Source organism: Antechinus flavipes, chromosome 4 (assembly GCF_016432865.1).
Source record: "Antechinus flavipes isolate AdamAnt ecotype Samford, QLD, Australia chromosome 4, AdamAnt_v2, whole genome shotgun sequence".
Classification (NCBI taxonomy): Eukaryota; Metazoa; Chordata; class Mammalia; order Dasyuromorphia; family Dasyuridae; genus Antechinus; species Antechinus flavipes.
In genome coordinates this window covers 179,354,133-179,930,848 of record NC_067401.1, presented here as the reverse complement: position 1 = coordinate 179,930,848, position 576,716 = coordinate 179,354,133, and the positions used below count along the sequence as shown (strand labels likewise).

Genomic DNA, 576,716 nt, shown 5'->3' with positions numbered 1-576,716 from the left:
TATCAAATATAAAGTGGAGTAATTTGAGAGCCCAGTGTCTGCCCTCTATAAAGAAAGGCATTGAGAGGAGCCTCCTCCAAACTAAGGAGAATGAAGGAGTTAGAGTTAATCAAGACTTGAGTTAGCAGCTACCAATGAGCTTAGAAGTAATGAGTTTATTCTGGGAATGGCATCCTGTTCCATGGATTTGAAACAAAGCAAGGGAGCTGATGAAAAGTGCTTGCATTACATTTCCTATATAATATTGTTCAAACTGCTAATAATAAGACAGTATAATTTAATAATGCTCAACAAAAATTAATTATGTTGGTTTTCCATTGATTAGCTCATGTGTTGAAAGCTAGTACAAATCCTATAAAGCTAACCCTATAAATGTCAGGTATATAGGAAAAACATCAAACCAGGGTACTGTCAACTGGACCAAATCAGCCTCTAACTTGTAGATGTCCAGAGCCAAATAAAGCAGGCTAGGCATCAGAGAGTCAGGAATCAAATAAGTTTTTAATGTCAAAGTGAGGGAAACAGTTTACAAAAAAGGGCCACGTGCTGGGACCCTGCCCTTAATTGGGCACAATGTTGCTTAATATTATATTGACATTTCCCCCTTTTGGTCTGAAGGAGGTCTGAAAAAACTACTACCCTTCTGGCCAATAAAGGTATAATTCCAAGAGACTACAAGAGGCAGTTGGACCACAGGACAAGACTCAGGGTTCAATAAGTCTTGGTTAGCCATTGTTTGCTTGCAAGCAAAAAAGGGGAGGCACAAGAAGGAATCCAAGTTTTAGTTGTTGGGTACATAACAAAAGGGAAGAGAATAATATCCTGCACCCTCATCCAAAATCTTAGGACAGCTGTCTCACTTGGATGTCAGTTTCTTCTGGGTCCATATTAGATGAACGTTGACGCTTTCTTCAGAATATCCAGGAGTATATACCCACAAGTTTGGCAGATGTGGGAATAATCTGAAGGACCTGGTAGGGATCTATTTGGTTCAGACACCATTTAATAAAAAAAGCTGGAGAGATCTTTACAAGCAAAGCAAAGTTTATTATACATTCAAGAGAGAATCATTGTCCCAACCATGGAGGGTCAACACTTTTAATCCCTAACGCTAATACCCCCTCCCACCACTGACCCTCATCCTTATTGGCTGAGGATCTTACATTTTAAATGCAGGAACTACCCAAGAAATTGAACTTGACCAATAAGTATCTAGTTGCCCATATTTGACTGAAATAGGGAGGATAACAAGAAGAAGGGGACTTAAATATGCCCTTAGGAGAATAGCAGGGAGAGGCTTAAATATGCCCTTAAGGGGATAGCAGGGAGGAGACACTTTAAGTATGCCCTTGATTTAATGCTTAAAGTCCTTCAGGCCTACTCAAACTTTGAAATAGATGAAGCCTTACTCGATTTTCACAACTGTCTTGAAAGATCTCACCTCATCTTGTTCAGATCCTTGGAGAAAACTTGCATTAATCTTTGAATCTGACTTTCTAGTCAGCATACCATAGGTTCTTAGTTAAGAGTCTAGAGAGGTAGCTAGGTGGCTCAGTGGATAGAGTACCAGCTCTGAAGTCAGGAGGATTTGAATTCAAATCTGACCTCAGATATTTAACACTTCCTATCTGTGTGACCCTGGGCAAGTCACTTAACTCCAATTGCCTCAGCAAAAAAAAAAAAAAAGTCTCAAGGAAGCACATAAAGATGATGCCATTTCCCAGACATACAGGGTTAGGTTCAAACAACGCAATAAAGTTTTTACTCATAATTCCTATAATTGCATAATTATGTTAAGTCAGATACAGATCAAACTACTTAGCAGTTTCATAAGGGACTAGTTCTAAAAAAGGAGATTTATATGTTACTAAGATAACCAAGAAAATTTAAATATAAACCATGCAAAGCAATACAATAATCATCACCAATGTTAACTAACATTAAGTCTCCTTGTATCCTAGGAACTCATTTTCAATGTCCATTTAATCAGCACATTTTGAATTCCAAATGTCTTGTGTAGTCATTTGATCCTTAGATATCTTTTCTTGGACAATATGCTTATTCTCATGACAGCTCTAAAAGGGACTCTGATTTTCTGGTTCCAAATCAAAAGGTTCCGAAATAATTCTCACTTAATACATCCAATTACTTAGATTTGAATGCCCAACCATAAAATGAACTTGTGGGTATATATTCCTGGATATTCTGAAGATATATATATATCTTTTCTCTAATATATATATGTTGTGAGCTTTTTCTTCTCAAAAAGCAGCCAGGTGATAAAAGTTCAGATCTTTTATTATCCCAATATAGCCCGGTTAGCTTAGAGGCCTATCTCTCTGCTTGGTTCCAAGAGCTCTCTCCGAATGTCACCAAATCCAAAGGTCTGGTCCTACAGCCTCTGCCTCTGCTTTCTTCAGCCTCCAGCCAGCTCCAACTCTTCATGTCATTCCGCTGAAATCTCGACTTGTAGCGTCTTCACTCTCCAGAACCTCTTCGACTGGCCCATTGGCCTATTTATGCTCCTTCCATAGAGAGGGATTATGGGTAGTTCTACTTAGTACCTTGTTTCAGGTTCTGGCCAAAACAACTTCTTGTAAGATTAGATCAAATCTAATTACTTAGCAGTTAGTAAGGATTCCAACATCTCCCCCTTTCTTTTGTTTTAAAACATAGGGGGTTTCTGAGGGGGTACACATAAATCCATCAATATGGGCCAGAACTTTGTAACAGATATACATGGTATACATAAATCCATCAATATGGGAGGCATTATACATAATTTACAAAAGCACACAGCAATATAACACAGGCTAGTGGTAATGTAACAAATAACATGAATCAACATGAAAATTTAACTACTGCAAAAGTCTCATCAACAATCTTTCATCTCAAGAAATCCAATGATTCTTGCAATTGCTTAAAATACATAAGCACATAGTAATATAACACAGGCTAGTAGTAATGTAACAACATAAATCGACCTGAAAATTTACAAATGTCCATAAGTCCTAGAAATAGTCCATAAGGAATCCATTGTTCATTAGTTCATGCGCCAGGAATCTAATAATTCCTGTAAGCTCTAAAGTACTGCAAAAAGTCTCATCAACAATTTTTCATCTCAGGGAATCCAGTGATTCTTGCTGGTTTTTCAGGAACTGAAAGCTGAAGATTTTAAAGTTCTTTTGACAGTCTCATTGTTAGCCATCTGATTGCTTTTCCACCTGTGGAAATATAAGCAGATCCTCTTCCCCAAGCAGTTAACCTATCTAATTCTCTTCTGTTTACCACTTTTGGGATTTCTCCTCATCATCTGGTAATTACATTGGAGCTGTTTGCATTGGATATTGTCTTATTGTCTTAAAAGGCCTGTATTCTTCCCAACTGTAATCCTGATTGCTTTTCTGTTGGTTGATGACATCAGAGTTCTGAATTTCTAAAGTCTCTCTGGGTGTAACCTCAGCTGCTATCATGCCCCACCTGTCCTTTGATTGATACTTTGGAGCTGGGCCCTGCCTCTCATTCCTTTGGGTCAATATACATTTAGAGGCCCAGTGAAAGCCTCGGTTACATTTTGGACATGGGGTTTTGGGTTTTCTCTCACCCTGTCTTCTCACTCTATCTCCATATCTACAATGAGCTCTCAAATGTCCAATTTTTCCGCACTGAAAACATCGACGAGTTTCTCTAGAATTCCTCTGCCAAGAAGGACCTTGTCTTTTCATGTTCATCATAGTCTGGGCATAATAAGCATTTGTGCCCACTGTGGCACAGCATCTTATGATTTCTTCTAAAGAAGCATTTTTGTCTAGCCCCCATATAATTCTCTTGCAAATCTCATTGGCATTTTCCTTAGCCAAATGTCTAGTCATTATTTCTGTTGCTGCATTGTCTCCAATGGTTCTTATTACAACTGTTTGTAAACGTCCCACAAAATCTGCAAAAGGTTCATTGGGACCTTGCTCTATTTTTGTGAAAGCATTATTTCCATCTTTCTGTCCAGGGAGAGAATTCCAAGCTTTTATTGCAGCCTTAGAAATTTGCTCATATACTGTTATGGGATAATAAATCTGTTCTGAGCTCTCTGCATACTGACCTTCACCAGCTAGTTGGTCAAAAGCAACTTGTACAATAGCTCCTGTTTGCCTATTGTGTTGGGCTTGAATCCTACATAATTCATGAAACTCCGAAAGCCACAATAAATTTTGTCCCGGTTCTAGACAAGTTTTAGCGATGGATTTCCAGTCATTCGGGGTTAAGATTTCATAAGACAAATTATCCAGTAACATCTTCACATAAGATGACGTAGCCCCATAAAGAGTGCAACCCTTTTTCAAATCTTTAATTTTTCCCAAATTAAAAGGAGTGTATTTTCTCTCTTTTTGACCTGAGGATTTGAGCTCTTCAATCACAGGATATGCATTTATAAAATCAGATATACCTTCTCCTTCATTTTTTGCTTTAATTAATGCTTTTTCTAATCTTGTCAAATTCTGCTTTACAGGAGAAGCTAACTGTGTTTCTGTCTCTCTCCCTCCCCCTTGTTCCACACATGAAGGGTTAATTGCAGGGGGAGGGTCATGAGATGTGGAATCATCTAATTCCTCCTGCTGTGAAGTATCACACTCAGAATTGTAATTAACTCCATTCTCATCTGATTCGTCCTCCTTTTCACCCAGTAAAGTTGGTACTTCTTCCTCCTGTACTTTCCTTTTCATCATTCTATCACTTAAATAACTTCTTATAGCCAATTGTATTACATTATATGTATTAATTATTGAGTTAGGCCCATTTTTATCATAGAATTGACAAAGATCCTCTCCAACCAATTTCCATTCATTTAAATCTAATTCCTTATCAAGAGAGAAACAAGGACATATGTCCTTTACAGTTTGTAAAAGTTCAGTGATTTGCTGTAAACTTATAATTAAACCTTGGCTTTCCATAACTTTGACAATGCTCTCTAAACATTTTCCTTGAACAGAAACAGGCTGTTTTCTAAATATCTGTCCCATCTTAGCTGAAATTCTACTTTAACTCTTCTAACAAAATTTCTTTGTTGCACTCACCCTAATTTCTGGGTTGAAGTCTTTTCCACTGGATCAGGATCAGAGGCTTTTCCACTTGAATGAGGATCGGAGCTTTTCCACTTGAATCAGGATCGGAGCTTTTCCACTGAAATCCACTGAGGGGTCTGTTTGTCCCACGTTCAGGGCGCCAAAATGTTGTGAGCTTTTTCTTCTCAAAAAGCAGCCAGGTGATAAAAGTTCAGATCTTTTATTATCCCAATATAGCCCGGTTAACTTAGAGGCCTATCTCTCTGCTTGGTTCTAAGAGCTCTCTCCGAATGTCACCAAATCCAAAGGTCTGGTCCTACAGCCTCTGCCTCTGCTTTCTTCAGCCTCCAGCCAGCTCCAACTCTTCATGTCATTCCGCTGAAATCTCGACTTGTAGCGTCTTCACTCTCCAGAACCTCTTCAACTGGCCCATTGGCCTATTTATGCTCCTTCCAGAGAGAGGGATTATGGGTAGTTCTACTTAGTACCTTGTTTCAGGTTCTGGCCAAAACAACTTCTTGTAAGATTAGATCAACTCTAATTACTTAGCAGTTAGTAAGGATTCCAACATATATATATATATATACATATATATATATATATATTAGAGAAAAGTTTATTCCTGTTGCTTTTCTCAAAATCTACTAGTCCATTTATTTAGAAAGCTTTTAGTATATAACTTTTGCATTATATCTTTGTCATATTATTTTGTTTAATCATTTCCCTCTTAAGATGATTTTATCTTTATATTATAATTTGATCACAAATATGAGTTAAAATTATAAAATGTTTATACTTGTATCTTATTATAGTAAATCAGAGTTGTTTTAGCATCAATTTATTACTTAATAGATTTAGTATTGTATTTACAAGACTGCTTGATTATAGAGATACTTTGTATTTGAATCCTTTCTTATTGGATGCTGCAATTACTTTCTCCTTGATCTGGGAGTTCTGGAATTTGACTATAAAATTCTTAGGAGTTTTCATTTGGGGAATCTCTTTCAGGAGATATTCAGGGGATTCTTTCAATTCCTATTTTACCCTCTGGTTCTAGAATAGCAGAATACTTTTTCTTGATAATTTCCTGAATGATAATGTCTAAGTTCTTTTTCGATCATGACTCTCAAGTAGACCAGTAATTTTAAAATGACTTTTCCTGGATCTATTTTCCAGATCAGTTATTTTTTCATTGAGATAGTTCACATTGTTTTCTTTTTTCCCCTATTTTTTCATTCATTTAGGTTTGTTTTATTGTTCCTTGTTTATTTTTCATAAAGTCAGTAGCTTCCATTTGCTCAATTCTAATTTTCAAAGGATTATTTTCCTCAGTGAGCTTTTATGCCACCTTTCCCATTTGGCTAGTTTTGTTTTTTAAGGCATTCTTCTCATTGAATTCTCCTCATTAAATTTTTGTATTTTTTTTTTTTTTTGCACCATTCTCAATTCTCTTCCCAATTTTTCCTCTATTTCTCTTACTTGATTTTCTAAATCCTTTTGGAGCTCTTCCATAGCCAAAGACCAATTCTGATTTTTCTTGAAGGCTTTGGATGTGGGAGAGTTTGCTTTGTTATCATTTTCTGAGTGTGTGTTTTAATCTTCCATTTCATCATAGTAACTTTCTATGGTCAGAATCTTTTTTTGTTGTCTGCTCTTTTTCCCAGACTCGGCTTTTAACTTTGTTAAAATAAGGCTCTTTTCAGGACCAGGAAATCATTATATACTTCAACAACAATACTATAGGATGACTAATTCTGATGGACGTGGCTGTCTTCAACAATGAGATGAATCAAATCAGTTCCATTTGTTCAATAATGAAGAGAATCAGCTACACCCAGTGAAAGAACTATGGAAAATGAGTGTGAACCACAACATAGCATTTCCACTCCCTCTCTTTCAGTCCACTTGCATTTTTGATTTCCTTCTCATTATTTTTACCTTATTTCTAAGTCCAATTTTTCTTGTGCAGCAAAATAACTATATGTATATATATATATATATACATATATTGCATTTAACATATACTTTAACATGTTTAACATGTATTGTTCTACCTGCCATCTAGGGGAGAGGTGGGGAGAAGTAAGGGAAAAGTTGGAACAGAAGGTTTTGCAAGGGTCAGTGCTGAAAAATTACCCATTCATATATCTTGTAAATAAAAAGCTATAATAAAAAAAATAAAAATAGGGCTCTTTTTCCAAGATTGAATATGATGCCCAAAGCTGTTTTCAGAGATCCTTCTGTGGATCTGACTATAAGCACTCCATTCTGCTCTGAAGAGTGTGTCTGCTCCATTGTGGCTCTAAGTTTAGTGTGCTAAAGCAATAGCACCTTCCTTGGTGCTAAAGAGAATTCCAGTGAACTGAGGCCTCCAGAAGCTGCTACCCGCACCCTCCTGATTTGTTGGTTTTTAAAGGTCCTCTCAGTCTACTGACAAAATCTTTGCTGCTGACCTTCCAAATCATCTTTAATGTCTCTGGACTGAGAGGTCTAGAAACTGACAGTACTGCTGCTGATTCAGAGGCCTCAAAACCTTTTCCTCCTTTGCTGGCACTAGGGCTAAGGTTGGGGTTTGCACCCTGGTGTAATAGATCTTTCCTGCTTGCCTCCTAAGTTGTCTCCAGCTGAAGAATGTTCCACAATATCTTTTTTGTGTGTTCTTGATGTGGTTAGGGAACCAAAATGATGTGGTTAGTGGCAGTGCAGAGAGTTATGGGAATCCCTTTTTGGTCGGTGCAGGTTCAAGGAGAAAGAATTCACAAACCCGAAATATTAGACTGGCAAAAGGAAGTTTATTTTTGGCACTGCAGAAGTCAGGTTTTGCTAGGAAGACTGACTTCTGAGTGACAAAGTCCTGGCAGAGAGATAAATGAGACCACTTAAGTTTGAGCTAAGTAGGGAGTGATCGTGGGCCAATCTTAATGAAACCACTTAACTGCCCCAAAGGGTGGGTCCCTGTCAGGAGAGTTTCAGGGCTCATCCCAAAAGTCAAGGACAGTTTCAAAGTTCACCCCCAGCATTCTGATGCGCTAAAATTTGTTTAAATTATGTTTAAATTGTTTAAATTTTGTGTTAAATTTAAGTCATTACTTAAAGGAATTTGGAGCAATTTAGGGGAGATCTCAGCGAGTCCCTGTCTTTGCCATTTTGGCTCCTGGAAGTTCAATAGTTTATTTATTTATTTATTTTTTTAAAGATTTTCAAGCATAAGTACCCTTTGGAAAGGAAACTAGGAGTTTAAAAAGGAAGCATATATGCAGAAATAAGGAAACTATTATTTTTGACAATAAAATTTTGACAACAAGGTTACCATATAATAAAAATGCCAAAGGTTCTAAGATTTCTTCAGACTGAGCCAGGAACCAATGATTGTCCTAAATATAGCCTATTTTTTAATCTGCCTCTTTAAGCAGGTGTCAGTTCCACTAGACTAATGTGGGAAAGAAATTGTGCCTACCATGATAATTGTATGAATATGTGTGTGTGTGTGTGTGTGTGTATGTGTGTGTGTGTATAGGATTTAACATATATTTCTAGCATGTTTAACATATATTGAACTATTTGCCATCTAAGGGGGGACATGGGGCGAGGGAGAGAAATTGGAACACAGGATTTTGCAAGGGCTAATGTTGAATAGTCCACTGTTTTGAAAAATAAAAAGCTTTAATAAAAAAATAGATAAATAAATGATTAAAAAAAAGAAAGAAAAATTGTGCCTACTAGGTTCCTCAGCAATCTTGGAATCTTAAGAGTCTCCCCTATCAAACATTAATATTCTGTCTTTATTGACTAAACCCTGCAGCCTATTTCTTTGACCTCTAAAGACTACTGTTTCTGGGGAGATGTTTTCCCCAAACATATAACACATTTTGTCCATTTCCTCCACAGTGCTTAGTTTTGTTCTGGAGAAGTCCAGTCTCTAAGGAGTAAAGTTGTAGTACTTTTCTCAGACTTTGGTTCTTTATATCTTAATTCTTGAGCCATGGGGAAATAATTTAAAGTTCAGGTTTTGATTCAAAAAGAGTATCCTTAAATAGGATAATAGAAAGTTACATACTTAATATGTAGTGAGAATAAGTTTTAGCACTTCAGTAAAATAGTAAGAATAAGTTGGTCAATTTCATATAACTGATATTGATGAGGATAAGTTCTATTACTTTAATAATATGGTTTGCAAAATTATTTTCATTTTCTTTTAAACTCCATTTTGTGATTAAGCTGTCTTTAGGAAGTTATTTTTTACCAGTAAGATAAGCATTTGAATAGTGTCTACATTCTTTTAAAATGTGCCATGATGTATGTAAAGCCTCCAATAAGATATGTAATCAAAAAGTATCGTAAACAACTTTATTAGTAATTTTGATGTAATTGAAGTAAACCACCAATCAAAAGATATGATGAACAACTTTAATTAAAGTATAACATCCCTTCCCCTTGTTCAAACCCAATGCAATTCATCAGTCTGTTCCCAAATAGAGATTAAGGCTGATTCCTGGTCTCTCATCCTTACTCTCCCGGGGAGAGAAATTTTCCATCAGGTATCCTTATTATCAACTTGTTACACTAGAGTTTTGGGGGGAACTTTCCCTTTTATGAAATCTAGGACTCTCACTTTTGGATGAATTGAATTACCTTGCTCACAATGAAAGAGTTCCTTCACTCTGTATTGTTTGATATATATTCTCCTGTGGTGTTCTCTTCTTTTTTATAATATATTGGTTCTCTCTGGGAGCAGGTTTCTTGGGGAGGTTTTCTGGAGGCAGCCTTAGTATCAGTTCAGATCAATAATTACCCCAGATGCAGCCAGGTGTTAAAAGTTCAGATCTTTTATTGCTTCCTTCAAAATATCCTGGTTAGTTTTCTTGGTGGCCTATCTCTCTGCTTGGTTCCAAGAGCTCCCTCCGAATGTCTCCAAATCCAAATGTTTGTCCTTCAGCCTCCACCCAGCACAAAGGCGGAAAATTGAATGACTCTCTCTTGTCCCCAAGAGAGGGCTTCTGGCTCTCAATCTCCCAGAGTGCTCTGTGTCTGTCCCAGAGTGCTCCTCTCCGACTCCTGGCAATGTTCTGAAGTGACTCTGACTGACTCACTGAAGCTCTTTTTATGCTTGGTATAAAAGGTTGACTCCTTCTCCGAGAGTGGGATTATGGGTTTCTGACTTGTGAATCTCCCCAAAGTATGAACTCCAATGAGTACTTAAATACATTAATGAGTTAGAGGATTTGCTAAGTACCATGCTAAATTAGGCAACTGACTTATCACTTTGTAAGGATTCGCTCTAAGATGTGAACCAATAAGCATTGTACCAATTCCATTGAGTTAACACTAGGATTCTAACATCTCCCTTGAGTTATCACCTTGTTTTAAGTTGAGCTAACACTAGGATTCTAACATTCTCCTATGTATACTTGCATTTCTTTTTTGCTATGATTTTCATAAATGAGTCTCTTTGATATATTTTTATGTATGTTCACTTGCCAGGAATGGCTGAGATTCATAAGGCTATTGTTGCTCTTGTTCAGTCATGTCTGTTTCTATGAGACCCCATTTGGGGTTTTCTTGGCAAAGAAACTGCAGTGGTTTGCCATTTCTTTCTCCAACTCATTCTGTAGATTAAAAATTAAGGTAAATAGAGTTAAGTGACTTGCCCAGGGTTACACTGCGCAGGGTTACATTTTTACACAGATAATAAGTATCTGAAGGTGGATTTTAATTCAGATGCTACTAGCAGTGAAAATTATTTAATTTCATTCAGATTGTTAGAGAAATTTTAGTAGTAAGAATATATTAAAGAGGTTCAATTTGGAATTTGATTAGAATTACATGTAATAAATATATTTCATTAGTTTACTTCAAAATACCATGTAAATATTTTTTCAGAAAGAAAAACTGAATTAATTAAAAGAAATTTGAAGGTATTAATTTATGCTCAATATAATCTACTTTAAATAATAGAAAATCTAGTATATCTGATATTGAAAAACAAATGCTTCTTTCAAGTAAATATATATTGTTTGGACATGTGGAGAGGAACAGATATGGTGAGAAGGTTGCTGTGTTTCTGGTTTGTTGTCTTTTTTTTTTTGGTCAAAGTTAATGCTAAGATTTTTTGGATTGAAAAACACAGAACAAGAACAGTTACTATGGAGTTGATGTAATATAAGGAGGAAAATCGTAAGAAAGTACTTCATGAGTTTAAGTCACCAAGCTCAGATGAAGATATTAAAAGAAATGAAATGTGCTAATTGCTGAATTCCTATAAGTGATTTTCAAAAAATCACTATAACTCAGTGTCAGATATGCCATGGAAATAAAAGATATTTCTTCCAAATCCACCAGTACTGGTGTGGAATTTGGGAATTGTGGGATTTTGTTTGGAGAATTTTGGGAGAAAGGTACTAGAAAGGGGACAGAGTTTAAATCATATAGCCACCTCCATTTCAGTGTCATATGAGGATATTCTGAGTATCTAAGATTTCTGCTTTCCAAAAAAGGTTCTTCTATGCTAGTAAGAATAATGATTGGTGAAGCAATTATTTGGCAAAGATGCTACTCTGATAATTAAACTATTAATTACTCCTATATCTAGTTTTCCTTCTCAAGAAGAGTAAAAAATCTAAGAAAAATAGCTTTTTTTTCCTGCCCTTTTTGTCAGAAGTACTTGACTTTGACCATCATAAACCCAACGAAATTATTCTCTGTCACACTTTTGCTTTGCTCAGTGGTATTGTTTCTTGGGAAATATACAAATGTAGCATGGGTGTGCCATTATATGGTTCAAAGGGAGGCAGATTAGATATCTCTAGCCTCTTCTCCCTGCACTCTTCTCCAAGGGAGATTTTAATTCCTGACAGAAGAGAAAGCAGGTGCATTTTTGTTTTCCTTCTTAGGTTTTTTTTTTTTTTTTTTTTTTTTTTACCTTTTTTCTAGATCCAATCTTTCTTGAGCAGCAAGATAACTATATAAATATATATGCATATATTGTATTTAACATATACTTTAACATATTTAACATATATTGGACTACCTTCTATATAGGGGAGGGGTGGGGAAGAGGGGAAAAGTTGGAACAGAATGTTTCACAAGGGTCAGTGTTGAAAAAAACTACCCATGCATATGTTTTGTAAATAAAACACTATAACAAATAAATAAAGAGAGACAGACAGAGAGAGAGAGAGAGAGAGAGAGAGAGAGAGAGAGAGCGCGCAGAGGTCACTTGGATGCCTTCAGAAAGAGGGGGTATTGGACTAGGATTAATCTAACTGCTTCCTTAAATATTGTTAATTTAGGACAGGTTTTCTTAATTTTTTTCGATTCACAACCCCTTTTCATCCAAGAAATTTTTACATAACCCTGGATATATAGGTATATGAGTAAATCTAAACATTTACTAATAATAAATCATAATTTTGTGATCTCCTCATTCAGTTACATGACTCCATTTGGAGTTACAAGTAACAGTTTAAGCTTTTATCTAGGGAATGAGGTTTTCAGATTATTCTAACTTCTGATTACTATTCATTTTGGTGGAGAAGCAGGATTCCCAAGTTCAAAATCCAAAACTTGAGCCCTCTCCCATGGAATACAAGTTCCATAATGAACATAGTGAAAAGCAAAGAAACCCATTTAACCTTCTAGAAAGAAAGAAAACCTAGAGAAAGTAAACATATGAGTAGATCAGACAAAAGATACCAAACTGTGTGTGTATATATATATATATTTCCCCCCCCCTTTTTGAACCAGTTCAGATGAGAATGATTTAAATACTTAAAAGCATTGCTCACTCTTCCTTGTAAAAACCCTTCTTTGAATATCTTTTATATGAAATAATTTCCCCCATAATTCTTCTCCCTTACCTTTTATGCTGGTACATCTTTCTTTCTTATCCTCCCATTTTTAATTTGATACTATTCCACTATGATAGATTCACTAAATGGGATGATCAACTGTGATAGACTTGGTTCCTCTCAATAATTCAGCAATGCAAGACAAGTCCAATAAACTTTGGATAGAAAATACCATCCACACACATAGAGAGAGTATGAAGACTGAATGTAGATCAAGGCATACAATTTTCACCCTTTTTTCTGTTTTTGTTTTTGTTTTTTTTTTTCTCATGGTTTTTTCTTTTTGTTTGATTTTTCTCTCATATAGAAATATGTAAAAAAAAAAAAAGAATGTACATGGATAATCTAAAAAAAATTAGATTCACACAATTCCCTCTATTAAATAGAATCGTTCTTTCCTTTCCTTTTTTTTTTTTTTTTTAATAACTTTTTATTGATAGAACGCATGCCAGGGTAATTTTTTACAGCATTATCCCTTGCATTCACTTCTGTTCCAATTTTTCCCCTCCCTCCCTCCACCCATTCCCCCAGATGGCAAGCAGTCCTTTACATGTTGAATGGGTTGCAGTATATCCTAGATACAATATATGTGTGCAGAACCGAACAGTTTTCTTGTTGCACAGGGAGAATTGAATTCAGAAGGTATAAATAATCCGGGAAGAAAAACAAAAATGCAAGCAGTTTATATTCATTTCCCAGTGTTCTTTCTCTGGGTGTAGCTGCTTCTGTCCATCTTTGATCAATTAAGGCTCTCTTTATCAAAGAGATCCACTTCCATCAGAATACATCCTCAAACAGTATCATTGTTGAGGTATATAATGATCTCCTGGTTCTGCTCATTTCACTCAGCAGTAGTTCATGTAAGTCTCGCCAGTCCTCTCTGTATTCATCCTGCTGGTCATTCCTTACAGAACAATAATATTCCATAACATTCATATACCACAATTTACTCAACCATTCTCCAATTGATGGACATCCTTTCATTTTCCAGCTTCTAGCCACTACAAACAGGGCTGCCACAAACATTTTGGCACATACAGGTCCCTTTCCTTTCTTTAGTATCTCTTTGGGGTATAAGCCCAGTAGAAACACTGCTGGATCAAAGGATAATGCACAGTTTGATAACTTTTTGAGCATAGTTCCAAATTGCTCTCCAGAATGGCTGGATGTGTTCACAATTCCACCAACAATGTATCAGTGTGCCTGTTTCCCACATCCCCTCCAACATTCCCCATTATCTTTCCCTGTCATTCTAGCCAATCTGACAGGTGTGTAGTGGTATCTCAGAGTTGTCTTAATTTGCATTTCTCTGATTAATAATGATTTGGAGCATATTTTCACATGTCTATCAATAGTTTCAATTTCTTCGTCTGAGAATTGTCTGTTCATATCCTTTGACCATTCATCAATTGGAGAATGGTTTGATTTCTTATAGATTAGAGTCAATTCTCTATATATTTTGGAAATGAGGCCTTTATCAGAACCTTTGATTGTAAAAATATTTTCCCAGTTTATTGTTTCCTTTCTAATCTTGTTTGCATTTGTTTTGTTTGTACAAAAACTTTTCAATTTGATATAATCAAAATTTTCTATGTTGTGGTCAATAGTGACCTCTAGTTCTTCTTTGGTCATAAATTCCTCCCTCTTCCACAGGTCTGCGAGGTAAACTATCCTATGCTCTTCCAATTTATTTATCATCTCATTCTTTATGCCTAGGTTATGAACCCATTTTGACCTCATCTTGGTGTACGGTGTTAAGTGTGGGTCAATGCCTAGTTTCTGCCATACTAATTTCCAATTTTCCCAGCAATTTTTGTCAAATAATGTGTTCTTATCCCCAAAACTGGAGTCTTTGGGTTTGTCAAACACTAGATTATTAAAGTTATTGGCGGTTTTGTCCTTTGAACCTAATCTATTCCATTGATCAACTAGTCTATTTCTAAGCCAATGCCAGATGGTTTTAGTAACTGTTGCTTTATAATATAATTTTAGATCGGGTACAGCTAGGCCACCTTCATTTGATTTTTTTTTCATTAATTCCCTTGAAATTCTTGACCTTTTGTTTTTCCATATGAACTTTGTTGTTATTTTTCCTAGGTCATCAAAATAGTTTTTGGGAGTCTGATTGGTATAGTGCTAAATAAATAGATTAGTTTAGGTAGTATTGTCATCTTTATTATATTTGCTCACCCAATCCAAGAGCATTTAATATTTGTCCATTTGGTTAGATTAGACTTAATTTGTATGGAAAGTGTTTTGTAGTTTTGCTCATAAAGTTTCTGATTTTCTCTTGGCAGATAGATTCCGAAATATTTTATACAATCAGTAGTTACTTTAAATGGAATTTCTTTTTGTAACTCTAACTGTTGGGTTTTGTTAGTGATATATAAGAATGCTGATGACTTATGTGGGTTTATTTTGTATGCTGCAACTTTGCTGAAGGTGTGGATTATTTCTAATAACTTTTTAGTAGAGTCTCTGGGGTTCTCTAAGTATACCATCATATCGTCAGCAAAGAGTGATAATTTGGTTTCATCATTGCCTATTCTTATTCCTTTAATCTCTTTCTCAACTCTTATTGCCAAAGCTAGCATTTCTAATACAATATTAAATAGTAACGGTGATAGTGGGCAACCTTGTTTCACTCCTGATCTTATTGGGAATGGTTGCAGTTTGTCCCCATTACATATGATGCTTACTGTTGGTTTTAAATAGATGCTACTGATTATTTTAAGGAAAAGTCCATTTATTCCTATACTCTCAAGAGTTTTTATTAGGAATGGATGTTGGATTTTATCAAATGCTTTTTCTGCATCTATTGAGATGATCATATGGTTTTTGTTAATTTGATTGTTAATATGGCCAATTATACTGATAGTTTTCCTAATATTGAACCATCCCTTCCTTCCTGGTATAAATCCTACTTGATCATGGTGTATTATCCTGGGGATGATTTTCTGTAATCTTTTTGCTAATATCTTATTTAAGATTTTAGCATCAATATTCATTAGGGAAATTGGTCTATAATTTTCTTTCTCTGTTTTCAACCTACCTGGTTTAGGTATCAGTACCATGTCTGTGTCATAAAAGGAATTTGGTAGGACTCCTTCATTCCCTATTTTTTCAAATAGTTTATAAAGCATTGGGGCTAATTGTTCTTTGAACATTTGGTAGAATTCACATGTAAATCCATCTGGTCCCAGGATTTTTTTTTAGGGAGTTGATTAATAGCTTGTTCCATTTCTTTTTCTGAAATGGGACTATTTAAGCAATTTACTTCCTCCTCTGATAATCTGGGAAGCCTATATTTTTGGAGATACTCATCCATTTCACTTAGGTTATCAAATTTATTAGCATAAAGTTGGGCAAAGTAACCCCTTATTATTTCTTTAATTTCCTCTTCCTTGGTGGAAAGTTCTCCCTTTTCATTTTTAAGACTACTAATTTGATTTTCCTCTCTCCTTTTTCTAATCAGATTTACCAAAAGTTTATCAATTTAATTGGTTTTTTCATAAAACCAACTCTTAGTTTTGTTTATTAGTTCAATAGTTTTTTTTTTTACTTTCTATATTATTAATTTCTCCTTTTAATTTTAGAATTTCAAGTTTAGTAATTGATTGGGGGTTTTTAATTTGGTCTTTTTCTAGCTTTTTAAGTTGCAGCCCAATTCATTGATCTTCTTTTTCTCTATTTTATTCAAGTAAGCCTCTAAGGATATAAAATTTCCCCTTATTATTGCTTTGGCTGCATCCCATAAATTTTGGTATGATGTCTCACCATTGTCATTATCTTGTGTGAAATTATTAATTGTGTCTATAATTTGCTGTTTCACCCAATCATTCTTTAAGATGAGATTATTTAGTTTCCAATTACTTTTTAGTCTATTTACACCTAACTTTTTGTTGAATGTAGTTTTTATTGCATTGTGATCTGAAAAGAAAGCATTTACTATTTCTGCCTTTTGGCATTTAATTTTGAGGTTTTTATGTCCTAATATATGGTCAATTTTTGTGTAGGTTCCATGAACTGCTGAGAAGAAAGTATACTCCTTTCTGTCACCATTCAGTTTTCTTCAGAGATCTATCATACCTAATTTTTCTAATATTCTATTTACCTGTTTAATTTCTTTCTTATTTGTTTTGTGATTTGATTTATCTAAATCTGAGAGTGCAAGATTGAGATCTCCCACTATTATAGTTTTGCTGTCTATTTCTTCTTGCAGCTCTCTTAACTTCTCCTTTAGGAAGTTAGATGCTATGCCATTTGGTGCATATATGTTTAATACTGATATTGCTTCATTGTCTATAGTACCCTTAAGCAAGATATAGTTTCTTTCCTTATCTCTTTTAATTAGATCAATTTTTGCTTTTGCTTGATCTGAGATAAGGATGGCTGCCCCTGCTTTTTTGACTTCACCTGAAGCATAATAGATTCTGCTCCAGCCTTTTACCTGTACTCTATATGTATCTCCCTATTTTAAATGTGTTTCCTGTAAACAACATATTGTAGGGTTCTGACTTTTGATTCAGTCTGCTATCCGCCTCCTCTTTATGGGAGAGTTCATCCCATTCACATTTACGGTTAAAATGACTAATTCTATATTTCCTGCCATGCTAATATCCCCAGATTATACTTTTCTTTTTCTTGCCCTCCTTCCCTTCTTCCCTAGTATTAAACTTATTGGTCCCACTTGCATCACGCAGCTCTCCCTCTTTAGTATCTCTTCCTCCTCCCTTTGAATCCCTTCCCCTTTCTTGTACCCTTCCCTTATTACTCTTTTTCTCTTTTCCCTTTTCCTCTCCCACTTTTTAATGAAGTGAGAGAAGAATGTCTGTAAAACAAATAAGTCAATTATTTCCTCTTTGAGCCAATTCTGTTGAGAGTAGGATTCACACAATGTTCCTCCCCCTCTCTAAGTTCCCTCAGATATGATAGGTTTCCTTTGCCTCATCGTCACATGTAGTTTCCTTCTTTTTATCTCCCCTTTTCCCTTTTTCTGACACCATCCCCTTTCCATTTCTACTTCCCTTTTTTATGTTATATTGGTAAAATCAAATTATACATATGATTTTTATGTATATCTGCAATAGAAATACAGATCTCAGGAGTTCCTTTTACCTTTTTCTACTTCTCTTGAGTCCTGTTGTTGGAGATCAAATTTTTTGTTTAAGTCTGGTTTTTTCCTTAGAAACAAATGGAATTCCTCTATTTCATTAAATGTCCACCTTCTTCCATAGAAAAAAATACTCAGCTTAGCTGGATAGTTTATTCTTGGCTGCATTCCAAGCTCTTTTGCCTTTCGGAATATCTGATTCCAGGCCCTTCGATCTTTTAATGTTGAGGCAGCCAAATCTTCCATGACACTTATTGTGTGGCATCTCGGTATTTGAACTGTTTTTAAAACAGTTATAACAGTTAAAACAACTGCTTATAAAATTTTTTCTTTAATCTGAAAATTCTGGAGTTTGGCCACAATATTCCTTGGAGTCTTTATTTTAGGGTCTTTTTCAGAAGATGTTCGATGAATTCTTTCAACGCCTATTTTACCTCCCGGTTCTATTTCTTCTGGGCAGTTCTCTTTGATGATTCCCTGTAAAATAGTATCTAGGCTCTTTTTTTCATCATAATTTTCGGGTAGTCCAATGATCCTCAGGTTATCTCTCCTAGATCTATTTTCCAGGTCTGTTGTTTTTCCAAGTAAATACTTGACATTTTTTTTCCAATCTTTCATTTTTTTTGGTTTTGCTTGACTGATTCTTGATTTCTCAATGAATCAGTCATTTCTATTTGTTCAGTTCTGATTTTTAGTGAGTTATTTTCTTCATTAGCTTTTTTTACTTCTTTTTGTATATGTCCATTTGAGTTGTTTTGCTCTATGGAATTTTTTTCCATTTCACTAATTTTTTTTCTTAGTGAGTTATTTTCTTTTTCCAATTTACAAATTCTGTTTCCCTGCACTTCTTGGGAGTTTTTTACCTTTTCCAATTCACATTTCAGTTCTTTTTCCACTTTATCAAATTTTTCTTTTAGTGAGTTATATGCCTTTTCTGTATTCTCTTGCACAGCTTCTCTTTCCTTTCCCCATTTCTCTTCTAGTTCTCTTTGAAGGTTTTTAATAGTCTCTTCTAGGAGAGCTTTTTGTATTGGGGACCAATAATTGTCTGGAGACTGTCTGCTATTAGTTTCTTCAGGGTTGAAAAGCTGTTCCCTTTCTGTATAGAAATTATCAATTGTTCTTTTGATTTTTTTACTCATTTTGTTAAAGCCTTTAGGATCTGCCTTCAGAGCCAGAAGGTTACCAGCTTTCTCCCAGAGCAGTGAAAGGTGTATGGATGGTTAGCTTTCCTGCCAGCCGGCTACAAAAAGCAGCGAGGTACTGGAGTGCTCTGGGAAAGGGTTCCCTACCGGAAAGTAACTCAGGCCTGCAGGGCCAAGCTGGGAAAGTGCCCTGCAAAGAACCCCTGCTGTGTGAGCCAAAGCCTGCCCTGGGGCTGTGGGTATTAACAGTTAAGCAGTGAATGGATTTGTAGGGACCAGAAGTGTGTGCCTCGGAAGCACAGTCTTCTGGGGAAGTTCTATTGCCCCAGGCCGAGCCTCCCACTGTGCGTATTAGAGGCTGCCCATGTTGTGCCCCCCTGCCGTACAGATTTGTAACTGCCCCCGGCAAAAGCCCCTGAACTACAGAATGTGGCTGCAGGACTGCATTAAAGCCTGCCTGAGTCACTTCCGGGTCTGAGTATCCACAGCCAGATCTCAATAGGCTCTGGCATTTTTTAGAGTAAGCTCTGTTTTAGGCTTTAATTTGTCTGCCAGTTTACTGCTTTCTAGTCAAGGCAGAGCAGTTAGCCTATAGCAGAATTATCTCTATAATTTCTCTAGCCACAGAGATCACTCCCGCCCCTGGTCTGCTCAGGATGCTAGTCTCTTGCTGCCTATGCTAGTCTGTTCCTGGTCCCTCAGGACAAACCTTTCCTGGCAATCTTCCGGATTGACTTCACCTGGTAAGTTGTAGTGCTTCTAATCTTCATGAATTTAAGCAGTGAAGAACTATTTTTGAGGCTGAATTAAATAGTTGGTTATGAGGGGAATGAGAGGAGCTTAGAAAGTCATGTGTGCCTTCTCTGCCATCTTGGCTCTGCCCCCAAAAGTCCGAATCATTCTTTCCTAATGAGCACATAGGGATTACATATATCATTTTCCCAAATAAAAATCTAACTAGTTCTTTCTAGCTGTGTGACCCTTAACAAGCAAGTCACTTAACCCCAGTAGCCTCAGGAAAAAAAAATCCAATTAGTTTAATCTTATTAAATTTTGATTTCTCACTCTTGTTTCTCTGTTAATACTTCTCTTGAATTTTGTGTTTGAATGCCACATTTTACATTTAGCCCCAGTCTTTTCATCAGGAATGTATGAAAGTCCTCTATTTTATTAAATATCCATTCCCCCCAGGTAGTATATTCTTGATTTTAATCCTATATCCTTTGCTTACCAAAATATAATATTCCAAGTCCTCCATTCCTTTGTTATGGCAGCTGCTAAATCTTAAGTGATTTTGTCTATGTCACCACAGTATTTGATTTCTTTCTGGATATTAGCATTTCCTATTTCATGTGGGTACTCTGAAATTTGACTGTAATCTTCTGGGGAATTTTCATTTTGGAATATCTTTCAGGAAATGCTTAGTAGATTTTTCTATTTCTACTATGCTTTCTGGACAGTTATATCTGCCCAGAAGATATCTGAGCAGTTTTCCTTTACAATTTCTTGAAATAAGATGTCTGGGTACTTTTTTTGATCATGGTTTTCAGGTAGTACAATAATTTTTAAATGATTTTTTCTTCATCTATTTTCTAGATAATTTGTTTTTCCCATATTTCATATTTTCTTCTTTTGACTTTTTTATTTTATTTGTCTCCTGGAGTCATTAGCTTCCTGGTTTACTTGACTACAGAATTGTAGCCAATTGTGATTTAAAAAAATTTTTTTTTAATTATAACTTTTTATTGACAGTACATATGTGTGGATAAATTTTTACAACATTATCCCTTGCACTCACTTCTGTTCCAACTTTTCACTTCCCTTCTTCCACCCCCTCCCCTAGATGGCAGGCAGTTTTATACATGTTAAATATGTTATAATATATCCTAGATACAATATATGTGTGCAGAACCAAACAGTTCTCTTGTTGCACAGGAAGAATTGGATTCAGAAGGTAAAAATAATCTGAGAAGAAATACAAAAATGCAAAGAGTTCACACTCATTTCCCAGTGTTCCTTCTCTGGGTGTAGCTGATTCTGTCCATTGTTGATCAATTGGAACTGAGTTAGGTCTTCTCTTTGTTGAAGATATCCACTTCCATCAGAATACATCCTCATACAGTATTGTTGTTGAAGTATATAATGATCTCCTAGTTCTGTTCATTTCACTCAGCATCAGTTCATGTAAGTCTTTCCAAGCCTCTCTGTATTCATCCTGCTGGCCATTTCTTACAGAACAATAATATTTCATAACATTCATATACCATAATTTACCCAACCATTCTCCAATTGATGGGCATCCATTCATTTTGCAGTTTCTAGCCACTACAAACAGGGTTGCCACAAACATTTTGGCACATGCAGGTCCTTTTCCCTTCTTTAGTATCTCTTTGGGATATAAGCCCAGTAGTAACACTGCTGGATCAAAGGGTATGTACAGTTGATAACTTTTTGGGCATAATCCCAGAGTGCTCTCCAGAATGGTTGGATCCATTCACAACTATACCAACAATGCATCAGTATCCCAGTTTTCTCACATCCCCTCCAATATTCATCATTATTTTTACCTGTCATCTTAGCCAATCTGACAGGTGTGTAGTGGTATCTCAGAGTTGTCTTAATTTGCATTTCTCTGATCAATAGTGATTTGGAATACTTTTTCATATGAGTGGAAATACCGTGTTTCCCCGATAATAAAACACTGTCTTATTAATTTTTTTGGACAGAAAAACACCAGAGGGCTTATTTTCAGGGGAGGGCTTATTTTAATGAACATTGACAGCAATTTTAATAAACAGGTAAATGTAAACAAAAAAAAGTACCTTTATTCAATAATGATCATGTCATCTTCTTCAACAACATCGTCATAAGTGTCCATATTCCGTCCTGGATGTCTTGTGCTTCTATTTCCTTCAGAAGAAGTGGACCCAATCTGTCATGTCCAGCAATATAGCTCTCTTTAAATGAACATGTCTTGTCCAGTAGTGCCTTGGCGACACAGCTGTCAGTAATTTTATCCCATGACTTCTTCACCAAAGTCACGACTTCTTGCAGACAGGGTTTCACAAAGTTTCCACGCTGATTTCTTTCCATTCTATTTTCATAGTCATTGACTTCCATGTGCAAATGGTCCTTGAATGGCTTGTTTATTGCAATATCAAGGGTCTGGAGATAGGCAGTCATTCCTGCAGGAATCATTACTTGATCTATTCTTCTCTCTGCAAGGAAGTTCTTCATTTCTTTAGCGCTGTGAATGCTGGCGGAATCCTAGATTATCAGATCTCTTTGGTGACCTCACATAACAAGTGGCAGCATTAAATCAACCCACTTTCTTATAACGGCTTGTGTACACCAGGCTTTTTTGGTTTCAAGAACGTAAATGCCTGATACACATTCAATCTTATCTTTCTTGCCCTTACTGATGATTAGAGGTGTGGCTTTCTTTCCATCCAAACGAATTGCCAAAACACAGGTGACCTGTGCAGACAGAATAATAAAATTATGACCATCAGTCCTTCTTTTCACTCCATCATGCCCCTTAATAATGTTTTAACCCCATCATGCTCCCTGAGTGCTCCTTCTATCCTCCATGATGCCCCCTGAGTTCTTCTTTTATTCTCCATCATGCCCCCTGAATTCTTCTTTTATCCTCCATCATGCCCCCTCAGTCCCACTTACATACTGGGTTTTTATGTTGTCCTGCCTCAGCTCTCCTCCGTGGCACTGCTATCAATGGCGCCAGCAACCAATCACAGGATGACGTGCTCACTGTTGCAGCTCTGATTGGATGCAGCTCGGAGCGTGGTGTGCGTTTCACCCGGGGGGGGCGGGGAGGGAGGGGGAATGGTGCATACAGAGGGTACCGTAATGTAGCATGTAGTGCAGAGGATCACCTTCACTACAGTAGCAATCTCAATAGGGCTTATTTTTGGGGGAGGGCTTATTTTAGAGGAATCTTACACAGTAAGGGGAAGGCTTATTTTCGGGATAGGTCTTATTATCGGGAAAACACGGTAGTTTCTGTTTCATCATCTGAAAATTGTCTTTTCATATCCTTTGACCATTTATTAGTTGGAGAAGGGCTTGATTTCTTATAAATGAGAGTCAATTCTCTATATATTTTGGAAATGAGTCCTTTATCAGAACCTTTAACTGTAAAAATGTTTTCTGAGTTTGTTGCTTTCCTTCTAATCTTGTTTGCGTTTGTTTGGTTTGTACAAAAGCTTTGTAATTTGATATAATCAAAATTTTCTATTTTGTGATTAATAATGATCTCTATTTCATCTTTGGTCACAAATTCCTTCCTCCTCCATAAGTCTGAGAGGTAATCTATCCTATGTTCCTCTAATTTATTTATAATCTTGCTTTTATGCCTAAATCATGGACCTATTTTGATCTTATCTTGGTGTACGATGTTAAGTGTGGGTTCATGACTAATTTCTGCCATACTAATTTCCAGTTTTCCCAGCAGTTTTTGTCAAATAATGAATTCTTATCCCAAAAGTTGGGATCTTTGGGTTTGTCAAACAATAGATTGCTATAGTTATTGACTATTTTGTCCTGTGAACCTAACCTATTCCACTGATCAACTAATTTATTTCTTAGCCAATAACAAACGGTTTTGGTGACTGCTGCTTTATAATATAGTTTTAGATCAGGTACAACTAGGCCACCCTCATTTGATTTTTATTTTCATTAATTCCCTTGAAATTCTTGACCTTTTGTTCTTCCATATGAATTTAGTTGTTATTTTTTCTAGGTCATTAAAATAATTTCTTGGAAGTCTGATTGGTATAGCACTAAACAAATAGATTAGTTTAGGTGGTATTGTCATCTTTATTATATTTGCTTGGGCCTATTCAAGAGCACTTAATATTTTCCCAATTATTTAAATCTGACTTTATTTGTGTGGAAAGTGTTTTCTAATTTTGCTCATATAATTCCTGACTTTCCTTTGGTAGATAAATTCCCAAATATTTTATGCTATCAACAGTTATTTTGAATGGAATTTCTCTTTGTATCTCTTCCTGTTGGATTTTGTTGGTGCTGTATAAAAATGCTGAGGATTTATGTGGATTTATTTTTTATCCTGCAACTTTGCTAAAGTTGTGAATTATTTCTAATAGCTTTTTAGTATAATCTCTGGGGTTCTCTAAGTTTATCATCATATCATCTTCAAAGAGTGATAATTTGGTTTCCTCATTGCCTATTCTAATTACTTTAATTTACTTCTCAACTCTTATTGCTGAGGCTAGTGTTTCTAATACAATATTGAATAATAATGGTGATAATGTGCAACCTTGTTTCACTCCTGATCTTACCGGGAATGAGTCCAGTTTAATCTCTATTACATATGATGCTTACTGATGGTTTTTAATATATGCTCCTGATTATTTTAAGGAAAAGTCCATTTATTCCTGTACTCTCAAGTGTTTTTATTAGGAATGGATGTTGGATTTTATTAAATGCTTTTTCTGCATCTATTGAGATGATCATATGGTTTTTGCTAATTTGATTATTGATATAGTCAGTTATGCTAATAGTTTTCCTAATGTTGAATCCAGTGCTGCATTCCTGGTATAAAACCTGCTTGGTCATAGTGTATTATCCCGGGGAATGATTTTCTGTAATCTTTTGCTGCTAATATATTTTTTTAAGATTTTAGCATCAATATTCATTAGGGAGATTGATCTATAATTTTCTTTCTCTGTTTTCAAGCTACCTGGTTTAGGTATCAGTACCATGTCTGTGTCATAAAAGGAATTTGGTAGGACTCCTTCAATCCCTATTTTTTCAAATAGTTTATATAGCACTGGAGTTAATTGTTCTTTAAATGTTTGGTAAAATTCACATATAAATCCATCTGTCCTGGGGATTTTTTCTTAGGGAGTTGATTAATAGCTTGTTCTATTTCTTTTTCTAAGATGGGACTGTGTAAACCAATTTACTTCCTCTGTTAATTTGGGCAAGCTATACTTTTGAAGGTATTTTTCCATTTCATTTAAGTTATCGAATTTCTTGGCATAAAGTTGGGCAAAGTAACTCCTAATTATTGCTCTAATTTCCTCTTCGTTAGTGGCAAGTTCTCCCTTTTCATTTTTAAGACTAACAATTTGATTTTCCTCTTTCCTTTTTCTGATCAAGGGGTTTATCTATTTTGTTGATTTTTTAATAGAACCAACTCTTAGTTTTATTAATTAATTCAATAGTTTTTTTTTTTTTTTACTTTCAATTTTATTAATCTCTCCTTTTATTTTTAGAATTTCAAGTTTAGTATTTGACTGGGTGTTGGAATCTTTACAAAGTGTAAAGTCATTAGAGTTGATAGAGACAATAATTATCTAATTTATCATGGTTCAGTATGATTGATCTGATCCTACAAGGAGATGTTATGGACTAGAAGAAACAAAGTACTAAGTAGAACTGATAGACAATAATGCTTGTGTTCACCAGCAAGAAGTATTCTTCTGAATCCAATTCTCCCTGTGCAACAAGAGAACTGTTTGGTTCTCCAAACCTATATTGTATCTAGGATATATTGCAATATATCTAACATATATAGGACTGCTTGTCATCTAGGGGAGGGGGTGGAAGGAGGAAGGGGAAAAATTGGAACAGAAGCGAGTGCACGGGATAATGTTGTAAAAAAATTACCCTGGCATGGATTCTGTCAATATAAAGTTATTATAAAATAAAATAAAATATTAAAAAAAAAGCAAGAAGTATTTAATTATTCATTGGAATTCACAAGTATGAAAAATTCACAAAGTTAACTGTGTAACTTTGTGAATTCTCACCTCCCTTCAAGCTCTTAGGGCCAGAGAGCACTCTGGGAAGAAACCCATAATCCCACTCTCTCATATCCCACAATCCCTGTCTCAGAGAAGGAGCATAAATAGAGCTTTAGTGAGCCAATCAAGGGAGTTCAGGTGAAAAGATTCAGAGTGGAGGAGCATCAGTTCAGAAGAAGCCATAAGTTAGAGTTGAGCTAGAGCCAGGAGTTAACTTTGGAACATTCCCAGGGGTCGGAGAGGAGGACTCTGGGAGGAAGCCCACAAGTCCTCTCTCAAAGGCAAGAGAGATTCATTCCATTTTCCACCTGGCTGGCTGGAGGCTGAAGGACAAACTTTTGGATTTGGAGACATTCGGAGGGAGCTCTTGGAACCAAGCAGAGACATAGGCCTCTAAGCTAACCAGGCTATTTTGGAGGAAGCAATAAAAGATCTGAACTTTTATCAGCTGACTGTATTTGGGTGATTATTACTTTTGACTGAAACTAAGGCTGCCTCCAGAAAACCTCCCCAAGAAACCTGCTTTCTCCCAGAGAGAACTATTATTATTAAAGAAAAACACTACAACTAGGGGCTTTTAATTTGTTCCTTTTCTAGCATTTTTAGTTGCAAGCCCAATTTATTGACCTTCTCTTTCTTTATTTTATGCAAGTAGTCCTCTAGAAATATAAAATTTCCCCTTATTACTGCTTTTGGTGTATCCCACACATTTTGGTATGACGTCTCATTATTGTCATTTTCTTGGGTGAAGTTATTAATTATATCTATGGTTTGCTGTTTCACCTAATCATTCTTTAGTATGAGATTACTTAGATTCCAATTATTTTTTTGGTCTGTTTTCTCTTGGCTTTTTATTGAATGTAATTTTCATTGCATTGTGGTCTGAAAAGGATACATTTATTATTTCGGCCTTATTTCATTTGAATTTGAGATTTTTATGTCCTAATATATGGTCAATTTTTGTATTCGTTCCATGAACTACTGAGAAGAAAGTGTACTCCTTTCTTTCTCCATTTAGTTTTCTCCAAAGATCTATCACATCTAACTTTTCTAGTATTCTATTTACCTCTTTGACATCTTTCTTATTTATTTTGTGGTTTGATTTCTCTAATTCTGAGAGTGCAAGGTTGAGATCTCCCACTATTATAGTTTTGCTGTCTATTTCTTCTTGCAGCTCTCTTAATTTCTCTTTGCCATCTTGTTAACCCTTCCTTTTGCTTTTCTCCTTTCCTTTCCCTTTACTCCCTTCCCCAGTATTAAACTTGTGAGCACCACTTGCTTCTCACAGCCCTCCCTTTTTAGTATCCTTCCCTCCACCTTAGAGTTCCTCCCCCTATCTTACTCCTTTTCCTCACAATTTCTGTATTTCCTTCCTCTTAGCTTACTCCTTCCCTTTTCACTTTTCTCCTCCCACTTTTCAATGAGATGGAAGAAGTTTCACCATAAATCGAATATGTTTAATATTTTTCTCTTTAAGCCAATTCTGATGGCAGTAAGATACACACTATATTCACTCCCCTCTATTCTTTCTCTCAGATATAATAGGTTTCCTTTGCCTCTTTGTGAGATGTAATACACCCACTTTACCCTTTTTTTGGTACAATTTCCTTTCCACCTCTAGTTTCTAGAACAAATTATACATGTGTTCTTTATATATCTTTATAGCAGAAATACAATTCCCAAGGTTTCTTTTTACTTTTTAGTTTTCTCTTGAGTTCTATATTTTGAGATCAAACTTTTTGTTTAGTTCTGTTTTTTTTTTTTATCAGAAATAGATGAAATTCACTTATTTTGTTGAATGTCCATCTTCTTCCCTGGGGAAAAAAAATGCTTATTTTGGCTGGGTAAGTTATTTTTGACTGCATACCTGTAGAGGGCTGGAACTATGGAATCAATGCACTGAAGTCAGGACTGCTAAGCACTTGAGGCTAACTACTGATTGGACAATACTCTATGGGCATAAAATGTTTGTGACAGCCCTGTTTGTAGTGGCTAGAAGATGGAAAATGAATGGATGCCCATCAATTGGAGAATGGTTGATAAATTGTGGTATATGAACGTTATGGAATATTATTGTTCTGTAAGAAATGACCAACAGGATGAATACAGAGAGGATTGGCGAGACTTACATGAACTGATGCTAAGTGAATTGAGCAGAACCAGGAGATCATTATATACCTCAACAACGATACTTTTTGAGGATGTATTCTGATGGAAGTGGATCTCTTCGACAAAGAGATCTAACTCAGTTTCAATTGATCAAGGATGGACAGAAGCAGCTATACCCAAAGAAAAAACACTGGGAAATGAATATAAACTGCTTGCATTTTTGTTTTTCTTCCTGGGTTATTTATACCTTCTGAATCCAATTCTCCCTGTGCAACAAGAGAACTGTTCAGTTCTGCACACATATATTGTATCTAGGATATGCTGTAATCTATTTAACATGTAAAGGACTGCTTTCCATCTGGGGGAGGGGTTGGAGGGAGGGAGGGCAAAAATTGGAACAGAAGTGAGTGCAAGGGATAATGCTGTAAAAAATTACCCTGGCATGGGTTCTGTCAATAAAAAGTTATTTAAAAAAAAAAGAAAAGAAAAAAAGAACAAAAAAAGAAAAAAAGAAAAAAAAAATACTCTATGGGCATATGTTTGGAAAATGGTCCTTTCCAGTATCCATGCTGGCTCAATGATTGGTGTATAGAGGATTGTAGGAGGGACTAGGGAGTGGGGTAAAACTAGCCAGGGACACACTCTCAGGGTAGATGAGGGAGAAGATGGTGGCAGAGATTCTCTTCCATCCCCTTCACTTCTACCTCTAAAGACCAAGAATAAAGATAGACTTTTGCTTATCCTGACTCCGGCTGATTATGGGGTGTCCTGGGTGCTAGCACAGTCGTTACACATACCAAGTTCCTTTACCCTTTGGAATATCATATTCCAGGCCCTTTGATCCTTTAATGTAGCTGCTGCTAGATCCTTAGAAATTCTTATTGTGGCTTCTCTATATTTGAATTGATTTTTTCTAGCAGCTTGCAGTATTTTTTCCTTCATCTGATAGTTCTGGAATTTAGCCTCTATATTCCTTGGAGTTTTGATTTTAGGGTCCCTTTCAATAGATGATTCATGAATTCTTTCAATGTCTATTTTACCCTCTGTTTCTATAACATCTGGGCAGTTCTCTTTGATAATTTCCTGGAGAATAGTGTCCAGGCTCTTTTATTCATCATATTTTTCAAGAAGTCCAATAATTCTCAGATTATCTCTCATAAATTTTCTAGAACTGTTGTTTTTCCAAGAAGGCATTTCACATTTTTTTCCATTGTTTCATTTTTTTGGTTTTGCTTAACTGATTCTTGGTGTTGCCTTGAGTCATTCAATTCCATTTGTTCAATTCTGATTTTTAATGAGTTATTTTCTTCACTCACTTTTTTTATATCTTTTTATAATTGTCCAATTGAGTTTTTAAGTGAGTTGTTTTGTTCTATGGAATTTTTTTCCATTTTGCCAATTTTATTTCTTAAAGAGCTCTTTCCTTTTTCCAACTCACTAATTCTGTTTTTCAAGAATTTGATTTCTTTATCCACTCTATCTTTAAATGAGTGGGATGACTTAGCTAGACTCTCTTGCCAAGCTTTCCTTTCCTTTTCCCATTTTTCTTCTAGTTAGTAATGTTGTTTTAAAGAACAATTTTGAGCCACAATCATTTTGAGTATTATAAAGCACCTATATGCTATCTGTATTGAGAAAGAACTGACAAATAGAAGTATTGAATAATAATACATATACATATAATAATATGAATAATAATACATATTCCTATTTGTATCTAATGGTTTCCATCTTGGGGGAAAGGAAGAGAAAAAAAAAGGAAAAAAAAATTTACATGATAACTTTGTTGTATATTTGTAGGGAATAGGAAGTTGTACACCACATGGGAGATTTGCAGTTTTATGTGCAATCTCATTTTAATTTGAACTGTTATGGAAATGCTCCATCAATTGAAAAAAAATTTTAAAGGCATAATATGGTGCAAAAATGTTTGTGGTAGCCCTTTTTGTAGTGGCTAGAAATTGGAAACTATATGGATGCCCATCAATTGGAGAATGGCTAAATAAATATAGTATATGAATGATATGGAATATTATTGTTCTATAAGAAACGACCAACAGGATGATTTCAGAGAGGCCTGGAGAGATTTACATTAATTGATGCTAATTGAAATGAGCAGAACCAAGAGATCATTATACAGGGCAACAAGAAGACTATGATGATCAGTTCTGATGGACATGACTCTTCAACAACTGTAGTGTTCTTGAAAGGTTTTCTGGAGATCTTTGGGCAGTCTTCCTTTCAGCATATTAATCACCACAGAATAGCCAGTTGTTAAAATCCAAAAGTCTTTATTGTCTCCTTCATGGGTTATCTTTCTCCTGGCCTTCAAAAGGGAGTTGGTTTCAGTGGAGAAAATGCAGGAGGACAGGCCAGCCACCACAAGGCTGATGAAGATGGAAATGAATCTCTCTCTTTGGCTTGGAGAGCCTGAGCTCCTGCCTGCAATCCACTTGTTTTCCCTGGCATTGACAGGCCTTGGTCTCAGTGGGAGAAGTGCAGGATGCCAGGTCAGCCACAGTGCTGATGAAGATGGCATAAATCTGTCTCTGTATCCCCCTGGTTTTTATGCTCTATTCTATGTATAAACCAATCTTTATATCACTAGGAAACCGTTATTTGTTGTAAAATTAAATCAATGATACTGAACTTAGAGAACTATTAATCACCATGCTAAACTAGATAGCCATTGTGCTCATCAATTCCACTTAGTTAGCACCTTGTAAGAATCTTTGTTGTAAGTACAAGAGTTCTGGCCCATAACAATGAGATGATTCAAATCAATTCCAATTGTTCAATAATGAAGAAAGCCATATATACCCATCGAGAGGCCTGTGGGAACTGAGTATGGACCACAAAATAGCATTTTCACTCTTTTTATTGATGTTTGCTTGCATTTTGTTTTCCTTCTCAGTTTTTTTTTTCTTTTCTAGATACGATTTTTCTTGTGCAACAAGATAACTGTATAAATATGTATACATATATTGGATTTAACATATATTTTAATGTATTAAACATGTATTGGACTACCTGACATCTAGGGAAAGGGAAGTGGGGAGCAATGAAAAATTTGGAAGAGAAAGATTTGCGAGGGTCAATGTTGAAAAATTACTCATGCATATGTTGTAAATAAAAAGCTAAATTAAAAAAAAAAGAAAAACAAATATTAAAGAACATTGATCAAACATAAAAAAAATAAAAGGCACAATATGCTTGTGCAATTTCATTGATTGAATTTCTTTGCAGAAATTGACTTTAAGAAGTACCATTAGTCCAAGGACTAGCGACCTTCACTGGAATATCTTTACTTAGTAATGGGAGAAATTCCGGTGGAAGGGTAAAGCTGGAAGGTTCTTTGACCCTTCCCATCAAGCACTACCCACAGTACCAACCCCCCTCCTCTCCCATCCCCCTCTTCGCCCATCCTTTCCCTAAGCCTGCGCGCTCCGCCCCCTACCCCTCCCTTCTCAAAGTTGCTCTAGTGGGCTGGGCCTGGATACTCGGCGATAAAAATGGAGGAGCTGTTGAAGAGGGAACTGCAGAGCTCCACGGCCAAGGCCACTGGCCACTCCGGGGGCGGCTGCATTAGCCAGGGCCAGAGTTACGACACCGACCGTGGCCGGGTATTTGTAAAAGTGAATCACAAATCCGAGGTCAGAGCCGGAGGGCGACTCTCCCCTCTGCCTCCTTTCTTTTACTTCTTGGGGTAAGGGGGCTTGGGCGGGAGCGGTGGGCAGTGTTGGGCTGCGGGAGGAGGGCCTGGCTGAGGCTGGCGGGGCGGGCTCCTTTGCCAACTTGGGTCCCCACTGTGCTTGCAGCCCCCGTCTCCTCCACCAAAGCGGCTGGTGGCGCGGTCCATCCGGGTTCCCAAGAGGCCTTTGCGTGGATCCCTTTTTGGGCCGTGCCTGCCAAGGAACGATGGCCACTCTTGGGGGAGTACTCCTGACTGGACTAAGGAACTTGTCTAGGCACATCCCTCAGCCCTTTTTATTGGTCCTTTGGTTTCTGACCCTTCCTGTTTGCGTCTCATCCCATTCTTTCCCATCCCACTCCGCCTTTCCTTGTGGTATGGATAATTTAATCAGTGATTCTCACGTTGCAGAATCGGGGAGAGGGAAACTCAACAAAAACTTATTCCTGCCCAAAAGCAATCTAAATGCAGTTTTGAAGGGCAACTTGTGATCCACTAAAGGAAGAAAAGGAGGGGAGGAAGAATGGGACTTGAGAAGAGGAAAAAAGTACTTCTCTTTACTTTTTATTTCCTTTTTCTATTATCTCTTTTTATCCTCATCTCTTTCTCCTTTCCGATCTATTCCCTTCTTCTTTCATTGTATTAAATTTCTATAGAATTATTACACTTATTTTCGTGGCAAGCTACTTTTTTGCAATACTATATATGTGTGTGTATATATATATTCTGAAGAAATTGGGGTTAAGTGACTTGCCCAAGGTCATACAGCTAGGAAGTAGTAAGTGTCTGACATTTGAACTCAGGTCCTCCTGACTTCAGGGTTGGTACTCTATCCATGGCGCCATCTAGCTGTCCTTCAATACAATAGTTTTAAGCGTATTTTTTGCTTAACATGCTAGAACAAATTCAATCCTGCTTATTAACTCTGTCATTTCTTCTTTCTACTCTCTTCTGTGTATTTTTAAAATAATTCCCAATACTGTATTACATTGTGGAGAAATGCACATTAACAGGACAGGCCATGACAAAGAGTTGTCAACTTTTAATGTTTTCTAAAGATTTAAATATATAACTTGACAGTAGTTTTCCTTGCAGATTGTTCAAGCAAGAGCTGACAGGGCAAACTTAATGATGTGGATGTATAGAGATTGGGCCTGGAATTAGAAAGATCTGTTTTCAGATTTGGCCTAAAATACTAACTGGATAGGTCACTTAATCTGTTTGCCTTAGTTTCTTCAACTGTAAAATGGGGATTATAACAGCATTTACCTAACTTAAATAATGAGATCATTATTGACATAATGATTATGTCAATTCTTATTCCCTTCTTCCCCCATTTCTCTGATGATGGGAAATTGCCACATAGTAAACACTATGTAATTGTTAGCTGCTAATAATGATAATAATTACAATTATAATTATTCTGCTATTTTTGTAATATTAAGAGTTCTGATAGCCTTTAATTTGCTTTCTAATTCCTCATCTACTTTAGGATTTAATTCTTGATCTTAATTTAAATAGTGAAGCATATAGGACATTTTCTATGGTTAATATGAAGGTTGTTTTACCAAACTTTTTGAATCATTTCTTTGCAGAAACCAAGGGGAAACATGATGTTTTTGCCATGGAGAGCAGAGTTTTCTAGTTTTAAAAATATGTATTTCATAAAATACATTATTTAATATACCACACTTGAAAGCTGCCTATCTTGTCTAGCTCTGTCCTTAAGTAAGACAAAAATTTCTTGGATTGAGTTTCACAGATCATAATTGGACTTTAATATTTAAAAATATTGTAGTAAGCATCTCTTATAGTTTTGTAAGTACAGTCTCTTAGTACATGCATGCAGAGAATCTAGAAGAACTCAGCTGTTAAGCGTTCCTACTTTTTAGGAAAAAATTCAGTTATGTTTTATCTTATAATTTTTACAAGTTGACCAGAAGGTACATGAATGGACCAGATAACTTAAGAAAGTATCATCTAGTCAAAATACAGAGCTGACTCAATGACTCCTTAAGCCCTAAATACTCGTTAGTTTGATGTTTGTTTCTTTTTAAAAAAAAAATTATTATAGCTTTTTATTTACAAACATATGAATGGGTAACCTTTACAAAACCTTCTGTTGCAACTTTTCCCCTCTTTCCCCCAGCCCCTCTCCTAGATGACAGGTAGTCCAATACGTGTTAAATATGTTAAATTATATGTTAGATATGATGTTTGTTTCTTTGACACATTCCTCAACCCATCTTTGCAAAGTCTAATCTTATTTTTAAAAAAGGCATTTTATAAGATCTATCACTAACTCATCACTCTAAAACATTTAGAATATATATTTTTGCAAATATAGTTTTTGAGACAGGTGAAACTATTTAACTCTCACCTTTCTTTAAATTACATGTGGCATTAGCATTATTTAAGAATCCTTATCCTATTAATTTGATTTATATTTATTGTTACATTATTGTACTTTCCCATGAATGTTTTAAGAGTTTTTCTTTTTCTCCTATATTGTCTTTATTCCAGGTCGATTCTAACTTTTTTTGTTTTCATCTTTTTCAAGTCTGTATTTTTACCTTTATTGGCAGTATTTCTGGATTACTGATAACATTTTAGAATTGAATCTCTTATTGATAAGAACACCTCCACATCTGCTGTTTCTTAGTGTTTTTCTTCATTTACATATCCATTTTCTTTCATTTTTATTTTTGAAGTATAAGCTTACTTTTTTAATCCTTTGATAGATATTTTCAGACTTGGTACTTTGAGTCAGACATTGTGTTAATCCTTGGAGATATAAATAATAGTCTCTCTTATTTTTTTTTAATGAGGGAGATGACACAGGGAGAGAGTGGCTGGGGAAATTAGTTTTGGTCTGGAAAGTAGCAATTCTGATGAACAGCATAATAAATAAGTAGTTAATTGACATATCCTTTCTATAAGCTGTGGTGGTAATTAGAGGATTAAAGCTCTCTCAGCAAGAGATGTAAGGCTGGTGGGAGGCAGAAGCAAAAGCACTCTGGAAAATGGCAGAAATGAAGCTGAGGAAGCCTATTGCTCAAGAGTGTATAGTTAGATACTTTAGATCATATATGTTTTTTAAGAGGCATTTGAAACAATATAAAATGAATAAATATAGTGGCTGTAGGCCAGATAAGAGGGGACTTTTGGTTATATTGATTGTGTATTCTTCACTGGTGGCAGATTTTAAAGTATTTCTTAAACCATAACTTACTTGGTTACTTCTACCTCCATCTTGGGCAGAGATCAAAATGGGTTTTCTTTCCATTAATTATCTTTTTGTTAAATACAATATGTGTATACATGTCCATACAGTTATTTTGCTGTACAAAAAGAATCGGACTTTAAAATAGTGTACAATTAACCTGTGAAGAAAATAAAAAATGCAGGTGGACAAAAATAGAGGGATTGGGAATTCTATGAAGTGGTTCATACACATTTCCCAGAGTTCTTTTGCTGGGTGTAGATGGTTCAATTCATTACTGCTCTATCGGAACTGATTTGGTTCATCTCATTGTTGAAGAGGGCCATGTTCCATCAGAATTGATCATCATATTGTATTATTGTTGAAGTATATAATGATCTCCTGGTCCTGCTCATTTCACTCAGCATCAATTCATGTAAGTCTCTCCAGGCCTTTCTGAAATCATCCTGCTGGTCATATCTTACAGAACAATAATATTCCATAATATTCATATACCACAATTTATTCAGCCATTTTCCAATTGATGAGCATCCACTCAGCTTCCAGTTTCGGGCCTACAAAGAGGGCTGTCACTAACATTCTTGCATAATGTAAAATTTCTTAAGTGAAAAGGAGTTACAAATATAAAAAGTTCAAGAAGCTCTGAGTCATAGAACAAGTCATTGAGCCTCATTGGGACCCAGTTTCCTTAGTAATATGAGAATTAGAATAGAGGATGACCTCTGAGGTTCCTTTCAGTTGTAGACCTAGGAACCTGTAAACTATGCCTTAAGTAATCACACAAGCTAGTTCTCTCAATATCATGGGACATAAACTTGCCCGTGTCTGGGGACTTAAAATTCTTCAAAGGCAATTATGTTTCCTCTTTTAATCTCCCTATCTATGTTGGATTCCATTTGCCTAGATATGTGTTCTGTTTGTCTGTATTCTGTTGAGGCAGCTAGCTGGCACAGTGGATAAAGAGCTGGGCCTGGATTCAGTAAGACCTGAGCTGTATGATTTGGGCAAGTCAGTTTCTTCTCCAACTTTAAAAAGGGTATATTAATAGCAACTATCCCTCAGAGTTGTTGGGAGGATCAAAAGATGTAATATTTATAAAGTGCTTAGTACAGTGTCTGGCACATAGCAGGCACTATGCAAGTGGTAGTTTTGTTATTATCATTATTATTACTAGTAGTGGTAGTATGTCCTCATCTTTTTTGGCAAAGAAAAAAGAATTTGGCTCAAAGCTATGATACTGAGAAAGGCAAAAATATAAATACATCAGTGCCTCTCCTCAGTCACTCACTATTTGTTAAGCTCTCACTATGTGCCAACACTATAGTAAGTGCTGGGAATAGAAAGAAAAGCACAAAACAGGATCTCACCCTCAAGAATTTAAAAATCTAAGAAAGAAGACTGTTAGAGTTCAAATGTTGGAGTTAGTTCTTCTCAAAGGCACAGCCGGTTTAGAGGCTTGGAGCCCTTCGGATGTCTCCAAATCCAAAGGTTCTGTCCTTCAGCCTCTGCCTCTGCTTTCTTCTGCCTCCAACCAAGACAGAGATGGAAGGTCTCTCTTATCTCCTTCAGAATTTGTTGGGAGGATCAAAAGATGTAATATTTATAAAGTGCTTAGTACAGTGTCTGGCACATAGCAGGCACTATGCAAGTGGTAGTTTTGTTATTATCATTATTATTACTAGTAGTGGTAGTATGTCCTCATCTTTTTTGGCAAAGAAAAAAGAATTTGGCTCAAAGCTATGATACTGAGAAAGGCAAAAATATAAATACATCAGTGCCTCTCCTCAGTCACTCACTATTTGTTAAGCTCTCACTATGTGCCAACACTATAGTAAGTGCTGGGAATAGAAAGAAAAGCACAAAACAGGATCTCACCCTCAAGAATTTAAAAATCTAAGAAAGAAGACTGTTAGAGTTCAAATGTTGGAGTTAGTTCTTCTCAAAGGCACAGCCGGTTTAGAGGCTTGGAGCCCTTCGGATGTCTCCAAATCCAAAGGTTCTGTCCTTCAGCCTCTGCCTCTGCTTTCTTCTGCCTCCAACCAAGACAGAGATGGAAGGTCTCTCTTATCTCCTTCAGAATTTGTTGGGAGGATCAAAAGATGTAATATTTATAAAGTGCTTAGTACAGTGTCTGGCACATAGCAGGCACTATGCAAGTGGTAGTTTTGTTATTATCATTATTATTACTAGTAGTGGTAGTATGTCCTCATCTTTTTTGGCAAAGAAAAAAGAATTTGGCTCAAAGCTATGATACTGAGAAAGGCAAAAATATAAATACATCAGTGCCTCTCCTCAGTCACTCACTATTTGTTGAGCTCTCACTATGTGCCAACACTATAGTAAGTGCTGGGAATAGAAAGAAAAGCACAAAACAGGATCTCACCCTCAAGAATTTAAAAATCTAAGAAAGAAGACTGTTAGAGTTCAAATGTTGGAGTTAGTTCTTCTCAAAGGCACAGCCGGTTTAGAGGCTTGGAGCCCTTCGGATGTCTCCAAATCCAAAGGTTCTGTCCTTCAGCCTCTGCCTCTGCTTTCTTCTGCCTCCAACCAAGACAGAGATGGAAGGTCTCTCTTATCTCCTTCTGGGGAGCCCAGCCACCAACTTGCCGCGGAGAAAGGGCTTCTGGCGTAGCTCCACTGAAGTCCGTCAAAAGTGTTCTCTGCAGCAGAGTCGTTCCTCTTGAGTCCAGCGCGATCAGCCAGCCAAGAGGAAAAAAGTGTATTCTGGAATGGCTGTCTCACCTTATATGTGAACCTTCTGAAAGAATGGGATTATGGGTTTTCTCCCATAGTACTCTCTGGCCCAAAGAGCTTTAAGGTGTGGACTCTCTTGAAGTTAGAAAGTGTACTTTGTGAAGCTAGCATACTTCTGGACTCCAATGAGTAAAGGTGGGAACACAAGCCTTGTCTTGATTAGTTCTACTTAATACCTTGTTTCAGGTTCTGGCCAAAACAACTTCTTGTAAGATTAGATCAACTCTAATTACTTAGCAGTTAGTAAGGATTCCAACAGAAGACAACATGTAAATGACGATGTGCAGTTGTACAAGCTATATAAAGGAAAAATTAGAAATAATCAATGGAAAAAAGGCACTCGATTTGGGAAGGAGATTGAAAAAGGGTTCCTATAAAAGATGGGATTTTACCTTGGACTCCTGAAGCTAATAAGGAGCCATGGGAGTATAAGGAGTATGGGAGTGATATGGCCAGATCTGTGCTTTAGGAAAATCACTTTTGGCAACTGAGTGGAAAATAATTGTGGGGAAAGAGCTGTGACAGGGAGATCCAACCATGCAGCAATGTGGGCCTGCACTAGGATGGTCACAATGTCAAAGGAGAAAACAAAGCAATAGAATAGATAATGTGAAGGGGAAATTGATAGACTTTAAAAACAGATTGGATATAGAAAATGTAAGGATGGCTGTACCCTTGAGGAATAGATAAATTAGGAAGTGGCAAGGGATTAAGGAATCAGAATTTATTACTTCTAGATGTGAGGTACTACTCTGTACCATCTTGCCAACAATTATGTTAATTTTTTGAGAAAGAGTTTAATAAATTGGATAAAAAGAAGGAAACTTTAGATGCCAACAAAAGTGAGAAGGTCTGTAATTATATTAGAGCCAAGAAAAATCAACAACACTTAATGACATGAATATGCCTATGGTATACTAAAATAGAACAAGATGTTAGAGTACATGAATCTGTATTATAAAATGGAAGATAAAATAAAAAGGCAAAGTTGCATCACCTTTGTGTGTTTGGTAAACAATTGCAAAGAATAAAAGTATTATAGTGGAGTATCATTTAATTGTATGGATTGAAGATTGCAACCAAAAATGCATTCCTCTGCCAAGAGGAACCATTTATACAAAAGCTTCAAATTAACTGAAGGCAGTAAAAGAAAATGGAAATAAATCCCATAAAGGAGAAACTTTTAGAACAAATGCTGATTGGTTCAATTGCTTTAAAAATTGAGTTCAGTTGCCTTAGTCAGTTATAGATAAGCATAAAACAACTAACTACATACATGTCCTGATGTTTAAGGAAAATAAAATTTTTTAAAAGGTGAATATACTGATCAACACATTTTTAATGTGGATCAAACAAACTTATTCTGGGAAAGAATGCCTTCCAGAACTTACTTTTCTAAGAAAGAAAAAAAAAAACATTGAATTTAAAATGTCTATACTAGTATAGAAAAGAATTAGAGAATGAAGAATTAGAAAATGAATTGTTTCTCTTAAGTGAAATGAATAAGAAAAGTGTGTAAACATGGAAAAAAGAGTTAAAAGAACCACTGGTCTGAAATGGACATAGGAGGGTTGAACATATACACAGATTTCGATGTAGGAACACACAAAATTGAGCAGGGAAACAGGTGACATTAGAGAACAGGGATCAAAAGGGAGGATAATATGGGTAGGGCACAATCACAGACAAAATAAACTTTATGATCCTGAAAGTAGGGAAGGGGAAAGGACAGAGAAGTAAAATGAAAAGAAAGAACTGGATACTTCAAAAGTATCTATTTTGGTGAATGGCTGGATAAATTGTGGTATGTGGATAAAATGGAATATTATTGTATCATAAATGACAAAAGATTTCAGAAAATCCTAGGAAGCAAGAATTGATACATTATGAAGTATGTAGAATCAGAAAAATAATTATACAATAAAAAATTATAAAGAAGAATAACATTGAAAAATTTAAAGCCTTTGATGAAAACAGTAACTAACCACGTTACCAGGGTGACTGTGAGGAAGCATGATACTAACAAAGAGTTGATAAACTCAAGAGTGTGAAAGGAGACTTGAGACAACCACTATGTGGATTTAGGTTTTTTTAAATAGTGTTGATTTGTCATAAAGTTTTTTCTTTTTTCTATTAGGGAAGAGGATTTTAGGAATGGTAATGCTGCAATCGTACTCACCAATTTAAAAAGGAGAAAAAGCCATGAAACTTTTTTTTTTAATGTACAGAGAACAAGTAGTTCAGAAATTAGTGTAGATTAGTAAAATAATTTTGAAAGCAATGGGTGAAATTTATTATATGCTTTTTAAAAAAGCAAACAGAAGTAGAGATTCACTTTTTTATGTTAGTCTCTTTATTATGTTTTACTTTGATAAAGGAACTGCTCTTTTTTCATATTTAATATTGTTTTTATTATGACATTTGTTCATTTTAGGGCTAGTGTGATGACTGTGTATTTTAAAATCAGCTGGAGTCAGGAATTCAAGTTAAGGGAAAATCTTCAATCTTTATTCTTTTTGAGGTGAAGGGGGATTGTGATAACAATATGGGCAGCTGCGACAGGACCCAGCCAGCAGAGGTGAAGAGGGATCGCAATAGCAATGTGAGCAGCTGCGACAAGACACCAGTCTGCAGTCTCTTTCCTCTTTTCTCTCTGCCCCTCTGCCTCCACCCACCAAAATCGCCATTTCCTATACAACACATCAGGACTTGCACAAAGAGTGGGCGGGGGCCATTCTTTCTCCAAGCATATATATTAATAGAGTGTGGTCCAATTACTATTTAGCTCACATACTTGGGACCCTCAGTGCATCAACTTGAGCTTCAGTTCATTATATCTCCCACTTTCTTTTGTTTTAGAACACAGGTGGTCATGCCATCCCTGACTCCTCAGGGAGGTCAGAGCCCCCAAGGGGAGGTGATCACACCCTTCCTGACTTCTCAGGAAAGGAGTTGAAAGCACCGGAAAGGAGGTGAAAGCAACGAAAAGGAGGTGATCACGACCCCCCCCCCCCCGACTTCTCAGAAAGGGAGGTGAAAGCACTAAAAAGGAGATGATCACGCCCTTCCTGACATCTCAGGAAGGAAGATGAAAAACACCAAAGGGAAGTGGGGGTTGCTAGCAGGTTTCTGGGCTGAAGGGTCTTACTATGCACAAACCCATCAGCATGGGAGGTATTACACAAGCACATAGCAGTAACGCAGAGGCTATTAGTGATGACCCTCCCCTCAGTCAGTGCAGACTCAATGTGGTATAACAAACATGAATTGTACATGTAAGTAGCAGTATAACAAACAATATAAATCAACATGGTGTTGTAAAAGATTGCCAGAAGTCCTAGAAGGAGGGTATATAAACAGCAATCACACATATGCCTTCTTCAGCAGCCAAGAGATAATCCAAAACCAATCTATTGTCCATTGCTTCACATTCAGGAAATCCAATGAACCCCCCAAGTTTTTGAAGTCCTGCAAAAGTCTTTTTATGTGTTAGGGAATCCAATGATTCCAGTAGATTTTGAAGTCTTGTAACAGTCTTATCATTTTTCAGAAAATCCAGTGATTCCTGAGGGCTTTCAAGTCTTATGTCTCAGAAAATCCAATAATTCCTGAGGGTTTTCAAGTCCTACAACAATCTTATGTCCTAGAGAATCCAATGATTCCTGAGGGTTTTGAAGTCCAACAATTTTTGATGTCCATGAGTCAAACGCCATAAATGCCACGCTCTTGATTGTGAGCACAATCAACATCAGAACCACCCAATATTTCTTGTCTCTTCTCCCCGTCTCTCTGCGATGGATAAGGCAAATACAGCTTGTTGGCACCCATCTGATTCCTTCTCCACTTGTAGAGATACAAGCAAGCCCTCTCCCCCAAGCAATTAGCTTATCTGGTTCCTTCCATTCACTACTTTCTGGGTCTCTCCACATCACCTGGCGATTATCTAAAGATAGTGGAGCTGTTTGCACTGGACAGTGCCCTTCCAGTGGGTTATAAAACCTGTCTGCCGGAGCCAGTCTTTGTCAAAAATCAAGAAGTTAATAGTATAAAGGGTTAGATTTAGAAGTTCTCTAGGGTTACCTGTGGCTCCCCCTTTCTTTTGTTTTTGGAGGAGTGTCTTAATGTCTCTGTTTCTCCTTTCTACTATTGCCTGTCCTTGAGGATTAAAAGGTATGCCAGTGGTGTGTAAAATCTTATACTGTATACAAAAGTGTGCAAAATGTTTGGAGGTATATGCAGGACCATTGTCTGTTTTTATTGCTTGTGGCACACTCATAATGGCAAATGCTTGTGTGAGGAATTCAGTGACCACTCGGGCTGTCTCTTTTGCTGCTGGTATTGCAAAAGTGAATCCTGAAAAGGTGTCTACCACAACGTGGATAAAAGACAGATGACCAAAAGATTTATAATGGGTCACATCCATTTGCCAGATTTCATTGGGTCTCAAACCACGAGGGTTCTTCGTAGGAGCATGGAAAAGAAGGCAAGCCATACAGGCTTTTACTATGTTCCTAGCTTCCTCTCTTGTTATTCCAATTGTAAATGTAAAGCTCGAGCAGCCTGATGATATTTAAAATGAGATGCCTGGACTTCTTGGAATAAAGGAGTATCGACCAACATAGTTAGAAGGCTATCTGCCTTTGGATTACCATCAAAAATAAATCTTACCTGGATGCTTTCTCACTTGCTCTTGAAGTTTCTTAAAAAGCTGATATATATTAGAGGCTCCAAATTTTATTTGGGCTGTGGCAATTCTTTGTACCACACCTACTGAGTAGGCTGAATCAGATATTATATTTATGTCTCCTAGATAATAAGTAAGAGCTAGAATGATCACATATAATTCTTTCTGCTGTGTGGACTGAAAAGGAGTTCTGACTACTCTCTTTGTATTTAAGTCATGAGGGTGTACAGCACAAATATTATGTTTGGATGCATCTGAAAAGATAGTTGGTCCTTTAAGAGGAACTTTAGAAACTTTTTCTTCAAGAATCCATCCCCAATTATATAATAGTCTGGTTATTTCTAGGAGACCCATGTGTAAAATTTGGAGCCATGGCTAATAAAATTTGCTACTCTGGGATGGTCTCAAAGCATACATTAATTTGTGTATTGGTATAAAAGGTATATATCTTGTCAGGTCTTGTCCCAAATAATTGTACTGCTTGTTTAATAGCCTTTAATAAAATTCTAGCCACAAACACTGGGTAAGGAGTAAGGCTTTGTTCTGATTGTGCTGGGAGGTTCACCCACTCTATCACACTGTCTCCTTGATGAAGGACTCTTGTGGGTGCCTCTTGTGTGGCAAAAACTGATATTTCCAAGGGTTTTTGAGTGACTCTTTCAAAAGCCAGTTTCAGTTTACCAGAATGTCTTTTATCTACATATAAATTCACCAAGATTATATTATATATCTAGCTTTCCAGAGCCCATCCAACATTTATTTTTTCTGTTTTTAATATTTTCTTATTTACTTAATTGAAGGTAAAACTTCAGAATTGTTTAATTCCTGAAAAATGCCAGTTCAACTTTTCTCAAAGCCTCTTGAGCTGCTTTGTAAGCTGGTGAGGTGAATTTAAAAGCACCATCTCCCCTTAAAATGTCATATAATGGTTGTAACTGATAGGTAGTCAAGCCTAACACTGGTCGCATCCATTGGATATCTCCTATCAATTTCTGAAAATCATTTAAGGTATTTAGCTTCTCTGTTCTTAAGGACAATTTTTTGTACTGTAAGCACCTTAGGGTATACTTCATATCCTAAATATTGAAAAGGAGTATGTCTTTGAATTTTTTCTGCAGCTATGTACAATTTGTAATTCCTTAGTGTTTCTATGATCTTTTGTTAGACATGCTTCTAACATTTGTTCCTCAGGTGCACATCCCAATATATCATCCATATAATGTAATAGCATAACTTTTAGAAATGCTTTTCTTACTGGAGCAAGAGCAGCAGCAACATACATTTGACACATAGTGGGGCTGTTTTTCATTCCCTGTGGCAAAACTGTCCATTCATATCTTTTATAAGGCTCAGCTAAGTTAACACTGGACACTGAAAAGGCAAATCTTTTCATATCTTCCTTATCCAGAGGGATAGAATAGAAACAGTCCTTAATATCAATGACCCAAAGAGGCCATTGTTTAGGCAATTGAGAAGGAGTTGGAAGTCCAGGCTGAGGAGTTCCCATAGTTTCCATCTGTTCATTCACCTTTCTTAAATCAGTCAACACCCTCCATTTTCCAGATTTCTTTTTTACAACAAACACTGGGGACTTCCAAAGACTTAGAGAGAAGGTTGTAAGTGCCCTTGGTCAAGCTGCTCCTGTACTATATCTAATAAGGCCTGAATTTTATCGCTACCTAAGAGCTACTGTTCTATCCACACTGGTCTATCAGTTTTCCATTGGATAGGAACGGTGAAAATGTTGGCAGGCCTTCAACAGCAGCCCTACTTAAAAAACTGAAGTACTCATTTTTAATCCTAATTGCTGTAAAACGCCTCTTCCCCACAGATTTATGGGGATTTTTTCAACTATAAAAGGAGTAAAAACAACTGTTTTGCCTTCAGAAGTTCATCTCAGGGGCAGCACTAACTTCAGCTGCTATTGATTCTCCTACATCAGACTATTACAGTCTAGGAGCATTTTTCAGGAATTAAAACAATTCTGAAGTTTTACCTTCAATTAAGTAAATAAGAAAATATTAAAAACAGAAAGAATAAATGTTGGATGGGCTCTGGAAAGCTAGATATATAATATAATCTTGGTGAATTTATATGTAGATAAAAGACATTCTGATAAACTGAAACCAGGTTTGAAATGTGGCTAAACTAATTTTAAAATGTGATACAGAAGTAGAACTATTAGCTATTTACACAGAGAAGGTAAAGTTTTAAAAAATAATAATATGCTTCAATTGAGAATGTTTGAACAAACTGGTATATAAATGTAATAAGATGTTATTACATGATAAAAGTGATCAATATGTGAAAGCATATGAACATATGTGGAATGAAGTAGATCAATGTGAACAATTTACATGATGCCCATTATATGGAGATAAAAGGAGAATTTAAAAAACCCAAACCCAGAATTTAGACCAATATAGTGACCAATGTTGACTATAAAGAACTGATGATGATAGGGAGAGCTAGGTGGCTCAGTGGATAAGAGCACCAGCCCTGAAATTAGGAAGACTTAAGTTCAAATCTGGCTCAGATATTTATCACTTCTATCTGTGTGACCCTGGGCAAGTCACTTAACCGCAGTTGCTGCAGCAAAAAAAAAAAAAAAAATTGTGAAGAACTGATGATTATTCATTTCATATCTCAAAAGCTAATCATCTTATAACTTTTTCATGAATATAAAGACATGGTGAACCATAGATTCAGAGTTAAGTCAGTCTTGTCAGATATAGGCAATGTGTAGATATGTGTGGTTTAATTGACTCTTATTTTGTTATTCTCACATCTAATTTCTTTTTAGAGGAATCACAATCCAACTCTTTTGGAAATGCTCTTTTAAATTCACAAAATTAAAAAAAAATTAAAGAAAAAAAAAACTGCAAAGTGAGTTTTAGTACCATGGGATCTTTAAAAAGGAATATTTTTGAATATTTGGGCATAATGTAATTCTTTTAAAGAATAGAAGGCTTTCAGGCATTCTTGATGAAAAGATCAAACTTTATACAGAATAGAAACTCTGAAATTAAAACAAGAGACAAGCAAAATTTGAAAACACATTTGAACATTTGGGAGAGATTTTTGACAATCAAGTTCATATTATTAAAAATTTCTACTGTCTGTAAGAATCACAAAGACAAATGTCATATCTAGAATTTTTTTTGTAAAGTTTTGATGGTTTTAAGAAGAGAAAGGGAAAAATATGCACTAAATATTATTTACAAGGTAACATTATTTACTGTTTATATATATGCTATTGGCCATACATAGTGTGTATGTTTAAGCCTTCTTTCCCTTAAAAGAGGCAAATCACATTGTTATAATAAAAATAGTTTAAAATATGCTACATAAGCAATCACATGAGCACCTTGAAACTGTAAATGGCAATTTTATCTGTCTCACTTTGGACTTTGAATATATAGAGAATTTTTAAAGTGTTACTTGCACTGCATTTTTGGGTACAACTGTGCCATAAAAATAATCTATTTTGTTAAAGCTACTTGACATTTTGAATCCATACACAAAGCAGATTTCTTAATTTTACAGTATTTGAAGGTTTATTTGGGGACAAGCTGTCTTTGCTTATTCAGTTATCAAAACAGGTCATTTTTGGTTTGAAATGTTCTTTTTTTTAGAAAATATTTATTATACATCAGAGTTTGTAGGTTTTTGTTTCTACCCACCCTCTCCCCAGTTTTGACATTTCTTATTTCTTCCCCTTCTCATTCTTTTCCTGACAGGCCAAAAAAATGTTTGAAGGTGAAATGGCAAGTTTATTAGCTATCCTAGAAACAAATACTGTGAAAGTACCCAAACCCATGAAAGTGATTGATGTGCCAGGAGGTGGGAATCTACTAGTGATGGAGCATTTGGACATGAGATATTTAAACAGGTAAGTCTTAGGCATATTTTTCTCCTGAAGTTTGCATATTTTTTCCTTGTTTATTTCTGACACTTTTTGTACTCTGAGAAGATGCTTTTGAATGAATATCATATTAAAAAAATATGGCATCATAGCACAATGTGCTTTCCTACAGAATCTATTCTACCTTTAGTATTTTGTCATCATACTATGTGGAATAATAATGAAAAGATAAACAGATAGGAAGTATTTCAAATTAAAACCCTTGAGGATGATCAGTGCTAAGAATCGCAGAGGAAAGATGGAAATTTCAAAAAATGATGGCCCTTCTCTACTAAAGTGGTATTAATTCTGTGTTAATATATTTATTTATGCTTTATTTTTGTATTATGCTTTAAAATCTTAAGGGTAGATTTATTTACAGGTAACTTTGTTAGCTCTTTCTTTCTTTTTTTTTTTTTTTTTGGTAGACAAATTGATTTCTTTTAATTTTGTAGTCATGCTGCAAAGCTTGGATCTCTGTTAGCTGATCTACACCTTCATAACAAGAATCATGGTGAAACTCTCCAGAAAGAAGAAAAAACCATTGGTATGGTAAAATGGTTTATATATGTCTCTACACACACACACACATACACACACACACACACACACACCCCTCTCTATATACTGAAAGTAACTGAAGCAGTAGAACCAAAAGAAGCAAAAGTTGGGATTTATACTGAATTTTGAAAAGTAGCCGTTTGGACAAAGCAAAGTCAAAAGAGCCAAAGAATGCCAAATAGAGTTGGTATATAGATAGTTGTTAGGAATGAATTATATAACTTCATTAGTTACAGATAGATAGATGCTTAAATATACATAATTGTGGGAATGCCTAAGGCAGAGGTACTAAATATTTTTTTTTTTTGGATCCCTTTGGTAATCTGTTAAAACCTATAAATATCTTATCAGAATAATTTTTTTTTTTTTTTTGCCTACATCCTTAAAAGAAATCTAAATTTCAGCCTGAGGTTATTTAAAGAGGTAATTTTTTTTCCCTATCCAAATTTACAGATTTATTGAAATCTTATAGGGATTTCTTGGAGGTCTGTGTATTCACAAATAACCTTAGTACTAAGGTTATCTAAGATAATCTATATCCTGTAGAACTTCTTGGTATCTAGAAGTGAGCATAATGCAAATTCATTTTGGCATTATACCTATTGAGGAGTTCTGTTAATCAATATTCTGCAATTCTAAAAATGTTTTTTAAGCCTTAAAATAAAGTTTTATACATTCCTTATAATTACCCTAATATAGTGGTGATTGAAGTGAATAATTGTTACTCTTTATAAAGTAAGATTCTGAAGTACATTAATAAATTTACTTTTACTTTTTTTGTTTACATTGGTATAAATTTATGTTATATAATATGATGTATTTTCATATGTTTCTATATTTTGAAATGTGAGATTGAATTGAATAATACTGATAAACCATATAGGGTAATTGACTCCTAAGCTGTTAATGAACTATTAACTAAAATACTTAATTCCTTGACTGTGCATAATAACAATATATTCTAAAAGGCCAAGCAAATTATAGATCCTTATACTTCTTGCATTACCTATACTGTAATTCTTCCAAAATATTTGAAGCTGTGACTGAAGTGCATAATCTTGGCTCTTTCAGAAGAAAGTATTCTGAGCTGGTTATCAGCAAATGTATTTTTTATATTGGTTATGAAATTAATTTTAGCTCCTTAATGAATTGACTTCTTTTCTTTTTCTACCCTTCTAAAGCTCCTCTTTGCTCCCTTTCTGTTACCATCAGCAAATCATATTTTCAGTTACTCCTTTTGGAACCAGGATTATCTTCCTGATGTTCTCTTGGTGAAATTCCCTCTAACTGTTGGTGTTGGTTGAAACTAGATCCCTTATTTATCTCTAGATAAGAAAACAAGGTGAAGAAGAAGACATTCAAATCATTTGTGAAAGTGACTAAGCAACTGGAAGCTGTTTATTCCATGGGTGGGAGCCAGGGCCTCTCTGAGGAAGGTAACTGGTGGTTTTTTGTTCTTTTGCTTGCAAAGGGAAAGGAGGAGGGCAGGCAGAACTTCAGTTTGTGGACCAATTTGGGTTTGATGTGGTAACCTGCTGTGGATATCTCCCTCAGGTAAGTGACACAGAAGGTTGTTTCGATTTAATTGATCACCTCTGGCTAATAGATTCATATGGATAAAGTTACTTTTTTGGTAAAACTTTAAATGCAAAACTTACTATATTGTCTTTTATTTGTCAAGTATTTTAAAAAAAAGATACTAAATATATATGCTTTACATTCAAGGACATATGCAGAGTAAGAAATAATGTGTTACATGTAACACATCACTTCAGGATGGCTAAGAATTAAACATTCTTTTAAAGATTAAAAAATTTAACCTAGATTTTTTTTTCTTTAAAAGTTTTTCTCATTCTGAATTTAAACACCAAAATAATATTTTTACATATAAAGTAAATAAAAAAAAGAATTGTATATGAAAATGTGAATCTCTCTTATGTGCTGCTTGTTTTACTTTTAAGTATGTAACAAATTAAACATTTAGTTTTCATAGCTGGCCTGTTTTCTTTCCCTGATACCCTTTCTTTTGTTCCCTTCTATGCATTCTTTAAAAAATTGCTTCTATGATTCTGTTTTCTTTCTTTTCTTTTTCTTTTGTTAATCCTTATGTTAGTCTTCCTGTGGTGAAAGCAATATTTTTTCCTTCCTATCATTCTTTCTCTTTGCTTCTAATCCTATGCAAATTAGGTTTATTTTCCTTTAATAAATATTGAAACCATCTAGGGAAGTTGAATGACTCAGGGGACTAAGAGCTCAGTCTGTTGACATCACTTCTTAGTACAAAACAGAAACAATAAGCGGTTCCAGAATGCTTGGTTGATGGGCCACTGTGGGCAATACAGAGGCAGGATAGCTTTACTCAGGTGTTCTTGATAAATATTTTTGTTAAATAGCTTTCTCTTGCTAAGGCTTAGTAAGTCTCCTTTTGTTAATGATTAAAAGACCTCTAAGTTTCTCATTTCACTTTAATATTGAACATAGACTATTTTTTAAATAGTATTTTATTTTTCCAAATGCAAACAAAGATTTTTTTAACATTTACTTTTGCAAAATTTTGTGTTCCAAATAAGCAAACAAACAACAGCAGCAGCAAAGATGAAAATACTATGCTTTGATCCACATTCAGCAAGTCTTTTGGAATTGTCTTGAATCACTTCATTATTGATCATCACTTAATCTTATAGAACAACAATATTCCATCACATCCATATACCATAATTTATTCAGCCATTCCCCAACTGATGGATATTTACTCAATTTCCAATTTCTTGCCACTACAAAAATGGCTGCTATAATCATTTTTGCACATGTGGGTCCTTTTCCCTCCTTTAAGATCTCTTTGGGACATAGGCCCAGTAGAAACACTGCTGGATCAAAGGGTATGCAGTTTGATAGCCCTTTGGGCATATGAACATAGATGAAGAACTGTCTTGAATCAGGCTAAATCCAAAAGTCAGGCTTACCCCAAAACATATGATTCCCTAAATTGTATTAAAACAAATAAACAAAAACCAAATAACCTTTGTTATCTGCTCATTTTCCTAACCTATTACTCAATTTTTAATTTTTTGTTAAAGTAGGCCTCTGTTTCCAGGGTGAAGAGAGCACTATTCCAAGCTGCTTTCCAGGATCCTTCTAAAGATCTGATCACAAGCACTCTTTTCTGCCCTGGTCTATTAGGTGTCCTACCTACTGTAGCTGTAAAGATCTAGTGTGTTAAGGCAACAGAGTCTAGTTTAGCTGGTGCTGGGGCCAGAGCCAGGGCCAGGGCTAAGGCCACACGGCTTGCACTGGGACTGTGCACTAGGCTCCCATCCTGATTCCACAGACTTTCCTGCTGATCTTCTAAGCTGTCTTTGACTGGAAAATATTCTACTTTGTCTTTTGGGTGTTCTGATGCTCTAAAATTTGTCATTATTTAAAGGAATTTGGAACTGTTTTGTGGAGAGGCTGTCTGAGCTCCTGCCTTTACTCTGCTGTCTTGGCTCTTTCTCATATCTTGGCTCTTTGCAACAATGTTATTACATAGTCAAAATGAATTTCCATATTGCCCATATTTGAGAATGTATGTCTTATTGAGTACCTTGAACCCATCACCTTTCAGGTGCTCTGAAATTGTGATTCATCTTTGCTTTCATCAGAATTCTTAAATCTTTCAGAATTGTTTTTTTTTTCTAATCAGATTAATAAATGAAAAAGTGAGATATTGTATCCTCTGAAACTTTTTTAGTCAGTTGTGTGACTATAAATATTAAGTCTTCTTTAGAAAATGTCTGTTGCTTTCACTTATTATACCTTCATCCATAATACCTTTATAATATACATATACATATTATTTTCATACAGAATTTTTAGGGATGGGAAAGTAGTCATGAGTGGGTAGATTGCTGCTATTTTATCAGTTTCTTAAGGACACTTTTCCAAGATTGAGATCGGATCTTTTAATAATTTTAAAATGCCTTTAACATGGCACTTGTGTCTATATTTGGTCTTGTGTAGCTATTTTTCTCATCTTTATTTTCTTTAGTGTCATTTTTATTTGGGGCCAAACATAGTGGCTTAATTGTCACTGATGGAGAAAAAAGTTTCAATTTATCTTGACAGGTATTTTCATGTTTGTTGTCCTTATAGTTTTTAGTCTTAAATATTCTTGGTTTAATCTAATTTGAACAGTTTTATTGCCAAGCTTTTTATTAACTTATTTTTATCTCTATTTCATCCCATTTTATAGATAATACTTTTATACATCTTTTTCTGTAAGATTTTGCAAATGAGTTTATATTTTAAACTGGCATTGCCATTTTTATGTACTTGGCAAGGAATCAAATATTTGCTGACTGAAGTAGTTTCTTTTCTCTTCTTATTTCTTTGTTCTGGTGTTGATTTATAGCAGTTAAGTTTCCTTAGTAAATAATGATAATTTATATCTGTTTCTTTTTATCCATTTTCTACTTTAGCTTTTGATGTTTTAGTAGTATATTATATTTTCTCATTTTATTCTCCTCCTTTGGTATTTAGTTTGATCTTTGCTCTAACAAATCAACTATGTGATAGATATGTGGATAGCTGATTGGGAAATAACTCAAATTAGTAATTATATATCTTCTCTCTGTTAAGATACCATTTAACTTTTTGTGGTGTGTGGCACTCTGCTTGAAGAAAAATTAATGATCTGTAGTTGTAATGTTTTTGTGTGGAATATAAAACCTGAGCATCTTTCTTTTCTTATTCATAAGCCATATTTTTCAGAGGGTTTTTTTTTGACCATGCTCCCCAATTTTTACTTGTACATTAAAGTCATCAAAAGAAAAGATTGAATTTAAAGATCTTAATAGGTCTTTCATAGAATTCTTCTCTTCCATCTCATTTTCTTCACAAATACTAAATTGCAGTTATGTCCACAGATAAAAAGCTTTATGCCAAATCCAGAATTCTTGATTTTAAAAAATAAATAGGAATAGCTTTCCACAGTAAGTCAAAATTTGAAGCATTCCCATTAAAAACAGTGTGCCTACTATCTCCTCTTCTATTTTTCAAAATATTGTCATTTACAATAAATCAGGGAGAAAAATTAGAGGCTAATATTGGAAATCAAAAGGCCAAAGTATTATTTGACATTTCGGCATTAGGAGATTTTTTTCCATGATCCCACAGTCACTTTATGTTAGAGATAGCACTAGAATCTAGGTTTTTCTGACTCTGTCCACAATCATGCTGCCCTTTTTATTGTTGTTGTTTTTTTTAATTTAATAGTATTATTTTTCCAAATACATGCAAAGATGGTTTTCAACATTCACCTTTGCAAAACTTGTGTTCCAAATTTTTCTCCTTCTCTTCACCAATCCCTTCTCCCCAAAACAGGAAGCAATCTGATACAGGTTAAACAAGTGCAATTCTTCTAAACATATTTTCATATTTGTCATGCCACACGAGAAAAATCAGATTAAAAAGGAAAAAAAAAAAAGAGGATTAAAAAAAAAAACCAAGCAAACAACAGCCAAAAAAAAAAAAAAAAGTGAATCTACTATGCTTTGCTCCACTTTGATTCTCCATAGAGGTCTCTGTATGTGGATGGCATTTTCCATCCCATTTCTATTGGAATTGCTTTGAATCACCTCATTGTTGAAGAGTCAAGTTTATCACAGTTGATCATCACATAATCTTGTTATTGTGTATAATATTCTCTTGGTTTTGCTCACTTCATTTAGCATCAGTTCATGTAAGTCTTTCTGGGTTTTTCTGAAATCAGCCTGCTCCTCATTTCTTATAGAACAATAATATTCCATTATATTCACATGCCTTAACTTATTCAGCCATTCCCCAACTGATTGCTCCTTTTATTGTAATACTGATAAAAATAGGCCAAAATGGTGGAGGGAAGCCAGAAAAATGCTTAACCTTTTCCAGTTTCTCTTAAAATCACATGAAACCAAGCCTTTGAACAGAATCTATGGGGTAAGTCCTACAAAGGCAGTGGCAGAAAGCATCTAGAGAGGAGTACTTTGGAAGCTTTAATTGCATGAGTAATACAGAGAAAAGAGAGAACCCAGATCATTATGAAGGTCATAATGAAGCTTTCTTTTTGGGACATAACTATTTTACATTTCACCCAATGCAAAATAAGCTCTTTATGGTGCTTGTCATTCAGTCATTTTCATTTATGTCCAACTCTTTGTGACCACATTTGGGACTTAAAAAAAAAATTTAAATACAAATAAGAAAAAACACAGTAGGAAAAAAAAGACAGAAAAATAAAATAAAATAAATAAAACATTGTCATGTGCCCAGCAGAACATCAGGGAGGATTCAAAATATATAATAATAAATTTCCATTTAACCAAAAAAAATAATAATAGAAGAACTAAAATGTTTATACTCTTTTCCTAAGGATTCCACTATTAGGCAGAAGAGATCAGTCATAAACAAAGGTCTTTCCAAATTGAATTTTAATCATGAACTGTTCCTATAATTGCACAATGCAATGAGTTCTAAATCCGTCTAATTATATAATTGTCCAGTCCATATTTCTCCAGCTTTTTCCCTAAAATATTTTATGAAATGTTTTCTAAAATTTGAATAAACTTTTTTCTAGCACACTTGGTAGTATCATTTTAGTAACATTTTTCCTTCTCTTTCTAAAACTTCATTTTCCTAAATTACATGTAAAAACAATTTTAACATTCTTTTTTTCTTCAAATTTTGAATTCCAAATTCTCTCCTTTTCTTCCCTCCTCCTCTCATTGAGAAGGCAAACAATGTGATATAGGTTATACATGTGTAGCCATGCAAAACATATTTCCATTTAAGTCATGCTATGAAAGAAAACACAGACCAAAAACCCTGAGAAAAACAAATAAAATAAAGAAAAAGTGTCTTTCATATGTCACTAGCAGTGGCTTAGCAATCATATTTGCCAGTTCTTTCATTAACTGAGAATAGAGTTTATCTGATGACTTTAACAAGGCTTCAAATAGATATTCTATCACTATCTCTTTATTTTCCTTGAACATCAACTCCTTAGCAGCCATTTTTATTGTCATTTCCAGGACAAAGTTATTCTCCTTAGAATAAAAACCAAGCAAGTTGAAATCAAGAGATTCTGCCTTTTTTTCCGTTGTTGCCATCATCCCATCCACCCTGAAGTAGTTGCTATATCCCTTCTTTAATTTTCCTCCTTAACTCAATATCATCTTTTTTTCACGTTTTAATTTTCTTTATCATTAAAAAAAAACCAACTCATGTCCTTTTTATTTATTTTTTAACTTTGTGCCTTCAATACCTTCATGACAATTTTCTATTCCTCAATCAGGAAAACACTCTTTACCCTGTCATGCACACATTTAGCACCCCTACTGATAGGTTTTTTTGTTTATATCTTAAGAACATTAAGTCTCACTGCACGAATACCTCAGAGTCTTCCTGAGCATATACCACAAACTGAATTTGGTGCTTTTCCAACTTTAAAAAGATAAACAATTCTGTTACCTGGGATTCAGGCCAGCTGAGTTTTGTTGGAAGCTATATTGTAAGACAATCTATGGTGATATGTCAAATGCTGACCCATTTTAAATTTCTGTTTTAATTTAATTTAAATTTTAAAAACCAATTTAACTTAAAATTTAAATTAATTAATTCTATAAATAAATGTAATTTAATTAATTAATTAAATTAATTAAACAGAATTTAAAATTCTGTTTCTTAGGTCTGTCACCAGAAAGGGGAGGGAAAAGCTCTTCAATATCTCTTTTAAAAAATTAAGATTAGCGTCCCTTGCTGATCTATGTGCATTCTTACCTTAGCACTAATTCTTGATAATATCTTTAAAGAATCATGCATTCCCATATTCATTATGTTGTTTGCCCTTACTCCTATTTTCTGTACCTTTTTTTACTTTTTACATCTTTTATTTTCCCTAGATTTCTACCCCTCTCCCCCAGGGCCATCATGTAACAAATAATATTTTTTAAATACAAAGAAAAAGAAGAGGAAACAATTAGAACAACCTATCAATGCATGAAAAAAATCAAAGAAGTTGTACAATGTTCAATATCCATGGACCCTCCCTAGCCATTTGCAAATTGATAGGCATCTACTTTTCTAATTCTTTACAATCAAAAATGGTGCTACAATTATTGTTCTACTGTCTTTTAATATCTAAGTAGGATAATGAATTATCTCTGTATTTGCATTATTTTAGGTAATTCTCACCTTTCTTCCTCCCTGGAAATATTTCCCTTTGTTTCCTCAAAATTCATTCTTGGGAATTTCCTATTTCTCTTAGGCTGATATCTATGAGGTAGTACCTATCTTTCCTCTGAACTCTTTGAAATCGGATTTCCCAAAATCCAAGGCACATGTCATAATTATACTCCTGCTTTAGGAGCATAATACCATAACTGTACAAATATGCAATATTATATAATGACTTTCAGAGTGTAAGAGCATAAGAAGAGACAAGATGCTGTATAAAGTAAGAGAAAGAAAAGATTACTAAGTTGATAGCATTGGGAAGACTCCTTGGATTATGCCTCCTCACTGGACCCCTAGTTCCTTATCTTTAAAAAATAAGCAGATTATACTAGATGATTGACAAGGGCTCTCCCACCTGTGATATTCTGTGGCTTCTATGTCTGCTTTAGACAGAACTCTCCAGAAGTAGTAAACTATAAAATATATTGAATTTTTCAGTATTGCCAAATTATACTTAATATTTTGTGCTTTGGTTCTGCTAGTCACTATTAAAACTAATTTTTGCTCTTTTTTTCCCCCTCCTTTTAATTTTAATCTTATAGGTGAATGACTGGCAGAAAGACTGGGTAACATTCTATACCAGGCACCGAATTCAACCACAGATAGACATGGTAGAGAAGGAGTCTGGGGACAGAGATGCAAGAGAACTTTGGTCTCAGCTACAAGTAAGACTTATGCACAAATTCTTAGTGCTGCCATTTTACACAAACATATTCTCTGACAGTACCGGAGTTGAGATAGTTGTTTCCTTAACATAGAAAAAGAAATAAATCAAGTTTGCTTTTTGTGTCTGTGTTTCTCCAGAGTAAATGTTTAGTAAAAATCTGACCTGATAGTTCTTTGCTAGAATCTCAAACTTGAGTGTTTTTCCACCCATTTGAGTAACACATAATAACTTGGTTTGAATGTTGTAAAATGCTTTTTAGAATAAAATCAATTTGCAATCCATAGCTCCTTTGGGAAAATTCAGCTTAACTTCTCTATAACTAGAGCTGCTTAGAATTCTCCATCACTGGAAATGTTCAGAGGCTGAACGACATCCTATTAGGGATATCATAGAAAGAATTTATGCTTTAACCAAAAATCACCAAGGTTCCTTCCAAGTCTGAGATTATATTATTACTTTAATTACTGAAACTGAAAAGATGGTAATCACCAACATATTCTTTTTCTCCTCTTTTTCTTTAGTTGAAAATACCTGGCATGTTCCAAGGCTTAGAAATTGTACCTGCTTTACTCCATGGAGATCTTTGGGGAGGAAATGTTGCAGAGGATCAGTCTGGGCCAATTATTTTTGATCCAGCTTCTTTTTATGGCCACTCAGAGTTTGAGCTTGCCATAGCTGGAATGTTTGGGGGCTTTGGTAGCTCTTTTTACTCAGCTTACCACAGCAAAATCCCTAAAGCTCCAGGGTTTGAGAAGCGACTTCAGCTTTATCAACTTTTTCACTACTTAAATCATTGGAATCATTTTGGATCAGGGTATAGAGGATCTTCCCTGAATGTAATGAGAAACCTCATAAAATGAATGCTTTTTCTTTTTGTGTTCTGATCTCAGCTCACTCTGGTGATTCAAACATAGTATTATTTCTCTAAGGAAGTATGTAACATTATAGTCAACATCTAGAGTCTAGGATTTCTCTTGTACCTGCCCTCTCTTCCCTGAACACTATCATATCCCCAAAGGTATTGGGTTTTGTTTTTTGTTTTTAATTTTTTTCCTGAATTAGAGTAGCTCAATATTGAGCTTCTTAATCCAGAACTCACAAACCCTTATAGTAGCTTATTTACAAGCCATGAAACATACCTCACAGCTTAGAGAAAATTTTATTTTAAAGTTGAATTTTACTAAATGTTAAATAAAGGAAACTAGATTAAGCTATGCTACAAAATAAAGAAACTGTGAAGAAATGGATGACAGCATTTAGCCATCATGTTATCAGAATAAAAAAAGGAGAAGATAGTAATCAAGTTTATTTGAAGTGTGAATAAGAAAGTTAATACAAAATGCCCTTATTTCTTTCTTGATTACTTTAAACACATTCCTTTTAGTTTTATTTAAGTTTTATTTAAGGAATAAACCCTTCTTGAAATGTGAAGGTTTTCTATCCTTGGCTAGCTATATAGAATATAAGAAGTAGTCAGTTCTGCTTTTTGATTGGTATAGCCTACATCTGGAAATGAAAGCCATTAATTAGAAACTTTTCAACATTCAGGATCACTGAATCTAATAAAAAGAGGTAGAGCAGCCACTTATGTTTTGTAATAATAGTGTTCTGTTTTTTCCCTCAGAAGAATCTAGAATCTACTGACCCAAGAACTATTTTTCAAATATAAGAAATCAAGTGTTTCTGGTTTGATGGCAGAAATATAGGTTCATTAATTGAGGAGTATAAAACATTTGGTAGATGGAATTGTGTTTCTTAGGCTACTTACAGATCTGAAATGTTATCATAATGGAATTGCTGAGTTGGGTCTAGATTTTACCATGCACAAGGGGACTTCCAGATTATTTAGACACATTTCTTTTTTTCTGTTGCTTCTTTTGCTGTGTGTCCTGTACAATAACATTAAATGAACTTTTATGTAATTGTAGCTAAGTGGAGTAATTTATTTGCTTTTTAAAAATTTACTCCATCTAATTCTACCATTTTCCTAAGCTTGGTCAGTTATCTTATTTTCATAGAATATTAAACCAAATTGTGAACTTGCTTCCTTTACTAAGTATTTCAACAATATGGTAATTTTAATGAATGGTGTTGATGCTTATCACCCTTTTAACATGGGAATTTTGACAGGGCAATTACTATGCTGCTTGTCTTATGATTTGACTAAATAACAGTTGTAATGTTCTTGTATAGCAATAAAATAGACAAAGCTTATTTTTAAAAATCAATTTTGGTCTTGTTACTTTCTTGTTCATATTATTTGTAATTGTTTTATTAAAATTTTAATTTACATATTTTTTAAAATATCACTTTCATTTACAAATGAAATCCCTTGTAAGAAAGGGGGCGGGAGGGAATGGGAAAAAACTCAATCAGAAAACTCCCAAAAATAGTGCAGAAAGGCAAGAAATGAGAGTTAATAAGAGTAATACAGAGTAGGTAATGAGGAAACCAAATTATCATTCTGCAGATGTTATGATGATATATCTAGAGAAGCCCAGAGATTCTACTAAAAAGCTATTAAAAATAATCCATAACTTTAGCAAAGTTGCAGGATACAAAATAAATCTACATAAATCATCATCATTTTTATATATCACTAACAAAACCTAACAGCAAGAGATACAAAGAAAATCTTCATTTAAAATAACTATCAATAGTATAAAATATTTGGGAATCTATCTACCAAACAAAACCAATGCAGACAAGATTAGAAGGGAAGCAATACATTTGGAAAACATTTTTACAGTTAAAGGTTCTGATAAAGGCCTCATTTCCAAAATATATAGAGAATTGATTCAACTTTATAAGAAATCAAGCCATCCTCCAATGGTTAAAGGATATGAACAGACAATTTTTGGATAACTATTTCTACTCATATGAAAAGATGTTCCAAATCATTATTAATCAGAGAAATGCAAATCAAGACAACTCTGAGATACCACTAGACACTTCTCAGATGGGCTAAGATGACAGGAAAAGATAATGTTGAATGTTGAAGGAGATGTGGGAAAACTGGAACACTGATGCATTGTTGGTGGAGTTGTGAATGGATCCAACCATTCTGGAGAGCAATTTGGAGCTATATTCAAAAAGTTATCAAGCTGTGCATACCCTTTGGTCCAGCAGTGTTACTGGGCTTATATCCCAAAGACATATTAAAGAAGGAAAAGGAATATTTTTGTGCAAAAATGTTTGTGGCTAGAAACTGGAAATTGAATGGGTACCTATCAATTGGAAAATGGCTAAGTAAATTGTGGTATATGAAGGTTATGGAATATTATTGATCTCTAAGAAATAATCAGTAGGATGAATACAGAGAGGCTTGGAGAGACTTACATGAACTGATGCTAAGTGAAATGAGCAGAAGCAGAAGATCATTATATGTAGAGGGCAGGAACTCTGAAAAGGTATACTTAAAAACTCACTATGATTGATGTAATCTTACAACAAGATATTAACTCAGTGGAATTGATGAGATAATGGTTTCCTAGTGATATAATGATTGGCTTATACTCAATATGATGAATTGATGTAATTGTAATAAGAGTATTTAAGAGGTCAGAGTCAGATCGAAGTCAGAGACTGAGATATGCAGAATGTAGACTGGCTGACTGAGATTGCTAACGCAGACTGGGAGACTGAAGGAGACAATAAAGACCTTGGATTTTATTCCTGACTATTCTCGTGGTGATTATTCTGCTGAGACCAAAGCCCAGTTTTAAGGACCTCGAGAAAGCTAGCCAGAACATTACATTTTGGCGTCCAAATGTGGACATTAGGATTTACACTTAGCAGTTCGACTGACACGAACATGAGTTCAGTGGAGAAGTCCCCATGACCTAGAAATAGGGTGAATACAAAAATAGACAAGCAGGAAACTTTGGTAAAGGATAAATTAGTCACTTTAGCTTTTCAGGTGAAATGGGGCAAATACTAAGAAAAGAACCTTCCCCACCCCAAGGGAAATGTGTAGAAAGCATAGTTAGGTTAATAAAATGGCAAGGTTTTTTTTTTTTTTAATTATAACTTTTTATTAACAGAACCCATGCCTGGGTAATTTTTTACAACATTATCTCTTCTTTTTTTTTTTTTTTAGGGAAATATGTTTTTAATGAACAAAAGCAAATAAAAGGAAATTCAGAATACAGACCAGCAGGTCAGCTTTAGAAATAACTTTTTTTAAAATACCATTGAATTTCTTAAACTTTCTTTTTTAATATGTACTTTTTTTTTTTTAATTTTATTTTATTTAATAATAACTTTGTATTGACAGAATCCATGCCAGGATAATTTTTACACGACATTATCCCTTGCAATCACTTATGTTTCGTTTTTTCCCCTCCCTCCCTCCTCCCCCCCCACCCCCCCAGGATGGCAAGCAGTCCTAGATATGTTAAATATGTTGCAGTATATCTAGATACAATACATATTTGCAGAACCGAACAGCTCTCTTGTTGCACAGGGAGAATTGGATTCAGAAGGTAAAAATAACTCGGGAAGAAAATCAAAAATGCAAATAGTTCACATTCATTTCCCAGTATTCCTTCTTTGGGTGTAGCTGTTTCTGTCCATCATTTATCCATTGAAACTCAATTAAGTCTCTTTGTCATAGAAATCCACTTCCATCAGAATACATCCTCATACAATATCGTTGTCGAAGTGTATAATGATCTCCTGGTTCTGCTCATCTCACTCAGCATCAGTCCATGTAGGTCTCTCCAAGCCTCTCTGTATTCATCCTGCTGGTCATTCCTTACAGAGCAATAATATTCCATAACATTCATATACCACAATTTACCCAGCCATTCTCCAATTGATGGGCATCCATTCATTTTCCAGTTTCTAGCCACTACAAACAGGGCTGCTACAAACATTTTGGCGCATACAGGTCCCCTTCCCTTTTTTAGTATCTCTTTGGGGTATAAGCCCAATAGAAACACTGCTGGATCAAAGGGTATGCACAGTTTGATAACTTTTTGGGCATAATTCCAGATCGCTCTCCAGAATGGCTGGATTCGTTCACAACTCCACCAACAATGCATCAGTGTCCCCGTTTTCCCGCATCCCCTCCAACATTCATCATTATTTTTTCCTGTCATCTTAGCCAATCTGACAGGTGTGTAGTGATATCTCAGAGTTGTCTTAATACAACATTATCTCTTGCACTTACTTCTGTTCTGACTTTTCCCCTCCCTCCCTTCATCCCTTCCCCCGAGATGGCAAGCAGTTTAAATATGTCACAGTATATCCTAGATACAATATATGTATGCAGAACTGAACAATTCTCTTGTTGCACAGGAAGAATTGGATTCAGAAGGTAAAAATAACCCGGGAAGAAAAACAAAAATGCAAACATTTCCCAGTATTCTTTCTTTGGGTGTAGCAGCTTCTGTCCATCATTGATCAATTGAAACTGAGTTAAATCTTCTCTTTGTAGTCATCCTGCCATCTGGGGGAGAGGGTAGGAGGAAGGAGGGGAAAAATTGGAACAAAAGGTTTGGCAATTGTCAATGCTATAAAATTACCCATGCATATAACTTGTAAATAAAAAGCTATTAAAATTTAAAAAAAATCTCTTTGTCAAAGAAATCCACTTCCATCAGAATACATCCTCACATGATATTGTTGTTGAAGTATATAATCATCTCCTGGTTCTGCTCATTTCACTTAGCATCAGTTCATGTAAGTCTCTCCAAGCTTCTCTGTATTCATCTTGCTGGTCATTTCTTACAGAGCAATAATATTCCATAACATTCATATACCACAATTTATTCAGCCATTCTCCAATTGATGGGCATCCACTCAGTTTCCAGTTTCTAGCCACTACAAATAGGACTGCCACAAACATTTTGGCATATGCAGGTCTCTTTCCCTTCTTTAGTATCTCTTTGGGATATAAATCCAGTAGTAGCACTGCTGGATCAAAGGATATGCACAGTTTGATAAATTTTTGGGCATAATTCCAGATTGCTCTCCAGAATTGTTGGATTCGTTCACAACTCCACCAACAATGCATCAGTGTCCCAGTTTTCCCTCATCCCCTCCAACATTTATCATTATTTTTTCCTGGCATCTTAGAATGGCAAGGTTCGATTGTAACTTGGGAACATATCATTGGACTCTTAGATACATTAGAAGACACTCCTAATTGGTTCTCTAAGGAAGAAAAATTAGAGCCAGATAAGTGGAAACTAGTGGGAGAGCAACTAATTGAATATTACAACAATAATGGTCCTGATTCAATTCCTGAAAAAACATTCTATATATACAATTGACTTTAAAGAATCCCACTTTATTCCGGACTACTCTCATAGTGATTATTCTGCTGAGACCAAGGTCCAGTTCAGAGGACCGCCAGAAAACTAGCTCGGACATTACAATTATACATGGCAACAACAGAATTATATGATGATCAATTCTGATGGATGTGGTTCTCTTGAACAATGAGATAATTCAAACTGGGTCCAATTGTTTAATAATGAAGAGAGTCAGCTACACTCAGAAAGAGAGCGAGCTATGGGAAATGAGTGTGGACCACAATGTAGCATTTCCACCCTTTCTGTTATGGTTTGCTTGCATTTTTGTTTTCCTTCTCGGGTTTTTTTTCTTTCTTTCTAGATCCAATTTTTCTTGTGCAGCAAGATAATTGTATAAATATGTATACACATATTGGATTTAACATATGCTTTATCATATTCAACATGTATTTGACTAACTGCCTTTTAGGGAAGGGGCTGGAGGGAAGGAGGGGAAAAGTTGAACAGAAGGTTTTGCAAGGGTCAATGTTGAAAAATTACCCATGCATTAAGTTTTGTAAATAAAAAGCTGTAATTAAAAAAAAGCCAAACTGCTTTTACTATCATATCTCAAGTAACAAAGTTCACTGAATTGAGAGAACGTATTTTCTTTATTTCCCTCTCCCTCTTCTTTCCAATTTTCCTTCTTTCTTCCTTTTCTCTCTTCCTCCTCTTCTCTACATGTCCCTGCTGTAGTCAGGGAGTGGGGGAAGGGAGAAGAAAGAGAAAGAGACTCTCTTTACTCTATGCACTATCTTCCTGTGGAGGCCTTAATTTAGTTGAATTAGCTTCCAAATTACATACACACAAAGTTTATTTATCTCAACATTGGTATTGTATGTTGGTCACATCCAAAAACCTATATAAAGTTACCAAATATGAAGCAATCAAATCCAATAAAGAAGTAAACACTCATATAGCATTTATTTTATGCTAAGCACTTTTGAAGTCTTGAAATGACCAATTGCCACTCCTCAATCATTGCTCTCAAAAAATAGATAGCTTTATTTCTGTAGCCCTCAGCTTGGCCAGAGCTGGGGTCCACAGGAAAAAGTCAGGCTTTTTTTTTTTTTTCTTCTAAGGTCGTAATCAAGAGTGTTAAGAAATCTTTCCCAGGGTTCTAACTTCAGCATAAAAATTTTTCTTCTTGCTGGCTGCATTTTAAATCTTTCCAGATAATAAAATCTAGCTCACAGAACAAACATGACACAGGCATTTTGCTCAAATACTCAAACACAGACACAGACAAAAATTACATGGAAGAGGACCATCCCTTCCCCACACAAAACAATATCTCATCAAGTGCACTTTCTGGTGGGATTTTAAATTTTTGCTCTTAAAATTTGGGTTTGGACTGCTCTTTCCCCTTTCCTTCTAGGGAAACCAGCTCCAATCTCATGGCTTGAGATACTGTAATAAACAGAGCCTCTTGACTCGGATTCCCAATCCTGGAGAGGTCATTCCCATTCAGCAGTCATCCAGAGTGCATTTGTTCTGTACCATTTATCAGGACTTCCTTCTGGCTTAGTAGGTGCCATCCTTTAATCTTGGATCACCAATCCTTGATAATCCTAGAGTCCCCTTCAGCCTAAGGACAGCCCAAGGGCACAGGCGGTGTTTTTCTAGGGAGAGCAGCTTCAGAGATTTCTGGTCCAATCTCTGGACTGCTTTTTCTCCTTTACCTCTGGATTATGTGCACACAAGTTACCTGTCGACTTTCCTCAGGCTTCTGCTTCTGTTTGCCATCTGAGTGCTTTTCTTCAGGCCCACATTTCACAGAGAGTGAGAAAACCCAACTCTGGTGTCTGCCTTGAATCAGAACTTCCTCCATCTCTCTGGGAAGTCACAGATCCTGGATGAGCTCTCATAAACTGTGTGGTATGGGTGCTAGACCCCCTTACCCAAATTGAATATACAGAAGCATCTTCAGATATAAACAGAAAGCATTTATTTTATCCTTGCAAGGAGAGGTCCAAAGTTACCAACTGACCAGGTCAACATGGGGTTTGGCCCTGGGCCGGAAAAAGGAAAGGCTGGAAACAGGAAGTGAATTAGATAGCAAAAGACTTTGATTCATTGGATGGATTGAAAAGGAAGTAACCAGTGACCAGTAGTCAGTAATTCTATCTACTTCCTGTGGGTCATATAATTTCCTGAAACTTAGGCCTAAGATCTGACGCTCTATATCTTATAGACTTTTTGAGAACTTTTCATCTGATCCCATTCACTACACTTAAACAGACAGAAGTGGAAAATACATTTTACCCCCATATTTTTAGTTCTATGTCTAGCTACCCAATGAACAAAGTAGTTCCTAGTGTGACACCCTCCCCTTTAGATGAGGAGCAGGGAAAAAAATTTTAGCAACTTAACTTTTGTCAAGAAGAAGGCCAAGACTGTATCCCAAAAAGATCATAAAAAAGAAAAGAATCCACATGTGCAAAAATGTTTATAATGTTTATAGCAGCACTTTTTGTAGTGGCAAGGAACAGAAAATAAATGGATGCCCATCAGTTGGGGAATAACTGAAAAAGTTATGTTATATGAATGTTGTGGAGTATTATTGTTCTATAAGGAATGATCAGCAGGATGATTTCAGAAGTGCTTGGAGAGACTTACATGAACTGATGCTAAATGAAGTAAGTAGAACCAAGGGAACATTGTACATAGCAACAAGAATATATGATGATCAATTCTGATGGATGTGGCTCTTTTCAATATTGAAGGTGATTCAGGCTGGTACTAATGGTTTTGTAATGAAGAGAGCCATCTACACTAAGAGAGAGAACTGGGGGGACGGAGTGTAGACTATAACATAGTATTTTCATTTTTTTTTTTTTGTGGTGGTTTGTTTGAATTTTGTTTTCTTTCTCATTTTTTTCCCTTTTTGTTCTGATTTTTATTGTGCAGTGTGATAATTTGACAATATGTATAGAAGAATGCACATGTTTAACAAGTATTACTTGCTATCTAGAGGAGGAAGTAGAGGGGAGAAAGAATACAAAGTTTTGCAAGGATAAATACTAAAAACTATGCATGTTTTGGAAAAAAGAAAAGAAGAAGAAAATAGCCAAGGGTTTGAGCACCAAAATGATGGGGTCAAGATAGCAATATTAGGAAATAAATATGTGAAAAATTCACAATGACCATTCTTTCTGGCAAAAGACAGGTTTATTTCAAGGAAGAGGTTACCAGACAAATGAAGAAATACAATAGATACTAGGAATGGTAAGTATGAAATAGAGTTGGGAGAACTTTCTCTGGCTAACCAAGATTTAGCCAGAGTAAGGAGAAAAACACCATTAGAGGGAAGGTGTCATGAAGAGGGAAAGAGAGTAACCTAGTGGGCTTAGTCCTGAAAAGGATTTAGCAAAGTTCTTTATCATATGCAGATCTTTTATATACTTGGTGATTCCAGGTGCAATGGCATGGAATGCTCCTCAAAGACCAAGTCCCAGACCTATCTAAAAATATGCTAATCAAGAGAGTTTGGGGCAAGTAACTAACTAATATATTTCCTCATCCTTTTCTAACCCCTCAAATTTGGCTAATACTTTTTAAAAAAAAAACTTTCCTCTTCATATAAGTCTTCTTCCTTTTCCTTTCCTTCCTCAGGTAAGTCTATTAATCTTTACACTAATACCCTTACACAGAGTATTATACAGCATCCTACTGCTATTAACATCCAGTAACTATTTTTAAAGTGGGTTAGATGGAGATTGCCATTCTATTCCATTTTCCAAACTATGACTCTAGCCACCAAGTTGACAGGTTTTAATCTCTGAATTCTCTTTTAGCTCTTCTGACAAGGCAGTCTGTCTTTGAGGAACTTTAGTAATAGTTCTGTCTGAAGCAGGATTAGGAATAAAATTATAATATCTGCCCCTAGTCATCTCACATACCTCTACTTTTTCCGCTGCCTAAAGCCATTTTATTTTCCCATGCCATTCTGCTAATAACATCTAACTGTCTTGCTATTCTGTTTATTGTACCTCTGGTGTAATTTATCCTAATTGCATTTTTTTAAGTAACTTACCAAAATAGGAATGACTCAAATCCAGAGGCAACCTGATTTCTAATCTTGAATTTATCAGGTACTCATCTGGGTTTATGTCTTCCTAATTTGGTCATACTTTCTTTTTCAAATGCCAGGGTAAGAGAAAGCCAATTGAACTAATGCACAAGTGTCCTCTCACTTTGCAGGCAAAGTAGGTCTGAGAATGATGCCTCCACAACACCAGCAAAGGTTTGCTTATCCCAGAGAAATTACCAGAGCTATCCCTAGTTGCATTCCAGATTTGAGTATATGCCACTACTGTCCCAAGACTTTGAAATTCTTCTCTCTTTTGTGAGAGGCAAACTGAGTGATTTCCAGAGCCAAGATGAGAGGCTGATTTAGCCATGGTGTTCCCCTTCTTCACAAAATGAAATATAGGCCATTCTCCCCAGAGATATTATTTTGGAATAGAAGAATCATGCACTTGAATACACTCTCATGTTTCTCCATGCCCAAGGGGAACAATATTATCTGGGTGGTAGGATAACCAGTAGTAACACAGTATTTTACCCATTTTACCCAGACATTCTACCTGTTTTTATTTCCATTGTTTGCCTCAAATCTTCAGCTTTTATTACCTTCATTACCTTAAGGTAATTTTGGTGACCACCAGTGAGAGTTTCTTTTTAAAAATTAATTTATTTTATTTAAAAAACAGAGTAAGAAAAAAAGAAAAGGAATATAAAACAAAAGAAAATGTTGTCATATGCCGAGCACATCAAAGAGGATTCAAAATATATAACAATAACAAAGAAATTATATTCAAGAGTGTCCATCTTTTCTTTACTTCCTTGTAAGTTGTTCTTTTTTTCTCTGCTGAGAACCTTTTTAATTGTATTCTTTCCCCCTCCATTCATCTTCCCTATCTCCCTCAAGCAGGCTATTGTTAGGAAAGGATAGATTTATATATACATACATATACATATGCAGACACACACCCCTTCCCCTCACACTTACATGCGCTCGCATAGGTGTGCATGCGCGCACACGCACAGGCACACACACACTTTCCTATCCAGGCTGAGTCTTTGCTTTAATTCTTTAACTTGCCTTGCTATTATTTAACCTCCCCCCACCCATGGATCCCTTCCTTGTCTTCTTCCTGCACCCTTTGCTTTCCTCTCCACCCATCTTTGCCATCCCTTATTTCTTTATGGATTTTGGGGGATGCTATCTATCCTTCTTGGTGCACACACACATGTAGTGTCTATTTAACCCATTCCTGTAATCTTTTTGCTAATATTTTATTTAAGATTTTAGCATCAATATTCATTAGGGAGATTGGTCTATAATTTTCTTTCTCTGTTTTCAGCCTACCTGGTTTAGGTATCAGTACCATGTCTGTGTCTATTTAACCCATTCCTGATGTGAGCAGTTTTTCAGAACTCTGAGCCCTCCTGCCCAATGCCTCTGTCTGTTTTTCCTCTGCATCTCATTTTTATTGTATAATTACTATTTTTACCTTAACTCTACTCCAATCTTTCTTTTGAGCTACCCTGTTCTTAATGTCAGTTTTAAAGATATGCTATACATTTCTCATGTAAAAAAACATAAAGAATTTGACCATGCTAAGTTCTTTGAAACTGATCATTGATATTGGCTCTTATATGTTAAATTTTCTATTGAGTTCAGGTTTGGTTGATAGAAAGTCCTGAAAATCTTCAAGTTCATTGAATGTCCATTTTTAAAATTCAATATTATGGATAGTGGGGCAGCTAGATGGTGCAGTGAATAGAGCTTCAGCCCTGAAGTCAGGAGGACCTGAGTTCAAATATGGCCTCAGACACTTAAACACTTCCTAGCTGTGTGACCCTGGGCAAGTCATTTAACCTCACTTGCCTCAGGAAAAAAAATTATGGATAATTTTGCTGGATATGATATTTTTGACCATAGGTCCAGTTCTTTTGATTTTTGGTAGATATGATTCCAGGACCTGTGGTCTTTTCTTGTGGCTGCTAAGTCCTGTGCAATTCTAATTGTATCTCCAGCATATTTGAATTGTTTTTTCTTGTTTCTTGAAAATTTTTTTCTTTAATCTGGGGTCTTAGAAATTTGTCAATAATATTCCTATGTATTTGCCATAAAGGATCTCTTTGTGGTGGTGATGGGTGGATCTTTCCTATTTTGCCGCATGTTCCATCACTCCAGACATTTTTTTTTTTTTTTTTTATTTCTTGCACTATTATGTCAAGGTTCTTTTTTTGGTCACAACTTTCAGGTAGTCCAATTATTTTTATATTTTCACTTTTTTGATGGGTTTTCCATATCTATTGTTTTTCATATGTTTCACATTCTGTTCTATTTTTTCATTCTTTATATTTTATTTTATTATTTCTTGGTCTTTTATAGCTTCAGTGGCTTCCCCTTATCTAATTCTAATTTTCAAAGAGTTATTTTTGTCTTTAAGATTCTATAACTCCTTTTCTAGTTGGATAATTTTCCCCCCCATAATCTTTTTGTTTTTCTTGGATGTTTTGCTTTGTTTTGTTTTAGTTTTAGTTTTACCTCAATTTCTCTCATTTGATTTTAAAATTTTATTTTGATTTCTTCTATAGATTCTCTCTAGGCAGGATGCAATTTAACCTTATTCTTTGGGGATAGAAGGAGCTTATTTTACTTCATTGTTCTCCTTTGAAGATGAACCCTGGCCTTCCCTATTTCCATAGTAAGTTTCTATGTTTAGGTATCATCTTTGTTCATTTTTTTTTTTTTTAATGAGATGGAATTGGGAGATGGTGCCTCTGACTTCACTTCAGCTCTCCCCTCTGACCTGGAACTTTTTTATTAGAAATCAAAAGCTCTATTCTCCTGCAAGTGCCCACATCCAGCAGCTTCCCTGCCTCACTGCTTCTGTAATCACTGGGTATGCTGATTCTTTCTCCCCCAGGGCTGTGTCTCTATACACATTTGGGCCTGGTGTCACGAATCAGCAGGGGTTCACTCAGTCTTCCCAGACTCCCACATGCAGTTCATGAAATGAAAGTTTCTATATGCTCCAAATCATTATTAATCAGAGAAATGCAAATTAAGACAACTCTGAGATACCACTACACACCTGTCAGATTGGCTAGAGTGACAGGGAAAGATAATGTGGAATGTTGGAGGGGATATGGGAAAATAGGGACACTGATACATTGTTGATGGAATTGTGAACACATCCAGCCATTCTGGAGAGCAATTTGGAACTATGCTCAAAAAGTTATCAAACTGTGCATACTCTTTGATCCAGCAGTGATTCTACTGGGCTTATACCCCAAAGAGATATTAAAGAAGAGAAAGGGACCTGTATGTGCCAAAGTGTTTGTGGCAGCCCTGTTTGTAGTGGCTAGAAGCTGGAAAATGAATGAATGCCCATCAATTGGAGAATGGTTGAGTAAATTGTGGGTATGAGTGAATTGTTCTGTAAGGAATGACCAGCAGGATGAATACAGAGAGGACTGGCAAGACTTACATGAACTGGTGCTAAGTGAAATGAGCAGAATCAGGAGATCATTATATACCTCAACAATGATACTGTTTGAGGATGTATTCTGTTGGAAGTGGATCTCTTCGATAAAGAGAGCTAATTCAGTTTCAATTGATCAAGAATGGACAGAAGCAGCTACACCCAATGAAAGAACACTGGGAGATGAATATAAACTGCTTGCATTTTTGTTTTTCTTCCCGGGTTATTTATACCTTCTGAATCCAATTCTCCCTGTGCAACAAGAAAACTGTTTGGTTCTGCACACATATATTGTATCTAGGATATACTGTAACCTATTCAACATGTAAAGGACTGCTTGCCATCTGGGGGAGGGGGTGGAGGGAGGGAGGGGAAAAATCGGAACAGAAGTGAGTGCAAGGAATAATGCTGTAAAAAATTACCCTGGCATGGGTTCTATCAATAAAAAGTTATTAAAAAAAATAAAAGAAGTGAAAGTTTCTGTGGTTCTTGCTGTGGTTCCAGATAACCCAGTTAGCCTCACGGGTCCCCACTTATGGAGCTAGCCTGGAGGTGTTTGCAGTTCATTCTGGTTAATTCTCAGCCTAGAGTCTTCTGATCTTCTGGAGGAAGATCCTCTTTTTCCCCAAGCCTCTTTCTTGATTTTTCACCAGTCTATGTTCACCCTGAGGGGCAAATTTGTTTTGTGGGGGAAATTTGGAGAGCTTGAAATTTACTGACCTCTTCCCACTATCTTCCCGGAATTTTCCTCCTGCATTTAAAAATTTTTCTCAATCTGGTGGGATCTTTATGAAGGTAATCTTATTTTTCAGTGGCCACTATCTTTGAGACATTCAGCCCATATTTACAATCCATCCTTTATACTGTGTTGGTTCACCAAAAATCATCCCAGGACAGACAAGGTATATTGTATTGTATATTGTATACAGATTCTGTATACAGATTCTGGACATAGATATTTATTTTCCTGTTAAGGGTCTCGGCCCTAACTTTGAGTGGAACAGGCCTTATGTGACCAGCACTGCCTGTCCACCTGAAATGATGAAGATTTTGAGCAATGAGGGGTGAGAGCCAGGGTGGTGTAAGACTCCATTTATTACAAAAACTGCAGGTCCTTTTATCAGCTTGGTGCTTGTTTGTAGTTACTACTTTATACATAATCACATCCTAGCCTATAGTAGATACATGATTCTCTACAGGAAGCTACACATAGATATGTTGTGTGAATTCCTTTCCTAATAAGGATATTTAAGGTACTCCCCTTTAAGGTCCAGCACATCTTTCCTGGGAACTGCCATGTTGCTTCTTAGGGTGGGACCCCCTTCCTCCCAGTGCCAACTTGTTTACCTTTACAAGGCTACCCTCAAGATTACCTGAGCCATGCCCTATGGGTGGAATTTTTGAACATTGATAACATACTGGATGGAAGTTAATATAGACCTAAAGATCATAGATAATCAGCATAGGGTTACTACAACTACTAACATAATTGCTCCTTCAGTGATTCCAAGTTGTTTCAAGTAACCCCATTGGTCAGCTTGCTGAAAGAATGAGATGATTTTGTTGGCATGTACTACTGAACAAGGTATCTGCTATTGCTCTTACAGATGTGTCCCCTAGAAACATGACCCTGTCTCTTAGTGGAGTGCACCAACCCACTGAGTCTGTTCTGATTTCATAGTACTCCCACTTATCCCTTGTCCAAAGTCCCCTTATTACTTTTTGGATGCATAATGGTAGTCCCTTGGTAAGTCCTGTGAAATTAAATGTCTTGTTGAACATCATTGTGTGTCATCCAAGTCCCATTCAAAACCTCCCTCTTTATACATGTGTGACAGGTTACCATACAGAATACATTTTGGCATAGTCTCTATCCATGTGAGTGATTTTAACCAAGGTGGGGATGGGATGAAAGCCCATCTGTGTGTCTGTTTGACAGTTCTGGATGTCAAGGTGGGAACTGTTGCTGTTATTATTATCAGGATGTTGCTGAATATTCTGATGACAGTCTTCATTTTGTGTGGTGAAAGTTTTGATCAGTTCCGATAGGTGCTTTTTTCTCTTCTTCAACTGTTTCTTTTCTTGTGACGTCTTTCCCGTCTTGCAGCACACAAATTCTCTTCACTGGAACCCACTTTTCTCCTTTTCCTGTGGAACTACAAATAAACCCTTTTCCCCGGGTTATCACCGTATGTGGCCCATGCCATTGTTTTTCATGATCTCTCCACATGACTCTCGCTCCTGTAATGGAGCTCTTTTCTTTTATCTTTATTTTTCACTTTCAAATTTAGTAATTGGTATTTCATGGCTGGAGATAGGCCTTTGTCATCAAATTTCAAGTAATTTATTGTATGGATTGCTCTTTGCAATTTGTGGATCCATGAATTCCCCCTTTTTGTTTTTCTAGGTAGGTCTTGAGAGTTCGGTTATTTCGTTCAATAATGGCCTATCCTGTTGGATTAGGGGGATCCCTGTTATATGTTTAATTTGGTATTCAACACAGAATTGTTAAAAAGATTTGGAAATATAGGCGGAGCCATTATTTGTTTTTAATATCAGGGGAATGCCATGATTTGCAAAACAACCCATCAAGTGGGTAGTAACATGTTTAAATGATTCTCTGGTTTGTGCTGAGGCCATTAAAAATCTGGAGAAGGTGTCTACACATAATTGAATATATTTGTTCTTACCAAATGAATTGTAATGAGTAATATCCATGTACCAAATGTCATTAGAAATGTCTCCTTTTGGGTTGCTGACCATAACTTTCTGTGGTGGTAGAAAAGGGACACAGTTTGTGCATTGTTTTACTATCTGTCTGGCCTGTTCTTTTGAGACTCCATATAATTACCTCAATGATTTTGCAGAGAGGTGGTATCTATTATGGGCTTGTGCAGTTGATATATTTTCAATACTTCAATCTGGTGTGTCTAGTTGATATGTTTGTAATGCCTGGTCTGCTATATTATTTCCTTCCGCTATTGGACCAGGAAGTATGAGACCTGACATGACAAATATAAAAACAAGACCGTCTTTCTCTGATAGTATTTTGTGCTTGTTGGTTACAACTGTGTTATATTGTTGGTAACAATTGTGTTATATTGTCTTGCTTATCTGCAATATATGCTGCCTCTAGTCAAGGGATGAGACCTGCCACATAAGCACTGTCTGTAATAATGTTAGAAGGCTCATCAATTCCTAAAGCCATGATAACTGCCCACAATTCATTCTGTTGGGTTGATGTGAAGCAGGTTTGAAATTTGTATAATTTTGACCTGTAGAGAATATACATTGTGGCCCTATTATCTGTAGCATTAGTAAAAATGTTTATCTCTGTGACTGGCACTATTTAGCGGTCCAAATCCAGGGCCATTCAGTCCATTGTCGCTTAAACCTCAAAATATTTCCCTTTTATAAATTCAAATTTGCAATAATTTGCCATTAAACTGATGTTTGTATGCATTCCTGAATTTGATCATTAATATAAGGAAGGTACATGATGTCAGGATCCTGTCCTGTTAATTGAACTGTCCTTTTCCATAATTTTCTTATGGTCATGGCTATTAAAGTATGATAACTAGTGTATGACCTATTTTTAATTTTAGCAAGGTGGACCCATTCTAAAATTCCTTCCTCTTGGTGAATAATCCCTGTGGGTAAATTCTGGTAGTAAGAATTGTTCCTAGAACTGGCTTTCCCTTCACTATCCTTGTAGTAAATTGTCCTATCAGCTCCTTTTCTATAATGGACATACATTACACTGCTTCAGGGATCCATGTCCTTCTTGAATTCAATTCACTGGGCCCTTTCAATAAGTCATATAGGGATTGCAATTGATCAGAAGGAATCCCTATTTTATTCCTTATCTACTGTATCTCATCTATGAATCTATGAATTCATTTAATGTGTTAATTTTGCTGATGTCTATTTTAGAAGATTTCAATTGTATGGTTTTATAAGAAATAATATGGTCTAAATACTGTATAGGTAATTGTCTTTGTATTTTTTCAGGACCTATTTTTAAACCATGGCATTCAAGTTCTTTCTGTACTTCACTTAATACTCATTCTAGGGTATCTATGTGATCATAAACAGCAAGGATATTATCCATGTAATGGATGATTTGCACTTTGGGGTATTTTTCCCTAATGGGTTTTAATATTTTGTCTACATAACATTGACAAATGGTTGGGCTGTTTTTTATACCCTGTGACAACACTTTCCATTGATATCTTTTGGTCGGTTCCTGCAGATTAATGCTAGGAACTGAGAATGCAAACCTGTGCCTATCCTTTTTATGAAGGAGAATGCTGAAAAAACAGGCTTTAATGTCTATCACCCACAAATGGCAATTTTGGGCTATCATGTTTGGAGAAAGTAAGCCTGGTTGTAAAGTTCCCATAGCAACAAGACTTGCATTAACCTTTCTAAGATCTGTCAGCATTTTCCATTTTCCTGATTTCTTTTTTATCACAAAAACTGGAGAATTCCATGCACTGAATGATTCTTTTATGTGTCCCTGACCAAATTATTCTTGCACTAAGACTTCTAAAGCCGACAATTTTTCATTGTTTAGGGTCCACTGGTCCACCCAAATGGGTTCATCTGATATCCATGTTAATTTTGGTGGTGAAATGTCGGCCCATCCAGAGGGCCCCACGTAAAATCCATGGTTAGCTTAAGCCCTATTTGTTGTAAAATATCCCTTCCCCATAAATGTATAGGAAGTCCAGGCACTAAATGAAGCCAAATTGTTCCCCTTTTTCCTTAAAATTCCCACTTTAGGGGGCACTATGATTCAAGTGTTTGTTGAACTCCTCCAACTCCATAAATGGTTTTGGATCCCCCTACTGGCCATTGAGGGTCCCAGTCCTTTTCAGTAATAGTTGTTGTATCAGCATCTGAATCAACTAGACTCTCTAACCATCTGTTTTCTATCCTTGTGGTGTTCTTTTCTTTTGTATTATATATATGATCGTTCTCTGTGAGAACAGGTTTCTTGGAGAGGTTTTCTGGAAGCAGCCTTAGTATCAGTTCAGATCAATAATCACCCCAAATGCAGCCAGGTGTTAAAAGTTCAGATCTTTTATTGCTTCCTCCAAAATAGCCCGGTTAGTTTTCTTGGTGGCCTATCTCTCTGCTTGGTTCCAAGAGCTCCCTCCGAATGTCTCCAAATCCAAAGGTTTGTCCTTCAGCCTCCAGCCAGCACAAAGGTGGAAAATGGAATGAATCTGACTCCACCTCAGAGAGTAGGCTTGTGGACTTCCTCCCAGAGTGCTCCCCTCTCAATCTTTTCAACTAAACCAATTAACCTGAAGCTCTAAGAGCTTCTTTATATATGATCTCCCAAAGGTTGACTCCTCTGAGGGAGGGATTAAGGGAGGTGTGAATTCACAAGGTTACAAAGTTAACTTTGTGAATCTCCCATATTTGTGAACTCCAATGAGTACTTAAATACATTAGCAAGCTAGAGAATTTGCTAAGTACCATGCTAAATTAGGCAACTGACTTATCATTTTGTAAGGATTCTAACATATCCTCACTTATATCATTGATTTTTCCCTTCTTATTGGCTGAATCCAATATGCTATTTCTCTGGGATTTTCCTGATTTAGGTATAATAGGGTAGCTATTGGTTGTCCCTGTCCTATGTTACTCTCCTCATTAGTGGTATTAATCATTGGGATTCTAGTAATGAGTTGATGGGGGTAATAAAGATGTGTAATTGGATTCATTCCTGTATATTGATTGTGAGGGGCAGATAAAAGTATCCCTATTCTTCCCTCTGGTATTATGATAGGTTCCAATATTGGTACCATAACTGTGGCTAATGGACCAGCGTAGTAATATCCTGCACATTTCAGTAATTGAGTTTGTCATCCCTCTGATCCACTAGTCTCTGATATTGCTGTCTCTTAGTTCTGATCTTTACATTGGGCTTGTTCTCCCATTCTCTCTGAATTAGTTTGAATCCCCCACTCCTTTGGGCTGGGGCTGGAGTATTGCCCGTAGTCATGTTTAAACAATCCTCTCTTCTGATTTCTGCATTCAGAAGCCCAGTGACCCATTCTATTACACTTTGGGCAGGGGATAGGTACATGGTTTTGCCCTCTGCTCCCGGAAACCATCTTCTCCACTCTTTCTAAACTTGCACTCCTTTTTGAAATGTCCTGATTTTCCACAATTATAGCAGTTTCTCTGTGGCTTGGTTCTCTGATTTTGGCTTTTAAATTGAGCATAAGCTTCTGCCTTCAGGTTGTCCATCTGGGGCAAAATCCCCCAATCCAAATAATTGGACATAATATTGGGTTGTATTCTGGGCATTGCTAGGGTTGTGCTTGCTTGCCACTTTCTACATTCCTCAGATAACAGGCTTAGAAATGTAATATATTCTTCAGGTTTCAGGATAGCTTGAAAAACTAACTTCCAGTCGTTTGTAGTGAGTACAAAGGTTGCTAGATCTTTTAGGCGTAGTTTAATATAGGGTGAATTAAGGCCGTATTCTTCAATTGCCTTTTTCAATTATTTAATAGCATTAAGTGATCCTGAAGTGTGACTGCGCTTAGAGGTCCCCCATTGACAGCAGTCTCCAGAACTGGGAAATAAATTAACCCAATTTCTTCTAGTGTGTCATGCATGATCTGTATCGATTTGTAATCCTTTATCATTCTTTGTAGTGAAGACATTTCACCGCTAGGTGTCGCTCTCTCCCTACTTTTAAATTCTTGGTTTGTTCTGACTTTTTCCTCATCTCCCGAGCTTATATCATCACTAGGTGACGCTCGCTTCTTACTTTTAAACTCGATTTACGACCCTCTGTTCCTAACTTGTCAGGCAATCTGGATCTTGTGTCCTAGGAACTTTATCAGCTTCCTCAGCTTCTTTGTGCTTATCTCCCCCTTTATTTTGTTACTGTCCTAGAGCTCCGGCACGGCTGCTTTTCTTTCGCATCTTTTTTCTGCAGACTCACTAGCCAATAGTGCTAATTTTCTTTTGATTTTAACTATCTCTGATTCAACTTCCATTTGTTTTTCTTTGGCTCTTCGTTTCTCTAATTCCTTTTCTAAGTTCGAACAATGTATATTTGTCTCTAATTCCTCTAGATTTTCCTGAAATTCCTCTGTAATTTGAGCATTTTCTGACCACTGTCTAGGCTGATTCCCTTCTTCAGCCTGGAATGCACTCTTAATGATATTGTACAGAAACAAAGTGCTATCTTCTAGTATTCCAGGATTAGTTGATTGAAATTCAGTTAATTGCTCTCCCACTAAAATCCAGGATTGTAGTGAGACCTGTGATCTCTCAACAATCCATGGACATAGCTTCTGAATTATTTCAATAAACTCCTTCATATTCTTAACATGCATTATCACTTCTAGATCCTTTGCTTTTGTATAGATTATTCTGGTGTAATCTTTCTGTTCTAACTTATCTAATGAGATTTTTTGCCCCATGATAGAAAGATACCCATCTCACCTGTTATAATTAATTTATGCAGGGTCATTCACATGCAGATTGACCTCTTTATCTCTCAGGAGTTGAGCAAGCTATCTTCCTTGACATCAATCAATCAAGGGCACTCCTGAGGAGACCAAAGCCACACCTCTCACATCTTTAGTAAGCTTCACATGTGCCTGCTGCAACTGCCCTTCTCATGGGTTGATTGGTGGCTGTCTGCTTGGGGGGTCCCAGCCACATTTGGGCACCAGATTGTTAGGGGTCTCAGCCCTAACTCTGAGTGGAACAGGCCTTATGTGACCAGCACTGCCTGTTTACCTGAAATGGCGAAGACGTGAGCAATGAGGGGCAAGAGCCAGAGTGGTGTAAGACTCTGTTTATTAAAAAGACTGCAGATCCTTTTATCAGCTTGGTGCTTGTTTCTAGTTACTACTTTATACATAATCACATCCTAGACTATAGTAGATACATGATACTCTACAAAAGCTACATGTAGATATGTTGTGTGTATTCCTTTCCTAATAAGGATATTCAAGGTACTCCCCTGTAAGGTCCGGCACACTTCTCCTGGGAATTGCCATGTTGCTCCTTAGGGTGGGACCCCCTTCCTCCCAGTGCCATCTTGTTCACCCTTACAAGCTATCCTCAGATTACCTAAGCCGTGCCCTGTGCTATGTCCAAGGCTGGCAGGGGGTTGGCAGGCCCTCTTACATTTTCCTGACAGCTATCTTTGATGATCTAAATTTGCATGATCTATGATCTGACAGGAATCTATTTGAATTATTAACTATTTCGAATTAGTTACATTGATTATTATTTTTGCCGGGATCCAGGCCACAACTATTAGTGCCAATATCCTTAGTCTTAATGTCATCTTTATTATCTTAATGTCATTCTTATCACAAAAATATTCCCAATATTTTCAATAGAGTTACAAAAAGTGTGGATTCTGCATGACAAAAGTATTTTTCCCTTCAATATTCTATAAAGGGAATATTTTCCTCCTTCTGGGTTGAGGTTCTCCCACAAACAACAATGAGAGAGAATTACCATCAATATTACCAACAATTTAATTCCCAATTTCTTCTTGGAGATGTCAGGTCCAAACCATCCATATTCTTTATAGGTAGTCCAGCACTTCTCAGTTGGTTCAGTGCTTAAGAGTAGCTTACTACTCAGGCTGTAATTTAGCTTTTCTCCAAGATTTGTTCAATCTCCCGGATGTATAATGTGTACAGCAAATTCCAGTGGTGGACTTGCTGTCTGGTCCAGCAACCCCCTTTTCCTAAGAACGGAGAAAGAAGATGACAATATTAGTGCATAATAATCCTTCAAAAATGTGTCTTTAGTTTCCACTGTTGGAATGTCCCCAGTTTCCCCCAAGTAATGTAGACCAAAGTGCATTAAATAAAGCAGATTCTTTGGTCATTTAATCAATTAAATTCCTTTGGCTTCAAATAAGTTTCCCTTCTGGTGTCCACTCACATGGACTATATTAATTTCATTTGGTAGTAATAAACTTGTGAGCACTTTCTTCACCAGTTCTCCATGGACCAATCCTTTCCTCCTCTGATTAGACTATTTCTCCCTCCTTCCTTAGCACTATCCTCAGAAACGTTATCCTGAATCCACCTTACATTACCTTCTTTCAGCCAAACCATTGAATTTATTTGTTTCTCATTCTCTTCAGTGAGGTCAGCCATAGTAACTATACTTGTTTGACCAATATTCCTATTTTCAGATCCAACTGTACTATTAAATCCCTTTCTAGCAAATTGCTTCCCATCTTTGGGGATATAAATTTAAGGACAAGAGGTTCAAATCTTTCCACTTTAACCCTTGTCAGAAAAATTTACCCTTAAGCCTCTGATCTTTGTTGGACCTAATAATTCTAATCTGTCTTCTGCTTAGTATCTAGTACAGATTGTATCTTTTCCACATTCTCCCTGAGAGGCTATCCAAAGGAATATCCACAGGTGTTTCCTTGCTTCTCCTTATTTGCCTCTGAATTCCTATTATTTATCTTATTTATTTGTCTGAGACTTTTCAGACCTCTGTAAGATGCCTCAACTACCAGAGTAATACTTAATAGGCTATTTTCTTATCCATGGCTTGTGCACAGAATTGCCTGGTTGCTATGGCGCCTACTTCCTCTTTCTCTTCAATATTTATTTATCAATAGTCTCACCAGTGTGGTCCTAGAATCCCAAACATTCTGTGAGTGGGGATGTCCATAATTGACCCACCAGACTAATGTTATCAATGTCCACTCCTCACTTAGGATGTCTGGATCTTGAACGAGCCTCTGTCTGTAAGAAACAAATGCCTTTCCAAAAACTTCACTGACACATTGATGAATCCTGGAAAAAAATTTTATTTACAGTCTTGCAAGAGCCGTTATCTAAGCTAGTAGGAATGTGTGCCATACAATTGTGATGTAATACTAGGTTTTGAGAAATGATGAGCAGGATACTCACAGAAAAATATGGTAAGATTTACATGAGTTGATACAAAATGAAATGTACTATGTACAAAATAACAGCAATATTGTAATATGATCAACTGTGACAACTTTTCTCAGCAAAATAATGATATAAGACAACTTCTCTGTGGGAAAAAATGATGCTTAACTCCTTAGAACTTTATCAGTATTAGAAATTATAGTTATTCATTGATTGAGGACATGGGTGTGAGTTAATTATGATGGGATGATATCCAAAAAAAAGTTATGAGATGAGAAAGAGAGATACATTGAGAGAAAGTGAAGAGATAGAGTAGGGCTATCTCACACATTTGTCCTTCATTCTCAAAGAGGACCATGCTGTTAGGGAAGTTATGCTATGACATGCAAGTTAATTGGATTTAAGTGAGCCATGAAAGAGTTTTTATAGTGGAGGAAAAGATTGGAGTGACAGGCAATGCTTGAATCTTACTCTCTTCAGAATTGGCTCAAAGGCACACATAGAAATCTACCTTACTGGACAGGGAAGTAGGAGGGAGATGGGGAATAAAAAGGGGAAGATTGGCAGAGGAGAGGGGAATTAGGGGAGGTAGGGGTAAAAAGCAAAATATTTGGGGTAGTACAGAGTAAAAAGAGAGAGATAAATAAGAGAAAAATAGAATGGAGGGAAATATATAGTGATTGTAATGTGCATGTGAATGGGATGGACTCACTTATAGAACAGAAGCAGAGTAGATTAAAAATCAGAATTTAATATGTTCTTTGCAAGAAATACACTTGAAGCAGAGAGACATGCATAGAATAAAGGTAAGGTACTAGAGCAAAATCTATTATTCATCAGCTGAAGTAAAAAAAAAAAAAAAAAAAAACAAGGTTAGCACTCAATCTCAGACAAAGGAAAGACAAAAATAGTTCTAATGAAAAGATTTAAGCAGGGAAACTATATTTTGCTAAAAAGGATCCATGGACAATGAAATAATATCAATATGAAACATATATGCACCAAATGATATAGCATCTAAATTCTTTTTTAATTTTCAAAACTTTAATCCAACATCTAACTCTTTTTTTGACAATATTTTTTATTTTATTTTTAAAATACATACAAAGATTCACCTTTGCAAAAGCTTGTGTTCCAAATTTTTCTGCTTCCCTTCCACTAACTCCCATCTCCTAGTTAGCAAAAAAAACCCAAATATAGTGTCCAGATTCTTAAAGGAAAAGGAAAGTTCCTCAGTTACATGAGGAACTTGACAATAAAACAAAATTTGCTCATTCTTTTCTTAAGTTTCATCCTTCCTGGCTTTTCTGCTGCACTGATCCCATTGATGATTCTCTTTTTTAGGGTACTCTCTCCTCTGTAGGTTTTCATGGGTGCATCACTGGCCAAATTCAATATTTGATTTTTCATTATGTTAGTAGTTGTATGATAAATACTTCTCCTGGTGCATTCCTCTTTCTCTCCTTTTAATTTTATTAGTTTTATCCTCCTAATAAAAATGTATATTTTTTCACAAAAAATTTTTATATGCAATTGGAAAAAAAAATAGAATTTTTTTTAAAAGAAAAGAAATTACCAATCCTACATTGATTTATGTTTGTACCTTACTGCCTTTTTTCTCCCTCCCTTCATTTTCCCTCTTGCTAGGGAAAACCCTTAGACCAGAGTCAAAAATTGTATTGTCTCTAGAGTAGTCATGAGTCAGTTTCTGTGAAAGTAGAGTTTAGAAGAGTATCTACATTCTCTATTGAAATGTCAGACTCCCTGAAGTTAACTGAACTTAAGCAAACCTTGAATGCAAATAAAAGTCAAGGATGAATACAAGTCACCAGCCCTATGGCCTCAACTGAATAGTGCTTGGCTAGCTACTGTGCTAGACTTGTCTTCTAGGTTTGTGCCTCCAAATCTAAGAACTTTCGTGTTTAGCACTATTTCAAAGTTTACCTCCCAATTATCTCAATGTTATGAGCTCCCAATGTATACCTCCAATCTGGACTTCTGTTCCTTCCTCTATGCTAACCTATGATTTGATCATTGAAAATTCACTTTAATTTGTCTCATCTCAGGCCCACCATAGCTTTTTTTTTTTTCTTTTTTTGGTATTTCAATGCTATAATGTCCCTCATTACAATTATATAATGAGAAAAGTACTCAGAGAAATATTTCTATTCCTGAAAAGGACATGATTAATCAATTTCCCTGTGACTATCATGTATCTTTGTTTCTTGCTTTGTTGTACAAAACTCTTCCCTGGACCATAACTCTCCTATATATGTTGTCTTTCTAATTAGAATGTAAAGTCTTGAGACCTTCAAGCTCATTGGTATTTGATTTCCCAAATGTAAAATACCACCTGACAGAAAAAGATAATGATAAATATTGGAGGAAATGTGGGAAAACTGGGACACTAATATGTTTTTGGTGGCGTTGTGAAATGATCTAATTCTGGAGAGCAATTTGGAACTCTGTCCAAAGAACTATAAAATCCAGCAGTGCCTCTACTGCATCTGTATCCCCAAAAAATCAAAAAATAGGGAAAAGGACACACATGTGCAAAAATATTTATAGTAGCTCTTCTTGTGGTGACAAAGAATTAGAAAATTGTAAGGATCCATTAGAGAGGTCTGGCAAGCATAGTTAGGATATAACACAGGCTTATGGCCTGGAGATCCCTGGACATGATTGGCTATAAGTACATAGGGACAATCTTCGTGGGTGGTATTTCCAGCCACCGTGGGAACCCTGAACACCCTGAAATCACTTCAGAAAAAGGAAGTGTCTCCATCTTTGATTGGCTGTGCCTGTGACCTCATGGACCGATATAAGCTTAGTGGGGGAGGAGCCCGACCCTTTTCACCTGGAGCTCTGCCAAGGAGAAGGAGCTAAGAGAGTGCAAGAGGTCTTAGAGTAGGATGTAAACCACATGAATAAACTTCTTAAGCTTGTCTGCATAAACTCTCAGGTGCTTTGTTGTGCTTAAACTGCATCCATATGAGATAGCAGCCAGAGGATTTCTGAAGGCCTCAGGAAGAGGTAAGCTTGATGTTAATATTTACCAGAGATTTCTCTGAAGCCCTGGCAATTAGGAGAGACTGGCAATAGCAAATGCAATTATAGCATGTTGCAGAAAATAAGTATATGTCTATCAATTGGGGAATGGCTGAATATTATGGTATATGAAAGTAATGGAATATTATTATTCTACAAAAAATGATGAACAAGCTGATTTTAGAAAGGTCTGGAAGGATTTACATGAATTGGTGCTAAGTGAAACAAGCAGAACCAGGCAAATGTTGTATATAGCGTTAAATAAATAGATTAGTTTAGGGAGTATTATCATCTTTATTATATTTGCTCGGCCTATCCAAGAGCACTTAATATTTTTCCAATTATATAAGTCTGATTTATTTGTGTGGAAAGTTTTTTGTAATTTTACTCATATAATTCCTGACTTCCTTTTGGTAGATAGATTCCCAAATATTTTATGTTGTCGACAGTTATTTTGAATGGAATTTCTTTTCTTGCTGTTGGATTTTGTTGGTGATGTATAAAAATGCTGAGGATTTATGGGGATTTATTTTGTATCCTGCCACTTTGCTAAAGTTATAAATTATTTCTAATAGCTTTTTAGTAGAATCTCTGGGGTTCTCTAAGTATACCATCATATCATCTGCAAAGAATGATAATTTGGTTTCCTCATTGCCTACTCTAATTCCTTTAATCTCTTTCTTGACTCTTATTGCCAAGGCTAGTGTTTCTAGTACAATATTGAATAATAATGGTGATAGTGGACAACCTTGCTTCACTCCAGATCTTACTGGGAAAGATTCCAGTTTTTCCCCATTGCATATGATGCTTACTGACAGTTTTAAATATATGCTCCTGACTATTTTAAGGAAAAGTCCATTTATTCCTATGCTCTCAAGTGTTTTTATTAGGAATGGATGTTGGATTTTATCAAATGCTTTTTCTGCATCTATTGAGATGATCATATGGTTTTTGTTAGTTTGGTTATTGATATAGTCGATTATGCTTAAGTTTTCCTAATATTGAACCAGCCCTGCATTCCTGGTATAAATCTTACTTGGTCATAGTGTATTATCGTGGGAATGATTTTCTGTAATCTTTTTGCTAATATTTTATTTAAGATTTTAGCATCAATATTCATTAGGGAGATTGGTCTATAATTTTCTTTCTCTCTTTTCAGCCTACCTGGTTTAAGTATCAGTACCATGTCTGTGTCATAAAAGGAGTTTGGTAGGACTCCTTCAATCCCTATTTTTTTCAAATAGTTTATATAGCATTGGAGTTAATTGTTCTTTAAATGTTTGATAGAATTCACATGTAAATCCATCTGGTCCTGGGGATTTTTTCTTAGGGAGTTGGTTAATAGCTTGTTCTATTTCTTGTTCTAAGATGGGACTGTTTAGGATATTTACTTCTTCCTCTGTTAATCTGGGCAAGCTATATTTTTGAAGGTATTCTTCCATTTCATTTAAGTTGTTGAATTTATTGGCATAAAGTTGGGCAAAGTAATTCCTAATTATTGCTCTAATTTCCTCTTTGTTAGTGGTGAGTTCTCCCTTTTCATTTTTAAGACTGACAATTTGATTTTCCTCTTTCCTTTTTTAAATCAGATTTACTAAGGGTTTGTCTATTTTGTTGGTTTTTTCATTGAACCAACTCTTAGTTTTATTAATTAATTCAATAGTTTTTTTACTTTCAATTTTATTGATCTCTCCTTTTATTTTTAGAATTTCAAGTTTAGCGTTTGACTGGGGGTTTTTAATTTGTTCCTTTTCTAGCATTTTTAGTTGCAAGCCCAATTCATTGACCTTCTCTTTCTCTATTTTATGCAAGTAGGCCTCTAGAGATATGAAATTTCCCCTTATTACCACTTTGGCTGCATCCCATACATTTTGATATGATGTCTCATTATTGTCGTTTTCTTGGGTGAAGTTATTAATTATGTCTATGATTTGCTGTTTCACCCAATCATTCTTTAGTATGAGATTATTTAGTTTCCAATTATTTTTTGGTCTGCTTTCCCATGGCTTTTTGTTGAATGTAATTTTCATTGCATCGTGGTCTGAAAAGGATGTATTTACTATTTCTGCCTTACTGCATTTGAGTTTGAGGTTTTTATGTTCTAATATATGGCCAATTTTTGTATAAGTTCCATGAACTGCTGAAAAGAAAGCATACTCCTTTCTGTCTCCATTTCATTTTCTCCAGAGATCTACCATATCTAACTTTTCTAGTATTCTATTTACCTCTTTGACTTCTTTCTTATTTATTTTGTGGTTTGATTTATCTAATTCTGAGAGTGCAAGGTTGAGATCTCCCACTATTATAGTTTTGCTGTTTGTTTCTTCTTGCAGCTCTCTTAATTTCTCTTTTAAGAATTTAGATGCTCATATGTAATGGGGACAAATTGCAACCATTCCCAGTAAGATCAGGAGTGAAACAAGGTTGCCCACTATCACCGTTACTATTTAATATTGAATTAGAAATGCTAGCTTTGGCAATAAGAGTTGAGAAAGAGATTAAAGGAATAAGAATAGGCAATGAGGAAACCAAATTATCACTCTTTGCTGATAATGATGGTATACTTAGAGAAACCCAGAGACTCTACTAAAAAGTTATTAGAAACAATCCACACCTTCTGCAAAGTAGCAGGATACAAAATAAACCCACATAAGTCATCAGCATTCTTATATATCACTAACAAAACCCAATAATTAGAGTTACACAAAGAAATTCCATTTAAAGTAACTACTGATTGCATAAAATATTTAGGAATCTATCTGCCAAGGGAAAATCAGAAACTTTATGAGCAAAACTACAAAACACTTTCCACACAAATTAAGTCTGATCTAACCAACTGGAAAAATATTAAATGCTCTTGGATTGGGCGAGCAAATATAATAAAGGTGACAATAGTACCTAAATTAATCTATTTATTTAGCGCTATACCAATCAGACTCCCAAAAAACTACTTTGATAAACTAGAAAAAATAACAACAAAATTCATATGGAAAAACAAAAAGTCAAGAATTTCAAGGGAATTAATGAAAAAAAAAAAAAAAAACCAAATGAAGGTGGCCTAGCTGTACCAGATCTAAAATTATATTATAAAGCAGCAGTTACTAAAACCATCTGGTATTGGTTAAGAAATAGACTAGTTGATCAATGGAATAGGTTAGGTTCAAAGGACAAAACCGCCAATAACTTTAATAATATAGTGTTTGACAAACCCAAAGACCCCAGTTTCTGGGATAAGAACGCATTATTTGACAAAAATTGCTGGGAAAATTGGAAATTAGTATGGCAGAAACTAGGCATTGACCCACACTTAACACCGTACACCAAGATAAGGTCAAAATGGGTTCATGACCTAGGCATAAAGAATGAGATTATAAATAAATTGGAAGAGTATAGGATAGTTTACCTCTCAGACCTGTGGAAGAGGGAGGAATTTGTGACCAAAGAAGAACTAGAGATCACTATTGACCACAACGTAGAAAATTTTGATTATATCAAATTGAAAAGTTTTTGTACAAACAAAACAAATGCAGACAAGATTAGAAGGGAAACAATAAACTGGGAAAACATTTTTTACAATCAAAGGTTCTGATAAAGGCCTCATTTCCAAAATATATAGAGAATTGACTCTAATTTATAAGAACTCAAACCATTCTCCAGTTGATAAATGGTCAAAGGATATGAACAGACAATACTCAGATGAAGAAATTGAAACTATTTATAGACATATGAAAATATGCTCCAAATCATTATTAATCAGAGAAATGCAAATTAAGACAACTCTGAGATACCACTACACACCTGTCAGATTGGCTAGAGTGACAGGGAAAGATAATGTGGAATGTTCGAGGGGATGTGGGAAAACAGGGGCACTGATACATTGTTGATGGAATTGTGAACACATCCAGCCATTCTGGAGAGGAATTTGGAACTATGCTCAAAAAGTTATCAAACTGTGCATACCCTTTGATCCAGCAGTGTTTCTACTGGGCTTATACCCCAAAGAGATACTAAATAAGGGAAAGGGACATGTATTGCCAAAATGTTTGTGGCAGCCCTGTTTGTAGTGGCTAGAAGCTGGAAAATGAATGGATGCCCATCAGTTGGAGAATGGTTGAGTAAATTGTGGGCATGCGTGAATTGTTCTGTAAGGAATGACCAGCAGGATGAATACAGAGAGGACTGGCGAGACTTACATGAACTGATGCTAAGTGAAATGAGCAGAACCAGGAGATCATTATATACCTCAACAATGATACTGTTTGAGGATGTATTCTGTTGGAAGTGGATCTCTTCGATAAAGAGAGCTAATTCAGTTTCAATTGATCAAGGATGGACAGAAGCAGCTACACCCAATGAAAGAACACTGGGAAATGAATATAAACTGCTTGCATTTTTGTTTTTCTTCCCGGGTTATTTATACCTTCTGAATCCAATTCTCCCTGTGCAACAAGAAAACTGTTCGGTTCTGCACACATATATTGTATCTAGGATATACTGTAACCTATTCAACATGTAAAGGACTGCTTGCCATTGGGGGGGGGGGGCAGGGGGAGAAAGGGAGGGGAAAAATCGGAACAGAAGTGAATGCAAGGGATAATGCTGTAAAAAATTACCCTGGCATGGGTTCTATCAATAAAAAGTTATTAAAAAAAAAAAAGAATTTAGATACTACACCATTTGGTGCATATATGTTTAATATTGATATTGCTTCATTATCTATGCTACCCTTTAGCAAGATATAGTGCCCTTCCTTATCTCTTTTAATTAGATCAATTTTTGCTTTTGCTTCATCTGAGATCAGGATGGCTACCCCTGCTTTTTTGACTTCACCTGAAGCATAGTAGATTGTGCTCTAATCTTTTACCTTGTAAGGACTAATGTTGAAAAATTGTCCATGAATATATTTTGAAAAAAGAAGCTTTAATAAAAAAAGAATTTCAGCTATTAACAATCATAGCAAATGTTGCTCCAAGTAACTAATAACAAAAGAAATGTAAATCAAAACTCTTTACCTCATAGTAAGAAAATTGGCAATGATGAGGGGTTGTAAAAAGACAGACATGATAATACACTTGAAGCACACCTTATAGGATATCCCCAGAGGTGTGCAGACTTGAGGACTGACTGTCAAATTTTCAGCATGAACTTTTACACCTCAAAACTTGCTTTTTAATTTTGCAGATTTAAGAATATGATGGAGAATCTTAAATAAGATATTAGCAAAAAGACTACAGAAAATCATCCCCAGGATAATACATCATGATCAAGTAGGATTTATACCAGGAATGCAGGGCTGGTTCAATATTAGGAAAACTGTCAATATAATTGGCCATATTAATAATCAAATTAACAAAAACCATATGATCATCTCAATAGATGCAGAAAAAGCATTTGATAAAATCCAACATCCATTCCTATTAAAAACTCTTGAGAGTATAGGAATAAATGGACTTTTCCTTAAAATAATCAGTAGCATCTATTTAAAACCAGCAGTAAGCATTATATGTTACGGGGACAAACTGCAACCATTCCCAATAAGATCAGGAGTAAAACAAGGTTGCCCACTATCACCGTTACTATTTAATATTGTATTAGAAATGCTAGCTTTGGCAATAAGAGTTGAGAAAGAGATTAAAGGAATAAGAATAGGCAATGAGGAAACCAAATTATCACTCTTTGCTGAAGATATGATGGTATACTTAGAAAACCCCAGAGATTCTACCAAAAAGTTATTAGAAACAATCTACACCTTCAGCAAAGTTGCAGGATATAAAATAAACCCACATAAGTCATCAGCATTCTTATATATCACTAACAAAACCCAACAGTTAGAGATACAAAAAGAAATTCCATTTAAAGTAACTACTGATTGTATAAAATATTTAGGAATCTATCTGCCAAGGGAAAATCAGAAACTTTATGAGCAAAACTACAAAACACTTTCCACACAAATTAAGTCTGATCTAACCAACTGGAAAAATATTAAATGCTCTTGGATTGGGCGAGCAAATATAATAAAGATGACAATACTACCTAAATTAATCTACTTATTTAGCGCTATACCAATCAGACTCCCAAAAAACTACTTTGATGAATTAGAAAAAATAACAACAAAGTTCATATGGAAAAATTTTTTACAGCATTATCCCTTGCATTCATTTCTGTTCCGATTTTTCCCCTCCCTCCCTCCACCCCTTTACCCCAGATGGCAAGAGTCCTTTACATGTTGAATGGGTTGCAGTATATCCTGGATACAATATATGTGTGCAGAACCAAACAGTTTTCTTGTTGCACAGGGAGAATTAAATTCAGAAGGTATAAATAACCCGGGAGGAAAAACATAAATGCAAGCAGTTTATATTCATTTCCAGTGTTCTTTCTCTGGGTGTAGCTGCTTCTGTCCATCTTTGCTCAATTAAGGCTCTCTTTATCAAAGAGATTCATCCTGCTGGTCGTTCCTTACAGAACAATAATATTCCATAACGTTCATATACCACAATTTACTCAACCATTCTCCAATTGATGGACATCCTTTCATTTTCCAGCTTCTAGCCACTACAAACAGGGCTGCCACAAACATTTTGGCACATACAGGTCCCTTTCCTTTCTTTAGTATCTCTTTTGGGTATAAGCCCAGTAGAAATACTGCTGGATCAAAGGGTATGCACAGCTTGATAACTTTTTGAGCATAGTTCCAAATTGCTCTCCAGAATGGCTGGATGTGTTCACAATTCCACCAACAATGTATCAGTGTCCCTGTTTTCCCACATCCCTTCCAACATTCCCCATTATCTTTCCCTGTCATTCTAGACAATCTGACAGGTGTGTAGTGGTATCTCAGAGTTGTCTTAATTTGCATTTCTCTGATTAATAATGATTTGGAGCATATTTTCATATGTCTATAAATAGTTTCAATTTCTTCGTCTGAGAATTGTCTGTTCATATCCTTTGACCATTTATCAATTGGAGAATGGTTTGATTTCTTATAGATTAGGGTCAGTTCTCTATATATTTTGGAAATGAGGCCTTTATCAGAACCTTTGATTGTAAAAATGTTTTCCCAGTTTATTGTTTCCCTTCTAATCTTGTTTGCATTTGTTTTGTTTGTACAAAAACTTTTCAATTTGATATAATCAAAATTTTCTACGTTGTGGTCAATAGTGATCTCTAGTTCTTCTTTGGTCATAAATTCTTCCCTCTTCCACAGGTCTGACAGGTAAACTATCCTATGCTCTTCCAATTTATTTATAATCTCATTCTTTATGCCTAGGTCATGAACCCATTTTGACCTTATCTTGGTGTACGGTGTTAAGTGTGGGTCAATGCCTAGTTTCTGCCATACTGATTTCCAATTTTCCCAGCAATTTTTGTCAAATAATGCATTCTTATCCCAGAAACTGGTGTCTTTGGGTTTGTCAAACACTATATTATTAAAGTTATTGGCTGTTTTGTCCTTTGAATCTAACTTATTCCATTGATCAACTAGTCTATTTCTTAGCCAATACCAGATGGTTTTAGTAACTGCTGCTTTATAATATAATTTTAGATCTGGTACAGCTAGGCCACCTTCATTTGATTTTTTTTTTTCATTAATTCCCTTGAAATTCTTGACCTTTTGTTTTTCCATATGAACTTTGTTGTTATTTTTTCTAATTCATCAATGTAGTTTTTTGGGAGTCTGATTGGTATAGCACTAAATAAGTAGATTAATTTAGGTAGTATTGTCATCTTTATTATATTTGCTCGCCAAATCCAAGAGCATTTAATATTTTTCCAGTTGGTTAGATCAGACTTAATTTGTGTGGAAAGTGTTTTGTAGTTTTGCTCATAAAGTTTCTGATTTTCCCTTGGCAGATAGATTCCTAAATATTTTATACAATCAGTAGTTACTTTAAATGGAATTTCTTTTTGTATCTCTAACTGTTGGGTTTTGTTAGTGATATATAAGAATGCTGATGACTTATGTGGGTTTATTTTATATCCTGCAACTTTGCTGAAGGTGTAGATTGTTTCTAATAACTTTTTGGTAGAATCTCTGGGGTTTTCTAAGTATACCATCATATCATCAGCAAAGAGTGATAATTTGGTTTCCTCATTGCCTATTCTTATTCCTTTAATCTCTTTCTCAACTCTTATTGCCAAAGCTAGCATTTCTAATACAATATTAAATAGTAACGGTGATAGTGGGCAACCTTGTTTTACTCCTGATCTTATTGGGAATGGTTGCAGTTTGTCCCCGTAACATATAATGCTTACTGCTGGTTTTAAATAGATGCTACTGATTATTTTAAGGAAAAGTCCATTTATTCCTATACTCTCAAGAGTTTTTAATAGGAATGGATGTTGGATTTTATCAAATGCTTTTTTTGCCTCTATTGAGATGATCATATGGTTTTTGTTAATTTGATTATTAATATGGCCAATTATATTGACAGTTTTCCTAATATTGAACCAGCCCTGCATTCCTGGTATAAATCTTACTTGATCATGATGTATTATCCTGGGGATGATTTTCTGTAGTCTTTTTGCTAATATCTTATTTAAGATTTTAGCATCAATATTCATTAAGGAGATTGGTCTATAATTTTCTTTCTCTGTTTTCAACCTACCTGGTTTAGGTATCAGTACCATGTCTGTGTCATAAAAGGAGTTTGGTAGGACTCCTTCATTCCCTATTTTTTCAAATAGTTTATAAAGCATTGGGGCTAATTGTTCTTTGAATGTTTGGTAGAATTCACATGTAAATCCATCTGGTCCTGGGGATTTTTTTTTAGGGAGTTGATTAATAGCTTGTTCTATTTCTTTTTTCTGAAATGGGACTATTTAAGCAATTTACTTCCTCCTTTGATAATCTGGGAAGCCTATATTTTTGGAAGTAGTCATCCATTTCACTTAGGTTGTCAAATTTATTGGCATAAAGTTGGGCAAAGTAACCCCTTATTATTTCTTTAATTTCCTCTTCATCAGTGGTAAATTCTCCTTTTTCATTTTTAAGACTGCCAATTTGATTTCCCTCTCTCCTTTTTCTAATCAGATTTATCAAAGGTTTATCAATTTTATTGGTTTTTTCATAAAACCAACTCTTAGCTTTATTTATTAGTTCAATAGTTTTTTTTTACTTTCTATATTATTAATTTCTCCTTTTAATTTTAGAATTTCAAGTTTAGTAATTGATTGGGGGTTTTTAATTTGGTCTTTTTCTAACTTTTTAAGTTCCAGGCCCAATTCATTGATCTTCTCTTTTTCTATTTTATTCAAGTAAGCCTCTAAGGATATAAAATTTCCCCTTATTACTGCTTTGGCTGCATCCCATAAATTTTGATATGATGTCTCATTGTTGTCATTATCTTGAGTGAAATTATTAATTGTGTGTATAATTTGCTGTTTCACCCAATCATTCTTTAAGATGAGATTATTTAGTTTCCAATTACTTTTTGGTCTATTTAGACCTAACTTTTTGTTAAATGTAGTTTTTATTGCGTTGTGATCTGAAAAATAAGCATTTACTATTTCTGCCTTCCTGCATTTAATTTTGAGGTCTTTATGTCCTAATATATGGTCAATTTTTGTGTAGGTTCCATGAACTGCTGAGAAGAAAGTATACTCCTTTCTGTTACCATTCAGTTTTCTCCAGAGATCTATCATACCTAATTTTTCTAATATTCTATTTACCTTTTTAATTTCTTTCTTATTTGTTTTGTGATTTGATTTATCTAAATCTGAGAGTGCAAGATTGAGATCTCCCACTATTATAGTTTTGCTGTCTATTTCTTCTCGCAACTCTCTTAGCTTCTCTTTAAGGAAGTTAGATGCAATACCACTTTGGTGCATATATGTTTACTACTGATATTGCTTCATTCTCTATAGTACCCTTAAGCAAGATATAGTTTCCTTCCTTATCTCTTTTAATTAGATCAATCTTTGCTTTTGCTTGATCTGAGATAAGGATAGCTACCCCTGCTTTTTTTACTTCACCTGAAGCACAATAGTTTCTGCTCCAGCCTTTTACCTTTAGTCTATATATATCTCCCTGTTTTAAATGTGTTTCCTGTAAACAACAGATTATAGGGTTCTGACTTTTGATCCAGTCTGCTATCCACCTCCTCTTTATGGGAGAGTTCATCCCATTCACATTTGCAGTTAAAACAACCAATTCTGCATTTCCTGCCATCCTAATATCCCCAGATTATACTTTTCTTTTTCTTGCCCTCCTTCCCTTCTTCCCTATTGGTCCCACTAACGTCGCACAGCTCTTCCTCTTTAGTATCCCTCCCTCCTCCCTTGGAATCCCTTCCCCTTTCTTGTACCCTTCCCTTATTACTCTTTTTCCTTCTCCCTTTTCCTCTCCCACTTTTTAATGTAGTGAGAGAAGAATCTGTGTAAAACAAATATGTCAATTGTTTCCTCTTTGAGCCAACTCTGATGAGAGTAGGATTCACACAATGTTCCTCTCCCTCTCTAAGTTCCCTCATATATGATAGGTTTCCTCTGCCTCATTGTCGCATATAGTTTCTCTCTTTTTATCTCCCTTCTTCCCTTTTTCTGGCACTATCCCCTTTCCATTTCTACTTCCCTTTTTTATGTTATATCGGTAAAATCAAATTATACATATGATTTTTATGTATATTCACAACAGAAATACAGTTCTCAAGAGTTCCTTTTACCTTTTTCTACTTCTCTTGATTCCTGTTGTTGAAGATCAAATTTTTTGTTTAAGTCTGGTTTTTTCCTTAGAAACAGATGGAATTCCTCTATTTCATTAAATATCCATCTTCTTCCATGGGAAAAAATACTCAGCTTAGCTGGATAGTTTATTCTTGGCTGCATTCCAAGTTCTTTTGCCTTTCAGAATGTCTGATTCCAGGCCCTTTGATCCTTTAATGTTGAGGCAGCCAGATCTTGCGTGACCCTTATTGTGGCATCTCGTTATTTGAACTGTTTTTTCCTGGCTGCTTGTAAAATTTTTTCTTTAGTCTGGAAATTCTGAAGTTTGGCCACAATATTCCTTGGAGTCTTTATTTTAGGGTCTTTTTCAGAAGGTGTTCGATGAATTCTTTCAACGCCTATTTTCCCTTCTGGTTCTATTACTTCTGGGCAGTTCTCTTTGATGATTTCCTGTAAAATAGTATCTAGGCTCTTTTTTTCATCATAATTTTCGGGTAGTCCGATGATCCTCAGGTTATCTCTCCTAGATCTATTTTCCAGATCTGTTGTTTTTCCCAGTAAATATTTGACATTTTTTTCCAATCTTTCATTTTTTTGGTTTTGCTTGACTGATTCTTGATGTCTCAATGAATCAGTCATTTCTATTTGTTCAGTTATAATTTTTAGTGAGTTATTTTCCTCATTAGCTTTTTTTACTTCTTTTTGTATATGTCCAATTGAGTTGTTTTGCTCTATGGAATTTTTTTCCATTTCACTAATTTTTTTTTTTAGTGAGTCATTTTCTTTTTCCAATTCGCAAACTCTGTTTTTTACCTTTTCCAATTCACATTTCAGGAAGTTGTTTTCTTTTTCCACTTTATCAAATTTTTCTTTTAATGAATTATGTGCCTTTTCTGTACTCTTTTGCATAGCTTCTCTTTCCTTTCCCCATTTTTCTTCTAGCTCTCTTTTAAGGTTTTAAATAGTCTCTTCTAAGAGAGCCTTTTGTATTGGAGACCAACAATTGTCTGGAGACTGTCTGCTATTAGTCTCTTCAGGGTTGAAAAGCTGTTCTCTTTCTGGGTAGAAACTATCAATCGTTCTTTTGATTTTTTTACTCATTTTGTTAAAGCCTGTAAGGTCTGCCTTCAGAGCCAGGAGGTTACCAGCTTCCTCTGCAGAGCAGTGAAAGGTATATGGACAGGGTAGCTGTCCTGCCAGCTGTCTACAAAAAGCAGCGAGGTACTGGAGTGCTCTGGGAAAGAGTTCCCCACCCGGGAGTAACTCAGGCCTGCAAGGCCGGGCTGGGAAAGTGCCCTGCAAAGAACCCCCGCTGTGTGAGATTAGGACTGCCCTGGGGCTAGACACTTAGCAGTGAGAGTTTCACTTCCCCAGCCAAACCCTGCCCTGGGGCTGTGGGTATTAGCAGCTGAGCAGTGAATGGATTTGCAGGGACAGGAAGTGTCTGCCCAAGGAAGCACAGTCTGCTGGGGAAGTTCTATTGCCCCAGGCCGAGCCCTCCACACTGCCGATTATAGCTGCCCAGGCTGTGCCCCACTGTTGTGCAGATTAGTAACTGCCCCTGCAAAAGCCCCGAACTGCCAGATGTGGCCACAGGGCTGTGGTAAAGTCTGCCTGAGTCACTTCCGGGTTTGAGGGGTTACAGCCAGATCTCGTTAGGTTCTGGTGTTTTTTAGAGGACCCTCTGTTTTAGGCTTTAACTTCTCTGCCAGTTTAATGCTTTGTAATCAAGGCAGAGCAGTCAGCCTATAGCAGAGTGGTCCCTATAACTTCTCTAGCCACAGAGATCACCCCCGCCCCTGCTCTGCTCAGGACGCTAGCCTCTCGCTGCCTGTGCTAGTCTGTTCCTGGCCCCTCAGGACAAACCTTTCCTGGCCAGCTTCCGGATCGGCTGGTAAGTTGTAGTGCTTCTTATCTTCATGAATTTAAGCAGTGAAGAGTTATTTTTGAGGCTGGATTAAATATTTGGTTATGAGGGTAATGAGAGGAGCTTAGAGTGTCGTGTGTGCCTGCTCCGCCATCTTGGCTCCGCCCCAGAAGTCCTTAATGAAGTGTTAACAGAATTTTACTGTTTTGGTCTCTAAACTGAATAGCTGGGGCTACACAAATTAGGCTAGAGTCAGATTTTAGAGCTCAAGTAGGATTAATTACTTTTAGACTGAGAAACACAGTTTGCAAACTGAAACTTGTTCTGGAAAGAACTTCACTTTTGTAAGAAAGGTAAAGATTTTATATGTAAATCATAAATGAGAAGAGAGAGGGAAGGTGGATTATAATGCAATCCTTTTCAAGTTTGATTGATTTACCATGACAAGCACCTGAATAGGCAATTCTTTGATTGTTTCATATCTTAAAGGTCTTGACTAACTCTTCCCCAGGTCAAAGAACTAGAGTTCTGTGAAAGGAAAAATTTGCTGTAGTTCTTGATTCTCATCACTTATTGTATATATCTACAATATGGCTCATGAGTGTAGCCATTATCAGAATGATTGATAATTTTAAGCTGTGTTGTGAGTCTTCTGACTCCTAAGCCAGAAAAGGTCTTTCTGAGAAATCAAAATAATTAATATATTCATTACACATATCAACTACAAGAAAGGGAGAGAGTGATAGAAAGGAAGGCATAGGCATATTGAGAAAGGGCATGGTCAGAAGCAAAATACATTTGAGGAAGAATAGGATGAAAGGAGAAAGAGAATAGAATAAAGAGGAAGGAAAATACAGTTAGTAATAGTAATTATAAAAATAATTTTAAAGCAAGTTACTCTGATGGATGCCTCACATCTCAAAACATATAGGGAACTGAGTCAAATTTATAAAAAAAATAAGAGCCATTTTCCAATTGATAACTGATCAAAAGATATGAATAGTGTTCAGATGAACTAATCAAGCTATTTATAGCCATATCAAAATACTCTGACTCATTGTTGATTGGATAATTGCAAATTGAAACACAAGGAAAATGACAAATGTTGGAGGGAATTTTGGGTGATAATGAGACTTTAATGCATTGTTGGTAGAAGTGTGAAATTATTTAATTATTCTGTAGAGCAATTTGAAACTATCCCTCAAGGACTATAAAATCATTCATATTCTTTGACCTAATAATACTTAGGCATGTATACCAAAAGAGATTAAAAAAAAAGGATAACAACCTATATGTACAAAAATATTTATAACAACTCTTTTCTCAGGGCAAAGAATTGGAAATTGAGGGGATGCCCATATAAAATGTGGCATGTAATTATTATGGAATATTATTGTTTTATAAGAAATGATGATCAGAAAGCTCTCCAAAAAACCTGAAAAGTCCCCCATGAACTCAAGTAGTTAAATGTACTGTGCATAAAGGAAAAGCAATGTTGTGGGCTGATCAGATGCGAATGACTTTGCTATTCTCAATGATCCAATGACAACTCTAAAGGATTTATAATAAAAAATGCAATCCATCCATAGAGAAAGAACTGATTGTGTCTGAATACAGATTGAAGCATACTTTAAAAAAAAATTTATTTTTCTTGAAAGTTAGTTTTCTTTTTTTTGGGGGGGGGAGTGAGAGGGAGATCTATATTTTCTTTTGTAATGTGACTTTTATGGAAATGTTTTGCATAATTTCAAATGTGTCTTCTAAATACAAGGTAGAGAGAGGAAGGAAGAGAATCTGGAACTCAAAATTTTAAAAACAAATGTAAAAACTATTTTACAGGTAACTTGGAAAAATAAAATATTAAATTAAATGTTCCAAAAAGGCAGGAGTGAAGGCAAAAATCTGTAAGTAAAGAGTTATGTAAAAAGGATCATGGCAAGAATCTGGTAACACCTTGCTAACAATTTAATGAAATATTTTTTAATGAGACTGTATTCCAACATGGGAGGGTAAGTGAGAAGAAAGAGGGGAATTGAGGGACAGAGAGGAATATGTGATGTACTGAGGCCAGATCAATGGTTAGCAATGAGGAAAAGGTAATCTCTATGGTGTTTGAAAGAAAAGAGGCTTGAGAAGTAAATAAAGAGGAGGAAAGAACTAAAAGCAAAGAGAAAGGCAGGATTCCTTTGGCTGTTAGAGGAGACTGATGAAGGCTCCTATGGAAGAGCAATAATTTATGGAAGCAGATGGAAACCTTTAAACTTGATGAGGCTTCTGGATTCTGGTACTTGAGAAGTCTATTTGTCTTATAGTGGGACAGGCAGAGTTGGAACTCCAAAGGGCAATTAGGACCTGGGGGAGTGGGAGAACATTGGCACAAGGAGGAGATTTTGAGGCAAATATGAAAAAAACATAATTGGGAAAATATGGATCACTGATGGACTGCATAATTAGGGACATGGTGTGGGAAGAACTTTACTCTTGGTAGTCCACTATTTGATACCTACAATAACTGACATTGTTCTGAGAGTGAGGCATAATGGAATAAGAGAATCTATAGAGCCAATCACACAAGACAGTGGCAGAAAACACTTAGAAGAGAAAACACTTAGAAGGTTGGATGGATACCTTTGAAATTTTAGTTTCATGAGGACAAAGAAATACCAGATCATTATAGGCATCATAATTCAGGGACTAACATGTAGAATAGATTGAAAAAGAGGATAAGTAATGAATAGAATGAAACATCATTTTTTGGAAAAGGGACCCAAAAATGAAATTTTAAAAAATCACTAATGATTAGGAGTAGTTGAAGGAGAAAAGAGGAAGTAGAAAATCTACTTGACTAAATGAAAGTTTTAAAAAAGTGCAGGTTATTGGGGGAAGAATTATATGCTCAGATAAGAGCAACAGCAACAACTAATAAGCAAAATCCCAATAGGAAAGGGTTAACAAATAAGAAAAGAGGATCAGAGGTGAGGAGAAAAAAGCCTAAAGGAACAAAGCCACTTTAAAAAGAGATTAAAGTATATTGTTGGTGGAGTTGTGAACTGATCCAACTATTCTGGAGAGCAATTTGGAATTATGCCCAAAGGGCTGCGCATACCCTTTGATCCAGCAGTGTCTCTACAAGGTCTGTATCCCAAAGAGGTCATAGAAAAGGAAAAAGTATAAAAACGTATGTAGCAGCCCTTTTTGTAAGAGGTAAGGAATTGGAAAATGAATGGATGCTCATTACTTGGGGAATAATTGAATAAATTACGGTATATAAATATAATGGAACATTACTGTCCTAAAAGAAATAATCAGCTGACTAATTTCAAAAGGCCCGGAGAGACTTACATGAACTGATGCTAAGTGAAGTGAGGAGAATCAAGAGAACATTGCACATAGCAACAACAAGATTATGTGATGATCAACTGTGATGGATTTGACTCTTTTCAGCAATGAAGTGATTCAGGCCAATTCCAATAGACTTGTGATGGAGAGAGTCGTCTACATCCAGAGAGAAGACTATGGGAACTGAATACAGATCACAACATAATTTTTTTTTGTTGTTGTTGTTTGCTTGCTTACTTTTTTCTCATTTTTTCCCTTTTTCATCTGATTTTTCTTGTGCAGCCTGATAAATGTTTGGAAGAATTGTACATGTTTAATCTATATTGGATTGCTTGCTGTGTAGGGAAGAGAGGTGGGGGGAAGGGAGAGAGAAAAATTTAGAACACAAGGTTTTCACAAGGGTGAATGTTGAAAATTATATTTGCATGTATTTTGAAAAATAAAAAACCTATTTTAAAAAAGTGATTAAAGTACATAATATTGTATTTTCAACAGAATAGGGGGAAAATCATAACCTGAAAAAAACCTCTATGTTAGAGACAGAGAAAAATATAAATCTTATTCATAGTTTTAAATGTGAATGGGATGGATAGTCCATTCAAACAAAAAAGAGTGAGGTATTGTACTAGAAAAAAAAAATCCTTCAATATATTGCTTACAAGCAACTCAATTAAAAAACAAAGACATACCAAAAAAAAGGGGATGGATAATCAAAAGAAGGAAATCATTAGCTTTAAGGGAAATCAGGAAAAGCTTCTTTTAAAAAAATTACTATAATTTAATTTAATTTTTATTACATTTTGAATTCCAAGCTATCTTTCTTTCTTCTTCCCCAACCCACCAACATACATACAACACACACATGTATATATATATTTCCTTCCATTCTATTTTTCCTCACTGTTTTATTCTTCTCTCCCTCTTTTTTTACCCTATCCCTTCAGATGTTTCATTTACTTCTGCTTATTGCCTCCCTAATCTGCATCCCATGTAAAAGTTCCTCCCTTAACCTCTACTTCTGTGTTCTTATTTCTTTTTCTTTTCTTTTTAAAATTTTAATAGCTTTTTATTTACAAGTTATATGCATGAGTAATTTTACAGCATTGACAATTGCCAAACCTTTTGTTACAATTTTTCCCCTCTTTCCTCCCATCCCCTCCCCTAGATGTCAGGATGACCAATACGTGTTAAATATGTTAAAGTATAAATTAAATACAAAATAAGTATACATGTCCAAACTGTTATTTTGCTGTACACAAAGGATCAGACTCTGAAATAGTGTACAATTAGCCTGTGAAGGAAATAAAAAATTTGGGCAGACAACAATAGAGGGATTGGGAATTCTATGTAATGGTTCTTAGTCATCTCCCAGAGTTCTTTTACTGGGTGTAGCTGGTTCACTTCATTACTGCTCCATTAGAACTGATTTGGTTCATCTCATTGCTGAAGATGGCCAGGTCTATCAGTACTGATCATCATATAGTATTGTTGTTGAAGTATATAATGACCTCCTGGTCCTGCTCATTTCACTCAGCATCAGTTCATGTAAGTCTCTCCAGGCCTTTCTGAAATTATCCTGTTGGTCATTTCTTACTGAACAATAATATTCCATAACATTCATATACCACAATTTATTCAGCCATTCTCCAGTTGATGGGAATCCACTCAGTTTCCAGTTTCTGGCCACTACAAAGAGGGCTGCCACAAACATTCGTGCACATACAGGTCCCTTTCCCTTCTTTAAGATCTCTTTGGGATATAAGCCCAGTAGAAACACTGCTGGGTCAAAGGATATGCACAGTTTGATAACTTTTTGTATGCTCTTATTTCTTAATCTATGTATCCTTCTAAGGGTTGCTCCCATATCTTGTGCCCTAGCCTTCTTATTTTTTATTCTCCCACTCTTCTAAGAGTTCCCCCTTATTCTGTCTACCATTCTCCTATTTCTCTGTAAGTTAAAAAGACTTCTTGATGTATATTTTATTTTCTCTTTAACTCAGTTCTGATGTTCCAGCTAATGTTCTAATACTACCAGCCCTTCATCTTTTCTACCCTACACTGCAATTGTTTTTCCATTCATACCTCATTTGTATGAGAGAAATATTCTATTTTACTTCTTCCTACCCTACTTTATTTTTTGGGATCAACCCATTATGATCACCTTTCCCCTAGCCCTATTTATTTATGCCCTTTCAAACTCTTCTTTGTAAAGATAAAATTCTTAAGAGTTACACATGTTTTCCAAAATAAGACATAAACAGTCTGACCTCATTAAATCCTTTATAATAGTCTTTCATGTTTATCTTCTTGTGTTTCTTCTGATTATTGTGGGTCAAACTTTGTATTCAATTCTAGTTTTTTCCTCAATAATACATGAAAATCTTTTAATTCATCAAAAATCTTTTTTTCCCTTGCAGGATTACATTTCGTTTTTCTGGGTAGAGTTATTCTTGGTTGCAAATCCAGATTCTCTCTCTCTCTCTTTCTTTCTCTCTCTCCCTCTTTTTCTCTCTTTCTCTCTCTCTCTTTCTCTTTCTCTTTTTTTATTAAAGCTTTTTATTTTCAAAACATATTCATGGATTATATTTCAACATTGACCCTTACAAAATCTTGTGTTCCAAATTTTTTCTCCTTCCCCCCCAGATGGCAAGTAATCCAATATATATTAAACATGTTAAAATATGTTAAATCCAACATACTCACACATATTTATAAAATAATCTTGCTGTAAAAGAATAACCATATCAATAAGGAAAAAAATGAGAAAGAAAACTAAATGCAAGTAAATAACAATAAAAAGAGTCAAAATGTGATATTGTGATCCACACTCAGTTCCCACAGTCCTCTTTATGGGTTTAGATGGCTCTCTTCATCACAAGATCATTGGAACTGGCCTCTATCATCTCATTGTTGGAAAGAGTCACATCCATAATAATTGATCATTATATAATCTTGTTGTTGCTGTGTATAATGATCTGTTGGAGTCCAGCTCCTGTAGTGAGATGAAGGATGTGACAACATCCTGGGGCCAGGTGGAGAAGTCCTGTTTATGGACTCTTCAAAGTTTATTGATCAGAGAGACAAATATATATGCCTCAAATGCTCATAAGTTTGATGCAAAGTACACTCTTTTAAAATTCCTATAGCCTAACAAAATCTATATGACGTAAATGATTAAACCCCTTAAGCCCCAGATCTTGGTTACTTAGACAGAGATGCAAATAGTTGAGATACTCATCAGAGTAAAGTTTATTATACCATTGTCTCAGATATCTTTCTCCCAAATACCTTTAGTCTCCTTGTGGACATTCCTTCCTGTTCTAAATTCAAAGATTTAGCTTTTAATCCAAAGAGTAGTGTTTGCATTTTGCTTCAGTCACTAGGTTATTAGTTTATTAAATTGACAAGTAGTCTCTGCTTTTTCAATAAGGGAGTTTTGGTGGGCCAAGTTTACAGTAAGATTCAAAACCTGGAATGGAGTCTTACCTCCTGGCCCTCTACAATGATCTCCTGGTTCTGCTCATTTCACTTAGCATCAGTTCATGAAAGTCTCTCCAATCCTGTTGATCTTTTCTTATAGAACAAAAATATTGCATAACATTCATATATCATAACGTATTCAAACATTCTCCAACTGATGGGTATCCATTCAGTTTCCAGTTTCTTGCCACTACAAAAAGCGCTGCCACAATCATTTTTGCACATGTGGGTCCTTTTCCTTCCTTTAAGATCTCTTTGGTTTATAAGCCTAGTAGAAACACTGCAGGATTAAAGGGTATGGACAGTTTGATAACTTTTTGAGCATAATTCCAAATTGTTCTCCAGAATGCTGGATCCATTCACAATTCCATCAACAATGTATTCCATCAACTTTTCCCATGTTCCCTCCAACATAGGTCATTATCTTTTCCTGTCTTCTTAGCCAATCTGAGAGGTGTGTGGTGGTATCTCAGAGTTGTCTTAATTTGTATTTCTCTGATCAATAGTGATTTAGAGCATCTTTTCATATGACTAGAAATGGGCAAACCCAGGTTATTTACTTTTTATGATATCAAGTTCTATGCCCTTTGGTCTTTTAATGTAGAATTTGCTAAATTTTGTGTTATCTTGACTATTTTCTCCTTGACCTGGATACTTTGTAACTTAACTATAATGTTCCTATAAATTTTCATCTTGGATCTATTTGAGGTATTGATTGTTAGTTTTTTTCAATTTCTATTTTACTTTCTAATTCTAAAACTTTGGGGTAATTTTTCTTAATAATATCTTGAAGTATAGTGTGCAGATTCTTTTTGATCATACTTTTAGGCTTCTTCTCTATCTGTCTTCTAAGTCAGTTGTTCTTATAATGAGTTCACATTCTCTTCAATTTTTTCATTCTTTTGGTTTTATTTTATTATTTCTTGGTGTCTAGGGCAGTTGGTAGCTTCCCCTTGCCTAATTTTAATTTTTAAGGTATTATTTTGTTCCATAAGTTTTTGAATCTCTTTATCCAGTTGGCTGAATTTCTTTTTATAATTTTCTTGCATTACTCTTTTTTCCTCTAATTTTTTAAATGAACCTCTCATATTTGATTTTCAAAGCTCTTTTAAAGTTTTCCGGGAACTCTTTTTAGGCTTTTGACCATTTTTCTTTTTCTTTTTTTGGTAGCTTTAGAAATAGCTTTTTTTTTTTTTTTTAATTTCATCATCTTCTTCTGAGTTTGAAAAACAATCTTTAGCACCATAATAACTATCTACAGTTCCCTTTTGCTTGCTAATCTTTTTAGAGGCTTTTTTCTTGGGTGCTAACTTTATTTTAGAATTGAGCTTTTAGTCCCCAAGTGTGAAGGATAATCTCTTAGTCCTCAGGTTTTTCATGCCCTTGTTTTCTTAATTCTATAAGGGAGCCTTTGATCTCTTGGTTTTCCAATGTTCTATAAATCAAAGCCAGATATGGTTGCTTATTTTTTAGCTCATGCCTTGGCCTATGAGTGTTCCTCTGTGCCTCTGAGTTGAGATCAGGCCCCAAAACAATGCTGTCACTTCAAATGCTCTTACTCTCTGGGGTTCCTTCCATGTCTACAAGCTTCAGTTCATCCCTCTGCTTTGGAGCTAAAACCAGGGACTCTGATTTTTTTTTAATAAGTGGCCACAGTCAGCAGGGTCCCTGCCCTTCTCTGACTGCACTCACCAGCATGTATTACTTCTCCTCACTCACAGCAATAGCCTGGGACCAAATGTAGTCAGTGCACTTAGAACCTGTGTCCAGTGCCTGCCAGCTGAGTGTTCTGTGATCTTCTTCTCATCAACTACCTGACCTCAACATCGTTCTTGGGGCAAAAAGTCCTGAAGCTGAGGTTGCTAACATAGGTGCTCAAGGACTTGTTGTTTGTTGATTCTATGGCATCTGCTTAGAAGTATCTACCTTTCAATTAGGCCAGAAGACTATCCTGGGAAGTCAGGTTCTTTTCTAACTCTTGCCAAGTTGTTTTACCCTGACTATTCAACACCTGTACTCAGACAATGAGCACTTTAGTCTCGGGAACTGTTACTCAAAATTGATAATCAGTGAACAGAATTTGGAACCTGGAGTGAGGAAGAGCTGAGTTCAGATCTGTCTTCAGACTTGCTAACAGTGTGACCCCGGGCAAGTCACTGACTCTGTCTGTCTCAGTTTCCTCATTTGTAAAATGAGAATAATAATAGCATCCATTTTCAAGGTTGTTTTAAACATAAAATGAGATATTTATAAAGTGCTCTGAAAAATTAAAAGTGATATATAAGTCCTCTTTTAATTATTATAAAGATAACTAGGTGGCATAGTAGATGGAATAATGGATATAGATTAAGAAAAACCTAAATTCAAATCCTGTCACAGGAAAAATGAGAGAAGGAAACAACCATTTATTAAACACCTACTGTGTGCCAGAGATTGTGCTAAGCACTTTACAAATATCTTATTCCATCCTTATAACAATTCTGTTTGATAGCTGATATTATTATGCCTATTTTATAGAAGAGAAAACAGATAAGTTAAATGACTCGTCCAAGGTCACATAACTAATTAATGTCTATGGCTTTTTGAACTCAGGTTTTCCTGACTCCCGGTTCACTCTACCACCTATTCACAGATATTAAACTTGCGCTGTGAACTAGAGAAAGTCACTTAATTTTTGTCTGCCTCAGTTTCTTCAACTGTGAAATGGGAATAATAATAGCTTCTACCTCTCAGGATTGTTGTGTAGAAAAAAAGGGATAATATTGTTAAGTGTTGTAGAAGTGATCTATTATTATTATTACTACCAATAAAAATTAGTATATGTAGAGTAAACAATGGTGGCTTTATTTTGATTTTTTTTCCTTTAGTTTTCACATATTTGCTTTAGTATGTCTAATGAAACAACAGTAGATTAAATCTGGATTAATTGATGTTGCTTAAGGAATTAGTCAGTTAAGCATTTATTGAATGTCCCCTATGTAACTAGCACTGTTCAGTGAATTAAATTTCTTTATTAACTGAAAAATAAGCAGGACTTAATATATCTTCTTGCCTCCATAGTCACAATAATTTATTGATTATTATCATAATAATTGTCCTGGAAATAATCTTTTAATAATGCTGGGGGATTTAGAATCAATATGAAGCATTACTGTAATTTTGTACATTTTAATTTTCCTAATTAGATTTTAAACTTGAAGAGGACAGAAATAATGTCTTATGATAATGTAGAAAGAAAGAATAGCCTAGTGTCATAAAAAAAATTCAATATGAAATCAGATAACTTGGATTGGAGACTCAGCTTTGAAGCTTATTGTGTAATTATTGTCAATTCACTTTACCTTTCTTGATAATTGATAATTTATAATCTCTGAGGCTCACTAAGGATCTAAATCTTATTTACCTCCTGCTTCTTTTTTGCATATGTAAAATATGTATACTAGTCATTGGTGTACTTGTAAATACTTAACTTTTTAAAAAAAAATTCTGTTTATTTAAAAAACAGAATAGAAAAAGGGAAAAAAAGAAAAGGAAAATAAAACAAAGCAAAACAAAACGGAACATTGTCATGTACTCAGCAGAACAAATATAAAACAATAAATTTGCATTGAAAGGATGTATAATAGTAGAAGAAATTATATTCATGAATGCCCATCTTTTCTTTGCTTCCTTGTAGGTTGTCCTTTTGTTCTCTGCTGTGCATTTTTTTAGTTTATTCTTTTTTTCCCCTTTCATCCTTCCCATTTGCCCCACAAAAGCTATAGTTAAGCACAGATATATTTAAAAGGTATATGAATACATTCATACCCACACCCATATCCAAACCTACACTCATATATACACAACCCCCATCCACCCACACAGATGTATACATATACATATACATTCACACCCATCCACAGACCCATATATATATATATATACACATATACATATATATACACATATGTATAAACACACATAGAGTGACATGTATATATATCTACATATACTCAGACACACACATACATTTACTCATATATAAACATTCATCTAAAACAATATTAATATGGCTGACATATCATTATATTTCTCTCCTGATTGAATTTTAATGTTTGACTTTGTCTAAGATCAATGATTATTAGCCACATTTTTCCTAATAAATTTGACTCTTGATTTTTGTTGTAATGTTTGTGTATACCTCTTCTTTCCTTAGCCTGCTAACTCTTCTATTTCAATTCTGCTCCTTAATTTGACCCTTGTTTTCTTCCCCCACTCTTTGTTTTCTTCTCTGCCCATCCTTCCCCCCTTATTTCTTTATAGATTTTGGAGGGTTCTATACCCTTCATGGCATATATGTAGCTCATTTAACCCATTCCCAATGTGAGTAGGTTTTCAGAACTATGAGGCCCTTCTCCCCCTCTAATGCTTCTGTGTCTATTTTTTCTTTGCATCTCATTAGTATCAATCTTTCTTTTGGCTATCCAATTACTGATGTCAATCTTAAACATATAGTATATACATTTCCATGTAAAAAGCATAAACAATTTGACTATGTTAAGTTCCTTGAAATTAATCTTGGATATTGGCTCTCATATGTTAAATTTTCTATTGAGTTCACGTTTGATTGAAAGTTCTGAAAATCTGCAAGTTCACTGAGTGTGAACTTTTTTTTTTTTTTTTTTTGAATATTATGGATAATTTTGCTGGACATGATATTTTTGACCACAGGCCTCGTTCTTTTGATCAAAGGTATACATATGATTCCAGGATCTGTGGTGTTTTATTGTGACTGCTGATAAGTCCTATATAATTCTAATTGTAGCTCCAGCATATTTGAATTTTTTTCTTGTTTCTTGCAAAATTTTCCCTTTGATTTGAGAGTTTTAAATTTGGCAACAATATCCCTATGTGTTTTCCAAAAAGAATCTTTTTAAGGTGGTTATGGGTAGATTTTTTTCTATTTTCACTTTCCCCTCATGTTCTATTACTCTAGTATAATTTTTTTGGATTATTTCTTGCATTGTTGTAACAAAGTTCTATTTTTTTTTTTTTTTTTTGGTCCCAGCCTTCAGGTAGTGCAATTATTCTTATATTTTCTCTTTTTGATTTGTTTTCTAGATGTGTTGTTTTTCTTATGTTTCATATTCTGTTCTATTTTTTCATTCTTTATATTCTGTTTTGTTATTTCTTAGTCTTTTATTGCTTCACTGGCTCATCCAATTTAATTTTCTTTTCTTTTTTCTTTTTATTGCTGAGGCAATTGGGGTTAAGTAACTTGCCCAGGATCACACAGCTAGGAAATGTTAAGTGTCTGAGGTCATATTTGAACTCAGGTCCTCCTGACTCCAGGGCTGGTGCTCTATCTATTGTGCCATCCCTTTTTTTTTTTTTTTTTTAATTTTTTATTTAATAATTACATTATATTGACACTCGTTTCTGTTCCGATTTTTTTCCCCCTCCCTCCCTCCACCCCCTCCCCTAGATGGCAAGCAGTCCTTTATATGTTGGATATGTTGCAGTATATCCTAGATACAATATATGTTTGCAGAACCGAACAGTTCTCTTGTTGCGTAGGGAGAATTGGATTCAGAAGGTATAAATAATCTGGGAAGAAAAACAAAAATGCAGATAGTTTACATTCGTTTCCCAGTGTTCTTTCTTTGGGTGTAGCTGCTTTTGTCCGTCATTTATCAATTGAAACTCAGGTCTCTTTGTCAAAGAAATCCACTTCCATCAAAATATGTCCTCATACAATATCGTTGTCGAAGTGTATAATGATCTCCTGGTTCTGCTCATTTCACTTAGCATCAGTTCATGTAAGTCTCGCCAGTCCTCTCTGTATTCATCCTGCTGGTCATTTCTTACAGAACAATAATATTCCATAACATTCATATACCACAATTTACCCAGCCATTCTCCAATTGATGGGCATCCATTCATTTTCCAGTTTCTAGCCACTACAAACAGGGCTGCTACAAACATTTTGGCACATACAGGTCCCTTTCCCTTCTTTAGTATTTCTTTGGGATATAAGCCCAATAGAAACACTGCTGGATCAAAGGGTATGCACAATTTGATAATTTTTTGGGCATAATTCCAGATTGCTCTCCAGAATGGTTGGATTCATTCACAACTCCACCAACAATGCATTAGTGTCCCAGTTTTCCCGCATCCCCTCCAACATTCATCATTATTTTTTCCTGTCATCTTAGCCAATCTGACAGGTGTGTAGTGGTATCTCAGAGTTGTCTTAATTTGCATTTCTCTGATCAATAATGATTTGGAACACTCTTTCATATGAGTGGTAATAGTTTCAATCTCATCCTCTGAAAATTGTCTGTTCATATCCTTTGACCATTTATCAATTGGAGAATGGCTTGATTTCTTATAAATTTGATTCAGTTCTCTATATATTTTGGAAATGAGGCCTTTATCAGAACCTTTAACTGTGAAAATGTTTTCCCAGTTTGTTGCTTCCCTTCTAATCTTGTTTGCAATAGTTTTATTTGTACAAAAGCTTTTTAATTTGATGTAATCGAAATTTTCTATTCTGTGATCAGTAATGGTCTCTAGTTCATCTTTGGTCACAAATTTCTTTCTCCTCCACAAGTCTGAGAGATAAACTATTCTATGTTCCTCTAATTTATTTATAGTCTCGTTCTTTATGCCTAGGTCATAGACCCATTTTGATCTTATCTTGGTATATGGTGTTAAGTGTGGGTCCATGCCTAATTTCTGCCATACTAATTTCCAATTATCCCAGCAGTTTTTATCAAATAATGAATTCTTTTCCCAGAAGTTAGGGGCTTTGGGTTTGTCAAACACTAGATTGCTATAATTGACTATTCTGTCTTGTGAGCCTAGCTTTTTCCACTGATCCACTAATCTATTTCTTAGCCAATACCAAATGGTTTTGGTGACTGCTGCTTTATAATATAATTTTAGATCAGGTACAGCTAGGCCACCTTCATTTGATTTTTTTTTCATTAATTCCCTTGAGATTCTCGACTTTTTATTGTTCCATATGAATTTTGTTGTTATTTTTTCTAGATCAATAAAATATTTTCTTGGAAGTCTGATTGGTATAGCACTAAATAAATAGATTAGTTTAGGGAGTATTGTCATCTTTATTATGTTCGCTCGGCCGATCCAGGAGCACTTAATATTTTTCCAATTATTTAAGTCTGACTTTATTTGTGTGGAGACTTTTTTATAATTTTGCTCATATAATTCCTGACTTTCCTTTGGTAGATAGATTCCCAAATATTTTATGGTATCAACAGTTATTCTGAATGGAATTTCTCTTTGTATCTCTTGCTGTTGGGTTTTGTTGGTGATGTATAAAAATGCTGAGGATTTATGGGGATTTATTTTGTAGCCAGCTACTTTGCTAAAATTATGAATTATTTCCAATAGCTTTTTGGTAGAATCTCTGGGGTTCTCTAGGTATACCATCATATCATCTGCAAAGAGTGATAGTTTGGTTTCCTCATTGCCTACTCTAATTCCTTTTATATCTTTCTCGACTCTTATTGCCGAGGCTAGTGTTTCTAATACGATATTAAATAATAATGGTGATAGTGGGCAGCCTTGCTTCACTCCAGATCTTACTGGGAAAGGTTCCAGTTTTTCCCCATTGCATATGATGCTTACTGATGGTTTTAAATATATGCTCCTGACTATTTTAAGGAAAAGTCCATTTATTCCTATGCTCTCAAGTGTTTTTATTAGGAATGGATGTTGGATTTTATCAAATGCTTTTTCTGCATCTATTGAGATGATCATGTGGTTTTTGTTTGTTTGGTTATTGATATAGTCAATTATGCTAATAGTTTTCCTAATATTGAACCAGCCCTGCATTCCTGGTATAAATCCTACTTGGTCATAGTGTGTTATCCTGGTGACAATTTTCTGTAATCTTTTTGCTAATATTTTATTTAAGATTTTAGCATCAATATTCATTAGGGAGATTGGTCTATAATTTTCTTTCTCTGTTTTCAGCCTACCTGGTTTAGGTATCAGTACCATATCTGTGTCATAAAAGGAGTTTGGTAGGACTCCTTCAATCCCTATTTTTTCAAATAGTTTATATAACATTGGAGTTAATTGTTCTTTAAATGTTTGGTAGAATTCACATGTAAATCCATCTGGTCCTGGGGATTTTTTCTTAGGGAGTTGATTGATAGTTTGTTCTATTTCTTTTTCTGAGATGGGACTGTTTAGGATATTTACTTCTTCCTCTGTTAGTTTGGGCAAGCTGTATTTTTGGAGGTATTTTTCTATTTCATTTAAGTTGTCGAATTTATTGGCATAAAGTTGGGCAAAGTAACTCCTAATTATTGCTCTAATTTCCTCTTCGTTAGTGGTGAGTTCTCCCTTTTCATTTTTAAGACTAACAATTTGATTTTCCTCTTTCCTTTTTTTAATCAGATTTACTAAGGGTTTGTCTATTTTGTTGGTTTTTTCATAGAACCAACTCTTAGTTTTATTAATCAATTCAATAGTTTTTTTACTTTCAATTTTATTGATCTCACCTTTTACTTTTAGAATTTCAAGTTTAGTGTTTGACTGGGGGTTTTTAATTTGTTCCTTTTCTAGCATTTTTAATTGCAAACCCAATTCATTGACCTTCTCTTTCTCTATTTTATACAAATAGGCCTCTAGAGATATGAAATTTCCCCTTATTACCGCTTTGGCTGCATCCCATACATTTTGGTATGATGTCTCATTATTATCGTTTTCTTGGGTGAAGTTATTAATTATGTCTATGATTTGCTGTTTCACCCAATCATTCTTTAGTATGAGATTATTTAGTTTCCAATTATTTTTTGGTCTACTTCCCCCTGCTTTTTTGTTGAATGTAATTTTCATTGCATCGTGGTCTGAAAAGGATGCATTTACTATTTCTGCCTTACTACATTTGAGTTTGAGGTTTTTATGTCCTAATATATGGTCAATTTTTGTATAGGTTCCATGAACTGCTGAAAAGAAAGTGTATTCCTTTCTGTCTCCATTACATTTTCTCCAGAGATCTATCATATCTAACTTTTCTAGTATTCTATTTACCTCTTTGACTTCTTTCTTATTTATTTTGTGGTTTGATTTATCTAATTCTGAGAGTGCAAGGTTAAGATCTCCCACTATTATAGTTTTACTGTCTATTTCTTCTTGCAGCTCTCTTAGTTTCTCTTTTAAGAATTTAGATGCTACCCCACTTGGTGCATATATGTTTAATATAGATAGTGCTTCATTATCCATGCTACCCTTTAGCAAGATATAGTGTCCTTCCTTATCTCTTTTAATTAGGTCAATTTTTGCTTTAGCTTGATCTGAGATCAGGATGGCTACCCCTGCTTTTTTGACTTCACCTGAAGCATAGTAGATTTTGCTCCAACCTTTTACCTTTAACCTGCATGTATCTCCCCGCTTCAGGTGTGTTTCCTGTAAACAACATATTGTAGGATTCTGGCTTTTAATCCATTCTGCTAACCGCTTCCTCTTTATGGGGGAGTTTACCCCATTCACGTTTATGGTTAGAATGACCAATTCTGTATTACTTGCCATCTTGTTAACCCCGGTTTATGCTTTCCTCCCTTCTTTCCCCTTTCCCCCCCTTCCAAGTATTAAGCTTGTGAGCACCCTTGCTTCTCACAGCCCTCCCTTTTTAGTGTCCCTCCCCCCGCCTTAGAGTTCCTCCCCCTATCTTACCCCTTTCCCTCCCAGTTCCCGTATTCCCTTCCGCTTAGCTTATTCCTTCCCTTTCCACTTTTCCCTTCTCACTTTTCAATGAGATGGGAGAAGTTTCACCATAGATTGAATATGTCTTAAGATTTTTCACTTAAAGCCAATTCTGAAGGCAGTAAGATACCCACTATATTCATCCCCCTCCATTCTTTCTCTCAGATATAATAGGTTTCCTATGCCTCTTCATGAGATGTACTACCCCCACTTTACCCTTTTTCTGGTACAATGTCCTTTCCACATCAATTTCTAGAACAAGGTATACATGTATTCTTTATACATCTATATAGTCAAAATATAGTTCCCAAGATTAATCTTTACCTTTTTAGATTTCTCTTGAGTTCTATATTTGTAGATCAAACTTTTTGTTAAGTTCTGGTTTTTTCATCAGAAATAGATGAAATTCGCTTACTTCGTTGAATGTCCATCTTCTTCCCTGGAAAAAGATGCTCATTCTCGCTGGGTAAGTTATTTTTGGTTGCATACCAAGTTCCTTAGCCTTTCGGAATATCATATTCCAGGCCCTTCGATCTTTTAATGTGGATGCTGCCAGATCCTGGGTGATCCTTATTGTGGCTCCTTGATACTTGAATTGGGTTTTTCTAGCTGCTTGCAATATTTTTTCTTTCATCTGAGGGTTCTGGCATTTGGCCACTATATTCCTTTTTTTAGGTGTTTTGATTTTAGGATCCCTTTCAGTGGGTGATCGATGAATCCTTTCAATGTTTATTTTTTCCTCTGTTCCTATGACTTCTGGGCAGTTCTCTTTGATAATTTCCTGGAAGACAGTGTCCAGGCTCTTTTTTCATCATGTTTTTCTGGGAGTCCAATGATTCTCAGATTGTCTCTCCTGGATCTGTTTTCCAGGTCTGTTGTCTTCCCCAGAAGGTATTTCACATTTTTCTCCATTGTTTGATTTTTTTGGATTTGCTTGACTGATTCTTCTTGTCTCCTCGAGTCATTCAATTCCACTTATTCAATTCTGATTTTCAGTGAAGTATTCTCTTCACTCACTTTTTTAAAATCTTTCTCTAATTGTCCCATTGAGTTCTTTTGTTCTGTGGAATTTTTTTCCATTTCGCCAATTTTGTTTTTTAGAGAGCTGTTTTCTGTTTCCAGTTCACTAATCCTATTTTTCAAGGATTTTACCTCTTTATCCACTCTCTCTTTAACTGACTTCTCCAGGCTCTTTTGCCAAGCCTCCCTCTCCTTTTGCCAAGCCTCACTCTGCTTTCCCCATTTTTCTTCTAGCTCCCTTGTGAGAGCCTTTTTAATCACTTCTATGAGGTTCATCTGTGCTGAGGAACAGACAATCTCCTCCTTTGGGGAATCACCTGGGGACTGCCTGTTTTTAGTCTCCTCAGGATTTAGAGTCTGCTCTCTATCTGTGTAGAAGCTGTCAAGGGTTAAAGTCCTCTTCAGCTTCTTGCTCATTCTGTCTATTAATCAGAGACAAACTACCAAAGAAAAACAGAAAAAACTGGAGTCTTTCTTTGGGGGGGGGCTGGGTGTGTTATCGAGCTTCCTCTACAGACTGCAGGGGGCAGCAGTGAGGCACTAGCAGGACTGTGCTGCGCCTGCGCTCTGAGATCCCAGAGCGTGCTGAGTCACTGAGGGGGGGGAAGGGGGGGGCGGCCAGGTCCTGAGAGACTCCAGCTGTTTGGGGTTGTATTCTTCAGCCCCGGTGTTTTTAGCTTCTCTGCTGGGCTGTTGACTTGCTGCCGGAGGAAAGTATCCAAACCTGTAGCGAAGCTCTCCCCGCAGAAACGGCTACGATCACTCTCCACCCCCTCTCCAGTCTGCTCCCGTGCTCTCACTGCTGCTGCCCGCCGCCTGCGCCCGATCTAAAACCGTCCCAGCCCTCCAGTAAAGACAGACCTTTCTTGGCGGATCTCAAGGATGGCTTCTCTTGGTAACTATTTGTGGGTTTTTTTCAGTCAAGCATTGATTCAGAGGCTTGTAATGAAGTGGATAGTGAGAGAAAGCGCGGAGCTTATGCAACTGTGAGCCTCCTCTCCGCCATCTTAACCGGAAGTCCTGTGCCATCCCTTGATTCTAATTTTCATCTTTCTAGTTGGCCAACTTTTTTTTTTCATAATCTTGTTTTTCTTGGTTGATGGTTTGTTTTGTTTTGTTTGTTTTGTTTTAGTTTTTCCTCATTGTCTCTTGTTTGACTTTAAATTTTTTTTTTTTTTTGATTTCTTCTATAAATTATTTCTGGGCAGAAGGGGTAGAAACAACTTTTTTCCTTCAGTCTCTTCCTGGGAAGATGAACCCTGATCTTCCCTATGTTTATAGTAAGTTTCTATGGTTGGGTTCTTTGTTCCTTGCCAATTCATTTTTTTTTAAATGGGAGGTATTAGTGTAAGCAACTCTAATCGTGGGGTTGGGAGACAGTACCTCTGCCTTCCTTCAGACCTGCAACCCCAAAACAAGTACTCCACCTTCCTGCAAGTGTCCATAGTCAGCAGCTTCCCTGCCCCATTGCTTTTGCACTCACCAGATGTGCTGGTTCCTTCTCCCTCAAGGTCATATCTCAGCAGCACAGTTGGGCCTGGCATTCCTAATCAACAGAGATTCACTCAGTTTTCTGAGACTTAAACCTCCAATTCCTCATACTCCAGAGGAAACAGTGAAAGTTTCTGTGGTTCCAGTCAAACATATCTAGCCCCAGGAGTTTCCCACTTGAGGTTTCTGTATACCTAGTCTGGAGGTGTTTACTGTTCATACTGGTTAATTCTGGCCCTGGGGTCTTTCTTCAGATCTCCTTGGGTTGTACTAGGAGAAACCCTGTTTTGCCTCAAGTCTTTTTGATTTTTCATCAGTCTGTTTGCCCTGAGATACAAATTTATTCCCTTTATGGGAGAAATCTGGAAAGTGTCAAATTAGTAATCTGCTCCCACCATCTTCCTAGAATCTTTCTTTTCAATCAAGTATTTGAGGTACTACATAATCTGACTCCAACTGACCATAATTCACTGATGAGGTTCAGCTCCCCTCAATTCCGGTTAGGGAACCAAAAATGATGAGGTTTAGTGCAGGTCAGGGAGTTGTGGGAACCCCCCTCTGGCAAGCCCAGGTCCTTCACAAATGAATTTACAAACCCAAAAAGTTAGACTGACAAAAGAAATTTATTATTAGAACTGAGAAGTGGCAAGTTCCTGAGAGAGAAGTAAAGATATAGCAGAGACATCCCTACAGAAAGGTAAATAAGGTCCTTTTAGGGAAATAGATGAGAGAGATAAAGATGGAGTAATGCTGAAAAGAGAATGTCTTTTCAGCAGGCAGAGGGCCGCAACTCTGCTAAGGAGAGAGAAGTTTCTTGGCATGATTCCCGCTTTTGGCCCTCTGCAAGGAATTGAGCTGAAGGAAGCCTGTTATATGGTAGCTTTTGGTGGGAGATGGGAGCAGTTTTAGTTAAATTTAGAATAGAGAATTTTCGAATTGAATGAGTCCCTGGACTAATCTCCAACTCAATAGAGTTGGATAGAAATCTTCATCTCTAGCTCAGGCTAAGTAGAAGTGGTCCTGGACTCAACTAGTACCAACCAGATAGCAAAATGAAACCACTTTATCTTGATTCCTTGGGGCAGGTCTCTTAGGGGAGAGCTTCTCTAAGGGAATTTCCCAAACTCTCCCCCCAAAGTCTGAGAGAGAGAATGAGAGAGAGTTTAGTGGCTCCCCTTGTCAATATTGCTATTTCCCCTTCCATATTTTATGTTAGTCAAATTGGACAACTAGAAATTTCCCAATCTTCCTGCCTTCATGTATTATATATTTGCCTTACTTCACATTTAAAATAGATTCCCTGTTGAAGTACTTCTTTTACATCAATATCCAACTCAGATACCATTCTTCAACTATACCCTCATTGTTATTTTGACTATAATTATTTTTGCCAATATTTATTTTTTAATTATTTTGAGACTCTGAACTAGGGTGATGACTGTATTAGGAAGGGACATATAAGAGAGATATTGATGAATTAGAGTGAACAGAACTTAATAATCAATTGGAGGAAGGAGTGTATTTATTTATTTTCTTTATATTTATCCTGTATATATATACACTTACTTGTGCTGTTTTCCACTTCAGAAAGTAGCAATTGTTTTATTCTTTGCGTTTGGGTTCCCAGTACCTAACAAGGAGGTACATAAGAGGTTTCAAATAAAAGTTCATAGATTAATTTATTACTCTTCAATTTCTTCCTTTATTCATCTCCCACAAGTAGTTATGGTTTTGAGATTATACAGATTTGGATTCATTCTGTTCTTTCTCTCTGTGACTCACTGCCCTTACCTTGAAGTAATACTCTAGACAAATCTCTTCAACAAAGCTTAGGGTCATATTCATGTCTAAAGTTTCTCTAGAATGTAAATAGGATCTTTTCTAAAATGATACTCAGATATAGAAGAGTAGCTTTTGACTTCTATCACCCTTTCATGAGAAAAAAAAACTACCTAAAGGTACATATTTACAAATCTAGAAACATAAAACATCTCAAAAAGTCCATTTACCAGGCAGCTAGCTGGTGCAGTAGATAAAGCACCAGTCCTTAAGTTAGGAGCACCTGAGTTCAAATTTGGCCTTAGACACTTAACACTTCTTGGCTGTGTGACCCTGGACAAGTCACTTAATCCCAATTGCCTCAGGGGGAAAAAAGTCCATTTATCTCATTATACCCAAGGAAGGTAAAAATGTTTAGGGGGACTGTTAAATTGAAACATTAACATTCAATGTATTATGTGAGTAACTCCATATACATATATATGTATATCCAGATCTCTGGCTAGCCAGATTTATCTTTAGTCCTTCAGTTATAGCATGATTTTGGTTGGATTAATTTTCTTAGAGAATTGTTATTACAGTAATCATCTCTCCTTGGGCAGCCGGCACCTGACACAGGAATTCCCAACTCTGACATATTATCAATAAATCTGAAAATAGCCATTCCTTGGATTGCTCTCTGTTAATCTATACTCATGAAATAAAAAGAAAGGCTGAAGAATGAAACTGGGTACCTTAGTTTACCTAGGTAAGCATATGTTCCTTCTATCATTTGCTTGTAATTACCATTGCTCCTGGGATGAGAGTGAGAAAATTTCTTTCCTGTACTATAAATTTCCATTCATTCAAGTCCAAGGGAAAGTACCTGCAGATTAGCTCCTACAAAAAGATCCTAAAACAGATGTAAGTACATTTTCAAACCTCGAAAAAACTAGGAGGTGCAGTAGATATCATTTTGGACCTGGAATCAGGAAGAACTGAGTTCAAACACTGCCTCTGGGCAAGTAATTTGATTTCTGTCAGCTTCAGTTTTTTTGGGTTGTGGTGAGGCTCAGTTAGTCAATAAATATTTATTAAGCACCTAGTTTGTGCTAAATTTACTATGGTACTAAAAGTATTGTGCTAAATGATGGGGATACAAAAATGAAAAAAAAAAACACTTCCCTTGTCTTCAAGGAATTCACAACATAATGGGATAAAACAATATATAAAAGGAAGCTGAAAAGGAAGAAGCAAAAGTAGTTGACACCAAAGCATGATAGATTCCAAAGGAGTGCAATCCGATGGAAAATGAAGAAATAGTTGACTGGGAACCATCTTTATTTTTTTTTATTTTTTTAATAAAAGCCTTTTATTTTCAAAATACATGCAAGGATAGTTTTCAACATTCACACTTGCAAAACTTAGTATTCCAAATTTTTTCTCCCTCACTTCTCTCCACCTCCCTCTCCTAGATAGCAAGTAATACAATATACATTAAATATGTGTAATTCTTTTAAACATATTTCCACATCTATTAGGCTGCACAAGAAAATCAGATCAAAAAGAAAAAAAATAAGAAAAAAAAGCAAGCAAGAAATAACAAAAAAAGTGAAAATGCTATGATATGATCCACATTAAGTCCCTATAGTCCTTTCTTTGGATGCAGATGGGTCTTTCTATCACAAGTCCATTGGAATTAGCCTGAATCACCTTACTGTTGAAAAGAGCCACATTCATCACAATTGATCACCACAAAATTTTGTTGCTATGTACAGTGTTCTCTTGGTTCTATTCTCTTCACTTAGCATCAATTTATGTAAGTCCAGGCCTTTCTGAAATCATCCTGCTAATCATTTCTTATAGAATAATAATATTCCATTACATTCATATACCATAACTTATTCAGTCATTCCCCAACTGATGGGCATACATTCAGTTTTCAGTTCCTTGCCATTACAAAAACAGCTGCTACAAACATTTTTGCACATGTGGGTCATTTTCTCTTTTTTATGATCTCTTTGGGATATAGACTAGGAGAAGCACTGAACGATCAAAGGATATGCACAATTTGGTTTTTTTTTTTTTTTTTTTTTTTTGTATGTGTGTGTGTGTTTTTCTTTTTTGAGTTTTGTATTTTTTCTTTCTTTCTTTTTTTTAAATAACTTTTTATTGACAGAACCCATACCAGTGTAATTTTTTACAACATTATCCCTTGCACTCACTTCTGTTCTGATTTTTTCCCCTCCCTTCCTCCTCACTTCCCTAGATGGCAAGCAGTCCTATACATGTTAAATATGTCACAGTATATCTTAGATACAGAAGGTAGAAATAACCCGGGAAGAAAAACCAAAATGCAAACAGTTTACATTCATTTCCCAGTGTTCTTTCTTTGGGTGTAGCTGCTTTTGTCCATCATTGATCAATTGAAGGATATGCACAATTTGATAGGCAGAATTCCAAATTGCTCTCCAGAACAGTTGGATCAGTTCAGAACTCTGTCAACAATGTAGTAATGTGAGAACCATCTTTAAATAAAAACTTTAGGAGGAACCTTTTGCTCAAATAAGGTGATAAAATGTAAAATGCTTTGTGGATTATAAAGTACTATATTTTTTTTATTAAAGCTTTTTATTTTCAAAACATATTCATGGATAATATTTCAACATTGACTGTTACAAAACCTTGTGTTCCAAAATTTCCCCTTTTCCCCACAGATGGCAAGTAATCTGACATATGTTAAACATGTTAAAATATATATTAAATCCAACATATGTATATATTTATACAATAATTTTGCTGCACAAGAAAAATCATATCAAAAAGGGAACAAAATGAGAAAGAAAACAAAATGCAAACAACAACAAAAAGAATGAAAATGCTATGTTGTGATCCACACTCAGTTCCCATAGTCCTCTCTCTGAGTATAAATGGCCCTCTGTATCACAAGATCATTGAAAATGGCTTCAATTATGTCATTGTTGGAAAGAGTCATTTTGATCAGAATTGATCATTGTATAATCTTCTTGTTGCCATATATGATGATCTCCTGGTTCTTCTCTAAATAGTAGTTGTTATTAGTGTTTTTATTATACACAACTGAGAGGGAGAGTCTCCTCCATAAGAGTTTGTCCTCCATGATGCTCAGTGGCCAATAATCTTTGATGCAAAATCCCACACACAGGGACTTGGAAGCAGTAAAGGCTATGTCCTACTGTGTTATTCCATCAAAACATACTTTTTTTTTTTTTTATCAAGGAAGCAGAAGTCATGTCCTGCACTATGGGTGATGCCCTTTTTGTGATAAATGTCCATTCCTGTAAATCTCATCAAGTATATCAGAGGACTTAATTGATCAGGCATTCCACTGATTAACCTTTCTCTGCCCTAAAGCAACCTTGCAATTCTATTCTGGTACCATAAGTTATTTTCCAAGTCAATTATAGCTCTAAATGATGATTTTAGTGGGTTAGGCATATGAATGTATTGTTTTTGCTTTTAGGAGAGGGAGGGAGAAATGAGAAGGAGGAGGAGGAGAAAGAGGAAGAAGAAGAGGAGGAGAAGGAGAACAACAACAACAACAAAAAGGAGAGAGAGAGAGAGAGAAAGAGAAAAAAAAAGAGAGAGAGAGAAAGATTCTCTAATTTTTTAAACAGTGGGTCGAGAATTGGGACTTTAGTCCTAAACTAGGATAAGTCATTTCCATAGCTGCCCTCTGCATATTTTGAACCACTGGACACGACATACATGTCTGGGTCAACTATAGAAGTTTATGGAAAATAAAACTAGTCATGTTATACAATTCAAAGCAGAATAAAGAATTTTTGAAATAGGTACTAATTGCACCTAGCTATCAGGACAGGGAATAGGAATAGCCTGTTTTGTGAATAGCCACTATCCCATCTAAAGTGATCTATACTGCTGTACTATGCTCTTTGCATGTCAGACCTCATCTTGCTTTCTTGTTTCCATCTTAGGCTTTTCTTCAAATTGCTATGGTGTTTCAGTGGAAAGGTTGCTTTTCTTTTTTTCCCTTTTTCCATGATTTTATTTGCTTGAAAATTTGCTGTAGTTTTGAATATATCTATTGATATATTCTTTTCTGGAATGTGCTGTAGTCAAATGTCCACATTTTATCCTTTTGTATGCTCATTTTGGACAGCTAGGTAGCACAGCAGATAGAGTGCTGGAAGACTCTGGAGGTCAGGAAGACCCATCTTCCTGAGTTCAAATTTAGCCTCAAGTTCTAACTAACTTTGTGACCCTAGGCAAATCACTTAACAATGTTTGCCACAGTTTTCTCATCTATAAAATGAGCTAGAGAAGGAAATGGCAAATCAAATGCACATTTTTGCTCAATTGCCAGGGAGATAGAGTGAACATGATTTCTTCATACTCTTATAACATGAGAAAACTCTGGCTGACTTAAAAAAAAATTTCCCCAGTTACATGTAAAAAACATTTTTTGGTTATATATGTACATTCATTATTTAAAATATATTTTCTAATGAATCATGTTGGCAGAGAAAAATCCAAACAAAAGGAAAAAACCACAAGAGGGAAAAAAAAAGAAGAAAAAGAAAAAAAAAATGAAATAGCATGTGCTGATTTACATTCAATCTTCATAGTTCTCTCTCTGGATGCTGATGGTATTTTCCATCCAAAGTTTATTGGGATTGTCCTGGATCATAGCACTGTTGAGAAGAACTAAGTCTGTCATAGTTGATCATCGAACAATTTTGTTATTATTGTATACAATGTTTTCCTAGTTCTGCTTGTTTCGCTTAGCATCAATTTATGTAAATCTTTTTAGATTTTTCTAAAATCAGCCTGTTCATCATTTTTTATAGAACAATAATATTCCATTACTTTCATATATCATAACTTATTCAGTCATTTCCCAATTAATGGGCATCTATTCATTTTCTAATTCTTTGCCACCACAAAAAGAACTGCTACAAACATTTTTGCACATATGAATTCTTTTCCCTCTTTTATGATTTCTTGGGGATACAACTCAATAGTGGCACTGTTGGATCAAAGGATACACAAAGTTTTATAATCCTTTGGGCAGAGTTCCAAATTGCTCTTCAGAAGGTTAGATCATTTCACAATTTCACCAACAATGCATTAGTGTCTTCTGGCTGACTTAAATTTTTAACTCTGGGAACTAAACTTTCTTTCTTTCAAATGCATCATTTGGCAGAAGACTCAAATTCTAGACCAAGGTTTATTATTAAGTAGCAGTATAATTCTAGGCAAATTATTTCCTTTTTCTGTGAATCAGCTTTATCATTTGTCGAGTGGTTAAGGATTGGATTATTTTTAAGGTCCTCTGACGTTCTATGGAGCTAGTAGATAGGAAGCAAGGCTAAGAAAAAGGAGTTTCTCTGGCCCATAACTGTCCCATGACGACTGAAAAGGTACATTGAAACTTCAGCTCTGCAAACGGCATATAATGGAGGGAAAACACACACACACACACACACACACACACACACACACACACACACACACACACACACACACACATATATATGTTAAAAGTTGCCTAATGGAGGAGTACAAAATTTCAAGTACAAACTAGGAATTGTATGGGAGGAGATGCACAAAAATGATTTTGACACAGATGCTTCTTATAAATAACTGCTTCGTGGACAGAAAAAAAGGGTGGATTCCCTCTCACAGCATGCTACGCCCACAAATCTCTGATCTCTTTTGTCTCCTTGCGCGTTCCGTAGCGGAACTGAGGTCGGCTTCTGAATTCGGAAGTGAATGATTTGCAAAGTCTTACTGCCCGGCCCCGCGAGTGCAAGTTGAAGAGAACCAACTAAGGACGAAACCCGCAGATTTGTCTCTCTGCTTTACGGTGTGCTGGCTGGAGGAGAGGGGCGAGAGAGAGCGAGATGAGAGACGAATGGGAAGAAGGAGGGAGCAAATGCTGCTCTGTTTTGAAAGCATTGGGCTAGGGCTGGTTCCTCGTGTAGTGTCTGTAGAGTCAGTTCTAGTAATGCCTCTTCCCTACTTAAGTCTCCATCCCCTCCTGTGTCCTGGCAGGGACGCTGCCTGTAGTATCTTTGGGGTCATGGTTGTGTGTGTGGGTGGAGTAGGGAGGGGTGAGGCAGGGTCGTGTGCCAGAATATACCTGGTATTGATTCACAAGTGCCTTTTTTTTTTTTTTTTTTTTTTTTTTAAATTCTAGTGTGCTGACAACTTTTCCCGGTTTTCCAATCTCCTTCCTTCCCACCTCAGCCCCAATGCCTTTAAATGATTTGAGTGGAGATGGTACCGAGCAAGAAGATGGGGTAAACATGGAATCTGATGTGATTGCCATTACTAATGTATTGGAGACGTTCAGTGAAAGCCAGGAAACAAAAGGACTAATTGATAACCTGAAACATGTGTATGGTGATTTGGTAACTCGTGAGGTTACAATTGAAAAGTTTATAGGTAAGTGCCCTTTGGTAACTCCATTTTGTGATAGCTTTTATGATCTCTTCCAGAGAGGTAATGGTAACAAAACTGATCAACTGCAATTTGAAAAGTTTTTGTTGTACTTAAGTGGTAGTTATTAATGGAGGTAACTTGATGCAGTGCTACAGTGTGGGATTTGGAAATAAAAGACTTGAGTTCACTTCAATCACTTAATCTCTCTGGGCTACATTTCTTCTTCTGTAAAATGAAGATTTGTTCTTTAGGTACCCTTCCACTTCTAAATTTATAATTTTTTATGTCTGTTTTTATGATCAACGTTATGACCTGGATGCCTATGATAATTCCATTTGCTACCATTTGATCTGAAGTTGTTTAAATAATGGAGGGACACAACGGGAAAAAGGGTCAGATCCCATTTTGATTTTAAGACTTATACCTTCAGTAGCATGTAATAGAGAGAAGAGAATAAATGCTAGCTTGCATTTTGTAGAACTCAGATTTAAATGGGCATAGTAGAAATGGGATAGTGGAGGTGGGTAAACAGTGTCTCCAATTATGGAGTGTATCTTGTTCCACAAATCACACATGAAAATTGTTTTCATTACTTTACAGCCAGATTCTTTGTATGTTATGGCTGGTTTTTAAGCGTTCATGCCATATGAGCCCTTTGATTTCAGAGTGGAGATGAATGGGGCAGGAGACTCATAGGGTGTGAAAAGAGCTCCAGTTTATTATACCATACAGACTTGTTGATATACATTTTTGCAAGCTTGATCAGTGCCATGGACAATAGGCAATCCCCAATTACCATTTCAGAGAAGCAACTCATGGGCATTGAGTATGTATGGCATCTACTAATGAGAGTGATGAGGGTATGAGTTGATGAGGTTAGGCAGGAATGGGTGAGGTTCCTTCTCTCAGAGAGAAAGAATTTGCTAACCCCACAGGCTATGGTAAAAAAGGCTTAATTGTTAAAGAAATACCAAGAGGGATTCTCTTGGAGGGCATATCATTCTCAAGGCAGAATTGATCTGCAAAGAGTCATTTTTTGAAGACCCATTTTATGTATGCAGCTGGGGAAGTTTGATAATTCTTAATTGAATGTGAAATCTTGCCTGGGGCTGTGACTTCGGAGAAGAAAACTTACCTTGCTCTGAGAGGATGGGAGACCATTTGGGTTTGTAGATCAAAGGGAACATGGTTTTTTTGTGATTTACAGCGCTCACTTAGGTCATACAGAGTTCATTCTTGTCAGGAGAGCCAAGCCAGCAATTCAGCAGCTTGCTCACAGGTGAGAGGCCCTATTCAGGCATCTCTGTTCACATATCCACTGGCTGTAACCCTCAACTTACACTTGTTTCCACAATGACAAATCAATGCTACTTGCTCAACAAGGGCAGTTCTGCAGTGAGGCAGAAAATTTATTGTTCATCAAAGGTCAAGGTGGCCTTGGTACTCTCTCTCAGTAGAATTCCATATTTTTGCATCAGTGTAGTCTTATGTTGTTCTAATTAGAATAATGAATATTTAAGCTAGAAGGAACTTCATGTAGATAAATCCCTTCATTTTACAGATGAAACTGATAAGAGTGAACTCTTTATGACCTGAGTGAGCCCTGTAAAATTATATAAAATCTCAAAAAAAAATGTCCTCTTTGTTCTACAAAGCCAAATGGTCTCGTATCCTCTTAGAACAAGATAAGCTTTCTTGGGGAAAGTCACAACCCCAGGCAAGATTTCACATTTACTTGAGACTTCCCTTAGACTCATACATAAAATGGGTCTTCCAAAAATGACTTTTTGCAGATCACTTCTTCCTTGAGAATGATAGGCGGGCCAAGAGAATCCCTCTTGGTGTTTCTTTAACAATAAAGCTTTTTTTTTAACCATAGCCTCTGAGTTTAAAGCAAATTCCTTCCCTAAGAACTCAAGCTTTGGAGAGAAGGAACCCCATTCATTTTTGCATAACCTCTTAATCGGCTATCCTCATCAAAACCAAGGCCTAAAGAACTGAAATGACATGTCTAACATCTCATAGTAAGTGGTAGAATGAGGATTTGAACCTCTCCTAATTTTCTTTGCCCTTAAAGCTGAGGTGCACTTTGCTCTGTTTGGGAAATGCTGAATTTGAGATACTGATTCAACATTTGGTGGAAATGTTTAGCAACTAGTTGGGAATATGGTAAGCATTTAGGACTTGATGAATAGTTTTGGGAATTAATTGTATATAGAAAAAAATGGAATTCATGGGATCAGTTTAGAGAGAGTAAAAAAAGAGAAGTTTCAGAGAGAGAGAAACAGAGGGATGACTGTCCAAAAATAAGACTGAGAATTGGTCTGATTGATTAAAGAATTAGAAGAGTGCGGTGTCACTGAAGTCCAGAGAAATAGAAAATAGGAAAGAGTGAACCATATTGTGAAAAGCATCACAAGAAGAAGAGGAGGAGGAGGAGGAGGAAAAGGCTGTTTCATTTAGATACTGAGAACATTGGTAATTTTTTTTTTTAACCTATCTTCAGATTTATTTATTTAATTTTTTACATATAGGTGTTTTTTCTTTTTCTTTTTCTTTTTTTTATTAAAGTTTTTTTATTTTCAATGTATATATATGGGTATTTTTCAACATTCACTCTTACAAAATCCTGTGTTCTAATTTTTTCCCTTTCTTCCCCTCCAATCAGCAAGTGATCCAATATGTCTTAAACATGCACAATTCTTCTATATATATTTCCACAAATATGCTGCACAGGACAAATCAGAATCAAAACAAAAAGGAAACAAAATGAGAAAGAAAACAAAATGCAAGCAAACAACAAAAAGTCCTCTCTCTGGGTATAAGTGGCTTTCTTCATCACAAAACCATTGCAACTGGCTTGAAGAACCTCATTGTTGACAAGAGCCAGAACTTTGGTAATCTTTCAGAAAACAATACTAGGTAATTATAGGGGACTGGAAGCCAGATTATAAGTAGTTGAAAAGGGAATAAGCATATATGTAACCTCTTTTAGGATTTTGATTGTGAAAAGAAGGAGAGATACAGAACTATGGCTTCAGGAGTGGTAGAGTAAGTTGTAGGTTTTATAAGGAAGAAGGAAGGGAGAAAGCTGGCTGTGTATAGGTAGCAGGGAAAGAACCAATAGATAGATGGAAATTAAAGGTTACAGATTGGGTGAGAATGTTGAAAGGAGAAAGCCTCTATACATTTCCCTTATACTTTTTCTGTTTTATAGAAAAGAGGATTATGAGAGAGGAATATAATCAGCACAAATACTCTATGCTTCATGCAATCAACTTGCCTCTCTTCTACCCCTTATTCAGGATCTAGTCATAGATCTTTCCTTTTTCCTCCCTCCTTCCCTCTTTTATCTCCCCTCTTTCTCTTCCTTTCTCCCTCTCTCCTTCTTTCCTTCCTCCCTTTTTCCCTTCTTTCCTTCCTTCCTCTTTCCCTTCTTTCCTCCCTCCCTCTTTTTTTTTTTTTTTAATAGCTTTTTATTTACAGATTATATGCATGGGTAATTTTACAGCATTGACAATTGCCAAACCTTTTGTTCCAATTTTTCCCCTCCTCCCCATCCCCTCCCCTAGATGGCAGGATGACCAGTAGTTATTAAATATATTAAAGTATAAATTAGATACGCAATAAGTTTACATGACCAAACCATTATTTTGCTGTACAAAAAGAATCGGGCTCTGAAATATTGTACAATTAACCTGTGAAGGAAATCCAAAATGCAGGCAGGCAAAAATATAGGGATTGGGAATTCAATGTAATGGTTCTTAATCATCTCTCAGAATTCTTTCGCTGGGTGTAGCTGGTTCAGTTCATTACTGTTCCATTGGAACTGATTTGGTTCATCTCATTGCTGAAGATGGCCAGGTCCATCAGAATTGATCATCGTATAGTATTGTTGAAGAATATAATGATCTCCTGGCCCTATTCGTTTCACTCAGCATCAGTTATCAGTTCATGTAAGTCTCTCCAGGCCTTTCTGAAATCATCCTGTTGGTCATGTCTTACCAAACAATAATATTCCATAATATTCATATACCATAATTTATTCAACCACTCTCCAATTGATGGGCATCTACTCAGTTTCCAGTTTCTGGCCACTACAAAAAGGGCTGCCACAAACATTCGTGCACATACAGGTCCTTCTTTATGATCTCTTTGGGATATAAGCCCAGTAGTAACACTTCTGGATCAAAGGGTATGCATAGTTTGATAACTTTTTGAGCATAGTTCCAAATTGCTCTCCAGAATGGTTGGATATATTCACAATTTCACCAACAATGTATTAGTGTCCCTGTTTTCCCACATCCCCTCCAATATTCCGCATTATCTTTCCCTGTCATTCTAGCCAGTCTGACAAGTATGTAGTGGTATCTCAGAGTTATCTTAATTTGCATTTCTCTGATTAATAATGACTTCGTCCCTCCTTTTGTTCCTTCCCTTCTTCCTTCCTTTCCTTCTTCCCTTTTTCCCTCCCTCCTTCCTTCCTTCCTACTTTTCTTCCTTTCTTCCCTCCCTTCCTCCCTCCTTCCTTCCTTCTTTCCTTTACTCTTTCCCTCCCTCTCTCCTTCCCACCCTCCTTCCCTCACTTCTTCCGTCCTCCCTTTTGTATGTGAAGTCATTAATTCTTATATTATCTTAGAATTCCACTTTTAGCTTTTATGCTTTTTTGTTGAAGTCTTAAATTCAACTTCCAGTTGTCATTTAAAAAATTAAAAAAAATTCTGTCATCTCTATATGTCTTTTTGTTCCATACGAGCCTTTTTGTTTCTCCTAGATGTTATAGTTTTATTAGAATATTCCAAGTTGAATACATTGTAGAATGTGATGTTTATTTTTATTTTTTCATACATTCTTAGATATTTGTATTTATTCATTGTAATGTCCGATCTAGCTCTCTGGAGGGTCTTAGGATCAGTCAGAGTCAGGATCAAAGTCCTTGGTTTTTAGGTGTTAGAATCTTAGTGTTAACTCAGTGGAATTGATACAATGCTTGTGTTCACATCTTTAGAGGGCTCATATAAGCAAGAAGTATTTAAGTATTTATTGGAGTTCACACTTTTGGGAGATTCACAAGTCAGTATTCAGTATGAGATTTACAAGCCAGAAACCCATAATCCCACTCTCAGATCCCATAATCCCACTTTCTCGGAGGAAGAGTCAACCTTTGAGAGATCATATATATAGAAGCTCTTAGAGCTTCAAGTCAGTTCACTTCGGAACATTGCCAGGGGTTGGAGAGGAGCACTCTGGGAGGAAACCTATAATCCCATTCTCGGATCCCACAAGCCCTCTCTCAGAGGCAAGACAGATTCATTCCAACTTTCATCTTGGTGCTGGCTGGAGACAATTGGAGTTGAGCTAGAGGAATCAGGTCCAGTCCATTTTCCACTTTTGTGCTGGCTGGAGGCTGAAGGATAAAGCTTTGGATTTGGAGACATTTGGAAAGAGCTCTTGGACCCAAGCAGAGATAGGCCACCAAGAAAACTAACCGGGCTATTTTGGAGGAAGCAATTAAAGATCTGAACTTTTATCACCTGGCTGCATTTTGAAGTGATTATTACTTTTAACTGAAACTAAGGCTGCCTCCAGAAAACCTCCCCGAGAAACCTGCTCCCAGAGAGAACCATTATTATATTTTAAAGAAGAAAAACACCACATTTAGGAGGAGAAGTGAAGGAGGCAGGCAAGCTGCCATGTGGCTGGTCAAAAATGGATCCTGGACTCTGGAATCTAGAACCTGCAGTCTTCCTTGTAGAACATGTTTCGGCAGAGAGACTCTGACTCTCTCCCTCAGCTCTCCAATCCTTCCCTACATTTACCTCACTACAACAGATTCAGTAGGTGCCAATCCTGAGGAGAGCCATCACATTACCATATCATCTAAGGATATGTTTATAGAACCGTTATGTCACATAGAGTAGCTTTAAGTACTCTGCTATTCTGGATTCAAGTACACCTCTACAATTCATATACATTTAAAGAAATAGGTTCCAGATCTTTCTTTATTTCCCTTATTAACACCTAGGAAGATGGTTTAGAGGTTTCTATTTTTGTATTTTTATTTCTTTTTGGAGGTTTTGCTTACTTTTACTTTATGGTCAGTTTTGGGAGACTTTTTAAAAAAAGCAATTTCTTTAGATTCCTTAATGGGGCTTTTTTCTTTTGAATAGGTTTCCTTTCTGAAGAATTCTTTCTTATTCCTTCTTGTTTTTATTGTTGTCGTATTTTATTTGGCACATTTGTTACTGTTGTTCAGGGATAAAGAGGTTCTAGATTTATTCATGACAATTAGCCCAGTTATTTTGCTGGAATCGTTTCCATCTGGTTTGCAAATTCTGTGATTCTTTGAAGTATATAATTTTGAGGGTGAGATAGTAGGTAGATTAGTGGTTCTGTAGTTAGAAGACCTGAGTTCAAATCCTACCTTTGCCATTTATTGTACTTGTGACCATGGATGAATAACTCGATTTCCCTAGGCCTCAGATTCCTCATTTATAATTATGTAATTTTAACCTTTCCATCCCCATTTCAATGAAAATGCATTTACTAATTAAGGGTATTCGTGACCTCACAAAGGATAATGTTGACTATATTAGTCCTGAGAGTACAAAAAACTCTGACCTTATATATTTTATTTTTGATTATCATCTTTGTTTATTTTAGACATGGCTTAATTTTTCTTTTAGGTTGCCTACACATCAGTTCTAATTTGGTTAATTAAAGGATATTAAATGTATCAATTACCATAGTTCAGTTCAACAAACTTTAAATGTACTTGTTTATGTGTAAGGCTTAGAACATAATCTTCGATTTAATTATACAAGTTAAGAAATGAGCATTTTTCTCCCTTTTTAATAAGTATTTTATTTTTTCAAATACAAGTAAAGATAATTTTCAACATTCATTTTTGTAAAACTTTGTGTTCTAAATTTTTCTTCCCCCTTCCTTAACCTCCCTTTTCTCCAAGACATCAAGCAATCTGATATAGGTTAAATATGTGCAATTCTTTTAAACATATTTCCATATTTGTCATGTTGTGCAAGAAAAATCAGACCAAAAGAGGGGGGAAAAAACATGATAAAGAAAAAACAAACAAACAAAAAGGTGAAAATACTATGCTTCAATCCACATACAGTCTCCATAGTTTTCTCTCTGAATGCGAATTGTATTTTCCATCTCAAGTCTTTTGGAATTGTTTTGGATCATTATATAGCTGAGAAGAGTTAAGTCTATCAGAATTGATCATCACACATAATTTTGCTGTTACTTTGTACAATGTTCTGGTTCTGCTTTCTTCACTTAGCATCAGTTCATGTAAATCTTTCCTGGTTTTTCTGAAATCAGCCTGTTCATCTTATTTTGAGCCATTTTCCATCTCATGGGCATCCACCCAATTTCTAGTTCCTTGCTACTACAAAAAGAACTGCTATAAACATTTTTTGCACTTATGGGTCCTTTTCCCTTTTTTGTTATCTTTTAGTAAGACTGCTGGATCAAATGATATGCACAGTTTTATAGCCTTTGGGCATAGCTCCAAATGTAAGATGATTGGATCATTTCTCAACTCCACCAGTGTATTGTTCCAGTTTTCTCACATCCCTTTCAACATTTAATTATTTTTTCCTTTCATCTTAGCCTATCTGAGAAGTGTGAGATGGTACCTCACTCAGAGTTGCCTTAATTTGCATTTCTCTAGTCAATAGTGATTTAGAGCTTTTTTTTTTTTTTTTTTTTTTTTGATTTAGAGAATTTTTAATGAGGACATTTTAAAGAAATATGTTACAGGTTGGGAAAAGTTTTGAGTTATTCATTTCATCAACAGAGAATATTGAATATTGAACTTTTTGCAAATTAATTTGGATTTTCACTTAGTTTAATTGAAAACTTTTGTTTGTTTTCCCTTCATTTGAATTGCCTTTATTTTTCAAGTGATAATGGACAAGTACCAGGAACAGCCTCATTTGTTGGATCCACATCTAGGTAAGAATTTTAAATGTTTGTTTTGAAATGTGCCATAATCCTAGAGAAAGAACTCTATTTTTATATGTGTTAGTATTTATTTGATTTCATTTTCAGTAGAGTTTGGGAACAAAAACTGAAAGCAAATTGATGAGTAAATGATTGTTTTTAGCTAAGTCATGATAGTTTTGTAGCAGTGTTTATAATTGGATTTGTAATTAATAGCACAAGTGGCTAAACTGTTGGCATCGCAGTTGATGAAAGTTGGGTTCAAATCTATCCCCTATAATGATAGAAAAAGTCATTAATGAGTTTTATTTTCCTTATCTATAAAATAGAAATAATGTTCCTTGTAATATCCACAACGGGATTGTTGTGGGACTTCAATGAGAGATGATGTAGTTAAACCACTGTGCAAACTTTAAAGTGCCATAAATATTTTTGATCTTATACAACTAATTCTGTAGTATATATCTTTTGCATACATTTTGTGTATATATGTAGTAATTTAATTCTCATTTGTTTCCTCTTATGATTAGATTGAGATGAACTTTGCTTTTATGAACCACCACTTTAACTCTTGTGCAATATCTAGAAAGAATACACACTTATACAAACACGTGTACATACATGATCATAAGACCTCATAAATTGATTTTTTAATTCCTAATTCATGCTTTGATATTTTGACTTTATTTTCTCTCCTAGAATGGATGTTGAATTTATTGTTGGATATTGTGAGGGATAGTAATTCTCCTCCTGCTCTTGTACATCTGGCTTTTAAATTTCTTTACATCATTACAAAGGTAAAAATTGACTTAATAGAATATATAATTGGTTTAAAATTTCCTGTCTTTAAACATTTTACTTTATTAAGGAAAATAGTTACTAAAGCATTTGTAATTTTCATTGGCCTTTTATATTCATTATTTTGATTAGATTTTATGGTGGGTCTAGAATGACCTATTGTATGCAAATTCTCTTTTATGTAATATAATGATATATACATAAATACAATGAAACAGTGTTCAAATGGGAATTTTGAAGATGGGGAGGTTGAGATAATTCAAGAGTGTTTTCTTGGAATTAGAGCCTTGATGGAAAAGTATAAACAAAATAAAATTGCTACAGAATAATAGATTACAATTTTACTTTGCTGTAGGCAAATACAATGAATTTACATAAAATATAATTGGGGAAATGATTAATTGCTTGATAAAAAGGTTCATAATGGTGTTATTTTCAATAGCAAATTCTCTTATTTAGTTTATAGTTTAGTTGAGGGGATATTTGATTGGCACAAGTAAACGTAACAGTACAGATGTGATAAATACATAAGAGAAATACAAGCAAAGTGATTCAGGGAAACCACTTAGGAGACTATTATAATATCTGAACTTATGTTAAATTGATGATAGTAATGTACTTTGTTGATCATATTATTGTTTATTAGTAGAGCTGATTAATATTTTATATTTCATTGAACAAAATTTGTGTGTTGCTTGATACTTATTTTCTGAATTGCATATTTTTAGAAAAAAGATACTTTGTTGTAATCTATGTGGTAATTTGGTGAGTTGTCTCATACTGTACTATATTATATTGTAACATGATGAGATATATTGAATTCTGCCTACTGGGGACTTACAAATTGATTTGTGATATATCCTGAGAATAGTTACCATTGTCTCAACTTTTAAATAAGTATAACTTTTATTTCCTAGGTTCGAGGATATAAAATCTTCCTTGCTTTGTTCCCTCATGAAGTAGCTGATGTGCAGCCTGTTATAGATATGTTTACAAATCAGAATCCTAAAGACCATGAAGTGAGTATGCTTAGTATTGTTGAAACAGTGTAAAATGATCAAGGCTTATCAAGTGGTGACAAAGGAAAACTATGTTGAAAGATACAAAACACATAGCCAAAACATATTATAAATTACTATTTTCATTCTCTCACTTGATGATGACTTACTCTGTTCGCTAAAGTTTAGGCTATCTCTTAATTTTAAAATTAAAATCTATCTTTTTCATGCTTTGTGGTCAGAGGTTTTTTTCTTTTTTTGGTCTCTAACATTGTTCCCTTGCTATTCCTATTCAGACTTTTAGTAAGTTGTTATTTTCTATATCTTTTTAAAAGATACAGAACTTCTTATGTTTTGGGAATTCTTTTTTTTTTATTTTTCAACATTGTCCTTTGTACTCACTTCTGTTCCAACTTTACCCCCTCCCTCTTTCTGCTCCCTCCCCTAGACGGGCAGATAGCCTCATACATATTAAACATGTTAAAGTATATCTTAAATACAACATATGTGTACAGATCCATACAGTTCTCTTGTTGCACAAGAAAAATCAGATTCAGAAGGTAAAAAATAACCCGGGAAGAAAAACAAAAATGCAAGTAGTCCACATTCATTTCTCAATGTTCTTTCTCTGGGTGTAGCTGATTCTGTCCATCATTGATCAGTTGGAACTGAATTGGATCTTATTGTCGAAGATATCCACTTCCATCAGAATATATCCTCATACAGTATTGTTGTTGAAGTATATAATGATCTCCTGATTCTGCTCATTTCATTTAGCATCAGTTCATGTAAATCTCTCCAAGCCTCTCTATATTCATTCTGCTGGTAATTTTTTATAGAACAATAATATTCCATAACATTTATATGCCACAATTTACCCAACCATTTTCCAGTTGATGGGCATCCATTCAATTTCCAGTTTCTAGGCACTACAGAAAGGGCTGCCACAAACATTTTGGCACATACAGGTCCTTTTCCTTTCTTTAATATCTCTTTGGGATATAAGCCCAGTAGTAACACTGCTGAATCAAAGGGTATGCACAATTTGATAACTTTTTGAGCATAGTTCCAAATTGTTCTCCAAAATGGTTGGATCTGTTCATAACTCTACCAACAATGAATCAATGTCTGTTTTGGGAAGTCTTTAAGATTTTAATTCTCTAAGATTTAATTCTTTGAGAAATAACCTTTTTTCTGATTATAAAGCCTTTTTTTTTTTTTTTTAACTTTATGGTCTAACATTTTAATCTAATTTAGAACATTAGATTAAAATGTTAGACCATACTTTTGGGAAGAAATATTATTAAATAGCATGTATGACACAGCATTTGAAACTTGTGTCTGCAACTGCTACTTTTCTTTTTTTCCCCAAGATCTGTTTGCTTTTTATCATTCTTCTCTCCATTTCTTTTTTCTATTTCCTTTTCTTCTTGATTTTGAAAGTCCTGGTCTTGTTTCCCTTTGCTACTTTACTTTGATTTTTAAAAAAAATTGTTCTTGGAAGTGCTGTTCCTCTATGATCTTCATTTGGTAGATTTTCCCTGTGTTTTTCCTTTTTACTAATAATCTAGGTTAGGGGGTCAGGCTCCTTAAATGCTATAAGCTCCAGACATTAAAAGTTACTACTTTTATCCTGAATTTTTCCCTCCTGTCAATATAATTCTACTAGTATAGGAATCTGGATGAGACAGAGAGATGAAAGCCTAAGATCAGGATGACTATGATTGCTGATGTCTTTTTCGTTAGTATTTTCCCTTACACACTGATTTTATCTTTGGGATTTTGACATTAACTGATATTATCATATATCATATTTGGTTCATTTGGGGGGGGTGTTAATTTCTCTAAAATTATTTTTTATAATTTTCCCTTAGTATGCCTGTTGATTTCAGAATTAGAAAAAAAATTTAAAAAAAGAAAGAAAGAAAGAAAAAAGGGCTTGAAATCATTCAGTACTCTCTTATGGGACAGCTAGGTGGTATATCGGTTAGAGGGCCAGACCTGTAATCAAGAAGACCTGGTTCAAATGTGAACTTAAACACTTACTATCCATGAGCATGTCACTTACATCCTGTTTAGCTCGGTTTTCTGTAAAATGAATTGCAGGAGGATATGGCAAACTATTCTAGTATCTTTTGCCAAGAAAATGGGATCACATGATTGAAACGACTGAATAACAACAAAGAACATTATAACTCTCTCTAGTTGATAGTGGCTATTGGATTAACAGATTTACAAAAATCAAAAACATAGATTTTTCAGAATCACAAAGAGACCATAAGAGGTCATTTAGGATTTGTACCCTTATTTTACAAATGAGGGAACTGAGGGACCTCAGTTAGTGATAGAATATAAAGGTCTCTTTTCTGTCTTTCCCATTATGAATATTTGTAATATTTTCAATACAAATAGGTATCTTTTGTAGTTGAGAATGTGAAATAAATATCTCTGTTGCATCTTTCTATTGGATTGGGAAGGGTCATCAATTTTAGGTTGACCTTCCCCCTTTGGCTTGATAATAGCTGAGGATTGTCAGAAGTCAACATTAGGAAAATTTTTAAGCAATCAGGATATTAGAAAGAGGAGTAAGAGTAAAAGTTGTGGAGATACTATGGAAAATTGGGATGAAAATGAAGAGGGAGGTATATGTCAGAGTGGCTAGAGTGTTAGATCCTTGGAGTCAGTAAAACTAAATTGAAATCTTAGTTTTAGACAATTCTCAGTTACCTTATCTATAAAATGGAGATTGTATGAAATATTGTCATAATTTGCATTTCTTGATCATGTTTTGGGGCATTTTTTCTTCGTAATGTCCAATCTACTTTTTCAGAATTATTTCATAATTTATTTTAGTAGCTGCTTGATAACCATACTAAAAATACTATGGTTTTGCTTTTTAATTTTAATTACTTGTTAACTATTTTCTGTTTAAATAAGTAGTCATATCTTGTATTTTTTTATTCTGTCTTAGACTTGGGAAACCCGATATGTGCTTTTGCTGTGGCTTTCTGTAACTTGCCTGATTCCTTTTGATCTTTCACGTCTTGATGGAAATCTTATTTCTGAATATGGCGAGGCTCGTACATCTACAATGGATCGTATACTTCATATAGCAGAAGTAAATATTTTATTTTTAATAATTGATTCTTCTTTTGAATTTAAGGTGTTTTATTTAGCATGAAGTAAAACTATGCGATGACCTACACATAATCTCTTTTTCTCTAGACTTAAGCTACTTTGTTTCTCAATATAAGGAAAACTTCATCGAGAGCAATTTTATTATTTGTGCAATGGTATAGCTAAGTTGAATTTACCTTTGTATTAATTTGCAAACTAATCTGTGAAGATTAATCCTGTAATCAGGATCTGATCATTTAGCCAAAAAATTAGTAGTGGTAACTATTTCAGAAGTAATTTTTAAATTATTTAGATAGTATGACATTGTGGGTAGAGGGTTGGCCTTGGGATTTAAATTTTGCCATATGACTCTAAACGAGTCATTCAACTTTTTAATTGCCCTAGATAACTCTCTATAGAAGGAGTGTTGCCCCATTTCTGTGAATTATAGATGATTTGCATTAGTTAAAGAAGTTAGAAACTTTACTTATGAATGTTCAGATCCTTTCTATTCTTTAAAGATATTTAAATGAACTCATTAAAAAATGTAAAAAAAAATAAATTGAATTTTTTTTTTTTTGAAAATTTAGTTTTAATACTGCATGCTTGCTAACAAACACTCAGTATTTTTAGGGAAGGTGAAAAATATTTTTTTGGTGGGTAACAGCAGAGAAGAGATAAATATCCTTTAACTTTGTTGACATGGTACTAATATTGACTGATGTTTAATTAGAGTTTTGTTGTTTCTTAAACTTTCCCCTTCAATTTTGTTTATATTGTTATGATTATTGTTTGTATGTTATTCTTTTTTGGATCTGATTTCTCCAATCTCTGTCTATTCATGCATCTCTTTCCAGGGCTTTATATGTTAATCCTTAGTTGTGCAGCAGTATTTAGTTACATTCATACCTGATGATTTCTTCTGTCATTTCCCAGTCATTAGGACATTTTCTTTTTTTGTTACAAAAATAATAATGCTGTCTTCAATTTTTCTGCACATGAGGATTTCTTCTTGTTACCAATACCCTCCTTGGATCCAGTAATGAAGTCTCTAGGCAAAGGCTATAAGCAGTTTAATAGTATTTTAATAATCTTTCATATATTTTTCATAATAATATTGCTAACCTAATTTCATATCTCTTCATAATGATTAAAGGAATTAAAGGAGTTCAGAACTTTACCATCCAGTGAATGTTAACTTATCTCCCGATAGCCCTGCCAAAAATGAGAATATAAATAACCTTTTATAAAAGACTTCTCAAGTACTCTGAAGTATAAGCTTTCATATAAATAATTGATACAGATTGATAGAAGTAAACTATTACAATTTAAAAATACCAATTGTTCTTAAACTTAGAGAGAGATTGGGTATTGATATAGAATCAGTAATGGGGAAATATATGAGACTCCTGTTTCAGATAATTCTTAGTTGTGTGGCCCTGTACAAGTCAATTAATCTTTTTCAGTTTTAGTTTTTTTCTGTAATATAGAGATAATAGGACCTACCTTATGGAATTATTGTGAGGCTCAAATGAGATAAGATATGTGAAATAAAATGTAGCTATATTTAGCTATTGTTTTATATGGTAGTGGGTATTTGCCTATGCCTATTTACAGGGATTGAAAGTAAAGGTTACCTGAGGGATGGTGATGAGCCTCAGTCTTTTTTTTTTTTTTTTTTTTTTTAAATAATTTTTTATTGATAGAACGCATGCCAGGGTAATTTTTACAGCATTATCCCTTGCATTCATTTCTGTTCCGATTTTATCCCTTCCTCCCTCCACCCCTTCCCCAAGATGGCAAGAGTCCTTTACATGTTGAATGGGTTGCAGTATATCCTAGATACAATATATGTGTGCAGAACCAAACAGTTTTCTTGTTGCACAGGGAGAATTGGATTCAGAAGGTATAAATAACCCGGGAGGAAAAACATAAATCCAAGCAGTTTATATTCATTTCCAGTGTTCTTTCTCTGGGTGTAGCTGCTTCTGTCCATCTTTGATCAATTAAGGCTCTCTTTATCGAAGAGGTCCACTTCCATCAGAATACATCCTCAAACAGTATCGTTGTTGAGGTATATAATGATCTCCTGGTTCTGCTCATTTCACTCAGCATCAGTTCATGTAAGTCTCGCCAGTCCTCTCTGTATTCATCCTGCTGGTCGTTCCTTACAGAACAATAATATTCCATAATGTTCATATACCACAATTTACTCAACCATTAACCAATTGATGGACATCCTTTCATTTTCCAGCTTCTAGCCACTACAAACAGGGCTGCCACAAACATTTTGGCACATACAGGTCCCTTTCCTTTCTTTAGTATCTCTTTGGGGTATAAGCCCAGTAGAAACACTGCTGGATCAAAGGGTATGCACAGCTTGATAACTTTTTGAGCATAGTTCCAAATTGCTCTCCAGAATGGCTGGATGTGTTCACAATTCCACCAACAATGTATCAGTGTCCCTGTTTTCCCACATCCCCTCCAACATTCCCCATTATCTTTCCCTGTCATTGTAGCCAATCTGACAGGTGTGTAGTGGTATCGATGAGCCTCAGTCTTGCTGTGGCATATTACCCTAACCAAAAATTTGTGTATCTTTTGGAAGTTGGAAGCCTGCTTCTTAGTGCTTAGTTATTTAGAAGGGCTGATAAATATATTTTGACACAAAGGATTAGAGTTAAATTGTTTGAACATTTTTCATTTATCATAAATATTGTGTGGCTGTTTCCTACTTTTGCCCAAATGATTGTTGATAAAGCATTTCTTTCATTTTCTAGTCCTACCTGGTTGTCAGTGATAAGGCTCGAGATGCGGCTGCTGTCCTTATTTCCAAGTAAGTTAGCCTCACTATTATTTGTATTCTCAGTTGATATATACACACTATATGTCAAAGACATGTGATTTCTTTTCTGTGGGAGCTTCCTCTATAGAACTCACTGTATCTCCTCTAGTTCCAGAGAGTTCCCTGAGACCTAGAAAAATTAAATGATTTACTGGTGGGTAAATGTCAGAGGAAGGATTTGAATCTAGATTCAGTATTCTATTTACTATTCCATACTACTTCATCTGTGTACTGTATCAAATAGTAAAGGCTCATTTATTTAAAGTGAACCTGAAGAACTGCTCTTTAGAGTAGTCTATTCATCAGATGACTTGATTATTTTTGACATAGTGCTCTTAGTTGAAATTGTCAAATCAAATAAATGTCTGACTCTGACTTCAGCATTTTTCTCCCCAAAAAAGAGAGTATTATGCTCCTGTACCTCTTAAAGATCCACAGTACTATTGGGGTGTGCCAGCTTTATAAATACATTTACCTTTTAGAGGAATGCATTTTTTACAAAAAAAACTCAAATGAGTGAGTGCTCATTCATTGTAGAGGAATAAGCCTGTGAATGGAATACATAATGAAATAGTGCCATCTGGTGGGGAGAAAACATGTAGCTGTATATATTTCTTGTAAAAAAAAATTACAGAACAGCTAAATGGCACAATGGATAGAGCACCAGTTCTCAAGTCAGGAGGACCTGAGTTCAAAACTGACCTTAGACACTTCCTAGTTGTGTGATCCTGGACAAATCATTAACCCCAGTTATCTCAGCAAAAGAAAAATAAATTAAAAAAAAGAAAAGAAAGAAAAAAAATTACAAATATAGGCAGACTTTGTTATTGGTGAAAAACTATTTCTCTAATTTTGTAGACATATGATGACAAAGAAAGAAAGTTCCCCCTGCAATGCTGTGTAGAGCTAATTTGTATTTTTTTATTTAAAGTTTTAAAAATTAGCTTAAACTTAGTAATTACTAATAAAAACTAAAGTTCATATGCACAGAAAAACCAACATGACAGTAACTGTTATTTATAGTTTGTTAAACTTAACATGGTAAAAGAAATGTTCTTTTTGGTTTTATATCTCTTTCTGAACTCTTTCTCTTCTTCTGCTTATTGTTCCTATTCATTTTTATATAGTAGATAGATGTGTGTATATTGTTAATTCAGATCTTTATTTTTTTTGCTTCTTTTAATTTTAAAAAGTATTTTTCCATTACATTTAAGAAAGTTTAATGTTTACTTTTTAAAATATTTAAAATATTGTGAATCAGCCTAGCTTGATTCACAAATTGTAGGATTACAGAATTTTAGACTTGGTATGGTTTTTTAAGATCATCTAATCTAGGGCTCAACTTACTGGGTACCAGGTTACATATAATAGAAATTTCATTTTCATACTTGGTATTTTTGTCATAATCTCCTCAAATTATAGAAGTGAATATAATTGTTAACATATAAGTAAATATAATTAAGTTCCTTAACAATAGGGACTGTTATATTTTTTGACTTTTTATTCTTTATGCCTAGTACCATGTTAGGTAGAGAGCAAGCAACTAATAGATGCTTGTTGATTGATTAATCAGTTCATTTTTGTGCTTTACTATCATGATATCTTGAAAAGAAGGTCACATCACTCTATTTACTTTGATTCACTTTGGGAGCTTCTTGAATTTTTTAACTGCTAGTATACTTATCCTGCCTAAGACTGTGCTTTTGAAATAGAGATAAACTTGAAAGATAGGAAGGGCAGTTAGCCTAGTCATTTTTACTTCTTCTGGATCAGCATATATGAGATACCTTGGTTGGATATGCTTAGCTCATGATTTTTGAGCCTTTCCAGAAAAAAGATCCTTTGAAAAAATTCTTGTTGGTCTAATTTGATTAAAGATTGAGAACAAGTGCTTCACACCCTGGACATAGCTAGCATTCTTCCCTTGTTATTCCCTTTCATTTTTCCTTGAACTTTGAAAATTCACTTGGTAAATTGGGTGCTTACTCCTAGGTTTCAAAGCAAAATTTTAAAGTCCTAATCTAGCCCATTTTTGTTACTGACATTTGATATACAAATTCATTAAGCATTTATGAATTGCTTCTTATGTACTAGTCTGTAATGGAGAATATAAAAACAGAATGAAAATAGTACTAGATCCAGTGAGCTTACATTTTAAGGTGGAATTATACACCATGAAAAACTGAAACCCAACAAAGTCCCTCAAATTAATTACACAATTAATTTTGGACAAAGTCAGGTTTAGAACTTTGTTCTTTTGATGTCTGATCTGATGCTTTTGTTACTGTATCAGATTTTTGTGTTTTCTGGACTCTTGTTTGTGTTCCCAAATGATCATTTTTGATCCCAGAAGACTTGTATCCCAGCACTGCCATGTAGTAGCTGCAAGGTTTAAAGTTAGTCATTTAACTTCTTTGGATCTTAATGTTTTTTCATCTTTAAAGTAGTAATTTTACTAAGTGATCTTTCAGATACCTTTTAGAGCTAAATCTGTGATTCTTAGAGTCTCTTTTTTTTAATCCTTTAAGTATGAAGAATTAAAAAATTTCTTCCTAATACTAGTATTAAACCTCATATGAATTGTACTCAATATTTGGTTTCTTGTGGTATTATATTATTTTCAAGGTGTTTAGATTAAACTATGAGTTGTGACCCCATATGGGTTCATATAACTGGATGTAGGAGTTGTAAAAATTTGGCAACAGTGAAAGTGAATGCTCTGTATTCTACCATGTCAAATATTCTGCCAAGATTTAATTCTTTATGTAAAAATAAATAAGCACATCTATCTTATTAGTATGCAAATTTGCTTTTTTCTTTGATAAATGGTAAAATTATATGTATTCCAAAAGAATTGTTTTAAAATAAATTTCTTTATGATTTATTATTGGTAAATGTTTGATTTGCATATTCTTTTACATACTTGGGGTTGCATAAAAATTTCTTTGATGAAAAGAGATTATAAGTGGAACAATTTTAAGAATCTTGGATTAAATATTAATTAGAAAGAGGTAGAAAGTTGATTCCTCTGGTGACTGATAACTTAAAATGTTGTATTCCTTGACAGGTTTATTACCCGTCCTGATGTCAAACAGAAGAAAATGGCAGACTTCTTGGATTGGACTCTTTCCACATTGTCGAAATCTTCCTTCCAGACTATGGAGGGGACTATTATAATGGATGGCATGTTGCAAGCTCTGGTAATTAATTTTTTCATACTGCAAAACAGTTTTACCAATTGTTTTTAATTTTGAAACTATAGGGTGCTCTATATTGGCCTCATTTATTTGTATTGTTTGAATATAAGATGTTCAAATTATTTGAACAATCTGACTAGACATAGCAATCACTATTTTAAAAAATAATAAATTAAAAGAAGATTTAATATTAAAAGTTTATCAATTGTGATTTCTAGTCTATCATTCAGATTATATTTTAGATACTTATAGTGTTGGGTTATTATTCTGGTAACAGTTAATGTTGTCTAGCTGTAAAAAATGTAGAAGATTGAGAGTATGCTAAATCTGAACTGAACTTATATAGCCAAATGTCAGCTCCTTGTTTTTCTTTGAATTTTAATTCCAATTTTCTGATTATCTTAGATTCTAGATATGTAGGAATTAGCTATATTTCCAAGTTCCAGGGCATGCTTCATTGTAAAAATGCATTGTTAATTTAATTGAAACAAGTTCCTTATAATTCTGTGAGATAATTTTAAAACTCTGCTTAAGGAAGACATCTTTTATTCTCTTTACATTGGAGGATGGGAAGAAAAGAATACTGTTGAAACTTGCTCTTTTCAGTTCTTTGACCTATCATCAAAGTGACAGTTAATCTTCAGTTTCATAGGGTTGTTTATTTCAAAAGCATTTATTAATAAAAGGATTATTAAGCATATATCCACTGTGTACCATGTACTGTGTCAAGTCCTAGAGATACAAAGAAGGAAAAAAAAACAGTCACTGCATTCAAAAAGCTTACAATGTATTAGGGAAAAACCACATACTCATAGATAAATAAACGCAAAAGATATATAAAGGAAATATAATGTGATATGAAGAGGGGATAATGGTTACAACTAGGATGAGAGAAGGCATAGCAGTTGGTACTCAAGATAAAGTGAAAGAAATCAGGGAGTCAATTCAAAGGTATTGCATTGGGAGTTTGAATAGACAGTTGGAAGAGATCTTAGCAGTAATTGAGCCCAATATTCTCATATTATTGATGAGGAAATTGAGATTCAGAAAATAATCAGACCAAGACCACACAAGAAATAAATAGCAAAAGTAGCATTTTAATCCAGATCCTCTAATTCCAAATCCAGTACCTTTTTCATTTTGCCAAATGCCTCTTCAAATAGTAGGTAAAATTAGTGTGTAAAAAAGAATAAGATGATCTCTAGAAAATGAGATTAGATACCATGCCGTAACTCAAATTTACATTTTATATGATTAGATATTACAGGAAATAATTGTTAGGTTGACACTTTTTTGTGTGTTTATAATACATTGGCAAGTATGCCACACTTTGCACCAGAGACAAAAAAGCAATATATTTTATCTTGATAGTTCTGATTCCAGCTTGATCTAGGAAGTCATTCAGGAGAATAAGCCTTTTAGAAATGCCATGCCATCCCTTCCACTTACAATATTATCTTCAGTTGCTGACTAATTGCCACTGACGAGTAGTTAAGCCCAAGATCCCTGAGAATAGGAGTTCCCTCCAGAATGCCAGCTTGCCTTTTAGCCTGACTTCATCAATTGTAGTTCAGGGAAGTAACCCTTCTGGAGGTTCAGTGGGTAGTGAAGATGTAGAAGAGAAGTTTCTTATCATCAGAGTCCTTGGTCCAGTTAAATGATTCAAAATTAAAAGCTGATATGGTTTTATTAAGGAAATAAGACAAAATATATTTACTTTAGTGCTTCACCTTGATGATCACTGGACTTTACCATCTCACTTGTAGCTGAATCTTTATTTATTTTCTCTCCTATTAGAGTATAAACTCCTTTAAAGCAGAGATTATTTTACAGTTTAGTATATAGCCCTAATACTTTATATATAGTAGATTCTATAAATGCTTTTCATCCATCCTTCCATCCATCCATCTATTCATTCAGTACCAGAAATTCTGACTAGCATATTTTCTCTGTACAATACAGTATGGTTCACTAGAAAATTTAGTAAAGTTCATATTTTTCAATTTTGAAGTATGTTCTAATAGACAATACCTACTCTAAAAATCTAATTTAATACTTTCTTAAAATAACTTCATTTGGTAGGATACAGTATGACCCTTCAGTAAATTATTTTACTTGTATAGACCTTAGTTTTATAAAATATCCCCATAAGATACTATTTAGAGATCTTTAGTGTACCAGTGTCTATTAAGACTTGAAATCCTTAAACATATTATATAAATTAATGTGAAGATAGCATTTTAATTTGAACCTTCATCTTCAACAGTGACCACATGTGACATTTTCCAGATAACTTGGGAAGAATTTTCCCCTCAGCTTTTAGAAAATAAATCAAACTCCTTTCAGTTTCCAAAAAGCATCCAACCCTCAAAACTGTTTATTTGAGATAGATATAGGCATCATTATTAATGTCTTCTTTTTGGATCTCTGTATTATCCACTAACTCACCAGCCTCAGACAAATATGGTTAAACAGAACAAAATATTGCTTATTTGCTTTTTTGATTAGAGTCCTGAAGTCTTTTAAAATTATCTTTTATACTATTTTGATCATTGTTGAAATTGTTCTTCTGGCTCTGCTCATTTTGCTTTGCATCAATTCATAAAAATCTTCATAAGTCTTCCTGAGTCCATATTTATTATTACTTCATGTTAGTATTCCCAGTTACATGGTTATGTCATAATTTGTTCTACTATTCCTCCAATTAAATAGATACTTTATTTCCAGCTTTACTATAACAAAAAGTGCTGCAATAAATATTTTTGCACATATTGGTTTTTTCTCTTTGTCTTTGGCCCTTCTTGGGTTATATTCCTTATATCCCAAAGTCAAAAAAAAATGTATATTCAATTTTTTTTTTTTTTTTGCTTTCCAGCATGGTTGGATCAGTTGACAGCATAGTAGGTACTTAGTCTTACACCAACACTTTCAATTTTATTTTTCCCTTTTTTAGTCATCTTTGCCAGTGTCTAGAAAATCAGATTTGTCTTACTTTATTTTTCTCCTATTATTAACGATTTGGAGTCTTTTCACATGATTTTTGATAGCTTGCATTCCATTTTTGGGGAGCGGAGAGAGAGGGATGCATCAACTTTATTGAAAGAAAAATACATATTAAAAAAAATGTACAGTGAAATTATTTTAAAACCTTGAAAAAACTTGAGGGAATTTACTCTCCTCCCCCACCCAACTGCAGGGTGATTTCTTTCTGGATATTGCTTATCTTTTAGCTTTTTTTCCAATAAAGATCTAGAAAAACCTATTTTAGAGTAAGATGTTCTTTGTTCTTAATCTTTGCCTCTTTCTCAGTAGTGTCATTGGTTTCCATTTTAGGGCTCTGCATCCCATCCATGCAAAGCTACTGCATTTGTTCTTACCTATATTTTTGTTTTTTGGAGTGTGCAAAGAATAAATAATTTCTTCAGATTTGGTTTCTTCCTAGGACTCTTTTGAATGCTTCCTTATTATTGAATGTCCATCTTTTTTCATGCATTTAATCATACATTTTCATTTTTGTTGTTGTATTTTTTGGTTTTAATTTCCCAAATATATACATAGTTTTTTCAACATTCACCCTTGTAAAACCTTGTATTCTAAATTTTTTCTCCTTCCCTTTTCCTCATCCCCTCTCTTAGAAACAAGTAATTCAATATATATTAAATATGTATAATTCTTCTAAACATATTTCCACAATTATCATGCAGCATAAGAAAAATGAGGGGAAAAAAGGGGAAAAAAATGAGAAAGAAAACAAAAGTCAAGCAAACAGTGACAAAAAAGGTGAAAATACTATGTCGTGCTTTTCATTTATTCCCCACAGTCCTCTCTCTGGATGCAGATAGCTCTCTCCATCACAAGTCTATTGTAATTGGCCTGAATCACTTCACTATTGCAAAGAGCCACATCCATTAGAATTAATCATTATATAATCTTTTTGTTGCAATGTTCTCTTGGTTCTACTCACTTCACTTAGCATCATTTCATGGAAGTCTCTTCATATCTTTCTGAAATCATCCTGCTGGTCCTCTCTTATAGAACAATAATATTCCATATCATTCATATATCATAAGTTATTCAGCCATTCCTGAACTGGTGAGCATCCAGTTTCTAATCTCTTGCCTCTACAGAAAGGACTGCTACAAACATTTTTGTTTATGTGAGTCCTTTTCCCTTTTTTATGATCTCTTTTTGACCATAAATTTTTAAAGTAGTTAATCTTGGATTGCATTTTGAAGTCCCTTGCTTTTCAAAACACATTCCATTCCTTCTTCGGTTTTCTGGTGGGTACAGAATAGTATTGTGTGTGTGTTTTTTAAAATATACTTTTCTTTATATTTGAGGGCCATTCTCTTGGTTATGTGTAAAATTTATTTTTCTATGGAATTTTAAAATTTGATCACTATGTATCTTGAAATTTGCATCCTTTCATTTTTTTTTTTTTTTCTGGAGATGATCTATAGATTCTTTTGATTATCACTTTGTTTTCTATGTTCAGTACTTCTAGGCAGTTTTCTTGTAATTATTTCATGCATTATAGTATTTAAGTTTTTTGACTTGTGTTCTTCTAAGAGATCTATAATCCCAGATTGTCTCTACATAACCTGAGCAGTATGTTTTGCTTTTGTAGATAACAGGTTTCCTTTTAACATTACGGCTTTTTGCTTTTCTTTTTCCAGAGTATCCTTCATTTCTATATATATGTATTCCTACTCAGTTATCCTCTTGTTTGTTTAGTGATATTTGCCACTGAAGATTCAAGTTTTGCTTTATCAGTTATTTTTGCTGTGTAGATCATAAATTCTGTTTTTACAATTCTTATTTCTCTTTTAAACCATTCTGGAACAGTATGACAAAATCCATAGAGTCTTATCTCATCACATCTCGTCATTTTCCTTTGTTTTGCAGTTTTACTTAATAGATGATTGAATTTGTTTACTAGATATGGAAGCAATATCTTCTTTCCTCCTCCCCCTCACATTTCCTACTACTTTGTTTCCCCTTTTGTTTTATATGCTCATTCAAGGTCTGAGTTTTCTTTCTGGGATCTTGGTAATTTAGCCTTTTTGTGTGGTGTTCTTCTTTTTTATTATATATGATGGTTTTCTCTGGGAGCAGGTTTCTCGGGGGAGGTTTCTGGAGGCAGCCTTAGTTTCAGTTCAGAATAATAATCACTCCAAATATAACCAGCTGATAAAATCCAAATGTTTATTTCTTATCTCTTTCCTTGGTTCCGAGAGCTCTCGTTGCTAATCTTTTGCCTCTGCCAGCTTTGGCTTTTCTTCTTCCAAATATCTCCAGCCAGCACCAAGGTGAAAGTTGGAATGAATCTGACTCCACTTCTGATAGTGGGCTTGTTCTGAACTGACTCTGACTTACTGAAGCTCTATTTATGCTGGGTGTAAAAGGTTGACTCCTCCTCCTAGCGAGTGGGATTGTGGGTTTCTTCCCAGAGTGCTCTTTGGCCCTAAGAGCTTCTTGCTTATATGAGCTCTCTAACCCAGGAAGAAAAACAAAAATGCAAACAGTTTACATTCATTTCAAAAGGGGAAATTTTTTGAAAGAAAAAAGATGGCGTGAGATTGCTTGAGTTGGTAGAGTGATTAGTCTTGTGGAAAAAGAGATAATGGCAGAAGACATTTCAGTGATATACAGGGAATAGGAGAGGAGAAGAGGGAGCTCATGGAGAATTGCCCCCATTTTTTCAGTAAAATATGAAGCAAGATTCTCAGATGAGAGTGTGAGGGGAAGAGGAGCCATGGGAAGTTTTGGGAGGGAGAAAAAGGTTTGGAAGAACTGCTGTGGAGATTTAAGCAGTGAGTTGATGAAGAAGGTATAGTAGAATTATTTAGCAGCAGAGAGGGCCCAATTAAGATTGCATAACTTAAATTTGTAGTGTACCCCATCAGCTCTTGTAAAATAGTGAAGGCAGCAAATGATAGGCATAATCTGTGACTGAATCTGAGCAAGATGTATTTGGCAAAATGATAAAGAGGGTTATATGGAGTTGAATGGCATAGGGATGAATTAAGGAATCGGAGGTCATAACGTAGACTAAGCAGGGTTTGTAAGGGAAAGCAGAAGAAGAGGTGGAAAACCAATAGATGATGATCAGATAAAGGGATTTTAGAATTCTTGAAAATGGAGGATGCTGTATTTGTAGATAATGGCAAGATCAAGAGTATGATCTTGTGTGTGGCCAAGATGAATCAAAGAGTAGTTCATGGAAAGTAAGTATGTGGAGAAACTGAGTGGTAGGTGTTTGAGGCAGAGTCAGCATGTTTATTGAAATCTAGTGTGAAGGCAGAAGTTAAAAAGTAGAGGAAAATTGTGAGGTACTGAACTTGTTGAGAAAAGAAATGAAATGATCTAGAGATATACAGAAGATAGCTACCAGGATTTTGATTGGGTAATAGAGTGACCCTCAAAGGAAGAGAAATTACTGAGTGATGGAGGTGAGGGAGAATCTTGGAGGTCGCAAATTGGGGTGCAACTCCTCTACCTCAGATCTGTGAGCTTGAGGAAATGAGTTAAAGTTCTAATCAGTATTGGAAAGATTGTCCAGAGAAGCTTTGTCATTAGCAGGGAACCAAATTTCAGAATAAATAGTGGGATGAATGGGAAAGGAGAAGATTTAGGATGAAGGGAAGTTTGTTGCCGTTAGAATAGACATTTTGGAGGGTGCTGTAGAAGGGATGAGTGGTGTTTGGTTGAAACTTAGGAATGAAAAGTTTGAGTAGGATAGGAATAAGGATTCAGTTTTTGGGGTACAGAAGTGGTTTTTGGATGATGACCTAAAGGGGGTCAGAATCACTGGCATGTGGGGCATATGACAATGTTCATCCTTGAGTGGAGGATATTACAGTCCTCTTCAAAGGCACCTCAGAGAAGCATTGGGCAAGAGATGAAAGGCACAAGATCTGATGACCAGGTGAGAAATCCCATTTCATTACTCCTGTTCCTTTTGAAGGTGAGATTAAGCCAGAAGAAGACCTGCTGCCCACGGATTGTTTTTCCTTCTCCCTTAGTGGACCAGCACAGCAGGAAATCAAAAGCCTGAGGTCAAAAAGAAGGTTATTCCTCTTTACATCAGAGCTTCTCTATATTAAAGTTGGGAAATCAAGCTGAAATAGGAGGTGGCAGTTGTCTTTTGCTGGCATAAATAAAAGTTGATCCTTCCTGGCACTTTGCCATCTTCCTTCTGGGGACTTCCATTAAAAAATGGAAGTTCTGAGTCAGAGAGAATGGTTTGGCTGCTCTTCTCACCTGAGGCTGGAAATCTGGTAGTATGGCAAATAGTATTAGACTCATATTGCAGGGCAAAGTCCCTTTGGACTGTACCTCTTCCCTTAGAGGAAATACACAACAGCTATGGAAGGTAAGTAAAAAGATAAACTAGAAGGAAAGAGGAAAGTCTGACTTCCTTTTGGCAACAAAATTCTGATTTAGAGTTACAGTCTTTATGTTTCTATAATTCTACAAACCTCCTTTGCATTTTTTTAGTCATTTACATTTTTGAGTGTGTTTGTTTAATGATCCTAGAATCATTAATTAATGAAGCCTAGAAATAGGCTTTTCACAGAATTTAAATGTGACAGATGTCCTTCCCTCTAACTGTTGACTACAAATTATAGAAAACACCTAAAAAAAATGCCATATGAACATACAACCAGAGTTTGTAAGATCTTATATTTTTATGATATTTGTCATACTAAGTGCTAATTTGTAACTAGGTTTGTGGATTAAATCTTTAAAAAGGAAATCTGTGTGCATTTCAACAAACCCTGAAATTACATTGCCACCAGATGGCAGTGGTGCTCTGTCCACATGTCCCAAACTATAAGGCATGTGCTTTGTCTTAATTTCATTGGAGGCTAAGGGTTTTCGTTTTTTTAGAGATTTATAAATGTGGGCTTTTTGCTGCTTATTTTGTTATTAACAGTAGTTCTTTTGAAATAGCTGAAAGGAAATGCCTAAGGTAGAGTTTATTCCCTTTCTTGTATTAACTATATTAACTTATTTGAGACAATTTCATGTGCAGATTTCAATTAGAATTTTGTTTTTTAAGTCACTCTCCTTATCCTAATGAAGATTTGAAAGTCTGGTTATGTCAGCTTGGTTTGTTTTCCTGGTTTTTCTTTGGGGGTTGTCATTTTATTTTCTTTAGTGTTCTTTTCTATTTTTTTTTTTTTTTCTCATCACAGTTTTCTTTATCACTCATCTCAGAAATCTTAGCTTTAGAAACTTTTCTGTTTGACATTTAAAGCCCATGGCTATTGGGCTGTATCCATCTTTTCCTGATATATTGTATGTCATTTTTTTTTCATCCAGTCTGTTTTAGGCAAACTTGCCAGTTTACTGTTCTCTAGACTCATTATTCTATCTCTTCCTCCTATTCTCTCTCCCTCCTTCCCTCTCTCTACCCCCCCAAGCTCTCTTTTGTTTTTCCTCCTCATCTCTGACTCTTAGAATTTTTGCTTCATTCAAAGTTCAATTCTTTGCTCCCTCTGCCTTTGTCCTGGTTGTCAGTGTCTAAAATGTTTTGTCATTCTCACTAGAATTTAAGTCTATAGAGGGCGAATATGCATGGAATGCATGGAATAAATCTATTGCATGGAATGGGAAGTTAATCATTATGATTAGTGATTGCATTAATCATTATTTTGAATTGTTGATTGCAATGGAAAGCAGAAATTCCATCATAGGATGGTGCTGTTGAATGTAGTACCTTTCTTGGAACAAGGCCTGAAAGCAGCTCCTTTTGTCCTTAGAAGAAAACTTTGCACTTTATTTTCTGTATTTGCTATTATTTAATGTTTAGTATCTCCATTACCATCAGCTTTTGAGTTTTTTAAATTTGGCACTAGATATAGCTAAAAGGAATATTATTTAGTTTACTAAGGCTTATTTATGGGCCAGGTTCAAGGACTCCAATTTACAAACTTTCTTACCCACAATAGAACATCATAATAAATTAAGTTTAAAGCTTTAGAATCAGTTTCATTAATCTTCTGCTCCTTCTCTTTAAATTTACTTAGCAGTCTTAGATTTTGACTTAGGTTTGATAAAGGATAAAGATTATGTAGTGGATGGGAGAGAGGACAGTGTGTTAATGAAGAAAGATGGAGGACATATTGACTAAATTGTAGGGAAAGAAAATAAGATTATAGTACTAAGAGAAAGTAGTTTGATTAACCTCTACAAGATAGGTATGAATAAGAACTTTGAGTTGTTCATTCATAGCTTATTTGCTCCAAAAGATGGAACACAGATTTTCTAATAATAATTAGAATTTATTCCTTCTAACTCTTTCTTTAGCGAAAAGATGAGTAGATAGACTTGTAGGGGAAATCTATGGAAAGTACTTATTGAGTGTATATTGTTTACACATTGCATTTAGGTAAAATTTAAGCTAAAGAAACAGAGTTTCTTTTGAAGATTTTCCTATGCAGATAGTTATTTATTCTTTGTGCTTTCTTTTAAACATATTTCCTTGCCACTTCCATGTACATTGTCAGTAGCCAAAGATATTAGTCTGGCTACTTTGTCAGTAGGATAGTTCAAACTGCTCAGCCTGGTAATACTCATAGCTGTCTATAGAGTGATATAAACCTGTTTTTTGGTTTGTTTGGTTTTTAATTAAATCTTTTTATTTTCAAAACATATGCATGCATAATTTTTCAACATTGACTCTTATAAAAACCTCGGGTTCCAAATTTTCCCCTCTTTCTCCTCACCCCCTCCTTTAGATGGCAAGTAATCTAATATATATTAAACATATTAAAAATATGTTAAATCTAATATATACATATATACATACATATATATTTATACAATTATCTTGCTGCACAAAAATAATCAGATCAAAAAGGAAAAAAATGAGAAAGAAAACAAAATGCAAGCAAACAACAATACAAAGTGTGTGAAAATGCTATGTTGTTGTCCATACTCAGTTCCCACAGTCCTCTCTCTGTGTGTAGATCATTGAAACTAGCCTCTATCATCTCATTGTTGAAAAGATGATCAGAATTGATCATTATATAATCTTCTGTTGATATGTACCATGATTTCCTGGTTCTGCTCATTTCACTTAGTATCAGTTCATGTTAAGTCTCTCCAAGCCTCTCTCAAATAATTCTGCTGATTGTTTCTTATATAACAATACTATTCTATAGCATTCATATCCCATAACTTATTCAGCCATTTTCAAACTAATGGACATACATTCATTTTCTAGTTCCTTGCCACTACAAAAAGGGCTGCTACAAACATTTTTGCACATGTGGTTCCTTTTCCCTTTTTTTTAGGTTCTCTTTGAGATACTCTTTGAGAGTAGAGGCACTGCTGAATCAAAGGGTATGCACAGTTTGTTAATTTTGAGCACAGTTCCAAAGTTCCAAATTGCTCTTTAAGATGGCTGGATCCATTTGCACAGTTTTATCCACAATGTATTAGTGTCCCAGTTTTCTCACAATCCCTCCAACATTCGTCGTCATCTTTTCCTGTCATCTTAGCCAATCTGATAGGTGTGTAGTGCTACCTCAAAGTTGTCTTAATTTGCATTCTCTGATCAATAGTGATTTAGAGCACCTTTTCATCATATGACTAGAAATGGTTTTAATTTCATTATCTGAAAAATGTCTGCTCATATCCTTTGACTTTGTATCATTTGGAGAATGGCTTGAATTCTTAATAAATTTGAGTCAGTTCTCTCTATATTTTTAGAAATGAGGCCTTTATCAGAATGCTTAAATGTAAAAATGTTTTCCCAATTTATTGTTTCCCTTCTAATGTTGTATGCATTAGTTTTGTGTAAACCTGTTTTCAAACTTACATCTTTCCTTGGCTCAGCCCATTATTCTAACCAGGCTGGTTTGTTCACCATTCAGTTTATTTCCAATCTCTCTTGATTCTATTCCTTTTCATTTTATCTTATCTTATCCAGAAGTTTCCAAACCCTTACAATTTCCTTTTCTTCTCCACCACATTAAGGAATAATGCTGTTTCTTCTCTGTACTATGTCATTGTCAGTATTTCATGCTTTTAGCTATTTCAAGGAACCTGTTCTGTTAACTGCAAAATATTATATAAAATTAAATTGTGGTTGTAAGCTTTTAGAAGGCAAGAGAGATTTTTAAAAATTTCTATATATTTTCCACTCTAGTCTAGAAGCAAGTAGATGGAACAGTGGATGGAATGCTGGACCTGGAGTTAAGAAGACCTAAGTCTAACTCTGACCGTAGACATTTACTAGCTGTATGATTGTGGACAAGTCATTTACTTCACCTATCTCCCATTGTTATTGTTAAAATTAAATGAGATAATATTTGTAAAGTGCTTCTCATAGTAACTGGCATAAAATTAGTACCATGCTTATTTCTTCTGTTTTCTTCTTTATTCATGCATATGTTTTCATTTGACAAATATTTGTGATTTTTACTTAGTCCACCTGTCATGTCTTTTTCCATTTCTTTAAAAAAAATCTGAGTAGTTTCTAGAGATTTGACTAATAATTATGCTTTTTAGTAACACTCTTTTTATACTTCTTCTGTGCAGTGAAGTCTGCACAAGAACAAGATTTCACCTTGTAAGTTAGTGTAGGTTTGAAAACAGAAAAGTAATTTGAGCTAGTATAGTGTTATTGATCACTCTAATTTCTTCCTGAAAAAGGAAATAGAGATTATTCTTCCTGACCTTCAATCTCCCCTATAGCTTTTCAGTATTCTGATCATTATAGATGTATTTGTATAGAATTTAAATCCACTATCTTATATCTTTTTGACATTCTGGGAAAATGCAAAAACTCATTTCAGTATTCCTCTTAAAGCACAAGATTTAAATACTTTCCTACCTCTAAGGCACTTGGAAGAGTTTGTGATTCAGTAATTCAGCTTGTTCTCACTCATTTTTAAGAGCCTCAAATGATCATAGAAGAAAATAATTGAAAATCTGTCTATAGAAGAAAAGTTGTGAATTTATGGTATGTGTACTGTACAGTGGTATACAATACACTTCATTGTTGGTAATTCATGGGCCTGCTGCTGAAGATGTAGGTAATGTTTGCTTCCACCTAGAATTTCAGGGATGTGTGTTAGATCAGAGTTCTTAAACTTTGTCCACTCAGTCCCTTGTCACCTGAGAAATTTTTATGTGACCCTATCTTGAATGTGAACCAAAGTGTTTCTGGAAGTGTTTGGGCATGCCCAATGCAAAGTGCACATGTTGAGTGTTAAGAACCAATGCTGTAGTGAAGGCATAATGAAGTCCAGTGATGCAGTATGGGCAAGCATTGCCAGAAAACCCTTGGATTCCTTATGCATTTGATTAATTTTTGGTTGTTGCATTCAGAAATCTTTTACTGCTGCTAAATTTTTTGCATCTTCAGTTTGGTGACCCTGTGTGAGATTGTAATCTGTAATATAAGAAGCTTTGTGTTGGGTGACTGACTACAAGGTAGAGAAGATTGTACAAGCCTCTCCCTTGGCAAACACAGATCTATGAGATTTAGTATTGGTGAAGTTTTTCGCTCAGTTCTATTGACAGATGTGGGCACTATGGCTTAGAGAGATGATAAAGGTTATAACTAATGGAGCTGACATTTGAATTCATAATTTTTTACAACAGTGATTGTTTTTGATGATATAGAACGAAGGTCTTTTCTAAGTTGAATCAGGTGATACCTGAGTAGAAGTTATGAATGTCTAATGTATAATTGCATTATTGAGCATCCACAAAATGAGTATGGTGTACTTTTCTAGAATTACCAGAATTTCGAGTATCAGGGATCAGAATTGGCAGTTTTTATTTCCCTTAGGCCACGAAATGCTATTCTTGTTATGAAAATGAGAAATCTCATGCTAGTAATGCAAATGTTTTTCTTTCCTAGGGACTGCTGTTTTGTCTTTTGACTATTCTTTTACTCAATTCTAATCCAGGACTACTCTTAAATGATTCACAACCATACACTGTTTTTGATTCTTTAATATTCTTCCTGGAGTAGTGTATTCTAAAGTAGCTCTAGGGCAGTAGTTTTCTTTTCTTTTCTTTTTTTATGTTATTAAGTAAGGTGTGGTCTTTATGCTTTGGTATCTTAGAGTTAGAAAAGATTTCATGAGATCATTTGATATAGCTCTTTATCTTTGTATATAAGATCTATCTTCTGTTTAAATATGGAGAATCATGTGCTTTATATTTTATAGCTCTTTTTGTTGTTATTGTTCTACTGAACGCTTTTAAGATAAATCTTGGGGCCCAAGATTTGAAACTTATTGATTATAACATAACTTCAGATTTGGTGTTTGACAACTGTATAATGCAGTCTCCTGAAGGTGATGAAGTCTAGTGTCAAGCTACACAGACAGAGCCAGTGTAAATTTTGGGGTCCTTGTGCCATCTTGTTTCACGATAGTCATGGATTGACTTACTGTCCTGCTAGTCACTTATATTGATAATAGTTGAGATGTCCTAGTTCTTTTAGAGAGTGAAACTACTCAAGATTTGGGGAAAGACTTTCTGGCAGGCAGTCTTCATGCCTTGAGTTTGTATGGGAGAACTGTTTTTTTTTTTTTTTTTTTTCCCTGAGGATTTCCATTAATTGACACAACTCTCATAAGAGTCTAAAAAAAAATAATCCTTCCAATTCCTTTGGGATAACCTTTGCTTGATGGTTTTTAGAATGTAGTAGCTCCTTTTTATGGAGAAATAATACTGTCTCTGAGCACTGAGCAGAGTGCTTTAAATAGGGTTTGGCAAAAACACATTAGAACTATCTGGATAGATTTGTCTTTGGCCAGGATGAGCAGTTGTTTGATGAAGCTGATTGAGCTTTGTGAAGGGAATGAATGGAACCACTGTGAAGCAATTTAGCCACAACATCAGGTTGTGTAGATGATCAGCAATCTGACTACTCTAAGAGATTTGAGGATTTTCAAGTGTTCTTTTAAAATAAATCCTTTTTTAAAAAAGCCAAAACAAATTTTAAAAATGTAAATAATCCTAAGCTTATAAACATTCTCATAGTTAAACAAAAGATATTTGGCTGTATTTTAAACCCTCTTTCATTAACTACTTCATTTAAAGGAGGAGGAAGTACTGTTCAATATAATAAGCAGTGTAATTCTGACTCCCTTCAGAACTCATGAACAGAGTTTCATCATCATTACCATAGACTTGTCCGATCTGGAAAAGCTAAGTGTTGAATGTACCACTGTGCATGATGAAACCTGCAGGTGTATTTTACATTAGGGTTTTGTCATTTTCCTTTGATTCACTTGGCTTTGGTTTTATTCACCTGTTCATTAGTGTGGGTTAAACAAAACAGGTGAATGTTTAACAAGTAGCATCGAAACTGGGATTTAATTTTTATTTTCCTTGAAGCTCATTTCTGCGTGCTACATTCAGATGATGTTTTATTTTCTCTTTTTGAGGGAGGGAAACAAATATTCAGCAGCTTTAATTTCATTGAATGTCCTTTCTTTGTTGACTTTTTTCCTATTTAAAAATCTTTATTATGAACCTAATAAAACCAATATATTTTAGTATCTAAAGAACATAAGAGGGAATGTGAAATTTACCAATATACTACTGTACTTAAAAAAAATTGTTAAATTTAACATATTAGAAACAAAATTTTACTGCTTGTTAGTGCTTCCTAATTTATTTCTGTTCTGTGTATTGTTTTAATGTTTCATTTGATGCTCTTCATTTTTGTTACAGTTACTACCAATCAGCTAACCCTCCCACTCAAGTAAAAGTCCTTTGTGATAACTAGTTAGATATACATAAAATCAAATGAAACAACAGATTGACTTTGCAATGTAAACCTTGTTCTTCATCTGTAGTTAGTTTCCTGTCTGTCAAGAGATGGGTAGCATGCTTCATTGTTAATCTTAAAAAGTTAGGCTTTGGTCACTGAATTGATCAGAGAACTGAATTCTGAAGATTTTCAGAGTTGTTATATTTTACATTATTATAGTCATCATATAAATTATTGTCCTGGTTCTATTCAGTTCACTCAATGTGAATTGTATTATATCATAGACATTTTAAAATATACTATTACAGTAACCTTTTCTTTCCTATTTTTGGACTTCTGCTTTTTATTGTAAGGTTTTTAATATCCTAATTTTTGTAAAGGTGCCATGTATATTTGAGAAATATTCTCATTCATAGGTCTATAGTGCTAATATTAAGCTTGATACAATTGGTTTCTGCTCTTTTGACCCTCTTTTTTCTCCTTCGATTTAAATTATAGTTCTTATCTTTTTTCTTTCCTTTTAAATTGTTTCCGTAATTCCCCATCCAAAGTTGCAGTTAAATTCTTCTTTCTTTATTCTCTGTTCTCCCCTATTTCTTTTTGATTTAAATATGTTTTCTTCATTCAACTCTATGTATGTTACTCTCTTTTGACTAGTTTAGCTAAAACTAAGCCTCTTCTTTGTTGTTTGTTCCCTTGACACTTCTGTGTCCTTGTTTGTATATTATATATATTAAACCATTATATACCATTATATAAGGTCTTTCTCTTCATTCCCTAGCTTATAGCTTCCCCTTCTCCCATTCCTTCCTTTTTCTCATATTGTTATTGTTTGTCTTTCCTGTTGTAAGAGGACTCTGACATGAACACGATGTCATCACTAATTAGATTCAAATGAGGCAGGGCTGTTCAAAAACATCAACTTCACCCTTTCCTCTGCAGCTGTCTAGGTCCAGTGGCAAGATGTAGATGAAGATGACTGGAGATGGCTGCAGTGGGAGGCCCTGGGCTTTTTGAGCTAAGCTCTTTTCCAGGTCTCAATTTATTTGAGGTAATACCCATTAAAAGATTAAAGTAGGTAAGAAATGAGGCAAAGAATGGCCTTTTACCTAGCCAAAAAAAGAAAAAATAATCTGGGAGGAGAAAAACCTCTGGGTTTCCGGCCAAAATAGAAACGATTGCTTTGTGCATTCATTCAGAGCCATAAGAAGCCAGTGATCATGTGAGGCTTAGGTTGGCCAGCTATTGGCCTATGTTGGCAAATCTATGAGAAGCCAGAGTGACTTGGGTTTAAGGCATGATCCTTTTTTCCCCCTTTCACTTAATCGTAATTTTTTTTTTCCAATTAAGTTCTACCCAACTCCCTTATCTCCCCCTTCCCCAAGATCATAGGCAATCTAATATAGATTATATACATACAATCATTTCAAACATATTTCCATACGAATCATATTATGAAAGAAAAATTAGAACAAAAAAGTCCAAAAGGTGAAAATAATATGCTTCAATATTCAATCTCTATAATTCCTTTTCTGAATGTGGATGGCATTTTCTATCCAGGTCTATTGGAATTGTCTTGGATCACTGCATTACTGAGAGGAGTTAAATCTGTCATAGTTGATGATCACATAATCTTGTTATTACAGTGTTCTCCTGGTTCTGCTTATTTCATTCAATATCAGTTCACATAAGTCTATTTAGGCTTTTTGGAAATCAGCCTGCTCATCATTTCTTATGAACAATAATATTCCATTACATTCATATGCCATACATTATTCAGCCATTCCTCAATTGATGGATATCCACTTCATTTTCCAATTCCTTGTTACCACAAAAAAGAACTTAGGCATGAACCTTAAAAAAAGAAATCTAGCCTAGAAATGTAAACCCCAAGATATTTTGTAAGATTTCAGCAGTCAAAATTTATATTTTGGGCAGAGCACCTGTGGATAAGGGTATGATTCCTTATGTACACAGAGGGAGAAGAGAGAAGGAGGGAAGGAAGGCAAGAGGAGGGGAGGGAAAAGTAAGGAATGAGAGGAAGAAAAAGGTAGGAGCTGCATTGCTTAACTGGAACTGGCCTATTGGGTCCCCCAGTTGGACAATTGCTACTATTTACAGATTGTTGTTTATCCTTAAGTATTGAAAAGAACTATGATATCAGGAAGGTCATGACTTGCAAGTGAATTGGATTTAAGCGAGACAAAGTTGTGCAAAATCACCAACCTCACTCTCTCCTCTGGAACCATCTTGGTCTAGGATTAAGGTATAGTTCAGGATAATTGGAGATGGCCCTGGATGTAGTGGGAGACCTTGAACTTTTTAACCTAAGTCTTTCCCAGATCTCATTTTGTCTGAGGCAATGCCCATTTAGTGATTAAGACTAGGTTAAAAAATGAGACAAAGAATGGCTTTTTTCTTTTCTTCTTTTTTTTATTTTATAATAACTTTATATTGACAGAATCCATGCCAGGGTAATTTTTTTTTTACAACATTATCCCTTGCACTCGCTTCTGTTCCGAGTTTTCCCCTCCCTCCCTTCACCCCCTCCCCTAGATGGCAAGCAGTCCTATATATGTTAGATATGTTGCAGTATATCCTAGATACAATATATGTGTGCAGAACCGAGCAGTTCTCTTGTTGCACAGGGAGAATTGGATTCAGAAGGTAAAAATAACTCGGAAAGAAAAACAAAAATGCAAATAGTTCACATTCGTTTCCCAGTGTTCTTTCTTTGGGTGTAGCTGCTTCTGTCCATCATTTATCAATTGAAATTGAGTCTTTGTCAAAGAAATCCACTTCCATCAGAATACATCCTCATACAATATCGTTGTGGAAGTGTAAAGTGATCTCCTGGTTCTGCTCATTTCACTTAGTATCAGTTCATGTAAGTCTCGCCAGTCCTCTCTGTATTCATCCTGCTGGTCATTTCTTACAGAACAATAATATTCCATAACATTCATATACCACAATTTACCCAGCCATTCTCCAATTGATGGGCATCCAAAGAATGGCTTTTTTCACCTGGTCAAAAAATTGCCATTAATATTATCAAAACATGAAGCCACTTCCAGTTAAGTTTTTCTTGGTTTTATGCCTATATTTTTGAATATCATGTTTCAAACTCTTCACTGAATAGCTGCTACATTTTATGTGATCCTGACTGTGGCACCTCTGAACTTGAACTCTTTTTTTCTGACTGCTTGCAGTATTTTTTTTCTTTGAACTGAAGGCTTTGGATTTTTATTATGATTTTTCTTGGAATTTTTCATTTTGGAATATGACCCAGATATTCATTCTGTTTTTACTTGGTCATCTTGTTCTAAGAAATCTAGCCTTTTTAGCCTTTTTTTCTGTTATGATTTCTTAAAATATAATGTCCAGGTTTTTTGTTTTTTTTTGCAATGCTCTTTTTTTACTCTTTTTTTTTTGAGGATTAGGGTGTATATTTATAGTTCATAAATTTCTTCCATTAAAACAACAACAGACTTAATACATATAAAACAGCCGAAATAATTGACATGTTGGCCATTTTCAGAAATCTATTATCTCTATTTTTATTTTGAATCTCCTACTTTCCCTGTTGAGAGGATGCTATGACATGCTTGGTGCTTTTTGGAATCTTGCTTGTCACTGCATTTGTCAAAATTTTTAAATCTTTAAAAATTATTTGCTTTTATAATATGGTAGCCATTTAAATTATTCTCCTGATTTTACTAATTTCACTTATACAGTTCACATAAGTCAAATTTCTCTGAAGCCATTCTTATAACTTCTTATGATGCAGTCATATTACCATAGTTTTGTTGAGCAATTATCTGATTTAGAGCTGGTCTCCATTTCCTTCCTTCAGTTTCCAGTTCTTTCTTTGAGTAATGTTATTGATATGAATCTTTGGAATGTTGGTGGTAAAAGAGATAGATGGCTGGACTTGTAGTCAGGAAAAACTGAGTTCAAAAGTGACCTTACGACACAAGGTATGTAATGAAGCAAATCACTTAATCTTTGTCTGCCTCAGTTTCTTCATCTGTAAAATGGGAATAATTAATAGCATCCTTCAGGATTTTGAGAATAAAATATTTCTAAATTTTAAAATGTTACATAAACATTTTTTATTATTTGTATCTTTTTTCCCTCTGAGGCAATTGGGGTTAAGTGTCACACAGCCAGGAAGTGTTAAGTGTCTGAGGTCAAATTTAAGGTCCTCCTGACTGACACTCTAACCACTACACCAACTAGCTGCCCATATTTGTATCTTTTTTTTTTTTTTTTTGATCTCTGTATTATAGAATTAGTAGTTAGTATAATCATTGTGGAAGCGCAATTGAGTAATTTTTTTTGGAGATCTTTTATATATCCAAGATATACATTCTAGGGTATATTTGAATATGGCTTTTTTATTTTATGTAATCAAAACTGCCTGTTTTATCTTATGGGAATCTTGCTAACTTTTGATCAGTCATGAAACTCTTTTTCTCTGTAGTTATGAAGATTATCTCCTTCCCAGCTTCTCTTGTTTTGTTAAAAAATTCTTAATTGCTTTTAAAAATGACTCGATGAATTCATAGTTCCACCAGAAGCTACCCCCAAAATAGTTACTACAAAAATTGTCATTTGTTGATTTTTAAATCATTTTTGTAAGTTTTATGATTTAAAAAAAATTGATTTCTCTTAATTGTTATTTGAAGCATTTTATTTTCATATTGCTGTTTGGGTTTCTTTGAGAACTATCTTTTCATTAAATCTTTTAATGATTTATTTGTTGGGGGATGAGTCTTATCATCATATATTTTATCAGTTCCTTAACATTTTGAATATAAAACCTTTTGAAGAGAGACTTAGTGTAAAGATTTTCCCCACTTAACTATTTTCCTTCTAGTTTTAATGTATTGATTTTGTTTTTAAAAGTTTATCTAGATTGCTAGTGAATATTGCTGATTTTTTGTTTGGTATTGAAATCTCCTAACCATAGTTATCAAAGGTATCTCCTTCCTTGCTCCTCTGATTTGTTAATGAATTAACATTTCATATTTGTTATAATGTTTATCATGGTGTATGTTGCAGTGATTAACTTTTTCATTTTAAAACTGTACCACATCATTTTGATGATTACTACTTTGTAATATCTATACTACTAGGTCCTTTCTTGAGATTCTAGGCCTTTAATTCATCCAAATCAGTTTTTTTTTTTTTTGTTGTTGTTGTTGTTTCTCTGTTCTATAAGGCATACTTTATTAGTTTGGTGGTTGTTTAGTATTTTTCAGTTGAGTCTGATTATATTAATCCTTTTGTGGTTCTCTTGGCAAAGATACTAGAGTAGTTTGCTGCTTCTTTGTCCAGCTTACATAATATCTGAGGTTAGATTTGAATTCAAGAAGTTGAGTCTTCTAACTCCAGGCCTGGCATTCTATCCACTGTATCATCTAGCTTTTAGTTTGGTATGGCATTGAATAAGGAGATTAATTATATTTTGTCATTTTTATTATAGTGGCATGATCTGCTCATGAGAGCAGTTATTTAGTTCTGTCATTCTTATAAAGATTGGATCCTTGTAGTTGGATCCTCATTCTCTTTATTCATTGTTGATCACTCTCTACTTCTTGATACTCTTTTTTTCTTTAGGTTTCTGGGTTACCATTCTGTCCTATCTCTCCTACTTATCTTCTAGCTCCTTCTCAGACTCATTTATCAGAATCCTTATTCAAATCACATTTTCTAACGAGGTGTCCCCTGGGCTCCGGCCCTCTTCTCTTTGCTCTCTATACTATTTCACTTAGTGTTTTCATGCAGCTCCCATGGATTTCATTACTATTTCTATGTTGACAATTCTCAGATTTACCTATCCTGTCCTAATCTCTCTGCTGACCTCTGGTCTCTTTTAGACATTTCAATATATCCAGTATATTTCAATAAAATCAAGATGCCCAAAATTGAACTCATTATCTTTTCCCCAAAACTTTCTTTCAGTGCCATCCTTTCATCTCTCAGGTTCCAAACCTAGGTGTTTTCCTCAACTCCTCATTGTATTCCCCATAACCACTGTGTGACCAAGACCTGTAGATTTCAACTTTTTAGAGTCTCTCAAATATGCCTTCTTCTTTCCTGTGACCTCTCTATCAGGTAAAGGCCCTTATCATCTGACTTCTGTATTATTGCAGTATTCTGCTAAAGAGTCTGCCTGTCTCAAGTCTTTTGTCATTTCTATACATCTACTATTTAGCTACCAAAGGGGTTTTCCCTAAAGCATAGGTTCAAATTTGTCATACATGCCACTTCCCTTCCCTTCACTCAATAAACTCTTTTGTATCAAAAAAAAAAATAAATAAAAAAAATAAAAAAAAATGTGCTGTTTGGCCTTCTAAATCCTTCATAACATAGCTTTCTCCTGTTTTTCCAGTCTTCTTATGTTTTCCTCCCCGACACATACTCTTTGATCCAGTGACTCTTACCTCCTTACTATTCCATGACTCTTTTCTTGGCACCTTTTTTTTTTTAATCGTAGCAAGTTTTTTTTTTTTTTTTAAATGCACATTACTTTATGAATCATGTTGGGAGAGAAAAATCAGAGCAAAAAAGAAAAATCATGGGAGAGATAAAAAAAAACAGAAAAAAGAAATGAACATAGCATATGTTGATTTGCATTCAGTCTTCATCCTTCATTTTCTGGATGCAGATGGTATTTTTTGTCCAGAGTCTTTTGGGATTACTTTAGATCACTGAATTACTGAGAAGAACCAAGTCTTTCATAATTGATCATTACACATTCTTGCTGTTATTGTGTACATTGTATTCCTGGTTCTGCTTGTTTTAGCATCAGTTCATATAAATCTTTCCAGGCCTTTCTATAATCAGCTTGTTTCTCATTTTTTATAGAACAATAATATTCCATTACTTTTGTGTACCACTACTTGTTCAGCCATTCCCTAATTTAAATGGGCATCCACTCATTTTCCAATTCTTTGCTACCACAAAAAGAGCTGCTACAAACATTTTTGCACGTGTGTCCTTTTTCCCTCCTTTATGATTTCCTTAGAATACAGACCCAATAATGGCACTGCTGCATTAAAGGTATGTACAATTTTAGAACCCTTTAGCCATAGTTCCATACGGCTCTTTACAGTGGGTGGATCATTTCACATCTCCACAACCAATGCATTAGTGTCCCAGTTTTCCCATATCTCCTCCAACATTTATCATTATCTTTTCCTTCCATGTTAACCAATCTGAAAAGTTTGAGGTGGTACCTCAAGAGTTGTTTTATTTTTCACTTCTCTAATCAATAGTGATTTAGAACATTTTTTCATATAACTATAGATGGCTTTAATTTCATCATTTGAAAATTGTCTATTCATATCCTTTGATCATTTGCCACTTGGGGAACTTGACATTTCTTTTTTGACTGATTCCCATGTCTAGAATGTTCTCCCTCCTCATTTTCACCTACTGGCTTCCTTGGCTATTTTTAAGTCTCAGCAGAAAATCCTGTTTTCTACAGGAAACTTTTCCCAACCTTCCTTTATTTTAATGCTCTCCTTTTAAATATTATTTTCTATTTATCTTTTATATAGCTTGTTTGTACACATTTGTTTGTTTATTGTCTTCCTCACTAGATTGTCTTTGGCCTCTTAGTATTTAATTTAGTGCCTGCCATATAGTAAAGAGCTTTATACTTACTGACCGACTGGATCTATATAATTCCTGTATGTCTGTCTGAATAGGTGTAATTGTATAGTTTATATTTTAGTTATTTTTACCTTTTTTACCCCCTTGAGGCAATTGGAGTTAAATGACTTGCCCAAAGTCACACAGCTAGGAAGTGTTTTAAGTGTCTGAGGTCAGATTTGAACTCAGATCCTCCTGACTTTAAGGCTCATTCTCTATCCACTGCATCAACTAGCTGCCCCTCTTTAGTTATTTTTAAATGGAATTTCTCTTTCTACTTTGTTTTGTGGAGTTTTGGTGCTGATAAACAGAGAAATAATAGTATTTTACTTTGATATCTTTCAACTTTGCTGAAGTTATTATTTCAGTAAATTTTTAATTGTATACTTAGGATTCTTTAAATAACAATAATCTTACTATATCAAATAGTTGTGTGAATTTTGGATATACTTGCTTTACCTCTCATACCAATGGCAAGGTCTCTAGCACTTTTTCCTTTAGGTACAATGCTGGTTCTGAGCTTTGGTTAGATACTTTTTTATCATATTAGTGAAGGAGCCCTTTATTCTTATACTTTGTAGTGTTTTTTTTTTTTAAACAGAAATCATAATTGTAGATTTTCTATCTGCATTTCTTGTAAATTTAACATATTTTTATATTTATATGTATATTTACATGTAAATTATAATATTTTTAATATGTTGCTATAACTTCTTTGTTAATACTTTATTTTATATTTTTGAATCAATTTCCATCAGGGAAAGTGGGCAGTAATTTTCTTTTCTTTCTTTATCTTTTCCAGGTTTCACTATCAAGGTTATATTTGAATAATGTAGCAGGGTTTTGTTCTTTAGGAATTCATTCGTTGTTTTAAAAATTTCTTTAACTGAGATTGGGTTATTCAAATTCTCTCTTATTCTATTATCCTTGATATTTTATAGTTCTATAAGCAGTCATCCATGTCATTTATTATTTTTAATGCCATTTAGTTGGGCAGGAGAGTTTCTAATTTATTTATTATGAATTCTCATTTTTCATTTTTTATAAAGGCAAATTGATTTTCCTTTTACTTAAAATAAATAAAATACTTTACTAATTTATTTTATTAGATTTTTTCACTTGCATTAACTTTTTTATTTTCAGAATTTTTTTTGTTGTTTTTTTAAGTTTCTTATGTAGTTTTTATAGTTGCACATTAATTAATTTTTCTCTTTATCTTTTTTATTGGTTTAAGTATTTAAAGATATACATTTTCCCTAAGGACTATTTTGGCTCTCCAAAGTTTTATTAGGTTGTATTATTGTTGACATATTTTGATAAAATTATTTCTTTTTCAGTGATTTGTTCTTTCATCCTCTAATTTAGTAGGATTAGTTTTGATTTCCATTTAAGTTTGAATCTTTTTTTTGGTGTCCCTAGAATTTTCATTGTATAAGGGCTATGATTTACTTCCATTTTTCTCCATTTGTTTATGGGGTTCTTATACCCTACCACATGGTCATTTTTTGTGAAAGTGCCATGCATAACTGAGAAATTTGTATTCTTTAAATTAACATTCAATAATTATCAGAAATCCATCATACCTACCTTTTCTAAAATTCTGTTCAAGTCCCTAATTACTTTCTTGTTTTTTTTATTTTTTAATTTTTTATTATTTTTTTTCCCTAGTCTGAAAAGAGTACATTGAGGCTCCAAGTTTTTATAATTTTGCTATCTATTGTGCTCTGCAATTTCATTAATTTTTCTTTTAAAGAACTTAGGTGCTATATAATTTGGTCTATGTATCAAGTTTATGTTAAAACTGTATTATTTCATTGTCTTTGGTGCCTTTAAGCATAATATATTTTAAATATAATGTCTGTTTTTACTTTTGCCTTGTAGAGGATGCTAGGTAGCACTTTGAATTGAAGAATGAACCTGAAGCCAGAAACACCTAAATTCAAATCTAGCCTCTAAATTCAAATCTACTTACTGTCCCTGTGACCATGGTCAAGTTATCTAATCTCTGTTTGCTTCATTTTACTCAACTGTAAAATGGGGATAACATCTAACTCTCAAGGTTGTTGTGAAGACTAAAGGAGATATTATTTGTAAAGCAATTAACACAGTGATTAGCATATAAAAAGCACTAAATAAATATTAACTGTTATTATTACTGTTGTCTTTACTCAGAATATTTCTTCAAAGTGTTCAATGCCTTATATTTATCTGTAGTTTCAGTTAAAATCCAGGATTTTGGTGCGGGGTCAGTCTCTTTTCTCTTCTGTATTCTTGGATGGGATGGTTAAGTACTGTTTAGTTTTAGCTTTGCTTTGCTGGAAATTCTCCTGATGCCTTCTACTTTCTTTGATATGTATTCACTTAGTACACTGGCAGATTTTAATGTCCCTCATCTTTATTCTACAATTGGCTGTCCCTTATCATGATACTAAGCAGTTACTTTTTCTGGGGTCTTCCTTGATTGTGATACTGGCTGGTCTCTCTCTCTTCCTGAGAGCTCATTTGATTGTGGCAGTATAGTTTTCTGTCTTTTGTTAAGGTTCCTCAATTAGAATGTTGAATGTGCTTCCCTTTCCTCCCAAGTACTTACTGAGTCAAGATCAAGGTTCCTTCCCTCAATGAGGCTTACCTGATCAGTGTGCTATGGACTTTTGTCCTCTCTTGGATTCCTAGATTGGAGTATGGATGTAGATTTCTGGTCTGTTTACTGTGCTTGTGCTGGCTTCTCTGACAGACCTCTTTTTCTGTAGCTTTTGGCTCATTTTGTGTTGTTAATGATATTTCTTTTTTGCCTTTCTTGGTCATGGTTCAATTTGGTACTCTTTCTAGATTACTGCTAGATTGAAAAAAAATGTGTTCTTATGTAACCAATTGTGCTACCATCTCAACTGGAAAGCTTCATGTTACCTTTTTAAGGTATTTTTCAGCCTGTTTCTTCCTGTATGAAGAAAGAGTTAATATAAATTATAGAAATTTGTAAAATAAAAGAGATCAATTAAAAATTGAAATATATAATTATTAGAATATGATTCATTCTTAAATCAGATATTGATTTTTTTTTTTTTTTTGGCTCAGATTTCAAGGGAAAAAGCATTTGTCTATAGTCAAGGATCTTCTCTTTCTGGTAGGAAACGATCATAGTTACCCGATGTAGCTAGGTAGTACAGATGTTGGAGCAATAGTACTGGAGTCAGGAAGACCCGAAATTAAATACAGATACTTTTTAACTGTGTGACTCTGGTTTAATCGCTTAACTCCATGTCTCCCTCAGTTTCCTCATCTGTAAAATAGAAGTATAACAGTCTCTACTTCATAGGGTTGTCGTGATGATTAAATGAGATAATATTTGTAAAATATTTAGTATAATGCATGATATATTGTAGTTGCTTAATAAATGCTTATTCCTTTCCTTCTCTCCCCTTGCAGTTGTAATTCACACTTTAGCAAAATATGATTGGTTGGATTTTGGTGAGAAATAGATGTTACTTTAGATAAGAATTGATACATTTCCATTTTAAAAGAGGATTTTAGTACTTTTTACTTGATGTGTCTAAATGAAAAATTACACTTATCTCTTTATTAATAGATCTTGAAGAACTTGTACAAGTAGGAATATGTGTTACCAGAAGCTAATTGCTTGGGACTAGCTATTCTAGCTAGTCATATATACCCTTTTGTGTTAGATAAGGGAGAAATTATCTGTATTACAAGTCATGAATTCTGTTGCTCATCTTGCTCTTTGACCTAAGGCAGAGGTTAAGTGTTTTGCTCTATTTTCCCCATCTATAAAATGAAAATAATAAACCTTCTCTGCTTCACAAGAGTGGTGTGAAGATTAATTAGTATGTGTAAAATTCTTTGAAGATGAAAAGAAATATATGTTGTTATATTATCCTAAACATCCCACATATAGGCTATGATTTTGTGAAGTTTCTTTTGAACCTACCATTACATCTGGGGTTTAGTTTGGCTGGAAGACAAATTGTCCTTTGTCAGGTATAAGACCTTAGCTAGGGGAAGGCATTTGTTTAGAGAAAAGTTACATGACTAGAATCACTTTGATATTTGCATATATTTGTTATATGTATGCAAAATATACACATATATATGATTTTATACCATTCATGTAAAATAGTTTTTGTAATTATAGTGGCTCATTTTCTTTATCAATTTAGATAGACTCTTTGAGCTACTCAGGATGATAATGTTATAATTTTGTCTATCTCAGCATTTTACAGCAAGCAGGTAGTGTTCACTAGTCTTGTTTTAACATGCTCTGTGCATTACAACACTTAATTCCATTGATGGGCTTGGCTTTTACACCTGTTTATATTAATATAGCCTAACCAACAGGTGTGCATTAACAGGTAGTATAACTTAGAATCATAAAATTTTAGAACTAGAAGGAATCTTAGACAACATTCTTTTACTTCTTTAATTTCAAACACACTGACACATATTTTAAATACTAAATTCAGTTAGCAAAGTGTGATAGAAGGAATAGAGAAATTTAGATTAACAACTAGATTCCCACAGTGATTTTCTTCTTGATTGTTTAAACTGCAAAATGAGAATAACACTTATCTTGAAGAGGTTTTGAAGATTAATTATGACCTTCAAAAATTGCTTAAGTACTGTGATTAGTTTTAAAGTGAAGATTACCTAATTCAGACTTAGACCTCAGGGGCTTTTTTAAAGAAAACATTAAAAAAAACCAGGTACAGGGACAAGGAACACTTTTTGTTTCAACTTTTGAACATTACAACTAAACTGCTATAATGTAATACACACCTTTCTCTCTACTCCTGATGTGTAGGTAGTGTCTCTTCTGGTCTTGATTTGTTAGTGCTTTAAGGTAGCCACAAACAAGCAACTCCTGCTTGGCAGCAGGGTAAACTTGTTTAGCTGCTGGGAAACCAGGTCAGCCCATAATTTACAAAGCTTAGAGAACATGCCCTAGAAAAGTGAAGCTGATTTGCACATTTCAGGAAGACCAAGCTTGGGTGATAGAGCAGACATTTGGAAGGTGTGGTAGTTTTAGGTGATTACTAAGATATTAATTTTCTTTGCACCCTATACCATATTATTTTCTACAACAACAAAACTAGGTGACCATCATTTATCATTCATTCAACCATTATTTATTGTCGATTAAATGTGTAGACACTATGCTAGAATTTCCTAGTTTTATATATAAGGAAACTGAGGTCCAAGAGAAATTGTGACCTCCTTCAGGTTACATAAATAATGCATAACAGAACTAGGTTTCCTGATTCCACTTCCTGTGATCTTTAAATTATGATGTTTCTATTTAGATTGATTTCTTTCTTACATTAGCAGCACAGTGTCTATAGTACTTGGGATGGTGCTTGGCATATTATAGGCACTTAATAAATGTTTATTTACCCACTTCTGCTTGGTAAATTGAGACGTTGTGATAATTAATTTTCTTGATAAATTTTATTTTATACAACAGACATTTCCCTGAGGAAAGTAATGCAGTGTAATACTGTGATTGTAATTTGCTACTATATGATGATCACTCTTTTCCCAGTAATATTGTATTAGAAAATGGACATCATTATCTTTATGAGTACAAACAAGCATTTTTTTAAAAATCTAATTTTTCCTTCATATTTTAAAAAATGTCTTTTCATTTTTTCACTTTTTAGTCCCATTTATCTTCAAATGCATCATTCTCTCTGGCTTTCTTTTCATCTCTGTACAGATTTGTGTCAATTTTTGTGATTCAGCTGGAAAATTTTCAAGAGAGATTGTTCTGCCAAGATGTAATATTTAAGGAAACAAAAAAGAGGACTTGATCTTCTGAACCTTAAAAAATAAATAAACAATAGTGTGTTAGCTCTTAGCTATTAAACTTGGACAAGAGCCTGACCTCATTGCTCATCTTTCTTTCTGCCCATGTGGGTGGGAGATGCTACAGAGTTGAGGCATGAGTTTCTGTGTTCTGTCTCATTCTATGAGTGATTATAGTGATTAAATGTTGCTTCTTTTAAAAGATGTGAATAAAAGAAATGCCACTTTCTTTGTCTGCGAGTTTGTCATCGCTTAGAATTGGAATTGCAGAATCATGGAGCTTGAGAAGGATTGCGATAGCAATGTGGGCAGACAGGAAGCCAGCTAGCAGAGGGGGATTGGAGGTGAAGGATGGTCAATGTGAGCAGCTGTGACAAGATGCCAGCCAGCATTCTCTCTTTTCCGCTTCCCTTTCCACTCCCCTGCCTCCACCAAAATTGTCATTTCCTATACAACACATCAGGACTTGCACAAAGAGTGGGCGGGGGCCATTCTTTCTCCAAGCTTATATATTAATAGAGTATGGTCCAATTACTATTTAACCTCACGTGCTTGGGACCTCAGTGCATCAACTCGAGCCTCAGCCCATTATAGAAGTCATCTGATCTCTGTTTAAAGATCTCCAAAGAGAAAGAACCTGCTACATTTCCAGGCAGTCCATTCTATTTTTGTATAGCTCTAAAGGCAGTGAGATAGCCCAATAGACAGAGCTCTATTCCACTGGAGAAAGAAATGAGAAATAACTACAGTATCTTTGCCAAGAAAAACATATGGACAGTATTGGTGTGCCATCTTCCGTAGGGTCATAAAACACACATACTAAATATATAACTGAATGAACAGTAAAAATTGTTAGGAAATTTTTCCTGATACTTTGCCTTAATTTGTTTCTTTGCAGTTTCCATGTATTACTCCTGGCTCTGCTTTCTGTTAGTCCAAAGAGACCAAATCTAATTATACTTCCATATAACAACTGTAGCCAGATATAATACTTAATATTTATTCCCTGTGCCATCTTATTCAATTCAGCCCAGTGTTCTAGACTAAGCTCCTTTTGGATCTCAACTCTATGTTAGCTATTTCTTCTCATTTTGTTATCTATAAATTTGATGAGCCTGCTTTCATTTTTAAAGTAATTGATTAAAAAAATTTTGAGCAGTCTAGCATCCTTTTTCTTTTAGGGTAGCTGAAAAATATATTTTTTTCTTTTTTTGAAAAGAAATTTGTTTTGAACAGAAACATTAAAAAAAGCATTATTTTCATATATGTAGCAGAACATAAAAAGAATATTCTCTTTGAAATGATAAATCTGTATTATACCACTTGCTTTAAAAGTATATATGAAAATATAGACATATATTGATACACACAAATATATATACACTTTGTTATTTTCAAAATAATCCTGTTTATATGTACTTTCTTCTGAACTTTCTTCTGTTCACTTTTCTGCATTAAAAAATATATATATTTCAGTGGTCCTTGTTTTTTGGTCATTATTGTTTTTACCTCCTCCCCAGTTAAGTGAAAGAGGGAAAAAAGCATGTGTAATACATAAACATAGTCAGGGATCCAAATAGTGGTCATTCCTCAAAATGTATGTTTCTTTTTGTATTTTACATATATTCTTTTTTTCCCCCTCCAGGAGGCAGGTAAAATGCTTTATAAAGGTCTCAGGGCATAGTATTAGCCATCTTATTTATCTGAGTTCTTATGTATAAATATAGTTCTCTGCATAAATTGTTATGTTGGTTCTACCCATTTCTCGGTGTGCCAATTCATACTATTTAGAATTCTCTGAAATTCTTTTTTGCTATTTCTCATGGGACAGTAATATTCCATTACCTTAATAATTCCACAATGGCATGACCTCCAATTCCCCTTGAATTTTAGTTCTTTATTTTCTTTTTAATACCAATTAAGTTTGTTTAGCCTGTGGCTATTCCTTCCTTTATTATCCCTATTATAATTGCTCCCGTCCCTCCTTTTTTTTTTTTTTTCTTTTTTTGGATTTGCTAGATTTCTGCTTCACACTGTGTATAAATGTGTGTGTCCAAACCTTGATATTGCTCCTTCTGCTCTCAGTGGGTTTATGCTCAGCTTTGTAAAAGGATAACATAAATAATTAGAAGATAAGTAAAATAGGAAAAAAATAAACTCAAAAGTTTTGGAGGGAAAAAAAAGGAAAGTCCTTCTCCATACCCCCCACCTCCCAGGGCGGGGGGAGGAGGGGGAGAGAGGTGTCTCTTCTTTGCAGTTGATCGGGACTTATTTTTTATTCTTACAGGAATTTTTGTTCTAATGATTTAGATTTAGCTCCTGAATAGCAAGAGCTAGGCTCTCTGACTCCTGCTTGAGTAGAATGGTTGTTTTTACTTTTTTTCCATTATCTGAGTACTTTGCTAACTTCCACATGGGCATAAAGTTGACTTTTTTTTTTTTTCTGAGGCAATTGGGGTTAAGTTGGCTTTCCCAGGGTCACAACAGCTGGGACGTGTTAAGTGTCTGAGATCAGATTGGAATTCAGGTCCTCCTGAAATAGTGATAGTGCTCTATCCACTGCGCTACCTTGCTGCCCCTAAGTTGATTATTTTTTAAACATGAATTGTATATAGTATAGACAACAGACAAACCAATAATAACATTGGAAGTTACATTATTAGAATCCAGAGGGATTGAGCAAGTGAAAACTCAAAATGTGGATAAATGCATTATATTCATAGATATTGAACTTGTCACCGAAGATATGAATGAATGGATTAGAAATTGAAAGAAAGAAAACTGGAAAATGACACAAAATATAGATACTCTGCAGAGAGAACTGCATTATATAAGTTTGGATTATTATATTATATAATTATGTATAGCATGTAGATATTGAGTACAGGTATGTTTCTGCTCATTCAAAGGTCAAAAGCAAAAATTATTCAGCAAAGGAACTGAAAAAGCAAGAAGACTCATACAGTTTTTGTAGATGTTATATTTGGCCTAAGGCAGTACTATCTGTTTAATTCTGCCATGCAATCTCTTTTTTGAAGTCATTCTTTTAATTTTATTTGATTTGTTTCTTTATATTTCATAAAACTATTAGTTATCACTACCCAGTTCTAATTTTTAAGGAATTATTTTCTTTTGTACCTGCTTTTCATTTCTGCCAGTTCTACTTGTTAAAGACTTGTTTTTTCAGTGAATTTTTGGACATTTTTTCCCCCATTTTTCAATGTATCTTCTTCCCCCCCCGCCATATTTTAATACATCTTTACTAAGTTGTTGACTTTTTTTTTCCATGATTCTCTTGCATTACTTATTTCTTTCCTCAATTTTTCTTCTACTTCTCTTATTAAGTTTTTAAAATCCTTTTTGAGCTTTTCTAGGTTTTTTTTTTTTTTTTTTTTTTTTTTTTGCATTTCAGATTAACTCACATTTTTCTTTGAGGCTTCACATATGTGTTTCTCTTCCTAGTTTGTGTTTTGATCTTTCCAATCACCATAGTAACTTTTTATGGTCAGGTTCCTCTGCTTTTTTTTTTTTTTTAAACTCATTTTCCAACTTTTTTCTAGACCTTTAATTTTATTAATTTAATTTTTTTTATTATAACTTTTTATTTACAAGATATATGCATGGGTAATTTTTCAGCATTGACAATGGAAAAATCTTTTGTTCCAGTTTTTCCCCTCCTTCCACCTCTCCAAAATGGCAGGTTGATCAATACATGGTTGAACAATACATATGTTAAAGTATATGTTAAATACAATATATGTATATATATCCCTACAGTTATTTTGCTGCACAAGAAGAAATGGACTTTGAAATAATGTACAATTATTTCACAATTATTATTGTGAAGGAAATTAAAAGTGCAGGTGGACACAGAGGGAGTGGAAATGCTATGTGGTGGTTTACACTCATTTCTCAAGAGTTCTTTAGTTGGGTGTAGCTGGTTCTATTCATTATTGAACAAATGGAACTGATTTGGTTCATCTCATTGTTCAAGAGAGCCACTTCTATCAGAATTGATCATCATATAATATTGTTGTTGGAGTATATAATGACCTCCTGGTCCTGCTCATTTCACTCAGCATCAGTTCATGTAAGTCTCTCCAGGCCTTTCTGAAATCATCCTGTTGGTCATTTCTTACTGAACAATAATATTCCATAACATTCATATACCACAATTTATTCAGCTATTCTCTAATTGATGGGGATCCACTCAGTTCCCAGTTTCTGACCACTACAAAGAGGGCTGCCACAAACATTCTTGCACATACAGGTCCCTTTCCCTTCTTTAAGATCTCTTTGGGATATAAGCCCAGTAGTAACACTGCTAAATCAAAGGGTATGCACAGTTTGATAATTTTTTGAGCATAGTTCCAAATTGCTCTCTAGAATGGTTGGATCCTTTGACAGTTCCACCAACAATGTATCAGTGTCCCAGTTTTCCCACATCCCTTCCAACATTCAGCATTATCTTTTCTTGTCATCCTAGCCAATCTGACAGATGTGTAGTGGTATCTCAGAGGAGTCTTAATTTGCATTTCTCTGATTAATAATGATTTGGAGCATCTTTTCATATGGCTAGAAATAGTTTCAATTTTTTCATTTGAAAATTGTCTGTTCATATTCTTTGACCATTTATCAATTGGAGAATGGCTTGATTTCTTATAAATTAGAGTCAGTTCTCTGTATATTTTGGAAATGAGGCCTTTATCAGAACCTTTGACTGTAAAAATATTTTCCCAGTTTATTGTTTCCTTTTAATCTTGTTTGCATTAGTTTTGTTTGTACAAAAACTTTTCAATTTGATATAATCAAAATTTTCTATTTTGTTCTCAGTATTCTCAGTGTTCTCTAGTTCTTTGTTTACAAATTCCTTCCTCCTCCACAGGTCTAAGAGGTAAACTATCCTATGTTCCTCTAATTTATTTATAATCTCATTTTTTATTCCTAGATCATGAACCCATTTTGACCTTATCTTGGTGTACGGTGTTAAGTGTGGGTCAATGTCTAGTTTCTGCCATACTAATTTCCAATTTTCCCAGCAGTTTTTGTCAAACAGTGAATTTTTTTTTATTAAATTTTTATTTAATAATTACTTTATATTGACAGAATCCATGCCAGGGTATTTTTTTTTTTTTTACAACATTATCCTTTGCACTCGTTTCTGTTCCAATTTTTTTCCCCTCCCCTAGATGGCAAGCAGTCCTTTATATATTGGATATGTTGCAGTATATCCTAGATACAAAATATGTTTGCAGAACCGAACAGTTCTCTTGTTGCATAGGGAGAATTGGATTCAGAAGGTATAAATAACCCGGGAAGAAAAACAAAAATGCAGATAGTTCACATTCGTTTCCCAGTGTTCTTTCTTTGGGTGTAGCTGCTTTTGTCCGTCATTTATCAATTGAAACTCAGTTAGGTCTCTTTGTCAAAGAAATCCACTTCCATCAAAATATGTCCTCATACAATATCGTTGTCGAAGTGTATAATGATCTCCTGGTTCTGCTCATTTCACTTAGCATCAGTTCATGTAAGTCTCGCCAGTCCTCTCTGTATTCATCCTGCTGGTCATTTCTTACAGAACAATAATATTCCATAACATTCATATACTACAATTTACCCAGCCATTCTCTAATTGATGGGCATCCATTCATTTTCCAGTTTCTAGCCACTACAAATAGGGCTGCTACAAACATTTTGGCACATACAGGTCCCTTTCCCTTCTTTAGTATTTCTTTGGGATATAAGCCCAATAGAAGCACTGCTGGATCAAAGGGTATGCACAATTTGATAATTTTTTGGGCATAATTCCAGATTGCTCTCCAGAATGGTTGGATTCGTTCACAACTCCACCAACAATGCATTAGTGTCCCAGTTTTCCCGCATCCCCTCCAACATTCACCATTATTTTTTCCTGTCATTTTAGCCAATCTGACAGGTATGTAGTGGTATCTCAGAGTTGTCTTAATTTGCATTTCTCTGATCAATAGTGGTTTGGAACACTCTTTCATATGAGTGGTAATAGTTTCAATTTCATCCTCTGAAAATTGTCTGTTCATATCCTTTGACCATTTATCAATTGGAGAATGGCTTGATTTCTTATAAATTTGAGTCAGTTCTCTCTATATTTTGGAAATGAGGCCTTTATCAGAACCTTTAACTGTGAAGATGTTTTCCCAGTTTGTTGCTTCCCTTGTAATCTCAAACAGTGAATTCTTATCGCAAAAGCTGGTGACCTTTAATTTTATTTTAAAGTTAGGCTCTCTCCTAGAGTGGAGAGGGTGCTGCTGAAGCTTCTTGTTCCATTGGCAGGGCCCTCTCCATTGGGCTGCTGTGCTGCTTGTTCTCTGGCTTGTTCTATCTGGGCATGGGGCTTTGTCACTAACATTATGCAGGGACCACAGGGTCTTACTACTGACCTGCTTTACCAAGCATGGAACACTTAGCCACTATTTTACTTTGTAGGGAGGCGAGGTTCAGGGCCTTACTGTTGGCCTGCTGTACTGAGGGCCAGGCTCTATCCTGTGTAACCTAGCATTTGGCCTGCTGTGTTGGAGGAATTGAGGTTTGAGGCCTTGCTGCTGGCCTGCTGGCATAGCCCACTGCTGACTTGCCTAACTGGACTATGCTCTTCTTTTACCCAAGTAAGACAGACCTTAACTAACTTTCTAAGTTGTCTTGGACTACAAAATTGCTTCACCCCATTGTTTTGGTAGTTTTGCCACTCTAGAACTAATTTTGAGGTGTTATTTTATAGTTGTTTAGTAGTGAATTTGGAAGGATTCAAGTGAGTTTCTGCTTTAATATGCTGTTTTGGCTCCACCTTCATGTGCATAGTTTAGGGAATTTATGTATTTTCTAGAAAGCCTGGCCCATTTCTTCACAGCTCCCATTCTTTCTCAATTTTTTACATTATTTCTCTTGCAATTCTTTTTTCACCTTTTTTCTCTTGAGATTCTTCAACTTTTCTACCTTCATTTGGATTTTTATTATTTTTAAAGTTCTTTAACTTTATATACTCTATATTCTACAGCTTTTTAGTAGTGTCATTGGTATGGCATTGAATAAGTAAATTAATTTGTTAGTATTGTCATTTTTATGACATATTCATGAGCAATTAATATTTCTTTAGTTAACTTAGATCTGTCATCAATGAATGATTTGTAACTGTATTCACAAAATATTTGTTGGTAAGTAGACTTTCAAATATTATATACTTCAGGTACTATAAATAAAATTTCTCCTTTTTTTTCTTATCATATTAAAGAAATATCCATTAATTCCCATGTTAGTGTGTTTGTGTATGTTTTTACAAAGTTTAATGTATTCTATGAAAAGCTTTTTTTAATTTATTGATAAAATCATATGATTTTAGTGATTCTTGTTATAATATGGTTAAAGTATTCTTAGTACTGAACTTATCCTTTATTCTTTGCATAAATCCAATTTAGTCATATTTTTTGACATTTGGCTGTAGCCCCTGCTAGAATATTATTTAAAATTTTAGCAACAATATTTTTTGGGGATATTAATCTGTATCTTTCTCAGTTTTATCTTTTCTTGATTTAGATACCAAGACTATATTTTTATCATTTTAATAATTTGGCAGCTCTTTTCCCCACTTCTCTCAATTTGGCAAAATTTGTGTATAAGAATCCATTGTTCTTTTAGTATTTGAGGACTTCTTTTATAAATCCATCTCATTCCAGGTTTTTAATTTGGAGGTTTATTTATGCCTTGTTCAAATCAGTTAAAACTGATCCTCATGACATAGATTTAAGGCCCTCCACCATCCTGATTGGTTTCTTATAGAGAATCGTCGGTTTATTAGTGCCCTTCTTAAACCAGTTAGTTAAATTAGTGCCAACTTGTTAAAATCCAAAACATAAGACAATACTCCCCATAAGGTATGATGAGAACAGTAAGACTATCATTTCCTTAGTTCTTAAAAATGTGTGCCTCATAATGCAGTCCAAGATTGCGTTAGCCTTTTTTGGGAAAGCTCTTTCTATACGATTAAGTCCCAGATCCTGAAAAAGACCTGGAGACTGGCATCATACTTTTTTTGATCCAAATCAAATATAGTGCTCTCTAGATATCTGTCGGATTTAGCTTAGCTTAACCTTGAGTAGTGCCCTTGTAAACAAAGTGAAGGACATTTGGATGGGGGACATATGTAGCTGCTGGAGTTAACTAGTATGCTTGAAGTTTTCCTTCAATAAATCATTGACATTGCTATATCAATTCCCAGTTATCAGGTATAACAGTCAATCATTAAACATTTATTAAGTCCTTCTATTATATGCTGGATACTTTGCTAAGCTTTTAGTTTACAAAAAGAGATGTATATGATCGAGAAGTCAAGCAAAAACAAGATGAGCAGAATACCCCAAGTCAAACCAAATCAACAGGCATTTATTAAGCATTTACTATGTGCCAGGCACTATTCTAAATTGTTGGGAATGTAAATGCAAGTCAAAAGAATGGCATTTCCTAACCTCAGGGAGCTTACTTTTTGTTGGGGGGGGGGGGGCAGGGAAGGGAGGAGGCACAGCACATTAAAGGGAGCCTAAAAGTAAAAGCAGAGACAGAAGGAGGAGGAGAAGCATGAAGGAATAAGCATGGCTAGTCTGGGCTCTTTTCCAAAAAAGATGTTCCGAGAGGAATTCACCAATCAGAGAAGTCAGCAACAGGGGCAAAAGGATATTCCGAATGAGAAAGTTGTTTGAGTTGAAGTATCTTTCAAAGTGAGAAGACTCCTGGAACATGATGAAACATCTGGATCTGGATGTTTGTTTACAAGAGCAGGATTATGCTATAACTTCTAGGACTGGGTTATTGAGACATGTGACTACTTGAAAGTTTATGTAAAATACATAAGTGAAATAATCTTTTTATCTTGTTATAAAGTTTTGGTATTAAATTTATCACTTTAGGCTTTTTTAATGTACATTTATTAATAAATAGGTACTATTTAAAATAATATATTCTATTTGTACTATTTACATAAGTGATCTTAGGACTATAGGTATTTATAGAACTATATCTATTTTTTGGTCATAGATTAAACATGTAATATTAGTTAAGAAAACATGTGACTGTTAATATTATAAAAGAAAATATTGATGACTCATTCATTTTCTTTTTCTTGAGCCTAGCTAGTTCTGTTTTCAAGATCAGGTTTCATGTGATGAAAATCTAGAAATTTACTAAATTTTAGTTTTATAACCTGTGTAATGAATAATGTGTAAGAGAAAATTAACTTTTCCTAGGTAGTCTTTTTAGATTTAGAAATAATTACATTTTCCTTTCTCTCCTGACATAGTAGTATAAAAACCAGCATGACAGGCTCAACTGTAAAACATTCTCTTTATTCTTGCTTGTGAAATTTGTGCAATGGGAAGTAGGTGTGGGAGGATAGAAAATGGTTATGATATGTTCCATCATTAATATATTGAGAATCATGTCCAGACATATTCAGGTAGAGAACACTTTCCCTCTTCCTTTCTACTAATCTAACAACTTGATTTCATTCAAAAGAATCATCAAAAGGATTCATCAAAAAGAAATTTATTCTGATCATCTTTTTAACATTAACAAAATCAAATGTAAAGATCAAATTTTTAGAATATTGTTATTGTCTTAGATATGGAAAACTGTTAAAGGACAGGGATATCTTATATGTTCTCTGTAAAATAACACTAACAGAAACAGCTAACATCACTTCTTTGAGCTCCTATCAATCTCTGATTGAATAATATTCTTGTGTCATTTTGGAGAGTATATGTTACAGTACTGAAAATGTGATTACAGCTCATCCCCAAAAGGACAGATCTCAGTTATCATTTACCTGACCACAATGCCTTTGCTTTTTTCAGTCTCATGTTGTTGTTTTGGACAAATCACTTAAGCTTTTTGGGTTTCAGTTTGTCTTTTGAAAATTGAGAGATATTCTCATGTCCCTTTTACTTCTAAATCTGCGATCCTAAAAGAAAGATTGAAAAAGAAAGATATGAATGAAGAGAATGTTAATGTTTATTCCATTTGTTGTGTGAATTTTTGCTGATTTTTTTTTTTTTCTTGCAAACTAGATTCCAGTTGATTAGGTAAAAAGCTAGACTCTAGACTCTTTTTTCCTTTAAGTATTCCAATGTATTTTTCTTATGATGAATTTTAAAAGATCCAATCGGTGGCAGTAGATGACATTCCCTTTAAAGCTTATAATTGCCATTTTAAAATTAGTCTAAGTTGTTATGGAGTCACATGAGTCACTTTTTCCTAGAGTCTAAGGAAATTTTCCCTAAACAGTTGCCACCAAGGGTTTGAGAGGACTGTTTTTTACAGATGGTTTATGTTGTATCTGTCAGTATGCTGACTAGAACCTCTCATGAGTTGTTTGAAGGATCACTCTTTGGACTAAAGAAGCTCCTTAAATGTAGCACATCATAGGATGCATTAAGTAGTGCATCTGATTTATACATTTATACATTGTGTTTTCTTATATTCCATCTCTCCCTTACTCCCTGCCTAAACTTCCAAAACTCTCTATATCTTCACTGTTTCTTTATCTCTTTGTTATTATTTGTTAATTCTTCTCCCTTGATCTTCTCCCTACTCCTACCCATAGGAGCTTTCCCTATGGATCATTCCTTATTTTTTTCTTATTTTTAATATTTCCCTAATCCTTTCCCCCTGATCTTTTGGTTCCTTAACTGCTACCTATAAAAATGTTTGGGTTTCCCACTACCATCTCTTCAAAATCCTAGGAAGAATCATTAACATTTGCTGTCTTTATTTACTACCCTACTTCTTGATCACATACCATATTACTTCTGAACCAACCATTGTATTTGAACTTTTTTTGTGGAAGGTTACTTGAGAGCTATATCCAAGGCCATTTTTTCAATCTGTAAATTCTTCTTAAACAGCATCAATTATTGCATTATTGGTAAAATATTTAACTTGAAATGACTAAAATGGAAGGAGAGTTGGTGCATAACCTGACACTGACTACTACTTTTCTCTAGGTATTTTTTTCTTCCTTGACTTGAGTGACTCTGCTTTTCTGGTTCTTCTCTTTACTTATCTATCTATCCTGCTCATTGTCCTTTGTAGTTCATTATCTGTCTTCCTCCACTAAGTGTGGCTATTGTCCACAGCTCTGTCCTGAAGTGTCTTTTTTTCTCTTCTCTTCTCTTCTCTTCTCTTCTCTTCTCTTCTCTTCTCTTCTCTTCTCTTCTCTTTCTTCTCTTCTCTTCTCTTCTCTTCTTTCTTTCTTTCTTTCTTTCTTTCTTTCTTTCTTTCTTTCTTTCTTTTCTTTTTTCTTTCTTTCTTTCTTTCTTTCTTTCTTTCTTCTTTCTTTCTTTCTTTCTTTCTTTCTTTCTTTCTCTTTTTCTTTCTTTCTCTTTTTCTTTTCTTTTTTTTTTAACATATTTTCCCTCTTGGCAAACTCATTGGCTTCTGTGATTTTAGTGATCAAATCTATACTAATTAGTCACTTATTTCCAATTCCTTGTTGGACATTATTGCCTAGAGTTCTTGTGAGTTCATCCTAATCATGTCCCACACTGAACTTATCATTCCTCCCTAAAACTTTCCCCTTTTTAAAAATTTCCAATTTCTCTTAGTAACTACCTCTTTTTCAGTCATTCATGCTTATTATCTTAAAGTCCTTCTCCATCCCATCAGCTAATCAATGGTCACTGATCTTCCACTGCATCTCTTCCTTTCAGCCTCTTCTTTCCAGCCATAAAACCTTTTCCTACTTGTTTCAGCTATTTTATTAGTTTTCAATTTTCTCTCCTTTCTAAAGCATTCTCCACATAGCTACCAAAATTGTCTACTTTATTAAAGCACAGTTCTTGCCACCTCAATTCTTGTTTAAAGCTCTATTTCCTTGTTTCTTCCAAGGTATCACATAGGTAGTAAATAAAACTGAAAAGAGGGCACACATGGCAAGATAGCATTATATCTGAAAAAATCTGCATGTTTTAGATGAATGCAAGCTCAGTTTATTGTAACAAGATAATCTAATGAAGTTTGAGATAGCATTTAAAGAGTTTTAGTATTCTAGATGGAGAAGGTAGTAATCTTGTTGTATTTGTCCTGCACAGACCATATCTTTAGTGTTATGCTTTGTTTTGGTAACCATGTTTCAGAAAAGCTGAAAAGTAACTAGCATCTTGAAAGGCTTGAGATCATGAAATTTGAGGATCTATCAAAGAAACTAAAGGTATTTAGCTTTCAGAAGAGAAGACTTAACAAGTCATAATAATAGCTGATCTTCATGTAGAAAAGGAATTTGTCATTTTTTCTTGGTACGAGGTCAGAAATAGGAAAAGTAATAAAAAGTTCTGAGAATCCTATTTGAGCTCAATTTAAGGAAAAACTTAAAAAGCTTTTCAAAAGTGGAATGGACTTTCTTAATGGTACATTCTCCGCTCACTTGAAGTGTTCAAGCAAAGATTTAATGAACATTTGTCAGGATCTTGTAGAAGAGATTTCTTTTTAGATATGTTTTAGGCTAGGTGATCTTTGAGACATTTGCTGACTTTGAGAGTCTCAGGATTGTTGGAGAATTAAGTGAGAAAACATTTGTAAATTACTTAGCACAATACCTGGAATATAACAGATGCTATAGAAATGTTTATTTCCTTTTCTTCCCATGTTATATTATCCTCTGTAAACTATACTTCATTCCTAGAATATTATCTGTCAGAGACTTAGTGCTTCTTTCATATTTAGCTTAGGTACCATCTCTTTATTGATGGTATCAATAAATCATTCCTTGACTTTCCATTAGCATTCTCTCCTTTCTCAAATTACTTTATATTGACTTATCTAGTTAGTTATATGTTGTTTCCTCTAGGTGGAACAAAATTTCCTTGAAGACAGCATTGCATTATTATTATTTTTTTAAATCCCCTTTGCCTAATGACTTACATTATTGAATTGTGATTAAAAGATAATTTCAAAGTTGATTCTCCAACTCCCTTTAAACTTTATTATATGTCATTCCCTTTTGCAGGCAAAAAAGAAAGCTCTTAGTCTCATCTTTGCCTATAATTTTTTTTTTTAATTTTGGTCTCACTTCAGTTTACAATTCAGGTGCTTGGAAGGAAGAAGTAATATAATGATTTGGATTGAGAGTGAAGGGACCTGGCTCTAATAACAACTCATTGGGTGACTTGGGTCGAAGTACTTTGCCTTGTAGTTCATTTTCTTGTCTGTAAAATGAGAGAATCAAAATTGATAATCTCTAAGATATCCCTTCTAAAAGTTTATAAATCTTATTTTAACTAAGGCTTATAATATTTAAGGATACTCAATGTTTTATAAAATATAAATACCTTTAAAAATTATATCTATTCCCTTAACCATCATAAGGGGAATTCTTTCCTTTATTCACTCTATGTTTCAACCAAATTGACTTACTTGCTATTCTGTGCATATAGTATTCTATCTCAAATCACTGTATCTTTGGTGAGGGTACTCTCCCATATTTAGAATATATTCTCTCTATAACACTGCCTTGTGTAATTCCTACTTTCTCTAAAAGCTTAGTTCATGGTACACTTAAAAAATGAGAACTTTAAAAATTTGCTCAGTTGCTAGCACCTCCCTCTCTCAAAATTATTTTGTATTTGTTAAGCAGAGCTATGTGCTTGGTTCTGTGGTTTTTAATATGGTGTTTTCAGCAATGTTGTCAGTTGCTTTCTTTTTTATTTTTTTTATTAAAGATTTTTATTTATAAAACATATGCTTGGATAATTTTTCAACATTAAACCTTGCAAAACCTTTTGTTCCAAATTTTCCCCTCCTTCCCTCCACCCTCTCCCCTAGCTGGCAGGTAGTCCAATACATGTTAAATATGTTAAAATATATGTTAAATCCAATATATGTTTACATATTTACACAGTTATCTTGTTGCACAAGAAAAATCAGATCAAGAAGGAAGGAAAAAAAACTGAGAAAGAAAACAAATGCAAGCAAACAACAACAGAGACAGTAGAAATGCTATGTTGTGGTCCACACCAGGAATCCAATAATTCCTGTAAGCTCTGAAGTACTGCAATAGTCTCAACAATTTTTCATTTCAAGGAATCCAATGATTCTTGCTGGTTTTTCAAGAACTAAAACAGTCTCATCTTGTGTTAGAAAATCCAATGATTCCTGAAGATTTTAAAAGTTCTTTTAACAGTCTCATTGTCAGCCATGCTCTTTCAGTGTCAGATGTTTCTTAAATCTTCTCCTTTGTTTTGAGGTTTTTCTCTTTTTCTGTTTCTCTCTGATGGACAAGGCGAGTGTGACTCATTGGCATTCATCTGATTCCTTCTCCACCTGTAGAGATACAAGCAAACGCTCTTCCTCAAGCAGTTAACCTATCTGGTCCCTTCCATTCACCACTTTCTGGATCTCTCCACGTCATCTGGCGATTATCTAAAGATAGTGGAGCTGCTCGCACTGGACACTGCTCTTCTGGTGGGTTATAAAACCTGTCTGCTGGAGCCAGTGCATCTTTAACAAAGATTAAAAAATTAATGGTATAGAGAACTAAATTTAGAAGTTCTCTAGGGTTACTCGTGGCTCCCCCTTTCTTTTGTTTTTGGAGGAGTGTCTTAATGTCTTTGTTTCTTCTTTCTAATGGCCTGACCTTGAGGATTAAAGGGTGGTTCTCTTCGTCACTGAACAAGTGGCACTGGTTTGAATCATCTCATTATTGAAGAGAGCCATATCCATCAGAATTGATTGTCATATAGTCTTGTTGCTGTGTAAGTTTGTTCAGGCTTCTCTGAAATCGTCTTGGTTGTCGTTTCTTACAGAATGATATTCCATAACATTCATAAACTATAATTTATTCAGCCATTCTCCAATTGATGGGCATCCACTCAATTTCTAGTTTCTTGCCGCTACAAAAAGGGCTGCCACAAACATTTTTGCACATGTGGGTTCCTTTCCCTCTTTTAAGATCTCTTTGGGATATAATCCCAGTAGAAACACTGTTGGATCAAAGGGTGTGCACAGTTTGATAACTTTTTGAGCATAGTTCCAAATTGCTCTCTAGAATGGTTGGATCCTTTGATAATTCCACCAACAATGTATCAGTGTCCCAGTTTTGCCACATTCCCTCCAACATTTGTCATTATCTTTTCCTGTCATCTTAGCCAATCTGACAGTTGTGTAGTGGTATCTCAGAGTTGTTTTAATTTGCATTTCTTTGGCCAATAGTGATTTGGAATACCTTTTCATATGACTACAAGTAGTTTCAGTTTCTTCATCTGAAATTTGTTCATTTCCTTTGACCATTGATCAATTGGAGAATGGTTTGAAGTATTATACATTTGAGTGAATTCTCTCTGTATTTTAGAAATGAGGCCTTTATCAGAAACTTTGACTGTAAAAATGTTTTCCCAGTTTATTGCTTCCCTTCTAATCTTGTCTGCATTATTTTTGTTTGTACAAAAACTTTAAAACTTAATATAATCAAAGTTATCTATTTTGTGATCAGTAATGATCTCTAGTTCTTCTTTGGTCATAGATTCCTTCCTCCTCCACAGATCTCAAAAGTAAAAAGTAAAGTAAAGTCTTATGTTCTTCTAATTTATTTATAATATCATTCTTTATGTCTAGATCATGAACCCATTTCGACCTCATCTTGTTATAATAGGGTGTTAAAGTGTGAGTCAATGTCTAGTTTCTGTATTGTCAGTTGCTTTCAATCAGGATAAAATCAGCATCAGTTATTGCACTAGTGGCAAATTATTTGATATGACTAAAATGAAAGAAGAGTTGGTACGGCTCCCTCCCCCCCCCCTTCCCCCGCCAGGCAATAGGGATTAAGTGACTTGCCTAGAGTCACACAGCTAGGAAATGTTAAGTATCTGAGACCACATTTGAACTCAGATCTTACTGACTTCAGGGCTGGTGCTCTATCCACTGCACTATCTAGCTGACTCCCAGATGTCCCCCACAACTTTTTTTAAAATCACAGATTGTATATTCATTGTAGCCATTGAGGTTAAGATGCAAAAATATAGATTGATTCTCTTCCTCTTGTGCTAATTTTGGGCTGATACATTAAGAAAACAGAGATTTTTTTATAGCCAACACAGCCCCATTGAGATATGGAACCATTGATTATAGCAAATAGAGAAATTTTGAATGCTGTTTCTAAGTCACTTACCTTGGCAGTATATTATCTAGAGCTATAAACTTAGATGATGAAGTTGATTTGATGATTCCAAAGAAAAGTGTGGGAAATAAGAGTTAGTAGGTTGTCTAACAAATTGTAGTCTATATTCATTGTTGTATGCTTGTGAACCCTGGACACTGTACCTGTACTGTGCTAGGAAACTACATTACTTCTATTTCAGTTGTCTTAGGAAGATTTTGAAGATCACCTGTCAAGAGAAAGTATTGTGTCCTGCTTTCTAGAGCCCCCAAGTTGGGGTGACAAAACGTACCATGCTTTCTAGAGTCCCCCACGCTGGGGTGATTAAAATACTATGCTTTAAGCAGAAGAAGCAATACAAGTATACTCGCAAGGTCTCTCCAAAGAACTTTGAAATTGATTGTGAAACATGAGAGAATTTGGCATAGGGCTGCCCAGCATAGCATGCCCCAATCAAAGACAGTGCTATGCTCTATGAGCACAGCAAGATTGCAGTAGCTCAAAAGAAACTGGACAGTGAGTTTGGCAAAAATGAGTTTTATATTGATACTGTCAACCATGTATCAAGATAAGCAATTGAGTACATGTTCTTGATTATCTATGAATTAGAGGACTAAGGAGGAAATTACCTTTTAGGTGTATGGATAGGGAAAGAATTCAAGACTAAAGTGATAAGGAAGGATCATACAAAATAAAATTTTGATTTTGCAAAATTAATGTTTTCAAAATACAATTTTGATGTGATAAGATTAATATTTTTTCATTAACAATTCTAATGCTATTAAAACGAGAAAGGAAACAGGTAACTGGAAGAAAAAATTTGTAGTTTCTTAGATAAAGATCTCATTTCCAAGATATATAAGGAATTGATTCAAATTCATAAGACTAAGCATCTTAATGTTCAAATGATTTTATAAGCAGTTTACTTTCTTTTGTTTTGTATGTGTGTGAGAGAGAATTAGAGTTAAGTGATTTGCCCAGGGTCATACAACTAATCAGTGTCTGAGACTGGGATTTGAATTTAGGCTTTTTTGATCCCAGGGATGATGCTCTATCCACTGTGCCACTTAGCTGCTCCCATAGACAGTTTTCAAAGGAAGAAATCCATACTATCAACAAGAATACTTTTTAAAATGCCGTAAATGAGAAATAGAGAAATACAAATTAAAGCAACTTCCATCTTACATCTTTCATACTGGCACAGGTGACAAAAGAGAAAAATAACAAATATTGGAAGGGCTGTGGAAAATAAGTACACCAATATGCCTTTGATAGAGCTATTCTAGCCTTTTTGAAAGCAATTTGTAACCATGTCCAGGCTCTATCAATTTTCTCTGGAGAGGGATAGCATCTTTCATTTTAAGTCTTATAGAATTGTCTTGGATCATTGTAATCCTGAGAGTAGCTAAATTATTCATAGTAGATCATCATACAATATTGCTGTTAGTGTGAATAATGTTTTCCTAGTTCTGCTCATTTTATTGTATCAGTTCATATAAGTCTTTCTATGTTTTTTGGGAACATCCTGCTCATCATTCCTTAAAGCACAATAATATTCCATCACAATTATATACAACAACTTGTTCAGCCAGAAAGGTCCTTTGGTTCTTGCCTGGCACCACCTTCATTTTAATGATCAATTTTCAGTTCTCTGGCAGAAAGGAGAAAAGCCTCATGTTCTTTTCTGTGGGGTAGTGGGGCAGTAAAGTTTTTACTTTCCCCTGTTTCATATTTTTTTTTCTTGCCTCACTGTGTGATACTTATTAATGGTGTTTACATCAGTAAGAGAAATGGAGAAATAATCCCCACAAAGAAGAAAACTCAGAAATCAGGAAGATATTCATATTAAGAATTTATTTGGCTGATTTATTCAACTAGGCTCTGTACTTATTCAAATTAATTTGCCTTTTGTTTATCTTTGCTTTCTTATAGAAAGCAAGCTTTTTAAAGATTCCCTTTCAAATCATTTGTTCTTACTTCTTGCAACATAGAGGACTGTTTTCTTGATAAGCTTTTTAGGATCAGAATTTTGCAATGGCTAAAAATAGATCTTGCTGTAATTTAAAGTTTAAAACTATATTTTCAATAATTACAAAAGCATTTTTTTCCCTCTTGTAGGCACAGGTATTTAAGCATGGAACACGGGAAAGCTGTTTACCCTATGGTAAGTAATATTTTTATAGTTTTGTAATTAATATGGTTGAGTGGATTTTATAACATCATAGAAATGAATTGTCTTTTTGGCTATTTTGACTTAATTACTTTTAAATTAATTTTTGATTGTGCCTTTCATTTTGAGAATTGCATAGGTGTTTTGAAATTTTATTTCTTATATTACTACTAGTTAGAATCCTAGTGATAACCCAGTGGAGCTGTTATGGGCCAGAACTTGAAACAAGTTGATAACTCAAGGGAGATGTTAGAATCCTAGTGTTAACTCAATGGAATTGATACAATGGTTATTGGTTCACACCTTAGAGCAAATCCTTACAAAGTGATGTCAGTTGCCTAATTTAGCATGGTACTTAGCAAAATCTCTAATGCACTAATGTATTTAAATACTCATTGTAGTTTACAAGTATGAGAGATTCACAAAGTTAATTTTGTAACTTTGTGAATTCACACCTCCCTTAATCCTTCCCTCAGAGGAGGAATCAACCTTTAGGAGATCATATATAAAGAATCTCTTAGAGCTTCAGGTGAGTTAGTTCGGAAGATTGATAGAGAGGAGGGCATTCTGGGACAGACACAGAGCACTCTGGGAGATTGAATGCCCTCTTTCAGAGGCAAGACTGATTTCATTCTGACTTTCATCTTGGTGCTGGCTGGAGATATTTGGAAGAAGAGAAGCTGAAGCTGTCAGAGCACTCTGGGAGGAAACCCACAAATCCACACTCGGAGGCAGAGACAGATTCATTCCATTTTCCACCTTTGTGTTGGCTGGAGGCTGATGGACAAACCTTTGGATTTGGAGACATTCAGAGGGAGCTCTTGGAACTAAGCAGAGAGATAGGCCACCAAGAAAACTAACTGGGCTATTTTGGAGGAAGCAATAAAAGATCTGAACTTTTAACACCTGGATGCATTTGGAGTGATTATTACTCTTAACCGAAACTAAGGCTGCCTCCAGAAACCTCCCCAAGAAACCTGCACAGAGAGAACCATCATATATTATATAAAAAGAAGACGAATACCACACTACTAAAATTTTTTTCCCCTCATTTCATCTGGTAATTTTATTAAATCACTAGCAACATAGTAATTTTGATATTGTTCATGCTCAAATTACTTTGCTTCTTTTTAAAAAAAATACATTTTTTATCATCTACAAAATCAGTATTTTTTTACATCTTTCAATCCCCACAATTGGAAAAAAAAAGAAAAACAAAATTCTTGTAACAAATATGCAGAGTCAAACAGCCCATATCCAAAAATCATATGACACATTCTGTACTTTTCAATAATTGGTTTGTTTCTTGGAACATGGAGAGTTGTGTAAGGTCCATCTCAAGGTTTTATTCCTCTCCTCATTATTCCCTTCTTGCTCTAGACTTCTTCATCTTCCAACTTTGGACTTCATACATTTGTAGTATCCTGTGCTCCTTTAGTCTTTCTCTCTGATTGGTTGGCTCCTGAGAGAACCTCATTTTAAGAAAGAAATCTAGGACTGCCATATCTTTATTCTTCTTCAGGCTGCACTCCCAACTCTCCCAGCTTTGTAATGCTCCCCATTCTAAGTACCTTTATCTCCTTTCTGACCCTCATTTTCAGCTTTTTTTTTTTTTTTTTAAATGTTATCTTCTTTCACAAAGCTCCTTGAGGATAGAAATTTTCTTTCAGTTTGTATTTTGTGGAGACCTAGTTAACACCCTGGATGCTAACTCTGGAATCAGCTGGAGTAAGAATAAGCAAAAGTCCTTGATAATCTTAATACTAATTGTTCACCTTCCTGTCTGCCTATAGAAAGATCCAGTGCCTGTTCTTTAACCACTATATATCTGCTTTTGTATTTCTCTAATATAGTTATCTTGTGTATAACTTTCCTAATAGACTGTTTGCTCCATTAGGGGAGGAAACATAACTTTTTTTTTTTTTTTTAAATAACTTTTTATTGATAGAACGCATGCCAGGGTAATTTTTTACAGCATTCTCCCTTGCATTCACTTCTGTTCCGATTTTTCCCCTCCCTCCTTCCACCCCCTCCCCCAGATGGCAAGCAGTCCTTTACATGAAACATAACTTGTTATAACTTCATGTCTCCCTGCAATTTACCCAAGTAGATGTTTAAACTATATTCCTGCTGTGATATTATAAGTGAAGAATATTACTATTTTCATTTCCATTCAACAAACATTTGTCAAGTATCTACAATGTGAAAGATACTAGGGATACAAAATAAAAAATGAAATAGCCCCTGTCTTAGGGAGTTTACATTGTAATAGTAAACTTCTTTTAATTCAGTCTGCCTTCAGCAGTATATTAGATTTGTGGGAAAAAAATTATAGAGCAGTATAAAAACAGTGTACTTTTTTTCCTTCTTCTATAGCTGTTATTTCATCATTGTAGATAGGAATCAACAAATTATAGTCTAAATAAAAATAGCCTGGATTTTCTAATAGTTTTGCCATAACTTTTTCTTCATAATGTTCTGCAGAGTATTAAATTAACAATAATTAAATGTTTTATTTCAGACCATATTTTCTTTGGATATTCAAGAAAGAGAACAATTGGTATCAGATTATCAAGAGAAAGTTTTGTGGAGGATGTGAGATTTGAGTCTTGAAGAATCAGTGGGATTTGGATAGATAGAAAAAAGGGGAGAGGATTCTAATCAGAACATATAGTAAGACCAGAGCTCTTGTGCAGAGAATAGGTGTAATATAAAGTTCATGTTAGATAGTAATTTAAAAAAATGTGGGTCATTGGGCCAATTCACTTTGGCAGTTCAGTTGAATTGACATACATAGGGAAACTAATTTAAACTTACACCATTATATGACAATTGTGAAAATGTAAACAAAATCTTTAAAGGCTATATAGAAATTTATCATATTTTAAGTAAAGATTATTTGGAAATTCACATAACCAGTGATTTCTGTCAAATATTTATAACTATGTACTCTGTCTTGCAGCATCCACTGTGCTTGAATGTCTTGATAACTGCAGGCTGTCAGAGAGTAATCATACTCTTCTCCGAAAACTTGGTGTGAAGCTTGTTCAGCGACTTGGATTGACTTTTCTCAAACCCAAGTTGGCAAAGTGGAGGTTAGTTGACAAGCTATGAACTTTTTCTTTTCTCAGTTTTAATTTGTTTGACCACAAAAAACCAAATATATCACATGTAGCAATGGTAGAATGTCTTGCATAATATATTTCAAAGATTGATCAGTTTGTTTTTTATTTTTCATATAAAGATTAATTCAGTTGAATAATAATTTTAATAAATAGTATCTATTCTCTGAAAATTACTGTTGGGTATTTGAGATAGAGAAAGCAACATTTTTTTTTTTTGAAAACTCATTTTATTGAAAAATTTTACTCAAGAGGTGAAGAAAATACTAACAAATATTCAGATTAGAATAGACTTTGAATAGGAAGTGGCTCTTGAACTCAGTCCAGAAGGAAGCTATGGATTCTGAGAAACATAAGTAAAAGAGTACCTTTCAATCACGGAGGACAGCTTGTGTAGTGGAATGAAGATTGGAGATAACATGTTTGAGTCTAGGGAGCAATAAGTAGATCAGTTTAGCTGGAATTTAGAGTATAAGAGAGGAAGTACTATGAGATAAGTCTGAAAATATGGATAAGGGACTACTGATTTGTTTAAATGGTAGATTGTTTAAATCTCAGAAGCAGTAGGGAACACCTAAATTTTGAGAAAGGGAATGAGATTGTCATATTATAATTTTCATGTGAAGAATGGAAGTAGGGAGAACAATTAAAAGGCAGTAATCCAGGTAAAAGAACTGATGAAGGCTTGAAGCAGAATAATGACTTTATGAATAGAGAACAAGGTACAGAAAAAACATGTTAGGAACTATTTAGAATATTTGAACTCCTCAAAGATGAAGGCTATAGTGGATGTGATAGACTGAAAGAACAGGAGAAGGTAGAGAAACTTGTGGTTACAATGAAGATGAAGAAGGTAGGTTTTTGAGGAGTGAGGTAGAGGTAGAAATGGAAGCACAGTTATTATAAGAAAGAAATTTCAGAATTCATGGTCATGGAAGCTTCCTTAGAAGCAGGAATCTAACAGTCCCCCTGGGATGACTGAGGTGGCATGAAAAATAAGGTCACAGAACATGAAGTAAGAGATTGAATGTAAACAGAAATCCCTGTTATGAAAGCAAGAAATTGGGCTAGGGAGGAACATTGTGAGACAAATTGTCAATTTCTTGAAAAAACATGGGGGAATATTAAGGACTGTAATGAAGATTTGGTTATGGTAATATAGATAGTATAAATCTTAGTGATGGCAAAGATGTTATCTAGAGGTAGAAGTGAGGACCATTCCTTGTCACCTAGCACTTGAAAAGTGTTTCTAAAGATGAATGATTCAGGAAAAATGAAAGGAAGAGACCTGATAATATCAGAAAAAATAAAATTGATTATATTTTAATAGACAGAAAATGACTTATTACTGATATGGGAGTTATTCCTGAATCACTGTTTGTATTCAGGCAATATTGCCTGAATACAAACAGATAAGTGATTTCTTAGAGAAAGATCAAAATTCAAGTTAGAAAAAAGGATAATGATAAGAAAATGTAGGCAACTGAAAGAGTATAGTCATATAATCTTGTTTGTAAAATCTTATGGAGAAAGCACTGAGAGATTGATTCCTAAGTTATCTGAAAGAATGGAAGATATCAATGATGTGGGAGCAAGCATAGATTTTTACCCAGAACACTCTAAAACATGAGCAACTACTGATTTAAAACAAATTTTTGTGAGGATTATCTGTGAACAGGTATCAAAAGCATTTATGATAATGGTATTTGTAGATAACAGTAGTGTTCATATTTTGGTTGTCATAGTTGGCTAAAATATGTAGAAAATACCAGATTCCTCTGTACTTACTTCTTTTGTTGCATTTTTTAAAAAGCAAAACCTTATGTTGTCTCCTTATTCTCAATTTGGAAAAAAACTACACAAAATCTTGTAAACATACAGAGTCAAGCAAAACAAGCATTCACATTGACCATGCCAGGAAATATATATATCCCATTTTATATACTGAGTCTACTATTTCTCTATTAAGAATTAGACAGCTTGATTCTCTGTAGTAATGGTTGACTACTGTTTTAATCAAATATTTTAAATCCGTGAAAATAGTTTGTTTTTACAATGTTGCTGTTGTTTAAATTGTTTTTCTGGTTCTGTTCATGTTGTTCTGTATCAATTCATAAAAATATTCCCAGGTTTCCCACAAACCATCCCTTGTCCTCATTTATTACAATATATTAACAACAATTATTTCATTAAATTCACGTCATATTTTGTTCAATATACCCTAACTGATGGACAGTTTCTTAGTTCTTTGCCACTGCTATGAATATTTTTGTTCATAGAAGTCCTTTCTCTCTTTTTTTGGTCTCTTTAGAGTATAACCTAATAGGGGTAGTATCGCTGAACCAAAAGGTAATGAGTTTTGAAGTTACTTACCAAAAAGGCTATACCAGTTAGGTTCTATCTCTATCAGCAGATATTTCTATTTAATTACAATCCCTTGAACATTGTTTTTTGTCATGCCAGAATAAGTGATGGATATAAGGTAGAATCTCAGAATTACTTTAATTTGCAGTTTTCTAATTACTAGTGATTCTCAGCATCTTTCTTGACTGTTGATAGCTTATTTTTCTTCCTTTGAAAGTTTCTACCTCATATCTCATTTATTATTTAGGGAATGGCTCTTAAATTTTAATAGGCTTTTATTAGTTTTAATATAGTTTATAAGTTATAATAAGTTCCATATATGTATTAGAAAATGAGTATGTATTAGAAATGACATTTTTGCTAGAAAAATTTGATGTAGATTTCTTCCTCATTAATATGTTGTTTCCTTTCTAATTTTAGCAACATTAATTTTGCTAGTGCTAAAAACTTTTAATTTTTATGTAATATAAATGTTTGGTTTTGTCTTCTATGGTCCTTCTTTATCTCTTGTTTGGGTAAGAACTCTTCCCTTAACTTGGCTCTTTTTAACAATGAGGTTATTCAGAATTTCAATAGACTTGTGATTGAGAGAGTACTTGTTGATTAACAGCAATCTGCAACAGATGGTACAAATGGACAGTGAATTGGACACAAAATTAGAGAATAGAAATTACTTTCCTTCAGGAAAAAGGAAAATGTTTTTAAAAGACCCTCAACTTCTTCCAGAAACAAAGACATTGTTTTACTAAAAACTGTTCTTTGAGTGGTTTATGTACATGTAGCATAACATCAGAGGAATTAAAAATGGATACTAGTAAGAGAGCATTTTGAAAAGACAAACTCATGCCTTTCCATTGTCTTTTCAAGCAGTTCTCAAGTTTAATTCAAGTAAATTCAAGAAGATGGAAGTAATGAGAAAGAAACAGATTTAAGCTGAATGAAAAGCTCTTATTTTTGGAGCAGGCATTGGAGAGAGCACAGTTTAAAGATGGACATTTTTAGAGTAGTATGATGAGGTTGCATTATGGGCGATATGAATAAAGGAACCAGTGAAACCATGAAAAGGGTTTGAATTCAGTTAGGAATTTAGAATTACTGACAAGTACTGTGTTAATTATTGGGAATAAATATAAATAATCTAATATATACAAACATAGTATGTATATACTAGGTATATGAACCTGGGGAAGTCACTTAACATCTATTTGCCTCAATTTTATCAACTGTAAAATGGATAAATGCTTATCTCCTAGGTTTGTTGGAAGGATCAAATGAGATAATAATTGTAAAGTACTTAGCATAGCACCTAGTAGATAGTAAACATCATGTAAATGTTAGTTGTTAGTGGGGATATCATTAACTTCCCTATTTCTTACCAAGTATCAAATTGTTTTGATGATTACAGTTTTGTAGTATAGTTTGAGATCTGGTAATTTCTCATGTTTTTTAATTGGTTCTTTTGGATAGTCTTGATCTTTGGTTCTTCCAGTTGAATTTTGTTATTATTTTTTCTAACTCTATAAAGTAATTCTTCATTAGTTTATGACACCAAGTAAGTTAATTTATATTGATTTAGTCTGAGTAATTAATAATTCTCCAATTATTCAGATCTGTTTTTATTTGTGTGTTTTGTAATTGTGTTTATATAGATCTTTTGTATATCTAGGCAGACAGACTCCCAAATATATTATGCAATCTATAGACATTTTAAATGGAATTTCTTTTTCTTTTTCTTCCTGGTGGATTTTATAGGTAAGGTACAGAAATGTTGGTGATCTGAGTTTGTTTATTTTATATTTATTGAAATTTTTAATTGTTTTGATTAGTTTTTTATTTGACTCTGTGATTTTTTAAGTAAAATAATCATGTTTGACCACAAGTGATCATTTCCCACCCCCTTTGCTTATATTAATTTCTTCAGTTTCTTTTTTTCTTTCTTTTAAAAAAATTGTTATAGATCGAATGTTTCGTTATCTTTCACAGTTTGTAGGGAAAAATTAAATTTATTCTATAAGGAACAAATTTATTATTCCTTTTTTGTATGAAAATAATGATACTGAATTTTATTGTTTAGGCATATTTAAATATGACCTCATGGGACATAGCATACCAAGCCCTTTTATACCCCACTGTTTCTTGACGTTTATTCAAGTTCATTTTCATTGTTTCCATGATATTATCTATTCATTTCATCTTCTTTTTTTCTTTTTGCTGAGGCAGTTGGGGTTAAGTGACTTGCCCAGGGTTACATGGCTAGGAAGTATTAAGTGTTTGAAGCCAGATTTGAAGCTCTTAGCTGCCCCCTTTTTTCCTTCAATATTTCTGAATGTCTTTTCCAAAAAGTCCTGTCTTCTCATATTATGAGAATTCTTTAACTATTGACTGACTTGCTGTTAAAAGTAATGAGTTTGGTTTTAGACTGAGTTAAAGATGCCTGTATGACATCAAATTCTTTTACATTCTTTCCCCATATTAGTTCATTTTTCATTCAGTTTTCAAAGGGCTTTTCCTAAAGCAAAAATCTGACCCTACCACAATTCTCCCTCTCCCTTCCATCCTCAATAAGTAAATTTCAGAGGCTTCAGGATCAAAACTATTCATAATCTATCATCTTCCATACTGTACACAAATCTACCACCTTTCTAGACTTCTTAAATACTGACTCCATTTCCTCTTCTTCCTACCCCACTTCTAACCACTGACTGCTGCTCTGTGTACTCTTCCATCTAATGATACCTTTTTGCTGTTTCTCAAAGAAACAGCATCTTTTGGCTTTAAACATATTCATTGGCTGTTCCTTAATGTCTTGAATACTCTTCTGGCTCACCTTTGTTCCTTGGCTTCTCTAGCTTCTTTCTATTCTCAATTAAAATTTTTCTTCCTATTAGGAAATCTTTCTTGATTCCCTTTTATTTATTACAATAAATAAAATATATTTATTATATCCCTATTTATTTTTTTTCTTTATTAATTATTTCTGTTTATCCAGTTTAACTTTTTTTTTCCTTCTTTTTTTTGGTAAATGTGTCTATTAGATTGTAAACTCCTTGAAGGCAAGGGCTACATACAGATTAATTGTTTTTCATCATGAGATATCTTTTATTTTCTTCTGTTTCAGTTTTGTGCCTTTTTCCCCTTTCTTCCGTGTTTGTTGTTTCATGGAGTCATTAATTTCTATTTAGTTCATTTCAATTTTCAGGGAGGCTCTAGTCATTTTCTGTTGTTTTCCCTCATGTCAGGAATGTTGTCCTTCTTCTCTGGCTACTGATGTCCCTGGCCTCCTTTAATTCCCAACTAAAATTCCACTTTTTTTTTTTTAATAGCTTTTTATTTACAAGTTATATGCATGGGTAATTTTACAGCATTGACAATTGCCAAATGTTGGAATCCTTACAAACTGCTAACTAATTAGAGTTGATCTAATCTTACAAGAAGATGTTTTGGGCAGAACCTGAAACAAGGTACTAAGTAGAACTAATAGTACAATGCTTGTGTTTGCACCTTTACTCATTGGAGTTCACAAGTATGCTAGCTTCACAAAGTAAACTTTGTAACTTAGTGAGTTCACACCTCCCTTAAAGCTCTTTGGGCCAGAGAGCACTATGGGAGAAAACCCATAATCCCATTCTCTCAGAAGATTCACATATAAGGCCAATGAAGAGAGAGCTATTCCAGAATATATTTTCCACTTGGCTGGCTGGTCGCAGAAGAGAGTTCAGCTGGACTGGAGAGGAGCAACTCTGGTGCAGACAGAGAGCACTTTGACAGATTTCAGCGGAATTATGCCAGAAGCCCTCTCTCCGAGGCAAGGCAGAATATTTTCCACTTGGCTGGCTGGTGGCAGAAGAAGAGTTTTCAGAGGAAGAAGCTACGAGTCGAGAGTTCAGTGGACAACCAGATTCATCTTCATCTCACACCACTGTGGTAGGTGGCTGGGCTCCTGCATGCCCCCCACTGAGACCAAGCTGGTCTCACCAGAAAGCTAGCCGAGCCCCAAGTGAAGGAAACAAGAGATTCATTCCATCTCTGTGCTGGTTGGAGGCTGAAGAAAGCAGAGGCAGAGGTTGAAGGACAAAACCTTTGGATTTGGCGACCATGGAGGGAGCTCTTGGAACCAAGCAGAGAGATGGACCTCTAAGCTAACCGGGCTATATTGGAGATAATAAAAGATCTGAACTTTTATCACCTGGTTGCATTTGGGAAGAAGATCACCACATTTTGGCGCCCAACGTGGGGCTCTTACATTTGAACTCTTACAGCCAAACCTTTTGTTCCAATTTTTCCCCTCCTTCGCTCCACCTCCTCTCCTAGATGGCAGGATGACAGTAGATGTTAAATATATTAAAGTATAAATTAAATACAAAATAAGTATACTTGACCAAACCATTAAAATTCCACTTTCTATAGGAAGTTTTCTGTAACCCCTCTTAATTGCTTTTTAAAATTATTTCCTATTTATCCTAGCTACAGCTTGTTTTGCATATATTTATTTACATGTTTTCTGCTTCATTAGGGCCAATGAAATTTAATCTTCCTGGCTCTTCCATAAACAAGATAGTCCATCTCTCAGCTCTGGGTATTTTCTCTGGCTGCCCCCTGGAGCAGTACACTTCTTCCATTCTACATTGATCTGCCTGGCTTCTTTTAAGTCCATATAAAAATTCCATCCTTTATTGGAAAACTTCTCAAACCCCTATTTAATTTTAGATAGGATTATTTAAGTATCCTAATTTTTGTTAACTAAGGTAATTAAAATTTAAAAAAATCCATCTATTTGATTTATTAGATTGTCAGTTTTATTGGCATATAGTTGCATAATTTTTTGCATATTGTCTCCCATAGTAGAGTGTAACTCCTTGAGGTCAAGAATTGATTTTTGTCTTTCTTTGTATCCCAGTGCTTTGCTTAGTGCTTAACATGTTGTAAGTACCTAATTAATGTTTATTGATGGTCTGAATTCTTTTCTCTGGTTTATGGATTCTGTGGCTCATAATGCTTATGTTACTTAACCTCATAGAGATAACATTTTATAAATTGTAAAGATGTATATGTGTGAGTAATTATTGTTGTGGGTATATGTGGTGTTCTTCTTCTTTAAAATATAATATAATGGTTTTCTCTGGGAGCAGGTTTCTTGGGGAGGTTTTCTGGAGGCAGCCTTAGTTTCAGTTAAAAGTAATAATCACCCAAAATGCAGCCAGCTGGTAAAAATGCAAACGTTTATTTTCTCCTTCCAAAAAAGCCAGGTTAGTTGAGGCCTATCTCTCTGCTTGGTTCCAAGAGCTCTTGCAGTTGTCCTTTGCCTCTGCTTTCTTCAGCCTCCATCTAACACAAAGGTGGAAGATGGAATGAATCTGTCTTGCCTCTGAGAGAGGGCTTCTCTCTGAACTCACTTGATGCTCCCCTCAATCTTTTCAGCTGAACTAATTTGACTGGCTCACTGAAGCTCTATTTATGCTCCTTCTCCAAGAGTGGGATTGTGGGATCCGAGAGTGGGATTATGGGTTTCCTCCCAGAGTGCTCTCTGGCCCTAAGAGCTTCTTGCTTATATGAGCTCTCTAAAGGTGTGAACACAAGCATTGTTTCTATCAGTTTCACTTAGTACCTTGTTTCTTCTGGCCCATAACATCTCCTTGTAAGATCAGATCAATCATACTGAACCATGCTAAATTAGATAATTATTGTCTCTATCAACTCTAATGACTTTACACTTTGTAAGGATTCCAACAGGTATGTTTTAAAGATAAAGGATAATTACAATATTGAGAATATGTTCAATCATTAAGTTTCTCAAGTTTTCAGTAGTAACTCTTAACTTTGAAGTTATATTTATTTTTTGTTTAGATATCAACGTGGTTGTCGATCTTTAACTGCTAATCTGCAGCTTTCTACCCTGGATGAAGAGAGGCAGATCCCTCAGGTTTTGGCTTCTGACAATGATGAAGACTATGATGTTCCTGAGGAGGTTGAAAATGTCATAGGTGTGTTGCAGCTAGATTGATGTTTTCCATTTACTGTTCAAACCATTTCTTATGTTCTGAATATTTATTTGAAGTTTTAATTAGTTTGAGTGAATAGGACCAAGCATACTTGTCAATTGATTATTATTCATTAATAATCCTTTATTTGTTCAGTATATATAAGTACTTAGTATATATGAAAGAGTAGAAAATAAGCTATCCTGTTAAGGAATTTATGGCAAAAAGTGTAATTGTCAGGGGATTTCATAGAAAACTAGAGCTCAGTAATTTTTGATATTGTTGAGGCTTCATGGAAGGATTGAAGGTTAGGTTGGATTTCAGTAGGTGAAGGAGGATGCCTTCCAGGTAATAGGAACAATATGAACAGTATTACATAAAAGGTAAAATATAACTGTGGTGGAGACAGGAATCAATGAGAACCCTGACCTAAATGAAATACAGGTCAACAGGTCGACAAACAGTTATCTCTTATATGTCAAATACTCTGATAAACACTGGAGATACAATGAAAGGCAAGAAAACAATTCTTGATCTCAAATTTCACAATAAAAATCAACCACCAAGAAAATAAGAAAACCATAGAAAAGCTTCAGCATGATGAGAAATATTATAGCTTTAATAGGCCTTGAGACATGAAAAAATAATTACTCAGATAAGGGATTCCATAATGCTCCCAGAAATGAACTACTGAAAGAATATATATTATAAAAAAAAGAAGAAATGAGGGAAAAAAAAGTTTTAAGATTATTATGCAGTTTAATAATGTGGAAATATCCATGGAGAACATAAATAAAAGTGGATAACAAACCAAATTAATTCATTGGTAAACTGAATAGTGAAAATAGCAGAGAAACTGATAAAATAAACTAAAAAAGACACAACTGACAGAATTCTAAGAATAAAAATAATGGCTCTAGAAGTCAGCATGCATTTAGTAAGCATGTAATATATTCCAGACACTATGTTATGTGTTGGGATTAAAAGATAAACAGTCTCTAAACTAAATAAATTTATTATCAGGGAGACAACATTAATATGTATTGTTATTTATATAGACAAAATATACATAAAAAGCACAGATACTGTATTTTTAAAAGTTACAAAACATAGTTTTGTGTAAAGAGAGAACTAGTAGAGGGAGAATTGGTAAAGGCTTTTGTGGAGAAGGTAATGCTTGAACTGATTATTAAAGTAAGCGAGGCATACTGAAAAGAGATACAGGCAAGGAAGGAGAACATTTTAGGTACTGGGAACAGTTGATTTAAAATGCATACCTGTATTACTCTTCTGGTTAGACTTTCTATTTCAAATCATTTCCCTATCTAGGGTATTCTCTACTTAATTGCCTAAGTGCTTTTCTTAAAAATAGGCTCCTTTTGTGTCAGTCAATTCAATCAATTACTTCCATTATTAAATACTAAACTCCTGACTTTTTACAGATTTTTCAGACTGGTTACATTTTATTACCTTTACAGCTTTCTTAAGTTTCCTCCCTTCCATATAAACTATCATCCCTTTCATTGCAGGTTATTCCTTTTCACTGGCTAACTCCATACCTAGATTACTCCTTATTTTTACTACTTAGTTTCCCTGTCTTATCTGAAATCTTAATTTTTAGGAAGATGGCAGAATAGAAGGAAGAAGTATAGCCAAGATTTCCCCACCAAACCTTATTCTCAAAAGTCTATAAAATGCACTAAAAAAAAGTAATAACAAGTCATTTTACAGCCCAAGTTTAGGGACACAGACTGATCTACAGTGAGACCTGGTCTGAAGTACCCTGAGCATGAAGTGTTATAGTTGCCAGGGACTGAAAGATAGCTGAGATTGTCCACCAGGACATGAAGAATCTGGGTAAGATGAGATCCTGGGGGATCCTGGAGCTGTATTCAGGAATAGCATATAGGAACTTGTGTTCCTCATCTTCATCCTCATCCACTACTTGGCTTACAGGAGAACTGGATAAAGGTAAATCTGTAAATGGGTGGTAGTGGGCAGAAATAATCACTAGCAAGTTCTGACTTTGTGCCAATCAAAGAATAAGTTCTGAAACAAACAGGAGCTGTGTGGCTCTGATCTCAGAAATAAGAACTCAGTTCTTTCCTCTAGCTTCATTGTGAAAACTAGGGCAGGAGCCAAACTCAAGAGGAATCTGCAGCTTAATCTCTGAATTTGGAGAGCTTTCCAGCAGGCTAATGGAGATTTAGTTTAGTAGTAGTTAGATGCAACTCTCAAATGAGGAGACAAGCTGACATACAGAAAGCTAGGTCAGGAACTTGCAGAATTCAGACCAGGAGGATAGGGAACAGATTACCTTGGGAGTGTTGAAAGCATATAGATAGCCATTTTAATCAGTGAAAACAACAAAAAGATATAAGGAGTTAGAAACTTAGGCTAGATATTTCCCTTCGAAGTCAGCATTAACATAAAATCCAAAGTCAACATTAGGCTAGAATAATGAATAAAAAGAAATAGACTCAAACTATAAAGAGTTATTATGGATATCAATAATAATGTTGATAAAAGAAGTGCAAGATTGAAGCCCAGAAGGAAATGACTTGAAAACATTCACAAGTAAAGCCTCAAAGAAAAATTCATTTCTGACACAAAGCCAAAAGATAAGACTTTTTTAAATAGTTAGATTTGATAGATCACTAGAGAATACTGAATGAAATTGAAAAGATTAAATGTTTGATTTAATTCTTGTCTTCTCCTTATAAAACTTGAAATCCTATTTCATTGAATGATCATATTTTGCCTTGATGTATTATGTTTAATTTTGTCAGATAAGTGATTCTTGGTTGTGTCCTAGCTTCTTTGCTTTTGAAATATCATGTTCCATATCCTCTGATTTTTAAATTTTGCAACTGTCAAATCCTATGTAATCCTGATTATAGTTCCCTGGTATTTTAATTGTTTTTTTTCTGGCCATTTGAAATATTTTTTCCTTGATCTGAGAGCTCTGAAATTTGGTATAATGTTCCTTGGAGTTTTAATTTTGGGATCCATTTCCTTCGATGATCAGTGGATTCTTTCAATGCTTATTTTGCCCTCTGATTCCAGTATCAGGACAGTTTTCCTTGACAATTTTTTGAAAGGTGTTGTCCAGGTCTTTCTTTTGATTATGGCTTTTAGGTAGTCCAGTGATTCTTAAATTATCTTTCCTGAATCTATTTTCCAGTTCATTTGTTCTTCCCTTGAGGTATTTTACACTTTCTTTTATTTTTCCATTCTTTTGAATTTATATCATTTTTGGTGTGTAGCAATCATTATCTTCCACTTGACCAATTCTAGCTTTTATTTTTTATAATAGCCTTTTATTTTCAAAATATATGCAAAGATAGTTTTCAGCATTCATCCTTGCAAAACTTTTGTGTTCCAAATTTTTCTTCCTCCCTTACTCCAATATATGTTAAACATGCAGTTTTTCTGCACATACTTCCACAATTATCATGCTGCATCAGAAAAATCATATCAAAAAGGAAAAAAACAAACAACAAAAACAAATATGGTGAAAATACCATGTTGTGATCTACATTCAGTTCCCATAGTGTTCTTTCTGGATGCAGAAGACTCTTTATCACAAGTCTATTGGAATCACCAATTGGCCTTAAACACCTCATTGTTGAAAAGAGCCATGTCCATCAGAGTTGATCATTACATAATCTTGTTTCTGTGTACAATGTTCTCTTGATTTTTCCTCACTTCACTTGGTATCAATTTATGTCAGTCATTCCATGCTTTTTTGAGATCAGCCTGCTTGTCATTTCTCATAGAACAATAATATTTTATAGCATTCATATACCATAATTTATTCAGCCATTCCTCAATGTGGCATCTATTCAACTTCCAGTTGCTTTCCACTACAAAAAGGGTTGCTACAAACATTTTTGCACATGTGGATCCTTTTCCTATTTTATGTTCTCTTTGGGATATAGACCCAATAGAGATATTGCTGAATCAAAATTTGCACAGTTTGATAGCTCTTTGGATATATAGTGTTCTCCAAAATGGTTACATCAGTTCACATCTCTACCAGCAATGTGTTAGTGTCCCAGTTTTTTCACATCCCCTCTAACATTTATCATTATCTTTTCCTGTCATCTTAGCCAATCTGAGAGGTGTGTAGTAGTACCTCAGAGTTATCTTAATTTGTATTTCTCTGATCAATTGTAATTTAAAGTATTTTTTCATATGGCTAGAAATTGCTTTAATTTCATCATCTGAAAATTGTTCATATCCTTTGCCCATTTATCAGTTGGAGAGTGGCTTGTATTCTTATAAATTTGAGTTAGTTCTCTCTATATAGAGATGAAAGTCTTTATCAGAATCCTTGGATGTAAATTTTTTTCCCCAGTGTTCTGCTTTCTTTCTAATCTTGACTGCATTGGTTTTGTTTGTACAAAACTTTTTAAATTTAATACCCATTTTGCATTCCATAATCTTGTCTAGCTCTTCTTTGATCTTAAATTCCTTCCTTCTCTACAGATTTGAGACATAGGCTATTCCTTGTTCTCCTAATTTGCTTATAGTATCATCTTTTCTATCTAAATCATGACCTCATTTTGACCTTATCTTGGTATAGGGTGTTTGATGTTGATCATTGCCTAGTTTCTGCCATACTATTTTACAGTTCTAAATTTTAAGTAGAGTTGTTTTCCTCAATTAGCTTTTGTACTTTCTTTTCTGTTGACTAATTGTACTTTTTATTTATTTATTTTTTAATAATAGCTTTTCATTTTCTTTCTTTTTTTTAAATAGCTTTTTATTTACAAATTATATGTATGGGTAATTTTACAGCATTGACAATTGCCAAACCTTTTGTTCTAATTTTTCCCCTCCTTCCCCCAACCCCCTCCCCAGATGGCAGGATGACCAGTAGATGTTAAATATATTAAAATGTAAATTAGATACACAATAAGTACACATGACCAACCATTATTTTGCTGTACAAAAAGAATCGGACTCTGAAATGTTGTACAATTAGCCTGTGAAGGAAATCCAAAATGCAGGCAGGCAAAAATATAGTGATTGGGAATTCAATGTAATGGTTCTTAGTCATCTCCCAGAGTTCTTTCACTGGGCGTTAGCTTTTCATTTTCAAAATACATATATAGTTTTTAATATTCACTCTTACAAAACCTTATGTTCCAAATTTCTTCCTTCCTTCTACCCATATTATATATTTCCACAATTATCATACTGCACACAAAAAAAAATCAGATCCAAAAGGAAAAAAAAAAATGAGAAAGAAAGAAAAAAAAGGCAAGCAAACAACAAGAAGAATGGTGAAAATACCATGTTGTGATCCACATTCAGTCCCTATAGTCCTGTTTTTGGATGCAGATGACTCTCTCCTTTCCAAGTTTGTTGGAATTGGACTGAATTACCTCATTATTGAAAAGAGTCATGTCCATCAGAATTGATCATCACATAATCTTCTTGTTGTTATGTATAATGTTCTTTTGGTTCTACTCACTTCTTCTAGCATCACTTTGTATAAGTCTCTCTAGGCTTTTCTGAAATCATTCTGCTGATATAGAATAATATTCCATAACATTCATATATTATAACTTATTCAGCCATTCTGATGGACTAGGTTTCTAGTTCCTTGCCTCTACAAAAAGGGCTGCTACCTAATTTTACTTTTTAACCAGTTGTTTTCATCAGTGGTCTTTTGTGTCTTCTTTTCCATTTGGCCATTTCTACTTTTTAAACAGTTGTTTTCTTCTTTCCAAGGTGTTGACATTTTTTTAATAATACTGTTTCATCACTCTCATTTCTTTCCCCAATTTTTCTTTTAACTCTCTTATGTGCTTTTAAAGTTCCTTTTAAAGTTCTTCTATGAGTTCTTTTTGAGCTGAGATCATTTTCTATTTTTTTTTTCAGGTTTTGCCCATAAGTGTTTTAACATTGTTGACCTCTTCTGAGTTTGTATCTTGGTCTTCCCTAACTTCCTGTGGTCAGAATCTTTTTTTTTTTTTTTTTTTTTTTTTTTTTTTGCCAATCTATTTTGGCATTTTCCCTTTCTTTTAAATTTGTGCTCTGTTCCCCAGGTGAAAGGGACTCTATTTCAGGTTTCTTGTGTATGCCAGAGGCTGCCGGTCCCAGCTTTTACCTGATGATACATTGCTGTTGTCCTGAAGCCCCTGGAGGTCCCTTGTTTTTGGTGCTGTGCTAAGGGGATTGAGTGGTGACTGGCTCTGCTAGAGGCCATTGGGGTCTGGCAGTTTACCTGAGACAAAGCTGGTATTCTTAGGGGTGGTGTCCAGTATATGTTGAGCTGCATTTCCCCAGGGATACACTGAAGCATGTGGTGGTCTGACTCCTAAAAGTTTCCTGTTTGCCCTAGGCATGTAGAGGGTTCTCGTTTTGGCATTTGACTACCCTACCACACTGAAGTTCAAGATACACCACTGGCTTACTGGGATAGGCATATTGCTGTCTTGCTGGAATGCTTCCTGTCTTGGACTTCATTCCATTTCACTTGAGTGAGACAATTTTCCTTCCTGTCTTCCAGGTTTCTTGGGCTCAAAGATTTCACCTCATATTTTTGCTGGCTCTGTTGTTCTAGGATTTGTTTTGCAGTGCTATTTTATGTCTTTTTGGAGGTGAATATGGAAGAGTTATAATGCTTTACTGCTTACTTCAACCATCTTGACTCCTGGAAATTTCCTTCTTGTTAACTTGTACATTCTGTAGACATTCAAATGCATTAAGCTGCTAGAATCCATTATCTAGGCAAACCTGCTTGAGTTTGTTTTAGGTTACAAAGATATTTAAAAAGTATAATTTATTCACTGTGCAGCTAATTGTGTTTAGGATGGATTTTGGCTTTGGCTTGGATTTGAAACATGAGCTTTAGTTGATTACTCATCATTTCCACAGGGGTAAAACACTTCACTGTAAATAAAACTTTGTAAAATCCCTTAAAAATAATTTTTAAAATATCTGTTAACATATAACATGAAATTCATTTAAAAACCAAACAGATTTGGGATGCTTCTGAATTTCTTGCATCATGGATTTAGAAACATTGCTTTTGTTAAACTCAAAAATAGATGGTTCCTCTTTTTAAAATAAAAGTGCAGATTCTTCAAAGACCCTGTTAAAAAAAACTTGTAATGTAACTGAATATTTAAAAATCTTATTTTTATAAGAAAACAAAGAATTTCGTTGTTTGGAACAAAAGTAAATAATTCTTATCTTGTGTTCTCTCTATAGAGCAGCTATTGGTTGGATTGAAAGACAAAGATACAGTTGTCCGATGGTCTGCAGCAAAAGGGTATGTTTCTTGTGATTTACCTGAAATCACTAGATGAATCTTGTAATTTTCACAGACCTTTCCAAAATATAAAACTTTTTTTGATGAATTTTTATATTAATTGGATGATAACTAAACCATTTTACTATCTCAACTAGTATTTGACAACTTTAATAATTAGATTAAAGATAAAGAGAGTTGTTTACCTATTTAGAGTCAGTGATTAAAATTTTTATTTTAAAGTTGTAAGTTTCTAGTAATAAAACTTCTAAAATTGAAACTATGTCTAGGCAGAACTCAAGATCTGTATACAAAGTTTTCTTAAGTGCTTTCTCAACTTTCCTTATAACTTTCTTCTCTTCCTTTATGGCATGTACATTTCTTCACTTGGTTTCCTAGTGCCTTAAGTCTACTTACTAATTTATGGTGCCTGATGGTATTTCATTCAGGCCTTACTTTTTCAAGCAATGGTCACTGGTTTGAACATATAATTATGTACTGTCAAAATTAGCACTAAGTTAGTTGTCATCGTGAAAAGGATCTGAGGATCAACTTAAACAAAGGTTAATTAGTATTACCTGGGAAATTGGATATATGCCATTTTCATTTTATTTTTTTAAATCTAAAGAACAAATCTGTAATTGTAAATTATTATATATGAATGAGAAATCAATAGGAAAGACACTCTTTTCTTAGGGGGGGCTTCCTGATGCTCTTCAAACCACTTCATATATTGATACCTTAAAAAATATTGGACAAACCTGTTCTCTTCAGTTGCAGTAGTGTCCTAACAGATACATGCCCAGTTGGATAAAAATGCATGATGCACTTAGGCCTAGTATTGACATGTGCTACTGACATCCCTGCTTTCCTCCTTCATAGCTGTGAGACTATAGTGTCATATATGTAGAGCTGCAAGGGATCTTAGGAATGGATCTAGAGTCTTACTTGTTTCTTGTCATTGGTTAGGAGGCCCACTCTAAGTTATGCCATTTGCTTGCACATCAAATGTTTAATTGATGATGCTGCAACAAATCACATTTCAACAAACTCTAAAAGTACAGTCTTGTATTGTTTGATTTGATGATGCAGTTATATAGCCATACATGAAACAATGACCTTTCATAGTGATAAATGAAGCCATGTCTAAGTGGAATAAAAAAATGGAGACCAAAAGCTTCTGTTCAGAAATAACTATTGTGGTTTTGACCAAGATGAAAGAAATGATCAAAACTTACCTTGAGAAAACTGTTATAAATGCTGTGGTCAGAGTACCAGCATACTTCAGTATTCCTAATATCAGTTCACAAATGATGCTAAAACTCCCTGGTATATGTGTGCTCCAAATCATCAAGAGCAAACTACTTTTTGCTATTGTTTATAGTAGTTTAGACAACAAGGTTGATGCCAAAAGAAATGTATTGATCTTCAACATTAGAAATGACATTTTTCATACCTCTATTACCTTTGAAAATGACATATTTGAAGTTGAGTCCATACCTGGAAACACCCAGTTCAGTGATAAGTACACAGTCATTTCATTGCAGAGTTCAAGTGAAAGTACAAGAAGGAAATTAGTGATAAGAAGTCTATGCATTATCTGCACTCTGCTTGTGAAGCACACTCTTTTTCAGTCCCTAGGCCAGTCAGTATTGAGATTACCTCTATGAAGCTATACTCTGTAACCTGTGCTTATTTTGATGAGCTGAATCTGGACTTCCTCCTTGGTTAAAGACCATGAATTCTATTTTGTAATGCAAAACTAGATTAATTCTTTTCACATCTTCACTTATGGGAGACTTCTTTAAGGAGGTAAAACAATTCTGATGAAGTTGTTGCTTATGGTACTGCTATCTGCACTGCCAAATTAAGAAATTTGAGAAAGTTTAGGACTTGCTGCTAGTCAATGTCACTTCTCTTTCCCTGGGTATTAAAACTGTTGGTGGAGTTATTACAGCTCTGATCAAATGGAGTACCAACATCCCTACTAAGCAGACTGACTTTTGTCACCTATTCAGACAACCAATCTCCTCACTTTGTTTAGGTTAGAGAACAATAACAAATGATAACCTGCTTAGCAAGTTTGAGTTCATAGAAATTCCCCTTGCCTGCTGGGTGTCTTTTTTACTGAAGTAGCATTTGACATTGATGCAAATGCATCTTTAGTGTATTTATTACGGATAAATGAATAGGCAAGGAGAATAAAATTATAGTCACCAGTGACAAAAGTTGCTTAAGCAGTGAAAACAATGAGTATATAGTCCAGGAAGCTGAAGAATACATGGCTGAAGGTAAGAAGCAGAGACACAAGATATCTTCCAAGAACTTATTTGAATCTTACACTTTCACAATGAGTTATTCAGATGAGGATGAGAAACTGAACTGCAAGGCAAAATTGGTAATGAAGACAAACAGAACCTTGAAAAATGTAACAAAATAATATAAATAGATAAGAATCTTGGAAGGAAGAATATGAGCAGCAGCAGAAAGAAGTAGAGGTCATTACTAAGCTGTACCAGAATTAGGGGCCTGGTACATTCCTAGGTGGTGAAACAGCAGAGGTGGTTGACTGAATGTTCTAGGAGAGAGCATTTAACACAACTTTATAAAAATTGAAGGATGAAATTTGTAGCCAAGGCAGAGGCAGTTTAACAGTAGCATTTTAGCTACTTTGTAAATCTGAACTACAAAGAAAGAGAAGTGAAAACTATTGCAGTTTTTCAGTATTGTAAACAAGTGGGAATTCTGGGAACAAAGTTGTTATAATTTGTATCTTTTGTATTGATAGATTTTAGAATGCCATGTAGTATTTTTTGAAATTTGGGCAAAAAAACTCCCCACAAACATATTATTTAGTCAGGGTGAAATTTTTCATTGATGGTGTTTCATAGTAAGCCTTTCGAAGGACATCATAGATTATAATTGTGTGTGTGTATGTATGTGTGTGTATCTATATGTGTGTGTGTGTTTATTTATTTGTGTATGTTTGTATTTTTTTTTTTTCTTGTACAGAATTGGGAGAATAACCGGAAGGCTACCAAAAGAATTAGCAGATGATGTTGTTGGTTCAGTATTAGACTGTTTCAGGTATGTGAAGAAATCAAAGTGAAATTATTTTCTCTTTTGAAATCATTCTTGTAATATATTTGATTCTCTTCCCTGTGGTGTTTAGGTTCTGTTACCTGATGTACTCTTTTAAAAAATTAATTTAATTTTATATTTATGATGTGCCTTCTCCTGTTGCTTCCCCTTCCCCAGTTTGCAAAACCAAGAAAAACAAAACCCCTGTTACAAACTAGTGTGACCAGCAAAAAAAATTCTTGCAATGAACATGTCTATAAAAATCTAGTTCATTCTGTATTTTAAGTTCATCATCTCTATCAAGACATGGGTAATATTTCATCTGGAATTTTGGTTGGTCATTGTGTTAATCAGAATTTCCAGACCTCTTAAAGTTTCTTGTCTTTACAGTACTATTGGTATCATACACATTTTTCTCTTGGTTCTGCCTGCTTCATTCTGCATCATTTTATATGTCTTCCTAAGCTCATTGAAAACATTCCCTTCATTGTATCTTATAACACAATATTATTCCATCACTTCATTTATCATAACTAGTTCAGCTATTCCCCACTGATGGACATTTCCTCAGTTTCTGATTCTTTACTGCATGGAAAAAAAATTGCTATCAATATTTTTGTACATGTGGGTTGTTTCCCTCATTCTTTGGTTTTCTTTGAGGGTATAATTCTATTAGCAAAATTGCTGGATCAAAGTATGAACAATTTAATAGCTTTTTGGCTATTTTGTATTGTCTTCATTATCTGATAGAGGCCAGATGGGTAGATTTTTCAGATTATAATGTAAACCCTATAAGAATAAGAATAAGTAACATATTTATAGAATACTTTAAGCTTTGTTGTAATCTAAATAATATAACATTATTACCCTCATTTTACAGATGAGGAGCCTATAAATCATGTTAATTCACATCTAGTAAATGTGTGAGTCCATCATTTTTTTTTTAAGGGAATTATTTTTAATTATAGCTTTTTATTTACAAGTTATATGCATGAGTAATTTTACAGCATTGACAATTGCCAAACCTTTTGTTCCAATTTTTCCCCTCCTTCTCCCTTATCCCCTCCCCCAATGGCAGGTTGACCAATACATGCTAAATGTTAAAGTATGAATTAAATACAATATTAGTATACACCATCATTCTTTCTTATACCATGCTTCCTCACATAGAATTTATAGTTGAACAATAGGAGCATAAAATAATTTCATGTTTTTGTAATGCTTTAAAATGCTTTAAAAAAATCAAAGGAATTAAAATGAATGATAGTACTTCATTTTGAGTGTCTTCAAAGATAGAATGCTGATTGGAATGAGCTTTTAAACATAAAATATACACTGGCTTCAGTTTAATAGACATTTGTTTTATTTGCAGGTCGCTGTTAATATGTTAGCCTTTCCTTTTCTGAAATTGTGGTTCAAAACCTGATAAGTTCATGTGAACTTAAGTTTAATGAATTGTTGTATAGTAGTTTTTAGATAATGTTGGAGCATTTAGAATGGATGCCCATCAATTGGAGAATGGTTGGGTAAATTGTGGTATATGAATGTTATGGAATATTATTGTTCTGTAAGAAATGATCAGCAGGATGACTACAGAGAAGCTTGGAGAGACTTACATGGACTGATGCTAAGTGAAATGAGCAGAACCAGGAGATCATTATATATCTCAACAATGATACTGTATGAGGATGTATTCTGATGGAAGTGGATTTCTTTGACAAAGAGAAGATCTAACTCAGTTTCATTTGATCAAGGATGGACAGAAGCAGCTACATCCAAAGAAAGAACACTGGGAAATGAATGTAAACTGTTTACATTTTTGTTTTTCTTCCCGGGTAATTTTTACCTTCTGAATCCAATTCTCCCTGTGCAACAAGAGAACTGTTCGGTTCTGCACACATATATTGTATCTAGGATATACTGTAACCTATTTAACATGTATAGGACTGCTTGCCATCTGGGGGAGGGGGTGGAAGGAGAGAGGGGAAAAGTCGGAACAGAAGTGAGTGCAAGGGATAATGCTGTTAAAAAAATTACCCTGGCATGAGTTCTGTCAATAAAAAGTTATTTTTAAAAAAAAAAAGTTATAATTATTAAAAAAAATTTTTTTAAATTGGAGCATTTATAGAGATTTCTGTATGTTTGTGAGACAAATTGTCATAGAGTTGAGAAACTTATAGAATACTGTCTATGATAGCATGTTTTTTTTTTTTTTTCTTTTTTCCTTAAATCTCAATTTTGTTACAGATTTTTGGGGAGGGAAATGATGAGTGATTTTTTTTTTTCCCTACATAATGGATTTTTTTTTCCTGAATAAAATATCTTTTGTAGTTGTGGTAGCAGACAAGTTTGAGTTCAGATGTAATTTAGTTTCAGCTATTCCAGTTTTAACTTGTGCTACTTTTAGAATTGTAATAGTGAATGGTCATTGCATCTTGTGGAAAACTGTGTTGTCACCATGTTAGGATGCTTAAATACTTGTTAGTCAAAAAAGACAGTATGAATAAAGCAAAGTAATGTGTTCTTAAATATATTTCCTCTTGGACTTAGCCTCAAGCATGCCCACTGACAGTTTAAGGATTGCATTAACAATATGTCAAATATTGGTTGCCCTTCTCAGGAGAACGCCAAACCTATGGTAGATATATCCTGTTACAAAATATATTGCAATACATTCATGAAAGACAAACTCTTTTGGGAGTATTGTCTTGTGGGCACTTAGATTTAATTGGTTAACAATGAAATTAGTTTTGGTTATCTTTCACTATTTGTAAAGAAAATTGAATTTATTGACTAAGGAACGAATTTGTTGTTCCTTTTATATATGAAAATAATGATAGTGATTTATCAATTGTTATTATTGTTCAGTCTTGTCTGACTGTTTGTGACCCTAAGCTCCATATTATTCCAGGCTCTTCCATCCTCCATGATCTTTCAAAGTTCTGAAGAAAGTTCAAATTCATATTTATTGTTTCCATAATATTATCTATCCATCTTATTCTCTGCCATTCTACTTTTGTCTTCCTTCCCAATATCAGGGTCTTTTCATATGAATCCAGTCTTCTCATGTTGTGGTCAAAATATTTAAGCTTTAGCTTTTAATATTTGACCTTCTGGTGAATAGCTTGAATTAATTTCTTTAAGTATTGATTGAGTTGACCTCTTTGTTGAACAAAAAACTCTAAAAAGTCTTCTTTAGCACCACAATTCAAAAGGGTCAGTTCTATTGGTTTTATCACCAGATGCATTTATAGCTGAGCTTCCTTTTGGCTTTGGCCCAGTTGCCTCATTAGTACTAGAGCTACTTATAATTAATTGTCCTTTGCTCTTCCTCAGTAACATAATGAATACCTCCCAATCTCAGGGTCTCAACTTCCTATGACAGGTTTTCTTATTTTAGTGCTGCCCATGGGCTTTTCTTATCAGAGATGTTGCAGTGGTTTGCCATTTCCTTCTTAAGTAGGCTATGCCTTTTTTTACTAATGGGGTGAAAAATTATTTGATTTATCCATATTTTTTTCTTTCAAAGTATACTCCCTTGGCGTATATTTTTCAGGGCTCACTGTTGTCTATTGACTATTGTAATAAGTTTAGCCTTCTCAGGCTAGTTTTATAAATTATTTTTGAGACTAAAATGAAGTGAGCCACTTACAGACAGTTAATATATATATATAATATATATATATATATATATATATATATATATATATATATATATATATAGCCATAGCAAGGGAAAGATATTGTAAAGATTGATATTGGGAGGATTCTGGGAAGATGGTAGAGTAGGTCGGTAAATTTCAAGCTCTCCAGATTTCCCCCACAAACAGAAAAAATTTGTCCCTCAGAGTGAACATAGATTGGTGAAAAATCAAGAAAACTTGGGGCAGAATAGGGGTCCTCCAAAAAAACAATCTGAAGAAAGATTAATCAGTGTGTAGTGCAAATACCCCCAGGCTAGTTCTATAGAAACAGTAAGAGGGGACCACTGAAGCTAGCTGGGTTTGGCTAGAGCCTCAGCAGGAATCACAGAAATTTTCACCTCCAAGACTGTGTGTGTACAGTCAAAAGTCTCCAGGAAGACTGAGGGAACCTCTGCTAATCAGGATAACTAGGTCTAACATTGCTACAGAGATATGCTCCTGGGTAAGAAGGAACCAGCATACCTGGTGAGTACAGAGGCAAGTGGGACAGAGATGCTGATGGTTGTGATTACTTGTAGGAAGGTGGAGCTTTTGGTTTGAAGTTCTAGGTCAGAGGGAGAGCTGATGTGAAGGCAGAGAGGCACCATCCCCCATCTCCACAATTAGAGATGCGTACACTAATACTCATTTAAACAAAAAAAAAAAAAAGAACTTGCAAAGAAGAAAGAACCCAACCGTAGTAACTGTATTTATTTATTTATTTATATTGAATAATAACTTTATATTGACAGAATCCATGCCAGGGTAATTTTTTTTTACAACATTATCCCTTGCACTCGTTTCTGTTCCGATTTTTCCCCTCCCTCCCTCCACCCCCTCCCCTTGATGGCAAGCAGTTTTATATATGTTAGATATGTTGCAGTATATCCTAGATACAATATATGTTTGCAGAACCGAACAGTTCTCTTGTTGTACAGGGAGAATTGGATTCAGAAGGTAAAAATAACCCAGGAAGAAAAACGAAGATGCATATAGTTCACATTCGTTTCCCAGTGTTCTTTCTTTGGGTATAGCTGCTTCTGTCCATCATTTATCAATTGAAACTCAATTAGGTCTCTTTGTCAAAGAAGTCCACTTCCATCAGAATACATCCTCATACAATATCGTTGTCGAAGTGTATAATGATCTCCTGGTTCTGCTCATTTCACTTAGTTCATGTAAGTCTCGCCAAGCCTCTCTGTATTCATCCTGCTCCAACCATAGTAACTTAATATAGGAATAGGGTAAATCAGGGTTCATCTTCAGAAAGGGACACTGAAAAGTAAAAAAAAAAGTTTTTTCTACCCCAAAGAATACTATTAAATGGCTGCCTGATCAGAGAGAATTTATAAAAGAACTCAAAAACAAATTTAAAAATGAAAAGAGACATTGAATAAAAACTAAAAAGAAAAATAAAAACCATCTAAGAAAAACAAGATTCTGGAAAACACCTTAACCAACTAGGAAAGAAGATGCAGTCTTAAAGACAAAAATAACTCTTTGAAAATTAGAATTGTGCAAGGAGAAGCCAGTGAAGCTATAAAAGACCAAGAAATAACAAAACAGAATATAGAGAATGAAAAAACAGAATGTGAACTATCTCATAAGAAAAGCAACAGATCTGAAGAACAGATCACAAAGAGAAAATATAAGAATAATTGGACTACCTGAAAGCTGTGACCAAAAAAAAAACCTTGACACAAAAATGCAAGAAGTAATCAAGAAAATTGTCTTGGAGTGATACAACATGAGGAGAAAGTAAAAATAGGAAAAATCCACCTATCACCACCTCTAAGAGATCCTTTGTTTAGAAGGATTTAGAAACCACCAGATTAAAGAGAAAATTTTGCAAGAAACAAGAAAAAAACAGTTTATGCTGGAGCTGCAATTAGAATTGTACAGGACTTCTCAGCAACTCTGATAAAAGACTGCAAATCCTGGCAGTTAAAAGAATTGGGCCTGTAGCCAAAAATAGTGTATCCAGCAAAATTATCCATAATATTGAATGAAAAAAAAAAGACATTCAAATAACTTGCAGATTTTCAGGACTTTCTTTCAACCAAACCTGTGAACTCAATAGAAAATTTAACATATAAGAGCCAATATCAAAGATTGATTTCAAGGAACTTCATTAACATGGACATATTGTTTATGTTTTTTACATGGAAATGTAAACTAGATGTTTAAGATTGAAATCAGAAATTGTATAGCTCAAAAGAATGATTGTTGACACTGTTGAGAATGATCTTACTTTAAAATGTAGAACTGTTTAGGAAAAGATAAATATAGTAATTATATTGTAGAAATGAAGTGCAGAAGAAGAACTGACATAGAGGCATTATTTTCTTTCCCTCTACCTCCAATCAGAAAATGAGCAATTTGATATAGGTTATATATGTTCAGTCTCACAAAACATACTTCCCCATTAGTCATTAGTTTTTTCAAAAGAAAACACAGATACCCCCCTCCCCCCCAATTAAAAAAAAATTAGTTTTTTTTTTTTTTTTTAAAGTATGCTTTTATTTGCATTCAGACTTCTTCCGTTCTTTTTCTGGAAATGCATGGCATTTTCCATCATTAAGCCCTTTGTCTTTTCATTGTTGCTGAGGACTACTAAATCATTTACAATTGATCATTATATAATATTGTTGTTACAATGTACAGTGTTCCCCTGTACTTGCTCACTTCATTTTGCATCAGTTCATGTAAGTCTTAATAGGTTTTCCTGAAAAAATTCTACTTATCATTTCTTATAGTACAGTAGTATTCTATCAATCATATACCACAACTTGTTTGGTCATTCCCCAATTGATGAGAATTCCCTTGAGTTTTCAGTTCTTTGCTACAACAAAAAAGAGCTACTATAAATATTCTTGTACAAAGAGGTCCTTTTCCTCTCCCTGCCCCTCATCTCTTTGAGATACTTGATCTAGGAATGATTTTATTGAGTCTTAGTTTTATATTCCTTTAGTCATAGTTCCAACTTGTTTTCCATAATGATTAGATCAGTTCACAACTCAACCAGTTGTACATTAGTGTCCTAATTTTCTCACATTTCCTCCAACATTTATCATTTTATGTTTCTGTTATATTAACCAGTCTGATAGGTATGAGGTGGTATAGTAGAGTTGTTTTAATTTGCATTTCTGTAATTAGTAGTGATTTAGAGCAATTTTTGATGTGACTATGGATTTGATTTCTTCAAATGAAAACTGCTTATTCTTATCCTTTGACTATCAGTTAAGGAATAATTCATGTTCTTATAAATTTGGCTCAGTTGTCTATATATTTGAGAACTCTCAACTTTATCAAAGGAACTTGCTGTAAACAGTTTCCCCCCAGTTTTCTGCTTTCCTTTTAATCTTGGTTCATTGGTTTTTATTTGTGTAAAAACGTTTTTAGTTTAATGTAATTAAAATGATCCATTTCATATTCTGTAATTCTTTCCATCTCTTATTTGGTCACATATTCCTTCCTTATCCATATGTGTAACAGGTCAACTATTCTGTGTTCCCCAAATTTGCTTATGACATTATTTTTTATGTCTAAATCATGTTTTGTTAGAGCCTTGTTTAGAAATGCATAAATAGACTTAAATCTTTAAACTTTTAAAATTTAAAGATTTTAAAAATTTAAAGATTTTTTTTTAATGTTTATTAAGCCATCATCTGCTTTTCTGAAAGACTGTCCATCTCTCATAGATATGTCCTCAGGGGCCAAGCAGAATAAGTTTTTTCTTTACTTTTAAAAATTGTGAATTTAGTTGACAAGAAACCTGCATCTTGAGATTAAAAAGAACAGGGAAGATGATTGTGTAAGACATTGAAAGTATCTTGCATCAGTTTTTAAAAATTATTATTATTATAGCTTTTTATTGTCAAAACATATGCATGGGTAATTTTGCAACATTGATCCTTGCAAAAACTTGTTTCAATTTTTCCCCTCCTTCCCTCCACCCCTTCTCCTAGATAGCAGGTGGTCCCATACCTGTTAAATATGTTAAAGTATATATTAAATACAGTATATGTATACATATTTATACAGTTGTCTTGCTACACAAGAGAAATCAGATTTAGAAAGAAGGGAAAAATAACCTGGGAAGAAAAACAAAAATACAAACAAACAATAACAGAAAGAGTATAAATGCTATGTTGTGGTCCATACTCATTTCTACTTCCATCAGAATTGATTCTTATATAGTATTGTTGTTGAAGTGTATAATGATTTCCTAGTTCTGCTCATTTACATCAGTTCATGTAAGTCTCACCAGGCTTCTCTGTATTCATCCTGCTGGTGTTTGTTTGTTTGTTTGTTTCTTTCTTTCTGTCTTCCTTCCTTCCTTCCTTCCTTCCTTCCTTCCTTCCTTCCTTCCTTCCTTCCTTCCTTCCTTTCCTTCCTTCCTTCCTTCCTTCCTTCCTTCCTTCCTTTCTTCCTTTCCTTCCTTCCTTCCTTCCTTCCTTCCTTCCTTCCTTCCTTCCTTCCTTCCTTCCTTCCTTCCTTCCTTCCTTCCTTCCTTCCTTTGTTTCTTTCTTTGTTTCTTCCTTTGTTTCTTTCTTTGTTTCTTTCTTTGTTTCTTTTCTTTCTTTCTTTCTTTCTTTCTTTCTTTCTTTCTTTCTTTCTTTCTTTCTTTCTTTCTTTCTTTCTTTCTTTCTTTCTTTTTCTTTCTTTCTTTCTTTCTTTCTTTCTTTCTTTCTTTCTTTCTTTCTTTCTTTCTTTCTTTCTTTCTTTCTTTCTTTCTTTCTTTCTTTCTTTCTTTCTTTCTTTCTTTCTAGCTTTTTATTGAAAAGATATATGTATGGGTCTTTATTGTCAAAACATATGCATGGGTAATTTTTTAGCATTGACCCTTGCAAAACCTTCTGTTCCAATTTTTCCCTTACTTCCTCCCACCCCCTCCTCCAGATAGCAGGTAGACCAATACATGTTAAATATGTTAAAGTATATGTTAAATGCAATATATGTATACATATCCATACAGTTATTTTGCTGCACAAGAAGAATCGGATTTTGAAATAAGGTAAAATTAACCTGAGAAGGAAATCAAAAATGCAAGGAGATAAAAATGGAGGGATTGGAAATGCTATGTAGTGGTTCACACTCATTTCCCAGTATTCTTTCGCTGGATTGTAGCTGGTTCTATTCATTATTGAACAAATAGAACTGATTTGGTTCATCTCATTGTTGAAGAGAGCAACGTTCATCAGAATTGATCATCACATAGTATTGTTGTTGAAATATATAATGATCTCCTGGTCCTGCTCTTTTCACTCAGCATCAGTTCATGTAAATCTCTCCAGGCCTTTCTGAAATCTTCCTGCTGGTCATTTCTTACTGAACAATAATATTCCATAACATTCATATACCACAATTTATTCAGCCATTCTCCAATTGATGGCATCCACTCAATTTCCAGTTTCTAGCCACTACTAAGAGGGCTGCCACAAACATTTTTGCACATACAGGTCCCCTTCCCTTCTTTAAAATTTCTTGGGGATATAAGCCCAGTAGTAACACTGCAGGATCAAAGGGTATGCACAGTTTGATAATTTCTTGAGCATAGCTCCAAATTGCTCTCTAAAATGGTTGGATCCTTTGACAGTTCCACCAACAATGTATCAGTTTCCCAGTTTTCCCACATCCCCTCCAACATTCAGCATTACCTTTTCCTGTCATCCTAGACAATCTGAGAGGTGTGTAGTGGTATCTCAGAGTTGTCTTAATTTGCATTTCTCTGATTAATAATGACTTGGAGCATCTTTTCATATGGCTAGAAATAGTTTCAATTTCTTCATCTGAGAATTGTCTGTTCATATCCTTTGACCATTTATCAATTGGAGAATGGCTTGATTTCTTTTTTTTTTTTTTAAATAACTTTTTATTGACAGAACCCATGCCAGGGTAATTTTTTACAACATTATCCCTTGCACTCACTTCTGTTCTGATTTTTCCCCTCCCTCCCTTCATCCCTTCCCCCAGATGGCAAGCAGTCCTATACATGTTAAATAGGTTACAGTACATTCTAGATACAATATATATGTGCAGAATCGAACAGTTCTCTTGTTGCACAGGGAGAATTGGATTCAGAAGATATAAATAACCCGGGAAGAAAAACAAAAATGCAAACAGTTTATATTCATTTCCCAATGTTCTTTCTTTGGGTGTAGCTGCTTCTGTCCATCCTTGATCAAATGAAACTGAGTTAGATCTTCTCTTTGTCAAAGAAATCCACTTCCATCAGAATATATCCTCATACAGTATCGTTGTTGAGATATATAATGATCTCCTGGTTCTGCTCATTTCACTTAGCATCAGTTCATCCAAGTTTCGCCAGTCCTCTCTGTATTCATCCTGCTGGTCATTTCTTACAGAACAATAATATTCCATAACATTCATATACCACAATTTACTCTCCAATTGATGGGCATCCATTCATTTTCCAGTTTCTAGCCACTACAAACAGGGCTGCCACAAACATTTTGGCACATACAAGTCCCTTTCCCTTCTTTAGTATCTCTTTGGGATATAAGCCCTGTTGGATCAAAGGGTATGCACAGTTTGATAACTTTTTGAGCATAGTTCCATATTGCTCTCTAGAATAGTTGGATGTGTTCACAATTCCACTAACAATGTATCAGTGTCCCCATTTTTCCACATCCCCTCCAACATTTTGCATTATCTTTCCCTGTCATTCTATCCAATCTGACAAGTGTGTAGTGGTATCCTAGAGTTGTCTTAATTTGCATTTCTCTGATTAATAATGACTTGGAGCATCTTTTCATGTGGCTATAAATAGTTTTAATTTCTTTGTCTGAGAATTGTCTGTTCATATCCTTTGACCATTTATAAATTGGAGAATGGCTTGATTTCTTATAAATTATAGTCAATTCTCTATATATTTTGGAAATGAGGCCTTTATCAAAACCTTTGACTGTAAAAATGTTTTCCCAGTTTATTGTTTCCCTTCTAATCTTATCTGCATTAGTTTTGTTTGTACAAAAACTTTTCAGTTTGATATAATCAAAATTTTCTATGTTGTGATCAATAGTGATCTCTAGTTCTTCTTTGGTCATAAATTCCTTCCTCTTCCACAAGTCTGAGTGGTCAACTATCCTATGTTCTTCTAATTTATTTTAATCTCATCCTTTATGTTTAGATCATGAACCCATTTTGACCGTATCTTGTTGTATGGTGTTAAGTGTGGGTCAATGTCTAGTTTCTGCCATACTAATTTCCAATTTTCCCAGCAGTTTTTATCAAACATTGAATTCTTATCCCAAAAGCTGTGGTCTTTGGGTTTGTCAAACACTGGATTATTAAAGTTATTGATTATTTTGTCCTGTGAACTTAAACTATTCTACTGATCAACTAGTCTGTTTCTTAGCCAATATCAAATGGTTTTGGTGACTGCTGCTTTATAATATAGTTTTAGATCTTGTACAGCTAGGCTACCTTCATTTTATTTTTCTTTCATTAGTTCCCTTGAAAGTCTTGACCTTTTGTTCTTCCAGGTGAATTTTGTTGTTACTTTTTCTAGGTCATTAAAATAGTTTTTTGGCAGGAATTATATGAACAAAATTATAAAAAAGTCTCCACACAAATAAAGTCAGACTTAAATAATTGGAAAAATATTAAGTGCTCTTGGATCGGCCGAGCGAACATAATAAAGATGACAATACTCCCTAAACTAATCTATTTATTTAGTGCTATACCAATCAGACTTCCAAGAAAATATTTTAATGATCTGGAAAAAATAACAAAATTCATATGGAACAATAAAAAGTCGAGAATCTCAAGGGAATTAATGAAAAAAAAAATCAAATGAAGGTGGCCTAGCTGTACCTGATCTAAAATTATATTATAAAGCAGCAGTCATCAAAACCATTTGGTATTGGCTAAGAAATAGATTAGTGGATCAGTGGAAAAGGTTAGGTTCACAAGACAGAATAGCCAACTATAGCAATCTAGTGTTTGACAAACCCAAAGACCCTAACTTCTGGGATAAGAATTCATTATTTGATAAAAACTGCTGGGATAATTGGAAATTAGTATGGCAGAAATTAGGCATGGACCCACATTTAACACCATATACCAAGATAAGATCAAAATGGATCCATGACCTAGGCATAAAGAACGAGATTATAAATAAATTAGAGGAACATAGGATAGTTTATCTCTCAGACTTGTGGAGGAGAAAGAAATTTGTGACCAAAGATGAACTAGAGACTATTATTGATCACAAGATAAAAAATTTTGATTACATCAAATTAAAAAGCCTTTGTACAAATAAAACTAATGCAAACAAGATTAGAAGGGAAGCAACAAACTGGGAAAACATTTTCACAGTTAAAGGTTCTGATAAAGGCCTCATTTCCAATATATATAGAGAACTGACTCAAATTTATAAGAAATCAAGCCATTCTCCAATTGATAAATGGTCAAAGGATATGAACAGACAATTTTCAGAGGATGAAATTGAAACTATTACCACTCCTATGAAAGAGTGTTCCAAATCATTATTGATCAGAGAAATGCAAATTAAGACAACTCTGAGATACCACTACACACCTGTCAGATTGGCTAAGATGACAGGAAAAAATAATGATGAATGTTGGAGGGGATGCGGGAAAACTGGGACACTGATGCATTACTGGTGGAGTTGTGAACGAATCCAACCATTCTGGAGAGCAATCTGGAATTATGCCCAAAAAGTTATCAAATTGTGCATACCCTTTGATCCAGCAGTGTTTCTATTGGGCTTATATCCCAAAGAAATACTAAAGAAGGGAAAGGGACCTGTAACTGAGTTTCAATTGATAAATGATGGACAGAAGCAGCTACACCCAAAGAAAGAACACTGGGAAACGAATGTGAACTATCTGCATTTTTGTTTTTCTTCCCGGGTTATTTAGACCTTCTGAATCCAATTCTCCCTGTGCAACAAGAGAACTGTTCGGTTCTGCAAACATATATTGTATCTAGGATATACTGCAACATATCTAACATATATAAAACTGCTTGCCATCTAGGGGAGGGAGTGGAGGGAGGGAGGGGAAAAATCGGAACAGAAATGAGTGCAAGGGATAATGTTGTAAAAAAAATTACCCTGGCAGGGATTCTGTCAATATAAAGTAATTATTAAATAAAAATTTAAAAAAATAGTTTTTTGGGAGTCTGATTGGTATAGCAATAAATAAATGATTAATTTAGGTAATACTGTCATCTTCATTATATTCACTCAACCTATCCAAGGTCCACTTATCCAAGAGCACTTAATATTTTTCCAGTTGGTTAGACATGACGTTATTTGTGTGGAAAGTGTTTTATAGTTTTGCTCATATAATTCCTGATTTTCCCTTTCTAAGCAGATATTTAACATTTTTTCTATTTTTTCATTTTTTTTTTTGGTTTTGCTTGACTGATTCTTGATGTATCAACGAATCATTCATTTCTATTTGTTCAGTTCTGATTTTTAATGAGTTATTTTCTTCATTAGCTTTTTTTACTTCTATTTGTATGTGTCTAATTGAGTTTTTAAATGAGTTTTTTTGCTCTATAGAATTTTTTTCCATTTCACTTTTTTTAAACTGAGTTATTTTCTTTTTCTAATTCACAAATCCTTTTTTCCTAGGAGTTCTTTATCTTTTTCAATTCACAAATTCTGTTTCCCTGGGAGTTCTTTACTTTTTTCAATTCACATTCCAGGAAGTTGTTTTCTTTTTCCACTTTATCAAATTTTTCTTTTAATGAATTATGTGTCTTTTCTATACTCTTTTGTAGAGCTTCTCTTTCCTTTCCCCATTTTTCTTCTAGCTTTCTTTTTAGATAATTTATAATTTCTTTTAGGAGAGCTTTGTGTGAAGGGGATCAGTCCATATTTCCCTTTGGGCTTTTGTCTGGAGACTGTCTATTAGTCTCCTCGGGGTTGGAAACCTGCTCTCTTTCTGTATAGAAGCTATCAATAGTTAGAGTTCACTTGGTTTTTTTAACTCATTTTTTTTTTTTTTAACCCTTAGGATCTGCTTCAGGGTAAGGAGGTTACCAGCTTCCCTTTATAGAACTAGTATAGATAGATGGACAGTAGATGTCCTACAGGTGGGCTGCAAAGAGTGGCCAGGCTGCAAAGAGAGGCCGAGATGCGGAAGTGCCCTGTAAAGAGCCCTGCAGCGGAAGTTTCACTGCCCTGGGACACTGTGCTGTGGGAGTTCCGCTGTCCCAGGCATAACCCTTCTCCCAGGATCCCTCCTTCCGCCTAGTCCCCCATACAGAAGTTTGGCTGCCCTGAGCAAAAGCCCTGAGCTGCAGAATATGGCTGTATAACTGTCCTGTGGTCCTTACTGAGTCACTTCCGGTTGTGGATGGTTGTGGCCAGGTCCTGTTAAATTCTGTTGTTTTTTGGAGTACACTCTACCTTTGGCGTTTGTGTAACTTCTCTGCTAATCTACTGCTTTGCAACCAAAGCAGAGCAGCCAACCTGTGGTAGAGTCCCCTCTGCAAATTCTCCACCCATGGAGAAGGCTCTTGCCTCTGGTCCACTCAGTGTGCTAGTCTTCATATTCTGCCTCCCTACCTATGCTGGCCTCCCCCGGCCCTATCAGGACAAACCTTTTCTGGTGATCTTCCAGATTATCTTTGGCTGGTAATTTGTTGTATTCGTGGAATTTTACCAATCAAGCACTATTTCAGAGACTGAATTTGGTAATTAGTAGTGAAGGTTGAAGGGGAGCTTAGAATGAAGCCTGTGTCCTCTCTGCCATCTTGGCTCCATCCTGCATCATTTTAAAAAATTTTTTTTCTCTATAGCAAGTTTAGCAAAGTGATAACGCTATTGTTTTATCTGTTTTCTTCCATGTTCCTTTTTTTCCTGTGCATATAAAAATGATTTTTATCTCTCTCTTAACCCTCAAATCTTCCTCTCTACTGCCACCTGAGTAGAAGTGTACCCTCTCTTGCAAAATGTGTATACTAAAAAAATAAACACATCAATACAATGACCATATGTGAAAACTCATGTCTGATTCCACATCTCTACATTATCTCTTCTTTCCTAAGACTTGAGAGTTTATCATTGTAAGTATTTGGAAGTTATAATTGGTCTTCCATCAGAGTTCTTTTGACCTTTCAAAGTTATTTCCCCTGATTTTATTATTATTATTATCATACAAGTTGTTTTCCTGGTCCTCCATATTTCATTTTTCATTAGTTCACCAGTTTCATCAGTTCAAGTCTTTTTATATTTCTCTTATCACATTCTTCTTCTAGCTCAATTCTATTATATTCATATACTACACTTTTTGTGGCTATTCTTCAGTTGACAGGTACCAATTTTGGTAACAGTTCTTTGCTACAACAAAAAGTACAGCTATAATCCTTGCATGTATAATTGATTTAACAAAGCAAGCCAATTGAATTAAAATACATTTATCAAATATAAGAACAAAGTTCATGGACTGAAGGAGAAAAATTCCTAATCTAATTCCTTTTTCCATGTGATATTTCTGCAAGTATTTTACGATGATTTTCCTTTCTTACCTTCCCTTTCCAAAGTCTTGCCTTCTCTGAGCTAAAAGCTCTTATGTGATATGATCTCATCTTCACTGTTCTGTCTGCCCATTTATGGATGCTTTTCCATTGTTAATGTATTTCTTAAAATATGGTATACTTATAATTGGATATACCTCTTTAGATGTGGTCTGACTGATTACTTACTCTGTTTCTAACTAACTAACACTAACTCTATCCTTAATAAATTCTAGAATTTGTTCAAATTCTCTTTGTTAGCCAGTGGGCATCCAACCTTCCTGCCCCCCAAATACACTTACCCATATACTATATGCCATTATACAAAGGGTTTTGCAATACTTGCTATTCTTTTTTTTTTTTTTTTTTTTTTTTTTTGCTGAGGCAATTGGAGTTAAGTGATTTGCCTAGGGTCACAGAGCTAGAAAATGTTAAAATGTCTGAGGCCAAATTTGAACTCAGGTCCGCTTGACTTGAAGGCTGGTACTCTATTTGCTGCGCCATCGAGCTGCCCTACTAGTTGCTATTCTTAAAATTCTGTAGTCAACTTCTTTGTGTTATATTTGGAACATGATAATTATATGTGTATCACTTAATTTTAGGTTATTTTTGCGTTTCATACTCATAGAAACAAATGTAACCCAAGGGACAGTCTGACTTATTTGAGAAAAATTCCTGTCCTTAATATTGAATTCTCAGAAGGTCTTGTAAATTTGTTAAAGAAAAAAGCCCCCTTCCTTCAAAAGGAATAACAGACAACAACAAAAACAGAAACAAAACAAATATGTTTTAAGTAGTAATTAGATTTTTTATTATTATTATAGCTTTTTATTGACCTTCCCTCCCTCCACCCGTCTCCTAGATGGCAGGCAGTTTCATACATGTTAAACATGTTAAAGTATATCTTAGATACAATATATGTGTGCAGATCTGTACAGTTCTCTTGTTATATAAGAAAAATTGGATTCAGAAGGTAAAAATAACCTGGGAAGAAAAACAAAAATGCAAGTAGTCCACATTCATTTCCCAGTGTTCCTTTTCTGGATGTAGCTGATTCTGTCCATCATTGATCAATTGGAATTGAATTGAATCTTCTCTTTGTTGAAGATATCCACTTCCATCAGAATATATCCTTATACAGTATTGTTGTTGAAGTGTATAATGATCTCACTTAGCATCAGTTCATATAAATCTCTCCAAGCCTCTCTGAATTCATCCTGCTGGTCATTTCTTACAGAACAATAATATTCCATAATATTTATATACCACAATTTACCCAACCATTCTCCAATTGATGGGCATCCATTCAATTTCCAGTTTCTAGCTAAGTAGTAATTAACTTTTGAGAATGCCATATAAAAGATAGAATCCAAAATACCTAAGGTTAAACTCATGTATTGTTTGTTGTTAGTTTTCAGGAGACTGATAATGCTTGGCATGGTGGATGTCTGGCTTTAGCAGAATTAGGCAGAAGAGGATTGTTATTACCTTCTCGACTCACAGATGGTAAGTAGTGCAAGCTTATTAACATAATTTTGTAATTTTGTAGTATGTTGGCATTCCAGTCTGTTTTTTAGTATTCTGTTAACTGCTATGAATTAGCCTATTCTAATCTCTATTGTGATTTCAACATTGTTTTATATTAATATGGTAATATCAAAATAGAAATAACATATGATTTCTTTGGGGTTCTAGAAAATAGTCTTTATCCTAATTGGTTTTTTAATTTGAAGGAAAACTATTTTATCAAAGTTGTCTTGCCTAGAGAAGTTTTAGGAATAGCTAGAAGTTTTATTAATACTTCTTGATTTTTGATAGCACAGACATTTCCCAAAATAATCTTTCCCCTTGGACCCTCCCTTTCTTGTAATCATGAAAAACAGATAAACAAAACCAAATTGCAAAGTGAATATATCTGACAAATGTATGTAAGTAAATACTCTACATTGGAGAGAAGTTTTAATTTCCTCAATACTGGGCTGGTGGCAGTGATCTTGTTTCAAATACAGATATCACAGAAAAACCAGGACCTGTTGAACGAAAAGGAGTCCTATTTCTCTAATCTAAATATAATTTATGCATCAATGAATGGGAGAACTTACCACGACAGAATGGAGCACTCACCTCTAACCTCAGAGGGTCTGCTGACCATAATTTGCCTTTCTTGGGAGAGAGAGAATGAAAAGAGTAACCTGCTCAGGCACAGAAGAGAGGCAATATCATATATGGAAAATTTCTACCTCTCACAGTACTACTTCTGATAATGCAATCTATGCCAATGGAGCCTGTTATTTAGTTGCATTATCTTTTTTTAGTACAAGTATTTCTTCTCTTCATAAGGAAAATATTTTATCAGGAATTGCAAGTTTTAGTGATGAATGGTTTCAGGTTTTGCTATGGAAGTAAACTGGATAGGGCTGTGAAGACCCCCTTCTCCCCCGACACCCCCCCCTTTTATTTTATTCTTAGAAAAGATTCCCTCCTCCCCCCTCAGCATACAATATAGACTTATACTGCAGTTGATCTCTGATTTCATTGATGTGGGAACTCTGACAAATGATAAAGATTGTAGCCTAATTTTTTTTATTTTAGTTTTTCACTGAAATTTTCTTTCTATATGTCCTATGTAGGTGGTCTGTTCAATGTATTAGAGACTATCTTAAGTTTTCATGATATTATGTGGGCATTCTTGCAGCATTTGGGCTATGTGTCTGTTATTTCATACTCATCATATGATTCATCTTTTCTAATTTTTGCATGTAACTTATCATTGGAATGATGCTATAGCTTATTTTATATTGCTCTTCCCATGATTTGCAACCATATAGCTTCACCAGAAGAAGATTCAATTCTTCATGAGTTCAATTGTGATCTGTATGTAAATGATGCCTGAATCTATCTATCTCTCATCTTTTTCCCTATAAGTCTACCCCATATGCCACTACTTTACTAAACTAATATTCCTTGAATCTTTTGGGGCTTCTCTTTTCAATCCTTTTAGAATTTTTGTCTTTCTTTGAACCCTTGCCAGATTTTCTATTTTCCTCTTAAATGTTTAGCTTACACATTATGTTTGATGGAATGTTTGGGAGGGAAGAGTAACACCTCTAGTATGAAGTCTTTTTTTTTTTTTTTAAATTTTTTATTTAATAATTACTTTATATTGACACTCGTTTCTGTTCCGATTTTTTTTTTCCCCTCCCTCCCTCCACCCCCTCCCCTAGATGGCAAGCAGTCCTTTATATGTTGGATATGTTGCAGTATATCCTAGATACAATATATGTTTGCAGAACCGAACAGTTCTCTTGTTGCTTAGGGAGAATTGGATTCAGAAGGTATAAATAACCCGGGAAGAAAAACAAAAATGCAGATAGTTTACATTCGTTTCCCAGTGTTCTTTCTTTGGGTGTAGCTGCTTTTGTCCGTCATTTATCAATTGAAACTCAGGTCTCTTTGTCAAAGAAATCCACTTCCATCAAAATATGTCCTCATACAACATCGTTGTCGAAGTGTATAATGATCTCCTGGTTCTGCTCATTTCACTTAGCATCAGTTCATGTAAGTCTCGCCAGTCCTCTCTGTATTCATCCTGCTGGTCATTTCTTACAGAACAATAATATTCCATAACATTCATATACCACAATTTACCCAGCCATTCTCCAATTGATGGGCATCCATTCATTTTCCAGTTTCTAGCCACTACAAACAGGGCTGCTACAAACATTTTGGCACATACAGGTCCCTTTCCCTTCTTTAGTATTTCTTTGGGATATAAGCCCAATAGAAACACTGCTGGATCAAAGGGTATGCACAATTTGATAATTTTTTGGGCATAATTCCAGATTGCTCTCCAGAATGGTTGGATTCGTTCACAACTCCACCAACAATGCATCAGTGTCCCAGTTTTCCCGCATCCCCTCCAACATTCATCATTATTTTTTCCTGTCATCTTAGCCAATCTGACAGGTGTGTAGTGGTATCTCAGAGTTGTCTTAATTTGCATTTCTCTGATCAATAATGATATGGAACACTCTTTCATATGAGTGGTAATAGTTTCAATCTCATCCTCTGAAAATTGTCTGTTCATATCCTTTGACCATTTATCAATTGGAGAATGGCTTGATTTCTTATAAATTTGAGTCAGTTCTCTATATATTTTGGAAATGAGGCCTTTATCAGAACCTTTAACTGTGAAAATGTTTTCCCAGTTTGTTGCTTCCCTTCTAATCTTGTTTGCATTAGTTTTATTTGTACAAAGGCTTTTTAATTTGATGTAATCGAAATTTTCTATTCTGTGATCAATAATGGTCTCTAGTTCATCTTTGGTCACAAATTTCTTTCTCCTCCACAAGTCTGAGAGATAAACTATTCTATGTTCCTCTAATTTATTTATAATCTCGTTCTTTATGCCTAGGTCATAGACCCATTTTGATCTTATCTTGGTATATGGTGTTAAGTGTGGGTCCATGCCTAATTTCTGCCATACTAATTTCCAATTATCCCAGCAGTTTTTATCAAATAATGAATTCTTTTCCCAGAAGTTAGGGGCTTTGGGTTTGTCAAACACTAGATTGCTATAATTGACTATTCTGTCTTGTGAGCCTAGCCTTTTCCACTGATCCACTAATCTATTTCTTAGCCAATACCAAATGGTTTTGGTGACTGCTGCTTTATAATATAATTTTAGATCAGGTACAGCTAGGCCACCTTCATTTGATTTTTTTTTCATTAATTCCCTTGAGATTCTCGACTTTTTATTGTTCCATATGAATTTTGTTGTTATTTTTTCTAGATCAATAAAATATTTTCTTGGAAGTCTGATTGGTATAGCACTAAATAAATAGATTAGTTTAGGGAGTATTGTCATCTTTATTATGTTCGCTCGGCCGATCCAAGAGCACTTAATATTTTTCCAATTATTTAAGTCTGACTTTATTTGTGTGGAGACTTTTTTATAATTTTGCTCATATAGTTCCTGACTTTCCTTTGGTAGATAGATTCCCAAATATTTTATGGTATCAACAGTTATTCTGAATGGAATTTCTCTTTGTATCTCTTGCTGTTGGGTTTTGTTGGTGATGTATAAAAATGCTGAGGATTTATGGGGATTTATTTTGTAGCCAGCTACTTTGCTAAAATTATGAATTATTTCCAATAGCTTTTTGGTAGAATCTCTGGGGTTCTCTAGGTATACCATCATATCATCTGCAAAGAGTGATAGTTTGGTTTCCTCATTGCCTACTCTAATTCCTTTTATATCTTTCTCGACTCTTATTGCCGAGGCTAGTGTTTCTAATACGATATTAAATAATAATGGTGATAGTGGGCAACCTTGCTTCACTCCAGATCTTACTGGGAAAGGTTCCAGTTTTTCCCCATTGCATATGATGCTTACTGATGGTTTTAAATATATGCTCCTGACTATTTTAAGGAAAAGTCCATTTATTCCTATGCTCTCAAGTGTTTTTATTAGGAATGGATGTTGGATTTTATCAAATGCTTTTTCTGCATCTATTGAGATGATCATGTGGTTTTTGTTTGTTTGGTTATTGATATAGTCAATTATGCTAATAGTTTTCCTAATATTGAACCAGCCCTGCATTCCTGGTATAAATCCTACTTGGTCATAGTGTATTATCCTGGTGACAGTTTTCTGTAATCTTTTTGCTAACATTTTATTTAAGATTTTAGCATCAATATTCATTAGGGAGATTGGTCTATAATTTTCTTTCTCTGTTTTCAGCCTACCTGGTTTAGGTATCAGTACCATGTCTGTGTCATAAAAGGAGTTTGGTAGGACTCCTTCAATCCCTATTTTTTCAAATAGTTTATATAACATTGGAGTTAGTTGTTCTTTAAATGTTTGGTAGAATTCACATGTAAATCCATCTGGTCCTGGGGATTTTTTCTTAGGGAGTTGATTGATAGTTTGTTCTATTTCTTTTTCTGAGATGGGACTGTTTAGGATATTTACTTCTTCCTCTGTTAGTTTGGGCAAGCTGTATTTTTGGAGGTATTTTTCTATTTCATTTAAGTTGTCGAATTTATTGGCATAAAGTTGGGCAAAGTAACTCCTAATTATTGCTCTAATTTCCTCTTCGTTGGTGGTGAGTTCTCCCTTTTCATTTTTAAGACTAACAATTTGATTTTCCTCTTTCCTTTTTTTAATCAGATTTACTAAGGGTTTGTCTATTTTGTTGGTTTTTTCATAGAACCAACTCTTAGTTTTATTAATCAATTCAATAGTTTTTTTACTTTCAATTTTATTGATCTCACCTTTTATTTTTAGAATTTCAAGTTTAGTGTTTGACTGGGGGTTTTTAATTTGTTCCTTTTCTAGCATTTTTAATTGCAAACCCAATTCATTGACCTTCTCTTTCTCTATTTTATACAAATAGGCCTCTAGAGATATGAAATTTCCCCTTATTACCGCTTTGGCTGCATCCCATACATTTTGGTATGATGTCTCATTATTATCGTTTTCTTGGGTGAAGTTATTAAGTATGTCTATGATTTGCTGTCTCACCCAATCATTCTTTAGTATGAGATTATTTAGTTTCCAATTATTTTTTGGTCTACTTCCCCCTGCTTTTTTGTTGAATGTAATTTTCATTGCATCGTGGTCTGAAAAGGATGCATTTACTATTTCTGCCTTACTACATTTGAGTTTGAGGTTTTTATGTCCTAATATATGGTCAATTTTTGTATAGGTTCCATGAACTGCTGAAAAGAAAGTGTATTCCTTTCTGTCTCCATTACATTTTCTCCAGAGATCTATCATATCTAACTTTTCTAGTATTCTATTTACCTCTTTGACTTCTTTCTTATTTATTTTGTGGTTTGATTTATCTAATTCTGAGAGTGCAAGGTTAAGATCTCCCACTATTATAGTTTTACTGTCTATTTCTTCTTGCAGCTCTCTTAGTTTCTCTTTTAAGAATTTAGATGCTACCCCACTTGGTGCATATATGTTTAATATAGATAGTGCTTCATTATCCATGCTACCCTTTAGCAAGATATAGTGTCCTTCCTTATCTCTTTTAATTAGATCAATTTTTGCTTTAGCTTGATCTGAGATCAGGATGGCTACCCCTGCTTTTTTGACTTCACCTGAAGCATAGTAGATTTTGCTCCAACCTTTTACCTTTAACCTGCATGTATCTCCCCGCTTCAGGTGTGTTTCCTGTAAACAACATATTGTAGGATTCTGGCTTTTAATCCATTCTGCTAACCGCTTCCTCTTTATGGGGGAGTTTACTCCGTTCACGTTTATGGTTAGAATGACCAATTCTGTATTACTTGCCATCTTGTTAACCCCGGTTTATGCTTTCCTCCCTTCTTTCCCCTTTCCCCCCCTTCCCAGTATTAAGCTTGTGAGCACCCCTTGCTTCTCACAGCCCTCCCTTTTTAGTATCCCTCCCCCGGCCTTAGAGTTCCTCCCCCTATCTTACCCCTTTCCCTCCCAGTTCCCGTATTCCCTTCCCCTTAGCTTATTCCTTCCCTTTTCACTTTTCCCTTCTCACTTTTCAATGAGATGGGAGAAGTTTCACCATAGATTGAATATGTCTTAAGATTTTTCACTTAAAGCCAATTCTGAAGGCAGTAATAGTATGAAGTCTTGATGAACATTTTTACCGCTCTTCATTTACCTTTAGGGCCCATTTTCATCTAACTCTCACCTGTGGCTCCAAGAATCCATAGCTTATCCAGTGGCCACACCCTGGTAAACCACCTCAGTCAACAGGCTAATCATAACTGGTTGAGAATAACTGATAAGTCTCAGATCTGTTGGTGAATTAGGAGGATATCTACCCCAAACAAGAAGTGTTCCCCTTGGCAGAATAGGTAGATAACAATTTGTTCTAACAACTTCAAAGGCTGCTGAAGCAGCCACTATGGAGTGCTTAAAATTTGGTCAGACATTGAAGATATCAAGGTCATCCCCTGCATCTTGGGTCATCATCATTGTCTTGATTTTTTTGTGTTGCCACATGATTTCATTGGCTCTGGAAGAAAGAGTAGGATTGATGACGTTGCACAACTTTGCTTCCATTAAATCCAGTTTGTCTGCTGCTATCCCATGTCAAGATTCCCTTTTCTGTTTATTCCTGTTTTTAGATGTAGAGTTAGGTGGACCCTTTATGCAACTTTTTTGTACTTTTTAAAATAAAATTTGGGGATGGAAAAAAGATAAAGAATAATGAAAGGAAAGGGTATGCTTGCTATCAGGTCAAACAATGAGATTGAAGATATGGATAGAATGGAATGAGCATGTGTTTTTTGGATCATCCAGTATAGAGTGAAGGGAACAATAGAAAATAAGGTTGGATAGATACAACAGAGAACAATCCTTGAAAATCAAGCAGAGAGTCATTGTAGGTTCTTGAGCTGGAGAGTGATAATTTAATGATGGTTGTAGTAGATAAATCTAGCAGTAGTAAAGGAAAAGGCATAAGGAGTAGGGAGAAAGAAGAATGGGAATAAGGAAAAGCTTAAAGTCAAGGAATTGTAATAATCTTGGCCTGAGGTAAAGATATAGATAATCTTGATATCACTTGGATTGGCAAAGAAGGGAAAATATGAAAAAGGTAAACTGACACAGGAGTTATTAACTGACTAGAAATGAATTTTGAAAGAGAAAAGGTGGAATCATTTTTGAGTTTAGTTTTTGAAGCTGGCTTTTGGAGAAAGTGAATGTCATTGATTGACATGAGAAGTTGGTAATCTAGATCTTGGGGATAGGAAGACAATAGGTGTCTGACAAAAAAAGAAGTTGATTGCTTAGATTTTGGGGAAAAGAAGGTCATGAGTTTTGAATGCTGTATTTGAAATTATGCTGGGAACTCCACAAGAGATTGTCTAATCGGCAGTGGTGGATACATAGCTAAACTTTATAGGGTAAGACTGAATAACTTATTGATTTTGGTAGTCATTGGTGTTAATACTGGAAGCTTTTAGAATGAAGGGTTTTCTGAAGAAGAGTATTTTTAATAGTATTTTATTTTTTCCAATTATATGAAAAGACAATTTTTTTACATTCACTTAAAAAAATTGAATTCTAGATTTTTCTCTTTTCTTCTTCTCACCCCTCTCTAAAAAGGTGAGGATTTAAAGTAGGTTGTGTATGTGCAATTGTAAAAACATTTCCATATTAGTCATATTTTGAAAGAAGAAATAGAGGGGCAGCTAGTTGGTGTAGTGGATAGAGCACCAGTCCTAAAGTCAGGAGGATCTGAGTTCAAATCTGGCCTTAGACACAAAACATTTCCTGGCTTTGTGATTCTGGGCAAGTCCCCTGGGGTTAAGTCCCAATTGCCTCAGCCTCTGCAAAAAAAAAAAAAAAAAAAAAGGAAAGAAAAGAAAGAAAGAAGAAATGAACTAAAAGGAAAAAACCTAGAAAAAGATAAAGTGAAAATAGTATTCTGCATTCAGACTCCATCATTTTTTTCTCTGGATATAGATAGCATTTTCCATCATGAGGCCTTTGAAATTGTCTAGAGTCATTGTATTGCATTAGTTCACATAGTTTGAAAGAAAGTAAGAAGGATAGTAGAGACTTTTTCTTTTGGAGGACCAAATCTAGAGACAGCCTACATAGTCATAATTGAGGGGGGAAAAGAGAATATAAGGATTTAGAATATCTTGAAAAACACCACTAAAATGTTTCCATTGTTTGAGTAATGAATTTCTGAATGGATAAATAAATCAATTATTAAAAAGAAAAAAGTTTATTCAACAAGATGATATGTTGTAAAATTTAGTTCTAGTTATTCAAGTGAAATGAAAATCTGTGTTCTCTTACTGAAAAAATAACAGGAATTGGTAAAGTGGGTAAATAGTCCAAGCAATAAAAAAAATGTTTCTTATATTTATTATTTGTATTACAGTTATGACCATGTTTATTCCTACATTTTATCATGTAGCTTCAATTACAAATATATTTTCTGTAAGTAACTTACAGATTAATTCAAATTATACTAAGTTGTATGGAAATTAACACCTGAAAAAATGTTAAAAACAGTTTAAATGTAGATAATCAGAAAAGTGTTTGAAAATATACTGGAGATAAGAAGTTAAATCCATTGTCAATCAAACAACTGTGTAAGTAAAAGTAAGAAGTAATAATAAACAACAGCCTATTATTGTTTTTTGAGTGAGAGAGATGTATGCTAGAAATGTTAAAAAGTTAATTAGGAACTTACCTGGCCAGCACATTAGTTCTATTAAAGTTAACTTGAAGACTTTTTATGAACATATTGTTGCTTGAAATCATATGGATATTGCTTATGGAGGCATTGATAAAATGAAAGGTATAGAATGAGTTGTGTACTCAGTTATAATTCAAGTTAGAATGTGTAAGTGCATAAGAGAAGTTGAGTAGTATCTCATGAGAAATTCAAAGGAAAGGTCATGTCGGGTTTTTTTTTTTTTTTTTTTGGTTATTAGAGAAGGCATAAGAGATATGTTACCTGAGGTAGGACAGAGATTTGTTTAACTAGCTAGTTAGTATATTACATAGGTTGGAAAACTTGGTGCCAATAAGACCCAAGTCTTACTCAGACTTACTCAGAAGGTTCACTTTCTGCCTGAGACACTTAGTAGTTGTGTGACTATGGGCCAGTACCTTCACATTTTTGTTCTTGTTTCCCCATGCAAAATGGAGATAACATTTAGCACATAGGGTTGTTTGGTTGAATTAACATATATAAAGTGATTTGCAAACATTATGGTGATATATAAAGATGAATTACCATCACCATCATTACCATCATCATCATTGGCTACAAATTGTGTATTATATACATGAAGATGAAAATTTGAATGAGTAGCTTGGTTCCTCTGAAGCATAATATATTTGAGCAAAATTTAAATAGAAAGACAGATATTATTGATTTGAACATTATATTCTTTTACTTAATTACTTGGATAAAGTCTCCTTAGGAGACTTGGATACTATATCTAGAGTCATAAAGAAATTTTTTTCTTTGATATACTTTTGTACTATTAATTGAATGAGAGGTGTCTTATACCTTAAAAGGGTGAGAATTTGATCCGAGTTCCATGTGATACTAAGAGCAGTATTAATAACTTATGATTTTATGCTTGCTTTATTTCTTTTTCTTGGTATTTGGTCTTTGAGAGCATGTGACAAGTTTTTCTTGGAGACTATTAGTTATTGTTCATAGCCTAAAATATAATAAAATACTTTCATGATGCATATGGAATAGACATCCTTCTGAGAGTAAAAAAACCATCTTTGTGGGAAAAGGATACATGTATGATCATAAATTTTTTTAAAATAACTTTTTATTGACAGAACCCATGCCAGGGTAATTTTTTTTTTTTTTACAACATTATCCCTTGCACTCACTTCTGTTCTGATTTTTCCCCTCTCTCCCTCCATCCCCTCCCTCAGATGGCAAGCAGTCCTATACATACTAAATATGTCACAGTATATCTTATATACAGAAAGTAGAAATAACCCGGGAAGAAAAACAAAAGTGCAAACAGTTTACATTATTTCCCAGTGTTCTTTCTTTGGGTGTAGCTACTTCTGTCCATCATTGATCAAATGAAACTGAGTTAGATCACTTTATCAAAGAAATCTACTTCCATCAGAATACATCCTCATACAGTATCATTGTTGAAGTATATAATAATCTCCTGGTTCTGCTCATTTCACTTAACATCAGTTCATGCAAGTCTCTCCAGGCCTCTCTGTATTCATCCTGCTGGTCATTTCTTACAGAACAATAATATTCCATAACATTCATATACCACAATTTACCCAACCATTCTCCAATTGATGGGCATCCATTGTATGATCATAAATTATACTTTTTCCTGAAACCTGTTTGATATTAGAAAAAGAGAGCCCTAGAAACTAGTCATTGACCCACACTTAACACCGTACACCAAGATAAGTCAAAATGGGTTCATGACCTAGGCATAAAGAATGAGATTATAAATAAATTAGAGAAACACAAGATAGTTTACCTCTCAGACCTGTGGAAGAGGAAGGGATTTATGATGAAAGAAGAGCTAGAGATCATTACTGATAACAAAATGGAAAATTTTGATTATATCAAATTGAAAAGTTTTTATACAAACAAAACTAATATAGACAAGATTAGAAGGGAAGCAATAAACCATAAAGACATTTTTACAGTCAAAGGTTCTGATAAAATACATAGAGAATTGACTCTAATTTATAAGAAATCAAGCCATTCCCCAATTGATAAATGGTCAAAGGATATGAACAGACAATTCTCAGATGAAGAAATTGAAACTATTTCTAGCCATATTAAAAGATGCTCCAAGTCCTTATTAATTAGAGAAATGTAAATTAAGATAACCCTGAGATACCACTCACATCTGTTAGACGGGCTAGAATGACAGGGAAAGATAAGCAGAATGTTGGATGGGATGTGGGGATGTGGGAAAACAGGGACATTAATACATTGTTGGTGAAACTGTCAAAAGATCCAACATTCTAGAGAGCAATTTGGAACTATGCTCAAAAAGTTATCAAATTGTGCATACGCTTTGATCCAGCACTATTACTACTGAGTTTATATCCCAAAGGGATCTTAAAGAAGGGAAAGGGACCTGTATGTACAAGAATGTTTGTGGCAGCCCTCTTTGTAGTGGCCAGAAACTGGAAACTGAGTGGATCCCCATCAATTGGAGAATGGCTGAATAAATTGTGGTATATGAATATTATGGAATATTATTGTTCAGTAAGAAATGACCAACAGGATGATTTCAGAAAGGCCTGGAGAGACTTACACGAACTGATGCTGAGTGAAAGGAGCAGGACCAGGAGATCATTGTATTGTTGCTGTATTCAGCAACAATAATATATGATGATCAATTTTTATGGAACTGGCCATCTTCAGCAATGAGATAAACCAAATCAGTTCCAATGGAGCAGTAATGAACTGAACCAGCTACACCCAGTGAAAGAACTCTGGGAGATGACTAAGAACCATTACATTGAATTCCCAATCCCTATATTTTTGCTGGCCTGCATTTTTTTTTTTTTAATTTCCTTCACAGGCTAATTGTACAATATTTCAGAATCTGATTCTTTTTGTACAGCAAAATAATGGTTTGGACATGTAAACTTATTTTGTATTTAATTTATACCTTTATATATTTAACATGTACTGGTCATACTGCCATCTAGGGGAGGGGGTGGGGGGAAGGAGGGGAAAAATTGGAACAAAAGGTTGGCAATTGTCAATACTGTAAAATATGTATGGCTATACATATAACTTGTAAATAAAAAGCTATAATAAAAAAAAAAGAGAGAAAAAAAAAGAAAAGAAAAAGAGAGCCCAGATATACCAATACTAAGCAACATTATTTTGAATTATAGCAGGATAGGTTTTGACTTAAGTTGATCCTTATCTGAAAGCCAGGATCAAGCAGTTTCCTAGATTTTGTCCAAATTGGTTTTTATTAAACAATTTCATTTGTTTTAGTTTCCCAAAAAGCACAAAATTTATTTTCTAGTCTTTAACTTGTTCAAATTGTGATATAAATCTTTCCTTTTTTAACCAGATTTTCAGTATGTGTTATAGAAAAATTATAAAACACAATATGGAAATTTATATTGTTTCTACAATTTTATGCATTCTTAAGCATAATACATGGATTTATTTGAAAAATATTAGAAATCAAACAATTCTAAATGTAGAAAACAAGAATTGAAAAGGTTGCAAAATTCATTGACTTCACTCAACCAAATAAGTCTCATAAACGCATGTTTCACATTTACTGAAGTAATGATATTTTTTCATTCAATACCACCAATAGTATTTTTTCACTATTGAAAAGAAAATTTTTATATAAATATCTTTTTGATGTCTATGGATTATTTTCAACAATAACAACTCATAATTTTCACATTCATAACAAAAGCTTTTAATTTCTGAAAATATGTATTCATACATACATATGATTTATATATACACACACATATAGGCTCTTGCTCTTCAATAAAATTATATTTTATTTGTAAAACAGCTAATGGTAAATATATTCAAGAATTTAAGGAGATCCTTGTTATACAAATAGAAAGTTCTTTCTAATGCAGGAAACATTTTTGTAATAAAAGCAAATGTAAAAGTTTTCTTGCCACGTAACTTATACCAAAAGCATTATTCTTTAATCTCTTGCATTTCCAATGGCCTTGCTATTAATGCAAAAGTTTGCTTATCAGAATCTTAGGCATATGCATAAGAAATCTGGATCATTCAAAATATTTATTATAAATTTATAAACACCTTTGGTATAAACACTTAATATATACAGATTGCTGCTTTCCACAGAACAAAAAAATGAAAAAAACAAAACAAAACAAAACACATAGTAACAGTTGACCCAAAAGAAAATTTGTTTAAAAATTGCTAATATGAGTCATGTGGACCAGGGGATACATTTTGTGATCTGAAAGCAAATATGAAAATTAAGTGTTAAGATATCCGTGTTCTCTTTCTTAGAGTGAACACTCTTGCAGTGTCATTTGGTTTTGCCTTTTTAGTTCCTTGGTGAGATTTTCCTGTTTCTTTTTGACTTGTCCTCTTTTGTCCTTTTGATTTAGGATTACATTCAATATCCAGAATTTTTTTAGAACTGAAGGTAGGTGCATCTTGTTGAAAAGTACAATCCTGAGCATTTTGCTCTTCAGTTTCTACCTTTATTTTTCCAGGACTGTATGCAGCTAATTGGCAGAGAGCAACAGCTGCTGTTTGTTTCTGTTCATCACTGTTGTCAATCATTCTTAAATCTTGTGCTTCCCCATTATTTGCTGTGAATGAAATGTCATCTTGATGGATATTTTGTGGGTGATTCTTTATATAGTTTTCTGCTTTAGAACTTTCAATTTTCTGTGTAGAAGCAGTTTCAGCATCTTGTGATAGACTGTGGAATGAAGGTTTCAGGTTCAAAGTATTGCAGGTATCCTTCACTGAGAGATTTAAAGGCATGTCTTGTAGCTTCATAATGTTTTGAGTTTCTACATGAGTCATGTTTTTGTATATATGTTCATGTGTAGTTTCCTTTTTATTTCCAGATTTCTTAGAAAGATTAAGTGGAGCTATTCCTGAGTCTTTCTCTGTGTTAGAAGGGTCCTCATTTGTGTGAGAAGTACTTTCTTCCTGATGTTGCACATCTTCATCAGTAACATTAATACTGAAAGAAACAGAAATAATAAACACATTAAATTTTATTTCTTGTAGAAAAATAAAACTCATAGAGTTCAATGTTTTCAAAGTACATTTTACCAGGCATGGTCCTTTGACCATCCTTTGATCTACTGAATTAAAAACAATTTATTTGATAAAAAGTTTTTTTTCCTATTTTGATTTTCTTTATATTATGGATTTTAAAATAAAGTACTATGGCCATTTCCCTAGCTTGGTCTTTCAAGATATTTTTAAAATTCCAGTCTTTCTGGTATTACAAAATTTTAATGAATTATATATTGGATAATTAGACACAATAAAGCTTGGGTGAGGCAGAGAGGAAGTTCTGTTTGGGATTGAGCTTGAAGTTTTAGAAGTTAGATTTACAGAGACCATCTTACCTTCTTGTAGAGTCAACTCTATTTAACTGTGGTTCAGGGTATTCTGTACTTTTTCTCACAAGTTTGAAGGCTGTGCCATTTTCTTCAAGTTGGTTTAGTTTTCCAAATGGGCCAGGGGATGATTTACTTGAAAGGTCAAATAGTCCTTCACATGTATAGCTTGTCTGAGTGAAGTTGGTGGGACTTGGCCTTCCTGGAGACCCTGTAGCTGCACTTCCTGCACGGGGGCTCATCTTGGCTCCATCTCTATCATTTGGTTCATCTTTGGAAGAATCTTGGCTTTGGAGAACTAAACTTTCTTTGTTATAATCTATGGCTTTTTTGTGGGAGTTCCAGGAGTTTAATCTGGATGGATTTGAAGATGGATAGATCAAATTAGTTTCTTCAAGTACGTGAGAACTTTGCTCTCTGGTAATGCTAGCAACATGTGGAAGTTTAAGGCCATAGGAAGAGAATGCAGACTCTGGCCTATAGAATCCATATGGTATGGGAAGACTGGATTGATACTGTTGGAAAAATTTGTAGGGCTCATATGTTGATGGTGATGGACTCAAATGTTTAGGGATTGATCCTGGGTGGGAAAGAAAATGTCTCTGGTCTTGAGTACTATAGACGGACAACAAAGTATTTTCACACTCTACTGAATTACCTGCAAGTAAATAAGGTGAATAGACAGTAGCCAGTCCATGCTCTGTGTAAAAATGAGGTGGATATTCTGGAATAGGTGGTTGTATATAAGGAGAAATGGATCCAAAACCTTTTGTGGATGGAATTTTATGTGAAAACTCTGGGAGAAAAGAACCAGCTTTCCATGGATGATTAGGTGCATGGAATGCAGATTTAGTATGAAAAGAATTTTTGGTAATTGGGTCAGGCATTGCCAGCATTTCAGATACTTTATCACTTTCTGATCCTTTAAGTCTGTGTTCTACTGGTACAAAAGCTGAAGATCTGGCACCACTTTCTAAAATAGGCTGTATAGAAATTGCACTTTCTGTAGCTGAACCAAGAGGTATTGCTTTCTTCTGAACTGGAGGATTTTGTCCTGATGATTTACTTGTCACACAGTTTCGTAATTCTAAATTTTCCTTCGCTTCTTCCTTGGCAAAGCTGTGCTGAAGTTTAGAATCAAGATTTGTTTGTCCATTGGTGATCGATTTGGAAGTAGTTGGCTTAACTAAAGAATCTATGTGATGTGTTTGTTTAGGCTCTAAGGAATTGGACTTGGGACATTTGGGAACTCGATCTTGCTCTGATACTAATGTAATGGAGTTTTTACAGAGGCCATACTTCATATGATTAAAAAGATGTGATTTTTCATTGCAAGTAAAGGGACATTGAAAACACTTATATTTAAATGGCTTTCCTGGAGGTCTTGGGATATAATGAGGTTTCTTTGGTTTTCGTTCTTTGAGAAGACTCATTTTCTTTCTTAAGTGTTCAGGGTCTGTTTTTTATAGTCTATTCACAACTTAATTCTTTAGAGTCAAACTTTGATTTTGACTTATTTTAGAAGCCTGTGTTCACTTTTTAAAGAATTTTCACTTGAAACTGATTCCACAATGTTAGGATCTGGAGGAATGGCCACGTTTTCAATTGGTATACATGAACTGTAACAGAAAAATGAATTTATAAATAACATGATAGGTGATCCAATGAGAAATTAATATTTTTCTACCTAAGATTGAATAGTTAAAATGAAAGACATTTACTACATATCTGAAGATATAGGAAACTGTGCATTTTAAAATTTCTTATGCTTTTAAATGAATGCTATTGTAAGATCAATTCAAAAAGTTTAAATTATTGATTTATCTTCTAAAGTTAAATGTCACCTTCAAGCTGAGTTTATATCCATGGTTTATTTCTCTCTTCTCCAGATTTTGTGCTCCTTCTCCTATCTCACCTTTCCCTTCCCCATCCCCAAGTTGGTAAGAACAAGATTGCTTCTAGGACCAAAAAGAGCATGATATATTCAATGCATTTACAAGTTGTAACTTTTATTCTGTAGGCTCTTAGCTATGGGAATTTGTGGAGAGAGTAATACTTTTAGAGTCAGGGAGATCTTAGTTCAAGTTTTACCTCTGACACATAATAGCTTTGGGATTCTGGGCAAATTACTTAATCTCTGAGTATCCTAGGAGAGTCTCTAAAGGCCATAAATTATGGAGTGTTTTGCAGCAAATAGGTATTAATATTTATACAGATATAGGTATATGTTTTTTCACATTCAGCTTTTTAAAAAGTTGTGCTTAGCCCAATACCTGGCACATAATAGGCACTTAATAAATGCTAGATAGTTTGACATTAAAATAAGAGAAAACAAGTATAATTAGAGCATTCATTTAGTTTTTTTTTTATCATTTAAATTATTTGAATTTCATTAGTATTGCTAAAATCTATATGTGGCTTTAAAAAAAGACAAAAATTTAACTTCATAAAATTGCAGTGTCAGAATTAAAAATACCTTAGCTACGACTTAATCCAACTCATAATCAAAAAATAATTCTTTTTTACAGTACATCTTAATTGATTGCATTCAGACCAAAACAATGAAAAGAGTTTTTAAGAAATCATCTTTAGTACCGATGATGTAACTTTAAAGAGTAATCTTTTCTTATTTGGCTATCAGAGTATTTTACAAATATTCCTATATGTATCCAATTATTGCTTCTGCTTTACTGAAGAGGAAACTGAGAAATTGTTTGCTCAAGGCTATGAATTAAAGCTCTTGGATCATTTCTTAGCATGCTAGTTAATTGGGCCCCATTTTGAGACCTTATATGTTAAAAGGCACTTAAAATAGATATTAAATATTTTTATTGTGTGATAATGTGTGTGTGAGATAATGTGTGTGATAATGATTATATCACAGTATAGAAACAGCCCTTTATCTTTTAATTAGGCCTAAGATTGATTTAAGTTTAAGGAGGAATCAGTGATGGTAGTGGCTATCTCTGTAAAGTTCACCATCATCTACTTTTATGTTTGAATTGTTCCTACTGCTAGTAAGTTGCAATTGTGCCTGGAAAGAGCCCAGTTCTAGACCTGACTTCTGATCACATATCTTGCCTCCCTTTACCCTATATACGTAGTCAGACAGGGTGGATGTAGGTATGGGTCTCTGGGGTATGGATGTTTGTGAGATAAATGGAGAGAGAGAGAGAGAATGAATGAATGTGGTTGGAGAGGAAGAGAAAGACAGTGAGAGTTGTTTTTTATTTGAATATCTTAAATTTATTGTTTCTTAAATGTTTTGTACATAGTTCTCTTTTTTAAAAAAATCTATCTAATCTCATCTGTTAGTAACTATATATTTATTAAGACCTGGTTAAAGTAGAAAAAAACTTTTCATTTAAGAATCTTGACATTTAATGTGTAGATTTCTTTCTAATGGTGATAATAAAATCTTTTGTTTGAAAAAGAAATACTATGTTCTTTTATTATTGCAAGTTAAGTTTCTGATACTTAGGGACTACTTTTGTGGAGGATATTTGATTTATAGAATAGTGGACTCAGATATAACGAGATTATTTCACTTTCCCAACACTTTTTAGTGAATGAATACTAGCATTGGAAGTCCCTAGTATTGAAAGTAGCACCAATTTGCACGTCTGTTTTTATCTCTCCTTTTTCTCTACCATAGATCTCCCTTCCATTCCCTAAATGTTTTTGCATATTTTTGTTGCCTTCTCTTTCTTCCTTTACCCTGTAATAAAAGTTACAAGACAATAAAAACTTAAAACACAGAATTAATAAAGGATAAATTTTGTCAATAATTTCAGTGTTTTCACCTATCTATTGTTGAAAGAAAATAATATGGTATAAAAGTTATTTTCTATCCAAATTAATTTTGTATTGTGGGGCAGATAGAACCTGACATAAAAAAAGCATATTCTGTTTGCCTGGTTTCAGGAAGCCAGAGAAGTGGATACATTTTCTAGTCTGATGCTTGGTGAGATAGATAAGTCAGGAACTTGTACTGGCATGTCTCATTATGTTCACTGATTCTGAAGGCGTGAGAACTACTTCAAGTCAGGTTCCCATGATTGTATAGGATGTGTTATGGCAAAGATCTGAAAACTGATGATTTCATCACTGACTAGAAGCATCATGATCGAAATGATGACTGTTGCAAAACATTTATCAATTGTGGGTCGGAAATCATAACTATGCTAGTTGTGAAAGTAAATATAATAAGTTGAACTTTCTTAGGAGAACTTTTAAAACATTTAACAGTAACACAAAACAAACAACAGAATTTATGAATTTTTTTCTATCTTCAAATACCTATTGTTTTGTTATCTCTAAAAGAGGAACTATTAGCGATTTCATATTGCTGATTTTTTTTCAAAGGCCTTTGAGCTTTTACATTCACAGTTGTTATTTGATAGCATTTTTTCAACTATTTTATCTTAGGTAAGCAACCATACAAGACATTAATGTTTTTATTCAAAGGAATAAACTAGAGAATTCTTAACTTTATAAAGAAGTATTTTTGTCACTAAATTTGAAAGTATCATATGTTTTAATTTGAAAGTCCTACTTTTGAGTTCTTTGCTAAGTTATTACTGGCTTATGAAAATCTGCAAATAATTATAAGTGGACAAAAGATATATAGTAGTGATTGCCTTCATGAGAGTATTATGGGACTTAATTGTTCAGGATAAAGCTATTGATGAATTTAGAAGTCAATTAGTATAAATTACTTTAGGTAAACTGCTGACAGATTAAAATATTGAACAAAACTGCTTCCAATTTAGCTATACTATGTGATTCATGTTGCAAGTTTAAATAGTGAAACACAGCTGTTAAAAACATATTAGTGACCTGGAGTTCTCCTAATTATGAATTTATTCATGCACAAAATTTGTATTCTACCCATAAAATGTAATAATACTTTTATCTATATGGATAATCCTGGAAAAACACATTTCAAGGCAGCTCTGTGATTTATACGATTTATAGGTTTAACTATATAGGTTAAGATTTGTAGATTTTAATGAAATTAAACCTGCTGCATGCATTCTGAGTGATTTGTATTTATAAGTGAGATAAAAGTCTTGTAATAAATTCATTCTGGTCAGTTTATATCTGTTACATTTTGTACTTTCTTGAAAATTTAGTATTTAATTTCAAAGGATAATAAGGTTGCTAAATAAACCTTTGTTAATGTGATTGATTATAATAATACTGAATTCAAGAATGAAGATCTTTTGATATATTAGTTTGCTAAATAATATACATTTCTATTTTAAGCCATGTAAATCTGGAATTTTGTCATATAATTACTAAGATGAAAAAATGAAGTATAGTTTCCTTGACTATTGGTTATTCAGAGGGAAATATAATGCTTAATCTGCCCAGGAGAGAGGCCTGAAAGAAATTATTTTTGCAAATCATTTTTTAAGCTCTTGCTTTCTATCACTTCCCATTTCTCCAATCCTACCAGGTTAAGTGGTCTATATAAGATCAGTTTTTGATCCTTCTTTATCCACTTGTCCTTAATCAAAACACAGTACTTACTTCCTAACAAATTGTGAAAGTGAATAAGTAAACTTGAACTTTCTTAGGAGAGTTTTTCAGAGATGTAGCACTAAACGGGCCCACAGAATCCATTTAGTCCATTTTAGATGATGAAATTTCTTCATTTTACAGATAAGGAAACAGGTCCAGGGAGATTAAATCCCTGGACTAAGATTATAAGAAGTAGAAATAAGATTTGAGGCCCCATGGTCTGTCTCCTAAGCTACTGCTTTCTATGAGTTCCTTTAAGTCAAGTTTAAAAAAAAAAAGGCTGATTTTTCTAGTGCTTTCCCCCTCTTCCCTTTGTCTTTCTTAAACATAGTCTAATATTTTTCTAAGTCTCCTTGGTTTTATTTCCTGTTCTTCCCATATTTATCCTTGCTCCTTTACCTAACACTTAGTAAAATACTTTTTGTCCAAAATGAGTTTATATTTTTTTAAAAAAGATTTTATAGTGCTCATAGAAAATTTGCAGATTAACTTATTTGCTCATTTGTTTTCATTATTTTGGATTTGTTGCTTATAACAATAGAAGACAAAATTTATAGAGTAAAATTTTAGAATATATTTGTATTTTCCATTACAATATATTTTATAAATGAAACTGACATTTTTTATTATGCTTATGCATTCTTCCATGGTTGAGAGATTTAAGAGGTAGTGCACTAATGCCATAATGTCAACAGAAAAATTAAAGAAAAAATTAAGTTTTGAGTTGTTAACAGAAAGTATTGATGATTTTTTTTTAAAGTATTTGAGATATACATCAGAAATATTAGTGATTAATAAAAGGAATAGGGACATAATGGGGGGAAATATAGAGGTCACTATGATTTGATTATTGGATTTAAAGATATTAGTGTGTAATCTAAAATAATATTTAACTTTTAAGTTCATTTTTCTGTCTGCACAGTTATTTGAAGCAAATATCATCTAACTTGACATTCTAAATTTCTGTATGTTGCAGGAAATTTATTTGTATTTTATATGAGTCCATCTTCATATACAAATCTACAAAAGTCTGCATTTTTGTGGGTGATTTTCAGTTGGCCACAGGGTTTTATTTATCTTGGTCTTAAAACATTAAATTGCTGATACAATATCTTCTTGTAGCTGAATTCCTGAATATTAAAAGCTATAATTCATTTCCATATTTAGAATGACTGTGAGTTGATAGTTATGTTTAAAAAGTTTCTGAACTCTAATGAAAGACAAGTGAAAGAACTGGTACAAATGAATTTTGCTAAGACATAATAGAAGTAATTGTAGTTTTAACTTTAGAAGACATTTCGTGACAGTATATGTAACTATTTTTGTCATACTTTTTGACCTATGCACTAAAACAATTCTGTAATATTCTTTATGGTGATGTCCAGCTGTCTGACGAGGTGTACTTATCAGGGCAGAGCAATTTGAAGGGCATGCTGTAATTAAAATATTGTGATGTGGCATTATTGCATAACTCAAGGACATGCCATTGTCGCCTACAGTTGTGGGTGTGTTGCAAGAGCGAGATTCGTGAGTTTTATTCCAACTGAATTTTTCCAGTGATTAACTTGATGTTCTCTTTCAAACTATTAGTTCTTTAAGCATTTTAGCACATTTACTAGACTGTGAATTGGGGGAAAAGAAGATATATTCTAAGAAACTACTTCCAAATAATTCTTTAATCAATTCATAATAGTATTATGTCTAATCAGAGTTAGCTCTTAACAGTTATTATTTTATTAATGTTTTCATGGTAGACTATAGAAGTTAATCTACTTCACATATCTGCCTTTTAACTTAAAACTAAATCGAAAGGCCTTGTTAGTATTATGCCTAATCATATTTTAATAACTGTAAATAAATACCTGGGCTTAAAAGAAATTCAATTAAGTTTCCAAATAGTAACCTCTCATGAATTTGCTTTTGGGATGCTGTTCATGTAAAGAAAAAAAACCTTATTTGTGCCATTTTGGTCCTCAGATAAATGACAACTTAGCCTTCTGAAATAAATGACATTTAAATTAAAATTAGAAACCAGATGTTCTCAATCTTCAGTTGTCTGTGTTAAAATTCATTATAAATTGTTTCTTAAGTAGTGAAAAAGCAAGTAGTATGAAACATCTGTATATAATTTTCATTTCTCAAATTTAAGTTATGAACAGGTCATTCTACTATCAGAATAAAGTCTCAGTCTAGTTAAATCACTTATAATAATAGTTTCAGTCCAAGGAGTGCACCTGCTGGAAACTGTGAGATTAGAGTAGAGCAAAGCAGGGTTGAACAGCTTGTTCATTTTAGTTATTCATTTTAGCTAGATATATTCAGAAATCTCAAAAGGCAGTTTTAAAAGAAAGCTTATATTTAAAAAATAACACCAAGTACTTACCAGAAATGTAGTCGTGCTAAAATGTGAGAGTATTAATTTCCTTAGCAGTTCAGTTCTAGTTGTCAGTGCTCAGAAGGAAGTACCTGTTCTCACTCTGATTGCTAGGTGAAACTGAAGGAGGCTGTTTCAGTGGGAGGGATTTAAAGTGTAGGAGTTGAGCCCTCCGGGTGTAGAGATGCACCTGATATTATTCCTGCCTGAAGCTACAATTCATGTGTTTGCATCTACTGTTCAGCATTACCTCAGCACCTGATCTATCAAACAAAACTTGTCACTTTTGTGCCCTACACTAAGCAAACTGCTTTAGTTTCTTGAACAGGAATCAGTGCTACCCAGAAGTAAAATATATATATAATATATATATATTTTGTTTGAAAAGTTTGAAAGCTCCATTAAATAGATTTAAAATGGACATAGAATGGTATTTTTGTGAATAATCTAAGCTATGAAACTTTTTCTTAAAAAAGTTCTGTGGTATCAAGTATAAGAAAATATTTAAATAAGTTATGTCTGCATGAAATCAAACATTGATAGTGGTTTCTATGAATATTTGTGGATTATCTAATTTTTTCTCACCTTATTTTAGAACTATAAGAGATCTTACAGATCATCTAGTTTAAACCTCTCCTTTTAAAAATCAGAAAACTGAAGTCTGCAGAGTGAAGAGGTCACAATCAAATCACAGTCAGGATTTGATTCTAGTTCCTCTTACTCCTAAACTGGCACTGTTTTTACTGAGGATTGCTTGCTGTCTCATTCTTCTCCTATCCCTCTTTTGCTTTTTATTTTTTACCATGTTTTCATGATAGTCTTTGTTGATGATACTTTTCTGTAATGAAGCAGGACAAAACTCATTTTAGGAACATTTGCAACAAGAACTTGCCAAAGCATGTTCATAATGAATTCTTATTCAAATTCTACAGGGAAGTATTTTCTGTGTAGAAAATTGATGATTATATCCTCATATTCCCTTTTTATACAATTTAATTTTGTTTCTGTTGAGAAAACTTAAAATACAGACAGGCTCTTTTGGTTTATAGCCTCCTTATTATTTATTCCCTAATTATCAGCTAACATAACTATACTGTAACAACTTTTTGAGATCACAGAAATTACCTCAAATTCTCTTTTTAGTTAACATTATAGTAGTGGAAATATGGAAGAAGAAGAGGGTTTTTTGGGTGGAGGTTCATTTTTAATCTACATCTAATTTTGGGTTAGGTCAGTGATTCATCAGTTAGATTTGCAGAGCAACAATGTTAGAGAAATGTCGTGAAAAAGAAGTTGATTTTTTTCTTTAGGGTTCAATTTTTTTTTTTAATGAGATTTATTTCCTTTTGACTCAAATAGGAATTATCTTTAAGAAGAATCTTTTAATATATTGCTATTTTAGATTAACTGAAACTTTTCCACACTTTTATAATGAACCTCTTTCCTTAAGCCTGTTTCTGTATCAATTTGGTGCTTCCTGTTAGTATTAAATAGTAGTCATAAATTAAATTACTCTTGTATAGGGTGGCACGTTTGTTCAAAACTGCTTTTTGGGTGCAGAACTACTTTTTCCTCTGGCAGTTCCAGAGCTCTGGCATCTTTTAGCATATTGAATGTAGATACTACAGTGAAAGGGGATGATATTATAAAATATTACTACCATGAAGATGAATGAGTAAATGAAAAAAAAAACATTTATTATGTTATTGCTGTATGCCAAGGACTGTACTAATTTAACTAGAAATTTAACTAGAAAAGCAAAAACAGTCTCTGGTTTCAAGAAACTCATGTTCTAATTGGGAAGATATAATAGGAGAATTTTGCTGTAAGCCAAGAATGGGTGGTCCTTTGGATGGGGTGGCTACTTACGTTGTAATGCATCTAAATGCATATCCATTTTTGATTTTGAACCATTAGACAATGTCCAAGGGCTTCAGTGACAAGAACTTCCTTACCATGGTTGCCAAGGAGGAAGGTAATAATACTCACAAAACACTTGTTTAGGTAATGTTTTTCTGTTGGTAATGTAACACCTAAACAAGTGCTCTGTGAGGGAAATAAAGCAGGTTACAGATAGAAAATTGGAAGGTTAAATGAATTGCCTATGGTCACATAGTTAATGGGATTCAAACTGGATTTTAAAGATAGGTTTTATGACTCCGAGTCACAATCATTTAGTGCCTTTCATCTGAGGGTAAGACTAAAGAACCTGCTTGGAGTAGAGGATTTATAAGCATAAAACCTGAAATTCAGCATGTTTTAAGTTGCAAGAAGACTATTTTATGTCACATTAAAGAGTAGGATATATTATAATCCTAATTCAACTTTACTGATTCCAGAACTTCATGACTGTGTAAAAATATTTGAACCTCCTTTTTTTTGGGGGGGGGGATGGCCTCATTTCTTCTATCTACAAAATGGGTGTAATCATATTTTCTTTTAGTAATACTTTGTGAAGATGAAGGGAAGGGGAGGATAAGATATGGAAAGGGAATAAGCATTTGCATAGTGCATATGATGTGCCAGATACCTTGCTGAGCACTTTGCAAATACTAAATCAGTAGATCCTCACAAGAACCCTGTGAAGCAGGTACTGCCAAATATCATCCTTATTTTATAGTTGAGGAAATTGAGGCAATGATAAAGTGACTTGTTAAAGGTCACACAGCAAGTGTCTGAAGGCAGATTTGAACAAAGGTCTTCCTGATTCTAGACCCTAACTATACTGTATCCATGATATAAATGGTCTACTTGGAATGTATTTATTTATGGTGTTTTTCTGTGTTTGGTTCAGAAATGTATGATTTTGTTAGACAGTGAGTTGGGAAGTGAGGTTAGGCAGTTCAAAGGAGGGAAAAGACAATTGTAATTTTCTTGAAAATCCAGAGAATCAGAATTTAATTTTTTGATATTTTTTATATTACATTTCTTGATGATTAGTGTCATAGAATCTCTTCCTTTTTTCTAGTCCACATTAATGAGATGACTTTTTTCCTTGTCAAAGCCATCCCCTTTACATATATATTCCTGATCCCATCCCTGAATGTATTATCTAGACAATTGTACCCTTGATCATACTTTTCTCTATTCTTCAAACTCCCTCTATTTGCTGGGTCCTTCCTTATGTCCTTCAAAAAAAAAATTCACAATCTCCTTAAATTATCATATTAGATCTTTCTTTTTCTCAAATTCTTAGCAACAATGTCTTTACTCTTCCATTCACCCCATAATTCTTTGCAATCTGCTTTTCATTTCATCACATGACTGAGCCTATCTTCTCTAGTTACTATAATCTCACAACTTCTGCTCTACCCCACCCAACACTTCCTCACCTATCTTGTTGCATCTGCCACTGTTCACTGTGCTTTCCTCTCTGGGTTTTTGTAATACTATCTTTTTATTTTCTATTTGCCTGTAATTTCTCAATCATTTTGGTGGTTCATCATTTATATATTTACTAACTATGGATACAATACAAGCCACTCTAATTTTTATAGAGTGGCTCCCTATTGAGGCTTTTCTCTAGGACATATTTAAAAGGGAATTATTACTAAAGTTTCAACACTCTTAAATGGCATGTTGAAAGGAAGTATAATTCAATAAAATGATGGACTTGTCAGGAAGACTTGGATTCATATTTTGTGGGATCATGGATAATTTATTTAACCTCTTAGAGCATTAGCCTCTTTAAGACTACATATTGCTTACATTTCAACATGTATTTCCATGGCTGCCTTTAAAGAACTAGTACTTATATGTTTATCAAGTGCAAACTGAACATATGAACAGTGAGCTGGGCCCAAAATTTAACAGGTAGAAAAGAGTAGACTGGATTGCTTTTGGGACATTGTATATAGCACTTTTATTGGCTCCCAGGGTCTCCATAAAAGAAACCCATATATTCAATATTAACTTTTAACTTTCTTTATACATGGCAGTGAGACACTGAATATTACTTCTAAGAAACTGAAGATGAGTATCACATAGAAGGCAATAGGTATGAATAAACTGCAACACAAAGAACAACAAAAGTAAAGATGTCATCAAGGAATTTTATGATAGAAAGAGAAGATGGGAAATGGTCGTGTAGCAAAAGTGAAGGAAGACAGATAAACAAGTAGCCTCCTGAGGTGTGGAGAAATTGAGAAAAGCTTCTAGCATGTTGCATAGACCCCTGTGGCAAACTTTTCTAGGAACACAGAAAAAAATTCTATAGTATAGGCAAACTGTATGCAGTATGCATCCTTAGAGGGAACTCCCAAATTAGTGAGATAAGTGATCCATTTGAGGATTCAAGTACTTACCCAATTGGATTGGTAAGCCCATCAGGACAAAGACTATATTTTGCCTGTTTTTGGATCTCTAGTGTTTATCAAAGTATTTGGGACATAGTAGGTGCTTAGAGAAATGTTTATTGATTGATTGATTAGTTTGTAAAGTTCATTCAAAACTCAAAAATGCTATATAAAATTAGTTATAATGATGATGAAGTTTCTTAATGAACTTTATTCTAGGCCTTGTAAAAATTTGTTATATGTTAAAATTTGTCTCCTTGTTGAATGGCATTATATGTATATGTGGAACATTGGTTAGATGTTTTACAGCTTAAGAACAAAGCAAGATTTATAGAAGTTTGGCCACTTGAATTGTAAATAATAAAGTAATAGTATTGATTTTGTGTCTCTTTCTTATTTGTTGTAAGCTTGAGGAAAGGGTTTTTGTCCCGAAAAGCTACATGATACCATGTGCAATTTGTTGCATATGATGGGAATTGAATAAATATTGATTTTACAAATAAGTAAGTTAATAGAGCTAACATGAGAAAAGGGAAGAAGCATAGAGCCTTCCTCATAGTTCAGGCATTGTATCTCATTCTTGCCTTGTAGCACCTTGTAGCAGGCTTTATGATCTTGATTATCCTGCCTTTTGTTATGTTCTTTACTGACTTGGATCTGGCATCCATGGTAACACTGTTTCCCCAATTAAATAAAAATAAAATGTTTGAATAATGATTAAGGGTAGGGTTTTTTTTTTCTTAAATATCTTCCCCTTTTGATTTCATTTATCTATTGGGAAGTATCTGTAATATTCTTCTCTAAAATGTAATCTTGTCTGGGAGCAGGTTTCTTGGGGGTTCTGGGGAGCAGCCTTCCTTTCAGCTCAATAATCACAAGTGCAGCCAGGGATGAAAGTCCAAATTTTTTGTCTCTTTCAAAGTCTTGTCTCTTTTACTTGGGGCTCTGCTAGTTTTTCTAGAGGTCTTCGGGATCTTGGTTTCAGTGTTCTCCACAGGACAGCCTGCCGCCACTTCTCTGTCTTCCTTAGTTCTCGACTGACTGGATCTCCCAGACTGAATTCTGGTTGAGGCTCCTAATTTATATATGCTCTCTTAAAGGTGTGAATTTTGTAGAATTATAGTAAGTACTAAGTACATGTTAGTTAGAGAACTGTTAAGTACCATGCTAAATAATCGTTGTCTCTACCAATTCTACTGATTTAGCACCTTGTTTCAAGTTCTGGACCATAACAAATATCCATTCTGGATAGGTCTTTTTCTGTCCTAAAAGGTTCATTTTTTTCTTTGAGGTTAAAGTTTTGACAATTGTTTTCGTATTCCTTCACTCCAAAAGCTACTTTAATTTGGGTTAGGCCTTGAAAGTGTTGAATTTGAATTAAAAAAAAAAAAAAACAGCTTTTGGTACTGCTCCATGGAATAGCCCCTAAGACCATTTTTAGTACTATTTTGCCACTCAGCACAATTTTTACTTTTATTGTTGTTCTTTTCCTTCCTCTTTCAAGCCATTAATAGGATTTTGAGGTATAGTTGAGATAGATAGGTGAATAGAAAGTTTGGGATAATGAGATTAAAACTGGGTTTTTGCTATTTTTAAAATTGTCCTCAAGGAATTTGGATGAAAATATAGGTAAGCTGCTAATAATATGGCCCTGCGGAGGCCACTCTCCCTCATCTCATTGCCTTGTTTATTTTTTATATATTTTTTCTGTGTATATGTTGACTCCCTCATAGAGTGTATAAGCATCTTGAGGACAGTTACTGTTTTGTTTTCTCCTTTATATCCTGAGGATTTAGCTCAGTGGCTGGCACATAGTTATCTCTCTGTTGCCACTAGGATGAAATAGAGAGTTCTCTGTTTCACATTTAAAGCCCTTCACTTTCTGTCCCCAACATACTTTTAGAGATGTGATATGTATTAGTTCCCTTTATACCTTCTTTGATCTAACCAAACTATATTGCTGTTCTTTATACATGGCACTCTTTCTCAATCTTTTTTGCTGTCTCCCCTTGCTTTGAATGCATTTTTCACTGGAATGAACTTCATTTGTGCCTCAGAATTTCTCCTTTTTTTTCAAAGCTCTCCTCAAGTGCCACCTTATAAATGAAACTTTTCTTGAGTCCCCTGTAATATTCTCTCTAAAATGTAATATTCTTTATTGAGGTTTTCTTGGGGTCACTGGAAGCAGTATTTGTTTCATTTCAGTAATCATCACAAGTACAACTAGGGATTAAGGTCCAAATCTTTTATTGTCTCTTTCCAAGTCTTGTCTCCTTGGCTTGGGGCTTGGCTAGTTTTTCTGGAGGCTTTCCGGATCTTGGTTTTAGTGGAGAAGTGAAAGAGGACAGCCTGCTACCACTCTGGTCTTCCCTCGTTCTGATTCTGGCTGAGTTTTTCTAAGCTTATATGCTCTCTTATCAAACTTATGAATCTTGTAGAACTATAGTAAGTACTGAGTACTTACTATAGTTAAATAACCATTATAACCATATAAATAACCATTGTCTCTATCAATTCCACCGATTTAGCACCTTGTTTCAAGTTCTGGTCCATAACAGTCCCCTAGTCACTAATGTCTTATTCTATGATTCTATATCATATTTATTTTTCATATACTTAAATTCTTCTCTCTGCCTTCCTGTTGGTCTGTCTCTGTTTCTATCTCTGTCTCCCTATTTCTCTCTTCCCCCTCTCTCTCCCCCTTTTTTCCCCACCCCATCTCACTGTCTCCCTCTAATCTCCTTAAAGTCACTTTAGTCTTTATCTCTCTAGTGCCCAACAAAATGTTTACCACAAATGAAGTGTCTTAATACTTGTTGACTGAGAATCATTCTGTATGAAGGCTGTAGTCTCTCTGCCATTCTTGGGAATTAGAACCATTGTATTCTTTTTTCCTGTGTGTGTGTGTGTGTGTGTATGTGTGTGTGTACACATGTAATAACTTGCAGGTGTGCGATCATGTCAGTGGAGATTATTGAGCTCTTTCTTTTCTTTTTTCTTTTTCTTTTTTGCTGAGGCAGTTGGGGTTAACTGACTTGTCCAGGGTCACACAGCTAGGAAGTATTAAGTGTCTGAGGGGAGATTTGAACTCATGTCCCCCTGACTTTAGGTCTAGTGCTCTATCCAATATTGAGCTCTTTCTAAGAAAGTTATTTCTTAGATGAATGTCAAATATAATGATATATTTAGGAAAAACCCTTGGCATAGAAGTTCACATGCCAATCCATCCTGTCATCTAACGCTTTATCTTAGGGAATATATTTGATTTCCAAATGTTGGTAAAATTTTGAAATGTGCATTTTAGTTTGGAGCACCAAATGGAGTCTTTTATTGGATAAAAATGGATAATAGTAAGTAGTAGAATGAGTTTGTTAGCAGCCTTTCTACCATAAGACAAAGATATGAGAAGTTTAAAATCTTGTAAAGGAATACTTGGATGTAAAATAGGAAAAATATCTATTTTCATGTGATCAGCAAATAGATGATTTTATCTGGGATTGTCATTTTGTTATAACTGATATTACTCCATGTTTATTTTTGTCCTTTCTTATTTTGGGGAAATCAATGACTAAATGTGTCAATTAGAAATATCAGGATAAAATTAAAAAATATATGTTTAAAGGAAAGAAATGTATGAGACTATCAATATCAACTGACCTAGAAAACAGGTCAGAGAAAGAAAATCCAGGAATCATTGAGTCTCTAAATGTCTCTAAATTTGTGCATCTCCCATTTTTTTTTTTTTTTTTGAGTTGCTATAGTTTTGTTTCACTCATTAAGCACAGTGCCACCTGGAAAGGTAAATACATTTGAGGAACTGGAAGAGTCTCTATATATGATGATAAAGGGCTTATAATGTAACAGAGAAAGAAAAATCAAATATCTTTTAGGGAAAAAAAAAACATTTTAGGGAAATGAATGAATAAGAGGGAGAATTTTTTTTCATAATTGTATATTCAAGAAGAGGAATGGAAAAAGAGGTAGAGAATACTCATAAACCTCTCATCAGAATGGTATAAAAGAGAGTTTAACATAAAATTGCACATAAAAAAAGAAATGTGATGAATTCAAATAATAGAGAGAGGGAGAGAAAGACTTAATAATGAGTATGGGTAAAAATAATGAGTTTTTAAAAAATCCCAAACCAAACCTCTTCATCTTAGATGTTGGCTCCTCCTTAACAGGTAATCTGATTGAAAGCAAAGAGAGGAGGGACAATTGAATGAATATAAGCATAACATCCTACATCACAAGTGTGTGCATTTCTTTCTTTTTTATAACTATCATTTTCCTCTTAGAGAGAAGGAGGATTGAAGAGAGGAAACTATGTAAGAATAATTCGAAGCAAACAAATGTGAATAGAGTGAACTCATAAAATGCAAAAGGATAATAATCTATTTTAAAAAACCAACAAGCCAACAATATGTTGTTTATAAAAAATACTTAAAATTTACATTTTCACAAAAAGTTAAAATAAGCATCTGGAACAAAATATATTATGTCTCAGGTGAATTCAGAATAATAGATGTAGAGACTGTGATCTCCAACAAGGCAGTGGTAAAACATAGTTAAAAGAGATAAATAGTAAAACTGCGTGGTGATGCAAAGGCACCATAGAAAGTGAAATTTATCAATATTTAATGTATACATCTAGTGAAATGGTAAATAACAGAAAAGTTATTTATCATTTCACTAAGTACATATATTAAGCGTTGATATTATTTTTTATTCAAATAGAATTTTTAAAAAGTTATGTATTAGAAATTATTAATGTTACTGAATGGAAATCCAAAGGGATTCTCTCTGTATGTCTATTTCTCTCTTTCTGTGTCTGTCTCTCTCAGTCTTCTTTTCTCTCTCTCTCCCCTTTTCTTCCCCTCTTTGAAGAAATTAAGCATAGAGGGCAATATTCAAAACCTTGTACTTCCTCCACATGTAATACTCACTTTATTTTTGATTTACCTATATTTTAAAACAAAAGCTGTTTTATTTTGTCACAGTGAATCTTAATGTAGTCATGTTACCTTTATTCTTTGTATTATTAATTTCTTATGTGTATGGCTTTTCAAACATTGACACAGCCCTGAATTCCTGACAGAAATCAAATTTAATAATCAGTATGTAATATTTTAAATATTTTAAAATTATTTCATTGGAATATTTAATTCAATATAAATCATGTAGCTAAATTATAGGCCTTTTCAATAAGATCCTGGGTATGATTTTCCCTACTTGGCAACAAAGAAGAGACTTGATTGACTTGGGAGTGGGGCAAGGCTCAAACTATGCCTCCCTTGATTCAGCTTCCTGGTAGCCTCTGGCTGTATTGATGTGGTTTCTTGGTCACTTATATGCATAAAAAGGAACCACCCATGTGTCTGCCCTTTAGACTTAGTGTATGCCCTGAGACCAAGGCAATAACTGAAGGCAAAATGTGGCTATAAGGAAATTTCTTCAACATGTTAAAATTGTTGCCATTTTTTTTTTTTTTACTACTTTCCCACTTTTGCCAGTTTTTATATTTCATCAGGCTCCACTATTCCTTATTGCTTTAAATTTTAGGATGGTTTATTTCAGTGAAGATGTGTGTAGCAGAATCAACAGGAGAATCCCAGTTTACTTGAATTTCAGGTTTGCTTGTGAAAGTACATTATTAAAATTTCTCTTGATGACACCACCAGATGAGCTATCTAGTTTAGTTAGGTGTGTCAAATATAGCATCCTGGAACTTTCTATGCTTTCTTACTATGATTAGTGTGAGAAGAAATATATTTTCATTACACCTACTCCTTATAATTCCTTATGGATTTAAAATCATTGCAGTTACTATGAAATGATTTTTTGATGTTTGTAATAAATGTTAACAATTTAAGTATGGTTGCTTTTACTGTTACATAGAAACATTCTCTTAGTTCAGGGATTGGTGACAATTGGCTTTGGGAAAGGAGATAGAGTGAGGCAGCAATTTGGTTTTAGGAGATTGAATCTATTTATAGGATTGCTGGTTGTTTTGGCAAGATTACATTCTACAAACATTTTTGGTGTCCACTTTGCTGCTTTTAAAGTTGTTTTGCAAAATTTGAACTTTGACTTCAGAAAGATATATTTCTAAAACTCTTTGAAATAATGCCCTTTTCCAGATATTGTATAGAGAATTAATATTTGTTTAGAAGTACATTCAAATCATTCAATGATACATAACTATATATTTCACATTTTTTTCTAAGCATGAACATAAATTGACTTTATTTTTGTTTTTGAAGGCCATGAGAAATTTCTGATTGGTTGTCATCTACTTTATTTAAAAAAAATCTTTGAATGATAAAAGTCAGAGAAGAAAAAGAAACTGAAACCCAGAGAAAGGAAAACAGTTGACTAAGGTTGCACAAGTAATAAATAGCAAAGCCAGAAGTAGAACACAGGCCTTTTTACTTTTAATCTAGTGTTCTTCCTTTTAATATATAGTTCTTAATTCGTGAAATTGTGGAAGTCTTCATTTAATTCTTTGAGTATTTAGCTACTAGATTTTGAATATAACAGACATAAGCCTCTTTATCATATTAGGTTTTATTTTTAATCTAATATCTTTTCTATTTTTTTTCAATGTTATGGTAGAGATTTCTTTTGTGCATGATTGGACTAGATGATCAGTCAAATCTTTTCCAACCCTCAAGATATATAATTTTGTGGTTTTAGTAGTTTCTTTTTCCATTTAATGGGATAAAAAACTACTTGAGTGGTATATTGTGCAACATTGGTGTAGCTCAGAAATTGTATTACGTGATCTAATGGAGGAACATGTCTTGATCTAATGGTAGGTGGATCTGGGTCCAATTTTTTGACAAAGATTTTTTTAACCATTTTAAAAAAATTGGGCATTTTAAACATTGGGGGGGTGGTGGCATGATTCTAAATTGCTTTTTTGAATGATTGTATTAATTCATAATTCAGTCATCAATGCATTATTATTATGTTCATCCTTCTATAACAATTTCAACATTGTCTGTTGTCTGTAAATTTGTAAGTTGTAAGGTAAAACCTGAAGATTGTTTTGATTTGTATTCATCTTCTTAGTGAGGCCACTTTATATATACATTTTACTTATTCAAAAGCTTCTCAATTTCATTTAATCAAAATTATCTTTTATTTTCCATATTGTTTATATCTCTTGTTTAGGTAAGAATTCATTTTTACTTATAACTGTGCAATGTATATGATCTACTTCTCTCAATACAAATCCTATTTCAGCAGTTTCTAAGTGTGGGGCTCTAGGCAAGTTGTATAACATCTATCTACCTCAGTTTCTTTATCTTTAAAGAGGAGAGATGACAATAGCACCTGCTTTCCAGGATTATTGTGATTAAGGTACTATTTTAATGTTCTTTGCAAATCTTAAAACACAATAAAATTCTAGCTGTTACCATTTGATAGCATGATTAGAAGTTCTGATTTTTTTTTAAATTAACCAAATAATACATTTTGTTGCACCTTCTCATTTTTAATACAAATCTTTTTTTTAGGGTTTTGTTTTTCTATCCATTGCTGCTATCTTTTGTTTTATTAGTTTGTTTAATTCCATTCATCTTTAAGGTTTTATTTTAGCTTCATATTTTTCTTAATTTGTGTAATGTTTTCTTTCTCAATTAGGATTTTTGGGGGTTCTCTGTCCTCTTTTAACTCAGTACTATATCCATGTAATTAGTTTTATTTAATTTTTTTTAATGCATCCCTGTTGTATCTTTTTTCCTTATTGTCCTTTGTCTTAAGTTTATGTGTTGTATAAGTATAATCTGTTGGCTTCTCTTTTCTTTTTTTGAAGTTAATTGCCATTGTGAATTACATTTTTAAATTTAGGTAATTATTTTTCTTACAAGTCATAAATTAAGTTTTTATTTTCAGATTTCTTTTAGTCAATCAGCAAACATTTTTTGTGGCCAGTCACTGTGCTAATGACTTGTGCTAGTATTTGTAATATAAAGAAAGACAAAGGACAATTTCTACTTTCAGGATGCTTATAGTCCACTAACAGTATTGAAAAGAAGATATACACAAAATAAATTGGAAATAATTAACAGAAGGAAGTCACTAGAATTAGATAGCATCAAGGAAGACTTCCTATAGAAAATAGGACTTGAAGTATGTCAGGGAAGTCATAGAAGGAGGGAAGGAAATCAGCATTTGTAAGGCAACTACTATATGATAAGCACTGTTCTAAGTATGTTACAAGTATTATCCCATTTGAGGAAAGCATTCTAGAAATGGGGGGAGGGGCAGCCAGTGAAAATGCTTGGAATCTTGTTTAAGGAGTAGAAAGAATACAAGCTTTATTGGTACATGGAAGAGAGGAAGATAGAAGAATATTAGAAGGGAGTGGGGTAGGCTATGAAAGGCTTTGGACACCATACAGCATTTTATATTTAATCCTGAGGTTGATAGGGAATCACTGGAGTTTATTAAGTAACTGGGTAACATATAAAATCTGGCTTTTGCAAGATGACTTTGACAACTGATATGGAGGATGGAATGGAAGGGCAGATGGGCCAACAAGCAGACTATTGCAGTAGACCAAGTGTAAGATGGAGAGGGTTTTCAAGATGTTGTCAATATCAGAGGATAGAAAGGAACATATGCAAATGAAGTTATATAAGTAAAGTCAGCAGACTTAGACAACAGATTTGATATGGGAAGTAAGAAAAAATGAGGAACTGAAGATGTGAGGCTGGATAGATGTTGAAGGTGGCAGTACACTCAGCAATAATAGGGAAATCAGGAAGACGGGTAGGTTTTGGGAAAAGAATGAGTTCAGCTTTGGACATGTGGTTTAAGATGCTTAGGGATATCCACTTTGAGATAAACAAAAAATAATTGGAAGTAGGACACTAGGTCAGGAGAGAAACTGGGGCTATATAAGGATTTTGAGATCCATCAGCATAGAGATGAGAATTGAATCCATGGGAACTGGTAAAATCACCAAGTGAAATTACATAGAGGGAGCAGAGAAGTAGATCCAGGACAGAGCTCATTGGGAAATCTCCATGGTTAATGAGAATGACCTGGATGAAGATTCAGCAAAGCAGACTAAGAAGGAGTGTTTAGATAAATAGGATAGAAACTAGGAGAATCTAAAACTTAAAAAGAAGAGAGTGTCAAGGAAAGAGAGTTATTGATAGCATCCAAGCCTACAAGCCGTATGAGAATTGAGAAAATGCCAAAAGAGATTGTTAGTAAAGAGAACAATTTCATTTAAATAATAAAGTCAGAAGCTAGAATGTAGAAAATTAAGAAAAGAGTGAGAGGAAAGGAAGTTGGAAGCACCTATTATTCTATTTGGGGAATTTTGTACTGTGGTTCCATGATCTCTGAAGAATCCATGAAGTTCTTTGTTTCATTAAGTATTGTTTCAGTTTCTTTTTTCTTGCAATATTTATTTATGTAGCTTTGCAGTTTTTTTTTTTTTAACATGTTTTGATACATTGGAACATAACAATTAGGATGTCTTCTATTTTAATTTTAGTGTTTATTTTTTTCTTCTTGGTCCCTTTGACTTCACTCTTTTCAATGGTATTCTTTCAGGGCTAGATTGGGGAGTTGCTTTTTCATTTATCTTTGTTACTGCCACAACTACCTTTTAGGGGAGGATTGCAGCTTGATTGCAGTTCTATCTAATCCAATACAGTTATGCACATTGGCCTTCTACCTCAGTTTCTTTTCTTCATTAGTAATCTGGGTATCCCGAATCAACATTTTCCATATTTTGTAGAGTTGGATATTCCAGTGTCTGCTTCCCTAGGTTCTCTCAACTAAAGGCTGCTTCATATAGGTGAAGGGCTCTTCCTAACTGTTATTTCCTCCCCTTTATCTTCTTTATATAATTCAGCAGAACTGATATTCTCTGCTTTTTGTAAGAGATTGTTGGAGAAAGAGCAATGGTGTGTGCCATCAGAATCTGTGAAGCAGCTAGAAAATCCCAGAGTACCCAAATAGAACATATTGACTTTTGGGAAAGTGCTACATGCTACTGAATTGGAATTCTTTATGGTTAATTCATAGAACTGCCATTGTGCTCTGCTTTCTTTTATTCCTATAGATTCATTTGTAATTGTCCTACCTCTGACACATAAATATCCTTCTTGTTTTTGCTTTTTTTTCCCCCTTGGAGAATTAATGGGATTTGGAGAAAATGTCTATTCCTTGTTCATTGCAGTTTTTATCCTTTGCTCCTGTTATCTCTTTAGAAGTTGGTAATTTCAGAAAAATAGAGGTTAAAACCCCATAGTATTAAGACTAAATTCATCCTGTTACATATTATTTACTTGATATATCATTGCTGTTCTAATGCACAGACTTCAAAGGGAGAAATTAAGAGTATTTTGGATATTGAATATGGTGTTGAAAATGACATTTTAGATCTGACCAGATAAGAATGATAGAGATACTTTATTTTTAACCAAATTAGTTGAATCATTACTATTTGGGGGCACTCTTCTTTGTAAAAATTATTGTGAACTATAAGACTGATAAAATCTAAATAAATAAAAATTTAATAAGCATCTATTATGTGATAGGTACTATGCTAAGCACTAAGGAAAAGAAAACAAAAATAACTCCTCAAAATTCTTAAAACAAAATCATCTCCTAATTTAAGAAGTAGAGTTTAATGGAGGAGACAGCATACAAACACCACATACAAACAATATAAATTCAAGGTCAAATGGAGATAGGCACATAGCAGTAGGGTAAATTGGGATGGTACTATTGGGTAGAAAGTGTAGTGTTCTCTTCTTTTTTAAAATATATGATGGTTCTCTGGGAGCAGGTTTCTTGGGGAGGTTTTCTGGGGGCAGCCTTCGTTTCAGTTTAGAGTAATAATCACCTCAAATACAGCCAGGAATTAAAATCCAATCTTTTATTGTCTCTTCCAAAATATACCAGTTAGTTTTCTTAGAGGCCTATCTCCCTCCTTGGTTCCAAGAGCTCTTGCAGCTTGTCCTTTGTGGCTTCCAGCTCCCTCTGAATCTTGATTCTCTGACTGACACTCTCAGAGCTTCTTATATATGACCTCTTAAAGGTGTGAATCCAATGGTTGACTCCTCCTCTGAGAGAGTGGGATTGTGGGTTTCTGACTTGTGAATCTCCGGAACTTGTGAACTCCGTTGTGTGAGCTAATGTGTGAACTCTCAAAGGTGTGAACTCTAATGTGCGAATTCTCCCAAAGGTGTAAATCCTAAGCACACAAGCATTGTTTCCATCAATTCTAATGAGTTAACACCTTGTGTCAAGTTCTGGCCCATAACAAGAAAGTATTTGAAAAACCAAGATGCTTTCAAAATAATAAATCATTATGGTCAATGTGTTGGCAGTATAAATAATAAGATTCACAGAATTTTAGATCTGGAGAGGTCTTTAGAATTTATGCACTCCAGTCTTATTTTACAAATGAGAAGTCCTTGATAGCATTTTATTATGACATCTCCAGTATTGACACAGGTTAGAGATTGCTGGATCTAAAAACTGGATTTTTACTGATTTCCATTATTCATTTGCTAAAACTTTTTGCCATTAATCCAAGGTGAGCTTTCATATATTCTTATGTGAGCTTCATCAATAAAGCTTATTTTAAACTTTATTTGTAGTTTTCATGTAAAGCAAGTACAGTCATCACACTCATTTTCCATATGGAAAAACCCCAAATAGAAAAGGTTGTGACTTACCTAGATTCATGTAAGTTGCAAGGGTCTGAGGCAAGATTGGTACCTTAGTCTTTCTTGCTTCAAGTTCAAGGATCTATCTATCATGCTGTACCTCCTCTTGCTTACATTTCCACAAAAACTGTTTGTAGTTTATAATTTATTAAAAGATGTGTCCCAGACCAGCCCCCTTTGTTATGTATATCCCTTTGATTATTGTTTTTAAATTTCTGTAGCATAGATATATAAGGAGACAAGCCCTTGAGTAGTATGGGCATGTGACATTTTGTTATCTGTGCTGAGCATCTGGTCTGATTCTAGAAGTAGCTTTTCCTATATTTCTGTGGTGGTGGAGTTTCTTAACTTGGGGTCTCTGAACTTGTCATTTTAATATTTTGAAAACTATATTACAATATAATTGATTTCTTCTGTAAGCTTATATATCTTATTTTATTCTGTTTAAAAGAATATTTTGAGAATGGGTCCAATGTTTCTCAACAAATATTTATTAACAGCTTGCTTGGCCACTGTTCCCATCATTTCCTGGCAAATGGAGGGAGAACAAATGGAAGTACTGCTAGATTTTATATTCTTTAGCTCAAAGATCATTGCAGTTGGTGTTTGTAGCCATGAAATGAAAAGATGCATGTTTCTTGGAAGGACAGCTATGGCTAGATTTACATCTGGACAGCATACTGAAAAGCAGATACATCACCTTGTCAATAAAAGTCTGTATAGTCAAAGTTAGGGTTTTTCCAGTAGCAATATTTAGTTGTGAGAACTGAACTATAAGAAAAGCTGAGCACCACAGAATTGATGATTTTGAATTGTAATTCTCATGAAGACTTTTGACAATCCCTTGGATGGCAAGGGGATCAAATCAGTTAATACTTAAAGAAATTGATTTAGACTATTCAGTGGAAGGTTAAATGCAGAAGCTGAAATCTAGATATTTTAGCCACATAATGAGAAGACAGGATTCATCTGAAAAGACCTTGATGTTGAATAAGATTGAAGGCAAAAGGAAAAGGGGATGGCAGAAGATGAGATGGATAGTGTCATGGAAACCATGAATGTGAACTTGGACAGACTTTAAAAGATAGTGAAGGATAGAAGGATAGAAGATAGCACTGGTGTGCTGGTGTGGTGTGCTATAGTCCATGGGTCATGAAGAGTTCATCCCTACTCAACAGCAGCAGCAATAACAACAGCAACATGCTAAACTGTGCTAAATGATGGCAATACAAAGAAAGGAAAAAGGCAGTCTCTGTCTTAGAGGAGCTCACAGTCTATTGGAGAGACAATTTGCAAACTATCTATAAACTATCTGTTTTAAGTTGTAAATAGACTGGAAAGGTGTTTGGAGAAGAGGAGGGCTAGATTATAAAGCTTTGAAAGTCAAATACAAATTTTATATTTGATCCTAGAGGTGATAGTGTTCCCCAGAAGACATATGACACAAAAAAGTGAATAGCACTTGCTCTGTGATATACAATGAGTGAGTATTGTATAAGATATGAATTTTCCATCTTTTAATTATTAGGAGAAAAAGAAATTTATAAGTCAAAGTCTTTTGAAGGATCTCAAAAATGGGTGACAGACAAAAAGAAAAAAAAATTCCTAATAGCTTGGTTAAAAATAAGTGGCAAACTTATTATTAATAATAACAATACTTTTGTTACTATAACTGCTACCACTTAATTAGCTTTGTGACCTTGAGCAAGTTAGTGAGTTTACTGTGCCTTAGTTGCCTCATCTATAAAGTGGGGACAATAATAACTTACCTGCCTGAAGGCAGTGACTGAGTAATAGAATCTCTTGAGGTCCTTTCTAGCTGCAAGATTTATGATTCTGTGATCTGAGGAACTTAAAGCACTGTAAATATTACTTTATGGCAAGTGGGAGTATTTGTATTTTATAGAAGGAGAAACAGAAAAACAGAAAGACACAGACTAAGGCAGTATCTTGCTTAAGGTTACATGATGAGTCAGGGTCAAAACTGGTCCCACAGCTTCCTATTCAAGCTTCTAATACGACAGATAGTTGTTTTTGCTCTCTCAAATTGCTTTATGTAGGTCACTGTCTTTTTCTGTAGGTGTTTGATATGCCTCATGTATAGCATTAAGTACTGTATGAAATGAGTAACTGCTGCATAGGCTGTCAATTCTGAACTCAAATTGAATATTCTCAGCTTTATTGAGAAAAAACAGTTTCATAGGAATGATTTTGGGTCTGGATTTTTGATTATGTTTAGAATGAGGGGTTGATGAGGAGCTTGTGGCTAAGTAACTATATATCTGAAAAAGATTTTTTTTGGGGGGGTACTAGATCTCAATCGCAAGCAGAAAATGTTGGTTTATATGGAAGCCAATAAAAAGCTGATGTACTCTGATTATATTGAGAGACATTATAATAGAGAATTGATAATCCTTTTGTATTTTGTCTTGCTCAAATGTATACCAAGTTCAGTTTTAGACACCACAATTTAAGGAAGGGGATTGATAACTGAGAACATTCAAAGGGGTATTAGTTGCTGAAATCAAGTTATTTTTAGAGGATGAAAATATGGATGCAAAAACAATTTAGGAGCATTTGATTGCTTTCTTCAAGTATATAAAAGGTTGTTACATGCTAAAGTGATTAGATTTAATCTGCTTGCCCCCCACAGGGCAGAATTAAGAACAGTGGATGATTTCTGGTTAATGTAAGGAAAAATCATGATAACTTATTTACTGGAAAAGGCAGGAAGATTGTATTCCTGTTAGAAGATTTAGGAATTATTAAAATGTTTAATGAAAAGTTGTGTTGGTCCTGTACGGTATTTCTCTTTATAAATTATTTCTTCAGGAAGACAATGGTTATTTAACATCAGTACAGTCTTAGTTTATTTTTCATATGATGGAAAAAACTACTATTCAAGTGGTGCAGAAAATAATATGAAAGTCTGAGGAAGGAGGACATTTATTACTGAGTTTATTTTGTTTGGATATGCAGTGACTTAGTCCAAGGTACTTTTGCATGGCAGCCTTTTGCAAGAAATATACTTTCATTCAATCTGTATGGTGGTATAGTTTAATCTAAGGCTTCTACCTCACTATAGAAATTAAATATATATATATATATATATTTTTTTTTTCTTTCTGTTGTTTTATTTTGTTCCATTTAGCACTGCATGTTAGTTTCCAGAAAGAATTCCTTATAGTTGAATTTTTGGAAAATGGATTCAAGTGAGAGTTTTTGAGGCATATATTTAGATGAAGTTTTAATGGCATCTATGTATTCTGTATTCTCAAGGACCTATACTTGCTTTGTTTTTTTACTTTGATAATTGATTAGCATCTATAAGTTGTCTTTGATATTCTTTTAAACATTATAATAAAAAGTAAATAATATCATCTTTGGATTACTAATACTTTGGTTGTTATGTGATATAAATTACACATACATTTATTCCAATATAATATATGTAGCAGCTCTGATTTATTTATGTGTCAAGAGTAGTTTAGGATATCTTAGAATATGTGATAAAATGGAATCAGTTGAAGTAATATATTTGTAAAGTTATTCTAGAATTTTTAATAAATGAATTAATTAATGAGATAAGCAGTCTTTATAGAATCTTAGAAAAATAGATTTAGAATTAGAAGAAACTTTATAAATCCTCTAACTTAAATCCTTCATTTTATCTGTATAAATCTACAGAGAGGTTAAGTTTACTCTAAACACACATTTAGTAAGTGTCACTTAGTTCTGAGTTCAGATATATTATTCCTTTTATGGGTCCACCTAATGCCTTCTAAAACCATAAATGACTAAAGGTAACTTCTAACTAATGTACTTAATAAACATTTTGTATGACCATTTTGAATGACTTTTTTTCATTTTTTTACTTTTTGCCTTGTATTCCTACTTTACTTTCTGATTCTTCACTGTCACCTGCTTAAGAACTTTATAGCTGTCTTTATTTCTTCTGATCCTCTGCTTATTTTTCTTGCTGCCTTTATTGACTTACTATGTGTGAGAACATAATTGGTTTTTGTTGATATCCTTGTCCTTTGTTGTGTGATTCCTAAGATACAACTTGTGCTAGAGAGGCAAAAAAAAAAAAAAAAAAAAAAAAAAAAATAGTCCTTCTCTTCAAGGAGTTTAAATCAGATCAATGAATACATAATAATGTCAATTCTTTTTCTCTACCTTATTCCAAAAACTAACCGTATATGTAATTGAAATAATTTTTTTCCTCGCTAGTCTTTAGTAATCTTTCTAATAAAGTCAGGGTGGGTAAAGCAAGGATATCCATTTTGACGACTGCAATTTTTTTTTTTTTGGTAGTTGTAGAAATGCTTGATTAAGAATAATGCAGAAAAAATAAATTTAAAAGGTACATAGATGAAGAGCATTAAAAAATTCCAACTTTTTTTTGGTCTTACTCAGCAAACCCTGAGGTTTCCATTAAAAATTTAATTGAAACAATAATTTCAGAAAAGCAGCAGGAATATGATACAAATTCACACAAATCATTAACCTTTCTGTAGTTTATCAACAAAACCATAATAGGAAGAGAAAGAAAGAAAAATTTCCTTCAAAATAACTTAAGAATGCAAAAAAAAAATGTTTGGGAGGCTACCATATGAGAATTATATGAATAAAACCACAGTACGCTATAAAACTCAAGACACATTTGACAAATAGGAAAAATATAATTTGTTCATACTTACACTTATTTAGTATACTTACTTATTTACTTATTACTTACTGTACTTATTTAGTGCTATATAAATCAGATTACCAGTAATTACTTCACAGATCCTAAAAATATAAGCAACCACAATAAATCTGGAGGAACAGAGTTCAAGAATTTTGTGTAATGATGGAAAAAAAATTAAGAGATTTGTTTTGTTATTTGATTGTATTTTATTCTAAGAAGTAATATATTAAAAATTATGCTTCAGAGCAATCATCACTCTTCAGAGCACATTACAGAACAATCAAAACTATTTGATACTGGTTAAAAAAAATAGTGATCCGTGAAATACACAAATATTGAAGCCTAGTGTTCAGTCATGTCAAAAAATTCCTCAAAAACTGATGGGAAAATTAGAAAACAACTGACATACAAATTTCCAGTTGGATACATTTAGATATAAAAGAGATATACCAAAGAGACCCCAAATTTGGGGAAGGAAGCAGATGCCTTTTGTTTGGATGGCCAGGAAGAGAATTCAACATCATGTTGAAAAGGCAATTTATTAAATGTGTTTGCTATGTGTCAGACTGTTTATTAAGTACAAATATACAAATTTTAAAGTACATGTGAAAAGAAAGAGAGTCCCAGGTCTCAAGGACTTTGCATCCTAACAGGAAAAGAAGCATATAATAGGGAGTTGAAATATAAACCTTGGGAGTAGTTGGGGAATGAGGAAATAAAGGAAGCTTCACCACAGAAGTCTAGGGAATCAGGAGTAGAGTTAGGAGAAAAGTAAAGAAGTGAGCATGGGGTTAACCTAGGCACTTTCTCAAAAAGTTAATTTTATGAGTAATTAGTTATAGAATGGGGCAAAAGGGGAGGAGAGATTTTTCATGGGGAAAATGCTGTTGGTGGATGAAGAAAAGAGTATAGAGTCAAAATGGATCCTGAAGAGAAGTGAACATGATAAATTTATAGAAGATGAATGAGAGAATTTTGATTACTCAGAAATGTAAAAGCTTTTGCACTATATAATTGATGTTGTTAATATTGGAAGGGAAATTAATAACTGGGAGAAAAAAGTCTTTGCAAAGAGTTTATCTGATAATGTTCTGATATCTAAAATATGTAGGGAAATGGAGTGTAATATATATATAAGAACAAGAGGTTTTTCTCCGGATAAATGATAAAGCCATATAAACAGATAGTTTTCCAAGGAAAAATACAGGCTATTATTTAACTATATGAAAAATATGATCCAGTCACATTCACGAGAGCATTAGTGATGACTAAAGAATAATGACAGTTGTTTTAAAGGCTTTAAGAAAATAGTCACACCAGTGCATTGTTGGTGTTACTGTGAATTGATCCAGTCATTTTGGAAGGCAGTAGGATACTCAAAATTACCAACTGTCTATATACATTGTCTTAGTGATACCAATACTAGGCTTCTGCCACAAAGAGTTAAAAGAAAGAAGGAAAGTTTTTCTTTTGCACATTTAAAGTAAGGGGGGAAATAATATTATTTATCAACTTATGTAATAAGAAAAACTACTAAATCGAACAAATCTCAAATGCAATTCAAATAATCATGTTGACCTGCACATAGCTCTCTGAGTTATCCAGAATGTTCCACATACATTATTTCATGTGATCTTCACAACTCTGCATTAGATACTGTAGATATTTTTGCTTTACAAAGCTCAAATCTGAAACTTTTAGAAGTTGAGACTTGTCATTGACCATACAGTTCATCAGAGTTAGGATTTGAATCGTAGGATTATTTGATTACAAGTTCGATGCTTTTTCTGTTGTATTCTACTACTTCTCAACTGAAAAATGACTCATCAGTAACAATTACTTAATGGGAAAAATTAGCTGAGCCATCACTTTTAAAGATTGTAGAATCTTACAAATTCATTTATAAAATCTTTTACTTTCCTCTAACTTTTTTTTTTTTTTTTTTGACTTTTGGTCTTTTGATGTTTAATTGTTTACCTTGTCTTAATCACTGAATGGCCATTACTTCAGACAAACTAAGGCCTGGGAAAGACCTTAGCTAATAATGGCCAAGTGTCCCATTGCATCTGGGGCCAACTCTGGTTGTTCTGATCTATATCTTTTCACTGGACCCCAGAAGACTCAGGAAGAGAGTTATTAGACTGATGACTTTGCATAGCTCTCCCTCATTTAAATGCAGTTCACTTGCAAGTCATAGCATCACCTTCCTGATGTTATTTGATAATAAGGACAAACAACTATAATACATTTTCAGGATAATTTGGATATCGAATTAGAGGAATGTATGTTTCCTGGAATTTCATATTCTTGTCTTTTCCTTGCTGCTATAGTTAGAATACTGCTGAAGCATTTAAAGGAGTGACAACCTAATTCCAGCACGGATTTAGAATAAAAGAGGTGAATTTAGAAGATTAGAGCTTGCTTTGTCTCTGTCTTGCTTGGTGTTTAATAATAACCTTTTGAAACCTTTCTTTTTGATAATCAGGTTTTAGGTTACTACTGAAGTAGATAGGTTGGACTGGGTTTTATTTTATGAATTTTGGTGCCAGGATTAATCTTAATGAGGTACTTGTGAGGTACTAGATGCTCCCTTGCTTTTAGTGGAGCAGCTTGTTGGGTACAGGTGATCATTCATGCCTAGTAGCCAACAGATTTGAAGAGTGTATAGTAAATATGTAATTTCAAGATTTCTTTAAAAAAAAGATAATACAAAATCTGTGATTACATAATAAAGTACCTCTGACTTTATAACTTGTTAAGTTCAAAACCATATGCAGTTTTCTCTTTACCTTCTTTTCAAAGTTATCTATAAATATCTATATTTGTATACTTCTCCCAAAAGAGAATATAGAAAATAATGAGTTCATGACTTTTTGTTTAAGGTAAAATATAACATTTTGGCAGGAAAATATTTGGGCCAGTTAAGCATTTACAGAGCAAATTAGGTTATATTTTTGGGAAAAGAAAAAAATCTAGAGACAATAAGTAGATCAGCTTTTTATATATTTCCTGTTTTCCTATAAGTTTGGGCGTTGTATTTTGTCCAATGCTTTTCCTGCTTTTTTTGAAATAATTATATGATTTCTGTTAGTTTGGTTATTGATATGGTCAATTATGCTGATAGGTTTTCTGATATTGAACCGACCCCTGCATTCCTGGTAAAAAATTCCACTTAGTTATAGTGTATTATCTTGTGATAACTTAATTATAAGTTTGGATAATGGAATTACTCTGAACACTCTGGAACTGAGTTTCAATTTTTTACCTGTATAACTTTATTGAATATACTGTATTTTCTCTTATTTTTCCTTCATTTGCTTTTCTGAATTTATCTCAGTATTGTATTATAGACTATAGATAGTGTGATTTTATTTTTTAAAAAAAGTTGAGTTTGAAATTGGGAGACATGAATTTTTGAATCCTCATGCTTTTTCTGTTACTATTGGTATGCTGTTCGATAATTTTTCATGCCTACCTCTTCTTATTTCTGTTTGGAATAAGATACTAGAGTAGTTTGCTATTTCCTTCCCTAGCTCATTTGATAGATGAAGAACTGAGGCAAACGGTGACTTGCCTAAGATCACACAGCTAGTGGGGTGACCGAGATCAAAATGAGTCTTCCTGACTTCAGGCCCAGCACTCTATCCACTGCGCCACCTAGCTTCTCTCTACCATAGTTATAATTTGAGGCAAATTACTTTGTGTTCCTTTTCAACAGGTTCTTCATCTTTTTAACAGTCTAGTTTTGAAAAAATTAGATCTATATAAGATCTTTTAGATTCCTCAGAGACCTAGAATAGCATAGAAGTTTCAGAATAACTCTTTTCTGATTCATTTGAAGGCTGTTTTTTTTTTTTTTTTCTCTTCCATGAGACAGCACAGTTTATTAAATTAATTATATGGTATTTTTTAAAAAGTATATTTAAATTAGAATTCTAGACTTCAAATTGCCAAAAGGAAGTGTCCTAGGGGGTCTTGGTTTATTTGACATACTTTTGTACTAGAACTTATTCCTGTAGAGCATGGGGACTTTGAACAAAAACATGTTTAATCTATATTGGATTGATTGCTGTCTAGGGGAGGGAGAAGAAGGAAAGGGAAGGAAAAAAGTTGGAGCATTAAGGTTTTGCAAAGGCAAAGTTGAAAACTGTCTTTGCAGATATTTGGAAAAATAAAAAGCTATTATATGAAAAAAACATATTAGGTGAGTATTTCTTTCTTGCAACTTTCCCCATCTTCATCATTACCTATAAATGAAGATTTTCCTGAACATTGTTTCAATTTTAGCCACAGTATTTTAGATTTGGAAGATTATTAAGAGATCAGCTAATCTGAATTCTTGAGATTGTCTGTAAAGGAGCTGACTTGTGCAAAATTTCACAGCCAGTCAGCAGCAGAGCTGAAAGTAGAAATCATATATACTGAATCTGAGCTCAGTACTTTACATGGCACTATCTTCTATGTAGTGACTGTTAAGATTTCTATTATTATTGAAGTTAGGGGAAAATAAGTAAGCTGCCTTAATTCTTCAAATTATACTTTTCTCTGTACTTTTCATGAACTTGATTATGAAGTGGAAGAGCCGAGAAACATTTTTATTTTATGTGTTCTTCTAAGTACTGGTGCTGTGTTAAATGTGTTTCATTTGAAAAGAAGGGGATTCTCTTTTTCATAACAGTTATGTAATCACAGAATAAAATAATTTATGTTACAAAAGGTTTTAAATCCAAGTGGAAAGGATGCTAGACTCTTGTTTCCTTTATACTTCATTGGAATATGTGAACTAGAGTATAAGTGCACATACTACTAGGGAGAATAACTCATAGACGGCTTCATATGACTGTTTATTATCCTAACTTGTACTTCTAGTTCTTTCTTATGGTAAACTATCATTGTAAGCTAGTTTTTAATGAAGATTCAATAAATGCTTCTTGTTTTACATACTAATTCATCCTATAGTTTAGAAAAATTCTAAGAATATCAAAGAAAAATTCAAGAACCCATTTCATAGGAAAATGTTTTTATATCACTCTTAACCTTTTTTCCCTCCTCTTAATCATATTCAAAAAACCAAAATTTCATATTGTAATCTGTATTTCACAGATTTATTACAAGCTAATAGGCTTGTGTTTCTGTATTAAAATTGTTATCAGTCATGGTAATTTTTTTTTTTTTTTTAGGGTTGCTCAATTTCTTTATGAATATGCTTTTAAAAAAATATTTTATAATAACTTTATATTGACAGAATCCATGTCAGGGTAATTTTTTTACAACATTATCCCTTGCACTCACTTCTGTTCCGATTTTTCCCCTCCCTCCCTCCACCCCCTCTCCTAGATGGCAAGCAGTCCTATATATGTTAGATATGTTGCAGTATATCCTAGATACAATATATGTTTGCAGAACCAAACAGTTCTCTTGTTGCACAGGGAGAATTGGATTCAGAAGGTAAAAATAACCCAGGAAGAAAAACAAAAATGCAAATAGTTCACATTTGTTTCCCAGTGTTCTTTCTTTGGGTGTAGCTGCTTCTGTCCATCATTGATCAATTGAAACTGAGTTAGGTCTCTTTGTCAAAGAAATCCACTTCTATCAGAATACATCCTCATACAATATCATTGTCAAAGTATATAATGATCTCCTGGTTCTGCTCATTTCACTTAGCATCAGTTCATGTAAGTCTTGCCAGTCCTCTCTGTATTCATCCTGCTGGTCATTTCTTACAGAACAATAATATTCCATAACATTCATTTACCACAATTTACCCAGCCATTCTCCAATTGATGGGCATCCATTCATTTTCCAGTTTCTAGCCACTACAAACAGGGCTGCTACAAACATTTTGGCACATACAGGTCCCTTTCCCTTCTTTAGTATTTCTTTGGGATATAAGCCCAATAGAAACACTGCTGGATCAAAGGGTATGCACAATTTGATAACTTTTTGGGCATAATTCCAGATTGCTCTCCAGAATGGTTGGATTCGTTCACAACTCCACCAACAATGCATCAGTGTCCCAGTTTTCCCGCATCCCCTCCAACATTCATCATTATTTTTTCCTGTCATCTTAGCCAATCTGACAGGTGTGCCGTGGTATTTCAGAGTTGTCTTAATTTGCTTTATAATATAATTTTAGATCAGGTACAGCTAGGCCACCTTCATTTGATTTTTTTTTCATTAATTCCCTTGAGATTCTCGACTTTTTATTGTTCCATATGAATTTTGTTGTTATTTTTTTCTAGATCATTAAAATATTTTCTTGGAAGTCTGATTGGTATAGCACTAAATAAATAGATTAGTTTAGGGAGTATTGTCATCTTTATTATATTCGCTTAGCCTATCCAAGAGCACTTAATATTTTTCCAGTTATTTAAGTCTGACTTTATTTGTGTGGAAACTTTTTTGTAATTTTGCTCATATAATTCCTGACTTTCCTTTGGTAGATAGATTCCCAAATATTTTATGCTATCAACAGTTATTTTGAATGGAATTTCTCTTTGTATCTCTTGCTGTTGGATTTTGTTGGTGATGTATAAAAATGCTGAGGATTTATGGAGATTTATTTTGTATCTGGCTACTTTGCTAAAATTATGAATTATTTCTAATAGCTTTTTTAGTAGAATCTCTGGGGTTCTCTAGGTATACCATCATATCACCTGCAAAGAGTGATAGTTTGGTTTCCTCATTGCCTACTCTAATTCCTTTAATCTCTTTCTCGACTCTTATTGCAGAGGCTAGTGTTTCTAATACGATATTAAATAATAATGGTGATAGTGGGCAACCTTGCTTCACTCCAGATCTTACTGGGAAAGGTTCCAATTTTTCCCCATTGCATATGATGCTTACTGATGGTTTTAAATATATGCTCCTGACTATTTTAAGGAAAAGTCCATTTATTTCTATGCTCTCAAGTGTTTTTATTAGGAATGGATGTTGGATTTTATCAAATGCTTTTTCTGCATCTATTGAGATGATTATATGGCTTTTGTTTGTTTGGTGATTGATATAGTCAGTTATGCTAATAGTTTTCCTAATATTGAACCAGTCCTGCATTCCTGGTATAAATCCTACTTGGTCATAGTGTATTATCCTAGGGATGATTTTCTGTAATCTTTTTGTTAATATTTTATTTAAGATTTTAGCATCAATCTTCATTAGGGAGATTGGTCTATAATTTTCTTTCTCTGTTTTCAACCTACCTGGTTTAAGTATCAGTACCATGTCTGTGTCATAAAAGGAGTTTGGTAGGACTCTTTCAATCCCTATTTTTTCAAACCATTTAGTTAGCATTGGAGTTAATTGTTCTTTAAATGTTTGATAGAATTCACATGTAAATCCATCTGGTCCTGGGGATTTTTTCTTAGGGAGTTGGTTGATAGTTTGTTCTATTTCTTTTTCTGAGATGGGACTGTTTAGGATATTTACTTCTTCCTCTGTTAGTTTGGGCAAGCTATATTTTTGGAGGTATTCTTCTATTTCATTTAAGTTGTCGAATTTATTGGCATAAAGTTGGGCAAAGTAACTCCTAATTATTGCTCTAATTTCCTCTTCATTAGTGGCGAGTTCTCCCTTTTCATTTTTAAGACTAACAATTTGATTTTCCTCTTTCCTTTTTTAAATCAGATTTACTAAAGGTTTATCTATTTTGTTGGTTTTTTCATAGAACCAACTCTTAGTTTTATTAATTAATTCAATAGTTTTTTTTTACTTTCAATTTTATTGATCTCTCCTTTTATTTTTGGAATTTCAAGTTTAGTGTTTGACTGGGGGTTTTTAATTTGTTGCTTTTCTAGCATTTTTAGTTGCAAGCCCAATTCATTGACCTTCTCTTTCTCTATTTTATACAAATAGGCCTCTAGAGATATGAAATTTCCCATTATTACCGCTTTGGCTGCATCCCATACATTTTGATGTGATGTCTCATTCTTATCGTTTTCTTGGGTGAAATTAATCTATGATTTATTATTATATCTATGATTTGCTGTTTCACCCAATCATTCTTTAGTATGAGATTATTTAGTTTCCAATTATTTTTTGGTCTGCTCTCCCCTGGCTTTTTGTTGAATGTAATTTTCATTGCATCGTGGTCTGAAAAGGATGCATTTACTATTTCTGCCTTACTGCATTTGAATTTGAGCTTTTTATGTCCTAATATATGGTCAATTTTTATATAGGTTCCATGAACTGTTGAAAAGAAAGTGTACTCCTTTCTGTCTCCATTACATTTTCTCCAGAGATCTATCATATCTAATTTTTCTAGTATTCTATTTACCTCTTTGACTTCTTTCTTATTTATTTTGGGGTTTGATTTATCTAATTCTGAGAGTGCAAGGTTGAGATCTCCCACTATTATAGTTTTGCTGTCTATTTCTTCTTGCAGCTCTCTTAATTTCTCTTTTAAGAATTTAGATGCTACACCACTTGGTGCATATATGTTTAATATAGATACTGCTTCATTATCCATTCTACCCTTTAGCAAGATATAGTGCCCTTCCTTATCTCTTTTAATTAGATCAATTTTTGCTTTAGCTTGATCTGAGATCAGGATGACTACCCCTGCTTTTTTGACTTCACCTGAAGCATAGTAGATTTTGCTTCAACCTTTTACCTTTAACCTGCATGTATCTCCCCGCTTCAGATGTGTTTCCTGTAAACAACATATTGTAGGATTCTGGCTTTTAATCCATTCTGCTAACCGCTTCTTCTTTATGGGGGCGTTTACCCCGTTCACATTTATGGTTAAAATGACCAGTTCTGTATTACTTGCCATCTTGTTAACCCCTGTTTATGCTTTTCTCCCTTCTTTCCCCTTTACCCCACCCTTTCCAGTATTAAGCTTGTGAGCATCACTTGCTTCTCACAGCCCTTCCTTTTTAGTATCTCTCCCCCTGTCTTAGAGTTCCTCCCCCTATCTTACCCCTTTCCCTCCCAGTTTCTGTATTCCCTTCCGCTTAGCTTATTCCTTCCCTTTTCACTTTTCCCTTCTCACTTTTCAATGAGGTGGGAGAAGTTTCATCATAAATTGAATATGTCTAAGATTTTTCTCTTAAACCCAATTCTGAAGGCAGTAAGATACCCACTATATTCATCCCCCTCCATTCTTTCTCTCAGATATAATAGGTTTCCTTTGCCTCTTCATGAGATGTAGTACCCCCACTTTACCCTTTTTCTGGTATAATGTCCTTTTCACATCTAGTTTCTAGAACAAGGTATACATGTATTCTTTATACATCTTTATAGCCGAAATATAGTTTCCAAGATTAATCTTTACCTTTTTAGATTTCTCTTGAGTTCTATATTTGTAGATCAAACTTTTTGTTAAGTTCTGGCTTTTTCATCAAAAATAGGTGAAATTCGTTTACTTTGTTGAATGTCCATCTTCTTCCCTGGAAAAAGATACTCATTCTAGCTGGGTAAGTTATTTTTGGTTACATACAAAGTTCCTTAGCCTTTTGGAATATTATATTCCAGGCCCTTCGATCCTTTAATGTGGATACTGCTAGATCCTGGGTGATCCTTATTGTGACTCCTCTATATTTGAATTGGGTTTTTCTAGCTGCTTGCAGTATTTTTTCCTTCGTCTGAGGGTTCTGGCATTTGGCCACTGTATTTCTTGGTGTTTTGATTTTAGGATCCCTTTTAGTAGGTGATCGATGAATTCTTTCAATGTCTATTTTACCCTCTGTTTCTATGACTTCTGGGCAGTTCTCATTGATAATTTCCTGGAAAATAGTGTCCAGGCTCTTTTTTTCATCATACTTTTCTGGGAGTCCAATAATTCTCAGATTGTCTTTCCTGAATCTGTTTTCCAGGTCTGTTGTTTTCCCAAGAAGGTATTTCACGTTCTTTTCCGTTGTTTGATTTTTTTGGATTTGCTGGACTGAGTCTTCTTGTCTCCTCGAGTCATTCAATTCCATTTGTTTGAACCTGATTTTCAATGAAGTATTTTCTTCACTCACTTTTTAAATATCTTTTTCTAATTGTCCAATTGAGTTCTTTTGTTCTATGGAATTTTTTTCCATTTCGCCAATTTTGTTTTTCAGAGAGCTATTTTCTGTTTCCAGTTCACTAATCCTATTTTTCAAGGATTTTATTTATTTATCCACTCTGTCTTTAAATGAGTGGCATGACTTCTCCAGACTCTCTTGCCAAGCCTCCCTCTCCTTTTCTCATTTTTCTTCTAGCTCTCTTGTGAGAGCCTTTTTAATTTCTTCTATGAGGTTCATCTGTGCTGAGGAACAGATGATCTCCTTTGGGGATTCACCTGGAGACAGTCTGATTTTAGTGTCCTCAGGGTTTAGGGTCTGCTTTCTCTCCATATAGAAGCTGTCAAGGGTTAAAGTCCTTTTCAATTTTTTGCTCATTTTGTCAGAGAAGTATCAAAGACAAACTAGCAAAAAGAAAAAAAGAAAAAACCCCTAAATGGAGTCTTCTTTTTTGGGGGGAGGGGCTGGATGATGTTACTGAGCTTCCTCTACAGACTGCGGGGCAGCAGCGAGGCACTAGCAGGACTGTGCTGCACCTGTGCTCTGAGACTCCGAGAGTGCTGAGACACTGTGGGGGAGGGGTGTCCAGGTCCCGAGAGACTCCAGCTGTTTAGGGTTGTATTCTTCACCCCCAGTGTTTTTAGCTTCTCTGCTGGGCTGCTGGCTTGCTGCCAGGGCAAAGTATCCAATTCTGTAGCAAAGCTCCCCCCGCAGAGATGGCTGAGATCACACCTCACCCCCTCTCCAGTCTGCTTGGCTATGAGCTGCCTCCCGGGCTCTCGCTGCTGCTGCTGCCTGCCCTCAGCCTGTGCCCGATTGAAAACCGTCCCCCACCCTTGAGGAAAAACAGACCTTTCATGGCGAATTTCAAGGATGTCTTCTCTTGGTAACTATTTGTGGGGTTTTTTTCAGTCAAGCATTAATTCAGAGGCTTGTAATGAAATGGATTCTGAGAGAAAAATGGGGAGCTTACACAGCTGTGTGCCTCCTCTCCACCATCTTGGCCGGAAGTCCTATGGTATGTCTTATAAAGAGTTACAAAGTATGTACAAAACCTTGCCCTCAGTGTCAGGGAGCTTATTTTGAATAGCTATTAAGGGACAAACATTTAAATGTGAGAATAAAAGTTAAAGACACCGCTAATTTGTTTATTTATTCAACACATATTTATTATTAACAGGATATAGTACAGTCTGATTTTTGTTCTAGTAAAAAGCCCTTTCTTGGTGGTTATTTAGTGTAAACTTTATCCCACTTACAGTGGGGAACCATACAAAGTTTTTAATGAGAATGATAAAAGTGTGGATTTTTTTTTTTTTTTAAATAGAGTGGGCAACAAAGCAGAGCACCAGATCTGACTTCAAATCCAGCCTCAGACAGTTTTAGTGTAGGCAAGTTATTTAACTCTGATTGCCCTTTCCCCCACTACACCCACTCTTAAAAAAAAAAAAAAGAAAGAAAGAAAGAAAGATAAAAAAATGTATTGGGAAGAAGAATAGATTGGAAGTAGGGAAATGAATATTCTTACATAATTTTATGGATATGAATTGATAAGGTCTGGTTTATGGTAGTTGGAACTGAAAGAGTACAGATTCCAGAAAAAGTTACAATATAAAAACTGTGAATACTTATTAAATAATTAGATATGAGGGAAAGAAAAGATTGAGTTGTGATTGTAATTTTGAACCTGGGGTAAAATATTAAATAAATAAAAGTAGAATAAAAAAATTAAAAAATAAACTAAAAAAAAGTCTTGTTGCAAAACAAAACATAGATTTCCTCCAGCTGTGAAGGGGATTCTAGTTTCAGAGAGATGGACAAGATGACTGATGAAGCTTCTTCCCATCTAGGATTTAATGTTCTATGTTCTAAGATTCCTTACAGCTCTATGAAATAGTATCAAAGTGTTTTTTTTTTTTTTTTTTGTTCTGGTGTTCTATATTCTGTGTGAACTCTTCTAAGATCTAAAATTTTGTGTTCTATAACTTTTTTTAAAATTTATGTGAATTCCTTCAAAATTAGGATACAAAAGGGGACCTGATCTTAGTTGAATGTATATAGAACAAGACAAAATAATAAGAAACTGAATGAATCCTATTCTTAATGTGCCAGGAAGGAGTTTGGATGATGACAATTTAATGTAGAGTTTGCCACATTTTCAGTAATAATTATAGCAGATATTCAGACAGTTTTAAATTGCAGAATTACAGTCTCAGCTTTGGAAGGGATCTCAAATCTTCACCAAATGAAAACTTCTTTCTGGTATACCTGGTTAAAAAAAAAAAGAAAATGTATAGAACTTGGCCCTAATATCAAGTTTAAAGTAAAAAAGTAGGCTGTAAGAATAAACAGCAATACCAAAAAAGAGTATTCTGCCATAAAGACTCTTATAGCAATAGGAAAACTAAAAACAGAAACCTAAATGAAGAGAATGACTAAAAAATTTATAAGCAAAAGCCTCAAGGAAAAGCACAACTTGTATCCAGCTTCATCTGGAGTTCCTAGAAGAGATGAAGCAATTTAAAAGAAGTTTAAAGTATTTTTATAAACAAAATGAGAATACTAGAGGAAAACAGTGGAAATGAGAGCAATGGAACAAAGAATTGAAAAGGAATTTACTGCTTGATTTCAAAAGGTATAGCACTTTGCCAAACAAAGCAATATGTCTTAAAAGAAAATTGTCCAGATCATAGATGAAACTTCCAGGAACAATACAGCCAAAATTCAGAACTTCTAGGTCAAAGAAAAAATGTCACAAGCAGCCAGGAAGAAGGAATTCAGGTGTCCTAGTCAGAATCACAGATGATTTAGCAGCAACTACTTTAAAGGAAGGAAGAACTTGGAAAATGATGTTTCAAAAGAAAAAGGGCATAGATTTATCTTACCTAATAAAACAAGTATAACTGAGCAGAGAAAAAATGGATCCCTAATTAGAGATTTTCTACAAACATTCTTGTTGAAAAGACTAGAGTTGTATAGAAGAGTACAAACACAAGAGGTAAGACAAATATAAAAAGAAAATAGATGCAGTGTTTTGGACAATATTAAGCATATGAGATCTTGCTGAATTATTTTAATTCTTACTAAATAGCTTACATAAATAAGATCTGTATTGATAAGTTGGAGAGTGACCATTGGAGAGTAACCAGAATGGTGAAAGGATTTCATTGTATGTAATATCAATATTTATTGAAAAAACTTAACTGTTTCTTCAAGTTTAGTTTAAAGAAATGAAGAACTGAACTGTGGACATCCACATGGTGGTAGGCATAATAAGTATCTTCAGTTCAAATATTTGAAATGCTAGTTTGTGGAGGAGTTTTGAATTTGTTCTCTTTGTTCTCTGGAGGCACATTTAGGATCAGTGAGTAGAAGTTATAAAGAGGTGAATTTAATTGTTTGGGGTTTTTATTGGTGGGGGACGAGGAAGGGGCAGAAGAGTCAGCTAGATGGTTCAAGAGATAGAGGGCCAGGTTCAGAATCAGGAAGACTTGAGTTCAAGTCCAATTTTAGACGTTAACTGTGTGGTCTTGGACAAATTACTTAATCCTATTTGCCTTAATTTCTTATCTGTCAAATGATCTGGAGAAAGAAATGCCCATCCACTCCACTGTCTTTGTTAAGAAAATTTTAAATGGAATCACAATTAAAATGACTGAACAACAACAACAAATTTAGTTTCTGCCTCGGAGAAACTTCTTACGAATTAGAAGTGTCTAATAATTAATGGGCTGCTTCAAAAGCTGATGGAGGCCTCCACATTAGAAGACTTAAAGCAGAAACTGGATAGTCATTTGTCATGAATGTTATACTGGGAATTCCTTTTATCAATGGATTGAACTAGATGAATTAGAACACTCAAATTCTGTGGTTTTGTGAATTTGGGATCTTTGGTGCTGAATTGCGGGGGTTTTTTTTAATCTCATGCAAAAATATTTTCATATTAGACATTTTGCAAAGAAAAATCCCATGAAAAAAATTTTTAAATGAAAAAAACAAGCTTTATCAGTTCATTCTTTAAATGGGTATAGCATTTTTCATCTTAAGTCTTTTGTAATTGTCTTGGATCATTGAAGTGATGTCTTTTATAATGATTATATATAAGTGAGTCTTTTATAATTGATGATCATTACTTTATTGCCATTACTTGTGTACAGTAATCTCCTGGTTCTGTTCACTTCATTTTGCATCAGTTCAAGTGAGTTTTCTTGAAAATTATCCTCATTATTTCTTAAAGCAAAACAATATTCCATCACATGCACATGCCAAAACTTTCTCCAGCCATTCTCCAACTGATAGGCATCTTATCAATTTTTAATTCATTATCACTAAAGAAAGAGTTGATAAAAGTATTTATATATATATATGAGTCATTTTCTATTTTCTATTTTTCTTTTCTTTTTATTTTAGAATGCAGATTGATTAGCAGAATTGTTGGGTCAAAGGATATGCATAATTTTATGCCCTTTTGGGCGTACTTCCAAATTGTTTACTAGAGTGGTTAGACCAGTTTACACCTCCATGATTAGTATATTAGTGTGCCTATTGTTCCACATCCTACTGAGCATTTGTCATTTTTTTTTCCTGTCGTATTAGCCAATCTGATATGTGTAAGGTGATATCTCCATGTTGCTTTAATTTTCTAATATTGATGATTTAGAACATTTAAGAAATGATTATTAATATTTTTTTCATCTTCTGAAATTCTCCAGAAAACCTCCCCAAGAAACCTGCTCCCAGAGAACCATCATATATTAGATAAAAGAAGAGAACACCACAAGGCCCAAGTTCCAGATTCTATTTCTAGGACAAAGATGACCCCTATTATTGGCAACTACAAGGAATAAGAGACTATTCCTGGGTAAAGATAAGAACAAACACAAGGAAAGCAGTGACCATATCTGTCCTAAAAGCACACTACTTTGAAAACTTACTTACTGAAACCATTTGTCAACTGGGGAATTAGGTCCTATTATGTATTTGTATATATCTGAGAAACGAGATCTTTATCAGAGAAACTTTGTAAATTCCACCTCTTCTCCTCCCCAGATTCTTTCTTTTCTTTTGATTTTGGCTGCAATTGATTTTGTTTGGGCAAATTCCCTATAATTAAAATTATCCATTTTATCTCCTGTGATCCTCTTTCCCTCTTGTTTGGTCATAATTTTTTCTTTTATCCAAAGAGTTGATAAAAGTATTTATATATATATATGAGTCATTTTCTATTTTCTATTTTTCTTTTCTTTTATTTTAGAATGCAGATTGATTAGCAGAATTGTTGGGTCAAAGGATATGCATAATTTTATGCCCTTTTGGGCGTACTTCCAAATTGTTTACTAGAGTGGTTAGACCAGTTTACACCTCCATGATTAGTATATTAGTGTGCCTATTGTTCCACATCCTACTGAGCATTTGTCATTTTTTTTTCCTGTCGTATTAGCCAATCTGATATGTGTAAGGTGATATCTCCATGTTGCTTTAATTTTCTAATATTGATGATTTAGAACATTTAAGAAATGATTATTAATATTTTTTTCATCTTCTGAAATTCTCCAGAAAACCTCCCCAAGAAACCTGCTCCCAGAGAACCATCATATATTAGATAAAAGAAGAGAACACCACAAGGCCCAAGTTCCAGATTCTATTTCTAGGACAAAGATGACCCCTATTATTGGCAACTACAAGGAATAAGAGACTATTCCTGGGTAAAGATAAGAACAAACACAAGGAAAGCAGTGACCATATCTGTCCTAAAAGCACACTACTTTGAAAACTTACTTACTGAAACCATTTGTCAACTGGGGAATTAGGTCCTATTATGTATTTGTATATATCTGAGAAACGAGATCTTTATCAGAGAAACTTTGTAAATTCCACCTCTTCTCCTCCCCAGATTCTTTCTTTTCTTTTGATTTTGGCTGCAATTGATTTTGTTTGGGCAAATTCCCTATAATTAAAATTATCCATTTTATCTCCTGTGATCCTCTTTCCCTCTTGTTTGGTCATAATTTTTTCTTTTATCCATAGATTTGACAGGCAATTTTTTCTCTATGTTCCCCTGAATTGCTTATATCATTCTTTATGTCTGTCATGTTCCCATACTGATCTTATCTTATGTAATTTGAGATGTAGTTCTGCACCTAGTTTATATTAGATTGCTTTCCATTTTCCCTAGCAATTTTTGTCTATAGATAGGATCTGTATTACTGTGGTTATTCTAAACTCTCTGCTCCTTTATAATTGTATCTGTTAAATATTATGTTATTCTGACTTGTTGCCTCCATGATATTTGATGTTTTTTCCTCCTTAACCCAGAAATATCATTATAATATCCTGGGAGTTTTTCTTCTGTGGGTTTCTTTTAGGAATTTATTGTTAAATTATTTAAATTTTCATGTCTAGGCTCTTTTAAAAAAATTATTGCTCTCAAGTAGTCTAATAATTCTTAAATTAACTCTCTTTGATACCTTTTGTACATCATTTGTTTTTCCAATGAAATATTTCACATTTTCTTTTATTTTTTTTCCTTCCTTTAACTTTGTTTTTTGTTTCTTATGGCTCCTGGAATCATTGACTTCCACTTAACTGGAGTTTTGATTTTTAAAGAGTTATTTTCTTCAGTGAGGTTTTTGTACTTTTAAAAATCAAAATATTTATTCTCTTTTCATAATTTTCTTTTCACAATTTTTCCTCTCTCTCTCTTACTTGATTTAAAAAAATTTTTTTATTGCTTTTTAAAATTTTTCTCTGAATTTTTATTCAACTTGTGTTTTCTCTGCAGCCCTCCTCCCCCCATTTATTTGTTTTTCCCTTTCTGAGTTTGCTTCTTGAGCTTCCCTATCACATAAAAGCCATTTATGGTCAGGTTATTTTTGTTGCGGTTGTTGCTCATTTTTCCAGCCTACTTTTTTATTTTGAATTTTATTTTAGAGATGGGTTCTGTTCATTTCTAAAGGTGAGTTGAGGGGGTCTCACCATTCTGTTTCAGGTTTTTTTCACCCTGTTGTTTTCACAGCCAGTTCAGCTGGCCGGTAAGTTTTCAGTAAGTAAGTTTTCAAAGTAGTGTGCTTTTAGGACAGATATGGTCACTGTTTTCCTTCTATTTGTTCTTATCTTTACCCAGGAATAGTCTCTTATTCCTTGTAGTTGCCAATAATAGGGGTCATCTTTGTCCTAGAAATAGAATCTGGAACTTGGGCCTTGTGGTGTTCTCTTCTTTTATCTAATATATGATGGTTCTCTGGGAGCAGGTTTCTTGGGGAGGTTTTCTGGAGGCAGCCTTAGTTTCAGTTCAGAGTAATAATCACTCCAAATACAGCCAGGTGTTAAAAGTTCAGATCTTTTATTGCTTCCTCCAAAATAGCCCGGTTAGTTTTCTTAGAGGCCTATCTCTCTGCTTGGTTTTAAGAGCTCCCTCTGAATGTCTCCAAATCCAGAGGTTTGTCCTTCAGCCTCCAGGCAGCACAAAGATGGAAAATGGAAAATATTAACTGGTGGGAATTATGTTGCCTTGATAGCATATAGATTTTAATAAAGGTTTTGTAATAACTAGTAGAGAAAGTATTAAGGTTAGGGTGGGCTGTACATTTTTGCTCTCTTTATTTTTTAAAATAAATTCTAAGATATTTCTTTACCTTTGATGACAGCTCTTTCAGAAACCTTCTATAATAATCCAGTCTAGTCATTTTTTCTATCTTCATTCCTTTTAGTACCATTTTATTGTGGCACTAATTACACTGATTATAAATCTAGGATCCTGATATTAGGGGCTATTGTTATTACTATTATTATTATCACTATTATTATTATAATAAACTTTTTACCATTTGGAACCTACTATCAGAATCCTGGATTTAACAGGATGATAAAAATATACATACTCTTACACATATACATTTTTGTGTGTTATCTGTATACATATACAAAGACCTTTCTTTAAAAAAAAAAAAAAAAAAAAACCAAATCATCTTATTTTCTTTTTTGTTGTTACATGTGCCTAAGTTGACAGCACTTTGTTGGAACTCTTGCTGGTCTTTTTTTTTTTTTTTAAATTATTTTTTATCTGCCTCTGCTTTGTGAGGTTATACTGTATTCATTATCATTCTTCTTAAGATTTTACAAATGGGTTTTATGATCTAAACTGGTTTTGCTGCCATCTGCCTCCCATTGTCAAGAAATTCATGTTTCCTTACTAATATACTTTTTGTGCTCCTTTGACCTTTCTGTGGCAATAGAGTTACGTCTATTCACTTTCTGTAGAAAATTATTATAGATTATATTGATAGTTTCTGAAGTTGATTTTCAAATTTTATTGCTAATTGCTTTTTAAAAAAGCAATTCAGGATTGAGTTTTAATAAATTTACCATATCTTTTCAAATTACTTTAAAAAATTAATACTGATGTTTGAATTGGTCATATAATGGTACTTATTAGGCATAAGTATCATATCAATCACAATTTTATTCTGTTAAAAATGTAATTTATTTGATTATTTTTCAAAATGTGTGTGTGTGTTTGTTATGTTTGCTTCTCAGTTCTTTTCTTAAAGAAAGTGTTCATAATATAAAAGGGATTTGGTTTTTATATAGTTCTCAATTCTCTAGCCACTCCCATTCCTTTTTATTGAGTCATGCTTTCCCATATATTTTTCACCATCTTAACCAATTCCTACCTTTTCATTGAAGTTACCAATTATAATGGAATGTATTAAAAAGCATTTATAAGTGTTATGTGCAAAATACTATGCTGAACACTAAGGATGCAATTAGAAATTATATATATGTGCAAATATATACATATTTATGACATCTATGTTTATATCCATATTTAACATCAATATATTTACATATCTAATTAACTACATTAAATTTATGTATCTATGTATACATGCAGCGTGTATGTATGTGTGTGTGTGTGTGTGTGTGTGTGTGTGTGTTTAATTTTGCTCACTTTGAATTTTATAATTCTTTTCCCTCACTTCTCTTCCCTAGTTGTCCCTGTGATATTGAAAGCACTAACATATGATGAAAAACGAGGCGCTTGCAGTGTGGGTTCCAATGTGAGAGATGCTGCATGTTATGTTTGTTGGGCTTTTGCTCGTGCCTATGAGCCTGAGGAATTGAAACCTTTTGTTAATATGATTTCAAGGTAAGGCATATTTTGTGCAATTTTACAGATCAAAGATTTACTCTTTTTCATTGATATTTATGAATCTTGCTTGATATCTTTTACTCACTTAGCTTGTTATTGACTTAAAGTGGGCAAGTGAATAAATTTATTTTAGGAAATATCAATTCATCAGTAGACTTTTTATAGCAATAACATATCGGCATATCTTATCCAATGTTGTCATCATCTTGGGCAGTGCCTGCATGTTCTTTTTTGGAGCAATACTGTCCCAGTTAGACATACCCACACATAAAGATAATCCCTTATCCTTTAAATTAGTACTTAATTAATAAGCATATCAATTAAAATAAACTTTCTTTTTCATTTACAGATCACTTATTGATAATTAACTTGGTTAATTGAATTTTAATTATATCAAAAAATAGGAAAGCGTTTTAAAAGTAAAATATCATATAATCTCCCTTTCTTTTCTTGAAGGTAAAGTTTTCTTTTACTTAACACATTTTTTAAAATTAAAAGTTAAAGAATCTTGAATGTAACTTGATTCTAGTTCCCTGATACCCATGATAGGCTTTATTTGTTTCTTTTTTTAATATTTTTTTAAAACTTCATTTATAAAAAAAAAGTGGTTTACTCAAAGTAACAAAATAGTCAGAGACAAAAAAATTAGTGTGATATAAGATGTATTATTTTTCCCTTTAGCACTTCCTTGATTCTTACCATGAAAGATTGGCATAGCACAAAATACATGTTCTTGTGCTTTTTTAAAAATTGAAAATTGTTTAGAATATTTACAAATAGATACCAATTCTGTTCATTATTAATAATTGTATAGTTTTTCAGGCTTCATTTTTTCATCTACAAAATGAAGTGGTTATACTGTATTCAAAGTATATTTTAGCTCTTAATCTTGTGATTACTTTGAGTTTTTTTGCTTTTTTCTTTTTAGAGGGAGATGAGTTAGGGTAGTAATGAAATTACTCAAAAGTAATCATATACTGATTTAATACCCCGCCACTTAATCTTATTTTATTTTTTCCAATTACATTTAAAGATAGTTTTCAAAATTCACTTTTGTAAGATTAATATTTTGAGTTCCAAAATCTTTTTTTTCTCCTTTCTTTCCCTCTCCCCTCCACAGACAGCAAGCAATCTGATATAAGTTCTATATGTGCAATCATTTTAAACATTTTTCCATATTAGTCCTATTATGAAAGAAAAATCAAAAAGAAAAAATGCCATAAGAAAGAAAAAATAACATCAAAAAGATGAAACTAATATGCTTCAATCCTCATTCAGTTTTCATAGTTCTTTCTCTGGATGCAGATGACATTTTTCATCCCAAGTATATTAGAATTGTATTAATTCTAATTAGAATTTACTGTATTTCTGAAAAGAACTAAGTATATTAATTATCATATAATCTTGCTGTCACTGCTCTACAGTATTCTCCTGGTTCTATTCACTTCACTCAGCGCTCAGCATCAGTTCATATAAGTCTTTCCAGACTTTTTTGAAATCATCCTGCTTACACTGGTGTAGTCTCATAGTTTGAAGGTCTAATGCTTGACCTACAAGCTATTATCTCTCAGTTGATGTTTTACATTTGAGAATTTTCTTTCTATTTCTGTATATCAGGTGTACCTTTATTTTGGTTTAGGAGAAAAATAAGCTAGTTTCTATGTCTCTAGTTTATGGTTGACCAACCTGTTTTTAGTAAAAACTTTTTGATCATTCACAAAATGTGCATATTTACTTACAAATTATAAATGTATTACATGATCCTTATTTCAGTTTATTTTTTAAAATAATTTTTATTTTTTTTATTGTTTGGAATTTGAAAAACATATATAAGCATCAATTTTCCCATGTTCCAAGAACAGAAACATGAGCATATATCCAAAATCATGAATCTCTATTGCTATCACTTTTTAAAAGAGAATCAGTAATGTATGGACACATTTCTTTCAAAGATGATTTTGCTAGTGTGTATATCCCTCTCACCTTTCTTTTATTCTCTTTTGTGATTTTTGTAAAAGAAAAAAAGTCTTCAGTGAATCTCTCTCTTTCTTTTCTATCAGTCTTACCAATCTTCTTTTATTTTCTATAGTCATCTCCCCTCCATTGAAATAAAATTTAAAAAATAGTTGTAACAAATATATGTATTCAAACAAAAGAATTCCATAAATAGTCATGTCAGATAATGTATATATCATTTTGAACCTGGGTCCATCATTCGTTTTGCAGAGCATTTATAATCATGCTTTGTCATTGCATTGATTAGCATTCTTACATCTTTAAATAGGTTTTTCTTTACATTGTTGTAGTTATTGTATAAATTGTTCTCATGATTCTACTGACTTCATTTTATATCAGTTCATAGTCTTCCAAAGTTCCTTTAATCATTTCTTGTAGCATGGTAATATTATATTATGTTATCAAATATGAAATACTGTTTCAGAGCCCTTTACAATCTAGCTCTTTTCCACTTCTCTTACTTATATGCTCTTCTCTCTACTCAGATAGCTGCTTCCTTTCTCCTCCTCACCTGCTGTCGTTTTTTGGTTCTTTCTGCCTCAATTGTCTCCTTTCCATTCCATCCTCAACTGCTAAAGTGATTTTTTTTAAAGTACAGATCTGACTATGTGATGTTAGAGTTCAAATGTTGGAGTTTGTTCTTCTCAAAGCACAGCCGGTTTAGAGGCTTGGAGCCCTTCGGATGTCTCCAAATCCAAAGGTTCTGTCCTTCAGCCTCTGCCTCTGCTTTCTTCTGCCTCCAACCAAGACAGAGATGGAAGGTCTCTCTTATCTCCTTCTGGGGAGCCCAGCCACCAACTTGCCGCGGAGAGAGGGCTTCTGGCGTAGCTCCACTGAAATCCGTCAAAGTGTTCTCTGCACCAGAGTCGTTCCTCTCGAGTCCAGCGTGATCAGCCAGCCAAGAGGAAAAAATGTATTCTGCCATAGATCCCTCTTCGCTGGCCTTTTATCTGCCTCTTCTGAGAGAATGGGATTATGGGTTTTCTCCCATAGTGCTCTCTGGCCCAATGAGCTTTAAGGGAGGTGTAGAAAGTGTACTTTGTGAAGCTAGCATACTTGTGGACTCCAGTGAGTAAAGGTGTGAACACAAGCCTTGTCTTAATTAGTTCTACTTAGTACCTTGTTTCAGGTTCTGGCCAAAACAACTTCTTGTAAGATTAGATCAACTCTAATTACTTAGCAGTTAGTAAGGATTCCAACAATGTGACTTTACTACTTATAATTTCCAGGATAAAATACAGAATTTAAAAGCCTTCACTTACTTTCCCCTCTTACTACTTTTGCAGTGACCTTTCTCTTTAGTCTTTTTCTTTTACTCAGTGCCCCAGTGATAATGTCCTTAAGACAATAATCTTAAGATTAGAAGGGAAGCAATAAACTGGGAAAACATTTTTACAGTTAGAAGTTCTGATAAAGGCCTCATTTCCAAAATATATAGAGAATTGGCTCTAATTTATAAGACATCAAGTCATTCTCCAGTTGATAAATGATCAAAGGATATGAACAGACAATTTTCAGATGATAAAATTGAAACTATTTCTACCCATATGAAAAGATATTCCAAATTATTATTGATCAGAGAAATGCAAATCAAGACAATTCTGAGATACTAGACACATCTCAGATTGGGTAAGATGACAGGAAAACATAATGATGAATGTTGGAGGAGATGTGGGAAAAATGGGACACTGATGCATTGTTGGTGGAGTTGTGAACAGATCCAACCATTCTGGATAGCAATTTGGAACTATATTCAAAAAATTATCAAACTGTGCATACCCTTTGATCCAGAAGTACTACTACTGGGCTTATATCCCAAAGAGATATTAAAGAAGGAAAAGGGACCTGTGTATGCAAAAATGTTTGTGGCAGCTCTTTTCATAGGAGCTAGAAACTGGAAATTGAATGGATGCCCATCAGTTGGAGAATGACCGAGTAAATTGTGGCATATGAATATTATTGTTCTAAAAGAAATGACCAGTAGGATGAATACAGAGAGGCTTGGAGAGACTTACATGAACTGATGCTAAATGAAATGAGCAGAACCAGAAGATTATTATACACTTGAACAATACCACATGAGGATCAGTTCTAATGGAAGTGCCTAATTTCGGCAATGAGTTGATCAGCGATGAACAGAACCAGCTACACCCAGCGAAAGAATGAGTGTGGACTACAACACAGCATTTGCACTCTTTTTTTGTTGTTGCTTACATTTTTGTTTTTTTCCCAGGTTATTTTTACTTTCTTTCTAAATCCAATCTTTCTTGTGCAACAAGATAATTATATAAATATGTATACATATGTTGTATTTAACATATACCTTAACATGTTTAACTGGTATGGGACTGCCTGCCATCTAGGGAAGGGAGTGGAGGGAAGGAGGGAAAAAGTTGGAACAGAAGTTTTTGCAAGGGTCAATGGTGAAAAATTACCCATGCATATGTTTTGTCAATAAAACACTATAATAATAATAATAATAATAATAAATAAAGCCCATAATCTAGGGGGGGAAAAAGAAACAATAGTCTTAATTCTCACTGGCTATTCATGATAATTGAATGTTCTGCCTTTCACTTTTGCCTCCTGGCATTTCTTGAAGATTAAACTCAAATGCCGGCTTCTCTATAAGATGTTGCCTGATTCTTATTGTTTTACTTATGTGATTATAATAATTTTTAAGTGTTTTTGTTGTATTATAATATAATACTTTTTTATTGTATATATCTTGGATTTACTCCTTCTCATCCCACTCTTTCTCTTTTAGAATGTGAGTTCCTTAATAGGAGGGACAATGTTTTTGCTTTTTTCTATATCCCCAACATTTAATGCATTTCTTTGTTAGGTCAGGTTTATTTTTAAATTGCTTACAGGAGTGCCCTGAGGAAGTGATAGCTATATTAATAGTGCAGTAATGTGTTGGTAGCACCTTCAGCAGTTGTCATTTTTTACCAATTTGATAAATATGAAGAGGAACCTCACCATTCTTTTGATTTTTTTTCTTATTGATTTGGAACAGTTTTTTCTCATAAGGTTGATGATAGGTTGGAGTTCTTTCCTTGAGAAGTGTCTTATTTACCTTATCTTTTACAACAATTTTTCAAGTCTTATCCATTGTACTTAAATAAAGTCTCTCAAATCTGTTTTCTTTCTCTTTACATAGCTAGCACCTTGGACTGTTAAAATAGTTTTGCAATTGTTTGTCTGCTTTCTCTTCTGTCTTCAATTCATCTGCTTTAATGAATTTTCTAATTTGTACACTTGACAATGTCATTTTTCAGTTCAGATTCTGATAGCTCTTTATTGATCTTAAAATCTATTATTATTTAATCTTTGTCTAATTTTTGGACACAGGGATTGTTAAATTTCTAGATTTTCTAAATATCTATGAATATAGTTGCATATGTACAATCTCTTTTTTGATCAATAAAATTTTGCAATCATTAGTCTGGATTATTATTAATTATCCCTCTAGAGTGATTTTGATGATGATTTCTTTAGATTAGTAGTTTGGCAAGGAGACATCAAAGAAAAAGATAAGAAGCAATTGATTAGTAGGAAGTGACTGGATGGAGGGAGAAGAATGGAGTATTTACCAGATTTTCCTTCCTCCAGTCCCATCAATATCAATAACTGAGTCTTCCTTTAATTTTGTTTGTCTTGACTAAAATAAGATCCTGTAATTATCAGTAGTTACTGTATTCACTTTTTGTATATGTGTATATATGCATTTGCAGAAAGCAGCAGAGGGAGAAAGGAAGGTGTGGTGCTGTTATGTAGAAAAAAGAAAATGTAGATGTAAATATGGTTGTTTTTGCCAATTTTACTACTATGTATGTTTGTTCTTCAGATTATTTGGATGTTAACTTGAAAGTTGAGAAACTTGAAAATGGCAGTTCCTTTTTTAAAATAAAAAAAATCCCATAGATGATTTTTGCTTTGAAATTTCAAACCAAAAATAACATTTCTACATACATAGAAGAACACAAAAAGATTATAGTTATATTTCATATCAATTGACTTTTAAAAAACCTATATAATAGAATCATATTTCTTTCAAAATTGCCTTGCTTTTCTGTATTCCCTTTTGATTCTCCTTGCCTTTTTAGTGGAATCACTGGTGCTATTTACTTCATTCTCTTCATAACCTCACCACCAGTGCTAAAGACTGAGAGAATGGGGGGAAAAAAACCCAAAATTCTTATGAGAAATATTATTATAAAGCATAATTAATATACATAATATCTATGTTTAATATCTCATTTTTACACTTTTACTCCATTGATTTTTTTTTTTTTTGTCAAGTGGTATGCAACATATTTCATCATAGGATTGTCTGGAGTATGGCTAAGTAATTACCTCTGTCAGAATTCTTATAATATGTTTTTGTCCTTTTTTTACTGTCCTTTTAAAATGTTATTCTATTTACTCTGCATCAGTTCATATTCCTCAGGATTCTCTGAAATTCTTTTTTCATAATTTTAATGGTATAATAATATTTATTTAAATTCATATAAAATAACTTGTTTACTCATTCCCCCATTTATTGGCATATACTTTTTTTTTTTTACATTTTCTTTTTCATCTTTTAAACTTGACTTGCAAATCAAATTATTTATTTCATTTTGAAGCTCTTCCCTGTATAATCCTCCTTTTAAATTCATTCTCTCCATACTTCTTGTGTCCCTGTTTTGAATTTGTTTTATTTGGACAACAAACTCTATGTGTATATTTGTGTATGTTTAATTTGTAAGTCTTTAATTATCATGATTTGGTTTTTTAAAAATATGGTTATAATATGGAATTTTTCCCTTGGCAATTGCCCGTTCTTACCTTTTAATCAGTTTTTTCTTGTGAAATGTTTCTTAGAATTCTTATAAATTTTACTGAATTTAGAAAAAACAGTCAACTTAGTCCTGTTTTCCATTGTTTTAATTAAATAGGTATTTGATTTTGTCAAAAGCATTTTTGCATCAATTGATTACTATTACCCCATTACTATATGTGGTTTTTATTATTTATATTATTTATATGGTTTATTATATTTTAATATTCCTTAGAATAAGCCATCCTTGCATTTCTGATATATATATTTAACCAGATCATGTTATACAATGTTTCAAATATATTATTGTAAAATATTTTTTACATATTTAAAATTCTTGAGTGAATATTCATTAGAGATATAGGTCTGCAGTTTTCTTTCTCTTCTTTCTCTCCCCCAAGTTTAGATATAAAATTATATATCTTTTTACTGAAGAGTTTGAAAAGATCCCTTATGTGATACTGGAATTGATTATTCTTTGATTGTTTGAAATCATTGATTTGTAAAACCATCTGGTTGTGGAATTTTTTTCTCGGGGTTAATTTATGGTTTGTTCAATTTATTTTTTCTGATATTTTATGTGTGTGTGTATGTACACACACATACACACACACACACACACACACACACACACCGTATAACCCAGAGAAAAATACAAAATGTAACTATAAAACGTAGGCACATTACATATCTACTCCCAAGATAAATGCAATATAAAACACCTCAGTTTTTCTTCTTATGAAACTTTTTTTATGCTTTGAAGACATTTGATTCTTTTCCCCGAATAGAATTAATCTTCACATAGTTCTTTCCAATTGAAAAAATATGTTTACTTTCCCATGAATAATGGAAAAATAGAAAGGGGATTGATTATGAATGGCATTAAAAGTCAAATAGGCAAAAAAGTCAAATAAAAGATCAAATAGTATTTGATCCTTAAATTTACTAAATGGGATGACTTAAGAAGATTATTTTGGTATTCTATTGTAGAAAGAAAGTTGATTTGTGTAGAAAGAACCTTGAGGTTGGGAGATCAGGCAGAGAGAGAGAGAGAGAGAGAGAGAGAAAGAAAAAAAGATATATATATATATATATATATATATATATATATATATAAACAAACAAAGGAACAGCTTGGTTATAAACCTGCATAACTGGGATGATAGTGATTCCCTAGGGGAATAATGAAGAAGTAAAGGGGAAACAGCTAGGAGGTGTAGTGTATAGAGTACTAGGCCTGGAGTGACTTCAAAATCTGGCCTAAGACACTCAAACAAATCATTTAACTCTATTTGCCTTCCTTCCTCAGGGAAATGGCAAATCACTCTATTATCTGCTAAGAGAAAGCCAAAAATGGGGCCCTTGAAGAGTCAGACATGACTGAATTTACTCAACAACAACAATAGAAAGCATAGAAAAGAAAGTGAGCTCTTTTTGGACATATTAAATATAAGATAACTTCAGGATGTCCAGTTTTAGATATCTAATAAGCAGAAGTAAATGACAGACTGGATGGAGAACAAAAAAAAGAAGCCAATACAAGAGACAGATAGGTAGATATCTAAGGTAGATAGATAGATAGATAAATAGATAGATTTTGTAGATTAGAAGGAGAAGAGAAGGATAGAGCATTGGGAATACCCAGAATTAATGTGCCAGTAAACAAAAATGTGTTCTCTTATGTGAAAAGCATTGTGCTAGTATTGGAGTTTAAAAAAAAAAAAAGGCCAAAGATAACCTAGAGGAACTCACAATTTAAGGGGAGGGGATAATTTGCAAACAATTATGTGCAAGTAAGTTATATATAGGATAAGTTGGAAATAATTAACAGAAAGAATTAAGAGGGATCAGGAAAGGCTTCTTGTAGAAGGTAGGATTTCAGCTGGGAATTGAAGAAAGCCAGGGAAATCAAGAGATAGAAGTGAAGAGGGAGAGCGTTCCAGGCATGAGGGTAGTTAGAGAACATGTTGAGAGTTGAGAGATGTTGGTTCTTGTTTGAGAACATCAAGGAGGCCAGTTTTACTGGATTCCAGAGTATATTGAGGTATAACATACAAAAAGACTTTTAGATAGAATGTGGGTCTGTAACTTTCTGACTCTGACCTTATGTTTCAGTCCTAACTCCAGATAAAAGTATTAAGAAAAGTCTGAAGTTTTTATTCAGTTCTTTATTAATGTAGAGAATAAAATTTGCATTTAGTAGCTATTAAAATTTTTTTCTATTTAGCAGCTATATTTTTTCCTTGCCATTGATTCTGGTCATCTATTGCTATTCATTCTTTGTAGGTGTATTTATGCATGCGTGGGGACTATTAGTATTCTGTCCCTCCTCAAAATACTTTATTTTTAATTATTTATGTGCATATTTATATTTGGAAAATGATTTTCCCTAGAGGGAACTCCATACATTAATGAAGTTTCAGATCTAAAAAATTATTATTTTTTTTAACACTAATAAAGTAGTTTTCCAAGATTGTCATTTTAAGTGCTTTTGTGATCTTTTCATAAAATCCATATTTTTCTAAATTTATATTTTATTGAACAAGTTTAACTGGTTTTTTTTTCCTTAAACATATTTTATTTTTAAATTAGTGAATATTTATTTTCTCTTCTTTCCACTTCCTCATTCCTCTAGAGAAAAAAGGAAGAAAAAAAATCCTTTGTAGTTAATTAATTAAACAAAATAAAACCCCATATTAATCATGTCCAAAAATGTATCTCATTTTTAGTTTATTACTTCTTAGCCACGAGATGAATAGCATCTGTCCTCTGGAATGCTTATTACATTGATTAGACTCTCAAATATTTCTGGTTTTTTGTAAATGTTGTTGGTGTAGTATCTATATCTTTTTTCTTCTGAGGGATTATAATCAGTTTTACTGGGTAGGTGATTCTTGGTTGTAATAATAGCTTCTTTGTCCTCCAGACTATCATGTTCTAAGGCCTCTGATTCTTGGATGTAGAAACTACTAAATTTTGTGTTATTCTGACTGTGGTTCCATAATGCTTGAATTATTTCTTTTTTAAATCCTTTTTCCCCCACTTAATATTATCTTATTTTTTTCTCAATTACATGTAAAAATAATTTTCAACATGCATTTTTCTATGGTTTTGAGTTGTAAATTTTTCTTTCTCCCTTTTTCTTTCCTGCCTCACCATGATAGCAAACAGTCTGATAGAGGATATGTGTTTAACATATACACACACATATTCATTTTACACATATTTCCACATTAGTCATATTGTGAAAGGAAAATCAGAACAAGAGGAGAAAAACCATGAGAAAGAAGAAACAATAAAGTGATAAAGTTGTATAGATGTTTCAGTCCGCATTCAGACATCATAGTTATTTCTCTGGATGTGCAACTCATTTTCCATCTTGAATCTTTAGGAATTGCCTTGGTTCATTGTATTGCTCAGAAGAGCTAAGTTTATCATAGTTGATCACTACATAATGTTGCTGTTATTGTGTACAATGTTCTTCTGGCTCTGCTCACTTCATTCAGCATCAATTCATGTTTAAGTCTTCCCAGACTTTTTGAAATCCATCTACTCATCATTTCTTATGGAACAATAGTATTTCATTACATTCTTATACCACAACTTTTTCAGCCATTACCCAATTGGACATCCCTTCAATTTCCAATTGAATTGTTTTGGGGTTTGTTTGTTTGTATTGTTAACTTTCTGACTGCTTCCAATATTTCCTCCTTGATCCGAGTTTTATTTTTTAAGGTGTTCTTCTTATTGACTTTTTGCATCTCCTTTACCATTTGGCATAGTATGTTTTTTAAGGAATTGTTTTTTGTTTTTTTCCTGAGGCAGTTGGGGTTAAGTGATTTGCCCAGGGTCACACAGTTAGGAAGTATTAAGCATCTAAAGGTGGATTTGAACTCAGGTCCTCCTGACTTCAGGGGTGGCACTCTATTCACTGTACCATCTAGTTGCCCCAGTGTTTTTTGGTGTAATGTTTGCGGGGTATGATATGTATCCTTTATCAAGCTATTGGCTCTTTTTTTCATGATTTTGTGGCACCACACTCATTTTTTCTTTTTAGTTTTTCCTCTATCTCTCTTGATTTTCAGAATCTTTTTTTAGCTTTTCCGTAGTCTGAAACCAATTCATATTTTTCTTGGAGGCTTTAGATGTAAGAGCTTTGACTTTATTATCATCTTTTGAGTATGTGTTTTGATCTTCCTTGTCATTGTAGTAACTTTCTATGATCACAGTTTTATTTTGTATGTTCATTTTTCCAGTCTATTTCTTGATTTTTAACTCTTAGTGTAAGTAGGTCCTACTTTTAGGGTAGAAAGAAATATACTGTCCTATATTTCAGGGGCTTTGTACAGTTGTTTTCAGAGATCCTTCTAGAGGTCTGCAAAATTCCAATTCTTCTAAAGTGATGTGATCTAAGGAGGAGTGTTTACTACTCTCGTGCCTTGTGCTATATAATCTGTGAGTAATCACAAGTACTATTTTGTGTCTTGGAATCATAAGCACTATCTCTACTCCATTGTGGCCCCAAAATTTGGTGGGCTAATGCTCCTCCTTGTCCTGAGATTGCTACCTAGGACTGTGATCCAGATCTGAGTAGGCACAAAGCAACAGTCTTGCCTCAGGGCTAGCAAAGAGACCTCTGTAATTTACTTCTGAACTGTGATCTAATAAGCCTGGAAGTAATTTCTGCCACTGGTGATTCAGAGTCCCAAGGGCCTGCTCCTGGTTTTCTGGTGTCAGGGCTGTGTTGATGTGGCCTGCCCTGGACTGTGCTCTACTCTCAACCTAGTGTGATAGAGCTTTCCTGTTGACTTTATAAGTTGTCCAGAACTGAGAGGTCTGGAAACTGCTACAGCTGCCATTGATTCAGTTGCTCTGAGACCTGCTTCTTTCTGGTTTGCTGGGACCAGGTCTGCGCTGGTATTCCATTCTCAGTCTCATGGAACAGACCTTTCCTGCCAAACTTCTAAATTGTCTTGGGCTGGAAAACTGTTTTATTCTGTCGTTTTTGTGGATTCTGCAGGTCTAAAATTTGTTTAGAGTCATTATTTAAAGGAATTTAGGGGAGAACTTGGGAGAGCCCCTGACTTTACTCTGCCATCTTGGTTCTGCCCTTCATTACCTCTTTTAATTTAAAATCACATTTCTCAGTTATATTACTGCTATACTTCTACTGTTACTACTGCTATACAAGAAACTAAAAACAATTTTATTTATTTAATTTTCTGTAACACTTATTTTCTAGTTAGTTAAGAGATTTGAAATTTAGCACTGAATTTAATATTGTTGTGCCTTTTGATACCTTTCCTTCAGGTTTGTTTCTTTGTATAGAACATTGCTACCTAAATCATAGTGAATTGTAGATTTGTTCAGCTATTGATTTCTACTTGATGGCTCCCATCACACACACCCCCCCTTTCACTCCCCCCTCCCCCCCCCCCCCCCCCCCCCCACAGACACACACACCCTCCCTTAGTTAAATCCATGAGATCTTTTATAGAATTATCCATTTTAGTCTACATCATGCTCCTAAGTAAGCAAGGAGTCCCTTCAGGTTACATTGTGGTCTTTGGGTGGAGTAGTATGTGTAAGTTTATCCTGTCACACCCTGTGTAGGCAGTTTATAATTTGAGAACTGAAATTCTTGACCTGTCACTGACACATTTTGTATTTAAGAACTAGCATTCACAAGTTTCTCTGTTTAGTCAAGGGAAAAAACCATGGATATGTAGGGAGTAGACAGTAGAATTCAAGTGCCTTAAAAGTTTCTAGAAATGCATGAGATCTTTCGGAACAAAATAATGTGAATGGAGAATTGAGATTGTGCTATATAAAAACAAATTATACTTTGGGTCCTTTGATCTATATGGATATTAAACTTTCTTGATTTCTGTAAGCATTCCTATTTTATTGCTTATTACTGAGAAGGGAGGGAAGGAGCCCAGTGTGGTTTGTTGGTCTGAATCAAAATTTCATTCTTAGGAAATCTCTTCTTTGGAAACTCTAGTAACTTGTTTTAGAAGTAATTTTGGGAACTAGGGAGAGAGTAAGGGCTTGGTCATAGTCACATAATCATGGTTAGAATAAAGTCTTGAATCCAGTCTTTTTTGACTTTCACTCTTTTTTCCATACAACAATTTACACTGAAATTGTCAACCTCTCAAAATGCAGATTAAATTCAGTTTTGTCTATACATTGAGACTTAGTATCATTATTTCCTGTTAATACAAATGATGTCAGAAATCATTGTTATATATGTAATATATATGTTTGCTTCACATACATGTTTTTCTTTGAAGTTTCTTTAGACATTTTATTTATGTTCCTATTTCATGAATCACTACAAATGCCCTTTGTCGAAGTGCATTTTTTTTCTAGTCTAGTTTAACAGGTTTCTTAAGGAGGTTCACTTGTAATTCTCCCACATTTATCTAGATTCCAAATCCATATTTTGCTGGCTGTGATAAAATAATGGGGACAAATTTTTGCAAATGAATAATTTAAGCTAATTAACACAGTTAATCCAAATTAAATAAAAAGACAATATAGATTAATATAAATCATAGAGGATGGTGCTGGCTTGTACCTGCCATTCCTTCTATACCTTTTCTTTTGATCATCAGATTTGGTGTATTTTTCAAAGGAAAATCTTCTTTGTTTATAATACTTTATACATTTTTAATTACCAACTTTTAGATACAGTAAATAAGGTGGTGAATGACAAAGTTCTGTTAAGTGTAGTTCTTTCCAGTATTTAGAAACTTTGCAGTATTTATAGGGTCTCTGAAAAAAAACAAACCAAAAAAGTAACACTTAAATTTTGTTCACAAAATGAGACGAAAACAGCTGACAGAATCCAAGTAGAAGGTAATAATAAAGTGGCAAAAAACATTATGAAATAATTTATTGAGAAACTTTTCTCATATCATAGAGAATATGAGGTAGCTAGCTACTGGCAGCCAAATTTTAAAATATTTGTTCTTACATCAACAACAAATGAAACTAATTTACATCCTTCAGATTTGCTTAATGGTTTTTTTTTTTTTTTTTTTTTTAAGGATTTAGTTCAGTTGCTTCCAAAGATGTTGCCAAAGCAATCTGAGTAAATACTCTTTCATAAAACAATTATAAGTGTTTTCACTTATACAATATCCTGTTGAAGTACATTGGATGAATTGATAAGATTCTTAAAGTTCATAATTTATGCTTTATTTAAAACATTTTTTTTTTTTTTGCTTACCTCCCAGTCAGAGAAGGTAAATGGAAAAATAAATGTACTGATTGAGATAGAAATGTGAATGTCTTGAAATTGAAAGTGGAGTTTAACACAGAGACAATGAAACATTTAACGTTTAAATATTTTTGTGCAAAGCAGTTTTGAATTATTTTAAAAAACGATTGTGACAGTAGCCCTGAACCATTTGCAGTGTGCAGAGAAAAATGCACTTTTCTAAATAGTTATTGCTAAACAATGCTATAGTTATTTCTTGATAAATAGATTTCATCACCTGAAACTGTTTTGTAATCTTAGTTCATTTTGACTTCACTGTAAGCATCATGAAGTAAGTGTTTAGTGAATGACTCTGCTTTGGTATCTGCCCCTCCTAGTGAGAGGTGAATGCTGACTCTCATGTTTTACTACTTCTTAGCCTAGCTCCTTATTAAAGCAGTACATGCAGAGTTGTGGGAGTGCATGTAGCTTCACCTTCCCTGGGGTGGTAGGTGTTTGTGGTGAGAAGAAAAAAATGGATATTGCTTCAACTGATACTTCTTTCTTTAGGGCAAGTTTGTTCTGAGGAATAAGAAAATATGAAGTATTGCTCAGAGCTATATTTTGTTCTCTGTTTCTTTATATTACAACTTCCATGAATGAAAATATAAGCCTTTTTCTTTATGCGAAAATTCAATAGGTATTTTTTGACCTAAAGTGTCTGTGTTCCCAAATGATTTTAATTCTATCACAGGGTATAACATTAAAGAGATGGAATTTTAATCTATTTTGATTTTGTAATTTTAATCCATTAGATTTTTTTTTCTTTTTCACAATAGTATTTACTCCATAAGACATAAAACATGACTAAAGTTGTAAATGAGTCTTAACTTTTTTTTTCTCTGTAGTTTTTCAAGTGGTTGATAAATGAAGATATTGAATGAATTAAAGTTGTTGAGGGAAGTGATAGAACAATTGAAGTTAATATTGAAATTGGGAAATTTTTATTTAAAACTAGGAATAATGTATTTAGCATTATTAAGTTTCAAAAGTACTATAATAATTGAATCAAAAAATGGATATATGGGAGCATATAGCAGTTTCAGTTCTTATTAAAATCAGGTAAAGTGAGTTTCTAACAAGTCAAGACATGTACCTTCCACTTGACTTTAACACAAACTATTCCTCTGTGTTAGGAAAGTCTGGTGAAGTATCACATAAATCTCTACAGTGAAAGCAAATTCTAAGCCTTAAACACGTTTCAGCTTATGCAGAGGTTGGTTTCTTGGCTTGTTTGTAGTATCACTATTAATGGTCCCTCCTTTCAAATGCAGAATGAAAATGAATGACTCATTTTTAGATTAGGTTTTTAAATTTTCATAATAAAATGAAAAATAGAAATATATTGTTGAAAAAGACATTAAAATGGACATATTGAAATCAATCAAAATTTTGAGATTTGTTAGTTTTTATATAGCATTATGTATTTAGATGTAATTCAATGTACTTGAGTTTGATGATAATAAAAAGCAATTTTTTAGAAGCTGTGTGCCTAAAGCAACTATCATTGCTAAATTTCTAGTGACAAACTTAATTTTGTTCTAAAATATGAAATTTAAATTTAAGCCTATATTTGTTTTTAAAATAAATAGCTTTGGAGACCAGCCATTGTTTTACATGGAAACACCACTGATTCCTCCTCTTAGCTGGCTTGAAGGTACAGAATTAGGATAAAACTGTCCATTTGGGTAATGGCTATTTTGTTATTTTTTTTTCTTTAACATGGCAAAATTTGGAACTTTAACATTGTAACATTTAGTAATAGAGATAAAGCGATAAAAAATTTCAATAAAAATCAACTTAGATCAAGTAATTTGGACAGTATATTTTTGAGTATGAGAGTTCACACATTATCTCTGCTAAAATCAACCAAAAAACCCTTTTCTCTTAATTTTCAAAGTGAAGTTAATTTCTACTGGACTTATATTGAATCTTCTTCTAATACTTTCTATACATTTATATATGTAGTCATATATAGTTTTGTTATAAATCATTTCTGTTGGACTTTACTCATAGAACTCTTATAAGTTTTACATGGATGTAAGATATTAATTTGAGAGACTAAATTAGAAATAGACTTCATGAATACCAGTCCTATACTTTATCTAGGATAACTTCTCTTTTCTGACACTTTCACCACATTGGTACTGTCCCATAGCACTTGCCTGGACCATTGCATTAGCTTGCTAGTTGATATATCTGCCTTAAATCTCTCTACATACTAGTTAGGTCCACCCCTTTTTCTTCTCTTAAATTATTGTTCATTTGTGTTCATTTCTTCCTAATACCATTTTGGTGTTTTCTTGACAAAGGTACTAGGGTAGTTTTCCATTTCCTTTTCCAAGTCACTTTATAGATGAGGACATGGAAGCAAACAGAGTTAAATGTTTTGGCCAGGGTCACACAACTAGTGTCTGAGGACAGATTTGAACTCAGGAAGATGAGTTTTCTTAACACCAGATCTAGCATTCCCTAAAAGGAGACATATCTGTTCTTAGACTTAGGACCTGAAACCTAGTTCCCTGCTTCCCTATCGCAGCTTTCTGATCATCTAAGAGTCCTAGTCACATACTCTGCAGTTGGCAAAGATTACAATGCCAAAAGTCAGTATTGCAAGGCTTGTGGGATTATAGGGACATTAAGGCATTGTTACTGGAGCTATGAATTGGTACAACCAATTTGCAAGGCAGTTTAGAATTATGCAAATAAATAAACTAAAATGTTCCATGCCCATTGACCCAGAAATTTTATTTTACTGGATTTATACCCTAAGAACTTATCAATAATAATAATAATAATAGTCAATTAACATTTCAAACACCCATGTATATTGCATTGTGCTTATTAGCTCTGGGAATACAAAGAAAGGCAGAAAATAATCCCTGATCTAGAAGAGCTTATAATATGCAAACAGGTATGTGCAAACAAGTTACATATCGGATAAATAAGAATCAACAGAGAGAAAGCATTAGATTTAAGAAAGATTAGAAAAGGCTTGTTTTAGAGGGTAAGATTTTAGCTAGGACTTGAAGGAAGTCAGGAAGAAAAGAGTATTCCAGGAATGGATGACAGCCAGTGAAAATGTCCATAGTTGAAAGAGTATCTTGTTCCAGGAACAGCAAAGAGACAAATTTAAATAGAAAGAATGAATCCCTTTCCTCAAGAAGCTTATAATTGAACATGAGAAGACTGCATACTAAAGAAAACTAAGAAGTGGGTAGGGATACAGGAAGAAATTCCCTATATGGTAGAAGAAATGCAAAATTAGTTGAAGAGTCAAAGAAATTCAAAATGAGCAGGTAAGAATTTGGAGATATAAAGATAACTGTCCTTTCTTTTCTCCTTAAATGGAAGTTGAGGACTTTATGGATTCATCCTCCAATTAGAGGGATTGAGTTTACTGAAGCTGATTTGATCTTATAAGGTACTGAGATTTCATAATGATGAGTTTGGAGAGGGATAGAATATGATGGGAAAGACAGAGAAATGCAAAAATAAAATGAATACAGTCTGAGACATCAAAGTTCTAAATGAGTGCAGCTGTGTAGGAAATAAGACAATCTTTAAGGTCATTCCAAGGAAGCCATTGATAAGACGACATCAAAATATTTATAGTACTCTGCTCTCAAGACAAAAGTTTTGCAATAGAATCAGGGATATAAGGATTATGAATTGAATACGTCTGGAGGTAAGTTTATACATATAGCACATTTATACATCTTGGTATTTAAGTCCCATAAAAGGAGAAGGAAAAGGAACTATTTGGGAAGGCATAAATTGAAGAATGAAGTACTTTGCTTTTTGTATTTATAGCAGCTAGGCATTGCAATAGATAGAACACTGGGCCTGGAAGTAGGAAGTTATAAGTTCAAATGTGGCCTTTGATACTTACTAGTTGTGTAACCTTGGACAAGTCACTTAACTGTATTTGCTTCAATTTCCTCAATTGTAAAATGGCATGGAGAAGAAAATGAGAAACCACCCTAGTATCTTTGCCAAGAAAACCTCAAATATCTGTCTGTCTTAGTTTCCTCAACTGAAAAATGAAAATAATAATACTGCTACCTTTTTAAGGGTTGATGTGAGGATAAAATGTAAAACTTTTATTACATGTATTTATAATATTTATATTATATAAACTATTTATATTAGTTATTATCTGATAATAACTAACCTTTAGGATACTCCTTTTCCCCCACAATGAACTCAGTTCTTGGCTTACACTTTTTCTTTTTCCCAAATCCTGATCTTGTATTGTAGCACGTACTGTACCAACAGGTACTGTCTTTAACTGATTCCAGAAGACAAGAGGAGTGGCAAAAACGTTGAGTGCTGAGCAAATTTTTCCCATGAGGACTACATCTCCAGTCCATAGCCTAACCATTCCTCCTCATCCAATTCCCCAAAGGGATAAGTGGGGCTTCTAGTTTTGAGAAACCTAGCCCTGCCAGGTTCTTCCTTTCTTGACCTAACTCAGTTTTTGAAAGGAAATTTGACCTTTATCTCCCCCATTCCACACTATCCAAACTTCTTGGAGGATGGAGTGTGTGTGTGTGTGTGTGTGTGTGTGTGTGTGTATACACCAATAATGTGGTGGTTACAGTCATGTCCTGGGGTTCAAGGCTGCCAGGAGTCCTGGGTCCTTCATTATCATTGCAGCAGTCTCCATTTGGACTCCCATGGGTGCTGTTCTTGCTATCCTGCTCCTCCCTCTGCTTAGCATGCTAATCACTTCTTGTCCTTTGCAGTACTACTGTTTTGGGAACTGGAAGACTATATGATGTAGCCATGTTGTTCTGCAGGAACTGCCCTACAACTTGTCTGCTCCACAACTTCAGCATTGTGGACTCCAACCTGACAATCCTGTGCACCTCTTTTTGCATGGGAGTTGCCCATAACTGAGAACAATACCAGTAATGGTGAAACTGGGGAGTTTATCTGGTCATTCTCACATCCCTACTACTCAATCAAGACAACAATCAAGTGCTATGAGTGCTAAACAAGTGTCAAGTGCTGATACCTCCTGAGAACTTTGCTTCATATTTTATAAAAAAATATTGAGGCAATCTACTGATAGTTCTATCATCTTTTTTCTTTCTCCCTCTGTTCTATTCTCTCTCTCTTCTTCCTCTCCACTTTTCCTTCTCTTCTGCTTTCTTATCTCTTTTCACCGAAGTGATTTTCCTCTGACTTCTTAGCTTGTATGTCTTGCTTTGTGTGCTTCCTCACAATAGGAATTTAGGCCACTACTATTTCCATTTTCATAAAGCCACTCCACATCCTACTCCCAGTCTGATCTCCCAGGATCAGATGTAGATCTATCCTGTAGAGATGTAGGATGTAGAGAACCCCTATGCAGAAGTGTTATGAGTTCAAATGTGTTGGAGTTCTTGTTCTTCTCAAAACACAGGGCTTAGAGGCTTAGAGCCCTCCGAATATCTCCAAATCCAAAGGTTCTGTCCTTCAGCCTCTGCCTCTGCTTTCTTCAGCCTCCAACCAACACAGAGATGGAATGTCTCTCTTGTCTCCTTCTGGGGAGCCCAGCCACCAACTACAGTGGTGTGAGATGAAGATGAATCTGGTTGTCCACTGAACTCTCACTCGTAGCTTTATCCTCTGAAAGCTCTTCGTCCGCCACCAGCCAGCCAAGTGGAAAAAATGTATTCTGCCATAGATCCCTCATCGCTGGCCTTTTATCTGACTCTTCTGAGAGAATGGGATTATGGGTTTTCTCCCATAGTGCTCTCTGGCCCAACGAGCTTTAAGGGAGGTGTGGACTCCCTTGAAGTTAGAAAGTGTACTTTGTGAAGCTAGCATACTTGTGGACTCCAATGAGTAAAGGTGTGAACACAAGCCTTGTATTAATTAGTTCTACTTAGTACCTTGTTTCAGGTTCTGGCCAAAATCTTCTTGTAAGATTAGATCAACTCTAATTAGTTAGCAGTTAGTAAGGATTCCAACACAGAAGTACAGAGGAAAAAAACTTCCCTTTGACCTCAGTTCATCCAAAGTTGGGGGAAACAAGCTTCCTTCTGCCGTGCAGGTTAGAGTTTTTTCCACTTACCATATTGATTTCTATCTAATCTCCAAGCTTTAAAGTAAAGAATAGTGAAATGGGCACTTCCATCTGATCATCTATGTGCCTTCCAACTTGTATTGAACTTGTGTCCAGCCTGCTCTCCAGCCTCCTTTGGAAAGAAGAGTACTTTTTCTATTCAATGATGAACATTCTCACATCCAGTCATAATGTACATATCCCAGTGATTCTGAAGCCTATAGTTTATCATTTAAACCTCATCCACCACCTCCCATCTACCTTATTCCCATCTAACTTTACCACCTTACCCTAGAGTTCTAATCAAATGCCACTTACTCTTTTGACTGTGCAGTCTGATATGCCTGTTCCATAAGTAACATCTTAGATCTTTTTCCTCCTTTTTTCTTCTGTCAGTCATTGAAACCTGACATCTTCCTGATGATTCAGTTAGGGCAGCTACTACTTATTACCTAACTATTTACTTCCCACAACTTATTCCTCTACTCCACTATGTCATCTTGCCATAATCCACAAAGGTACCACCTTAATGTTCAGGAATTCCAAAATCCTTATGTTTGACCTTATTCTATTGATATTTCACCCTCCTTTTTCCTTTTCCTTACCAATCCTTACTCTTCTTCTAAACTATGACTTCTCTCAACTTGTGAATTCTTTCCCAGATCATTTCCCTTACTTTATCCACTTTCTTCTTTTCCCCTTCTTGAACCAATTTATCTATCTTCTTGAATTCCTAATTCCCTCATCACTTTGTTGATTGCACCATGATAAGTATCTTTTATTATCTGCCACCTTCACTCCTATATAGATGCTATTGAATGAAGGTGGGAAAAAAATCAAACAATTTTCTATTGCTTCCGCTTCACATTTATGTTACATAATCTCAATTGAGTCCTCACTCTTGCTAGTTATTCTATACTGGGGTCCTCAAACTTTTAAAATAGGAGGCCAGTTCACTGTCCCTCAGACTGTTGGAGGGCCGTACTGTAGTAAAAACAAAAACTATGAACAAATTCCTATGCACGCTGCATTTCTCTTATTTTGAAGTAAATAAACAAAATGGGAACAAACACAATATTTAAAATGAAGTAAAGTTAAATCAACAAATTACTAGTATTTCAATGGGAACTATGGACCTGTATTTCAATGGGAACTATGGGCCTGCTTTTGGCTAATGAGATGGTCAATGTCTGGTTCCATATTTGTCACTGCTAGTCGTAACAAGTGATGCAAGTGTGCATCTGTTAGTCTTGATCTGGTTGGAGAGTTCAAACGTTTCATTGTAGAAAAAGTCTGTTCACAGACATAAGTGCTGCTAAAGATGGTTGCCATTTTGAGTGCATGGTTCCTGAGATGAGGCTATGTCTCAGAGGAGAGAGATGCATAAAAATTATGAAAACTGCTTGATTTGAATGCGTCTTTCAGAGAGTTACAATCTGCAGTTCAGCCAGTTCCATTTGGTAAATTGTATCCACATTTTCAATGTCAATAGAAAATGGGTTACGGAAAAACTGTCATGTCCTGTTCATTGAGATGAAGCTCTTTAAATCTAAATTGGAACTCCTTTTGCAATTTTTCCAGTGAATCCACACATGTTTTGTTTGGGAATGCAATTAGCGGTTTTTTCCACTAACAGATTTTGAATTGTGGGGAGATGGCAGAAGTTTTCCTCTTTCACTTGTTTGATGAGAAGGCCTAATTTTACTTCAAATGCTTTGACATGTTGTGGTGTTTTTCTTCTTTAAAATAATAGTTCTCTCTGGGAGAAAGCAGGTTTCTTGAGGAGGTTTTCTGGAGGCAGCCGTAGTTTTGGTTAAGAGTAATAATCACCCAAAATGCAGCCAGCTGGTAAAAATGCAAACGTTTATTTTCTCCTTCCAAAATAGCCCAGTTAGTTGAGGCCTGTCTCTCTGCTTGGTTCCAAGAGCTCTTGCAGATTGTCTTCTTTGCTTCTACCTCTGCTTTCTTCAGCCTTCAGCCAGCCAAGTGGAAAATGGAATGAATCTCTCTTGCCTCAGAGAGAGGGCTTGTGGGCTTCCTCCCAGAGTGCTCCTCTCCGATCTCAGTCAATGTTCCGAAGTAACTAATTAATCCGAAGCTAAGAGCCTCTTTATATATGATCTCCCAAAGGTTGACTCCTCCTTCTGGAGCAATTACTCTTTTCTTAGACCCCACCATGCTAGGAGCACCATCATTTGTCACGCTGGCTAGTTTAGCCCAGTCCAGCTCCAAACCATTCATAGTTTGGCAAACCTTTTTTATAGATATCCTCTCTTGTAGTTGTTTCTTGATGTTTTGCAGTGCAGCAAGCTCTTCTATGACTTCAAAATAATCATTCATCCCACGAATAAAAATTAAAAGTTGTGGAGAATCATGAACATCATTGCTTTTGTCGAGTGCCAAGAAAAATATGAAATTTCTTTGATGGAGTTTTGCAAATGCTGATGCAGATTTTCTCCCATTTCTTCAATCCTCCGTGTAATTGTAGGTCCTGAAAGACTCACTGTACTAAATAAATCGGCCTTCTCTGGACACATCTCTTTGACAACAGAAAGAAGGCATTCTTTAACAAATTCTCCCTCTCTGAATGGTCTGCCAGTGTGTGCTATTAGTTTGGCAACTTGAAAACTTGCTCACAGTAATGAAATATTTAGCTGCTTCTGCTTCACAAAAGTATTTTGCTGAATTGGCAATGTATTTTTCAGTTTTAATATTTTATCTTTTCTCATTTCTCCAACCAAACAATCATATTTATCTTTATGTTGAGTTTCATAGTGTTCACTATTCTTTGAACATAGACACTGTATTCTGGCATATCAGACATACAGCTCTTTCTTTGTACTGCATGAAAAAGTAATCATAAGTCCACTGTTCTTTGAATATCCTACACTTTGAGTCAATTTTTCTTTTTCTTGATATCATTATTTCCTAGGGATTCCAAATTGCTATTAGTAAAATATCTATCTCTCTCTCTCTCTCTCTCTCTCTCTCTTTCTCCATATATATATATATATATATGTATGTATGTATATACAGCGCTACAAAAACAATATACTAGCAATAATTTTGCCCACACAGAGACATACAGACTGCAATGCCCAACTTCCTCCAAGCTGCCTCTGTGCTGTGACACCTCTGTTTCCCACACTCTCTCTCCCGCTCTTTGTGCTCCCGCTCCTACCTTCGCTGCTGCAGTGAATTCCCCCTGCAGTGGCCATGACATGCTCAGCATGCATTGTACATCCCCCGTGCCTGTCTGTTGTGGTGGCTGCTGTTACTGTACAAGTCCATGGGCCGTCAGTTCTCCGTCTTCTGCATCTCTCTCTCTTCCCCACACTACACACCTCGGCCTGGGAATTCACCTCACCTCAGTATCGCCTCACACTCTGTCTCCGCTGCCTCACCCCAGTGCTGGAAGTGTGCATTGCTAATGCGAGTTTAGGTTGAAGGTCAATTCCAGTCTGATTTTGCCATAACCCAGCGGGCCGCATAAATGTCCTCAGTGGGCCGCATCTGGCCCTCTTCTATACAGTTAGTTATTCTGTACAGACTTCATCAACTTATTCTCTCACTCTCCATGGTAACTCTTTCAAACCTATTCATCCCTCTCTACCTTTCTGAGGTTTCTCCTCTCCCACCATCTCAGCTGAGAACTTATATTTTACAGAAAAAATAAAGGCCATTCACCATGAGCTCCTTTTTCTTTTCCTCTTTCCCATCTTATATTTCTCATATGCTTTTTGCATTATTGCCTCCTCTACTCGTCTTACATGATGAAGTTACCTTACTCTTTACCTGTTTAAGCAAAGCCATTTAGTCTTGTCTTGCAGATTGCCCCTACTGTCATCCCTTCTCTGTCACTTATCTTCTATCTCTTCCTGTCTACTGGCTCCTTCCCTATTGCTAAGACCAACCTTTCTTCTCCATTCTCAAAATGACCTTATTTTCCTTTAAGTTTCTTTTAAGTACTATCCCTATGCTGACAATTTTAAGTACTTTTAAGTACTATCCCTACACTGCCATTACTTTAGTGCAAGCCCTTATCACCTCATGCCTGAATTATCACAAGAAACCTGCTGGTCAGTCTGCTTAGCTCAAGTCCATCTGTCATCCAGCCACTGAAGTGATTTTTCCTAAAATCTAGAAAGTAAAACACAGGTCTTATTATGATTTCCCTACTATTCATTAAATTCTAATGACTTCCTATTGCCTCCAAGATCAAATATAAAAGGTTCCATTTGACTTTCAAAAGCCCTTTATAACCTAACATCTTTCTACCTTTCCAGACTTCTTACAATTTATTCCCCATGACAGTTCAGTGTCATTGGCTTCCTGGCTATTCCATATTGACAAGATGCCCCATCTCTTGGCTCCAGACATTCTCACTGACTCATGCTTGAAAACTTCCTTCTCCTAACTACTGACCTCTTTCTGGCTTCCTTCAAGTACAGCTTTCTACTGGGGAAGCCTTCTCCAACTCCTCTTAATTCCAGTATTTTATCTCTGTTAATTATTTTCTATTTATTATGTGTATAACTTGTTTTGTAAATATTTATTTGTCCTTTGTCTCTCCTCCTTGGGCTGTAAACTCTTTGAAGACCAGGAATATCTTTTTCATCTTTTTCTATCCTCGGTATTTAGCATTATGTCTGGCATGTAGGTAGAATCTTAATACATCTTTACTGATTGAGTGATTGATTAGTTGATGCTGGTGAGTCTGCTTGTTTTGAGGCTCTCGATACTCTAATCCAGGGATCCTCAAACTTTTAAAATAGGGCAAGACTATAGTAAAAACAAAAACTTTGTTTTGTGGGCCTTTAAATAAAGAAACTTCATAGCCCTGGGTGAGGGGGATAAATGTCCTCAGCTGCTGCATCTGACCCGCGGGCCATAGTTTGAGGACCCCTGCTGTAATCTATCCTCCATTCAGGAACCATTCTTCCTAAAAGATGGGTCAAATCATATCACCTCCTATTTCTTAAACTCCTGTGGGCTTCCTGTAGCTTCCAAGATCAAATATGAAATCCTCTGTTTGTCATTTAAAGCCCTTGATAACTTGTCTCCCTGCTATCTTTCTAAGTTTTCTAACCAATTACTCCCTGTGATGTACTCAATCCAGTAATATGTTCCTTCTTGCTATTCTAGAAACAAAACAGTCTTTCTCTAGGCTCTAGACATTTTTTTCTGGCTAGCTTTTACGTCTGGAATGTTCTCTAATCATCTCTGCCTCCTGATTTACTGGCTGCCTTCAATTCCCAACTAAAATCCCATTTTTCCATAGGAAGCCTTTTCTAACTCTTATTAATTCTAACATCTTCTTTGTCTTAATTATTTCCTATTTATCTTGTTTTTACCTATTTGTTCATTTTTTCTCTCCTACATCCACATGTGAGCTCTCTAAAGTGAGGGACTGCCCTTTTGCCTTTTTTTATATTTTTATTTCTTTGGGCTGGCACATAATAAGTGTTTCATATCTTCTTTATTAACTGACAGATGCCTTCTGTTATTATTTCCTGCTTCAGCCTTGTCTCAAAAGAAGAAGTGTCTTCCTATTCCATTTTCTCTAGCCATATGCCCTATTTCTTATAATCTCTTTCATTTTCATTCAGTCTCTCTCTAGCTACTGGCGCTTTCATAATTGCCTATAAACATGTCCATGTCTTTTCATTCCCCAAAACTCTCATTTGATCCATTCATACTTTCTAACTTTTTTCTCATATCTCTTGAGCATTCTGTGATTAAACTCTTTGAGAAAGCTATCCCCAATAAATGTTCCAATATAATTTTCATTATATTAAATTAAAATGGGTTTGCACAAACAAAACCAATGCAGCCAAGATTAGAAGGAGAACAGAAAGCTGGGAAACAATTTTTACTATGTTTCTGAAAAAGGCCTAATTTCTAAAATATAGAGAGAATTGACTCAAATTTATAAGAATACAAGTCATTCCCTAATTGATAAAATTTCAAAAGATATTAACAGATAACTTTTAGGTGAAGAAATTAAAGCCATTTATAATCATATGAAAAAATGTTCTAAATCATTATTGATTAGAAAAATTAAAATTAAGATGACTCTGAGGTACCACATCATACCTCTCAGATTGGCTAAGATGACAAGAAAAAATAGTGATAAATTCTGAAGGAGATGTGGGGAAATTGGGATACTAATGCATTGGTAGAGGTATGAAATGAAATGAAAGAGAACTATTTAGGACTATGCCCATAGGACTGTCAAACTGCACATACTCTTTGATCTAGCAGTTTCCATTACTGGGTCTGTTTTTCAAAGAGATCATAAAAAAAAGAAAAGGACTCACATGTGCAGAAATGTTTGTTATTGCTCTTATTGTAGTGGCAAGGAATTGGAAACTGAGTGGATGGCTATTAGCTGAAGAATGGCTGAATAAGTTATGATATATGAATGGAATGGAATATTATTGTTCTATAAAATGATGATAGGCTCATTTCAGAAAAGCCTGGAAAGACTTTTGCTTTCCAGAAAGACTGATGCTGAGTAAAGTGAGCAGGACCAAGAGAACATTGTACATGAAAACAAGATTATGTAATAATCAATTGTGATGGATTTGGCTCTTTCAACAATGTGGAAATTCAAGGCAATTCCATTAGACTTGTGATAGAATATGCCGTTCGCATCCAGAGGGAGAACTATGAAGACTAAATGATGATCAAAGCATTTTTATTTGTTTGCTTTTTCCTTTCTCATTTTTTTTTTCCCCTTTTAGGCTGATTTTTCTAGTACAATATGACAAATATGGAAATATGTTTAAAAGAATTGTGTATATTTCGCCAGTATCAGATGCTGCCTTGAGAGGGGAGGTAAAGGAGGGAGGGAAAAAATCTGGAACACAAAGTCTTACAAAAATAAATATTGAAAACTATCTTTACAGATATTTGAAAAATAAAATGCTATTGAAAATATATTTTTAAAAAAGCCTGCTGTCTTCAGAGTTTTCAGTCATTTCCTAATTGTGAAGTACAATGACCTTTTTGTCTTTCTTGAACTCTCTTGCAACCATTGGCATTGTTGATTACTCTTTTCTCCTTAAAACTCTTCTTTTTTCTATGTTTTTATGACAGTATCTTTTCCTGATTGTCTCCTCTGTTCAATCTTTCTTATTCTCTTTTGCTGTATCTGGAAGATTGCAGTAGTCTACTTCTTGATTTACTGCCAGATGTCTTTCTTCACTTCAGTCCATCATCTTTTGTCATCAAACTAGTCTTCCTAAAGTGTAGATTAGACCTTGTCACCTCCCTACTCAGTAAACTCAAAATGACTTACTATCATATTCAGGATCACATTTAAAATCCTTTCTTTGGCAAGCAAAGCCTCTCATTACTTACCCCTACCCCTAATTTCTCTTCCAATCTTTTTATAACTTAAAACCCTGTCACGAATACTGTGATCCATTGACACTGGCTTTTTTGTTGTTCTCAAACAAGACATTATATCCCCACTCTTTATTTTCATTGGTTGTCTCCCATGCATAGAATGTTTTCCTTTACAGTCTCTAAATCCTATTTCCCTGCCTTTCTTCAAATTCCACTTAAAATCCCACATTTTACAGGTAACCTGATACTTATTATTTCTAATATCTTCCTAGGTTGTTTATTTCCAATTTACTAAATATATGATTGTTTACATAAAGTTATTTGTACATTGTCTTCTCTTTTACCATGAGGTAATAGGAACTGTCTTTTAATTTAGTCATCTCAGTGCTCATATCTGGCATATAGTAGGTGCTTAAAATGTTTAATGAGTGGTTGTAGTAGCTTCATAAAACATTATAAGCATTTAATACATGCTTGTTCTTCTTATATCATAGTCAGAGCTTAGTTTTTACCTGGTTGTATAATATGATGGTTCTCTGGGAGCAGGTTTCTTGGGGAGGTTTTCTGGAGGCAGCCTTCGTTTCAGTTCAGATCAATCATCACCTCAAATACAGCCAGGAGTTAAAATCCAATCTTTTACTGTCTCTTCCAAAATAGTCCAGTTAGCTTTCTTTGGTTCCGAGAGCTCTCGTTGCTAGTCTTTTGCTTCTGCTAGCTTCTGCCTCTAGCTCAACTCCGACTCCTGGCAATCTTCTGAACTGCACTCACTTCACTAACTCAGCTCTTTTTATGCTCTTTTAGAGGTGTAAACTCAAAGGTTGACTCCTCCTCTGAGAGTGGGATTATGGGAGGTGTAAATTCACAAAGTTACAAAGTTAACTTTGTGAATTCCCCATACTTGTGAACTCCAATGTATGAGCTCTAATGTGTAAACTCTCTTAAAGGCATGAGCTCTAATGTGTGACCTCTAATGTGTAAACTCTTAAAGGTGTAAACTTAAACATTGTTTCTATCAACTCTAAGGACTTAACACTTTGTAAGGATTCTAACACCTGGGTCACCTAGTTTTTGCTTGTTTTTTTCCACTTGTAGACAACTCTAATTGATGTGGAGTTTTTTTCTTAAATATCTTTGTATCATAGGTATTTTTACATATTTCTTTTTTTAAAAATAGATTATGAACTTTTTGAGAGCAAATCTATATTTCTGACTTTTGGTGAGGTACTTGAATATACAATGCATTTGATAAATATTTGAGTGTAGTAAAAACTTAAAAAACTCTTTAAAAACTCTTAATATCAAGGTATTATAATACATTTTAAAATTGTTTATTATTAATCTGTAACCATTTGAAAATCTCAAGCTTATAAAACAAGGAATATATAAAATTATGTACACAGGGAATTTGCTACTTTGCTTTCAGAAAATATTGGAGTATAAAATATTAATATATATATATGTATTTGTACGTGTGTATATACACACACACATATATGTATAAAGTACCTGTATATGTATATGAAGTTCTTGAAGATGGTTGTCAAGATATACCACTTTCTTCAAAATATGTATTTGTGACTATTGATTTTGAATATCTTTGAACTTTGTAAACAAATTCCAAAATGATCACTTGTCCTTGTATTCAAAAGATGAGAAATATATTTATTCTCAGATTTCTGTATCTGTATCACTTTATACATTTTATTGTATTTATAGTAGTTACTTCCTATATTGTAAAGTGTTAAATCCTTATCCTCCTACAAATCTCCAAGGAGAAACTTTGTACCTATCAACTTAAGGGCTTCAGTCTGACCCAGTGCTACTATATATATATATACCTTCTTCTCTAGGCAAACTCATTGTGTCATTGTCCTCAGAGTATGCCCTCTGCATTCATACCCCCTACTTATGCCATTGTCTCTCCTAGGAATGACTAGTACTTCTGCTAGTGTAGCTGCATAGTTGTCACCTTCTTAGTGAATCTTCTGGTTGTACTGGAAGTTATTCTCTCCCTCCTTTGAACTAATAGTTGACTATTAATTGACTCTGATATTCATATGATACTTATCATATGGTTTTTTGTATTTTTACATACTTTGAGAATGTCTGCCTCTGCTTCTAATTAGTTCTCCCACAACACTCTTTAGTGCCTCACATATATTAGATATTCAATACATTAATATTTTTGATCAAAGGAAAAGTACCCTGATTCCTAAGAGCTCTTGTTATATACTTTGTGTTATTTTGTAAATTTATTTTAAAATAATAGATTTATTTTTTTCTCTCCTCAGTGCTTTGGTAATTGTTACAGTGTTTGATCGTGATGTTAACTGCAGAAGAGCTGCCTCTGTAAGTCTTTTAAATGTTGTATTTTATTTGTTTTCCCCCCCTTAGAATTTCATTTTGTATATTTTTGTAGATAGCCATCATAGCTTAGTGAATACAAATTGATCTCTAAGCATGCAAACTGAATTCAAGAGGAGCTGGGTTCATTTCTCAATTCCAGACTTTTATGTTCTATGTAAACCCTTCCATATCAATTAACTTTTTGGTGCTCTTAAAACTTAAAGTTTTAAGGTTCTAATTTGCAGAGTAGTTACTGATTGCATTAAAAGAGGAAATTTTCTCACATGTAAATTCCTTATGACAGTGAAATCAGATTCAATTCTAATCACAGTCCCTAATCTCTTCCCTATTTGTACAGAGAAGTAGCCATCACAACAACTCGACATGACCTAAATCCAGTATCTGTTGTGCCATGGTGATAATTATTTATAATTTAATCATTATAGATACATAATTACACTATTTTGGGTTATTAGACAGCAAACCATAGTGGATATAAAACAGATTTTACAGTTAGGAAAATTCATCTTCAGATTCTATCTCTGACACATGTGTTACAGATAATTGTGAATAATCCTTATTGGCAGGGTAAGTTTTTCATATCTAATATATTTCTGTATTGCATAAAATACAGGTTTGATCAAAAACACAAATCAGTTTATCACTAAATCTTATTGGATACCTGTTATTTGTCTAATGTTATGGGAAGGAGAAAAATGAACATAAATAAAATTACAGTTCTTACATATTAAGTTCTTTGGTACTAATTGTAAATGTTGTCAGAGTTTAAAGATGTGAGTAATTAATGTATACTATGATAGTTGGAAAATTCTTCACTAAGGAGATTTAATTTGAGCTGACTCTTGAAGGTTACAGAATCTATGTTTAAATTGTACAGTTGCCCCAGCTTTGTTAAGAGACCTTAGAAGCCATCAAAGTTAACTGTTATCTGAATTAGAATTTCCCCCTATAATGCACAAGTAGTTAGCTTGACAAATTGGAAATCATTATTAGTGTGAAAGTTCTAGCTTTAAGTGAAATCCAGAAAAAGCTTCTTCTCAAAGCTGAGATTTTAGCTGGGACTTGAAGGAAGCTTAAAAAGCAAACATAACAACAGAGAGCATTCCATTCATGAAAGACAGTTATTGAATATCCTTGAAGTTGGGAGATGATGTTCAGTGAGAGATATAGCCAGGGAGGCCTGAATTACCGGACTACAGAGTATATGGAACTGAGTAAAGTTTAAGAAGATTGGAAGTTATGGGGAGGAGCAGGTTATGAAGGGCTTTGAATGGGAATTGATGTTATATTTGATTCTACTGGTGATAGGGAATTGAGTAGGGAGGTGGTTAAATGGTCAGACCTTCACTTTATTAAGATCAATTTGATAGTAGAGTGGAAGATGAACTAATGTAGTGAGAAAATTCAGTACGGAGACAAGTCAGAAACTGTTGAAATAATCCAGCTATGAGGGCATGAGAGTCTTCAAAAGGTGCTATAGTATCAGGAAGAACAAAGAAGTATACAGGAAGATATTATGAAATCTATAGCATTTATCAACACATGGGGTATAATGGGATAAGTGAGAAAGAAAAATTGAGAATGAGAAGTAGGTGACTAGAGGGATAATGATAACCTTTACCATAATTGGAAAGCTTACTATTTATGGTGAAATTAAGTTCTCTATGGAGCAGATGTTTTGGATAGCTTAGTGGCAGAGGATAGGTAGTTTTAAAGTGGGACATTGTGGGAATGTTGGTTTGTAGGGGATGGAGAATGGAGTTTGAACATGATTGCCAGGAGTTCAAAAATCCCTCTGATGGAGAGGTTATGAGTAAGAAAGAGTTTGTTGATCATTAAGAAATTAATTTAAGTTATCACATCCTTTGGCCTTTAGATGAAATTTTCTCCAATATGACTTTTCATACATGGAACCAGTTATATAGAAACAGTACTTACTAGCTGTTTCTATATAAAATCTATGCTATTATTATTTATCCTATTCCATTCCATCTTGTCCACAAAATTCGCATGAGATAATGCTGAATACTTTGGTTAACATGTATATCAATCAGAAGCACATCATTTCCCTGGTTTGTCTGTCTGTTGTCTCAGTCTCAAAAGGAAATGATGTTATTCATACTGTCAATATGGCTTACAGAATAGTAGTAGTCTGTTTGGCCTTCATATGTCTATTTCAACACAGCCTAAAAACTGCACTATTCTGGGCAATTATTAAGAAATCCAAAGAGAAACTACAGTGACTTCCTCTATAAAACTGAACAGAGGTGAGGTTGAACCCAAGGATGATATGGAAGGGAGAAAAATAGAAAAGCCACTTAAACCATTCATGGGATGGTGGAACTTCCCAGAACAGAGATGTCAATGGACATTTGTATGTTGTACAGGACTATATCTCTAAAGCAGCAAGATTAGAAGATTTCCAGAAATATCAGGATGAGGACTTTGAATGGTCTTGGGCAGGATTATCAGATAGGGACAAGTCCAGCACTACAGGGCCAAGACTAGGGCAACCTAGACTCAGTGACTCTGAGGTCCCTTATTGTAACCTGAGACATTAAAGAGTGTCATGAGGATGCACTCTGAAACTCAAAGATCCAAGCCACCTTATCACAGGAGTTGAATTAGGTGCAGGAACTCAGGGAACCCAGGAGAAAATTAAATGGGACTTATCACTTCACCTCAAAATACACCAAATGTTAGAGACTGGCTCTGGCACAAAACCTCAAATGCAAGAACTAAGAAGGAAGATATATGTAAATCAAAAAATATCTGACCAGTATAAAGAACTATTATTATAAATTTAATTCATTATTATGAATTATGAATTATGATCAGAGATTCACAGGGGAAAATATTGATTTTTTTAATAAGGTACATGAATATCTACAAGAGACTTTTTAAAAATGAATAAATTATTTTTAAAAATTGAAAAGATAAGTAGCTCAGAACAGAAAGCATTAAAGCCAACCCAAGAAATAGAATTCTTGAAAATATGAATTGACCAAATAGTAATCGGTGACTTCATGTAACAGCAAGAAATATTAAAGCAAAATCAAAAGAAATTGAGAGAATTTGAAATGAGGTCAAGCCAAAATAATTTAAACATCTAATAGGACTTTCTGAAAATCACCATTTTAAAAGTAAAGGCTCAGGATTATTACAACAAAAGCTAGAAATTTATGGGGGGAAATGCCTCAAGAACTCAGAAGCAAGCAATTCAGTACCAAGAAATTATAGTTGGTATCATAGAAGATTAGAGGAGATTGTAGACTCCAGCATTCCAAGAGGCAAAAGAGTTAGGCAGAGAACATCTTACTCTGAAAATCTGAATGAAAAAGAAAATAGAGCTTTAATGGAATAGAAGACTTTGAAGCATTTCTGATTAAAAGATTAGAATAACTTAGAAACTTTGAAATAAACATGAGTCCCCAAAGAAATGTAGACAAATAAATTCATCTGAGCACCTAGAAGAAGTTGTATGATATAATACTAACATTTTGATGGAGAAAGAATTGTCATTTCAAATGTCAGCACAGAGTATTGAGGGAGTTAACAATGAAAGAATCTAAGGACAGATTACTTCTGTTTTGATGGCTTGTGGAAGAAAAGAGAAAGGAAGGAGACATGATTTTATAGCCCTTTGGACATAGTTTCAAATTGCTGTATAGAATGGTTGAATCAGTTCACAACTCTACTGTAACATATTAATGTCTCATTTTTCCCACATCCCTTTTACTATTTGTTATTTTCCTTTCCTGATCTATTAGCCAATTTACAGATATGAGATAATATCTCAGAATTATTTTATTGTGCATTTCTCCAATCAATAGTGAATTAGAACACTTTTTCATGTGACTATAGATAGCTTTGAGTATTTCATCAGAAAACTGTTTATATCTTTATATGAATTATCAATTAGGGCATGGCTTTTATTTTTATAAATTTGATCCCATTCTCTCTATGTTTGAGAAATGGGGCCTTTATCAGAGAAACTTGATTCAAAATTGCTTTCAGTTACTATTGTTCTTTTGCCCTCCATCCTAATTCCCCCTCTGTTTATTCTGTTATTCACGTTGTCCCTCCTCAAAATTGTTTTGTTTCTGATTACCCATTTTTGTAATCATTGTTTTCTTTTATAAATATTTTCTAAGTATCCCTTTAATAACAATTTCTAGGATATTGCCAAGAATTCAAATTAAGTTTTTGACTTAACAATTTTTAGTGTTTGTTCTTGTTTTTCCTTTTAAAAAACTGAGTCAGTATTTATCTTTGTTCAGTCCTGTAGTACACATCCCATTCTTTATGATCTTTCTTCATTTTTATTATTACTTTTTATTTTTTATTTTGTTTACTTAATTTGTTAAATGTTTCTAATTATATGTTTAAAATGTCCTTTCTTTTTTAAAAAGATTAATTTATTTTAAATTTAAGTATAAAACGAGGAAGGAATAAAAGAACATTTCCACATCCACAGCAGAACATGAGGGGATTCAGTATAAAACAATAAATTCCCATTTCAAGAAGACCTGTGTAATAAGTAGTTCATATTGTTTTCAAAGCTACCCTTCTTTTCTGTGTCTCCTTTTACATTTCATTTTATTTTCTCCTATATACTTTTTATTGAATATTTTTTTACTCCCTGTCACACTTCCCTCTACCATAAAGTTACAATTAAACTCAAATACACACACACACACACACACACACACACACACACACACACACACACGTAAGACCATACTAAGCATATTTCTCTTTGTCACTTCTTTCTCTGGAGATGGATATTGTTTTCCTTTTATGGTTTGCCTAAATCAACCAGCTTATTGTGATTTCTTATCACAATAGTATTCCTTACTAACTGCACACCTTTATTTTCATATATATCTTTCCGTAAAGGCTGTTCTTGGAACAAGAGAGAAAAGAAGCATTTCTACACAATTAATTTATACATCAAATAAAGCTAAAAATTTATGCATCACTTCCTTCTCATTTATCTCCCAGACCTGTGCTTAGAAGGGAAAAAAGATAGGCTTTGTTGTCCCTTTTTCAAGGCCAGGTTTAGTCATTAAAATTATACAAAATTCATATTTAATTTTTTAATTTTTGTAGTCAAAAGATATGAATAAATATTTCTCAAAAAATTACAGGCAGCAATGATATAAAAGAATTACAAATAATAACTGAAATGCAAATCCAAACAACTCTGAGATTTCCTTTTACCTAGCAAACTGAAAAAGTGGCAAAATTTAGATTTAATTAATGTGGGAGGATTTGTGGAAACATAGGGAACCTAATATAATGGTGGTCCAACCTTTCCATAAAGCAATTTGAAATAAAGCTAAAGAAGTGATTGAGATGCCTATGTCCTTTGTTTCATCCATAAATCTTATTGTTAGACAAAATCTAAAAAAAGAAAGCATTCTCTCAGTTTCTCTGTTTGTGTGTATGTTTCTCCCTGTTTCTATCTGTTGTCATACTCACGCATGTAGCAAAAACTTAGAAACATAATAGAATGTCCATTGTTTGGAGAATGGCAAAATATGATTATGTGTTCTGTACATTAAATCTTGCCTTTACATAACACTTGTTCTCTAACTTCACATTTTCTATCTGATCATAACTTTTATTTTACCATCTTTTCTATACATCAATCTTTCTTTACCTGTTTATTGTCCTCATTGAGGCAACCATACCTAATAATTTTTTCAGACTATTACCCGTTTTGACTTAATTTTCTGTGCAATCTTGATTGACCTTGTAGTTAGTTGTTTTAACTCTACATCCTCCCTTGCTTTTCAATTATCCCACCTTCAACTGCACTCTTACTTGAATACCTGAATATAGTTGGAAGAAGACGCAACTATATGTTCACTAGATTCTTTTACTACTTCATTCTCCCTATCCTCATCTGAGCCATCATTATGGCAAAGCATTTTTTTATTATTCCTTATCTCATTATACACAGAAGCTATTCCAAATATTTTTTTTCTCTTAAGTCTTCAAAAACTCCTCCCTTGTCTCTCTCAAGTGAGGAACTTGCTACTTCTCTTACTGTAGAAAAATAACTCATTCAAGTTAAGCACTCTCTTCTTCCATTTTCTTTACCTTAAAATTCCTTGACATCATTTCAAATTCTTCCTTCTTTTCTTCCAATCTCTAACGAAAATTAGGGGTCTTTTTCCTGTACAAGGCTAACCCTTCTAGAGGAACACTTGATTGGATCCCCACTCTTTTTTAGAAGAATATATCCTCTTTTAAATCCTTAGCAACTATTTCCTTCCTTATTGCTTTCACATATGCCCAAGTCTCCCTTATCTTTAAAAACCCTTTAATAGACCCTAATATTCCTTCAAGTTATATCTTTCCTTCCCTTCCCAAGTAAATTTCTTGAAAAAGTTTTCTACATTCACCGCCTCCACTTTCCCTTCTCTCAATCCATCTTTTGGAATCTGGCTTCTAACCTCAACACTAAATTGAATTCCCTTCAGTATTACCCATGGTTTCTCAGTCTTTTCTCAATTTCTTTTCTACCTATTTGATATTATTGACAAACCTCTCCTTCTAGATGTCTTTTATTCCCTGGTTGTATGAGACACTACACTGTCCTGGCTTTCCAGCAATTTCCCTGAACACTTCAGTCTCCATTATTATTTCACCTTCTACATCAGACCTCCTAATTATAGGTCATTCCTTAAGGACTTGTGCTATGCGTCTTTTCTTCTCTCTCTTTTCTGTCTCTAAGTAAACTTCTTTAGCTTTGATGGGTATAAGTATAGTCTTTATGCAAATGTCTCCCAGAATGTCTCTCCTCTCAGTTTCCTTCCTGAATCACCAGTTGCCTGTTTGAAGACATTAAGGTTCTAAAAGAATGTTTCTTTCTCCTTCCCATAGAATATAACATCAAATCATCATACAGCTCCTTTTAATTACTATATAAAATTACCTTTTCTTTGTTTCTCTTCACTTTTGTATTTTATTTCAAAATTCCTATAAAGTGCTGATTTTTTTTTTTTTTTAAGAAATGCTACAAAGTCCTCTTTTTCACTATTGGTGTATTTATTTTCCTCTGTGGGATTTTATTCAGTTTTTCAGAGTAAGAGATTTTATCTTTTTACCTTTTGAAATGTTAAATTATATGATTTCTTATTTTTAGTAGAAGTAATTAACATGCTTTGCATTATTCTGACTTGATTCTTAAACTCCTTCTTTCTGAGGGCTTGAAAAACTTTTTCATTGATGTTGAAGCTTTATCCTTTTTTTTTTTTTTTTTTTTTGAGAACGAAGGATAATAAGCAATCAAGATCTGCTATTGCTAGACTTCCTTCCTTTACATATTTTTAAAATTAATTCCTTTGATATTCTTGATGTTTTGTTCTTCCAGGTAAATTTTGTTATTTTTTTCTAGCTTTATATAATAATTTTCTGGTAGTTTGGTTGGTATGGCAATGAATAAGTAAATTTATTTACGTAGAATTGTCATTTTTATTATGTTATATTGGCTCAATCTGCCCATGAAAAGTTAATATTTTAAATCTGACTTTGTCTGCATGACAAATGTTTTGTAACTGTGTTCATAGAGTTCCTGGGTTTATCTTGGCAGATGTACTCACACCTATCTCATTTTGCCTGCAGTTATTTTAAGTAAAAGATCTCTTACTATTGCTTCTTGCATGGCTTTGTTGGTGATGTATAGAGATGTTCATAATTTATGTGGGTTTATTTTATATCCTGCTACTTTGCTAAAATTATTAATTTTTTCAACTAATTTTTAAAGTTGAATCTTTAGGATTTTCCAAGTATATTATATGATCTACAAAAAGGGAAGTTTTATTTCCTTATTTTTCATTCTGATTCCTTCAGTTTCTTTTTATTCTCTTGCTGCTATTGCTAGCATTTCTAGTAGAGTATAGAACAAGAGTGGTGATAATGGGCAGTCCTTATCTTTTACTTGAAGTCTTTTCTGATCCCTTAACTGCCCTCCCTTTTTACATAACCTTATTTTTATTGGTTTTATTTTGTATATGTTGTCACATAGGCAATATCTTTTCCAGTAGGAATCAAACTCTTTGAAAACTTAATATGTTGCATTTTTATTTTTGTTTCTTGTCTGTCTCATAATTAATTATCATTAATAAATCAATAAATTAAAATCATTAATAAATGCTTAATTGGTTATTAATTATTTTATCTTCTATCTTTTACTTAAAATCTAAATTGAAATGCATGTCTTTTGGACACAGTTAAACTTGATGGTTTCAGAGAATAGAATCAAAAAGAGGGAGACAGAAACAAAGACCTAGAGTCATATATGGAGAGAACTTAGAAGTAAACAGGAAATGTTCTTATTTTATTCTTACATATTTATCCTATAATTTTCAGCCAAGTTATATAACCATCCTTTTGACCAGATATTCATACTTAATTGGTCTGAAAGTTTGGTGCTGGGTTAGAAAAATTCACCCTGAAAAAGTAATTAAATTTCAAGCAATTTAAATTTTCTCCTATTTTATATGAAAAGCAATATGAGTATCATATTTATTAATTCTTATTCAGTTTATATTTTCAAAAAAGAATCTTTAGCATATTTGTTTTCTGTGCTTGTTCTCTCACTGGATAAAGGTGGAACTATATGGATTTTATTGTCCCCAAAATAACTCTGACATAGAAATCAGTGATAATTTAATTTAAATTGATAGGAAAAGTTTTCATATTATTCATAGCTAATTACAAAATGTACTAAACCTTTCTCTTGAAATAAAATTTTTTGACTTTTTAAATTGACATACACTTTTCAGTGAACTGATAAGTAAAGGAAGAACACTTTTAATTCTGTAGCCTTGAATTGGCTTTCATGTACTGGTGTGAACTTAGGTTTCAGCAATCAAAGGACATTGTTCTGGATAAGCCAGTTCTTAATATACTTGCATTCTTAAGTTGTTGTCATGCAGGTCATAAAAACAGGAATGACAAACAACCCTTGAGGCTCTGTGCATCTAACAATGAGGACTTTATTTCAAAAAATGAAGCCATGGGTCATTTAAAGTGCTTTATGTTTGTTTTGAGTTTATTGTCTGATGTTTAGCAAAAAGCAAACCTGACTCATTTTGCTCTGTTTGTTCTCTTTGGTCTCTAGGCTGCTTTCCAGGAGAATGTTGGAAGACAGGTATGGTAACTTTTTTGAATCTTCTTTCACCAAACTTCCTGTATCCCTAGGTCTGAACACTAAAAGAGATATAGCCAGACATTATTTTCCTTCATTATGATTACTTAAATATATATCAAATAAAGTAACATATTTAATAACACAGTTTCTGACAAGCAGCAATTAATGCTCTACTCAATTTCCCATTCATCTCTTATTTCCTAGGGTTAAACTTCTCAATTTTAAGTAGCACTTTAAGATGATTAGGGTTTTGAATATCAGGTTGAAGTCTTGTGCAAGTGGCACTAAAATAATATTGAAATATTTTAACATGATAGAAATCATCTTTTAGAAGGATTTATCAAGTAATGGAGTGAAGGAAGAATTGGAAGGGACAAAGAGTACTAGAAAACCACTTATAAGGCTGTTGAAATAGATTCAATATGTCAATTAATTAGGGCTTAGGCTATGTTAGTAGCAATGAGAGTAAAAAAACAGAGGATTCATTTAAGATATCTATATTTCTTTTCTAAAATTAATTTTTAGTGATATATTTTATATTTCTGATTGTTAGAATTTTTCCCAATATCCCTGCCTATCTTGGTCTCTGTTATTCCCTACAATTAACAATACTTTATAAAGGAAAGAGAGGAAGAAGAAAAAAAATCCTCAAAACCATATTTATACATCAAAAAATTCTGGATAGAAAAAAAATTCTGAAGGCAAATATAATATATTCCACCTGTGGAACCCCCTCTACAAAATAGGAGAAGTTATTTCTTTTCTTTGGGGCCATGTTTATTTTTTGTAACTTTACAGCATTTATTTTTGATTGTTTTGTCATTGTACTTTCCATTTACATTCTATGAATCATTTCTATTTTACTTACCTCAGTCTGTATCAGATAATGTAAATCTTTCCATGGTTTTTATCTTTTCCATGGATTTATCTTCTTTGGCATTTTTTTGTTGCTTAGATTTCTATATATTCCTTTATGTTATTATGCTAATAATTTTTTAGGCATTCTCCAATCACTGGACATCTAATCCCCCACCCTCAATTCTTTGATACCTCAAAATATTCTGCTATAGATATTTTGGTATATATAGAAACTTTCATATCAAGTTCAATGACCTCTTTGAGGTATAAACATAGTAGTTTATTTTCTAAGTTAAAAGCTGTAATAGGAACAGCATTTTCCTGGTGCAGCTTCCCTGACTTTCCAGATACAACTGAAATCTGATTAGTTTCAGCTTTCTAGATTCAGCTTCTAGTGAGGGCTTCTCAGACTTGATGGGTACTTTGAATCTTCTTGAGTTCCCATATCCAGTGATGTGAGGACTATATGTATTTCAATGTAAATGAGAAAGACCGGAAGCTAAATGCCACTTTATCCTTGCTATATATTTTTGCTTTATATGCAAAGTATACCTTCTCCTTTATTAAATGTTTAATGACTTGTGAATGCTTCTTTTTGTCCCACTATCAACCATGGAATAAAAAGGTTGCTAGGATTAGACACATGCCTAAAATAAAAGGTATGGAAATTTTAGTCACTTTATTTGCATAATTCCAAAATGCTTTTCAAAATGGTTTTGCTGATTCATTGCTTCACAGCAATGTACTAATGTCCCTATTTTCTATTGTCTGTTAATCTTTTTACCAATTTATTGGTGATGAGGTGATACCTAGTGTGGGGTTGATTTGCATTTCCTTTACTATTAATGATTTGGGAAATTTTTTCATGTGATTATTTTGTTTTATAATTATTATTAAAGATATTTCTAAGGAAGTATTTACTGAACTTAAAATGATTTTGAGAGGACAAATTAATGGTCAAAGATAATTCCACAATCTTGAGATTGGGTAATCAGGACAGTGGTGTATCCTTTGACAAGATAGAGAAATAAGAAGAGAGAAGATAAAGGGATCAGATTTGAGGAGAAATTGAGTATCATTTAGAACAGGAATTTGAAAAGTGACAGAGGGAAAATGTCCAAGTGACAGAGATACGTTATTAGAATTTAGATTATGACTGAATATATGCTTTATGGAATCATCGAGTTATAGATAATAAATTTAAACACTGGTTGTGATCTTTGTCAAAGGTAATGTAGAATGAAAACAAAGGAAAAAAAAAGAAATGAAATCTCACATGTAGGAAATAGCAGCATTTAGGCTTTACAGAGTAGAAGCGGCAACAAGAAAGGAAAATTAGGAGAGTACAGTGTCCTTAGAATCTAAAGAAGCAGAAACTTTTCAAAAGTAGAGGGTATGTTCTTCTATGAAAAGAAGTCAGGGGAGATGAAAATTGAGAAAAGGTTGGGTTTACAGATTAACAGGACATTGATAAACTTCCAGAGTATAATTTTAATTGAGTTTGGGAACAAAAAGCCAAGGAATATGAGGTAAAGAAATAGAAGCATCAGATGTTGACCATTTATTTAGGAAGTTAAAAAGTCAGATAAAGGAGAGAAATAGGAAGGGAAAAAAGTAGATATAAAGATTATCTTCATAAGGAAAATACATGTAATATAGCCAAAACAGTACTTAGGGGAAAGCTTAAATCTGTAAATGCTTACATTAATAAAACAGAAGGAATAGATGAATGTATTAGACAACTAAGAAAACCATTAAACTAGTAGATAAAACTAGGCTCTTATTCTAAGAAAAAGAAATCAATAAAGGACATAAAGTTAATTTTGTTAAAAGAAATGAGAAAAGCAAATTAGTAGTTTCAAAAATGAATAATATATTCACCACCAGCGAAGAGTAAATTAAAATAATTATTAGGAGCTACTTTGCCCAGTTACATGCCAATAAATCTGACAGTCTAAGCAAAATTGATGATATTTACAAAAACATAAATTTTCAGATTAATGGAGGAGGAAATAAAATACTAAAATAACCCCATCTGAGAGGAAAAAAAATTGAATAAGCCATCAATGAACTCCCTAAGAAAATATTCCCAGGGCCAGATGCATTCACAACTGAATTCTACCATACATTTAATGAACAATTAATTCCAATGCTATATAAACTTTTTGGGAAAATAGGCAGAGAAATTCCTACCAAATTCCTTTTATGAGCTAATGGTGGTAATACCTCAATCAGAAAGAACAAAAACAAAGAAAGAAAACTATAGACCAATTTCTTGAAGGAAATTGACTCAAAGATTTTAAATAAAATACTAACAAGGAGATTACTACAATTATAACACAAGATTTATACAAGGTGTGATTTTTTTTACCAGGAATGAAAGGCTGGTTCAATATTAGGGAAACTATTGTTATAATTGACTATATCAATAACAAAATCAACAGAAATAATAGGGTTATCTGAGTAGAGGAAGAAAAAGCTTTTGAGAAAGTACAATACCCATTTCCATTAAAAACACTAGAGAACAATGGAACAAATGGAATTTTTATTCAAAAGTAATATTTGTCTAGAACCATCCACAAGTATTATCTGTATTTGGGATGTATCTGTAATTGGGATAAACTAGAAGCCTTCCTAGTAAGATTGAGGTGAAGCAAGGATGCCTGTTATCCACACTGTTATTCAACATTGTATTTGAAATGTAATTCATAGCAATAAGAAAAAAAAAAGAAACACTTGAAGGAATTAGTCGGGCATTGAGGAAACAAAACTTTCTCTTTACATATGATATGATGGTATACTTGGAGAATTCTAGAGTATCAATTAAAAGAACTCTTGAAATAGTGAACAACTTTAGCAAAGTTGCAAGATATAAAATAAACTCACATAAATCATTAGTATTTTTCTATAGATTGTCAAAGTTCTGCTGGAAGATAGAAAGAAAAATTCCATTTAAAATATCTGTAGATAACATAACATACTTGGGAGCATACCTTACAATTTCCAAATTTCCTTTTTTACATAAAGTTAGAACTAAATAATTGGAAAACTATTAATTATGATTTTATTAAATTTTAAAAGGGTAGATCAAACAAAATCAATGCAGCCAAAATTAGATGGAAAGCAGAAATCTGGGAAAAAATTTATAGTGAGCTTCTCTGATAAAGGCATTATTTCTCAAATATATCTTGAACATTTACATATATGTTTGGACATACATAGATACATATATTTATATACACTTCTTCAACTCTCTATTTTTACTCCACAACTGATGGGAGAACCCAGAATGGTCAAGTGAAACCAAGAAGTTGCTTGAGAAACCAAACCTCTGAACAGAGTTTAGAACAAGTGTCTACAAAGAGGTAGAATGAAACAATTTTCCAGTTCAAGATAGGTCAGAAGAACTTCAAGAAATGTCATTCTCCCTAGAGTGAAAGGGGAATGCTCAGCCTAGCTCAGACAGTACGTGGGAATACCAGTGGAGAGGCTTAATCACAGCAGATCAGCAATAGAGACCTTCAATAGAACAGTAGCAGAACAGATCAGTAGGAGAACTTCCAGTCTCAATGCAGAAGGCAAATTGCCAGTTCAGGAAACTAAGCAACAACAGATGGACTAGGTTATGCTATCCCTAGCTTTATATGGAAGATACCAAACATAAGGGGCCACTCTGCTCAAAGCCAAGGCTCAAAGCTGCACAAGAAGCTTGGAACAAAGCCCTGTATCCCAGGAACAGAGTTTGTTTTAAAAGTTATGAAATAGGGGGAAAAAAAGAAAGAAAATGAGTAAGAAACAGAAAAGAACCTTGAGCACAGGAAACTACTATGGGAACAGGGAAAACTGAAATACCAATTCAGAAGAGGACAAAATGTCTATATGTGAAAGCTTAAAGGGGGACATGAATTGGTCTAGATCCCGAAGAGCCATCTTGGAAGAGCTCATAAAGGATTTTAAAAGTCAAATAAGAGAAGTAGAAGAAAAAAATGGGAAAAGAAATGAAAAATATGCAAGAAAGAGTCAACAGGTTGGGAAAAGGAAGGACAAAAATTGGCTGAAGAAAACAATTCCTTAAAAATTGCCCAAAAACAAACAAACAAAAAATCTATTGAAGAAAATAACCCTTGAAAATAGACTTAACCTAATGGAAAAAGAGGTGCAAAAGCTAAATGAAAATAAAATTATACATTAAATACTAGAACCTCACAAATGGATGTTAATGACTGTATGAGATATCAAGAATCAGTCAAAAAAACTAAAAAGAATGAAAAACAGGAAAAAAATATAAAATACTTCATTGGAAAAACAGGTAACTAGAAAATAGTTAATTAATAAATTAAACTAATAGATTATCTGAAATCCATGACCAAAAAAAAAAAAAAGAGCCTGTATAGCATTCATCAAGGAAAACTGCTCTGATATACTAGAACCAGAGGGCAAAATAGTTATTGATAAAATTCATTGATTACCTCCAGAAACAGATCTCACAAAAAGTGAGAGGTGGCCATCGTCTGAAACTTAAGGACATAATATATATACTCAGATGGGTATAGAAATTGATCTTTCTCTATAGGGAAATAGGAGGAAAAAAGGGAAAGAAAAGGGAGGGACTGCATAGTAGAGAGGGCAGAAACACAAAGAGAAAGGGATAAGAGCAGGGAGGCATATTGTGAAGGGTTTGGTCAGAAAAAAAAAACATTAAAAAGTAGGGATACAGTAGAAAGAGAAAAAAAGTATGTACAAGAGAGAAAAAAAGTATGAAGAGAACTACATAGCTGGTATTCATAATTATAAATGTGAACAGGATGAACTCTCCCATAAAATGAAAATGGATAACAGAATGGATTAAAAAAATACAAACTCCTACAATAATGTTGTTTATAAGAAACACATTTTAAACAGAGAGATACACACAGAATAATAGAAGGCTGAAGCATAACATATACTTCAGCTGAAGGAGGGATAGCAATTCTGATCTCAGACAAAGCAAAAGCAAAAATAAATCTAATTAAAAGAGATAAGAAAGGAAGCTATCCTCTGTTAAAGGGTGTGAAGACTGAGTTAGCATCCTGCATGCCTTAGAATCAGCCCAAGTCAGGATAAGCAAAAGTCTTTGGTCTTTATTCTTGTTCTTTAGGGGTAGAAGTGAACAGGATGGATGCAGGACCTTCCTTCTCTTCCTCTACTGCCAAAATAACCCTGACTTGTCTTCATCCTCTAATCCTTCCCACAATTCTCTATATATACCAAAAGGTTGAACCCCCACAGAATAGTGGGAAGGGCCATTTTCCAAGCATATGCTAAGAGAGTATTGTCCAATCAGTAGTTAGCTTTAAGTGATCAGTTGTCCGACCTCAGTGCGTCAACTCAGAGTTTCAGCCCTTTACAAAAGAGTATCATAAAGTGGTATTGTTACTAAACATAAACACCAAGTGGTACAACATTCACATTCTTAGAGAAGTTAAGCCAATGACAGGAAGAAATAGACCAGGGGTCCTCAAACTTTTTAAATAGGGGGCCAGTTCACTGTCCCTCAGACTGTTGGAGGGCCGGACTATAGTAAAAACAAAAACTTTGTTTTGTGGGCCTTTAAATAAAGAAACTTCATAGCCTTGGGTGAGGGGGGATAAACATCCTCAGCTGCCACATCTGGCCCGCGGGCCGTAGTTTGACGACCCCTGAAATAGACAACAAAACTATAATAATGGGGGACTTCAATCTTCTCCTCTCAGAATTAGATAAATTAATGTCAAAATAAAGAAGAAAGAAATTAGGGAGGTTAATAGAAAACTTAGATATGATAGATTTCTGGAAAAAACTGAATGGGGAATAGAAAGGAATATACTTTTTTCCAGTAGTATATGATACCCATACAACAATTTACTGTGTATCAAGGCATAAAAACCTCATAATCAAATGTAGAAAGGCAGAAAAAGTAAATGCAAAAATTGTTATTTATATCTTTGCAACATCTCGTATACATTCACTTCACTTATATAGTTACCAACTTAGTAGGTCCATATCTCCTCCTGCTGGCACTATTGCAGCAGATTTCTAATTGATTTGCCTAGCTCAATTCTCTTTCTACTGTAGCTACCAAAATGATTTTCCTAAAAATTTTGTCTGACCATGTAACCTCCTTACTCAGTAAATTCTAGTCATTCCATCTTACCTCCAGGACCAGATATAAAATCCTTTGGCATTTAAAGCTCTTCCTAACCTGTTCCTTCCTCCATTTCCTGTCTTTTAACTCTTTACTTACTCTTTTTTTTTTTCACGTTAAATACAACATATGTATACATATTTATACAGTTATCTTGCTGCACAAGAAAAATTTAGATTTAGGATTTAGAAAAAATTTAAAAATAACCTGAGAAGGAAAATAAAAATGCAAGCAAACAATAACAGAGTGGAAATGCTATGTTATGATCCACATTCATTTCCCATAGTTCTTTCGTTGGGCGTAGCTGGTTCTCTTCATTACTTAACAATTGGAACAGATTTGGATCATCTCATTATTGAAGAGATCCACTTCCATCAGATTTGATCAACATATAGTATTGTTGTTGAAGCGTATGATGATTTCTTAGTTCTGCTCATTTCACTTAGCATCAGTTCATGTAAGTCTCCTCAGGCCTCTCTGTATTCATTCTGCTGGTCATTTCTTAATGAACAATAATATTCCATACCATTCATATACCACAGTTTATTCAGCCATTCACCAATTGATGGGCATCCATTCAATTTTCAGTTTCTAGCCATTACAAAAAGGGCCGCCACAAACATTTTTGCACATATGGGTCCCTTTCCCTTTTTTAAGATCTCTTGGGGGTATAAGCCAAGTAGTAACACTGCTGGATCAAAGGATATGCACAGTTTGATAACTTTTTGAGCATAGTTCCAAATTACTCTCCAGAATGGTTGGATCCATTCACAATTCCACCAACTGACACCAGTGTGTCAGTGTCCCAGTTTTACCATATCCCTTTCAACATTCATCATTATCTTTTCCTGTCATCTTAACCAATCTGAAAGATGTGTAGTAGTATCTCAGAGTTGTCTTAATGTGCATTTCTCTGATCAATAATGATTTGGAGCATCTTTTCATATGATTAGAAATAGTTTCAATTTCTTCATCTGAAAATTGTTCATATCCTTTGACCATTTATCCATTGGAGAATGGCTTGATTTCTTATATATTAAAGTCAATTCTCTATCTATTTTGGAAATGAGGCCTTTATCAGAACCTTTGACTATAAAAATGTTTTCCCAATTTATTGCTTCCTTTCTAATCTTGTCTGTATTAGTTTTGTTTGTACAAAACCTTTTTAAGTTGATATAATCAAATTTTTTTATTTTGTGATCAGTAATGATCTCTAGTTCTTCTTTGTTCACAAATTCCTTCCTCCTTCACAGGTCTGAGAGGTAAACTACCCTATGTTCTTCTAATTTATTTATAATCTCATTCTTTATGTATAGATCATGAACCCATTTTGACTTTGTCTTGGTGTACAGTGTTATGTGTGGGTATTGGTAGTTTCTGCCATACTAATTTCTAATTTTCCCAGAAATTTTTGACAGATAGTGAATTCTTATCCCAAAAGCTGGGGTCTTTGGGTTTGTCAAACACTAGATTGCTATAGTTATTGACTATTTTGTCCTGTGAACCTAACCTATTTCACTGATTGACTAGTCTATTTCTTAGCCAATACCAAATGGTTTTGGTGACCACTGCTTTATAATATAGTTTCAGATCAGGTACAACTAGACCTCCTTCATTTGATTTTTTTTTTTCATTAGTTCCCTTGAAATTCTTTACCTTTCATTCTTGTGTATGAATTTTGTTGTTATTTTTTCTAGGTCATTAAAATAGTTTCTTGGGAGTCTGATTGGTATATCATTAAATAAATAGATTAGTTTAGGTAGTATTGTCATCTTTATTATATTCACTCGGTCTATCTAAGAGCACTTAATATTTTTTCCAATTGTTTAAATCTGACTTTATTTGTATGGAAAGTGTTTTATAGTTTTGCTCATATAGTTCCTGACTTGCCTTTGACAGATAGATTCCCAAATATTTTATGCTATTGACAGTTATTTTAAATGGAATTTGTCTTTGTATCTCTTGTTGTTGGATTTTATTGGTGATATATAAAAATGCTGAGGATTTATGTGGATTTTTTTTGTATCCTGCAACTTTGATAAAGTTGTGGATTATTTCTAATAGCTTTTTAGTAGAATCTCTGGGGTTCTCTAAGTATACCATCATATCATCTGCAAGGAGTGATAATTTGGTTTCCTCATTACCTACTCTAATTCTTTTAATATCTTTCTCGACTCTTATTGCAGAGGCTAGTGTTTCTAATGCGATATTAAATAATAATGGTGACAGTGGGCAACTTTGCTTCACTCCAGATCTTACTGGAAAAGGTTCCAGTTTTTCCCCATTGCATATGATGCTTATTGATGCTTTTAAATATATGCTTCTGACTATTTTAAGGAAAAGTCCATTTATTCCTATATGCTTAAGTGTTTTTAATAGAAATGGCTGTTGGATTTTATCAAATGCTTTTTCTGCATCTATTGAGATGATTGTATGGTTTTTGTTAATTTGGTTATTGATATAGTCAATTATGTTAATAGTTTTCCTAATATTGAACCAGCCCTGCATTCCTGATATAAATCCTACTTGGTCATGGTGTATCATCCTGGAGATGATTTTCTATAATCTTTTTGCTAATATTTCATTTAAGATTTTTGCATCAGTATTTATTAGGGAGATTGATCTATAATTTTCTTTCTCTGTTTTTGTCTTACCTGGTTTAGTCTTTACTTACTTTTTATCTTATCATAGGATCCTAGCTATGTTGATCTGCTTTCTTTACATCATATAAAATATTCCATCTCCTTATCTGGGCTTTTATGTTCCCTGGTTTTTCTTCTATCTCATTTCCAATCCTACTTTCATTAGGAGATGTTTCCAAATTCCTTCTCCCATTCTAGCTACTAGCCTTCCATACTCTCAGAAGATCTCTCATCTCCTCTGAATATATCTTGTTTGTATATAGTAATTAATTACATGCTGTGTCTTCAATTACAGTGTAAGCTCTTTAAATATAGGGACTGTGTTTTGCTTTTACTACTTAACATAGTACCTCACATTAAATAAGAATGGAATGAATGTCTTTTGATTGAACCAGCTTCTGCCTCTCAAGTCAACAAGCAATTATTTACTACCTTCTGTGAGCTAACTGCTCAGAATATAAAGAAATTGCCACCTGTTCTTAAGAAGTTCACATCCAATTGGGAGGGAAAACATGTAAACAGCTATGCAAAAACAAAATATATGTTAGATATATTGGAGATGATCATAAAAATAAGTTACTAGCATTAGTGGGGATTAGGAAAGACTTCTTATAGAAATTATTTTAACTATGAATTTAAGGTTCCAGTGAATAGAAGATATAGAAATAAGAAAGGAGAAAGCTCCAGGTATGGGAGATATCCAGTAAAAATGCATGGAATTGGAAGATAAATTTCCTATGCAAAGTAAGCAGTATTACTGAATTACAAAGAATATAGATAGGAAAGATGAAGTGTAAGAATTCTGGAAAAGTAGGAAGGGACCAGATTATATGTTGTTGTTCATTTGCTTTAGTCATTTCCACTTTTTGTGACCCCATTTAGGGTTTTATTGGCAAAGATGCTGTTGTGGTTTGCCAAAAGTCAAGGATATGATTTTATATTTAGTTTTGGAGATGATAGGAAATTTATTGAATAGCAGAATTAACACAGTCAAATCATTGCTTTAGGAAGATCTATTAATAATCAAGTGGATGACAAGAATATAATGTGAATACACTTGAGGCAGGGGGACACCAGGATGGGCATTTTGTCAGAGTAGGGAGATAGCAAAGGTACAATCAACAGATCTTGGTAACTAATTGCATATGGTGGGTGAGAGAGTGAAGAGTCAGGAATGTTGTTTACCCTGTTAGCTGGCATAATTGGGAGGTTGGTGGTGCCCTTGCTAGTAATAGGAAAGTTAGAAAGAGGAGACGATTAGGAGGGACATAAAAAATTAATTTCTTGAAAAGTTATCACAGTACTTAAGAAGAAATTTATTCATTATAAGTTAAATTGCTGTTCTTGTTCAGTCCATGTTCAAATTATTTTAAATTTAATAATGTATAAAAATTTTAACAGTTGAATTATAGCATCATAAATCTAGAGCTGGAAGGCATCTCAAAAATTATCCAATCCTCTTAGCTTCACCAGTGAAGAAACTAAGGGAGGTTAATTGACTTTTCCAGTATCACAAAAGTTATAAGAAATTTAGTTTGAATTTTAATCTAGATCCTTTTACTCCAATGAAAATGCTGCTTTCATATGCTTATACTAATTACAGAATTGTTTTTAGGGTACTTTTCCTCATGGAATTGACATTTTGACTACAGCTGACTATTTTGCTGTTGGTAACCGATCCAATTGCTTCCTTAATATAAGGTAAGTTTTTATAATTTTTCACTATAAAACATAAAATCATTGGTTTGTGACTTAATTTGTTAAAACTGCTTACTTTCTTAGTCTTTTTCACCATATTATATATAAGATTATATAAGAGATGATGGAGAATGTACTTGAGGGAGGGTTGTTTTATTCTTCAAAATGTTTTTTTTTAATAAGTAAAAATCTATATTCCCTTCCCAATCTGCTCCCCTCAATTGCAAATGAAAAGAAAAATAAATACCCTTTTATAAACATGTATGATAAAAAAAAAAGAGAGAGAAATTCCCTTATTGACCATGTTTTTTAAAAAAATCTCATTGTGTACTTTGATTCCTTTGTCTCTTTCTTGGCAGGTACTATGTCCCATCATTATTGACCCAGTGAAATTCTCATTAGTTGTTGTATTGTTCAGTGTTCCTAAGTTTTTCAAAGTTGTTTATCTTATCAGGATTGTTGTCATTGTATTTTTTTTTTTTTCTGGTTCTACTCACTTTAGTCTTCATATCTTTTTTTTTTTTTTTTAAATTTAATAGCCTTTTATTTACAGGCTATATGTATGGGTAACTTTACAGCATTGATAATTGCCAAACCTCTTGTTCCAATTTTTTCCCTCTTTCCCCTCACTCCCTCCCCAAGATGGCAGGATGACCAGTAGATGTTAAATATATTAAAATATAAATTAGATACACAATAAATATACATGATCAAACCGTTATTTTGCTGTACAAAAAGAATTGGACTCTGAAATACTGTACAATTTGCCTGTGAAGGAACTCAAAAATGCAGGTGTGCAAAAATATAGGGATTGGGAATTCAATGTAATGGTTCTTAGTCATCTCCCAGAGTTCTTTCACTGGGCATAGCTGGTTCAGTTCATTATTGCTCCTTTAGAACTGATTTGGTTCATCTCATTGCTGAGAATGGCCAGGTCCATCAGAATTGTTCATCATATAGTATTGTTGTTGAGGTATATAATGATCTCCTGGCCCTGCTCATGTCACTCAGCATCAGTTCGTGTAAGTCTCTCCAGGCCTTTCTGAAATCATCCTGTTGGTCATTTCTTACTGAACAATAATATTCCATAATATTCATATACCACAATTTATTCAGCCATTCTCCAATTGATGGGCATCCACTCAGTTTCCAGTTTCTGGCCACTACAAAGAGGGCTGCTACAAACATTCATGCACATTCAGATTCCTTTCTCTTCGTTATGATCTCTTTGGGATATAAGCCCCGTAGTAACACTGCTGGGTCAAAGGGTATGCACAGTTTTAGTCTGCATACCTTTATGCCAGTCTTCTCAGGCTTCTCTAAAACCATGTTCATCATTTCCTCCAGCACAATATTATTTCTTCACATTTATATACTATAACTTGTTCAGCCATTTTCAAATTGATGGATAGCCCTTTAATTTCCAGTTCTTTGCCATGTGAAAAAGAATTATAAATATTTTTGTACATACTTATTTAGAATTTGTTTTAAATGTTTTAAATTAATCCCTCCTTTGATTATTGTCCCTCTACCTTTCCCTCTTTCTTCTTCCTTCTTTTTTATTTCCTTATTGAGTGAAAAAAATTTTCTGTATGTGTGGGGGTGGGGTGGGTGAGTGTAGGTGTGGGTATGTATGCACATGCTTTTATACCTATTTATTCCCCCCTTGTCCAGTTCACATGAGAATTAGGTTCAGATTTCAACTACTTCCTCCATCACTTCTTTGCTGGGGATGCTAACTGTTATTTTATTCCAGGACAGCTCCAATTAGAGATTTGCAAGTTTTCAGTGCTTCCAAAGTGGTCTGATTCAGGGCAATCTGATTCTTCCTTTGGTCTGAGTTTTGCCAATTCCTTACCTGTGTTTTAGTAATGCGAAACAGGTCTGCTTAAGCTTGCATGTTTGCAGTCTCACTAGTGAGTTAGTCACCATCAGAAAATTGGAAAGTTCTGCTGCTTCAGAGTAAGAGACCTTTAAGCTTTCTTTTGGTATGTGAGTAAATGTCCTGATAATTCTTTGTGTAGGGTTCAGATTAATATGGAATCTTGGAACTGAGATCTCTCATTCATTCCTGGAGCTGAAGTCACACAGTTGTTTCCTTTTGAATTTTCTTTTTGCTTAGTATATATACAGTATATACTTAGTATTAAGTAAAATTTTATTTCTGCCACTACACTACTTTTGTTCCTACAATTCTACTGCTAGGTTCAAGTCTCCTCTTTGGTCTACTCTGGATCCGTGTTCTTTTACACGATAATTGTGATAGACCTTTAGTTGGCAACTATTTATGCAACTTACCCAGCTTTAGGTCCTTATATTTAGGTATCTAGTACCTCCTTGTGCTCTGCTGGACAACTTCTTCCTCTGCTGCAATCATTCACCTTGTCGTGACTTATGGCAATATGAGCCAGGAAAATGACTTTTTGACTTTTCTAATATTTCTTAGTTAGTATTTGTTCTAGTGCTTTCTCTGGATTTGTTTGGAAGTGTTGCTTTTTTTTTGTTGTTGTTTTTTTGTGGAGAGACTGGAGCAAGTAACTTTGCTGTATTTTTCAATACTCTACCTCCTATCTGACAAGGTGAGGGAATAGTGGACTGGGATTTTTTGAATATTCATTGGTAATATTTATTGTGGCAGAATAGAAAGTATTCATGATTTGAAAATGCTAAAAATTGCTTTGGATACTGTTATCCGATACATTATTTCATATCCATTTGATGTTTTTTTCAGTGGCATTTTATTTATGATATGATGGATTCTATAGACTATGAATTGTATTCTCACCACCATCACAAAATGTATGCTCCTAGAACATATATGGAGCAGTTATTTAGCTTGCTTACTGCTATCCCTTACAGTTCACTTATATAACTTACTTATTTGATGTGGATTTCTTTGTCCTTACAGTTCCCCCGCAGTAACTAAGGACTTATGATATCTATAAACTAAAACATTATCAGCACTACTCCCTGTCCTATGCTCCATTGTTTCCTTCTCTAAAGTGCGATTGTTTTCCTGGAAAACGGCATTTCTTTATTTTGTAGTAGTTCTCTTAATATAAGTGAAAACAGTATTCTTTATATTTTTAGGGTTTTTTTCCTTGTAAATTTCTAGAATATATATATTTTTATTTTTACCTTTCATATTTCATTATTATTTATTATATAATCTTTATCTCAGAGTTTAGAATAATAGATTCAATCTATTCCTTTCTCTGTACAAAAGAGTAAGCAAAGGCTTAGAGAACTGAAGTACGCCCAAGAACTCATATTGGAATAAATTTCCCCTGACCAGTGTTATTTTCCATTTTATTCTCCTGCTTCTTCTATTATCATTTAAAAATTTTAAAACTTTAGTTGAACATTGCCTTTTATTTACCAGGATATGAGTATATCTTGGTAGATATGCATACATATGTGCCTTCATTGTACATCTTAAAAATAGACTTCTCAGTTTTTGTAGACAATTTAGGATGTGGAAAACATGAGTTGTGGATAATATGGTCTAATTTTGGATTAATGAGTGTGGTTTGTTCAATGTTGGAAAAATCTCAAAACAAACCTCAATGTTGAAGAAATGGTTCTTGGATTCCTTTTAAAGAGGTTGCATCAACATGGTATACTTGTGACATCTCAGCCTTCCATCCCCCAACCATTCTGATCTACACACTTTTTTTTCCCTTTTTTGTTCATTTGAAATCCTACTGTTGTTTTCTAGATCTTTATGGGTTTTTCCCCTCAATATTGTTCCATTATTCCAGAAATTTTATCTACTTCCCCTGTTAGGTCTTCTCTTTTTTTCCTTCTTTAAGACAATTTTTAATCTTACTGCTTACTTAAAGCTTTTATGGACTAATCACACAAACAATTGATCTTGTTTTTAAGAAAGAAAGAAATAATGCTTATTAAATATTTTGTGCCAGACATTATCCAACTCTACTCCTAAGGGGAATTTTTTTTAAACATGTAGTTTCTTTTTGCTTTTCTTTGAACTTTCAGAGACACAAAACTAAGTAGTGATGTTTCTGGTCCTAGCATAAACACAGTTTTATACTCTTTTGAGCATAGTTCCTTTTTGGAATGTTTGGACATTTTCATTACTCTGCCAAGAGCTTACAGCATGCTCATTTTTCCCTCCTCCCCGATAGTATTTAACTTTTTCCTTTTCTGTCGTGTTAGCCAATCTAATAGGTATGAAGTGGTATCTCAGAATTGTTTTAATGTATATTCTTCCAGTTAGTATTGATTTAGAGCATTTTTTTCATTATTGTAGATAATTTTGATTTCTATCCTTATTTTTTCCTAAAATTTATTACTCCTGATGTCTGTTATTACATTTTTGCATATCTCTTATTTCTTATCCTTATATAGTGTGTGGTGTGTGTGTGTGTGTGTGTGTGTGTGTGTGTGTGTGTGTGTAAAATATGTATGTATTGTTTCTTATTTAACCCATTCCCCTTAGGAGTAGATTTTCACAACTACCAGCCCTTCTCCCCTATTTAATGCCTCTATGTCAGTTCTTCCTTTGCTCCTCATTCATGTAGCGTAATTACTATTTTTACCATTTTCTAGATGGTTTTGCTTTTTAGAGTCATATCACACTTAGCTCTGCTCCAGTCTTTCTTTTGAACTACCCAGTTACCGATGTCAATCTTAGATATATGGTTTTTATTTCCACATAGAAAACATAAACAGTTTGTTCTTGTTTGGTCCCTTGAAATTAATCTTTGATGTTTGCTTGTATATGTTAAATTTTCTATCGTGTTCAGGTTTGGTTGAGACAAAATCTTGAAAATCTGCAAGTTCATTGAATGTCTTTTTTTCATTCAATGTTATGATTAGTTTTGCTAGATGTGATATTTTTGGCTAGAAGCCTAGTTCTCTTGATTGTCAATATTTAATATTCTATCAGGAGTCCTCAAACTATGGCCCACGGGCCAGATGCGGCAGCTGAGGATGTTTATTCCCCTCACCCAGGGCTATGAAGTTTCTTTATTTAAAGGCTCACAAAACAAAGTTTTTGTTTTTACTATAGTCTGGCCCTCCAACAGTCTGAGGCAGTGAACTGGCCCCCTATTTAAAAAGTTTGAGGACCCCTGTTAAAGAGCCTTCAGTCTTTATTGTAGCTACTGATAAATCCTGTGCAATTCTAATTGTAGCATCAACCTATTTGAATTATTTTATTTGTTTTTGTTTCTTGTAAAATTTTATCTTTGATCTGGGGATTTTGAAATTTATCAGTGATGTTCTTATATATTTTTCTTATAGGATCTCTTTTAGATGGGGATTAGTAAATTTCTTCTAGTCTCTTTCTTGTTCTATCACTTCAGGACAATTTTCTTGATTATTTCTTGTATGAGTGTCAGTGGTCTTTTTTTTGGTCATAGCTTTTCGATAGTCCAATTGTTTATGTTTTCTCTTCTTGATCTGTTCTCTAAATTTGTTGGTTTTCTTATAAGATGGACTTTCCTATTCTCAGATCATAAAATGAATTTCCTATTTTCTTTTTTGCCTGCTCATTTCTTTTAAAATAGAAAACTTCCTAGTGTAAATACTTTTAATCCTGAGACATGCTGGGATGGTGCCTCTAACTTTACTTCAGCCCTCCCCTCTGGCTTGGAACCCAAAATCACAAACTCTACCCTTCTGTAAGTGCCCACAGCCAGCACCTTCCCTGCCCTACTGCTTCTGCACTCACTGGTTATGTTAGTTCCTTCTCACCCAGGACTATGTCTTTGCAGCATAGCTGGGTCAGGTGCTCCTTATTAGGAGAGATTGTCTCAGTGTAACTGGACTCAGACCCTCCTAACTCTCCAGGATGCAAAAGTTGCTGTGGTTGAGACTGAGGCTATCTATAAACCTGATTAGTCCCCAGGCGTCCCCTGCAGTTTTTACAGAACTAGTCTGGATACGTTTATACTTCACAATGGTGCCGGAGTCTTTTCTTTTAGTCTTCTTAGGTTGTCCCTGATGGACCCCTGTTCTGCCTTAAGTTTTATTTATTTTTCACCAGTCTATGTTTGCCCCAAGGGGCACAATTTTGTTTTGTTTGTGGGGGAAATCATGAGAGCTTGGAATTTTCAGACCTACTCTGCCATCTTCCTAGAATCTTCCCCAATAATTTTGATTTCTTCTTCTGAAAACTGCCTGTCATTTAAAAAATCAGACTCATAATTTTTATAAATTTGATTCAGTTCCCTATATGTTAGAACTCTGAGGCTTTTATAGAGAAACTTTTCTAATTTTGGTTGAATTAGTTTTGTTTGTGCAAAAAAAAAATTAATTTTATATATTTAGAACCATCCATTTTACTTCTTGTTATCCTCTCTTGTTTTATCATAAATTCTTCCATTATTTATATGTTTCAAAGGTAAAATTTCCTATAATCTTCTAATTTTCTTATAACATCACCCTCTATGTCTAAATCATGTACCCATTTTGACCTCATCTTGGTATATGGTATGCTTTTTAGTCTACACCTAGTTTCTGTCAAACTGCATTCCAGTTTTCTTTTCTTTTCTTTTCTTTTTTTTTTTTTTTTTTTTTTTTTTTTTTTTTTTTAGAAAAAGTGAGTTTTCCCCCTAAAAGCTTAGATCTTTGGAATTATCAATAAACACTAGATTGTTATGGTCATTTACTGCTGTGTATTGGGTACCTAATCTTTCTTACTGATATGCTACTCTATTTCCTAGCCAGTGCTAGATTGTTTTGATAATTACTACTTTGTAATAGAATATGAAATCTGTTACTAGTAAGGCCACCTGCCTTCACAGTTTAAAAAAATTGATTCCAATTATCCTTTTGATTTTTTTTTCTGTCAGACTTATTTTAGTGTTTGTGTGTATCATTTGTTTCCTATCTCTACTAACTCTTCTCCTTTATTTCTATCATTAACTTGCCTTGTTTTGTCCCAAGAATTCCTCTTTTCTCCCCACCCTTATTCTAAATAGCCTTCTAAACCCTGCTAACCCTATTCTCTCCCCCTCTTAATCTTTATAGTTTTGGAGGGTGTTATACTCTTCTAGGTGTGTGAGTGTGGGGTGTGTGTGTGTGTGTGTGTGTGTGTGTGTGTGTGTGTGTGTATACCCATATACTCTTCCCTCTTTAATCCGTTCCTGATGTGAATAGGATTTCAGAACTAATAGTCTTCCTCCCCCCATTTAATTCCTCTGTGTTGGCTCTTGCTCTGGCACCTCATTTGTATAGCATAATTACTCTTTTTTTTTTTTTTTTTTTTTTACTCTTGCTGCATGATTTTGCTTTTTAGAGCTATTTGGCTCTACCCCAATCATTCTTTTGGACTACTTAGTTACTAATGATAATCTTAGATATATTCTTTATATTTCCAAGTATAAAACATAAACAACTTGTCCTTATTGAGTCTCTTAAAATTTGTCTTTATCATTGGTTCTTATATGTTAAATTTTCTATTGAGGTCAAATTCGTTTGAGACAAAATCCTGAAAATATGATAGCTTATTGAATGTCTTTTTTTTTAGTCAATATTATAATTTTGCTGGATATAATATTTTTAGGCAGCAATTCTAGTTCTTTTGTTTTTCAACATATAGTATTACAGAATCTAGTCTCTCTCTCTCTCTTTTTTTTTGCAGCCACTGATAAATTCTGTGCAAGTCTGATTGCAGCTCCAGCATATTTGAATTATTGTTATTATTATTTTTGGTTATTCTTATAAAATTTACTCTTTAAATTGGTGGTTTTGAAATTTAGTACGATGCTCCCTGCATATTTTCTTTGTAGGATCTCTTTCAAGTAGTGATCAGTGAATTTTTTTTCTACTTCTGTTTTCGCCTCTTGTTCTATCACTTCAGGACAATTTTCTTTAATTATTTCTTGTATTGTTGTGTCATAGGTTGGGTTTTTTGTTTGACTTTTTTTTGGGGGGGAGGAGAATTTGGTCATAGCTTTCAGGTAGTCCAGTTATTCTTATGTTTTCTCTTCTTGATCTGTTCTCCAAATTTGTTGAATTTCTGAGTACCTTGTATTCCCTTCTATTTTTTCATTCTTTACATTTTATTGTATTATTTCTTGATCTCTTATAACTTCACTGGCTTCCCCTTGTCCAATTCTAATTTTCAAAGAATTGTGTTCTCCTTAAACCTCTGGACCTTCTTTTCTAGTTGGTTGACTTTCTTTTCATAATCTTGTTTTTCTTGTACTGTTTCTCCTCTCATCCCCCATCTCCCTCCATCTCTCTCTCCTTTGATTTTTAGTCTTTTTTTGAGTTCTATGAATTCTTTCCGGGCAAGTAACTATACTCTCTGGGATAGGAAAAGCTTTTTTTTTTTTTTTTTTTTTTTTTTAACTTCAGTGTCCTTTTTTGAAAATGAACCTTGTCCTTCCTTATTCCATAATAACTTTATATAGTTGGGTTCTTTCTCCTTTGCCTGTTCATTTTTTTTTTTTAAAATAGGAGTTTGTTAATGTAATCGCCTCTACTCCTGGTGGGGGTGGGGATTGTGCCTCTGACTTAAGTTCTCCCCTCTGGCCTGGAACTCAAAACCAAGAACTCCACCCACCTGTAAGTGCCTACAGCCAACAGCTATCCTTCCCCACTGCTTCTGTACTCATTGGGCTTATTATGCTAGTTCTTTCTTGCCTGGGGCTTAGCAATATAGCTGGGCCTGGCATTCCCCATAATCATAGGGTTATGTCAATCATCCTGGACTCTGACCAATGACTCCACAAATCAAATGGGGTGGTGAAAGTTCCTGCTATTGAGGGTGAGGCTACTTGTTTGTTGTTTCAACATGGGCTAGCCTAAGCCAAATCTTTCTCCTAGGAAAACCTTTTAAATTTTCCCAATTGTCCCAGGGGGATCACAATTGGGGACAAGAGTTGGGGATCAATTGTCTTATTTGTTTTTAATAGCGCTATGTTCTCCCTGAGGCATAATTTTGTTTTATTTGTGGAGGAAATCTAGAAAGTTTGGAATTTTCTGACCTACTCTTCCTCTTCCCAGAATCCTCCCCAATTAGGTCTATTTTTGCTTTTATTTTGTTTGAAATCATGGTTGTTATTCCTTGCCTTTTTTCCTCTTCAGCTGAAGCTTCTTGGATTATTTATCTAGCTCCTTATTTTAACTTTCAAACGCAAATATATTTCTTGTAAACAGCATGTTATTGGTTTCTGGTTTCTAAACCAATCTGTTATCCACTTCCATTGTATGAGTAAATTCATGCATTCACATTCTCAAGATTTCTGTGTATTTTCCTTCATGCTAATTTTTTTTGTTTATCCTTCTTTATCTCTTTTTATCCTGTCCCTATCTACTCTGCTCCTTCCCTCAGCCTTTTTTTTTTTTTTTTTAAATCCCATTCCCATTTTGAATTCCTTTTTGAGCATGATAGATTTTGAAATCCATACTGAATTTATATGTTATTACCTCTTTGAATCAGTTCCAATGAGAGTAAGATTCAGGTCTCACCAGCTGATCTTTTAAGTTTTCTTGGGTTTGAAACATGTCTCATGTACTCAACTACACCCAAAACAGGTACACTAATAGATTGTTGATTGTTGGAGTACATGGGAGACTGTTGGATACACGGGAGCCACCTGGCAGTGGCTGCTGGATATTCAACTCAGAATGGATCTCCTCTTGTGAGAGGATGATACAAGGAGACTGAGAGACAGTTGCTGTTCTCTGACCTCTCTGACTGAGAAGCTGTTGTGTTGTCTGACCTTTCTCCTCTTTCCTCTGCCTTCAATTTATCTCATTACTAATCCACAACACTTGTGTCAGCAAAGGCTGCTCTGCAGTTCCTTCAGATGCTTTGATCCACAGCTGTGGAAGCTGTTGGAGAATTGCCCTGTCCCTGAACAGTTGATGGAGTTGTGAACTGATCCAACCATTCTGGAGAGCAATATGGAACTATTCCCAAAGGGATCAAACTGTGTATACACTTTAATTCAGCATCATCTCTACTTGATCTGTATCCCTAACACATCATAAAAAAGAGAAAAGGACCCACCTATGCAAAAATGTTTGTAGCAGCTCTTTTGTAGTGGCAAGGAATTGGAAATTGAGTGGATGCCCATCAGTTGGAGAATGGCTGAATAAGTTATGGTATAGAATGTAATGGAATATTATTGTTCTATAAGAAATGATCAGCAGAATGATTTCAGAAAGGCCTGGAGAGACTTGCATGAACTGATGCTAAATGAAGTGACTAGAACCAAGAGAACTTAGTACACAGCAACAAGAAGATTATATATAATGATTAATTCTGATAGATGTGGCTCTTTTCAATAACAAGGTAATTCAGACCAGTTCTTATGATCTTGTGATGGAGAGATCCATCTGTATCCAGAAAAAGGACTGGGGACTGAGTGTGGATCACAACATAGAATTTTCACTTTTTTTTTTTTTTGAAGTTGTTTGCTCGCATTTTGTTGTTTCTCATTTTTTTTCTTTTTTGAATGATTTTTTCTTGTGCAGCATGATAATTGTGGAAATATGTATAGAAGAATTGCACATGTTTAATATATATTGGATTACTTGCCATCTAGGGAGGGGGGTGGAGGAAAGGGAGGGAGAAAAAATTTGGAATACAAGGTTTTGCAAGGATGAATGTTGAAAACTATGCATATATTTTGAAAATAAAAGGCTTTAATTTTTTTTTTAACTAGAAAGAAACCTACCTCACCCTACCTTTTGTTGCCTCTGCCACTACAAAATTTCATTTTACTAAATATTTACAATCCTTTGGAGAGGAATTTTGGGAGAGTTCATTTGGAGTGTTTGTCCCATCCAGCCATTTTACCTAACTCCTCTTTAGATGGCAAGTAATCCATCTCTGAATATATAAGATATAAAAAGCTTAAATGGGAAGTAATTTCATTGGGAAGATACCAGAAATAGGAGCTACTAAGAAAGAAGGTTTTAAAAGGTTAGGGTTTTAGTAGAATCTGGAAAGAAATTTGGAGAAGTAGAACTTAAACAATCCCTATACTCTATAAGCTTACTTTTTGATGGGAAAAAGTGGAAGCATATGTATGTATTTACACTGCACAAATAAAAAGTTTTATCTATAGCCACATATATGCAAAGTACTTAAGTACAGTGTTGCAGTTAGTGGGATTAGGAAGGTATATATACAGAAGAGGGTATCTGAATTGTGGTATAATAAATGGAGAGAGGAATTCTATATAGCAAAGAGAGAATCTGTGAAAAGGCATTCAGGAGGTAGCATGTTATCAGTGAGAAATAGAAAAATATCAATATGGCTGGATTGTAAACCCGGAAATAGAATAATGTCCAGTGAAGTTGAAAAATTAGATTGGGACCAGCTTGTACAACAGCACTTTAAAAGCTAAATGTACTAGTACATATTTTATACCTGAGGCAATAAGAAGTCACTGGAATTGTTTAAATATGACTTGAAGCATAGCAGTCAAACAAACAATATACACAATGACTAAAACAACATAAATATAAAACACAAAAATAGAAATATGAATATTATCCATATCCATATTGTAATGTGATTTGAAATATCACATTGATACTTGACATTGACATTTGAAATATCATATTTGTACATTTTTCCTTATTTTTTCTTTTATTCTCATTGAAGTTTGTTATTATTTGTCTATCTTTTAAAAGAGGTTGATAGATTTTGATATGGAAATAGATCTACAAATTTATTTAGATTGTTTTATTGCTGTTCAGGAGTTCAGTTATGTTTATTGTTTCTATTACACTGTCTATCCATATCATCCCTTGCCGTCCCCTTTTCCTTTTGCCTTCCATCTTTCCCATCATCAGGATCTTTTCCAGTGGGTTCTGTCTACTCATTATGTGGTCATGTTTTCAAGATTCAGCTTTAGTATTTGACCTTCCAGTAAATAGCCTGAATTGATATATTTAAGTATTGACTGATTCAATCTTGCTGTCTAAGAGACTCTTTAAAAGTCATCTCTAGTACCACAGTTCAAAAGCATTGATTTGGTGGTGCTCAGCTTTTCCTATAGTCCAACTTTTACTGTCGTACTGCTTCTGGAAAAAAAAAAAAAACATAGCTTTGACTATTGGGACTATTGTCAGCAAGGTGATATCTCTGCTTTTTAATATACTATCTAGATTTTCCATAGTTTTTCTTCCAAGGAGCACTGATTTTGTAATTTTGTGGCAGCAGTCGCCATCTGTAGTGAGATTGGAGCCCAAAAATATAAAATCTGACACTTCTCTCTCTTCTTCTATTTGCTAGGAAGTTGATGGGACCTGCTGCCAAGGTTTTAGATTTTTTGATGTTAAGCTTCAAGCCAACTTTTACATTCTCTTTCAGTCTCATCATGACGCTTCTTAATTCCTTCTCCCTTTCTACCATCAGAGTGATATCTGCATATCTAAGATTGTTGATATTTCAGCAACCTTAAATTTAGTTTTTGATTCATTCATCCAGCCTGGCATTTCACATGATACACTTTGTATATGCATGCATCACATGATACATAGACATGTCACATTCCAATCTTAACTTAGTCGGTTGTTTCATAACTGTCAGAACAGAAAAAAACAACAGTTTTCTTGGCTTGCATTCAGATTCCTCAAGAGAAAAGTAAAATGATTGGGTACTCTGGTCTCTTTGATGACTTGTCACATTGTGTTGTGTAGTATAATTTTTATCCTATTGGTACAGTCAGTGAACTTTTAAAAATTAGTTTCTAAATCTGGAAATTTGATTAGAGTCTAGAATTTGGTTAATTATTAATTAAAGGAATTTGAAGGGATTTGGGGGAGAGCTCAGGCAAGTACTTTCCCATCTTGACTCTGCCTCCTACTGAGTACTCAATTTTAATAACATAAATTTGTTATAAACCCAGTTATCATGATTTTATGATGTGTTCCAGCTCTGCTTTGTAGCTTATAGGAATAGGAATTAGATTAATTGATTGATTGTTGTTCTTTATTCTCAAAAAGGACCAAAATGGCATCATTATGTTAGAGTTGAGTTACAGTGTGTCTGACTATGGCTGATCAGACCAATAGGACCCTGGAACTCTTTGCCACAAGATGAACACAAATTGTCCTTATCAACATTTGGGATTGCTTCTTCAGTTTTGTGTATCTTCTGTTTCTTCTGAGCCAATTTAACTCTGCTTTGCTTATTGTAATGTTCTTCTCTAAAATACAATTGTTCTCCGGGAACAGGTTTCTTGGGGATCTTCTGGAGGCAGCCTTAGTTTCACTTCAGTGAAATATTCACCTCAAATGCAGCCAGATGTTAAAGTCCAATCCTTTATTGTCTCTTCCAAAATAGTCTAATTAGCTTTCTTTGGTTCTGAGAGCTCTTGTTGATAGTCCTTTGCCTCTGTCAGCTTCAGTCTCTCTTCTTCCGAATCTTCAGTTCTGCCTGACTGCAGTCTCTGGCTTCTCAATCTCCTAAACTGACTCCTAGCTGAGGCTCCAAGAGCTTCTTATATATGATCTCTTAAAGGTGTGAACTCAAAGGTTGACTCCTCCTCCGAGAATGGGATTGTGGGAGCTGTGACTTGTGAATCTCCTCCACTGAACCTGTGACTCTGCTGGACTTGTGAATCTTGTAGAACTCCAATGACTGCTAAATACATTAGTGAGCTAGAGAACTTGTTAAGTACCATGCTAAATTAGACAACCAACTTATCACTTTGTAAGAATCCTAACAGCTTATAGAGCACTTTCTCTGATAAGGGCATGTCATGCTGGGCAGTCCTGTGCTAGTGTCCCTTATGTCATGCAATCAGCTTAAAGTTCTTAAGAGTTCTTGAGGGTATCCTTGTATAGCTTTTTTGCAACTATCTTGTGAGTTCTTGCCTTGTATAAGTTCTCCATAAAATAATCTTTTTGGCAAGCATATATTTAGCATTCAAACAATGTGGCCAGCCCAATGGAGTTGTACTCTCTGCAGTAGAGTTGAAATGCTTGTCAGTATGATTTGTCTGGTATTTTATCTTGCCAGGTGGTCTTCAAAATCTTTCTAAGACAATTCAAATGGAAGCAATTTAGTTTCCTGACATGATATGCAGATATTTGTGCACTAAATGCAGGCTTCAAAGCTGCGATATTACTACTAATTTTGGTGTAACAACACCAAGAAAACACAGGTCCTCTATTAACCAGCACCATGTCATCCATATGTGGAACCATCATTTACAGCAAATGGTGAAGGAATTAGGTAGATATTTAATGGTAGGAGTAATCCAGAATTGGAGTTTGGAAAGGTATGAGTAGCAATAGAACAAAAAGAAAAGGAATTTAAAAGCATGGACAGGACATGTTGAACTAGATAAGTATAGTAAAATTATGATGTTCTAAAAGAACACTGAGGAGTAGAAGCACTTGTAGGTCAAGCTAAGAACCCCTATGATTAGGAGGACAAATTTAGGAAAGTCTTTTCTCTGTCCTCATTCTCTTTTATTTCTCTGATGCATTTGACTCTTATTGACCACTCTCTCCTCTTGGATATTATCTCCTCTCTCTGTTTTCATAGCATTACTTCTTGGCTCTTCTATCTTGTTTTTTCTTACTTTTGCTCTTTGCTTATTTTACTCTTACCTTGTCTGTTTTGCTGACTCATCATCCTGCACTGTACTGTGGGTGTTTCCTAAGCCCTCTTCTGTTTTCTTTCTGCATAATTTTTGAATGATCTCATCCATTTCTACAGGCTTAATTAACACTATAAAGACAACTCATAGATTTATTTATTCAGCCCCAGGCTTTCTTTTGAGGTTCAGTCCCACATTACCAATTTCCTGTTGGACATCTTAAGTTAGATGTCCTAAAGATATCTCAAAATCAGCTCATTCATAGCAAAGTTTATTATCTTTTCCTCTCAAACGTATCCCTCTCTCAGACTCTTCTATTTGTTAGTGGCACTGTTCTTCTAGATCTTTCAGATTTATAACCATAGCATTTTCTTTGACTCTTCATATTTCCTCACCTCGCACAAACAGTCCATTATTGAATCTTACATTTTAAACCTTGAAAACATTTGTTCTATTTCTCTCTTTCTTCCTATTTAAACATCACCACCAGTTTAGCCCCTTAACACCTTTCAACTAGACTTTTAAAATGGCAATTCTCTCCCTGCCTCAGGCTCTCTTTTGTAGTCTATTCTTCACATAACTGTCTAAGGGATTATTTTAAAAATCAGATTCTTTTCTCTTAGTTTTATATCACTTCCTTACCTAGTAAATAACATAAATTTGGTGACCATATTTTCTAAAATTAAAATTAATACTTGAGGTCTAAGGGGGGAAAAAGTCTGATGAAAAACCTCATTAAAAGCAGTTATAGAATGTCTAGAAGATAATTGACTTTAAGTGAAAGATTTAGAAGGAAAGTTGGAAAATTTTCTTAGCTGATTTATCTGATTAAAGTTGTAAGATATGTGGGAAAATTATATAATTTAAAAGAACAAGAGATTCTTCAAAAGGAGTTTTTCAGAAGATGTTCTAAGTTCTCAACAAGTATATTGAAAAAATTATCTAAATATACTAATAAAAGAAATGCAGATTTAAAGAACTTGGAGGTTCCTTGTTACCTCTAGGATAAAATATAAAATTCTCCATTTGTACTCTAAATTTGTTTCCATTTTAACTTTTATGGCTCCATAATAGACTGTGTAGATGGACCAAATAAATTGGCCTACTTACTTGCAATTCCTGGAACAAAGCTCTTCATTTCCTATTGATAAGGTTAGTGGCAGTTTCAGGATTCAGGGAACCAAATGAAGAGGTTTTGGGTTATGTCCCCCTAGGATTTGGCGCAAGGTAGGGAGTTATGGGAATTCCCTTCTGGCAGTACAGAGGTCCTTCGTTCCTTTATGAACCTGAAAAGCTAGACTGGCAAAAAAAAAGTTTATTATTGGCATTGGGAAGTCAGCCTTTGCTATGCATGAATAGAAAGACTGAATTTCTTACTGGCACGGTCCTGACAGAGAAGTAAAGTATCTTGTAGAGAAATCCCAACAGAGAGCTATAAAGTCTTGTTAGGGAAGTAGGTGAGAAAGAGATAGAGGGGGTAACTTTGAAAGAGAAAATCATTTTATCAGGCAGAGAGGGTTGCAGTCCTCTGCAAGGACTGAGCCTCAGGTTGGCTCTTTTTATAATAGAAGCCTAGCCTAGCTGCTCTTGATGGGGGTTGGGGGCTGTTTGAGATGGTATCAGAATAGAAAATCTTGGAATTGAATGAATGTCTTTGGATTAATTTCCAATTCAATGGGGTTGGAATCTCCAGCTCCTGCTAAGTAGGAGTGGTACTCAACCTGTCTCATCTAAATAACAGTGTTTGATTCCTGTGGTGGGTCTTTCAGGGGAGAGCTTACCATTCCCCTCCAAAGTCAGAGAGAAAGAAAGAGAGTTTTGAGGTTCCCCTCCTCACTATGCCTTTGTACTAGTTTTTCCCTATTCCTGGAATTATCTGTCTTTTTAAATCTGCCTCTTAGTTTCCCTGGCTTCTTTCTATTTGCAGGATAGTTGACAATGCTTTCATCTACTCTATATATGTCTTGTATATATGTAGATATTTTAAAAGTTTTATTGATGTGTTTTGGTTTTACATGCAAACATTTCCAGGTTAACTTTCACTTTGTAAGTTGTCTCTTGTGACAAAAATTATTAATTATGGTGATCTTATCTAACATCTCCCACAACTAAAAAAAAAAAAAAAAAAAGAACACAAATCTATTTTCTTTCCCTCCCAATTCTACCCCATTAGAGGGAAAATACCCAAAACTATTGCAACAAATATGTATTATCAATTAGAAAAAATTCCCTCAGTGATTCTATATAAAAATATATAGCTCTATATGTCTCATTTAAGCATTTATTATCTGGAATTATGAATGATCATTATATTAATCATAGTTTTCACAACTTTTAAGTTTTGAAAAAAATTAGTGTTATGGGGGTAGATTCTGGGAAGATGGAGTAGGTTGGTAAATTTCAAACTCTCCCTATTTCCCACACAAATGGAACAAATTTGTGCTTCAGGGCAAACATAGATTGGTAAAAAGCAAGCCTTGGGGCAGAATAGTGATTCTCCTAATACAATTTGAGAAGATTTGAAGAAAGCCCTCAAGTTAGAGATTAACCTGTCTGAAGTGCAAACATCTATGGAGTTCAGAAACACCAAGCCCTGGGGCTAGCTGGGTGTGGCTGGAGCCTCATCTTCTGGGCTGTTCTTGGAGTTTGGGTCTGAATCTGAGAGGACTGAATGAACCTCTCCTTATTGGGAATGCCAGGCCCAGTTGTGCTTCTGAGACTTGGCCCTGAATGAGAAGCAGTTAGCACCCTATGAACGCAGAAGCAGCTGATTATGGGAACTTTCAGGAGAGTGGAGCTCTTGATTTGAAGTTCCTGGTCAGAAAGAAGAACTGAAGGGAAGCTTGAGGCACCATCATCCTGCCCCACTATTAGAGATGCTTATATTAATACTTCTTATTTAGGAAAAAAAGAACCAGGAAAGAAGAAAGAACCTCACCGTTGAAATATATTATGAGGATACTTTAGTTAATTAAAAAAAAAAGAAAAAAAGCTCCTATCCCAAAGAGTAATGTAAAATGGCTCCCTGTCCAAAGAGAATTTGTAGAACTCAAAAAAGAATTTAAAAATCAAATGAGAGACATTGAGGAAAAACAAAAAACCATAAAAATAAAAACCATCCTAGAAAAACATTATGAAAAAAAGTTCACCAACTAGAAAAGGAAGTATAGAGTCTCAAAGATGAAAATAATTCTTTGAGAGGAGCAGTTAGGTGGCACAATGAATAGAGCACCAACCCTGAAGTTAGGAGGACCCAAATTCAAATCTGGGCTCTGACACTTAACATTTCCTAGCTGTGTGACTCTGGGCAAGTCACTTAATCCCAATTGCAGCAGGAAAAAAAAAGAAAAGAAAATAATTTTTTGAAAATTAGAGTTGGGCAAGAGGAAGCCAGTGAAGCTATGAAACACCAAGAAATAACAAAACAGATTATAAAGAATGAGAAAATAGACCAGAATATGAAACTTTTTTTTTTTTCTGGAGAAACTATGCCCAAAGGCATCAAATTTTGCATGCCCTTTGATCCAGCAGTGTCTCTACTAGGCCTGTATCCCAAAGAGATCATAAAAAAGGAAAAGGATCTACATGTGCAAAATTGTTTGTATCAGCTCTCCTCCCTTCCCTACCTCCTTTTTAAAAACAAACTAAGTAACATTATTTTATTACCAAGATCAAGTGTATGTAGACTTTATAGTCCTTTGGATATCTTTTTCAAATTTTTTTTAAGGATGATATTTTCTAATTTTACTTATTTAATATTTTTCCCAGTTACATTCAAAACAATTTTTTCATTTGTTTTTTTCAGATTTTTCAGTTCTAGGTTGTCTCTTTTATCCTCAGCCACATTTAAGAAACCACATGTGAAGTTAGTTATGTAAAACATTTCCATAAAAGTCAAGTTGAAAAAGAAAAACATTTTTCACCCTAATAAAAATAAAAAAATCCTCCAGAAAAATTAAATTGAAAAATAGAGAGATACGGAGAGAAATAGAGAATGCTTTGATCAGTTTTCAGACCCAATCAGTTCCTTCTCTGGGTATGGATAGGATTTTTCCTAAGTCCTTCAGAGTAATTGTACTACTGAGAATAACAAAGTAATATACAGCTGGTCATTCTAGAACATTGCTATTACTCTGTATATAGTATATTTCACTTTATTCATGGAGGACTTTCCAAGTTTTTTTTTGTTTTGTTTTGTTTTGTTTTTGTTTTTCCTGAGAGCCTCCTACTCATCATTTCCCAGAAAACAATAATATTCCATTAGAGGAACTTACTTTGGAGATTTTTTTTACAATTACTATTATTAATTGTATTTCCCCCCATTTATTCTCTTTCTTCTTTCACTCTGTCCCTCCTCAAAAGTATTTTGCTACTGACCACTTCTCCTAATATGCCCTCTCTTTCGTCACCCACCCAGCCTGCCCATATCCCATAACCTACTTTTCTGCAGAGTAAGATAGATTTCTATACCCCTATTGAGTATGTATGTTACTTCCTATTTGAGCCAAGAATATGAAACACCTTATAAGAAAAACCACAAATCTGGAGAACAAATCAAGAAGAGAAAATGTAAGAATAATTGGACTGCTAGAGAGTTGCAACCAAAAAGAGAACCCTGATAGAGTAATGCAGGAAACAATTAAAAAAAAAAATTAGTCCTGAAATGATAGAACATGAGGGGAAAGTAGAAATAGAAAAAATCCACTGATCACTATCTCAAAGAGATCCTTTGTAGAAAACACACAGGAATGTTACTGCCAAATTTCAAAACCCCCAGATCAAAGAGAAAATTTTACAAGAAGCAAGAAAAAAACAATTCAAATATACTAGAGCTAAAATTAGAATTTTACAAGACTTGTCAGCATCCACAATAAAAGACTGCAGCTCCTGGAATCATATCTACCAACAATCAAAAGAACTAGGCCTGTGGCCAAAAATATTATATCCAAAAAAATTATCTATAATTTTGAATGAGAAAAAATGGATATTCAGTAAACTAGTATTTATTCTATCAGGAATTTCTATCAACCAAACCCAAACTTAAAATTTCACATAAAAGAGCCAATATCAAAGAGCAATTTTAAGGAACTTAACATGAACAAACTGTTTAAACATGGACAAATTGTTTGTTTTTTTACATGGGAAACATATTCTCTATATATGCTTGAGATTAACATCAACAATAGGGTAGCTTAAAAAAAAGATTGGCAGAGTGAAGGTAAAGATACTCATGTTATACAAATGAGGTACAGAGGAAGAATAGGCCCACAGAGAGGTATTAGAGTGGGGAGTAGGGCTTGTAATTTTGAAAATCTACTCATATCAGGAATGGGTTCAATTGGCAACACTACATGTATATTATGAAGGGTATAGAACTCCCCAGAATCTGTAAAGAAATAAGGGAGGAGGGATGGGTGGATGGGGAAGCAAAGGGAGAAGGAAGACGACAAGGTAGGGATACTTGGATTGAGGAAGGTTAAGTAATAGCAAGTTATGGAGCAGAATTTAATTAAAGAGTCAGTAGAGATAGCAAAAATGTGTGTGTGCACCTACATATGTATACAGAAATATGTATTTTCTTAACTGTAACTTGCTTGGGGTTGGGGGTAGAGTATGAAAGGGGGAAAATATAAAGTAAATAAGGTGTGCAGTAGAGAATAAAAGAACAGTTTATAAGGAAGTAAAAAAAAATGAACATTCATGAATATTATTTCTTGATCTGATAATTTGTTGGTACATATTTTGAATCATCCCTGATGTTTTGCTAGGTATATAAAAATGCTCTCTTTTGTATTCTTTTCTCTTTTTCTTTTTTTCTTAGTATTTTCAAAAAAGAAAAGTAATATTATTGTTACTATATAAATTGCTTCCCCTAGATTCCGTGAATTTCATTTTTCATCACTTTATAAAGCCTTCAAAGTTATTCATTTTTATTCTTTTGATAAATTATTCTTCTAGTTCTAGTGTATAAATTATTCTTCTAGTTCTTATTTTACTCTGACAGTTCCTATGTCTTTCCATGTCATTTTGAAATCTATTGCCTCATTTCTAATAGCACAATAATACCCTTATCATTTTCATATAACAAAACTTACTCAGCCATGCTTTACTTTTTAAGTTTTTTACTACTAAAAAAAGAGCTGCTACAAATATTTTTTATATATAAAGAACAACTTTTTTGCTTTTGCTTTTTTTTGAGCAACTTTTTGTGTATAATTTCAAATTACTTTTCAGAATGTTTATACCCAGTCATCAGATATATACTAACAATGTTTCAAATGCTTATTTTCTGGTAGCCACTTTTAACACTTACTTTTGTTTTTTGTCATCTTTGTTGTTCTGTAGGTATAAGATGAAACCTCATAAGTGCTTTAATTTGCACTTCTTTAAATTAGTAGTGATTTGGAACTATTTTTCACATGGCTACATATATATATTGCCTAAGTTTCTATTCATATCCTTAGACCATTTTTCTCACACACGCATGCATGTGCGCACACACACACACACACTAACAAAAACTAACTGCAAGATTTTTTTTAACAGTTGTTTGTTTTTTTGATCATAGCTTTATTATGCAGTAGATACTTGACATATATCTCTTTTATTAGAAATGTGAGGAGGTAGGGCAGCTAGGTGGCAAAGTGGATAGAGCACCAGCCTTGAAGTCAGGAGGACCTGAGTTCAAATCTGGCCTCAGACACTTACCACTTCGCAGCTGTGTGACCCTGGAGAAGTCACTTAATCCCAATTGCCTCAGCAAAATTAAAAAAAAAAAAAAGTGAGTAAATATTATTCTGAGCAGAAATTATTTTTTGCCTTTTCTTACATTTTCAGCACTTCAAGATCTGGCACAGAGAAGTTGCTTAATTCTTTTTAATTCATGAACCAACAAGCACACTAATGCACCATTTGTGGAGTTAGGATTGCTTTCACCATTCTAGAAAGCAATTCAGAGCTATACTCTAAATGTGATAAAACTGTGCATATCTTTTGTTCTAGCACTAACCCCTGGTAGATATACACCCCTATGAATTAAAAATAAAGGGAAAGGGACCCATGTAAATAAAAATATCAGTAGTTTTCAACTCTTTCTAATGCCATTTAGAATTTTCTTGGTAAATATAGATTTTTATTTGACTAAAGGACGTCATTCTGTACCTAATTTCTTACCTAAACTTAATCACTGGCTGGGCATTGCCTCAGACAAACTGAGACCTGGAAAAGACCTTTGCTTTAAAAGACCAAGGCCATTGTGTCCAGTGCCATCTCCAGTCATCCTGATCTATATCTTGCCAATGGACCCAGATGGCTCTGGAGGAGAAAAATGAGAGTAGTGACTGTACATCCAATACACTTGCATATCATGGCATCACCTCCCTGATGTCATGATCTTCTTCTAGAACAAAGGACAAACAACAACTAGAGTGATTTTCTATTTCCTTCTCCAGCTTCATTTCACAGAGGAGGAAATTAAGGCAGAGTTAAGTGATTTGTTCAGGGTTCCACAGCTGATAAATGCCTAAAGCCAGGTTGGAAGGCAGATCTTCCTAATTTAGGCTTAATGCCAATATATATTGCTCCACATAGCTGTATCAGTACTTTTTGTTAAAATAAGTACAAGTACAAAGTATATGCCCATTTATTGGAGGCTAGAAAAAATTATAGAATATTAATATAATGGAATAATTTTAATAGAAAAAATGACAAGAGAATATATCACAGAAACCTGAGAAGACTTGTGTGAACTTATGAAGGGTAAAATGAGCTAAACCAAAAAAAAAAACCAGATAGAAAATGACTACAGAAATGTTAAGAAAGACAGTTTTTACATATTTGAGAACATTGATCAATGCCATGATCTATCATAAAATTAGAAAATTAGGAAGCATATTTCTTTGAGAGGTGATGGTTTGTAGATTCCCAGTGAGACATACATTTATAGACACTGACAATATGTGAATTTGTTTTACTTTACTATTGTTATTTGTTACAAGGGACTATTTTTATTTTGGAGATGTATTTAGCAGACCAAACCAGTGACTTGATATGATAATCATTCAGAAAAGAAAGAAAATAATATTTGTAAAAGTTGTTTTTTTTTTTTAAGGCAGAAGAGAGTCAAAGGAAGTTTAGAAGCCAACCTAGCCAAGAAGAAAAGTTTTCTTGTTACTGAATTAAATTTAACACGCACTTTAAAAAAGTTATTCATAATTCATTTTATATATAGTATTTTCTTAATTTCATAATAAAAACAAACATTGAATGTGGTGTTCTTCCTTAATTTAATGGTTCTCTCTGGGAGAAAGCAGGTTTCTCGGGGAGGTTTTCTGGAGGCAGGCTTAGTTGCAATTGAAAGTAATAATCACCTCAAAATGTAGCCAGGTGATAAAAGTTCTGATCTTTTATTGTCTCCAATATAGCCCGGTAAGTTTTCTTAGTGGCCTATCTTTCTGCTTGGTTCCAAGAGCTCTCTCCGAATGTCTCCAAATCCAAAGGTTTGTCCTTCAGCCTCCAGCCAGCCAGGTGGAAAATGGAATGAATCTCTCTTATCTCCCTCACTTGGGGGTCTTTCAGACCAGCTTGGTCTCAGTGGGGGAAGTACAGGAGCCCAGCCACCACAGTGGTGTAAGATGAAGTGAATCTGGTTGTGCCTCCGAGAGGCTTGTGGGTTTCTGTATCTCCCAGAGTGCTCCTGGTTCTCAGTCTCCCAGAGTGCTCCTCTCCGAACCCTGACAATGTTCCAAAGTAACTCCTGGCTGTAACTCAACTCCAACTCTGAACTGACGCTCCTCTACTTTGAATCTTTTCAGCTGAACTCCTTTGACTGGCTCACTGAAGCTCTATTTATGCTCCTTCTCTGAGAGAGTGGGATTATGGGTTTCCTCCCAGAGTGCTCTCTGGCCCTAAGAGCTTCAAGGGAGGTGTGAATTCGGATATCTCATACTAAACCCTGAAATCTCCCAAATGTGTGAACTCCAATGAGTAAAGGTGTGAACACAAGCATTGTTTCTCAATTCCACTTAGTACCTTGTTTCTTCTGGCCCATAACATCTCCTTGTAAGATGAAATCAATCATACTGAACCATTCTAAATTAGATAATTATTGTCTCTATCAACTCTAATGACTTAACAGTGTAAAGATTCCAACAATTTAATAAGAAAGTGGTTAAATAAAAACCCTCACTACACCCTGTTTCTAGTTTCAGATTTGGCATTTGCTAATAGTTTTGACTTTGGGCAAGCCCATGTTTCCTCATCTGTATATAATGGGGACCTTCTCTTTTCTGAGACATCAGAGTGTTGTGAGATTCAGATGACATAATGTATTTGAACTTTGTGAGCTCTTAAGTACAGAGATGATTGTTGGTGATGTTGTTATCTGACATTTGTCACCTTTAACATTCCTTATTTTTTTTTCCCTTTTGCCCTCAAATAGACATAGAGTTCTTCCATCTTCTGCTATTAAGAAGGGGGTGGTGTTGAGGTTACCTTACTTTTGATAGGAATTGATTAATTGTAGATAGTATACTTTCCTTTCACTGGCTATTGTTGCATTTGTTGGGTAGGAATCAGAGGTGGGGTTCGGGTGAAAGTAAAAGGCATGGGGTGCCACCTGCTTGTTGTGCTCAGGAGGGGCCTGAGAGTATATAGTTAGAAAGTTAAAGCATGCTCAGTTGCTGGTATACCCAATATGTAAATCTTTGACTGTTGGGAAACATTATTTAAGCTTGAAAAGATTGATTTATCATGATACCTGATAAAAGTTTTTCTATGTGATATATTTAGGCTGTTAGATTGGATCTGTGTGATGTTCTTTTTCTATAATATGATTGTTCTCTGGGAGCAGGTTTCTTGGGGAGGTTTTCGGAGGCAGCCTTAGTTTCAGTTCAAAGTAATAATCACTTCAAACACAACCAGGAGTTAAAATCCAGTCCTTTATTGTGTCCTTCAAAGCCTTGAGCTTCAGCCCCTAGCTCCCTCTAAATGTTTCCAGCCAGCACAAAGGTGAAATATGGAATGAATTTGTCTCTGCCTCTGAGAGTGGGCTTCTGTATCTCCCAGAGTGCTCTTTGGCCCTGAGAGCTTCTTGCTTATATGCTGTACACTGAGTACACACCGATCATTATATCACTGGGAAACCATTATTTGTTGTAGGATTAAATCAATTCTAAACTAGATTTAAACATAGTCTCCTCAATTCCACTTAGTACCTTGTTTCAAGTTCTGGCCTATAACATCTCCTTGTAAGATCAGATACTGAACCATGCTAAATTAGATAATTATTGTCTCTATCAATTCTAATGACTTAACACTTTGTAAGGATTCCAACAGATCTGTATTAATATTTTTCTTTTGTTAAGAAGATTTTAGTAACTGGTTCCTTGGAAAAGTCTTAGGTTGTTCCTATTCTAATCTTAGGATTGGCTAAAATGAGAATTGGACATATTTAGAAATGTAGGCTTTAGAGCAAATCTATTATAGTTGAAATGTCATATGTATTATTATGATGATGTATATAGTATTCTCTTAGCACCACTCAGAAAACTGAAGCCTTGTAAATGATAGTTTAGATTACCTGAGTGTAAGTGAGTATCACTCATTCCTATTGGTGTTCTTGCTCCAGGTCACCAAAAAGGGTTTTGTATCACATTTCTTTTTTGATATCCCTCTACTTATGCATTATAATCCATATTGAATTTCTGCTGTTTCCTAGTAACATATGAATTCAGATCATGCTTCATGAAACTTGTGATTAGCTTCCTTTCTTGTAATCCCCTAATTTTAAGTAAGATATAGCTTTATCCACCTACATTTGTGTTTTTCCTTATATGAAGTTTACATGTTTAATTTTTAGGAAAATTAGTCTTGGAAAATCCCCAAATGACCACATTGCGTATATCTCTACAATTCAATTAATCTAGGAAAGATCACTTCTAATATAACCTTAGCTTTAGCAAACTAAATTATATCAGAAAAATGTAGGTAAAGCTGACTTATTGTTCTGCTCATAGTGATAGTGAAGGCTTTGTTTATTATTAACCAAATAGCTATATGATATAACCAAAATATATAGCATAGCTAGAGTATTAGATCTTGAATAAAGAAGATTCAAATCCTGTATCAGACACTTCCTAACTATGTAGCCTTGAGTTAGTTACATAACTAACTAGAATTTCCTTGTCTTTTCAAATGAGGGAAGTGGTCTTAGTAACTTGCAAGATCTTTTCCACATCTACATCTATGATTCCATGAGATATCTGATATATGTCTAAATCTATGTAATCCGATCTAAATTTAGTAATTTAAGTAGCATCTCATAGAATAAATAAATGAAAAAAAGTTGCTTATATTTACTGTGTACTAAGTACTGTGCTAAGTATGGGGTTACAAATATAAAAGTGAAGCTGTCTCTTCCTTTTAAAGAGATTACATATTCTAATGAGGGTGAAAAAACAGAAATTGTTAGAATCCTTACAAAGTGTTCACTCATTAGAGTTGATAGAGACAATAATTATTTAATTTAGCATGGTTCAGTATGATTGATCTGATCCGATGAGGAGATGTTATGGGCCAGAACTTGAAACAAGATACTAATGGAATTGAGGAGACAATGTTTAAATCTAATTTAGCATTGATCTAATCCTACAACAAATAATGGTTTCCCAGTGATATAATGATTGGTGTGTACTCAGTGAACAGCATATAAGCAAGAAGCTCTCAGGGCCAAAGAGTACTCTGGGAGATACAGAAGCCCACAAGCACACTCTCGGAGGCAGAGTCAGATTCATTCCATCTTTGTGCTGGCTGGAGGCTGAAGAAAACAGAGGCAAAGGACAAGCTGCCAGAGCCCTTGGAAACAAGCAGAGAGATAGGCCTCTAAGAAAGCTAACCAGGCCCAAGACTTGGAAGGAGAAAATAAAAGTTTGGATTTTATCAACTGGCTGTATTTGAAGTATTATTACTCTGAACTGAAATTAAGGCTGCCTCCGAAAACCTCCCCAAGAAATCTGCTCCCAGAGAGAATGATCATATATATATTATACAAAAGAAGAGAACACCACAAGAAATAGTGGCCAAGAAGTCATGATTTGGGAAGTTACTGAATAACCATAGTATAAGTAAAACAATAGGAAATCCATCAACATACTCTTTCCCGAAGCTTTTTTCATGTCAGTTTTATTCCAGTTATAACTAGAAGAGAAAGGTGGAAAGGACAAAAAAATAGCTGAGGTTAAGGTGAGAATGCTTAGTCTTAGGGAGTGCAGAATCAAGTATTTTAGCTCCTTAGAAGTATGGGATCTTGTGATCTGGTTTGGTTGCTAGTGCAGCAGGAATAGACAAGGTTGAAAGTGGCTGGGATGAAGATGAGGATGTAGGGTCCTAGAAAGTATATCAATTTTGAAAAGCAGAGTGTATGTATAAACCAGAGTTAGTCCCAGGGATTCAAATTGATTTATAATAATACCATTAAGTAAGTGTTAAATTTTGAACTGCCTTGGGTATCATTAGAAATCTCAGATTTATCTATCTATCTATGATCTTCTGCTTTGACCTGATCACATATGATATCAAAACATGCTGAAATTGAAATCTGAATAATGTAAAGATGTTAACATGTACAAATACACATTTTTTTTTTTAGTGTGAATATTGCTGGCTTTAATGAATATACTCAATCAATGATAGACCATCTTATTAATATGAAGATAAACCATTGGGATGGGTAAGTATCTCTCTGAATATGTGTTTGTATGTTCTCATCCTTAAAAGAAATCTTATTGTTGTTTTTTTTCTTTTAAAATGTAATGATTAAATTTTACTTAAATGTTTTAAATAAGATTATGCATGCTTTTTCTTTTTTTTAATTTCTAAAGCTTTTTATTTACAAAATGTATGCACAGATAATTTTTCAACATTGATCTTTGCATAGCCTTGTGTTTCAGATTTCCCCTCTTTCCCCCAACTCCTTCCTCTTTGCATGCTTTTTCAACATAAATACCTGACAGTTTTATTTTCCAAAACATTTTCTGTGGATACCTAGAATTTTAGTTTTCTAAATTTTAGTTTTACTGCTTTCATGAAGCAGTAAAGACTTCTTAAATACCGATTGTCTTTGTGGATTATCTGTGTGTGTGTGTGTGTGTGTGTGTGTGTGTGTGTGTGTGTGTATCTATCTTTGGCAAGTCCTTAATATAGTGGCTCCAAGGTCATAAATATATAAATGGATTTCTGTAAGCATAATGGTAGAAAGTTAAATTCAATTTAATTTCAAAGTAACTTTAAGTGTACTTATATGGCTTCCATTTGACAGCAGATATGCACATATACTATCACCACCCTGACTCAGAACTATGACGACAGCTATTGTTTGCTCAAGTTGTCTCATAAACAAGATAGGCAGGTTTTAAAAGCAATTTTCATAATTACAGTAGCAGCCACAAACTATCTTAACATTTCATTGGTAGTTAAATCTAATACTTCAAAAGAAAACTCTAGGTATATAATTCAGAACATAAACAGATCATTAGTGTTGTGAGACATTAAAACTGAGTATAAGAAGATTGAATTAATTTCCTGTAGAAAGTTTTGTCACTGCTACCATTTCTAAATTGGAACTAAAGAGAAATGTACCATTAAGCCCATGAGGAAATAAGCTACTTTATCACATTACTTGGCTGTTCTCTTTCCCAGATAACAGGCAGATGTCACTACTCTTCCTTGTAGAAAGTTCTTTTCAACGTCAGGAATAGTTGTGTGCTACCTTTTGAGATGGTCAGTTCTTTTCAAATAATCATTTAGCTTTACTGATTGTATAATAGGGAAGTGTAAGTAAAGAATGGAATGTGTATTGGGACATGAAATTTAGGTTTTTCTGTTCTGAAGCTGAAAATTCTTGTATCAGGATTAAATCTATGTTATGTTTTGTTTCATCTTTCCCCTGTCCTGTCTCTCTAGAAAATACTTCTTAGGTTTTTTTCTTTGTTTTTCTTACATTTCAGAGGTTGTATATATTTCTTATGGTGCAAATTTAGCTGCCGTCATGAAACTAAAACATCTATTCATCTGAGGATTTTAAATCTATAGGATTGGGCCTGGAAGAATTTAAGTTGAGTGAAATTAGATAATAGGATGAATCGCAGAATTAGAGAATTTTAAAATTGTAAGGGGCCTCAACAACCATCTGATTCAACCCATAAACAGAAAATACTTTAATATACCCAAATGATCATCCTGCCATTGCTTACTTGCCTCCAAGAAAGGAAACCCACTGGTCCATTCATTCCTCTTTTGAACATTTCTGATTATTGGGACATTTTTCTTGATAGCAAGCCCTGACTTGCTTATTGTTTTTTGATTCTGCCTCTAGATTCAAACAAAACAAGGCTTAATACCATTTCTACATGATAGCCTTTCAATTACTTGAAGACAATTGTCATGACTCCCCTAACTAGTTTTCTTTAGAGTAAACATGCTCAGTCTATTCATCTAATTCTTATATGCCTTAATAGATTCAAAGTCCTTCATAATACTAATTGCCTTCCTTTAGACATTTCCTAACTTAATCAATGTCTTTCTTAAACTGTGGTCGCCAGAATTGAATAAAATATTCCAGATGATGTCTGATGAGGACAGAATAAAATGGTGTTAATATCCACTTAAGGCAGCTCAAGATATAAGCTTGTTGTCCACTTAAAACTCAGATCCTTTTCAGAACAATTGTTTTCTAGCCATGTTTCCTATACCTTTTATTTGTGGATTTTTGTACCTAAGTGCAAAATTATTTAAATTTATTTCTATTGAATTTCATCTTACGATGAATGATGGCCCACTACTGTAACATATTAAGATCCCTTTGGATCCTGAGTCTGTTACTTAGCACATTAGGACTTCTTCTCAACTTTAGGCCATCAAAAATTTGATGGGCAAATCATCTCTGCTCATAGATAAATTACTGATAGAAGTTTTAAATAGCGTAGGGTCAAGCAAAGATACCTGGCATACTTGTCATATTAATGTCACATTGGAAGTTTGTACTGAATTGATCAGATTATGTTATATACTATATCTCATCCTTATCTCCTCATCTCCACAAAAATAGTATAAGTTTATGAAAAACATTGCTAAAATCTAAGTAAATTATATTTGTCATATTTATTTCGACTAGTTTAGTAATCTTATAAAGAAAAGAGATTTATTTGGCTTGACCAGTTCTCATGAAGCCATACTGTTTCTTTGTAACTATTACTTCCCTATCTTTTGATACCCCCTTTTCATTCCTTCAGATAATTCTGAATTTTACAAACACCCTGAAAAAGCACATTTCCATATGTAAAACAGAACAAAAAAAGAGAATTACATCATAATTGATAAAATCATGAATATCTATTGTAGAAAGCCAGAACTCTGGAGAAGTATACTTGAAAGAAGGTGTTAATTCAGTGGAATTGATAAAACAATGGTTATCTAGTTTAGCATGGTGATTAATAGTTTTCTAGTTCAGTATGATTGATTTAATCCTACAACAAGGTGTTAATTCACTGGAATTGAGATAATGATTCTCTAGTTTATATGCACTTAGTACTTAGTATAGTTCTACAAGTTGACACCTATTCTACAAGATTGACACTTAAGATGATGTACTTATAATAGAGTGTATAAAAGCTTAAGAGATCAGGGAAGGAAGACAGACTCGGAGATAGACAGAGGACTGGTGTCTGGAGCTCAGGCTCTCCGACTCAGACATAGACTTGAGAACAGACTAGAGGAAGAGACTTCAAGATAGAGACCCTGTAGTGGTTGGCCTGTCTTCCTTCATTTCTCCACTGAGGCCAAGGTCCATCTGAAGGTCCCCCAGAAAGTTAGCCCAGCCCCAGGGAAAGGGGACAGACCATGAAGGAGATAAAAAAGACTTTGGACTCTATCCCTGACCATTCTTGTGGTGATTACTCTGCTGAAACCAAGGCCCATTTTGAGGACCTCCAGAAAGCTAAACCAGAACATTACCATCTATTATAGCTATATATTTTTTAATTTTTAAAATTTACTTTAAATAAGTGTAAAATGAGGGGGGGGGGTGGGAGAAGCATATTGTCCTGTACACAGCAGAACATAAGAGAGGATTCAATATAAAGCAATACATTTACATTTCAATAAAACTTGTATAATAAATACTATACATTGTTTTCTTAGCTGACTGGCTTTTCTTTGCTTCTTTGTAACTTTTTTATTTTTGTTCTCTGCTGTATACTTTTTATTTTCTTTTTCTCCTCTCCATCATCCCCTTAAAGAAGACTACAAATAGGCACATATATGTGTGTGTGTATATGTATATGTAAATACATATGTACACATAATACATATATTTATAGTACATATACATATACACATATAAACAGATGTATAATGATATCTATAAACATACATATATATATACTCATACACATATATGTAAGGCCAAATTATGCTTATTTCTACTTGCCATCTATTTCTCTGAAGATGGATAGTATCTTCTTTCATAAATACAAGTCTTTCCATGTTTTTCTAACTCAATATCTTGTCATTTCCCTAGACTAGGAATATTCCAACCCAATCACATTCTAACTGAGAGATTGTCTGTAAAAGTTCCCCTCTCCTTAGTTCCAAGAGCTTGAGCTCCTGCCTATTTTCTCTGCCCTCTTTGAATGAATCCTGGCTGAGGCTCCTAGCTTTATGCTCTACACTGAGTATAAACCAATCGTTATATCACTAGGAAACCATTAGTTGTTGTAAGATTAAATCAATTATACTGAATCATGCTAAACTAGATAATCATTGTCTCCTCAATTCCACTTAGTACCTTGTTTCAAGTTCTGGCCCATATCATCTCCCACTTTCTTTTGTTTTAGAACATAAGGTGGTCACTCTCCCTGACTTCTCAAGGAGGTGAGAACTCCAAAAAGGAAGGTGATCAAGCCTTCCCTGACTCCTCAAAAAAGGGATGAAAACACCATAAAAGGAGGTGATCATGCCCTCCCTGATTTCTCAGGAAGAGAGATGAAAACCAGAGGAAAATAGGGAATCAAACCAGATGACTGGGTTTCTGAAGGGTCTCACTTTAAACATGTATACATAATATCAACATGGGAAGTATTACACATAATTACATAAATTACATAAGCACATGTAACACAGGCTAGTAGTGATGTAACAAATAACACAAATCAACATAAGGAATTATACATGTCCATAAGTCCTAGAAATAGTCCAAAAGGAATCTATTGTCCATTACTTCATGTGTGTAGGGAATCCAATGATTCCAGCAAGTTTTGAAATCCTGCAGTAGTCTCATCATGTCTCAGAGAATCCAATGATTCCTGCAGATTTTGAAGTTCTAAAACAGTTTTATCAACAATTTTTTATCTCAGGAAATTCCTGCTAGTTCTGAAGTTCTATAACAGTCTTAACAATTTTTTATCTCAGGAAATCCAATGATTCCTGTGGACTTTGAAGTTCTGTAACAGTCTCATTATCAGCCATACTCTTTCAGTGTCAGATGTTTCTTAGGTCTTCTCCTTTGTTTTGAGTTTTTTTTCTCTCTTTCTGATCTCTTTGATGTACAAGGTAAATACAGCTCATTGGCATCCATCTGATTCCTTCTCTATCTGTAGAGAAAAAGCAAACCCTCTTCCCCAAGCAGTTAACCTATCTAGTCCTTTCCATTCACCACTTTCTGGATCTCTCCACATCACCTGGCGATTATCTAAAGATAGTGGAGCTGCTCACACTGGACACTGCCCTTCTGGTGGGTTATAAAACCTGTCTGCCAAAACCACTGCATCTTTATCAAAAATTTAAAAAATCAATGCTAAAGAGAGCTAAATTTAGAAGTTCTCTAGGACTACCTGTGGCTCCCCCTTTCTTTTATTTTTGGAGGAATATCTTAATGTCTCTGTTTTTCTTCTCTACTATTGCCTGTCCTTGAGGATTAAAAGTTATGTCAGTAGTGTGTAAAATCTGAGTGTGCAAAATTTTTAGAAGTAGATGCAGGTCCATTATCTGTTTTTATTGCTTGTGGCACACCCATAATTGCAAAAGCTTGCATAAGGAATTCAGTGACCACTTGGGCAGTCTCTCTGGCTAGTGGTATTGCAAAAGTCAATCCTGAAAAGGTGTCTGCTACAACATGGATAAAAGACAGATGGCTAAAAGATTTATAATGAGTTACATTTGCCAGATTTCATTGGATCTCAAACCACGAGGGTTCTTCCCTGGAGGGAGCATAGGAGTGTGGAAAGAAAGGCAAGCTGTACAGTTTTTTATTATGCTTCTAGCTTCTTCTTTTGTTATTCCCAAATTGTAAATGTAAAGCTCAAGCAGCCTGATGATATTTAGAATGAGATTCTTGGACCTGCTGAAATAAAGGAGTACTGGCTAACATAGTTAAAAGGCTATCTGCCTTTGAATTTCCATCAAAAATAGGACCTGGAAGTCTACTATGTGACTGGACATGTAAGATATAAATCTCACCTCGATGCTTTCTCACTTGCTCTTGAAGTTCCTTAAAGAGCTGATATATGTTAGAAGCTACAAATTTTATTTGGGCTATGGCAATTCTTTGTACCACACCTGCTGAATAGGCTGAATCAGATATTATATTTAAATCTCCTGGATAATAAGTAAGAGCTAGCATGATTGCATACAATTCATTCTGCTGAGTGGACTGAAAAGGAGTTCTGACTATTCTCTTTATGATTAAATCATCAGAGTATACAGCACAAATATTATGTTTGGATGCATCTGTAAAGATCCTTTAAGGTCCTAAAGGTCCTTTAAGAGGAACCTTAGCAACCTTTTCTTCAGCAATCACCAATTATGTAATAGCCGGGTTATCTTTAAAGGAGACCCCATGTGTAAAATTTGGAGCTGTGGCCAATAAAATTTGCCACTCTGGGATGGTTTTACAGCATAGATTAATTTGTGTATTGGTATAAAAGGTGTATATCTTGTCAAGTCTTGTCCCAGATAATTGTATTGCTTGCTTAATGGCCTTTAATAAAATTCTAGCCACAAGCACTGGGTAAGGAGTAAGGCTTTGTTCTGGTTGTGCCAGGAGGTTCACCCACTCTATCACACTGTCTCCTTGATGAAGGATTTCTGTGGGTGCCTCTTTTGTTGCAAAAACTGATATTTCCTAGGGTCTTTGAGTGACTCTTTCAACTACATTGGATAAAGCCAGTTCAACTTGTCTCAAAGCCTCTTGAGCTTCTTTTGTAAGCTGGCGTGTCTCCCCTTAAAATATCACATAATGGTTGTAATTGATAGGTAGTCAAGCCTAACACTGGATGCATCCATTGGATATCTCCTATCAATTTCTGAAAGTCATTTAAGGTGATTAGCTTCTCTGTTTTTAAGGACAGTTTTTGTACTGTAAGCACCTTAGGGTATACTTCATTTTCTAAATATTGAAAAGGAGCATGCCTTTAAATTTTTTCTGCAGCTATATGCAATTTGTAGTTACTTAGTGTTTCTATGGTCTTTTGTAAACATGTTTCTAACATTTGTTCCTCAGGTGCACACCCCAAAATATCATCCATATAATGTAACAATATTACTTTTGGAAATGCTTTTCTTACTGGAGTAAGAGCAAGCAGCAACATATATTTGGCACATAGTAGGGCTATTTTTCATTCCCTTTGGCAAAACTGTCCATTCATATCTTTTATAACCAATCATTATATCACTAGGAAACCATTATTTGTTATAAAATTAAATCAATCATACTGAACCATGCTAAACTAGATAATCATTGTCTCATCAATTCCACTAAGTTAGTGCCTTGTAAGCATCCATGTTTTCAAGTTCAGAGTTCTGGCCCACAAAATAAGATAATCAAAATTCCTACCAAATTCCTTTTATGACATATTTATAGTGCTGCTATCTAAATCTGGAAGGGCCAAAACAGGGGGAAAAATTATAGACCAGTTTCCCTTATGAATATTGATGCAAAAACTTTAAATAAAATATTAGCAGGATATTCCCAAGTTAATAATTGTATGATCAAGTAGGATTTATATCAGGAATGCAGGTTTGGTTCAGTATTGGGAACACTGTCAGGATAATTGATCACATTAATAACCAAACTAACAGAAATCATATGACTATCTCATTAGATGCAGAAAAAGCATTTAACAAAATACAACACTCATTCCTATTTAAAAACACTAAAGAGCACAGGAATAAATGGAGTTTTCCTTAGAATGATAAGTAGCATCTGTCTAAAACCATCAGCAAGCATATTGAAGCGTTAGCTTTAGCAATAAAAGGAGAAAAAGAAATTGAAGGAGTTAGATTACACTCACAATTTGCAAAATACTTTTCCTACAAATAAAGTTGGATGTAAGTAATTAGAAGAATATTAAATGCTTTAACATTAAGCTAATGTAATAAAAATGACAATTCTACCTAAATTAATCTTTTATTTAGTGCCATACTGAAAAAAAATACAATTCATCTGGAAGAACAAAAGATCAAAAATTTCAAGGCAATTAATGAAAAAAAATAAGCAAAGGAACATAGCTTCACTGTACCTTACCTAAAACTATTTTTGTACTGGCAAAGAAATTCCAAACAATGGAATAAGTTAGGTTTACAAGATGCAGCAGTCAATGACTATAGTAATCTAGTGTTTGATAAATCCAAAGACTCTGACTTCTGAAATAAGAAATCACTATTTGGCAAAAATTGCTGGGAAAACTGGAAATTATATGGCAGAAACTAGACTTTGACCAACAGCTAACCAAGGTTTCAAGATTTAGATATAAAGGGTGATACTATAAGCAACCTTAGAGGACAAGGGATAGTCTACTTCTCAGATCTATGGAGAAGGAAAGGATATGGTTCAGAGAAGAATCAGAGAACATTGTGAAATGTAAAATTAATAATTTTGATTACATTAAATTAGAAAGGTTTACACAAACAAGATCAATGCAGCCAAGATTAGAAGGGAAGCAGAAATCTGGGGGGAAAATTTATAGCCAGTGTTTCTGACAAAAGCCTCATTTCTACTAAAACATAGAGAATTGACTCAAAATAATAAGAATACAAGCCATTCTCCAGTTGATAAATGGTCAAAGGATATGAACAGAAAAATTTTAGATAAAGAAATTAAAACCGTTTCTAGTCATGGAAAAATTATCTAAATTACTATTGATTAGAAAAATGTAAATTAAGATACTCTAAGGTACCACTTTGCATCTCTCAGATTGACTTAGATGACAGAAAAATATAATGACAAATATTGAAAGGGATGTGAGAAAACTGGGACACTAATGCATTATTTATGGAGTTGTGAACTGACCCAACCATTCTGGGGAGAAATTTGGAACTGGGTCCAAAGGGGTATCAAACTGTGCCTACCCTTGATTCAGTAGTGTCTCTTCTGGGTCTGTATCCCAAAGAAATCATAAAAAAGGGAAAACAATCCACATGTACAAAAAATGTTTGTAGCAATACTTTTTTTATAGTGGCAAGGAAATGGAAATTGAGTAGATTCCTGGCATTGGAGAAATGGCTGGACAAATTATGGTATATTAATGTAATGGAATATTATTGTTCTGTAAGAAATGATGAGCAGGCTGATGTCAGAAAAAACTGGAAAGACTTACATGACCTGATTCTGAGTGATGTAAACAGAACTAAGAGAACATTGTATACTAGATTATGTGATAATCAACTTTGGTGGACTCAGCTCTTTTCAACAATTCAGTCAATTCATATAGACTTGTGATGGAAAGAGCTATCTGCATCCAGAGAGAGAACTATGAAGATTGAAGGTGGATCAAAGAATAGTATTTTCACCTTTTTTGGTGGTGGTGGTTTGTTTGCTTGTTTGTTTGTTTTTTTCCTTTTTCCTGTTTTTTTTTTTTTTTCCCCATTTTTGATCTGATTTTTCTTGCACAGCATGATGAATAGGAAATATGTTTAGAAGAATTGCACATATTTAACCTATATTGGTTGCTTCCTCTAGGAGAGGTGGGAGGGTGAGAAACAGGGAGAAAAATTTGGAACACAAGGTTTTTGCAAAGGTAAATGTTGAAAACTACCATTGCATGTATTTGGAAAAATAAAATGCTTTGAAAAAAAATCCTTAAAGAATAATCAAAATTGCTATAACATACTTCAACAATGTTTTTACTTTATAATATTGTTTAAATTGGATATTTCTAACTTTATATCTTCTTTCCCCTGGTTTTTATGAAGTTCCTGACCTTTTCTTCCAATTAAACTTTATTGTTATTTTTTCCAACTTAGGAAAATAATTTTTAGTAATTAATTAGAATGATATATATATATATATATAGATAAAATTGTCATTTAAAAATTACATGATTTTACCTATCCATGGACAATAATTATTAACTAGCTTTACCTCTAACTTTACTTGTATAAAAAATGTTTTATGTTTATATTTATATATGGATAAATTCATTCCATTCACATTTTAAGGTATAATTGCTTGTTGTACATTTTACTTATAACTATTTGCATATTTTCCTTTTTCCTATTTTTCCTATCTTTCTCATCTTATTCCTATCCCTCCTTACTTTTTTGTTTACTTCCACTTACTACTTTAACCTCCTATTTCTCAATTGCTTCTCCAAGAAACCCTACTTTATCCTCTCCTCTCAACCTATCCCCTTTCAATCTTCTTCTCTCTTGATTTAGAAGATTTTTATACCCATGTATGTGTACATATGTATATACGTTTGTAGGTATGTATAATGCTCCCTCTGTAATCCATTCCTGATGAGACAGCTTTCAACATTACCTATTTTTCCCCCTACTAACTTCTTTTGTATTTATTTGTCCTTTTTTTTTCTGACTTCATTTGTATGAGATAATTGAATCATCACATTATATTCTCTCAGCCCAAGCCTTTCTTTCAAAATATATAAAACTAAACTGATCAATTTAGTCATTAAAAATTGATTATTTTTTATATATAAATATGTATAGTATACATTCAATAATAATAATCCCTTATAATTGATCATTAATGTTTACTTCATATTCTGAATTTTCTCTTATGTTCTGTTGTTTTTTCTACAGATTTCTAAGTCAGTTTGTTATTTTTTTAAATTTTTATTTTTTTAATAACTTTTTATTGACAAAACCCATGCCAGGGTGATTTTTTACAGCATTATCCCTTGCACTCACTTCTGTTCCGATTTTTCCCCTCCCTCCCTCCACCCCCTCCCCTAGATGGCAAGCAGTCTTTTACATGTTAAATAGGTTACAGTATATCTTAGATACAATATATGTGTGCAGAACCAAACAGTTCTCTTGTTGCACAGGGAGAATTGGATTCAGAAGGTATAAATAACCCGTGAAGAAAAACAAAAATGCAAGCAGTTTATATTAGTTTATATTCATTTCCCAGTGTCCTTTCTTTGGGTGTAGCTGCTTCTGTCCATCCTTGATCAATTGAAACTGAATTAGCTCTCTTTATCAAAGAGATCCACTTCCATCAGAATACATTCTCAAACAGTATTGTTGTTGAGGTATATAATGATCTCCTGGTTCTGCTCATTTCACTTAGCATCAGTTCATGTAAGTCTCGCCAATCTTCTCTGTATTCATCCTGCTGGTCATTTCTTACAGAACAATAATATTCCATAACGTTCATATACCACAATTTACTCAACCATTCTCCAATTGATGGGCATCCATTCATTTTCCAGCTTCTAGCCACTACAAACAGGGCTGCCACAAACATTTTGGCACATATAGGTCCAAAAGTCAGTTTGTTAAAAAAAAATTTTTTTTTTCCATTTAGGATTATACTGAACTTTCCTGAGTAAATTATCTTTGCTCATAACTCTAGCTTTTTCGCTCTATGAAATATAGTATTCTAGGACTTATGGTCCTTCAATGTAGTAGCTGCTAGGTCTTGTGTATTTCTTTTTGTAATTTATTTATTTAAATTTTCTTTTTCTTGTTGTTTCCAATATTTTTTTCCTTCCTAGGGAAATTTGAAACTTGGATATGATATCCCAATACATTTTATTTCCAGGGTCTCCTTCAGGTGGTGATTGGTGGATTTTTTCCTATTTCTGCTTTGACTTCTTCTTTTAGAACTTCAGGGCAATTTTCCTTGATAATTTCTTATACTGTTGTATTGATTCTTTTTTTAAATCATAATTTTCAGGCAGTTTTTCTAATGAGATGTTTTACATTCTATTTTATTTTTCATTCTTTAGATTATCTTTTATTATTTCTTTGTGTCTTAAAATGTCATTATCTTCCCTTTGCTCAATTCTTGTATTCAAGGAATTATTTTCTTCCAGTTTTTGGTTCTCTATTTCAAGTTGGTTAACTTTCTTTTTATATTTTCTTTGATTTTCTTGGTTTGCTTTCCTCCTCCCTCCATTTTCCCTTGATCTCTCTAATTTAGTTTTTAAGGTCCTTTTTAGGTTCCTTTAAGAAATCTTTTTGTACTTTCAGACCATTTGATGTTTCTTATTGAAAAAAGTAGTGATTTTTTTTAAGCTCCATTATCTTCCTCTGAATAAGAACCCTGATCTTTTTTATTTCCATAGTAACTTAGTAACTATCTCTGGTTGATCCTTTCTCTTTTGCTTGCTCATTTTATTATTATTATTATTATTATTTAACTTTTATTTTATTTTTAGCAGCTATTAATGTGATCAAAATTCTAGTCCTGAGATACGGGAAATCATGCCTCCAAATCTCAGATTCTCTTTATTGTTATTTTCTGAGATCTGTGCTCAATCTTGGTTTCTACTCTCCATTCCTAAAACTGGGTTAGAGCCTCTGGTTACTGTTCCACAAATAATCTTACTCCCTGCAATCCCTTTGGTGGCTACAAACTATACTTGTCCTTTTTTCTCTGGAACTGAAACCTAGGATTTTGCTTATCTGCAAGTCCTTATTCCTCTAACTACTGCATTTTCCAAATGTGTGCTAGCTCCTTCTTCCTTGCAATAGCAGCTCAGCCAGAGACTTCTCTGGTCAGTACAGATGTATTTAGCATTCCTTGACTTTGGAAGTCCTGTTCTACTTAGCTGTCTAGATTGTCAAAGAGATGGAAGTTTCTTAGGCTGCTGCTGCCTTCTAACCCCAGCTGCCCTCAAGGCTTATTAGTTCATTCCACAAAATTGGCCTCAAGGTGTTTGCACTTTATTTAGGTTGAACCTCTGTCCCTTGAGGTCAGGTCTTAGAGAGCTTCTTAGATTGTTTTAGAAGAACCATTGCTTTACCTTGACTTTTGTTTCTTTCTGCTGCTCTACATCCCCTCTGAGGTAATATAGAAGAAATTTTTTTCTGGGGAAGAAATTTTGAGAGCTGAAAGTTTTCTGACCTGCTCCACCATCTTCCCAGACTACTCTCTCTTAGCTTACTTTTTATAAAAGTAAAATAACAACAATAATTGCTGTTAACAGCTAGCATTTTAAAGCTTGCAAAATATTTTTAAAATATCTCATTTTATTCTTAAAACACTCTTAGGAAATAGATGAGGAAACTGGAGCAGAAAGATGTTAAATGATTTGTCCAAAATGACACAAATAATTAAGTATCTGAGGCAGAGTTTGAATGGAGCTCTTTCTTACCAATTCCTGATGCTCTATCCATTGCATCATATATCTACCTTTAGTTTAAAAAATTAATTGTGTTACTTTCAAGGTTTTCTCGCATGTTTATATTTCTTTCTGTACTTTCTTCTTTTTTGTGCATTGAAAAATGTTTCAGTGACCATCATTTCCTTTTGGGGTGGAGACATATTACTAGCCTCAGATCTTCCTTTAAAATCTCTTCACTCCTTTAGTGGGGGAAAAAAAAAAAAGAAAAAACAAACTTTTGTAGCCAGTTACCATAGACAAAACAAATCCATTTAGTAGACATGTCTAAAACAGTACATTTCATTTGCACCCATGAGCCATACCAATAGGTTTACTTTCAATAGTTAGCCTTTTGACACAATCAGCTCAAAGCCAAGGCAATTACATGAACATCAGTTAAAACAAAAACATTCCCTTCATAAATCTGGGGTTTTCAGAAATACAGATTACATTAGCAGGAAGAAAGGATACACCTAGAATACACTAATAGAATACAGAATGAGAGAATTTGTCTCTTTTGTAGAGCCTCTATGTCTTTCTCACACTGTTCCTTTTAGGCCCAGCTCTCTTGTGGAAATGCTACTCCACTAGCTTCCCTAGACCTATTCCTTTCTGTAGTTAAACTGCCTGATGCAAGACACTCTTGCCAAAGGACAAGGGAAAAGAAATTCCCTCTCTCCTTTGCTCCACTGCCTTAGAGGCATAGGAGCAAAAGTGAAGCATAAGTCCTCAATAACTATCTTTTCTTAATAGATAACTTTCCTCTCAAATGCCAGAGACCATAGTATTGGTTCCCTCTAGAGATGGCTAGCTTATTTTTAAAATTAAAATATTTGCTGAAGGGATGTGACTAAGTCCTCTCAGCCAGTCATTTCCACGTTTCATATATGTGGTCAGTCGCTTTCATCCAATGGCCAAAGATTTATGGTCCTCTTAAGTTGATTAAGAAACTCCTTCCCAAAAGGAGAAAAGAAATGTTAAATACATTTTTATACTAGTCAAAGTCTGAAAGTGGCATGCCTGAGCCACTTTAGGTTTAAACCTCTTTACAAATTAAGAATGGAATATTCCAAGTTTTTCACATTTTGTAATCTTTAAGTAGGTCACTCAGGTTATCATTAAATGCCTAAAAAAAAATGAAAGTTTGAAATAGGCTTTACCACTTATCCTTGCATACAATTCCTGTAATTAATTTGTGATAACATCAAGGTGTCTATAAAGGTACAAGCTAACATTCTTCATATTTCATACAAGTAACTTGTCAGCACAGTAATGTTGATTGTGGGTACCTAATAGCATATTATTCATTTTATGAAAGACAAGCATATATATATATAAAATCAAACTACAGTTATCATGCTATATATAATTACATATAAGAAAATTATACATAGTAGGTAAACATTGGTCAAGCACAGAATTGCATATGTATAACTTTACAAACTAGTCTACATTTCACTGAAGTATAATGACATATGTCAGTATATATATCAGTATTGCATTCACATTAATAATGCATCGTTTTTATGACATGATTAAATGTATACTCTTCACTTAGTTTCATCTGGCTACAAGCATAGTCACCCATCTATAGGTAGTGCTCTTCTCACTAAGCCTTTGTGGTTCTATCTTTTTCATAGATTGCACTGAAATTTTCCTCAAATAATTTTTATAGAAATACTACAATAAGCACATTGAAAAATAAATTATTCACAATCAGAAAAGAAAAGAAACTAAATTACTAATTTTATTAATGGATCTCTACATTACTAACACTTTGAAGGAGAATTCTAAACAAGAACCTCTTTAGAAAGCCTCTTAAAATTCAGGGGGCATTCTAGACATATCTGAGATGTTCGAACTTCTATACTATACTAATACTATAGTATTCCCCTAGTGCCTCTTTTCTCCCCCCTCCCATCTTAATTGGATTTGATAATTAAAGTCAAGTTGGTTTACTTTTATCAAAATAAACTCAAAGCAAAGGTGTTTATTAGAATGAACAATAGTAACAAAACATTCCTTCCTTAAGTCTGTGGGTCAGATCTTCTGTATCACTGGGAAAATTGAACACACACATAATTTATATTAATAGAGAGAAACACACATCTCCAAAATAATTCATATTCCAGGATCCCAAAAAGCTTTTTTCTCTTTTCATAAGTTTTTCACATTGTTCGTTTGTCAGCATCTTGCCAGCTGCCTCCCTAGTCTGTGTCTTTCCTTTCCTCCTTTTTCAAGCCTGCTTTTTTTCTTGGTTAGTGATCTCCTTGCTGAATAGTAGAAATAGAGAGAAAAACTACTTTTATTCCTTATTTACTATACTCTTCAAGAAAAAGAGGGTAAAATATACCTATAAATATGGTAAAAAATAAAAAGCTTTGTTCCTTTTAGAATAGCTTGATTTTTTTTTCTTTTCCCTGGTCCTTTGGCAAGTTTAATTACAGAAAGGAACAGGTCTAGGGAAGCCAGTGGAGTAGCATTTCCACAACAGTTTTTCTAAACTGTCATCTCTCATTGTCTCAACTAATTTTACAGTTATCAGGCTTATATTGATCCAAGAGATATAACTGATTCTCTCAATCAATCAGTATTTATTTCTTTCATGTCCTCAGTTGGCTTAATCTACTGTCCAAGGCCCTATAATTCATTCAGGTTTATTAAGGAGTTTCTTAACACCTCTCCTAGGAAAAAGCATTTTGAAAATGGATATTCCCTGTCCAATTAGTGAATTACATTTGCAAGCCAGAATGAGCCAATCTAAATTTTATACTATTTGTTTGTGTCTATAAATAGACCAGATGGATAACCATTCAAGGTCTGACAAAAGGCAAAGTTTGAAATAGTTTTTGCTTTACTCTCTTACACAAAGAATTTAAAGAGAAATAAAAGATACTTCCCACTTTGTATATACACATATATTTACATATGCATATATGAGATGAGAGATTACAAATTTTGGGGGGGATGGGGAAATCACAATTCAATATTACTTAAAACAGTTCAGTTTTTATTTAATAGAACACTGCCTCTTTCTATGATTTTCCCATTTTAGTTTTTTTTTTAATCTTAGTCATCTTAATTAATTAAAGTTAATAATTCTCATATCTATAGATTTCTCTGTACATGCATTTCATTTCTATTCTCTCCTTACTTTTTTTGTTAAATAAATCTAGCTTGCTTTTAAAAGAGCATAAAAATAATTTTCCTGCATTTTTTCAGGGTTATTCGAGGGCTATCAACAAAGGCATTACATAATCTTACCCCACAAGCACCAGAATACATTACTACCACTGGTAAGTATCAATCACTGTTTTATATACCTGACACTGCCTCAAAATCATACCCCCATTTTTCCTATAAGACTGATAAATAGCAACTGTAATTATATTTATGTGATATGAAGGCATAGTTAACTCTTCAGAAATCCTGGTTTTCTCTTTGATCTATTGCTGGTAAGTGTATAAAGGAAAATATATCAGCTTTATGTACAAGACTGACTCTAGTTTAAATTATTGTAGAATTTAACCAAAAAAGTGTCAGAAATTCAACCCTTTTAGGTCAATAGCTTTTTGCTCAATAAATGAAAATGTATTGATTAAGTGCATGCTTATATGCTAGCCATTGGGGGTACAAATTAAAAATCAAAAGAAGCATTCAGTAACAACAAAGTTGGGAAGACCCAAGGATTCTCTTATATAATGAGAGATCAGATGGCTCAAAAGTCTGGAAAGTATAGTGATAGGGAAGTTGTCTAGTCCTAGTGTTCCTTATGTTACAGCAGCAAACTCCCTACATATGAGGTACAGAAGGAGCCTGGGCTCATGACTTGGGAAGGGGAATTAATGGTAGTGTTCAGGTGAATTATAGTCTCTGGATCCGTATGGGGATGCAGGAGGAGGTCACAGTACCACTTAGGTGTACCCTGAAGGTAATATTTGTAAATAAAGCATTTAGCAATGCCTGTCAATAAATAAATGTTTGTTACCCACTTATTAAAAACAAAACAAAACAAACAAACAAAAAACTTAGGAAATTCCATGGTTTGCTGAATAGAGTGCTGGGCCTGGAATTATTCAGGAAGACTTATTTTTCTTAAATTCAAATCTGGCCTCAAACACTAGCTTTGTGACCTTGGGCAAGTCACTTAATTCTTTTTTTTTCAATTTCCTCTTCTGTAAAATTAGCTGGAGAAGGGAATGATGAACTACTTCATTAATTTTGCCAAGAAAACTCCAAATGGGATCATGAAAAGATGGATAGGCCTGAAAAACAACTGAACAAACAGAAATCCAGATCATGTGATCAATACCTCTTCCCTCCTTGTGACTTCTCAGACCTCTTCAAAATGAAAATTATGTATAAAAAATATATGTAGTGTCAACTATTTCTGTGATCAAAGAACAGAAGAGAACTAATCCTTAATGTGCTAATTCAGTACCTTTTCAGTCATTTGTTACCACATTCTGGCAGGATTGTACAAGCTGACTCACAGACTCACAATAGAACTCAGTTCTACCAATTCTCCTATTCCTTTCTCCCTTCTTGTACCCTAGGAAACTAAAAGGCAAAAATTTGCTCTTGGTGGAACTGCATTATGGCATGTAACAATAATTAGAGAAAGAATTAAGGATAAAAGCAAACTGGAGCAGGATGTCAGCATATGTGGTATTTGAGGTTGCTTGTGGGAAAGACGACTGGCATCCTTGAGGGAGAGATCAAAGTTAGTGAAGCTTGAACTGCATAATATGGAAGGAAGCCCATCCTCTGGGATAACCCCCTTTTGGGGGAATGAATCATAAATTGATTAAGTGGTAAACTTGAAGTGAAACCAAGATCTCAGGGTGAAGAAGATTTAGTAAAGGGTCTTGATCATAAGTAAATAAACCAGCAGGGAAGATGTTGTTAACACAATTAAATATGTCTTTTTAAAAAAATTTTTATTTAATAATTACTTTATATTGACAGAATCCATGCCAGGGTAATTTTTTTACAACATTATCCCTTGCACTCGTTTCTGTTCCGATTTTTCCCCTCCCTCCCTCCACCCCCTCCCCTAGATGGCAAGCAGTCCTATATATGTTGGATATGTTGCAGTATATCCTAGATACAATATGTTTGCAAAACCGAACAGTTTTCTTGTTGCACAGGGAGAATTGGATTCAGAAGGTATAAATAACTCGGGAAGAAAAACAAAAATGCAGATAGTTCACATTCGTTTCCCATTCCACATTCGAAGTGTATAATGATCTCCTGGTTCTGCTCATTTCACTTAGCATCAGTTCATGTAAGTCTCGCCAGTCCTCTCTGTATTCATCCTGCTGGTCATTTCTTACAGAACAATAATTTTCCATAACATTCATATACCACAATTTACCCAGCCATTCTCCAATTGATGGGCATCCGTTCATTTTCCAGTTTCTAGCCACTACAAATAGGGCTGCTACAAACATTTTGGCACATACAGGTCCCTTTCCCTTCTTCACAATTAAATATGTCTTCCAGATCAGCTAAACTAATCTAGATATCTATGAATAAATATCATAAGACAAAGGAAAATAAATGTATACTTGATGAGATAGAAGGAAAACACAGAAATATAGCATAATATTCTTGTCTGGTTTAAGGGAGAGATAAATGTGAAAGCAGAATTTGTGGTCTCTAAAGTTGACGTAATTGTCAGAATAGAAAACCTTAAATCCCAGTAGCAAATGAAATTCAAATAACACAAGAGTATTTTATACTCACCAGAAAATGCAGGATAAAATGAAAAAAAAAAAATCTTCTGAAGAGTAGAGAAGCTCAAGATTAAATTCAAGGAGATCTACTTTAGACTGTGAACTCTTTCAATACAGGATCTGTCTTTTGCTCCCCTAATCCCTTTTGTATTCCCCAGTATTTAATACATAGTATGCACTTAATAAATGTTTATTGACTATCTGCCCTGCTGGGCAAATCTGAGCCTAATCATGAATGAAAAATTATGGACATTCCCCCAAAACTCTAGGAAAACAAAAAATAAAAACACAACTGATTTTTAGTGTTCTTGTATAGAAAAACCAGACCCTGACAGAAAGCTCAGAAACAGAAATACAAGAAAGGTAAACACATGCAGTTATCTGGGAAGACACGTAAATAATAAGTTATTCTCAGAAGAAAAAAGGAAAAAAAAATCTTAGAAAAGAACGAAAAATATATAGAGTAAACAATAACAGAAAAAACACCGAGATATCTTTCTTAAAGTACACAGAGACAAGAGTGAGAGCAGTGGTCAAAAAGAAGTGATGATCAAGAAACAGAGTTGAAACATCATAAATCTCTTACCACCTTACTTATAGGTAAATCACCTAAAATGCAGAATTAGTGGGTAGAGGAGTGGAATAAGAAAAAAGGGAAATGTGTGCTATGCTATAATCAAATAAAATGTTTACATTGAGGAGAAAATAACTCATTTATTTCTCCAGAAGTATAGAGCTTACAGGTGAATGGTGTGAAGGCAAAAATGGGGCTGGAATTAATTTGTTTTACTGGTAAAAAGGTATCCTAGTGAAGGCCATTCCCATAGGAGAAGAGAGATGTTTTATAAATGGAAATTGGGACCTAGGGGCAGCTAGGTGGCACAGTGGATAGAGCACCAGCCCTGAAGTCTAGAGGACTTGAGTTCAGATCTGGCCTCAGACACTTTCTAGGTGTGTGACTCTGGGCAAGTCACTTAACTCCAATTGCCTCAGAAAAAAAAAAAGAAAGAAAAAAGAAATTGGGACCTGACAGTAACTATAATTTTCAGGTATTAGTGCTTAGTGAAACCTCTTTTCCTGCCTGAGGAGAATAGAAATCATTGCTTCTACTTCTAGAGTCTACTGTCATACAGAAGAATGGGAAGGAATGGACTAAAATAGATCAAATAAAAGGGAAAAGTGACATACTGGATATGAAAACAAAACTCCACAATCTTTTGCTTAGAAGAAACACACTTAAAAAATTAAGAAAGACACAACACAGAACAAAAATGTGAAACTGGAACAAAATTTACTATGTGTTGGTGAATCTATAAAGAAGGCATTTCAGTCACATTGTCAAATAAAATAAAAATATTCACAACATAAAAAAGGATAAATAAGGAAACTTATGATAAGGAAACCATAAACTACAAACCAACATCAATATTAAATTTATGTTCTCCAAATGCCTTAACAAATAAATTAATGAAGTAAAAACTAAGTGAATTATGGTTTATCTAATTAGGTAGGAGATTATAACAGGCCTCTCTCAGTTTTGGATAAATCTAAGAAAAGTATTGATGAATAAAAGTGAAAAACATAAAATTAAACACATTACTGGAGAAACTAGTAAAAAGATTTGTAGGATCTTCGAAATGGGACTGTTAAAGAATATGAACATTTCACAATACTATATGGAACCTTTAAATATTGTGAAATATTGCAAACAGATATAAAAGAGAACACACCCTTTGTCTAAGATAAAAATTCTAATCAGTTCAAGGAGCACATGCAAAATACACAAATGAAAAATGGATAATTAACAATGAAATTCTAAATTAATGAATGAATCAAAAAAGAAATTGTAAGAATTCTATCAATCTTTTAAAGAACAGTTAGTATGAACATTACACAAATTATTCTCAAAAATTGAGGAAATACTCTACCAAACAAATATGATCTTCAATTATAAACTGAAGAAAGATGCAGGACAGATCAGTATCATTAATGAATATTGATTCAAAAAATTTAAATAACATTGTCAGATAGACTGTGATTAATTATTTAAAAATCATTCATCTTCACTGAGTTGGGTTCATCCCAAAATATAGGGATAGTGCAACATTAGAAAAGCAATGTAATTGATCATATTAAGAACAAAAGATTATCTTAAGAGATTCAGATAAATTGTTCACCCTGGTGAAAAACAATTCATGTTTTTAAAAAAAACAAACAAACCAAAAAAAACCTCCCAAAGTTTAGGCCCAGAAAGACTTTTGTTAAATAATTAAAAATATACATCTCTGAAAAAGAAAAGCAAGCATGGGCATATACCAATTATTATATACCAGAAATTTTCCTAATAAGAGTAAAACAAGGATTTTTTTTTTTTACTCCATCCATAATTATTTCTTTAGCTCTAGAAGAAAGAAATTAAAGACATAGAAGTAAAGCACAATAGAAATTACCTCTTTTTGCAGAATGAAATACGATACTTCATTTAGAAAATTCTAAGAAATGTGTGACATTGCTATGTGAAATAATAGTTTCTGCAAAACCACAATAAATCCTCAAAATCAGCAACATTTGGATAGAATAATAATAGAATCAAGAGACAAAGAACAGAAGGGAAGTTCCATTACAATAAAAAAAAATGTAAGATATTTGGAGATCAAAGTACTTCTAATTTAAATTCATATATAAAGTATTCTATAAACATAGAGCAGTGGAAGTAGCTAGAGGAATAATATTTGCTCATAGCCCATATTGTCATTTGACAGGTTGGCAAATAGACAATATTTCCAAATTTATTTAGTTTTGATACTATGTCAAAGAGCTAATCAATACAATACTTCATGGAACCTGATTAAGTAATCACAAAATTCATTTGGAAAAATAAGTATGTCAATAGAAATAATGAAAAGTCTAAATGAAAGGTAAGTAAGAGTATCAAACCTCAGCCTCTTTTCCTAAAGTAGCAACAGTTTTCCAAATCATCTATTATTACTTAAAAAATAAGAGAGCTAGTTCTGTGATTAAAAAGGTGACATGCTGGAATAAAAAACAATGGAATTCAATAACCCAGTGATAGATCAATTCTACATTATGTATTTTTACATAAAATATTCAGGAATTAACTCCTTTGATAATTGCAAGAAAGACTGAAAAGGTATCTGGCAAAAATTAGGCATAGACCAAGACCAATATGCTATATTCCCAAATATATTTTAGATAGGTATGTGATTATTCTATTAAAGTTCATATCATAAAAAATATTAGGAGAGAAGCAGATTACATATGTTTCTTAGTAATAGGTAGAAGATATGTTCTTGATCAAAAAAGGAATAAGGGCATTTGTAAAAAATAAAATAGATAACTTTGATAACAAGAAACTGAAAACTTGCTGTACCACAAAATTAATGCATCTAGGATAAGAAGAAAAATGACTGAGTAGCATCAGATTGCTCTGACAGTTTTATAGCCAAGATAAATCAACAGTCAGTAGATATGTATAACTCACTACTTACTTAAATATATACACATGTATGTATGTACATATATATGTGTGTGTATACACACCCACACAACACACACACACACATATATATATATATATACTTATCCATTCATATACTTATCTACACATGCTTATATACACATATTATAAAACTAAAAGCTATTCCTCAATAGATAAGTGACCAAAGAACATGACAAACACTTCTCAAAAGGATAATTTTAAACAATTAAAAACCATATGGACTAATATTCCCCATTATCATTCAGATAGTACAAATCAAAACAATCTTGATTTAAAATGATGGAAATAATCATTGTTGGAATGCTTCTTGAAATATTGGCACATTACCATATTGTTAGTAGATCATTTTGAAAAGGAAATCAGAATAAGGCAAATAAAGTGACTAAAACTTTTTGATCCAAAGATGCTACTACTAGCTTATGTCCAAAAGAGGTCATTGATGAGAAAGTTCCCATAAAAACCAAAATAATCATATCAGCATTTTTTTTGATAGCAAGAAATTTGAAACAAATTAGATACATCAAGTGAGAAGTGATTTAAAAAATATATACTTGAATTCAATAAAATATTATTGTGCTAAAATTAATGATAAATATGAGGAATACAGAGAATTACAAAAGGCTTTATGTAAACTTGTTCAATGATATGAGATTCAAGAAAATTATGAATGTAATATTAATTTAAAAAACAAAAGAAAATCAAAACTAAATGCTGCAAGATTATAAAAAATTATTATGCCTTGAAGGAAGAGATAATAAATAAAGAAAAACATAAGCCTAGTTCTTAAATCTTTAAATGTTAATAGAATAAACAATTCAGTAAAATGAATATGACAAGAATAGATAAGAAAACAAAACTCCTTAATTAATAGTTTATAAGAAATGTTTTAAATAAACACAATCGAAATATGAGATAGTGGGACAAATTTTACTACATACTAGGTAAATACATCTAAGTGGGAAGTGCTGTCAGAAAAATATAGTATGAGAAAAAAATTGTCAGAAGAGTTAAACAAGGAAATAATATTATACTTGAAAGAACTATATCAGTGAACCAATAACAACAACAAAATCCTGTAGTGTAGAGGGCTGAAACTCTGAAAAGGTGTACTTGAATCAGACAGCAGTGCACTTAAGGCTAATTACCCATTCGATGTGAGATAATGGCTCTATAAAGCATATACTTAGATGATTTGGTAGTGTGATGGCTCTACTCACAATTGGCCCTTGCTGAATGTGTGGTGGTGAGGTAATCGGAGGGAAGGATTGGAGGGCTGAGAGAGAGAGGTCAGGGTCACTTGGCTGCAGGATGAGGAGGAGAGAGGCTGGAGACTCTGGACTCCAGAATCCAGAATACATCTTTGGCAAGCCATGTGGCAGCTTGCCTGCCTCCTTCATTTCTCTCCCTAAAGATCAAGGTCTTTGGTTGATCCAGACTCTGACTAATCCTGAGCCCTTCCAGAGAGTTAGCCTGGACATTATACTGTAGCGTTTTAAAACAAAGAAAAAATAATTTGCCAGCAGTGACACAATAATAGTATAAGACTTTAAAATTTAGGAATGAATTAATAGATGCTTAATTTAGAAATGAAAGATAACATTTTTTAAATGGGAACATTAAGGAATATAACTATTTTTTATCACCATGTGCTATCAATAAAAAATAGAATTTATAATTAAATCCAGAGTAATAATGCATATTACATAAAAACACAGAAATATTGAGAGCATATAATTTTAATAAATTATCTATAAGGGAAGTATGAGAAAAAAAATTTCCCTGAAATCTAGCTTCTTCAAATATGGATTGTGACCCCATATAGGGTATTATAACTGAATGTGTGTATGTGTGTATGTGGGGGGTGTCATGAAATTATGATTTCTTATCAGATTAATATTATTGTTATATTTTTATTATAGGTATGCTTTTCATACCTATTTCATATACCTACATATCTAGTCTCATGTAAAAATTTCCCAGACAAAAAGGGGTTACAAGTGTTACAAGTTTGCCCAGTCTTCGTTGATATGTAACAAGGACATTTTGAATAATAATTGAGTCAAAGAAAAAACAACATAAAAACAGTAAGTATGGAAAAGACAGTGATAATGATATAACAAAATATTTGAGCTGTAGCTAAAGCATCCTTAGAGCAAAAGGACAAAATAAACACCTAAGAGAAAATGTTGAACATTCAATGAAAAATCCTTTAAAAATGCTTTAAAGACCAAAAAAGAAGAACATGATATAGTACCTTTCACATACTAAATTGAATGCATAAAGCATTTACTAAGCCCTTACTATGTACAGTGAGAAGATAATATTTATGAAAAATTTCAACTGCACGTTAGATTTTTTTAAAATCCATAGTCTTTAGGTTATGATGGTAAAACATGTCAATACCTCTTTTTTCATTGAGATTTCCACTGGTAGTCAAATGGCTACTTGTCTGGCACATATAATCTCCCACCTTTTTTCAGAGTTTTTTTTTTTTTTTTCCTCTTCAGAGTTCCTTATCACTTTAGCTAGACTTCCTAGCTTATCTTATGTCTGGCAGTTGGTTAACAGTAAATAAGGAAGAGGAAGAAAACAGGCATTTCTATGTTCCAAGTCATGTGCTAGCTTTTATAAATAATGCATTTGATACTCACAGCAATCTTGGGAGGTAGGTGCTATTATTATTCTCATTTTACATTTCAGAAAACTGAATCAGATAGAGGTTAAGTGACCTTCCCAGGGTCTCGCATATAGGAAATATCTGAGGCTTCAGCTAAACTCAGGTCTGTCTTTCTAACTCCAGACCTAGGGCCTTTTCCCTTGAGCTACCTCAGTACTTCCTTGTGAAAATTGGTAGTTTAGGGCAGCATCTGAGCAAGAATGGTTACTGATGGTCATGAAGAAACAATACCTCTCTTCTCAATAATGGCTTTGTGGGTGGGGCAGGAGAAAGTCTAGTGGTTTGGGTATGGGGACAAAGTAGGCATGAGAGGAATATTGTTATTCCCCAGGACTCATATTTCTGGGGTATTTACATCAGGGTTTGAGATGAGATGATAGTCCAGGTAGTAGCAATGTTGTCTTCTGTCTCTTCCTTGATGCTTTAGCTAGTTTGTAAATAATTAACAAAATAAGGAATAGAAGATAAAAAAGGTAAATTATACAGCTTTTATTATATAAATTTGAAAAGCCTTTGCATATACAAAATGTTTAAAAGGATAAAAAGGGAGGCATTCACCTTGGAAAAATCTTTATATCTAATCCCTTCAATGGAGTCAGTATCCATGATATATAAGCAACTAAGAGAAATATATGAGACCAATATCTATTTCCCAATTTATATTTGGTCAGAGAATAAGAATAATAATTCCCCAAAGAAGAATTGCAACTATTTGGGGGAGAGGTTTTAATGTTTTATTTATTTAATATTTTTTTCCCATTTACACTCAAAACAAAATTTTTTTTACATTTGTTTTTAAATTTTTTTTGGTTCAAAGTTCTCTCCTTTATCCCCATCCACAAATAAGAAACCATATGTGAAGTTATGCAAAACATTTCCATAAAAGTCAAGTTGTGAAAGAAAACATACATCTCCCATCCTAGTGAAAATAAAAACCCTCAAGAAAAATTAAGTTAAAAAAGAGAGAGAGAGATTATATAGAGAAAGAAAGAATGCCTCAATCTGGATTCACTCACAATCAGTTCTTTTTCTGGGTATGAATGGCATTTTTCATCATAAGTCCTTCAGAGTAGTCAGATGATTATGCTGCTGAGAATAACAAAGTTATTTACAGTTAGTCATCCCAGCACATTGCTATTGCTTTTGTATACTTCATATACTTTTGTATATTTTTCACTTTGTTTGAGTTCATGGAAGACTTTTTAGGTTGATTTTTTGGTTTTGGTTTTGGTTTTTTTTCCTGAGAGCATCTTGTTCATCATTTCCCATAGAACAACAATATTCCATCACAAACACATATCACAGTTTATTAAGCCATTCCCCAATTGATAGGTATTCACTTAATTTCCTTTTATTTATTTTTTTTTTTTGCCCTGAGAAGAGAGCTACTATGAATATTTTTTGTACCTCTAAATTATTTTCCTTGTTTTTTGAATCTCTTGGTATTCATGCCTTGTAATCATATTGTTAGGTTAAAGATATGCATGATATGATTGTGAAGAAATGAGGGGCAGGATTATTTCAGAAAAACCTAATACGAGTTATTTGAACTCATTCAAAGTAAAGTATATTGAACCAGAAAGACATTGTGCATAGAAAAATCAATATTGCAAGATGATCAACTCTGAATGACAGCTATTCTATCATACAATAATCCAAGAAGATTCCAAAGGACTTATGATGAAAAATGCTAGCTATCTTCTGAAAAAGAATTAATGGAGTGTGAATACAGATTGAAACATAACTTTTTCACTTTGTTTTTCTTGCTTTTTTACAATATGGATAATATGGAAATATGTTTTGCATTAAATATATATGTGATTACTTTAACACACTTTAACATTTGGATGTATTGGATTACCTGCCATCTAGAGGAGGGGATGGGGGGAAGGAAGGGAAAAGTTGGAACAGAAGGTTTTGCAAGGGTCAATGTTGAAAAATTGTCCATGCATATATGTCTTATAAATAAAAAGCTATAATCAAAAATAAAAAATAAATAAATATATGCATGAATTTATAGCCCTTTGGACACAGATTATATCTTTAGATCATTTATCAATTGGGATATTGCTCTTACTTTTTGTACATTTGATTCAGTTCCTTCTATGTTTGAGAAATGAGACCTTATCAGAGAAAATTGCTTCAAAAATTTTTTTACAATTACTGTTGTTGGACTTCCGGTTAAGATGGCGGAGAGGAGGCTCACAGTTGCATAAGCTCCACGCTTTCTCTCACTATCCACTTCATTACAAGCCTCTGAATCAATGCTTGACTGAAAAAAACCCACAAATAGTTACCAAGAGAAGCCATCCTTGAGATCCGCCAAGAAAGGTCTGTCTTTACTGGAGGGCTGGGGCGGTTTTAGATCGGGCGCAGGCTGAGGGCAGCGGCAGTGAGAGCACGGGAGCAGAGCTGAGAGGGGGTGGGGAGTGATCGCAGCCGTCTCTGCGGGGAGAGCTTCGCTACAGGTTTGGAACCTGCAGCAAGTCAACAGCCCAGCAGAGAAGCTAAAAACACCGGGGCTGAAGAATACAACTGCAAACAGCTGGAGTCTCTCAGGACCTGGCCGCCCCCCCCTTCCCCCCCCCAGTGACTCAGCACGCTTTGGGATCTCAGAGCGCAGGCGCAGCACAGTCCTGCTAGTGCCTCACTGCTGCCCCCTGCAGTCTGTAGAGGAAGCTCGATAACACACCCAGCCCCCCCCCAAAGAAAGACTCCAGTTTTTTCTGTTTTTCTTTGGTAGTTTGTCTCTGATTAATAGACAGAATGAGCAAGAAGCTGAAGAGGACTTTAACCCTTGACAGCTTCTATACAGATAGAGAGCAGACTCTAAATCCTGAGGAGACTAAAAACAGGCAGTCCCCAGGTGATTCCCCAAAGGAGGAGATCGTCTGTTCCTCAGCACAGATGAACCTCATAGAAGTGATTAAAAAGGCTCTCACAAGGGAGCTAGAAGAAAAATGGGGAAAGCAGAGTGAGGCTTGGCAAAAGGAGAGGGAGGCTTGGGAAAAGGAGAGGGAGGCTTGGCAAAAGAGCCTGGAGAAAGTTAAAGAGAGAGTGGATAAAGAAGTAAAATCCTTGAAAAATAGGATTAGTGAACTGGAAACAGAAAACAGCTCTCTAAAAAACAAAATTGGCGAAATGGAAAAAAATTCCACAGAACAAAAGAACTCAATTGGACAATTAGAAAAAGATTTTAAAAAAGTGAGTGAAGAGAATACTTCACTGAAAATCAAAATTGAACAAGTGGAATTGAATGACTCGAGGAGACAAGAAGAATCAGTCAAGCAAATCCAAAAATATCAAACAATGGAGAAAAATGTGAAATACCTTCTGGGGAAGACAACAGACCTGGAAAACAGATCCAGGAGAGACAATCTGAGAATCATTGGACTCCCAGAAAAACATGATGAAAAAAAGAGCCTGGACACTGTCTTCCAGGAAATTATCAAAGAGAACTGCCCAGAAGTCATAGGAACAGAGGAAAAAATAAACATTGAAAGGATTCATCGATCACCCACTAAAAAGGGATCCTAAAATCAAAACACCAAGGAATATAGTGGCCAAATGCCAGAACCCTCAGGTGAAAGAAAAAATGTTGCAAGCGGCTAGAAAAACCCAATTCAAGTATCAAGGAGCCACAATAAGGATCACCCAGGATCTGGCAGCATCCACATTAAAAGATCGAAGGGCCTGGAATATGATATTCCGAAAGGCTAAGGAACTTGGTATGCAACCAAAAATAACTTACCCAGCGAGAATGAGCATCTTTTTCCAGGGAAGAAGATGGACATTCAACGAAGTAAGCGAATTTCATCTATTTCTGATGAAAAAACCAGAACTTAACAAAAAGTTTGATCTACAAATATAGAACTCAAGAGAAATCTAAAAAGGTAAAGATTAATCTTGGGAACTATATTTTGACTATATAGATGTATAAAGAATACATGTATACCTTGTTCTAGAAATTGATGTGGAAAGGACATTGTACCAGAAAAAGGGTAAAGTGGGGGTAGTACATCTCATGAAGAGGCATAGGAAACCTATTATATCTGAGAGAAAGAATGGAGGGGGATGAATATAGTGGGTATCTTACTGCCTTCAGAATTGGCTTTAAGTGAAAAATCTTAAGACATATTCAATCTATGGTGAAACTTCTCCCATCTCATTGAAAAGTGAGAAGGGAAAAGTGGAAAGGGAAGGAATAAGCTAAGCGGAAGGGAATACGGGAACTGGGAGGGAAAGGGGTAAGATAGGGGGAGGAACTCTAAGGCGGGGGGAGGGACACTAAAAAGGGAGGGCTGTGAGAAGCAAGGGGTGCTCACAAGCTTAATACTTGGAAGGGGGGGAAAGGGGAAAGAAGGGAGGAAAGCATAAACCGGGGTTAACAAGATGGCAAGTAATACAGAATTGGTCATTCTAACCATAAACGTGAACGGGGTAAACTCCCCCATAAAGAGGAAGCGGTTAGCAGAATGGATTAAAAGCCAGAATCCTACAATATGTTGTTTACAGGAAACACACCTGAAGCGGGGAGATACATGCAGGTTAAAGGTAAAAGGTTGGAGCAAAATCTACTATGCTTCAGGTGAAGTCAAAAAAGCAGGGGTAGCCATCCTGATCTCAGATCAAGCTAAAGCAAAAATTGACCTAATTAAAAGAGATAAGGAAGGACACTATATCTTGCTAAAGGGTAGCATGGATAATGAAGCACTATCTATATTAAACATATATGCACCAAGTGGGGTAGCATCTAAATTCTTAAAAGAGAAACTAAGAGAGCTGCAAGAAGAAATAGACAGTAAAACTATAATAGTGGGAGATCTTAACCTTGCACTCTCAGAATTAGATAAATCAAACCAGAAAATAAATAAGAAAGAAGTCAAAGAGGTAAACAGAATACTAGAAAAGCTAGATATGATAGATCTCTGGAGAAAATGTAATGGAGACAGAAAGGAATACACTTTCTTTTCAGCAGTTCATGGAACCTATACAAAAATTGACCATATATTAGGACATAAAAACCTCAAACTCAAATGTAGTAAGGCAGAAATAGTAAATGCATCCTTTTCAGACCACGATGCAATGAAAATTACATTCAACAAAAAAGCAGGGGGAAGTAGACCAAAAAATAATTGGAAACTAAATAATCTCATACTAAAGAATGATTGGGTAAAACAGCAAATCATAGACATAATTAATAACTTCACCCAAGAAAACGATAATAATGAGACATCATACCAAAATGTATGGGATGCAGCCAAAGCGGTAATAAGGGGAAATTTCATATCTCTAGAGGCCTATTTGTATAAAATAGAGAAAGAGAAGGTCAATGAATTGGGTTTGCAATTAAAAATGCTAGAAAAGGAACAAATTAAAAACCCCCAGTCAAACACTAAACTTGAAATTCTAAAAGTAAAAGGTGAGATCAATAAAATTGAAAGTAAAAAAACTATTGAATTGATTAATAAAACTAAGAGTTGGTTCTATGAAAAAACCAACAAAATAGACAAACCCTTAGTAAATCTGATTAAAAAAAGGAAAGAGGAAAATCAAATTGTTAGTCTTAAAAATGAAAAGGGAGAACTCACCACTAACGAAGAGGAAATTAGAGCAATAATTAGGAGTTACTTTGCCCAACTTTATGCCAATAAATTCGACAACTTAAATGAAATAGAAAAATACCTCCAAAAATACAGCTTGCCCAAACTAACAGAGGAAGAAGTAAATATCCTAAACAGTCCCATCTCAGAAAAAGAAATAGAACAAACTATCAATCAACTCCCTAAGAAAAAATCCCCAGGACCAGATGGATTTACATGTGAATTCTACCAAACATTTAAAGAACAATTAACTCCAATGTTATATAAACTATTTGAAAAAATAGGGATTGAAGGAGTCCTACCAAACTCCTTTTATGACACAGATATGGTACTGATACCTAAACCAGGTAGGCTGAAAACAGAGAAAGAAAATTATAGACCAATCTCCCTAATGAATATTGATGCTAAAATCTTAAATAAAATGTTAGCAAAAAGATTACAGAAAATTGTCACCAGGATAATACACTATGACCAAGTAGGATTTATACCAGGAATGCAGGGCTGGTTCAATATTAGGAAAACTATTAGCATAATTGACTATATCAATAACCAAACAAACAAAAACCACATGATCATCTCAATAGATGCAGAAAAAGCATTTGATAAAATCCAACATCCATTCCTAATAAAAACACTTGAGAGCATAGGAATAAATGGACTTTTCCTTAAAATAGTCAGGAGCATATATTTAAAACCATCAGTAAGCATCATATGCAATGGGGAAAAACTGGAACCTTTCCCAGTAAGATCTGGAGTGAAGCAAGGTTGCCCACTATCACCATTATTATTTAATATCGTATTAGAAACACTAGCCTCGGCAATAAGAGTCGAGAAAGATATAAAAGGAATTAGAGTAGGCAATGAGGAAACCAAACTATCACTCTTTGCAGATGATATGATGGTATACCTAGAGAACCCCAGAGATTCTACCAAAAAGCTATTGGAAATAATTCATAATTTTAGCAAAGTAGCTGGCTACAAAATAAATCCCCATAAATCCTCAGCATTTTTATACATCACCAACAAAACCCAACAGCAAGAGATACAAAGAGAAATTCCATTCAGAATAACTGTTGATACCATAAAATATTTGGGAATCTATCTACCAAAGGAAAGTCAGGAATTATATGAGCAAAATTATAAAAAAGTCTCCACACAAATAAAGTCAGACTTAAATAATTGGAAAAATATTAAGTGCTCTTGGATCGGCCGAGCGAACATAATAAAGATGACAATACTCCCTAAACTAATCTATTTATTTAGTGCTATACCAATCAGACTTCCAAGAAAATATTTTATTGATCTAGAAAAAATAACAACAAAATTCATATGGAACAATAAAAAGTCGAGAATCTCAAGGGAATTAATGAAAAAAAAATCAAATGAAGGTGGCCTAGCTGTACCTGATCTAAAATTATATTATAAAGCAGCAGTCACCAAAACCATTTGGTATTGGCTAAGAAATAGATTAGTGGATCAGTGGAAAAGGCTAGGCTCACAAGACAGAATAGTCAACTATAGCAATCTAGTGTTTGACAAACCCAAAGCCCCTAACTTCTGGGAAAAGAATTCATTATTTGATAAAAACTGCTGGGATAATTGGAAATTAGTATGGCAGAAATTAGGCATGGACCCACACTTAACACCATATACCAAGATAAGATCAAAATGGGTCTATGACCTAGGCATAAAGAACGAGATTATAAATAAATTAGAGGAACATAGAATAGTTTATCTCTCAGACTTGTGGAGGAGAAAGAAATTTGTGACCAAAGATGAACTAGAGACCATTACTGATCACAGAATAGAAAATTTCGATTACATCAAATTAAAAAGCCTTTGTACAAATAAAACTAATGCAAACAAGATTAGAAGGGAAGCAACAAACTGGGAAAACATTTTCACAGTTAAAGGTTCTGATAAAGGCCTCATTTCCAAAATATATAGAGAACTGACTCAAATTTATAAGAAATCAAGCCATTCTCCAATTGATAAATGGTCAAAGGATATGAACAGACAATTTTCAGAGGATGAGATTGAAACTATTACCACTCATATGAAAGAGTGTTCCAAATCATTATTGATCAGAGAAATGCAAATTAAGACAACTCTGAGATACCACTACACACCTGTCAGATTGGCTAAGATGACAGGAAAAAATAATGATGAATGTTGGAGGGGATGCGGGAAAACTGGGACACTAATGCATTGTTGGTGGAGTTGTGAACGAATCCAACCATTCTGGAGAGCAATCTGGAATTATGCCCAAAAATTATCAAATTGTGCATACCCTTTGATCCAGCAGTGTTTCTATTGGGCTTATATCCCAAAGAAATACTAAAGAAGGGAAAGGGACCTGTATGTGCCAAAATGTTTGTAGCAGCCCTGTTTGTAGTGGCTAGAAACTGGAAAATGAATGGATGCCCATCAATTGGAGAATGGCTGGGTAAATTGTGGTATATGAATGTTATGGAATATTATTGTTCTGTAAGAAATGACCAGCAGGATGAATACAGAGAGGCTTGGAGAGACCTACATGAACTGATGCTAAGTGAAATGAGCAGAACCAGGAGATCATTATACACTTCGACAACGATATTGTATGAGGACATATTTTGATGGAAGTGGATTTCTTTGACAAAGAGACCTGAGTTTCAATTGATAAATGACGGACAAAAGCAGCTACACCCAAAGAAAGAACACTGGGAAACGAATGTGAACTATCTGCATTTTTGTTTTTCTTCCCGGATTATTTATACCTTCTGAATCCAATTCTCCCTACGCAACAAGAGAACTGTTCGGTTCTGCAAACATATATTGTATCTAGGATATACTGCAACATATCCAACATATAAAGGACTGCTTGCCATCTAGGGGAGGGGGTGGAGGGAGGGAGGGGAAAAAAAAATCGGAACAGAAATGAGTGTAAATATAATGTAATTATTAAATAAAAAAATTAAAAAAAAAACAATTACTGTTGTTAACTGTAAGAATTGCAACTATTAATCAGAATGCTTCATGTTATTGATATAGCAATGCAAATCTAAACCACTTTTAGGTTAAAACGCCACACCCAGAAAATTGACAAAAGTGATAAAAGTTGGAATTAATCAGTGGAAAAATTGGTGAAAATAATCTGTTGCTAGAGCTGTTAATTGTTTCAGAAAGCAACATAAAATTGATTACGAAAAAAGTGAATAAATGAACCATTTGGCCCATAGATTTCATTGCTATGCACATACCTTAAAGAACTAAATAAGTAAAAATTGCTCCCATATCTACCAAAATATTTAGCAGTAATTTTTAAAGGAGGCAAAAGAAGTAAACATTAAATATGTGTTCATTTTTGTGGTAATTATGGTACATAAATGTAATTGGATATTATTTTGCTCTAAGAAATGGCAAACATCCAATCCAGTAAACATTTAGTAAGTGCATATTATGTGCCAGGCACATTGTGTTAAGTTCTGGGGATATGGTTAAAAAGAAAGACAATCCTTGCCCTTAAAGAGCTTATAGTTTAATAGCAGGAGACAACATAAAAAAAGGAGATAGGAAAGTGATGGTAGGAAGCATGGAAAGCATGGGGGCATCTTCTTCCGTAGAGTTTAAACTAAGCAGAACAGCATATGTAAAGTGGAGTCAGTTGAAAATCCAGTTTTTGCCCTCCATGAAGAAGGGTTTGGGGGAGATTTGGGGACTCTACTCTCAAGTTCTCCAGTCAGAGGACAGAATGCTGAAAGAAGTGGTGACAATCAAGGTTTGAGTTAGTGGCAAGTTGATGAGTTTTAAAATGATTAAATCACTTCAAAAGTAACTCCTTGAAACCCTTCCCAATTCCTCTCCAAACAACTTGAAAACTACCTTAGAATTAGAACAGGGAAGTAGCTTACCAACAAAACAGGAAAAGTCTGTCTTGCTGGGATCCAAGTGGAGTGAGGTCTAAGAGGTGTAACAGCCAGCTTAACAGCAATATCAACAAAGGGACTTCCAACAAAATTTCAAGTTCACCAGTGAGTGCTCTCCTGCAAGCCAACAGTTCCCAACACCATCCAGCAGTCTAAAAAGCACAGGGAGAAAAAACATTCAACAGCATGGAAAGAGATATACAGAAATTCACTGAAGAAATTAATTCCCTAAAAAGTAGAATTGGCCAAATGGAAAAGAAAGTACAAGAGCTCACTGAAGAAAATAATTCCTTAAAAATTAGAATTGGGGCAATAGGCACTGATCCCAGTATGCAGAGCAGTCCCTAACTCAGGCAACTCAGGTTTCAGTTGAAGTCACAGATGAGTCACAGCCTCAGATGCTCTGTGATCTCCTCACTGCCAACATTTCTCTTTCCAGCAAACTGACTTTGGACAAGGTAGATCTGGGGAAAAGGTCTTCATGAGGATGAATTTTAATGTTTTTATGAAGAACAAAAAGATGACTAAGAACTAGAGAATCAAGGCTGGTCTTCCTTAGCATCATTTACTGCTTTGATAATGATGACAAGTTCATTATTCTGATGAAGTCTCTTAAGCAGGGCTCATGGCTGTCGAGCTCCAATCCTTGCTGGGCAAAGATGTTCTGTTCCTGAAAGGATGTGTGGGTCTAGAAGTAGAGAAAGCTTGTGCTAACCTATCTAATAGTACGATCATTTTGTTGGAGAATCTTCACTTCCTTCACTTGAAGGAGAAGACAGAAATGCTTCTGGGAATGAGATCAATGCTGAGTCAACTGGCTAAGAAGTCTTCCAAAGCATTCCTCTCCAAGTTGAGGGATATCTATGTCAGTGATGTTCATCATATGCACAGTTTCATGGTGGTTGTGAATCTGTCCCAGAAGGCATTTTGGTTTCCTCATGAAGAAGGAACTGATTTATTTTGTCAAGGTCCTAAAGAGCCCAGAGAGGCCTTTCCTGGCTATTTTGGGCGGAGTTAAAGTTTATGGTAAAATCTAGTTGATCAGCAATATGCTAGATAAAGTTAATGAGATGATCAATGAGATGATTGTTAGTGGGATAGGTTTTACCTTCTTCAAGGTGCTCAGTAACATGGAGATCAAAACTTTTTTTTTTTTTTTTTTTTGATAAGAAAACGCCAAGATTGTCAAAGAGAACTTTCAAGCATTCCTAATTAAAAGACCAGATGAATTTTTTTTAAATTGATCTCCAAATACAAGTCTCAAGGAAAACAAATAAAGATAAAAAAGAAACAAGAAAGAGAAAACAAAAAAGATTTCAAAAAGATTAAACTCTTTATATTTGTATTTGACAAGGTAGTATTTGTAATTCTTAAGAACTTCATTAATATAAGGGCAATTAGGAGTATATGTGGACAGAATGTGACTTTGATGAATGATTTTCCCAAAGAAGAAAATAAAGAGGTGAGAAAGAAGTTTGTACTGGAAGGAGGAGAAAAAATAGAATGGGGTAATTTGTCTCACATAAAAGAGTCATGAAAGAGTTATTATAATGGAGGAAAAGATGGAGGAGTTGCAACAAAGCTTAAATCTTAGTCTCATTAATATATATTTTAACCAAAGAAGGAGGTAAAAAGGGATGGGAATAATACAGGGAATGGGACTGATAAAAGAAGGGATTAGGGGAAGTGGTGATCAAAAGTAAAACACTTGTGAGGAGGGATAGGATGGGGAAAGAAAAGAGAGAGCAAGGAAGAGAAAAGGGAGAGGGAAGTGAAGAAGAAGAGGAGGAAGAGAGAGGGAAAGGCAAAAAATAGCTTGGAGGAAAGAGATCTTAGAGAAGGGACAGGGACCTCTATGTGCAAGAATATTTGTGGCAGCCCTCTTTGTCATGGCCAGAAACTGGAAACTGAGTGAATGCCTATCAATTGGAGAATGGCTGAATAAATTGTGGTATATGAATGTTATGGAGTAGTATTATTCTATAAGAAATGACTAGCAGGATAATTTCAGAAAGGCCTGAAGAGACTTAGATGAACTGATGCTGAGTGAGATGAGCAGGACCAAGAGAGCATTATATACTTCAACAACAATACTATATGATGATCAAATCTGATGGACGTGGTCTTCTTCAACAATGAGATGAACCAGATCAGTTCCAATAGAGCAGTAATGAATTGAACCAGCTACACCCAGCGAAAGAGCTCTGGGAAATGAGTGTGAACCACTACAAATCCCCAATCCCTCTATTTTTGTCCTCTGACATTTTTGATTTCCTTCACAGGTTAATTGTACATTATTTCCAAGTCCAATTCTTCTTGTGCAGCAAAACAACTGAATGGACATATATACATATATTGTATTTAACATATACTTTAACATATTTAACATGTATTGGTCTACTTGCCATCTGGGGGAGGGGATGAGGGGAAGGAGGGGAAAAATTGGAACAAAAGGTTTTGCAAATGTCAATGCTGAAAAATTACCCATGCATATATCTTGTAAATAAAAAGCTATAATTTTTAAAAATTAGCATGGAGGGAAATAGTGAATGCAGTGAACTCACCCATAAAAGGGAAATGGATAGCAGAATGAATTAAAAACCAGAATCCTATGATAATGTTGTTCACAAGAAATATATTTGAAGCAGAGAGACACATAGAATAAAGGTTAAGAGTTAAAGCAGAATCTACTATGCTTCAGCTAAAACAAAGCCAGCAGGAGTAATAATCATGATCTTAAATAAAGCAAAAGCAAAAATAAATCTAATTAAAAGAGATAAGGAAGAAACTATATTGCTGAATGGTACAGTGAAGGACTATCAATACTAAACATACAGATACCAAATGTTATAGCATTTAAATTTTTGAAGAAGTTGAAAGAGTTACAAGAAGAAATAGAGAATAAACCTATATTGGTGGGGCATTTTAACTTTTCCTTCTCAGAACTAGATAAATATAAGCAAAAAATGAATAAGAAAGAAGTTAAGGAAATAAATAAAATTCTGGAAAATTAGATATGGTTGATTTGTATGGAAATAGAAAGGAACATACTTTTCTCTCCAGATTTATGACACCCATGCAAAAACTGAACAATTATTAAGACATACAAACCTTATAACCAAATGCAGAAAAGTGGAAATAGTAAATGCATTCTTTTCAGGACATAATGCAATAAAAATTACATTCAATAATAGGCAATGAAAAGATAGATTAAAATTAATTAGAAATTATCTAATCCTAAAAAATAAGTGGTTCAAAGAATATATCATTTAAAATTTGATAATTTTATTAAAGACAATGACAATGAAATACCATATCAAAATATATGGGATACAACCAAAGTGTTACTTAGGGGAAATTTTGTTTCTTTAATACATCAATATTTTTTTTACATCAATAAAATAGAAAAAAGAAAAAAAATCAATGAATTGGTCATGAAACTTAAAAAACAACAACAACAACAACAACAACACTGTGTGGGGGACAGGTCGGGTGCAAGACCTCCTTCCTTAGTAACTAATCAGAGACATCATCAGGTAAGAAGAAAAAGCATTTATTTAATCCCTGCAGGGAGAGGCCCAGATGCACCTGGGAGCCATCCCAACTCTTGCCATGTGCTCCTGAACCTGGTCAACTTCCGGCTTGTCCAGGGTTTAAAAGCAAAATATTCAAGCCTTCATTGGATAGACTGAAAGGATGTAACCATCCTTGACCAATGGTCACCAATGATGATTGCCTCCCACAGGTCATGTCACTTCCTGTAACTTCCTGTATCCCAGTTTCAAAGTTCATTCCTCCAGAGATCAAATGACCTCCCCAAGGTCCCAGTTCTGGAAACAGGGATCATGGGACAATACTGAGAAATATTTCATCCAATCAGTCCCATTCAACACCAAACCCAGAAAAAGAGCAAGTTAAAAATCCCTAAACACCAAATTGGAAATCCTGCCAATCAAAGGAGAGATTAATGAAATTAAAGTAAGTAAACCATTGGATTAAGAAATAAAACCAAGATGTGTTTTTATGGAAAATGGCTCAGAATGAGAATAAATATCAAATATTTCTATTCTGGGAGAAAATCTGAATTTGTCTCTACCACACTCCAAATTAATTCTTTTGGGAAGTAAAACTGGGTTATCTTTTGCCTCAATTTTTATCTAACCTTTAATCACTGAGTGGCTGTTTCCTCAGACAAATTGAAACCTGAGAAAAACCTTTACTTAAAATGCCAAAGTCCCTCATTGCCTCTGGGGCCTTTGTCAGTTGTCTTGACCAATAGTTTGTCCTTGGATTCCAGTGACTGTAGGGGAAAGAATGAGGCTGATGATTTTGCACAGCTCTGCCTCACTTAAATCCAATTCATTTGCAAGTCAAGACATCATCTTCCTGTTTCCTTTGGTCTCTTTGAGAAAGAAGGATGAATAATAATCGTGATTAGGTCAGCTCTATTGCTGATGTCAGTGTTTGTAAGTAAAAATTTCACACACAGGTAAAGTAATGTTGATAGTTGTATTGTTAAGAGCAGTTGAAATATATAATACAATAGAAATGCTATTCCTAAAATTTCCTTTTTGTTAGTTGAAAGAAAATATTTTTGACTAATAATGCACTTGTTATAAATTCATGTATCTCAGGGCAGTAATCCTAATTATGTATTACTTTATATAGTTTAAATTTTTGTAATCTTAGAGAAGTACCCAACATAAGATCAGGTTTTAATTTTTTAAAATTATTCATATCTGAGTAGTGCCATTTTTCTTCTAGTTGAGATTTGGTGAAAAGATCACAGTCAAAATTATTGATGTGTCTTGGTGATATTTATAGAACTCATCAATATCAGTAGGGTGTTAAATGGAGATTCAAATTAATAAGATGCTGGATATTATTATATACTTATTTTATTTTCATGAATGAAGATAGTTTTTTTTGTTTAGAGTTTTATGTTCAATTTTTGTTATGTTCTGTCAACCACTTACTTGCCTATTTTGCAGTTTTCCCACAGCTGTTACCTTTAGCTGTTTGCACGGATTTACATACTCGTCATGGAGCTATTCTTGCCTGTGCTGAGATCACTTATGCCCTGTACAAACTAGCAGCTGCAAAAAATAGGTATAAAGACATTTATATTTTCATTTGTAATCTTTATTAAAATCTCCCTATGTAATTATTTGTGACTTTTGTTTGGTCCACATCTTGTCCCATTAAACAAAAACACAAAATTCTCTGTTAAGTAAGTGAACTAACCACTACATATTCAATGCTGCTTATTTATTTGAAGTGCATTAACAGTTCCTGTGTCCCCAGAAGTTGCCATAGTCTAATATGTGATCATTTTTTGTTTTGTACAAATTACAAACTCAACCTCACCTCAGCAATCCCAAGGATTGGTAGTAACTGAAATTTTTTTTTTTTCCAAAATGCCTCTTTTTTTTTTTTTTTTTTAATAATTTTGTGATCTTTGGCATTATATATTTAGGCTTCATAGCTTTTAGAGAGTGTAACTATTCAGAAGGAAAGCAAAAAAGAGACCCAGAAACTATACAAAGAAGTGAACTGCAGAGAGCTGGGTATAGATACAAGCATTTAATAGGTCAGGTTTTTCAAGGAATTATTTTCAGAACATGCATATCTGCTACAAAGCCAGCTGTTATATAGCCACTTGTTAGTGATATACTATACTAATTCCCAGTTTTGATTTGCTTTTTCCTCAGTTTTCCTATCACTTTTAGTTGTCCTATCACTTTGCTGTTAACTTTAACTCAATCTATTGAATTGACTGTTCTCATCTTAGCCTCCTAACTTCATTTTATGAGAATGGTTGTCATTCGCCAGCAACTTAATGTAGTTTCTTTGCTTCAGTTAGTTTGTTATTATGTAATAATCTTCTCCCTTCTCCCTTCAGTTATACTTTATCTGTGCTGGCTTCAGTTTTATCTCTTCTTTAATTAATCCCAATTAATTAGACTCATAAATTTACTACAAGGACACACTTAAAGGTTAGGGTGATCTGACTATTCCCTTGTATCTAATATCAAGTGCCTACTATTTTAACAGCATTGAAATTTCAATTAGAGATGAATGAATTAAGTTAATAAATTTCATTTTCAAATTAAGTAATATCTGGAAACATTAAGAGTTTGCTTCATTCACATAATAGGATGCCAATCTATAGTTGAGATTTTAGTTGAGGGGAGGATATGGAGAAGAGAGGAAAATTTTGAGCATGAAATACTTTGGGAAGCGGAACAAACCTAAGTGCATTAAGATTATCAGTAATCAATATTTAATAAGCCCTATACTATGTACCTTACACTGTGCTAAATATTGGGGATATGAAGACAAAAATGAAATTTTCCTTATTTTCAGGGAGCTTATTTTTCTGGGAAAGACACAAAATGTGTTAGTATGTAACATTCAGTACATTCCAGGCATTGAGATTTACTAATACATTAATACTATTTCATTCAGTGTAATACAAGCATTTTGCAGACAGAGACTCTCATTTTTATCTTTACATCTCCATTGTTTAGGAGGACAGTACTTGGCAAATGATATGCAATCAATGCTAATTGATTGACCATTAACTTTAAATACAGTTACAAACCTAGAGCTTCTGTATTTTCCAAATTGTTTCATGGTTAAAAAAAAAAAATTCTCTTTTTATTTTTCATTCTGTTGAAACTCCATTTCTATCCATTCATATGTGTTTGTATAAAGTACATATGTTATATTTCAAAGCAGCTAGAAAACTCAGTGAATAGAATCTTTGATTTGGAATCAGTTCAGATCCAGCCTCAGACTATGTAACCCTGGGAAGGTCACTTAAACTTAGTTTGCCTTAATCCATTGAAGAAGGAAATGGCAAACCACTCTAATATCTTTGACAAAAAAACTCCAAGGATGGTATTGATTTCCTATGGTCCACATGGTTACAAAGAGTCAGACACAATCAAATGACCAAAGAACAACAAAATATGGAACACATGTGCCTTGGTGTGTAGAATATTTACAAGGAGACAGGTTAGGAGAACAGAAAGGGAAATAAGAGGGCATTAAAAATAAACTATCTTTCTATATCTTGTTTGGGGTTGTCCCTAAAAGCTTTCTTCTTCCTCTTTCCTTTTATCTCATGATTTCCATGCTTTGAGGGTAGAAAACTCAGGCTGACAATATTATTATCATAATTCAATTATATTACAGGCTTTTTTTTGGTATATCTGCTAATTTTATGGCCTTATCTATGGGGAAAAATGCTTTCCAGTTTCAAATAATTGACTTGGGAAATTTTATAGCATCATGATATTGTTAATTCACATTTATATAATATTTTTAAGATTTACAAAATAGTTTTCTCATTACAGTCCTGAGAGGTAAGTAATATATTATTACTTTTATTTTGTAATTAGGAAAATTAAGATTAAAGAAGATATTAGTTGCCCAATGTTATATAATTAATTATCTATTATCATTTGAACTCAGATCTCTCTTTAATTGCCTTTTCTTTTCCAGTTCATTTTACAAATTAGAAAATTGAGACAAATAAATGACTTGTCCAAGGTCCTACACAGCTAATATGTGAGGCCAAATTTGAATTCAGGTTTTCTCAATTCCAGGCCTAGTACTCTATTTACTGCATCACCTACCTGCCCTTTAAAAAATCCAGAGGAAAACAGAAGCAAGGCAATATTGATTCTGTTACTTTAAATTTAATGTATATTAAAAGAAACAAGTAATAGTAGTAGATTTATACTTGAACTCTTCTGTGTTCATGTTGGTGATTTTCTAATTCTTATCAAAATATTTTTTCAAAGTGCCTCAATTTCCTAATTTATAAAATGAGTTGGAAAAAGAAATGGCAAACCACTCTAGTATTTTTGCCAACATAATCCCAAAGGAGGTCATGAAGAATTGGATAAGACTGAAACTACTGAACAACAAACTTTTAAAAGTTTTCATTGACTCTTGTTTCCTTTGTGTTTCTCTCTCTCTCTCTCTCTCTCTCTCTCTCTCTCTCTCTCTCTTTTGCATATTATTTCTCCCCTTTCCTAGTTTCCACTCAAGGTCGACCTGTTTCCCACTCCCAATAATATATTGGTTATAAAAATATAATCAAGCAAAATAAATTTTTGCTATATAGGTGAATCTGAAAATATATGCTTCATTCCTTTACCTCTTCAAAGGAGATGGATGAGATATACTTAATTAAAATCAGTCTCTTGGCAATGTAATTGTTCCTTGGATTGATAATAATAACTAGCATTTATATAGCATCTTAAGATTTGCAAAGCATTTTACAAATATTATCTCATTTAATCCTCACAACAACCCTGTAAGGTTAGTGAATATAAATATCTCTTTTAGAGATCAAACAATTAAGGCTAAAAACTAGCTTTATAATGAACCCTTGGATTCTTGGAAATCTCTAGCCTCCATCTTCTCCTTCCCCCCATCCCACTCCTCCTCCTCCTCCTTTTTAAATTGGAGATGTCTGTTTTAGCATAGAGGATATGTGTATGAGTGTTTTCTCCTTTGATATTTAACAGTTAGGAAAAATCACATAAGGTCTGACTATAATTAATTTGTGCTTTGAAATCATTTGCTGCTAAGACTTTGAATTGTATGTAACAAGCATATTATAATTATTTAGACAAGGTAGTTTATATAAATCTTCTAAAGCACTGAGTTGAAGGAATATATTTGCAATAAAACAATTGAATATTGAAAAAAAATGAAACTAAGACTAAGAAAAGCTAAGTGATTTGTTATTCACTTGATAACTGTCAAAAGGCAATAATAGATTGAGGTTTTCCTAATTCTTTAATTTAGCATACTCTTAATCACTGGATCCCCCCTTCCCCTGCCCCCCTCCAACTCCTCTGGTCTTAAGATCCAAATTTTTAAGTTTTTACTAGTTTTTTTTTTCTTTACAACAGTGTTATTGTATAAATCATTTTCCATATTCTTTTTCTGTGCTCTGTATCAATTCCCTATAAAGCTTCTAAGATTTCTCTAAATTAAAGTTTTCAACTATTATATTTTTTCCTGTCTTTTTCTGTTAACTTAGGAAATCTTAATTTTTTTTTTTCTTTCATGGACACCATTAGTAATAGAAGGAACCTTTCTCAGATTAATATTTTTAAATGCATAAAATAAAATATATAGGCTTACAAAGGAAACCAATTCCATTGAAATATGTTTATCAAAATATTTTTAAAAAGATTTCATGGACCTATATTAAGAAGTTTAATTTTAAATATTTATCTGGATACTATGTTATTTGGTGTATATATAGTAAGAATTTTTATTGCCTGTTCCTTTAGGTGTAATGTAATATTCTTGCTTATCTCTTTTAGACCATGCCGGTTTTTGCTGTTCCCTTGTCCAAGATCATAATTTTTTTTCACCCAAAATATAACTTTTCTTTATCTTTCTGTGTGAATCTATCCTCTGTGTGAATATTTATTTCAAGTATTTTTCTTACAAATAAACTAATTTTGGATTCTGCTTTATTTACTACATTCTGCTATGTGACTTCATTTTGTGAAAAGTTCATATCATTTATTTTTAGTAAGGTTTGTTAATTTTATAGCTTTGTCCATCATATTTTTTATCTCCTCTCTCCTTCCTTGCAAGGAAGAAGTTTGCAGATATAAGGAAGGAATTTGATTGACACTAGTAGTCTGTTATTGAAATATCCTTAGTCTCTGTTCTCTTCAGCAAGCCCATTCAGTGTCTCCCTGATTCTCTTGCTTTTTTTCTCTCTTATATTGTCTTCCAAAGTTGAAATTTAAAGTTTGTTTTACTTTTGTTTCCTATCTATCTTTTATTCCCTCTCTTCTTTTTCTGTCTTTGGTTGTATTCCTATTACACATAATGTATTTCAATTCTAAATGCTGTGTGTGTGTGTGTGTGTGTGTGTGTGTGTGTGTATGTGTGTGTAGTCCTCCTTTATTTTCAAATTCAATTAATTTCAATAAGAGATCATGACTCATTCCCCCATGCCTTCCTTCATATTTACTTAATCTTTTCAGCCATATCTCTTTATATGAAAAGCTATATTCTTCCCCAAAGTTTTTTTTTTCTTAAATTAAATTACTACTATATTCCTTTTACTCTTTTTCTTTCCTCTCTCAAAACCAACAGAACAGAATGAAATCACAGGTAGGCCCCAGCTTTCATTCAGTTAGCTCCCTTTCTGATACTTGATTCTGATACAGGATTCTGAAGATAATTATCTTCTTCCTTGTGTAGTAATCTCTGAGCTATGTTTCTGTCTCCTACTTTTATTCTGTCACACCAGGGCCAGAATTTGGCTTGAGATACCTGATAATTGGAGCTGGAACTTCAGTGCAGCTGACTCTTGATGTTCTTCTTATTAGGGACTTGTCTAGTTTCATGTTCATTTGAACTTTTTTCTGCCTTTCACCTCCATTAGTTTTTAGCCAAGTTATGAAAACTGATTTCTCTTATAACTTGTCTTTACCTCTAAAGCTTTAGCATGTACTTGAGTGTAATAGCTTTCCCCATCCAACCTGTACATCAGTTTCCGCCTTTTTCTACCCATATTTTTATATAGTTCTGGACTGAACAGAGAAGATACTTTTACTTTTCAAGTTATCATTGGTCTTTCTGGGATTATTTTCAGATATTTGTTGGAGTTTATTATAAAAGCAAGGGGTTTTTTTGTTTGTTTAGTTTTTTTGGACTGTTCATGACATCATCTTAATTGAAAGATCTAGGACTGTTCCCAGTGATTATAATGCTTTTAAGTTGAGGACTTCCTATATTATAAAATCTAAACATTTGTAGCTTGCATATTTTATTCCAGATTTTGGGTGAATTCCAAAGAGACCTATAGAAATATTTGAAATGTAGTTGGTAGAAAAATAACAGGCTGTCTTAGAAAGTGACAACTCATATTATGATACTGACCAGAGAATTAATAAGTGTTTATTGAATCAACATAGGTGTTTAAAGACTTTTTCATGCCTTTGGGGCAGTTAACAGAGTTTATTTTCTGAACTATAGTAAGATAACAATGGCATTGAACTTAAATCTCTCTTGCTTTTAAATTAAACATGCAAATGTGAATCTTGGATAAAAGAACACATCCTGAGTTGTAAAAGGATCTTCCTTTTCTTTTTGACTTTTCAACATGTCTATGCATGCATTGGAAAGAATCAATATCAGTGAATCAATAAACACTTATTAAGCATTTACTATGTCCCAGGCCCTGTGCTATGTGCTAAGGATAGAGACAAAAATTAGTTCCTGCCCTCTTAGAGAGAGAAGGCACTAGAATTAAAAGGGATTGGGAAAGGGGTGTTTGTGTGTGTGTGTGTGTGTGTGTGTGTGTGGTGGTGGTGGTGGTGGTGGTGACAAGACGACCGCTTTTAGGGTTTTCTTTGCAAATATACTAGAGTGAGGGGCAGTTAGGTGGTGCAGTAGATAGAGCACCAGCCCTGAAGTCAGGAGGACCTGAGTTAAAGTTTCACCTCAGACACTTAACACTTCATACTTTCTAGCTGTGTGACCCTGGGCAAGTCACTTAGCCCCAATTGCCTCAGCAAGAAGGAAAAAAAAAGCAAATATATTGGAGAGGTTTGCCATTTCCTTCTCCAGTGACAGACAGGGTTAAGTGACTTGCTTAGAATCACATGGTAAAATGTTTGAAGTCAGATTTAAACTCCTGACTCCAGTGATGATTTCATGCCAGTGAAACTATGGTATATCTCTTTCTTAAATAAAGTTTCTCTTTTCACTGATTAAAAAAAAGATATTTGACTTTGCATCTAGTTAGATTCTGGTTATATCCTATATTGTCTTTCCTCCCTCCTTTCCTCTCCCCTTCTCTCTCCTCCTTTCCTTCCCTCCCTCCCTTTCTTCCCCTCTCCCCCTCCTCCCTTTCCTTCCTCCCTTCCTTTCCTACCCTCCTTCCTTCTATCCCCTCCCTCCCCACCCTCTTTCCCTTTCTCCCTCCCTCCTAATTCTCCTTCCCTCCCTCCTTCCCTTCCTTTTGCATTTGGGGTTAAGTGACCTGTCTGGGTTCACACATTCTATATTTTCTTACCTTCATATCTAAAGCAATAAAGATTTCTGAAAATTATCTCCCCAGAGATGGTTTCATTTTAGGAAATTAAAATCCAGGTTTTTTTTTTTTTTTTAAACACAAATGACTATTCTTATTTAACACAAAGTGCTCTTAAACTGTGGTTTTTCATTATTACGTTATTTGGCATGATAATTTTAATATGCTGCATGTGAAATTTTTATCTTTTTATTATTTTGCAGGCCAGTTACAATTTATTTGGATCAAATGTCATTGGAGGGACTAAAACGGATACACCAGAAGGTTTGTATCCATATTTTTTTTTAATTGAAAGCAATATCATGGCCTGAATATCCACTTCTTAAAAAACTGTTACATCAGATTTGAAAATATTTCTTTATTCCATTTATTTCAGGTTATTTCAAAGAGAGAAACCTTTTTCTCTTTTCATTGATTCCTTAAATCTTTTGCACTCTCTGTTATTATAGCAATAGAAACTGATAACTGAAGGGCTAATCTCTTTTGATCTTTGATTACTAAACATTGTTACTTAAATTGTTAAATTTACTAAAAATTGTTAAAGGAATTAAAGTTAAGAACTGCAAGAGTTAAGAAACTCATTTCTGATGCAGCTATTAGTCAGCCAAGAATTATACTTGGATGATGATAATGATGATAGCATTACATTAAAATTATTTTGAACATTTTGAATTCATTCAAGTCTTAATGTTATCATTAATTATACCTAATATTTTATATAGTACTTTATGGTTTGAAAATGATTTACAGATATGATCTCATTTTATCTTAAGAAAAATACTAAGAGGTAGATGTTATTATTAGCCACATTTTACAATGAGAAAATTGAGGCAGATAGAGTTTAAGAATCATACCAAGTAAGTGTCTGAGACCATATTTGAAGTCAGATTTTATGTTATCTAGCTATCTAATAATACAAAAGTAGTAATAGTAATAGTGGTGGTGGTGGTAATAGTCATAATAGTAGTACTAATGATGATGGTAATTGGAAGAAAATAAGTGAAAAAAAACAATTAGGCTTAAATGAAAAGGAGAGAAGAACAACTTTTAGCATGGAAAATTAAGAAGATCTGCTTAAAGAAACTGATTCTTTCAAGGGAATAAAAGAATTAGGATTTCTTCTTGTTGGAGTTGGGTACTACCCTACTGGGTAGAAGGCAAGAGGATCTAGATAAAGAAAATAAGAGTAGGAAATACTACCTATTTCAGTTTAGCTGGAATATAGAATGATTTTTATGGGAGGAGAAACTGTTAAATTAAGCTACAAAGATTAGGTGAGAGTTATAGTTTGGATGATTTTTTTAATACCAGGTTAAATATTCCAATTTGAATTTGAGAAAAAATTCTGGGACATTCTTGGATGACAAGAAAGGATGATAATCCTATGTATAGAAGCAACAATAACAAAAGTGAAAGAATTCAGAAGTTTTTTGGTTTTGCTTTATTGTTTTTTTTTTAATTTTCCCTAGTGAAAACTTATTTTCTTTATGATATTACTGTGCATTGTTATTAATTGAATTGAAATTTTGGCTTTATTCCTGACAAACTTTGTGATCTTGGATTAATCTCTTAATTTTTGTGTCCCTTATTTTAATCATCTATAGGCTGTAGCTATTACTCATAGTGTCATATTAATTTATCAGTAGATGAGACATTATAAGAATCTAGTGCAGTCCTTGGGTTTTTTCAGATAAAGAAACAGAGTTTCAGAATTATTTACCCAAGTAGTGCAGGTAATGGTACAGAGGGAGGATCTGATCCAGATTCTCTGACTATCAAGATGGCCATGAAGGTGAATGCAGTTGTGCAGGGTAAGTACTTTGAAGTCTTAGAATAAATGGAGTTATACAATTCAAGCAAAGTCGTCATTTTTCTAAAACCAGAAAATTCCAAAAATTGCTTTAAGTTTGAGACCTTTTCATATTAACCTCTATTTTGTATTTCCCATTGTGATTCAAAGCAACAGATGTAATTTTTCATTTAAAAAAAACTGAGACATTTCCATCATTTACTTTTAGCTTTATGATCGCCAGTTATACAGGTAAGAGAGGAATTAAACAATAACATTAGTTCTTATTTCTTTTGTGTGTTAAAAACAGATTCAGATTCTGGTTTTTCTATGATTTATTGAGTAAGAGTTTGAATATCTATAGTTCTTTAAATTCTTCAATCAGGCATCCAGCAAGCATTGATTAAGCATTTGCTTTTTTTAGGTACTTGGTTTACAAACACATAGACTGAAACAACCTCTTCTTGAAAAAAGTTTGCATTTTAATTTTGAGAAGACAACATACATATATAGTTCTAAGCTATTTAATAGTTACTAAAGCTTAAACCTGTATTAACTTAGAGATAAAGAACAGTATGTATGTAAACATATATAGCATCAATATAAAGAGAAAGTAGTGAAATATATAGTTTGGAAGGGAAATAGAAGCAATTGAGGAGGAATGAAAGTCAGAAAGACTTCATGCAGAAGAGGTTGCTTGAACTGTAACGTAAGGAAAGAAACATACTTTGATGCAATGAAAGGGAGAGAATACAATTCAGGGACATGGACAGTGAAACGTATAGCATGTGTTAAAAAAAAGAGAAAACTTTTACACTGTTTGTGCTCATTTAGCTTTCAAATTCAATTTAATCTTACCAAGACAGATTTGAAAAAAAGTAGGATTTAAGTAGTAGATAGATAGATAGATAGATAGATAGATAATTGTTTAGAAGAACGAATAATTTTTCAAAGAAGAGCTGTAAATTAATAAAATCATAAAAATGCTTCATAACACTAGTAGAAAGATCAATGAAAATCACAACAGTTCTGAGGTTTTACCTCACTCCCAAAAATTTGGCAAAAATGAAAAAAGATAAAGATAGCAATAGTCAATGCTTTAATAGTTATATAAATCCTGAGAGTCTTCCCTTCCCAGATTAATTAATTTATTTTGGGGTTATTTTTTTTAGACTAGATGAAAAAGACCATTCTTTGCCTCGGTTGCTGCCTAGCCTTAATCACTGAATGGGTTCAGCCTCTGTCAAACTGAGACCCGTTAAAGACCTTAACTTGAAAAGACTTAGGTCTCCCATTGCATCTAGGAACATCTCCAGTTGTCCTGATCTATATCTGCCCATTAGACTCAGATGGCTCTGGAAGGGAAAGTGAAGCACAGCCCTCCCTTACTTAAATGCAGATCACTTGCACCTCACAGCAACACTTCCCGGATAGTATAGCCAGAACTCTTTGAGAACGAAGAACAAAGAACAACAATGACAACAACAACAAAAATTGGAACAATAATTTACTATTGCTGGAGCCCTGAATTGGTCCATCCATTATGGGGAAAAAACCCTTCCAAATGACAAATAAGTGATTAAATTATTTGTATCCTTTGATTCAGAGATTCTACTATTGGTGTATATATATTCCAATGAGATCAATGACAAAAACAAATGTCTCTTTCACAAAAAATTTTATAGCAGCACTCTTTGTAGCAGCAAGGAACTGACTACAAAGTAGATGACCCTTGACTAGGTAATAGTTAAATTAGTTGTGGTATATGAATGTCATACAATGTTAGTATACCATAAGTGCATCATGAAAGCATTCAAGCATGGGAAAACTGATAGAAAGTGAATTAAGCAGAAACAGGAAAATAATGACTACAACAATATAAATGGAAAGAACAACAAATTCAGAGTGAATGGTATAAAATTATAAATAACCAAGTTTGGTCATTTATAATAATATCTTCTCTATTTCTTTCCATAAGTGAGGTGTGAATCTCTGTATATAGTGCAGGATTTTTAATGTGTTAATTAGTTTTGCTGACTTGTTTTTCCTTTTTTTTTTTTTTTTAACTATTTATTATAAGGAATAATTTTCTAGAAGTAAAAGAGAAAAGAATAATTCATTGGGAAATAGATGTTTTAAAAGTAAATAAAAAGATGTATCTAAAAGTAAAAGTAAAAGAAAAATTTAAGAATTAACAAAATACCTTTCAGGAAAGAGGAAGGGCATAGTGGCTTCCATTCTTCTTGCCTGACTTTTGAGTGACCATGTGAATCTAATGATGGTGCAGTACTAGTACTTATTGTACCAACTTTAGTCCTGCACATCTTAGACCTATCTTTTTATGTGTTCTTTGTTAGAAATTAAGATTAGCATTACTTTTCACTTAATAGATGTTGATTGATTTGGCATGGGTATAATAGAAAGCCCCCAAACAAAAAAATCAGGGAACACAAATTCTAATTTTTAAAACTTTAGTTTCCTTGTCCATAAAGTAGAAATTCTATTTTCAACATATACTCACCAGGTTGTTATAAGGATCAAACAAGATCATGTATGTTAAAAAAAAAAAAAAGTCCTATTTATTCGAATGATCTAGATTATAGATTTTTGGTTTAATCTTCCTAGTTTAAGTATATATACATTAAGTAGATAATGAACTATCATTGGGACTTTTATCACAAGTGTTTGCCCAGACAGTTTAAATTCTCAGAAGTACTGTGTTTTGTTATTTGATCATATTCCATAAATTGTTGGGGATTTTCTCAATCAGAAGGGAATTGGTCCTCCTATTTTATTCACAGTGAATCTGTAAGACTGCTAGTCAAATAAAATGAGTAGCCAGACTGTTAAGACTATTATCTATTTTAAGGACATAATAGATAAAGCTTCTAATTTTGGATTGCTACTGAATAGTTTTTTGATCTCTAATGCTTTATACATTCTTGCACTTTGGGAGAAAAAAGATAATAAGCAACCTAACCAAATCTATGAATATGGGTAACCTTTCTGCAGCAAAATGTCTTCAAATCTTAGTGTAGTAATTAACCACCAGTTAAGAGTAACACACAAAAAACAAGCTATTTGTTTTGGCTTGGCTTTCTCAGCAAGAAATCTACAGAACAAGTTGAACTTGTTTAGCGATGAGTCATCTCATACTTGTAATGTGTATGGTTTTCATTTTAGTGATGCCATTTTGATGTCCTAATAAGACTAATGAAATCTAATAGTAATATAGGAAATGAAATTATATGGGTGGTTTCTGCTTTTATTCTTTTTCAGTTTGGTTTTATATCATTGTCTTAAAATTAATAAAAAATTCTGGACAGCTTGAACATAACTTCATTTGTAGGCTGAAGATGTATTTGGATACTCATAGAAAGTCATTTTGTCCTCCTAGTTAGTCTTCTCTGAAAGTAGTAGCAATATTTAGCTTGTAAGAGTTATTTGTATTTCTTCTATACTGGTTACTTATCTCTCAGTAAAGCTTATTATTATGAATTGTCTAGAAACCTCAAATTCATATGCCTCTTAATGATATGGGAAAACTAGTTTGTCAGACAGTAGTATCTTAGCACATACATTAATGAATATGGCCCAGTTATCTTTGCAAGAAAATCAAAAGCAAAGACTTACAATAATCATAGCAGAATTGAAGAATTACAAAAAAATAAGTTACAAAATTCATAGCTTCTTGTATGAGATCTTTCTATTATTATAGAAATCCCATTAGTATCCAATTTCTATGTACAAGTGATAATTCTATTTCAAGAATGCCAATTTATTTTTTAATTTCTTCTCTATAATCTATAGTGGGTTTTTTTTTTTTTTTTGTTGTTGTTGTTGTTGTTGTTGTTGAGGGTAGAAGTGGTAGTATATTTTGGTGTAGGTAGGATGCATGATATAGAGTAAGAGAAGAAACCCTACAATACTAAATACAGAGAGCTTTTTCCCCAGATATGTAAAATATATAAAATGGTTTCAGTAAATGGCATGTATATCAGCATTCAAAAGAGTATTAATTCTCAACAGTTTGAAAATTAGATAGTAAAATTCTTCTTGCAAACAATTGCTTGATTTTCTGAAGTATAGTACCTGAAATGGGAGGCTCTCAACATTCTGCACACATAGAATTTGCTATTATAGTCCTACTTTGATGTTATTATAGTCAAAGGGAATTGTATTGTCTTTTTGATAGTTACCAACTCTTCAGGCTAATGACAGTACTTGGATATTTCTTTGTTTGGTTAAGGCAATAAATTTAAATGATATTGCTTACTCTTGCTTGCTGTTGTTGTTTCTTTCAGTCATGTCTGACTCTGTGTGATTCCCTCTGGACCACATTATTTATGGGTTTTCTTCACAAAGATACTGTAGTAGTTTGCCATTTCCTTCTCCACTGTAATAAAATTAAGAGGCTAAATATCTGTCTAGGGTCATACATTAAATAAGTGTTTGAAGCCAACTATGAACCCAAGGCTTCTTGACTCTAGGCCCAATGTTCTATCCACTGAACCATTTAGCTGCCTTCATTACTATAAAGACTAGATTTGAAAATCTATATCATTCTATCAAAGTGTTTCCTTTTGAGTAGACTATTAAAATTCTCTTAAGAGAAATCTGTTCATTCCCTCTTGAGAACAATATAGTTTTCAATTCTTTTCACGATATAATGCTCTAGTTAAAAAATACAATAAAGTCAGATTATGCCATAAATATTCTGATATCCTAGAAAAAGTTTTTTTTTTTCTAGTAATATTACTTGAAGTCAAAAGAGAGTCAGTGTAACTAAATAATATTGGAGAATACAACTTGTACTAAGAAGTTCTGAATCCTTTTCACAATGGCATAGTAGAGTTGGAAATCAAAGTAAAGTTTTCTGTTCTATTTGGGGAAAAGGAGAATGTGAAAAATAAGTCCCTGCTTTAAGCATAGAGATTGAAGAACCAGACTTATTGTTGACATTATACTGAGAAAGCTTAAATTCCCATTAACCCAAAACTGATATAAAAGTTGAATACTGCACATCAGCAGAAGCTCTTAGCATTCTGGAAAGTTTCCAGAGTGAATAACTTTTGACACTTGAGTAAATGTTAAGTTTTATTGTTTATGAGGGCACATTTCCAACTTTAAGTATAGCACTGAAACTTTCCACTTACTACTGTTCTTCCATATAATGAAGTTTTCTTCTTTTAAAAATTATGAGTTGTTTTAATTTGTAGAAAAGGACTTATGAGATATTCTTTTTCATTTTGTGACTAAGTAAGACAAAAATAATTTTAAGGAACAAATATGCTTTTAAAAATTAAATTTGAATAGATAAAAAGAAGCAGCCTTTTGAAGTAGTCATGTAACCATCAGAATGGAGATTGATCATGATCATTGACTTTGAAAAATAAACATGTAGAAAAGTGATGCGTTTTGTTGATAACAAAATATTGAAATAGGCTTTTAATGGCAACAGCTGATAAGACCTTTAACGAAACTATGCAGCTTTACTCCCAAGATCCCAATTACATATGTAGTTTTCCAAATACCACTTGGATCTGAAGAAAAGTTAAAGCCTGAGAAATGGATTTTTTTTTTTCCTTTATGGCCTCTTCTCATTGTAGACAAATAGCAGTGTATCATGATGGATAAAGAATGGAGTTAGATTTAGGAAGAATGATTTTATTTTCAACTCACAACAATGGTTGAATGACTAGAAAATTGCTTAATATATCCAAACCTCAGTAAATATAAAACAGGGAAAATAATTTATTAAGCTTAAATGAGATAGAGTTGAAATTTTAAGGAGCTACCCTTGTTTTTTTACCAACAAATTCTTGAATAAGTTCACCTTCTACCTTTTGTGGATTGTGAAGTTGTTATAAAAATAAAAGACTGATGATTTCCTCTTTTCCAAATACTTTATGTAGATTGTAGATGGTTTATTCTAAAATGATGTATAATTTTGAATTCTTTTCAGATCTGAGAAAAGAACTTTAAAATGTAGGAATCATTTAATTTTGTTAGGAGATCATTTTGTTTCCAGGTTTGCGATGAGAAGATTAATGTCAAATGTCTATGTGACAAAGTGGTAATATTTCCAATGTTAGAGTAAGCTATATAGAAATAAATATTTTCATGTCCAACCTTGCTGAAAAGGTAATACCAGTTAGGTAAAGTTTAGCATATATTATTTGCTGAAGGATATTCCCATTACTAAAACAGTATAATCAGAATTGGCTAAATTCTTGATAGCCCTTATGGACAAAACAAAGTTTCTGAGGTACAATAATGTAAAATATATTTAGCAAAGGTATATCCACATGAAAGACCTCATTTAGGACAGTCAGGAGTGTTTAAAGATTATTATAGTTTCTCATTCTAACATCACTGGAAATGAGAGTTCTCAATTCTTTCTATCAATTCTATTCTCTCTTTTCTTAAAATAAAAAAGATTTTACTTTTACCTTTTCTCAATATCAGTCATTTCATCATTATAATTATGAAAAAATGATTAAGCAAAATTAACAAATGTAATGATTGCTTTTGATAGTGCAGATACAATCTCTTTCTAACAATCCCCCACTTCTCTATTGAAAAACGCAATATTTCATCATTTGTTCTCCTGAGCCAAGGTGTGTCATTACAATCAGTACTATTTTTTAGATCATTTCATTCTTATTTTATTACAGGTTAACTCTGACTGAGTCATATAGGCTTTCTCCCTTTAATACATTTTCCAAACACCTACTTGTTGAAATGATTTTCCTTAAGCACATTGCCCACATCCCCCTACTCAGTAAACTCTAGTAACTCTGTTACTTCTAAAATTAGATAAAAGCTACTCTGTGTGGCTTTTAAAGATCCTTATATCTTCTCTCCCAACCTTTTTTATTTCTATTCTTGCACATTACTTCCTTTTCTGCACATTACAATAGACATTGGTTTTCACTCTGTTCCTCTGCAGATTATTATCATGTCTTAATCCTGATCATTTCCTATGCCTGAAATGCATAACTTTCTCACACAGAATTCTTTTTTTTTTTTTTTTCCAGATTCAATTGAACAGCACTTTTCTCCCTCTTATTCTCCCCTCCTCTGGACTTTAAAATCTTATTTTATCAGTAGTCTCATCCTGAAACATTTGTCAATTCCTTATAGCCTTCTTACCTTGGAAACCTTTCTATTACACCAGTCCCTTTCTGTCAATGGTGAATTTCACTTGTGGCCTCCATTCAGGGAAAGAACTTAATTTCTTAATTTCTTTTCATGAATACATTCTTGACTTTCTTGGTTTCAACACCATCTATAGTTTCATTCCAGAACACACATTTTTTTCCCCTCCCTCCCTCCATCTCCCCTCCAAGATGGCAAGCAGTCCTATATATGTTAAATATGTTGCAGTATATCCTAGATACAATACATATTTGCAGAACTGAACAGTTCTCCTGTTGCACAGGGAGAATTGGATTCAGAAGGTAAAAATAACTCGGGAAGAAAATCAAAAATGCAAATAGTTCACATTCGTTTCCCAGTGTTCCTTCTTTGGGTGTAGCTGTTTCTGTCCATCATTTATCCATTGAAACTAAGTTAGGTCTCTTTGTCATAGAAATCCACTTCCATCAGAATACATCCTCATACAATATCGTTGTCGAAGTGTATAATGATCTCCTGGTTCTGCTCATCTCACTTAGCATCAGTCCATGTAGGTCTCTCCAAGCCTCTCTGTATTCATCCTGCTGGTCATTACAGAGCAATAATATTCCATAACATTCATATACCACAATTTACCCAGCCATTCTCCAATTGATGGGGATCCATTTATTTTCCAGTTTCTAGCCACTACAAACAGGGCTGCTACAAACATTTTGGCACATACAGGTCCCTTTCCCTTTTTTAGTATCTCTTTGGGGTATAAGCCCAATAGAAATACTGCTGGATCAAAGGGTATGCACAGTTTGATAACTTTTTGGGCATAATTCCAGATTGCTCTCCAGAATGGTTGGATTCGTTCACAACTCCACCAACAACATGCACTGTAGTTTTAAACTATTGCCCAGTTGGTAGATTTCTATTTTCAGTTCTTTGATCCCATTAAGGCCTGCAGGAAATATTTGGATGTATATGTAACATTTTTGTTTATAAGCTTATTTTATGATTTTTGTTAATTTACTAGATATTAAGGATACAACATTTTTTAAATTTATATATATTTTTAATGATTTGGAGAAATTTTTTGTGTATGTGTGTAGGTAGAGAGCTAAAATATAGACTAAGAGATAGATAATTTATTAAATACTTACTACATAGTAAGCATTGTTAAGCATTGAAAATCCAGAAACAAGCAAAATATTCTTTACTTTTTTTTCTCTTCCTTTTTTCCCTATTTGCTCCATTTTTCCTCTTAATTTTTCCCCCTGAGGCAATTGAGGTTAAGTGACTTGCCCGGAGTCACACATCTAGGAAGTGTTAAGTGTCTGAGACCAGATTTGAATTCAGGTCATCCTAACTTCAGGGCTGGTGCTCTATCTACTGTACCACCAAACTGCTCCCTTTTGCTCCATTTTGACATTATAGATCACTTTTTTTTCTGTTTACTTTCTCCATGTTCATGACATTATTCTCTCCTGCCCTCTTTCCTCATTCTCATACTATCTTCTTGAAGAAACCTCATGAGCTTTATGGAAATGACTCATGAATCTTTGTATCTGGTATCAGTCTATCATCCAGACTTCATTCTTGTATCACCAATTACTTATGAGACATTTCTAACTAGATGTTTGAGAGACATCTGAAAATCGACCTGCCTCAAACTGACCACATTATCTTTAGCCCAAACACTCTCCTTTTCTAAACTTCCCTATTTCTGTTAGGCATACCATTCTTCCATTTTCCCAGCATAATCTCATTTCCCTGGACTCTTCATTCTTCCTCACACCATAGATCCAGTCAGTTGCTAACCCTTGACATTTCCATTTTCACATATCTTTTATATCCAACTCCCTTTTTTTCTTTCTTTTTCACATCACTCCCTGCTTAGTTCAGCTCCTTATTCTAGCTCACTTAGATAATATGACTGTCATTACCTCTGGTCTTTGACTTCATATACATTGCCATCTTCCACATAACCATCACCATCCAAAAAAGTGCTGCCAAAATCATTTTTCTCAAGTGTAGTTTTGACCATGTGATTCCAATGACTTTTTGATGCAGCCTAGGATAAAATTTAAACTGTTCTGTTTAGCTTTTGAAATCTTTTAGAACCTGGCCTCAACCTAACTTTTCATCCTTATTGGTCAGTATTTCTTCACTCTATACTATCACAATTGTTCTCTTTCTTCTTCACAAAGGCCACTCCATCTCTTGGGTTTCTCTCTTTGCACTGGCATAGTTGAAGTGATCTTTCTCCTTGTTTCTGCCATATAGAGTTTCTTTCTTCCTTAAATAAGTAACTCAAATACTATGCTAAATGAAACCTTTCTTAATCTTACCTATTATTAGTTTACTTCCTCTGAAACTACCTTGTATTGAACTACTTTGTTTCTTTGTAATTCTTTAATTTACACACACACACACACACACACACACACACACACACACACACACACACGTTTTTTGCTGAGGCAATTGGGGTTAAGTGACTAGCCCAGGATCACATAGCTAGGACATGTTAAGTGTCTGAGGCCAAATTTGAACTCGGGTGCTCCTGAGTTCAAGGCTGGTGCTCTATCCACTGTTCCACCTAGCTGCCCCTTTAATTTATATTTATGCTGTTTATACTTAGAAATGTCCTTGTCTCCCTCACTAGAATATAAGATCCTTGTCTATAGAGATTACTTAATTTTTTTTATAATTGTATTCAAAGGGTTACAGTGCAGAGCACATAATTAGGAAATTACTTTCTTTTTTTTAATTATAGCTTTTTTTTTTTTTTTGACAAAACATATGCATGGGTAATTTTTCAACATTGTCCCTTGCACTCACTTCTGTTCCAATTTTTCCCTTCCTTCCCTTTATCCCTTCCCCTAGATGGCAGGCAGTCTCATATATGTTAAACATGTTAAAATACGTCTTAGATACAATATATGTGTGCAGATCCTTACAGTTCTCTTGTTGCACAAGAAAAATCGGATTCAAAAGGTAAAAATAACCTGGGAAGAAAGACAAAATTGCAAATAGTTTACATTCAGGAAATTACTTTCTTTATGGAGGTAGATAGTACATAAAGGAGAATGGAAAAGGTTGTACTTGTGCAACCATGATAAGAATAATGGGAAGGAGATTTGGTTCTGGGTAACAAAAGGTGAAAGCTCACTTTTCAGAACTCAGTGGCACAAGGGGCAGATTCCAAGATTCAGATTGGTGGATAGTGAAAATGTTAGTTTGATAGTTAACCATTTTATTTTATTTTACCATTATTATTTTGGATAGTTTATCATTTCATTATAATTTTAAATGAATTATAGTAAAAAAATAAACATCAAAACTACAATAGCAGGGGACTTCAATTTACCCTTTCTCAAACCTAGATAATCTAATAAAAAACAAACAAATGAAAGACCTGATAGAATTTTAGAGAAGTTATATATAATAGACTTCTGGAGAATTTTGAAGGGGAGCATTCTTATCTGTGTATGGTACCTTCACAAAAATTCACCACATATTAGAGGATAAAAATTTTACAGACAGATGCAGAAAATCAGAAATATTAAATGTAGTCTTTACTGGTGATTACATAATAAATTTTTTGTTTATTTGAGGACCTTTGAAGCAAACATAAAATATCGCAGGCTAAGTAGCTTAATTTCTAAAGAATAAATGGATCAAAGAATAAATCATAGAAGCAATCAATTCATTAAAAATAATGGAAAAAAAGAGAAAATTTACTGAAATTTCTTGGATGCAACCAAAACATTATTTGAAAAGAAATTTGTATTCCTAAACAGTTTCATTAGTAAAAGAACAGATCCAACAAACCAGTAGCAGAAGCTGTTCTCTAGCATGAGAGCCTTGCCCACACAGGCAAAGACTTCCTTAAGGAACAAAAGGACAAAACAACATAGATTTTAATGTAGGTAGGAAGTGAATTGGGTATGGTGTAACTCTAACTAGGTGTAACTAACAGGGCTTGTTGCTTGGGATTTACAAGCTAAGAATAGGGGATATCATATCCCTTAATTGAATAGGGCTTTTTGCTGGGCCTGGAAAGTTCTTCAGGTTATTTGTCCCCTCTAAAGTTAGGCTGGTCAGACAATGATATTGGGATTGCAATATAAGCAAAGTTGTTGTTTGTCCTTCATTCTAGAAAAGTACCTTGACATCAGGGAGGGGATATAGTGACTGCAAATGAGTTGGATTTAAATGGTGGTGGGTTATGTCAAGTTAATAGCCTCACTTTTTTCTTCAGTACCATCTGAACCCAGTGGCAAGATACAGATTAGGACAACTAGAAATGGCTCTGAAAGCAGTTTAAAAGACCTTAAAAAGGTCTCGTTTTTTAGCTAAAATTTTTAATATAGGTCACACTTTAATGATAAAAGGCTAAGTTAGGGGCAAGATAGAGGAAGTACAAAATAGAGCTGCTTTAGTTTTTTCTCTTACCCCAGAACAGGAAAAAAGAAGTTGAACAATTCATAAATATATTTCTTCTCCTTCCTTTCCCCAGTAAAACTTCAGAACCAGATGAATTTACAAGTGAATTCTACCAAATATCTAAAGAATAATTTATTTCAGTACTAATGTTTAGAAAAATATAAAAAGAAAGAATCCTACAAAATAGCTTCTTCATCACAAATATGGTGCTTCAATTTACCCTTTCTCAAACATAGATAATCTAATAAAAAACAAACAGAGAAGGGAAACTATAGACTAATATCCTTAATGAATACTGAAACAAAAATTTGCAGTGAAACATAGCAAGAAGATTAAAACAATATATCACAAAAATTATACACTATGAATATAATGGATTTATATTAGGAATTCAGAGTGGTTTGGTATTCAGAAAATTTTGAACCTAAGTGACTATATTAATAAGAAAAAGAAACTCCTATAAATCATATGATTATATTAATTGGAATCATTGTGTTTCCTCTTTGCCTATGTTGATGCTCCTAATTTCTTTAAATGAATAATAACAATGATAACAGATACCTTTGCTTTAATTTATCTCAATTACACATAATGTTGAGTCTTGGATTTAGAGAAATACCACTTAAAATTTTCAAGAAAATTCCATTTATTCCCATACATTCTAATCATTTTTAACAAAGGCTGAATGTTGTATTTGTCCAAAATATTTCCTCCAATCTGTTGATGATATGATGGTTTACTTAAACATTTATTTAATCACTTAAGAACTAGTAATAAATTTCTCTTCAAACAGTCTTAGAAAGAAAATCAGAATGAAAGAAATTATTTACTTCTCAAATGCAGCATACAGCAGAGATTATACTATAAAGCAGCAATAATCAAAACAATTTGTTTTTTCTTTATAATAATAGAGAAGTAAGTCAATAGCACAGCCTTGATAAATGAGATTTAGAAATAGTAACAATAAAACTCAGCATTTCATGAAGTAGAAGACAAATAGGAAAATAGCTTTTCATTTGATTAAAAAGTGCTAGGAAAACTAGAAAGCAATCTGGCAAAAATCAAACTTAAGATTGATACCTTAAACCATATTTTACAATATATTATACATGTGTTCATGACCTTATATTAGAAATCATTTTATTGAAAAAAATTAGAATAATTGCAGATTACAGCTGTGAGTAGGAAATATATTCTTAATTAAACAAAAGAGAGGCAGTTATGACAGATAAAATGAATAATTTTGGTCTTGAAACTGTAAAGCTTTTATATAGACACAATGCATCTAGGATAAGAAGAGAAGTGATCAAATGAGAAAAAATTTTGTATCAGATTTCTCTGATAAGAGTTTGGCATCTAAGATATATTAAAAATTAATAAATATATGTGAGACTAATAGTCATACCCAATAGGCAAAATGTCAAAGGATATGAAGATAAAGTTCTCAAAGGAAAAAATGCCAAGTATTCATAGCCACATGAAAGAATGCTCCAAATGGCTATTAAGAGCAATTCAAATCAAAACTATTCAGACGTTTCACATAATACCATCAGATTGACAAAAACAGTGACAAAAAAAAAATAGTCAATGTTGGAAGAGTTGGGAATACATTGTTGGTGGAGCTATAAAATAATAAAAAGATTTTAGAAAATAATTTGGAGTTATGTAAATAAAGTGACTAAAATATTCATAATCTTTGAACCGTAGGCTCCATTATTAGGCTTATACCTCAAGAAAGCCATGATTAAAAAGAAAGCCCCTCTTATACTTCAAAATTTTGTGATAGCAAAGAAATGAAAACTATGAACTAGGAGGTTAGAAAAAGCTATGGCACATAAATGTAAAAGGATATTCTTATACTGTATGAAGTGAAATAAGTGGTGAAGATACATGGAAATAAAGAGATACATGGAAATTCTATATGATCTGATATAGGGAAAGTACTCGGCCAAGAAAATAGTGTACACAGCATATGCAACAATGTAAATGGAAAGAAAAAAAATCCTAAGTGAATCTTAATAAATTACAAAGACTAGGACTCAAATGAAGAGATAGAGAAGAGACTTTCAGCTTATCCCTTATTGGAGGTGGGAGGACTATAGGTATATATTTTCAGATTTTTACTTTGTATTGATCAGTTTTTCTGGGTTTTTCTTTTCTAAGCAGTACTATTATTCATATGGAGTGACTTGGGTTAATTTTAATACTGAAAGAAACAGAAAAAAATCAATAGACTTTAAAAAAAAAAAAGAAAAGATGAAAGGGGTTATTTTAGAGAAACATGGAACAACTTCTATGAATTGATGCATAGTGAAATCATAGAACCAGGACAATAGTTATACAGTAACAACATTGTAATAAGTAAAACTTTTAAAGACTTAGAATCACATTAACAACTACACCTCTAGAAGAATTATTATGAAATGTGGTATCCATGTCCAAATAAAAATGGTAGACTCAGACTGTATATTATTGAGAAGACATTTCTGGGTGTGAGATAACATGGCTCTCTGGGATTTTTTGATGATTGAATTAAAAAAACCCAAAACAACTCCAACATAAAATGTTCATATTCTTTGGCCACATATCTTTTGGGACATAGTTCTTGATTTTATATATGTCGTATTTCCCTGTATATATTGGGTACCAGATCTTTACAAGAGATATTCAACGTAAAAAAATTTTTTAGAATTACTTTGTAAGTACATATGTTTATGCTTTGTATTGTTAACTGATTATGCTATTTGCATAATCTCCACTGCTATCTTCTCTTTTGTGTTGTGAAAATGACACTAGTTTCTAAAGGACTATGACAGTATAGTCTAAGTTTTTTCAGGTCCTATAAAATTGAAAATGCTTACATTGTGACAAGATTATTCACTAATAATCCTATAATCTTAATCCATAGAAACTCATTGAAAAACTTGTTGTTAGGTAAAGAATAATTTTGGCCACAGGAACTTAATGAAAGAATGTATGTATGTATGTTAAGGGAATGAATCAAATTTATGTTGATTGAAGTAATATCCATAGTGTAATGATAGATTTCAAAGAAATTATAGATTTTTGAATATTGCAGTAAATTGACTACTATTTCTGTAATGCCACTATAACCATCTATATGGCTTTTTGCTTTTGCCTTTATTTATTTCTTTCTTTTTGATTTTCAGAGGATTGGGAGGTGAACTAATGAGACAATCAGGTAGGTTTTAAATGTGTGGAAGACATACTTTTTTGGCTTGTCAGGGAAAACGAACTTTTTTGTCATCAAATAAAATACTATTATAATTGAATTGTATTTTTCCTTTATATTGAGTTTGTATAGTATTATGGTTTGCAGTACTAATTATACTGTCAGAATTGTTTTGCTGAACTTTTTTTTTCTTCTTTTGCAATCTTTGTTATAACAAAAGGCAAGCTGAACACTAGAGTAAAACTGGAGGAAGAATACATTGGGAAAAAAAAAAAATTGTTGTTAAAGCCAAAGGCAAAAATAAAAAACAAAACAAAACTATATTAAAGCCAAAAGCAAAACATTAAGGCAAGCCAACAATTTATAATAGATGTACTTACTTATGACTTTTGCTGGTAAAGCAATTCCTAACCCTCTTTAAATAGCCACTTTAAACTTTGTTCTCATTCTGAGAGACCAACTATGCTACTTGAATTCTGATCTTGGTTATTACTTTTTGAGAACCAGTATATTATTATTTTAAATTTTATTGTATATTAGTGAATGTAGAATTGAATCAAATCTCAGAAGCCAGTTAGTCTAAATCATATTTGAATAGGAAATCTCTGTATTCCTTCTCTGACATTCAAATTTCACTTGAGATTGAAACAATCGATAAAATCTTGAAATTTAGTCACAGAAGAAAAGCCTGAAAATAAAAACTGTATGCAACTGTTCAAACTAAGTGCTATTTTGACAAAGGCTAACAAAGTATGTTACCAACCAATCTTATTAAAAAAAAAAAGAAAGAAAAATAAGATTATAATAATAATCATGTTAATAATAATAACATTATCTATAGAGGGTTCACTATGTCCCAGGCATCATGCTTAATTAAGCACTTAATCATTAGTCTCTCATTTGATGCTCATAATGACTGTGAGAGGTAAGTGCTATTATAATTCCCATATACAGAAAAGGAGACAGGTAAACAAAGGTTTAGTGTTCATGTTTGAGGCTAGACTTGAACTCTGAGGATTTCTGATTATCGATTATATCGCCTAAGTTTTCCCCTGCTCCCCCCCAAGAGTGAATTTACTATAGAGAAGAAATGAAATTATATACCAGCTAAATTGAGAATTCAAAGGAAACAATTAATGTCAAAAAAAAATGTAGGATGATAAAGCTGAAAAAATAAGAAAATAAATTTTACTCTCTCTAAGAAAAAAAGAAATAATTCTTCCAAGTATTTATTAAGCTAATCTTTGCTAGGTATCTTGCTAAGGTGCTGAGGACATCAAAATAAAAATATGAAATAATAATATGTAACTATCACTGCTCGAAAAAGCTTACATTCTCTTGGAGACAACAACATAGTCTATCTGCCTGTCTGTCTGTCTGTCTATCTATATAGCTATTATTGGAGATTAATTGATTCAAAGGAATAAAGGCTTACACTGCTCACATTAATTAATGTATATATAAAATATTAATGCGAATGGCTCTAAAATCTGGAAGAACTAGGAAGGCTACCTGTAGAATTTGAATTGAATTTTGATTGAAACAAGACTGAGAGGCAGAGGTTGATGAGATTAGGATTAGGATTTTTGGTGGTCAGGGAATTAAATGAGGTTAGTGGCAGGTTTGGGGTTCAGGGAACCAAATGAAGAATTCCCCCTTAGGATTCAATCCAGGGTAGGAAGTTGTGGGAACCCCCTTTCTGGTGGCACAGAGGTCCTTTGTAAAGGAAATTACAAACCCGAACAGCTAGACTGATAAAAAGAAGTTTATTATTGGCATTTGGGAAGTCAGCCTTTGCTAAGCATGAATAGAAAGACTGAATTCCTTAGTGGCAAGATCTGACAGAAGTAAAGTTTCTAGTAGAGAAATCCTGACAGAGAGATATAAAGTCTTAGGTGAGAGAGCTAAGAGAAGGTAACACTGAAAGATAATATCATTTCAGCGGGCAGAGGGTTTCTTGGCATAGCATAGCATGGCATGTTAGGTCCTCTGCAAGGACTGAGCCCCAAGTTGGTTCATTTTATAAGCTTTGGCTGAAGATTGCTCTTGATGGGGGCTGGTCAGTGCAGCTTGAGCTGGAATTCAATAGAATAGAAATAGAATTTCTTTAAATAGGGTTGGAATTCTCCAGTTCTGGATTCAACTAGACCCATCTAGATAACAGAATGAAGCTATTTGTCCTCGGTCAGGGTCTTTAACAGAGGCTAGGATTCAAGGAGAATTTGTCCTTCAAGGAGTTTTAGATAGTTTTGGAATCCTTCTTGTCAAGGTCATAATAGAATGCATTCCAATCATGTGGGACAGCCTTTTCAAAGGCACAGAGAAGATAGATGGAGGGTTGTGTATGTGACCAAAAAAATAAAATGAAGCAAGGGAATAATATATAATAAGTCTGGAAAAGTAGCTTTGGAAAGTTAGCCAAGTTGTATGAGATTTTAAAATCCAAACAGTGATGTTTATATTTGATCCTAAAGGCAATAGTGATCCACAGTTTGAGAGACATAATTAGATGTATGCTTTAAGAAAATAACTGTGATATTTCTGTGTAGGGTATAGTTTTGGGGGAAAGTTTGAAGATGATCAATTAGGAAGCTATTGAAATATTCCAGATAAAAAATAATAAGCTCTTGAACTGGGATAGTGGCCATGTGAACCAATAAAAGGGAAGAGATGTGAGAAATATTGTGGAGGTAAATGTGTTAAAATTGGTCTTAGTTTGTGTATGTAAGATAAGAGAGTTGTACATAATGCTAAAGATGTTAACCTAGATGATTTGTGATAATAGTGTCCTCAGCAATAACAGAGAAGTTCAAAGAAGAGGTAAGTTTGTCATGGAAATAGAGATTGGGGATAGAGATAATATATTCTGTTTTGGAGATAATTGAGTTTGAAATGTAGAAAAAAGGAGAAAAGTTGGCTTATGGCAAATGTGCTGTATTTTCATAGTAGGGCACAGACCTCCCACGGAGATTTGGGGGATAAGAAATGTGAAATAGGCATAAGGAGACAAAAGAAGTTTGGAGAAATGGGACAAATTGCAAATTAATTGTTTTAGCCATATAGATTCAGTCCTTGCAGAAATTTAAAAAAAAAAAATCTTCACAAGGTGATTAAAACAATATGATTAGCAAAAATTTACTATGAAAAGTGATATGACTAAATTTTTAAAATTCATGATCTATAGATTAATTCAAAAGCACTATTACCTTGCCATGATCATGTCTAACTGCCCACTGTGGCAGGCCTGACTCAGTTCTGCTTGTGCAGAAGATTGCTGTTTGTGTTCAGCAGGAACCTGCTTCTGCTAGGTCTGGCTTTGCCCTCCTCTGCTGGGGGGAAAGACACAAAACAACACAAAAAGTTACAAAGCAACTCCTTTAGGTCAGTCAATGTGCAAACAATAATCATTTCTGCTAGGGATTGTTTTGCTCTTCTCAGGAGCACTTCCAGGGAAGTACTAACAAAATAATAGTTCACAATTTTTAAATTCTTAAATGAGATGTTCATGGGAGTGGAAATGGGCATATTTGTATATATTCCCAGTTCCACAAATGTCTCTAGGTTCTTGGGACAATTCAGCTTTGTCTTATTAAATGTATCTTCCCCCTAAAGTTTACATTAAAAAAATCATAAAATGGCAAAATGTTGGCTTGTCTTTTAAATTCTAGATTAAAACAAACAATAAAAAAACTCAAAGAGTTTGTTCAACACTGTTAAACAATCCTAAAATTCCATGAATCTCCTTTTTAAAATTTTTTCACTCTTAGGGAGTCTCTCATGCACCCTTCAGTGGTTTTCTATGCCATTTACAATTATAGGATTACAATTATAGTTGAATTAGTAATTCAGCTGGGTTGTCATTTTAAAAATATCATTCCAAACAGTTTACATAAAGCCAAACAGTTGACTTCCTACTAGCTAGGTGGAGACCACTTTTATTTGCCTCCCTTGAGATAATTAGGTGATTATGACCTTTTGCAATACTAAGGCATCCATTTTCAGCTGAGGCCTACCATCCCCAGTTCTTTTGAATTTATCCTTTTGTAAGAGGAAGAATATTATCTCTTTCCCTATCCCTCCCATTCAGTCCTCCTGCCTCCTCCTCCCTCAGCTTTGAAAACAGAGTTCAGAAGAGATCTAATAGAATTTGAAGGAGGCTTAAATTACCTGACTGGTAAATATAACATACCTAGAGGGCCCAAAACTGAGTTTATTTCAGCATACTCCTAATTATTGCCTTTTTAATGAGTGGACACAGACAGTTTACTGTCATCCCTCAAGAATGTCCCTATGGGAAAGGTGGATCATATTAAACTACCAAAGTCTCTAAAAGAATTACCAAAAGAACCCTGCCAGAAAGCATGAAAGCCAGGGTAGGTTCTTCATCTCCTCTGCTCATCTCCCACTTCAAGGAGCTTATTTCCTTTCAAAACTATGCCAGTTGTTCTCGGTTAGGCCTGACTCAGGTTAGTATCTGGGTAACTTGGGTTCAACATTTTGAACATTTATTTTCTGAGCCAATTGAGTCTTCAAGTACCTTTTAAAGAAAAACTAGCCTACCTTTCTTAAAGGAAGATGAGAAGTTAGGATAATGCTTCAACCACAACATGCATAATGCCCTTTAAATAAGTGGTAAACTCAATCAGTGTCTTATTTTGTGCTGTATTCCAGGGTATACAAGCATAAATACATAAAACAGTCCATGCTTTCTTGGGATTTATGTTTGTAACTTGGCCTTCCTTCTGTGATATAGATTTATGCATGAACTCCTTGTGATTCTGCACCTAAAAATATAGTTACAAAATGGTTCTTGTCATGTCCCAACTTCATGAGAACTCTCTAATAGTAGAGCTTCTGGACATAATAGTTGACCTTCTAGACATGTGCCAGAAAAGATCCCTCTTTCTTGGTTGGTTCTCTTATACCACAAACAAAGGGACACTATGCAACATAAGCACAGATTTGATCACGGGTGTTTAGGCAAAATAATGTAAAATTATTTGACAGATTTATTCTTTACCAAATAAATTTATGAAAAATACAAAGAGAAGTAAAGCTGGGATCAGAAAGGGCCTGCTCATTGTATATACTATATTGCCTCAGAGATATAATCTAATACTAGAATTGTGTAGAGGGCTGAAACTCTGAAAAGGTATACTTGAATCTGAGACAGCAGAACACTTAAGGCTAATTACCTATTTGCTGTGAAATAATGGTTCTGTATACATATTTAGATGAGATGGTGATGTGATGGCTCTCTTCACCATTGGTGCTTGCTGAATGTGTGATGGTGAGGTAATTGTAGGCAAGGATTGGAGGGCTGAGGGAGAGAGGTTAGAGTTGCTCTGCTACAGGAAGAGCAGGAGAGACTTCAGGCTCCAGACTTTGGAGTCCAGGATTCATCTTTGGCAAGCCGGCTTGCCTGCCTCCTTCACTGCTCCCCCTAAAGACCAAGGACTTTGATTCTGACCCTGATCAATCCTGAGGCCCTCCAGAGAGCTAGCCCCAACATTATAGAATTGTATAATTTTATATACAGAACTAAACTTGACATTGTTTAATATATTATATTTCAATTTCTGTTGATATTGATTTTGAGGGGTAGCTAGATGGCGCAGTGGATAGAGCACCAGCCTTGAAGTGAGGAGGACCTGAGTTCAAATCTGATCTCAGACAGTTAAGATTTATTATCTGTGTGATCCTGGGCAAGTCACTTAATCCCAGTTGTCTCAACCAAAAAAAAAAACAAAAACAAAAACAAAGAAAGAAATTGATTTTGAAATACATTTTGAATGCCAGAACTACAAAAATGTCAATTTTTTAGTATCCATAGCCAAATTATTGAGAATATTAAATTGTCCTGATTTCATCAGTGTTCTTCAATGGTGACCTGGAGCTCCCCTGGGCTGTTGCAGTTGTGGTTTAGCTAAATTTTTTGTGTATTTGACAGCTGTTAATATATGTTAACATATGGATGATTAAAATTGGCAATTCCAATAGCTAGTGAACTTTTGGTTAGTATCATTTAATATTTTTGTACCACTTGGCTTATTATTCTTCCCTAGACATTATTTTTGCCCTTTAGACTAAAGCTGCACAGATGTTATTTATATGTAATTAGTGATTGATTTTAACATATGAGTTTCTGTGATTCAAGATTAGTAATGAGAGTTATAGTTCAGCCATGGGGTGAGATGAAATGTGCTTTCTCTAACTTCTCATCTCTGTTCTGAAAATAGTGACTAATTTGGAGATGGGATGGAAGAATAAGTGTTGTTATTGTTGTTTGGTCATTTGTCAAATGTATCCAACTCTTTGTGACCCCATTTGGGTTATTTCATTTTTTTGTTTTGTTTGCAAAGATATTAGAGTAGTTTGCCATTTCCTTCTCGGACTCATTTTACAGATAAACTGTAACAAAGAGAGGTAAGTGATTTATTTAGGATCATACAGCTAGTAAGTTTCTGAGATCATATTTGAATGGAAAATGAGTCTTTCTGACTAGCCCAATCCATTGTGCCACTTAGTTGCTTTTGTTTTTTCTTTAATAAAATGAGTATGGCAGTGTATTTTGTTATCATATACACTTTCTTGAAATGGAAATTTATCACTATATTATTATATATTATATTATATATTATGCATATTAAATATTTTTGTTAATTGTTTTTATTTAATTATTATTTATTAATATATATTATTATATATTATATCATATATTTTGCTGTATAGGACAATAGCCTTATTTCCCCTTTTTTCTATTACTTTTTTCCTTTTTTTATATTTGTTTTTAATAAAAATGTAATTTTTAAAAGTACTAGCAAAAAAAAGTGTGGCATTTATCAATAAAATTATGTGTTCCATCTTTCAAGGTGGAAGGATTACTGCCTTTGTTAAGGAAAGAATTAATTTTCTACTTCTGTCTTTCAAGTGCATTGGTCATAAAGATGTAGGTGAGGCCTTTAAAGATCATCTGGTATTGTCCCCTCATTTTACAGAGGTGGAAATTGAGAATGGGACAGGTCACTTCTCATAGTAAAAAATACTGAACTTAAAATCATGAAAGATCTGGGTTCAAGTTCCAATTTGCATATTTAGTAATTGTAGGATTCAGGAAATCTTACTAAACTGCAATTTCTTCATATTTAAAATGAGGTGGCAAAACTTTTGGGATACTTCCCAGCCCTCACTTGTGTTCCTAAGAACCACAATAAACCTCAGATTCCTTATCTTCAAAATGGGGTAATAATAATTTGCCTTATCAGCCTCTTAATTGTCTTCTGAGGAAAATAATCTGAAAACCTTATAGTGAAATAAGTGCATTTATAATAATAACTTGCCCAGTATCATAACAAACAGTGAATAGTAGAACCCAGATTCAAATTCACTTTTCCTCATTCTTCTTAGTGCTCTATTTTTTTGATTTAGTGCTTTTTCTACTGTATCAACAAAAGGTAATTCATAATTTGACTATAAAACAAGTCATCATTGTGCTGGATCTCAAGACAAAGCTTTTCTAAAGGTTGATATTTAACTCTTACCTTTCACAGCAAATCACCATCTCCTTTTCCTTCAACTTTTATTGCTTCCCGAGATGTATCAAAAGGTACAAAGGAGATTCTCATATATTCTATAAAGAGAATATTAATTAGTTACACTAATTAACAATATCAGGTCTCTGGCATAAATTCAATGAAACCATCCTTCTCTGAAGTAACTTCCTTCTATGTCTTTCTAGACTGTATGTCCCTTCTGTTTAGATAGGAGAAAATTAGGAGCTTTCTGTTATGAAAATCTTCAAAGCAATTACTTAACACTAGCTACCGTCACCTTAAGTGGCTAAACTAGGATCATTGCTGAGCTTTGCTGGCCTGTGACTATCATCTTGATCTGGCCTCACTCCCCATCTCCTGGTCATTCAGTGTAATTACTGTTAAGTAATCAGCTAGTGTAAGAACTGCCAAAGATGATAATTTCTTTTATCTTTGGCAGTTCTTTATACCAGAGAATAACTGAGAAACCTAATAAGCCTGTCAACATGCTTACTGATAACTAGGTGTCATAGTGGCTAAAGTACTGATTCTTAATGTCTGTACAATCTGAGTTCTTTTAACCTCAGAGATTTACTAGCTGTGTGATACTGGCAAATCATTTAACCTGCCTCTGACTCCATTTCTTCAACTGTAAAGCAGGTTCATAATAATACCTACCTTCCAGTGACATAGTAAGGATCAAATGAGATAATATTTGTAAAGCATTTAACTTAATGCTTGGAGGATAGTAGGCATTTAATAAATGCCTGTTCCCTCCCCTTGTTTCCTTCTCTTATTTCTCTGAAAGCATATCCCAAATAAGTATTACAAATTTTCTTCCCCATTCACTAATCATTTATAGGCAAATTAATTTTTTTTAATTTTATTTTATTTAGTAATAACTTTGTATTGACAGAATCCATGCCAGGATAATTTTTACACGACATTATCCCTTGCAATCACTTATGTTTCGTTTTTTCCCCTCCCTCCCTCCTCCCCCCCCCCCCAAGATGGCAAGCAGTCCTATATATGTTAAATATGTTGCAGTATATCCTAGATACAATACATAGCAAATTAATTTTCTAATAGTTTCCTGGTGTGAATTATATTGAGACACTTAAGAGGTTGATTCTCTCTGTGCACATAGTAATTAACTTGTACTTATAGAAACTAAGTTCCTGCCTTATCACAAAATAAGAATACTGTTTGGGACAGAAAACTTTTTTGAACAATTCCAAGTGCAATTAACACCTACTATAATAGTAAGCAAGGATAACAAACTTTTATATAGTTAAGCTTGCTAGTAAGTAACTTTGGGTTAAAGAAATCATCTATTTAGAGAGGCACATTAATTTTTCTATATCATTCCACAATTGCAACAAGAATAATAACATTCTTCTCTTCAAGTAACCTGAATCTTTGGAAAACTCTAAAGCCTGTGGGTTCCCTGATAACAAATTCAGATTTGAATTACATCCCTAAGTTTATTATCTGGAATCTTCCCTGGACTAAGTCAGACTCTCAGGACAACTGGGAGGTTCCTCCACAAATTCTGAAGTATTTTTGTAATCTCCTCTATGGCTGGTTTAAATGTATGGTAGGTGTGCTTACCCCTTGAGCTTATTTTTATCATGATTCAAACGCCAGAAAAAAATCCAGGAGTTGGTTTCAGACTTGGTTGCCCAGCAGACATATTTAAATTTTGGGGTAATTTGTGATAGTAAAATGATATAGAAGAAACTGATTTGTGCTTTTGAGATGTTGGGAAGATTCTACCTATAGCAGAAGATTAGAACTAGATTAAAATTTAATTGGGAAATATTTAATGACATCAATAAAAATATGATAAAACAGAGAACATCACATTTTAAAACTAAATCAATATGCTTTTTACAGGGATCCTTATGTACAAATCAGTGACCCCACCTTTATATTTGAGTTTGAAACCATTGGCCTATAGAACTTTCAGGTTCTAGGTTGGCAACAGAGAATTAATTAATGAAATTGAAATATTTCTTTGGGATTTTGTAATGGGCTAAGGCTTGAGTTGATGCACTGAGGTCCCAAGCACATGAGGCTAAATAGTAATTGGACCATACTTTATTAATATATAAGCTTGGAGAAAGAATGGCCCCCGCCCACTCTTTGTGCAAGTCCTGATGTGTTGTATAGGAAATGATGATTTTGGTGGGTGAAGGCAGGGGAGTGGAAAAGGAAGGGGAAGGAGAGACTTTTTGCACTGCCATTGCTATAGTTTGCTCAGCTCAGAGCTCTCTCTGTTAGCTGGCTTCCTGTCTCAGCTGCCCATATTGCTATTGCAATCTTTCTTGCCCATATTGCTATCGCAGTCCTTATTCATCTCTTCACTTCAATAAAGATTGAAGATTTTTCCCTTAACCTGAATTCCTGACTCCAGCTGATTTTAAATACGCAGTCATTACAGGATTTTAATTTTAATTTTCTTTCATTTACTTTTTCTTTTTCTAGTTTGCACCTTGATTAAAAATTTGTCACTTTCCAAAATGCCTTTTCAAGGTGATCCTATAATTGGTAAGTAATTTTTTCTCTTTCAACTAATAGCTTTCAATCATTGTAGTTTATTTTGGTAACTTATTATCTATTTATTTTCCTATTCATTCTCCATCATTATAAAATCATGAGAACCAGAAATATATGTTAGGACAAGATCATAGGAATCTTCTATTTTAAAATTTGGAAGAGGATTTTGGAAAAGTAGTGGAATATTAGATCCTAAAGAAATCCAAATCCTCCACAATACTCCATTTTAATCTCTAAAAGCTTTAACATGCCAGATTGAAAGAAAGCAAAAATTCAAGGCAAACTAGCTATAAACTTGACCTAGACCACAGTACAAAAAAAGACTACAAAAATCCTGTGACTCCTGTAGAACCTCTGAGCTGATAGAAGCCAGAGTAGATGGATGCATAGTGAAGTGGGAAATAACTTGATCTCACAGATAGGGTGGCCCTGATGTCCTATTGTAGGAAGAAGACCAGAATAGAGCCATGCTGGATCTTGAGGCAGTAAAAAGGTAGTTATAAGAATCCCAGAACATTAGGGAAAAAAATTCAGTTTCCAAGTAGCCTCAGAATCCCAGTTATAGAAAAAGAAAGGCCCCAAATTGTATCTGTATAGCCCCAGTACATTGTTGCTTCCAGATAACCTGGGCCAAAACCACAGCAGGAGACAAGACCAAACAATTCCTCGAGAAGTTAGAGCCTAATTTTATCTACTATAATCAGTATCAAAAATGATCTATATATCCTGAAGTATCCATGCAGAGCATGATACAGGTGCAGTTACTTAGCTCAGATATAGGTGGGTGATATGAGCAAATACAATAAAGAACCACCTTGTATTGAGAGATGCTCAAGAGTTAAACTCAGAAGAAGAAAGTAACTCAACAAATAGTGGAAGCAGAGCCTCATAGGAAAAGAAAAAGGCTTCACCAAAAGGACTGGAAAGTACTGGGTTTAATAAAGGTAAGGAAGAGGAAATAGATTGAGTAATTTATTATTTCATAGTTGTTAGGCAAGCTCCCTCTTTTTTTACTACCACCTCCTCCCCCATTAGAAAGACAAAGGTGTAAGCAAAAAAAGGAAAAAGAAAAAAAAAAGAACAAAAGAACATGTAGGGAAGCATGAGGATATGCGAAATTATTCAATTAACAGTCATAACTGGAACACTCTTGAAACAAAGATTCACCAGTTAAAAATGAAAGACTATAGCAGAATCTATTATATTTTTATTGAATTTTTTAAAAATATAGGTGACGATCATGATTTCATTGAAAATTGAGATACAAAAAAAAAAGATAAGGGTGGAAATTACATTTTTAAAGGCACTATAAATAACATACCAATATAATTATATACTATACATGCACACAATATGTGTAAATACTTAAAAAGAAGTTAAGTGAATTAGAGACATAGATAATAAAATTTTAATAATGAGGAAACTCTTTGTGTCATTTTTCTACTTAGACAAAACTAACACAAAGATAAACAAGAAAGAAGTTTAAAAAAATGAATAAAACTTTAGAAAATGATAGCTTTCTAGTGATCACTGAATGAAAATAGAAAGGAATTTACATACTCCTCAGCTTTACAAGGCATCTTTACAAAAATTGTCTATGCCTTGGGGCAAAAAATCCTCACCTAAAGTGCAGGACAGTAAAAATGCAACAATAAAAAAAAAAATTTGATTACTATACTAAAAAATAGTATTTAATAAATGATTACTGCCAAAAGAATTAAAAATGAAAATTAAATAATCCTAAAAAAACTGGAAGATCAAATAAATTATAGAAAACTTTTTAAAAGCTTATCAAAAAAATTTGCAATAATTGAAGCAGTTATAGAATGCAACAAAATAGTGTTTAAGAGAACTTTTACAATTCTGAACAAGGAAAATAAAAGAAAAAAGTGGGAAAGAAGAAGATTTAACAGTACCAGATTTCAAATTATACTATTAGGTATTAAAGTGATGACAGAATGGTCAGTGTCACAGATTGAGTAGATACAAATATAAATCAACCAGTAAATTATTTTTAGGTGCTACTTTTTTTTTTTTTAAATCTCTGTACTAAACATTAGGATTACAAAAAGAGGCAAAAGATGTGTGTGTATGTATATGTATATGAGTGTATAGGTATGGACGTCTGTGTGTGTGTGTGTGTGTGTGTAAAATTAAGCTATATAGAGGAGCAATAGGAGATAATTAAGAAAAAAAACATTGGAATTAAGAGTTGAAGAAGACTTCATGTTGAAGGTGAGATCTTAGTTGAAACTTAAAGTCAAGGAGGTCAGTAGCTGGATAAGAGAAGGGAGAACATCGCAGGAACAGAAAATATTCAGAAAAAATGGTGGAAGAGGGGGTGGAAGTAAGGTATAAGAAGACTAGAAAAGTAGGAAGGGATCAAGTTATGAAGGGTTCTGAATGCCAAATAGAACATATTGTATCTGATTCTAAAGGTTATAAGAAAGCACTGGAGTTTATTGAATAGGGGGATGATCAGACTTGCAATTCAAGAAAAATCACTTTGGTAGTTAGAGTATTGATTGGAATGGAAAAACAGTACAGGCAGACTCACCTACAGGCTATTTTCAGCGATCCAGTGTGACCTAGTGTGCTCTAGAGTGGTGACAGTGTCAGAGGAGAGAAGAAGCATATTTGAGAGAGGTTGCAAAAGTGAAATTGATAGGCCTTGCAACAAATTGGATAATAGGAGTGCTAGGAAACAGAGAAAAAAAATGTAGAAAATCAATCAATTATTTTACCAAGATACCAAGATAAACTCCAAATGAATACATTACTTAGGTATAAAAATGCATAACATGAAACATAAGACTATAGAAAAAGTTAATTTTTATATCTATGTATCGGAGAGGAATTAATGACCATATAAGGGAGTGAGCAGATCACAGAAGAGAAAAGGGACAATTTTGATTATATAAAATTAAAAAGGTTTTGTTTAGTTGGAGGAAAAAACATTTGCAGTAGATGTTTTCTGATAGCAATCTTATGTCCACCATATAAAAGAAACTGATTCAGACTGTTAAGAGCTAAATTTTTCTTTAAGGGACTTGGTAGAATTACTCAAAGGTACTTGAGTTTATGTAGATCTTCTCTGTCTCCTGGATTTTCTTTCCTGAAAGAACTGATATACCAGGAAATCTAATATGGAATAAGAAATATTAATAAGTCATATTTGTTTATTTGTTTTTGTTTTTACTACAGGTGTTGCCTTTGTCATTTTATTAGGTAAAATTGTTTTTTGTACTTTTTCAACAGGTAGTTGGCAATGGCTAATAAATGATAGTTTGAAAAGCCTCCATCTTATCTCAAGTACTTCACGGCAGCTTATCAAGGTACAATTATTTTTTCATACTCTTCGACTTTTAACAAGATCATGCCATTGATTACTTTCTTTTTTTTTCTCTTGTCATATCAAATACCAGTTTTCTGGTACCCTGAATAGAGCACTTCTGGCACCCTGAATAGAACACCCTGAATAGAGTCAGAAAGGCCTAAGTTCAAATCCATCTTCATATACCTTCTGAACAAATGATGAAAATCTGCCTTAGTTTCCTCTATTTGTAAAATGGGGTTGTTGTGAAGATCAGATGAGCTAATATTTGTAAAATACTCAATACATTCCATGGCACATAGAAACTAGGGAGGTTAAGTGACTTGCCTAAGATCACACAAGCAGGCAAAATTTGTATTTGTTTGTCTTTATTCTAATACCAGTCCTCTATCTATATGCTATGCTTACTTTATCTTATAATTTTAAAAATATCATAATGATTATATTTGTTATAATTAATAAAATCATAATTATATATAGTATATTCTGCTTTGGTAGAATACTGGCATTGCTATCAATGACAACGATATATGGGTTCTTTAATTTTTTTTTTGTAGTAAATGCTTTTTTTTCATCTTTTATTGGTTTCTTTCCTTGTTTGCAAATACAAATGATTTTTATAGTTTTCTAGTATAGGGCCAGCACTCATAGATGTGCGTGTGTGTGTGTGTGTGTGTGTGTGTGTGTGTATAATATATACATATACACACAGAAGGAGAGGGAGAGGAAAAGAAAGAGACTGTTGGATTCAGAAGAGATCTTTGAGAGCATCTGTGCCATGCATAATCAGATTTGGAGTGATTTGGCTAATACTTGTTTAATTTAAGTTGTCTTCCAAAATTAAATGAACTTATCTTTCTTTTTCCTACATTTTTACTTTTACGCTTCCATATAAATATATTGAGAATGGAACCCTCATTTATAGCTGATTAAAGGTTGTTTTTTTTTTTTTTTTTTAACATACATAGTACAACTTGAGGTAGTGAAGTTAGTAGCACAACTGTATTTAATTCAATCTTATGTTATTCTTAGGCTTTGGAATTGTGGATATCTATTATCTTTGCTCCTCAAACAGACCTTTGGTTTCAATAATATTTTTTATTTATTTTAATAGCCTTTTATTTACAAGTTATATGTATGGGTAACTTTACAGCATTGACAATCGCCAAACATCTTGTTCCAATTTTTCCCTTCCTTCCCCCTTCCCTCTCCCCCAGGTGGCAGGATGACCAGTAGATGTTAAATATATTAAAGTATAAATTAGATACACAATAATTATACGTGACTAAACTGTTCCAATAATATTTTTATCATTAATTTAGATTTTTTAATGAAATAAGACTTGTAACTCTTCAAATGTAAATAGGACTTGGTTTCTAAGTTACTTTAGACTCTTTCAAAACCCATTATTTGTGTCCTTCCTGTTTCTTTTTTAATGATCTGATTTTTAAATGTTAAAGTTCCACATACTTTATAAATTTTTTTTTTAAATTCTATTTTAATAAAACTAGTGACCTTTAAAAAATTATGTTGTAAATCAGTGACTGGCACATAATAGGCACTTAATAAATGCTTGTTAGTTTGGCTTCATCTATGTTTGTTTCTGGTCAAATTGGCCTTCTATTTGTTTAATGTATACAAAATTCTATTTTGTACCTCCATACTTTTGCACAGATATTCTCTCATGTCCCTTCTCATCTTAGCCACTCGGAAAGCTTAATTTGCTTCAAAGAATGGTTCTATTGTTTTCTTCTATTCAATGATTCATTTTGTTAATATTTTCCCATCTTGAGATTAATTTGTATTTACCTATCTATACAGAATACATCTTACATTCACCTTAAAAATATATAAACTCCTTAAGAAGAGAGGACTTTTTAATTTTTGTTTTTGTGTCCCTACACCTAATAAGTCATTTGCGCATATTAGCTACTTAATTAAGTGTTCATCAAATGCAATGACCACCATTCACTTCTTGAGAATGACATATTAATTAGAACCAGTCTTTGCAAATGCATTTCAACAGGAAGAACACTGGTTTTTTAGTTCATGTCTCAGCTCTTCACTGAACCATAAGCCAGTATACTTTGCCTTTTTGAACTTCACTTTCCTCATTTACAAAATGAATCATTTTAAAGTGGGTTGGCAGGATTTTAGAGGACTGATGATGATCTGTGCTACTCACCCTTTTTACAGTGACTGATGGTTTTAAGTTGCAAAATTATTCATATGTATTTGGACAAGGATAATACAGGAATTTCTTTTGCTTCAAAATGTACAATTATTACAAATATAATGTGTGTTGCCTATTTAAGATATGTGTGTCTACATGGATTGTCTAAACACAGATTACAGGGAAGCATTGAGTAATTTCTGCCATTTTACTGACATCTATACAAGAAAGACTTTGTTTCCTTTCTGTAAGGAATAATAGAAGCTATGTTGAATCTGGCTCTTCTGTTCTGTTAAGAGAGAGAAGAGTACTGGACTAAGATTTTATCTACTTGCCCTTATAAATATTGCTGTTCTAGAAAATGATTTTTTTAGGTTCAAGTTAGTTTTCTGGTTGCAGTAATTCAGTTGTGTCTGATCTTTATGGGTCATAGTGTGCCAATACTATCATGAGGTTTTCTTGGCAAAGATGCTTGAGTGTTTGCCATTTCCTTTTCCAGTGTTAAAGCAAAGGCAAACAGAAGTTAACTGACTTGCCCAGGTTGACACAACGAGTATCTGAGGCTACATTTGAACTCAGAACTTCCTAATTTCAGGCCCAACATTCTTATCTACTGAGCTACCTACATGCTTCCCTTTTCTGATTGCTGTCACTTAAAGGAGTGACATATAGGTGTAATTCAAATAATAAAGATAAAACCCAAAGTTTATATCCATAGACTTGACTGTTGCATGTTAATTACACCAAACACCATCACAAATGGTGAAGCAAACCTGTTTACATATTCAGATAACAAACAGAAATCAGAGAAGTTCTTCAAATTAGAATATAACAGAAAATACCCTAAGCAAATAGCTCTGCAATTGGAGCAGAGATAGTTCTGTTCAACCAAAAAAGAGATCACTATTTCAATAAAAGGTAAATTCACCCAGGTTTCTGCGTAGGCAATGTAATATGAGGAACCAGCTTCTCCTTGCTACCTTCCACAACCTTTTTTTTTTTTCCTCCTCTATGAGTTTCTTCCTGAAGGGAGTCAAGAAACTTACATATCTTTTAGCAGTAGTGAAGAAAGTTTTTCCTCTTAAAAGTGATTGCATAATTCCACACCTCTATTGAATCATCCTTCTTTCCAATATTTAGGAGAGTCTTATGCAAATATACCAGGATTTACTGGAAATCCGGGCAACACAAGATTGTTTTTTTTTTTTCTTTCTTTCACATTAGAAATGGGGAAATTGGGAAAAGGAAAGACATGTTAAAATTTTAAAAAGTAAAATGAATCAAATTAAATAACCTCTATACCTCTTCAAAATTTAAATCTGTAATCTGGGCAGGATTTTCCTGGAGGGAAAAAACAGCAACAACAAAACTAAAGTGTTTTTTTTTTTTTTCAAAACATGTTTTTTCCTCTTCTTTTGTATTTTCTCTTCACTTTTTTCTCATAACTCTTGACAGTTCAGATATCACTTGTAATGGTAATTTTACATTATTGAAACTGAGTTGTGATCTTTTCATTTGAATGTCTTTTCTGTTGAAGTTCATTGATAAAAATGAGTTATTTTAGGTAAATTTCTTCTTGTGATGACGCTATTTTCCCCCCAATTTTATTTCATTGGGTAGAAAGGAAAATTTATTGTTTAATATTTTAGTATTAGCCTTTCGTATTTTGAGAACATTGATTCTGATGGAGAACTAATTTACCTACTTTGTTTTGAATTAATTAAAACTCTAAAAAAAATTTTTATGGTATGAATTTGAAACATAAACAATAATTATATATATATCTATCTTAGAAATGAATGACATCATCTTGTCTCTGTTTTTATTGATTTTAAAAACGTAGAATCACTAAACTTAAAGTCATCAATAGTACAATTACTTCTTAAGTTGTCTCTTCAAGTTGTATTGTTGTGTTAGAAGTTTTTATAACCTCCCAGGTTTGACTTTATTTTAGGAAGCTGCTGTCTCAGCATTGGCAGCATTGTGCAATGAATACTACCTGAATCACGAAGGAGAAGCTGATCCTGTTATACAGGGTAATGATTCATATGATTTGTCTATTTTCTTTAATTAATACCATTAATTATCCTATTGAATGTACTGATAGAGGATGGAAAAAGGGGCCTTCAAATACCATCACTGTGGATTAGTATAATTATAAGCCTAACCTAGTTGTATATAATTTTAAGGTTTATTTAATCACTGGAAAACATACATATATCATAATCAGTGTACAACCTTTTTGTTCTATGTAAAGTATTTCCCTGGAGAGATGTAAGAGATAGGATAATACCCTTAATACCAGGGGTTCATAATCTGAGTTCAACAGAGCAAGGGACCTTTGGATAGACTTTAGGAATCTATGAACTTGAATGGGAAATGAATGATGTCTTTATTTAATGCACGGATCAAGTACTAGGCCATATGTCAGGAAGATTTGAGTACTGATCTGGCCTTAAACACTTTCTATTCTGTGGAGTCCATAGATTTTACCAATTAAAAATGATTCCATATCATGAATTAAAGATTAAGAACTCTTGTGTTAGTGTCCCTGTTCTTGAATGAAGTTCTGTTTACATAGACTATAAGACAATTACTTGTCAGTAATGTCAATTATTGTCAATAAATAAATTACTAAAGCAAGTTAATTTATTTTAGGACTGCAGTTTTGAATCAGAAACAATTTAAAGACCAGAGATTTCTACTTTTTTCCTAGGAAAGTTAATATATGAGGAATGTAATATTGCATATGATCAAAAAGTACCACTTTCCAGTAAAATGCCCTGTGATACTGAACTCAAAGGGGAGAGAGTGAGGGGGAGGTTTTGTGACTTCATTTTTTTGAGTATGTGCTTCTGTTAGATCTCAAATTTGATAGGAAAATGTTTTTTTACAATAATAATATTACGTATACATAAATTTTCATCTTATGAAGCATATTCTTCAGAAATATCTTCAATGTTCATTCATATTCATAAATTTAAAACTGAGTGGCATCTTAAAAAAATAATCTAATTCCAAGTCCAATGCCTTTTCCATTGCATTACCCTATTTCTATTGCTTTACCAAGAATATCACATTATGTCTTTTGTGGGCAGAAGAGTTTCACTGGATTCATATGTTTTAAAGTAAGAAGTAGCTTTTTTAATAATAACATTAAGAGGATTTGGTGATTATGACTGTATATTATTATCTCTTATCAACATTTTACGCTTTTTGTTTTTATGGTTTGAAAGTGTTTAGAGTGATTTGTTCGTAGAATTTGAAAAAGGTGGGGCAGAATTTTGGTCATGGATTGGGGAGATGTTGGAAGAGAACTCAAATTGGGTAGTTTTTGTTCATTTAGTTGAAGAATCGTTTGTATGGCCATTTTTCTAGCATTAGCATGTGTGAGAATGATGAAAGAATATGTGATTGTTAGACAAGTAAAATCAATGCACATACATTTACTTTTTCTTGAGAATTTATTATGTGCAACACACTGTTCTATGTTGTGAAGGGGATACCAAAAAAAAGACATAAACTGATTGGCCATCCTCAAATATTTTATAATATAATGGGAGTCAAGGCTTAAAAATTTAAAACAAAAGGATAGGTAGTTACAAAATAATAAGTATTTCCTTCAGGAGCTTATTTTCGCTTATATTGGGGAAGATTTGCCACTTTCATTAAAAATTAAATAGTACAAAGCAGTATGTGCCTAAGTTTTAATATGAATGGTTTTGACCCGTGGTCTCTAAAGTGCTTTTCCCTAAGGAACCATACTTTGATCCCAAATAGTCATATTCTTAGCAAACTTGAAAGGTAGCAAGGTAGGCTTAAATGTAACTTCTCCAGGAATTACTCAAGTCTTAGCTTTATTTCTAATACAACCACACCTATCCTTTACCCGTATCATTCAACACTCTATTTTGTCCCTTCCTTTGCTGAGCAAACGCCCTCTTTCTCTTTCTCTTCCTGTACTTGAGATCAAGTTCCTTAGGGCTTTTATGTTCTAATTGTATCCCCATAATAATAGCTCCACAGGCAGCTTTGGGAAAACTCTTTTCAGTTTATTAGCATACCTACCTCCTATTCTCTTTTCCAACTTGGGGAGGTAGGGGGGGAGGTGCAGGGGTGATATTTTTCAGTTGGTTTCTACCATTCTTTCAGTCAACAAGATTTACAGACTTGATTTCATTTTTGATTCCTCACTTTCATTCAATCCACAAGTGTCCAAAGAATTGCCAGATCTTGCCATTCCTTATTTAATAGCATCTCTCAGAGGAAGGAACAAGAGGAAGCAATACAAGCTAACTCTTTCTAGCAGTTCCAATTGTAATGCCAGAGAAACTGAGGCAGGAGAGAGATTAGAGAGTTTTTAATATTTTATTAATGGGAGAGTAAGATTGACTGGACAGGACTCTCGTCTCAAATTATCTAGTCAGACAGAGATAAAGATATACTGGGACCAAGGAATTCATGTTGGTCCCAGGGCTGGAGGAGTCCAGCATACAACTGCCAGCCGCCATACTCCAGCAATGAATGGAGAATCTCTAACCTTTATATACCTTTTGTGAGACAAGAAGAGGGAAAGAGTAGGAAAGAGCGGGCAAGCCCAGCTGGAAAAGGCTATCAATCAAAAAGGAACCCAGAGACAGGATGTCTGAATACCCAGAGATAAAAATGTTAGTGAAATACCTTGGAATATTTTAGAGGGATGTTGTAAATTCTCAAGGACAGAAGATAATCAGGAAGTCTACTCTCTTGTTTATCTTGCTTGGGCTAACAATTTATAACCTTAGACTAATTGGTCCTCAGCCTTCATGGACCAGAGGGAGATTTACAGCTTAGGGGAGTAATTAGGAAGACTGAGACAAGGGAAACTTGTACAAGGAAACTTAGTCAGGACAGTTAAAGAGAACTGTGGCATAACACAATGAAGATTGAAGAAGAGCATTAAACTAAATAATAATTCAGAAATCCAAGGAGAAGCCATAATAAGTAGTTCCTTTCAGCCAAGGTCATCATGGGCCGACAGCTAGAAAAGGCCTTTGGGCAAAAGAATGGGTCCAGCCAGGAAAGTCCACACAAAACCTTCAGGATTATGAACTAGACTTGATTTTTTTTTTTTTTTTTTTGGTAAGGGATAGGGATGGGACAGGATAATGGAAGTGAACATTTAGCTTTACCTTTTACATTACAAATCAAAACTATGGATTCAGTATAGAGATTTGGACTTGCTTGAAGGTAAGTAGAATCTGGAGCAAGGACAAGGAAGAATAGAAACTTGAGATTGCAGAGGAAGGAATATAGACTCATGAATGAACCTATAGCTCTATTACTCTGATTTCTGAGCAGTATCTCAGGTTAAGCTCAAATGTCTGGGCTAGAGTTCCCATCTAAATGACCAGAACAGGGAGCACTGACTAGAGGAAAGATTGTAGTTCTAGTGCAGTTTACCTGGCCTGAATTGCCAGTGAAGTCCTTAATGTTATACCATTGTTCAATACCTGAAAATTGTAACATGAAGACTTAGAAAATGTAGAACAGGACCAAATAAGGATGCAATATTCCCTCCAAAAGTGTGAAAATCCAGGGCTGGATACTGTAATGCCAGAGAAACTGAGGCAGGAGAGAGATTAGAGAGTTTTTAATATTTTATTAATGGGAGAGTAAGATTGACTAGACAGGACTCTCATCTCAAATTATCCAGTGCTGAATGGGAGAATCTCTAACCTTTATGTACCTTTGGAGACAAAGAAGAGGGAAAGCGCGGAAAGTCCCTGTCAAGCTGGAAAAGGCCATAAACCAAAAAAAACCCAGAGACAGGATGTCTGAATACCCAGAGATAAAGATGTCAGTGAAATATCTTGGAACATTTTAGAGAGATATAATAAATTCTTGAGGACAGAAAATAATCAGGAGGTCTACTCTCTTGTTTATCTTGCTTGGGCTAACAATTTATAACCTTAGAGTAATTGGTCCTCAGCCTTAATGGACCAGAGGGAGATTTACAGCTTAGGGGAGTAATTAGGGAGACTGAGACAAGGGAAACTTGTACAAGGAAACTGAATCAGGACAGTTAAAGAGAACTGTGGCATAACATTCCACACTCTCTTTCCTAAATATTCAAATTTTTGAAACACCTTCCTCTTGATACTTAGGCAGTCTTAGCACCATAATTTTGACAGACTCCACCTGGGAGCGGATAAGACGGACAAGATTAGAGAAGATGCAAGGACCTATGGCAAGGGCCAAGAGAAGGAGAATCATGGGTCCCATGAGGGATGTAACAAGGATTGTCAGCCACGGGAAAGAATTAAACAGTGACTGGTACCAGTTCCTTCCTTGCCCCTGCTCCAGTCATTTAGACTCAAGATTCTTACGAACCAGGGCCAGACTTTCCCTGATCACCCCAGAATTATTAGCATAAAAACAGCATTCCTCGTTTAGGGGAACACACAGGCCTCCCTGTTGCAGAAATAGCAGGTCAAGTCCCCTTCGGTTTTGGAGTACCATCTCAGCCAGGGAGTCAACCTGGCTTTCCAGTTTTGAGATGGATGACTCAATCTGAGTCAGGTCTGTGGTCATTTGTGCACTTAACTCAGCATACCCAGAATTGCCCTTCAGGAGGGCTGCAGTGCTGAGGGCGGTAGTGCCTGCCAGCCCGAGCCCTACTATGAGGGGAAGGCGCAGCAGAGCCCGTTTCTGTCTGGTAATCTCCAAGGGAGAGAAATGGGACTGGAAGAGGCTCCATCCCTCCCCTCCTGGAAGAATAGACAGGCTGGGAGACACTGCTATTAGGACACCGAATGAATCTGTCCTTCTGAGGAGGGTACTAGAGTAGGCACACCTGGTCAGTCCATCTCTACAGGCAAACCATGAACCTTCAGGGGCTTGATACCAGACTGCAGCATCTGATGAGGAAGCTGAGATATTAATCAAAGAACTGGGGTTACAGAACTGGAGGATAGGGTCAGAGAGATTCGGGGAGGCAGTCACCAGGCAGGTGCCTATACCTTGGAGATTCCCAAGGGTGATTTTAGACTGTTCCCAGGAACAGGTAGACTGAGAAGTGGTTCCAGGAACTGAGTCTGTCAGGGCAATTCCAACAAAATAAGAGGGTTCAGAGTTAAAGTAGAGCCAGCAATTATGGCCCAGCTGGGGATTTGTGGAATTCAAATAGGAGGGCACTACTGGCAATAATTCAAGCATGGAGGGAGAAACAGACGATTCAGAAGGGCTGTCAATTGGGACTAATGGGTCAGGAAGAATCCTGCGGTGCCAGGGATGATGGTGACAGGATAGGATCAGCCAGGACTGGTGGTCTAGGTGGGACTAGTAAAGCAGTCAGAGGTCCCACAGTCTTGGAGCGGGGTGGATCTTTACACTGAACTATGAGGTAGTGGCTGAATTGAAGACTGTTACCTATCCAGGACCAAAGGGTGAAAGCTCGGGACTGCTTCCACTTCTGGTGGGATGGTTCCTGGATTGTTAGGATAATTCGGGGGGGATACAGTGAGGTCTGGGTCTGCTGATCAAAAGTTTGGATAGTCAGCCTAAAGGAATCGTCAAGGAGGGAGCACCACCAAGCATCAGGGCATAATCGGACTGGAGGGTCTATCAGGGCCCTAAAGTAGAAAAAGGGAGCCAGGGAGGAATCTATTGTCATAGAGGGTTCTAAACCTGATTAATAAGTGGCAGAAAGAGTGGGACCCCCCTCAAGATCCCTAAAGGTCATTGTCCATATGGTCTTTGGGGCATGTGGGTTTCCCAAAACCTTAGAAAGCATAGGGAGGAGGAGAAAGACTAAGGAAAATCCCATAATGACAATACAGTAGGAGGAACGGGGAAGGGGGGAGGGGCCTTTAGGGGAGAATATGCAAACAGATTAGGGTAATCACAAACAGTAACAAAGTAAATACAAGGACTGAACTTCCCAGGATTTTCCCACCCCAGTGTCTTTTAGGGGAAATCAAGGACCAGAGGAACGAATCAGTCTCAGTTTCAGGGGATCTTCACCACTGATCTCTGCTTTCCATTCAGTGGTGACAGCTGGTTTCACTCTGCTGTGGTGAATCCAGGCAGGGATTGATGCAACTTTTACAGCAGTGGGCGTGGTGAGGATCACAGTATATGGTCCTTTCCACCTGGGCTCCAGGCCGGAGGTAGAAAATTTCTTTATCAGGACTGCATCACCAGGCTGGAATGGATGCACGGGGTCAGTGAGAGGGACAGGAAGGGCCTCACGGACGAGGTGTGAGATGTCTTTTTGAGTTTTCTGCAAGGCCTGTACAAACTTGATAAGGGAAGAGTTAGAAATTTCAGCCACCAAGTCTTCCTTGACCAAGGGCAGAATTGGAGGTGGTCTCCCGAACAGAAGTTCAAAGGGAGTTAAACCTAATTTGTTAGGAGTGCATCTGCTTCTCAGTAATGCTAATGGCAGGAGCGAGACCCAGAACTCCTGGGTCTCCAAGACAAGCTTTGAAAGGAACTCCTTAAATGTTCTATTCATCCTTTCCACTTGCCCAGAGCTCTAAGGTCTGTAAGCGCAGTGGAGTTTCCAATCAATGCCCAGGGCATTAGCCTTGTGATATTTTGGCAACAAAAGCAGGCCCCTTATCAGACCTTATGGCTATTGGAAGACCAAAGCGGGGCATTAACTCATTTAGTATCTTCTTAACCACTATGAAAGCTGTTTCATTTCGGGTGGGGAAGGCTTCTGTCCACCCTGAGAAAGTATCTACAAAAACTAACAGGTATTTTGAAAAAAAAATATACCAGTTTCCCCAATGTTCTATCTCTTCCTCCCCTTTTTTTTTCTCACGGAAAGTAATTATCAAATGACCATTCCCCATATAAATCCCAAGAGTGAATCAAAATCCCTATACATAATAGACTAGTACTGTAGCATTTCCTAAAAATCCCTCAAACATAACAGCAATAATCACAGAGTTTTTAAATCCCATCCCAAATCTTAAACACACAGTAATAGATGATCCAGGCAAGGTTTAACAGTCAGTCATCAACCATTCCCAAAATCCCTTATATCAGTCCAAAGTATACTCGATGCAGGGTCCATTCCATGGCTCTCATCCAAAAAAAAACAAACAAAAAAAAACTGCTGCTTCAGGCTATGAAGCGATAGGAGGCTCTTATTCCTTGCAGAGTGGGTGCTTCATGCTGACAATCAAAGCTGATCAAAGCTGATCCCGGTTCCAGAAGCAAGCCAATATCTGTAATTTGACCAAAATCTAGAACAAAAACACAAATCTAACAAATAAGGATTAGATCAGTCTCAGATAGAAAGACTCAGTTCACCAGACTGTTGCAAAATATGAGGAGGCCAAAATAAATTGGCCAGCAGTTTCCTATGTGAAGAGATGAGTTTGCTTTACAGGACAGGCAAACGGGTGCATTCCCAAGTTGAAACATCAGTGAGGTCTCACAGATCCCTGTTAATTGTCCTCGTATCATGTAGAAACCTTAAAGAAACAAAACACCAATATCCAGTAACAGACAGATGACCAGGCGAAATACTTAGTTGCCCAAGCATTTAGGATACAATGATTACATATAACCAGACTGAAAATAGCAAGGCATGACATAATTGAATTGCATTAACAGTTCTATTGACCATTGCTCTGATCAGAGAGATCAGTTACAGAAGGAAAAATGCAAGAACATAATTATAACATAACATAAACAGTTGAGTTTTAACAGCTTATCAATCAGTTGTCCCAGTAACTGTCAAAGGGTGGAGCTTTAAAACTCCCAAATAGCATTAACTAATTAACTCTAAGCCCAAAAACTTTTACCTCCAATAACAGATGCATTAATCAAATTTCTGATAACTCTTAAACAATTATTTATCATAACTCTGTAGTAATAACAGAAAGAAATTTCGTCTCAGTAAGTTCACAACTTAGAACAATTATCATATCTGGGTAGATATTACATGAGTGAACATTATACATACAAATCAGTTTGCTTTTAAAATATTCAATACATAGAAAAATATCCCAAATTACATATTGTCCTTAACAGAAATATCTTCAAAAGGACAAAGAATAAAACTATTATGTTCAGAGACCCTTTAAATAACCTCAGGATGACCCAATATAATCAATTTAAATTTATACAAAAGACTCAATTCCACATAAAAGAATATTCAAGAAGGTTTTTAACATAGCAATTAAAGTTTTAGAAATATTCGTACCAAAGTATGGATCACATTTATGACCACATTCCTCAACCAAGAAAACATTTATGTATCAAGAAACAAATATTCAATTAATCTAAAAGTAAGCATGTCCTTAAAAAATCACAGTTTGCTGCACTGGTCGTAATCAGATAAGAAAAAAAAAACGGCAGGAACATACTTAGAGGGGTGAGGGGAGGAGAGGATTCCACATAGCCACCCTTCCCCCACTCCTGCCCCACTCAATTTCCTACATGGGGGTCCTTTTCAAGGTTTAGCCCCTCAGTTTCCCAACATCAGATTTCTTCCCAAAGCCACCCATTTCCAACTTTTTCTTTCTCCCTGGCAAAATACTTGAACAATCTCCTTAAAGAACTTTCCTACCAGATGCTCCTTTGGTAAAGTAGCAGAAGACAGTGCAGGTGGGTGGCTCCTTCCCCCACCTCTTCACTTACTCCCAAAAGTCTTTCTTTCACCTTCCTAAAACCATGCAAATCTCTAATTTCCCCTATAAATCAGTCCTTCCTAAATCACCTGTATTCCTCTTCCTTTTTTCCTTCAAAACCTGTAAAATTCATACTATAGTGAATAGCCCAAACCTCCATTAAACCCACACATGTCCAGCAGAGCTGGATTTAAAGTATAACTTAGGTTAACACATAACTCAATATATTTCAGAAGGTAACAAACTGAATCAAACTAATACAGCTGTTTTTAAAAGTTTTTTTTTTCTTTTCTTTTCCTTTTTACCACATTTCTTCTAACAGCTATTAGCATCTTATCTCCAGAGCTTTTTATTGCCCAGGCCAGGCTAAGCTTGAATTTTATTGCTTTTTACTCTAGTAGACTTTTCCTTAAAAAAGTTTAAAATCACAAGCAAATTTTCAAACAGCCAATTCCCAAATTTCTTAATCATTGTTCTTAAAACTTAACAAAGCTTTTAAATCAGCAAAAACAGACTCGGGGCTTTTTTTTTCTTCCTTTCTCTCCCTTTTCTCCCTTTTTCTCACAGGCTGCTGCACTCAGCCAGAGACAGAAAGAGGAAGAGAGAAAGATTTTTTCAAACTTCTGGATATTTTCTAAGCCTGCAACACAGAGGCTGAATTCTTATCTCTTACAAGCTTGCTAACTTTTAACACAGACACACACAAGACACACGTCGAGCTCCATTTTACTAAGTACAGTTGCAACGTTGTTCTTAAAAATTTCCAACCAACAACATAACAGACAGACAAATCACACAGAACATAGAACATACATCACACAGACTACACAGTTACAACATTAAACAAACATATAACACATACCCAGAGGATATTTTTCAGCATCCCAGAAAATACCTGCGTCAGAACTTTTAAACCCGTCGATATTTATTCTGAGACCACAGGTTGCTAGCAATAGACCAGAACAGAACCAGAATAACCAGAACCAGAACCAGATGGTACCCCAAAAGGTACCCAGACAGACTTACTCTCCCAAATGCCGAATCGATTTCGTTGTCCACTGTAGGCCAGACTGAGGCTGAAGAACCGCTTCCTTTTCCCCGGAAGCTCTGGGGTTAGCCAGAGTGATAGTCTTTTCCCAAGGAACAGACCCAGGTCTTGAGCCCCTCAGGCCTAGGTGGAGACCGAGAGGTCTCTAATCTCTAATCCAGTTCTCAGTTTCTATTATCTCAGGGCGGGGGGAGGGGGGAGGAGGGGGGACCTCCAAAATGTAATGCCGGAGAAACTGAGGCAGGAGAGAGATTAGAGAGTTTTTAATATTTTATTAATGGGAGAGTAAGATTGACTGGACAGGACTCTCGTCTCAAATTAACCAGTGCTGAATGGGAGAATCTCTAACCTTTATGTACCTTTGGAGACAAAGAAGAGGGAAAGCGCGGGAAAGTCCCTGTCAAGCTGGAAAAGGCCATATACCAAAAAAACCCCAGAGACAGGATGTCTGAATACCCAGAGATAAAGATGTCAGTGAAATATCTTGGAATATTTTAGAGGGATATAAATTCTTGAGGACAGAAAATAATCAGGAGGTCTACTCTCTTGTTTTTCTTGCTTGGGCTAACAATTTATAACCTTAGAGTAATTGGTCCTCAGCCTTAATGGACCAGAGAGAGATTTACATCTTAGGGGAGTAATTAGGGAGACTGAGACAAGGAAAACTTGTACAAGGAAACTGAGTCAGGACAGTTAAAGAGAACTGTGGCATAACAATACAAAGTCTTGTAATGCTGGAGAAACTGAGGCAAGATAGAGATTAGAGAGTTTTTAATATTTTATTTGGATTTCTGAGAGGAAGAGATTTTCTGGGACCAAAGGATCCATTTTGGTCCCATGGCTGATGTCTCAAAGCATTCAGTAACCAGTGTGAGATTCCAATGAAATATATATATTATATATATGTATGTATATATCTATACACACACACACACACACACACACACATGTGGCTCTAAGTAACCAGGGTAGACAAAGGCAATGGAGTGGAGTCTGAACAGTAAGAGCGGGAACATACCATCAATCTGGTTCTGAGAGGGTGGAGAGTGAGGACCTTAAATTCTTTATAACTTAGGAGGAATTAAAAGCTAGGAAGTCTGAACTTAGAGACAGAGGTTGCCAATTAGGTATCTGAGAATAGACATTTGGAGTTTTATCTTTTTGAATGTCAGAGTGGCCAGCTACAATCCTAATTATCTCAGTCCTAATGGTCAGGAAGGGAGCTTGCAACCAGAGGGATTAAGGCAGAACAACATAAGGAACTGAGGCAGAACAATTTAGGGGAACTGAGGTAGAACAATTAGGGAAACTGAGGCAGGACACTAAAAGAGAACCGTGGCATAATAGTCTCAATTCAGGAATTAAAAATGAAAGAAAAAGTAATTGAAACAAGGATAAAAAGCTGTTATGGAGCATCCAAAAAAAAAAAAAAACCCAGAAGAGAATAATTCTTTCAAAATATATAAGCAAAGCCTTATACTAAAAAGTAACTTAGCCACATGGTCAACTACAATTCTTGGGGGAAATGAAGCAAGAGTAAAGAAATATAAATTTGAAATAAGTGCCATAAAGGAAATATGGATACCTAATAGCTAGTTACAAAAGATGGAAAAATCTCACCCAAGTTAACAGAGTTATTGAAAATTGGAATTAATGAATCCATGATGCAACAAGAAATATTAAAACAAAATAAAGAGAATGAAAAAAAGATATCCCATGTAAAGTGCAATTGTCCTGGAAAATATGTCAAAGAGATTATGATTGAAAACAGTCTATATATATTAGAACTAAAGGGAAAGTGAAAATAGAACATTATAACAATAAGTATATGCATACATATATACATACACGCATACATATTTAACTTGGAATAATTGACCCAGAAATATCAATAATTTTATAGGAGAAAAATGGATCTTATGAGTTCTCTACTTTCTTTTTTCCAGATAAATTGATGGAGAATTATATTTCTGAACTTCAGAACCCAGAAGAAATGATTCGCTGTGGATTTTCACTGGCCTTGGGTTCTCTTCCAGGTTTTTTTCTGAAAGGCAAACTTAATAAGGTGAGTTTTGGATTTGACATTAATGATAATATATAGATTTTGAAAAATAGCAAGTTTGAAGTAGCTTATTCTGAATAGAACATGCAAATTAAAGATTGAGGGAATTGGATTATAACAGTAAGAAAAAAAATCTAAGCAATGTTTTAAATTTGCTTTGGTGACTTTAAAGTTATTAAGTGTATATCTGAAAGATAAAGAATGTGAGAACCAACTGCAAGTAGTTTTTTTTTTTTAATACTCTGTTGATATATGCATATAAATTAAAGAACTTTTAGGGATGAACTTCATTAGGTTATTAGGATGGAATTCAGTGAGCTAAGTATAAGTAATACTTTTCTGAAAAATCATATTGCTTTGAGGAAACTGGTAGAGCATGATTGGATCCCAGCTTTGTCAATTACTAGCTATATAATTTTGCATAAACCACTTAACTTCTTTCATCTTTAGTTTTCTGAACTGTAAAATTATGTAGTTGGACAAAATTACCTTTCTGAGTTGGATAGGTTGAATTTGACATGCCTATGAGACATAGTGCAAGACATCCAATAAGTAATTGAAAATGTGTGACTACAGTTTAGGAGAAAGGCTAGGGCTAGATATAAAAATTTGGAAGTCATCTATATAAAGATAAATTATTAAATATATGGAAGCTAATGAGGTAACTTAATGAGAGACTAAAGAAAAATAGATGAGGTTTTTAGAGAGAGCCTCATATTTAGGAGGAATGATTTGGATTATGAACTAGCAAAGAAAACTAAAAAACAATCAGACATGGAAGGAGAGAAGCAAGAGAGACCAGTTCTGCCAAAGAAACAAAAACAAACAGAGTAAAGGATGAATACCAATATCAGAAACTTTTGAGAGGTTAAAAAGAAGGAAGATTGATATAAGGCTACCAAATTTTACATTTTGGATACAGCAGTTTTAATTGAATGATAGATCAAGAAATCATTTTGCAAATGGTTGAGAAATGAGAGTAGAGGAAATAGAAGCAATGAATATAAATAGATTCTGCTCCACCTTTTTTTCCTCTTCTTTTTCTTCCTTTACTTCCTCCTCCTCCTCCTTCTCTTCTTCCTCCTCTTCCTTTTCCTCTCCATCATTGTCATCATTGTTATGATGGAAATACTTGTTTCATTCCATAAATGATAAGAGAGATGATAATTGTTGAGTTATCTCCTGGTGGAAATGAAGGGGATAGAATTGAGGATAGGAGTACAGGGAGTTAGCTTTGCGGAAGCAAAGGGTCATCTCTTCCTCAGAGATTAGAATACGGGAAGAAAAGAGAGATGATAACAAGGAGTTTTGAGATGAGAAGATAGAGCTCACTACTCCTTACCTCTTATTTTGTGGAGATAGGGGAGAGAACAACATATAACGTTTGAGGAAAGAGAGGAAGTTTTGGAATATCATTTGTGGGAAATGGGATAAAAAAATCAGTTAGGAATCTAAAAAGATTACCTTGCTGCAGTAAGAACTTAGATGACTCTGGTTTGTGCTTTTCTGTAGCTCCATTCAGCAGTAGAGAAAGAGGATACAGATAGTGCTAAATAGAATTGTGTTTGGCAAGGCATGAGTATTGCTACAATTACAGAATACGTGATTCCAGAAAAATGTGGAGGTGAACTGTTTAGCTACTAAGAGAAGAATTGAGGTGAATGGGGATTAAAGAATTGGAGGAGGAAGTTGGGAAGTAGAGCATGTTACTTTGAGGCAACAAGGTATTCAAACAATACACCTTATTTAATTTTTTGTGAACCCTTAGAGTAATAAAGATTATTATCAACATTATACCCTTAGAAAACTGAGGCATATAGAAGCTTAGTGGTTTGCTTCAGGTTTCAAATCTGTGGTAGAAAAGAATCATGAACCCTAATTTCCTGAAACGAAGTCTAGTACTCTCTTTTACATTGTATTGCCATGTACCCCTAATAAGGCTTTCAAAATGAGATTTTCTTTTGATAGTTTATAACTTTCTTGATAATTTTCATATTGCTTTTCAGGTATTGGAAGGCTTAAAGGCAGTTACTCGCATTTCTCCTACAGATATGAGCTTTGCTGAGGCAAGAAGAGATGCCTTGAAAGCAATTGCCAAGTAAGTCTTACAGATTTCCTTAAATCTGAACTCTGACAGTAAAAAAGTATTTTCATATTAGTTTATATGCTGATAAAATAAAAGGCCCATGGCTTACTTTGTGTTTCATTTTTATTAACAAGATTAGCAGTGGTTTGATTGAGGAAAAATACATATAAAATTGTTGGGTTAATTTCTCAGGCTTCATTGTATCGATATGTCTGTTCTTTTGTGTTGTGTTCTCATAGAGTTCTGTCCACTATGTAGTGATTAGTGACTTGGAATCCTTGAAGGAAAGTAATGCTAGCTCTTCTTCACACCATGCCTTTGAGATAAATAGTACATGTATAATATAACTGTCTTCTAGACACCTCCAGTAGCATGTTCCATAAGCATTTCAAACTTAATATGTCCAAAATATCTTTGTTCTTAAAACTACTGCTTCTTCTAACTAACCTTTTTTCATTAAGGACACCCACAGTCATCTAGGTTTGCAATCTATTAATTATTCTGTTGTTGTTGTTTTTAGCTCTTTGTTGTTGTTGCTGATTTTGTTTTTAATATTTTTATTTTCCCCAGTTACATGTAAAACAATTTTTTACATTTGTTTTTAAAACTTTGAGTTCTAGATTCTCTCTCTTCCTCCACACCTCCCTCCACCCCATAAGAAGATACATGTGAAGTTACGCAAAACATTTCCATGAAAGTCATGTCCTAAAAGAAAACAAAGATTCTCCCCCTCCCAAAAAAAAAGCCTTAAGAAAAATAAAGTTAAAAAAAAAAAAAAGAAAATGCTTCAGTATGTAGTAAAACACAACCAATTCTTTCTCTGGGAATGGATAGCATTTTTCATCCTAAGTCCTTCCAAGTAGTTTTGGATCATTGTATTGCTGAAAATAGCAAAGCTATTTATAGTTTAGCTCTTAAAAAAAAAAAATTATCATTTTATTTTTCCCAGCTATGTGTAAAAACAATTTTTAGCATTTGTTTTTAAAACTTTGAGTTCCAGATTCTCCCCCTTCCTTCCTCCCACTACCAACCTCTTATTAAGAAAGCAAGCAATTCTGTATAAGTTATACATGTTTAATTATGCAAAACTTTTCCATAATAATCATGTTGTAAAAGAAAACATAGGTCAAAAATTTTTTTCTATCACACCACCCTTATTCCTTATTTTTTAAAGTATATTTTTGTGTCTCCCTATAAAAACTTTTTTCATGATTTCTTGCATTATTCTCATTTTTCTTCCCAATTTTTCCTTTGCCTTTCTTACTTGATTTTCAAAATCCTTTTTGAGTTCCTCCATTACTTGAGACCAATTCATATTTTTCTTAGAGGTTTTGAATGTAGAAACTTTGGCTTTGACATCTTCTGGGTATGTGTGTAGTTTACATTTTCAATAAAGTTCTTTTTTTTTATTTTCAAGATACTTGCATAATTTTCAACATTCACCCTTGTGTTCCAAATTTTTTTCTCCCTCCCATCCTCCACCTCCTTCCCTAGACAGCACATAATCCAATATATATTACATATGTATGATTCTTTTATACATATTTCCACGTTATCATACTGCACAAGAAAAATCAGATCAAAAAGGAAAAAAATGAGAAAGAAAACAAACCGCAAATAAACAACAACAACAAAAGTGAAAACACTATGTTGTGATCCACACTCAGTGCCTACAGTTCTCTTTCTGGGTGCAAATGGCTCTCTCCATCACAGACTGGCCTGGATCACCTCGCTGTTGAAAAGAGCCATGTCCATCAGAATTGATCATCACATAATCTTGTTGTTGCTGTGTTCTCTTGGTTCTGCTCATTTCACTTAACATCACTTCATGTAAGTCTCTCCAGGACTCTCTGAAATCATCCTGCTGATCGTTTCTTAATAGAACAATAATATTCATATATTACAACTTATTCAGCCATTCTCCAACTGATGGGCATCCACTCAGTTTCCAGTTCCCTGCCTGAGTGTGTGTTTTGATCTTCCTTGTAACCATAGTAACTTTCTATAGTCACAATTTTTTTTTTTTTTCTGTTGTTTGCTCATTTCCCTCTACCTATTACTTGATTTTTAACTTTTTGTTAAACTAGGATTTTGCCTCTAAGGTAGAAGGTGTGTTGTCCCATGCTTCAGAGGTTTTATGCAGCTTTTTTCAGAGATTCTTCCAGGGACTTGTAAATTTTCAGTTTTTCTTAGTTGGTATAATCTCAGAAGAGGTGTTTATTACTCTTTTGGCCTATGCTCTGATCTGTGAATGACCACAATTACTCTTTTCTACTATGAAACTGTGAGATTGATCCCCATTCCACTGTGGCTATAAACTGTGGTCTGCTAAAGCTTTTCTTTGCCTTGGTACTGCCACCCAGGAGTGCAATCCATTTCCAAATATGGACAAAGCAACACAATCTTGCCTCAGTGCTAGCAAAGAGATCCCTTCTGACCAGTTGTGATTTCTTTACTATCTGTGAGCTGAGAGCTCTGGAAGCAGCCACTACTGCTGCTGATACAGTGGCTTCCAAGGCCTGGGTTAATTTGCTGGGGCCTGGGTTATGCTTGCATAGTCTCCATTGGACTGTGCTCCTGTTTGACCAAGGTGCTACAGACCTTTCCTAACAAGCTTTTAAGTGTTCTTGAGCTGGAAAACTGTTTCTTTCCATCTTTTTGTGGTTTCTACCATTCTAGAGTTTGCTTAGAGTCTTTATTTCAAGGGATTTGGAAGGATTTGGGGGAGAGCTCAGGTTCCTGACTTTACTCAGCTGTCTTGATTTCTCATGTTATTCTTTATTCTTCAGTTTTACTTACTCATTCTGTTTTCTTTCCAAACAGCAGTCTATAATCTATATCCTCTTATCTATTACCTTCTCTTCAGTCACAAACCCACTTTTCTAGTTCAAGGCCTATTCACCTCTTGCTTCTCCTTTTTACTTGATCTTTCTGAATCTATGGTCTCTCTTTTTAAGATCAGAATTAATATTCTTAAAGCACAAGCTTTGAGTTTATTCACCTGTAAATGTGAAACAGCATAATGTTAATTTCTTAAGAGTAGGGACTATATGGCTTTTGTGTCCCTGGTACTATCATAGTGCCTGGAACAATATTTGGTGATGATTGTTTGTTATGTGATCCCCTCTTTTAACATAAGGAAATAGCAGCTCAGAAAGACCAAGTGACTTAGTCATACCAAGGAAGCAAGACTAACTCAACTCTTTAGACCAAAATCCAGTATTGCTTTCACTGAACTACATAATTTCTCTTAGGAAGTGATATCAACTGGCACTTTAATCTATTTATTTATTAAATTTATTTTATAATAACTTTTTATTGACGGAACCTATGCCAGGGTAATTTTTTTTACAACATTGTCCCTTGCACTCACTTCTATTCCAATTTTTCCCCTCCCTCCCTCCACCCCCTCCCCTAGATGGCAAGCAGTCCTATGGTATGTTAAATATTCAACTGGTACTTTTTTTTTTAATTTTTATTTAATAATTACTTTATATTGACAGAATCCATGCCAGGGTAATTTTTTTTTTTTTTTTTTTTACAACATTGTCCCTTGCACTCACTTCTATTCCAATTTTTCCCCTCCCTCCCTCCACCCCCTCCCCTAGATGGCAAGCAGTCCTTTATATGTTGGATATGTTGCAGTATATCCTAGATACAATATATGTTTGCAGAACCGAACAGTTCTCTTGTTGCATAGGGAGAATTGGATTCAGAAGGTATAAATAACCCGGGAAGAAAAACAAAAATGCAGATAGTTCACATTCGTTTCCCAGTGTTCTTTCTTTGGGTGTAGCTGCTTTTGTCCGTCATTTATCAATTGAAACTCAGTTAGGTCTCTGTCAAAGAAATCCACTTCCATCAAAAAGAAAAAAAATTAACTAAAAAAAAAAAAAAGAAAGAAAGAATCCAAGATTGATGCATCTATCCTGCCTTTGTGTTTACCAAATGTTTCCACTTTCATTGACACAAAGGAAGCTACTTCATTCTTTATAAAGCTTTTAGACTGCACATTGACCTTCAATGAAATGGTTGTTTTTTTTCCCCTTCAAAACTTCCCCTAATATTCTATATAAATAAATTGAGGATTGAAGAGTATAGCATGAATTATACATTGTGAAAAGAATGCTGTCAGACTGAGACATTCTTTGCTCACCTGCATGCAACTGTTATTTATTAAAAAAAAAGCAGGGAAGTTCTCTCTCTGTTGCCATCTAATCAGTCTTAATCTATAGTGACATTATTGATTGTGACTTCAAAGAAGGCTTTATCCTTTTTTTTTTTTTTAAACAAAATAAGAGTTAATATGATATGGCATTTTAAAGTTTGCAAAGCAGTTTTCTTATGCTATTTTCTTTAATTCTCAAAAAAAAATCACCTAATTAGATAGGGATTAAAGGCATATTATCCCCATTTATAGAGGAAACTGAGATGCTGAGATAGTAAATGACCTGTTCATGGTCATCCTAGAAACTCCTTCTGATTCAGTTCAGCATTTTATCCTCTTTGTAATGCATAGAATAGTCTTATCCCCCATGGTATCAATCATATAATGAACTCAAAAATATTTTGGTGTTATTTTTAGTATTCTGTGTTCAAAAAATAGGCCCTATTGTCATGATATAACAATATGGAAAGAAGATAGAAATTTTATTAAGATTTAAGCATATGCATCTTTTTCTCAGGATTTGTCAGACAGTAGGAGTGAAGGCTGAAGCATCTGAAGATGATGTTGTATGCAAAGAAAATGTTTCCCAGATCTATCACACATTACTTGATTGCATGAATGATTATACTACAGATAGCAGAGGAGATATTGGAGCATGGTAAGAAACCTACTGTTTGGCAGTTTGTTCATTCTTTTTTTAAAAGATGATGGTCTTTAAAAAATTATGTATATCGTTATGTAATATGGGGACTTTGGATCAAGACTTTCTGGGTTGATCTGAATTAAAAGGAGATATATCTGTGGCAGCTAGATGGTGCTGTGGATAGAGCATCAACCCTGAAGTCAGGAGGGTCTGAGTTCAAATTTGACCTCAGACGCTTTCTAGCTGTGTGACCTTGGGCAAGTCACTTAACCCCAATTACCTCAACAAAAAAGAAAAAAAAAAAGAGGAAATATAGCTATAGTACTGCCACCTGGTACAATTATAGCCATTTAAGGATGTAGACATTTACAATATGTTCTTCACAGCACTCCATCATCACCCATTTATTAAGAATGCTACTTCCTTCATTGTCGAGAGATACAGTAGAAGCCAATTCTTCTAATGCTAGGACCTGGAGAGTTTCTTCCAAAAATGAGATGATAAGTCACTGTCACAATAGTCTAGGAGATGAATTACCTTAAGAAGTTTATGGCCTAAGGTTCTCCTTAGAAATGACTATGCAAAAAGGTGGTTATTTCTTAACTTTTGCCTCACTGGAAACAATATATAAAATGCATAACTTTTACAGTACTGGGAGATGGTGTTAAGTCTATATTTTGTGATTTTCTATCTTTGAGGGCTAGTGGGAAAAGTATTAGATTTAGAGTTAGTACACTTAGATTTAAATGCTAGCTCTCACCTGTTGTAGTTAGACCAATTATTTTAATTTCTCAATGCATTAATTACTCCTTGTTTTTAGTTTTATAGGTTTAGTAGAAGTGGGTGTAGACTTAGAGTTAGAGTCCCTACATCAGATAGTAACTTGCTGTCTGTCTCTGGGCAAATCACTTTCTTTCTTTTGCTTCATTTTTCTCATTTGAAAAATAAGGAAGTAAAACCAGATGGCCTTTGATGTTCTTTGAGCTTTTATTCTTTGTTTGTGTGGGGTTTTTTCCCTCCAAAGTAATTAGGATTAAATGACTTGCCCCATGGTCACACAACCAGGAAATGTCAGGTGTTAGAAGCAAGATTTGAACTCAGGCCCTCCTGACTCCAGAGCTAGTGCTCTTTCTGCTGCACCATCTAGCTGCCCCTAGTTTTGATTTTCTGATATATGAAATGCAGGTAAGTCATGTTTGTACTACCTACCTCAGAGATTTATTATGAAGAAAATATTTTATAATATGCATAATTTGAATTCATGGCAATAATGAATGACAACTAGCCTTTCTTATTCATTCATTCATTTATTTGTTCATTCATTCATTTATTTGTTTTGGCTGAAGCAGTTGGGGTTAAGTGACTTGCCTAGAGTCACACAGCTAGGCAGTGCTAAGTGTCTGAGATCTGATTTGAACTCAGATTCTCCTGACTTCAGGGCTGGTGTTCTATCCACTGTGCACCTAGCTGGCTCTCTTTCTTATTTATTTTTTAAAAAAGATTATCTTCACTTCTAGTCTGTTCTATTTTTTTTAAAGGACTCTTCCCATATCTATTCAGATTTTTATTTATAACACATCTCTTTGAATATTTTTTTTCTTATAGATTAGTGGATCAGTGGAAAAGATTAGGTTCACAAGACAGAATAGTCAACTATAGCAATCTAGTGTTTGACAAACCCAAAGACCCTAACTTCTGGGATAAGAATTCATTATTTGATAAAAACTGCTGGGATTATTGGAAATTAGTATGGCAGAAATTAGGCATGGACCCACACTTAACACCATATACCAAGATAAGATCAAAATGGGTCCATGACCTAGGCATAAAGAACGAGATTATAAATAAATTAGAGGAACATAGGATAGTATATCTCTCAGACTTGTGGAGGAGAAAGAAATTTGTGACCAAAGATGAACTAGAGACCATTACTGATCACAAAATAGAAAATTTTGATTACATCAAATTAAAAAGCCTTTGTAGAAACAAAACTAATGCAAATAAGATTAGAAGGGAAGCAACAAACTGGGAAAACATCTTCACAGTTAAAGGTTCTGATAAAGTCCTCATTTCCAAAATATATAGAGAACTGACTCAAATTTATAAGAAATCAAGCCATTCTCCAATTGATAAATGGTCAAAGGATATGAACAGACAATTTTCAGAGGATGAAATTGAAACTATTACCACTCATATGAAAGAGTGTTCCAAAGCATTATTGATCAGAGAAATGCAAATTAAGACAACTCTGAGATACCACTACACACCTGTCAGATTGGCTAAGATGACAGGAAAAAATAATGATGAATGTTGGAGGGGATGCGGGAAAACTGGGACACTAATGCATTGTTGGTGGAGTTGTGAACGAATCCAACCATTCTGGAGAGCAATCTGGAATTATGCCCAAAAAGTTATCAAATTGTGCATACCCTTTGATCCAGCAGTGTTTCTATTGGGCTTATATCCCAAAGAAATACTAAAGAAGGGAAAGGGACCTGTATGTGCCAAAATGTTTGTAGCAGCCCTGTTTGTAGTGGCTAGAAACTGGAAAATGAATGGATGCCCATCAATTGGAGAATGGCTGGGTAAATTGTGGTATATGAATGTTATGGAATATTATTGTTCTGTAAGAAATGACCAGCAGGATGAATACAGAGAGGACTGGCGAGACTTACATGAACTGATGCTAAGTGAAATGAGCAGAACCAGGAGATCATTATACACTTCGACAACGATATTGTATGAGGACATATTTTGATGGAAGTGGATTTCTTTGACAAAGAGACCTAACTGAGTTTCAATTGATAAATGATGGACAGAAGCAGCTACACCCAAAGAAAGAACACTGGGAAACGAATGTGAACTATCTGCATTTTTGTTTTTCTTCCCAGGTTATTTATACCTTCTGAATCCAATTCTCCCTGTGCAACAAGAGAACTGTTTGGTTCTGCAAACATATATTGTATCTAGGATATACTGCAACATATCTAACATATATAGGACTGCTTGCCATCTAGGGAAGGGAGTGGAGGGAGGAAGGGGAAAAATCAGAACAGAAACGAGTACAAGGGATAATGTTGTAAAAAAATTATCCTGGCATGGATTCTGTCAATATAAAGTAATTATTAAATAAAAATTTAAAAAAATAAAATAAAAAAGAATTTTTTTTCTTTATCCTTTCAATAGGCAATTTTTTAAAATGATTCTAGAAATAATTTTCTCCTTACTAAAAATAACCTGACTCCTCAGTCTCTCTGAGGACATAACCTCTGATGAGATATGTCAGTGACTTAAAAAGCACTTTATATTTTCTCCTTTTAATTAGTCAACAATACCCCTTTATGCCTTAGAATGAAAGGAGACTAAATAAGGGAAAATATTTGTTCCAAAGATTTTCTTAAAATATTAGGGGGAACCAGGGGCAGCTAGGTGGTGCAATGGATAGAGTACCAGCCCTGAAGTCAGGAGGACCTGATTTCAAATCTGCCCTCAGACACTTACCACTTTCTATCTGTGTAACCCTGGGCAAGTCAGTTAACTCCAATTGCCACAGCAAAAAAAAAAAAGAAAAGAAAACATAGGGAGAAGCAAAAAACCAATTCAGAGAAAGAAATTTGAAAATTCTAGCTTTTTATTATGATGAAAAGAATAAAAATTTAGTACCATATAAACTAGAGTTAAAAAAAAAGAAATTAGTGAAATCATTTTCTGCCTTTGAGAATTCCATAAATAATTACTATTTATATGATCACTCATTCAGTAAAAATTTATTGATCATCTACTATATGTTAGGTTCTATGCTAAGCACTGAGGATACATATGAAAAAAGAAAAATCTTAAGGAGCTTACAATGCTGGGTTGTACATAACAAGAGAAACAGGAGTTGGAGGCAAAGAAGGTGCTGAATGAGAGGGTTTCTCATGATGCAGTTCCCTTAAGAGAAATAAAAGCTGATGGAAAAAGAAAAAATAGTTGACCTGGAATTCCTGTTTAAATGGAGCAGTATTTTGCTTTGCTATAATCAAAGGAGCACAGAGTACTAAGGAAACTAATGAGATATGAATACCAAGACTGATGTAGTCTTGAAGGATAATGCATTTCCTGATCATGAGGTTCCTAGGAGCCAGGATCAATTGTAAAGAGAAATTAAATGGCTCTGTCATGATTTAAGTCTATTGGTGCTTATTTTTACTTTTAAAACTGAAGATCTTTATTATCTATTGTATAATCACAAACAAACCCAGAAATAAATGAGAATGACAAGCCCTAGTCTTAGCAAATCATTGTCACACAATTCGTGCATTTTACTCTTAGTGAAGTCTTTATGCATTTCAGTGGTGTCCAGAGACATTACTATATTAAAATACAACAAGATTCTTAAAAATAATGGCCCAATTTTATACATCTTTTGTATCCTTAGTGACCTCCACAATGCCCACAGAACAGTGAGTAAATATTCATATGGCTTTGCCCTCAGGGACTTGTCTCAATTATGTCTAAAAATCAACAAGTAGTAATCATTTCTGTGCCAAACAGTGTGCTAGGTATTGGGATACAAGTGCATAGAATAAAAATATCACTACTGGCAAAGAGGGGGACAAAGGTCATGATTGAGAATACAATCAGTTGGATAAGACAGGAAGGGATGGCAACTAGTGCACCTGTCAAAAGATTGTCTGTGGCAAAAAGAAATGCCTCCTCTTGGGCAGAATTTGGGGAAATGAAGAAGAGAATGGGAGATTATGTCAAAAGATTTTGAAATGAAGAGATGAGGGCCTTCAGCTAAGGAGAGGGATGAGCATATGGGGAATACTGAGAGGCTTCAGGAAGGTAAAGAAAATTACGAATAGCTTCTCTGGAGAGTAAGATAAGGAATAGGTTAGAAGGATAAAAAGAATGTCTGATATTGTATCTACAGAACTGAAACACTTTTGAGTTATTATTGGATCTAGTGTGTGACCATTTTTCTGCTTGACTAAGAAGGAGAAAGGTTATGTAGTTTAAAGGTCTGAAAGAGAGTGAATGAATTAAGAATTGATATTCATAATGATGCTGTTAAAAATGTTTTGTTGTCTTGAATGTTCTCTGTAAGAGAGCAGAGATAGAAAATTTTTCCTTTTGAAATAATTATATTCTGTTATGGAATGTTATTGTTCTATAAGAAATGACCAGCAGGATGAATACAAAGAGGCTTGGAGAGACTTACATGAATTGATGCTAAGTGAAATGAGCAGAACCAGGAGTTCATTATATACTTCAACAACGATACTGTATGAGGATGTATTCTGATGGAAGTAGCTATCTTCGACAAAGAGAAGATCTAATTCAGTTCCAGTTGATTGGTGAAGGACAGAAGCAGCTATTCCCAAAGAAAAAACACTGGGAAATCAGTGTAAACTGTTTGCATTTTTATTTATCTTCCCAGGTTATTTTTACTTTCTGAATCCAATTTTTCCTATGCAACAAGAGAACTGCTCGGTTCTGCTCTATATTGTATCTAGGATATATACTATAACATATTTAACATGTAAAAGACTGCTTGCCATCTAGGGAGGGGGTGGAGGGAGGGAAGGGAAAAGTCAGAACAGAAGTGAGTGCAAGGGATAATGTTGTAAAAAATTACCCAGGCATATGTTCTGTCAATAAAAAGTTACAATTGAAAAAAAAGAAATAGTTATATTCTAAAACTATTTAGTCCTTTGAAAAAAATCTTTCGCTTGTCCAAACTGCAGTTGCTCAGTGCAAATGAGATATTATTTTATTATGATCATTGTTTGTTTTCAAGGAGTCAGAATCCTAGTGTTAACTCAACTTGAAACAAGGTGATAACTCAAGGGAGATGTTGGAATACTAGTGTTAACTCAATGGAATTGATACAATGCTTGTGTTCACACCTTTAGAGAGCTCATATAAGCAAGAAGTAGTTAAGTACTCATTGGAGTTCACATGTATGGGAGATTCACAAAGTTAACTTTGTAACTTTGTGAATTCACACCTCCTTTAATTCCTCCCTTGGAGGAAGAGTCAATCTTTTATATCTAATATAAATAGAGCTTCAATGAGCCAGTCGGGGGTCAGTTCAGAGAGAAGCCCTCTCTTGGAGGTAAGACAGATTCATTCCAACTTTCACCTTGGTGCTGGCTGGAGGCTGAAGAAAGCAGAGGCAAAGGACAACTGCAAGAGCTCTTGGAACCAAACAGAAAGATAGGCCTCTAAGAAAAACTAACCGGGCTATTTTGGAAGGAGAAAATAAATGTTTGCAGCTGGCTGCATTTGGAGTGATTATTACTTTCAACTGAAATTAAGATTGCTTCCAGAAAACCTCCCCAAGAAACCTACTCCCAGAGAGAACCATTATATTATTTTAAAGAAGAAAAACACCACAGCAGGGCTCTAGGGAGTTGAACTAATCGGGTTAATGACAAAGGAATTTTCCCTGCTGGTTGAGTGATCATAACCTTAATTTATACTTTAGAAGCCATTTCTGTTTTTGAATAACTAACAGTATAGTGAAGTAAATATTTTAGTAGTTCCTTAATGTCCATCAGAGCATCCTCTTTCTTTCTTTCTTTTTTTTTTTATTATATTTTAGCTTTTTATTTATAAGATATATGCATGGGTATTTTTTCAGCATTGACAATTGCAAAACCTTTTGTTTCAACTTTTCCCCTCCTTCCTCTCACTCCTTCCCCCAGATGGAAGGTTGACCAAAACATGTTAAATATGTTGAAGTATAAGTTAAATACAATATTTGTATACATGTCCAAACAGTTATTTTGCTGTACAAAAAGAATCAGACTTTGAAATAGTGTACAAGTAGCCTGTGAAGGAAATCAGAAATGCAGGCAGACAAAAATAGAGGGATTGGAAATTCTATGTAGTGGTTCATAGTCATCTCCCAGTATTCTTTTGCTGGGTGTAGCTGGTTCAGTTCATTACTGCTCTATTGGAACTGATTTGGTTCATCTCATTGTTGAAGAGGGCCACATCCATCAGAATTGTTGAAGTATATAATGATCTCCTGGTCCTGCTCATTTCACTCAGCCTCAATTGTAAGTACATGCACACTCAGCATGTAAGTCTCTCCAGGCCTTTCTGAAATTATCCTAGAGCATCCTGTTTCTTACAGAAAATTTAGTTAAGATTAGTTCAGATTTTGATAGCATTATTTTTTGAAAGAAATAAAAAAAAATAAACTTCTAAATACCAGTCTTGAATAGACTTTTACAATCTAACCAACAATTTCTTTATAAAAGGCTATTTGTGTACATTTATAATTAAGCAAATGCATCGTGAGTTCTGTTAGAGTTAGAGAGAACTTTAGAGGTCATCTAATACAATTTCACCTTTTTGTATAGATAAAGAAACTGAGATCTAAGGAAAGTAAGTGAATTTTGTAACTTCATATAGATACAGTATTCAAGTGGAATGTTAGAAATTGAATGAATGATTGAAAGAAAAACATTCCTTAAGTACTGTGGGCAGAGTATTTGATAAGAGCCAACGATACAGCAGAAAGGTAGAGACAGTCCCTGATTTCATGGTGCTCATTCTAATGAAGCCAGCAACACAGATAGAAGGCTTAAGCTACAAGTCTGATGGAGAGTCATTTTGGTCTTTCCAGTGACAAAGCAAATGGTAATACAGCAATCATTTCTAATGATAAAATCCCATCTCTTTCTGATGTTGAAGAATTAGATAGTGCCAAGGAATTTAGTGTAGATAATTCTTTATTTCTGGTTCTTTGGTATCTTGAGGAGTAAGGGACTGTAACACATGCAGAAGCAGTTGGTGGGAATAGCTGCCTCATTATTCACAAGAGTAGCTTCTTTGAAAGATAGCTCTGTAGATAGGGCTGGAAACAAGACTGATGGTCTGAATAATGTTGCCCTTTCCTGGCTTCTATATCTGTCTGTTTGTTGATATGGTGGGAAAAGTGATGAAACATTTATTTCCTTTTGAGGTTGAGAGGTAAGCAGACTATAGGAATGAATTACATACATTAAAAATGAAAATGATAATAACATTTATATGATTTTTACTGTGTGCCAAGCACTGTGTTAAATGCTTTAAAATGATCTCATTTGATCCTCACAATTCTGAGGTAGGTATTATTTTTATCACCATTATATAGATGAAGAACCTGAGATATAGAAAAGTGAATTGCTCAAAATCATATAGTAAGTCAGTTCTTCTTGAATCCATGGTGCCACATAATTGCCCTTTGATGACTTTATTTGACTGGATATAGGCATCACTAAAAGAAAGGTAGGAAGGTAAATTGGTGTCCTGACAAAAGATTTGAACTTGGAACTGGTAGATTGAAATCCTTGGCTATGTCACTATGTGATCTTGGGCAGGGAATTTAACCTCATTTATTCTATAAAATCAAGATTTAATATTGTTTATTTTACAGTATTGTTATAAAGAATGTAGTTTATAAATCTTAGAACATCTTTATATGTCTAAAGAATAAATATAATATCCATCCTTTTTATTTTTAATTCCATTACCTGTGAAGTCTCTTGTTATCTTATGACTCCTAACTTGTTTGCTTCCTTTCAGTCTTTCTCCAGTGAAATTAATCTTGCACACAACTGCCACACTAGTCATCCTAATGCATGACTCAACCTTGGTCATGTTATTTCTCTACTTAGAAAGTTTTAGGGCCTCATCAACTGTCTTTAGTATGAAGACCAAACTCCTTATTTACCCTGACATTCAAGATTCCTCTGACCTCAGTTAGGATCATAAGATTTAGAGGTGGAAGTGTTATCAGGATGATCTATTTCAACTTCCTCATAGGAAACTAAGACCAAGAGAGGTTGTGACTTGAATAAAGCCACTTAGGAAAGGCAGAGCCAGGATTTGAACATAAGTCTTATGATTCAAAATTCAGTATTCTTTCTACTATACTACATTTCCTTTTTTTCCCCCTAGGCTAAGTAAAAGTTTGTTTTTTGTTTTTTTCATTAAATAACTTTCTAGTGTAATGCCAGAGAAACTGAGGCAGGAAAGAGATTAGAGAGTTTTTAATATTTTATTAATGGGAGAGTAAAATTGACTGGACAGGACTCTCGTCTCAAATTATCCAGTCAGACAGAGATAAAGATATACTGGTACGAAGGAATCCATGTTGGTCCCAGGGCTGGAGGAGACTGTCATCCCAAAGAACCCAGTGTCCAGCATCCAGCATCCAGCCTCCAGTCTCAGCCTCCAGCAATGAATGGAGGAACCCCAACTTCTTAAATACCTTTTCTCTAAACAAAGGAAGGGGTAAGAAGTGGGGAAAACTTTTGTCAGGATGGGGGAGGCCACAAATCCTAAAAACCCAGAGACAGGATATCTGAATACACAAAGATGTCAGTGAGGTATCTTGGAATATTTTAGAGGGATATTGTAAATTCTTGAGGGCAGAAAAGAATCAGGAGGTCTACTCTCTTGTTTATCTTACTAACAATTTATAACCTTAGAGCAAATGGTCCTCAGTCTTAATGGCCCAGAGTGGGATTTACAACTAAGGAGATTGAGACAGAACAGTTAAGGAAACTGAGACAAGGGAAACTCGTACAGGGAAACTGAGTCAGGACAGTTAAAGAGAACTGTGGCATAACACTAGTCTTCTAACCTTGGATCCTGAACAATAGAATATCATAATATTATATAGAGATCAGTTTTCTTAATTGGACCAGAATTCAATTTTGATGTGCCCACTTATTATCTGTTTCTCTAGAGGCATAAAAAGTTTTGTTTCTTGCTTCCTTCTCATTATCCCATACTGCAAGCTGGTAGAAAGAGAAAAACATAATAACAACAACAAAAAAAGACTGAGCAAATATAGGCAAACAGCTTTTGGTAAGTGCTAAAAACTATTTCTGCAAGACAACTTTAACCTCTTTGGAACACAGAACTTTATTTTACATCTTATATCATATTTCAGTGAGTTTAAAGAAAAATGCCTTACTTCACAACAAAACAAACCAAGGCAGAGCCCTCTGTCAACCTTATGTAACACCTTTACCTTTACTGGTTTGCTTTTCATTTACCTTCTTAGCCATGTAGTCAGTGTATTAATTGCCCTGAATTCTAAAGCTAGGAAATCACAACCTATTTTTACATAAACCACTTTCACTTTCTCAAAAGAGAGTTTGATTCTTGTAATGTTCTGATTAGCTTTCTGGAGGTCCTCCAAATGGGCCTTGGTTTCTAAGTAGAATAATCATCACAAGAATAGTCAGGAATAAAATCCAAAGTCTTTATTATTTCCTTCACAGTTTGTCTCCTTTGCCTGGGGCTGGCTAGCTTTCTGGGAGACCTTTAGAGGGCCCTTGGTCTTAGTGGAAGAATGCAGGAAGCAGGAGAGCCAGCAGGATGGTGGGAGATGGAATGTCTCTCTTCTAGTCCTTATTGGCTCTTATATACCTTATTGTAATTATGTCATTACAGCATACCGATTATGTGTGAACTTAGAGAACCATTACATCACTATGCTAAGTATTAAGTATATATATATATGTAAACTAGATAATCATTGTCTCATCAATTCCTTTGAGTTAGCACCTTGTTTCAAGTATACTTCTCCAGAGTTCTGGCTCTCTACAGATTCTAATTTGTATCCTTGTTTCATTCATTCATTCATTCATATAACTTGTTTCATTCTTCAAAATTATTTAATCTATCAATTTCCCTTTGGTATATGTGCATGTGCTATAATTTCTTCCTTGATTATGGCTTCTTATTGATAGACTCAGAATGTATATATACTTTATGTAATTCTGAAGATAACTTGCTATTGATTCAGAGTGTATATATACTTTATGTAGTTCTGAAGATCATCTGCTAATGAAAGCATGTGTCAGAGTATAGGAATTCTTTTGAGGATTTTGAAACTTGTAGGAATCTTTGCTATATGGGGCAATTCATTTGGCTTAACCTGAGTTATGCTCTTTATTCCATTCTGCATACTCTATAATGTAAACAGCACTAACCTTGCTGTTCCTTGAATGGGACTCATCATTGCCTGACTCTGCCTCTAATACATGGAATGTTTTCCCTCTTCAATTTTGTGGCTTTCTTTAAGACACAATTGAGATTCCAAGTTTGGCAAGAAGTCTTTCCCTCTCTACATCCTATTTATATTACTCCCCTCACTCCCAACTAGTGCCTTCCCTTTGGTTTTACCTTCTATTTGCACTATAAATATTTTCTATGTACATAAATGTTTGCATGTTGTTTTTTAGATTTGAATGTTAGCACTTTGAAAACAAAGTCTGTTTTTTCCCTTTCTTTGTATCCCCTGCAATTAACACAATGCATGTGCTGGTAAATAGTAAGCACTTACTTTTTGACTGTTGACTGACTGATATTGACAGAATCTTCATGTTGTTTGCCTCCCCTACTAAGGAATCTAAAACTCTGTAGGGTTTTTACACATATTAAACTTTGATGAAAGCTGAACAAGTATTAAGTATTTAAATCCAAAAAATAAAAGCTAGTAGATAATCATTAGCCATATAGATAGATTTTATAATACATCTAACATCCTGTGTCAAAGCAACTAATTTAATTTTTAAATCATTGCCCAGTTTATTCACATATTTTAAGAATAAGTCATATATGGACTACATACAAAAGATAAAACATTTGCATTTTTTAAATCAACTTAAAACAACAAAAAATGGAAAACATTTCTATAAAGATAGTAAAACTCAAAAAAGAGGATTCACTTTGAAACTGAATCTTTATTTTGATTTTTTAAAATATATAGCAAATAAAACATAAGAAAATATATAATAAATAATGAATTTATAAATAATTCGTTATGTATTGTTTTCAGAACTTCCCAAAGACAGTACTATGTACATAAAGATTAATAAATATTTTAACTTAACTGAATTAAAAGAATGTTTTTCTGTTTTCTTCTCTGCTAAATATTTCCAGATTTTTGTTTTAACTTTTGTCCATTCACATAAACTTCAGTCCCGTATATCTTATTGTTTTTCTATTCTTTCTTTTGAATATTATATTGTCTCCTTAGAATCAGTGAATCAGAAGGCCATCTCTAATCTCGTTCCGTCTTTTCCCTGCTCTAATTCACAAACGGCTTGATTGTCAGTGATACTTTTGTTCATTTACTTAGACTTGAATCTCACCTTTTACTCTTGTCAATTCTTTCTTCAGTGTCATTTAGATCCTTTTTTCCCCTACTGTCTTCACCCTGGTCTGGATCCTATATACCCTGGGATTTGTAGCCCTTTTATCTCCTAAGATCCCATCCTGTAGTGCCTTCCCTTTAGTTTTACCTTCTGTTTACACTATTAATATCTTGTATGTACATAAATGTTTGCATGTTATTTTTTTAGATTTGAATGTTAGCGCTTTGAAAACAAAGTGTGTGTTTTCCCTTTCTTTGCATTCCCTGCAATTAGCACTATGAATGTGCTGGTAAATAGTAAGCACTTAAATCAATGCTTGTTGACTGACTTCTGTTTGACTACAACCTCTCTTGGCCCATTATTTTAGAAAGTGTCACTTTCATTCCCTGTTCTCTGTCAATCTCATCTATATCATATTAATTGCCTTGTCTTCTGTAATCAGATTCAGTTCTGCCCCTGTTCCTAGGTAGAGTGTGTCATTCTATTTCCTTTGGCCCCTCACTATCCCTGTAATGTTTTGGACTAAAGTGCCCTCTCTGGCTGCCATTCCCCTATGCATATTGTATAATTTATCTAGTTAATCCTGTAGTGGTTCCCTAATACTTGTGAAATCATATCTCCCTCTTCTTGGCTTTCTATACCTTCCATTTTTTGATCCTCCATACCTATCTATTACTGCTAAGTATGAACTCTCACCCTATTAAGATTGGTCTCATATTCTTTCAAATGCTTGGGTACAAATCCTGCTGTTAACTTAGTTGTATGATATTGACCAAGGAATATAGCCTCCTTTCTTCATCTAAAAAGTGTTCACTCTTGTAAAACCTTGTGTTCCATATTTTTCTCCCTCACCCCTCTCCCCTGGCTAGGGGAGTAATCCAATATAGGTTAAACATGTGTAATTCTTCTGTATATATTTCCACATTTATCATGCTGCACAAGAAAAATCAGATCAAAAGAGGAAAAAATGAGGAAAAAAAAAAAGCAAACTGTAATGACCGCGTATTTAAAATCAGCCGGAGTCAGGAATTCAGGTTAAGGGAAAAATCTTCAATATTTATTGAAGTGAAGAGATGAATAAAGATTGCGATAGCAATATGGGCAGTTGCGACAGGAAGCCAGCTAATAGAGATCTGAGCTGAGCAAACCGTCGCAATAGCAATGCCAAAAGTCTCTCCTTCCCCTTCCTTTTCCACTCCCCTGCCTCCACCCACCAAAATCATCATTTCCTATACAACACATCAGGACTTGCACAAAGAGTGGGCGGGGGTCATTCTTTCTCCAAGCTTATATATTAATAGATTATGGTCCAATTACTATTTAGCCTCATGTGCTTGGGACCTCAGTGCATCAACTCAAGCCTCAGCCCATTACAGCAAACAACAACAACAAAAAAGTGAAAATATACTATATTGTTATCCACATTCAGTCCTCATAGTCCTCTTTCTGGATGCAGATGAATCTCACCATCACAAATCTATTTAAACATTTTTACTTAAATTTTTACTTCACAAAATACAAGGTTGGGGGACTGGGGCTTAAAATGGTTTGTCTCAAGAATATCTAAGTGTTTTGGTGGATTTCAAATTTAATGCAATAGTATGACAGCCTAATAATTAATATAATTAAGAGGCATAATTTCCAGGAACAATATTAAAAGCTTGCATTTATATAATTCTTAAGAGGCCTTTAAAATAGTTCACTCTCTCTTTTTTCTCACAACAACATTGGAAAGTAAGTGCTATTATTATTATTTCCCTTTTATAAATTAGGAAACTGAGGCAGAGAGAAGTTTAAGTGATTTATGCAGGATCACATAGCTACTAGGTATCTGAGTATAAAAAATCAGAATAAGCTGTCTTGGGAGTTTATTGGACATCTGGCTTGTTGAGTCTGTTATAGAAAAGATTATTAATTATAAATTGGTCTAGATAGCTAACTAAGCCATATTCAGTTTTGAAATTCTGAGATTGTATGGCTTAGGTTCTTAATAATTATAGCTGGACAGAACTTTAGCAATAAATTAGTTTAACCTCTTCATTTGCCAGTGAGGAAAGCAAGACCTAGGAAAGATAGAGGTGTGGTCCTCACAATTAAATAAGAATTAAATATCAGAGTTCAAATTGTCCCAGGCTACAAGTTCACATTGAACAAATCCAATATTCTTTCTACTCTCATTCCTTTTTAATATCTTCCTCTGAAATGTGCAGTTAATACCACAGAGATTAGTGCTTCATTGAATATCAATGTATATTGTTAACACATTATTTCATGGATATGAGAAATTTTTTTGCCTTGCACTACAGTTGCCCCTAGAGTGAATAAAACCTAGTTGAATATATAGTGAGTGCACAGCAAGTATTTCTTACATCATTGCATTACGAATCATTAGGAATGATAGGATAATAGATTGGACTGGAGGAAATTAATAATAGGTAATAAATGACAGAGCTGGTATTGAACCCGTGACTGGGTCTTAATTACAGTATTTGTCACTATACAATGTAGGTTTCATATATGTTGTAGGTACTCCTTCATCTGATGTAGATCATGATTTCTTTTATGCTTTTGTAAACTATCTTTTAAAGTAGCAGTTACCAAAAAGAATTTTACCATTTGCTACTTTGTGAGACATCTCTTCAAATTTAATTAGATTGATTTTCATATAAAAATACTTACAATATCACGTGAAGGCTGCCTTTGGGTAGCACTTATCAGAATTTCATTTTGCTATAAGAGCCTTTGAGAACCAAGGATTACTTCTTTACCAAGATCAGGCATCAGAAAATGACTTTACTGGAGGATAATAAATACTTGTTAGCTAATTGATTAAAATTTAGGAAAATATTCCCATTTCTGTCAAAGGTACTACAATCAGTTTCCACATTCATAACCAAGATACTCTTTTGAATTCTTCATTCTTCCTTTTCCCCCACCTATCTAAACATTGGCCAGATCTTCGCATTTTTACCTTTGCAATATATTTATCATTTGACTTTTTTTTTTTTTTTTGGTTGCCTCTCACTTAAATTACTGCACTGATTTCCTAGTTGTTTTCCCTATTTCAAGTCTCTCCTCATTCCAGTCATCCTCCTTACTGCTGCCATTATGATTTTTCTTAAACTCAGATATAATCATGGCACTTCACTATTCAGTAAACTCCAACGGTTTCCTTTTTGATGAAATATAAATCCTCTAGTTAGCTTTCAAACCTGACACCTCCCTCCTTCCACCCCTACCGATTTTTCCAGCTTCAGTACTCCCACTCTTTCTCTCTCTAAACTGATCAAACTGGCTTTTTTTCTGTTTCCCCCACAAGATATTATCTCTCCCATCGCCTTTCATTTTTTGCTGCCTATGTGCCCTGGGGGAAGGCAGCATTGGCCCCTGTAAGACATCCCTCTGTACATCAAACTTTCTTTTCCTGCTGATCCCCTCCCTTCTCCCCCCCCCCCCCCCCCCCCTCCTTATGGAGCCTCTGGTGAGAAGAGAATCAACACCTTCCTCTGATTATGTACCTTCCATTTCCTTCTGCATATGTCCCCTAAGGGAAGTCTTCTAGGGGGTGGAGGAGACTTTCAACTACACCCGAGAAAGGCAGCTTCTGCCTTTCTCTGACGTTTGCCCTGATTTTCAGCGCAGGAGGTAAAGATCCTCCGCTGTGAAAATGAGCCTCCGCTGTGAAAATGAGCACCCTCTTGTTCTGTTGCCCTCTGTGCTTGTCCCTTGAGCAAATAGTAAAAAGGTGGTCACTGTAGAATGGGACTAACATCTCTTGCTAGAGTTTATACCTCTAGGCTTTCAAGGGAAGAGCAGTAATAAGGTTTCCCATCTGAAGACATGCTTTCCACCTCCTATGGCATTTGTCTCCTGCCTGATCTCCAACCTCCTCTATAAAGAAGAGTGGTGCTTTCTACTTAATGATGAACCTTTTCATACTTGTTGAGAATTTATATATCTCGGGGATTCTAATCCCCTATCGATCTTCATACAAATCTCATTCTCCAACTCCTATCTTCCAATTCTTTATTTCTATCTCCATTATCGCTATCACCTCAAAATTTCCCCCAAAAGCCACTGTGCCCTCAGGAATACCCCTCTGGAATTTGTTCCATTGGCAAAAACCTCATTCTAATTTCCCTTTCTTTCCATCTTCTAAGCAATGACTGAAACCTAGTCAGTCTGTCTTGAGGAGACTGACTTTACTCATTCCTCTTGGCTCATTGGTCAGTGCTAAAGAGTGGGAATATTCCCCACTGCCCATTACCACTTTCATATTCTCCCCCACCTCCATCACTCAGTAACCTCTCCTCCTTTGAGATTCATGATACTCAAATTTGAAATACATGATACCTATCAAAAAAAAAAATCATGTACTAAGGTCATAAAACTCGCAAAATCCAATATAGAAAGACAAAAATTTTAAATACATCATTTCAGATTATAATGCAGTAAAAATTATACTCTATAAAAGCAAGTGGGAAAATTATTTGGAAACTAAATAATCTAATCCTAAAGAATAGGTAGAACAGAGAGTAAATCATAGAAACAATAATTTCATCAAAGAGAATGACAACAATGAGACAACATACCAAAATTTATGAGTACTTAAGAAAAAATTCATATATCTAAATACATCAATAAAATGAGGAAAAATTAGATTAACAAACTTGTCATGCAACTTAAAAAAACTTGGGAAAAGAACAAATTAAAAATTCTCAATTAAATATCAAATTGGAAGTCCTGAAAAATCAAAGGTGAGATAAATAAAAGTGAAAGTAAGAAAACTATTGAGGTAACAAATAAAATCAAAGAGCTGGTTTTATGAAAAAACCCAATTATATAGATAAATTTGATAGATTATTTGATTAAAAATAAAAAGGAGAAAACCAAATTACCAGTATCAAAAATGAAAAGGGTAAATTCATAACCAGTGAATAGGAAATTGAAGCAATTATTGGAACTATTTTGCCCAATTATATGTCTGTAAATATGACAGTCTAATGAATATTTATAAAAATATAAATTGCTTAGATTAAAGTATATTTAAATTAATAATATAAAAGAAATAAAAAATTAAAAATAATAAAAAGAAGAATATTTAAATAATCTGATCTTGGGAAAATAAATTGAACAGGCCATCATTGAAATTCCTAAGGAAAAAATCCCTAGGACCAGATATATTCAAAAGTGAATTCTACTAAAAATTTAAATAACTAATTCTACTACTATATAAACTGTTTGGAAATATGAGGGAAGAAGGAATGAAATTTTAGCAAGAAGATTAGAACAATATAGTTATTAAGATGATCAGATAGGATTTATACCAGAATTGCAGGGCTGGTTCAGTATTAGAAAAACTATCAGCATAATTGACCATTTCAATAACAATATGAACAGAAACCATATTATTATCTCGCCAAATGCAAAAAGAAGTTTTTGACAAAATACAGGACCCATTACTATTAAAAAACACTAGAAATCATAGGCACATATGGAGCTTTCCTTAAAATGATAAATAATATCTATCCAGAACCATCAGAAGCATTATATGTAATAGGGATAAGCTAGAATCCTTTCAGATAAGTTCGGGGGAAGCAAGGTTACCCATTTTTACCACTATTATTCAGTATTGTGCTAAAAAAGTTAAATATAGTTATTAAAAAGGAAAAATAAATGGAATTAGAATAGACAATGGGGGGAAAAACTATTTTTGTAGATGATATCCTAGTATACTTAGAGACTCCTAGAGAAGCAACTAAAAAACTACTTGAAATAATTAACAACTTTAGCAAAGTGGCAGGATATAAAATACACCCATGTAAATCAACATTTCTATATATAACCAGGAAAACTCAGCAGCATGATATTGAAAGAGAAACTCATTTAAAGTAAGTGTAGATAATATAAAATATTTGTGAATCTACCTACCAAACAAAGCAAGGAATTATATGAACACAATTACAAAAAACTTCACACACAAATAAAGTCAGATCTAAACAATTGGAAAAATATCAGTTGCTCATATATAATAAAAATGACAATTCTACCTAAACTAATTTGCTTATTCAGTGTTACAGCAATCAAACTTTTTTTTAGAAGTCAAACTTTCAAAAACTTACTTTATTAAACTAGAAAAAATAATAACAATTCACCTGGAAGAACAAAATTTCCAAAATATCAAGGGAATTAATTAAAACAAATGTGAAGGAAGGTGACAGATCTCAAACTGTACTATAAAGCTATAATTAATAATATGATATATATATATATATAATTATAATTTGAGTAAGTAAAATAAGTAAACAAGACATAGTAGTAAATAACCATAGTAATCTAGTATTGATAAACCCAGAGACTCAAGCTTCTGGGACAAGAACTCACTATTTGACAAAAAATTCTGAAAAACTGGAAAATAGTATGGCAGATTCTAGGTATAGATCAACATCTTACGATGTGTACCAAGATGAGATGAGTATGGGTATAGGATTTAAACATTAAGATTAATACCATAAAGAAATTAAAAGAGGAAGGAATAGTTTATATGTCAGATCTATAAAGAAAGGAAGATTTAGGACCAAAGAAAATAAAAAGAACATTACAAAAGGTAAAAGAAATAATTTTGATTATATAAAATTAAAAGTTTGTGTACAAACAATATAACTAAAATTAGAAGGAAAACAGAAAGCTGACCGACCAGTTTTTATAGCAAATATCTCTGACAAAGAGATATTCAAATTCGAAAGAATTCAAGTCATTCCCTAATTGATAGTTAAAGGTCAGTAGTCAAAAGGCAGCTTTCAGATGATAGAATCAAAGTTGTCATATAGTCAAATGAAACAAGTGCTCTAAGTTTCTGTTGATTAGGCATTCCTATCAGATTGGCTAATATGATTGAAAAAGAAAAATGATAAATATTGGAGAGAATGTAGAAAGATTGAGATAGTAATGCAAGGCTGGTGGAGTTGTGACTTGATCCAGTCTTTCTGGAAAGCAATTCAGAACTGTGTTCAAAGAATTGTCTTTGTTAATCCAGCATTTGATTGAGCATTTCCATTACTTATTCTGTAATCCAAAGAGATCAAAAAAGGGGAAAAGCTCTCCTTGGACACAAATAATTATAGCAGCTCTTCTTATGGTGTCAAAGAATTGGAAATTGAGGAGGTCAGTTAGGGGATGATTAAACAAGTTGTGAAATATGAATATAATGGATATTACTGTTCTGCTATAAGAAATGATGAGCAGGATATTTTCTTTTTTATTAAAACATATATATATTTTTTTAACAAAACATATGCATGGGTAATTTTTCAACATTGACCCTTGCAAAACCTTGTGTTCCAAATTTTCCCCTCTTTCCCCTTACCCTCTCCCCTAGATGGCAAGTAATCTAATACATGTTAAATATGTTAAAAATTATGTTAAATCTAATATATGTATACATATTTATACAGTTATCTTGCTGCACAGGAAAAATTGGATCAAGAAGGGGAAAAAAAATTGAGAAAGAAAACAAAATGCAAAAAAACAACAACAGAAAGAGTGATGCTATGTTGTGGTGTACACCCAATTCCCACAGTTCTCTCTCTGGGTGTAGATGGCTCTCTTTATCACAAGATTATTGGAACTGGTTGAGCAGGATATTTTCAGAAAAACCTGGAAATACTGAGAATGAACTGATGCAAAATGAAGTGAGCAGAACCAAGAGAACATTGTACTCTGTAACAACAGCAATATATGATGATCAAATATGAATGTCTCTTATTCTCCAATTGGTAAATCGTCTAAGGATATGAACAGACAATTTTCAGATGACAAAATTAAAGCCATCTATAGTCATATGAAAAAATGCTCTATATCATTATTGATTAGAAAAATGCACATTAAAACAACTGAGGTACCACCTCTCAGATTAGCTAAGATAACAGGAAAAAATAATGATAAATGTTGAAGGGGAGGTGGGAAAACTGAGACACTAATGCATTGTTTGTGGAGTTGTGAAGTGATCCAACATTCTGGAGAATAATTTTTAACTATGCCCAATGGCTATAAAAATGCATATCCTTTGATCCAGCAGTGCCACTACTAGTTCTGTTTCCCAAAGAAATCATAAAAGAGGGGAAAGGACCCACATTTACAAAAATGTTTGTAACAGCTTCTTTTGTGGTGACAATTGGGGAATGGCTGAATAAGTTATGATATATGAAAGTATTGGAATATTATTGTTCTGTAAAAATGCTGAACAGGCTGATTTTATCAAGACCTGAAAAGATTTATAGGAACTGATGGTGAGCAAAATAAGTGGAACCAGGAAAACAGTATATATAACAAAAGCAAAATTGTGTGATAATTAAAAATGACAGACTTGGTTCTTTTCAAAGTTCAGTGATCCAAGGTGATCCCAATAAACTTTAGATAGAAAATGCCATCCACATGCAGAGAGTTAACTATGGAGACTATGTTCACTTTTCTTTCTTTTTCTTTTTTTCCCCCTCTTATGGTTTTTCCTTTTTGTTCTGAATTTTCTCTCCCAATATGATTCATAAGGAAATTCATAAAAAAAATTAATGTACATGCATAACCAAAAAAGGTTTTTTTTTTTTAACATGTAACTGGGGAAAATAATTTTTTTTAAATAGACATTTTTAAAAATATGAATGATTTAGCTCTTCTCAGCAATACAGTAATCCATCCGAGACCATTCCAAAGGATTTATGATGGAAAATGCTATGCATTATGATGGGGCTTGAATGTAGAGTGAAGCTTACTATTTTCACTTTATTTTTTCATGGTTTTTTTTTCTTTTGGACTGATTCTTCTTTTACAATATGAAAATGTTTTATGTGATTGCACATATATAACCTATATCAAACTACATATGGTATGCCAAGTAAATGTCTAAGACCAGATTTGAACTCAGGAAGATGTCTTCCTGACTACAGACTTAACTATTTCACTGTATTACCTCCTGTGTTCACTTCACTTTTCATGAGTCTTCTTCTTGTCACTCTTCATTAAGTCTTCTCAAGTTATTTTGAAATCATTTTATTTCTTATAGCACAATAGTATTCCATCGCAATCATATACTGCAGCTTGTTCAGCCATTCCCCAATTTAAAAAAGGCTGCTACAAATATTTTTATATAGATAGATGCTTTTCCTTTTTCTTTGATCTCTTGTGTATAGCTCTACTAATGGTAGGTACTGCTGGATCAAAAGGTTTGCACAGTTTATTTTTTTTTAATTTAGTATTTTTTTTGAATTGTATGTATCAATTTTTTTAATTAAAAAATTAAGTTAATTAAATTAAATTTAAAAATAAAATATTAAATTAAAAATTAAAAAATTAAAAATTAAATTTAAATTTTAACTAAAAATTAAAATTTTAGATTAAATTTAAAATTAAAAAAAATTTTCAAAACATATACATGGATAATTTTTTAACATTAACTCTTGCAGAACTTTGTGTTCCAATTTCCCCCCTTTCCCCACTCTCTCCCCAGATGGCAAATAATCCAATATATATTAAACGTAGTAGAAATATATGTATACACACACACACACATATTTACACAGTTTTCTTGCTGCACAAGAAAAATCATATCAAACACGAAAAAAATGAGAAAGAAAACAAAATGCAAGCAAAGAACTAACAAAAAAAGTGAAAATGTTATGTTATGAACCACACTCAGTTCCTAGTGTCCTCTCTCTGGGTGTGGATGGTTCTTTTAATCACAAGATCATTGGAACAGGTCTGAATCATCTCATTGTTGAAGAGAGCCATGCCCTCAGAATTGATTATCATATAATCATTGTACATGGCAATGATCTCCTGGTTTTGCTCATTTCACTTAGCATCAGTTCACATGAGTCTCTCTCAGTCTCTCTGAAATCATCTAGCTGATCATTTCTTATAGAACAATAATATTATATAACATTCCTATACTATAACGTATTCAGCCATTCTCTAACTGATAGGCATCCATTCAGTTTCCAGTTTCTTGCCACTACAAAAAGGACTGCCACATTTTTGCACATGTGGGTCCCTTTCCCTCCTTTATGATCTCTTTGGGATATAAGCCCAGTAGTAAGCACTGCTGAATCAAAGGGTATGCACAGTTTGATAACTCTTTGGGCATAGTTCCAAATTGCTCTCCAGAATGATTGAATCTGTTTACAATTCTACCAACAATGTATTAGTGTCCCAGTTTTCCATATCTCCTCCAACAGTTGTCATTGTCTTTTCCTGTCATCTTACCCAATCTGAGAGATGTGTAGTAGTATCTCAGAGTTGTCTTAATTTGCATTTCTCTGATCAATGTGATTTAGAGCACCTTTTCATATGATTAGAAATGATTTCAATTTCTTCATCTGAAAATTATCTGTTAATGTCCTTTGACCATTTATCAGTTGGAAAATGGCTTGAAGTCTTATAGATTTGAGTCAGTTCTCTACATATTTTAGAAATGAGGCCTTTAGGAGAACTCTATGTAACAATTTTAAAAACATTTTAAATTCATTTTAACAATTTTTTTAAAAAAATTCTGAGTTTCAAATTCTTTTCTTTCTTCCCTTGCATTCTTTCTGTTGGGGTAGATAGTGTTTTTCATTATGAGTCCTTTAAAATTATTTTAGGTCTTTTTATTGATAAGAATAGCTAAATCATTCACAGTTGATCATCATACAATATTACTATTATTATGTGCAATGTTCTACTGATTCTATTCATTTCACTTCAGTTCATCCAAGTTTTTTCAGATTTCTTCTGAGAGCATCCTGTTTATCATTTCTTCTAACGCAATAGTATTCCATCACAATTCTCTACCACTTGCTCAGCTATTTCCCAGTTTATTGGCATCTCCTCCATTTCTAATTCTTTGTCACCACAATTATAAATATTTACATATAGGTACTTTTCTTTGTTTTTTTTTTTTCTTTTTAAAAATCTTGTTGGAACATAAGCCTAATAGTTATATTGCTAGGTCAAAGGGTATGCAGGGTTTATAGACCTTTGGATATAGTTCCATATTGCTCTCCACAGTGATTAGAACAGTTCACAACATCATCAGAAGTATGTTGTTTCAATTTTCCCATAATCCCCTCCAGTGTTTATCATTTCCCTTTTCTGTCATATTAGCCAATCTGATAGAAATGTAGTATCTCAGAATTGCTTTAATTTGCATTTCTCTAGTCAGTAGTGATTTAGAGCCCAGCTTCTTAAGCTGTGGGTTGCGACCCCATGCAGGGTCTCATAACTGAGACTATGGTTATACATTACTATGTATTGTGTACCTAATCTAGTCTATTGATCACTACTGTTATTAGCCACTATCAGTTTGTTTTGATAGTTATAGTTTTGCAATGTAACTTGAAATCTAGTTTTTCCAGGAAGCTTCCTTCACATTTTCTTCATTGATTTCTTTATTTGTTATTTTTGTGTTGTTTGTGTTATTTTTTCCAGCTCTATAAAATACTTCTTTGGTGGTTTGGTTGATATTGCACTAAATAAGCAAAATAATTTATATAGAATTGTCATCTTTTCTACACTGGCTTAGCCTATTTGTGAACTATTTTATATTTTTCCAATTTTTTTTAGGTCTGTATTTATGTGAAAAGTGCTTTATAAATGTTCCCATATAGTCTCTGAATTTGTCTTAGCAGGTAGAATTCCAAGTATTTACTTTAAATGAAATCTCTCTATCTCTTTCTGCTGAGCTTTGTTGGTAATGTATAAAAATACTGATTATATTCCTGCAAATTTGCTGAAGTTTTTTTTTTTTAATTTTCTATAATATTTTATTTTTCCAAATACATGTAAAGAAAGTTAAGATTTTTTGTTCCAAATTTTTCTCTCTTCTTCCCATAACATAGCATGTAATCTGATATAGGTTAAACACATGCAATCCTTTTAAATATATTTCCGTATCTGTAATATTGTGCAAGAAAAAAATCAGGCCAAAAGGGAAAAAGTTATGAGAAAGAAAAAGCAAAAAGGCAGACAAAAAGGTGAAAATAACTATGCTTTGATCCACATACAGTCCCCATAATTCTCTCTCTGGATGATATGGCATTTTCTATTCCAAGTTTATTGGAATTGCTATGTATCACTGTTGTGAAAAGCCAAGTCCGTCATAGTTGATCATTACATAATCTTATTGTTACTGTGTATAATGTTCTGCTCACTTCACTCAGCATCAATTCACAAAAATCTTTCCAGATTTTTCTGCTCATCATTTCTTATAGAACAATAAATATTCTATTACATTAATGTACCATGACTTATTCACCCATTCCCCAATTGTTGAACATCCACTCAATTTCCAGTTCTTTGCTACTACAAAAATGGCTGCTACAAACATTTTTGTACATGCCGAGCCCTTTCCCCTTTTTTATCATATGTTTGGGATATTTACTGAAGTTTTTAATAGTTTTTAGCTTACTTTTTTACGTGATTCTCTAGTGTTCTCTAGATATAGCACCGTATCATCTGCAAAGAGTTGATAATTTTGTTTCCTCATTGCCTGTTCTTATCACTTCAATTGTATTTAATGTACTTAAAATATAAGTTGAATTAAATTTTTACATTTTTGTGCATTTGTGAGGTTTTTATGCTCTAATACATGGTCAGTTTTTGTGAAGGTGAAGGTGTGAAGGTACTTTCCCAAAAAATGATTATTCTCATCTATTTGCATTCAGTTTTCTCCAAAGGTCTATTCTTATAAATTTGAGTCAGTTTTCTATGTATTTTAGAATTGAGGCCTTTATCAGATACACTTAAAAAAAATTTCCCCAGCAATCTGTTTCCCTTCTAACCATGACTGCATTGGTTTCTTTTGTTCTTCTTTGGCCATAAATTCCTTCCTTCTCCACAGATCTGACAGATAGACGGTGCTTTGTTCTCCTAATATGCTTATAGTATCACCCTTTGTGTCTAAAACATAAACCCATTTCAACCTTATCTTGTGTAGAGTGTTAGGTGTTGGTCAATGCGTACTTTCTGTCCATACTGTTTTTCAGTTTTCTCAGCAATTTTTGTCAAATACTAAGTTCTTATCTCAGAAACTGGGACTATCAAACATTAGATTACTATTGTCATTGACTATTGTGTCTTGTAAACCTAATCTATTCCACAGATCCTTTTTTTCTTAGCTAGTACCAAATGATTTTGATGACAACTGCTTTATATAGTTTTAAGTTTGGTACAACTAGGCCACCTTCCTTTGCATTTTTCCCCCATTAATTCCCTGAAATTCTTGATCTTTAACCTTTCATATGAATTTTGTTATTATTTTTCTGGCTCTATAAAGTAATTTCTTGGCAGCTTGGCAAGAATGGCACTAAATAAATAGAACAATTTAGGTGTGATTGTCATTTTTATTATATTAACTCAGCTTTCCCATGTACAGTTGATATTTTTCCAATTGTTTAGATCTAACTTTATTTGTGTGAAGTGTTTTATAATTGTGTTCATTGAGTTCCTGGCTTTGTCTTGGCAAATAGACTCCCAAATATTTTATATTATCCACAGTTATTTAAATTGGATTTCTCTTTCTATTTCTTGTTGCTGAGCTTTGTTGGTTACAAATAGAAATGCTGTTGATTTATGTGGATGTATTTTATATCCTGCCACTATGCTAAAGTTAATTATGTCAACGACTTTTTTAGTTGCTTTTCTAGGATTCTCTAAGTATACTAGGATATCATTTGCAAAAAGTAGGAGTTTGTTTTTTTCTCTCACTGCCTATTACAATTCCATTTCTTTTTCTTCTTATTGCTATAATTAACCTTTCTAATACAATATTGAATAATACTGGTGACAGTGGGTAATCTTGTTTCCTCCCAAACTTATCCGAAAGGCTTCTAGCTTATCTCTACTACATATAATGTTTTCTGATCTTTTTAGATAGATATTCTATATATATATGCATATATATATATAATATACATAAGATATAATATATAATAAATATACCATCAAATCATCTGCAAAGAATAATAGCTTTGTTTCCTCATTATCTACTCTTAATTCTTTCAATTTTTTTCTTCTATTTTCCTAGCCTTTTATTTTTAACATTGTGTATAACTTTCTATTTCAAGTGTGTTTCTTGTAAACAATATATCATTGAATTTTGGTTTCTAATCTCTTCTGCTATCTTCTTTCCATTCACATTCATAATTAAGATTAGAATGTATTTCCCTCCATTTCATTTTATTTTGTGTATCCTTATTTGTATCTTCAAAAGTCAGTTTTGCTTCTAACCACTGTTTCTCTTTAATGCACTCTTTTTTCAGTTCTCCTTATGATATCCCTTTCCTCTCCTATTCTTCTGTTCAGTCAGATAGCTTTTATATCCATTTGAGTGTGTGAAAATATTCTTCCTTCTTTGCAATGGTTCATATGAAAGTGAGGTTTAAGTCTTGCCTGATCCCTTAAACTATTCACTCCCTCTCCTCCTTACATACACCTGTAAAAATTCTTCTTTTCTCAATTTTTTATGTAAGAAAAATTTTCCCCTTTCTTCCTCTCCTTCCCTCTTTCCCAGTTCATCTGTTCTCTCTCACCCATCCATTTTTTGGCAATCATCCCAACATAATGGACTTAATTAATCCTTTGCTGTCTGTCTATGTAGCATTCTTTCATCTGCCTACATTTTCAGTATTGAAATCATCATCCCATAAAGAAATATAAACAGTTTAAACTTATTAAGGCTCTCTTGATTTCTCTTTCATGTTTACCTTTCTATGACTCTGTTCAGTCTGATGTTTAAAAGATAGTTTTTTAATTCATCTCTGATAATTTGATCAGGAATACTTGAAAATCTTCTATTTCATGAAATGTCCATTTTTTTCTCCTGAGGAAGGTATATATACTCCGTTTTGCAGTGTAGATTATTCTGGCTTGTAATCTTTGCTCCTTTTCCTTCTGGAACATCATATTTCATGCCTTCTGATCTTTTATTGTGGTATCTGCCATATCTTTTGTGATTTTGACTATGACTGTATGGTATTTTAAAATATCCCTCATACCTGAAATATGTTTTCCCCTCACCTACCTCTGTGTCATAGACTCCCTTTCCTTCAAGATGCATTTCAAGTAGCATATTCTACATAAAACTTGTTTTAATTTTTATGATTGTTATTTCCCTCTTTCCCTAAACTATAAGCTTCACTATATTTATTCTTTTACATTTAATCTATATACACTAATATTTATACTTGTTTCATTGGTATAGTTTGTATAAACTGGTATAGAACAGTTTGTAAATTCCCCAAATGTATGGATTGTTTCATCCATTGTATTTGTGTATCAAGTGCCTTGAATGATACCTGTTACATTGTAGGGCATACAATGTGGATCTGAAGATTGAAATAAAAATGTATATCTCATTGTTTATATGGTAACAGAATCCTAAATAGATATAGTGCATCTAGTTGAATGTACTCTCCTGAAAAAAATTTTTTTTTTTTTTTTTTTTTTTTTTTTTTTGGTATATTTGTGCCAATAGGGTCCGGGAAGCTGCAATGACGGGTCTAATGGAGCTGACACTTTTGTTAACAAGAAATCATCCAGAGCTCATTGAAGCAGATGTGTGAGTATTGAAATCATACAGCTAGTTTCATTCTATGAAGGTTTCATTCTTATTCACTTCTATCCCACTGGAATATACATTGTTATGATGGCTATGCCCTGCCAACTTCTCCTCTAGACAGTTGTTTCCAGAGGTTCATGCATCATCCAGTATTTGTTATAATCAGCTTGATTAGCAGCTTGATTATTGTAAATAAAAGTTGATATAGTCAGTTTATCCTGAAACAGAAATGATTCATATTGGCAAGTATGTCATAAGGCAAAGGTGTCAAATATACAGAGCCACATCCACAGCATCGTAAGTCTTTAGAAGCCATCTAGACTAATCGCATCTGAACGTTGTACTGTCTTTGTTTAAAAACTGTAAAAACCGTTTAGAACTTGATGAATTAGTGCATCACATTTTTTTGCTACCACTAGTTAATTTTGTATCAAACTTTAATTTGCTTTTTTACAGCTTCCATCCATTATTCCTATTTGGTGCTAAGCAGAACAATTCTAATTTTCCCTAATAATCTTCCAAATATATATAAATAGCTATTGTATCTCAAATCTTATTTTCTCTGAGCTAAATGTCTTCTTTTCCTTTTATTAGTCTTCATATTATTTGCCTTTCTCTGGCTATTTACTGTAGCTTATTACTCAAAATCCTTCCTAAAATGAGGCATAGAATATAATATCTGGGTTTGGTCTGACCAGAACACAGTACAACAGGGATGTCATCTTCTTAGTTGCACATTATGTCTCTCTATGCACACTAATATTATATTTGATTTTTTAAAATCTACTTTAATGTTTGACTTTCATTAAAACACCTGGATTTTTATTTTTCAAACAAATAGATTACCTAGATTTTTTTCATCTTGTATATGTGAAGCTGATTGTTTTGAATCTAAGGTTAAGACTTTATACTTATCCATATTAATCTTAGTATTCTAGTCTTGAAGAAGGATAAAAATACACAACTTACAAACATAACCATGAATAAGAATGTGATGGAGCTATTGATAAAAAAAAAAAAAAAGATAAAAGAATGGATTAGAAAATGGATTCCTATAACTTGGTGATTTTTTTTTTTTTTTTAACAAGAAGCTGATGAAACAGAAAGATTTACATAGAGTTAAAAAGAGTTTAGAAAAAAAAATCTATTATGTCTCAGTTAAACTCAGTAAAGCAGGAGTAGTAATCATGATTTTAGATAGTAAATATAGAGAAATTACATAAATAAAAATTATATTATGTGGAAAGACATCATAGACAATGAATTAATATTCATGCTTAATATTTATTCACCTAATAACCTAAGTTCTAAATATTTGAATAAAAATTTAATTGAACTTATCCTCACAACTTTTAAATTTTTCAAAAATAGGAATTTTTTCCATGAAATAAAGTAATTTCAGCTTTTCAGCATGGAACAAGGTTCCCAAAAAAGATAAAAACCTTGATGAATTAACAGTCAAGGGTCATAGTTCTTAACTCCTAATATGTTCACTCATTATCCACCCTCTAATTGTCCATCAGTGTCAGGACTGTAAAAGACAGCAGGTTTGTAACCATTCCTTTTCCTTCACATATTCTACCCAAATTCTTGAAGAAAATGAAATAGCAGAAGCTTGCTCAGACTTAGCCAGCAATATAACAGCACTTTTTGTTGTAACAGAACTAAGTCAGAAATGTAACAGAGTTAAGAAGGGCAGGACATAAATATGTCACTGTACTCCACTGACTTTGAGGGAAAGAGCTAGTGTCCACCTTGGATCAGTTTTGTGCCACTAGAAGTTGGTGTACAACTTTATAAAGTGTACAAAGTGAACTTTAAGTTATTCATTTTAGAGAAGCCTTAAGCTAAAGCTCAGAGATTTAGCTCACAAGGAAACTACTATCAAAGGAGAAAAAAACCCAAATTGAGCAATTGGGGAAAAAAAGACTGAAATTAGCAAAGATCTCAAAAAACTCAAAGACCTTAACTATAGGTAGATAAACCAACCAGAAAGATAGTAATTACAAAAAAGAAAGTGGCCTCCAGAGCCTATATGTATGAATAAGTATTGAAAGACAAAAAAAAATCAGTGTACATCTAATGAAGCAACTGGCCCTATTGATTCAAATCCAAAGAAAGCATATACACAGAAAATGTTTCTGAATGGTTTAAAAGAGAAATAGAAATCGGGAAAGTGTAATTCTTGGTTTCAGCAAAAATAATTGGCAGAATAAAAAAAATTTGAATCCACCTTGACAAGTCTTACTAAAGAAACAAACGAGACATTAACTGATTGGGGATCCATGAAGAAAAATCAGATAAAAGAGAAAAAAACACAGTAATATTAAAATGATAGCAACCTATCATACAAAACACACAATTTTAGCACATTCATATTTAATATCTCTGACTATAGTTGGGTTGCATATATTTCCAAATTCCCAATAATTTTAGAAAAGGGAATATTCATTATTGTTCTTTCTATGGGACAATATAAAAAAATAAGCCCCAAAATGTTCTGAGTAATTGCAACATTTGGGAATAGCATATAACCTTCCAAGTTACTATTTTTGATGGGAAAATATTTATTTGGATTGTTAAAGAATTAATCAAATTACTTTAGAACATATATATTAATCTAATTGTCCTTACTCTTAAAAAATTGAAAGCCTAGCAGAACAATACCCTATTATTTCTTTAATGAACTTTTGTACCTTCTTTTCCATTGGACCAATTCTGCTTTTTAAGGTGTTCTTTTCTTCAGTAAATTTTTGTGTAGCCTTTTCCAGTTGGCCAATTCTTCAGTATTTTTATGCCTCCTTTATCTGTTGACTCAAAAAATTATTAGTTTCTTGTGTAACCGTAATTTCCCCCCCCCCCCAATTTTTCCTCTACTTTTATTTTATTTTCCAAATCCTTTTTGAGCATTTCAGGAATTTTTTGGGAGGGCTTGAGACCAATTTACATTTTTCTTTTAGGCTTTGAATATAGCAGTTTTGATTTCATTGTCTTCTGAGTTTGTGTTTTGATCTTACATGGTACTATGGTCATTTTCTTTGATCAACATTTTTTAAATGTTTACTCAATTTTTAACCTCTTTTTTGACTTTTAACATTTATATTAATATTGGATTCTGCTTCCTTGTTTTAGATGGCACTGTCCTAAGCTTTAGGTTTTTTGTATAGCTGTTTTCAGAGCTAGTTTTTGTTCTATAACTTTTTAGTTCTTCCAAGTTGGCATGATCTAAAGAAGTCTGTAAACAAACACAAGAACAGACTTGTGGATCCCTGTCTTTTCTTTGCTCTCTTGCCTGATTATTTGGTTGTTTTTTTCACAATAAGATTTTATTTTCCCAAATACATGTAATGATAGTTTTTCAATATTCATTTTTGTAAGAAAGTGTTCCAAATTTTTCTCCCTCCTCTCACCTCCCCACTCCCCAAGACAGCAAACAATGTGATATAGGTTAAATATGTACAATCCTTTCATATATATTTCTATATATGTCATTTTGTGCAAGAAAAATCAGACCAAAAGAGAAAAAAAAAGACAAAGAAAAAGCAAACAAACAGGCAAAAAAAAAGGTAAAAATACTATCCTTTGATCCACATTCAGTCTCCATAAATCTTTCTCTGTATGTGGATCCAAATCTATTGGAATTGCCTTAAATCATCACCTTGTTGAGAAGATCCAAGTCCATCACAGTTGATCATCACATAATCTTCTTGTTGCTATATACAATGTTTTCTTGGTTCTGCTCACTTCATTCAGCCTCAGCTCATGTAAGTCTTTCCAGGCTTTTCTAAAATCAGCCTGCTCATAATTACTTATAGAAAAATAATATTCCATTACCCTCATTTATCATAATTTATTTAGCCTTCCTAAACTAAGGGTAAGTTCTCATACTGGGTCTGGTCTGGTGATTTTCTTTGATAACACTAGATCACTAGATTGAAAATATGGAATAAAAGCATGGTTTATGAAAGTTTCTAGAAAATGACAGAACAGGGAGTGTTAGAAAAAAGTTTTATGCTTTAGAGTCTAGGGCAAAGAAAGCCTGTCATGAATGAGTTTATGGGTCTCAAGGGCCCTATCAGCTTTAAATTTAAAAAACAAAAAATTACTGTGTAATTTGATCCAAATCTAATCATTGAAATGTCTTCCTACACTCTATCCTCCATCTTAGGATAAATTAGAAAATTTTTAATATATCTTAGGACATTAAGTTTCAAAATATAATGTGTGAACCCATGGGATTCCCCAAAGCCCTTTAGGGTGTCTTTGAGGGCAAAGCTATTTTCATTATAATTATATTTTTATTTCTAATATGATAAATATCAATATTGTAATCTAACTAATTGTTAGCTCATTGTGGCACATCCTCACTAAATTTTAAGTGTGAAATAGTCCTGAGACCAATAAATTGGAGAACTTCTACATCAGAACAGATAGCTAAATATCTAAATTTTGCTATATAAACTTTTCGTTTTAAAATGCTTGTGTATTCCTCATCATGCTGATAATAGTTGATTAACCAGCTGCTGTTGTTGTTTTACAGCTGCAAAAAAATCATGTGCTGCTTAGCCCAACAGTCAAGTGAAAAAATCGACAGATTTCGAGCTCATGCTGGATCCATTTTCTTGAATCTTTTGTACTTTGATAATCCTCCAGTTCCCCACCTTCCTTATAGAGAAGAATTAGAGAAGATATTTCCAAGGTATGAGAAATTTTTTTTATATTTTCCTCAGATTATTATTCCAACATATTCTTAATTTTTGTATATTCTCATCATTGAATAGATTGCAAAAAAGAACAAAATAAAAAAGTTTAATATACTATATTTACTTTTTATAGATCAGAATCTGCTATTTTAAATTGGAATGCTCCTTCACAGGCGTTCCCTTGCATTACTCAGCTCCTTGCACTGCCAGACTATCGATACCATGTCCTTTTAGGCTTGGCAGTCTCTGTTGGTGGTTTAACAGAGTCAACGGTAAGAAAATATATATCTATTTTTAATCCTTCTAAAGCCTTGAGTTGGATAAGGAATCATGACATCCTCTTGGAGGGAAAAATGTTTCTTTGCCTACTTTCTAGGCCTCTTGTGTGGGTCAGTGGTCTACTTTCTGAAGCTCAGGAAGCTTTAGATATGAATTATTGTGATTACTTCTGTTCTCTAAGGTCTTAGGATAAAATGTTTAACCAGTACTTGTCTTTCATCACAGTAGATTTAAGGAAGGTCTTTGGTATGGTGATATAGTCACATTGCTAGACCACAATTTACTCATATATATAGTATAGAGGATGAAATAAATTTGCCTTTAAGTTCTCTTCCAGTTCTCAAATTCTGTGAAACTGTCTTGGTAAATTACAGCAATCTTGAAGGATAGCAACTGTAGGATAGAAAGATTATCATTACTGTGGAACTTTTTGTTTTCTTTTGGTGGTTTCTGTTCTTTTTAAAAAAGTTAATTTGCTGAGTTAGAATGATGTTGCATCTTTCTGTGCATTTCCACACAAAATCAAGGATTTAGTTCTTTTCCTATGACTACAAAATTACATAGTCATCTTTGTAATCAAATAGTTGTGTTGACAGTGGAAAATATTGTGCAATGGAAGAGCAATATGATTGAAATTTTGATCAGAGTTCTTAAAGATGATAAAGTATATTGTATGCAAACAGATTTGAGAATACCTCTGGAGTTTAAAATTTTACTTTTATAAAGCATTTCTTTTCCCTAGAAACATTTTCACAACTCTTTTTTCTTGCCCATTTATTTAATTACTTTTGCTATTACAAACACTTAAATATTGAAACAATTTTCATTTTCGCTGCATTTCTTTCATTTCAAACATTGCGTTTCCTTCCTCTTATTTATAAAAATATTATATTGTATTTAGAATGTGTTTATTGTTATACTCCAAGCAATCGTAGAATAAAATTACTTTTAATATAATCAGTTAACATAAAATACTGCTTATCTGTGTTGTTTCAAGTCTTGTTTTTTTAGGTTGAAGTCATAAATTTTCCTTCCTGGGATTTGGAATCAAAGAACATGGTTTAGAGTCCTAATTCTTCTACTTACTACCTTGTAACTGTATATAAATTACTTCAACTTTTCCAGGCTTCAGGTTGCTTTGTTTCAAAATCATTTGTTACTAAATGATTTTTTTAGGTCATTTCAGCTCTAAATCCCATGACTGTGCAATCTAGATTGTTTTCAAAAGATTTTTCCCCATGGTATGTATAGTAGCTCAAATGAGATTATGAGAGTAATATTTACTTTTTGAAATAGGAATGTTATTTTTCTTTTTTCTATAGACAGTATTACATTTATAAAGCAAAAAAACAAAACAAAACAAAAAAAAAAAAACCTGAAGGTTGCGCAACCCGGTGTTTTTGTTTTTGTTTTTTTTCAATGTAACCTGGGGTTAAGGGGAACAAATTAGGATTACTTATTTTTGAGAATTTTAAAAATTGCATTAAAATTAGGGGCATCTAGGTGGCACAGTGGATAGAGTACCAGCCCTGAAATCAGGAAGACCTGAGTTCAAATCTGGTCTCAGAAGCTTAACATTTCTAGCTGTGTGACCTGGGCAAGTCCTTTAACCCCAATTGCTTCGCACATACCCTCAAAAAAAGGGGGGAAAACCCCGTAAAATTAAAGGATTGTGAATAACTATCTTTACATAATATTTTATGGTTACAGAATGCTTTTACAATCCATCATCTTATTTGAGTATTACAAAAACCCAGTAGGTTTGGTAAATATTAAATAAAATATTATTTTTAAAAGTTAAGAAACAGTCTCTTAAAAAGGTTGTAAATCGCTCAATATATAGCTAGTTTATAATTTATTCTGAACTCAATCTTAGGTGGTTTGATGTTAAAGTCAATGTTTTTTCTTCAGAACTGCCTTATTTTACTTATTCAGGAGGTGGGAGGTTGAATAACTATTTTCTTATATTCAGATATTATAATAGTTTTTTTTTTCTACTTGCAGTGTGTTTTGAAAGAAATCATTCAGATGGTTTAAAACTTATATTTAATGCATTTTTCCCATATTTCTTTAAGGACTTTTTATGAGAAGTACTATTTGGTACTAAATACCAAAAAGTATTAAATACTAAAAAGTGTTTGGAGAGGTGTTAATTATGTTTAGGACATTGCAACTTGAATGGACTTTAATTATCAAATCATAGCTACACTTGAACAGCCCAGAAACAGTTGGGCCATTTAAACTAAGGGCAAAAATCACCTAAGTTTCAAGTGATAATACTTTCCTTTGTTAAAAAGACTACAAGACTCTTTGTTACTTTAAAAAAAAAAAAAAGGTACTGTGGAAGATGAATTAATAATTTCTTTGTAACTTTAGTTTTTGAGCAACTTTTACATATTTTACCTTGTCAAAAGTTGCAAAACTTTGAAAAAATTCCTTTGCTTTAGGTGCTTTACATTAGATAGGATTACTACAAAACATTGCATAGTAAATATTGTTGAAATATTTCATAAATTGGAGGGTCTGTTGAAATACAGACACATGAATTGCTCCAAACCATTTTAAAAAGCAATTTGGAATTATTTAAAGAAAGTCATCAAAAAAAATTTTTTTTTACCCAGAGTCTTTCTATTAGGCATACACTTGAAGGAAATCAGTGATTAAATTAATGTTCCATGTACATCAAAGTAATAAAACAATGTTTCTTGTAGGTCCTTGCAAGGAACTGAAAACTAAATATCATCCTATTGATTGGCTAAACTACTTGTAGACGTAGTTTTATTCAATTCTTTGTGAGCCCATTTGGGTTTTCTTGGCAAAGATACTATTGTTGTCTGCCATTTCCATCTCCAGCTCATTTTACAGATGAGGAGCTGAGGCAATTAGAATTTAAGTGATTTGCCCAGGGTAACACAGCTAATAAGTATCTGAAACCAGATTTGAACTTGGGAACTTGAACCTTCCTGACTCTCAGCCTGGCACTCCTTAACTGCCCAAACAAGTCATAGTATATAATGACAAATCATTGCACTATAGGAAATAATGAATATTGGAATAGCATAGAAAACTTACATGAACTAAAGCAAAGTGAAATAAATTAACAGAACCAAGAAACAATATGCATAATGACTCTGTTTTGAAAGAAATCATTCAGATGGTTTTAAACTTATATTTAATAATGCATTACTAGATTACTAAAGATCTTTAAATGGAAGGTTAGATGTCATCTTGTTAGGATATTGTAGATGAGTTTAGGTGTAAATGAATAATGAAGAAATGAAACAACTGCAAATGAAGACTACCATATTTGAGAATTTTGATTGTATTTTAAAACTATACCAAACATAACTATTTGATCCCACATTTATTTATTTATTTATTTAGGATTCTAGTGGAAGATTCTTTTTTTTTTTTTAATAGTTTTTTATTTACAAGTTATATGCATGGGTGATTTTACAGCATTGACAATTGCCAAACCTTTTGTTCCAATTTTTCCCCTGCTTCCCCCCACCCCCTCCCCTAGATGGCAGTAACCAGTAGATGTTAAATATATTAAAGTATAAGTTAAATACAAAATAAGTATACATGACCAAACCATTATTTTGCTGTACAAAAAGAATCGGACTCTGAAATATTGTACAATTAGCCTGTGTAGGATCCCACATATGAGATTTTCTTGAGACTTACTTTATTTCAAAGCTTTGTATAGTACATTTTAATAATTATACTTTCTTAGAAGTGAGACTAACACAGAGAATTTTTTTTTAAAGCCCTGTATCTTAATGGGTCCATTTTTTTTTTCATATAAAGTCTATACATTGGTAAATGTTGAGATTTTCTTAAAATACCAAAACTGTAACTTTATTGATAGAGAGAAGTCCCAGTGGGAAATTTGTGATGCCAATCAGTAGCTGAGAGGGAGGATTGCAGCCCAGATCTTTAGAACCTAAGTCCAGCTCTCTATCTTTTATACAAAACTGCCTTCCCAAGATGATAAAAACTGAAATAGTCATTGTCAGAAGAGAGATATACCAATATCCTCTTAGAGGCAATTTAAGTTGCTCCAACCACTCTGGAAAGTAATTTGTAATTGTTACATTTATAATTTTATAATTATTGTAAATAGTGAATACAACTATACATTATCATGTTGCTATAAATGAATGATTTATCATTATAAGTGCTTAAATTGTTCATATCCTTTTATCTGGAGTTACTTCTTGCCATATTATCAGAAGAGGTCAAAGAAAGAAAGAAAGAAAAGCCTCACAGAATTGAAGGTATTTGCCATAACAATAATACTGGAAAACAAAGTAAGCATCTTTTGATTGAGGAAATGAGCTGAAGAATCCGGTATATGAATATAATAGAATATCATTTCATCACTTGGAGAATTCATAGAAACTTGGAAAGATTTATGTGAATTTATTTAGAGAAAATAAAACAGAACTAAGACAACAAGCTACACAATGGTCACAGTTATATGTGAGGAATAAGATTCATGTAGTTTATTAGGTTCTAACACTGACTTTGCATTGTAAAGACTAAGCTGAACTTGTGTACTATATATCCTTGCCTCAGAGATGGTTGTTAAGAGGGTATATGTGGATTGATTTTCCTCTTATATCTTTATCTGCCAGAGATGGATTCTTTTCCCTAAGTGTATCTTTATTGATATATTTTTCTGTGTTACAGGTCAGGTATTCAACACAAAGTCTTTTTGAGTACATGAAGAAAATTCAAAATGATATTCAAGCTATGAACAACTTTAGTGAAACTTTGCTTCAGGTATTTGAGAACAACCTCCTGAATGACAGGTAATTTATGCAACTTTAAAAGTTATCTAAATAGTGAAGTAATAGTTGTAGTCATAATTGTAGTATATTATTTGTACCTTCCATTTGTACTCATTTCAGTGTGTTTCCTCATCTATAAAATGATGAAATTGTACATGATCTGTATGTATTATTCAAATAACACCTATATTAGCTTATTTGATCTTCCCCAAAATCTAATATGGAACAGAAGTATACAAATTAAATAGGACAAAGTAAATTATTGATGTAAAATTTTTAAATTCAATTCATAAATAATGAAATTTATGAATACCTAACTTAATATGTAAAATATATCTTTATTTTACTTAAGTCAATTGTTTTCCATGGTTTGGTATTGAGTTTTTAAGATTTTCTTGTATATTCTTTAATTATTCATTATGAAACCACATATTTATTAAACCCATTTTTTTCAAGTCGAATCACAATAATGATTTTTTCTTTTTTCTTTTTTTTTTTTGAATTCAGATTTTATTTGCTTTAATTTTAATATTTTTTCCAATTACATGTAAAAACAATTTGTGACTTATTTTTTCCTGCAAAGCAATTGGAGTTTACTTATACAGAGACACACAGCTAATGTTTTTTTTTTTTAATTTTTTATTTAATAATTACTTTATATTGACACTCGTTTCTGTTCCGATTTTTTTTCCCCTCCCTCCCTCCACCCCCTCCCCTAGATGGCAAGCAGTCCTTTTTATGTTGGATATGTTGCAGTATATCCTAGATACAATATACGTTTGCAGAACCGAACAGTTCTCTTGTTGCATAGGGAGAATTGGATTCAGAAGGTATAAATAACCCGGGAAGAAAAAACAAAAATGCAGATAGTTCACATTCGTTTCCCAGTGTTCTTTCTTTGGGTGTAGCTGCTTTTGTCCGTCATTTATCAATTGAAACTCAGGTCTCTTTGTCAAAGAAATCCACTTCCATCAAAATATGTCCTCATACAATATCGTTGTCGAAGTGTATAATGATCTCCTGGTTCTGCTCATTTCACTTAGCATCAGTTCATGTAAGTCTCGCCAGTCCTCTCTGTATTCATCCTGCTGGTCATTTCTTACAGAACAATAATATTCCATAACATTCATATACCACAATTTACCCAGCCATTCTCCAATTGATGGGCATCCATTCATTTTCCAGTTTCTGGCCACTACAAACAGGGCTGCTACAAACATTTTGGCACATACAGGTCCCTTTCCCTTCTTTAGTATTTCTTTGGGATATAAGCCCAATAGAAACACTGCTGGATCAAAGGGTATGCACAGTTTGATAATTTTTTGGGCATAATTCCAGATTGCTCTCCAGAATGGTTGGATTCGTTCACAACTCCACCAACAATGCATTAGTGTCCCAGTTTTCCCGCATCCCCTCCAACATTCATCATTATTTTTTCCTGTCATCTTAGCCAATCTGACAGGTGTGTAGTGGTATCTCAGAGTTGTCTTAATTTGCATTTCTCTGATCAATAATGATTTGGAACACTCTTTCATATGAGTGGTAATAGTTTCAATTTCATCCTCTGAAAATTGTCTGTTCATATCCTTTGACCATTTATCAATTGGAGAATGGCTTGATTTCTTATAAATTTGAGTCAGTTCTCTATATATTTTGGAAATGAGGCCTTTATCAGAACCTTTAACTGTGAAGATGTTTTCCCAGTTTGTTGCTTCCCTTCTAATCTTGTTTGCATTAGTTTTATTTGTACAAAGGCTTTTTAATTTGATGTAATCGAAATTTTCTATTTTGTGATCAGTAATGGTCTCTAGTTCATCTTTGGTCACAAATTTCTTCCTCCTCCACAAGTCTGAGAGATAAACTATTCTATGTTCCTCTAATTTATTTATAATCTCGTTCTTTATGCCTAGGTCATAGACCCATTTTGATCTTATCTTGGTATATGGTGTTAAGTGTGGGTCCATGCCTAATTTCTGCCATACTAATTTCCAATTATCCCAGCAGTTTTTATCAAATAATGAATTCTTTTCCCAGAAGTTAGGGGCTTTGGGTTTGTCAAACACTAGATTGCTATAGTTGACTATTCTGTCTTGTGAGCCTAGCCTTTTCCACTGATCCACTAATCTATTTCTTAGCCAATACCAAATGGTTTTGGTGACTGCTGCTTTATAATATAATTTTAGATCAGGTACAGCTAGGCCACCTTCATTTGATTTTTTTTTTCATTAATTCCCTTGAGATTCTCGACTTTTTATTGTTCCATATGAATTTTGTTGTTATTTTTTCTAGATCAATAAAATATTTTCTTGGAAGTCTGATTGGTATAGCACTAAATAAATAGATTAGTTTAGGGAGTATTGTCATCTTTATTATGTTCGCTCGGCCGATCCAAGAGCACTTAATATTTTTCCAATTATTTAAGTCTGACTTTATTTGTGTGGAGACTTTTTTATAATTTTGCTCATATAATTCCTGACTTTTCTTTGGTAGATAGATTCCCAAATATTTTATGGTATCAACAGTTATTCTGAATGGAATTTCTCTTTGTATCTCTTGCTGTTGGGTTTTGTTGGTGATGTATAAAAATGCTGAGGATTTATGGGGATTTATTTTGTAGCCAGCTACTTTGCTAAAATTATGAATTATTTCCAATAGCTTTTTGATAGAATCTCTGGGGTTCTCTAGGTATACCATCATATCATCTGCAAAGAGTGATAGTTTGGTTTCCTCATTGCCTACTCTAATTCCTTTAATCTCTTTCTCGACTCTTATTGCCGAGGCTAGTGTTTCTAATACGATATTAAATAATAATGGTGATAGTGGGCAACCTTGCTTCACTCCAGATCTTACTGGGAAAGGTTCCAGTTTTTCCCCATTGCATATGATGCTTACTGATGGTTTTAAATATATGCTCCTGACTATTTTAAGGAAAAGTCCATTTATTCCTATGCTCTCAAGTGTTTTTATTAGGAATGGATGTTGGATTTTATCAAATGCTTTTTCTGCATCTATTGAGATGATCATATGGTTTTTGTTTGTTTGGTTATTGATATAGTCAATTATGCTAATAGTTTTCCTAATATTGAACCAGCCCTGCATTCCTGGTATAAATCCTACTTGGTCATAGTGTATTATCCTGGTGACAATTTTCTGTAATCTTTTTGCTAATATTTTATTTAAGATTTTAGCATCAATATTCATTAGGGAGATTGGTCTATAATTTTCTTTCTCTGTTTTCAGCCTACCTGGTTTAGGTATCAGTACCATGTCTGTGTCATAAAAGGAGTTTGGTAGGACTCCTTCAATCCCTATTTTTTCAAATATATATATAACATTGGAGTTAATTGTTCTTTAAATGTTTGGTAGAATTCACATGTAAATCCATCTGGTCCTGGGGATTTTTTCTTAGGGAGTTGATTGATAGTTTGTTCTATTTCTTTTTCTGAGATGGGACTGTTTAGGATATTTACTTCTTCCTCTGTTAGTTTGGGTAAGCTGTATTTTTGGAGGTATTTTTCTATTTCATTTAAGTTGTCGAATTTATTGGCATAAAGTTGGGCAAAGTAACTCCTAATTATTGCTCTAATTTCCTCTTCGTTACTGGTGAGTCCTCCCTTTTCATTTTTAAGACTAACAATTTGATTTTCCTCTTTCCTTTTTTTAATCAGATTTACTAAGGGTTTGTCTATTTTGTTGGTTTTTTCATAGAACCAACTCTTAGTTTTATTAATCAATTCAATAATTTTTTTACTTTCAATTTTATTGATCTCTCCTTTTATTTTTAGAATTTCAAGTTTAGTGTTTGACTGGGGGTTTTTAATTTGTTCCTTTTCTAGCATTTTTAGTTGCAAACCCAATTCATTGACCTTCTCTTTCTCTATTTTATACAAATAGGCCTCTAGAGATATGAAATTTCCCCTTATTACCGCTTTGGCTGCATCCCATACATTTTGGTATGATGTCTCATTATTATCGTTTTCTTGGGTGAAGTTATTAATTATGTCTATGATTTGCTGTTTCACCCAATCATTCTTTAGTATGAGATTATTTAGTTTCCAATTATTTTTTGGTCTACTTCCCCCTGGTTTTTTGTTGAATGTAATTTTCATTGCATCGTGGTCTGAAAAGGATGCATTTACTATTTCTGCCTTACTACATTTGAGTTTGAGGTTTTTATGTCCTAATATATGGTCAATTTTTGTATAGGTTCCATGAACTGCTGAAAAGAAAGTGTATTCCTTTCTGTCTCCATTACATTTTCTCCAGAGATCTATCATATCTAACTTTTCTAGTATTCTATTTACCTCTTTGACTTCTTTCTTATTTATTTTGTGGTTTGATTTATCTAATTCTGAGAGTGCAAGGTTAAGATCTCCCACTATTATAGTTTTACTGTCTATTTCTTCTTACAGCTCTCTTAGTTTATCTTTTAAGAATTTAGATGCTACCCCACTTGGTGCATATATGTTTAATATAGATAGTGCTTCATTATCCATGCTACCCTTTAGCAAGATATAGTGTCCTTCCTTATCTCTTTTAATTAGATCAATTTTTGCTTTAGCTTGATCTGAGATCAGGATGGCTACCCCTGCTTTTTTGACTTCACCTGAAGCATAGTAGATTTTGCTCCAACCTTTTACCTTTAACCTGCATGTATCTCCCCGCTTCCCGTGTGTTTCCTGTAAACAACATATTGTAGGATTCTGGCTTTTAATCCATTCTGCTAACCGCTTCCTCTTTATGGGGGAGTTTACCCCATTCACGTTTATGGTTAGAATGACCAATTCTGTATTACTTGCCATCTTGTTAACCCCTGTTTATGCTTTTCTCCCTTCTTTCCCCTTTCCCCTCCTTCCCAGTATTAAGCTTGTGAGCACCACTTGCTTCTCACAGCCCTCCCTTTTTAGTATCCTTCCCCCCGCCTTAGAGTTCCTCCCCCTATCTTACCCCTTTCCCTCCCAGTTTCCGTATTCCCTTCCGCTTAGCTTATTCCTTCCCTTTTCACTTTTCCCTTCTCACTTTTCAATGAGATGGGAGAAGTTTCACCATAGATTGAATATGTCTTAAGATTTTTCACTTAAAGCCAATTCTGAAGGCAGTAAGATACCCACTATATTCATCCCCCTCCCTTCTTTCTCTCAGATATAATGGGTTTCCTATGCCTCTTCATGAGATGTACTACCCCCACTTTACCCTTTTTCTGGTACAATGTCCTTTCCACATCAATTTCTAGAACAAGGTATACATGTATTCTTTATACATCTATATAGTCGAAATATAGTTCCCAAGATTAATCTTTACCTTTTTAGATTTCTCTTGAGTTCTATATTTGTAGATCAAACTTTTTGTTAAGTTCTGGTTTTTTCATCAGAAATAGATGAAATTCGCTTACTTCGTTGAATGTCCATCTTCTTCCTTGGAAAAAGATGCTCATTCTCGCTGGGTAAGTTATTTTTGGTTGCATACCAAGTTCCTTAGCCTTTCGGAATATCATATTCCAGGCCCTTCGATCTTTTAATGTGGATGCTGCCAGATCCTGGGTGATCCTTATTGTGGCTCCTTGATACTCGAATTGGGTTTTTCTAGCCGCTTGCAATATTTTTTCCTTCATCTGAGGGTTCTGGCATTTGGCCACTATATTCCTTGGTGTTTTGATTTTAGGATCCCTTTCAGTGGGTGATCGATGAATCCTTTCAATGTTTATTTTTTCCTCTGTTCCTATGACTTCTGGGCAGTTATCTTTGATAATTTCCTGGAAAATAGTGTCCAGGCTCTTTTTTTCGTCATGTTTTTCTGGAAGTCCAATGATTCTCAGATTGTCTCTCCTGGATCTGTTTTCCAGGTCTGTTGTCTTCCCCAGAAGGTATTTCACATTTTTCTCCATTGTTTGATTTTTTTGGATTTGCTTGACTGATTCTTCTTGTCTCCTCAAGTCATTCAATTCCACTTGTTCAATTCTGATTTTCAGTGAAGTATTCTCTTCACTCACTTTTTTAAAATCTTTTTCTAATTGTCCAATTGAGTCCTTTTGTTCTGTGGAATTTTTTTCCATTTCGCCAATTTTGTTTTTTAGAGAGCTGTTTTCTGTTTCCAGTTCACTAATCCTGTTTTTCAAGGATTTTACTTCTTTATCCACTCTCTCTTTAACTTTCTCCAGGCTCTTTTGCCAAGCCTCCCTCTCCTTTTCCCAAGCTTCCCTCTCCTTTTGCCAAGCCTCACTCTGCTTTTCCCATTTTTCTTCTAGCTCCCTTGTGAGAGCCTTTTTAATCACTTCTATGAGGTTCATCTGTGCTGAGGAACAGATGATCTCCTCCTTTGGGGATTCACCTGGGGACTGCCTGTTTTTAGTCTCCTCAGGATTTAGAGTCTGCTCTCTATCTGTATAGAAGCAGTCAAGGGTTAAAGTCCTCTTCAGCTTCTTGCTCATTCTGTCTAATAATCAAAGACAAACTACCAAAGGAAAACAGAAAAAACTGGAGTCTTTCTTTGGGGGGGGGGGGGGGGGCTGGGTGTGTTATCGAGCTTCCTCTACAGACTGCAGGGGGCAGCAGTGAGGCACTAGCAGGACTGTGTTCGCCTGCGCTCTGAGATCCCAGAGCGTGCTGAGTCACTGTGGGGGGGGGGGGGGGGTGCGACCAGGTCCCGAGAGACTCCAGCTGTTTGGGGTTGTATTCTTCAGCCCCGGTGTTTTTAGCTTCTCTGCTGGGCTGCTGACTTGCTGCCGGAGCAAAGTATCCAAACCTGTAGCGAAGCTCTCCCCGCAGAGACGGCTGCGATCACTCCCCACCCCCTCTCCAGTCTGCTCCTGTGCTCTCACTGCCGCTGCCCGCCACCTGCGCCCGATCTAAAACCGCCCCAGCCCTCCAGTAAAGACAGACCTTTCTTGGCGGATCTCAAGGATGGCTTCTCTTGGTAACTATATGTGGGTTTTTTTCAGTCAAGCATTGATTCAGAGGCTTGTAATGAAGTGGATAGTGAGAGAAAGCGTGGAGCTTATGCAGCTGTGAGCCTCCTCTCCGCCATCTTAACCGGAAGAATAATGATTTTTTCAGTGAGGTTTAAAGAAGAGAATTTGGTGTGGAGATGTTGATGTTTGAACTTGGAGGAATCCAATTTTCCCAGGAATGTCATAAAAATACATTGCATAGAACAATGATCAAAAATTAAAAAGAATTATCTTTAAGTTTTGCTAGTCAGTATAAAACAAACAGGTCAGTACAAAAACAAAAACAAAATTATGAACAAAATTAAAACTATCAGAATCATGGGGCAGTGTGGAGTACAGACAAGCAAGGTTTAGTAGAAGTTTCAACATAGAATTATTCATTTCCACAACAGGACCATTATAGTGATGGATGATCAGGAAGCCTCACCTCTAATGCACACAGGAGAAGAGGCCAACTTTCAACATCCACATTCACTGCTAGAGAAAAGACCAAAGCCCAACATTTCAAATCTATGAAACATCTGCTCTTGTATAACCAAATATCTAGGGAGTTGCTACCTAAACCAACCTCTTAGTATCCTGGGCTTTAATTTATAGTTGGAAGAAAAGTCAGACATTTTACACAGAAGTTAAAGCCTAGTCTTAGACAAACTAATTCAGAATCAATTCTGTCCATACTAGTCACAAGTATGGGAACAGAATTTGATCTAACAAAAGATTACCAATGCAGAAATTGTGGTTAAGAGTATGAGTAAACAGAAAGAAAAACACAAAACTAAGCAACATGAAAAACCTTGGAGCTCAAGTGAAAAACTCTGCAAAACAGTAAATTCACAATTCCAAGTAGTGTCTGAGAAGAATGTTCTAGCCATAAGTAGTAGAAGAATATTTTGAAGAAATGAATCAAGAAACAGAAAATAAAATTCTTGGAGAGAAAAAATTGACTAGGAATAAACTTTAGAAGAGACAGCATTAAATTTTTCCCAGGGATCAGACTTCTTGAAAATTAGAATGGTACAAAGTGAATACAACATGAAACAAGATAAATCAGAACAAAATAAAAAATTTGGAAAGGTAAAAGGTATATAAATATATATAATGACAAAGATAATAACTTTTATGCCATTTTCAAGAAGTTATAATTTCTTGGCAGTATGATAAATGTGGAAATTTATGTAGAAGAATTGCTTATGTTTAATGTATTAGATTATTACTTGCTAGATAGGGGAAGGAAGTAAGAGGAAAGGAGGGGGAAAAATTTGGAACACAAAGTTTTGCAAGGGTGAATGTTTTTTTTTTTTAATTTTTATTTAATAATTACTTTATATTGACACTCGTTTCTGTTCCGATTTTTTTTTTCCCTCCCTTCCTCCACCCCCTCCCCTAGATGGCAAGCAGTCCTTTATATGTTGGATATGTTGCAGTATATCCTAGATACAATATATGTTTGCAGAACCGAACAGTTCTCTTGTTGCATAGGGAGAATTGGATTCAGAAGGTATAAATAACCCAGGAAGAAAAACAAAAATGCAGATAGTTCACATTCGTTTCCCAGTGTTCTTTCTTTGAGTGTAGCTGCTTTTGTCCGTCATTTATCAATTGAAACTCAGGTCTCTTTGTCAAAGAAATCCACTTCCATCAAAATATGTCCTCATACAATATCGTTGTTGAAGTGTATAATGATCTCCTGGTTCTGCTCATTTCACTTAGCATCAGTTCATGTAAGAGTCGCCAGTCCTCTCTGTATTCATCCTGCAAGGGTGAATGTTGAAAACTTATCTTTGTATGTATTTTGAAAATGAAAAGCTATTATTTTCTTTTAAGTTATAAATAAAAACTCATATCTCTGAGATATAGAGTATATTGTATAAATAAGATTAATTGATACCTTCTTAAAAGAAACTTCCAAATGAAGGTTCCCAGCAATTTCTTAGCCAAAAATCTTAAACTTCCAGGTTAAAGAAAAATACATATACTTTAAGCAGTCAAAAAGAAAGATTTCAGATACAAAGGCTAGTAACGATCTTTCAAGACTTGGCAGCTTCCAGTTTAAAGAGAGGAAAACTTCAAATATGATATTCCAGAAGGTCGAAGATAAAGGCTTATAATAATCCAGAATAAGTTTTAACAAAATCAAATATAATTCTACAGAAGGAAAAATGGATTTTTAATGAAATAGAGTATTTCCAGTCATTCCTGGTGAATGCCACAATTGGGTAAATATTTTGAAATGGAAACATAGTAAAGAAGAAAAACTTAGAAAGATACACAAAATGTAATCAATGAAATAGGACTGGAGGAGTAAACAAATATCCTCTCGGATCCTTAAAGTTGTCAGGAGTTGTTGAGAAATTTCAATAAGAAAGGCAAAGGAACTAGATTTTGGTGTCACTTGATATAAATGAATCATTCTGTAGATGTCTGTGTAAAGCTTTTCTTATGTAATGTGCTGGGAAGGAAGAAGGAAAGAGTCTCATACTTGTGAAAGGACGGTGATTTACATGCTTCAAGGACATGTACGTGGACCAGAGACAGAGAATTGAGAGTAGGGAGAGGAATATGCTTTTTAGTGCTTTATGTGTTAATTCTCATACTCGCAACAAAATTAACCCACACCAGTACTCTAGATGCCCAAGAAGTTGAAACCATTTGAACAATTATACCTGCAGTTATTCTTGTCTTAATTGCCCTTCCCTCCCTTCGCATTCTTTATATAGGAGCCAGGAAGGGAAGAAAAGAGGGAAGAAGGAAGGAAAGGAAGAAGAAAAGGGAGGAGAGAGAAAGGGAGGGAAAGAAGGAAGAAGGGAGGGAAGAAAGGAGGAAGGAAGGGAAAGAAGGAAGGAGGGAAGAGGGAAGGAAGGAGAGAAGAAAGAAGGGGAGGAGGGAGGTAGGGATTGAGAGAGGAAGGGAAGAAAGGAAGGAAGGAGGAAGGGAAGGAAGAGAGAGGATGAAAGAGAGAAGGAGGGAAAAGGGAGGTAGGGAGAGAAGGAGGAAGGAAATGAGGAGGGAGGGAGGGAAGAAAGAAAGGAGGGGGGAAGAGGGAGAGAGAACATGAACAGTGTTATATGATTAAGTTAACATAAGATTTTAGGGGGGGGTTGGAATGTGGATTTCTTTCAGAATTCTTTACATAAAAATGAATTTACATAATATGAATCTATATATAGAGAGAACTATCTGTAATTTGAAAAGATAGAAGATTATTCAAGGGGAAAAAAAAAGAGGAAGAAAAAGGATGAATCTCATTGACTTAGATTATAATAGTGCATGCCTGAGATGAAAAGTACAGAAACATGAAGAAGGTGTGGGATGAATAGATACACCATAAGCCTCACTTCCACATGAAACAGAAAAAAGTAGAATACTTATAAATTAATAATACCAATGCACATACATAAGCATGTACAAAGAAATGCAGAGAAGTACATTAAACTTAATAGTAAATAGGAAGGCTTCCGGAAAAGGAAGAAGGGGATTTGTTGGGGTAAACCAAATAGTGGTATTACTGTATCAAAAGATATAAATAGTTTAATAATTCTAATAATTTAATAATTCTAAGGGTATAATTCCAGATTGCTCTGCAAAATGATTGATTCATTTTACAAATTTACAAATGATGAATTTGTCCCAATTTTTTCACATCTTCTCCAGCATTTGTCACTTTCCCTTTCTATCATTTTAGTGAATCTGGTAGGTGTAAAATGATATCTCAAGGTTGTTTTAATCTTCATTTCTCTAATCGATAATGATTTAGAACATTTTTATATTACTTTAAATTGTTTTGATTTCTTCATTGGAAAACTGTTCATTCCTGTCATCATTTATCAACTGAGGAATGACTCATATTCTTATAAATTTGACAAAATTCTAATTACTCTTTGTGAATTTCCTTCCATCTTTTTTTACTCACTATTTTCCTTTTCAGCCTCTCTTTTCATCCTCCTGTGTTATCTTATCTTTTCCCCTTACTCTCTTATTCCTAATTTTTCATCTCTCTAAAATTCCTTCCCTTATTTTTTCCCTATCCACCTAATTTTATTCTGTATATTCTTTTAAAAATTCTCTCCCTACCTTAGGAAAAAAGAACATTAGATGAACTCAAAGGTTTTGTTACAAATTTGTTACAAATACACCAGCATTTAAATATTTGGAGTTAATTGTTAAAGGAGAAATAGACAATAAAAAATATGATGTTGAAAATCCCTTTTAGACTTATTCAAATCTAAGAAAAATATAAATAAGAAAAAAAGTTAAGAATCTAAATAGAACTTTAGAAAAAATAGCTATCTCTTTTACAGTTACTGCATGAAAACACAAAAGGTTTTTACAGATTTTTAAGTTGAATATAATATCTTTACAAATGTAATTATATATTGGGGCACAAAAACATCACAAAGAAATTCAGAATTATCAAATGCATCATGTATTCACCACAATGCAATTAACAATATATTCAATAAAATACCTTTGTTTTTTTACTTCTAAAGGTGTTCATTACTTTATTTATTCATTCATTCATTCATTCATTCATTTATTTATTTATTTATCCATCTATTTATTTATTTATTTTTTAGGCTTTTTATTGACAGAATCCATGCCAGGGTAATTTTTTACAGCATTATCCCTTGCACTCACTTCTGTTCCAGTTTTTCCCCTCCCTTTACCCCTTCCCCCAGATGGCAAGCAGTCCTTTATATGTTAAATAGGTTACAGTATATCCTAGATACAATATATGTGTGCAGAACCGAACAATTCTCTTGTTGCACAGGGAGAAAAGATATAAATAACCTGAGAAGAGAAACAGAAATGCAAGCAGTTTATATTCATTTCCCAGTGTTATTTCTTTGAGTGTAGCTGCTTTCTATCCATCCTTGATCAATTGAAACTGAATTAGCTCTCTTTATCGAAGAGATCCACTTCCATCAGAATATATCCTCAAACAGTATTGTTGTTGAGGTATATAATGATCTCCTGGTTCTGCTCATTTCACTTAGCATCAGTTTATGTAAGTCTCGCCAGTCCTCTATGTATTCATCCTGCTGGTCATTTCTTACAGAACAGTAATATTCCATAACATTCATATACCACAATTTACTCAACCATTCTCCAATAGATGGGCATCCATTCATTTTCCAGCTTCTAGCCACTACAAAAACAGGGCTGCCACAAACATTTTGGCACATACAGGTCCCTTTCCCTTCTTTAGTGTCTCTTTGGGGTATAAGCCCAGTAGAAACACTGCTGGATCAAAGGGTATGCATAGTTTGAAAACTTTTGAGCATAGTTCCAAATTGCTCTCCAGAATGGCTGGATGTGTTCACAATTCCACCAACAATGTATCAGTGTCCCTGTTTTCCCACATCCTCTCCAACATTCCGCATTGTCTTTCTCTGTCATTCTAGCCAATCTGACAGGTATGTAGTGGTATCTCAGAGTTGTCTTAATTTGCATTTCTCTGATCAATAATGCTTTGGAACACTCTTTCATATGAGTGGTAATAGTTTCAATTTCATCCTCTGAAAATTGTCTGTTCATATCCTTTGACCATTTATCAATTGGAGAATGGCTTGATTTCTTATAAATTAGAGTCAGTTCTCTATATATTTTGGAAATGAGGCCTTTATCAGAACCTTTGACTGTAAAAATGTTTTCCCAATTTATTGTTTCCCTTCTAATCTTGTCTGCATTTGTTTTGTTTGTACAAAAACTTTTCAATTTGATATAATCAAAATTTTCTATTTTGTGGTCAATAGTGATCTCTAGTTCTTCTTTGGTCATAAATTCCTTCCTCTTCCACAGGTCTGAAAGGTAAACTATCCTATGCTCTTCCAATTTATTTATAATCTCATTCTTTATGCCTAGGTCATGAACCCATTTTGACCTTATCTTGGTGTACGGTATTAAGTGTGGGTCAATGCCTAGTTTCTGCCATACTAATTTCCAATTTTCCCAGCAATTTTTGTCAAATACTGCGTTCTTATCCCAAAAACTGGGGTCTTTGGGTTTGTCAGACACTAGATTATTAAAGTTATTGGCTGTTTTGTCCTTTGAACCTAACCTATTCCATTGATCAACTAGTCTATTTCTTAGCCAATACCAGATGGTTTTAGTAACTGATGCTTTATAATATAATTTTAGATCTGGTACAGCTAGGCCACCTTTATTTGATTTTTTTTTCATTAATTCCCTTGAAATTCTTGACCTTTTGTTTTTCCATATGAACTTTGTTGTTATTTTTTCTAGGTCATCAAAATAGTTTTTTGGGAGTCTGATTGGTATAGATAGCTCTAAATAAATAGATTAGTTTAGGTAGTATGGTCATCTTTATTATATTTGCTCGCCCAATCCAAGAGCATTTAATATTTTTCCAGTTGGTTAGATCAGACTTAATTTGTGTGGAAAAAAATACCTTTGAAGAAATTAATACAAATTAATGGAATAACTTCATTTGTATAATCAATATCAAATTGTTTGCTCTCTCAAGGAGGGAGGAAGGCGGGAGCAAAGTAGAGAATCTAACTCAGAATTTTTAAAAAAAGAATGTTATATAATTGGAAAATATTTAATGAAATTAAAATATGGGAAGGAAATTCATGGGAGATATTTTTCTATGAACCAACCAAAATGGTTTTCCCTCATGTATACAAAGATCTAGAAAATGCAGGAAATCCAGAGGAAAACAATGTTATTTTTCCAGCTCAAGTCAGCATTGGGAGACAGGCTGAGAAATTATGAATATTGGAGATAATGGCTAGCCAGGATCATGTTGCAATGAGCCTTTTAAAATGGTAATTGAATGATGGTCTTCCTGTAGCTTTTCTCCAGGACAAGTAGTGTTTCCATATCTAGCACTGAAGGGCATGAATTTGATCACAAAGCTCGAACAGGTGACACATAAAAACTATATTAATATCTGCTCACAGCTGAGCCAAAGATCCAGAAAAGATTGAGTAGGAGACCTGTGTCTAGGAATGGTAACCTAAGGCAGGGAGTAGTAATGGCCCTATGGCTGTGAATTGAGCAAAAAGTAACAAATCCAGGCCAGAGAGGAATCTGTAGTTCTTTAATTCTGAGCTTGCAGAGACTTCAACTGGCTGACAGTAGCTGAATCTGTCAATGGGATCCTGGATGTCCAAGCAGAGGCAAAGCTACAGTTCTATTTGCTTATACCCAAATCAAGGCCAGAAACTTGTAGAACTAGGACTAGAAGAGCAATAATCAGAATTCACTTTGAATCAGATTGTTTTGGATGCATTAAAAAATTGCAGGTACTCAATTTCATCAGTTCCTGAGATCTTGGAATAAGAGCACTCAATGTTTTGAGTAAGCAGGAACAGTATCCAACAGGATAAGAAACAGAACCATACATAACCCAGCCATTTCTTCCAGAGTTATCCTAGATTTCCTACAAACTTGAAAATTCTGTAATCAAGCCTGGATGAACAGACAGTAAAAGAATCCCACCATAAAAACTATGATGGTAACAAGCCAGTTCACAAACCCAAAAGAATAATTACTTAACATTGAGAAGCATACCTCTCCTCCCTCCCCAAAAACACACACACACACACACACACACACACACACACACACACACACACACAGAGCTTAGGAACAAGTTTAATTAGAATTCTTGGAAACATGAAACAATTTAAAAATATCTAAATATGTTTTTATAAATGAAATGAGAGTGCTAAGGAAAAATGTTGGAGAAAGAAATAGGAACTATAGAAGAAAGAATTGGAAAGGAAGTTCATATTTTGCTTAACCTGATTTAGAGGTACAAATCCTAATCCAAGCAATGGATTTTTGAAAATATTAAAATGGATCAAATAACAGTTAATTGCTCCATGAAATAATAAACATTAAAGGCAAAAGACTGAAAAAAATAATAGAAAGGCGGCAAAGCCAAAAATAGAAGTATATGTTAGAATTAAGTACAGAATAGAAGAACAAAGTATAGAGAGATCTGCATCCCTTTTCCAAGTCAACTTAGGAAATGTATTGTTATTGTTCAGTCATGTCTAACTCTTCATGACCTCACATGGAGTTTTCTTAACAAACATATTAGAGTATTTTGCTTTTTCCTTCTCTAGTGAATTAGGTAAACAGAGATTAAGTGACTTGCCCAGAGTCACATAGCTAGTAAGAGTCCAATTCCAGATTTGAATTCAGGAAATTTCTTTTCACTCAGAAATCTAGCTGCCTGATTTAGGAAATGAACCAAACCAAATCTGATTGGAAAATCCATGAAATAATCACAATGAATCATTTTTCTAGCTTGTGTCACCATGGAGATGTAGGCAGAAAGATTTGTGAATACTGGGGTCAGGGTGTGGCCAGAAGCACACTGTATGAAGCATTCCAGTTCAGAGAGAGACTGTACATGATAGTAAGAGAACATCACAGATTTATCACAAGCGATTGACTTTGTATCTGATACAGGAATAGGTGCTGTCAATTCTATCACTCACAACCATATCCAATTGACAGATCCCTGACTGACTGAGGTAGGGATCTCTGTGTATTAATGTCATTCTAAGGTGGAGACTGGGTACAGCTCCTGAGCTTTGTATCAAGGAGCAATTTCAGAAGCACAGCAGCCTTGTCTCTTGGACCCCAGGAGTCCAGCTCCAAGCAAAGTCTGAACCCTGAAGCAGAATAACCAGGGCAAGGAATCCAGACAAAAAAGGAAATCTATAGTTCTTTTTTTCTGTTCTAGTAGAGCTTTCTAATTAGTTGATAGTGGTTGAGTCCAGCAGCAGGCAATCTACTAGAAATCTGACCACTGCAAGCCCCGAGTTGTGCTGCTCAGCCCAGACTTTTCTTACATTTGTAGAGCTAAGATCAAAGGAACAAGTCACACTTTCTCCTTGAGAGACCACTTTGGAAACACTAAAAGCTGGAAGGCCTCCTCCCTGAGCTGTCTGCATGAAATAATAACAACATTCAACACCAAAAGGGAGCAGCAATGGTACTAACTCAGACTTTACCTCAAAAAGTACATGAAGTCTTACCTTATCATTAAGTCTGAAATCAGAAAATGGGCAGAAAGGAAAAATAGGCAAAAGGAAAAAAGAAAATTTTTTTAAATTAAAAGTAATACTGGCATTTAAATGAGTCACTATGTGCCAGGCACTGCTAAGCTTTTACCTCTTTTTATACTCACAACAGCCCTGGGAGGTAGATGCTTTGTAACGCCCATTTTAAATTAAAGAAACTGAAGCAAACAGGTTAAATGACTTGTCCAGACACAATAATCTATGAGTAAAATCTGTGAACTCAGGGTTTCCTAATTCTAAGCTCAGTATTTTTTCCCTATGTCACGAGGGTATTAGTAATTTTTTTTGACAGTGACACTAAAAATACCAACCCAGAAGAAGAAATTGACTCTAAAACATCAGAAGCAAAGCCTCAAAGAAAATAAATGGATTAAGTTGCCCACTGTCAGTGTCAACTGACTGAGCTAGATTTGACCTCAGATCTCTCTTGACTCCCTGGCTGGTACTCTATCCATCTAGCTGTCCCCAAAGTTGGTAATTTTTTAAAAAATGAAATGAGAGTGCTAGAGGAATAAACCAGAAAAGAAATGAGAGTTACAAAAGAAAGGAAAATGACGTTTAGCACAAAGGGGTATAAAACTACACCCATGAAACAAATGAGAATGGATCCTTGAAAAATGAGAATGGATCAAACAGAAAGTTTGATAAAATCAGTCAAAAGATTAAAAAAAAAAAAAAAAAAAGAACAAAACATAAGGAATCTCATAGCAAAAACAACTTACCTGGGAAAAATATCAGAGGAATCATTTGGGATTCATTGGACTCTGGGGGGGAAAAAATGCCTAGAAATAATATTTCATGAAATCATAAAAGTGTACCTCCTGAAGGAAAATCCAACATGAAATCTCCCAGCAAAAATTATTGGAAATAGCCAGAAAGAAAGAATTGAAATGCTAAGGAGCTACAGTTTAGAATGTGATTATTTTAGATAGCAAAAGTTATAAGCTTATTCAGGAAAACTGTATAATCTTATAGGTAAAAATATGTATCGTTAATAGAATAAAATAGTTTTCCTGATGAAAAACAAAAAACTAGAGCTGAATAAAACATTAAAATGTGAATACAGTTGAAAGCAGAGCCAAGATGTCAAAGTATCTGGATGAATCTTCCCAACTTCCCTCTCAGAAATAAATCTTGAAAATGTACCAGACCAAATCTTGAGCAGAAAATCCAAAAAAAGTCACAGTGATTCACTTTTCTAGCCTTGTTTGGCATAGGCAGACAAAAAAGGTCTCTGGACACTGGGAACCCTACATCAATAAAAAACAAATCAAAGAAATAAACACAGGCAAAGAGGAAGCAAAACTGTTAAATTCAGATTATTAATTGCAATAAAATAATTTTCCTGTCCTTTCCTGGCATTTCTCAAATTAGCGTTTTCATACCCTCCATCTGGGATGTAACTTCATTTAAGATCTGCCTTTTAGGGCACTTCTTTTCCTTAAAACAAATATGAGACATCACTTCATTCCTATCAGATTGTCTAACATGACAATTAAAGGAAAATGACAAATGATGGAGAGAATATGGAAAAATATAGACACTAATGCATTGTTGTTAAGAGTTGTAAATATGGCAGCCATTCTGTTGAACCATTTATAACAGGTCTAGAGAGTTATAAAACTTATAGCCTTTTCCCTACAATATCACTACAAGTTCTCTTTTTTCTTGCCTTTTTATTTATTTATTTTGCGATATGGCTAACATGGAAACATATTTTGTATGTTTTCACATATATTATTATTTATTTGCCTTTTCATTGGTGGAGGAAAAGATGGAAAGAAAGAATTTGGAACTAGATTTTTTTAATGTTAAAAACTAAATAAATAAGTTTTTTAAAAAATACTTTTCTTCCTGCAAGTACTTCCAAGTACCATTTCTGAAACACTATCCTAATTCCTTTTCCTTATCCTTACTGCCCCCTTCCCCATAATTAGTGTTTTCTTCTTTCTCAAGATATTTCTAGATCTATTATTGAGTTTCTCCTTTTGCCCTTCAGTGCTTACCTAGATTATTCTTAGCTGTGTCCATGTTATAAATAATTTACTGATGGCAAAAACTATCATTTTTCATCTCTTTTTCTAACATTTATCACAGTTCCTTGAATATAGTAGGAAGATCATATATTTTTATTGAATTTAATGTTATTGTGAATTTTTTAGAAAATCTTAGAAATATGTTTATATTTTTGAATAAGATTAATTGAAGTAATCCACTTAGAAAAGGTATCTTTTTTGCTCTTTAAAAGAATCCATAGATTTTTTGAAAGTGGATCCTCTTCTAGTATATGTCTATGTAATTAGATTAGATTAGAAATTATTTAATAATAATATATATCCTCTTCTCAATTTAGCTTCATCAAATCCTTATCTGTCTTCAAGATATAATTGTAACTTGCCACCTCAAGTCATTCCTTATTCCCCCAACTACTACTGTATTCCTCCCTGAGCTACTTTCTAGTTAACTGCTTTATATTTATTTGTATTTTTCATATTTATTGTATATATATTTATACATATAGTTGTAGATGTTTTGAAACTATTGTCTTCTCAATTTATATCTTGACCTCCATCAGCATAGGAACTTTTGTGATCAGGTTCTTTTTTGTTGTTGTTTACTCATTTCCCTTGCCTGTTTCCTGGTTAGATTCATGTTAAAGTTGACATGTGCTCTCCTGAGGGGATAGGGGATAGAACAAACTGGCCCAAATGTTAAGCTCTTTTGAGCTCCTGTTTTCAGAGCTAGTTCTTGGGATTTTTAACTTTGTGTTTCCAAAGTGATATGACTTGGAGAGAAGTGTGGTTACCACCCTCTTGGGTTACATTCTGCCAGGTACCTTACCTCTTTGACCAAAAACATTCCTCTCTGCCTTGAAACTGTAATCAATAAGTGGGTATAGGCAATGGATTTACCATTGCCAAATGTGCTTGAATCTATGCCTAGTGCTAGCATATGGTTCCCAATCATCTTTTTCTGACCAATTGCTCAATCTCCTTACTGTGTCTGGAATGAGATCTCTTGAAACTGCTGTTGCAGCAGAGGCTGAAAAGGTCTACAGCTGTTGTTATTTCCATGTGTGCTATGGGCTAGCACCTACCTCAATATGACCTCTTATGACCTCTTAAATTGTCTTTGGCTGGGAAAAAAAATGTCTTATCCCGCCTTTCTATTGGTTTTTAAACTCCAGAATTTAATTTGAGGTATTATTTTAAAGTTGTTTGAAGAGAAATATTAGGAAATCTCAGCCATATTGCTTCCTATTTCATCATCTTGATTCCATGACCTTACCCCATCCCCACCCCTTCCCCTATATGTAGCAATATTTTTATAATTACTTTTTTATTGATTGATTGATATGACATGGACACAAAGCCCTCCATTAGTCTATTGGCCCTTCTTTGAACAGTCAGATGGTTATTAATGTCCTTCTTAAACTGCGGTGTCATGAACTACTTTCTTTTTTTTTGATAACTTCTTATTGACAAAACCTATGCCAGGGTAATTTTTTACAACATTATCCCTTGCACTCACTTCTGTTCCGATTTTTCCCCTCCCTCCCTCCACCCCTCCCCCAGATGGCAAGCAGTCCTATACATGTTAAATAGGTTACAATATATTCTAGATACAATATATGTGTGCAGAACTGAACAGTTCTCTTGTTGCACAGAGAGAATTGGATTCAGAAGGTATAAATAACCCAGAAAGAAAAACAAAAATGCAAGCAGTTTATAATGAACTACTTTCTACATAGGGTCTGACAAGGACAGTGGACAGAAAGTTCTATTATTATTTGTTTTTCCTTGAGACCAGTCTTCTTAATGTAACCCTTAATCACATCAGATATTTTACTGCATTTTCATACTATTGATTCATACTGGACTTGCTATCTGTTACATTGTATGCCTCTTTTTTCAGGTGAACTAATGACTAATCAACCTTACTCTCATATTTGTGACAAGTTTAAGACCAGAGTTTGTAGACTCCATTCCCTGTTTTGAAATTTTGAATAATATTTATTCTTTTCTAGTCTTACAGCCCTTCTCTGTTTTGTGACTTTTCAGACACCACTAACAGTAACTGAATGATCATATTTGCTGCTTTCTGTAGGAGAGAAATATCTGGTTCAGATAACCTTGAATTTATCTTACCAAACTGCTTCTGTTTGGTCCATTTAAATTTGAGGGAATTTGTAGCTTGGGCAAACTTTAATATGTCTTTGCCCCATGCTGTTAATTCCTTCTCCAATTCTATCTTCCAGAAGTCTCATCCCTTTTTCAGAATTTCCTAAAAGCCCTCTTATTTAGAAAAAGAATGTTAATTCTCTCTCTTCTCTCTCTCTCTCTCTCTCTCTCTCTCTCTCTCTCTCTCTCTAACACTTGCTTCATCTCTTCTAGAAATTCTAGTTGACTTTTTATCCAAGCTGAGTTTCTCTTCAACACTTTTTTTTGTAGATATTTTGGAGTCATTTTCTTCTGTGTTTGTATCTTGGATGTCCTTGCCACCCTCATCTCTCTCATAAAGAGATCTTTTTTTCTTCTTCTTTTTTTTTTTTTTTTTTTTTTTTTTTGGGCTCATCCTATCAGCCCACTTTTGGACTTTGAACTTGATATTAAAACTAGACTGCAGCATTTCTTGTCCTTTTGTTGATTTCATAGGGGTATACTTGCTCTCAAGAGTAACTCCACTTTGACTAATTAATAACTGAGTCAGTGGTTACCTTTAATGGAATCTCTAAGCTAGAGGAAGTGGTGAGATACACACACATATACACATACACCAATTTTTTTGTTGTTGGAGAGGTATTCAGGTGGGGTGCAGTAAGATAAGAAGTATTATCTAGAAGATCTAGAAGATGTCACTTTAACTGAGCAATATTTTAAGAGTTAATCTTATGTTCATGTGTATTTTTTCCCTTAGGGTTTCTGTACCATTTCTGAAGATGCTGGACCAAATGCTGGCCAATGGTTGTTTTGACATCTTTACTGCTGAGGACAAGTAAATACTATTTTTTTCTTGATGTATCTTTCTTGTTTTATTTCTAGCAGAAGGGCTTATTGTTATACCAATTATAGCAGTGAATTGGTAGTACAATCACAAGAAGCTGCAGGGAATCTGTGACCTTTTAAAAAATATTTTGATAATTATCTCTCATTATAATTGTTTTCTTTCAGAATTTAATACATTTTATTTTGCATGTTTAAAAACATTCTAAAATGTAGTTCACAAATTTTATCAGACTGCAAAAGAGTCAGAAGGAATTGTGACACAAAAATAGGTTAAAAACTTGCATCTAGTGAATAAGATTACTAGAGTTAGCTTTCTAGTACAGTTAAGGTCAGGTCCTCTACAGACATTCATATGATCATCAGTTCAATTAGAGTCAAAATATTGAGTGAGTATTAACACTGCACTGTATGTGTGTGCATGTGTACACGTGTGTGTGTGTGTGTGTGTGTGTGTGTGTGTGTGTGTGCTGGTTACTGGAGGGTAATAGAAATGTAACATATAGTCTTTACTGTGAAGAGAACTATGATTAATTCAGCAATATTGTAAGAAAACTCCTCTAGGAATTGAGTGTTAAACTGATTGGTAGAAAGGTCACTATGAGCTAGAGTAATTAGGGAAGACTTTAAATAGAAAGGAGCATTTGATTTAAATCTTGGAGCAAGAATTTGTTGCTGAATGATCAAGAAAAGGATGAAGGGATTCAGAGTAAGGGAACAGTTTCTGCAAAGATGTAGAAGTAGAAATGATCACTACTTTAAAAGAAGAGTGACAACATGAGCCTTTTTGGAGCAAAGAGACTACTCTTTGTTAAGAGTTGAGTCTGAAGAGAATGCAGCTAAGTCATGTTGTGTTAACACTTTAAATTTTACAGCTTTGATCCCCTAAATATCCTGAGTAGTAAGTTGTGGAATTCATAGTTTCTACTGTAATTTTAGAAATTGAGAACCAAAGTATTAAATGTTGGCGTATAATTTCAAATTATTTTCAGAATGATTGGACCATTTCACAGACCTACCAACAGTGCTTAAGTGTTCCTGTCTTCTCAGAGCCTCTGGCAAATGTCATTTTCTTTTCCTATCTTTATCAACATTATAGATAATATGTTGAACCTGAGTTTTAATTTGTGTTTTGCTTAAAGTGATTTTCTAGCGATTGTTGATTGTATGTATTTCTTCTTCAGAAAATTACTTCCTGAAATATTATCCATTAGTGAGTTTAGTTATATATTTGCACTAATCTCCTTTATATTGTCCCGAGTCTCATGCCTATCAACATAGAAAACTAATCATTTTTCCCAATCTTCTCAATCTCAAATCTCTCCAACATAAGAGTATGTATGAAACTGAAAGGAATTGCATCTGTCTTCATTATTTAAGATACTCAGAACTCTTAACAAAGTAACAACTGGATGAACTTTCTAGAGAATGCAGATCCCTAGTTATTCATATGCTCACTCAGTACCCTTTCTCCCATTAGTCCCAATCTTTGAAAGATTTATACAACAGGACCCACAGATTTGTGGTGATCTGGACTTGACTCAGCAATTTATTTGCTGCTGCTATAGAATCTACAGACTAACCCGATTCCCCACTCCTGCTCCCTACCATTACATTCTGAGGCAACAAACAATATAATTCAAATCTGCCATCCCAATCCCCCAACGTGCAAAGTTAGTTGAGGTACAGGAAAGTGAAAGCTTTCTGTGCCTAGAACCGTGCCCCTCAACCAGACTGGTTCTAATAAAAAGAGGGGACTGAAGCAGGGTACTACCATGTATGGAAGCCTCCCCTTGGAATAAAGGAAAGGATCTGGCATCTAGCTGAGGCCAATTTTGATCCCTCTAGAGGCTACTTGGAGCAGAGACTGCATTTAGTGAAAAGTGAATTTCCTAGTTTGGAAGGAGGCTGATATATCTTTTGATTCTAGCTTTGACCTGTCATCAAAAGGGAAGGAATCAGACAGTAAATGATAGATGAAACTGAAGAGGAAAATCTGGAATTTGTAAAGATTGAGCTTGGAGCCAAAATGGAAGAATAGAAGGTGCATTCTAGCCAAACTCTCCTAATAATCTCCCCAAACAATTTTAAAAATATATATTGAATTGGGGCAGCTAAGTGGCACAGTGGAAAGAGCACAAGCCCTGAAGTCAGCAGGACCTGAGTTCAAATCTGGCCTCAGACACTTAACACTTCCTAGCTGTGTCACCCTGGGCAAGTCATTTAATTCCAATTGCCTCAGCGGGGAGGTGGGGGGGGGGAGAGGGGGAAGGGAAGAGAGAAAGAGAGAGAGAGAGGGAGGGAGAGAGGGGGGTATATATTTATATCTATATACCCATATATCTTTATCTTATCTATCTATCTATCTACCTATATATATAATTGACTCTGGAGTGGCATAGTCAACAAAAGAGCTAGATGAGACAGTGTTCCACACCAGGACAACAGGAGGTCAGAAGGAAACATCTGTGGCATCGATGAAAGGACTGGCTGTCAGCACAGCATGGTATCAACACCAGGACTTGTTAAAGTGGCTGCCACTCCAGCTGCAGGAGTTCCAGGTGCTCTCAGCACACAGAGAAGCTAAACAGAATGGACACATGGTCAAAAATATATTTCAAAAGTGGAATATCCTGAGTGGGCACTGCACAAAAGACTAGGCAACATTTGGCAACTCCAGTGGTCACAGTTACAGGATGGAGAGGAATATATTCATTTGCAAAGGAGTCCCAACAGTAGTTTCAGTTCCAGGTTGCTGAGAACAAGGCCCCTTTTTCCTGATTGTAGTTCCAGGGAGGAAAGGAGCACTAGTACTTGCAATCCCAAGGGAGAAGGGACCTTTCCTGGCTAAGAACCAAAGTACAGGTATAAAGATTAATGAATATACTTCTCCCCAGATCATACTCTTTTGTAAGCACCAAAAATATAAAAACCTACAAAATTAGCTGTGAAAAGAACAGGTCAAAAATATCTGAAATTTGATAGAGTGATCTACTACCACTGTCTATCCAGAGATGAGCAGAACTCAATTCTAGCATAAAGTTTAAAATCAAGAAATAGTGTAAAAAATGAATACGCACACACACACACACACACACACATTCTCTTGAATACAAATTCAGAAGAAGATGATGACATGGAAACATTTACAAGCCTCAAAGAAAAATGCTAATTGGACAAAAGTCTTTTAAACATTTTCTAAAAGCGCTAAAGAGAGATTTTTTAAAAGACAAATGAAAATCAAATAAGAGGAAAAATTGAGAAAAGAAATAAGAGCAATGCAAGAAAATTATGAAGAGAATTAACAGGTTTTTTTTTTAATTATAACTTTTTATTGATAGAACCCATGCCTGGGTAATTTTTTACAACATTATCCCTTGCACTCACTTCTGTTCTGACTTTTCCCCTCCCTTCCTCCGCCCCCTCCTCCAGATGGCAAGCAGTCCTATACATATTCAATATGTCACAATATATCCTAGATACAATATATGTGTGCCAAACCAAATAATTCTCTTGTTGCACAGGAAGAATTAGATTCAGAAGGTAAAAATAACTCGGGAAGAAAAACCAAAATGCAAACAGTTCATTTCCCAGTGTTCTTTCTTTGGGTGTAGCTGCTTCTGTCCATCATTGATCAATTGAAACTGAGTTAAATCTTCTCTTTGTCAAAGAAATCCACTTCCATCAGAATGCATCCTGTATCGTTGTTGAAGTATATAATGATCTCCTGGTTCTGCTCATTTCACTTAGCATCAGTTCATGTAAGTCTCTCCAAGCCTCTCTGTATTCATCCTGTTGGTCATTTCTTACAAAACATAATATTCCATAACATTCACGTACCACAATTTACCCAACCATTCTCCAGTTGATGGGCATCCATTCATTTTCCAGATTCTAGCCACTACAAAGAGGGCTACCACAAACATTTTGGCACATACAGGTCCCTTTCCCTTCTTTAGTATCTCTTTGGGATATAAGCCCAATAGAAACACTGCTGGATCAAAGGGTATGCACAATTTGATAACTTTTTGGGCATAATTCCAGATTGCTCTCCAGAATGGTTGGATTCGTTCATACTTCTACCAACAGTGCATCAATGTCCCAGTTTTCCCGCATCCCCTCCAACATTCATCATTATTTTTTCCTCTCATCTTAGCCAATCTGACAGGTGTGTAGTGGTATCTCAGATTTGTCTTAATTTGTATTTCTCTGATTAATAATGACTTGGAGCATCTTTTCATATGGCTAGAAATAGTTTCAATTTCATCATCTGAAAATTGTCTTAAGAAAAAAAAAAAAGAGAAAAAAAAAAAAAAAGCACAAAGAAATACTGAAGAAAATAACTCCTTAAAATTTTTTTTGACCAAATGTTAAAAAGAGATACAAAACCTTACTAATGAAAATAACTCTTTAAAAAGCAGAACTGGGCAAGTAGAAAAAGACATACAAACCCAACTGAAGAAAATGATTCCTTAAAAACTAGAATTTAGCAAGAAGAAACTAATGATTCCACAAGACATCAAGAAACAATAAAACAAAAGTTTTATTGACACATTCTTCTAGGAAAACATAAAAGACAAGGTGAAAATAAATCAATAGAAGAAAAATTGATCTGGAAAATAAATTAAGAAGACATAATTTAAGAGTTATTGGACTTCTAAAAAATGGAATTATTGGACTACTTGAAAGCCTTGATCAAAAGCAGTGCTTAGACATTACATTTCAAGAAATTATAAAGGAGGGGAAGCTAGGTGGCACATTAGATAGAGCACCAGTCCTGAAGTCAGAAGGACCTGAGTTCAAATTTGATTTCAGTCATTTGCTAGTTCTGTGACCCTGGGCAAGCCACTTAGCTTCAGTTGCTTCTGCAATAAATAAATAAACAAACGAATGAATGAATAAAAGGATAAATAAATAATAAAGAAAAACTGCATCAATACCTTAGAACCAGAGAATAAAATAGAAATGAAAAGAATCCACCTCCATAAAGATATCCCAAATTGAAACATTCCCAGGAATATTATAGCCAAATTCCAGACTTCTTAAATCGAGAAGAAAATATTGCAGAAATGAAATAATTCAAGTACAGTGGAGCCACAATCAGGATGATGCAAAATTTAGTAACTACCCACAATTAAGGAGCAGAGGGCTTTTCTTCATGTATAATGTTGAATGTTGGTCTGTGCCTAGTTTCTGCCAGTATACTTTTTAGTTTTCCCATTGGTTTTTGTCAAATAGTGAGTTTTTGTCTCCATAACTGGGTTTTGGGGGTTAGGAAACACTAAAATATTGTATTCATTTGCCTCTGTATTATGTATCTAATCTGTTCCAATGATTAATCTCTCTATTTCTTATCCAGGACCAAATTAATTTCATGATTAGAGTTTTATAGTATAATTTTAATTCTGGTCCTGTTTAGTCCCCTTCACTTTTTCATTTCTTTTCAATAATTCCCTTGATATTCTTGATCTTTTGTTCTTCTAGATCAAATTTTTTTAATAGCTTCATAGAAGAATCCTTTGGTAGTTTGATGTGGCACTCAGTAAATTAATTTAGATATAATTATATTGACTTAGCCTATCCATTAACATTCATATTTCTCCAATTATGAAATCTTTCTTTATGTTTTATAATTATGTTCATATAATTCCTTTGTGTATCCTAGTAGGCAAATTCCCATGTGTTTTATACTGTCCATAGTTATTGTAAATGGAATTTCTCTATCTCTTCTTGGTGGATTTTGTTGGTAATATATGGAAATGCTGATGATTTGTATGGGTTTATTTTATGTCCTGCAACTTGGTTGATGTTGTTAATTATTTTGATTGATTTTTTAGTTGACTTCCTTTGACTCTAACTTTGCAAAGTGATAGATTTTTTTTCCTCTTTGTTTATGCTTATTCATTTAATTATTATATTTTGGGGGGGCACATCACTATAACTAATAGTTTTAGTATAATAGTGATAATGGACATCTTTGCTTCATTCCTCATCTTATTAGAAAGGCTTCAAACTTGTCTTCTTTACAGATAATGATTGCTTTTGGCTTTAGCTTGATGCTTCTTATTATTTTAAAGAAAGCTTACAAAAAAAAAAAAAAAGAAAGCTGTTTATTGCTTTGCTTTCTGGTGTTTTAAAAACAAACAAACCAAAACCTAGTTTTATGTTTTGTCAAAAAGCTTTTTCTGCCTTGAACTGTGAGCTTTTTAAGAATATAAATTGTTTTCTCATTTCCTTTCAAACCAAGTACTTACTACAGTTTCCTGCAAAAAGCAGATCTCAGTAAATTCTTATTTACTTGATTTTCCTAATACCATAATAGATATATTATGCCATACTGCTGCTTAATCATACTTAGGATGACATCTACTGCTCACAAGAATTTTTAAAATATTAATTTGTTTACATTAAAAAGTAATGACCAAGCATTAAATCAGATTAAACAGACCAATTCTTCTTTTTGTTTTCTGCCAACTTCATATTAGTAATAACAGAGTCCAGTTGTAATAACTAGTCCCTCCTATTTTCTAGTTTTATTTCACCTTGCTCCCTACTCTAATCTGTCCTCCATTCAGTCATAAAATTGAGTTTCTAAAAATGATTCTTTTAACTATTTTATACCCTTAGTCAGTAAAATCCATTAGCTCTCTATTATGCATAAGATCAAATTTAAAACTTTGTTTGGCATTTAAAGTGCTTCATAATCTGAAATTTTCTTGCTTTTCCAGGTACATCCTTTAATTAAGTGACAATGATCAGAAAATACTCCATCTCCTAATTCAGTGCATTTTTTTTACCAGCTGTTCTTCCTCTTTTCTTTTCTTCCTCTTCACCCTTTCTTTCCAGCATCCCTGGCTTTCTTTAACCTTCAATTAATATCTGCAATAAGAATCTTTTCCCCTCTATACTAGTGCATTCTTTCTCTATTGATTGTCTCCTGGGTATACTATACATTCATCCTTTACTCTACATTAAGGAGTGATGCCACTGCATACAAGGGAATTGGATTTAAGTGAGGGTGGGCTGTACAAGATCACCTGCCTCACTTTCCCTTTCAGAGCCTTTTGGGTCCAATGGATGACTATAGATGGCCCTGGATGCAATGGGAGTTCTTAGCCTTTTTAAGCTAAGATCTAAAACAGGTATCAGTTTGACAGAGGCCATACCCATTTAGTGATTAAGTCTAGGTAGCAACTGAGGCAAAGAATGGTCTCTTTCATCTAGTCTTTTAAAAAAAAAAAATTAAATATATCTGGAAGGGGAAGACCCTCAGAATTTATATAATTACTTTAGCATAGACTGTTATCTTTTTTTTTTTTCCATTTTTGCCTATTTTCTGGGATTTCAGTTTTCATTGATCACTAATAAGTGATATGGAGCATTTTACATGATTTTATTAATTTGCAGTTTTTCTTTAGAAAATTATTTGTTCTCCTGAACCAGCTTCACCCAGCAAAAGAACTCTGGGAGATGACTAAGAACCATTACATTGAATTCCCAATCCCTATATTTTTGCCTGCCTGCATTTTTTGATTTCCTTCACAAGCTAATTGTACAATATTTCAGAGTCCGATTCTTTTGGTACAGCAAAATAACGGTTTGGACATATATACTTATATTGTATTTAATTTATACTTTAATATATTTAACATGTTATTGGTCAACCTGCCATCTGGGGGAAGGAGTGAGGGGAAGGAGGGGAAAAGTTGAAATAAAAGGTTGGCAATTGTCAATGCTGTAAAATTACCCATGCATATAACTTGTAAATAAAAAGCTATTAAAAATAAAAAAAGAAATACAAAAAAGAAAAAAAGAAAATTGTTTGTTCTCCAAGGCAATCCCAATAAATTTTGGGTAGAAAAATACCATCTGCATCCAGAAAAAGAACTATGAAGATTGAATGTAAATCAATACATGTATGCTATATATTCATTTCTTCTTTGTTTTTTTTCTCCTCTCCTAAGCTTTTCCCTTTTGTTCTGATTTTTCTCTCTCAATATGATACATAAAGAAATGTGTATTTAAAAAGTTAATATATGTGTGTAACCAGGAAATACATTAAAAAAAAAAGAAAATTGTTTATTCATATCTTTAAACAATTATCTACTGCTTAAATCCTACTTTTTAAAAAATTGTCTTAGTAATATTAAATTGAATTTGGAAACTAAATCAGCACAGATAATCTAAAGCTTTTCTCTTTTTTTAATACGTGCTATATAACTTTATTGTCTGATGTGCCTTGTATTCCTTCCTTACCATACATCAGAATATGTTTTTTTATGTCACAGTTCAAGCAACATCCTCTGCATGAAGCCTTTTTGGCTCCATCCTACCCCAACTGCTTCTTTTATTCCTTCTAAACTATATATTCCACTATTTTCACTTTATATTGATGTTATATATGTATATAACATACTTTCTAAGTTTACTTTAAGCTTTAACAGCTTACATAGCTTAGAACTACATATATATGACTACACTTCTTAAGAGGAGGTACTTTTTTTCCTTTTTTTAAATTTCCACTGATTCATCAATGGCCTGATTCATAATAAACAATTAATGTTTCTTGACCTGATTTGTACCAATTAGTTTTACATTTCATTTGAATACCAGAATTTGTTTAATCATCCTCTCAATGATGAGGGAATCTTTAGTTTCCATTTCTTGCCACCATAAAAAGAGCTGCTATAAATAGTTTTGTTTAATATGGGTCCTTTTCTCCTTTTGTTGATCTCTTTGCTATACAAGCCTTGTAGTTGTATTCAAGGATGCCCTTATTAAACTCCTTTTATGCCTACACTGACAAAGATGTTTATATATGTCAAGCTAGCTACTTGAAGAATATACTAGCTTTTCTGATTTTCTCTTACATTTTAGACTTCTATTGAATACTTTATTTGCTTTTTATTTTATGTTCTAGTATTCTGTTGTTAAAATAATTTTATGTAATAGTATACTAATATTGGTCTAAACCTAAAGAAATACAGTTCTGTAATTACATGACAGTTTTACAGTGACAAATATGGATTCTGAGATTTTAATGTGTTTCAATTTTATTTAGAGATAGTTTTCTGTCTTACCTCCCATTTATATTTGTTGAAATATGACATAGTGTTAAATATTAATGATAATAACAATAACTAACATTCCTTTATTTAAAAGAGAACCATCCTATGATCAATAGTACAGGCAACTATGTGGTGCTCCTAAAATGGTTTTCTTTTAGCCACTGAAGAAGACATTCTATAGTAGGAGCCCTATAGGAACTTTTGGCTCACCTATTTATTGCTTTTAAACTTTGATATTAGAATTCTGTCTCTAAAATAACTTTGTTTTTCCATCACTTTAGCCATCCTTTTTCTCTGAAGCTGCTTTCACTTTGTAAAGAAGAGATCAAAAAATCCAAAGACATACAAAAGCTCCGCTCAAGCATTGCTGTGTAAGTTTTAAGGTGTCTGCTGCTTAGGAAAGCAGAGAAAAAGCAAAAGTACTTAAAACATATTTCAAGGACTTTGAAGAAAATCTGGGAGGTGTTGTTTGGGTGGGTTACTTGTCTGAATTATTTATAAGTCCTTATTCTCTAAACAGTTAATAAAACTTTCATTTTCATAAAAAAATTTAAGGACTCAATGGAAATTCCTTTGATAAAATAATTAGTAATTAATCATTACCAACAAAATTTATAAAAATACTCTTGCACTTGACACTTTTAAGAGGATTTGGTTCACAATATAAGAATATGAATTCTACTTAAGAGAGAATCAAGGTTTCCCAAAAGTATAAGTCATATTTGAAAAAATGGTTGAAATGGAGACTTGGAAGGAGAAGTAAGTTGGGCACAGGAGAGAAAATTCTGTACCCATAGCTAGAGAGGCCTAAGTATCATGAGCAATTTAGTTCTGAAACAGCAAAAATTTTACAAACGCCACAGGAGTTGTTTGAGCAAATGCTTTGTTTTCATCTTGACAAATAGAAAGAGTTCAAGCTCTCCCCTTTTGTTTTGATATTGAAAAATAGTAATTGAATATATTTTAGTTCCATTCAGAAAATCTAGATATATTTTTATAAATCTATCATATATTATAGTAAAAGCAAAGTTAAAATGGGTATGACTAACTTTGTTGCTAAACATAAAAGCAGTGATAGCCTGTGTTTTTGTTTTAGTTTTTTTTTACCAGCCACCCTTTGCGGCTACCCATCTTAGCAGCAAAAATAATAGGTAGAAAGAGAGACAGACAGACATGTTGAGGTGTGAGAAATGAGAGTGGAGAGATATTCTGATAACAATGGGGTCCCCTGGCCAATCTGCAAGTTTTGTGAAAGAATTTGCAAACCTGAATGAATGTGGCAAGAATGGGTTTATTACACTAAGACAACAGCTCTCTTAGCAAGCAAGATCCTGTTAAGATTATTTGCAAAGATCTGGGTACATAGCATTTGATTTTATTGTTTTTGTTTTTATTTTTTTGCTGCCCCTGGCCAAAATCTCCAATTGAATCCTAGGAGGAGATTACTTATCTGGAAGATTCTCCTATTAGGAGGGTAGGGCCCCTCCCAAAGGCCAGGAAGGGTTTTGATTCAGGACCTTTCCTACCCTTTTCCCCCAAAGATCAGGGAGACAGTTTACATCATTCCCTCCTCAAGCAGTCACCCCAAATTAATTTGGGGCAAAGGGACAAAAGTCTCATTTCTATAAGTGCTTCAAGTTGACAAGGGTTGTAGAGTTGTCAATAGGGGTTTAGACTAGGAGGGGGAGTGCAATCTGAAAGTGGCAGCAACATCTAGGAGATATGGGAATGTCCACGTCAGTTGTCCCATGATCTTCAGACTGAATGAGTAGTTGAAAGTTCATAGGTTGGAGCCTGGAGGAAACAAATCTCATAAGCAAGTTAAAAGTGGGGTGGCATCTAGGGTGGAGATGGAGACATTGGGAATGGGACCTTTGCAAATAATGCATCAGGTCCCATCTGTGGGCTGCCTTAAGGATGCTGATGGCCCACCCAGCAATCCTGAATGCCCCCACTGCCCACAGAACTAACTAGCTGAAAGGCTAAGAAGGAGTTAACTATTGGCAGGGATCATAGAATGACTTCAAGAAAAGTAGAAGAGAAAATGCTAGGAGCAAAGTTCTCATCCTTGGAATAAGAAAGAGTTAGGAAGAAGAGTGACAGAAAGAAGGACACAGACTATTTCACCCTTCTTTCTCCAAAGTGTTCACAGGAATAATCTGAAATATCTGAAGGAGGGGTAACAGAAGCAACATTTTTAATCCTAGAAATACGAATTCAGCTAGAGAACCCTTCCAGTTTGAGTGATGTTGAAGTAGTCAGAATGACCTTATATATACCTATATAAGTATAGGTATATATACTTATCCACTTTATACCTAGAAGGTCAGCACCTTGAGGCTTTCAAGATTTCAAATATACCATGTCCTCTGGATTTACAGGGGAGGTAATCTGAGTATGAGTTTCTTTAGCTTTAGGGAGATGCTCATTTGCATATTCAGAAAGGTCCTTCTGGATTGCACCAAGCTGTATGGCAAATTGAGTGACTAGATGCTGTTCTGGATCTACAAGAATGTCAATGGTAAGAAAGGCCTTCTATAAAGAAGTTCAAAAGGGCTAAGCTTAATATTCTCCTGAGGTACAATGCTGACTCTAAGAAACCCTAATGGGAGATTCTTCACCCAATACTCTTGAGTTTCCAAACATAGTTTAGTAAGGAGTCACTTGAGGGTGTGATTCATTTTCTTCATGTTCCTAGAAACCTGAGGATGCTAGGCAGAGTGGAGATTATAGGTGATTTTAAGTGCTTTGGCTACATTTTGGGTTCAGTCGCCGTATGGGCCACCAAATGTTGAAATGTGAAAAATGAGGGTTGAGAGATCCCCTGACAGCAATGGAATCCCCTGGCCCATTGTTCAGGCTTTGCAAAAGAATTTGTAAACCCTGATGAATACAGGCTCGAGGTTTGTGGCAAGAATGGGTTTAGGACTTTTGCAAAGATCTGGGCATACAGAGTTTGATTTATTGGGTTTCTTTGGCCCCATGCTAGGACCAATCTCTAGATGAATTTGAGGGATTAATTTTCAACTCAATAGAGGGCATTGACTATGCCCTAGATCAAGATTTCCAATTGAATTAGATTACTTATCTGGGAGTCTCCCTTATGAACAGGAGGGTAGAACCCCTCCCACAGGGATTTGAGATTTCTAACCTAGACCCACCCTTCCCCTCCCCAAGATCTGGGGGACAGTTTACATCATTAGATTTCTAAGCCAGGACCACCCTTCACTCTCCCTTCCCCCAAGATCAGGGGGACAGTTTATATCAGAGAGAGAAGGGGGGGGGTTCTTTTTGTTTCAGATTTGTTTTTGGTTTTTATTTGAGCAGATTTCTCAGCTGGATAAATGTAAATTCAGCTATAAGAATGGCTTTGTCAGCCAGGTATTGTATAACTGCAAATTTAATAGGCAAAAAACACTTGTCAGAATCTTGTTCTTTTCTTTTCATATAGTTTTGAAACCTCTTTTCCTAATGAACATAATTTGATGATATTGAATGCATTGCTACTACTTGATGAGATCTTGTTTTCTTTCTATTTCTTTTCCCACAGCATTTATTGAGGGGGGGGAGGGGGAAGGGAAAGAAAATTACAAAGCCATGAGAAGTGCTTTAGTATCATGTGATGTTTTGGGTTTTTTTACTCAATTGTCCTCCACAATAAATTGCATTTTTTAGCATTCAGCCTTTTACAGGTGAAAGCCTTTAATAAACTGCTTTGAAATATTTTAGATAATAGATTTATGATAGAGCACAAGATTAGAAGTATGATTATACTAATAGTCTAATCTTATGTTTTTAGGTTTTGTGGAATGATTCAGTTTCCTGGAAATGTGAGGAAGAAAGTCCTATTTCAGCTATTTCTTCTTCTTTGCCACCCTTTTCCTATAGTAAGTATCATGCATATTTTCAATAAAGAAACAAGCTATTTGTTAAGGGATACTTTATATTTATTTAATAAGTTTCATATTTTTTGTTTTAACATATTTTTAAACACTTATAAATTTATAAATTAAATGTTTAAAAATTAAACTTTTTTTCAATTAGCAAAATCTACCTTTTTTCTCTTTCATCCATTCAAACTGCCAGGTGAAAATGAAAGATCTCATTATGAATATTTACAGTCAAGAAAAACACATATCCAAATGCAAAAGAAAATATTCATGTGTGAATACTGACATGCATGCCTGCATATTAACACACGATATATACAACACGTCTCATTCTTTGCATCTCTGTCAGATTAACATGTTTATTAGTGCTCTGGAATTTTAGGTGCTCATTATGCTGATTGGCTTTCATTACATAAATTATTTTCCTAGCTGTGTTCAGGAAATCTCAGGTTTCTCTGAAACCATCCCCTTTGTCATTTCTTATGTCACAATAATACTCCCTTACATTTATAATGTAATGCTGGAAAAACTGAGCAAGACAGAGATTAGAGAACAATTTAATAATTTATTAAATGAAGAGATATACTGGGATCAGATGGATCCATGGTTGGTCCCAGGGCTGAAGGAGACTGTCGGCTCAAAGAATCCAGCCCCAAGTATTGGAACAGCAAGATTTTTATGGGATAACAAGAACAATGACATAATGGGAGAGCTACCTGGATGGGGATAACCTAATGGGGGGAGGCACCTAGGATAACACAATAGGTACTGCAGATGTTACTGATATTCTAATGATGTTTAAAATGGATAGACCTCTATCCTGTCAAACATTAAGAAGGAATGATTATAGCTTAAAGATATAAAACCTTTATCTCATCAACCATTTAAGAGGGAATGATTATAGCCTGGAGTTTTGCCTCAGAGCAACTGAGGTAGACCTTTATCTCATCAAACATTGAGAGGGAAAGATTATACCTGAGGCAGAGTAACTAAATAGGACAATTAGGGAAACTAGGTCAGGACATCAAAAGGGAACTGTGGCACAACAATAACAACATAATTTGTTTAACCATTCCACAATTGATAGGCACCTCTTCAGATTCCTGTTGTTTGGCACATCAAAAATAGCTATTAAATATTTTTGTACTTTTTTAGTTAGAATTTTCTTTGCTTAGAAATGTTCCCTCCTTTAATATGCCCTCAATTTAATTCCCCTTTCTTCTTTCTCCTCTTTTTTTCCTGTGTCTCTTAAGTGAAATGTAGAGTGTGCCCGTGTGTGTGTGTGTGCGTGTGTGTGTGTGTGTGTGTGTGTGTGTGTGTGTGTGTATAAAATGCCCATTATCTCTCCTCAATCTGTTGCCAGAGCCATTCAGTTTTTACCTTTACATCAGTCTCAAATGTGTCCCTATGTGACACTATGACTACTCTGCTATAGTCCCTGGGCTATTACAACAGCCTCAAGTTTCTTCCCACTAGAATACTTCCTACATTCAGCCACTGAAATGATTTTCCTAAGACACAAGTCAAATCGTGTCATCCTTCCACTCAAACTTCAGTGGACCCTAGGATTAAATACAAAACTATTTGGCATTCAGAACCCTTCATAACCTAACTCCTTCCTACCTTTCTAGTGTCCTCGATAAGTACTTTTCAGTTTAGTTTCCCAGGTCTTCTAGCTTTTGAGCATTTTCACTGGTTGTTCCCCTTATGTGCAGCGTTCTCTGCTTCTTGTCTTTCCAATTAAAAATCCATCTTCCACAGGGAGCCTTTCCCAGGTCACTTTCCCTCCATTAATTATATCCTATTTATCCTGCTTGCTTGCATATATGTGTTTATTTGTTGTCTTCTCCCATTAAATTGTGAAATCCCTGAAGGCTGGGATTATCTTTTTCCCCTTTTTGTACACCCAGCCAGCCAGTTCCTAGCATGTAAATCTTTACTGATTAATTATTGCATAGTCCATGAAAATGCATATTTTAATCTAGGTAATATATATTTTTCATTTCCTTGGTTCTTCTGAATCAGGCCATATTATTCTGTGATTACAGATCTCTTCTAAGAGGTTCTATAGTGTTCTGGAGTTTAATGAGTTTAATCAGCATAATTGGGACCAGCTTTTAAATTTGACTTGCAATCAGAGTTTATAATAGCAGCACAACATTAAACATAGTTTTAACAGCCTTTACCTCTGTTTTTAAAGAATTAAATTAGGAATCTCATTTTTTTCTAGGTACATATTGTGTGACAATGAATAAACCACTCAACCTTTTCAGTTCTTAGTTTTTTCTTCTGTAAAATGAGGAAAAGGAGAATTTGGACTAGGTTATTGATGGTCACTTTCAGCTCAAGTCCTATATTCTTACTCTGGTAAATACTGATTTATGTCAAACAGAATGTAGTAGATTTGAAATTCACAAGAAAAGTAAAAACAGGTTATGAAACTAAGAAAAAAAATGATGACAGTTGTTTTTTCTTTATATTCTTGCTATGAAACCAAGCTCTGGGTTCTTTCTTTAATTTTCAAGTTGTCAATTTTCATGGTAATGATGTAATAGAAAGCTATAGCTTTTAAAAAGAAGCATTGTTGAATTGAGGATATTAAATCTTAAAGCAAAGAATGTGTAAGGAAATTTTCTTTTCCATTTGAGTTATTTGCTACTACATAATAAAAGATGCTTTCTAGTATTAGCTGACGAAAATTACATCCCCAAGTCATAGTAGCAATTTTGAACCGTATTCTCAAGCTTCAAGCTTTAGATATTATCAAGTCTTATCTCCACCTTTTACAAATAAGAAAACTTGAAAACAGAGAGGAAGAATGATTTATCTGAGGTCTAAAAGAAAAGAATCTTGGGAATGGTCCAACTCTTCTTTGCAGAGTAGAAAGCCATAGTGGTGGAAATAAGTATATAGTTCAGGCCTTCTGATTTAATCTATTGATATTAGAAGAACAGTAATTAGTTTTGACACAGTCACCCCAAAATGTCACAGTCCCTATAACATGATTCTACACAAAGCTAGGAAATTAAGTGCAACATTAAAGTGCATGTCTATTTTTAAACTGGCTGACTTCTCTAACACTAATAATATAAAATTTTCTAAAAAAAGATTAAGTATGATTTTTGAATATAATATTGAGTTCCAGTATATACATATTTTTAATAAACAGTCACTCCAGTAGGAAGGGCCTTCTGCATTTGTTATTAGTTCTTTTAAGAAACATGACTCCTATTTACCCAAATTAAGCCCTAGACAATCATCCCTAGACAGTGACCATATTAAATTTGTTGGTTCAGTATTGGAATTCCTCCAGCTTTTCTGTAAGGATCTATACCCTACTGATCTCTCTTGCTGTAAGACTTGTTCTGGACGAAGACCTCTTTTTACAAGGTATTGTAGTCTTGAAACCTTCCAATTTACACAGTACAAATTGGTCATAATTAATGTAAATTTCACATGGAAAGCTTGTCTGGATCTTTTGAGATTATAATTCCTTCTTACCTTACTCATATAAACATTTAAAGTGAAATCTTGTTCAAAAAAGAAAATTCCTTAATACAATTTGTTTTGTTTACAAAGCTTAATTCTTTGAGAAAACCAATAGGATTGTTTTTATAATTTTCTGATTATTTTTAAATATTTAATTTTTTCTCCCAATTACAAATAAAATTTTTTAACATTATTCTTTTTAAAGTTTTGAGTTTTAAATCCACTCCCTCTTTCCCTATTCCTTATCTATATCCAGTTATAAATATACAATCATGCAGAACATTTCCATATTAGTCATGTTGTGACAATAATACAAAACCAAAGCAGAAAAATAAAGACAGTATCAAAAAAGAAAAGCATGCTTTGATATGCCTTCAGACTACCAATTCTTTCTCTGGAGATGGATAGCATTCTTTATCATAAATCCTTCAGAATTATCTTAGATCATTATATTGCTGAGAATAGGTAAGTCACTTGGAGTTGATTATCATACAATAATGCTTTTATTATATAAAGTGTTCTAGTTCTGCTCACTTTACTTTGGATCAGTTCATGTAAGTCTTTCCAGGTTTTTCTGAAAGTATTCTGCTCATCATTATTTATAACTGATAGTATTCCATAAAATCAAATACCACAAATTGTTCAGTCGTTCTCCAATTGATGAGCATCCTCTCAATTTCGTTTCTTTGCCACTACAAAAAGAACTGCTTTAAATACTTTTGTAAATATTGGTCCTTTTCCTTTTCCTTTTCCTTTGATCCCTTTGACATAGAAACCTAGTAATGCTATTACTGGGTCAAAGGGTGTGCACAGTTTTCTGGCCCTTTGGGCATAGTTCACAACTCTACCAATAATGTATCAGTGTCCCAGTTTTCCCACACACCTCCAAAATTTATTTTCCCTTTCTGTCACTTTACCCAATCTGGTACCAGAAAGTACCTCAGAATTGTTCTAGTTTGCATCTCTCTAATCAATACAATTGAGCATTTATTCATGTGACTATAAATAGCTTTGACTTCTTCTAAAAAGTACCTATTCATTTCCTTTAACCATTTATCAACTGGGAAATTACTTATATTCTTCTAAATTTGACTTAGTTCTCTATATATTTGAGAAGTGAGACCTTAATCAGAGACATTTCTTTTAAAAATCTTTCCCAGTTTTCTGCTTTCCTTCTAATCTTGGCAGCATAAATTTTGTTTGTGTAAAAGCTTTCCAATTTAATAAAATTGAAATTATCCATTTTGTATACTATAATGCTGTCTTATCTCTTGTTTGATCCTAATATTTTTCTTTGTCCATAGATATGATAGGTAAATTATTCCATGTGATCTTAATTTGCCTATATTTTTACCCGTTATGTCTAAATTGTGTACCCATTTTGACCTTATCTTGGTATATGATGTGAGATGTTGATTTGTACATAGTTTCTGCCAAACTGCTTTCCTTTTTTCCCAGAAATTTTTGTCAAGTAGTGATTTCATGTCTCAAAAGTTTGGACTTTTGAATTACTATGGTCATTTACCATGTATTGTGTACCTAATCTATTCTGATCTACCATTCTGTTTCATAGCTATTACCGTATTCTTTTGGTGCTTGCTGCTCTGTAATACAGATCTGGTAAAACTAAGCCACCTTAGCTACTTTGCTTCATATTTTTTCATTATTTCTCTTAATATTCTTGACCATTTTTTCTTCCAAAATTGTTATTTTTTTCCTAGCTCAATAACATAATTTATGGTATGGCACTAAAGGAGTCAGTTAATTCATTTTGGATTGTCCTTTTTTATTATATTAGCTTAGCCTATCTGTGAAAATATTTTCCAATTATTTAGACCTCACTTTATGTGAAAAGTATTTTGTAATTGTGTTCATATAGTTCCAGACTTTGTCTTGGCACATAATGTCAAAGTATTTTATGTTGTCTACAATTACTTTTATTTTTACCCAGAGATTTTTTTTATCAGTATATTTTATTTTTTTCCAGTTACATGTGAAAATAATTTTTAAACTTTTTTTCTAAGCTTTGTGTTCCAAATTTTATTTCTCTCTCCTTTCTCTTCTTGACATGGTAAACAAATACCAAGTTTTTATTCCAAAAATTTGGATCTTTGGAGTAATCATATTAGATTACTATGACCATTTACTATAATGTAATGTGTGCCTAATCTATCATACTCTATCTCTTAGCCAGCATCAACCAGACTATTTTGCTAATTACCATTTTATAAGTAGTTTGAGATCTGGTATTGTTAGATCACCTTCCTTCACAGTTTTCATGTACACATGGAGAAGAGCTATGCCATGCCAGGCACTTTGCCCCTGAATCAGCCCTCCTACTACATGTATATAAATTTGTACCCTCAAGATAAATATGGAATAGTTGGAGGGTAGCTTTAGAGGGGAAAATACTATTAGGATCAGTGTGGAACATAAATCATTTACAAGATATAGTGCTGTGTAAACTAAAATTAAAAAAACAAACAAATCAGGAACAAAGTTGAAGTTAGTAGGTAGAATATTCCAGCCAGTACAAATGCACAGAAACAAGCTATGGAATATCTTGTATGAGAAAAGACTGAACTGTACATGGAAGGGAATAATGTCCATTTGATAAATTTGATTTCTTGATAGCCTTTCTTTCCACTAAATCTTGCTCTGTGTATGCTCTATATATGAACTTTTCACAGCATAAGATCCAGGATGTCATTTGTTGAAACTATGATCAATCTTTGCATATTTGATCTCTAAATTACCATTTGTTATGCTAGAAAAAAACGCCCCAGAAAACTCCTTAGGGTTTTTTGCTCATGATTGTTGAGAAAAAGCAGATATGTAGTGGTGATGCCTCCCAACTTAGCAATATTCTGAATTTCCCACTTTAAAGTATTAGCTTGTATGGGTAAATTGGATAAACATTCTCAGCCTTTCTACCAACACTCAGTCTGAGATACTTATAACGATATAGTATATATTTCCCCATGTCTGTTGGCTAATGGTAATTAGAGGATTAAGACTTGTGGAAAATTAATGAGATGACACAATCTCTTCCATCCCCAAACATCCCTTAACTAATTATATCACTGATCTGTCTGTCTCTATGCTCATGGACCTAGGTGCACTGTCAGGTAGATTCTGCAAGGCCCAAAATGTTGTAGATAGTTGTGGGGAAATGTTATTAGCTCATGTCTGGATACTTCTTTGCAAGGCTTGTTAGCTCCATGTTGGAGACAAGTTGGAGACAGAAAAGGCTACCACCAGGTCATCTTTAAGTACAAATGCTCACTTGTGATTGTGTACATGGCTATTCTGTTAGGTAGGAAATGATCATCATTGGGGTAGATTTTGTCTACATTATTTATAACTAGCTCTAACCATGAACACAGAAATATAAACAGATCTCTTCAAATATGCTATAGTGGTGAATTAGCTTAGTACCTTTGTCTACTACTAATGCATTCAACTTGATTTTCTTCCATAGATAAGGAAAACAACTGCCAGTCAGGTGTATGAAATGGTGTTAACTTATAATGACATTGTTGATCCAACTATTTTTGATGAAGTTATGACTATACTCAGTGACACTGCCTGGTAAGTTAATCCACTGTTAGAAATAAGGTTACCAGGAAATCACTTATGGTTTCCAAAGAAGGTGGGGAACTGCTTCTTATTTGTTATTTAAAGTAGAAAAATAGCATATAGGGAAAAAGGAAGGGGAACAAATCTTTATTAAGTGCCTTAATATATACTATACACTTTACAAATATTTTCTCATATGATCCTCATAACAAAACTGAGAAGAAAGTATTCTCTCCATTCAGAGGTTAAGTAATTTAGACAGCTAGTAAACTTGTGAGGCTAAATCTGAATTCTGGTCTTCTTGACTCCAGTCCTAGTACTGTTTTTAAGATATCATCTAGTTACATAATTCATCATACTGAGAGTTCTATAGTCTCAAGCCAAACCATTGTTAGGATATTGGTTCTTTCTAAAGCCACTCAAGAACTGAAATGGCCACATAGTTCCAATAAAATCTTCCTCTTTTGTCCATGATGCCACTAATACAGCTTGGGTTTTGCTTCTTCAAAAATCTCCATGAGATACAACATGGAACTCTGAGGGCTATGAATTGGGCCTAAAAGGTTGAAACATAAAAAAAGAGCTGTGGAATTCTTTTCTTACAACCATGAGTTTTGAGAAACTGGTCAAATTCTTTATAAACTAATACCTAGAAGAAAATAATTTAGTACTTTGTGACCCATTCCTTATGGATTATTTCCCATCTTACTGGATTTTTTTTTTAATGGATAGAACTCTACTTTCTGTTTTCATTGTCTTCCACTTTTTGGTAAGTGAAAACTGAAAGCTGTTGTTTTGTAGCAGAATCACAATTACTTTGAATTAGCTGTTAAGGAATAATTATAGAGTTTAAAGTGGCTTTTATCTCTTCGATACCAAACACAGTTTGGAACTGAAGAGAACATTTCAGGTATAACAGATGGCCCTTACAAAGCAATAGAGATGGAGTGTAGAACAATGTAGAACACCAAATGGGTCAATATGGCTATACTCGTAGAATGTGTGGAAGGGAGTAAAATATAAGACGCTTGGAAAGGTAGTAAAGAATGAATATGTAAGAGTTTTAAAAGAAGTTTGTATTTGTAATAAGGAACTATTAGAGTTTACTGAGTAGGAGAGTGATATGATCAGATTTAAGGCTTCAGGAAAATCACTTGCGCTGGGATGAAGAGGAGAGGTATGAGTCAAGGAGTCCAATAAGACGGCTGTTATAGCTATTCAGGTAATAGAAGTGAAGGCCAGAAGCAAGACAGTGGTGGAGTGTATAGTAGTGGGGTGTGTACCATCTTCAGATGGTATATGAAGGCAAAATAAGATTTGGTAAATAATTAGACATATGGGTGAGTGAAGTTAAGCAGCTTAAGTTTTGAGGTAGGTAATCACTGAGATTTTGAATGTGGGTATAGCTGGGATAATGTTGGTGTCTTTTTTAATAATAAGAAAGTTAAGGAGAGGGGTTGCTTTTGGAGAAGAAATAATGAATTCTGTTTTGGACAGATGCCTTTGGGGCATCAAGTTTGAAATATCCAATGGACAGATGATAATTTGGAACTGGAACTAACGAAGAGAATAACTCCATAAGAAATCCACACTAGAACCTCAGAAGAAAAAAAAAATATTGTTCATATAACATTTAAAGGGGGGGGGGGGAATGGACCTTTAATAAAATGTAGGATTTTCAGTTTTTCTTGGTGGTAAGACTAGACTGATTAGACACTTTGAAATGGAAAAAGAAGAGAAGAGAGAAAAGAAAATAGAAATGTGCATACTTTTGATCAGTTAGAATGGATTACAGGAGGATTTTTTACTCAGTAATAGGAAGAAATCAATTGTTTTCTCAGAATCTTAGTATCTTCAAAGATCATAAAGGCAAATATGACAGAAAGCCTGGGTCTGGTTTGGTTTGGTTTTAATTGTATCAGAAAATAATAATGAGAGGAATAAGTGACTCTACTGGGAAAGGGAGAAGAGGAATGAGAGGGAAATAATTATTACATAATAGAATTGCATTAGATGAATATTATTTAATCTTGGGACAGGAGAGGATGGGTATGCTATAAATCTCACTTTCACTTAAACTGAAGAAAGAAAAACTGAAACACACACACAACCTCAAATCCATCATTATAGTAAAAGATAGCAAGTAATCACAGTTTGGAAGAATAGAAAACTTCAAAAAATTTAGCTAGGCAGTGAAAATGTCTGGGAAGAGAAGGGAAGGGAGAATGGATAAATTCATCAGTTCCCATTAGCTTCCTAGAAAATATGTTCTTATAGCCAGTCAGGCAAGTTCTAAACAAGAAGATTGCTCTCTCCATAAGTGTATCAATGAACAATGCCTTTCTTCACAACTATATTCAGTCCAGAATATCATTGTCCTTTTCTTGGGATTGGATGCCATTCTTTTAGTGCTTGCCTATACACTACTCCCCTCTCCATACAGTGCTCTTATGTTTCCAGTTCAGTGGTATTCACCACTTTCTCAGAATGTTAGCCTCCTTTTTAAGCTGGAAAATCTAGACTTCCTAGGAGATTATATGGTTAATACAACACTTTAAATAACACAATTTCCCCTTTCTGGATTTTAGTTGTCTGCTCTACAAATTGAAGGGTGCCCCTTTTAGCATCTGTAATTATAGATGGAGACTCTGGCCTCCTTTTATACAAGTCTTTAAAAAAAATCAAGTTCTGGGGGCAGCTAGATGGTGCAGTGGATAGAGTACCAACCCTGAAGTCATGAGGACCTGAGTTCAAATGTGGCTTCAGACACCTAACTATCTGTGTGACCCTAGGCAAGTCACTTAAGCCCATTTGCTTCACCAAAAAAAAAAGAAAAGAAAAGAAATTAAGTCCTGAAGGAATTCTCATAGATTCCAAATAAAAAAACTTTATACTGAAATAAAACATGCATATAAGAAACATTTGGAAAATCAAAGAGATCCTGTTGATAGGATATTATGGAAATTTCTAAGTGGGAAAAGGGATCTTAAAGATTATCTTACCAAATTGCACATGATTCTATGCTAGTCCTATGAATAAAATGTGGTATGGAGGCCTAACCTTGCTTTTAGGGAGCTTATAACTGAAATTACATATTTTATCCATTTGTTGTAATAATAAAAATAGCTAGAATTTATCTAAAATTTAGAAAGCATTTTTCCAAACACCTCACTTTATCTTCACAAGAAGGTGTTGTTATTATCCCCACTCTGTACATGAGGAAACCATGGCAGACAAAGGTTAAGTTACTTGCCTAAGACCACATATCTGGTGAACTTCTGAAGCTGAATTTATTCTCAGAACTTCCTAACTCCAGGATGTACAAAACAGTCACAATCATGGATGATTAAGCTGTAAAGAACTTTTATTTTCTTTTACTACAAAACAGGATTTTTGAACTTGCTTTTTCTTCCTTTTCTCCTTCCATTACCATACATTTTAAATATTTTTCTTATTTGCCTCCTGTAATTTTAAAAAGAAAAATAACCTTTTCACATTTATTAGTAAAGAGGGATAGAGGCAGCCAGAAAATCATATATTGAGTTATATGTTTATATCTCTAAGTAGTCAGTAGTTTTGTTTCAGATGTCTCATTTGGTTTCCTTCCTCTCAGTATCTGATGGATTCTTTGTCACTTCGCCTTTCAGGGACACTGAATTACACTTTGTGAGAGGACAGCGGAACTACCTGTGCGATCTTCTGCAAGTACCCAAACCACAGCTAGTCTCCAAGGTAACTCCAAGGCTTGTGCCACATTGTTTAATTTCATTTAAAAAAAAAACAAAAGAAAACAAAGTTAATATAAAATCATGCATAATTTTCTTTAAAATGTTCTGCTTATACATGTTCATTGAATTTTGGGATAGCTCTGTAATGGTAGGGATATCATAAAAAGCACATTATCAATAATACACAATATTGCCAAAAATCAAATAATATAACTGATATCACAGTAAAGTGTTGAGAATATTCCAGATTACTGGTTTAATATTCAACTGACCTAGAAAAGCAAGTATAAAATAATGTAATGTAGATGACTATGTCTACTCTTATTACAAAAAGTATAGGTCATGTGATTTTGGGAAAGAAGGGGGAATAGTCATGGTTTCCAGAAAATTTGATGTTTCTCAAATTATCCTTCCTTGTTTTTCCATGACAGCTATTATTTGATAGTAAATGTTTTATATTTTCCATTTGGATCTGAATTTTGTTTTTCTTTTGATCTTTTATGGCTTAGTCAATTTTTTTTTCCCTGAAGATTGAATTTTTTCAGTTTAAAAGGTTTTCTGTTAATTTGAATATTTTATATTTTACATTTAATCACCTCTTTTAAATCTTGTTTTGTAGTATATATTTTTGGTATGGTAGATTCTAAAATTTTTTTTTAATTTTCTGTTTTTGATACCTTTTTGACCATTTGATTTCTATATTTTTTGCTTAGTTTAACAGTTTGACTAGTCTTTTCAAAGACATAGCTTTTATTTTTATTATCCTAATTTTCAACATTTTCTATTTTCTATTTTTTTGTTTATTGTGTGGTTTTTAAAAATTGGATTTTCAGTTCAATAGTTCTCTATTTTTGTCATGTTTTCAGAGTTAAAATTTTATTTCTATATTTGTTCTAGTTTTCAAAATGTCATTATTGGCTTTTAGTCTTTGTATTAATTACTATATTGAATTATTTGTAAAAAAAAACTTTAATATTTCTCCTTTTTTTGCATTTCTTTGGTCATTTGTTTTGTGACGCTATATTCCTTTGTTAAGACATATATATATATATATATATATATATATATATATATATATATATATATATTCTTTAATATAGCCATGTAGAAAAATACCTTAGTTCTTTCGAATCTAACTTTTTCAATACATCATACAATTCTGTATTTCCCTTTTGTTTTTCCTTACATTTGTCCAGCATGAGTAAGGAATATTAGTCTTCTACAATTACTTAATTACATAATTATTAATTCAATTAATTTTTCTTTTATGGATTTAGCTGTTATACTATTTCATTCATACTTAGTATTTATATATTTTATGGTTAATATGGATTAATAATTTAAATACTATACTTATCTATCTTGACATTGTAGATTTTTATTTTCGCTGTCTAAACTTCTGCTTACATTTCTGCAATTAATATACAATTCTGCTCTTAGTGTCTCATTTTTATTCTCTATGTCTTTAGTTTTTTAAAATGTGCTTCTTGTATGCAACAAATTGTTAGATTTTTTTTTCATTTGCATTCTATTATTCACTTTCATTTTGTTAACTTTTTGGTTTGACTTTTAGTCCATTCATGTTTTGTGATTATGATTTTGAAGCTAGTGTTTTCTTCAGATATTTATTTTGTCTTGATTTTATCCACTTCACTTTTTAAGTCAGCTCTTTATTCCAATAATTAATTTTGCCTACTACTTTGATGTTAGTCTGTTCCCACAATCTTTCCCACACTTTCCCATTCTCATTTGTCTTATCCTAAGTTCCTTGAATTGTTTATTTTTTCTTTTTCTTCTTCCCCTGTGATCATTCTCCTTTGCTCTGAGTGTATGGATCAAAATATTCCCTCCCTTCTTCCTAAAACTTTTTATTTTAAGTAAGATCATTTTGCAGTGCCTCTTTCCACTCAATTTTTTTTTTAATCTTCATTGTTTCTCCAATTCTAAATTTCCCTGAATTCTCTTTCCCAGATCATGAACTTACTTGTTCCTTCTTTATTATGTTATTCATGAAAGTAGAACTTCTAGAAAACCAATTCTGTAGGATTAAATCAGTGGAATTGATAAGACAGTGGTTATCTAGTTTAGCATGTGAATTCTCTAGTTCAGTATGATTGATTTAATCTTACAACAAATAAAGGTACCCTAGTAATTGGTTTATACTCAGTACATTGTAATGATGTAACGGTAAAAGAGTATATAAACTGGGGACAAACTCAGCCAGAGACAGAGAAGACTTGACCAGCCTCCTGGTGGCTCTCTTGCCTCTTGCATTTCCTCCATTGAAACCAAGACCTATTCCAGAGGGCCTCCAGAAAGCTAGCCGGGTCCTAGGTGAAGTAGACAAACTCTGAAGGAGATAATAGTAGAATGGAAAAGAAAAAAAACCTAACAATTTGTTGCATACAGAAAGTACATTTTAAAAAACTAAAGACATAAAGAATAAAAATCCGTCTATTCTCGTGGTGATTATTCTGCTGAAACACAAGGCTGGTCCCGAGACCTCCAGAAAGCTAACCAGAACATTACACTTCCCATTATCCAATTTCCACATTACTACAATTGTAGATCTAGCCCTGTCCTTTTTTTTTTTTTCCCTATTGGGCCATTCTTTTATGATAGAAATATCAGTTCAGAGAAGAGGTGTATGATAAGAATCATTGTGTCTCAGGAATTCATCTTACTCCCTATACTTACCATGATCAACTTCTCTTAATTCTAGTAATTTTCCTCTCTTATTTCTTATTTATTCTGTATATACCTTGTTTGCATGTATTAGATTGTGGGCCCCTTGATGTCAAGGGCTATCTTTTGCATCTTTTTGTATTCCCAATGCTTAACACAAATTCAGGCCCTTAATTTATTTCCTGAATGAATAATCACTGTGCAGATGTCCTCCCCCCTCCCCCCAAAAAAAAATACAAGATAAAACTCCCATCTTTACCCATAAACATGTACTACCCTCACTACTACCAAGAAGGGAATGTTCTTTAATGACACCCTTTCTTCTTTAGGAGCAAGATCCCCGTCTTAGTTCCTCGTTGTTTTTTTCCCTATTCTCCTACATCCTTCAAACTTTATTGAGAGTAAAAAAAATTTGTTATCCTTTTCTACCTATGTACAAATTGGTTATAATTTTATTCATCAACCTTTCTTGTGTTTCTCTTAGGGCTTTTTGTTTTTGTTTTTGTAATGTCTCAAGATGTTTTTCTTTTGTTAAATTTTGTTGTTGATGATTAGGCTCATTTTATAAGATTTTTGAGTTGCAATTTCAGTTCCTTTGCTTTTTGGAATTATACTTCCATTATTTTTATTTACCATGACAGCATTGAAATATTTGAATTGATGTTACTTCGTAGGTAAAGGTCTTTCTCCTGACTGCTTACAAAATTTATTTCTTATTAAAGGCAATTATGTGATGCAGTAGATAAAACTCTGTGCTTATCCTCAGGAAAACCTGAGTTAAAATCCAGCTTTAGAGACTTAATAGTTATGTGATCTTAAGTAAGTCACTTAACTGTTATCTGCATCAGTTTTCTCATTTGCAAAATGTGCCTAATATTTCCCAAAGTTTTTGAGAATAAAATAAGGTAATATTTGTAAAGTCCTTAAAATAATAACTAGCACATAAAATAACTTAATAAATGCTTGTTTCCTTTCTCCATATTGAATCTGCATGAATATTTTTTCTGGGGACAGGCTATGGATTTGTTCAACTAGTACTTTGGAGCCTATATTCAAAGATTCTTGGGCAATTTGGATTTTTAAAAAAATTTTCATATATTATGTCATTTAAATTTTTTTCTTATCTTCAGGGAGAGCTATGCTCCTCAAACTATTCCATCCTGTCATATTGGCTTATATAGAATTTAATTATCTTTAGAAAAAACTTTTTTTGCCTTTTGCTTCTCTTTTAAAGAATCTTTTTTTTTTTTTTTTTTTTTTTTTTTTTTTTTTTTTCTGTTTTTGTGTTCTAAATCTACCACTCATCAGATTCTTTACTTTGGATAAATTTTCCATAGTGGGTTTTTAAAAAATATTTTCCATACCATTGACTAATTGAGAACTCTTGATTTCTGACCTAATTGTATTCCTTTTAAAACATCATTTAATCTTGAACCACTCTTGATTTTCTTTTTTCTGTGTTTCATAGAATTTGATAGAGATTCTCTTTTTTCACTGAGAATTCATTTTCCTTCAAATTATATGGGAACTGGCTATATATCTTATCTTCTATTGGACTTTTGTTCTTTTACTTTTTCTCATGTATTCACAACATTTTGTTTCCCCTCATTGCTCTTTATTCTCTGTTCTTCTACTCCTGCACAATATTGGACACAGTACTCTAGATGTGGTCTCACCAGGGTAAAAATTATCATCTCCACTAACTTTAAAAAGTTAGTTTGTTGACTGTCATTATCACATTGAGCCTACATTCCACTAAAAGATTCAGATTTTATTTCATTTTTTTTTTTTAGTGAACTCAGCCTAAAATCAGATTTAGACTTGATATGAGGGAAATTACTATTAAAGTAATACAAAAGTGTAGTAACCAGATCTGGGAGATGATGGGTTTTCCTTCATATTGTAGGTCTTCAGAAGTTAAATGACCTTTTTTTTTGGTGGTATAGAGAAGATTCATATTTGAATTGGATAGCCTCAGGTATATTTTCCAACCTTGAGATTCTGCAATTCTGACTTTTATTGTCTTGTTCTTTCAGCACCTCCCAGCTCACTGAGGCTACATTACTGCCTTTGAGAGAAAACACCATTATTGGTCCACAATGAAGGAGAAGCCTTGATTCTCTGAAGCCAAAAGGAGCATAATTTAATATGAAAATTTTACGTCACATCCCCTCCCCTCCAATTTCCTAACAAATGTAATATTTTAGTGGTATGTTTCTCTATATTTAGAACAAATGTAAAAGCACAGCATCTCTCTATTCTGTTTATTGTTGAAATTTAGTGTCTGTCACCACAAGATGGCAGTTTATCCTATGGTCACTTCATTAAGGGCAGATGAATTGACAGAATTGACTAATGCTTTCCTTTTGTTGAGAACTGATCAAGACTCCTATAAAATCATGTTTGTGTTGATGTTTGTTATTCATGATATATATGTGGTAGACATAGGGTAGGTACTAAGACAAGAGAAAAGTAAACTTGTCCTAAGGAGATGACTCAAGACTAGCTTCCTTTTGAGATGGACATTTTACCCTTCTCCCTTGCATGAATGAACACACAGAATTTAAGTGCTTATTGAGTGCCAGGCTTTGTGTTAAATTCAGGAGATATAAATACCAAAGATAATCCCTATAGTCATCAAACTGAGGGAAACACTAAGAATGAAGTCACTGGATAGTGAATTGAGTAACTCTTGTTCTTCCATAAGCAATTGTGATTATATTGATGATTGCTGTTCTCAAAATGAAAGGGTTAGAGGGATTCTTGCCCAGGCTTGTGGTTAAAAGAAAATCCTGGTTTGGGCTTCACCCAATTAAAGACAAAGGCAAACTCAGGAAATAAGACAAAAGGAGTTTATTTAGCACGACAAAGCAGCTTGGGGATGGAGTGCTGTCCTTGTATCTGTATTCACACTGAAAGCCACTTATACAGGCATTAATAAAACAATTTACATATTAGGTAAGACAGTCCTAATTGCTATGCATTTCAAGATGAAATTAAATGAGATAGCATTAGTGTCACCTCTGTTCTATCATTTTGGGAGATGAGATTAGTCAAGAAAATGATCCTGGGGGGGAGGGAGAGGGAAGGGGGATGAGATTAATCCTAGGGATGAGACTAGTCCTAAATGGACTGCCTTTTCCTTTTAGCTGCTTAAACATTGTTTCCAAAAGGTAAAGCAAGCTTAAAACATGGGAATAATTCAGATTAAATTCTACCCCAGTCTCTGAATTGACTTGGCACATCAATTCTTACCAATTATAGGGATGAAGAAGTAAATAAAAAAATATTTATCAAGTATTAAGTGCTGGGGATAAAAATACTGCCCCTGCTTCCAAGAATTACAATAGATTACAATCTATTGGAGAATTACACTTTAATACACACATATAGGGAGTAGCAGCCAAGGGACCAAGTTATAGTCTGGGAAGCCAGGCACTAAGTCAGGTAGATAGAGAGAGACTGAAGGAGAGGAAAATAGAAAGTAGAGAGCCAAATGGCTTTAGTTCCTTCTCAGCAGGGTCTTTGGTTTTCCAGTTTGGAGGTTGGAGCAAAAGCAGGCATAGGAGGGCAGTAACTAGGAAAGGTATCTAAAGGGGGAATATCCTGGGGATGGAACCAATGGATGATATGTAAAGCTAGGGCAATGATTTACCTTTCCCAGAGGTATAGAACACATATGCATTAAATGAAAGAGTTTGAAGGATGCACCTTTTCCAGAAGTGCTGGTAATAAAGATTATCATCATTCCCTGACAGTGGAAACATGGTGTAACATGCCTATGCATGCCAGGAAGATACTGCATTGTGCGTTTCTGCCCTGGTCTAGCTGTTCTCAACAATCAACAAGGCTCATCTTGGGGCAGGAACAAGCCATTTTTAAACTAGCACAGCAATTTCCCCATTATTTTAGATCTAAATCTAAGAAGGGAGTTGAATATGAGGATGTTGGAGCTACCAGCATCCCTGGTGGATTTCTTACTTGTCAGTACAAGAACAAAATATACCCTGCCTTAAAAAAAAATTTCTGGAATGAATTTCTAAATTGATTCATGATTTATTGAATTGAAAAGATAGCACCAGTTTTGAGAAACGATAACTGGGTCATTGTCTAGATAAATAATATAGATTACTTACTCATTATTAAAAAAACAAAAAGGATATTGTTAAAAAAAAAAAAAAAACCACCCCAATCAATTCTGGCAAATTCCAAGGACTAAGACAATTTTTTTTTAATCGCTAAATCAAGGCAACAATTCCAGTTATGCCCTGTTTTTATAAACAGATATAAGCATCTTCTATATAAGGGCAAAGGAATTTTGACTAGGCCACAGTCTTGAGGAGGTGGTGCTCCCATAGCTCTTCCCTAAGTATTTTGATTGGTCCACAATCTTGAATTGAGAGAAATAATGAGCAAGTGTCCTCTGTTGTCTTTGGCAGCTGCCTGTCATATTCAAGGTTAAACCAAGCAAGTTTTTTAAATGTACTTCTGAATACTTAGTACAATAGTTGACTTTTCCACAATTCTCTTATTTGGTGCTAAACAATTGTAGTGCATACATAAGTTGGAATTATGTCACTGTAACAGCATCATCCTACTTACTGCTGCAGTTTGAGAATCAATACTTTGTAGCAATTAAGGCATATAAACACAAACACCACAAAACATCCTTTCTTACTCAGTTAAGGCAATAATGAAATCATTTTGGAGAGCTTCAAACTTCTCTTTGGCTTCCATGTAACAAATGCCAAAAATTTAACATTGTTATTCCATAAGTTTTTGTAAGCTGAGGTTAATATGAACAGGAAATTTTCAGTTGACCAAAAGTTGTAGGAAGAATGGTCCTGATCCAAAATGAGAAATAAAAGGAATTAGGATATACCTGTCTTTTAAGCAAACATAAATACTATGAAATGAAAAGCTAAACGAATACAATAATCATTATCAATATTAAATAACATCAAGTCTTCTTATAACATAATTACTGACTTCCAATCCTAGCTAATCATCTGGGTTTCTTGAAAAAAAATTCTCTGAGACATTCTGGAATAGGCCTTGTTCTTATGAGGAGAGCTCTGAAGGGGGCAGATATTTTACTCGCCTTTTCTAATTCCAAGTCATTTGTAAAGATTCTTAGGTAATTCTACTAAAATCTGCCAGTAACAAGATTTAGTACAATTTAGTACAACCTTCTAAATTTGTTTTTTCTGTAACTAGTTCATGTGGTGAAACCAATTTAAACCACCTTGACAGCAGAGCTATATAAGAACAAATTAGGAGTCCATAATTCACTTGCAACTCCAGAGAATTTTAATGTTTTACATACCACTCATTCTTTTTCTGTACCTACCTAAATCTTATATGGACAATGCCATCAACTAAAAAATGAGTCTTTTAAAAGAAAACAAATCCCTGAAGCTTGATTTATAACATGAGCTCTTCTATTTTTTAATATTATGAGAAAAGGAATTAAAAATAGGGGGAGAAAGATATGATTTGAAATTTTTTTATAATTATGAGTGCCATTCTATATGTAAAAACCTTAATACTATTTTGAAAACTTATTACAAAAACATGTTCAAAGTTTATATGTCCCACTAGAAACATTTTGGTATGTATGCGTGCATACATGCACAAATGTATATGTGTATACATACATAAATATATATGTATATATGGATCTATAGATATATGTGAATATAGATACATGGAAATCTAACCTTGTAGCTTTCTCAAAATTTATTTCCTCTTTTAAAAAAAAAAAAACCCTACTGTCTTATCTTACTTCTTACATACATATACACACACTCCATACATATATACATACATATAACAAAAATCTACTACAGTTCACCTGTTTTGATTATAGAAACTTGCTATGAAAGGAAAAGAAGGCCATAGTTATGAAAATATCAAAGACTGCTGCACTAAGCTGTAAAGAGAAAAACAAACAAAACAAACCCTAAGTTTTGATTCCAGACACAAGATTTTTAAAGCCAATCATGTAGCCAAGTTCCATATTATTTACAGGTTATCAAAGCCAGGCCCAGAAGTAACTAAGTGAAAAAGTTTCCTGTTCAAAAATGAAACAGCACAATGGGGAAACTGAACTGAAGTACTTCTGCCTATGCAAGATCATCCTTTCAACTTTGTCAGACAGAGGCATCCCACTGTAGCAGTTTTCAGACCTTTGTATAGCACAAGGGAATACCTTTGAATACATAACCACAATTTGGAATTTCACACATACAATAAATACATGATTAATAGTTCAAACAAAAATTCTGGCCACTGTAAGCCTCTAGTCTATATTAGGTATTAATCCCTAAGGCAAAACTGAATTCTTTGAATCTAAGGTCTTTGGGGATTAAGACATGTATTATTTATTAACATTCAATTTCATAATTTTCATAAAAAATAGTCAGATAATCTCAGATGAAACTTTCTCTTTACTATAAATTGATAAATTACCCACTTTGCTCAGAAATGTTTCTCAAACTTCCTCAGCCCTTCCATATTGCAACCTTCCCATCACACACACAGTTTTGATATATCATAGGTCAGCATAAGAAACTGGGAATTTTGAGGGGATTTTGCATAAGCTGCAGATGAAATAGAAAAAGTTTAGAAACTCATAAATGCATAAAATATGTATGGTATTGTATAATATCAATATGTTTTATAATTTGATACCATAATAATTCATACTTCTCCAGTATGAAGGGAAGGCAAAAGTTTTTAAAATGGGTTTTAATCTATAATGTAGAAGGAGGAATAATTGTGGTGTTTTTCTTCTTTATAATAATAGTGCTCTCTGGGAGAGAGCAGGTTCCTTGGAGAGGTTTTCTGGAGGCAGCCTTAGTTGCAGTTTTAAGTAATACTCACCTCAAAACACAGCCCGGTGATAAAAGTTCAGATCTTTTGTTGCCTCCAATATAGCTTGGTTAGCTTAGAGGCCTATCTCTCTGCTTGGTTCCAAGAGCTCCCTCCGAATGTCTCCAGATCCAAAGTTTGTCCTTCAGCCCAGCCAGCACAAATGTGAATCTGTCTTGCCTCTGAGAGAGGGCTCGTGGGTTTCCTCCCAGAGTGCTCCTCTCCGCCCCCCAGTCAATGTTCCGAGGTAACTCTCTCTAACCCGAGGTAACTCTCTTCTGAGAGAGGTCTTCTGGCTGAACTCACTTGATGCTCTCCTCTCAATCTAATTCAGCTGAACTCTCCTAACTGGGCCTCTGCTTTCTTCTTATATATCAAAGTGGGATTATGGGTTTTCTCCCATAGTGCTCTCTGGCCCTAAGAGTTTCAACGGAGGTGTGAATTTGGATATTTAATAATAAAGCCTGAAGTGTGAACTCCAATAAGTAAAGGTGTGAACACAAACATTGTATCAATTAGTTCTACTTGTTTCAGTTTCTGGCCCAAAACATCTCCTTGTAAGATCAGATCAGTGATACTGAACCAAGCTAAATTAGATAATTATTGTCTCTATCAATTCTAATGACTTAACAGTTTGTAAAGATTCCAACAAATAATTATATTCTGGAATCTTCTATCAACAGAGCTGATAAGATCTTAAGACCCTGCTTTAGTAGAAAATCTCAAAGAAGGTCTCAAATAAGGATGATTTAAAAATACCTTTGCTACCTTATCTTCTTACAGTATGTTATCTATTTAAGACAAAATGTTGTAGTTTTTCAGTGTTGTCTGGCTCTTTATGACCCCATATAGGATTTTCTTGGCAAAGATATTAGAATGATTTACCATTTCCTTTTCCAATTTATTTTACAGATGAGGAAACTGAGGCAAACTAGTTAAGTGACTTATCCAAGTTCACATAGACACAGCTAGTGTTTGAGGCTACATTTGAACATGGATCTTCATGACTCCAGGCCTACTACTCTATCCATTAAACTGCTGAGTTGCCCCTAAAACAGAATATTTCCTATTAAATATTTAATAGTTTCAAACATTTGGCTACATTTTTCAATTCATTATCTAAAGGCATCCAGATTAAAAGAGAAGTTACTTTACTAACAGTATTTCCGAAAGAATGGTTACTTAAGTTTGACAATGTAAGAAACATTTTAGAAACACAATAATATTATCTGCCTAAAACATGAAACAAACTTACTACCAGTCATGATATTAATTCAGTCAAATTAACTTCCAAATGATCTTAAACAGAAAATCATTCATTTTCTCACTTTGGGCATGCTATACTGATTGCACTCAAGACCTAATCAATTTAGGCAAACTTGGGAAAACAAAATAAATTTATTAATACATTAAGGTAATATGCTAGTGAACAGGCATCAAATCTAGCTGTGCCCTGCTTTTAGTGACAGTGATGAGCTTAGTGGTAATTGTGATGAGATGTGAGAATTGGGGTGGGGAATCGCCTCTGGTTTGCACAGGTCCAATGCAAAGGAATTCTGAAACTCAAAATCTCTGTGACAAAAGGGATTTATCAGGGCTGAGAAGCCAGCTTTACTAGGAAGACAGACTTATTAGTCAAAAGGTCCTGTTAGGGAGATGGCAAAGGTTAACACTGAGAAGAGAATTATCTTCATAGTGGGCAAAATCCTGTTTTAGGACATCTGCAAAGAGCTCTGGGCATGTAGCCCTATATATATTGGGGCTTGCTTGATCTTTTTTTGGGGGGGAGGGAGGGGAAACTCCTGAGAGACTAATTTTCAATTCAATTTAAAATTGAATGAGATTGGAGCCACTGAGAGTTGTTTGTGGCAATTCAATGGAGGGTGATTGACCAAGATCTCCAATTGAATGAAACCACTTAACTGGGAGGTTGCAGGCTTTTCCCAGGATCTGGGAGTTCCCCAAAGGGGTTACAGTTTCCAGGCTCCCAAAAGTTCTTAGTTTATGTCATTCCCCTCTCAGGCCTCTTTCAGAGGAGAGTTTAGACAATTTCAGGGTTTTCCCCCATCAACAGGAATAAGCATTTTCCATATCATAAATCATGTCTCAGCTCCCTAAGTATTTTGATTGGTCCATGATTGAAATGAGAAGATGGAGTTGGTGAACATATCCTCTGACTTTTTTTATTTCAGGATGTAGGTAGGTCCTGAGTGTAATCTGGGAAAGAAATGTTGCTCTTGAATCATTTCATAATCCTTATGGTCTCTCAGCAATATTGAAATGATATTTGTATGAATTGGGTAATTGGAGAATTGTGGCCCTCAGATCTCCCTATCCCTTTGTCCACATCTGAGAATACAGAAGACTTTGAGCCTTCATGCTAACACATACAGTAGGGTACCACCAAGTAGGTCATGGAATGAGAATTTTATAAAGTTAAATATATATCCCTGAAATCTCAGCACATCACCTCCCAAGTGTTGTCAGAGGCAGCACCTATATAGCCTATCTTTTGTATGACTTATGGCCTTCTTTTGTAGGTTCCTAATAAAGTTACCAATTTTTATATGTAGCCCTTGAAAAGCATGAATTGGCATTTTGCTTTTTTGCCCTTCTTAGAGATTAAGCTTCCTTAATCTCTTTGTCTCTAAGCCTTTTCATATTCATGACCTTCCTAGAAGTTGAGGGGAATCAATGAAAAGCTGTCTCATACAACTACAAGTTAGGATGTTCTATCAACTTTAGATTTCCCCCTTCTTGCCACCCAGAAAGAAATGTCCCAGTCAGTAAACTCCGAGGCTTTTCCTAAAACATTTATGAGAGGAGCTTATAGAATATTACATGGAAAGCATGTTTGCTTTTTCACTAGACATATCACAGATAAACTACTAAAAGAACCTTATGTGGAAATGATGGGGACAATTTTGGTATAGATTCTGCCTGGCTTTGATTATAAACGAGGACTGAATGACATATAGTGTGAAACTTAATTGAAATCTTTAACTTCATTCCATCATAAGTAGTGTAAAATAGTATTTCATTTTCCAAATTCAAAAGAAGTGTTTTCATTACCATTAATCTTAATGATAGCTTATATTTGAATAGAATAGAATTCTCTACAAATCCTATTTCAGCTGACAAAGATATGCTTAACTCTAAAGGGCAAAATTCAAACCAATGAAATATGACAAAAAAAATAGATTTCAGCTCAGTAGAATTTAATAAAAAAGTTGCTCAAATCATTATACACTTCAACAATGATATTGTATAAGGATGTATTCTGATGGAAGTGGATTTCTTTGACAAAGAGACCTAACTCCGTTTCAGTTGATAAATGATGGACAGAAGCAGCTACACCCAAAGAAAGAACACTGGGAAATGAATGTAAACTATTTGCATTTTTGTTTTTCTTCCCGGGTTATTTTTACCTTCTGAATCCAATTCTCCCTGTGCAACAAAGAGAACTGTTTGGTTCTGCAAACATATATTGTATCTAGGATATACTGCAACATATTTAACATATATAGGACTGCTTGCCATCTAGGGGAGGGGGTGGAGGGAGGGAGGGGAAAAATCGGAACAGAAGGGAGTGCAAGGGATAATGTTGTAAAACAATTACCCTGGCATGGGTTCTGTCAGTAAAAAGTTATTATAAAATAAAATTTAAAAGTTGCTCAAAAGTAAACTGGATTGCCTTAACAAAAGCTGGAATGATTGTCCTCCTGGAGATGGTCTTGTATAGTTTCACACAACAGAGAGAAATGTGCTGAGAGCTGTGCTGTAATGTCATGGAACAAAGGACAAACAAGACGCTGTAAATTTAAGGCCTAGACAGGATCACTGAAACAAGGACGGTCCATTATTTGCTTATGTGGTCAGTGCTTTGCACATACTAGGTGCTCAAAAAGTATTTGTTTAAATGAATTCAAGATAGAGTTGGCACAAAAACCCTGGTTCCCATCTGAATTGCTCTCTTACACCAAACAATCTGCTTCATTGAGGTGGGCTGGGCTTTTTTATCATGTGGCAAGATTATAAACCAGATAGGAAAAATCTTGCTTTCCAATTGAGGTTTTAAATAAATCCAAGGGGATTATTGATTTTTTTAGGAGGAAAAAAAAAAGATAAAGCCTTCAGGACCTAATTCAAAACGAGTAAATTGATAAACCCTGGAATCTCTTAAGGGATTAAATTAAAAAATTATTTATTAAGCAAATACTAAGGGCTGGGTGCTAGGGATTTAAAGACTTTTTAAAAAATAGTTCTGTGAGCATGCAGGGTATGACATTTACACAAATATAAGAGAGCATAGTGAAGTTCTGCCTGTGTTCTCTGCATGACAATGAGTAAGACACAGTATATAATAAATCAAATATTTTTGTTGAGTTGTGTCTGCTTCTTGGGATCCCAATTCGGATTTTTCTTATCAGATATACTAGAGTGGTTTGCCATTTCCTTCTCCAGCTCATTTTACTGATGAGGAAGCTGAGGCAAATGGGATTAAGTGACTAGCTTGGGGTTATGCAACTAGTAAGTGTCTCAGACCATATATGAACTAGCAAAGAGGTGTCTTCTTGAGGGCAGACTAGACTGTCTATCCATTGTACTACCTAGTTACCCAGAAATCAAATGTACCATCAGTGACAATACCAATTTGTCAGCCTTTGGGAACCAGTCCTTCCCTCTTAGCTAAGAGAAGACATTTTTAATTCAACAATCTATTCATTTCTCACTAGGCTGCACTCCAGACTTCACCATGTGAGAAACCTTTTCATTCTGGAAGATAGCTTGAGCCCTAGAAACCCTGCCATTGCAAACCCTCTCACTCAAATATTCCATTTTAGGAGGATGCCCAAGCCAGCCATCTTCATTTTTTCATTAGGCTGTACCTGGGACTTCTTTACCAAAGTCCTTGTGCTTGTCCTGGAAGATTATTTCAACCCTGCAATTCACATTTCAGAGGTGTATTCTGCCCTTATGGCATTTCTGCCGGATACGATGGTCCTTCCCCAAGGAACCAGACAAAGCCTCATTTCTCATCTGACTGCACTCGAGACTTCATTTCTTTCCTCCAATTTCCTTTAGTTTCCTTTACAAAGACAAGGTAATTAGCTATAGCTGAGGCCAGACATAATGGTTCAAATGGGAAGATATCCATGGTGTTCTTGGTCTCAAAAATCAATAGTGGAATCAGCTGGCTCTTCCTTTGCATCTGTGTTCGGGGCTAGGCTTGATCCTGGCCATTGCTCTGGTAGTTTAGATTTTACATGGGATTAGAATAAAATGCTTCTAAGTCATTCAAGAATTGAAAAAGAGAGGTTCACTTAGTCATAGCAAGAAAATTTTAAACACAGAAAAGACTGAGAACTCCTTCAGTTGAGAGAAGTTCTCTGTAACACAGAAGGTCCCCATTCCCCAGGCACTCATGGCTACTTTGTACTTAGATGATGAAGTGATTTCAGCAGCCTCAGTCCTCCATCCCTGAGCCAGTCACATTTTGAAGACTGTCCCATAATACCTTTTAAGGAAAAACTAATTTTATATGCATGACAGAGAGGGTTAAGATATTAATTTCTCCTTTTAAAACCTGCCATTTCAAAATATCTTGTCCAATTTTAGAAAATGTGGATGCCCTTTTCTGTGAATAAGACCTGTTCATTATTATTTTAATTTCTGTAATGCCAGAACTTTGGAGAAATGTTCTTGAATTCTTGAAACAAGAATTTTTCCAAGGTGTTAACTCAGTGGAATTGATAAGACAATGGTTATCTAGTTTAGCATGGTGATTAATAGTTCTCTAGTTCAGTATGAATGATTTTATCTTACAATAAATAATGGTTCCCTAGTGATATAATGATTGCCTTATATTCAGTATGATGAATTGATTTAATTGTAATAGAGTATATAAACTGGGGACAAACTCAGCCACAGAGAGAGAAGACTTGACCAGCCTCCTGGTGGATCTTCTGCCTCCTGAATTCCTCCACTAAGAAGACCAAGGCCCATCTGAAGGTTCCCCAGAAAGCTAGCCCAGCCCCAGGTGAAAGAGACAGACTGTGAAGTTAATATTAAAGACTTTGGACTTCATTCCTGACTATTGTTGTAGTGATTACTCTGCTGAAACCAAGGCCCATTTGGAGGACCTCCAGAAACCTAGTCAGAACAAGTTTCAAATCAAGAGCTTTCTATTACACTTGCTTCAGGTCTCATCCTCCAAATACTCACCTAAGTTGACTACAGTTCTTTAGAGATCTATAGTTTCTATGCATTGGCTCTGTGAAGAGTACCAGCAAAAGTTTGGCAATTTGTTTCTCCATGCCAGTATTCTCCTGTAGGTTCCTTTGTCTGTCCTTGACAGTTTGTGTGGTGTAATTTGGTCATTTCTGTCACTTTCTACTTTGAGATTATGGAAGATGTCAAAAATCTGTCCTTAAGACTTTGGCTACTACATAGTTCTACTTACTATAGCTTTGTTGCTTTGCTAACTTCTGCAATCCTAACTCTCCAGCAAATGATAATTGTTGCTTTTCCCAGAGGATCTACTCTCTAAAAGCTGACTCCTATGAAAAGGTCACTCTGAAGCTTCAGCTAAAGTCTTTATAGCTCATAAAAACAGTCCAGGCTAGAGGAAATGCTTTCATTCTTTTGTACTTCTGTACAGTCACTGCTCTCATTATCTGACAAATTACAGAATCGCAAGATTGTAGAGTTGGAAAGGGATTTCAAGAGGCAATGTATTCAATCTTGTTCTGAACAAGAATCTTCTCTACAACATGCCTGAAAAGAGCCTGTAGGAACTTACCCATTTGCCTGTTTGTCTTATCCAGTGCCATGTAATGTGCTTGTATAGGCATGGGATTGAAAGGGGCACTCTGCTATAACAGTTCCCCTCCTGCTCATTATATATATATATATATATATATATATATATACATATATATATATATATGTATGTATGTATGTATGTATTCTCCATCTTACTTTGAAGCAAATAAGTTTTTTTTTAAGTTCCCACTCAAATTTACTCATTTCTCTTCAAGATTAAAATGTTTTTTTAAGAACTCTCAGCCATGTGAAGTAGGTCATAAAAGTATTATAATTATCACTCTTATGTAAATATAAGGAAAATGAAGTCCTGAGAAGTTGAGAAGTTACCAGGCTCACACACAGTAAGAACAAGTTTCAAACTGGATCTGACTCCAGGCCTCCTGACTCAATGTCAACTGCTTTATGCATCATGCTAGTTTATCTCTCTTATTTTTGAAAGATAAAATGGGTTAGGAATAGGTAATATTTTAGCTCCACCTTTATCAATATCCTCACAGTATGCAGGGGCTGCCTCATCTTCTGAAGAACATTCAGTGCACCTGAGGCTCCCATCCTCTGCACTTGCAACCAGAGAAGAGGATAGGGTGAAGTTGATTTGATTCAGATTATGCCTGTTGAAATGCCACAAATGAGGTAGTTCCAAAATGCGCACTGCTTCCACAATAATAATTCAGGTGAAGCAAAAGTTCTGTTGGATTTGAAGCATAGCTCTTCCTTGGTCCCTGTCTAGGGCTAGATCAATTCCATTTTCTAGAGTACCTTGTAATTGGATTTTTGTAGCTTTTAATGTAAAAAACATAATGACAAAGTCAACTGAAATGAAGATAATCTAGCCCTTCCTGTAGATTCAGTGACTCCAAGTTTTTTTCAAATGTCCCACCAGTGAGATCCTAGTGAGAAAAACAAGAACTGTTAAGACAGGAGAAAGCTGGTGAACCTTTATAGAAATAAGCTGAGACATATCCACATTTAGAACAGTTTGGATTATGGGGCTACAGCCACACACTCTGACTTAGTTTTCTTACAACTCTAAAATTCTACACTTTTTGTAAACTTCTAAGCTTTTTTTGCCTGTTTTTACACAGTTTGTACACACATTTGTAGGCAATGGGGAAATTACTATTCACTGATCTTTGGCCATAACATATAAAACTGCTGAAATTCTTTCTGCATGACTGTTTCCTTATATCTACTCACCAGCTTTACACAAATCACAAAAGGAGGGTGGGCATCCTTGAAATGCTGTATTGGAATCTTTGGTTTGGGCCTTTCCTAAAATAAAGTAAGAAAGATTCAGATATTTATCAAGTCGACTAGTTGTAGGTATTAATTGACTTAAAAAAAAGCACAAAATTTTCTAATAACTACTACCAAAGAAATAATAGTAAAAATATAAAAATCATTGGAGTGAAGATTTAGAAAACCAAGATTCTAGTTCTTTTTTTTTTTTTTTTAATAACTTTTTGTTGACAGAACCCATGCCAGGGTAATCTTTTACAACATTTTCCCTTGCACTCACTTCCGTTCCGATTTTCCCCTTCCCTCCCTCTACCCCCTCCCCCAGAAGGCAGGCAGTCCTATACATGTTAAATAGGTTACAGTATATCCTAAATACAATATACATGTGCAGAACTGAACAGTTCTCTTGTTGCACAGGGAGAATTGGATTCTGAAGGTATAAATAACCTGGGAAGAAAAACAAAAATGCAGACAGTTTACATTCATTTCCCAGTGTTCTTTCTTTGGGTGTAGCTGCTTCTGTCCATCCTTGATCAACTGAAACTGAGTTAGATCTCTTTGTCGAAGAAATCCACTTCCATAGTGGATTTCTTCGACAAAGAATCCACTTCCATAGTGGATTTCTTTGACAAAGAGACCTAACTGAGTTTCAATTGATAAATGATGGACAGAAGCAGCTGTATGTGCCAAAATGTTTGTGGCAGCCCTGTTTGTAGTGTCTGGAGCATATTTTCATATGGCTAGAAATACTTTCAATTTCTTCGTCTGAGAATTGTCTGTTCATATCCTTTGACCACTTATCAATTGGAGAATGACTTGATTTCTTATAAATTAGAGTCAATTCTCTATATATTTTGGAAATGAGGTCTTTATCAGAACCTTTGACTCTAAAAATGTTTTCCCAGTTTGTTTCCCTTCTAATCTTGTCTGCATTAAGTTTTGTTTGTACAAAAACTTTTCAATTTGATAGAATCAAAATTTTCTATTTTGTAGTCACTAGTGATCTCTAGTTCTTCTTTGGTCATAAATTCCTCCCTCTTCCACAGGTCTGAAAGATAAACTATCCTATGCTATTCCAATTTATTTATAATCTCATTCTTTATGCCTAGGTCATGAACCCATTTTGACCTTATCTTGGTGTACGGTGTTAAGTGTGGGTCAATGCCTAGTTTCTGCCATACTAATTTCCAATTTTCCCAGCAATTTTTGTCAAATACTGCATTCTTATCCCAAAAACTGGGGTCTTTGGGTTTGTCAAACACTAGATTATTAAAGTTATTGGCTGTTTTGTCATTTGAACCTAACCTATTCCATTGATCAACTAGTCCATTTCTTAGCCAATACCAAATGGTTTTAGTAACCGCTGCTTTGTAATATAATTTTAGATCTGGTACAGCTAGGCCAGCTTCATTTGATTTTTTTTTTTCATTAATTCCCTTGAAATTCTTGACCTTTTGTTTTTCCATATGAACTTAGTTATTATTTTTTCTAGGTCATCAAAATAGTTTTTTAGGAGTCTGGTATAGCACTAAATAAATAGATTAGTTTAGTTGGTATTGTCATCTTTATTATATTTGCTCACCCAATCCAGGAGCATTTAATATTTTTCCAGTTGGTTAGATCAGACTTAATTTGTGTGGAAAGTGTTTTGTAGTTTTGCTCATAAAGTTTCTGATTTTCCCTTGGCAGATAGATTCCTAAATATTTTATACAATCAATAGTTACTTTAAATGGAATTTCTCTTTGTAACTCTAACTGTTGGGTTTTGTTAGTGATATATAAGAATGCCGATGACTTTTGTGGGTTTATTTTGTATCCTGCAACTTTGCTAAAGGTGTGGATTGTTTCTAATAACTTTTTAGTAGAATCTCTGGGGTTCTCTAAGTATACCATGTGATAATTTGGTTTCCTCATTGCTTATTCTTATTCCTTTAATGCCTTTCTCAGCTCTTATTGCCAAAGCTAGCATTTCTAATATAATATTAAATAGTAACGGTGATAGTGGGCAACCTTGTTTCACTCCTGATCTTATTAGGAATAGTTGCAGTTTGTCCCCATTACATATGATGCTTACTGATGGTTTTAAATAGATGCTACTGATTATTTTAAGGAAAAGCACATTTATTCCTATACTCTCAAGTGTTTATAATAGGAATAGATATTGGATTTTATCAAATGCTTTTTCTGCATCTATTGAGATGATCATATGGTTTTTGTTAATTTGGTTATTAATAAGGCCAATTATACTGATAGTTTTCCTAATATTGAACCAGCCCTGCATTCCTGGTATAAATCCTACTTGATCGTGGTATATTATCCTGGAGATGATTTTCTGTAGTCTTTTTGCTAATACAAGATTCTAGTTCTAACAATTTAACACCTATTTGTAGCCAGGAAATTTTTTTGAGCCTCAGATTCCTCTTCTGGAAATGGAAGTATTGGAGGACACTCTTGAGGCCTCTGTGAAGAATAATCAATTGTATAATGTGGGAGACACTGGCAAAAACAATGCCCAGCACAGCATGCCCACTATACTCTGTAAGTGAAGCAGAACGTCAATAGCTCAAAAGAAATATAAGATGCATAGATTTAGAAAAATTTCTGTTCCAGAAGTTCATATGGAGTATTTGTGCTCAACCTGTGGTAGAGTGTTCCAAGCTTCTATTAGTCTGATCAGCCACAATTAGACACACTGGACCTTGACCCCAACATAGTGATGTTATTTTGCTCCTCTTTGAGAATGAAGTAAGTCTGATCTAACCAAGTGGAAAAATATTAAATGCTCTTGGATTGGATGAGCCAATATAATAAAGATGACAATACTACCTAAATTAATCTATTTATTTAGCGCTATACCAATCAGACTCCCCAAAAACTACTTTGATGAACTAGAAAAAATAATAACAAAGTTCATATGGAAAAACAAAAGGTCAAGAATTTCAAGGGAATTAATGAAAAAAAAAATCAAATGAAGGTGGCCTAACTGTATCAGATCTAAAATTCTAAAATTATATTATAAAGCAGCAGTTACTAAAACCATCTGGTATTGGCTAAGAAATAAGACTAGTTGATCAATGGAATAGGTTAGGTTCAAAGGACAAAACAGCCAATAACTTTAATAATCTAGTGTTTGACAAGCCCAAAGACTCCAGTTTTTGGGATAAGAACGCAGTATTTGACAAAAATTGCTGGGAAAATTGGAAATTAGTATGGCAGAAACTAGGCATTGACCCACACTTAACACTGTACACCAAGATAAGGTCAAAATGGGTTCATGACCTAGGCATAAAGAATGAGATTATAAATAAATTGGAAGAGCATAGGATAGTTTACCTCTCAGACCTGTGGAAGAGGGAGGAATTTATGACCAAAGAAGAACTAGAGATCACTATTGACCACAAAATAGAAAATTTTGATTCTATCAAATTGAAAAGTTTTTGTACAAACAAAACAAATGCAGACAAGATTAGAAGGGAAACAATAAACTGGGAAAATATTTTTACAATCAAAGGTTCTGATAAAGGCCTCATTTCCAATATATATAGAGAATTGACTCTAATTTATAAGAAATCAAACCATTCTCCAATTGATAAATGGTCAAAGGATATGAAGAGACAATTCTCAGACGAAGAAATTGAAACTATTTATAGACATATGAAAATATGCTCCAAATCATTATTAATCAGAGAAATGCAATTTAAGACAACTCTGAGATACCACTACACCTCTGTCAGATTGGCTAGAATGACAGGGAAAGACAATGTGGAATGTTGGAGGGGATGTGGGAAAACAGGGACACTGATACATTGTTGGTGGAATTGTGAACACATCCAGCCATTCTGGAGAGCAATTTGGAACTATGCTCAAAAAGTTATCAAACTGTGCATACCCTTTGATCCATCAGTGTTTCTACTGGGCTTATACCCCAAGAGATACTAAAGAAGGGAAAGGGACCTGTATGTACCAAAATGTTTGTGGCAGCCCTGTTTGTAGTGTCTAGAAGCTAGAAAATGAATGAATGCCCATCTATTGGAGAATGGTTTAGTAAATTGTGGTATATGAACATTATGGAATATTATTGTTCTGTAAGAAATGACCAGCAGTATGAATACAGAGAGGACTGGCGAGACTTACATGAACTGATGCTAAGTGAAATGAGCAGAACCAGGAGATCATTACATACCTCAACAACGATACTGTTTGAGGATGTATTCTGATGGAAGGGGATCTCATCGATAAAGAGAGCTAATTCAGTTTCAATTGATCAAAGATGGACAGGAGTAGCTACACCCAAAGAAAGAACACTGGGAAATGAATATAAACTGCTTGCATTTTTATTTTTCTTCCCGGGTTATTTATACCTTCTGAATCCAATTCTCCCTGTGCAAAAAGAAAACTGTTCGGTTCTGCACACATACATTGTATCTAGGGTACACTGTAACCTATTTAACATATAAAGGACTGCTTGTCATCTGGGGGAGGGGGTGGAAGGAGGGAGGGGAAAAACTGGAACAGAAGTGAGTGCAAGGGATAATGCTGTAAAAATTTACCCTGGTATGAGTTCTATCAATAAAAAGTTATTAAAAAAAAAAAAGAGAGAGAGAGAATGAAGGACAACAATCAACTAATCAACTAACTTACAGCTCCCATTTTAAGAAAGTACTTAGTCCAAACCCATTCTCATTCTTCTCCTAGATTGCACACAGGTACTTTCCCCCACCACTTTTCCTCTCTCTTGTCTTCTCTCATTTCAGTATAAGTCCTTGAGGGAAGGGACTATTTTCTTCCTTATATTTGTGGTTCAAGCACTTAGCAATCCCTTATTACCTAATAGACACTTAATAAATATTGTTGACTTGATTCTAGATTCCTTCATCTAACTTAAGAATTCACTGAGAGCAACCCCAAATTCTTTCAGAGATACTGATATAGATAAACAGGATAGATAAGCAGATCAAATTGAAAGCAATTCCCAGAGAATGGAGTGTAAATAGCTTTTGGAATCTTTAGGGCAGCTGTAGCACTCCCTACTTAGGCTCAGTATGAAGTCATGAAGGAAGAAATGAGAGAAGCAGACTTCCTATGAATTTCCCTTTCATATATACCAGAAAAAGGAGTATTGAACAAAATTATATACATAGATTTTACACCTTTCTCTATAGATTTCAATATAGAGGGGAAATAGAAGGATAAGGAATAAGGAAGTCGTAAAGAGGAGTTGGAAGTCATAAAGAGGACTTTTAAGTCTAAGAGAATGGTCATAAGTAAAATAAAATGTTGAAGAAAATAATTTGAAGAATATAGGAAAGAAAGTGAAGAAAAGGAAGGAGAAAAATAGGGTAAGGAAAAGAGTAGAGCTGCAATCAAGAATAAACAGATTCTTAAAAAGTCACACCAACTCCCTCTGTCCTACCACTTTCTTATTTTTAAAAAAGGAAGTTGGATTAAAGAGAGGAATTATTAAAAGAGTATAGGATTGGGGGCAATACATAATTAATAATCATTAGTATGAATGTGAATGGGATGAACTCACCTATAAAATAGAAGAAACCACAATGTATTAGAAAGCTGAATCGAACAATATGTTGTTTACAAGAAACACAGCTGAAACATAAGGATTCACATACACTTAAAAGAATACATTTTTAAAAAGGGAGTAGCAATATTGACTTCAAATAGACATGGATATGATGAACTAGATAAACAGGGAAATTATATTATGCCTTGAAGATAAATAAATTCATATCAATACCTAATATATATTCACGTGATAACAAAATATGTATATATTTAAAGGAAAAATTACCCAAATTACAGCAAAAATAGTAATATGATAATAATGGTGGGTGGGTGGAAGGGAAGTGAGGTGGTGCTACCTACAAAAACCTAACCAAAATTTCAACAAGAAAGAAGTTAAAAACCTGAATAAAACTTTAGAAATATTAGAGATGATAGATCTCTAGTATAGTGAAAGGGGGGAAAAAAGGAATTTACATGTTTCTTAAACAGTCATAAGAATATATCATGTAAGGCCTTTACCTTGCCAATAAATGTAGAAAAGCAGACATTTACTAATCACAAATAAGGAAGGAATTAAAAAGTAAATGTAAACTAAATAACCATTTTAAAGAACCAATTGTAGTCAAGAAATAGTCTATAGAAAGAGAAAATGAAAATGAGACAACACACCAAGACATATGGCATGCAAATAAAACAAAGATAAAAAGCATATTTATAAAAGCTTCATCAACAAAAGAAACAGGGTAAATAGAGGATGATTTTTTTTTAAACCTTGAATAATAAATCTAAAATCTCCAACTAAATAACAAAACAAATTTCTATTTTGTGGCTCAGTTGGGGATAATAAAAGAGATTAACATAACTGTAAGCAAAAAGACAACTGAATTGATTAAATTTAGAGTTAAAAAAGAAATTGAACCCCTATGGTTCTAGATTGCAGTTTCAGGGCAGAGAAGAATGTTGATGATGGGTCATAAGATAGCAGAGGTGTTGGTCATCATTCCAAGGAAAAGAGGACATTCCTGGTAAAGATCAGAGCACAGACTAGGAAAGCAGTGACCATAGCACTCCTAGTATCACACTACTTGTAAGTACCAAAAACTTGCAGAACCCCAGTATCAGAGGTGAACACTACAATACAGAAAATCCAGAAGTTTGGAATAGTGCCTCCCTACCTCACCCAGTGAAGAGTGAACACCATTAACATAAAGTTCAAAGTCAACAAACAAATACAAATAATAATTTGATATAAAAAGTTATTATGATTCCAGGGAAGATCAAGACAAATTCAGAAGATAACAATGTGAAAACAGCTAAAAACATAAAGCCTCAAATAAAAATGGTAATTATACCCAAGGTCAACAAGAATTCCTGAATGAGTTAAAGAAAGCAATAATAGTAGTAGTGGAAAATTGGGGAAAGAAAAAAGAGTGATGCAAGAAAATTACAAAAAGAGAGTTGACAGCATGGTTAAAAAAAAAGGGTATAAAAATATCAAAGGAAATAAAATAAGAAAGAGCCTAGATATCACCTTTCAAGAAATTATCAAGAAAAACTTCCCTGATATTCTAAAACCAGGGGGCAAAATAGAACTGAAAGAAATCCCAAAATGAAAACTCCCAGTAATATCACAGCCCAATTCTAAAGCTCTCAGGTCAAGGAGAAAATACAGCAGGCAGTCAGAAAAAAAAATGATTCAAATATTATACAACCATAAGATTTAGCAGCTCCTATATTAAAAGACTGGAGGGCTTGGAATATGATATTCTAGAGGACAAAATGAATTAAACCAAGAATCATCTACCTAGCAAAACTGATTATAATCCTTCAGAACATTCATTGAAAAAGAGGAATTTTTTTTTAAATAACTTTTTATTGATAGAACGCATGCCAGGGTAATTTTTTACAGCATTATCCCTTGCATTCACTTCTGTTCCGATTTTTCCCCTCCCTCCCTCCAACCCTTCCCCCAGATGGCAAGCAGTCCTTTACATGTTGAATGGGTTGCAGTATATCCTAGATACAATATATGTGTGCAGAACCGAACAGTTTTCTTGTTGCACAGGGAGAATTGAATTCAGAAGGTATAAATAACCCGGGAAGAAAAACAAAAATGCAAGCAGTTTATATTCATTTCCCAGTGTTCTTTCTCTGGGTGTAGCTGCTTCTGTCCATCTTTGATCAATTAAGGCTCTCTTTATCGAAGAGATCCAATTCCATCAGAATACATCCTCAACCAGTATCGTTGTTGAGGTATATAATGATCTCCTGGTTCTGCTCATTTCACTCAGCATCAGTTCATGTAAGTCTCACCAGTCCTCTCTGTATTTATCCTGCTGGTCATTCCTTACAGAACAATAATATTCCATAACATTCATATACCACAATTTACTCAACCATTCTCCAATTGATGGGCATCCATTCATTTTCCAGCTTCTAGCCATAACAAACAGGGCTGCCACAAACATTTTGGCACATACAGGTCCCTTTCCTTTCTTTAGTATCTCTTTGGGGTATAAGCCCAGTAGAAACACTGCTGGATCAAAGGGTATGCACAGTTTGATAACTTTTTGAGCATAGTTCCAAATTGCTCTCCAGAATGGCTGGATGTGTTCACAATTCCACCAACAATATATCAGTGTCCCTGTTTTCCCACATCCCTTCCAACATTCCCCATTATCTTTCCCTATCATTCTAGCCAATCTGACAGGTGTGTAGTGGTATCTCAGAGTTGTCTTAAATTGCATTTCTCTGATTAATAATGATTTGGAGCATATTTTCATATGTCTATAAATAGTTTCAATTTCTTCATCTGAGAATTGTCTGTTCATATCCTTTGACCATTTATCAATTGGAGAATGGCTTGATTTCTTATAGATTAGAGTCAATTCTCTATATATTTTGGAAATGAGGCCTGAAAAAGAGGAATTTAAAGCATCCTTGATGAAAAAACTTAGAGCTGAAAAGAAAATCTGGCTTTCAAATATAAGACTCAGGAGAAACATAAAAAGGTAAATAGAAAAGGGAAATCATAAAGGACTTAATATAATCTTATGAATCTAACTTAGTTTAATCTGTTTACATTACATGGGAAGATATTTATAATTCATAAGGACTTTCTCATTATTAAAGCAGTTAGAGTATATATAGACAGAGAGCACAAGTATGAATTGAATATGAAGAGATATCTAAAAATATAAAATTAATATGTGAGAGAGGAATATACTAGGGGGAAAAGGGAAAGGGAGAAGTAGAATGTAGTAAATTATTCACATAAAAGAGATAAGAAAAAGCTTTTTACAGTGGAGGGAAAGGGGTTAAAATTGAGGGAGATTGAGTAAACCTTACTTTCATCAGAATTAGTTCAAAGAGGTAATAACATACATTGAATTGGGTATAGATATTTATCTTACCTTACAGGAAAATAGGAGGGGTAGGGGAGAAGAGCAAAGGGGGGAGAGAAAGTGATGGAAGAGAAGCCAGATTGGGAGAGAGAGCTATCAGAATGGGTAAAAGAAGAGAGAAAATGGAATAATCAGGAAGGAGGGGAAAATAATATGGAATATAGTTAACAATAGTAACTGTAAAAAAAATTTTTGAAGCAAATTTCTGATAAAGGCTTCATTTCTCAAACATAGATAACTAAGTCAAATTCATAAAAATAGGAACTATTCCCCAACTGATAAATGATCAAAAGATAAGAGCAGTTTTCTGATGGAGAAATCAAAACTATCTATAGCCATATGAAAAAAGTACTCTAACTGACCACTAATCAAAGAAATACAAATTAAAATAATCCTGACATATAATCTCATACCTATGATATTGGCCTATAGGACACAAATAAAGAAAAGAACAAATGTGGGAGGGGATGTAGAAAACATGAGATATTAATGCATTATTGGTGAGATTGTGAACTGATTCAACCATTCTGTAAAGCAATTTGGAATTATGTCCAAAGGATAACATGTATATCTTTTGACCTACCAATACCACTACTAGGTATGTTATCCCAAAACAGATTTTTAAAAACCCAACAGAAAAAGGACCTATATAATATATGTATAGCAGTTCTTTTCTGGGAACAAAAAATGGGAAATTGAGGGGATGCCTGTCAGTTGTGGAGTGGATGAATAATTTTTAGTATTAATACTGTAAGATGATCAACTATGAATGACATAACGCTGAAGAACTTAGGATGAAAAATGCTATCCATCCCCAGGGAAAGAATGGATGGTACCTGAAAACCAATTAAAGCATACTTTTAAAAATTTTATTTTCCTTGAGATTTTTTTGTTCTATGTTTGGTTTCACAACATGATTATTATAGAAATGTTTTGAATGTCTACACATGTATAACCTATATCGAACTGCTTATATCCTCACAGAGGATGGGGATGGAGGGGAAGGAAGGGAGAGAACATGGAACTTTTCATCTGGAAATCTGGAAGTTTTAAAAATTAATATTAGAAATTGTTTTTATATATAACTGGGGGAAAATAAAAGTACTAAGTTAAAAAAATTAGAATTGAAATAACAGAAGCTAATGATTACATAAGATATTAAATAAATTATCCCAAAGAGATCAAAGAAAAGGAGAAAGAACTTATATGTAACCAAAATATTTATAGCAGCTCTTTTTGTAGTAACAAAGAGTTAAAAATTGAGAGAATACTCATTAATTGGGAAATAGCTAAACAAGTTGTAACATATGGTTGCGAAGAAATACTACTGTGAAGGGGATAGTTTCAAAAAAAACATAGCAAGACCTATATAAACTGATGAAAAATGAAGTGAGAAGAACCAGATTGTTGTACAAGTGTACAATATAGTACAATTGTACTGTACTATTGTATAGTAACAAGCAGTGTTGTAGTGAAAGACTTGGTTACTCTGATCAATACATTGCTCCAAAAAAATTCCAAAGGACTCATGATAAAAAAAAAAAATACTATCCATCTTCAGAGAGAGAACTGAAGAACTTTAAGTGCAAGCTGAAATATAATTTTCCTCGTTTTCTTTATTTTTCTTGCTTTTTTGGAAGTATGGCTAATATAGGAATTATATTTTGTATGACTTCATATGTATAATTGATATCATATTGCTTGCCTCTTCAGTGAGTGTGTGAGGGAGTGGGACAAAGGAAGGGAATTTGGAACTCAAAATTTAAAAAGAAAACAATGTTAAAAATAAGTAATACATTTACAAAAAATATTTTTAAAAGTAATTACACAGCATAAGAAAGTGTGTGATTTTCCTTGAAGAAATAAACTACTAAAGTCAGAGATGTATTGAAGGATGGAAGATACCTAGAAATATCTGGACACATCATTTGGCAAATCTAAAGTGAAAACTGCATTGTCTTTTTATTCTGAAAATCCTGCAAAATGTAGGAATTATGCTGGATGATTTCATAGGATCAAAATATATCTCAGTTCATTTTGCTGAAAATAAAATTGAAAACTAAAGAGATTAGATGACTTGACCAAGGCTATATATGTATTAATTACTAGAAAAGAGATTCAAGCAAAATCCTTTGATGTCAGATGTGCTCTATTTTGAAACATGAATGTCCCTTACAGTTCTAACATTCTAGTGTTATTGACAAACAAGTTTAACTCGAAATACAAAAGACTAAGGAATAATACAATCCTGTATTATTATATTATACACATTTTTTTTCATTATTTTTCAGTTGTTTCAGTCATATCCGACTATCTGTAACCCCACTCTGGTGTTTTCTTGCCAAAATATCAGAGTGGTTTGCTGTTTCCTTCTCCAGCTCATTTATGAGGAACTGAGGTAAAGTGGGTTAAATGATTTGTCCAGGGTCACATAGCTAATTAAGTATGTGAGGGAACTGAGGAAGTTGAGTCTTCCTGATTCAAAACCCAGTGCTGCATCCACTGCACCATCTAGCTGCCAAAATCAAGGATATTTGCCTTACTATAGGAAGCAACTTAAGTCCAAGTAATGTTTATAGGCAAAAAAAACTGCATTAACAGGTCTTTCTATACTATTTCTTTAGAATATGCAACTAGAAAATCCTGTTTTATTTTTTAAGTTGAGGTAACAAGCATTTATTAAGCATGCTAAGTGATGGGGACACAAATATGAAGAAAGCCAATTTATGCACTACATACATTTACATAATTTACATTCAAACAGAAGAAGGCAGTATGCACACACACAAAAGAAGAAAAACAAAAGGGAG

The 576,716-nt window shown here is 34.1% G+C and overlaps 4 protein-coding genes and 2 pseudogenes across 6 annotated transcripts in view; 3 read left to right on the top strand and 3 right to left on the bottom strand.

Annotated features, from left to right (window-relative positions):
- The first annotated feature begins 31,534 nt into the window (after window positions 1–31,534).
- Window positions 31,535–58,024, top strand: LOC127560784 (ketosamine-3-kinase-like). The gene is made up of 6 exons (XM_051995653.1): window positions 31,535–31,715; window positions 46,155–46,306; window positions 46,774–46,865; window positions 48,351–48,433; window positions 55,672–55,794; window positions 56,318–58,024. Exons 1-6 carry the CDS (start codon window positions 31,575–31,577, stop codon window positions 56,654–56,656), a joined length of 930 nt encoding a protein of 309 aa, XP_051851613.1. The 5' UTR covers window positions 31,535–31,574; the 3' UTR covers window positions 56,657–58,024.
- Window positions 51,198–55,665, bottom strand: LOC127560787 (60S ribosomal protein L34-like; annotated as a pseudogene).
- Window positions 58,025–121,680: 63,656 nt separating the features above from the next.
- TBCD (tubulin folding cofactor D) lies at window positions 121,681–552,454 on the top strand. The gene is given in 40 exon segments (XM_051995656.1): window positions 121,681–121,751; window positions 122,105–122,355; window positions 130,282–130,332; window positions 131,020–131,117; window positions 132,036–132,137; window positions 135,088–135,234; window positions 138,014–138,069; window positions 141,146–141,278; window positions 187,793–187,838; window positions 190,807–190,939; window positions 199,175–199,311; window positions 206,536–206,596; window positions 209,588–209,662; window positions 226,268–226,362; window positions 288,007–288,163; window positions 317,974–318,031; window positions 327,186–327,215; window positions 338,494–338,579; window positions 365,769–365,849; window positions 381,967–382,040; window positions 405,182–405,299; window positions 412,482–412,542; window positions 414,297–414,319; window positions 428,815–428,846; window positions 438,857–438,919; window positions 442,187–442,263; window positions 446,390–446,471; window positions 458,058–458,176; window positions 460,180–460,271; window positions 464,945–465,085; window positions 492,731–492,814; window positions 497,355–497,513; window positions 497,651–497,789; window positions 502,492–502,613; window positions 523,518–523,595; window positions 532,953–533,042; window positions 536,471–536,558; window positions 543,532–543,641; window positions 547,277–547,361; window positions 552,079–552,454. Coding segments are annotated over 40 exon segments (3,723 nt in total). The 3' UTR covers window positions 552,097–552,454.
- ZNF750 (zinc finger protein 750) lies at window positions 234,712–248,454 on the bottom strand. The gene is made up of 3 exons (XM_051995631.1): window positions 248,349–248,454; window positions 240,449–242,058; window positions 234,712–240,054 (listed from the first exon to the last, which is right to left on the bottom strand). Exons 2-3 carry the CDS (start codon window positions 241,870–241,872, stop codon window positions 239,337–239,339), a joined length of 2,142 nt encoding a protein of 713 aa, XP_051851591.1. The 5' UTR covers window positions 241,873–242,058; window positions 248,349–248,454; the 3' UTR covers window positions 234,712–239,336.
- LOC127560785 (phosphoglycerate kinase 1-like) lies at window positions 400,589–403,642 on the top strand (annotated as a pseudogene).
- Window positions 552,455–563,993: 11,539 nt separating the features above from the next.
- B3GNTL1 (UDP-GlcNAc:betaGal beta-1,3-N-acetylglucosaminyltransferase like 1) overlaps window positions 563,994–576,716 on the bottom strand; it is a 91,530-nt gene continuing 78,807 nt past the window's right edge. For all 3 annotated transcript variants that reach the window (XM_051995627.1, XM_051995629.1, XM_051995630.1), the window contains 2 exons: window positions 564,941–565,015; window positions 563,994–564,633 (listed from right to left, as the gene is read on the bottom strand). In XM_051995627.1, the coding sequence (XP_051851587.1) occupies window positions 564,553–564,633; window positions 564,941–565,015 (156 nt within the window). In that variant the 3' untranslated portion in view covers window positions 563,994–564,552. The remainder of the gene's footprint in view (window positions 564,634–564,940; window positions 565,016–576,716) is intronic.

Bases quoted from the DNA above. Each gene is read 5' to 3' on its own strand.
- LOC127560784 (XM_051995653.1), top strand. From the start codon at position 31,575: ATGGAGGAGCTGTTGAAGAGGGAACTGCAGAGCTCCACGGCCAAGGCC. The intron at 31,716-46,154 runs GTCAGAGCCGGA...TTTTCCTGACAG, and splicing joins AAGTGAATCACAAATCCGAG to GCCAAAAAAATGTTTGAAGG. The intron at 46,307-46,773 runs GTAAGTCTTAGG...TTAATTTTGTAG, and splicing joins GACATGAGATATTTAAACAG to TCATGCTGCAAAGCTTGGAT.
- ZNF750 (XM_051995631.1), bottom strand. From the start codon at position 241,872: ATGAGTCTTCTCAAAGAACGAAAACCAAAGAAACCTCATTATATCCCA. The intron at 240,055-240,448 runs GTAAGATGGTCT...TGTTTCTTTCAG, and splicing joins AGAGTTGACTCTACAAGAAG to TATTAATGTTACTGATGAAG.